The sequence below is a fragment of the Mytilus edulis genome, chromosome 2 (assembly GCF_963676685.1).
Source record: "Mytilus edulis chromosome 2, xbMytEdul2.2, whole genome shotgun sequence".
NCBI lineage: Eukaryota > Metazoa > Mollusca > Bivalvia > Mytilida > Mytilidae > Mytilus > Mytilus edulis.
In genome coordinates this window covers 25,565,085-26,141,800 of record NC_092345.1, presented here as the reverse complement: position 1 = coordinate 26,141,800, position 576,716 = coordinate 25,565,085, and the positions used below count along the sequence as shown (strand labels likewise).

The following is a 576,716-nucleotide window of genomic DNA, read 5'->3' as shown; positions in this document are numbered from 1 at the left end:
ACCATACATTTGAAAATACAGATATCTTTATCTTGACAACAAAGGTGTAGACAGCAGTTCAGTCACTTTATATGAGTAAGTTTATATGACTCATTAGAGATCCAGGAGTCACTATTTATGACTCGTTGGAGATCAATGAGTCACTTTATATGACTCATGGGAGATTCAGGAGTCACGTTTTGTGACTCATGAGAGATCAAGGAATCACTTTATGCCACTGCTGGTGGACGTTTCGTCCCCGATGGTATCACCAGCTCAGTAGTCAACTCTTTGGTGTTGACATGAATATCAATAATGTTGTCATTTTATAAATTTCCTGTTGACAAAAATTTGAATATTTCGAAAACTAAGGATTTTCTAATCCCAGGCATAGATTACCTTAGCCGTATTTGGCACAACCTGTCGGAACTTTGGATCCTCAATGCTCTTCAACTTTTTACTTGTTTGGCTTTGTAAATATTTTGATATGAGCGTCACTGATGAGTCTTATGTAAACGAAACGCGCGTCTGGCGTACTAAATTATAATCCTGATACCTTTGATAACTATTTATATGACTCATTGGAGATTCAGAAGTCACTTTATATGACTCATTGGAGATCAAGCAGTCACTTTGTATGACTCATTGGAGATCCAGGAGTCACTTTAAATGTCTCATTGGAGATCAACGAGTCACTGTATATGACTCATTGGAGACCAAGGAGTCACTTTATATGACTCATTGGAGATCAAGGAGTCACTTTATATTACTCATTGGAGATCAAGGAGTCACTTTATATTACTCATTGGAGATCAAGCAGTCCCTTTATATGACTCATGGAAAATTCAGTAGTCAATTTATATGACTCATTAGAGATCAAGGAGTTACCTAATATGACTCATGAGAGATTCTTGAGTCACTTCACATGACTCATTGGAGATCAAGGAGTCACTTTATACGACTCATTGGAGATCAAGGAGTCACTTTATATTACTCATTGGAGATCAAGGAGTCACTTTATATTACTCATTGGAGATCAAGCAGTCCCTTTATATGACTCATGGAAAATTCAGTAGTCACTTTATATGACTCATGGAAAATTCAGTAGTCAATTTATATGACTCATTAGAGATCAAGGAGTTACCTAATATGACTCATGAGAGATTCTTGAGTCACTTCACATGACTCATTGGAGATCAAGGAGTCACTTTATACGACTCATTGGAGATCAAGGAGTCACTTTATATTACTCATTGGAGATCAAGGAGTCACTTTATATTACTCATTGGAGATCAAGCAGTCCCTTTATATGACTCATGGAAAATTCAGTAGTCACTTTATATGACTCATTAGAGATCAAGGAGTTACCTAATATGACTCATGAGAGATTCTTGAGTCACTTCACATGACTCATTGGAGATCAAGGAGTCACTTTATACGACTCATTGGAGATCAAGGAGTCACTTTATATGACTCATGGGAGATTCAGGAGTCACTTCATATAACTTATTGTAGATCCAGAAGTCAGGTATACTCCAATTTATTCATATAGATACTGAGCACGAGATAATCATCTATGATCAGTAATGAACAATTTTTTTTTCAAAGTTTAAGTTTAAGTTCGCAATTATTGTTCAAAAGGATGAAAGAATGTGAAAGCTAATATAATATACGGTACAAGGAAGCGTTTTGTAATCAGTTTTAGAACTAAAATCTTTAGATTACCGACTGTCAATCAGATCAATGGAGGTTATCTTATAACAAATAGTGTTAAGTTGTGTACCGATAACATAACAATTTAACCGATTTTAGATCGAAAACATGGATGCATTATTATTTCTTATAATAATTTGTTTTTTAGGACTTTGTCTGGCAGAAACAACAAAATACCTAAATAACTGCTCTGAGATTAATGTTAATACACTTTTTTCAATTGATGAAAACAAAGGCAACAGTTATGCTATGTATAATATAAGTAAGGTGGATAACGAAACTTTTTATGTGAGTAAAAATGATTTTGTATCTACAAGAATAGATGGACATTTTGGAATTATCGAACTGATCAAACCACTGGATTACGAGAAGGTCACATTATTTCATTACAACTTGACTTGCAAGTATAGATACGCGATGAATATACAAGTTAGAAATGTCATAGAGGGAAGTTTGTCATTTGAGAATTCAACATACAGGGCACACATAACAAGTGATCAAGTTATTGGTTCTGTTGTAATACCAGTTGTGAAAATCAAATATAGTGATTCAAAGCCGAGTGATATAAAGCTTAATATCAGACAACCGGAGTTTTTGCTATCGTATATAAATCCAGCAGAATATAAACTTCAACTGAATAAACTTTTAACGAAACGCTCATATCAGTTCAATGTTACAGCTTATTTGGAACAATATCCGAACAAGAATGGTACGGCCGTTTTCATAATTAGTGTTGGTGACAATAGTATTCCAAAAGTATGCAAAGCTTGTGAAAATGTGCAATCTTATAAAATCATGAGTGCTGCATTTGGAACATCCACTGCCGTGCTCGCACTGATAACATTTATTACGTGTTGTAAGTTGTCTCGCTCTAATGGAACTAAAGTATGATATCAACACATACATTGCATGGAACTACTTTAAACGGGAGAAAAGTAGTAAACTGTTTTTGTTCTCCACTTTTCTCTACATGCTTTCAATTAATAGTTCGATATAAAGTAACGTTTAATGACCAAGATGGGAATGTTGATCCTCAATGCTCTCTAATTTTGTACTAGTTTGGATTTATAAATATTTTGATATGAGCGTCACTGATGAGTCTTATGTAGACGAAACGCGCGTCTGGCGTACTTAATTATAATCCTATTATTATTGCTGTTTTTTTTAATTTTAAGGTTATTTCCCTTTATTATTGAATTGTTGCAAATCATTCTCTTAGCCCGTATCCATTAGTTTTTGACCACTATCATCTTTATTATGTCATCCTATTCAGATAATCAGGTATAACGCATATCAAATATGTAACGGTGTCGAATTTTTCAAGATATATAAATTATTTTGCAAGGAATATTCGTAAGGGAAAGTCGCTAAATAAATGACAAAATCAAAGTCTCAAACACATCAAACGAATGGATAACAAATGCCGTATTCCTGACTTGGTACAGGCATTTTTCAATGTAGAATATTGATTTTATAATAATAATGTTAGTAAAATGAATGTTTATTGTATAAAATCTTTATCCAGAATAACTTAGATATTTGTACACGTGTTTAATGAAAAAGTTTCAAGTGCATTATAAAGTTACAACATGGATTGTTCTGTCAAAAATATTATTATCCTGTTAAGTTTATCGTTAAGTGGTACTGTTTAAGGTCCTGGAGAGTCTTATGTGATTATTACCTAGCATTAATAGTTTTCCAATATTTACTTAAGATATCAATTTTATGATGTACTTTAATATTTAACATGAAACTTGTTTTGTTTAATCTCATTTGATCCAAAGTCAATGTTGTGTCTTTTCCTCAGTTTGATATCTGGTTTGTGGGTAGCAGTTGATTTCCCATGTAAAAACAAAACATGAAAAATTATTTGAAAAAAATCTTTTGAACATTGTATTTTGAGAACATTGAGCCATTTGAATGTCCTTATCTCATTATTTAGTTAATATTAGAAAAATATTAACTGATATGTAGTTTGCTAAATTAAAGTATTGCAAAAGAATACTTATTTTACAAATGGAACCAAACTGTATGTACATAAAATTTCTTTATTTGTATATTTGTTTTTTATTTTGTGTTTTTTTCCCCTCCTAGCCTTCAAATAAACTTTGAGGAAAATCATAAAATTTTCTACGTCACCAATATTAACATCGTGGCAGTGAAAAATATACAAAATTGAATTTGACGTGTGCATCATCAAAAACTGTAAGTAATGGTAGTGGCTAAAATCAAACCGAACCATATTAGCTGCATTATAAACCCTTTTTGCACCCTACGAAAATAACGTCCATCTGTCCGTCCACCCAAAGAAGGGTTATCCGGTTAACCCCTACTACGGGTTTCAAGCAAGCACTTTTGTATTATGTACGGTGTTTGTAAATTTGATTTCCGTTTATCTTTGCAAAATTTAGAGTTATTTAGTTTGATTGGTACACCAACTAAATTATCTTACATTAAGTAAAGGCAACAGTAGTATACCGCTCTTCGAAAGTCATAAATCGATTGAGACAAAACTAAACCGGGTTACATGTACAAACTAACCCTAAGTTAAACAACCTTACTATGGTGAGGGCATGACATTAGTCTAACGGACCCAATAATGTTAAGTTATACTTGAGCAATGTTTGTAAATCTAATGGTATATTTATACATTCAGCAGGGACATATTCTTTTTCTAGTCTACATGACTATCTGTACCTCGAACGTAAGAACTCAAACAATTGGAACGCCACAATAAGATGTTGCATACAAAATAGCTACACATTTTGGACAATATTCATAATAAATAGCCAATCCATCTATGATCAACTATGCTTGTGAATGCTGGAGCTGAAGTTTCTTTGAAATGTAGGAAAATTAAAATAGTGAAAAGCTATCAAATATTTGGTATAAAACATACACGTAGTTCTACAAAGGGACAAGTCAGATCAAGATACAAAGTTATTTATCAAATCGATTGACAACAGATAAAAGTACAAGATAAACATCGATAAATGGTGGCCAGTGTATCATAAATAAGTCAAGAATAGAACAAGTTAATTCAGGAATTTTTTGTCAAAATGTAGTATCTAAATTTAGAGATAATGCAGGCTTACCATTAATTAGTATTGTATGATTAGATAATGAGACAACATGATTAGATATAATGATATAGATTCAGATTCAATATTTTATTATAGTCTCACTACTTGCAATACATACATATATAGTACACACAGAGTATATACACAATATAAGACAGACAATATACAAATATAAAATATAAAATATAAGCAGACTATGAAACGGTATAAAACATACACTACCGTATAAATGTCAAAAAGCGATTTACATATTCAATACGAGGCTACGTTGTATTTTGTTTTACTGATAAATTAGAAAAAATGAAATATCAAAAGTACACCATAACGCTTTCACATCTAACGATCTTATTTTTATGTTTTATATAGGTCTGTTCCTCGTTATATATATTTCACAAACCGATATGATCCGTTGTGTTTCGGAGATTTTTGGGCCAATTTGTTAGTGTTTTTTTTACTTCGAAATTGTCTACATGCAGTGTTCTGTTGCTTTTTTTAATGCTATGCCGGCTTATATTTTCTCAAAGAAGATGAAAGAACCCAGATCATTTAATATCACATTCAGACATATTTATGATGTTCTTTCAATTAACATTTCAATCTTTTCAGATTTTTATTAGTTTAAATATTGTAATTATACTCTTAAATTATATGATAAATTGTTTTGTTGAAACCATAAAATGATTATGTATTTTGCCTCTTGTTACACATTTAAATATGTGTCTGAGTGTTTCAAAGTAAAGTATATTGTTATTGTTATTGACTCTAATTTTCAAACTTGTACCTTGAATTTACTATAAGCGGTAATCACATTACACATGTACCACAACCAATGACGATTTTGTATTTGTAATTATAACTGTTTCCCACCTAAGTAGCAATATCCTAATTTCACCTGCATATGGAATATACATTTTCCAACTGATTCTGTATTCATGAGCTTGCAGCTGTTGCTCAGACTATAAAAATTCTCACCAGTGTTGGCAATATAATGAAGTATAATGTAATTGTCATAAAAGTGATAGGTTTATCTAACTATCAAACCATGTTTAACCCATCATTTTCTACAAAAGGAAAATCCTGTACTATGTCTGGAATATGACATTTGTTCTCCATTCGTTTGATGTGTATGAAGTATTGATTTTGCATTTGATAAAGGACTTTCTGTTTTTAATTTTGCTTGGAGTTCGGTATTTTTGTTAATCTATTTTATACTAGATTTGTGTAGTACATGAAATGTCTTTATATAGACAAAAACGAGCAATGTCCTCGGATGCAATCGTATTTTAAAGGTGAAAAGGGAGAAAAAGAGGTAGTTTTCAACCTTTAAGAATATACCAAAATATTTATGAAGGCATTAAGAAACCATTACATATTCGATGCATGTAGAAAATTGATAACACGATTATGATATTGTAATAGAGCAGAATATACATGTACACATTTGATGCACAAGTCTCCTCAAATTAAGCAGCTGTCCAATATATCAAATATTTTGACTTACTTTTTTTTTTACAATTTATTCAATTATTCAATTAAATTAATTCCTAAATATATGTAAAATGTCAACAGACACAAAATAGGCTTTAAAATCCCAGTTTCAAGTGGACGAAAACAGTCAACACCATGCCCAAAAAGAAAAATTAACAAAAACAGAGGAAATGACACATATTTCAACTCATGTTTAACCGGTCTTAAGGTAAGCTGTACATTAATGTATACCTTATTTAAATGGCATGATTCCTGATCGTTACGTAGTTTTGTTGATATTCTCCACGGGTTACATGGGATTACCCTGTTATTTTTGGTTAATTTCGTCTTCCTCCGTGTTCAGTTTTCTAAATATTATGTTGTATAGACTGTTTTTTTGTCTATTCGCCGTTTTTCTTGTGGCTTTTCTTGCCATGGCGTTGTCAGTTTGTTTGATCGAATTCCAATATCTCTTGATATTCCAGCAGCGCCTGCATACGGAGTATATATCTCCCAATTGATACGATATTCCCGCGCTTGTATTTCCTATAATGATTTCTTTGATAGAGGATTACTGCTCACAAGGAAGCTACTAAATCAAGAGTTCCAAATGGTGAAGCTGAAATCATCTCTTCGTATGTGTTACGGACGCCGTCAGGAGTTGGTTGACCGTTAGGGAATAACCGTTTCACAGATGATATCGGATATGTTTCTTACGTCGTAACTACAATCCCCTTCCCTTTCATGAATGTGACCTACCGAATTAGACTATTTTTTACCGGGTTTGTAATGACATGAGCAACACGACGGTTGTCACATGTGGATCAGGATCTGGTTACCCTTTCGGAGCACATGAGATCCCCCCCAGTTTTGGGTGGGTTTTGTGTTGCTCAGTCTTTAGTTGTCTATGTTGTTTCTTGTGTACTAGTATTTGTCTGTTTGTGATTTTAAGCAATGGAGTTGTCAGTCTATACCTCTGGTATCTTTCTTCCCTCTTTTGGTATACACATTAACAATTAAACAACAGTATATATAACATAGAAAACTCGATGAAGCTACACGAAACCTCTAAAAACAAGGGAGGATCTCAGGTGCCATAGAAGAGTTAGCAGATCTAAGTCCATGTGTGACACCCGTCTTGTGGCCCTATAAAATAGTTGATCAGCTAAAAATTTGCCAATTCGTTTGGTCGATTGCGACATTTCGATTGAATGTGTATTCGCATTGCAGGTAATGCATGCATAAGAAAGGACGCATTGCCTGTAGAAGCACTCGGTCTCCCTCTTTAAAAAGTTCATGGGATTCCCTAAGCTTATTTATGTTTGGTACCCAAATCGGTAAAATATTGTCAATTTATTTGAAGATACTAGAGCTTCATTGTAGAATAAGTTTTAGAATCGTTCAAAATGAAACGTATTTTGTTCTTGAAGTAAGAGGTAAGAAAAAGAGAAATTATTAATTGTTTGAATAAATTTGAAATAATGAAAATATACAGCAATTCCTAAGCAATCAATCAAACAAAAAAAGAAACAAATCCGATTTAATTCATAATCATATTAATCCAGAATGTAATAGATTAACCTTTTTAAGTTCACTTGGCCTGGAGGGTCAAGTCTTCCTATCAAATGCTGAATTCAGGATCATTTTGCTTAGTTTTTAGTTTTGTGTTTTGTTTTGTGTACTATTGTTAGTCGTTTCCTTGTTTTTCTGTTTGTGTAGCCCTGACATTGCTTATGGGTTTGATTGTCTCTTTGGTATATATCACCTCGTTTTGACAGTTTAGGGACACCAACATGCATTTATTGATCTTAAATAATGTGTCCTGAGATGTGTTCTAGGAATATCATAAACTCTTAATCGTCGTGGGTCTCTAAATGTTGTGATTACATTGAAGTTGAACAAGAACACCATCAAATTTCTTAATTTCGGAGATGTACAAGTGGCTGAGTTTAGCTTCTTTTTTATACGTGAACCCGTCCTCTTTTTAATCTCGATCAGTTGGCTGAGAATCAGGTACATATAGGTGAATATTGAAAGGAAATAATTTAATTTACACAACGTTATTTTTTTATATTTTCACACATTTTTGAATGTATTTGATCACTTCGGTTGACGAAAACATCAATTTTAACAAAATATTACATGATCAGTTGTAGCCATTTATCTTTGTATTGCATGTAACCCTGACTGGTGGCAGCAAATAAACGTATATCCTAATTCATCTTTTCATAATTCAAAACAGTACATGTATTCTCTATTCACAATAATAGTCATAAGAGTACTGATTTATTGATAAATGTCCTTAAATAACATTTAATCATTGGAGTAAGATTATTTTCAGTTTGGTATTCGAATAATGAAAGAACAAATATGTTTGTACGACAAGAACAACACGATCTTAATTATAATATTTGTGACCACTCATTTAAAATAATATAATTCATGAGCTATTTCATAAATCGTAAAGTATTTACCTTATTCAAATATTTCGTTGATTGATTTCAAATCTGTCGATAATTGAAATGCACTGTGCATGACATACTTGATATAAAAGGAATTAGGGCAAGGAGCAGATGTTTGTGTTGAATGAAAAACACAAAACAAAAACTCAAAAAATATTCACGAAATAATAAACTATTATTTACACTCTAGGCAATAAAAAGTGCTTTCAATGCCCGTAATAGACAGGGAAGGGGAAGTTAACTTTGCATCGTACGTATGAACTACCAGCATATAACCCGTTTTATACTGTTAAATTTATGTGACATAAGACGAGAAAAAAATATTCTTTTTGAAATCAATAGGTGTGACATTTTACAATTAGTATGATTACTGGTAAATCAGAATAAGAGATTTCCGTACTGAGACTAGTTTATCAACTGGTCTCTCTTGTACAATTGAATTAGAATAAGATCTAACCTAATAACTGTTCCAGATAAATATATCAACAGTGAATATCTCTTCAGTGATGCTAGAGGTCAAAATTTTAAAAACCCAGAACTTATTATATAGTGGTAACCTAAAACAACAGATAGGTATAAAATTATAGTCAAAGCTTGTCAAAGTGGCGAGCTTTCCATGAGGGAGATATATTCCTTAATCTAAAATAATTTCCAAAATTTGTAATAGCACATTTAAATAACGCAATATTTGAATGTTCATGCCAGTCCGGCAGTGGTGTTTTATTTTTTGGCTAGTGATACCCTCCAGGAATAACAGAGGTATCGTCTCAAAGTTCAATTAAACTTACATTTCACAAATAGTTTATTTAGAGATTTCGGATTGAGTTAAGTCATTTGCAAGCCTCCCTTTACATAAAATTTGTTTTGAAGTTAAATAAACAACACAAAGGTGGCATATATTTTGCAGCTCTAGTTAACAAGACCATGCTGAATAAATCCTATGATAAAATCTATTACTAATCTATCCAAAAACGAATATCATGCATTTGTATCAGTGTGTTCTATTCGCATAATTTGGTTTTAACGCTATATTTAATTTCTAATATAATAAGTTGTACTACCTAACAAATTCTTGATGTTATCAGGAATGATTTGTTTGATTTTCATTAATATCGAAAAACAGTTGCATCATATATACTAATCAATGCTGTGCAGATCTTCGAACAAATAAAAAAAAACATTTTATCAAAAGTTGATGATGACACTAATGTTTGTATCTCGAATTGTACTTTAGGATGAAGTTTGAAACAGTTTAATCTGCAAAGGTTAGTTCTGCTATTTTTCATAAGAAGGATTTTTTGTTATTGAAAACATAAGCGTTTTGTTTGAAGGATGTAATCTTCAACATACAATCTGCAATGCTTCCATTCTTCCGGACTTGTTCCATTATTCATCAGAGGCTGATCATATACAGGAAGTAGTCAGAAAAAAAGAAAAGAAGTTAGCAGTATCATTTAACTTTACATTCCCTAACTGCGCGAATGTGACAAATAAAGATATTACGGAAATGCTCTTTTTTAATATGTTTGCAAACGATTCATTTTTGCAATACTTGACAATCAACAAATGTTCTCATTTATCGATCATATAAGACAATATATATGGTATTTTAAAAATGCACTTGGGAAAGTCTATGATAAAGGTTTATTGCTTTTTAACTATATATTGTTTCGTATATAGCATGCCAGACCCTAGATATTAAGGTAAAAATTGATCTGTAATTTTACCTACTGTGTTATATTCCAGATAGTGACATTTTTACTACATGTAAGTGTGAATTTTAAAGATGAGTGATGCATGCACAGTAAGACACGCTTACGCCGTATCGATAGGCCTCTCGACTATAGTCCTAACCATGACACTGAAAATGTGTACCTACTTGATCAGTCTGAAACAGTCTAAAACAAATCTAAACGTGATCAACCTACACATATCAGTTCTCGAGCTATTTTCATCTTAACAATGCTCAACCAACGGAGTTCAAGGTCTAACCCATACTCGACTTAAGTCTGAACAATATTTGACCAAAGTCTGAACTCGACCAATATATGTAGCATGTATATGTTACAGGCATTTTCTAAATTTAGGCATTTTTTAAAATGACTGAATTTTCAGGCAATTTATAAAATGCCTAACCTTGACAGGCATTATACAAAATGACTTAGAAATACCTAGTCATTTTGTAAAATGACTGAAATATTGAAACAAAATTCCACAAATTGCCTGTTCAGTTTCAAGCAATTTTTAGATGAATGATTTCATTGAGACGCATATGACAAATGTGGACAAAAACATAATATCTTGCAAATAAAATAACTATGGATCGTTAGAATTAATTCATTTTCCAAAAACCAGCTGCGACGGCTTGTATGTCACATGATGTGTTCTGTTTATTGAAGCTGCGTTAAGTATGTACTCACACTGATAGTAAATTTATGATTATTTGTCAAAATAACATATTTGTTTTTCATTCATTTTAATACATAAATTAGGCCGTTAGTTTTCTCGTTTGGATCGTTTTACAATTGTCATTTCGGGGTCTTAGCTGACTATGCGGTATAGACTTTGCTCATTGTTGAAGGCCGTACGGTGACTTATAATTGTTAATTTCTGTGTCATTTGGTCCCTTGTGGAGAGTTGTCTCATTGGCAATCATACCACATCTTCTTTTTATAACCATGATAATTTTTTAATACACTCTAAAAGAAAATAAAGATATAAATTAAGGAAAGGTCAGGATTGTTAAGACGTGGTCATGTATGGTTCAGACTTAGTCTAGTATGGTTCAGACTTGGTCTTTTACGGTTCAGACTTTGCCGATTATTGTTACGACTTGGTCTTGTATGGTTCAGACATGGTTTAGTATGGTTCAGACGTGGTCTAGTATGGTTCAGACTTAGTCTAGTATGGTTCAGACTTGGTTAATTATTATTCAGACTTGGTCTTTTACGTTCAGACTTTGCCGATTATGGTTGCGAGGTGGTCTTGTAATGTTCAGACGTGCTCTTGTATGGTTCAGACTTAATCTGGTATAGTTCAGACTTGGTTAAGTATTATTCAGGCTTGGTCTTTTACGGTTCAGACTTTGCCGATTATGGTTGCGACTTGGTCTTGTATGGTTCAGACGTGGTCTAGTATCGTTTAGACTTGGTTGCAAATGGTTTGGTCTAGTATGGTTCAGATTTGGTCGTAAATGGTTCGAACTTGGTCTTGTATGGTTCAGATTTGGTAGTGTATGGTTCAGATTTAGTCTAGAATGGTTCAGACTTAGTCTAGAATGGTTCAGACTTGGTCTTTTATAGTTCAGTCTTAGTCTAGTGTGGTTCAGACTTGGTCTAGTGTGGTTCATACTTGGTCAAGTATTGTTCATACTTGGTCAAGTAGGGTTCATACTTGGTCTATCATGGTTCATACTTGTTCTAGTATTGTTTAGACTTGGTCTAGTATGGATCAGACTTGATTGTTATGGTTCAGATTTGGTTGCGTATGATTCAGACTGGAGTCAAATTAAATCGAGCAAATTAGAAACCTTTCCAGAAAAGTCGGATAAAATAAGTACAGTCGAGTTCAAATACTGCCATGTAAGAGTTTACTGGTTTAAAGTGTAATCTGTGCAGAAAATATTTCAATAGTGCGTTAATATTGTATGTTGTTTATATGCTACTCTATTTTCTTTTTTCCTCTATGTTTCCTCCCTTGTCAGTCCTTATTTGTTAATGCAGTAAGTGGTTTGCAGAAAAATCAAAAACCGATGGAATAGCTTAAAAGGTATTTTGAATAGATAATATATTTAATAGATGTTTTTGTTATAGTTGGATGTGTACGTTTTCAGGTATTTGGTTTTTTTTTAAATTATTGGTACATGTATATTGTACTTTTTAAAGGATTCCTATTTCTTCAGACGGAAATCAACTAACAAGACATCGTGTAGCCTTGTTTTACTTATAGACGTGTCAGTATGTTAACATTCGGAACGTCTGGATTTATGTAACAAAATTCGACTTTTCGTGAAATGCACATAAAACTCTAAATAATTATGACTTTCAGACAAAATTGACATAAATAAAGACTTACAAAGCTTAGTTATTGCAAACATTCCCTGATAATCAATGATAAACGTAATAAACTTTATAAATCAAGTTATCAGATCACTGCAAGATCAGAAGTTCAGGTTAATAGAATAGAATCGATGAAAAGAGACGGTATGATAGGGCCACTTGTTTTGCCCCATGAATTCTAAAACTAAAAAGTATAATACATTTTTGAAATCATCTTAAAGATGTTCACAGGACATAAAATTGACTGATCAATATTCATATTTACAACTATTGTCTTGCTTATTTCCTTAAATTTCTAACTTTAATTTCGAAATTTTAAAATTTCCAAAATAATTCAATATGGAGATCTTGTCACTAATTTAAAATATGAGCTACAGCCTTACCAAAATGATTCTTTATTACAAAATGTCTAAAAAAAAGTGAACTAATTGTTGTTGCTATGTTGTGTTTTGTATACTATTGTTTGTTTTTTTCGTATTTAGACATGGCGTTGTCATTTTATTTCGACTTATGAGTTTGAATTATCCTTTAATATCTTTTGTCTCTCTTTAAATTACATTTAGGTTGTTCAAATAAACTCATCATAGACCAGGACTAAATTTTATATATACGCCAGACGCGCGTTTCGTCTACAAAAGACTCCAAAATTACTGCTAGGTACTCTCTATTAGATCATACTGGTTGGTGTTTTGCTGCATTTCTTTTGTCTTCTATGTTTCGTTGAGTTTTTTGTTTTAACAGCGTTTTTTGTCATAGCATTTTTCATGCCTTATCAACGTGCATATTTTGAATATCTCCTGGTTATCTTTCGCTTTGGTATACTCTGTAGTAAAGTATTGTTAAAACTGCATCTGTTGTGGGTGTCAGTACAACGCATAATGTTAAATGTTTACCTGAATGTAGATTACCATTATTTTTTATAAATTATATTTATAAAGTACATGATCTGTACATGTAACTGTTTGTGTTTTATTTTTCTAGCAGACCAAACTAAAAAAATATACACAAAGAATCTAGTGTATCCCCGACGCAGTTAAATATGCGGCTCCAAAACCAATGATTTTCTTTTATATCAGTGTTTTGTCTCCAATGCATTTAGTGTGATAGTTTGTGTAAAAACAAGTTTCAGTTTAGGACTGCTTTCTCTTTGACGTATCTATTCATTTTTTGTTATCTTTTTGTATTTCAACACATAGACAGTAGTCTAGATAAACAATCAAATACAGGTAATCTCTCCGTGAAAATGACTATTCTCACAAACAAAGCTATATTGCAAGAAAGTGCAATTATTTTCAAGTAAATTTCATTGATAATCTAGCGTCATCAACATCATAATTCCTATTTCAAACTATCTCACTTCAAATAAGTAGACCTAAATGTTAAAGCAATTTTAAATGGTCGTTAACTTCAAACAAGAAAATATTTCCTCTATCAAAAAAATATAAAAAAATTAACAATTAAGATTGAATATATATTGTGTTTTTTAAAGTGTGGACTAACAAAGTTATTGTCTTCTAGATGCTGATTCTAATTTCCTATTCTTTTAAAAATGGTTAGATAAACGGAAGTTGTATTTAAAAATGCAATAGTAATCACAAGAAGTGGAAGATAAAGTGCACAACTTGTCCTAGGTAACGAAAGTTTAGACTTCAGGACCAACTCGAACAAAGAGACAAGACATATTGACAGGGAGAAAATAATACAAACCTAGATTATTAAAATAAACAAAAGTACCTAATATCAGATACTCCAGGATATACGTAAATACTGTATCGCTAGAAACACCGATCGTTTTAAACGGAGATAGTGTCAAGACTAAATCAGATTCAGCAAAGGACATGGAAACGAGAGGTTCGGCATGCCACAAAACAAGGTTCAACCCACCATTTTATTTCTTAAATTGTCTTGTACCAAGTCAGGTAAATGGCCATTGCTATATGAATGTTCGTTTCTGTGTGTGTTACATTTTAATGTTGTGTTTCTGTTGTGTTGTAGTTCTCCTTTTATATTTGACGTGTTTCCCTCAGTTTTAGTTTGTAACCCGGATTTGTTCTTTTCTCCATCGATTTATGAATTTCGAACAGCGGTATGCTACTGTTGCATTTATTTATGAACCACTTTTGTTAATATCTTATATGAAAACTTGTATAACTTTTTTTACATTGACGATACTTGTAAACCAAACATATACTCTAAAACATGTATTAAAAGGAAGGCCTGGACAACTATATATTCTCGGAGTTTCAACCAAAGAAGAAGGATACATTCATGTTATCACAACAACTTCAAAGCTTTATAAATATAAGTTAAAATGCATATCTAAATAACTAAAAATAATTATAAGAACCACAAATTAAAATTTAGATTGACCTAATCAATTAGATAGAAGTTAAAATGGGAAAATAAATGTTTAACACCTTTAAGTGATCAAATTTAAAATGTTTTAAAAAAATCTTTCAGATTTAATGAAGTGTGTAGAAAAAGTCAGACTGTCTAATAAGACTAAATTGCTTTTTAAAAAAAATATATGTACTAAAAGGCTAAATTTAGATTTTAAAATCTGATTTTGAATTTCGTGGAAAACGATTAATTTAGTTTCCTGCAGTCACTTTTATAAATGTTAACTGTGAATTCAAATATTTGCTCAATCTGTGTTAATACAATAAGTGGTTGGCAGAATAACAGAATCCTTGTCACTTTTCCATTTCTATTTAATTTGACCAATTTGTAGTGTATACTGGAAGTATTTGTAATGAACGCTTCTCTTTATATGTCCAAAGGGGAATCATGGATCGGTTAATAGGAAATCTCCACTTTGTCTGATTAACTGGAAAATGACACATTAGACGATCAATGCTTTCAAATGATCTATATCCATTATTGGCCGTCTGATTTCTGTATTATTGAAAAATAAGTGAAAAATGGACTATATATATGAAGAACTACCAGTTATTAACTAAGAAAATGTTCCCCTTCAAAAAAGCTTATTATAAGGTAGTTATGCAAATATTAATAATGATTTTAGTGTATAGAAAAAGATACTTATATGCAATGTATATCTATATATAAAAACCTCTTTAAACTGCAGAATTAGGATCAATAACTTATTTTACTAAAACACATGCTTGTTTCTAATATATATGAAAGGGAATTGTTCATTCTTCAACGAAAGTGTTTATCCTACAAATGAATTACAATCCTTTATTGATCTCGTAGAAATACTGTTTTCTGGACTTGTAGATAAAGTTGCATAATCCAAATACCTATGCAAACGTAAGTCAGAAATATTGAAAGTTAGGTTAGAGACTAGGAATGTTGTAATACTGTCTCGGGTTAGATGACAACATACAGATATCTTTTTATATTTTTTTTTCTGAGCGCTACTATTAAACGCGCGTCTGGCGTACATTGTACCAATTTATAAACCTGGTATGTCTGATTAGTCTTGTCATTTACCACATGTATGCATGGCATGAAATATATAGCACATGCAATGAAAAAGCAAAAAATAAAAAAATAAAAAAATAAAAAAGGGAACAAAACTAAATATTAGAACGACTATTGAGGAAGTTTTCAATTTTGATACGCAAATCAACATATGGGGATTTGAACTAGTTTTATATGGTAAGCAACTAACAGCAGTATCAATTGTACTGATTTGTTACATAAAGAAGCATCTGAATTTTACAAGAAAATGACACAAAGATGTATGGATGTGTCTTTTTTAACATTATGAAATGCATATGTGTGCGAAATGAAATGAGTAGTGCATTTGCTTTACAATATGAAAAATACTGACAGTAATGAACTGAAATCTGATTTTCAAGGCCCTTTAAAAAATTTCCATGCACTGAGAAATAACCAAAGATTCAAACTGTAAAAAATAATTTGATTAAATATTCAGAATAAGAAACTCTTCTTATATCTACAAATCATTGTAAGTTAAACACATTTTACTATTCTTACAACACAATTATTCCCTCTATTTATCTTACATTTAATTTTTTTTACACCCCTATCCTTCGTATAATACGAATGATTAATATGACTGCTATTAAAAGAAAAAAACTTCTGTAAAACAAAATCCCATTTTGTATTCAAAATTCGGAGACAGCTCTCCAGACGATGGATAGGTATCAAAATGTCAGTTTTAAACGAATTACAATGATAATCATTTGAAACTCTTTTTTTTAATTAACATTCATGCATCAACATACAATAAAGTTTGCTTCATCTAAACGAGATGTAATCTAAATTTTTAAGAAAATAATTTATTTTATCATGTGAAAATTAATTAGAATTTATTAAATCAGTGAGGGCTGATGCTTTTGCTATTGGCGGTAATGCTGAAAATAATACTGTAAAATACCCCCGACAGTGTTATCGATCCAATGACAGTCAATGATTGTAAAATATACTGGAATCATTTAAAATTTTATTTTCCAAAATACTAGATACCGTTTAGTAGACAAAATGACACAATTAAGTTCTGCTTTTCGTTATTATGATGTATTCACATGTATGTTAAAATGTTTCGCATCTACATGGATTAACAAATGCTGCGTTTGAAAAAAGAAACACCTGTAGATTGAATTACAAAAAATGGCATTAAGCTACTCATTTATATTTTTAAACTCTGAAAGTTTTTATAAAAAAACTGGAATGTTATAGCATGTGTGTTAATTGTCAGTGGTATGTTTGGGGTTCATGTAATTCAGTATTTAGTTTTCTATGTTGTGTTTTGTGCGCTATGGTTTGTTGATTTATTTCTTTTTCAGCAATAGCGTTGTCCACTTATTTTCCACTTATGAATTGGAATGTTCATTTGGTATCTTTCGTCTATCTTTTAGTTGTTATATTATAGTTTGTTTCTGTGTGTGTTTCATTTTTATGTTGTGTTTCTGTTGTGTCGTAGTTGTCCTTTTATAGTTGACGCGTTTCCCTCAGTTTTAGTTTGTAACCCGGATTAGCTTTTTTCTCAATCGATTTATGAATTTCGAACAGCGGTATACTACTGTTGCCTTCATTTAGCCTTCTTGTATTATTTTTGAAAAAAAATACCTTTATCAGTCTGATTGACTTATGAATTTGAAAGTTCATTTGGTATCTTTCGCCTCTCATCTAGCCTTCTTGAACTTTTTAAGAAAACATACATTTATCAGTCTGATTGTTAAAGAAGACCATTATGCATTTTGATCAGTATAAAACAAACAGTGGAGCAACACATTCAAAACCAAGATTGGATAATATTCACAGATATTTGTTGATTTTTCTAATCTTGTCAATTCTATACATCTCAAGACATTGTTCAAATTTTGAAGACCAAATGTAAGCTTAGTCAGAATATTTAAAAACAAATTGCACTTAAGAATTCAATGAAAATAATAATTACATGTTTTAAAAAAAGAGTTATAAATAATGTATTACATCTTTTGTATTTGTACGTATTGTAATATGATATTCAATCCTTTTTGTAGTTTCATGATAAGATCTTATATTAAAGATATTGATTGAAGTTCTTTGAAAAATTCCAACAATGATCGCCGAGAAAACTTCAATAATTCATCATTTCTTTATGTCTAATCGTTCGAACTAATAATTCTATTTGTATTTATTTCAGTTCAATAATTTATTCAGTCTGCTCAACAACATATTGTTTGAATATTGCTTTAAAACATGTAGGCGATACCAACATATTTTTCCATGATGAGTATTCTACTGAAATTTTGTTCCAAATAAAACAAAATTATGATAATATCGATACAGTTGTACGATTGATAAGTCCTTGTAGATGTGCAGAATTTGTAAGAAGAAAATTAAAATCACAGAGTGTCGAAAAGATTGAATTTGATAAACGGTTCAAGCATGTAAAACCAGGTTTGAGAACCCGATGAAAATGACCTTTTTACTATGCAGGCATGCATTGAGATATAATTATTAAATCAATTTTAACAAGGTTGTGCGGTAAGCAATTATGATTTGTTCGACATTATAAACTTTCTGTGTAATAGATGACCGCGAAAATATTGTTATTGTTGAAATAGCAACTCTGTATTTTGTCAGTCAAATTGACTTAGGCAACATATCGCCGGATTTGTATTTGCCTTAAACAGTACGACGGATTCCCTTGTACTTGTAACATCGTTAATATTTTGGTTGGGTTCATGGTTCTTAATTTTCAGTTTATGTTTAGCTTTCTTATAATTTTCAGCGGTACAGAAAATGTAAATACATGTATCCTGAATCTGATGTTCAGTAGTTGTCGTGTGTTGATGTGGTTCATAAGTGATTTTCGTTGCTCGTTTTTTATATTGATTAGACCGTTGGATTTTTCGTTTGAATGGTTTTAGACTACTATTTTTTGGGGCCCTTTAATTGCTGTTTGGTGTCAGCCAAGGCTCTGTGTTTAAGACCGTACCTTGACTTATAATGGTTTACTTTTTATATTGTGGCTTGGATGGAGAGTTGTCTCATTGGCACTCTTACCACATCTTTTTATATCTAATAAAAATTAATATCTGGCAGTGATAAAATGTCAGTAGATGTGAATATCAAAATTTATCTTACCTTCTATACATTTCTAGGAATGTGATTGGTTAAAAGCGCCCTCGTGGAGACCGTGTATATTTGATATTAGGTTAATAGGGAGGTGATGCTTATCTCATACACGGTTAGTAGTGGTGTTACGTCCCTTTATGGTCCTTATAAAGTAGTAGGGAGGCGGGGCTTATTTCATACACGGTTAGTAGTGGTGTTACGTCCCTTTATAAAAACAAAACGGTACTGAGAAAAAATCGTAAAGGTTTCAACAGACGGAGAAAGTGATGATTAAGATTAAAATAAATTCATAAAACACATTTAAATCTAACAAGTTGTTATTGTTGGTATCTGTTTTTGTAGGATCAATGGAAGTAGTTTCTTAATGCTAACAGTATTGGAGACTTGCTCATTTTGATAGGTCACTAGTCAAAAATTTCACACGTTAAGATAGTCGGTAAGATAAATTCGTTACATACATGTATGTGTGCTAGTGACCTAATAGGTATATATGGGGTCAGTGAATTCTATATGGGGATTCCAGCTTCGCTCTCACCCCATATAAAATTTACTGACCCCATATATACCGTATTAGGTCACTAGCACACTATGTAACGAATAATATGACATTGTTTTGTAATCAAAATGTTTTGAGCGGTGGTGAATATATTCGAGCATGAGTGTGTTACTGTATCAATGTTTGTTTGTATGTTTCAGGAGCCTCTTGCCTTTGTTAATCTAGTATGATTTTTAATATTAATTTCTTTTATATTTTGGCCAGCTGAAGCATGCCTCCGGGTGCGCAATTTTCTCACTGTATTGAAAACCCTTTGGTGGATTTCGGTTGTTTTCTGCTCTTTGGTTGGTCTCTTTGACACATTCCCAATTTCCATTCTTAATTTTATTCTAAAACAAGGGTAAAAATTTTCCAAATGATAACATTTCAATCAATCTTTCAAGTTGTCTTTTGTTCCAGGGCCCCTATGAATAAATTTAAGCTACTTAAGTTAAGATTTTCCTTAGTAAACACTTACGCTAAGTAAATTCTACCTCTTTATTAAATGGCATGTATAAAAAACACATTCAGACATATGAATGATGATGGTAGGTACCTCAATTTAAAGAAAAAAACTACCCATTTGAGTATTCCGATTCTACCATTCAAAAAGGCAAAGTGTTCTACTATACAGATACAGCCCTACAGATATCGCTATGCTGTATCTGTATACTATACAGATATCGCTTTTAAAGCTCCGCCCGCTGCCGAACTGAGTATTGTATGAACCTGCGTGACCTCAGAATGTGTATTGCAGTTGCATTCCAATGACGTACTAATTGCGAATTTACTATTATAATATTACTTTTATACGTTCTGTTTTTAGAGCAATAAGAATCACACCAATTTTCTGATAACATACACACATGAACAGCAGTCTTTTCTACGATGACAACTATCGATTTCAAAACTTTAATGTGTATGATTGTGTAACAAAAACAACAATATTAATTTCAGCATGCATGTTTAGTGAATGTCGAGTCTGAAGCGTAGGACAACCCGTACACTTCTGTTTCAAATTGGATAATGTTTTGTTATTTGTTTTTACTGCTGAAATTAGTTGTGTTGTTAAAATAGATAATTATTCACCTTGAGCGATGTTTTATTGTTGACCATTCGGGATTCTTTTTTTGCGATCCCGTCTTCAGCTGAATGTGTGATTACTGAGCCTCAAGGGATTTCAAATCGCAAATAAATGCAAAACATGTGTTTTTGTGTCTTTAAAAACACAAATAATATACAGAATTAAGTGCCAGTCTGCCTAAGAATCAGGCAGTGGTGAAAACATGACCAAAAACCCCCACCCAATTTGACATTGATTTAAGTTCATAATATGTAGTTATGCACAAAAATAACATTCATTATCGTTTTCTGTTCTGGTAATAGAAGATACAATTTGGTTGAAATGGACTAGAAAATATCGAATAAGGGGAGGTAACTCTGTAATTTGCTATCATTCTAACCAATTTTCTAACCGAGTTATTTGATATTACCAGACACACACAAACGAAAGACTAATAATTTTTAACTCAGGATGATGGTTAGTATTAAATACCATGATTAGCTCAGTGGGTTTTTTCTGATCATGTTTTGATTTTTACCTAAATTGCGTGCTTCTTACAAAGACTAGCACTTAATTGCAGGATAAAGACAATAATTGTTTAGTGTCTTTAAATATCAGCTGTATTCGTACTCGGCTCGAAACAGGTGTAGTAGCTCGCTAAAAGCTCGCATACACCTTGTTTCCTAGCCTTGCGGACATAAAACTTTCGAGCACGATTTTTGTACTCAGACTCAAGAATTAACCAATCAAAAAACTGGATTTTGTGTTTAGAGCACTTATTTTGTACTCGGAGTACTGAGTAAAGTTTTATGACCGAGAGCCCTAGCCTCGTACAAATACAGCTGATATTTAAAGACACTAAACAGTTATTGTCTATATAAATTTGCAAATAGATCAACGAAGTTGTCGAAGGAAGAAAAAATCCTGGGAGACAATAATCCTAAATGGGCCTAATAATAGTAGGTTTTCGAGTATTGGTTTATTTTAATGGTTGTTCGTGTTTTTACCTTTTATTTAAACGTGACTAATATATTTTATAGCAAATCATTGCTGTTATCAAACGTAACTCAGGTGTTTCAGCTAAAAGATATCCAAGGGGGATACCCCTTTTCCTTTGATGGTTGTAACTATTATTATAATCAGATTCTATTCGCAACACAGGATGACTTAAAATTAAATAAGACTTCGATTTAACATTTTTGTTACCAAAAATAAAAATAAAAAACAATTAAAACAAACTAGAATAAGAAAATCATCTCCCACAAGAAAAGTATGATATCTGGTGAAAATTATATAATTCTCATTACACATATCAGTAGAAGCCCACTTGTATAGTTGAGTCTTTGTTGTATTCAGTTTAAAGAAACTGATAAAGGTATTAATATTCTGATTTCGTTGTGAATAAGTTATTAATTCTGAACGACCGTTTGACTTTCTCAAAGCAATAGCGTCGTATTTACTCAAATAGAAGTTCAAATTATGACACAAAAGATACCCGCTATTTTCGTATTTTTGTTTGATTTTCTTAGAAAACTGACCCATCCGTAATACCTGAATCAATAAGTGTGAACCTATAATCTTTTATGTTCTCTATGCGTGGGACTTTACACGACATTGCAATTATCTTGTATATTTTACCATTTTTTGGATTAAATAAATAACATAGAACAAACGGATTGTAAAAATAACAATAATTGGTCGCTGCATCATTTTATCGATATTGATAAAGTTCCTTTCAACGCCCATGCAATTGTAACCAATATAAAGTGAGAAGGACTTTCATTTAGCAAAAAGTTCTGTAACACAACGCGCAAAGATTTATACAACAGTTCACATTCTCAGTAAAGGCAAGGAGCAAATATATCTTTCTACAGGAGACTTAAACAACTGCAGCTGACCAACTCCTTCTTCCGTTATGCAAACTAATATCAAAATGTATATTTTTCTTTCTTCGTTTGTCGTTACGTTATGTACTGTGACTGATGCTTGGTTGACTAAATATGATTTTAATGGTGATTATGGTGACCATAAATGGAATAGCCAGGTGAGTCCTCCGGTAAGTACATTTTTTTTTATTTCTCTTTCTGTTCTTATTATTATTGATACCCGCAAAATCGCGGGGATATACAGCTTGTGAACTGTTGCAGGATGATTTTTTGCAAAGATATTATGTATGGAGAATTACATAGAAGGTATACCTCCCTTTTTCCAGAGTCCGATATTTGTTTCCTTTCTGTTAAATTCAATTATATTCGTGTTTCTGGCCTACGACCACAATTATTCTTCTCCTTTGCTACAATGCTTCTTTTGGTAAAAGTCAAATCAAATTAAAAATTTGCACCGTTTCAAACATGAAATAAATGTAACTGCTTATATATAGACCATTATTAGTCTAAAAAATATGCTTCTATGACAATTCATCAGTGCTTTTATTTTGAGAGCCTTATTAACATGCCAATTGTAGGATTTGAATCATGTATAAATGACTAATACCGACTAAGGCTAATTTGAGGGGTTGTCGATCGGAGGGGTCCTGATCCCGAAATCCCGGGCTTAAAACCATGAAACTGAGATGCAGAATTTAAAGAAATTCATATCCCGAAATCGAAAAATATATTCCCGGATCCCGAGCTTAAAAACACCCGATCCCGACGCCCCGAAAAGGGTCCTGCCTCCCTCTAATCTCTACCTTACTTTCATTTTTGCCAAATCACTATTTTCCCTTTTAACAATAAATTTTTATGCCCCAATTATGGGCATTATGTTTTCTAGTCTGTGCATCCGTGCGTTCGTTTGTTCGGTCGTCCGTCCGTCTCGTCCGTCTGTCCCACTTCAGGTAAAAGTTTTTGGTCGAGGTAGTTTTAGATGAAGTTGAGTATGTTTTACTTATTTTAATATATAAAACATGATAATATAGGCTATGCCTGTGCCGTTATTTACGTGACGATAAGTGATTGAATGACAATAAAACATGATAATATAGGCTATGCCTGTGTCGTTATTTACGTTACGATAAGTGAATGACAATAAAACATGATAATATGGGCTATACCTGTGTCGTTCTTTACGTGACGATAAGTGAATGACAAAAATGATTGTGTTTATATAAGTCTTTAGTGAGTACTGCACGAGCATTTCATAGGCGGGAATATGGGTGGGGTATATAAGTCCGATACTTGGATAATTTGTATCGAGGTGCTCACAGTAACTTCAAAGTAACAACACGTTCTGCATAGTAAATATTTTTTTATTTATTTATAATGATTTAGTTTAGAATAGCTAGATGTGTATTTGCTGGGATATATTTGTAATGTCTTATTATCATAATTAAATGTTGTATCGGACAGAAAATAAGTTACTGCGAGCAAACCAAACCTACATTTTGTCTTGCCTCTTATTTCGCCATGTAGATAGATTAGAAATGTTTTTAAATTCAGACGAATTTATGAGGGAGAATTTAAATCCCAGTCTTTGTTATACTCAGTTTAAAGAAAGAGTAGAAAAGATTTAATTTTTTTTATATCATAATTTAAACTCTATTGTGTTTATCATTTGTGAAAAATTATTAAAAGATCGCGAAATATGTGTTTTGAAAGACTGGATACAAGTTTCTTACAGAAAATAAAGGACAATATAAAAACCAATGGAAACACTTATCGTATTGAGCTTTTAAAAGCTTGTTATTTCAAGAATTATATATCAATTTATTAAGCGTCATTTCCTTTGATCATAAGCAAGATGACAATTATCTAATATTTTTTTTTCAGTTTGTGGGTCTTCATTTAGCCTTATCTAATCCCTTAGAAATGTATAAATACAAGGGTTTCTATTTACTGCAAATGTTATGTTCTTGAGCGATTTATTTTCACGGCTTTGGCAAGTAGAAAATTAAGGAACATACATGAAATGTCGCGTAAAAGTCCATCGTGAATCGCCTCTTTTACGATTTTCAAAATTAAAAAAAAATAAATACGCAAGCAAGTCGGCTTGAAGAAGCAATATAAACGCGAAAATATGAGTTGGTTAAGATATATCTGAACATGTAAATAATGAACGAATACAAAGGGTTATCTCGGTTATAGAAATTCGGGTTTCCGCTTAAATCAATTAGTCAATTGTTAAAATGTGTTCCATGTACGTAATTTTACAATTTTGAAGAAGTAGACAATCATTTGAAATCAAAATGACCACTATGTTGAATTATTTCATGCTTACTTGCTTTTATTTCTTCGCGTAAACTGAGTTAAATGAAAAAAAAATGCAATAGAGAAGGTAACAGCAAGAGAGTACCAATGAACAATTGTTTTCCCCATTTTTTCATTGAACAGAATCGCAATGTTTGAGTTGAAATTGACTTTACTATCTGTACATGCATATAAATGTTCTCCATATCATTTGTTGATCAACTGCTAGCATATGAAATTTAAGTTACAGCAATATCAGCTAATGTGTTGATCTTATTCATACTTCAATTTCATTGGGTTTTCTTTTCTTTTCGAGATAAGATGCGAAAACCTTGGCTTAGAAATTGGGAACCGTTTTACAATCTGTATGTGTCTGTCCTAAGTCATGTGAATCAGTGGTTGTCGTTTGTTGCTGTATATCAAAATTGTTTTTCGTGCATTTTGTTTATCTTATATAAATCAGGTCTTCAGTCTTCTCGTTTGAATTGTTTGACGGTGTTATATTGGTGTTTTTATAGCTTGTAATGCATTACAAGTCGTACAGTGACAAGTAGTTTCTAATATATATGTTGTTTGGTTTCTGGTGTTCTTTGTCTCAATGGTAATAATTTCATATCTTTTTTTTTCTTTTCCCATTAAAGTTTAAATATCCACCTGGCCCAAAACTTACAGAAATGTGGATGTATTTTTTATTTGATTTTGTTTGGAATATGCCTGAACTAGTTGCACTGGAAGTTTAGTTTAGCATTAATAAATCAATTAATCAGTCAATCTTTGATGAGAAAAAAAGTTAAAAAAAATAATCAGACGGCTTGTAATCGGGTGAATATTGGGAACACTTTCAGTTAACAAACTCTTCTCATATCGTACGGTGAAATAAACAACAGCATTATAATATTTTGGACACCTTGGAATTGGGGGATTATACGACAGAAATGATTTCAATATTTCATGACTATTTTCATAATGTTCGACATAATAGTAAAATACTGAATACAAAAATCTGATGATAAACATCTCCAATGTGATACTATTTCTTTAAGTTTTATACATACAAAGATGAACTTTAATGAAGCAACTACTTGACATAAATGAAATCCGAAAGAAGTTAAAACGTCTAAACATTTAAATCTTATTTTCTGTTGTAAATTAAACAGAGAAGGAGAAAACGACGCAAGCAAAATGAAAAACAAGCAATTATATAAATGAATGGATTGATCTGACATTTTTATATCATAGATGCCTTTTAAACGCTTCTAAAACTGAAGCATTGAAATGTATATTGTTCATTCCAGTACTAAAATCCTAAAAAGCACGCATACTGTCAGCTAGTAAAGAAATTGCAGATATAACGCTTAAGAAAGTGGTTTCGGATTACAATATAGGGCTTCCTGAAAGGAATAAACATTATTTAAAAAATGCGGAATTTTCGGAGGAAATATGTCGTTAAAGTTTCTCCTATATTTTTAAAACTTTGTAACAACGCACTGTCAGATTTGATTTTGTTAATTGCTAAAGCATACATAATGCCGTTTATTTTCTCTTCTGGAGTGTGTTATATTTGTCATACCGGGTCTTTTTAGCTTACTATAATCTATGAGTTTTGTTCATTACTGAGGGCTGTACGATTTTCTGTTATTTGGCCTTTGATTTATTACCATTAATAACATATTATTGTATTGGCATTCTCGGTTTGTTATCCATGGCAAATGCTTGGAATAGATATTTTTTGGCATTCCCAAATTTTTATATAGAATGTAATTTTTAGTTTAAACATATTTATTTATAGTGGATTGGGAAACAAGTTATTACAACTTATATTAATCCCTTTCCACTTTACGACTGCGAGTGCTGCCTTGTAGTGGCATTAACCTGCTCTATGTCGAAATCTACAAGGGTGTCTTTTTTCCAATACCTCTGACACGTGCAAGTGATATTGCTTTCTCTTAACAAGGACCAGTCATTTATCGTTCCCTTCCGGCAGACTAGCATCGGTTCTCAAGACTATACTCGCAAATGGTGTCAAATTCAGTCCTGAAATTTTCTCCCTGGAATTGAATCAAACCAGGAACCTTTGTATGTGTAGTCCGATGCGTTAACCCCTACACCACGGCTCTCTACTTTTTTTTTTTACATCAACTTTATTTGCCAAAAAATGACAATGGTCATATTATTAGATCACAGAAATAATGAGTTTGTGCTAAATAACTCTTATAAGTCGTTGTACGTGTTCAAGTTACGTAACAAGATAAACACGCCATTTTCTTTCAAACGCGTTTTTGCAGTTAAATGAATAGATCAAGCTATAAGACACAAAGTATAATTGGTCATTTAATTTAATAAAAAAGGGACAGAACTCATAGATTGAAAATAAACCGACAACGCCATGGCTAAAAATAAAAAGACAAACAGACAATTATAGTACAGCAGACACAACATAGAAAATCTAAAGACTAAGCAACACGAACCCCACCAAAAAGTGGGAGTGATCTCAGGTGCTCCGGAAGGGTAAGCAGAGTAAATGATCTTCGTCTATGACATAGCTTAATTAAACATAATTATAACCTTTCAAAAGTTGTGTAAGACGTTACGCTATATATACTATCATCATATGCTAATTTTTTTTACCTGAAGACATTAACAAATGTGAAGTTTAAAATGTAAAAAAGAGACAATGCATGATTACCAATGAGACAACTCTCCACAAGAGACCAAAATGACAAAGAAATTATCCACTTTAGGTCACCGTACGGCCTTCAACAATGAGCAAAGCTCATACCGCATAGTCAGCTATAAAAGGATGTTTGAAATGTAATGTAAAAAAGGAGACAGTGCATGATTACACATGAGACAACTACACACCAAAGACCAACAGACGAGAACGCAAATCACAATAGGACACAGTACTGCCTCCCAGAATGAGCAAAACAGGAACGTAAATCACAATAGGACATAGTACTGCCTCCCAGAATGAGCAAAACAGGAACGTAAATCACAATAGGACACAGTACTGCCTCCCAGAATGAGCAAAACAGGAACGTAAATCACAATAGGACACAGTACTGCCTCCCAGAATGAGCAAAACAGGAACGTAAATCACAATAGGACACAGTACTGCCTCCCAGAATGAGCAAAACAGGAACGTAAATCACAAAAGGACACAGTACTGCCTCCCAGAATGAGCAAAACAGGAACGAAAATCACAATAGGACACAGTACTGCCTCCCAGAATGAGCAAAACAGGAACGAAAATCACAATAGGACACAGTACTGCCTCCCAGAATGAGCAAAACAGGAACGTAAATCACAATAGGACACAGTACTGCCTCCCAGAATGAGCAAAACAGGAACGTAAATCACAATAGGACACAGTACTGCCTCCCAGAATGAGCAAAACAGGAACGTAAATCACAATAGGACACAGTACTGCCTCCCAGAATGAGCAAAACAGGAACGTAAATCACAATAGGACACAGCACTGCCTCCCAGAATGAGCAAAACAGGAACGTAAATCACAATAGGACACAGTACTGCCTCCCAGAATGAGCCAAACAGGGAGACTGATTTAGTTTATCTTGTTTCCAAATCCCAGTATTTATATTGTATAAATATGTTTCGTGCACTTTTTGAAAAATAAAGAAATGTTTAAACTAAAACGAAAACTGTAAATAACCATTTTTTCTGCACCAACGAAAATCAAAACGACTTTCAAAACTTAAGCCATTACGATATTTCTAGTTTCGATACTAAAATTTGTAACCGTCTAGCACTTTGAACAATGAAAAATCAAAGTTTCTAAAGCACGTTAACCAGATTACTATGTAAGGTTTCATCGGTAGAATGAGTTCTAATTTAAAAGTGCAGTTTTTACAGGGAAATGGGCGTAAATATACAGTTGTGATTGCTATTGAAAACCTCCAAACGACTTTTAATTTCATGAAATGTAGGTGCTGTCGTATTACTTTACGTTTGAGGTGTTATGTATCGTTCATATCATCTCGCTTCTTAGTTCTCAACATTTCGTGTTAGGATTTAGTTACACTACCTGAACTAAGGATGGACACACATATCGAATATGTAAACAGCTATCCAACATTTAATAACCAAGATCGTGAGCATAAAATTGTATTTAACTACCGTCAAGCCGGTGCAAGAAGTAGCTAATTAACATACCCTTTTTAAACATTTTTTTTTATTTTATTGAGATTGTCAAAATTGTTTGTTATATATAACGAAGACAACTTTTGTTCACCTTGAATTGGTAGACATTTGCCTATGGTAAATGACCAAGTAAAACAAAATAGTCAGAACAATATAAAAATCAACTTAATGAACTTAAGCTGAAAACAACAATCACCAAAACAACGCACATAAAACTAAGGATAAACAAGAATGTGTCCATAGTACACGGATCACACACTCGCACTATTATTTTCTATGTGCAGTGGACCGTGAAATCGTGACCAAGAATCTAGTTTGGCATTAAAATTAGAAAGATCATATCATAGGGAACATGTGCACTAAGTTTCAAATTGATTAAATTTCAACTTCAACAAAAACTACCTTGACCAAAAACTTTAACGAAAAACTTTAACCTGAAACTCGCACTATCATTTTCTATGTTCAGTGGACCATGAAATTGGGGTCAAAAATCTAATTTGGCATTTACATTAGAAATATCATATCATATGGAACATGTGTACTAAGTTTCAAATTGGAATTCAACTTCATCAAAAAGTTTAACCTGAAGCGAGACAGATGGACGACGAACGGACGAACGAACGAACGCACAGACTAGAAAACATAATGCCCCTCTAATATTGTCGGTGGGGCAACCCCGAAATCGCCCAATTAACCAAGGACGAACCCAAATGCTACGGAAGGGTTATCCGTTCCTGCTACACCCTTATGTCACCCGGAGTATTGTTGATTACAAGTACTTATCCGATGATTAGTCGCATTATGTGGTGCTTAAAGGAGAGAGGTGAATGGTTGAGGAGAAATAGAACAGGTCATATGATTCCTTATTCCATAATCGTGATGGCGTCAGAATAACTGCCGATGTATGTATATATTTATATCACGTTTTGTAAATATACGCAAAGAAAAATAATCCCTATGCATGCATCTATGGATAGAAAAAAGACGATACTAAAGTGTAATAAACCGTTCTCTTATCAGTGGACTTTCGATTTTTTATTCTAATGGTTATAATTAAAGTTTTACTTTTATGTCAAATCCGATATTTTAGACATTTTTTTAAATGAAAACACTTTGATATTTCAATACAAAGTAATCCATGATTATCTTCAAACTCTCGTAGCCTTTATCTATTTATGTACCATGAAACCAAGTACAATTATCAGTCTTCAGTGAAAACAGAATTACATGCCTAATTCAGGAAAATTATAGATAAGAAATGTACATCAAACACATGAAAAAATAGAAGAAAATTTATTTGTTTCTTTGATACAATATGATAAAGAATGTAATGTACGACCGACAAATTCTAACAGCTCTCTATCATTTGCAAATATTCTTAAAATTTGACTAAATGTTCTGATTGTGTATGATCTTCACTAATTGGTAATTTAACTGTTCATTATTTCAAAGATAATCCGGTTCTCTAAGGAATTTCATTCAAATTGCTTCTATTAGCTCATTGATGCAATTTGGCAGATGTGAAAATGGCATTTCATATTTAGACACGGACTTGACTATTTGTTGATAAAGACAAAGTTCTTTTCAATCTTCCTCCCACGGTTGTCGTTTTTGTTCGACAATATGATTTGAAAAATACACTTGAAAGACATTTTAAACTTCCATAAATAGAATTGTATTGATTTAAAGTTGGAGTCATCCCATCGTGAAATTTCCGGACGCCATCTTGAATTGGTTAAACGTTATGAAATATCAGTGTCTCAGATGACCATGGACATGTTGTTATTGTCTTAGTCTTATTCCTGTCCGCTTTGACTTTGTTGTGACATCCCCTAATGAGACTTAACATCGAATAATCCACCTCACAGGTGCCACACGTAGAACAGGGACTCGTTACCCTTTTGGGGCACACGAGTTCCTCTTGGTTATTCACGGTGTTTGTGTTATCCCAAGTCTAATTTTGTTAGGGCTGTTGTGTAAAATGTTGTTGGTCTTTTCTTGTTTTTGTCATGGGTTAAAAGCTTTCTCCGACATATGAATTTTGATTTTCCCTCTCGTCTGCGTCTTTTTAAATATTATATGTCAAATGATACAAAAACATGATATTAATCTGTTTGTTTGTAGTTGTTCTTATTACTCATAAAAAAAGACCAGATTTGTGGGAACATATCACCAGTTTTACACACTCCTGTATATATTTAGAGGTTACCGAGACCTCAGAATTCCGCTCAAATAATAATCAACATAATAAAAAAATCCATGTTAAGAGTTGACACAGTACATGCAAACAAACACCAACTTCCAGACGATCTTGCTTCGGCAATTGCTATAGACAGAAGAGGTTTTAACCGACAAACAATACTTTCAAAACAATACTAAAAGCAAAAAACGTTAGATAAAAAAGTGCGTGCGACTTGCTTTTGCTATGCAAGTTAGTTTTGAAAAAAATTATCTGAATGTTGCAAAAAAAGCAATAATATACAATTCTTGCCTATTGATGAAGACGAACCGTAATCTTATAGAATTACTGATGACGTAATCAGGATTACTAAAGATATATAATGGACCGATATAAGAATGTTACAATTGTTTGATTATTTATCTATATTATTAAGAATCTTCCTCGGAGTTCTGTATTTTTCTTATATTTTTTTAATTTTTAAGCTGTGACTACCCTTACCGAATGCCCACTTTACATATCAACATGTGTTATGGTAAAGAAAATTAATCAACGCCTTCATTTATTAGATTTGATTGTGTTCAACGTTATTTGTACGATGTGTTACGTTTGCAGTTAGATTCAAAACAAACCGGACATAGCTATATAAATAAAGGCAACAGTAGTATACTGCTGTTCAAAACTCGTAAATCGATGGACAGAAAAACAAAATCGGGGTAACAAACCAAAACTGAGGGAAACGCATTAAATATAAGAGGAGAACAACGACACAACATAAAAATGTATCACACACAGAAACGGACTTAGCATTAGACAAAATCCGATGAGAATAACAAATATTACATCAAAACCAAATACATGAATTTGGGATAGAAAAGTACCGTGATAATATGTAGTATAATATAGTTAATTGCTACCTCAGTTTGCTATTAATAAGTATTGCAATGTGCATTGTTATTAAATGTAATATCAGTATTTAGTTCAAATATAATCTTAAATCAATCCTAATTCTATCTTATTTTTGAGAAATAGTTTTAGTTGTTCAAATGTGACGTCATTTTTTGTGTGCTGTTTCAGAATCAAATATTACGTCATTTTAGTGCCTTTTCACCACTTCGTCACTTTTTTCACTTTTTGCTTTGAGGCCTTGACTAAGTCGGGTGTGTCTATTTTTTGTGTTGGTTTATGTAATGTATCCGGGTTTGGTTTTCTGTAGTTAGTTAATACTTCAGTTTTATCATGTATATCTTTTATATTCATTTGATAAAGTGTACTGTTTGCAATAGCATAAATTGTATAAATAACAAGGATGTTTTTATCCCAAGCAGAAAACCCTAGCCGTATTTGGCACAAATTTTTTGAACTTTTGATTCTCAGTGCTGTACAACTTTGTACTTGTTTTGACTTTCGAACTTTTATATCTGGGCGTCACTGGTAAGTCTTGTATGGACGAGGAGCGCTTCTGGCGTATTGAATTTTAAACCTGGTGCCTTTTGTTGGCTATGTTTCATGTGTTTCTTTGTCCAATGTGTTCTCCTATTTATTTGTATTGTAGTCCTGTAACGTTATGTGGTCATTTTAATGTTATATTTAACATTGCCATTAAAGCGGGAGGTTTTGCATGCCACAAAACCAGGTTCAACCCACCATTTTTTTCTCTAAAAATGTCCTGTACCAAGTCAGGAATATGGCCATTGTTATATTATAGTTCGTTTCTGTGTGTGTTACATTTTTAACGCTGTGTTTCCGTTGTGTCGTTTGTTTTCTCTTATATTTGAGTGTGAATTCACATTACTATAAGACGTGTCACGGTACTTTTCTATCTCAAATTCATGTATTTGGTTTTGATGTTATATTTGTTATTCTTATCAAATTTTGTAAATTGCTTAGTCCGTTTCTGTGTGTGTTACATTTTAATGTTGTGTCGTTGTTCTCCTCTTATATTTAATGCGTTTCCCTCCGTTATAGTTTGTCACCCCGGTTTTGTTTTTTGTCCATCGATTTAGAAGTTTTGAACAGCAGTATACTGTTGCCTTTATTTAGTCTATTTTTATTCTCCCTTTTGTTGTGATGTTGAATATTGACTACTGTGACCAGAAAGCGATTAAAATCAATAATAATCGGGTGTTAATGTTTCGTTTCAAAATGTATTGTCGTTTAACTCTGTCTGTGCTCTCTTTGTATATTTCTCTCTTCTGATTTTGCATGTCAGAATTGGAAGTCTTTCGTCTCAATCAACTGTGTTTAAATTTTCAAATCAAAATGGTCATTCGTGTTAATTTTTTAACTAAAAAAGTCAAAATAAGCGATTCTGAATGACTGAAATACTTAAAATAAAGTTGAATTAATGATCTTTTACCAGTGTAAGTTTTATACATGTGTAACTGTAATTTGCGGGATTTTTCTCGCTGCGTTGAAGACCTATTGGTTGCCATCGGCTATTATCAGCTCTTTGATCGCTTGTTGTCTCTTTGACACATTCCCCATTTATATTCTCAATCTTAGTTATGATAAAAACAAAACACACGACAAGCGTTGACAAATCCTGTCGTTTTTATAATCAAAACTCATATCTTTAAGCAAAAGTAATCAAATTGATAATCACTCGTTTTTCTTCTGCTTCAGGTAAAATTTATTACTTATATATCTTGAGATTTTTTTATTTTAAAAAGCAACACAATGTTATATAAATCCCCTTTTTTGAAATTTGACTTTTTTCTATAAGTATAAAACTCTCTGTTTAAATATTTAAATTCAGACCATTCAACATTAAGTGCTCACTTTTTATTGATAAATTTACATGTATTGAGTGTCTCCGAAAAAAATATTTGCCTTATATATCAGGAGTCTGGCATTGTTTTCTTGAAAGAACAAAAAAATCCCTAAAATGTCAGGTATATAAATAAAATTAGTATTGTTTTACCTACATCCATACCCAAATTGTTTTTAGTTTATTTTATTTATGTGTACCGTTAGAAAATGTATGAACATTTGCAAAATTCAAAATGTTTTGTTTTAATCTTTGCTCTTTCAACTTTAATATTTAATCTTTTTTCCCCATGGAAAATGCCTCAGGGGATTGTACACTTCGTTACTGCAGTTATTAAGAGTTCACTTTTATAATTAACTGACAATGAAAGTCATTCATGTATAGCATTTCATAGTGCATGGAAAACCATATACTATGAAAATTAGAGGGGGAAACTGACTTTTCATTGGACGAGATGGGGTGAGTATGTTCTAAAAGCATTTATTGACTTTTGAAACCTCCCCTTCCCAAACTAAGTACTAGTATACAGTCTTTCTATCTTTATTCACTCTGTAAGTGAGTCGGTCGAGAATACACATCCATGAACGCCTTTAAGAAGACTTGTATAACTTAAGAAATGAAACCGACTTTTAAGATGAAAAAACTTGATATTTTTTGGTAAATGTCAGATGGGGTTGCTAATTGGCCGTTTCATAATCTAATGCATCCTGGGTAATATTTTCAAAAGCGTACACCAAAGCGTTTTGATTGGTTTAAAACGTTATAAACAATGGAAATTCAACCAATGACGTATTGTTATTTTCACTTTGAGGTACGAACAATGAAATTACCCATGATGCTTTAGATTCTGAAACGGCCAATTAGAACCTTCACTAAATTTTCATCATACATTGGTAGATTTTATCAATATGTATATGCCATGAAAAGTAATCAATTATAAAATCCTCGTTCAACAACAGCAAACATAAGTCATAGATAACATTAATTTCATCTAAACTGAGAATTTCATACATTTAGGTTGTGATTGAATATCTAAATAGCTTTTAATTTAGTGACATATTGACTTGCTGTTAGCGTGTAGACTCTTTATGGTTGTCAAAGGGCGGTTATTCAAGAAATCGCCATTCATCAACCCCGAAAGATCCAATAAAAACGTCTACAGTCATTGATTCCGAAACTTCATATCATCTTCTTAAATTACATTCGTTGTCATTTGGCATCGACCAGTATCTCTAGTGTTTGATGGATGTTTAATATCTATAGAAGCTAATTTTTAGGATATATAGATTTTTTCATCATTACAAACTTGCAAATATCAATATTAATATTAAGTTTGAAGCGCCGCGCTACTTAAAAGAACACGGACGACATGGACATAAAGTATAATAGAAAATTGCAATTGATAGGCCCTCATGCTATTTATTTTTGTGTTCTTCGTACTCTTTTGTGGACTATTATACTTAAATTAATGAGTTTAAGCATATGTCAATGAGACAGATACCTAACAACACAAACTAACTAAGAGACATATGGATGTAAGATTGTACACAGGTTTATATTTTCAAATAAAGCAGAACATTCTATATCTATTTGAGTTTTTGTGTGCTTGCAGATGCTCACCATAGGCATATGCATTGCTTATATATCACTTTTAAAATTATGTTATTCATGATACATTGTATCAATAGTTTTCATAACTAATGTCAATATTGGATATCACGAATATTATTTTATTTCTTTTGAGTAAACCTATGACACGCAGTGCTGTTAAGACTGAGATTAAGATACCATTTTGAAGCACATGTCATCACCGAAACTGAGAAAATCTTTTTGAATAAGTCTGAAGTATTGAGTTTACCTATTTAGAAATGAAGCATACTTTTGAAACTTTAAAACGTTAAATTTTAAACATTAAATCTTAAACAGCAAGTGTTTGACAAAATTTAAATGAGGGTGTGCAACATTTAAAATGTACTGCGTCACTTGCCCTCAAACTGAAAAAGGTTGCGTTCAATATCATGGCTTGCTACTTGGATTTTGACAACTGAACGTGTAGCTAGCCTATAGCCTAGCCGCTAAATAGATTTAGCCTCTGGCCTTTGTTAGTCTTGTATAATTTTTAATTTTAGTTTCTTGTGTATAATTCGGAGTTTAGTATGACGTCCATTATCACTGTACTAGTTTACATATTTTTTAAGGGGCCAGCTGAAGGACACCTACGGGTGTGGGAGTTTCTCTCTACATTGAAGACCCATTAGTGGCCTTCGGCTGTCGTCTGTTCTATGGTCGGGTTGTTGTCGCTTTGACACATTCCCCATTTCCTTTCTCAATTTTATTAGATAGCCCCAAACATGTGTGTCAGCCAGAGAATTCAAAATGGCGCAGGAAAGGTTATTACGCATGACGTCATTTTGATAGGTTAGCTACATAGACTGAATATAGTTCAACATACATAGATAGATACCAAAGACATAGCGGATTTACTAGCTGCTGTAGCACTGTTGTTAGATATACCATATTTTATTTTTTAAAAGACATAACACATATCAGTATCTTTTGACAAATGTTTGCTATTCTAAGCTTACAATTATTCATGAAGTGTGATTCGTTTTTCTACAACTCATCTTGACCTTCTGATTCTTCCCTGCAATTACAGATGTTAGAAACATATAGACAATCATATTATATGTTCCAAGTTGTTTAAATCTATTTTCTTTGAAATGAACAGTTGTTGACGATGTCTATTACCACGTTGTAAATTTCAGATTATTGCAATAATATCAATGTCGGTTTACACTACTGTTAAGTGAACTTATCACGTTGCAAATCACAATTCAATATATGCATAAGCACATTTTTAAGAGAAATAATTTCCTGAACAATGTATGCTGTTATCGTTCTATTAAGAAAGGTTAATGGAAACAAATGAACTGTTAGTTTACCATCACTTTCTTTATTATTCATTCCCCTGACACAGACTGATTGCTGAGTTATTGTCTAATTAAATGATCGAGTATTGTTAACTTCTAAAGACTATTAAGTCAAAACAGCCAGAAGAGTAATTGCAGCCTGATATTAATGCCCATGGCAGTGAAAGGATGAAACTCTTTATCTTTCTTCTTTTGTATTCGATTCATTTCAATTCTTACTTTTACTGTAGTTTAAACTGTGGCAGTTCGTGACATTTAAATGTTTAACAACACGACAGTCCGGTGTTGTCTTTTGTAGTACCTTAATGTGTTTGTCATTGAGGTGAATTGATATTCGCTATTACAGAATCTAAGGCTCTATGGATAATTTCATTATCGAGTATTGTTATCTTCTAAAGACTATTAAGTCAAAACAAAGTTAGAAGAGTAATTGCAACCTGCTATCAACGCAACTGGCAGTGAAACAATGAAGCTCTTTACCTTTCTTCTTTTGTTTTCAATTCAATTTAATTCTTACTTCTATTGTATATTAAACTGTGGCAGTTTGTGACATTTAAACCTATAAAACATGACATAAAACCGTCAGGAGGCTCGTTAGTGGTTGGATTTGGTAATATTTTATGTATGTTTTTGGTCACTTAGTCTTTTACGAACATAGCGATCAAAGCGTTTTTGTAATCGTACATTAAAGTATAGAAAACATTTAAATAAAACATAAGCTAAATATTGGATGCAATTTAGGGAACACAATTACCAAGGAAAGAAATATTTCTGTCATATCTTTCACTCAATGCTCTTGTATAAAAAACCTTACATGTATTCCAAAATTTTGCATCAACAGATGAATAGTTCATGACTAAGAAAGATGACGACTCTTAAATATTCAAATAAAGTAAATGGAATTTGATCTATCAAGAGTTCAGATTTTACGATTTTTTTTATAAAGAATCTTTCTGTATGTATACATATGATTGTTTGCAACAAAGTTTCAATACTCTGAATAAGATAAGTTGGGAATACATTTTTATATAGTTTTGGAAAAAAAAAACACCGACTCTCTTCATTGTCTTATAATTAGAAGTGCAACTAAGAATCTTACCAAATCCATATTTTGTAATTCACTACATTAAATCTTTCTGTTTATAAATTGCCAATGATTTATGTGGATCTAGATGAATCGAATGAGTAAAATTTTCAATTTACTGTCTTTAAACAAGACAGAAAAAAACAAAATGTCACTTTTAAATTTCATGCATCCAAAGCACTTTTGAGGATTTAACTTCGTCAGGAACACTAATAGCCGAATATTTGAAAGCAAAGAATCGAAACAATTGAAGAACAATACCATCAAAGAGAACCTAAAAAATAGCCAAATCCATCAAAGGTAAAAGTTTGCCTGAGGGAGTGGAAACCATAGTTTCTTTATAATTTTAAAAAATTACAAAAAAGAATGTACTGCCTTCTGAACTGATGATATCCCTTTGCACTGATAGTCCTCAGTTAGAGGTATCGACCCAGTTCTGTAAAAAGTAAAAGCAACACATTATGAATTACATGCTTTCGAAGCGCTTTTCTGGATTAACCTTGATCAGGAATCAGGAACGCTTAAAGCGTTAATAGAGTTGTTTTAATAGTTGTATTATGCATTCTTTAGGATTTATATATCACCTGGTAAGAGGACTCGTTTTCCCAACAAGCAACGAGATCAAATGTCAATTTTGTTGCAAAACTCTTTGTTGTTAATTTATTTTGTTACAGCACTGTTAGCTGTTAAAACATGTATATTGACATAAAGTTGTCTTTTGACTATCTGTGTATTGACACAAATTCCTGAATACATTTACAGTTAATTTTTATGAATGATCGAAGTTCTGATATGATTGCATTTACTTAACGAATGATTGATATAAACTTGTAAGGATATCCTTTTTTATGAGTTCTTTGAAATGCATTCTATTTAAGGGAGACAAATGGCTCTTATCGCTTTCTTTTGGTTTTATTTAAGACTAGAGGCTTTTTTGCCTATATCATTTGGATCCTGGTAATATGTAGTTGTCTTATCATCAATCAACCTTATATTTATATTTAAGTGTCAATCTTTTAATAAATTAGACAAAAAGTAAAATCACAAAAATACTGAACGTCAAGGAAAATTAAAAAAGAGAGTCTCTAAACAATTTAGAAGACATTCAAATCATAGCCGAACAAAATCCGCCAACATAACAATCCAATTTTAAAGTTACTCTCATTATGAGTTCGAAATGGTATGGTAATCCTTTCTACGTATCTGATAATTTGAGAAGAAACTCTAATGAATTTGGGTTAGAATGAGAGCAAATTATGGAGTTAGCTCCCTTAATTAATAATTTCTAGTCCATTTTAGCCAAATTAAATCTTTATATACTAGGACAGGATAAGGTAAAAAAAATGGTGTGCACCCTTTCTCGTTTTGAACTTATCTAATGTAAATTTGAGTGGTTTTACTTCTTACAGTTACACCACTGTCTGATTTTTTAGGCAGATTGGCACTAAAAAGGAAAAATCAATCATAAACGAATAATATTACATAAGCTAAAAACAATATATAAAATAGTGAATTGTTATAAACTGATATTTAAAGATTAAATCAAGTCGTAGATATATGCTTATTAACAAAAACGATGTTGAGTGAAAAGCTTAGTGTGTTCTCTCTCTAGAGAGTTATTGCAGACATATTAATAACGTGTTATGATGCTGTTAAAAGTAATCAATAGCTGATACTTATAATCATCTCGTCAATTTTACACCTCTTGCGTTTATATGATTTGATTTATACGAGGGACATGCTGTCCTTATACTATCTGACTAATCCCAACTCCGCTATTAGAGAGCGCTCAGGAATAAATTCAACAATCTTTGCAATATTTTATGGCATTTAATAGGTCTTAAGATCTTTATTAAAACGGATTACTGAAATTTATTGTTATTCCTAAAATCAGAGTAGTTTTTTGTCTACAGATGTATGAATGATCAAGATCAATAAACTGAGGTTTCAACTTCCTTAGGCAAAGTTGTCCTTACATGGATTCGGCTACACTCTTTATGTCTTGGTAAGTCAATAGCTCTACAACTGTTATGGTTCTTAAACATCCTTGTTTTTGAAATATCAAGTCTTACGTGTGAAAGTCAATCCAGAAACGCACTTCTGACGCATGCAATTTATAAATAACATAAACGGTACTAATATTTATATAGTATTGTTTTTATATTTTTATGAACCAAAGAACAGGTGGAGTTTTCAGTTGAATTTTATAATAATTGCATGCTAAAAACAGTATTGTAAATTTTTTTACCCTAAACAGTACTATGAAAAAAAAATTAGTACTGTGAAGAGAATGAATAACAAACATTACTGAATAACAAACAATACTGTAACAAAATAACAACAAACGGTACTGTATCAAAATTAACAAAAATAAAATAAAATAATACAAACACATTTCTAAAAGTTCAAGCTTGGACATCATGGGTTTGGCCTAATAATTTGATAATATGTATGATAAACTGAATTTTAATGCATTGCACATTCCGTGGTCATAGAACCGCATGTTTCTTATTGTGTCAGTGAAGACTAGGCAAAATTGTTAATACGTAAAACAAACATTCGAATATCAGGCGCATGTATTTACCAATACATATCTATAGCAATTAAAAAAGAAATAACAGGTATGTCTATTTAATTATATTCAATAAGTCAGGAATATGACAGTTGTTTTCCATTCGTTTGATGTGTTTTGTCATTTGATTTTGCCATTTGATTAGGGACTTTACGATTGAATTTTTGTAATTTTACTTTTTTCTAAGCTGGTAAAAAAACAGTATTTAGATCTATGGTAAATCCAATTCCCTGATTTAATCATTATTGGTGCACACGTTTGGCAAACACATTGTTAACTTTTCCGACTGTTTGATTAATACACCCGATGAAATGTAATGAGAACGTCGATGGATTTCTAATTAAAACAATAGAAATATGATCAAAACTGATTGTTTTTCTATTCCTTCTCCTAGAAGGCGTGTGGAGGGGTGTTGGTAAATATCAATATAACGATAGATTAACGAGACACAACCAATAGTTTTACATGTTTAGAAGGGTAACTGTGACATGTTTTGAGATTGCAAGTGAAAATATTAGATAAAGAGTTATTCACAGAACAAATGATTTTTTTTTAGAAAGAATCCATTGACCGAATAAATATCTGCAAGCAATATTTAAAGAAAATAACCTTGAATTAAATCCTAGTGTCCTGGTCTGCAATCATGAAATCTCTCTTAAAACTAATAAGGGGCTACCTACTAAAAAGTAACAATTTTAATACTCAGAAGTAATCCGATATCGAAAGCTTTTTGTATATGAAAGACATTATGAACATATTTTACAGGCTTTATCCATTCTTTTAAGACAATAATTTAAAATTGCCTATACCAAATCAGGAATATGATAGTTGTCAACCACTCGTTTGATGTGTTTGAGCTTTTGATTTTGCAATTTGATCACGGACCTTCCGTTTTGAAATTTCCTGAAAGTTCTCTATTTGTGTTATTTAATTTTTACGCTAAATTAATCTGACCATATCTTTGACCTGTTGAAGAATATAAATGAAACGTTAGGAAACCTTAATGACTCATCATAGAAACCATAAACAAATTCAATATTCCATAAAAATTAGGAAAAAAAATTATGAAATGACATCACAAAGATAAATTTACACTACAGAGTAATTTAATCATATGAAAGACAAGCCTACGCTTCCGGTGATCGGATACCAGTTCCGGTTTTTATAGTTGCTGAAGCCTTAATACCATAGAATGTACTTTGATGATGCAGTTAACCGCTAATAATCGTTATGTTGATCTATGTTGTTCTCTTTGGTTTATCTATTTAAGGAGATATGGTTGTACATTGAGTGTGTACATCACGTTTTTCCACATGCAACAGAATACACTCGATGCAGATGTAGAATACACATTTACATAACTAGATAAACGGATAGATGCCTTACAATATATGTATTTTTACAAAAGGAAAAAGCCACCAGTCCATGTACCTTAATAATCATTAATCAAGATTTTTAAGGTTGAAAAGGCGAATCATTAATACAAGCCCAAGTACAAAATATTAAAGGGCCCTTATTTATCAAACAATTTGGTGGTGTAACAATGGTCTGTTTTGACCATCATAGCAGCACATATTTTGACAAAATCCGTGTAAGGCAAACTTTGCAAGAGGCGTTGAAACCTTACTTTTATACTACTTGTTCAGACAAGCATAATATATTTTATCCCGATGTTGTACAGGCATTTCCATATGTAAAAAATATAAGAAATTGTGGTTTAAACCTGGTTATATTGCTAGCTAAACGGACTCTTGAATATGCAAACTACCTTACGGTACAATATGCATGTAATGAATGATACATATCTTTATATTTTAGTGTATAAAAGCTAACGAAGAGTGTTTCTATACAAGCCAGTGTTGTAGCAGAAATGATGTTTGTGTTATGGATTCAAAACTTTCATTGTATGCTGGTATGTATATGAATATATTGATTATTTTTCTTTAAACATTAATATTGGAAAATCATTGTTCTTATGCCTATCAAGTAATTTTGGTGTTGTACAATGGTCTGGTATCTACATGTACTAAAAGACGCTGTATCGTCTGGTCATCAGAAGAACATTAGAAGCGACAGATAACAAAAATGTATACAACTCTATGAACAAAATTAACCGATCAAATAACAGTACACACAAAATAACATAAAGACTAAAGCAACACATACTCACTGCAAACATGTTTAACACAGCCATTCTTTATGTGCCTGCAGTACAGTGGTGGTTATCATTTGATGAAGTTCGTTAGTTTTTACTTTTGAATTATTTTTCTTTTGCCATCTCTGGCTCTTTTATAGCTTGCTATGCTGTATGGGGATTTTTTGTTTTATGTAAAAGACCATTTTTTATTTCTTCATTTGGTCTCTGATGGGGAGTTGTCAAATTTGAAATCCTACCAAATCTTCTTTTATTTTTATTATGAGATGTTTACATCGGTAAACTACTACTGGCTTTTAATGTTAAAAGTCTATTTTCGAACTGTTTGTAGATTTACGTTCATTTTTTTATTAAGTTGTGCAATTAAGATAGAAGGTTTATACACCTGAAAACCTATTTGAGTTATGGCATGGTAATCATTGTCAATACGGTAGAAAATGTTATTATGAATTTGAGAATGGAAATAAGAAATATGTTAAAAGAACAACAACCCGAACAAAGAAGAGATAACAGCCGAAGGCCACCAATGGGTCTAATACCTCTTGAACAAGCTGTTTATCTGTAAATTAGTTATTCATAAGATGTTGAATTATTTTAAACACTGAATTATTTCTGCCCAATGGCATAGATTGCCTTAGCCATATTTTGTCAACCTGTCGAATTATTTCGATTTTAATGCTCTTCCGCTTGGTCCATATTTGCTTTGCCCTTCAAACTGTCTTGTTTCGATCAGAGCTAACGAGTCCCTAATATATGTACCACGCGTCTGGCGTGCTTAATTACAAGTATGGTGATTCTTTTATGATTTGTTTTACATTACAGGTCAGTTAAATCATCTTTAATAGTTTTGCCTATATCCACGCAAGAATATGACAGTTATCATGTGCTTGAGTTTTTGAATTTGCTATTTGATTAAGGACTTTCCGTTTTGAATTTTCCTCGGAGTTCTGTATTTTTGTGGTTTTACTTTTTGATACTCGACATTGCAGCATAATGTAGTTGTACATAATTTGTTCTCTTTTAATCTAAAGATGGTGTTGTGAATGTGCCAGTTAAAAGAATGCAATGAACACATCAAAATAGACGTGTTAGGGAATATTGATGTTGGTGTGAATAAATATAAGTACCCATTTTTTTCTTTTTTCTTTTCATCGCAAGTTGTTAAGTGTATATTATGTTATTCCTACTGTGAAAATAATAAGACTCATCCAAAATGTCTCATTAGTGAATGTCCTTTTAATCACTTTAATAGTTAATTTGTTAAACGCGATGTGCATGTTGAGTGTATCTTATGTTAGTCTTATGATCGAAATGATAATATGAGTATTCACAAAGAATTTTCTTTCGACGACGTCACGGTCTCTTCTCTTTGTTGTCCAGTAAGCGATGGTGTCAATTAAGTCATTCTAATGAATTCATTACTAAGTCCGGCCTAACAGATGCTCATTGGTGAAAACGAATGAGTTAACTGAAGTCTATTCTATTCATTCCGCCATTTGGGATTTTGTTTCTTGTTTGTTTAAATCACTTGTCCCAAAACAGATCTTCATAAGTGATGCTAACCAGAGTAAAACTCATGCCTTATTTAGAAATTCCTTTTCTTTTCGGCGATTTTCAATTTAATTCTAAAATCCCCAATAATATTATGAGTACAACGAGTGAGGATTTTGTCGTTTTTTTTTATTGCACTTAGTGTTTCTGTTGTGTCGTTGTTTTCCTCTTATAGTTGATGTGTTTCCCTCGGTTTGAGTTTGTAACCAGGATTTGTTTTCTACCAATCGATTTATAACTTTCGAACAGCGGTATACTACTGTTGCCTTTTTTTAAGGAGGCAATTAAGATAATATGTGAACAAAAACACCATGGCTTATACGAAGAACGAAATACGAAAAAAAGCACTATTCAGAGATCTAAAAAATGAGCAACCCAAACCCCAACAAACACCGGGAGTGAACTAAGGTACTTCGTAAGAAAAGGCAGCTTCGTCTCCATATACGGTCTCCGTCGTGTTTCTCATTACAAGTGATTTAAATAGTTTAAGCTTGTGAATATAAATAATCAAATAATGATGTTTCTACGTATAAAAACACACTTATTGAAAAAGTATAAATTTCAGGTAGGAAAATTGGACTTTGTCGAGATCTTGAATATATTCGGGGAGATATCCAGCCAACTAAATTTGAAGGTAAGTCAGTATTCTTTTATATCTATTAATATCATATATGATAAGTTATTATATCTATTATTCAGTTTTCGACACCACTGCTTGTGGTGTATTAGTTCCCAAGGGCATCTTCATCTAATAGTGGTTACATCGGTACTGACATGATTTAAAACATACTGTGTATAATTTTCAATTCATAAACAATTTAGAATTTCGGGAAAAGCTAGAATCGAGCAGAGTCACCCAAAGTTGACCGTAAAAACGTTGCAAATCTGTTAAAGCCCTATTTGGTCATACAGCTCCTCAAATTTGGTGAAATTCATTTGTTTTAAGCACGGGGGGGGGGGGGGGTGGGTGTAACTTCAATATTTTTTTGGTAGGGGTGTGCCATTTTTGCCTAAAAAAACGTACCCATTTTAATATAACATTCACTGAAATTCAGTACCTATAGTTATACAAATATTTAAGAAAGAAGGACCTATACTTATATACAATATTTAAAATATGACCCATGCTTATATAAGCACTAACTCATCATCACTCATAATTCATAAATATACCAGCTACCCTTAAGTTTTTATATATGAATTGACATCGTTTGGTGCACATATATTTTATCGTTATATATACGCATGGATTCTCAATAGCATATTTATATATGATATGTAGATCATACCCCAAATCAATATACAGTTATCAAACGTAAATGCATTTTAATATAGGATGTCATTAAAAAGGAAGGTCATTTTCCCGTGGTTTTAAGCTTACAAATGTTTAGACCTAAAATGAAGTTAAACACAGAAAAGCATTTAGGACGTATAAAACTTATAGAGTATAATTTTCAAATGACCTTTATGTCATCTTCAATCTGATAAACCTTTGTGAAAATATTGGTAAACAGAAATGAAGAAATTGTTATCACATAATCACATAAGCCACACGACGGATGTGGAGCAGGATCTGCTTACCTTTCCGGAGCACCTGAGATCACCCCAAGTTTTTTGTGGGGTTCGTGTTGTTTATTCTTTAGTTTTCTATGTTGTGTCATGTGTATTATTGTTTTTCTGTTTGTCTTTTTCATTTTTAACCATGGCGTTGTCAGTTTGTTTTAGATTTATGAGTTTGACTGTCCCTTTGGTATCTTTCGTCCCTCTTTTATCGGCTAATTGAAAGATGAAAATTCCCGACTTGTTATTTGGGGCTTTTGTTTTGGTTTTTAAATACCATAAAGTAAATAAAATTTATTAATACATTCCTTTATTGAAACGAGATTGAGGACCATTGTGTATATAATTGCACTACTATTTATTGTTTGTTATATACGGTGCAAATACTGCAAATTCAGATATAATCGCGTGCATTTATTATTTCAATTTTTAAAAGAATGAAAAAAAAAAAATCGAGATTGATGAAAACAATTTCGGAAAAAGTGGAGAACAGGTTTATTTACAAGATATCAAAATGCGAGTTTATATTATAGCGAGACGCACCTAGTCGCATTACTCGCACTAATTTATGATTTTACATTACACGGTATGATGATAATATAGCAGTTGTCTCTTAAAGGCATATATAATCCCTTATTATTAGACCATGTCATTTCAAAAAATTATATCGACTCTGATGCAAAAAGTAACGTTTTACACTGAGTAATAATGATTGTTTTGGAACATTTTCCAAAAATAAAGATATACATCCCGCTGCAAATGTTTGCACCTGTCCTTAGTCAGGAATCTGATTACAGTAGTTGTCGTTTGGTTATGTAGTTCATAAGTGTTTCTCGTTTCTCATTTTTAAATAGATAAGACCGTTGGTTTTCCCGTTTGAATGGTTTTACATTACTTTTTTATTTTGGAGCCCTTTATAGCTTGCTGTTCGGTGTGAGCCAAGACTCCGTGTTGAAGACCGTAACTTGACCTATAATGGTTTACTTTTATAAATTGTTATTTGGATGGAGAGCTATCTCATTGGCATTCATACCACATCTTCCTATATCTATGTACTTAACTTAAAATATCTAACCTTTAGTTACATTGCAAAAACATGCACAATTATTTTAAATCAAATTTATAATTATCATGCATCAACTATAATTATCAAAACAGTATTTTGTATGCGTCTGTGGATTCATTTATTTCGTGGATACTAATTTTCGTTGATATTTTCGTTGCATTTTTATGGGTATTTTACCCTATGGTTATGCAAAGTTCTTAATACATTCCTATACAAAATATTCAATCGTTGAACATTCGAATACGTACATTTGTGAAGTTTCACTGTTACAACGAACCCCACGAAAATTAGTATCAAGTATATGAAATATATGAAAGAGCTGAGAACTATTATTTTTAATTTAAGGAGAGGCATGTGAGGACAGCTCAGATTGCATTGATGGATGCTGCATATCAATAAGACGACACAGATACGGTGTTCTCCAAGTTTGTGCAAGAGAAAATGGTCCTTTTATGTGCATCACGTCTTATCGTCAATTTGCCGATGGATTATCTAAGAAGTAAAATAGCTAATGTGTTTAAAAATGTCTTCATCTTGTTTTTTGTTAACTATTTTTCAAGAAACAATGAAGTATTTAGGACAACATGCGAAACATGAAACATTAAGAATAATAATTTTAAGTTTAAAGCAGAGTTAATACTTATTAGTGTTAAAAACGTTTGTGATATAGTTATATGCGATAGACGCAAAAGAAACGAGGAACTACTTATGTACATTACAACATGTTAAACCAATCTTGATTTTGCGTTTCCATCAATAGCATTCGACTTATGTCCATTAATGCATTCTTGAAAACAAAGTTTTTTTTTATTGTAGTAAAGTATTGTACTTTTAAATGATAAATAAAACAGACAAATCTCTATACAGTTGGCATAATGATAAAATATGATGTATTGCTTATCATGCGAACGCTCCAAAATTTGACACGTGAAAAACAACACAAGGAACATTAGTGCATGTAAAAAAAATTATAAAAGGAAAGTATAACAATTTAGTTAGTAATAGGGGGATGAAGTAGTGAAACCATATATCAAAAGACAAAAATATATCGAAACAGAGCCGAAAAATGTTTTAAAAGATGATAAATATATATTCACAGTAACTTTTGTTACTGGCTGAAAATCAAATGTTTGACATGTTGTGAACGATTTCAAAAGCTTTTGAAATTCTTTTGTCAGCAATTATATTTGCGGCATGCAGTTGTTAAAATATTCTGCGTTTTCGTTTTCTTTTGAATAAATTGTCGTTTATAACAATTTGTGTATGAACTGCATTTGAACGTCTGTAGACTGAAGCCGTATAGAAGATCAGTTATCTTCACACAGAGACTCATGATATATAGAACAAACGACTAATATGTTGAATAACAAAACAATCAATTGACATACAGGATACAGTGTATACATCCTTGGTTTTTGAATAATTGGGTTTGAGCGTTCTTGGTGAAGGTGACATGAAAAAAGTACTGAGTCCATAACTGTTTGTTTTCATTTCTACCGCTCGATCGAAATTGCTGCTGGTTAACTACTAGTTCCAGAAGGTATTTGAAAATCAATAGTTAGTGCTTTGGTACTGACATATTTAACCTTCAGGAGAACTTAATATCTCCTCTAGTTTTTGGTGAGGTTCCTGTTGCTTAGTCTGTAGTTTTTTATTTTGTGTTTTGTATATCATTGTTTTTGTTTACCCATGGCGTTGTCTGTTTATTCTTGATTTATGAGTTTGAATGTTCCTCGGGTATCTTTCGCCCCTCTTTTATAATACACCTTTTATAAATCGTCACTTAATGTTAATATAATTACTAGACTAAGTCTAAGTAGCAACATTCCAGCAGCACCTGCATACGGGGTATATATCTCCCAATTGATACGATATTCCCGTGCTTGCATTTCCTATCATGATTTTCTTGATAGAGGCTTGCTGCTCACAAGGAAGCTATTAAACCAAGAGTTCCAAATGGTGAAGTTGAAATCATCCCTTCGTAAATTTTACGGACGCCATCACGAGTTGGTTGACCGTTATGGAATAACCGTTTCACAAATGATATCGGATATGTTCCTTACGTCGTAACTACAATCCCCTTCCCTTTCATGAATATGACCTACCGAATTAGACTATTTACCGGATTTGTAATCACTTAAGCAACACGACGGGTGCCACATGTGGAGCAGGATCTGCTTACCCTTCCGGAGCACCTGAGATCACCCCTAGTTTTTGGTGGGGTTCGTGTTGTTTATTTTTTAGTTTTCTATGTTGTGTCGTGTGTACTATTGTTTTTCTGTTTGTCTTTTTTATTTTTAGCCATGGCGTTGTCAGTTTGTTTTAGATTTATGAGTTTGACTGTCCCTTTGGTATCTTTCGTCCCTCTTTTACAACTCCCTCAAGCAAAGTCAGCTGGATTGGGTATTAATTTTTGTTTCTTTTTGGTCATTAGTCTCCATTAATAGAGGAGTTCTTCATATCACGTTAAGAGAGCGGATGTTGTGCCAAGAACTAATTCATAACATTAAATGTATCAACATTCAAAAACGTCAGGTAAAAACAAACGCACATGAGTATGAAAACAGTTAGAAACCAAAGAACTCAATGCAGATCCAAGTAAATATATTTTGCATCATATGAATCACTTGTTATGTTTGACCCAAAACGTGTACAATATTGAAATACAAAGCATTGGACTTCACAGTCCTGACAACAGACCAATAAGGCAGAAAGAACACACAATTAATGATGTAAAAATGTATATAGCAAGTGGAGACTTTTGCCGTCGAGGGGGGAGGGGACTAAATGGCTTGAAAATGTCACGGTGACTATCAAAAGTAAACCAACCAAGTCAGGTACAACCTGATAACAGACTCAAATACATGTGATTGTTTTTGTTTTTTTTACAAATGAATGATGATTTCAGCAGTAGTTTGTTTACCTTGTAAATATACTGAATAAACGTAAGAAGACAAATGTGGTGTTAATTAATAACATTGTTAAGTATATAATTTGTTTTATTGAAAATATTGCAACACTTTTCGTAACAACAACGATGCCTGTATATTTTCACTTTACTTAAAAAATTGGAGCAAAATATTTACATGCATATTTTCAATGTAGAACTTCGTATCTACTATAATGTACAAACATATATACTATTTAAAAAGTAAATAGCACTTTTAACATATAAACCAACAGTATGAGTATCCTGCTGTCAATCTGTTTTGATTATGCAGATGAACCAATCTATAACTGATAACAGTCAAAAGCTAAAATGAACAGCAATATTAATACATCACAAGTTTAATGTACGTAGGTTTCAATATGAGTATTCACGAACCGTGTAATAGCACTACAAAATGATAACAAAAATCCCCCAAAACAACCCAAAACATGGCAAATATATTCACATATCATTGTAGTTTGACTTTGTTGTACCATCTTGGGATCCAGTACTTCTATCGATTGATTTGTATTGATCATCGTCTAAGTCAACACTACCATAGTCAGCTGCCTGTTTCCCTGTACCGTTGTTTGTTGTTTCCGTATGATCGTATGTGTCTTCTGGTACCTTAGTACAATGATCATACAAGTTTTGGTTGTTGCTATTATTTGTTACAGGCTTTGAGGAAGAAGTATGATTGTACATATTTTCAGTAGTTTCTATCTTTGTTCCATTTTCTTTTGATTTGTCGTGAGGTAAAGTACCGTTAGTCTTTTCTATTTGGGGATAAGATACTTCAAGTTCTTTCTTGTCTTTTCTTGAAAAAAAAATGACATACGATATACTCAATATACTAAGGTAACATAATCTAACTTATGATAACAGACAAAAAAAGAGAAGTATAGAAAGAAAAATAGTAACGTGGTGGTCCCGTTATCGGGATTGACATCACATACACGTTATTTTTACATATAAAAAAAATCTAAACGCTATGAGCTGTGTCCAGATCATGACAATAACGGAAGATACTTATATCCATACATCTATTCACGGAATCGTTATAACATAAAAGATTTTTAAAAAATGAAGCGATATATATTGTCCTTTCAATTTGTTTTTCTTTGATTTGACGTTTGGTTGTAGTGTATCAGACAGTTTCCCCATTGAGTATATGTAGATAGATTTACAACAGAAAAAAAACCACTCAGACATTCACCAGATAAATATCATCAACAAAATTGAATAGCAAGATAGGTGTCACTAGTAGAGCATGAACTGCGGATCTTTAAGAAGCGCCAGAGTTTGCCCTGCGTATGAATGGTTTAAAGTTTTGAATCTTTCTAAGGTATTGATACTTGGAAATCACTTTTACTCGCTGAAATGGAAAACAAGAAATACAACCTTCGGACGAGAAAAAAACCCCAAACAAAAACAGAATACGCTTCGTGAATATAATATTCACAAGTGTTGCTACAATTTGTTGACAATTTACAACAATAACTCAAACAACATCTTCACCAACGTTAACGAAAAAGTGATAAAATCGTTGGCAAGCAGTTTAATAAAATGACGGTATAAAAAAATTACTACATGAAAACATTATAATCAAAATATTTGGTTATTTTTATTATTTTGTTCCACTGAACGAATTGACGGTTTATATGAATCTAAAGGGAACTTTCTAGTTAAGGACGATATCTGTAGAATAGTAAGTTTTTCTTTGTTGTGTTTTGTGTGCTATTTGTGTTTTTATTTTGTAGCCATGACGTTGTCAGTTTATTTTTGATTGATGAGTTTACATGTACCTCTTGTAGCTTTCTCCCAATTTAAATTGACAAAAGTACCACGAAAAACAACATAAAAATGCGCGAATCTGGGTCATTACAAATATGTAAATATATAGCAAAAAAAGAACAAAAGGGTATAGTTGACGGTTATGTTGTCATTTTTGTTTTATGTTTCTAGGAATGTGAGAAAATATTACTGCATGATAGAACATGATCTTTATTTTCGTAAACGAAAATTGATAAATGATAACCTTGTTTATGTTTACAAATATACCAATTATGCTGACACCGGTAAAATGTTTATATTGTAACTTTATATTGTAATTAATATTATTATTGTGAAGTACTCGTGATACGGATAATCATAATACGCATGTTTTACCTGTAGAAATTCATCATAAAAATGAAAAGCTCCCGGATAAAGCGTCATGTTGATGAAAAAACTACTTAACAGTAATGTTCGTATCACTAGAATCCATATAATTCTTTAATCATATATGATAAATGATACATTTTCCCCTTTTGACCTGTATAATGAACTAAAATTACTTTTTTGATGTATGATATGTCTAACGATCCCGACACCTAGTGGCCTGTATGAGTTTTTGTTTGTTTCATGTATTAGCCTTTGCTTACACGCTTCACATTATCGTGAGCATTTTCATGTACATTAAGGCTTAATTGGACATTAGTTGTTTGTCGTGATACCTTTGAATTGATACATTTCAATAGATAATTAGTATTGATGATGATAATTTCAATATAAAAACCTCTTTTGAAGTGTCCTATTTATATATTAGTTTCCTTATCTGTTTCATTACCGAAAATTGGAAATAACAAAAAATATGTACTGTATGTATTTGTCGAGATAAAATATAGTTTTCGATTCTTTAAATACATTTGTTGCATAAATACAGTGATTTCAAAAATTTTGAAAAAAAAACCTTTCTACTTTGAAATCAACACACTTTTCATTCAGGTACAACAAAAGGTGTCAAGACGTTTTCAATGACATTGCATGAAAAAATGTGAGTATGCGTCGAACAGTGGTCATAATTTGACCAATGTGGTACGATTTATTTCCTATATCTACTATCCTATCTAAAAAAAAATCCAAAATGACATCATCTAAAGTACACAAGTAGGAATATATTTGTTAGCCTTTCTCATTACAGATCTGTTCGTGTGACTTCACAAATAAGTAATTTTGAACTGAAAGAAATTACCCCGTTGTATTTAGTATGATTTATAACAAAAGAATAATCGTTTCTTCAGCGTAGTAGTTTTTTTAAAATTACACGGTCTTATTATGTAGATACTTCGTGGGTTCCATTACTACCTTTATACATATAACGGGACATCTGCTCGATTTTCGGTGTAGTATTTTGTGAATTAGTGTTTTTCTTATAGCCTTTGTTTTTGGTTTGGATAGGTTTCGGTATACCGTTTTACGAATTATATCTTAAGGGCAGGTTTTGATATGTTTTTCTATGTCTTAGGTTTTTAGGGCAGGTTTTGGTAAGTCTTTCTACGACTTATATTTTTGGGCATCTTTAGTATGTCTTCTGCAATATGTGTTTTTACATCCCTGGTTAACTTCTCCTTCGTTTTTAGCAAACATGAAACAAACCATATGATACAATTAACAATATATCTGTATTTAAATGAATTATACCATAAACACTTATTTCGTTTACTGTTTCTATTGATTTTAGTATTGATAGCAACATGACTGTTTTCCGATGGCTATAAGGACACAATTAATGCTTAATAGTACAAATGTTACCTCTAAATCCTTCGTCCCTACCACGTTATTACTTGTTAAAAATACTGTAGTCTCTTTCAGCACGCCAAATGTTGTATAAGAGGTTAATTTTGTAATCTTACTGTTTTGTTCCTTGTTTGATGCCATATAATTTGGCAAAAGTATGTATAATTGAGGCAATATATATGAGTAATATGAACGTAGTATAATATATTTGTTAATGTTAAGAAACCATAATCTGAAGGTTTCTTTCGTAAATATATGAACATACCTCTTTCTCCTTTTAAGCCAGAGTACAAGAAACAGGACGACTAATATAGCAATTATCACCAGCAAAATAGACACAGCAACAACTGAATATTAATTAAAAAAATTCTTATGATTTTAAAAGTAATTAAAGCATAGATGAACATCGTAATACACGTTGAATTATGCTGAACTCTAGAAATACTGCATCGATTCTGCTATGGAATGTTATTTTGAATGTTTCCTTTCTTTTTCGTTCTTTTTTGTCTTTCGTTTTTTGACTTATCTATACCTTAATCTTATTATTTAATCGAAGCATAAACTTCTGTTTTACATCTTGTAATAATCTATTTTATTACTCTCAAACTCGTATTTGATTTGAACTACCGACTGTTTTTTGTCAGTATGACTTATGAGTGGTATGCAGACGAAACGATACTCTATCGTACTATTTCATAAACCTGGCATTGTTGCAAAGATTAAAAAAAACTGGATCTACGCCCCTGATGTTTGACTAGCCGTAACGATTCTATCACCAGTTTAGAAGTCAGCACATGTGCAGAAATTGACGGTTGCCAAAGTGAAGTATGTACGCTTTTGTGCAAAACAGAGTTTAAGACGATATAATATTGTTAATTTTTTAATAAATTATCCAATTGTTTTAATTTGATTTTTTTTCATTGATGTAACTCTGACGTCTTATTACAGTCCTCACTCTAAGGCATTCCCGATAAAGTTTATCAACAATATGCTACCTTTGAATAAATTGTCTAACTGGTTTCGAATTAGTTTTGGTTAATTTAAACACTGAGACCTAAATATCTTGACAAAACAAACTTTTAATATAAAATTGTAATAAACTGTACACATACCTGCAGGACTTGTCGGTGAATTTGACAGTGGAGCAGCTAGAATGATACAAAATCATAATTTGTGGAGAAATTTACTGATAGATCTAGATATGGATATAAGAAGATAAGGTGTGAGTACCAATGAGACAACTCTCCATTCAAATAACAAATTTATAAAAGTAAACCATTATAGGTCAATGCCTTTAACACGAAGCCTTGGCTCACACCGAACAAAAAGCTACAAAGGGCCCCAGTCAAGGACTATTTGACTATTCTGGTGAAATATGAATAGAGAAGAATGATAATCAATTCTTTGAATTCAATACTACATGAACAATTATCTGCTTGAATAATGTGGCAACGGTGATGGAAAACATATCTCCTGACGACAAACCAAGCCCTAATGTGATATATAATTTTAACAAAGCTCACCATAAGGAACAATTATATAAAAAAAGAAAAAAGGGGAAAGTTTATCATCAATTTGCACAATGAATTGCTCAATTACATTAAACGAATGGAAAACAACTGTCTCATTCCTGACTTGGCACATGTTTTCCCCCTTGTGGAAAATGGTGGACCGATCCTGGTTCCATATCCACTCAAAGCTCTCGATTGTATGAAAGTCGTATAAAATTCCAGATTCAAAACAAAGTGTGAAACCAACACACATAATAGGTAAAAATGTCAAAAAAGGGGTACCACAGGTAACATTGTGTAACAACAATTAATTTCGCTACTATAAAAAAAAACCCTAACAAATATGTCAAAAAGAAAAAAAAATCAATTAAAATATAGACAAAGTACATAAGAAAAATGAAAGATAAGAATAAAAAAAAATACCATAAAAGAATAATAAAATGACGTTAAGTGTTTAGTTGATGACATCCAAACATCATAATAAACTAGCTTAATCAAAACTTTTGTCTAATATTGAAAGTTAAGACAAAAGGGATGCATGCCTAGACCAGAAAACATAATGATAGCCATAAACTAAAAGCAATAGTTCTATATATAATTACCTATTATACTAATGTTACACACAAAGGATCTCAATGCTTTACAGTCTCCAAAACTGTAACCAGTTGAAGATACGAAAGGGCACAGATCTGAAATTTGAATCATTTTAATGTAAAAATAAGAAAATATCATATGATTGCAATTAGTTTACAATCCACCTTCGTTTAAATGAAATAAATGTCTACAATTATAGGCAAAAGTACGGCCATTTAAATTTGTTTAATTCTCCGCAATGATTCCTTAGATTCATAAAGTTCATTCAGATATATATGATTTCACACAATTATAAGCTGTAACTGACTTTAAAACATGAAAGGGTAAAAATAACAAGTTAACATCAAAGAAATATCTTTATGCAATGCATTTCAATGCACCTTGATATTTCACCATGAACAATTCAAAAATCATTTTCATCACATCTAATTCTCTATTCCAGATAGAAAATAAATAAATAAATACACCAGTAAGATGGTTATGCATAAGACGACGGGTATACAAATAGTTCAAACAGTGATCAACAGAAAAAAGTAATGGAAAAAGAGATATGTTATTAGATGGAAAAACCGTGTTTGATAGTTATTATCCTTGTTGAAACTCAACATTTTGTCCATGGATTCCGTTTTTTATGTTTTATTTTGAACAATTATGCTCCAATCCCATTAAAAATTTCTTTTAATGATATCATGAGATTGGAACGTCCGTTTAGTACTGAAGCATCAAAAGTGTTCAATGTGTGAGATAATGTATGCCCTTTGTTTGAACAAGTGTCATTTTTAGTTTGATTTTGCGGCTTCATTATACTTGTTTTGACTATTTTACAGATGTTTTATCTCTTTATCCGTTAGTTTCAAGGTAAGTTAAAAAAAACTTTAGAAAAGAGATGTAAAAAATTAAAAAAGGAAAACTATTTAGATTGTGGTTGATAATGGAATTATAATATATATAATTATGTTCTGAAATTTCAAAGAAAGTTCAGTTGGGGTTATCTCTCATGTATAAGTATTTGCATGTGATGTACATGTATTGTTTGTATTTAATTTAACATATGAAATTTCATGAACTGATTATTGAACTAGATTTTTGCAATTATGATTCCTTTTGTTGCATTTTGTTTTTAACGCAAACCAAATATTTACAATCTTATCAAAATTGAAGATATATATAAAGTACATGTATGTAGAGGGGATACAACTGAAGACTGATGAACAAGGGAAATAGAATAATAATTGTATGTGGAATCAGAAGTTTACATGCATAACAGTGGATTCAATTTCAATCTTGAGATACAAATTTTCGTTATTTTCTTGGTGGAGGTAATATTTACATTTTTAATAACGAGTGAGATTAGGTATCGATTGATATCAACTCGAGTTATTTAATTTCAATACCATCAAAAGATGTCTAATTCGCAAAAGTTGTTTAACCTTTTTTCTTTATGTTTAACACTCTCATTGTGTGAAATTATAAATTAGTCTATTTTTTATTTAGTCTTTTGCACATACATGCATGACGTATTATGTCATCTTCGTGGGTTAAACGTTAATATGAAATATCTTAAACTTTTGTAGGCTTTAGAATATTATAGTTGCAAAAAGATTATTTTCAGTTTAAAAGTATAAGTGTTTTTGTATACTATTTTAAAATCTGATAAATCTCTTGCTTTTGAAGAAATGTTGATCGTCGTAACCTTTGAAAGTTATCAATGACCTAACAGATAGCCAAAGGAAATGTCGTAATACATTTTCATGATGCTGGATAAACCAATCAAAATAACGCAGTTTTTGTATCACTTCTTCATATTACACTTTGTGATACAAGACTTATATCTTTATTAAAAAAATAGATGACAGTCGCTTAGAATTATTGATACGCGAAGGTTAATATTCTGAATTATAATTCTTGCACTGTAGTTTATAAACACAAGTTATCTTTTAATTTTTGTAAATCATGCGTTTAATCATTTATGGCTTATAAAATCGTTTAAAATTCTCAGGTGTATGAAAAAAATATGACATTTGTATCCGCCAGAATAAATCTATCCACATTTGCAACCAACCATTGGATCCAATAACATAGTCATCTAATTCGTCACTATCTGTTCGACTTTTTGTGGTTGGCATAGTAGTTGGAACAGCTACACAGAAGAATACATATGATCACTGTCATTTTAGTGGGACTTGTTTTAGTCGAGCGTGAGCATTACAAGATTTTCTCTGAGAAAATTGACCTCAATCAAATTTCTTGTTATTGAAAATGTTTTGTGTTATAAAAAAAGTATTTTCTTTAAAATTCCAATATTATTATTTTTTTTACTTCAAATATGAGCATTAAGTTCGTACAAACTACACAATCATCTTGTTAAATTCGTTAATCAAGATAATAAAACAGTTAATCAATCAAAACTGCCTGTTTTAGTATGTTTTCATATGCAAAATAACACAGTCACATGATCTCGTCTCCAAAACATTTCTGATGGCGATATTTCTAAATATTCAGTAGATTACATTATGAAAGTTGTCACCATTTATCCTGTGTTTTAAAATAATAATTGATTTATTTTTCTATATACCAAGCAATGTCCAATAGAAATAAATACATGTGGTATTATATATATGTTCAATATTTTATTACAATATCCATATTCAAATCTAAATAGTCCGCCTTATATTTTTGTAAAAGGCCGTTATTAAACGAAAGTGCACGTAATCGATATATCAATTATCTTAATACGGTTTTTAAACAACTGAAATATATCTTGTTTTCCTGTTGTGATCGAACTATTCTTAATACGGTTTTTAAACAACTGAAATATGTCTTGTTTACCTGTTGTGATCGAACTATTCTTAATAGGTCCTGCGATCCATGCATCACTGTCAAATGGATATGTTTCATTCCTTGTTGCTAGTAAACCTCCTCTAGCGGAACACACAGCCTCTGCATCATACCATGTCCTTCTCTCTGCGTGGTATTCAAGGTTTCTATACAACTGTTCTGTGAATATTATGCATTGGGTGATTTAGTATCGTCATTTTGTTTTATATTTACACATTATAATGACTGTAAGTAGTTAACATACACAGAAACTAATATGTATTTCGTACAATACAATTTATAAAAGTTCAAGACACTTTGTGAAAATAATTATATACATTATTTTTAAATCAGGCACAGTTCATAAATTATATAATTGTGCTAAAACAAGATGATGTAAATTCGTTTATTATCTATGATAGTTATGTATACGTCGTTCTGTTTTTAAAATCCGGTTATATAACATATCTGATTGATATTTTCCCCTTTAACTTGTTGAAGTACAGACTTGCTTTTCAAAAGACTTGATTATTTTTATATTCAAACAACGATCATTCTTCATCTAAAAACAAAAGAACAAGTTCCAAATTTTGTTTATGATTGTTCTAATAGAATTTACAGAGGTAATTGGTTTAACTTTATTTAGAATGAATTAAATTGCGATATTAACGGATGTTTCAAAGAAGTGAAATAGATTAAATAAATTCTTTTGAAGCAGTTTCTTTCACTAATAAAATTCAGAATATTGTACTGATCATATATAGATATATTTATATATAGAACAAAAAAGAGCAATATTGAAGTTACCTATTTTCGTGCAGTAATATTTCAGGAAAATTAAAAAAAAAAAATACAACAACCTAATTGGAATGAGTAAAAACAAACCAGACGCCAAAGTGTGAAAAGTTGACCTATTAGTTAAAACGAAAATTAAGTGGTGTGTTATAAAAACCACCGACAGCTCAAGGAAGTAAAATAGCAAAAATACCGAATTCCATTGAAAATCTTATCCAAAAATCCCTTATCAAATGGAAAAATCAATAGCACATACACATCAAACAAATGGAAAATATCTGTCACATTCCTGATTTGGTACATGCATTTAGTTATGTAGGAAATGGTCGATTTAACCTCTCACGTCCATAAAATTCCATCATATTGACAACAATGTGTGAACCAAACATTTTCAGTGAAAAAAATAAAAATTGAAAACAACAACAAAAAATAATAATTTATTGCATCCGAAGCGTTTTTCTGGATTTACCTTCATCAGGAACGCTCTAAAATAAATATTTGAAATCCGAAGATGTATAAGTACTGAAACCGTTGAAGAGCTATATATCAAACATACCTAAAATAAATAGCCAAATTCATCTAAAGCCAACTTTGCCTGAGAAAGTCGAAACCTTAGTGTTTCTTAATAATTTCAAAATTTATAAACGGACAATTTTAGTAAAGTTTGTTAAATCATGTCAGTACCGAAATACTGATTACTGAGCTGATGATACCATCCGGGACTGATAGTCCACCAGCAGAGGTATCGACCCAGTGATGTAAAAAAATGAAAATAATTTGTCAAAATAGGGATACATCAGCTAACATTGTGTAATAATCATAAGAACTATAAAAGCAAACAAATATGTCACAGTCATTTTATAGTTATCAAAGGTATCAGGCTTATAATTTGATACGACAGACATGCGTTTCGACTACACAAGACTCACCAGTGACGCTCAGATAAAATAAAGTAAGATAGCCAAACAAATATAAAGTTGAAGAGCATTAAGGACCAAACATTCCAAAAAGTGGTGGAAAATATGCTAAAGTAATCTATGCCTGGAATTAAAAAAGCCAAGTAAGTGTTTCAAATAATTCATCGGTTTGTCTTGCTGATTATTTTATATTGAGAAAGGAAATGGGGAATGTTTCAAAGCAACAACAACCTGACCATAGAGCAGACAACAGCCGAAGGCCACCAATGTGTCTTTAATGTAGCGAGAAACGTCTGCACCCGGAGGCGTCCTTCAGCTGGCCCCTTAAAAAATATTATACTAGTTCAGTGATAATGTACTGGTTCATGACATACTACTTATCTCATTAAGATGAGCGGTCTGAAATAGAACTTCTGATCTGTCATGATATTAACTTTCAAATGGAAACAAAAACTATTCTGGAATAATATGTCCTCTGGGACAAACAAAGGGTATATGATATAGAAATTACGAATATATTACAGAATGAAACTTTTCTATGTCACAAATAGAAAAGTTTAAGCTAAGAAGATATGTGATGCGACAAACCGTAAAGTTGTTTTACTTCGATAAGGTCATTTCCGTTTGCCATGTCTTAAAAGCAAAATGCAGTATTAATATATGATGATAACAAATCATTAATTGAGATTAAATGTTGTGGTATTGTCTTAATAATGTATATCCGACATTTCCTTTTGTCGTACAATTTGTTATAGCTCAGATTGAAAGAGCAACAATTACAAAGTTTATAACTAACAGAATATATTATAAAAAAAAAGTTTATAGCTGAGCTTACAATTTGGACCCCATCTCCCCCACTGATTTAGATATGTAAGGTCAACGGTCATTTTAACATACAACAAAATCATTTTCTGATTCCTGATTTAATCATCCTTTTGCAGAAAGATGCCTTCCCCTAAAATTTATAATACAGAGATTAACAGCCTTATAATGGGGAGTTATACTCAAATATTCAGGCAGGAATAGTTCCGCACTAACGTAAGATCATATAAACGAAATATATTACACTTAATCTTACCTAACAAGAAAAAGAAAACAAATTTTGTTCGCTAATTTAACAATGTACTACTGAAAAGTATACTTCCTAAGTAAAGCAAAATAGTTTCGTAATATATAGGAAGTTAAATTTCAGAAGTAACTATAAGGAATAGGCGAAGTACACAAAAAATGAGGGTGAATAAGTCTAATTGCTAAGCTGAAATCTTTCCCATAATATCGTTTTCTAGATATTCTATCAGATACTAATACATACCAGCTTTCATTTCGCATATTATGTTCCCATTTCTAGTATCACATGAAATTGATTTCCATGATTGTGTCCAATTGTTACTTCCAGGGTTAATATATGCGCATTCATTTTGCTGTTGACGTAACCTGTAATAATAAAGTTATATAATTAGTTATCAAAGGTACCATCAGTGATGCTCATATCAAAATATTTATAAAGCCAAACAAGTACAAAGTTGTAGAGCATTGAAAATCCAAAATTCCAAAAAGTTGTGCTAAATACGGCTAAGGTAATCTATGCCTGGGATAAACAAAAATCCTTAGTTTTTCGAAAAAATCAAAGTTTTGTAAACGTGAAATTTATAAAAATGACCATATTATTGATATTCAAGCCAACACCGAAGTGTTGACTACTGGTCTGGTGATGCCCTCGGGGACGAAACGTCCACCAGCAATGGCATCGACTCAGTGGTGTATTCATGTCAACACCAAAGTGTTGACTACTTGGCTGGTGATGCCCTCGGGGACGAAACGTTCACAAGCAGTGGGATAAAGCATTTGATAAAATTAAAAGGGATTATCGAAACTTAAAAAAGAACGAACAGTGTATAGAAGGACAACTTGTGAATTAGGAAACTACCACTTTAGGTTAGTTGTATATAGAGAAGTTACCAATCCAGTCAGCTGTTGAAAATTGGTTGTTTCTGCGACATTTTTCCCTATCTCGTTTTATCTTCTTTTCTACTTTTTTAAATCACTAGTGCTGTTTTTGTCATTTATTTCACTATATTCTTTTATTTCGTCAGTAGAGCAATACAAATATTGGAAACAGAAGTATACCAATGTTCAAAAGTCATGAATCGATTTATCGAAAACAAATCCGGGTCACAAACCAAATCTGAGGGAAACACATCAACTATAACAGTTGTGCAATAGTTGATACACTTGATGGTTTATCTGTTATCACTTCGTTCTACGTCAGCATTAGTGTGTACCGTTTTATTGGAACTTAAAACCATTATCGGTTTTAACATGAAAAGATCCGGATCAAAAATGTATAATAAATTATTCAAATAATTTTTAAATTCAGAGGACATAAAAAGTACGATTTAAAAAACTTACAGAGTAGTTGAACTTGTTTCTTCCCAGAATCCTTCAACTAAAACAGACCCATTAGTCCATATCCACTGATTATTGAAACGGCCATCAGACTGAAAATGGTCATTAACTTATTGCGATTATGTCATTATATGTTTTCCAAAAAATTACAAAATTATAATTTATGTTATCATGATGAAAACTATTTATGAAATAAAGCAGATATTTCTATCAGTTAAATTAATATTGGAATTGTACTTTAACCAAAATGGTCTTCCACGTGTGTGGGTCAGATATTTAAAATAAAAAACAAGTTTTTTTTGTGTAATTATAGTCCTAATCAATTTTAAGGTCATTACTTGGATCCTGTTACAATTGAAAAAAACTGTGAAGTACTATCTCAGGGGTACGATGCTGAACTTTTAAAGATACATTGTGTTTATTTTTTACTAAATGAATATCTCCCTACAATTGTTTATTGGAGCGCCACTGATGAGTCTTTTGATGTACAAAGTTATTAGCCTGGTTGATCTCTGATAAGTTTTCATATCATGTCATCAACAAAAAGATCTCACTAATTTGTAAGCCATCAACCTCGCACAGATTTTGCAAAATGCTTGTAGAGTCAAATAATGTAAAGGATAAAGGAATTAAACGACAGATTTGTTACAATTTTAAGTATAAGTATTTAATGAACAGATTAAGGGGAAAGCAAAATAAAGCCAAATGTTGATGCTACGAAAAAGAATAATGTAAATAATAATATACAAAATCACAATTATAAATCAGGCAGTGATTTTTCTTTATAACTTTTAGTGTTATCGAATAACTAAGATCGTTCATTTTCAGTATTCTGTGAAACACAAGAAAAAAACCTGCATTGATTTCTGATTTACTGTGTGCAAATCAGTAAATACAGTACACATTATTATAATTTTTGAAAATTCAAGTAATATCCACCCACAAAACAAACCATAAGATTAAGAGTTTTGGAAAAAAAATGTATACAACCTTTTGATAAAACTATATAAATAATATGACAAGAAAGAGATTTCATGCAATTCTTCTGATTTTTGCATCAGTAACATGACTTACAGAATGAACGCCAATCCATAATTTCTGTCCATTGTTTTGTACGAAGTCGTACAGTGCATATTGTTCGTGTGGTGACATTGGACTGGCCACTGTAGCATTCATTGTTTTGCAGTACAGCCTAAAAGAAAAAATGCCATCAATGAATACGTCATTATAATCAGACAAAATACTACCAATTTCTAAATATTGTTCAACTTCTTTGAAAACCAAGTAATAATTCCTACCCAAGGAATATAATACCTTAGCTGTATTTTGAGTTTTGGGACCTCAATGTTCCTCAACTTTGTACTTTATTTGGCGTTTTGATGAGTCTTTTGTAGACGAAATACACGTCTGGCGTACAAATTGTAATCCTGGTATCTCTGATGAGTTAAATTCTATGCCGGAGCATGATAATTTATACCAGACTGTACCCATTTCAATTATTATATATGTGAAAAAAGGTTAATGGTGTGCTCAATGGATAAGTTTAAGTTTGCTTATGTGCGCCATAACACATTAATCATCTTATGATTATGCGTAGAAACAAAATAGTAAAACAGGCTTTCAGACACATATATGTGACCTGTTCTATAATGATTTCGTCGTATAACAACTTTTTTTCTGTTTTTAGTGTGTAGACAATTTTGTTTTGATTCTATGGTCAATCAGGCAAGACTAACATAACATCGTAATCAAACAGATATTTTGTAAACAGCACATGTACAAAAATAAAAACCCAACTATGATCAAACAAGTAGAAATTAGAAGTTAGATATCATTGAGGAAATAAAATTCATAAAGGATTTGCAAGATAAGATAAGCTATGATAATCTATTCCAAAGGGTAGTAAAATATGTTTATTTGGAACAGTTCAATATTTTGTCAACAGTTAATTTATAATTTTGACCATGTCAATAATAATTCATGTTAACACAGAAGTGCTGAATATTACGTTGGTGATGCTGACTTGGTTTGTAATTTGAAAGAATCTTTATAAATAATCTAAAAAACGTTAAGCTGTTCATTCTAACTTAAAATATACTTATAGCAATTCACATAAACTGCGAATTGTGAAAACTTTTCATTATCAACTAACGTTAATTCCTTGACTCACTTTGCTTGCTTCCAACTACCTTTCTTTCCGTTGCCTGTTACTTTATAGCATTTGTCACCATATGATTGCCAATCGTCCGCTGAATTACATCTGATTTGCATTCCTAAAATATATTAGATAGAAATAATACTAAGTTTAGCATCTTGTGAAGTATTTATTTTCTGTGTGAAAAAAAAAAACTTAGACTTTTGATATGAAAAACAAATATTTTGTTTTAAAATTCAAGTTGTTATAGTTCTCGTTAAATTGAGTGTTTTAAAACATGTAGTCGCCTCTGCATTTTGCAATCGCATCTTACGGGATTAGCTTCAAACATGACGTAACAGAATAATCATCTCCATTCAGACAAAATTATTGGTTTCTAAAATAGTACTTGATAAAAAATGACAATATAACTCACTGAAATGATAACAATCAGAAAAAGACAAGTCATGATAAGATCTTCCAATTCATATTGAGGGAGGGTATGTGGTTGCTAGCATTTTTTTGTTTTTTTTTTCATTTTGCAAGAAAGTTCGAAAGGAAACAAGATGCATATTCAATTAAGACAACTGGTAGTGTATAATTTTGAAATTTAAAACTGTGTACTCTTATCATCATATGCAATTTTCATATTCATTTGTTATAAATACATAAGAAGCAATTACCTGGACCTTCAAGCAATTTCCCAAGTAATATCTAAAATTAGATTGTAAAATGAAATAATATAACAAACTTATTTCTTTTTTGGTCTTTCATAATTGCAGTGGGTTTCGAATGTTTCATTTCCTTTGTTATAAATTACACATTTCTACGTCATATTCTTACCAGCTCGGCGTTGACACAGTACACCATTTTTCCTGTGACATTCGGCAACCAGCATTCCATTTCTACTATCCAACTTAATGCAGTTATGTCCTCCTATTAAAACCTTAGTTGCAAGCATACTGAAACAAATTGCAAAGTTCATAACAATAATATTATTACACACATTATGATGAAAGCAACTGATCTTGTCGAGACAGACATTAACAGTTCCATTGATAACAAAAAACAAATAGTCTTGCCATTGATACAATTCACGATATTAGTTTGATACATTTACAACACATGAATTAATAAAAACCTTGGAAAACAAACTACATACTGAGAAACCCCCCCCCCCCCCAAAAAAAAAAAAACAAAACAAAAAACAAAAACAAAACGGGTGCCGCGGAAGGTTAGCAGAACCTATTGTTCATTTAGGTACAAACCCGGTGATAAGTCTAATTTAGTAGGTAACCTTTCAGGAAAAGAGGACGGTTACTGGAAATATATAGATCAAATCATCACATAAATGCCCAAAAAAGTTTTAGCGACGTGGTGGGTAACACTCATGAGGACTCAAAATCCGACAGCAGCAGTCCCGACTTTTTCTAATGCAAAATTGTTTTTTTCTATTCTAACTGTCTAACAGTTATACGTATGCTGTTTCAGAAACAATCCACATACATATATATAACTCAAAATCAAATCGGGAAATAGATAATCCAACCATGATATAAGTTGTTCTGTTCGTTCATCACACAAAGCCATATTGGAGTAAGGACGATACTACGAGATGATAAATTAAAAGTACTTTTTTAAAATAGTAATAGAATAAGAATCACATAATCTTCAAAACAAAACATAAAGGTGTTACAACTTGACATTGGAGAAAACATTTTTAAGAGTATGAGTTGTTATATATGTGGCAAAATAATACAATAAGATCTTTAATTTTTAAAACTGTACGACCATATTAAGGTGAAATAAGTAACATTTACTATTTTACTGGAGCACTTGAATTCACGTTTACTGGGTCCAGGCTATAACTATAGTTTATTATTAGTATTTTGTTTGTTTTGTGGACAGTTGCATGTCTGTTCGTCACTGTTTTTGTCTTTCTTCAACTAACGGTTTAGTGCCCCTCTGTTATCCTTCAATTTGTAAATTAAGTACAAAATATGTACGCAAACTATCATTTTTCATCCGAATTTAGGGCAAAACATATGCTATAGCTGGCCCACAAACATAAACATATATAAACTCATAGATGATTCTGTATATACGTCCATATCAAAGCTTCTTTTGTGATATTGTAGTTAGAGCAAAGCTTTGTAGTTCTGCTTCATCATGGAAACAAATAATTTTCTGATGATTTTGATGTAAAAACTAGTTCTATTTTATCACAGATACCAGTGAATTCCTTCTGGTTTTGATTAAAAACATATTCTACTACATCACGGAACAATTGCTTACTAATATAAGATTTTTGGTGTAAAACTAATTCAGCATCAATATCAGCCGTATCAGCATGCTGTATTCTATAGTAGTAAGTACTTACAGAACACTGCTATCAACTGTTGAATTATCGGCCCATTTCCAGTCCTCTCCAACAAGATGTAATCCAACCCAAAATGAAAATCCCTTTGCTAATAATCCAGCATAGTTTTTAACTTCATCCTGTAAGTTCAACAACATAAAAATCAATGACATGTCGCAAAATTTTGTTTCACAATGACATAGTTTTGAAATAATGATTGCAGTAAAAGACGGTCCTTGTCTGTTTTGTTTGTCAAACACTAATTTTAAGCTTGTTTTTTAAGTAGTCGTTTAAACATTTAAAAGTGGTATAGCAATAACTAAGGATATGTGGTATGATTGCCAATGAGACATTCAGAAAACTATCCGACAATGACTATAGGATGAGAACACAAACAACAACCGGACACCATTCGGTATTCAACAAAAGAGAAAACTGTAACCGTATGGTTAGCTATAAACTTATCGGTAAAATGATTAAATAATTCAAATCAAGTAACTAACTGTTTTACCAATGTTTAAATAATCAACAAAACTATTAACGAAACGAAACCCCATTATGGCAGACAGAAATGAACGATAGCTACTGGGTTACAGCCCTTGACTTTACAGTGTGACGGGGTTACACATGCTTCATTCTCCAAATAACCAGGGACAATCTAAGATAAAAATTGAAAGAGCGGATTTATTTTAGAGTTTTACTTAACACAATGGTTTCACAAAAATTTTGCATTATTGTTTCATGTTTAAAAATGATAAAAATTTGTCAAATAAAAAAAGAAAAGAAAAATGTACCACAAAATAGTTATAATAACCGATAGACACACATACTTAATTAATTCTAGTGAAAGAATAAATATACATGATTATCTCTGAGTAAAGATATATATTATTACAACACCCATGTCACATCAAATAATTAGATTACCTTAAGGACGCTGGCCAAGACATGTACATGACATTTCATAAATATAGATGTTCATTCGTGTATCTAACGTGAACGTAAAACATACCTTAAATTTTCAGTTCAAGATGATTATGACAACATACAAGATCATATATAACTTACATGTTTTAAATCATCGGTATATAAATTGTGACATATTTTTCAAAACTAAACAACAAGACTGATATTCGTGCATTTTACAGTATCGTAAGTTTATTTTTTGATATATGGGTTTGTATGTCCCTCTCGTATTTTCGCCCCTCTTTTACCACGGATTTTAGATGCAATCTCTTTACTTTATCAATGCACGGGGTATACTAACAGAGATAGGTATTATCAAAATGTTGTGGAAATAGGTCCATAGAAAGCTAAATACCACAGGTGTGTCACTAGAATTTCTATAATTTATAGGATCACAGTAAAAACAGCTGCTAATAGTTATAAGGCAATAAATATAAAAAGGGTATTTTTGGCCAAATAGTAAACTTCTACCAGGATGAGGGTGTAAACAAGAAGAAGACAATTTACTACATGTACTTTCATCCATAAGCACAACTTAAACCTTTTGGAAGCTATGTAGCTATGAAAGGCTTCGGCACTGCAAATGACAAATTAATCAAAATAGAAAAAGAAACAAATGCTACTTTGAAAAAGTTAATTGGTGTGAATTCAAGAGGAAGTAGCTCAAGCATTGCAAAAAAAATGAACACTTGCAGACAATCACATACACGGAACATCAGTCTTATTTTAAATAATATGGACAATTGAATGAGTTTCTCGTACATGCTTTTGTCAAAGTTCTTCAAATTCATCTACTCAATAAAAAGATTTAATAACAATATGAAGATGTCTCCTAAAGAAAATCATCCTGAAAGACAACACCTGCAATGAAACCAAAACTAAATAACAAATAGCACACACAGGATGAAATTACCTGCTGTTGGACACTGTCAAATTTTGCTAAATCTGCCTCTTGTGTTTGACACCAGTGTCGACCATCTTCCCAAGTCTTTATAGCATAATTATATCTGGTACGGTAACAGTGTGATCCAATCTTAATCCAGTGCAGTGGACATCTTGAATCTACATGTAATATCAAGTTTATCCTTTAGATATTAATACTTATTTCAATGACTATTGTATGATCACCAAGTTACGATTGTTTTGTCCTCTTAATCATGAAAATGTATGTTATATTCAAATATTAAACTGGTCCAGGAATACAGTTATCGTACGAAATTTAATGTAGTCCCTAGTGTGGACAGTGCGTTACTTGTCATTTTTTTTTATACCCTTTCCAAATTTCTGTCTGCATATGTTATGCCTCAAATACCGAGTAGAGGTATGACACTACACTACAAACAAGTTTGGTTCATGAATTGTAAAGTTAAGTAGTGATTTGTTCCGACTAAAAAAAGGTTCAAAATAGCATTTCGGAAGCTGTCAAAAGAATTCAAGACCACCTTAACATAAAATTGTCCATATTTTGAGTTCGAGTTGATGAAATGTTCTATAAATTCGATATAATTTGTCCTAAAAGTGAAAATGAACTGAACGAATTGAAACATCCATGTAGATGAAACACGTTTCCACAATAAAGTGCACAGGTAAATGAAAGAAAAACTTGATAGTAATCGTGTTTTCATGATCATAACAAAAAAAAAAATGTAATTTAAGGTATTGAATGCTTATGTAAAAGCGTTGACCGTGCGTACATTTTTAGAATGAAGCGCTTCCGCGCTTCATACAAAATGTACTTTGGTCAACACTTTTACAACCTAATGAATTTACAAAAAGAAGCATTCAATTCTTAAAACCATATTTACGAAACGCTGATTTAAAATGTTACGGGGACATTTTGTGATATGCTGTGGACTTTAAAAAAAATCGTGGATAATCCATCCGAATATGGTGTCTTCATTTGTATCTTTACTCAAAATGGTTTTGGACCTGATATAAGGTTGAATATATACAACTCTCAGTACATCATAAAGCTGGTTAGTTATCAAATATACACTAGTATCACGTAGGGGAAAATAAACTCATCATAGATACCAGGACTAAATTTAGTATATACGCCAGACGCGCGTTTCGTCTACAAAAGACTCATCAGTGACGCTCGAATCCCAAAAAGTTAAAAATGCAAAATAAAGTACGAAGTTGAAGAGCATTGAGGACTAAAATTCCTAAATGTTTTGCCAAATACAGCCAAGGTAATATATGCCTGAGGTAGAAAAGCCTTAGTTTTTCAAAAATTCTAAATTTTGTAAACAGTTAATTTATAAATATAACAATATCAATGATAATTCATGTCAGCACAAAAAGTGCTGACTACTGGGCTTGTGATACCCTCGGGGAAATAAATCTCCACCAACAGTGGCATCGACCCAGTGGTTGTAACTAAACTTATCATAGATACCAGGACTAAATTTAGTATATATGCCAGGAAAGAGTTGATCATGATAACTTTTACAAAAATCGGTACACTTGTCCGTGCAGTATCGTTAATTCCAGACGATCCGATACCTATCTAGTAATCTGGTTGGTTGTTTTTTAAGGCATTTATTAATATTTAGGCGACTGCAAACAGTACAATAATTTATTCATGACATGTTCAATTCACATTCCTTTATGTCAGTCTCTTTCAAATGAAATATGTATGACAGTAAAAAAACATCAGTTAACTAAAAAATGATGACCTATACTTGAGAAATGTCCTTACAAGTGTCCAAGAAAAAGAATATATTTTTTTTATGAAAATACATTATTTTAATTTAACTGCAGAAAAATGTATGAAATTATTGGCTAAAAAAGTGACCGGACATAGAAGATCTTTGTTGTGGAAATTTTCTGTCTTATTCTGCATATCATGAGATTGACCATTTTAAACAAATAAAAAAAAAAAGAATTTTACTGAAATGTTTATGATACAATGTTCCTAATAATCATAAACGTTTTCCACTAATACGCTAACAATATGTTAAAAGGATAAACTAAGACAACCTGTCAATGCAACTTTCTTTCCTTTTATCATTTACTTAGTTGCTTATGTAAAACGGTCAAACTAGGAATTAAATACACACTTGTTCATTATGTTTATTACTAACAACAGAAATTACCAATCCTTATATATTCCGAAATTATCAATTGGTCAGAGAATAAAAAGGAAAGTAAATATTTGAAAAGTGCTTACAAATAAATTGAAAATATAAAACATATGATAAAAAAACTGGCATTTTTTGAATATGTGTATGTTTAGAAGAGATCTTGCTTATGACGTTACGCACGTTATTGCGTCAATACCGTGTAATCAACCAGTCCACACTAATAAACAGCTTTTCTATAAAATCATAACAGTTAAGTTATATAAAACTTATATCCATAGACTAGACAGGTAAATACTATTCCGAAAAAAAGTACAAATTGTTTTATCATATTTTACTTTAGTCTAAAATAAAGACAACATATTGACAAAACGTCAAAAATATGCGTGTCAGACGTAACAGACTATACGCATAATCACTTTAGCAGGGGTGTTTGTGTTCTTCAAAATAGTGTTATATCCACGAAAATTCGAATGAATGATATGCTTCATATATAAAGCATAACAATATTACTGGATATGTGTTTCTGGTACGACCAACGCTATTTTTTGGCAAAAACAAATAGTGTTCATATTGGTCAGATTTTGGAAGATGTTAAGTTATCAAAATTTATAGGTTTTAAAATATAAGATAATATGATATTTCGTTTGTGTAAATTCGGCTCACCTATGTGCATACATAGACCATATCAAAATCGAATTTTTGGAGCACTCACACTACATATCAAAATGCAACGGCTTCTGGCAAATGTCTTGCAAGATGTCCAATGTCGGATTTCGCCGTTTTTTACAAATAAATTGTCATTTGCGACGTTATTTATTCAAAATTTAGATTAGTTGCATGCTAAATAGTCCTTTTCCGTAATTGTGCTTTAACTTTACAAAACAGCTACATACTTTTTGATAACTTGCGTAGTCAAAACGACTTCGTTTTCAAAGAAATGAAATGTCTTGCAAGTTTGTCCACTGGACGATTTTCGTACGTTTTCAACGTTGTCGATTCGGGGTACGCTATTTATGGTGGATCATCTGTATATAAATCCTCAGATAGAATTTTCTTGATAGTCAAATACTATCAACAAGACCACAAAGCATCATAAAAAAAAATCCAATGACTGGGTTTGTTCGTTTAGATGAGGTTCTTAAGTTGTGAAAAAGTTTTGTATCACAAGAGGATAACAAATCATCTTTATCAAATTTTCAAATTTGGGAAGCGTAAACTGACTGCGATTTTTTTTTTATTTCTCTGCAATAAGATTCATGTGTATAGAATTGAAAGTGAAAATAAAATTGGGCCTAAAGCGTGGCTATATACCTCTCCACATCATACAAAGCTTGTAAACATATGAGATGAATTATAATTAACCATTTTTTTGTGACAATCGTTTCATTTCATAATCTAATATTGTACCGCTATTAAGTATAGTGAATTTTATAAGCAAGACCCGTTTAACTTGTTATTCTCGACAAACTTTTTATATTAAAGCAAAATATATATCCTCCTCCTTTTCGGATCTAAATGGGAAAACATTGCACTTTAATACGTTTTATGTCAATTGATCTCTGGTAGAGAGTTGTCTCATTGGCACTCATCATACCGTACATGTATGTATCTTCTCATTTCATAAAGATATGCATTACCCAAATACGATATATTTTGTTGTTTGTTGCTTACGTTACCTTCATTGAGAAATATTCAATGCATATTCAGTACAACAAAACATTATAAGAAGTATCCATATTGATGTGCAAAACAAAAACTGCAAGCGAAATACAAAATTTATCCCAAATAATCGGTAATCGCCGTAAAACGTAAAAATTTGACGTTACCATTTGAGACGCAATATCGTGCTTAACGTCTATAGTCTTCGCACAATTATATATATTTTTTCATATATCATGTACAATGTATACACCCTTTTTATCTGTTTTCATTCTTATAAACATGACATATACCAAATACAGAACATGATAAAACAATGTACGTTAAATTTACTTTTAATTAGGTGGGTCAAAATAAGTTTGTTCGCAGCATCTACTGTTGAAAAAGGTGACTTGTGCTGTTGTGTGCGAGTAAATAGAGGTCAAACCAGGTTCTGTGTTATTATTAGTACATGTATGTCATACTTGTCGCTTAAATTGATATAGTAATAGATTAAATGAAGACAATATGATCTACAAATTTAACAGTACACTTGTTTATGACATGTTATATTAGGACATTTTTGAACAGTTTCGTTATTAGAAACATATAAATATATTTCAAGGTAATAAAAATGTATGATATCTAATTTAGTGCGCACGCCATTGATTAATGGAATATCCTTCCCTAAGGACCCTTAACTTGTTGAAGGAAAATATATTACTTAAAAATAAGCATCATTGAAACCAGGATTAAAATTGTGTACGTCATGTACTGTCTATAAAAGACCAATCATGCAGTGACCTTCAAATAAAAAAATGTTAAAAAGGTCAAATATATTAATACAAAGTTAAATATTAATTATATCAGCACAACCGAAAAGGGTTTGAAATGACAGACTAATTTCATTTATTGGCATCTTAACCAAACTGTATTCCAATTTTGGTTTTTGTAATTGTGTGGAAGCTATACTACTAAAATAACGAGGTCCAATTGGTTAGCCGGATAGACGTAAGACGACCGATAATACAACTGACTCAACAAGACCGGGCTGAAGTACCGGTGCGTTGAAAGATTTGTATGAGGAAAAAAATATTTATAATAAGCACAAATATATTAGAAATGAAAAAGGAAAATGGACAAATATATAAGGCCAAATTATCAATACGGGTGTTTTTGAAAAAAATTAGAAAAAAAGAGTTATCATGGTAATCTGTTCGCTTATGAGATAACTACCTCTAAAAGTCAAAATGACCTGGATAGAGGCAACTATAAGTCATTGTACGGCCTCCAGCAATGAGCAAAAAACCATACCATATAGATTTTCTTTTTGTGTGACTCTAATTGTCTACGCTAAAAAAAATATTAATAAACACTATCATTTGGTCTTTCTATTTTGAACGGGGAAATAAATCAAGTGTCGCAGGCAGTTGGAACTGTATTTTGAATCTGGGTGGCCATGAAAAATATTTGGAACTGTGTTCACAAACATTTTGCTAATATTGAAGCAACACAATTCAATGAAAGCTACTACACAGTATTATTCACAAAGAAGATAGGATACAAAAATGAAAAAAATAAATTTACTGTCAAGGAATTAAAAAAAAATTTGGGTCCCTTTATAGCTTGCTGTTTCTGTGTGATCCTAGAGACCTATGTTGAAGGCCTTACTTTGACCTATATTCATTATGGTTTACTTTTACAAATTGTGACTTGGATGGAGAGTTGTCTTATTGACATTCATACCACATCTTCTTATGTCTATGAATATTTATGTTAACATGAAGCTTTTGGATTATGTTTACTGTACTCGAAACTAAAAAAACAAGAATAATTTGGAATTAAACATATGTTGTCAAATATCAACAAACAATTCTTTCAAAATCAAATATCGTTGATATGGTCAATCGAGAAATGTGTATCAAACGTAAATTAATTGATGACGTATGTTAAATTGATTTATCACTTTAGTTGTTTATTGTGTAATTTATTAACATGTAATTATAAATTTGACCAATATAATTTCAAACATAAAAAAACATATATTGACGTAATTGGTGGTGAATGATGACAAATTTGGAGATATCCTTATATAATCAAGGTAAAAACCTGACCAGCATAAAAATGATTCCGATCTACCTTCCTTGCTTTTCTTATGGAGAAAACCCTGAAAACACACAACGGGCCCTAAAATGCACTTTTATGTTTGATCTATATACTTTCCTTTAAACATATTATGTTTAAGATGGTAAAAATAAAAGAGACGAACAGTATAATAAATACGTCAATAAGCCAGACACCCAACCACAATATTTTTTTGGAGGAAACAAGATAAACAAGTGAAACTGCGAGCTACTACTCACTGATGATACCCCCGCCGCAAGTGGATGATATCAATAGTGTAAAAATATGCAAGTGTTCGGTAACCAGGAAGTTGTCGAGTAATGAATCTGAAAACGCATCACACGGTATAGCTAACTTAGATAAACCCTGAAACCAAATTTCAGAAATCCTTGTATTGTAGTTCCTGAGAAAAATGCGACGAAAAATATTCATGGGACGGACGGACTGACTGACGGACTGACGGACTGACGGAATGACAGACAGAGGTAAAACAGTATACCCCCCTTTTTTAAAGCGGGGGTATAACCATATTGGAATTTCTGTATAAAAAAAGCACGTTACGTCCAGTGACCATTTTTTGATGGATATTTGAAAAGACAAAGGCACAATTATAAACAGTGCTTGGTTTTGTATGAGGAGATGATCAAGTATATAGAAATGAGTATCATGCGTTTCGTATATGGTTGCTTTATTTTTGGCATTTAATTCATTGGAGTCTGGATGGTAATTTACAGAAAAGAGAACAAGGAGCAAATACTACAATAAAATGGGTTAGAAAATAGAAAATAAAAGAGAAAAAGTAGCTTAAAAATATACAGAAAATAGCGAAAAATTGCGAACCGAAAGGTAAAGAATAGAGAAAATAATTAAAGAATAGAGACAAAAATGATCTGAAAAATTAAAGAATACAGAATTGAATTGATCGAATAACCCCCCCCTATATATATATAAACCCTAATTTATACACATACTACAAAAAAGGGAAATGATATGATAATGAAAGTAACACTTACCTGCAATCACACAGACATGACACAGACAATATAAAAGTACACTTCCTAAAAAATAGTGTGTTAATAACATCGTATCAATTCAATTGTCCTTTCGGAACACTGCAATACATCTAAACTTTTTTAATCTAATAACATAAACATCCTGAATTAAAAACAACGAATTAAACTTTTAAATAAATTAAAGTGTCTAAATTGACGGATGTTGCAACTAAAGTATTTATTAGTAAAGCTGTTTTTGCGTCACGGAACTACTTTTTACACTTATAAGAACAAGATGTTAAGATAATGAAAATATCAAAATGACAGATACATAGTAAACGTATCTTGTACCACATGCAAAGTTACAGTTTTTTACTGTGGCTTCAGGGTATGGATGAATTAAGAGGTCGTGGCTTCAGTAACATAAACAATATCATAAATCTATGATGTTGCATTTTCATCACCGCTTGTCATTGCTCATTTGTATTCACATTAATTATCAAAAATTTGGTATCATGTTCATAAGTAAACAACCAAATTAATACGGGTTTGACGATTTTCGTAAAAGTATTTTGTCGGTGAAAATATTTCCGGATCATATTTTTTTTCAAAACTATTTTGTTAACATTTTGATATTCATAATTATATTAATTATTTTATTTATTTGGGTATCGTTCTTATGATTTTATCAATCGCAATACATGTATGTTTGGGTTAGTTCGCGTTTGTAGCCCTCCGTATAATTTGAATCCACGTTCCCCTTTATGTTCATGTGGCAAGCTAGTATTTCCATGAATCACGTCAAAATATTTGTAGATATGCAAATCATATAAGATTATATAGTTTGCAATACTATGATATTTTGGAATCACTTTGCACACAGTACAAATTTTTGCATACATCGTTGGATTTGAATTTTCAATGGCGGATCTTTTATATTTCCAGTAGAAATGCATTAAATTACAATTTGATCTTAATTATCACGAGTTTCTTTGACTAGTGGTAGAATTGATGCATAACAAAGGCTTTTTATAAAATTTAAAATGAAACGTTCAATGTTTGTCACTTGGAAGTCAGTCAATTTTTACGGAAAATCTTTAGACTTCTTCAACTGCTCCTGCTCTTGTTGATTGATGTTGTGTTGCCCAATTATTTATTTTTTTGCTGAGCATGTTTAGGACTGTTGATGTTCTTTTCGTTTTTTCTTCGTTCGTTCGGTCATGGTACTGCCTGTAAGTCTTTTTCCGACTAATGATTGTCGACAGCCGTGTGTTATCTTCTTCTTTTTGTGTTTTGTCGCCTTGGAATGATCTTCATTATTCATGTATGTGCCTGTCACAAGCCAGGAGACTGTAATTCAGTGGTTGTCGTTTGTTTATGTGTTACATATTTGTTTTTCGTTCATTTTTATTTATTTAAATAAGGCCGTTAGTTTTCCCGTTTGAATTGTTTGACATTGTCATATCGGGGCCTTTTATAGCTGACTATGCGGTATGGGCTTCGCTCATTGCTGAAGGCCGTACGGTTACCTATAGTTGTTAATGTCTGTGTCATTTTGGTCTCTTTTGAACAGTTGTCATATTGGCAATCATACCACATCTTCTTTTTTATATACATCGGCATCTGTTTTTGTATTCCCCTTCATTGTATTTTCTTTGTTTTTAAATGTAAATAGATATAAGGAGATGTGGTATGAGTGCCAATGAGACAACTCTCTCATCTAAGTCACAATTTGTTAAAGTAAACCATTATAGGTCAAAGTACGGTCTTCAACATTTTGAATTTCCTTAAATTTAGCAATTGTTCTCTTGGGATTTTGAGAGCGGAAGACAGTGGAAATAGGGGTCCTATAATCCATGTTTTTAGAACTTTTAGACTTTACATTTTATTGTTGTTCAAATGTAAGAGACTTTCCTTATCTTCTTTGATATTGTTGATAAAGAAAAAAAGAAAAAATGAATAATCATACATGTATCATATAAAAGACTCTTTTCAAAAGTAAAACTTCGATAACATTTAAAACCCGAGAACGAATATATGCAAACATTGTCATACAAAGAGAGACAACCAGGTATTTCGTTGCCGTCTTAATTTTCACATTTATTAAAGAAAATCTAGCTTGTTAAAAAGGAATGAATAAGATAAAGAAAATATGGTACATTTTAAATGGTCCTTTAATTTAGTACGGAAGCCTTTTAGAACCATGCTAGTCTGCTTTTTACAATTTGATATAACAGATTATCAATTTGATATAACAGATTATAATTATTTGATATAACAATTTATTAATTTGATGTAACAAAAAAAGGAAATTTGATATGTCAAATTACTTATGCATGGATTAGGATTACCCACTTCTATATTTGAAATAAAGTATATAATAATGAAACGATTAAACTGTTTAGAGATATAGACCTAAATGTTATTTTGGTATTGCTCATCTTCTATATATATACAACATTATTTAGGTGTTCAGATTATACTCGTGTGGTCTATTTTAACAGAAATTGAAAGTCCACAATATTTCAAAATCTCACGCATGTTTCTTTCTTTTTAATAAAAAAATTTCCAAACAAAAAATATATGTTGAAACAAATTTATTTTAGACAAATGCAGTGATGAATTGAAGGATGTTTAATAAATCCTTTCATAGATAAAGGAAGATGTGGTATGAGTGCCAATGAGGCAACTCTCCATCCAAGTAATAATTTTATCGTTTTATAAATTTAACATTAACGACATATCAGTTTGGCTAAACTCCACCATACGCCTATTTGCAGATGACACCATTGCATTTCTGTAATAAAATCAAACGGTGATTGTGAGACATCAACACACTACGCATTTGGCAAACTACATTGAAAATGGCTTTCCATCCTGACAAGTGTAATGTCATGTCCATCAGCCGAAATAAAAATCCGTTCGCATATAATTACACTTTACATGGCCACATTCTTGAACATGTTGATAAGGCAAAATACCTAGGTGTGATAATTCAATCAGACTTAAAATGGCACAGTCACATAAACACCATCTGTAATAAAGTCAACAGCACACTAGGTTATCTTCGAAGGAATCTTAACATAAGTTCCACCTCAGTAAAGGAACAGGTATAAATCTTTAGTCAGACCATCACTAGAATATGCCTGTTCAGTTTTGGACCCTAACTTTACTAAAGATATTAACGAAATAGAAAAAGTACAAAGAAAGACTGCTAGATATGTCACTAACCGACACAGAAACACCTTAAGCGTTAGTGACATGATAAATCATTTAAAATGGAGAGACCTCGCACACAGAAGAACAGATGCACGCCTGGTCATGTGATATAAAATCACATATCATCTCATAGTTTAAACATATTTTATTTGCGTAAATGTGCAAAAGGGATGAGACACAAGTTAATCAAACTTATAAAGTCTTCTCCCATAACAATTTATAACATTAGAATATTTACAAAGCATGCATACAAACAATACATTATGTATATATATATAAATTATTTGAACTCTGAAAAGGTGGTGTGTGGTGATGTGAGTGGTAATACACAATATGCATGTATTTGCACTTTATAATATGTTACATTACACAATTAGAAACCTCTTAGACTCTTTAATAAATTCATATACATTCTTTATAATTCTTTCATTTTCAACATTAGTTAAAGACTTATCGCCGGAGGTTAAGGTGTTCAAATTTAGTAGAGAGTTGTCTGGTAACCAATTTAGATTATTAAATAATTTGGTTCTTATATTCGAATATTTAGGACAATAAAAAAAGAAGTGACGTGAATCTTCGAACTTAGCACCACAACTACAAGACGGATCTGAAATAATGTTGACTCTGTTAAGATCATAGTTCAAAAAAGAAGCTGAGCACCTAAGTTGTGTCAATATAATATTGAGTTTACGACTGCCAAAGTCATAATGTTTTGGTACTTGGGCTTTTGAATTTAATTTAAGATTTTTTAGTTCGGTTTTAAATTTACCTAAAGAGTCAATGTTACGTGTCACCACATTAAGGTTATTCCACAGTCGTATTGTTGAAGGTATGAAGGACTCTTGGGTTAATGAAAGTCTACAAAAAGGGTATATTAAATCATTCCCATTACGTAATGGATAAACAGCTGTACTTTGGATTGTTGGTGGAATTAAATTGCAAAGATAGGCTGGTGCATTATTATGCTGAATATTATAGAATAATTGTAATTTCCTTCTTTCTCTTCGTTCAGCTAGAGTTTCCCAACCAATCTCATCATAAATAATTCTATTACTTGTAAAAATAGGAAGACCTGTTACAATTCTGGCTGCCTCAAGCTGCAGCTGTTCTAATTTTTTACAATAACCCACACCCATATTATCCCAAACTTCACATGCATATTCGAGAAGCGGTCTAATAAAAGTCAAGTAAAGCTTTTCTAAGTTGCTCCTACTTATCCTGTACTTTAATTTTCTAAGTACATTTAAATGTTTAGATACATTTTTTATGATATTATCCACATGGGTGTTCCATTTAGCATCTTTACTAAATGTAACACCCAAGTGTTTGTGGAAGTCTGTAACTTCAATCCTCTTATCATTGAAAGTGAAATTCATTTCTGGAGTTTCAATGTATGAAAACAACATTATTTCTGTTTTTGCTGGGTTAAAGGACATCAGCCATTTCTTAGACCATTCGCTGAGCTCACTCAGGTCGTGACTGATCACTGATTGTATTTGTGTCGTGTCACGACTAGAGTAGCCCAGAGATGTATCATCTGCAAATAATCTACATAAAGAAATCAAGTGTTCAGCAATATCGTTAATATAGATAATAAATAACAGCGGTCCCAAAACAGAACCCTGTGGGACACCAGCTGAAATACTGCAAAGTTCAGAGGAAGATTGTTTAATAACAACTCGCTGTTGTCTGTTGTTTAAGTAACTTTGAAACCAATTTAATAAATTTCCGTCAACACCGTATGACTTCATTTTATGTATCAATCCTTTATGCCAAACTTTATCGAATGCTCTAGAAAAGTCACAAAAAACAAAACAGCTAATTTCTTTATTTTCTAATGAATTTAATATAGAATTATAAATTTCTAAAAGCTGATGAACTGTCGAATATTTTGGCAGAAAACCAGACTGGTATTCATATATTAACTTATTTCTGTGTAGGTGATTGAAGACATGTTTATAAACAACTCGCTCCATTATTTTCCCTACACAACTTATAAGCGATATTGGCCTATAGTTAGATGGTAACGAACTATCCCCCTTTTTAAAAAAAGCTATTACATTAGCAATCTTCCAGCTGGTGGGATATTTGCATTGTTGTAGGGATTTATTAAATATTATTTTTAAGGGAATTGCTATTTTTTCAGGACACATTTTCAACATTTTATGGCTTATGACATCTGGACCAGATGCCTTATTAGGATCTAAAGTTTTAATTATATCGACTATTTCATCTATTTCAATTACCAAGTCTTTTAAAAAAATATTTGTTCTTGGCTTAATTTCGGGTATAGGAACACCTTCCTCCTCTAGGGAAGAAATCAGACTAAAATATTTATTTAGCAGATTACATTTCTCGTCGTCTCCGTACACTACATCGTCCATGCTTTCATCGTGAATAATATTATTAAGTGGGGGTAAATCACCAGAACCTTTATTTGATTTTATAAGCATTTTCATTATTTTCCAATAAGTTTTAGGGTTAGCCACGTTATTTAATATAAGATTTTCCAAACTTCTTTCAAATTTTTCTTTTGCAGCTTTTTTCATATTATTTACTTTGTTCCTCTGCTTTTTGTATTTATTGATATCGCAATCTTTTTGAGTTTTTAAGGCTTTTTTACGAAAACGGTCTCTTCTACGAATTTCTCTTCTTAATTCATTGTCAAACCATGGTCGGTCATTGTTTCGTATATAAACATGTCGAGTTGGAATGTTTTGCCTGGCTATGTCTAGGAGTTTTTGAGTAAATATATTGCACATCTCGTCAACATCCTCAACATCAGAAAAAAGTTCATCCCAACTGACAGAATCAAGGTCTAAAGAAAATTTATTTAGATCTGCTTTATCGTACAACCAAATTTCTCTTTTGTATGATTTGGTTGCAAATATCGGACATTCTAAAAATATTACAGAAGCATCGTGATCACTTATTTCAGACGGTAATTTAAGAACGTCGGCAATTGAATATTTAATTGTATCGCTGATTATAATCGGGTCAAGTAATGTGCTACTATGTGCAGTCACCCTTGTTGGTTTATTTATAACATTTTCTAGATTAAAAAGATTCAATGTATCATATAATTTATTATTATGAATGGAAAATAAATCAGAGTTCAAATCTCCTGTTATAACAATATTCTCGCTTAGCTGGTAACTTAATCCCAGTGAATAATTAAGTCGTGTCCAATAGTCATTGTCCGTCCACTCAGGTCTATATGTACAACAAAGAAGAAATGATTGACCTTTACCTTTAATCTCGACCCATATTGTCTCATCAATATGGTTTTCGAGTTCACCTTTTCGTGCAATGGATATATCATCTTTTACATAGATTATAATACCTCCGCCTGCACTGTTACGATCCTTTCGGATTATATTCTTCGAAAATGAGCAAAGTTGCAAATCGTCAATGTTAACACTTGGATCTAAATGAGTTTCAGTTATAGTTACTATATCAAATTCATCAGCAAAGTTTTGGATAAAATTTAGCTTATGTCTTAGACTGCGTATGTTTATGTTACATATGGATAGTGAGGCAGTTTCTTTTATACTTGAGGTAGACTCATTTATAATATCTGAGCTAGGACCTGGATTAGTTTCAATATTTCCAATAATAAGAATGAAATTTAAAACATATAGCAGGAAAACAATATTTATATTCGGATTTAAGCTCTGGAGTAGTGACAGAGAGACGACGAGAAACGAACATCTGAAATTGGTAAGTAATATTTCTATTATAGAGCTATCAATTGTTTGTGAGTTTAAACTACCGAGACCAAATGTGCAACTACATAAGTTAAATAACCCGATAGCTGCCCTATACTGTTCTATACAATTACCCATTGGGTTTTAACATGGAAATCATACTGCGTAAAATCAGGCAGCAAAACGAGATATATACACCACCAAAACCACACACATCATCACACTTAACTGACGAAAAGTCCAAAAAAGACGAAAAAAATAAAAATATATAAAACAAAACAAACAAGGTTTGAGATATGAGAGAAATCATTTGTTACTGAAATGGGAAATTATTAAATATTTGAATACTTGAAACTTTAGAATAGCAAAAATAAAAAAAAATATATATAAATTTTGTTTTGTTATACTCACGTTATTGCATGTATATTAATAAGATGATAGAACTTTACAAACTTAAAAATTTAAAAGAATTTTAGAATTTAACAATGCACAACGGATAGCAAATACAACGGGTGACATCAATCATACATCAATACAACAGAAAACATCACAGATATTTTATGAAGCATTTAGAATAGCCAATAAAAAAAAAATATTCTATAGTGTAAAAATAAGAATAAATATAATAACAGCGAAATATCTAAATTCGAAAATACATCTATATATACATTATATACATTATTTACTTACTACCTCTTTGACATTCTTTTTTATTCAAATTTCTCTAATTCTACAATAAGTCGCCAATGTTTAGGACTTTCTATTCGAACGCACCCTAATTTACTTAACGATAACTTAATTCTTATGTCAATTATAGTCAAGTGAGGCCGTTAGGGATTACAATGTTATTAATTGTTTAATATTTTATATTAACGCAGTTCTTACTTTGATAATTATGTTTAAAAAAAAAAATATCAATATGTTTCGATTATGTTTAATATTATATAGTTGTTAATAATATTTTTTATAATCATAAATAAAAAATAGACCCCAAGTCTGAACCCCAGGTATATATTAGTAAACTGTATGTTTTGTGTGGTATATAAGAATTTGTTTACATAGATCTTTAAAGCTGGAGGCATCTAAAGATTTACAAGAAAAGGAAGTCTTAGTACATTTATCAACACGGACAAACTAGTTTACGAACAATTGATCATTAACTTTGGATTATTTTGTGGTTCATAAATATTGATTTCATTTAGGTGGAAAAAGGCATTTAAAACATGGATTACGTTATCCTTTTTTATTTTAGAGGGTCAACATATTTACTGTTACATTGTATGGTTTAGTTTAAAAAAAGGGGAATACGCTTTTCATAATACTTGAACTTTTAAGCCCTGGCTTTTTTATATGTTTTGATATACGAAATAAGGTACAAAGGAAAGTCAATTTGACAAGCGAAAACAAAGAGTGTTTAAGATAAATGGTGTAATATGTAGGTGAATACAATTATTTAGATAAATTAAACAGAAACATATACGAAAAAAAAAAAAAAGAACCGAAAAAAATTTAAAAAGAAAAAAATCAAAACCAACATACATACATACATTTTTCTTTGGATTATACAATCTTTTTACTATTATAATATTATCAGATACATATAATATGTATTATATGTCTCTGATATTATGAGAAAAAAAAAAATGATTGTGATATATAATAATTAAAAAAAAAAATGTCAATATGCATTGTATTTCAACTATTTCAACAGCTTGAACCAGAAAAGAAAACCAGAAACACAATTTATTAATTTTGTTCTAAGAGTTAACTCTCCATTTATTAGATTATTGTGAGTTATTAATTTTATTTCTCAGCTTCTGATTGTTGTTGGTTGGTTGGTGAAGTAATGTCTCGTTCCATGTCAGAGATGTCTTCAAAGCTATTGATCTGTTCCTTTCGACTATTTTCAGCCCTTTTTACAAATATGCGACCGTCTGCGGTCCAGTACGCGTGTATTTGGTTTTTATATTTCATCTGGGATATTTTTTTTGTCAGGTCTGTTCGAAATTTGGTAAGATTCTCAGTGATGAAAACACCATCTTCATTGTGTTTCAAATATTTTTTGTTTGTATATACCATTTCTCTAGTACGATATGACATAAATCTAACAATGACTTGACACTTGCCATATTTAGCTTTACCAATGACGTGACTCCTACTGATATCATCAATAGACAAGTTGAGGCCAAGTTGGCCGTTGCAAATACTAAGGATTTTGTCATCTGTATTGACCGGGTGAAGAATTTTACCGTGTCCATCAACTGGTACTTGGATGTTGTGAAAACGGAGACTGGTCCGACGAGAATACTGCTCTTGGCTTTCTAACCTACTTTCCATATCCTTTGTTTTTTTGTGAAGTGCATCCAGTTCAGAATCCCAAACGTCCAACATTTTATTATCATCTTTTAACCGTTTATCTACTTGTTCCATTCGTATGCTTAGCTTGCATATTTTTACTGTGTGATCCCTTATGGAAAAATCATGTTCATCTATAGACTTTTGAATAGGTTCAACGTGTGCTGCGATACATTTTTTCACCTGCTCTTCAATCAGAGGAGTTAATGTTTCGCTTATTTTTTCAGCCAATACTGGAATTATAGTATTAAGTACATCTGGACTAGTGAGTGCTTCAATGACCTTATCTGTAATGTTTTTACGTGTCGCTGGAGTCTTTTTTTCAATATCTCGAAGGTCACCTTGCGAGTTGCGACGCCTAATCTGTCGAGTATTTTGTTTTTGGGTTGCAGGGAGATTATCTGGACTATCAGGATTAGACCTTTTGTTGATATTCAGAGATGGTGAACTAATATTAGATTGTGATTGTGTATTTGTTAACAAATGGTCAGAACTGTGTTCACTTTCTCTGGTCATGGAGGTCGCCATTGTTGTTGCTATTGTTTTGATTTTAAGACGCTTCAAAAAGTTCTCTAATAAAATTATTTTGTGAAGTATTACAAAGTTTTTACATTACATATACAGACTGTTAGCTATGTAACAAGTTTCGTCATCTAACTTTTATGTTATCCAGCATAATATCCCATTTGTGGTTAGAGATGTTTTACACGTCCATAGCTGTCAAGCGCATGCCCACCAAAATCCATCTCATTGCAATCACCAAAACAGACAGACTAATTCAACCGCTCAGACAGTCCAGAAACATGCACACAACATGCACACACTCACATACCATATTCCATCCAGCAGAACACAAATATGCCAACACTCATTTTGTCCACGCACAATTAAAATCTGGAACAGCCTTCCCCTGAGTATTGTGATGAACTACTCTTTAGAGTCGTTCAAAGTAGCCGTCTCAACTTACACATACAGTCAGTAAATTCATCATGTGTAAATAGTTTTATCTTAATCTTAAAAAAACGGTCTTTAGATTTAATAGTATAGATCCTGATTTTTAGTATTCGTATTGTGATTTTATAAAGTCATGCTGATTAAAATACTACAATTCGAAACAATGTGACAATGATCGAATTTAGTAGTGTCAACCCTTTGACTTTGACCCGTCTATATAACAAATCATAAATACACCGTTTGGTGGTGCGCCTTACAGATGCGGAACGTACAGATAAGATAGGTAACGTGTGACATATAATGACATGACTAAAAGGGAATCTCATCGGATAGTTCAGGAACTTACTAATTTCTCTTATTGCTTATTGTTTGAAACAGTAATTAATGAAAAAGGGTAAAATTTTCAGTATACCCTATCAAGTATATTATACCCTAATATAAGTTTGAATTGTAGCTTTCTTTGGTTATATGAGGTGAACACAAAAACGGTCTATAGATTTAGTAGTATAGATTCCTATAGCGTTTTGTCGTGTCAAATTACAAAACTTTATGCGTGACTTTAACCTGGATTTGAAAGAACTGAATTAATTGGTCAGAAATTCACTAGTATAATCTGATTAGCATTTTATCATAGTTCCACGTTCAATTGATGGAAATTATCATACATTTCTGAATTGTGCTGTAAAACCTACGGGTTGAATTACTAGTAACACGAATTTAGTCCGAAAATTGTACAGAGATTGAAATCATTTTAGAAATGACAAAAGAACAATGGTTAATAGCTCTAACGCCATAAACAAATTAAATTATGGCACATCATTTTTAATAATAGAACTAGAAGATTGCCGCCATGGTCTTGAGATAATGTGTTTACCTCGCGATCGAGTCCAAGAGACTATGGAGTCAAGGGCTGACGACATTTTTTTTCGATATTAGCCGAAAAAGATATGTATTACAAGTATCTGTTCTAGTTTGCTATTGGCACCATTTGGGACTAAGATAAAACACTCGCAGTGACTGAGTAAGAGTTATGTTTATGCAAACTGTAATCTTGTGAGCTGGTGTCTTCAAATGCACTATGAAGTCCTGGCCTTAAAATCATAAAACTTTCGAGTCAGCTTTTTGTACTCATACTACAAAATCAAGCAATCAAAATGCTTGATTTCATGTAACGAGCATGATCTCTGTCCACAGAGCACAGAGCAAAGTTTCACGAATTCAACCCCAGGACAAACAACGTTAATTCTTTTTATATATAAGTCGAAAACGATATGTGTTACGTCTGTTCCAGTAAGGTAGCATTTAGTAGTAAGATAAACCACTTACAGGGAGTGAGTAAGAGTTTTATGCATGCGTATTGTAATCTTGTGAGCCAGTGCTTTCAAATGCGATTTATTCAAAATAATTTTAACATTTTAGCAAAACCGATTCCATGAAAATTAAACACGACTTTGCATAATTAATAAATTTAAGCATTTAAGTGTAAGATAACAACATTCTACAAACAATGCATCAATAAAATGTCGGAAAGTGTAAAATATTTGTTTACAGTCATCTCAATGTTTTTATTGTTTCTAAAGTTCATTCAAATGAATAATAAAAATATTATTTCTAACATTCTATGTTTATATGTAATAGTTTGGAAGAGGTTTAGTAAGTTTTTAAGTATGCTTATGTATTCTCACTGTATTTTTACTTTGCACTGTAAATGAAAATGAAGAATGAATCCTGAAGAATGTTCTAATAAATTGATTTGTGCAAAAGCAAACACTACATGAGCACCACGACTTTTGTCCTTGTGGAGGAGGATCTGCTAACCCTTTCAAAGCACCTGAGACCACCCTAGTTTATAGTAGTGTTTGTGTTGCTCAGTTCGACTTTAACTAAAATATTTTCATTAAAATTTGGTGACTTGATTATATATATTGACATAAATTCAATTTCATTTTCAAACAATTCTGATTTACGTTTTAGAGTTATGTGATTTTTGTTAAAAAAAAAAAAGGGATTTCTGTTCATAAAAAAAGGACTTTTCAGGGCATAAAATGTATTTTAGATAATATTTCACAGATATTTTAGCAGTTATCATGAAATTTTGGTGGCTTGTTTTAATGTCTATTTTAAATAAATATAAGCTTCCCTTAATTTTTTTATCATAAATTTATGTTATGACAGTGCTGAATTAAAAATTGAAGGTGGATCCTAAACATGATAATAAAATTATACCTCTTGTCAGACTGAGTGTTTTTCCCTATATCTGGCACCCTTTAACAAAGAATTATATATATTGCACATTAAAGGGAAAACAAACAAAGTTTGAAGAAAATGTATTTATTCAACTGTAAATAGAAATTAAATCCCACGTACCCGCTGCATAGTAACATCAGTGCATGGCATGTTATCATCAGTGTGTTGATGGAGTGCTGATTAAGAAAAAGAAAGATTTAAAATGTACATAAAGCTATTTCTTACACAAAGAAAGAAATGTATCTGTCTACAAATATGACGAAAAAACAATAACATCCGTCGTCTTAGTAGTACTTTCAAGTCCACAATTTACAAAATGTTTTTGCATGTTTCCGAACACCTTTTTACAAGAATATCAACGTATGTGCCTCACTATTTACTTTTCGAATACTCTTTTACATGATTTAACCGGATCAAAGACATTTACTGGACATTTCATTGATGAGTTTATCCCTAAACACCTGTCTATAGATAGACTGGTTAAAACCCCGCCTAATAAAGTGAAATAAATCAAGTAATACATGTCTGGCAATGTTCCTCATTATTCTGACCTTCACCTCATTTTTATGGATCATTGATAATGTTAAGTGTATGTAATAGTTGAAATAAAATTTCATATTCAAGAAAATTGACATAAATTGAATCATTAGTAAAGCAGGTGAGACAGTGCATCGTGTGCGATCTTAGTAATTATATAGAATATAAAAGAAACTGAAATTGTAAATCCTTAAGGTAAAGTTGACCAAAAATGATGTTTTTGCAACCTCTATGTCGCAACCACTGTTGGCAATTGTTTAAAAATACCCAAGTGATCCAATCAATTTAGTGGTAACCAGTCATATACTACTGGCATTTTATGCTCTTTGTTTTTGAAAAGTTATATTCTAATACAAGAATGCTTGTAAAACTCTATTCGATACACTTGATTACCTAAAGCATAAAATTTTCAACTTTGTAAATGTATGTGCTTTGATTCAAAGGCCGGTGATGAATAAATAAAGGCGACAATAGTATACCTGATGAGTCAGGCTTTGTGTATATAAAACGAACACCAAGCATACAAAATGAGTGTGATGATTTTTGTCTGCAATTGTGTTCAGATCCTTTAACTTTAATTTCCTTCTTATTTTTCCAACAGTGTTTGAACAAACATATGATCTTCACGTTTTTACTGAAACTTAAGACAAACTTTACAACGAGTGTTTTTAATAAAAGTCACTAGTAATACAAAATTGCGCACTGAACATACTAAAAAATATACATTCTATCTGTGATAAAATAAATATAGGCAACAGTAGTATAACACTGTACAATAGTCATAAAATTACAGTAATCAAACTTTTACCAGCCAACAGAATGTTTGAATTGTATAGAATTTGTCTTTTAACTTGTCTCAACGTTAAAGAAATAAACATAAACATAATATGCTTGTAAGTAAAATACTTTGCAACGTACTATGCATTATTTAATTTTGAGAAAAAAATCAATAGAAATCGACTCTAACATTACTAAGTTACTTTAGTAATTGTATTGTAATGGAATTTCTTAAAGTTTTAAATTTGAAGTTTTGCAATGAACTGGATCAAATATTAGTTTATATTAGGAAACAATGTTTTCTTCGACCAATTCTGTTTAATGTCATCTTTTTATGGTGGGGTTTATTTTTTCATGTCAAAATTCCTTTATACTTCGAAATCTTTGATGAGCTGCTTTATTTACACTGTCGTTGATTTTTATATTGCTTAGTAGAATATGTTCAACAAGCGGCATATCGTAGTCGTAAATTAAACAATATTATTTGTTTGTGTGTGGATTTATATGAATCTAAAAAGAGAGAAAAAATGAAAAATATATATGTATTAGTAGAATTTTACAACTATACTACTACTGTATAAAAACCAAGACCAAACGTTTCTAATGTCAGGAGTTGCATCTTTACACGATTATTTAAAAATTCAAAGGCAAATGTACTTTCAAAATGTATCATTTAATTGAATAAACTGCACTTCTGAGCAGTTGTTTCAAAGTCTCTGACCTTTTACAGTTCGTTTAATTCACTCAGTTTTTGTTACCTTGATATGTACATCCCTAGAGGATGTGTGACATTGTCACATCGGTAAGCTTCTGTTGCCTCAAAATTTAATCAATTTTAGTTCGGGTTAGATCAGCCTTTAAACACAACAAGGAACGAAGTGGAAATCTAGTAATTTAGTTAGTTATGTAGATCGCACTTAAAAAGAAAGTTCTTCTCATTTCTATTTAAGCTTGAGATATCAACTCTCGAACACTGTATGATGAATTATCACTGTTGTGAGTTGATTTTTTTTTATCACTTTTGATTGAGGAATAATCCTTTACAACCCTCTTGTAAGAACTACATTGATGCAAACATAAATTTTGTCTTATAAGATTACCTGCAATGAAATGGGCTTTTCACAATCTATCACTTGGTCTTTGTTGAAGGGGCACTAGCTATGGTATATAAAACAATCAAAATATGATTTTTTTTTCGTTTAATTATTAATGAAAGTGATATAGTGAGATAATATTTCGCTTTTAAAGCCAGTTTGGTTCAGTTTTGTCCAAAGAAGACAGGAAACGGAACATCCGGGATGAATTATTCACCTGCAAGTTAATAATTCGACCTCATTGAATCCGTTTTCATGTGCACTTCAATTTAACTCCTTAGCTAGAAGTGGGTTATCACAATTTTCGACATTTTTGCCTATTATGACTGTTTATTTTGTTTACACATCGTTGCCAATATAATGAAATTTTATGCGAATGTCATACAAGTGAGAGGTTACGCAAGCTACAAAAAGCAGGCTTGATCCACCATGTTCTACATAGTAAAATATCTGTACCAAGTCTGGAATATGACAGTTGGTATTCATTCGTTTGATGTAGTTGAGCTTTTGATTTTGCCGTTTGATTTCGGACTTTCCATTCTGAATTTTCCTCGGAGTTTTTTTTGTTGTTGTCTTACTTTTATGCATGAATAAGTCGTGTATAGTTATAAAATGGAAAAGAATTTCAACATTGAAAATGAAAAAAGGGTAAACAATTTGTTTGGATGATTATTTCTACAAAAACTAATTCTAATACAGGTTAAACGATGATTGACTATTTTTTTACCTGTACTAGAAAAATCCAATTGCATGAGTTTGCTATCTATTATATCTGTGTTGATGTTTATAACTATGTGGTTATATGACCGTTGGCATTCTTCGGAGGTCACAATAATGGTAAATAAGGTGGCGTCTAGACTAAAATACACATGAAATATTGATACATATTTTCGAGTCTATGCATCTAAAATTGAAGATTTTCTATAAATTGAATACACGTTTTAGAATTGAGAATGGAAATAGGAAATGTTTCAAAGAGGCAAAAATCTGAATAAAGAGCAGATTATAGCTGAAGGCCACCATGGATCTTTAATAGTATGTTATAAACTAAATATTAGAATTTGAGTCATATCAGCTGTGAACGTGAATTTGACAGCTAGTGCTACTTCGTTGATTTCTTTTGTATAATGTGAACGTTATACTTCGTCGACAGTTTAACCGTGAGAAATAGCTCCCCGTATTAAATGCTAGATTAATAAATACTATATTTTGTTTATTTCAACAAAGAAAAATGATAACGACATGCAACATGCCTTATTATAATGGATATGAGAGGAAATCAAATCACAATAGTATACAATTTATTATGAAAGTATGAATCATTTCTGTTTTGAATTTTTTCTTGGAGTTTTGTATTTTTATTATTTTACTTTTTTTTTAAACGCACTAATATATTTTATTGCACACTATTGCTGTTAACAATTTACTTTGTGTCAACATTGCACTAAGTATCCCTGATGTATTAGTTATCAGTTATCCAGGGAGAATATCTAACAAAAAAAAAGTAAATTGATATTACATTACAATATTACAATATTTTAAATGATTAAATGTTTACTGGAATAATAAATATAAAAAAGGTCTTTCCTGTAAAAGTGGTGTTTTTGTAATGTACTCTTTACGTACTGCAAATTGATTTACGACAAGCATACCTTCTGAAATTTTTTATTCTTTTACACTTAATGACCCAATCCACCTAAATTTTCTGAGATCCAAAGTATGATATTTGTAATGTAGACTTGATTACTGTTTATTTGATATGCGACAACATCATATTCTAGAAAGTTTGATTTCTTGCACTTAATAACCTCATCCACCTCATTTTTGTAGGTAAGGAATTTGATATTTCAAATGTATACATCATGACCTTTCATTAGATATACAGCAACCTTACATTAGAAGAAAATTTATGTTTTGCACTCAATGACCCAACCCAACCCATTTTTGGGAACGTCAATTTGATATGTGGAATGTACATTTCATTGCCTTTTATTTGATATGCGACAACCTAATCATCTGAGAAGTTTTAATTTTTTGCACTAAATGACCCCACCCTTCCCACTTGGATGAAAAAGGGGTTTGAAATTTAAATTTTCGAGTAGATCTCATTAAGACCTTCAATTTGATATATCAAATGACCCCATTTTGCAAAGTGCCCAAATTGATGCAGTATCAAATATATAAGTAGAACTTATGAAACTTACAAAGTTTATGCAAAACTAAAAAAAAAAATTTCATTGAATGCTTTTGTTATTTGGTCAAACATATACAATCGAAAACCCGGTTGAAATAGAACAAAAGAATCGAAGCTCTTTGTTAGCGAAGGCGATAAATGTGTACTATAATGTTTACTATAGTGACAAAAAATTTAAAAGTTAATAGAAACAAACAAAATTACAATTTTCTTCTCAATACCGAAGTGTTATATTTTAAAAACACCATTTGCATAAGTTTTCAATTTATCTAGTATATAGTTAAGCAGAACAATTAGATATCAGGAGGTCGACGACATGGGTATCTTTCAAGTTGGATGTAGAAAATGCATATCCTCCGATTTCTTTTAAAAAATTACCACGGACGGAAAACATATCAATCTATTAGTTCAGTAATTTTCGTGTCTGCCATTCTATTATGTGACTCGAGAAAAAATTCCAAAAAATGGGTAACAACAGTATTGAAAAGAGAAAATCGAGTGCACCTTTTTATGTTAGGGCGTGTTTGAGTTGAATATTTTGTCTTGGTATCGTACAAAGCAAGAATATTTCATACACCGTCTCGCTTCAGATTCTATCATTTTTATATATCAAAGCTACAGGTTAGGTTAACTTTATAACTTATAAAAATCACAGTACTGAAAGATGAAATATATGGGTCAAGTGAATTATCTATCTAATGAATCACAAAAACAGAGTAGGTGTGTTCGAATAGCTATTATTTTACTAAAAGTACTTGACGACAGTCTTTCAAGTTGGATGATGAAAATGCATATCTTCGAAAAATTATAATTTTGTGTGTGTGATAACTAGGGTTTATAGTCTTCAACCACTAAACAAATCTAGTCTGCCCTTCCACGAAATATTTAATTAGAATTTTTTTAAATGTTTGTGAATTTTGAAAATTCCACCTGACAACGTTAACCGATCAGACAATAGTTTTAAGTTGAATCAATGCAGACAAGATCATTAACTGATGCTCATTAGCGAGTTGATACATTTCTCTTATAAAATGAAACTGACATATAAGGATCGTACTGGTGCAATGTGGATAAATTTATCGGTTTCCAAGAGCAAAATTGGTAGCGCGTCATCCCTACAATGGCTTCCATATCTACGATTGTGAAAATGAACTGGCGTAATGGGGAGATAATTTTGACGAAGTAGGATCCTGACTGTATAACCATGTTGAACTCTTCAATTTCATAAAATTTCAGGTGGTAAACTGCTGTTGCTTCAAAAATACATGCCTCCGCTTGCAAACTTGAGAACCGGAAGTCATATAGACATGGGACTACCACCATTCAACTCAGGACCACTTGAGATTTCAAATGTCACATTGTCGAGGTCATAGTACACTTTGAAGGTCAAGGTTAAATTTCATCATGACCTGACATTGACCTCAAATTGAAGGTCTTGAATTACTGATCATCTTTGCAGTTTATAGTAGGTTGATATCTGTTACCTTTTAAAAGATATACACATGTTACTATAGTATAAAGAATTATGTTGATGTAACTTTTGAACAGACGGTCGGACATTTTTTAGCTTAATGTATAAAATGTAGAGATCGTCGAGAGGAACATTTGTTACACAGTATGTATGCAGCAAACTTTTATCGTTTTCTTAATATGCAAGCTTGAAATTGCAGCGTAATTTTTTTTGCACTCAGTGACCTTTGACCTTGGGTGTAAATTGAAGACTATTAGTATAGGTCCAAAGTTTCTACGACTTCCGGTTCTCGAAATACAATTTAAAAAAATTGTGTATATTTTTTCAAGGGAAATAACTTTTTATAAGGGTTAATAACAAAATGATTGTATTATGTTCATTGACATTGCCATCTGTTCCTTTCCATGTTGTAGTTTTCAAATCAATTCTATCTCTAATACTTTCTAAGAAAAATGCATATAAAAGAAATTGCTTCAAGGGGATATAGCTTTCATAGGTGATGATGAAATCCTATTCAACCTCATATGGTAATACATCATGATGGGATCTACCTTTGGTCCAAATAAGGTCATAATATCTTTAAAAACAACGAGGGGCGCCATGTTGACAAAAAAACAATAAAAGGGAGATAATACATCTAAAAGAAAATGATGAAATCCTCAACAGGGTCATCTGGTAATACTTCATGATAAGGTCTATCGACATTCCATATTTGGTCTACATAACTTTAAAAGAAACAAGAGGCGGGCATTTAAAAAAAATGTTGGAAGAAAAAAAAAAGAAAAAGAAAAAAATATTAGAAAAACAATAAGGAGGTCTTTCCTTTCGTAGTGGAAAGACCTTAAAAATAAGAAGATATGGTATGACGGCCAATAAGACAAATATCTTCGAAAAAAATGAACGAAGATGCGAACAATTTTTTATATACTATATACACATTTACACATTTCATTATTCTTATTGTCCGTAGCCAGTAACATATTTTCTCGATATGAATTTTTTTTTTTATTGAAAGATGTAATCGAAACCTTATAGATAAAGTATGACGTAAATGAAAATTCCCACAAACTTAAATTTAGGTATGAAAAAATAAGAGTAAGTGGGATTTAAAAACTATGGTTAATAAACTCATTATATATATACCAGGAATAAGATTGTGTATGTCTACAAAGGATACAGGTAAGTTTTATCAATTAGAATTGAATTAATGTGAATTTACAAATAAATATATATGTTTGTGTTTGTCTATTTGTGTGCATGTTTGGAAAGGCTGTCATATTGAAATTAACACAAGAAATATACATTTATTCATTAATAGATTTTTATGCTTTTTCTTTCTTCTTAAAAGTATTTCCGAACGCCGATTTTTTTATTATTACATCCACTTCCTGTGTCAAATGGATAGTTATCTCCTTAAAACTTTTTTTTTAATTAGAGTAAACGCGTATTGCTGCAATAATATAAATGTTTATCTGATAAACTTGAAGTAAAGATAGATTAAGTAGTGTATGCAGAGGAAGTAGCAGTTTAACTATTCAAAGCTCGTAAATTCATTTTTGAAAAAAAAACCATAAAAAAACACCCCACAATTTGATATCACATGATCAAGAAATAACTGTAAAGCACATATTGCATAATTAGTGATTGTTAATACAACAATAATATTTAATTGCAATAATCCAAAAAAATAAATAGTAAAAATACCGAACTCCAAGAAAAGTTCAAGCGGAAAATCCCTAAACAAATAGAAAAATCAAATCTCAAATACATCAATCGAATGGAAAACAACTGTCTGCATACTCCTGACTTGGGACAGGTATTTCCGTATGTAGAAACTGGTGGATTAAACCTGGCTCTATAGATAGCTTAACATCTCACTTGTATAAATGTTTGCTATTATAAAGCATTCTCTAGGGTATGATTGTATAGTTAAATTCTTAATACGTATTAGAACGAATGGAAATGCACTAATCTGAAATTGTGACAAAGCCTTATCTTTAAGGGAAACGTTAAATGTTTTTTTTTCTTTCTCCGTGTATTCTGTGCAGTGATCAATCATTTAAATTAAAAGAGTAAGCTGTGCTAATGTAAACAAAGATATTGTTTCTGTCATATGGTATGTTCTAAATGCAGTTATAATCTTAGAATATTCACATTAGCATACTTGTATCTTATCAACTTGTGATACATTAATCTTACACTGCGATTGATTTTTCGATCTTTTTTATAGTGTTCGATAATGACAACACACATGTATAAACCATGTATATTGTCATTTATTTTGCTTTTTATAACATTATCAGAACAAATTTGTCTCCTCGTCATTTGTTTCAAAATGCCGAATTTGAAAAAAAGCTACTTGAATAGTTTGATTTTGTTTTCTCGTAAGTTAATAAGGCGAAAATTAGTGCAGCAATTATTGAGATATTGCAAATATTTCATTTAAATAGAATTTGCTTCGGATGACATATTTAATCCGCCCCAAACTGCATGAGTAATAGGATTTAAATGTGAGTGAATTGTAAGATGTGTTAAAAATATAATAATTAGAATACTGATATTAATAAACACCAATATGACCTACAAACCAAAATCTTTTTTTAAAGGGAAGTCAAAAGATTTATGTGTTAATAATGTGTAATTATACAATACAGAATCCTCAATCTGAAACATTTTGATTGAATGATTTTAGCTAAAGAAAGGGCACTGATGATACATTTTTAAATCGATTGGTATCTGCTTTTTGGTCGGGTTGATGTCTCTTTGACATACTCCCCATTTCTATTCTCAATTTTAAAACGTATATCAAATTTATAGAAAGTCTAATATGTTATATGCATAGACTTAATTTTACCTTTAACGTTTAGAGATTCTTTGGTGCAATTAAATTTTTGATAATAATTAAACGAAGTACATATATCAATTATTGTATCGTTTAAAATGCATAATAGATAAAAACTTCACGAAAATAATAAAATAATATTATAATTTTGAGCTTTTTGCACCAGTATTGATTGATTTTTATTCTGAAAGGGCATTTTGATCTAAAATCAAATTATTAAGGTAGTTTTATATCTACCGCAAACACAGTTTGGGGATTTATATGAATTACCATGCCTGTCTGTCTGTCTGAATTATATCCGCCCGTCCAGCATCGTGTCCAGTGCATAACTTGTATACTATAAGAATATGTTAAATCAAGCCGTGTATGCCGTTGTATCAGTGGCTTGTTTTGTGTCATATACAAAGCCATGTCACTCTGACTTTGAATTGGATATTTGACTTCTATGGAAATAAAACCATGTACAATTTGTGTCCAGCTCAAACATTTTGTACCGTTTCGGATATTCAAACGAAGCAGACAGTTGTAGTAAAACAGTTTCTAATTTTTGTCCGGTGCAAACCGTTGGTAAAGTAAAACTAATGCTGTTTATAGATATTGTATTCGCCTGTCTTTTTTAACTTCTTAAATATAAGGGAAAATATAAAATCATAGATCGAGGAATGTTAACACCACGCTAATAGGAAACAGTAAAATCACAATAAAACTGAACTCGAGAAAAATTCAAAACGGAAAGTCCCTAATCAGATGGCAAAATAAAATGATAAAACACATCAAACGAATGGACAACAACTGTAATATTCCTGAATTGGTACAGGCATTTTCAAATGTAGAAAATTATTATATTTAACACAGAACTGTCAATGTAAACACAACATAGAAGCCGGTTGATAAACAGACACCTTCCGAAATCTGGTTGAAGGCAGTTATTGCAGAAGGGGTATGTAGGTCTATTATTCGTCAACCTGCTCATATCAATTAAAATCCAGTGATCAATGACACATATATGTACAATTTAACTCTAAATCTAACCAATGACTTTGTTAAAATAACAATCTTTAAGTATCTCGAATGGCTGTCTTATTGACGCGTATATTATTGTCTGTTATTCCTTTTTGAATCGAGTAAGGGACAACGCGCGTATGTCCAGAAATAAAAAAAAGTTTGAACTTGTTATTAATTAGTTAGAAACATGTAGTATGCACGTAATATGATGTCGACCTTCAATCACCCCAATAGATATAAATTTATAGATTTTGATACCGGTTACTGTTATATTTGGTTGTCAAGTAAATACTAATAAAACTTGTTTTTCGGCAATGCCGGTGACATAAAAAAAAATAACAATATCAGGTAAATACAATTGTTGAAATTAACACACCAGTTTGGTCAATATTCGAGAGTACACATTAGCTCATGCATTAATATAAAAAAACATCAAACATTCAAAAGGTACGTTCTTAAAGAGGTAGATGAAGTCTACAATAGTCATCTGTACCGAAAACGTGGCCTATTACATTTTAATACTATAATGAATAATTTGTTTAGCTTTGTGCCACAATACATATACGTATTGACGAATGAGCGCAACTTATGAGATCAAATCTTCATATTTTGTCGATTGTTATTAGTAAGTTTACGTTGGAAGTCCAATAATTGACATATCACAACTTATATGTTTTGTGGTTTTACATTCGAAACAATATGTCTTCATTGTTTTTCATAGTTATGGAAGAAAGGCTTTATACATTTGGATTAACTTTATTAAAGTCTATAGTAAAATATTTTGACTGTTTTGGTAAGTCATAGACTAATGCATTTCTATTTTAGTACATTGAAGTAATAATAAACATCATTGATTGATAGGCGTTTTTTTTAATGTTCCCTGCAATATGTTTCTTTACTTTTTGTATCGCTTGCGATAATAATCACCGAATGCGAGACATGTAGCGTCGGAAATGGCAAAAACTACTATAAAATTTGCATTTTAGAATGCTCAAGATCTGTATGCTTCTTACATTGTTTGCTTTATTTAAGTCAGCTTCTGTTCAGCATATGAACATTATCTTTGATGTCTTTTTCATGGTTCAGCAATTGCTCAAAATAACAAGTGTTACTTTTATCACGTGCATATCGTCCGAATGAGTAAATGGATAACCATGTTTTAGGTAAGTGAGAACCCCAGAAGGTCTTTATGTCAGTCATCGAACTCATCGGATCTTGATTTTCTTTAATGGATACGTGATCTAGGGTAACAGTCCTTAATAGGTATGTTTCTCAAATGCCATAAGTACTAACTCACCTATATTTGATGTACTGTATGTTTGTAAGGCTTACATTTCAAGCTGTTGTCAGGGTTAATCTGACGTCATGTTCATGGCTTTTTCACCAAAGTTAAGTTTTCGTGATTATATATGTTTCTCTGACGGATATTATTTAACTTTGTATTATTGACTATTGAACCGCGGTATACTACGCTGTTGCCCTTTATGTATAGGGTTATTCTTACCCTGACCTCATTGTCATTGTTCATGGGTCCAAGTAAGGTTTTTCTCAGACACGATATAGATTACGTCAATGTTTGTATGAAATGAAAACAACAAGTTATACTGTAAACCAACTTATTTTCGCGGATACTTTATTTCGCGTTTTACCCTTTCTTGACCACTTCGCGGCTATTTAATTTCGCGATTATCTGATTTACTTGATGAAGTTTATTAAGAAAAGATCAAATATTGATATATTCGCGACAATTTATATTCGCGTTATTTTTCTACTCGCGAAAGTCGCGAAAATAAATCGCTCGCGAAAATAAGTTGGTTTACAGTAATTGTTATGCTTCCAAAGCGCTTTTCTGGATTTGCAGCCATGAAAAACTGAATATTTGAAAGCAAAGAATGTATGGGAACCGGAAAAATTGAAGATCTATATGAACAAAAAGGATATCAACATTTTTGGTCAACTTTAGATATAAGGTGTACATGTCTGTCTCGCAGGGTTCATATGACGTAGATCCTATTGAGAGCGATAATTGGTCAGTTGTGGTGCGTTGATCTGTTTCCCAGATACAAAACGCTGCAAGTCGAACATATTCAGTGTATTGGATGATTTTAATATGCACATGACTGTTTCAAATGGTTAATATCACCTTATTTTGGTTTCATAGATCTTTATATGTTAACTCTATGTGATAAATATTATTAGTTACATAGTCTGCTAGTGACCTAATACGGTATATATGGGGTCAGTAAATTCCATATGGGGTGAGAGCGAAGCTACTTCCATTGATCCTACAAAAACAGATACCAACAATAACAACTTGTTAGGTTTAAATGTGTTTTATAAATTTATTTCAATCTTAATCATCACTTTCTTCGTCTGTTGAAACCTTTACGATTTTGTCTCAGTACCGTTTTGTTTTTATAAAGGGACGTAACACCACTACTAACCGTGTATGAAATAAGCCCCGCCTGCCTACTACCTTATAAGGGCTATAAAGGGACGTTACACAACCACTTACCGTGTATGAGATAAGCCCCACCTCCCTACTAACCTAATATTAAATATACACGGTCTCCACGAGGGCGCTTTTAACCAATCACATTCCTAGAAAAGTATAAAAGGTAAGATAAATTAAAATCTTGATATTCATGGATTTTAACATAAAATGTAATCATGCCTAGTTCAGCAGGCGAGACTTCCCTGAAAGTAAATAACGATCAATACTTTAATTAATTTTCATTAAAAGGAATTGAAGACAAATTATCTCCTTATTCTTAACACAATAGATGATAATCAAACTATTATTTTATGAAAGATACGCAATATACAGACAAGTGTTTTTAATTATCCTCTCAGATGTAACTATCGGAAATAACAACAACACCACAAAAATGGTAACTATCTTCAGTTGACTGCTTTGGTTGTTGATCAGTTTGAAAAACGGAAAAGACAATCTTTTACTTGAATTTGACTTTTATACATATTCGATTTTTTTTTAATGTCTCTACCCTTCAATTACCAATTATAACATTCTCGGTCACGGTTAATGTAGATTTGATTTTAATTTCTATTTAAATGATACGATATATACCTTATTATTTATTAGAATAGCAAAGAATAATTAATGTAAAACTTAGTATTTTCACTTCAGGTTGAAGAACGAACATGGATTTCGACAGCTATGATAACGTTATGAAAGGGGTTGCAGACAGTCTTGATGCAGGTATATTCTATTACTGTTCTTAAATATTTTTACGAAATATAAATAATTGCCAGGGAAATCTTAAAAAATTATTACATTGAAACATGGCAAAAGAAAGAAATACGTTTATTAAATATAGATGACAAAATGAATTAATGCATAGTTATGATAGAAGCAGGTTATAATTTAGTTTTGACATAAGAGGAATTACTGTAAAAAAATCATTGTAAATATACTCATCCTACATACCAGGATTAAAGTAAGTACAAGTAAAGGCAAAAGTAGTTTACCGCTGTTTAAAAGTCATTAATGGATTAAGCAAAAACAGATCCGGGTCACAAACCAGTATGCCAGACACCCGTTTTATCTACAAAAGACTTATCAGCGATCCAAAATACATAATTTCCAAAATGTCTTGCAAGATACAGATATATTAATATTTTCCTATGGTAAAAAATCCTTTCAATCTCAGATAGTGCGATGACAGAAGTGTAAAAAGTCGTCTAGATCGCGAGTTTAATCTCCCCAAATAACACACGGCTAAAAATGGTCTTAACTTAAAGACAAATATTTCTTCTTTAGTTTTTGCCCTGTCGTCATAATTTTGTACGGTCACATTTTACTAAAAAGCCGTTTTAATGACTAGTAGTATATTGGAGAGTTTAAACCCCCCTTTTTCAAAATGAAAAATTGTGTACGTTTGCTTACATTTAATTGAAATAGTTTTTCCTGAAGCCATTTTTATATGTCAAAAAATTCTATTTAGTATTTTATTTTCTTCTAATCTATAAAATTTGCGAAGTTTGGACTGTTTAAAATTGAGGTAATTTAATTGCAAATTCAGACACAAACTTTAGTTTCTTCTTCATATTAGTAATAAAAATTATCCCATAATATTTTAAGCATATAGTATTTCATAAAACTAATTAGTGATAAAAATTTCGGAACTAAAATATGAAAAAAAACCATAAGAAATCAATGGAAAAAGAATGGACTAAAAACTTCAATTTCAACACTGAACTCAATCACTTGCCTTCCGTCACATTTTGTGTATTAGCCAACAATTTACTCTCAACTGATATATGAAATTACTATCTTTTTCGCTATTATATACACATATTTTCAATTAAAGTGCACGTATATGCCACATACTTTGTTTATATTCTATGTTTTTTTGTTATAAAACATTAAATATACTTTGTCAGAAAAGTCTTGTTGTAAAATCAAAATAATTGACGGATAGTCTCAGTAAATATTCCGTGATATGTCAAGTCCGTTGCAACTATCTCCAATAAGTCCAAAGAAAAAACAAAAGTCGTTCAATTTTATGCAGTGCTTAATATGCAAAAAAAAAAAGCAAACTCGACTGGAATTTTGAGTCAATTTACCCATATAGGGAAGTCGATTTTTGTATCTGCATCGAATAAAAAATTGGATGAGGTGAACATCAAGATGTTTCATGCACAGGCACTTATTTCTGTCAATATGGGTTTACTATCCATACCCGTACGAAAAATCACCCTTGTGATTTTCCGTACGGGTATGGATAGTAAACCCCATATTGACAGAAACAAGTGCCTGTGATTTCATGCGATAGCTGTTAATTCGAAGAACTCCGTGCAGGCAGTTTATCATCGTTCATGCTATAAAAGTTGCACAAGTTAACATATTTGTGCCCCCTTTTAGAGCGAGGAAGCTGCTGATCTGATATTTAATGACGACATACAATTATCGGACTGTTGTCCCTCAGTTTCGAGTATTTGTATGCGTTCTAGAATGCAGTCGTTCAACTGGAGCGCTTGTATATTTTGTTGCAACAAAACATTTTAGAAACATCAAAAACTACTCAAGTTTAATCAGATGAGCGTATGAAGAATGTTTTATCCGTGTAAGATAAAGTTAAAATTGAAAAAGTTTTTCCGTCCATCTTTTAAACTTCAAGCACTCTGTCATTTTGGTTGCATTCAAATCATTTGCTAAAAACGAAAAAAGACCCAAAAAAATCCAAACACGTGGAAGCAGATATCTCAGATCACGATACTGCTTTTACTAATTTTATGTTGGCTATTGACAACGATTTAATGGTCATTCCCCATGACACCGTTACTTGATAAATATAGATCTTTTCTTCCGACTGACTCTAATTTAAAATATTCTACTTGTAACATGCGGTCTAAACTTATTGATTTCTATAGAAATTCAGTTTTCAAACAACTTCAACAAGTTCAAGGCAAATATAACATAATATATAGTAGCAAAATAACTATTTCAGATGCCATATCAGCTGCTAGGCAATTGAAAACTGACCTCAAAATCTCAATGTCAACGGTAATAGACACAAATAACGGACAGATATTTCATTCCGCTGCAAGTATACTTAGAAAACACATCGAAACTCTAAGAAGAATACCCAACTTCGGATGAATTGTCTCTTCCTTCTTCAATTCAGTCAATGCCTCCGTATTTATTACAATTCATTTCATAGTTACTTGATGAAACTGCATATTGCCAAGACTATACTCAGAAAATGGCACCAGAGAAATTGCGTAAATGCTAAGCAATTGTTAAGTCAATCGTTTGTGTGGCCAATTTTGTTTTACACTTTTTCATTTATGATTGGTTTTACAAATGTACCATGAGTTTGGTTCAAAACACCTTGTTGAAACATTGAATGCCAATGGATTTTATGCTTCTTAAAGTAAAGTGCGACGCTATCTAATGTGTTGCCAACAATGAAAATGAGCGAATTCAAGATAGTGTGTACATCTCGTATATTTGTTTCCTCAGCATCTTTGCAGACACGCATATGGATGTCATCACACCTTCCTAAACCCCCTTTTTAGATATCTGTTAAATCGTGGATGAATTGATAGGGATGGTTTGAAGCTGGTATTTTTTTAGGAACAAATGTCTTCGGACTTCCTACAATACCTTGTCTATACTTGTAAAAAAAACTCAAAATAACGTGTTTGCTTTGAGCAGAACCTTTCATGTGTCTTGTCATGTCTTGTGACGGTTGATGAAAATGAAGATGATGAAGATAATGGTTGATTTGGTATAAAGCTTGTTGCACTGGTACACCCAGGTTAGGGGAGTGTTGGCGCACCCTTAGAAAAAAGTTAAACCCCGCCACATTCTGTATGTGTCAGTTTCAAGTCACGAGACGGTAATGCACTGTTTGTCGTTTGTTTCTATATAACTTATTTGTTTGTTTCTTATTTATTTTGTACATTAATCGGGCCGTTAGATTTTTCGTTTGTTTTACATTATTTATTTCGGGAATTGAAGACTATGCAGTATGAATTTTACTCATTGTTGAAGCCCGTACGGGACCTATAACTGTAAGTTAATGTATGTCTCATTTGCAATCATATCACATCTTCTTTTTTTTATATGGAATACTTTTGAAGTTGTGGTACGTTGCAAGGAAAAAAAGGGGGGATATAGGTACAAACCCTATAATGTAATAGAATTTAACCAGAGTAAAATACACAACAACAGATAATACTATGGAAGCAATAATAATTGTGAAAACCCCAAAAGCAACGAGTAGTCTATAAAAAAACCTGAAGTATCCGCAAATTCAATTTTAGGTCATATTTGACTGTAGTGTTCTATTGCTTTGGTTTGATACCTCACCCAATATGATAGTTTAAAAAATAATTTTAAAGTATTGTCCTGCATGACACTTGATGTTTACCTGAAATTGAAATTTGTCAGAAGGTTAAGGTGCTCTAAACAATTTATAGGTTGAAAACTTGATTTTTGAAGTTTTGTTTATAAAACGTCGTTTTATGAATTTTTTTGATAAAAAAATCTCAATGATTAAGGTTTATGTATAATAACAAACATTACTAAAGCCAAAACAGTATCATTTGTATTTAGGTAGAGTTTAGAAATATAAAAAAATGTCAAAATTGAAACCCTCTCAAATTTTCACAGATTTTTACATATGACCTTTGATCTCAATTTTAAAAAAATGTGACCATATCAAGTCTTGACGACAGGCATATTATCATAGTACACGATTTCCTCTTTCCAATGATATATTATATAGATGTGTGTTCGGTGGGGAGATTAAATTAAAAAAAATCGACCTTCAGTCACCGCACTAAGAGAAAAAGAATTGATGATAGTTAAACTAATGACTTTTAAATAAACGATTAACAAGAAAACCATACGGTTATTATATTTGAGCTTTATATTTCTTTACAAAATATTTCTTTATTGTAATAATCGTCTCAAACTTATCGAACTTTATCAAAGTGCATTTTTAGCATTGTTAAAGTTTTTTTCATGATGAATTAAATATGAAATTTTGAAACTAGATTCTTAATTAGACTTACGATTGATTTATGATTTTGACTTTCGACTGCTATGTCAAATTATCAACTTATTCAGTGAGAATGGGGCGATCCTGTAAATAAAAAAAACCTTTCTTATCGTATCACTGCATAATATTACTATATTGATAATCTACAACAAATTTAATAGAGATAATTCTAAATGTTCTGATAAAAGTTAAAAAGCAAATTAGAGAGTTACCGCAAAATATGGCATACATTCTTCTCCAATCTTAACTGTTCGATGATAGCTTTTCTGTTAGAGATGATTTGAATTCCTATATTTTAAGACTTAATTCTTCAACATTCAGTGCACGTACCAAGTCGAACTACTTGGACTTTCGGTCTTTGTTAGTACGACAGTGTCTGTCACTTTTTGAAGGGGTCGTGTGTTGGTGATTAGTTTAGCATGTTTATTAATTTTCTAAACTCCGATAATCCTTTTTTATCATATGTACCATTTTATATTGTTGAACTAAATCATATGAAACTGTTTTCTATGTGGTATAGGAAATATAAGAGGTTTGAAATTCCTTCTGAGGGACAAGCCGAATATTTACCAAAAGGAACTTGTAATGGTAAATGAAGGCAGTGACTTGATACAACTACTTGAGAGGAAAGAACTGTTATCAAGAACAAAGGTTTTGGAATTCATGAACTTACTGCAGTTAGAGGGTAGAATAGACCTGTCTAAGAAAGTGCAAGTATACATGGAAACCAATTTACCTGTAAACTTATCTAATCATGGTAAGTTGATATAATCGATATTTTCGACCCCCAAATAAAGATCATGTAAATATCTGGCTTACTTTTTTTTAACAAAATCTGGTTTGGTCTCAAGTGCTCCAGAAAAGGTAAGCAGGCCCTGTTACACCCGTCGTGTATCTAATGTATTTAACCCGGTAATAAGTATAATCCGGTTGGTCACATTTGGGGAAGGGAGGACGGAATTGTAGATACGAAATTTGGAACATATCCGTTGTCATCTGTGAAACAGATACCGGTATACCATAACGGTCAGCTGACAACTCAAGAAAATAAAGAATACAGCTAACTGCTTCTCTCTCTTCCTTAGACATTCTTGTATGAAGTCAACCTCATAAGAATAAAGGAACAAGTCGGCAAGAAGGTGAGCAAAGCAAATTGTGTGAAATGCAACAACTAGTAATCTATGAAAATTGTTTTACTTTTTATTTCAATCGAAATAAAAAAAAATAACAATGAACCACTTTTTAAATCAAATTAACAATTGTTCTTAGATTTTCACATTACATGTATATTGAAGATCTATTAGAATGAATTTGCTATATATATAGCTAGTATAATAGTTTAATGCAATAGAAACAAAGCAGAAGAACATGCTTATTTCTGAAATAACTGTAAAATTAGATTTGCGTATACACATCTATCTTGTTTATTCACCACCTTCATTTGATCTCTAGTGGATAGTTATTTCATCGGAAATCATATCACTTCCCGTAATTCTTAAATTAGCTGTGACGGAAAAGAAAGGAGGAAGATAGCTAAGAATAACTAACCTCATTCGTCAAACACAAACTGAAAACGCCATAAAAAAAACCGAACACCGAAAAAGAAAATAACAATCTACAAAAATAACAAAGAAAACTAAAGACAGAACAACAAAACATCTGCCATTAGGTACTCCCAAAAGGAGAGCGAATCCTTCTTGTGGAACACATCTGTCATGAAACATATATATTTACCACAACTGTCACCTGACCAATAATTTGTAAAGTTTTAGTATAATTATTTTTTTTCAAATACATGTAAGTAGTTGGGGCAAAATCAATATGGTTTGATTAGGTTTTGTTTGTAATATAGATGTTATATTACATCATGTTACACCAGCTTTAAAAATAGAAAATAAGTTTATACAGTAAATCTGTTAAATATCTACTCTGAGATAAATTTATAGTCAAGAAAGTTTACATGTTTCACCTAATTGGGAAACATATCAACGTCGTCGTTAGGTTTATTATCTACTTCTAGACATATTATTAATTTTAAACTTCACATTCCTAAACTTCTACAATAAAAGGTTTTAAAAATCATTAACAAGTATACTTCCTGATCATAGTTAAAGGTAAACGCTACTGTTTTGTGACAATATCAGAAATCATTTACCTGGGACTTTCCTAACCCAGTAATAGATTACTTTAATAGCTGTATTTGTCAAAACCTTTCGGAACTTTATTTGTGCGTCACGGATTACTCTATTGTAGACGAAGCGCACGTATGGCGTAAGTCTAGTATCTTTTATGAGTTATTCTTACTAGAATGATACAGTCCTACGAAATATGTTCCCCTTTCTGAAAAATAAAAAAGAAATTGCAGTTCTTTCCTATTGATTTTAAAACTTGTTGTCAAAGGTACCAGGATTATAATTTAGTACGCCAGACGCGCGCTACATAAGACTCATCAGTGACATTCATATCAAAATATTTATAAAGCCAAACAAGTAAGAAGTTGGAGAGCATTGAGGATCCAAAATTCAAAAAAAATGTGCCAAATACGGCTAAGGTAAAAGAGGGACGAAAGTTACCAAAGGGACAGTCAAACTCATAAATCGAAAATAAACTGACAACGCATATAAAAATGAAAAAGACAAACAGACAAACAATAGTACACATGACACAACATAGAAAACTAAAGAAGAAACAACACGAACCCCACCAAAAACTAGGGGTGATGTCAGGTGCTCCGGAAGGGTAAGCAGATCCTGCTCCACATGTGGCACCCGTCGTGTTGCTTATGTTATAACAAATCCAGTAAATAGTCTAATTCGGTAGGTCAATTCACAAAAGGGAAGGGAATTGTAGCTACGACGTAAGGAACATATCCGATATCATTTGTGAAACGGTTATTCCATAACGGTCAACCAACTCGTGATGGCGTCCGTAAAATTTACGGAGGGATGATTTCAACTTCACCATTTGGAACTCTTGGTTTAATAGCGTCCTTGTGAGCAACAACCCTCTATCAAGAAAATCATGATCGGAAATGCAAGCACGGGAGTATCGTATCAATTGGGAGATATTAACCCCGTATGCAGGTGCTGCTGGAATGTTGCTACTTAGAAATGGAAAGTTCACAATTTGAAAGCTGAAATCATCTCTTTTTTCGTAAAGTTTTGTTTTCAACCGACCCTAATTGTCAATTTCTAGATGTAAGTCAAGATATGAGGCCGACTTAACTATGCCTGGGATAAGAAAATCCCAGTGAATCATTTATTGCGGTATTTAGAATTTCTCCGTTGTAGAACACATAGTTCAATACAAATACAGCACTAAAATTTCCTGTAAGTTGCAAGATGAAATAATATTATATCAATAGTTTTTATTTTTTCCTAAAAATTGATCTTATGAAATGAAGGTTTTAATTGCTTAAATTATTTTAAACACACTCGTCTGTTAGATATTTAGAAATCAAGCTTCATATGCAGTTAGTTTTAATTGTGAATTGATATGCAAAACAATACATTTCTCAATGTAGATTATTACGGAATTAACGGTATGCCAGTAGTTGAGAACTATATTGAAACAGATGAGTACAGATTATTTGAGAAGAAAATTAACACTTGTAAAGCTGCTCTTATTAAAGGTAAGATGAAATTACACATTAACCGGTGTACTTTTTATTTGTCTTTGTAACGATATCACATGCAAGTTATCAAATGTAAATCATACAAAATGTTTAAATCCGTAGGTGTGATCAATAAATGTTAGCAGTAGTATACCACTGTTCAATAGTCATAGTTCGATAAGGCAAAAACATATCCGGGTAACAAACTATTGATCAGTCATTTGTTGGCTCATTGAATTAGGAAATCAATTTTGACAAAAGGAAGACAACTCTAATGTTTACATTAAAATAGAGGTGCGAACGATACCAGAGGGACAGTCCATAAATACAAAAATTGCATATCAGACAATTCGGATTTATAAATGTTAGTGCAAACTGCGAGCTAGACTGTTTTGACACTTATTGTCGTCAAAAAAGAAAATATACTATATAAATTGAATACGTCCTCAGCGCTTTTCTGATTTATCCTGATCAGCAATGCTCTATGTCGAGTATTTGAAAGCCAAGGATGTACAAGAACCGAAACCGTTGAAGTGCTGTATGAGGGGCGAAAGATACCAGAGGGTAAATGTATATATAATGTTTTGAAATCTTAATAAATCACATGCAAAGAGTATGTATAAATTCTGTAAAAAATTATATTTTAGGTCACCATGGATCTGGAAAAACTCAAAATGCCTTCTTTTATGCCAGAAGGTTTCCTGGTAGAAGTGAACAGTCCCTAATTTGGAGAGTAGACTGTAAAACATTATCACAGATATATAGATCCCTATCAGCAATGGTGACCTATCTTAAACTTCAATGTATATTTTTTGATCACGTGACATATAAACCGTCTGATCGACAATTAAAGGCGTCGATAGATAAGATGACAAAGCGAATCCAGCAGAAGTTGCGTTGTGAGGGTATAAATAACGCGAACCATTTGGTTCTGCTTGATGGCGTGGAGGATACGCACGACGATACTTTTAAGACAATGTTAAAGGATTTCCTAGATACCGAAAATGTTTATGTTATTGCCACCTCAAGGGTAACTTATCCACACGAATTCCACAATTTGTGTATAGAAGTTACAGGAATGACAGAAGAAGAAGCTGTTCTTTACTTTAAAGTGGAAAATAATAACGAACTTGAACAGGTAAAAGAACTGGCAAGACAACTCAGTTATCTTCCCCTTGCTTTATCATTTGCTTTTGCCTTTATTGCAAACACGGGATCTAGCATTGAAACCTATGTTAAAAGTCTTGCAGAAACCGAGGCAAATGACCAATTAAGATCTCTCACTGTTTCATGTGAAGTTGCACTAGAGATAGTGAAGAAGGATCTCACAGAACATGGTAGAAATCTTCTGGCATATATTCCATACCTGCATCCAGAAAACATTCCAGATTTTTTACTGAAAAGTTTACTGCCAGTAAACATGACGGAAGACTTTAAAGAAAGAGAAATAAATAAGCTAATTGTTTGTCTGAGAAATAATTCTTTGGCAACTTTGAAATCAAGGGGTAATAACCGTGTGATTGCTGTACATCGATTTACGTTCAGAGTCATGATGAATATGAAGACCGAACAGGAGAAAACAACTGAAGCAAACGCGCTCCTCCGACATTTTTGTTATAACATTTATCTTGATACTAGTCTTATTGAAGCCGTTAAAAAGAACGTTATGTTTCTTGATCATGCAATTGAACTTCTTAAATTGTATGAGGACTGTAACCGTCGACCGGAAATGGAAGATAAAGTTTTATGTTGTGTACTCTTATGTGGTGTAGCTGTTACCTACCGACTTTACGGAAACACTGAATTGTCAGCCAATGAGTATTTTGAAAAAGCAAGAGATGCAGTTTGCGAACTGGTATCTGTCAACAAAGCAGATTTTGCTGTAGATGTCAGTGGATTTACTGCTATGAAAGACATACTTATCTCAATAAATGGCAGTGAGTTAATACGAGAAAATTCAAAAAATCTGTTCAAAAAGCTTCTTCTCAAGGGAAAGAGTCTTAGTGACTCCTTCATTCTGACAGTGTTGACCAATACAATGCGAAACAAAGAACACCTTTGTTATTTACACGAAGTGACAAATGGCATATGTTATACCAATAACCAGATACCAAAAGATTCGATTGGTGAACTTATTGAAAACCAAATTATCACCCCTGTTCAGGAGTTCAAGGAATCTTTCTTGGTGGAACTTATGATACACATACTTTATAACAGTAGTAAAAACAAACGTCTTATGAAATTAGCCACAGACGATTTTACTATACAGAACACAGAAAAAAGAAACAATTTTAAGATACGTTTGTCAAGTGATAATCTTCGTCCTACAGATGAAAGTCTTGTTGAATTACAGTACTCAATCAATCTAGCGGAATTACTGGATGACCATTATAAACATAACTGTCCAACATTTCGCCTAGGATTGAAAATAGCAGCAAAACGGGGTGCCATTTTATACTTTATCAGTTCACAGGAGTCAAACAAATCTAATAAATGCATTGAAGAGGCTATTAAGATTCTAGAAGAAAATTCTGATTCAAATATTCGATTTGTAGAATTTGGTGTTGTTAAGCACGATTCTAGGCCGACAAATTATCAAATGGTATCCAATAAGAAACTCCTAATGGAATGTTACATCTTACTATCAAAGGAAGATACTAACTATCTGAAGAGAGCACTAACACTTGCGCAAGATTTAGAGTCCCTTATTCCAATATTATATCACTGGAAGGTGATATCTGATATTCATATAAAGATCGCACATGTATTCGAGCTTCAAAATACTGAACCATTCATTACAAAAGCAAAGCAACATTACAAAGAAGCATATCGTCGTGAATATGAAAGTAACAATATTCGACTTACAAGGTATCATTTACGAGCACTTCTGCAGTATGTTAATTGCTGTATTAATCATTCGACAAAGGAAGATCTAGAGATGGCCAAGACTATATGCAACGACATAAAAGAAAGATTTCAGCACAAAAGTACTGATGAGATGTTTGATGCCGCCCTTCAAACAATAGAAGAACAACTGGTAATTTCTATTGTATATATTAATGTATTTATTGCAAAAACATCAAATCATAAATATTACCACAAGGTGCTGGAGTGTTGTACTCTTCTTTTGATACTTTTTATACTTTAGGAAAAACTAAAATAGGTGATACAGAAACAGAAAGTCCCTAATCAAACGGCAAAATAAAAAAGCTCAAACACATTAAACGGATGAAAACAACTGTCATATTCCTTACTTGATACAGAATTTTATCTTGAAAAAAGTTTGTTTTTAATAATGACACCTCTCTACATTTGTACATGGTAGTCTAGCAAACTAAAACAAACAAAATATAAGTTTGTTAGAAAACATACACAAAAAAAAATATCATCAGAGCAGCATGACAACCATATTAAGTGCTTAATAAGACCGAGCGCAAACCCTAATTTTCACAAGTTTCAACATGTTCAATAACTTAACAAAACGATACACACTAAACAAAATAAAAGATTCTTTAAGAGGGATCTCCACATTAGGAAACACAATTGGTTTTTATACTTGTGGGGTTTTATGCAGGTCTTAATAGCAGTAGCATATAATTGTATTTTAAAAAACAAATTAAAATCTTGACTTCATTTACACGAGCGTATCGTAAAGTTATGTAATAAGTAATTGTTGTTCAGAACTGTAGTGGCTAACATGAAGATAAAGATTTATCGAAACGACAGTTATCGTTCTTTGTATGTAGATTGAATGTCAACATGATGCAGACAGTGTAAGTTATAATGCAATCGTTAATTTACGACTCTAGATTACCTTAGCTGTATTTGGCAAAACTTTTAGGAATTTTGGTCCTCAATGCTCTTCAACTCTTCGTACTTTATTTGGCCTTTTTAACTTTTTTGGATTCGAGCGTCACTGGTGAGTCTTTTGTAGACTAAACGCGCGTCTGGCATATATACTAAATTTAGTCTTGGTATCTATGATGAGTTTATTCTAGACCTGCAACCTTTCAGAACACAATGATTACACCAAAAGAGGTCAGCAACAGCCTGATATCTGTTCACTGCAGCAGTGTAGATATTGGCACACAAACAGACAACGTATTCACACATTCAACAACTGAAAGCTGTGAAAGAAACTATTAAAGGTTTGTTTTATTCATTCAATGTCTCTTAAGTTTTTATCGATTTTTCATTTTGTATAAAATAAGCTTAGATATTTAAGCAAATCTAAATACACGATATTTTTTAACTTTAGTTGTGTAAGCCAAGACAAAACATCCATGTATAAGAAATGTTGAATCTTACACAAAAAATTATAACAGTGAAATTATGTGCATCGTGGATTCGTTGTCAGAAAGGAAATGTTTTTCTCTTAAATAATGTAGCAGAAGAAATAAATTAAGAGCATTTATACAAAAACAATAATGATTTTCGATTTTAACATTGCTCCAATACAAGATTATTTGTATAAGAGATAGACGAAGGAAAACAAAGGAACAATCAAACTCATAAGTGAAAAATAAACTGACAACGCCATTAATGTTCTTATTTCCTAGATAATTTGCGCATTAAAACAATAATAGATAATCAGAAACATTGACAAGCTTAAACGCATAATATGTAACCTCGCAATAGGGTTGTATCAGAAAATGAAGAAATTCCGATTCATTCGACTCATTAGAGTATCTTTAAGTTATTCTTTCATTTTTCAGTGGAGTTTTACCATCAAAGAAGGAGCTTCAGAGGCGAAAACTTCAACTGCAGATTAAACTGAACGAAATTGACAATGAATTGATGCGTTTAGAATTGAACAACATGTAGGAAATAATGCACTTTTACTAAGTGTATCATATCATTTATATTTTTGTAACTGTTAAAATTTAAAAAACAATATTATTTTGATGGCAGTAGTTTTTAAATTCTATCTTTGTCGTATTGTTTAAGAATTGGATATGTCGCCTATAATGTGTTACGAAAAAAATACAAAATTAATAAATCAATATTCATATTTTGAATTTTTCTGATATAGTAGGTCGAAATGTTTTGCATGTAATAAAAGGCCGAAAACACTGCCAATATGCGTCATTTTCAAATTTCGACGTTCATTTTTTGATATATGAGCCACAGCCATACTAAAAAAACACAAGCTGTCCTACATAGAAATATGAGTCAGGATAAAATATGTTCTGTTATTTTATTGTTCATATTTCATTTAACCAAAAAACTATTTAAAAAAAGTAGTATGTCAAATATGCATTTGATATTCTAGATCTGACATGGTAACGACGACACAGTGATATATTAACTAATTTGTCTGCATCAAAGTATCCACACTTAATTAGTATGTGTGAATTGAAAAGAGAATTTAAATAATTTGAATATTTTTACTATTGTTGATATATCTGGAGTCAAATATCGGTTTTCCTTTTTGTTTAAAAGTAGAATCATTAAAACGTAAATTCACAAAAATACCGAAATCCAAGAAAAACTCAAAACGAAATGTTCCTCATCAAATATCAGTATTTGTTCACCTTGATAAATCAGCGTCAAAGAAATGAACAAAAAAAACAAAACTATAAATGGTACTTCACATGATGGAATAATTTTAAACGTCTGGAATTAAACAACATACAAAAAACATGAATTTGTTATATTAATTGTAAGATGTGCATTTTTGAAATGATGAGTATTGCAGTTGAAAATTTTGATAATAATGCATACATGTTTGTTCATTCTATATTTAAGTATTTGTTTAAAATATTGTATCATATGTATTTTTTTTTTTTTTTATAATTTGGTAACAATGAAGAACGACTATTTAACGTTCGATGGTAAACTGAATGGCCATTATAAATTAGGAGGACTAGAGCATGATGATGTGATATGAATATAAACCATGTTTAGCACTAGAGTGACACGCTGTGTCGAATTTGTAGCGCATTTGTTACTCCTTACTCTTACTCCTAGATACCGAGCTGTTAGCGCTACTCAACATTAATCATTTTTTAAGCCATTACATTGGCCAGGCGTGGTTGTAACTCGCATTAACTTGAGGCGAGCGTTCTATCACGAGACAACCTATGCGTTTTTTTCATATTCAAAAATTAGATCTTAACATGTAATTGTCTAAATACATTCAATCATGAATATTTGTTAATTCAATTTATGAGGTAAATATTTCTAAACGGTGTTGCTAACTTTTGTTTATATCTAAACTGCATGGACAGTATCATTGTCCATATCAAAGGAAAGGTAAAAGTAATTTTGATTAAACCCTTCAAAAATGTTGGTTCGCATTGCACTTCACCTCCTTATTTGTTTTACCATTTAAGTTTTTTGATTCGAGCGTCCCTGTTGAGTCTTTTGTAAAACAGTATAGACCTGTTATCTTGGATGAGGTTTTTTAACAGCTATTTAATAACTATTTTGGGTAAAGAATCTTAAAAAACAAAACCTCAGTATAAGATTATTCTGGTGTTTTGAAAGCTATGACCGTGAACATGTGTCTGGTGAGTTAAGCCGATGACAAAGTCACATTCGTGATGATTTACTAGCTCAATTAATTAGTTGTCAAATTTACAATATCTGTAGCGATATTAATCCAAAAAGCTTGGCAACTACATATTCATGTTATTGTTATTTACCATTTAACAATGTTGATACCATTGGATCATTGGTTGTCTGTTTTGAAATTCATATAAAGGTTTAGTTTCTAGTGTACACTTTATACCTTGATAACTGTACCGGTCTTTGCCCATAGCTGCCCACTATATATCGTTTTGCTATTTGTTAACATTCAATAGTTGCATTATTGTAATTCATAACACGTTTTGTACATGCATGCATACTGAAAATGTGTAAAATAGCTAAATACGAATGAACATGATATGGCAGCTGTTATTCACTAAAAACATGTTTTATTTTAATGATAGGTTTGTTTTATTGTTTTTATTATGAAAATAAATGCTTACATACTTTTCTGGGTCGTTGCATCCCGTCATTGTGTTGGGTTTTTTTTCTTCATTTTTACTTGTGTGCTTTGTCCGTTTGACTTTTTAAGTTTCTTTTATACATATTACAAGTCTGTGTACATCCCGCCATTGTGTTATTGTTCTATTATAATTTTTGCATACTTTGAACGACAAAATTATTATATATCTCTACATGTGTGACGTTTACATTTTGACGTCAACACGCGATATACGCCAGAGTTAATGTTAAAATTACGATTCGGTCCCAGTGCTTAAAATCTCTCGATATAAAATAAAAAAATAAGTAAGCAATGAACGTGGTTGTTAGGTCCGTGTAACACTTATCAATTCAAAGTTTTAAAAAGTTTTGAAATTTTAGATTTTTGGAATTTTGATCAAAATTTTAAAATATCAAAATTTCAAAATGTGTAAAAGTTTTGAAATTTTGAAATTTTAATCAAATTTTTAAAATATTAAAATTCTAAATATCGTTTATAAATTTGATAGTTTAGGAATTAGAACAAAATTCTAAAATATTAAACCTTACGTGCAATTTTGATTATTTCACTTTTTGAAAGTTTGATTTTTTAAATGTTTGATTAAAATATCAAAAATAGAAAAGGGGCGAAAAGAGGGGTAAACACTGATGTAAACACGGCTCCGATAACAATCATTCTTAGTTATAAATAAATAGCATGAAACATATCAAATCATTTTTAATTACAAAATAAATAATGAAAAAAGAAGTCGTTTTTTTTTCTTAAAACATATTAGACATCACATGGGATAACAGTATCCTGAAATTTTTAGGTTGTGCATCTATCAAAAAAAAATTGTTAACCACCTATTTAAACCGGAATCAAATAAGTCGATTTAAATCTCTTATATAAGGTTAGCGTTTGAGATAAATAATTCAAAGCTATTTGGTGTTCCCAGTGCCCAACATTTAGGAGTAACAGTGAAAACTGACCAACTCGCAGTAAACCAAATAGTATTATTTGCCTCTTTTTTTTGGCGTTCCTGATGAAGGTAGATCCAGAAAAAGCGCTTCGGTCGCATGCAACTTTGAACATTTTGTTTTCTTTTTTATCAATTGCATGACGATAATATAGTGCCTTTTATGACTTATTTCAGTTCCAAGAAATGATACGAAAGGAATACTTAATGTATGGCGTCGAAATGAACGTTGTGCTAGGCGTGCTTCAGCTGGCCCCTAGACAAAAAAAGTGTACTGATTCAGTGATTATAGACGTCATACTAAACTCCGAAATATAACAATGAACTAAAATTAAAATTATACAAGACTTAAAAGGACAGAGGCTCCTGAATTGGGACAGGTGCACAAATGCGGCGGGGTTCAACATGTTTTGTGATATCACAACCCTCCCCTATACCTCTTGCCAATAAGAATGAAAAGCACACAGTAATACGAACAGTAAAACGCACTTAAAAAGGAATACAAGTCATATGTCAGAACAGGAAACAAAAGAAACTAATCAAAATGACACTGATAATGAATTAACAAAGGACTACCATATATAAAGCTAGCAGTTACTGTCATACGCCAGCTCCAGACCTCAATTAAACTAATTGAAAGATTATGTCTTCATTATGCACAATCTCTCCCTGTTGTATTTATTGCTAATTTGTTCCGGAGCATTTATGAAATATTTGTCACTGGCAACAAAATTCGATAATTAAAAATACGTACAAATTACGAAGAAGCTTAAGATTCAACTCCCTCTGACAAAGTAGCCCTTATAGATGGATTTTGATATGTTTTAACTTCACTTTGGCCGAACACCTCTTCAATTGTTTCGGTTCTTATTTTTCTTGACTTTCAAATTTCAGTTTTCAGCGTTCCGTAGGTGAATTCTTTACTTAAAATTCTGCGTTTTACATTGTATAGGTTTTTCGAGAGCAACATTGGTGTATACATGTATGGCAAAAAATGGAAAAATCCATCATGCGGCTGCAGTGTGGCTTCTTTCTGACTGGATGTACCTGTGTTCTTTTAGTTTGCTCAATGTCGATTGTCGTACGATAACTTAAAAATGCTAAAAAAATAAACTGCAAATACGGAACAATAAGACCCCTTAATACAAAAAAAAAATCCCCCTTTCCTTTTATCTATTATTTAAAAACAGTGGTTGATTTGGGACCCATGATGGAGCTACGTATATGAAAACCAGTCCAAACGTTGTATGTCTATACAGGAGCAACCATATAACTTTAAAAGTTGGTTGTGGTTGTTTTGTCGAAGCGCTAACAATTTTATTAAGTTTTTCATCGGTACAATCAAATTATCTGGTTCAAAATTTAACACTATACGGCATGGAGAAAATTTGGATTCAGAATGTTTTTTTTGTTTGCTTGCACAGAATATTATTCTTTCATCAAATTGGGGATCAAAATATTCTAATGTACCATTATCGGAGCCCCTCGTGGAAGTATCAAAGTAAAAAAAGTGACTATCTATATATTGTATTCCCCAAAAGATGACCATTTATCGCTGAAACAAACTTCTGAAAAGAATTTTCAATTTTCAAAATGCCGACACCTACAAATGGATAGATGGGCGCTTAATGTAGTACAGCAGCAACTATTACATAAATATGAATGCTGAAACTAATTTTTATGTTATACGTTTATACTAGTATATGATATGAATGGTTTCAACTTTTACAAATAAAGGCAACAGTAGTATACCGCTGTTCAAAACTCATAAATCCATGGACAAAAAACAAAATCGGGGTAACAAACCAAAACCGAGCGAAACGCATTAAATATAAGAGGAGAACAACGACACAACACCGAAACGCAACACACACAGAAACAGACCAATCATCAGACAAAACACCACGAGAATAACAAATGTAACATGAAAACCAAATACATGAATTTGGGATAGACAAGTACCGTGCCACGTCTTATCTCAATATCTCAAAAATAAGAGAAAACACAAACGACTCAACGTTAAAATGCAAAACCAGAGCTATAAGTTGGATATACATGTATTTACGTTTAATTTATTTGGCATTTTTATTTTTATTTGACTTTGTTTGCCTTTTTAACTTAATTTGATTCGAGCGTCACTGATAAAATAAAATTGAGAATGGAAATGGGGAATGTGTCAAAGAGACAACAACCCGACCAAACAAAAAACAACAGCAGAGGGTCACCAACAGGTCTTCAATGTAGCGAGAAATTCCCGCAACCGGAGGCGTCCTTCAGCTGGCCCCTAAACAAAAATATACTAGTCCAGTGATAATGAACGCCATACTAATTTCCAAATTGTACACAAGAAACTAAAATTAAAATAATACAAGTCTTTTGTAGACGAAACGCGTGTCTGGCGCAAAAACCGACAAAATGTATATCCTGGTATCCATGTATGATGAGTTTATGTAGCTACCTTGTAACAGTATCTTGCCTCCAATCTACTAATATTTGATCTTAGTACTCTTAATTTCAGCATAAATAAGATAAATATATTAAAAACCTCCCACATTGTTGACTAGTACAACCTTAATTGGGACAACCTTAATTGGGACACCATGCATTCAGTTTTCCTACTGTACCAAAAAAATATTAACTAAAATCAGTGATAGAAGGCAATATAATTATGATCGTCATACAACCGATAAAAATGAAAACATAACGTTAAAAGTTACGACCAAAACGCTTTTCTGGATCGAACTTCTTATAGAACGCTCAAAGCGGAATATTTAGGGCCAACAACTTACAAAAAACAGATTTAAACGTTAAAAATGATCGTTCATAATGTCATGGAATGATATATTCTTTACCCACATGATTGCAGAAACTCAGAAGTCGCAGAGCAAAACAGAAAAATTTAAATCAAAAGAGATAATACGCCTTGTATTGAGCCTTCTTATTGCTTAGAGTTGAGTAGAAAATATATATACATGCTCAACCTAACCATACTATTTGACCTACTGCGAGTTGTTCAATTTTTACTGTTACTCCTGTTTCTCCTAAAATATGGGTGCTAAAAAACCAGCAAGTAAAATGGCCAATATCAGAGCCGTACGTCTTGTTTTGAAATGAATTCTCGTCTTTTGAGAAATATTTATTTTATCATCCAATTTTTCACCGCTTACAACTGTCTGTCTGTGGTTTTATTTCGTACATTAACTTTTAAAAATCAATATGTTTTCAATTCATATTGTTTCGTTTCGTTTCGCTTTTATTTCGTTTCACTTTTTACAGTTACCCCTCTTTTTGCCCCTGTTCTGTTTTTGATATTTTTATCAAAAATTTAAAAAATCAAACTTTCAAAAAGTGAAATATTCAAAATTGCACGTAAGGTTTAGTATTTTAAAATTTTGATTAAATTCCTAAACTATCAAATTTAAAAACGATAGTTAGAATTTTAATATTTTAATAATTTGGTTAAAATTTCAAAATTTCAAAACTTTTACACAATTTGAAATTTTGATATTTTAAAATTTTGATCAAAATTCCAAAAATCCAAACTTTCAAAACTTTTTAAAACTTTGAATTGATAAGTGTTACACGGACCTTGTTAAATGTGATATGTGCTTTTTTGTTAAATGGGACATGTGCTTCTTTGTTAAATATTTGTTTGTTTTAGTGGCACAGTGTTAACTGCTGTACCCCTATTTTTGACATGTTTACTTATTATGTCTGTTTGTTTTATTCACGCATCGTTGTCAATATAAAACAAAAAGTAAAATCACAAAAATACTGAACTTAGAGGAAGATCAATTGGGAAAGTCCATAATCACATGGCAAAATCAAATAACAAAACGCATCAAAAACGAATGGACAAAAACTGTCATATTCCTGACTTGGTACAGGCATTTTCAAATGTAGAAAATGGTGGATTAAACCTGGTTCTATAGCGCTAACCCTCTCACTTTAATGACAGTCTCATCAATTTCCGATATTTTTACATTGATGCGTTAAATAAACAGACACAATAAATATAATAGTCAAAATATGGGCACATCAGTCATCATCGTTTAACAATCAGAGGCTGTCACAACGACAGCAAACCGGATTTATTAACAAGTATTTGTGTCCTGGCAATATCACAAGAACCATTACTGATGAATGGTGAAAGTGAAAATCGTCAATATCAAATTTGACCTCCATTTTGTCATCAGTATCAACATATTAAAATTTAAAAAGCTTAGATTGAATGGTTCATAAGTAAATGCAATAAAGTGAATGGAAACGCCATTTTTCGATCTTTCAAGAACCATAACTCCTGAACGGTAAAAGTCAAAATCGTCATTATTGGACTTGACCTCTATTTTGTCATCAGTAACAACATATAAAAGTTTCAAAAGCTTTGGTTGAATGATTCCTGAGAAAATGCACGGACACGACTGGAAACACCATTTTTCAATCTTTCAAGAACCATAACTCCTGAACGGTAAAAGTCAAAATCGTCATTATTGAACTTGACCTCCATTTTGTCATCAGTAACAACATATTGAAATTTGGGAAGCTTTGGTAGAACAGTTCATGTGTAAAAACACGGACACGACTGGAAACTCCATTTTTCAATCTTTCAAGAACCATAACTCCTGAACGGTAAAAGTCAAAATCGTCATTATTGAACTTGACCTCCATTTTGTCATCAGTAACAACATATTAAAATTTGGTAAGCTTTGGTAGAACAGTTCATGCGTAAATGCATGGACACGCTTGGGAAAACCATTTTTCAATCTTTCAAGAACCATAAATCCTGAACGGTAAAAGTCAAAATCGCCATTATTGAACTTGACCTTCATTTAGTTGTCAGTAACAACATATTAAAATTTTAAAAGCTTTGGTTGAACGGTTCATGAGTTATTGCACGGACAACATTTGATTGCCGCCCGCCCGCCGTACATCCCCAAATCAATAACCGACATTTTTGTCACAAAAATCCGGTTAAAAATGTGATGCGACTGTCATACAAGTGAGAGGTTTAGCGCTATAAAATCAGGTTCAATCCACCATTTTCTACTTAAGAAAATGCCTATTCCAAATCAGAAATATGACAGTTGTAGTCCATTCGTTTTATGTGTTTGTGCTTTAGATTTTGACATTTGATTTGGGACTTTCCATTTTGGATTTTTCTCAGAGTTCAGTATTTTTTGTGACTTAATTTTGTTTCTATGTTTTAAAGCATTTGTTTTCGCATGACCTTTGAAAAGGAGTTATGGAAAAGTGCCAAAGGGATAGTCAAACTCATAAGTAAAAAAAATCGATAATGCCATGACAAATTACTTAAAGATAGCAACAAAGGAAAAAGAAAAAACTGAGCAAGTATTGAAACCTACATTAAAGGTGTTTCGGTAGGGTTAGCAGATCCTGTTCCATATGTGTCACCCACTGTCAAACTTTCTGTCATAACTGTAAATTTGCAAATACTACGTTTTTAACATCAAGTTAAAATATAAAACTGCCAAAATGAAAGTATTGAATTGATATAAAAAAATCTACACAAAGTATGTTGAGTTAACCGGTTAGAATAAAACTTCGTTAATACAGTCGTATAATTTATGATTTACCTCAAATGAGGTCACATGATCATGAGGGATACCGGAGAACTAGGCACCTCCTGGTCCTAATCCACTCAAAACTTTCATGGTATTGACCAATAACCAACTATTACTATAATTAAATTCTAAATGCTATAAGTACGGTTAAATTAACCTCTACTTAGTGTTGCAGACGGTGATAAAGTCTGTTCAAACTAAATTCGAGTAAATCGTATGCTTTGAATGATAGCTTGATCCTCTTCGTGGTCGTTTACGTCAAACCAAAATGACTACCAATCTCCAAAATATCTTGAAACGTGATCAATATTTTAAAATGACATCCCTGAAAACACTAATCATTCACTAATGTGTAAATGTTCTCATCAGTTGGTTTAATCAAATCATTTAACTTCAATACACATAGTAATCATCATTACAACAATATTTGTCTAACTCAGCTCATCTCTCATTTAATCGTCTGTAAAATTCTTCCAAATGTGCCATTTTGATCAATGTCATAAGGGGCATACGTAGCTAAAATTTGCGATATATCTCGCGTTAATTAGAGTGTTTATTGATTTTCGAGTACAAAATGTAAGAATTTGGGAATTATAAGATCATTAATAATTTGGTGTTGTTGAACAATTAATTGACTGATTGGGTTTAAACGAGCAGTTCTCATCAATGTTGACTATATTTACAACGCCTGATTGAGATCGATGTCGGAATGGATAGGAATGAAATATGATTTGAGGGTTTGTGTCTAGAATTATTTACTATAGATCTTGAAAAGTAAAATTATTTTCTAATACAAGAACGTTTTTGCAATCAATCACGTGCTACAGAGGCGTTAAATAGTTGAAAATAGTTTACTTTGTGAACATTTATTGAAGCTAACATAATGTTAAAGCATGGAACCGTACCATACTTCGGCATGAATCATAAATAGTTGTATTTTAGCAATTGCTAGCTGACTTACCATCAGAAGAAAATTCTCATATTTCAAAATTGGTGGAAACAAACATTCTGTTTATTAAAAAAAAATATATTTCTTGTTTAGTTTTCATTTAATGTATGAAAGTCCATGCGGCTGTCTGCAAGCTGTTTAACGATCTTGTGATATGGTTGGTTTAAAGTAATTTGATGCAAAGTACAGGTAAAACATTACAAAACTGTATTAGACAATTTATCATAGTTGATAGGTGTAAAAGAAGGAAGACAGGTACCAGAGGGACAGTCAAACTCACAGATCGAAAATAAACTGACAACACTATGGCTAAAAAAGGAAAAGACAAACAGACAAATAATAGTACACAAGACACAACATCGAAAATTGAGGACTATGCAAGACGAGCCCCACCAAAAACTGGAGGTGATCTTATGTGCTCCGGACGTGTAAGCAGATTCTGCTCCACATGTGGCAATCGTCGTGTTGCTTATATTATAACAAACCCGGTAAATATTTTATTCGGTAGGTCACTTTTGCGAAAAGGGAAGATGATTGGAGTTACGACATACGGAACATATCCGATATCATCCATGAAATGGTAATTTCATAACGGTCAACCAGCTCGTGATGGCGACTGTAAAATTTACTTCACAATTTGGAACTCTTGGTTTAATAGTTTCATTGAGAGTAGCAACTCTCTATCAAGGAAATTAGGATAGGAAATCCAAGCCCGGGAATATCGTATCAATTTGGAAATATATACTCCGTTTGCAAGCCTTGCTGAAATGTTGCTACATAGAAATGGAAGGTTCACAATTGGAAAGCTGAAATCATGTCTTTTGTCGAATCAAATTGTATTTCAAAGGAATGGGTTGACTTTATTTTCATATTGAATAATCACTATTCAGTTTCAGATGACTGTATTTACAATATCATCGTAGAAATTAGGACGCTGTGTTGTTCTTAATTAAATCAATGGGCAACATGAGAGTAAATTTAGAATGATAACAAATCATATTTCAACCAAAAATCTTGATGAATAAGACATTGTTGTGAACGTCAGTTGACTTTTTTTTTTAAATTTAAAAAAAAATATTAACATCTGTATCGTTATAACATTTCAGCATTATTTTGCTACCAGGCAAAAGCTACCAATCAGACAATTATTCACACAAGAGCAAAGGGTAAGGTGTTAAAACTACACGTCATTGCACGGCCTTAAACAATACCCGTACTGTTAATTAAGACACAAAAGACCTCAAAATAGCCATTTGCAAAACTCCAAAAATAAAAAAAAAATACTGGACAATAACATCGTGGCTAAAGCTAGCAAATCATTATGCTTCCTTTGAAGAAATATCAATAAATTCTCAAAAGAACTGAAGAAAACAGGAAAACCAGGTAATTGTCAAAACAAGTGCTAAATATGCGAGTATACGTAGTGCTTAGGCCAGTAAACCATATCATATATAAAAATGGTGACCAAAAAAACAAATAACAAAAATACCGACCTCCAGTGGAAATCTAAAACGGAAATCCTTTATGAATGGCAAACCCAAAAGTTGAATCACATCTAAGGAATGAAAAACAACTATCGTATTCATGACTCGGTAAAGACATTTCCTTATGAAGAAAATCGTGGATTAAAAATGGTTTTATAGCTAGCCAAACCTCTCACTTGTATGACAGTCGCATTGAATTCCATTATATTAACAACAAAAATGAAAGACAATGACGTCAACCCATTCAATAAATACAGTATAGAGCCTTGGTCAGTTACAAACATACTAAAGGAGTTAAAAATACCGTCATTAGAGACCAGATTGCATGATATACTACAACAAAGCAATTTACTTGCTGTACTTTGACCTATTATGGTTTGGTTTAATTTTTAAACACTGTGACTAGAATGGAGAGTTGTGTTATGGCCTTTCAAATCAAATATACTTATTTCTATTTACATCAGCAGATAGGGCAAAAAAGTCATCACAGATACCAGGCTCAAAATTATATTGTCTAGACAATCATTTCGTGAACAAAATACCGACTTGTTTCTTTATTATTATGAGGCTGACTTCATGTAGGAACTTCTTAGGAAGAAAGATAAGAAGTTAGCACTATCCTTTAACTCTACTTTTCGCTATATAGATGATGTTCTTTCACTAAATAATTCAAAATTTGGTGACTATGTGGAACGCATCTATCCAATCGAGCTTGAGATAAAAGATACTACAGATACAGTTAAGTCGGCCTCATATCTTGACTTACATCTAGAAATTAACAATGAGGGTCGGTTGAAAACAAAACTTTTCGACAAAAGAGATGATTTCAGCTTTCAAATTTTGAACTTTCCATTTCTAAGTAGCAACATTCCAGCAGCACCTGCATACGGGGTATATATCTCCCAATTGATACGATATTCCCGTGCTTGCATTTCCTATCATGATTTTCTTGATAGAGGGTTGCTGCTCACAAGGAAGCTATTAAACAAAGAGTTCCAAATGGTGAAGTTGAAATCATCCCTTCGTAAATTTTACGGACGCCATCACGAGTTGGTTGACCGATATGGAATAACCGTATCACAAATGATATCGGATATGTTCCTTACGTCGTAACTACAATCCCCTTCCCTTTCCTGAATGTGACCTACCGAATTAGACTATTTACCGGATTTGTTATCACATAAGCAACACGACGGGTGCCGCATGTGGAGCAGGATCTGCTTACCCTTCCGGAGCACCTGAGATCACCCCTAATTTACTTCTGGATACTTTCTTATGATCATAAACAAGCTTCTGTCCAAGTTTGGTAGAAATTCAGTATAGTTTAAGAAAGTTATTAAAATTTCAAAAACATTAACCACAGAGTGAATATTTGTGGACGCCGCCGCCGACGACGACGACGACGCCGACGACGACGGAATGTAGGATCGCTTAGTCTCGCTTTTTCGACTAAAGTCGAAGGCTCGACAAAAATACCAACATACATAGAAACGAGCTTTTTGATAACAACTGGCATATTCCTGACTTGGTTCAGGACATTTTAAGAACAAATGGAGGATTGAACCTGGTTTAATGGCTAGCCAAACCTCCCCGTTTCCGCAGACTTTGTAATGCCAAATCATAGGAATCTACAGAAACTTGATGCGACTGTCATACAAGTGAGAGATTGAGCGCTATAAAACCAGGTTCAATCCACCATTTTCTACATTTGAGAATGTCTGTACGCAGTCAGGAATATGACAGTTATTGTCCATTCGTTTGATGTGTTTTATCATTTGATTTTGCCATTTGATTAGGGACTTTCCGTTTTGAATTTCCTCGGAGTTCAGTATTTTTGTTATTTTACTATATTTTCAAGTGCTAATAAACAAATATCTATTAGTGTAGGTACTATAAAACTATTGTAAGTAGAATCAATGTTAGTAATTAAATATAGTACAATGTAAGAAACGATAAAGACAATAGCCATACCAATGTAGTCTATTATAGATTTCAGATATAAGAGACTATCAAGAAAACGGTGCATTACTAACGTAATGTCATCGAAAGTTCATTCAGCTTTTGTATGTAAATTCTGTTGCAGCGACTTGCAAATTGGTATTTGCTGCTTCACCGCTCTGCTGATCACAAAGCATTTAAACACAAAGACTTGTCGGCATGTGTCAAAAAAATTATGTCCGGGTAGATTTTCATGTTTTCTTGAGGAATTTTTCAATATGAGCTAGCATGTTAAGGGTTTTACTGCCAGTCGAAAAAAATCATGAGACAATATTCCATCCCTCAGTCACCCTTGCTTAGGGGATACCTGTAATGAGAGCGAGATAGAAAATAAAATCTTTGACAAATAACTATTATCAAAACACATAATTTATCTTTGTTCTCCAGATGTATACGTACAAATATATATCAAACCGAAAGACAAACATATATTGAAAACCGTACCTTGACCTATAATGGTTTACTTCTATAATTGTAACTTGGATGAAGAGTTGTCTCATTGGCTCTCATACCACATCTTCCTATATCCATGTTTGTATATGATGCCAACGGAAAACAGCGATCATCGAATAAAGGAATCATACAGAAAAATTGGAAAAGTCTTCAAAAAAATGTCAGTGGAAGCTTTAACTTGTATTGTTCAATTGAATGAAAATTGAGTACGAATTAAACAATTATTATATTAATAAGAAGCCAATTATTGCCAATGACACAAATTAATTTTAGAAACCAAATGACGAGGATGAGACCGTAAGTCCTTGAATGATAGCAAACCCCATACCGTATAATTAGCTTAAAAAATAAAAGCTAACATTTTTCATTCAGAATTTGGAACGACATTTCAAATTAAAATATAAGTAGTACCTGATTCCAGGAGAAAATAAATCGTTCCTATTTTGTTTGATTTTGCAGCGAAAAACATGATTTGGTTATGCTAAACTCATAGGTTTATTACAAGATTAATGTTAGATGTAAATGTTTATAGAATAAAACACTTTTGTGTGCGGTTGCATGATAAAAAGGGTTGCTTCATTTGTTCAAGACTGAGAAAAAAAACATTTTTAACTATTAACTTAGTATCGTAGTTAAATATGTAAACAAAGTAGTTAAACTGTTTTTCTTTTAAAACAAATATTTTACTAAAAAAAAAGTAAAAAGGACAAGTACTCATGTCTTAATTCTTTTCAATTTGATAAGTCTTTCCTCTTTCTTTTCTTTTTCCTTTTCTTTATGTTTGCGTATTCTATTTTACTGTCACAATAATTATATTCCAAAGAATGAAAAATAATAAAATCTTTACAATTTCAGTTTACCATTATTGTTCTCTTCTTTATCAAACCGTTAATAAAGTTAAAATATATAAAATATGCCAGGAATATTCGCTACTTCGTTTTAGTAATAGTTAATATTCCATTACATAAAAAGGCTTTCAAAGAAAAAGCTATTAGTTAAAATGAAGTATTAACTGCTTAAGTACATTGCTCTTCTATAGAACAGTTTAAAGATTGACAAATAATCGGAACAATTTCTTTCTTAAAGGATTTAGTAATGAATGTTTTGTCATAAAATGAAGCGTCGACAATGAGATTTAGCTTCATTTCATTCAATTATCCCTAAAACTGGTCTCGTAAGGCAATTTTCTAATTGATTCAGGAAAATCAATTTAATTTATTTTGTTATTTACAGTGATTTAAGCGTTGTATCTGTCGCTTGCCATTTAGTAATAGTGATAATTTTATTCTTGAGGCTCACACCAAATAATGTGTTTATTTCGATCGCCTATTCAACAACAAGATTTGTTGAAATATAAATTAGCTTTTTATTTTGAATCCCCGCTTAAAAACTGATAGATAGATTTGAAGATAATGTTTTTAAATTTTTTAATGCAGAAACTTGATAAGCAATTTTATATACGTTTTTCCCAAATAAACAAGAAGGTCGACCATCACATGAATTGTGAAATTTATATTCCTCATCGAACAGGGTATAGTTTCCAAAATGAGTAGCTATCCCTCTGATATGGATTTACTCCACATTTTGCTTGTAATTGCAACATATTCATGAAAAATGCAGCAACTTTTTCAAAAAATATTCAAAAATGATTTAATGAGAAGTTACAAGCTTGTGTAAACTTCTAAAAATTGACAATTTGTCCAAAGCGACCTTTTTTGAAACCGGAAAAACAATATGGTGTTTGAGCCACAAAAAAATCAGTTTTCTAAATAAAATAAAACCATGAGTCGTTTCTTTCTTAAGAAAAAAAATACTCAACTTAAAATTCACTTTTAACACTATCAAAGTATTACCCAATATAGAAATTGTCACTATCGCGGGGAAGAGTTACCCATTTGACAGGCTTTGTCCAACCTTTTTAACTACCTAAACATCCGTTAAGAGAGGTAAATATTTAAGTAAGGACTGCGTTTGTAATTTTCAGTTTCATCAAATTTATTCAAGCACTGTCGTGAAATATGAGTGAAAACAAATCTGTGCAGTTAAAATCTTAGAATATAATTCTATAAAAATAGCAAGAAAAACGAACCTGTGATTTTCAAAGATTACACAGGGTACCGCTTTCACTAGCACACCACATTATTAGCCTTTAATTATTTGTTTTTGAAACCAGATAATGTGTAACATGATGCAAAACACGTGTCCCTGATGATGATAGTCATATCATGTATAACTGCAGGTGCTTGTACAAAATCTATAATACCAGAGTATACTCCTATTACGAATGCGTTTTATCTGAATGCCAATGATACATCCGTAATTGATAAATTAATGGGCATAAAAGGTACCAGGATTATAATTTAATACGCCAGACGCGCGTTTCGTCTTCATACGACTCACCAGTGACGCTCAGATCAAAATAGTTATAAAGCCAAAAAGTTATCTACCTTTTACCAGGAAATATATTTCACATTTTGTATAACATCTGCATTTAAACGCTATAATAATAATAATAATAATAATATTAATAATGATTTATCATTAATATTATTGTCACTATTATTTATATTAATTATATTATAACTATCATAATTATTATTATTATTATTATAATTATTATTATCATCATCATTATTATTTCCTTAATTGGCAGTCTTTAGTGCGAACATAATTATAGTATCCAGTAGTTTTTCAAAATATTAATCTATGAAAATACACTAGCTAGAAAATGCTTTAAAAGTCTTGCATTTTGCTTGGAATATTTTCTTTAACTAGCTTTGTGTCATAAAAAACTGTCGTGTCAAACTTAATGAATTTCAATTAACAATAAAATAAATATACCAATCTAAATAATAGTATTGTCTTTTATGTATTTATTTCAAATACGTCGGTTTACACATTTCTTTTCATAACAGTGTCCGATCTAATGTTTTTTTTTTTTTTTTCAAAACTATTTTTTTTTTTTAGAATCAGTTTAATTTCTTCCTAAAAGTGTTCCTCTGTGAAGCAGAAGACATTTCAAGTGATCCTTTAAATCCACATTTGTCGAATATATTCATGAAATTGATATATAATGTATGTCCAAAAAAATAAAATCACAAAAATTCACTAATCAAATGGCAAAATCAAAAGCTCAAACACATCAAACAATTGGATAACAACTGTCATATTCCTGACTTGGTACAGGCATTTTCTTATGTAGAAAATTGTGGATTAAACCTGGTTCTAAAGTAGCTAAACCTCTCAATTGTAAGACTGTCTAAACAATTTTATTATATTCACAATGATGTGTGAACAAAATAAACAACAGACAATAGGTAAAAATTTCAAAAAAAGGTTACAGCAGTCACCATGATGATAAAATCTTATCACTATAAAAAAAAAAGGCTGTAGACAAAAGACATCAATGAAAGACAAGAATAAAAATTTAACATAACACAATGAGGTATGTGTAAGTACAGATCCACGTCATATGTAACGTAACAAAGAAAAACAAAAAGGCATATAGACAAAACACATCAGCAAAAACGAAAGACAAGAATACAAAAAATTATCAAAGCACAATAACACACTGTTTCGATAAAACATTTTCATGAAATTGATATACATCATTTTTTTCACAATTTCCTATTATTCTTTATTATGTCTAGTAATCATTGAACATGCTGTACCACATTTCTATTAAATAGCAGTAATTGCGTTTCCGTAACTTTTTTTAAATTTTAGTAGCTTAAATGACTTTGTATTTTATAAATTAGTCAAACAACAAACAAAACCGAGCGCCTCAAATCCCATTAAAACGAGATTAATCTCAGTGTAGAATCGCTTCCGCAACCAGAATTCATGAAGTAAACTATTGTAATGGCAAATATTGGCTTTGAAAGCATTTTTGTCAGAATGTTACTGATCTCTTGCACTTAAACATTGTTGTGCATCATTTTCATTTCTGAACAAAAACTATAGTACCATTTAAATCATTCATTATAACACCCACTTCGTTTTCCAATCATCTTAAAGCGACATTGTTTCGTTTTCAGAAATAAGTAAAACTGTCAACAATATAATTGTGTATAATTCCTGGAACTACGATCCCTAGTAGCAGAGAACATGACATTTAACCTATTTGAAAGGCATGATATTCCTTTAACGTTAGTTTATTTGACTTTCCCACCGATGTTGCTTTTAATCAAATTGGTAATAAAAGAAATAATTTGTTTGCAAAAAGAAACGGACTAAAACCCATCACACTGATTCAATTTTCCTAATGTCTTGATGTCTCTAACAAATCATTCCGAAACAACTCTGTCAGCTAAGAACAATACTGATTTATTCATTTTCATCAATTTTACAACATTTTGCTCTTCATTAGTCGAGGCGTTTTCACATTGTGAGAAAGCATTGGTCATCGGAACCATGACAATTATATGGTCTCACGACGCCTCGATGACGCTGAGTCAATATACAAATCGCGTCTTGAAGTGTATACAATTATTCAATTACATTTATTGCTTACAGGTTGTTTGTAATATTTGTTAATACTTTTAAATTGATCATAAAAAGCCAAAATAAAAGCTGCCTATCAAAGCAAGGGTTACACATCATTCAAATGGACCATCTACGATGAAAACTGTCGTTGTACTATTAGATGGTCACGTGCATATCACTGAATGACTGGGTTTGAGATAAAGTTATGTATTTAAAGATGACAATGTAATGATGAAGTATTGTAGTTTAAATCTCAGAACAAATGATGGAATCTGTTATGCATATATCCTTTATTTCCATATAGTTTTAATCTGCAATTTGAACCCATCGAATTTTAACTTTAATATCACTGCGCAAACTCAATATCACTCAATGAAGCTCGTGTTTCTGTGTTTCGGGAATTTTTTGTTCAGAGTGAAATTGGGGTAAAAAAATGGTTGTGTAATAAATTCCTTGTCGATTTTGTTTTAAAATTATGTCTAGAGACCGTTTGATAATATAAACAATAATAATTAACCGATATGATCTTAAATACTAGACTGTACGACTGTCATTCAATAGAAGCTCCTTCAAAGTGGAAAAATGAAGATATTAAAGTGACATTCAAACTCATAAGTCGAAACTAAACTGACAGTGCCAAAGTGTCGTTAAAAAGAAAAAAACCGCAATATTACAATAAAGGATATATTATATTTTTTCCCTGAAACAGGTAAAATAGCATTGTTTATATTACAAAGGTTCCAGGGGAATTTTTGTAAGGTGGAACACATTTATGTTGACACAGCAGACCACATTAACCTACAACTAAGTATTATGCTACTCCATTTAAAATTACCATTCTATAGGAATCTCAACCGAGACATTAATTATTCCTTTCTTTCAATTTCTAAATTTTTGGACTTCCATCCGTGTATATCATGCGGGAATATTTCCCAGTGTAATTTGATACACAGTGTATATAGTCAATAACTTTTTGTCTAATGCCTCGTTCACACGGACATTTAATTCGAATTGAATTCAAATCGAATGCGAATCAAATCCGCTAACTGCGTTCACACACTCTTCTATTTTTATTCGAATTAATTCGAATTAGCGGATTCGAATTCGCTAATTCGAATTACCCAATTCGAATTAGAAATACGTTTTTGTTAATACCAAGGAGGTTATATTAGAACCTAATATAACCTCCTCGTTAATACGAATTAAAGTTAACGTCGTTTGGACAGTAAAGCGAATTCGACGCACATTGTAATTCGAATTAGAATTGACGTTACGACGTAAAACGTTTCGAATGCGAATTAAACTAATTCGAATTAGTTAATGCGAATCGAATTCGAATTCCGTGTGAACTCAGCATTAGTGTTAACCAAAGACGAAAGATTTTACGAGCCCATTAAAATGTATAACTTCAGAACTGTGTTTTTTGGCTTAAAATTATAATTTAGAATTAACCGACATAATGAAACAAAAATGATACCTTCGCAAACAAAGTTAAAGAACAATTGGAATTCGAAATTTTGACAGACAATAAGTTTGATTTTCAATGTTTTCCTTCGATTTAAGGGGTCTTATAGCAATTAATATAGATAAAACGAGATACATTTCAAACCAACAGTAAACCGATTAACCAGTTAACGAAAACAATGTAGATCTATGCTACCCAAAGACTTGTAGTATATAGATGAGTTCCATATGTCTAACTCAAATTAATTCCGGTTAATGCAAAGCTGTGAACGATTTTGACATTACAGGCAAAATGTAAATAGGGATGTGTCAAATGATGGCATTTTAGACGACAACCACCAATGAAAGTGCAAAGGACATGGATGTTAACAAGTATTGGGTACGGCCTTCCACAGCTGGAGCAACATTCTTATCGTTTAATAAGAATAAAAGTCCCAGGAATTATAAAATATAAATAATTCAAATGAGGAAACAAACGGACAGTTTTAAGTTTACAACATTAAAGTAAAATCAATTAAAATAAACAGCAACCAACGACAACCACTGGGCTTATTTCACTTTACCATAAACCTCAAAATAAATTTAATTTCATTTTCAGTGTTGGTAGCGACATGAAAAAGTAGTTTTACATGCTTGAACACCTGTTTAGAACCGTTTTGTATCCAAGATATTTTCGCCCCTCTTACTCTAGTGTGTAAATAAATTACTATACTTCAAACTTGACATGTTTTAAAATCGCTAAGAAATTACGAAATGGAACAAAACGATAGTTTATACGACCACTTAATGCAATTGATGTGTCACAATAATGCATATTAAGATATAATTCTGCACGAATTTGTACCAATTAATCCGTAAACTATACAGAACATTAGATTATTATAGATATTAGATATTCGTATCAGAGCGACGGTCTAAAGTACACTATATTGGAATGAAAGTATAACCCCTTGCGAAGATAAAAATAATTGTTCATTGTACTTCAAACTCTTTCCTGGAGGGTTTTGTCAAGAATTTATTAGCAATTTTACTTGGAAAATATAATTGTATATGTTTCACACCAAATTTTATAGATTCCAAAAAAAAATCACCGTCACTTAATATATTAGTTTTAAAGGCCCGATTTTGGCCTTTAAAAATACAGTTTTTGAAAACTATTTCAAATTTTCAAAACCCATCTAAATGAAAACACAAAAAACGGCTGAGTTTATTCAGTTTCCGATCATTATTTCCCTTATGGAAGATCGTGCGCAAACAGAAAATATAAAAATGATTTAAGAGAAGATTTATCACAACTATTGACATTTCACACAAAATGCAAAGTTGTTTCTTGGGTGCATCCTTTTCAATCTAATAAGGAACGTATTGTCCTTTTCTTTTTTTAAAGTTCATAAAAACATTCCAAGACCTTGTTGATAAATATTCCCTATCCCTTCACAAATGATACACGATGGTCTTGAAGTATAGATGTTAGTACTCTTTTATTTCTATATATGAATATAACTTTCAATTTTTAAGTTTGATACATTTGACGTGGCTGTGTACTTATACATCCCATTATTGTGTTATTGTTCTTTAATAATTTTTGTATTCTTGTCTTTCATTGTTGCTAGATTAATGTTCTTTGTCTTTATGTGTGTTTGTGTTTCTTTAATACATATGACGTGGCTCTGTACTTATACATCCCGCCATTGTGTAATTGTGCTATAGTACACATTTTGTATTCTAGTCTTCGATTTTTCTTAATGTGCTTTGTTTTAATGCCTTTTTGGGCTTCTTTGTTACATATTGTTTGTTTTTTATAACACAGTGTTGACCGCTGTACACCTTTTTTTGATAATTTTACGTATTATGTCTGTGTTTTTAGTTCGTTCATCGTTGTCAAGATAATGAAATTTGATTCGACTTTCCGACAAGTTAGAGGTTAAGCTAGCTATAAAACCCGGTTTAATCCATCGTTTTCTACATAAGTAATGACGGTATTAAGTCAGGAATATGATAGTTGTTATCCATTCGTTTGATATGGTTGGGCTATGGATAGTGCCATCAGATTAGGGACTTTCCTTTTAGAAATTATGACTCTTTTAATACTATGTATGGAAACTTTTCAATTTGCACTAATAAACTACATTCAACTTAAAGCAATTAACGAAATATATATATATATAACTATTTGTACTACATCTACAGTCTGCAAATGTTTGGACCAATAAGTATGTAAACATAATTTATGTAATATCCCTCAATGTTGATTTGAATTTAGGATGCTTTTTCGACAGGGCGTATTTTGCAATCTGAGAAATAAAACTTCGATGAAAAAAAAAACTCTAAACCGATACTGTATAAAAAAAAAAAATGGCTACACCTTCTGTGTTAAAAGTTCCTCAATTTTGTATTCTTTTTTTTTTAATATTTTCTTAAACTTCATTTCTGTTCTTCGTATCTTTTCAAATTTATCTCTGTTTTGTACATTTCAAAATACCCCGTTTTTTCTCTGTTATATTTTTTTGGGGGGAATATTTTTCTGTAATCATTATAACTTTGATCAATTATTGTACAGTATTTGTTCATTAATCCCTATTCTGTCTAAAAGGACATCTAGCTTTTAACATTATTATCTAACTTGATTCAATGATAAATTTACAACATGCATGCCTGTGCTCTGGTGTTTGGAGGATAGTTGCTTCATTGATTGTCAATGATCAGTATGATACTGATTCGCCTTATTTTCATATTAACAGGCTAGGCAGCAACCATTTGATTAATTTGAGGGGAAGGGGAAAGGGGGAGGGGGCTTTGGTTGGGTTTTATTTCAGAGACAAACTTTTTTTGCATTGAGCCAAAATAACGTAATTTTTTTCAGGTCAATCAAAAACATTTTTTTTTGGTAATGATCTATTAAAAACAATCTTTTTTAATTGGCATCTCACAACTACATTGAATCTTTCACATATACAGCATGGCCCTTGGTGTAGGTTGGGAAAAGGATTGGTTTCTGTTGTTTTTACGTCCATTTTCTGTCGTGTGATATTCCTGTGCCTTTCAAAAAGTGGTACCTTTTATGTTTGCCAATTAATACAGACACAAATAAGCCAACTTTGTTCAGAAATATTACAATGCAAATAATTATACCATCCCTGGCGCCTTTCCTTCCTGGTCCAATAACTTGCAGACTTTGGAAGGACATATAAACTAGCTTTAAAATTTTGAATATGTTCTTAGTTGCATTTTTTTTCTTTTTTCCCAAGGCTTTAATTAAACTGAGTTGTGCAAGACATATAGTCAAGCTGGTCATCTTTTGTTACCAAACATAAATGTTTGATTGATAGTTTGCCAAGTACATGCATATTCTGTACATCCCTATTCAGGTTGGGCTTTTCGCTGAACACTGAATAGTTTTAGTTGAACTAACTACCTGCATGCAACTTCATATTGAGTAATTGTATGGTCGAACTCCTAGATAAATGACTATTGGGTTACTGATATTATAAATCATAGAAATTGTTTATTGAGAGTGATACTATACATATGATGCAACTGTCTATGCTATTAAATTATTTTATAATAGAAACAAACCGCATACTTCCCTGTCGCTTTTTAGTCAGGGTTCTTTCTTCTTTTTCAGTGAGGAAAATTAAACGATGTCTAACTTTTTTTCATGTTTTAATTTTAAACAATTCATTTTGTTTGTCATTTTTTAAACAAACTTCAAAAGTTTTGTTTTCTCTTCAGTAATGAGCTAAATTATTTTTTACCTTATTTTCCAGAAACAAACTTTAAAAAAAAATCCTTTCTTGTTTCTTTGATACATCTGACGTGGCTATGTACCTATACATCCCTTTTGTGTTTATTTGATACATGTGACGTGGCTATGTACTTATACATCCCGACTTCTTGTTTTTGTTCTATGATAATTTTTGTATTATTGTCTTACATTTTGCTAATGTGTTTTGTTTATATGCCTTTTTGTGTTTCTTTGTAACATATTTGTGTGATTTTTTTATAGTGATTAGGATTATAACACAATATTGACTGCTGTTATCGAATTTTATCTTTTTTATCTATTGTGTCTGTTTATTCACACATCGTTGTCAATATAATGGAATTTAAAAAACAAACAAAAACCTTGATTTAACTCTTAATTTTAAGGTTGAAGCATAAAAAATGTTATTATCAGAATTGAATGCTTTTTTTTTTATAATTTTATAAGGTTGTAAAGCGTTGATGGTGCGCGCTTCATACAAAATGTGCTTCGAGCAACGCCTGAACACCAATAAAGTTATAAAAAGACGCATTCAAATCTTAAGTAAAAGTCCCTACTGGAATTTAAAAAAATATATACCACAAAATATTCTAGAGTACCGAAGTACTGGGCGGAGACATATATAGATAAGTAACTGCTATACTTGTTATTCTAATGCATGGGACAAGTGGTTTAAATAATCCATTTACAGCCAATTTTTGCATGTTTATGGTCTTGCAGGTGTTATCTAATATCTAAACTCGATGACCAAATATAAATTTTCATAAGTACACTTTAAATAAGGTTATAATTCATATCTCGACATTAAGCACCAATGTATGTGAGAAAATGGCTTTTAAGGTGTGCTTCAACTGCAAATTATTTTGTCGTACGTGGTTAAATTTAAATTATTTTAAATGTTTGATTATTTACGATATCTAAACGAATATTTGTATTGTCTATTTCAAAGCATAACTTTGTTGTTAGATCATTATCTGTGTTAGCACCTCGTAGTGAACTGTTCTGCTTGCTGTCCTACGCATACAATGATGGCGTAAATTACTGTCATGTATGGAGAGTTTAATCGAATATGTTTTCCCCCTCAATCGTGCTGAGTAAATAGGTTGACAAAATATTGCATATTGCATTGTAAATAGAAAAATAGTGCACTGTATGGACCTTTATGTGTTGGTATTCTCTCTGATGTCCATTGGTTTTGGTAAATCTTTACCATATCTCTACCGTTAATGCATTCTTGTCCCCAGTTTCATTAACGAAAAGGCTTCTGTCTAGTAATTTACGAAATATTTTATTTAGTGTATAGCAATTTGATTCAATTCTTTCAAATAAGGTAATATAAATTCATTTCTGGTGCAACAGGTACTTAATTTATACAAATTTCGGAATTAATAATATTTTTTAAATTATCATTTGTATATAAGTTGATCCCACTTATATCAATCTTATTAGATTAATTATCTGTTTGTTTTGTTTTTATTGATTATTTGATTCGAATTTGGTTGCTGTTATAAAAGACAAGATATCAAGAGCACTCATAAACCTTGATGTGTTCCTGTTGCAGTCTTCTTTTTAATCATAATGATCCATAAGGATTCCAGATTGTATGAAATTGTTTTCACTGGTACGAAATGTTTTAATTTCAGACCTGCTATTTTAATACCAAATATGAAAATGTTTAAAATATATGATTCTCTTTGTAATTTATAAGGTTGAAAAACGTTGAACTTTTGCATTCTTTTAGCTTCCGCGATTCATACAAAATGTGTTTCGATCAACACTTTTAAACCATACACAGGCAAATTACGTGAAAAAAAATTGCCTGTGTAATGATAATTTTATTAAAAAATTACAAAAAAAATGGATTCAATTTTCAAATAATGCAGTGCTAATATTGGGCTTGTATTAAAGAACCTACGTATTAAGAAATAAAGCATAATGTCAGTTCGAGTTCTTGCATTAAAGAAGCAAGTATAAAATCAAAAATATTAGTACATGTTTCAGTTTAAACTAGATCGTGTAGCTAAATTAAGTTTTAATAAGTTTTCTGTTCTGGTAAAACTAATAATTAAAGGTAAAGGTTAAATTGAAATATGCATTTCAATATAAATTCTTGAAAACCAATGTTTACTAGTATTTTCAAAACATTTAACTTCATATTGAGAGTAAAATAAAAATATAATACCATTTTGCAGCAAAAGAATCAAAAAGATTAACGTTCAAAGCGTGCGAGTTGACCGAGAACTTGACAATATATGTATCAATTAAACTTATAATATTGGTCCCTGTTTCTTTTACCCTTAAGTCAAACCAAAGACTTAAAAATAAATTATTTCGGATTGCATTTAGAAGTAAGACCAAAGACTGGTCTACTTGGTGTTAGGATAAAATGTCTGAGTAGGGTGACTTGTCTTCCTGCTAAGCGCTTCCTTGTGAACACGCACGTAAAAAATGCGGCTCCGTGTATCGGTCTAGTACCAAGCAGGGTATATATTCATATCCACTTATTTTGATATCATTCTAAATATGCATTTAATATGCCAATGGACGTTAAACGACCATTCATTTATGTACCTGTTACCTTCAAAGTTATATTTCAGACATCAATAAGAGGAGACAATATTCTCGTCAATAAAATATATTTCAATAGTTTGAAAATCGGTAGACTTTAAAACATAATTAACTTTACTTTTTATGTTATATTAACTTATATAACTAACAATAATATGTGTAATTTTTGTAACCTAGAAGAAGACTATAATCATTATTTTTTTTAGGGTTCTTATTTGACAAGATTTTGGCAACAAATAGATGACCTCCTTATAAGATGTATATATAGATTTTGTGATAAAACTACAACACCTAATATTTGGGTACAAAATCACAGACAACAAGTATTTCTCCATCAATTTTTTAAATACAATACTTAGTTTTTTTCTATATATAAGACATACTATGTATCTGAACAGAAAACAAAAAATATAGATGTCTACAGAATATTTGTGAATGAATTTAATAAAAGAGTAGACACAAATAGAGATAAGATAATAAGTCCAATGTATTAAAAATTAAAAATAACATAACAAATGAATAATTTTATAGTAATGTTATTCTACAGTAACTGTTGACTTAATAAAATGTATATCTAATCAGCTGATTATTCCCTGGGTAGTCAGTGGAAAGTAACAGGGTACATCAAGAGAAGCTTGGAATCTTGATAGTTTTTGTAACAAGCAGTATTTGATGAATAAAATTATTATGTTGTTAAAAAAAACAACTTATATATCTAATGGAAAGCATTAAATAAAGAAGAGAATTGATAGTAACTTTTGGTTCGAGATAATTCAAGAGTACCAACATATATAATTGCATACCCCAATTACTAGACATGTACACAAATAAGCGCACGTTTTCGAACATTGCAATAAATGAATATAGCTCATGTGTAGTAATCAATAACTTTGAATAAGCTTGAGTAAACAGATATTTTTGTTAAACTACATTGAACTCTTGAAAAATAATACACAGTTACAACAGATAAGCGTATACATTTAAAACATATATTAATATAATATATTTTCGAGATGAGGACAATTTTCTATAATGATTTAGAAGTTTGATATTGAGATAAAAAAAAAACAATCATTACAAGCCCAACTATAGTTTTGAATGCTTTGAACATAATAATAAAGTTGGTTTAACTTATCATATGAGCTTTTGAAATAGACCCAAATTTAACCAGGAATAGCACCTTTTACACTTTTTGTTGTTATGCTGTCATGTTAAGAATAATACCCCAGCATATCCTGCTTCTTCAGTTTCTAATTTGGCAGTCAAAATTTACATTTTGATTTGTTGTTTCCCCAAGTTTTTAAAAATTACACTGTTTGTCAATTAAATTCTTTTTTTTTCTCTTGTTTACAAAACAAATATAACTCAAATCGAATAGTTATATCCTAAGTACCAATATCAGACTTTTTTCTAAAATAAACTGACCTTTGAAAATATTTAATATACTTGTGGATCAATATAACTATATTTATTTTAATGCAGATGAAGCTGGATGCAATTAATAAATATATTAAAAAAACCGTGACCATGAACTATAGATCAAAGACTCGCTGTCTGGAATAGCTGTTTTACACAGAATGTTTTTAAAACAATATTGAACTTTAAAGTATAAGAAAATATAATGTCTTAAAAAGGAAAGATATCTAAACAACTCCATAATTGAAAAGTTCAGAAGTTCTATAGATGTGCAAACCTTCTGTGAGATGCAAGGATAGGCATCTGCAAGAGGAGTCGATAATACAAATATTGGTCGTATCGTTTTAAAATTTGGACAACATAAGGTACTAAATTTTCACGATTATCAAACAATTCTATGATTATATTCACTATGTGCGCAGACTTTCAGGGCAGTTCCTAGAATCTTGGTTGAAACTGCAGGTAACACAAGAGTATAAAACATAACATTTGTGTCGACTTTTGTCGAAAAAAAGTACCTGATATCCAAGTCTGAAAAAATGAAGCCAAAATGCCATTTTTATTCTTGATACACAATTTTGATAATTTGTTATTTTAAAGGATGAAAAAAATCGGAATACTTGTAATCATGCAAAAGCGTATTGATTATTTTGTACAGAGAAAGAGCAAAATATTTATGATTTGTTTCTTTCTTTAGTCTTAAAACTTGAATACAATAACAAAGCCCAATTTCAATATGGCATTTATGTGAGCTTTTTAATTTCATCCAATACATCTAAAACAATCTATTATCTTTTAATAAACATTTTACATAAACCTTTTGATCAAGGAAATAAACAGGGACCAATTTGGGTAAGAAAGAAGCGAAAAATAATTGTCATTCCTCTATACAATCCTTGTCATTATTTTCGGTTCAACCTGCAGCTGTTTTTATTGGTATACTGACTCATATGTTTATAGGAACTACACTTCTATTGTGTTAGACATATAGTTTCGCAATCGTATCAAAAAAGCAAATAATTCAGCTGATATTCAAATTATTTTCAACTTATAAAACTGTTCCCAGTCACGAAAACAGGATCAATTCTGTCTCAAATTTGTATGTTTATGTCGAATTTGCGATAACCTCCTCGAAAAGGAAAAACTTAATAATGAAGATGAAGTGAATAAATGCAGATTAAATACTCAAAGACCAATTGTTCAAAATGACAAAACGAAAAGAAATTTGGAGATAAGTCTGTAGGTACCATAAATTTCCGTCGGATCCCTTGTGTGTGAAAAGAACGGATTTTTAACTTATCAAATTGGATTCCAAAAGGGATATGATATGTTTGGATTTTCTTGATCTGTGAAACGCACGATAACTAAGCACAATTTATCAACATTTAAAACATTTTATTGACCACTAATCTAGGCAAAAGTCAGATTAACGTTTGAATGGAATCTATTAAGAATTGTCACAATCAAATTTTGCAAATTGTATATTGCAATGAAATAAATGGATTTGATATTCTGCACGATTGAAATTGTCTATAAAATGCCCTTTAATCTATGTCATAAGAATTTTTATCTTCTTGATTAAATGTTTGTAAGTAAATTAAATAGTTTATCAGTTTGAAGTATGTTATTTAATCCTTGTAATTAATATTTGACCAACGGAGTTGTTAAAAATTGTAATTAAACAAACTGCGAAACACGTGTTAAAAAAATAGAGTCAATAAACTTTGATGGTCATATAAACATATGTGCAAGACATTCCAAAGCATCGTTCCAGATTTTTAATCTATTTTTTCAAATATCTGCATTGCAAAACCGTCTAAGGGTTTTGTGGTAGAGGGGTCACTAAGAGTCAGGTATGTCGTGATTTTTCGTTCCCTATTTTAAGTCAAGACATATACATGTATATGCTGCTACGCCATCAAGCAGCAGTTATGCATATGGAATCATGACATAAGAGCAATTACTTCTCAAAACTTTGTCTTAGAAAAAGGGTCTATTGACTGTTTTATGTTCTTTGGTCGGGTTGTTTTCTCTTTTTTATATTCCCCATTTCCATTCTCAATTCTATCACATATCTCTTTGAGTTGATACCTTGGGTGAGCCTGCTCGTAAAAACCCGTCTATTAAGTCTCGATATAATACAAGCAGTATTTAGTCATATTACTATTACGATATGCCGTCGTCCTAAATAATACTCGAATATTTGCCGCTGGAGGTTCAACAGCCATTTATCAGTCAATTCACAAAGCGTTACAATAACGAAATCGTGTTTTCTATTTATTGAAACTTTCTACAGTTAAAGCTGATTGTAAGGTCAACGCCTAACTTTTAAAAAGATTTGGATGACGTATGCAAAGAACTGTAACAGTTGCTTAAATTTAACTCAATTTTAATTTCGACATTCTCGTTTCTATTGTTTTTGATGTCTGTCTCATTTCAGTATGTCCTAATTTGGCCGTTGTGGCTTTATACAATAAAAGAGATATCTTATTTTTCAGTTTTGAACTTCAACATTTTGACTTAAATAAAGTATACTTCTTACTAAATGTGTGAAAGATACAATAAAAATTGGTATATCTTGGTGACTATCAACTTTAAATTGACCTGTTTTTACCTCCTGTGCACACTTGAAGATGTTTTGTACAATTGAAATAACTCATTGATGGGAAAGTTTAGTTCATCTATTTAACAAATATTCATATAAAAATGTGAATTTGAATATTTATTTATAAATGATCACTACTAATTGGCGATAAAATGAGTTAGAAAAAGAATATGAAAAAAAAACACATTTGATTTCAAATTTTTTTTTCCGTTTAAACCTTTTCCGGAAGGTGTTTTTGAAGACTGAAATTACGTTCATATAACAGCAAAATCTTTACATTTCCATTTTGCATCAGAAATTATGTAAACTTTTCCTTTTATTATTCTTATTTCAACAAACCTTCAATTTTAATAACTCTTTTACTGATTATGAATTATTTAACTGAAAAAATATCATATTTGAAGAATGATTTATTTATTTTCCATTTAAATATTTTGCAATCGCTTTTAATAAATCTGCAAATTTTGCAGTCTGCAGCGAAATCACAATAATTAAGGATAACATTTATGAACTTATATCAGTTATATGTTACAGTATTTCGAACATACTTTTTAATAATCACTTATTTTTGTGTGATTTGTTTGTTTGTTGGTTGGTGGTTGTTTTTTTTTTGTATTTTTGGCCGTCAGCTCGTCTGTCTGGCATTTGGTTTCTTTTTAAAATGCTGATTATTTTTTCTTGAATATTCAATAATACTGTCTATAAAAGGAACAATTATATATATGGAACAATTATTATATAGATTAGGCCGTTGGTTTTCCAGTTTGCATGGTTTTACACTTGTAATTTTGGCGTCCTTTCAAGTATAGCTTGTTGTTCGGTGTAAGCCAAGGCTCCGTGTTGAAGGCCGTACATTGACTTATAGTGGTTTACTTTTATAAATTGTTATTTGGATGGAGAGTTGTCTCATTGGCACTCATACCACATCTTCCTTTATCTAAATACTGAAAAGCAAGGAACAAACACATTTGCATAAAGTTCTATCTTACTTGTACTGTGAATTTTCAGTTAGTCGCAATCAAGTCGCGTCTGACTTGACAAGATGGGCAAACCAAAAATACAGGCCGTTTGTTCCGTTGTTGCTTTCTTATGTGTTATCACCATCAATATTTTTTTTATTGGAGAAAACTAAACACTTGGATTCGCAAAAAATATAATTAACCCTGTCCATTTTTATGTAAATTAAATACATAACTGCACAGTATTTTTTTCTTATTAATAAGATTTTGTTGTTTTGAACTTGAATTGATATTGATAAATAAATATAAATAGATACAAGATAATGTTTGATTTTCAAGTGACAACATTCACGTATTAAATTTCGCTACTGACTCATTCAAATTTCTTAAGTGTCTTATGTTTGAACGGGTTTAAGCATCAAGATGTACACAATCTTTTCCTAATTCTCTATTCAAGCCAATTAATCACGGAACAATAACGGTGCTTTGCTCGCTACTGATTTGCACAGGTGTTGCTTTATGACTCTTGTCACAGTGAAAGTTGTCACTTTTATGAGACAATATTTAACACGTCAGAGGAGTGAATTGCAATTGGGCATGTTTACATTTTCACGTAACTTAAATTTAATTTTAACTAGAAAACCAATCAGTAAAAACGTTAAAATTATAACTGATAATTATCTTAATTATACCGACAGCTTGAGATTATTTGTGGACATATTGTCTTGTATTTCTTGTTTAAACAAACTATCTTGAAGATTTAATTAAAATGAACTTGATAGCGATATTGATAACTGTAATGTAGAAGTATCGTTTTGATGAAAAAAAAATTTATACTGTGCACCATAATGTCAAAACTTTGTCTAAAAATATGAACTCTTCGCAATACCACACTGATTACATTTATAGTAAGGTTGCAATATTAAATGTGTTTGGTCCATTGCAGCACTGCTATGCTAAAACAAAACAAAGATGATGCCAAATTATTGTATTCCGTGTGCATGGTGTGACAAGCAAAAACACAAAACTGTGTATGTTCGTGTAATTTACAACGAAAATCAACAGTGACAGCATACAGCGAACCGCCAAATGACACATGTTCTTTGGTATTGTTATTATTATGATCATTAAGTATTAAAATAATTAAATAAAGGCAACAGTAGTATACCGCTGTTCAAAACTCATAAATCCATGGACAAAAAACAAAATCGGGGTAACAAACTAAAACCGAGGGAAACGCATTAAATATAAGAGGAGAACAACGACATAACACTAAAATGTAACACACATAGACAAAATCCCACGAGAATAACAAATATAACGTATATATATAACATCAAAACCAAATACATGAATTTGGGATAGACAAGTACCGTGACACGTCTTATCGCAATGTGAATTTACACTCAAAAATAAGAGAAAACAAACGACACAACGTTATAATGTAATACACACAGAAACGAACTATAATATAACAATGGCCATATTCCTGACTTGGTACAGGGCATTTTTAAAGGAAAAAATGGTGGGTTGAACCTGGTTTTGTGGCATGCCAAACCTCGCACTTTTATGGCCATATGAAATATAACATCAAAATGACAACACAGGACTACAATATAAATAAATTGGAGAACACAATTGATAAAGAATCACACGAACAACAGCCAACAAAAGGCAACAAGTTCAAAATTTTAATACGCCAGAAGTGTATTTTGTCCACACAAGACCTACGTGTGACGCCCAGATACAAAAGTTTGAAAGCCGAAACGAGTACAAAGTTGAACAGCATCGAGGACCAAAAGATCAGAAAGGTTGTGCCAAAAACGGCAAGGGTTTTCTGTTAGTTACCAGAAAATCCCTATAATTTAGAATAATTTATACTTTTGCAAACAGTAAATTATATAAAATGAATATTCAAAAGATGTACATGATAAAACTGAAGTATTAACTAATTACAGGAAACAACTGAAATACATTTACATAACCAGACATTTGAAACACAAAAGTAGTCGACACATCCGAATAAGTTTAAACCTCTACGCCAAGTGCCGTCCTATTTGAAACTGAAGTAGCAATTAACTATATTATAAAACTATGTCCGGTTTGTTTTGAATCTAACTTCAAACGTAAAATATCGTACTGATTACGTTGAACGAAATCAAATCTGATAAATGAAGGCGGTGATTAATTTTCTTTACCATAACACATAAATATAATAGAAAAGACGTCAACACATTTGACAAAATCCGATGAGAATTACAAATATAACATTAAACATTTAAACTAAATACATGAATTTTGGATAGACAAGTACCGTACCACGTCTTATAGTAATGCGAGTTCACACTCGGCAAAACAGTCACAAACTTATTCCAGTTTTTTTTTATGTATTTCAAATGATTATTTCGTAACACTATCATAATGTGTATTACATTATTTAAGTAGCATGTCACAGTGTTATATTAAAATGCTTTCTCTTGTACGAAACATTAATTTTCCTGAATGATTTTTTTTATTTTTATTTTGGAACGTTGCTAATGATATATTAATGATCTACCAAACCAAACAATAAATTTATCAGAATTCAAATCTTTAATCAGAACTATATGGGAATTGGTTTCATGAATAACGAAATTAGCAATATGATTTGAAAATGAATAGTGGTTTGTATAGACACGTTGCTTTAAATGGACCAGCAAATTCCGATTGCAGATTGCAAATTTTGTATATCAAAGGCATTTATTATTGCGATATTATCAACTACAAGCAAATCATGCACGTTTTGTGTCATGTTTGATAAAAAAATGTTAGGTTTTTGGTTCGACCTTGCTAGGATTCATACTCGCTGTTTGATTCACCTATACGCGTTTCAATGAGACTAATCTCGCGATTCACTGAATGTGATTATTGTCTTGTAAGACAATAACAATCATTAACCAAGTAGTAAACAAAGACTCACAAAACCAAAGGACATTTACATCAACCGTTATAAACAAGAAATAAGAAACAACACGAACTCCACTAAAAACCGGGAGTGAAATCATGTGCTCCGGAAGGGTAAGCATTTCCTGCACCGTATACGGCACCCGTCGTGTTATTTCTTTGTTCAGTTCGGTAATGATGCAAGGTTATTATGACTGGGGAAGAATATCAGATATGATTTCTGACACACTTTTGTCATAATGGCCAATCAGCTCATGATGGCGACCGTAAATTTTCTTGAGTGATGACCTTAATTTGATTGATGCATAGCCCTGTCTTAGCATCTTTTGAGAAAGCAGTATTCCTCGTTCAACAAAATTAACGTACTTTGAGCTAGCTCTAGAGTAATGTATCAATTGAGACACATATACTCCATATGCTGGTGCCGCTGGGATGTTGCTACACAGAAATGGAAAGTTGACTATAGGAAAATAAAAATCATCGTGCTTGTCATAAATATATCAATCTCAATTATTATATCATTTAGAGACAGTACATCATCAATATACCGATAGGTGAAGTTAAAAGACTGGGCTAATTTCTTTTCTCTTTTCTGTACAAGCCCTTGGATAAATTCTGTAAGTTTTATAAAGGGTGTTGTATTTGTGTTTCTTGCTTAGTTAAGGTTTCAAGATTCAAGACGGTATTATTTAAAACCAGAATTGTACAAAAGGACTTATAACCAACGATTTCTTTCATATAATCGAGGTAAAGCCAATTCAGATATGTATAAGACATTATAAGCTATTATCTTGATTGCAACGGTGCAATTATATATCGTTTATTTGAAATATATTCTTGTAAAAGAAGAAAAGTTCACGGTTTCTTCGTTGAAATTGTTAAGTGGATAACACTCAAAGAATAATGTAAAACTTACTGGTGTAACAATGCTAAAAGAACAGAGAACAGCATCGTTAAGGTACCAAATGTCATTTTATTTTTGTGAAGTATGCGTTTTCGGGAAATAATGTGGATTTTCGTGTAATTTTGATGATTAAAAAATAGTGAAATTGATCTATGAATAAGTTTGTCATATAATATGAATATCTAATCTACAAAATAATATACACAGTGTAAATTTAAACCAAAAAACTTAAACGAACTAAGCAAAGAGTCGTCTCATTGGCAATCATGCCATATCTTCTTATCTTTAACTTATCCAACAATAGAATAATGATTTTAAAGTCAGAAACAACAACCCAATGACACAACCTAATTGTCATCAACAGTTTGAACTAGAAGTCTCAGGTGTTCATATAGAATGGCAAGCTCTCAAAGTTTTAACAACAATGTGTGAATAAAGGATAAGGGCCTATTTCAATTTTATTTATTTTCCACAAGGGCCATTTGGATAAAAAGTATATCAATTTTTATTTGTATTCAAAGTGTCACTTAATGCTTTGTATTGTCTTTCGGATAAAGATTACTAGTTAAAAAAAAAACGAGGAGAAATTTACCCTACTATGATAGGTTCATGAACCTTAAAACTTATTTTGTTATTAGGCTAGGATTTAAGACCTCAACACAATTCTTACAAATGATATCTAGAAGAAGATAGTTTTACGATAAAATTAATTATAGTACTTTACAAATACAAAACACATATGCCTCGAATATAATTTTTACCATGTGAGGTTAAGGCCCAAAATTACATTTTTATAAAACAATTGGAAAAATATATCTTTCAAACATGAAAACTATTCAGAGTCAACATAGAGCAGCAAATTCTTTTACTGTCTAATTTTCAAAGAATAGATATTCCTTCTTTACTATAGTTAACCGATCTTAAACAGATCCTATTTATCATTAATTTCATGGATTAAATAAGAAAAAACACATGTTTCTTCGAATAGCATCTAAGTCGGATATTTTAGAACCACACAATACGATTTCACGTGATTTTTTTTTTTTATCAACAATATGATACTCGGTCTCCCAGAAGTTACAATTTCCTAACATCTTTTATTGAACAGATAATTGGTGTGTGTAACAAAAGGTATTGTGTATTTTATTCCAGTTCCATCTATGATGTGAGTGGGTATGCATACTATAGCGTAGATTTCTTAAATAATTGAAATAAAAATGAAAATACCACTTTATAAATTTCATACGTCCGAAATGCTTTTTTTTAATTGTATTCGTCAGAAATGTTTGAACCCAAACGTTTGAAAGACAGAGATGTAAAAATACGTAGACACGTAGGAAATTTATGACCAAACGGGACCTTAAAGTTTACGCTTAACTTTGCGTGGGGAAGTTGGAACGAGAGTTTCAAAATATGTTATCAATCGTATCGAAGAGCTGACTACTCAAGTTAACTTTTCATAACATAAGATGTGGTATGATTGCCAATAAGACAACTATAGTCTAAATTCAACAAATAAAGATGGTCGGTAAGATTAATTCGTTAAATAGTGTGCTAATGACCAAATACAGAAATGTATGATATATACTGGGTCAATAATTTCCATATGTGGTTCGAGCTTCGCTCTCGCTATCACCCAATATGGAATTTACTGACCCTGTATACATCCTATTAGGTCAGTTGCATAGTGTGCTAGTGACCTAATACGATATAAACGGGGTCAGTAAATTCCATATGGGGTTCGACCTTCGCTCTCATCGCATATGGAATTTACTGACCCTGTATATATTGTATTAGGTCACTAACACACTATGTAACTAATAATATCTTTAACTAATTCACAAGCTATCAGATACAAAACAAGAAGAAACGTCCAGTTAAATATAAATACAACAGTGTTTCAATAATAAAAAAGAAGGACAATGATGTAACCAAAAACAAAAGTCCACAAAACATTTGTTTTAATAAAAAAAGTTCTTGTTGTAATACGAAAATTATGAATTGCCAAATACAAAATTGTTGAATTTAATGTAGGTGGATGGTAAGATAAATAATATCTTCTAAAATTGTTTATGATTTTTATATCGATATTTTATTTGTTGGTTGAATCCCCCTCAAGTGACAGGGGAATAGCAATATGGTTTCTACATGCTGGTCTTCTTCCGACCGGGTGTATAACCATTGCAAAAGGAGAGCGTACGATTGGCTGTGCGGAATGTTCGCAGCCAAGTCCAGTCAAAATGGGGACGTTAAATCTGATGCATCGTGTAGATAGAGTGATATGCTCTCTGTACATTAAGAACACTTATAACAAATATTGGTGAGGTCCGTCTGTGGCCTGTTGCAAAATTTCTTTCCCTTTCCAATTTACCCTGATTTTCTCGTGGCAGTCTAAATTTCCCCGACCATACATCCCGGACGATCTCATTTACAGGACCTATATACCTTTTGTTTTCATAGTTTATTTGTTCTCGTTTTGAACATCCTTGAAATATTTGTCATTGGACATTAAGCATCCGACAATCATTCAATCAGTTTGAAATGAATATATCATGTCCGAAACACTTTACTGTGTGGATTATCATTCACCAGGAACACTCCAACTCAAACATTTGAAATCAAATGATGTCTAAATATTTTTATATTTTAAGAACCAAATGAGCAAGAAATAATAGCCGTACGGGTTATTTTGTCCAAGTGAATTGAAATCTAAGATGTCATAATAATATTGATATCAAAACGAACAACTGTCTCGATTCAAAATTAGGAAATTAAACAATAGAAACATAAGTCAATCACTCTGTTGGCACCTTACTCGCTTATGTGGTGTTTCTCTGTATGTTCGCGAAAGAATGCAAACAAGATGCGGTTGCACCTTTCACCTGTTGGCTGGTTGCTTAATTATTGCTTACTTTTTATATTTCTTTTATTCATATTTACAAATACAATAAATGATTGCCCGATATCGGTAAAACACTTATACTTTTTTAAAGGGATGTCTATTTGATTCAATGGGATGTATTGATACGCAGACACGTCCAGCTGAAAATCAGGACGCAAATCTTAATATTTCGAGTAGAGAGACTGCAATGCTACAACCACATTAAAGGTCCATGTTAAAGCTCTTGGGGACGTCATAAGGTGGCTAATTGTAAGGCTAAATTCGATTCCCTATCCAACACATCCTATTGTCAGTTGAAGATCAAATTTGTAACATTTATCTCGGTTAAACCCCTTTGCAGTACCTATAAATTGGATATATTGTTGTAAATTTATTTTTATAATAAATATCAATGAAATATTTGCAACTGGACGAGTAACAAACATCAATCAAATTATAGAAGATATGGTAAGTTTATCTATTAATTTTGTAAGCTTAATATATGATATTTATATATCTAAAAAGATTGTATTAAGAACTGTGATTGGTATTGGCATATGCGAATCCTAACTATATGATTATATACATGTAGTTATATATCCACCGACAATGAGAACAGCAGACTTTTGTAACATTTTGCATTCAACTTGGACATGTTAATCTCCTAATAGAAAACGAAGAAATGGAATATATTTACTTGCTAAAATATTATAGATTATAAACATTTAGAAAAGGTAAACATTTGTATAGAATGCGCGTACAATATGTAAAAATTTGTTTTCAAATATCTATTATACCCATTCCATATATAGTTTGAAAAAAATCTATGCATTGTTCACAGACAAATTGCGTCTGTTAAAATGATAGAGATATATAATCGTATACATGGTATCCGACTTCTTTTTATAGCAATAACAGTAGTATTTTATTGATTAACAAGAATGTGTCCATAGTACACGGATGCCCCCCTCGCACTATCATTTTCTATGTTCAGAGGACCATGAAATTGGGGTCAAACTCTAATTTGGCATTAAAATTATAAAGATCATATCATAGGGAACATGTGTATTAAGTTTCAAGTTGATTGGACTTCAACTTAATCAAAAACTATATATACCTTGACCAAAAACTTTAACCTGAAGTGGGACGAACGGTGCGACGAACAGACGGACGAACAGACGGACGCACAGACCAGAAAACATAATGCCCACCTACGATAGGGGGCATACAAATCAACAAAAATGTCGAAATAAAACAATGAAAATAAAACATGACATCGCTGCGCCATTCTGACGTTTTTTCACTACATCAACACGATGTACATAATTGTATAAGAAAAAGCTGGCCATCAAAGGAAATTTGTAACAAGAACAAGTCATTTTTAAAGACAAATATATTAATTAGATTTGGAATTTTTTTTATTTCAAGAAAATTTCAGGAACATTTTCCGCTGATTTGACGTGCGTTCTACACACACGTGTACTATTTTGGTTGATTGATTGTTGGTTGTTTCGCATCCATACAGTGACAAATCTTTCATGCATATTCAGGACAAGTTCATATTGGAGATTTCATTCAATGCATTAAAAAAGGTTAAGAGGAAAACTCATAATTTATTTAAGTTTGACATAACAAAGTTTGCGTATGAATGACTCATTTACCATAGCAAAAAAAAAGCAATTTTCAGTTCAATTTTATTGCTCATATTGATACAATTTATTTTAAATTGGACAATATTCGTGTAAAGACGTTTTTACTTTTCTATGAACACATTGTATTTTATTAGTGCAGTGGTGGATTTATCATATTCAAAAATAAGTTACAACACTCAATTGCATTAAACAATATAGAGAGGTGTTGGCAGTCAAAGATAAAAACTAAAAAGAAAATAAACTACCATGCATACAAAAGGGGTCTTTTTTTGGGGGGAAGGGGCATATCCTAGATCCCCCCTGCATTTAGATTTATAACATTTCAAAATATATAACAGATTCTTCTAATTCCCAAGGAATTACTGTTATTAATAAAAATCATTGTCATTCCTTGGCTTCTCACATCCGATACAAAAATTGTTACTAAAAGTGTGCGTCCATTTGGATTTGTTCGTTTGCCGTCTGGTTCTGGCGTAATGAGTGAATAAATCCGATGCCTCGTATAGGGAGAGCGCCACGCTCTATGCAAGTTTAAGAACCAAAGGAACAATTTTTACAATCATGAGGGGCCAGTATAGTGACTTGTGCAAAGTCTAAAATTGCTCCTGACAAAACCAACCTAGCTATTAAATTAATTATTAATTTATTCTCGTCCTGAATTTGCATGAAATATTAGCCACGGGTTATTTAAAAAGCAACAATGTAGCTATTAACAAATATAAATACAAAATGTATATACCATCTTAGGGTATACTAATTTATTTACGAGTAGGATTGTTATTGAAACTATCATGGTTATTATTAAACAGTTGTTTTTGTAATTACCATTCAAAATAAATAATATAATGTATATGTTCACCATTTGTTTTAATCACATATAAATTATATGACTTTTACATTCTTATTTCATAAATTATGTATTTTTGATATATTGATGTATTTAAAATTTGCGTAATTTGATCTCTAAATGGGTATTTATACACACTATTCTCTGATGAAAATATTATCTTAATATATAAATATGATATTTCTTTCATTTACACAAAAAAGAAAGTGTAAATATACATGGAACAGAACATAACATACAGCCTAACATAAATAAAGTTGGAAGTAACTCGAATGATTCAACCCCTCTCTGTGATCGACTCTCTCATTCGCAAGTATATAGCCATCGTACCGCAGCGGGATATAAACGATTTAATCAATCGGATTATTTTATAAGAGCTTAGTTTTAATTCTGAAAAGACTTAATGAAAAATTCGAAATGTTAAGTTACAGCAGGGAGAATTGAAAGTTTGTTTTATCGTTAATCGTCGTTTGCTTTACGCCCAGTGGCAAATAGTTCATCCATCTTCAGGACGAAAAAGTTTCCTTTTAGAACTTGAACTTAGTAAAAAATACCTTTAAGAAAAATAATTAATTATTTGAATGTTGGTGCCTGTTTTATGATAATATAATGTTTTCATTAGGTTTACTTTTTGAAACATACCCGTTTTACACAGTAATAAATTATAAATAAGATTAATAAATAAATATAAAGCACAATTAATCACAAAATTAGTGAACAGATTTTTAAAAGATGATCCTTATTCATTCGATGAATACTTTATAACTTGTTATGGAAAATAAGAGGCAGATTTCACAGTGGTTGATTAACTTTGAAGAGCCTCTTTCTGGTTTTCTGATTGTTCAATATGTAATGGTTGTGGCTTTTATATTCAATAAAGTTCTTAATCGTTAATTGAAAATTAAAGATATTTTGACAAATTGTCAAATTAAAGATTATCAGTCCTCGTAAATGACGAACAAAACGGAAAGAAAGAAAGTTAAACGGAAAATTTAATGAATATCAATTAGCCAACAGACGACATGCACTTGATCGCGGAGTAATAAATTAAAACATTATATGATTGGTGGTAAATTAATTCTTAATAGGGTCAAAGGTCGCAAAATTAACCAAATTAATCCCTGCATTAAGGACCAATATTTCAGCACATTCTTTTTAATATCTTAATTTATTTTATGTAGATATTTTATTTTAAATAAAACGGAAAAGGAAGCGGTAAATATGACTTTTAAATAAAAATTATTATATACAGTTTAAGATCATTTTGGATCAACTTACGACCAAAAGATAGAGGCCGGAGAGCTCCAATATAATTAGTCCTTAAAAGTTAGAAAATTTATCTATAAACCGTATGTAAACCGATTATAGTACCCTCTCCTTCGATAAGATATCATATTTATTAAGATTAAAGCATTGGAGTTGGCTACCAGATTGTCAGTGGTATGATGGTCCCTACCGGACATAATTAATGACTCTATCAGCCAATCTCGCGCTATCTGTTATCAAATTGATATCTTAAAGAGATTGTATACAACACTTTTATGTTAGTAATATTTAAATAGTGTCGCTTTCCACGCCCCTTTTTAATAATTTATATAGAGATAAATGAACGGAAATTTGATTGCCAAATAACTTGTAATGTTTATAAATTTTTCTTCATTGTAAATTGTATGTCCCAACCGAAAAGAACAATTAATTTTATTATCAACTGGATATCAAATATTGTTGAAAGTACTTTTACTTTTTATGATGATCATTGTCATATTTCGGGATAAAAAGCTAACGTGAAATATTTGGATACATTTTTTTTAAGTGTTGTTGCTTTCTTTGAAATTTGGACATGTCTTCCAGGTTCAGCATCGATGCTTTATTATCGAGAGAAAAATCAACTACTGCGTCACCTCAGAGTATAAAAAAACATGACAATTCCGCGAAGAGTTCACCGGAATCTAACTGCTCCAGTCGGTGCACCAGTCCAGAATCTAGTTTGTCGCCAAATAGCGGACATTCAACCATTATTCCAAGACCTGGATTATTAAACTCACATCAGCATCAAGCAATGATGCAAGCTAATGCACTGCAAATGCAGGGACTGATGAATGGACATCAATTTTATGGACCAACAATTGGTCATAACGGTATGCCAATGTTTTCAGGAAGTGCGTTCCATAGTCCTGCAGAACATGCCTTGAAAATGTCACAAGCTCAACATATTCATCCCTACATCAATGAATGGTTTGCTAGAGGTGGGATGTTGATGCCAAGAATGATGGACTATGCTGGTGAGTACTATTCTCTAGACCCTTTTTGTTTGAATTAGGTCGTCGGGTTTCTGTTCATACGACCAACAAACATAAATGTCGAAGGTTTAAACAGACTGAGGCATATTGTCCTTGGTCTCATGTGGAAAGTTGTTTAATTGGCAATCATACTACATCCACTTATTTTCATATTAATTCACCAAAATATTCTTGATATATGACTACGAAATATTAACATTTATTAATTTCAAAAAAATTATAAACCAGAAATAAGAGAATTGATTGATTATACGACAAAATATATCATGATGCCAAACGAGTACCAAAATAAATGAACAAACAAACAAACAAACAAATGCGAACGAACGAACAATGAAAAACGGGAAGACAATTTAAGGAATAAATAAATGAAAAAAGAAAAGAAAACAAGATAACCCGAGTCTGTGTATGATACAAATTTATGTAAGCAACATATTAGGATTTCAACAATGTATTCCATCCTCGGCTTTTCCGAAATCAAAGATTGGACACATAAAAGTTTCAAATATTGAGAAGCAAAACACCAAATGAGAAGAAAACTTTGACGCCACATACTATTAATAATTAATTTACACTTTTATCAAGAAAGTAATCTATATAAAACTTAATTATACTTTTTCCAAAAAAAAAAGAACAGAATACAGAATGGTAGTAACATTATTAATAAAACAGATAGAAATGATTAAAATAAATACATATATGAAATAAATGAATAAATACTTATACGCTTGGAAATCTTTTAATAATTACTTTTGAGAGAAAATTTGCGAAAAGTGAAAATAGTTTTTAATATAGAAAATTTTAAATTTAGTAATTTCCTATATTAGAAATAAAATAAATAGAAAAATATCTCAAAATTTGTATTACTTTTTTTACAAAATCTAATAATTAGTTGCGGAATATTCATTTTATATATTGAATAAAATTGCAGTATTTTAAAAATAAAATAGCACAGAACATTGAGCCAACAATTAACCAAATAGTCACGGGTTACAAAAATATTAGAACATCTATAAAAGTAATAATTATGATAATCCACAATGGCTATTTTTTGCATTTCCCATTTCACGACATCCCCGACATTAAAATTTTCACTATTTTTTTGGCTGATTGAGTAGTAAAAGTAAACACTTTATATATGTTTATAAACATTAAAGTATTCGTTCGAAAGGTTTAATTTGTACCCACTGTTTACCTTTTAAACTCCTTTAAACCACATTATCTCTTTTTCAAGGGGTAAAATCTGAAAGTCCATAAAAATACAAATAATACTTAGTCTTCTGAAGATCAGAATAAAGTGTCATAAAGTATGAATTTAAATCAAAAGTCAGCGATTTATATATTGTCCATATTTATTCAATTACAAATAATATAATCATTTATTGAATAAACAGCACTGTCTACATTTTCCCCTCCTTATATATAAAAAGAGTAAAGGCAGGAAACTGAATGGAAAATTCAAAATGTAATTTTGAGATGTAGAAATAAAACTTAGTTATAAATTTGATGATATTTTTACTGTTTAATCAAGTTAATTATAATATAATAGCCTATTAATGTCCATAACTTCTGCACACATGAGAAGGAAATATGCCTTATATGAAGTTTAATAAAACCAATATTATTAAATATGCATTACGAGAGTTTTTGCTACATACGTTCATATATATAGGTATTGAAATAAGCTATAATAGTAACATTCTGAATTTAATATGCAAGACTTTTCAAAAAACTCCTTGATTTTTTTTCTTTATGTCTTCTGGTACTGTTTATTTCAGTCAAAATTGAAAATAAATAGGGAAAGCATAATAAATAGAGGACAACATCACGTTTGTTTGTGTCCCACTAATTTCACTTTGAGGGAACATGCATGTATATACGTTTATACATGTGATAAATGTTTACTATTGATAAACAATAATAAAATTTTGTCATATTTTCAGGTTTTTATTTTAATTTAATTTTGTTTTTATCATATTTTATTTAATAATAATTTTAGTATTTAAGAATACAAATTTTCTATTTCTTCTAGTTTATTTTAGTTCTAGGTATACAACTTTGCATTATGAAACCAAGAGCTAATTAAAGAAAATTGTATATTACTATCTGCTGTTTTAGTTAGTTGTCAAACTATAGGGCTGTCAAAATTAGAAATAATTTATGTATTACTTGAAGCAAAGCTTACATGGATGAGTTCCTCTGTGGTCAATATTTCTGCGAGGAATACGTTTTTCATTATAAATAACTAAACTTCTTTTTATATAAAAACTAGAAATACATTTGTAAATTATATGATATGCAGAATTGAAATTTGAAACTTGAAACACATTTTTCACATTAATCTGCACAGTCCCTTCAGTCATTTATTCAGGAAGAAATAACAGAAACGGAATTGTACTAGTCCATGCGGAATTTATAAAATTAACTTGTAGCTGTCGGGCGAAGATTAGAGAAACAAATTAGCACCAAATTAAATGTTTTAAAAAACGGCAAAAAAATAAAAGTCGATGGATCTTTTAATAAAAGTATTGATGATTAGACGTAAAATAATAATGTTGAGTTATTTTAAAAAAGAAACGATTTTTTTTGGGTGTTTTTGTCCTTAATTTGTCTATTAGGAAGTGTCGCCACTGCGCGCGCACACTTTCTGGGTTATATTATGATTTTTCTTGTCCACTAGACCATCTGTTCACAGAGATATTTTTTTAAATCAAGCTTTCTGACGTTGCTCTCTGACTGAAAATTGACAATGCATTGTCAATATATATTTAACTTCCATGGGGATACTAAGATAAGCATTGGGGCCCTGGTAGTATCCCGAATTCAAGTCAAGCACTGAACATATTTGGCGCAGTAACTATCAACAGAAAGAAAATAAAGTGTCGAAGTTCAATTGACGGGTCAAAAAAATCAAACAATTAAACAGCGTATAAAAGTTCTGTAAGTCTGCAACATTACAGTAATACTTTTAATTCACGTATGGAGAAAATCAAATCTGCAAATTCAAGACGATTCTTTGGCACTGGTTGGAAAGGGAGTTCCTTGCTATATATCCATTAAATGTTTAATCTTAAATTGGTACTTAGATAACTGTGTTTTCAATGTTTTAAAAAGTTCTAAATTTGTGCATAGAAACGAGACTCCCCAAAAGTGACCATGTATAATTCCACACCAGAGTTGAAAATTACAACAGCAATTCACTAATCTTTTACAAACACGTTTGTTCGCTTGTTTTCAATTTAAATAAATCAAAATATTTGAAAGTCAATTGTTTTGTAACCCCCACGTGTATCAATACTTGCGGCAGCATGCATGGTTTTTACAGCCGTTCGTCGTGTCTTCATTTTCTAAAAAATCATTCTGAGCAGCAAAAAAACAATTTAGGTTTAATTTCTTCCATAATCGTAGGTTCTCTTGCAATTGATATACCAAATTTCCAAGAAAAAATACAACGCATTATTTTTATGTGTTTGAAAAAGCTGTAGATTGTGTAAATTTGTAACAACTGCTTTCGCAAATACCAATTTGGATAGATCATTAAGACGAATTGCGTACCTACATTTTGGGTTTATATATATATATATATAAATTTTTATTATAAATTTTATATATATATAAAAATTCGGAAAATCTTGTGACCAATAAACCTTTTGCTTCAGTTAAAACAATAACTTCCTGTTAAGTTCTGTATGAAGACTCCCCGAGTGAAATTTAGTAATTACATGTTTCTCTACTTTCAATATGAGGAATGTGCTAACGGTTCGTTGTCTAGGAAATTATTATATGAAAAACAATGGCGTTAACCTTGCTGAACTTTGTCAAAATTTGTCACATAACGTATCGGCATTTCTGACATATTTTGACGTGTTAGAGTATTCTACATAAATGACCTATTACTCATTATTTTATCAATTCAATATGGTATCCAGCTGATCGGACCAAGTAATCGTTTAAAAACAGAACACCTGCAAAAACTTTAATTTGAAGTAAATACATTTATCATTTGAGAAAAATCCCTTTCCAACATGGTCATATCATTATTACCAAGATTATAACGTATCTAGAATTAACTATACTGCAATTCGGAAACCGAACATAATGCTGTGTTGTTTGTGTAGGGATTTTAAAATCGACATTAAATATGGCCATAGAGTCGATAGGGCTTTTGGGTATTGATTTATAACGGGTTTTCTGTCAAATATTATGACGAATATATAAAAATGATTGATACGAATCAATCATCAATGAGATTTTCAGTGAGTTACAATAAAAGAAACAGAAAACACAGACAGAAGTATTTGTGAATCAGAGAATATTAGCGTGTAAAAATAATAACATAACCAATACGCCATCATATTGTATATACAATTCCAGAAAGCGTTTAGGCCGGATAGGAAACTTCTTGATACTGCAGAAATTAGCATGATTTGAGCTGTTTTGTATCAGTTTGGTGTGCTGTGGTATTTTTGTTGTTATTTTGTTGTTGTTCGGTAGTTTTCAAAATAAAAAACCTGAAATAACTGCACTGTGTTACTTCTCCATTAACATGGGGGAAAAACATGTTTGCATAAAAGGGGATGTGATATTTACAAGAAAGGGGACAGTTCCAAACGGAAGTTCCCCAAACACATTTTTTTTAAGGGAAATAGAAAAATGGCAACAAAAATAAAAGCTGTCTCTCCCAAACATAGAAAAGGCAAAGGTGATAAAAAAAAATGAGCAACCATGACTCATGCACATAAACATCATTCATACTTATTTTGTTATTTCCCCCTTTTTTCTCACGGCATGCATATATATAAACAATAATATGTATCTTGCAAGTATCTAGAACAACTTTATAATTCACATAATGAACTCTACTAGTGGGCAAAATTGTTTAAAAAAATATGGAGAAATTGAAAACTTAACAACATTTATGATAAATATGTAAAGGAAAAGGTCATTTTGTTGACTTAAATGTATGAGAGTTAAATAACTCTTGTAGATTTGAAAACATGTATGTTCTTATACAAATGGTACCAATAACTTTGAATAATCAAAATTTGTAAATTTGTCAAACTCTTTGTGATGAATTAATTTTGTTTGAAATAAAATTCATATGAAATCCAAATTTTATAATTTTATTGTGTCATATTTTTCTACGAATTATACAAAGTTCAACAACTTTTGAAATATTTCCAGAATTAAAATAAGTGAACCATTTACATAACTGAGAATACATTTTTAAAGTTTCAGCATGGTTCTGCGCTCACGCGTTAGTGTCCATTGGGGTTTCACGGTGCCCCACGACACGAGTGAGCTCATAACCAGGTTCATAGTGTTGGTTTTACAAAAAGGATTTTGAGTATTCTGCTGTATGTACAACAATCAATTATTATTTTTAATTTTCAAACTACCATTGAACACCATCAATGGGTTGTTTCTTTAAAGCATTCATTTATTACCGAAGCAAGTTGCTCTAATCGCCAATATAATAGAATTAAATCCCATTCATTTGATTAATAAAATCATTAGTAAACCTTTACATGTTCATTAAAATGCCATATTAATTCAGTGCATGTTATCGCTAAGAACTTAAGCCCTATATTGAGCAAATAAAGCAGTCATATTGAAAAGTTCACGGGTTTTCTTTGTTAAAACGCTTTGGTGATGAAAAGCCCTCACACCTGTAATCGTTGTTGTACAAATGTTTGAACTGCCTATCTTATCAATGTTCCGAAATATCATTAAGTTCCCTTTTAAACTAATTATATAGAAACTAATCCTTTTAAATCCGTATAAGTTGATTGCTTACTGAAATTTGAAAGGGAAATTTCTAAAATTTGTTGAAATGGACCTTTCTTCAAAAGTAAGAAATTAACTTGATACGATATTACGATGGTGTTGACCGAATCCACAGTGAATCAAGTGTAATTGTGTAGTAAATTTACGATAAGGGAATAGAATTTGTTAATCTCGTCAAATGTTCCTCGAATGATAAAGTGTGAAAAATAAAATAGTACCTTACAATTGTAGCTACACGATAAATTTGTGGTTAAGGAAGAAAAAGTGGTGTCTACATCGTGAGCATGTGTTTTAAGAGAACACATACATGTGGTGTTTTAAAGCTTGAAGGTGAAAGTGAAGTTCAGTTGAAATTTTTCAAACGAGTACAATACATGAATGTACAATATGTTTGTTTGATGTGCCAGGGTCCAATGCTGAGGTCCAATGACAAATATTTAATGCGCGTTTACATGAATTATGTGATAAACATTAAGATAAACATAGATACATGTTTCAAGTTATCTTTTTTACCATGTAAGTGTTATAAGTAACATTATCATTTAACTTTCATGCTTATAACAAATGCTATCCAATTAAAGAATACTAAAAGGAATAAGAAGATCTGAGTTGCATCAGATATAAAGATCAATGAGACTTGTAAATTGGGGTTTTGTGGGAGAGGGATGGCGAAAGGACATGGACATAATTATATTTATTGGTCTTTATATGAAGTATTATCAATATAATACTTCAATGATCTTTCCAAGAAGTTTGTATCAGAAGGAGAGTACACGAAAGACGATAGTTACACATATAAAATCATCGGTTACCGCCTTTTCTGTAAGTGGGTGTTAATCAGTTGAGATCGATTCGGTCATATATTTAGGGAGACTTTATGCTAATTACATATTCGAGAAAGTTTAGAAACACCTAAGGTTTTACAAACCGATCAACATTTTACAAAATAAGGTGATCAGACGCCATACTAGCGCTTAGGACATTGTATAACTCCTTTCTTCCGCGAAGTGGAGGTGTTTGGCTATAATTCTTGGCTATTACAAAAGAAGAAAAAAACACCCCAAAAAACAACAAACACATCGGACACAGTGTTATACAATCTACTTGGTCTTTGTAATTTAAAATTTATTGTTTTGGTATAATGTAGAAAGTAATTTTTAGTCATCTAGTCATCTGGTAAATACTGAATTGCATGTATCTTCCGAACTGAGAGTTAATTTGAAGCGGCACCAACTCAGATGTCTTTCACTTTAAAACGAAAATAAGTTACGTGCATAGATATAAATATATCAACTATTATATATGTTATATTTAAACAGCTGTAATGTCATTACGCCACCTAAGTATATGTTCCGTGTAACATTGCCATAAACTTGAGACGTATGTAATTATATTCAGCAATGACAAGGTGAGAAAAGGTTTTATGACCATAACGGGCTTCCATAGACTGTATTTCAATCAAAGTCTATTTTGTGACATTTATTAAACGTTGTTACAATTCAGCACACCTCAAGCACGAAATTTAGCTGATTTGTAAACATAAAACTATAATTTAACATCATCAGGCTACTTAAAATCACTGTTATAAATTGTTAAGATTAACAAACCTCAAGATCAAAAGACGCGCGAATTTTCCGCAGACGATGACAACGGATACGTCGATGGAGAATTTTATTACTGAATAGGAAAGCTTAAATTACAGACGGGAATGATTTATCAATGTAAAATATAGGAATAGTTTCGATGAGTAGGGACAAATTGGCTGCAAAAAATGTATGTAATAAAACAAGTGGTTCTATTGTAATTTATTAGATATATTAACTTGGAATGATTTTTAATTACGTCGTTATTCCCACCTTGAATAATATCTCCACTCAACAATATGGTTCTTGGATAGTAATTTGTCTCTTAAATTGTTTTATTAATCTATAATGATATTTTTTCCTATATATCTTTAAAAACATAATGGGTTTGAACTAAATTACGTTTTTATATTTTGTACCCCGACTACATTGCAATTTACGAATGGAAAACAAATATTAGGAACATGAGACTTCGCTCCACACGAATTTTCAAATACCAAAACACACAGTAACGGTAAATGAAGGGAATGGGGCAGATCTTTGATAAAATTTGTAGTGGGGTAGTACTTTTTAAGAACAAGTTTGGATAAAAACGCACACAACTTTATCTCAAATCTCTTCAAGTAGATTTACCATAAACCTGATAATATTCATATAATTGATATTGTAATGAATATACACATGAAACACAAAAACTGTTTGAAGACATTTATGATTTTATTTTATGGTTTCAATAAATTTAAATTAGAATGTACAGCCAGAGATATAAACACATATATGTAGCTGGCTGATTATGACAACTTTTCCCTTGTTTGCATCATACTGCGTCTTTATGCAAAATGACGAATATCTATATAGTCTTGAACAATTCTTTATGTCTCAAAATATATTTTTTTTTATTATTATTTTCGCCGTAGATTTTGCATTTTATTCATTTTGAATAAAACAACTCACTTTTTAGATTTAAGGAATATAAATGATTTTTTAAAATTTAAATTGATCAAATTGACATAATTGAAACATTGTGTTGAAATTTCTGACCAATCAAAATATTTAGTTGAAAACTAAAAAGATTTTGTAGTGTCCTTTATTTCTTTAAATCCAACGAAATTAATCATGCAGGATATTTGTTTTACTGTTTAAAGTATATATGATACCATGCAAAACAAATATTTGATTCATTTCATACATAAAACTTTCTAAAGAAAGAATCGCCTTTTTCGGCTATAATAGTAAAATAAGTTTGCACATTTATAACAGATCATTACTCTTTGGCAAGTCTGTACGAATCAAGATGATATTTTGTGTACGGACTTTGTACTAGGTTCAAACGACTTTTAAGATTGGAACCAAGAGTGTATAAAGAATGAGAAACATGAGGCTCCCACAGGGTACCCCCCTCAGGTCGCAAGGTCGCTTTTAAATTCGTCGAGAGGTCGTTTTTAAGGGAAATGTACAGGTCGCAAGTCGTTTTTCCCAACACAGAGGACCGAAGTCGGTTGGAGGTAATTTTTTTCCAAATTTATCAGGTCGCAGGCTGTTTTTAGAAGGCCCTCAGATCGGAAGTCGCCTCTAAAAAGCCCAGAGGTCGCAGGTCGTTTTTGACCCTGCGGGAGCCTCAAACATGAGTTCTTTTCTGCAATGATTTACACGTAATTTTTGTTAGTGTTATCAGGTAGTTGTTTGGTCGACGCATACCTACATCTTATTCTCTCTTTTACAAATATAATTTGGTAAACGTTCAGCTGATTTTTAAAGAGTTAACTCCATTAAATGGTCTGTACCCCGTTCAGTCACATTCTGACGGAAATCTACATTTCAATAAATACATTTCCGAAATTACAAGTTGGAAGAATTAAAAGAAAAATTTAAGTATCTGAAATATCTTTAAAACAAATATTTTCACATAGCTATTTCTATCTACCCAAATTACCCCGACTATGAGACTATGAAATGATAATACGAAAATCCAACAGATCAAAACATGCGCTATCTCTTTCAAATTATAAATTAATCGGTGAAATATTGATAGGGATCTGTACAAGTTTAATGACTTATCAATGTCCGATAACACATGTTATCATATTTTATAAATTGTTTGTTACAATAGTTGTCGTAAGACTAGTATACTAATCAGAAAGCTAAAACTGTTCGGTTCGTCTTATCTCAATGGTTGTGGTTGTACTTCATACATAGGCAATGCCATTTGTTATACAGACCAGCGTTGTGAGGTTATTTTTTTATGTTAACAAATCATAATAGTTTTTATTACGACCAGTGAGTCCTAATTTTGGGGTTTTTCTATGTAAATAAGTAGTTGAACTTTTTCTCTGGGTTGTTCGTTTTGTTTAAATTGTTTTGTAAATTTATTTTTTCATTAACAAACCAAACTTTGCTATCGAATTGATCCCTACATCCACATATTTTAATCCATATTCAAGTTTAACTTTCGTTTTTTAAGTTGTCTTTTTTTGTCATTTTATTTTTTGTATAAATATTAAAAAAAGTAATAAATCAAAAAAAAAAATTAAACAATATTGTTAATAATTGCACAAAATATAAGCGAAAGTGACTAATGCAAAAGTTGTCCAAATCCTCGTTATATGAAATATAAAATTCCTTAAAGAGCCTCTTTGTAATTTTTATTCCATACAAATTATACAAATACCATGCATTTTCTTAAATTCCAAGCTGTGAATTTCATTGTTTTTTCTCCTAGTAAAGTAATTAATATTCTTGACAAATGTTCTTTTAACAAGATATCAATTTTACATCACTATTCTTCCGGCATCAATTATGAAAAAGCAAACTTCTTTTTCAGTAAACTCAATAGTTTTGTAGAAATTCTGATACGTTTTGTTTAAAAATGTAAAGGCATTTCAAAAAATCAATCCACGAGGGACTAACTATTAATTCATCAGTAAGAAAGTTGTATAGAAAACTAGAAAATTTGGTAGTAAAATTTCATTAACGCCCGTTATCTGTATGTATGCGGCAGCTGGCTTCATTTATTTCCCCACCAAATGTCAACAGATTCGACAATCATGATGAAATTAAACTGGTATCTAACGGGCGAAAAGAGCGCAATTTGCTAATTTAATTTTCAATTCGCCAACTATTAGACGCTGAAGACAGGCGATTTGCCTTTACATTACTGCCAATTTGTATTTGCTCAATTCGTAAGAAACAGACGAAGTTAGATTAATAGCATTACCATCAAAATAGAGTACGTTCTTGCATCTTTTCGATGAGACCCCGATTTAACAAATTACAACCGTCAAAAGAATTGCGGTCGATACACAATAGAGGAATGAGAAAGTATTTGAAGATTACTTCTTAAACTAGCGAAGATAGAACTAATTAACTAATGAATTTATCCTCTGGTGTATAAGGATCACTTTTCGTGACAAATTAAACTCCAGATTAAATGGTATTTCGGCAAACAAGCACATTACCGTCAACGGGTTCTGACAATTACCATAAAACGAGCAATTTCTTAGATTAAACACTACGAATTTCCACCAAATTAAATCGACGATAGCTATTCACTGCTGAACAGTTATGGCTGCTAATAGATGTAGCTAATTTGTTAAATAACATATAACGAAAATAAAAGTACTATTATATTACTAGCTGATAAAATTTAATTTGTACAGATCCAATCTCGTATTTTCCATAACAAGGATACTCTCGATCCTATATTTATTTTCTAGTCGAATTTCACTTTGAAATTATGAACACAATTAGACTGTGGTGGCGGACCAAAAAAAAACTAAAGTAAATTTCGGGTAAATAAACGAATTTTTCTTTTAGTTCCCTTTTTAAACGAAGATAGGCGCTCATTTAGATAGGGTTCATTAATCAGGGATTTAACCCATAGGGATACAGTTAACCGTAGAATAAGGTTTTTAACCATATTTGGGCTAAACTGTTAAAAAAAAAAGAATTAACGTCTGGAACAAAATGATCAGTCGTCTTGAATATCCATGTAATATTTGCCACTGGGCATATAGCGCATTCAACTAACAGCTCTTCTTAAATACTAAATTCTATAGTGATTGTGATTTTGTAACCAATGACAGAAATAAAACTTCTGAATACTTATAGATGTGTAAAGACATCCAATTGTGGATACATATCAGAGCTAGTTTCTAGGTACTTTGCTCGGGGGACAATAATTACATACTATACTTGATCACTGTCGTAAAACAAATACACAGATCATAAATTTAATTCATTTGTTTGATTGTTTTACCCAATGGAAGTACCTCTTATCCCTCTTATCCTTGAATGAAGTGAAAATTATACAGCATTTAGAACCATTTAAGAAATTTATGTTTCTGTATGATCGACTAGTTTATTATTCAAAAGTACAGCTGCGAATAGTGAAACATGTACACCTTTATACATTGACACGATGCACATATATTCGAATGAAAGAAAACTTTATGTATATATATGTATAGATGTTTTAATAAATAAGTGAAATAAGTAAATAAATTTTTTTTTTTATTCCAGCTCAGCAACAGTCAAATCTTCTTGGAAAAACTCGCCGTCCTCGTACAGCATTCACCAGCCAACAACTACTAGAACTAGAAAGACAATTCAAGATGAACAAATACTTATCAAGACCCAAACGTTTCGAAGTTGCCACCTCCCTCATGTTAACAGAAACACAGGTATAAATACTATTACTACTATAATTAACTATTATACATGGTGAATGTCGGATCTATAGTGTACTAGTAATTTAACGACCCGTCCGTCTGTTCGTTCGCTTGAACAATAGATTTTGGTTTCTCTCAAATGTTGTTCATTAATGACATTGTGCGCCTCCAATTTTACTTATGATAAGTTCATTAAGAAAACCATATATGATGTATTTGACTAAAATAGGGACGTACATGTCATATAAAACTCCTTAATTAGTAATTGGATTGAAGAACAGTCACAACTTTATACCTTTCAACTTCTAATTTTGGATAACTTGAATCTAGTGTCAATTTCAATTAAGAAAATATTGATTCTCAGTTTTTACCACCTTTGAGAAAGAACAAAAAAAGTTCTTCTAAATCAAACATTCAACTTTCAGAGAATCATAACTATCTGTTGCTATATATAGTGTAGGGCTGATTTTTAATTTCATCTTTTTAAAATTAATGAGACTTCCATGGTTACAACTTATTTGCAGAGTGGTTATTAATTTGTAAGGTATAGAATGAGTAATCATGTGACAGAAACCAATGAAATGAAAGAATACGGAACAAATTCCTAACAACATTTTTGTTGACAATTATGGTGACCAGTTTTAGTGTGTTCTTACGTTTTTCTCTTTGTTGATTGAATGATTTGCTACAAGTTGTTTGTTTACACATTCCTATATTTCTTTTAATGATAATTACATTTTTAATTTTTCAATATATCAACTTCATTTTTATAATAGGTAAAAATCTGGTTTCAAAACAGACGAATGAAGTGGAAAAGAAGCAAGAAGTCAACAAATGAAGTGACGCGTAGACCGGAAGACGGTAAAAGGACTGATAAAAACGAAAGTGAAATTTCAAATGAACATATTTCAGAGAATATGGACTTATTTCAAATGGACGATGAGTCTGATATAGACATAGATGATGTTGATAGTGATTCAAATGATGAACACCTAATGACAATGGACAACATTTCAAAAACACATTCAGATCTTTTACGCATGACTGCATCAGATTTTCCAATCAACCAATACAATAGCTTGTTACAGGCTGGACCAGTGTCAACCACGTGACATCATAACATTTTACAAGAACATAATGAATGGTAATACGTCGAACCTTTCTCAATACGGACAAAGATCACTTCTAATGCCAGAGTGAAAACGTTTGTTGTCAGTATGTGGCAAGATATTAAAAACCTTACAAGTTGTTGAAAAATACTTGCCTACAACAAGATACATACGTGAACTGTAAATGTCAGTGATTGTAGACCTAAAATTGCGTCCACGAAACCATTGCCATATTTATAGTGCTGTTGTTATGTAATGTGAAATAAAATAATTTATGAAAAATACATTCTTGTTAATACAATAGAAACGTACCAAATTTGACGAATTGGTAGAGTAATCACAGTCTTAAAAAAGGTCGGAGGCAGTTTTAATGAATAAAAAAAACCCCACAGAGAACGATTTGATTTTATAAAGGAAACTAAACAAATATAATACAAAATTCCAAAACAAATGCAGTATGAATTTTGAATATAATTAACATTAGGAAAATATTAATGAGACAAACAAAAACAATTAAAAAAGTAAGATTGCAACGTAATTCGAAAGAAATACGTACGACGTTTTTGCATTACCATTACCGATTTTTTTTATAGAATGGATGTGCTCTAACAATAGTACACGAAACACTAAACAGAAAACAAACGAACCTTTCTGAACTTCAGGTGCACCGAATTGGTTAGCAGTTGTTGTCCACCTTGTGGAACCTATAATATAGGTCTAGTTGCCAGTAATATACCTGTACCTGTTGTTAATTGTAGCTTTTGCTTATGTTATAACGATGGAAAGCTGTGGAATATAAATTGTATACAATTTGAATACAAACATATATCTTTTCTCTTTTAAATATGATGAAAATGCTTATTTCTGTAAAAAATGTGAATGGATTATGTCCATGATCATTCACAGTAATCTTGTTTGAGGAATATAATTTCACATCGTATTGTTCTTATTTTGATAAAGAAAATTAATGTTAGACAGGCACAACAAAAAGTCATACATAATATGGCAGGGTTAAATATGTGTGCAGCCGACCAACATCCCATAACCTATGGAGTGGTATAACAGCACAACATAAAAATACATTGTAAAACTCAGTTCAAAAGGGTATGACAATTGGTTTAATTGCAACGATCTTGAAATGCGAGTTCGGAGGGGAAAACATGTATGGTAGTATTTAAATAGTTCCCATGGAAATTAGACTGAAAAATGAAACAAGAAACAATAATCGATAATTATAATTAGCAGTCTTGTACATTTTATTTTTTTTCATGAAAAGGCTTTTAATGTACATTCAGTCTAAATTTTAACATAAAAATGTTTTTTCATGCATATATAATTACATTAGATGTATGTTTCATTATAATATTTTATTCTGATTGGCTAACTGCACATCACGTGTTATTCCGTAAGCAGTTGCATTGCTCAATACAACTTTTCACTCATGATAACACGTGCTCCAACAATAAAGTGCACAGGTGAATTAAATAATAAAATATATAAAATTCGTGTTTTCATGATCATAGCTAAAAAATGTAATTATAGGTATTGAATGCTTTTTTTTGTAACTTTATAGGGTTGTAAAAGCGTTGTCCGTGCGTACATTTTTAGAATGAAGAGCTTCCGCGCTTCATACAAAATATACTTCGGTCAACGCTTTTACACCCCAATAAATTCAATTCTTAATTAAAAAAAATGTACAAACGTTTTCAATCAATTGTAGCTTCATTTTCTATATAAAAAAATTACTACCCCGTACTCCATATGCAGCACTTATATGTATTGACAAACAATCTTACAACATACAAATGTTTCACCTCTGATTCGTTTGAAAAATTCTAGATATTTCTTTTATAACATAATTCGATATATGATTATTCTTTAGTCTGGGAAGATCTAGTTTACCAAGTAACTAAACTTGGACTTTGAACTTGTTTTCGTTCAGTTTGAGTACTCTAATGTCGAAACTTTGTGTCAATCTTCATTTTGTCAGTTTTGATTTCGTTTTTTTGGTGTGCGCTTAAAATAAAGAACTTATTTTGATAAGTGGTCTGATCTTTGCTGTTTGTTCTCTTGTTTTACCATTACACCACTGTCTCATAATATATATAGATAAATGCAACAGTAGTATACCGCTGTTCGAAATTCATAAATCGATTGAGAAAAAAAACAAATCCGGGTTACAAACTAAAACTGAAGGAAACACATCAAATATAAGAGGAGAACTACGACACAACACAAAAATGTAACACACATAGAACCGAACTATAATATAACAATGGCAATTTTCTTGAATTGGTAAAGGACATTTTAAAAATATAAATAGTGGATTGATCCTGGTTTTATGGCTAGCCAAACCTTCCACTTTTATGGCAATGTAGGGTAGTGTTTAGCAAACATGTTTAACTCTGCCACTTTATGTGTGTGTATGGTTTAAACCAGATGCTTTTAATCCAGCATAGTTAGTTACTGTCAATATGGTGTGGGTTTTACTCGTTGTTGAAGACCATACAATGACCTGTACCTGTTCACATCCTAGTCACTTGGTCTTTAGTGGACATTTGTCTCATCAATGATACCACATCGTCCTGCCCTAAATTTATAGGAACAGGGGAGGAATTTCGACATGTTTTTTTCTTCTTCCAACATGTAGAAGACCGTGGTTCGCAAAAATGTTAAACAATATATTGATTTCCACGACCATTGAACAGAAACAAAACGAAAAATTAAGAACTATATGATCAAGAATGGAAAAGAAAGCAATAGTATACCAACCGACAATACAAATACACAGGTAAAAGAAAGCTGCACAACAGTATTGCGCTGATATTGAGACTATTCTTTGCCTAACGCCCAGTATCAGATCTATTTTGCCCACTCAGGAAGACCATGCAATTTAAGCGATGGCTCGAATCACGAAGTATTAAAATCGAAATGTGATATGAATTCTGAATAGCAAAAATTGGTTGTTGAGCTTTATTCAATATTTGTAAGCTTACCATACGCATACCCAACTAATTGATAAAAACTCGTGCATACAGGGAATTAAAGACCAAACTGAAACAGACGATCATTTAGTATTTTACTTTTAGTCTAAATTTCCAAAATAGATTTATGCGAAATCTAAGTTTGATGTCTTTTCGGTTGTCCATATCTTTAAGATTTTAAAAGTGTTATAGATAGAAACAAGGACTCGGAGACGTAGCGACATAGTTGACTAACTGGTACTGTAGCAAGGGAGGTCATTCAAATAAATTTGATACCCCAAGACGATATACATCTAGACAAACGCATTCAGGCCTTATTCTTTTTCGTTATTTTGAAGTTTAAAAAAATTATTGTACTTTTATGTAAAATATACTAAATCTATGTTTCGCTTTTGTACAATAGCTTTTGATTGCACCCTTGTATTCTAAGAGTGTTAAAACATAATTAATCCGAAGTGTCTATTCTATTATACTTTATTTAAAATTTTGAATACTGAAAAACAAATTAAAAATAAATATGTAAAAGATAAATGTGACATAAAATTGGAAGATTTTTATATCGTCAGAGAATCGGTGAATGAATGTTTACTTTTCATAAAATACCACGGCCTAAGCAGTCTAATTTATCGCTCGTTAGTTAATCTAATGAAATGAAAATGCAATTTGTCTAATCCTTGAACAAACAACATTATACCACAGTGCCTTCTGATTACCTTAACACAATCCTATCCGAATTAACCGTACCAAATTTGTCGTCATTCTAGACGATACCATATCTTAATCTTTATATAATATCAGATAATATATTTTTGTAGCCAAAAGGTCAAGATTTTGATCCATCAACTGGCATATTCTAGACCGGAAATTACAAAGTTGATATAAATATTTTCAAAGATTATGAAAAATATGTAAAAAGTTTATACATTGCACACCTGTAAAATTTATATATGGTACCTTCGGGTGCGGGATTTTCACGCAGTATTGAAGACCAATTGGTGGCCTTTAGCTGTTATCTGCTCTTTGGTGTGGTTATTGTCTCTTTGACACATATTTCCATTCTCAATTTTACTGTACAAGTTATGAATCTCCAAAAGTATTGAATTGTGGAACAACAAATACTACATGTTTTTGATATCAGTAATGATACTGTTGAAAATAAACGTAAAAAAATCATACGATAGAGAAAATGAGAAAGACAGACATCTTTTAATGCCATCATTGTTAGAGTCAACATCTAAATGATCGAAGAGCAGAAAATGGCTTTTATAATAAGACAGGTATATGGATACTGGGATTTTAGTCCTTTTCAATTAGGTATTTCCGACCTGTTGGTAAGCACATATTATGATTCAAAAGATATCCTCTGGAAAAAAGTCTTGATTTGATACATAATGTTAGCATTAGTAGCAAGATTTATGTCTGAAACGGTCATTTTGATTTGATCAAGTTAGAATCGACTGCATTTACCTATTTACTCTATAGAGTAGGATAATTGCGATATATTGATTGATTGTTGTTCGTCTAACGTACAGTGATACTATTTCATGCAAATTTAAGATGATAGAGTATGTTGGTTTGAGTTGGATAGAACAATAATTTGTCAAAGCCACATACACGGATCAAACAGCTTCAAATAGAAGAGATAAAAGAAAAATATGAATAAATTAACAGAACTTCGCCACTGCATTGCTATTTTTCATTAAAAAGCAATTATTGATACACTGCAGTAACATCAGATAATATTTTGGAGAGCCGTTTCATGTAATTCTTAATTTATAATTATTTAAGTGCATAGATTTTATAAGGACCGAACTTAAAGTTAAAATGTACATTAACAGAATATTATTTATTTTATTAAGCTACTTTTGAGTTATGTCGCTTTGTATATAATGTTGTTTGTTATTTGACATTACTCATGTTACTTGATAATTGACAAATTTTGGATATTTTTTTTTGTAAATGATTGAGCATGTAGAAATTTCAGCATATAAAATAATAATATAAAAAAAAGAAAAGAAGACTCAAAAATAAATAAACTTTGTATTTTTTTTTTATTAAAATTGCATTCTTCAAATTATCTTAGTACCAACGTACTGTCCACTACAGGTTTATATTCCAAAAAACTGACAGCCCATAAGCAAAACAACTTTCAGCGTCTATATTTCACAAAATGGTGGTAAATATAATTCGGTGGGACTTTGCATTTAAAGATTCAGTAAGAAACCGGAATTTTTTCGACAGTACTTACGCTTCAGTAAGAAACCGGAAGTTTTTCGACAGTACTTACGCTTATAAGTATATCAACACTAAATAAAATTGGAAGCTTATATTTGACCATATCATTACGATGAAAATCGACTTATTTCAATATACAGCCAAAGGTTATGATACTCTAGTTTTGAACCCTTCAGTAAATGATACCTAGGTCAAGACAGTATAACAAGACTGGCTGCACATCCGTTCTGTTAAACATGTTAAATAGAAAAGGATTCTTGATAAATTATCTGACATGAGGCGGTGTCTGTTTACTTTCTCTGTACCACAAAAAGTTTCAGTTCCCATCACAATTATATACGTATTCTGATTGCTATATTTCATCTTAATACTCTTCTACTGGTAACATTTGGAATTTAATTAAATCCAATATCAAAGGGCATTCATGCCGTTATCATAATTCTACAAGTAAAACAGTTATTTTACAATATTTACTACATAATGACGCGAAAATCACAAACATTTGACTATTTTTCTTGTATCAATCACGCCTTTAACACATCAATACCAAAGTGGCCGCCGTGACACCTCACAATAACGTAGAAACGTAGATAAGCTCATTTGACGGTTATCATAAAATTAAATCAAAATGACAAAATTATTGAAGTTAACATTTGGCGTGCTGACAACCAGTGTACTCTGTTATCACTAACTGTTGAGTAATTACAGGCAGTTACCTCTACACAGGTGTTTAATAATGATAATACGCGTAAAATTACCGGATATATCAGTCAATTCGTGATTACATTCAAAATAGGTATTGTAGTATATATCTAAAAATGTTCTATAATTGAGAAACACAAATTACTGCAGTGAATTCCCTTTGCGAAAAAAATAAGCCAAATTTTCCTTTAATTAAATAATTAAAAGTACATGTGGTCTTAAAAAACATTAAAAAAAAAACATTTTGAGAAAAATGAACGAGGATCTAAACATAATATGTGCTGTAAAAACTATAACCAAATTGCATGCAAATCTTGACAGTCAGTCATTTAATGTTGCATTGTAGAATTTCAACACAGAGATTGAAACATTGAAATATGCTAAATCTGTTGGATGTATATGTAATAATTTTTGAATAAAAGAAAGTGTTAGTTTAAAGGGCTTTGAACAAACTCATCACAGATACCAGGATTGAAATTATGTATTTGCAACAGACACGCGTTTAGTCTTCAAAAGACTTATCTTTGTTGTGTTTGTCTCTTTTATTTAATTAACTGTGCATTTGTATTCAGATATCGCAGATCAAATTTATTCGTTCATTGTTTAATCATAGGTTTTTTGATTGAGTTAAGTCTGCCAATTGATATTTTATCGTATGTTTTTCTTTGTTGTGATGTTATGCTATTGTTTCAGAAAAAAGGGAGAAGGTTTGGATCCATTAAAACGTTTAATCCCGCTGCAAATGTTTGCACCTGTCCTAAGTCAGGAATCTGATGTACAGTAGTTGTCGTTTGTTTATGTAATATATACGTGTTTCTCGTTTCTCGTTTTGTTTATATAGATTAGACCGTTGGTTTTCCCGTTTGAATGGTTTTACACTAGTAATTTTGGGGCCCTTTATAGCTTGTTGTTCGGTGTGAGCCAAGGCTCCGTGTTGAAGGCCGTACTTTAACCTATAATGGTTTACTTTTTAAATTGTTATTTGTATGGAGAGTTGTCTCATTGGCACTCACACCACATCTTCCTATATCTATTATCAGTGACGCTCGAATTAAAAAAAGTTAATAAGGACAAATAAGGTACGAACTTGAAGAGCATTGAGGACCAAACATTCTTAAAAGGTTTTTACAGCTAAGATATCTATTCCTGGGATAGAAAAGCCTTAGTATTTCAAATTGAAATAACTTTTAGTATTTGCGAGTTGCCATTGTTCGGTATTGTGTATCTGATCTTAGCTGTCTTGTGTACCTCGTGAGTCGAGTCGTTTCAAACTGATATTTACAGTGTGTTCTTCTGTTGTAATATTCCACACTGCTCCGGGTTAGGACAGAGTTTGCGTCTTTAAATGCCCTTCCCAAACCAGAATTCTTGTAATTCAGACTAAATGAATTGTGGTAATGTGTGCCAATGAGACAACATTCCACAAGAGAAAGGAAAATAAAACATGTAATTCTGTCAACTTGACATTGGGGATGATTTCCCTTATGTTATTAATTGATCAGTACATTTTCTAAATCAGAAATAAATTACCTTAGCTGTATTGTAGCAAAAAAATAGGAATTTTAGGTCCTCAATGCTGTTCAACATCGTTCTTTATTTGGCTTATATAACTTCTTTTGATACGAGCGTCTATGATGAGTTTTTTGTAGACGAATCGCGCGTCTGGCGTAAATACAAATTTTCAATCCTGGTATCTATGATGAGATTATTTATAGAGTAAAGGAATACATTTCGATAACAAAATTAATGTAAGTTAATAAGAATTATGAAACAAGCGAGTATGTCCTCCTAAGACGCTAACTTGAAACTATTTGTATTGTATTTATGCTTCCGTATCTAATTTGACATTTCATTTGTTTATTTGACAATAAAATTATTATTATAAGATAATGTTTGCTTACCCAAATGATGATTATGGCCATGCTTGGTACAATTTGGCATATAGTTTATAATTACTTAGTTCTCCTAATAAAATATCATACAATATTCAACCTTTTATTTATATATGACCATGAATAAAGCATCATTTATAAAGTTAATAATTTCATACATTCTTATTCCAATAACAAAGTCCACAAGTATATATAAATGTAATTCATATATTACAACCGGGATATAATTTCCGGAATTACATCCCTTTTTTATGCTTTGCTCCTTAACTTATTACTTGAATGTAATTTTGAGTAAGCATTGCAAGTCTGATTATTTGCATATCAATATATTACTTTTGCTATAACTTAGTAACCAAATCATCGTCATTAACTAACACATTATCTACGGGTATGTCTGGACCGTTTGGTGCTTCTATGCCTGGACCATTTGGTGCTTGTACTTTTGGTATTGTAATAAATGTCGACACGTGACCATCTCGTGATTTTTCATACGAAACAGAAGCATTGCTATTCTCTCCAATTCCACTATCGGATTCTTTATTGTCCGGTTCTTGTTCAAACAATGAATATCGTATATTTATTTCTGACATCTCGCTAGAAGGGCGAATATAATATTCCTCTTTCTTTCGAAGTTCAACTTTATCCTCCGGCTTTCTTTCAGTTGGCCTAAAATAAAAATGGGACAATAATAGAGTAAGATACTGAAATCGGCTAAATATAACGATATAGATTTGTGATATTCGTTTAGCTCAATCTTTAGTCCTCCTCTGTTTTATCTTTCTTTTCTCCGTCATGTTGTATGTATACCTTCGACTTGTGGCTTTTCATTACCGTGGTCATCTTCTTCCTTTTTACAGCATAATTATTCTTCTATATGTTTTTACAATATATACAGCAGCGTCTTGTCATATAAGTAAATTATAAAAAATCACTTGGCATGATATGATTGTCTACAATAACATATAAGATGTCGAGGTACGACAACAACATGAACAAAGTACACAAATGATGTAAGTACCCATACCGAAAGGATCAGAGTTAGACATTTGAGTTAAAAACTTCAATTATAGTGACTTTTATTAAAGTAACTTCAATTAAAATTATTCATAAACTTAAAGCTAACATTTTTGTATCTGATAAATACTAACAAAAACAACGTATACTAGAAGGCTGGTATCGTCTGGGTAATCCCGCCCTTTAGCAGCCATATTCGTAGTAAGATACACAGTACTTCCAAATTTACTGCTCACGACATGTTTCGAGAATCACCTTAGAGAAGCAAAGTAGGTTTAGGGTTTGAACTATTATGATGGCTATTTTGTCCGTGACTGCTTTTCTTGTTCAGCGTAAGATTCGTGCTTGTCTCAATAGCATCTTATTGATGGATGCACAATGAGTATAGCATATTTAATTCAATGACTCAAGTGTCGTATTTATTATTTTTATAATCAAAGGAAGATAATTCGAATGGTATAAGAGTAGCGTCTCCAATGAAGAAAGAACTATAGTTAATCACTTATGTATGATGCATGTATAATGTACTGTTGTGTCAGTTCTAAAGATGATGAACTGGACCTTCCATAAGTGTCCTTACACACAACGGTATATTGCTGGGTCTTCCAAGTGCACCACAAACCTCTTTCTAAATTAAGAACATCTATTTTATCAGCAATCAAGACGGGCTTCAAAGTTATTGTGAAACTGCATATTCTTGAGGTGGCGTGAATCAGATGTGGATACTTAAAAATTCGAAAGATCTTTTAGAGTACATGCAATCTAACTCTCTTTCATCTTGTTATAGTATCAAAACATTTGACTTTTCTACACTTTATACAAATATTCCACATTCCAAACTAAAAGACAAATTGATAGAGTTGGTATTGCTTTGTTTAATACAAAAAAGAATGGTCAACGAAGATACAAGTATCTTGTCTTAGGAAGGGATAAATCCTACTTTGTAAAGGATCACTCTGATTCAAACAAAAAATTCTCTGAAACTGACATTATCAAGATGCTTGATTTCTTGATTGACAACATACTTGTTACGTTCGGAGGACGTGTTTTTCAACAGACTATCGGCATTCCAATGGGAATAAATTGTGCCCCTCTTCATTCCGCTATATAGATGATGTTCTTTCACTAAATAATTCAAAATGTGGTGACTATGTCGAATGCATCTATCCCATTGAACTAGAGATAAAGGATACAACAGATACAGTTAAGTCGGCCTCATATTTTGACTTAAATCTAGAAATTGACAATGAGGGTCGATTGAAAACAAAACTTTACAACAAAAGAGATGATTTCAGCTTTCCAATTGTGAACTTTCCATTTGCCACATGTGGAGCAGGATCTGCTTTCCTTTCCGGAGCACATAAGATCACCCCTAGTTTTTTGTGGGGTTCGTGTTGTTTATTCTTCAGTTTTCTATGTTGTGTCATGTGTGCTATTGTTTGTCGGTTTGTCCTTTTCATTTTTAGCCATGGCGTTGTCAGTTTATTTTTGATTTATGAGTTTGAATGTTCCTCTGGTATCTTTCGTCCCTCTTTTTTCTTTAAAATTCTCTGATGAGATTTTGAGAATTATGATTGAAAGTGACATTTTATAAGTTTATTTTGTCTGAAGCGATTTTCTGGATTAAACTGACAACAGGAACGCTCAAACCCCCAAAAAATTAATGCCAACTAGGCTAGTATGTCCGAATACCTGAAAAATGAGGAGCTATAAGACCTGAAAGGAAATAAAAATAATAGTTACATTCTAATTGTTTTATCTTAAACTGTTTACTGGTAGGTTCCTCCAATCAAATGAGAACTCCCGAAGGTTTTGTTACCCTCATTCCACATTGCACATAATTAACGATATATTTGATAAACTGCCTTGTAAGTGGTGCCTATATAAATACAAGAGTAAGAATGTCTATTATAAGTAACACATACTTTTGTCCACATGCCACGTGACAGATTATAGTACCAATGACCAGAAGGGTAGGTAAAACTACTGCAAACGCAATACCTACAGCTGCGCCTATACAAAATATAGAAAAACAAAATAATTAGCAAACAACTTGCAAAGCACAAGAAGACTTTTTACTATAAAACTTTCTATAATGCTCATCTGTTACAAACAAAAAATGGATTAAGACACACTTGACTTGTATACAATAGTACAATATAATCATTACAAGATATCAAAGTCTCAACTCATATGAGATTAAACAATTACACACACGAACTAGCATGTAATAGTTTCCTCTTGACGTTATTATCAATAAATCTTGCAACCAAAGTAACCTTATCGTTAACATTTTAAAACATTGAAGCAATATGGTAAAATAAAACAAAATCGTACTGAATCAAATTCGAATCATCAAATTCTAACAAAAAATCCACCACATATTTTTACGCCCATCGGAGCATATATTAGATAAATAACACATTACATGAAGTCTTCTTTTCATAAATTACCTGGGCTAATGTCATCATTATCATCAGTTAACTTCTTTGGTTGTGATGTTCCGCTTGCAGGCGTTGTTATGTCAACAGATTTTGTTTGTGTTGTTACTTCTTCTACTGTTGTTAACTCTGTTGTTACATGCTCTGGTGGATATACATAGCAATCAGAGGACAAAACGTCTTCTGTATCTGATTTAATATTGAGAATAGTTTTACAATATATATTTTTCAAAAAGGATCGAAAAACACTAAAGAATTCAAAAGCATGGTCTTAAATAAACTGAAAACTTTATGGCAAAAAACAAAAATGACGAAACTAAAGACTGAGCAACACGAACCCCACCAAAAACCAGGGTTTAAAGCAGGTGCTACGGAAGGGTTAGCATACTTTTCTCTACAAATGACACCCGTCGTGACGCTAATGCAAGCACAAACCTGGTGATAAGTCTATATTAACATTTTTACCATGAACTTAACTAATTCCAAGCATTTTTGATTCGCAAAATATAAGTGTATTTATGTAAACGCATGTAATGTACGGGACAACCAGTGATAAGCTTTCTACAAAAATCATTAATAAAAGACTTGAAGACAATAACAATAAAAACCAAGGAGTAAACAAAGACTCACAAAACCAAAGGACATTTACATCAACAGTTATAAATAATAAATAAGAAACAACACGAACTCCATTAAAGACCGGGAGTGAAATCAGGTGCTCCGGAAGGGTAAGTATTTCCTGCACCGTATACGGCACCGGTCGTGTTATTTCTTTGTTCAGTTCGGTAATGATGGAAGGTTATTATGACTGAGGAAGAATATCAGATATGATTTCTGACACACTTTTGTCATAATGGCCAATCAGCTCATGATGGCGACCGTAAAATTTCTCTTGAGTGATGACCTTAATTTGATTGATTCATAGCCCTGTCTTATCAACTTTTGAGAAAGCAGTATTCCTCGTTCAACAAAATCAGCGTACTTTGAGCTAGCTCTAGAGTAACATATCAATTAAGACACATATACTCCATATGCTGGTGCCGCTGGGATGTTGCTACACAGAAATGGAAAGTTCACTATAGGAAAAGATGGAAGGTTGTAATTATGGCATAAATGTAAAAGAGAAAGAAATTACGCTATATGCAAAAAATCGAAAAGAGATTGAATAATATTTGATCTGTTGTAATCAATTAAACCTATACACATTATTTTATCTGTTGTTATTTTAAATTTACATTTCGATTTTTTTTTTCTGTTTTGTTAAATTTGCACTGTAAATAAATGCTTGCATTAATTTAAATAAATATCTTTATATAATATTCAAATTTGTTTACTTTTTCTTACCTAATTCGCATATAAATGGAAGTTGAGCTGTACAATTTAAGTTACTGTCTATACTTAGAACACCAGCAGTAAGCATCCCATGAAAACAAGAAACTGCAGATACTGATGACTCTTCTTCTGTTAATGACACAAGTAATCTTTGTTATATATGATATCTGTATTGCTTTAAAATTACAATGATTGCACAGGAAGAAATATGTCGCATCTCCTTTTTTGCATACTATACAGTTCCACGCTCATGCTTGTTATTGTTGTTCCAGAAACTGGAAATAGGAATCGGGAAATACAAAATGTATTTGCATTGAAAGCATTGACCTTGAGTATATGTGAAGGATACAAGCATTATCAAACACAGGACATTTGTGACGATTGTGAGTTTTGTTTACAACCTCAAAGGAACAGATTAGAATGTAAATGATTCGTTTTATTTAGGATGATCCTTTGACCTATTTACTCTAAATCTTTGTTCCGTGTATATGTGACGATGTAGTCTCAGTAGACCTTTTCAACATCTCTCGACACCTACAGTTGAGAACGACTACGACAGGTAAAATGTGAGGGGTCGTCTCTAAAAAATTAAAATCATTATTGATTTTATTGCTTTCATTGACAATGATATAGCTTTCCTACAGAGTCCAAATAACATGGATTTTTTTAATTTATTATAAAGAAAATGATGAACTTTAAGTCACATTTCATCTTTTTAGACGTTGAGCTTCTAGCGGTCCTGGTGGAATTTGGGAAATGAAAAGATCAAAGCATGTTTAATTGTAGTTGATATTTAATTAATCAATGTTTTATCATAAATATCTCTGTTGACAAGAGCGGCACATGTTTCCACAATGTCTGTTAGTTTTGGCTTTGGGTGCCTCCATAATGTAACAGTTATTTCAATTCACCAATTTTATGTTCCACTTGAATTTTGTATTCACCAATCACGCGATTAAATTTTCTGCTCTTTCTCTCAAATGTTATGCTTTACAATTAATTTGAGGTGTTGTAAATGGTGTAACTAAAGGATGACGATTTGGATAAATTTGTCTCTAAGGAGAACAGTCCTCCTGGAAATGCAGCGGATCATAAATGGAATAAAAGCTTTTACATAAACAAACGAATCGTTATTTACATGCGGCAAATATTTGGTAAAAGACTCGCTTAATCATAAAATTGAAGATAAAGTGGATCAGGATGCAGAATGATTGCTGTATTTGTTTTAATCAATCCAACATAAAATGTCGTGTAAATACATACAAAATAAGAATATTATATGACAGAGACATATATTTATTTATTTATTTGGTTGATATATATTCTGAAGCTATATAGTCAAGACAGTATATAACCGCCAATCCAATATGTTACGTATTGATAATCATGATGTTTTTTGTCTTTGAGACGACCCACCCATTTTACCTGTAAACTGTAGGTGTCATTAGTCGGTGTCGAGACAAGTTGAAAAGGTCTACTAGAAATCACGCAAATATATTATTATACACGATGACACAAAAGGAACAGGGACGATTGATATGATGTGTCTGTTTCTGAACTCATTAAAAGCATGTTTCCATTGTTTCAGGGCAATGGATACAAGAATGTTGTTTGGGACATTTAAATAAAGGGTTGATTCGCATGGGGGGGGTGTGACGAATGCATTGAATGAGATTCAGTAACAGCATCAATATTGCTGTATTAAAACAGTGTATGACAAAATATATTGAGATTGCAGCTGTTGCTCATATACGTTAGAACATAGAATTTAAATAGATAAAGGATTCATGCTCAATAGAGGAGAAAGATATCAAAGGAATAATAAACCTTATAAGTGTAAACGCTGAAAAGAGTTACAATTTTGATAGGTTCATCGTCATTAGAAGGAGGTATATTAGTATTACGAAAACTCATTAAAGTTGCTAGACTTATAATTTGGTATGCCAGACATTCGTGTCACCTACACAAGACTCACCATAAACAATCATAGAAGAAAAAAGTCGGAAGAAAAAAAGAGTAAAGAATAATTCAGTATTTGAAACTTAACGTTATCATCTACTGGAAACTATGCTTCCTATGTTACAAACATCTGTAGAAATATCATTCCACCAAACACAACAACAAATTGATGCTGATATGTAAGGAAATTTAAAAAAAAACACAATAACAATTGAAACATCTACAGTTGACAGTTTTGAATACCATATGTAATTATAGTATTCATGAGTTAACAGAAGCTGTGAATAGATTTATTAAGACTGGACATTTACCTTTCACAACTTGAGTTCTTTTACGCCTGTAAAGACCTATCCAAACCGGGGCTCTACTTGTCGTATTGTCACAACGTGAATCGATATTTGTTCCAGCTAAGAGAAACGATTGTTGATCGGACCAGCAAGCTTCTTTACCTTCATTCCAATTTCTGTTACATTCTATCTCGCTTTTGTCATCTATTTAAAAGATTAAGAAACATTTAAGAAGATTTTTAAGAATACTATCCTCAAACGATTTTGCATTTTCATTCATAGTATTTGCTTACTTGCATGATATAAGATAATTCACAGACAAACCGCGAAAATATTTTAAACAAAACAATAGCATAGATAAGTCGATCTCCAAAAAGTTTTTTTCAAGATAAATTAGCCCAAAAATACAAGATTAAGATTTTGGGCACAAATAAAAGAAAAATACCTCAGATTGACATGCAAAACATTTAACCCCATAATGCCAAAATACACGAAGTGAAAAATTAAATCGAAAATTTTAGATTTACAATGTAATGCGTGATTCCAATAATACGTATTCAAAATAAAAAGAAAAGAAATTTGTATTACAATGGAGCCTGCAACATGTTGCATAATAGTCATTTTAAAAACAGTATGGATACAAATTACTTACTACAAGTCGTCTGTAGTGATTGGTTACAAGAATACCCATAGTATAGCCATCCGTTGTTGGTGCACTCCATACAACCACACATTATAGAATTTTTGTCTGGCTCATCATCCCTGTCAAGCACTATACTATTTGACACTAATAATATAAATGATAACTTTTACAGTCACAGGTAAGCAGGCGGATAAACATTAAAAAACATTGACATGCATTTTGTACATGTCCAAAGTCAGAAGCCTGTAGATCAATTGTGATCGTTGGTTCATGTCGGTCATATTTGTTTTTCGAAAATCGTTGTGCATTAAATTGTTATGCATTAGACCGGTAGTTTTCTAAATTAAGTTGTTTCATATTCATCATTTCAAGGCCTTTTATAGCTATACGATATGATGCTTTCTGATTGTTGAATTTTGTCGGGTTGCTTTTGATTGCTTATATCCACTTCATTAAAACTTTGATGGATAATTGGTTCATTGACAATCAAACCTTATTTTCTTATATCCATATCACTTCAAATTAAAACGACATGATATTTTGTGAGGCGGATCGTCGTTAATAGATATGTATTTAAATGTAGACGTACCCGTCTTATAAACAGTTATATACCCATTGCCACCACAAGAGTCCTGCATATTTTCTCCACATGTCTTGTTGCACATTGAATCATTTACTTTACTTTGATCTGTCTCCCATGAATAATTATCAGGTATACAATAACAACTGTTACCCTACAACCAGAAGAAAATACTGTTAAAAGTCCTCGTACATTAAACTTTGAAATTTACCAGCAAGGAGACTGGTTCAACAAGTAATGTTAGAACTGCTCAACCTCGCTTGAACTTTGGTTTCCAAATGCTCTTCTACTTCGTACTTTATTATACTTTTTCATTCTTTTAATCAAGCAACAGTGATGAGTTTTTTGTAGACGAAACGGGTATCTGTCCTACAAAATTATAGGCCTGGATTCTTTGATGAGTTAGTTGAAGTGGGGTTAGTGTTAAATTAGTTCATAACAGATACTAAGCTTATAGTTTTGTACGAGAGACGCGCGTTTCTCCATCTTGCTAACATTCTTTGTTTAACACATAGAAAAACCTGTAGATAAAGGAAAGTAAAGCTTCTAATTTGTGAAAAAAAAGAAAAAAACGTTTGACAATCTGAATATAATATTTGAATAAATCGGAGGACCAAATGAGGAATATTACAAACATCAATTACAAGTTTTCTAAAAATGTTATAGTGACAGAATCGAAATCTGAAGCTGATTTCCAATATTTTAAACACTTTTAGAAATAGAGATCAATCAAAATCAATGTAATACACACATACGTTTATCAGTTTTAGTAAACTTTAAAATAATACAGCACATTTCTTGTTCTGTTTGATGTTGCATAGCAAGAACTATATGATAACTCAATTTTAGTTTCAACGACTTCGTACACACATGCTGCTTTACTGCTAAGAACCTAGAGTGCACATTCAAAAGATTAAAGAAAATTATCTTGTTTGTAAAATAAATGTAGGGAAATGTTTTAAAATTATTTTGGAAAATAACTAGCAAATACGAATCTTGAAAATGTATGTTATATCAGCATATCTGAACAATAGCTACAAAGTGTTCAAATCAAAATTTATGCGATCTTCTTTGTTATATTTTTCTGCATCTGCCCTTGATCAATTTTTGAATTAACTTATATTGTGACTATCGGATTATAATTATTGTAAGGTTAGCACTAACATGGGCAACATGACGGATGCCATATGTGGAGCAGGACCCGCTTACCCTTCCGGATCATCTGAGGTTTCCCTCCAGTTTTTGGTAGGGTTCGTGTTGCTTAGTCTTTATTTTCCTATGTTGTAATTTATGTACTATTGTTTGTCTGTTTGTCTTTTTAAGCCATGGCGATGTCAGTTTTTTTCGATTTATAAGTTTGCATATCCCTCTGGTATCTTTTGCCCCTCTTTTATAATATATTAAACTACATTCTGTTGATAAAGTTAGTATAGCTCTTAATAAAGGATTATTAATGAAACCTTTTGTTAAGCGTCGCTGATGCATCACTGCCTTCGTTTTATTACGTTTTAAGTGAGATGAGTATTTTGCATTATATAAATTTTAAACATATGTTTCAACTTAGCCTCAAAACAGGTAGAAGATCCGGTAACAACTATGTGTATTATAAAATAAGGATATGTTATAGGATTGCCAATAAGACAACTATCAAGTAGAGACCAGCGTAGATGTTGGAAGCTATATGTCACCGTACAACATTTGTCAGTGAGAAAACCTCATTCTGCATAGCAAATTATAAAGCAATTCAAACGAAAATCCAACGGCTTTATTAATGTACAAAACTACAATAAAAAACATTCCCTACACTGGGACAGTGGTTAAAGAAACTGCAGAATATAGGATTATCAAGATGTAATTAAAAGTAAAAGCAGTTACTGAAAGCTAGTTCAGAACTAAAAATAATCAAAAAGAAATCATGTATCCCGAATATCCCGTATAAACATCAAGAATTTTCGAAAACAAATACAAATAAAGTTTCAGAACAAAAAGGTCACAATTTCAACACAAAAATAAGTGTGCTGCTTCCAGTACCACGAGTAGTCAGTTCCAAATTTGGATGTAAAAAAATGTATGTTTTTTACAGAACTGGCAGTGGTGGATTGTTTCCTCTGATGAAGTTAACTTATGGAGCCCACTTAAGTGTCACAACTCGAATCAAGAATATGTTGGCATTGGTGGATTATTTCTTCTGGTTAAGTAAACCACAAGGGTATAGTTTGAGTGTAGTTATAAGAAAAGTCTAAAAGAGGAATCACAACTCGTAATCAGGACGATAATTAAAAGCCTCAAAACAAATATGACATATGCAGGCGAACAAGAGGTGAAGGTGGCGTGGCGTTAAGCTTAACAGAGAGGCAAATAACTTACTTTTGGGCAATAGAAACTGAACATACTTGCTACTAATTCAACACTAGAAAATCTCTAATTATCACATCAGTTTTCAATACCTCGGCATTAACATGAATTATAGCGTCCATTCTCAAATTGTCCGTTTAGGAAATTTTAAATTTAAAAGAACCAAACGTTCTAACTCTTTCATGCAAAGTTACCCTCGATAGACTTTGCTATTTGTATGTCCTTTTTGTCATAAAGCTCTTCAACTTTTTCGGTTCGTATACATCATCCTTGGCTTTCGTACATTCGGCTTTGATCGTTTATGATGAAAGTAAATCCAGAAATGCCTATCAAATTTATAGCGAGTTATTTTCGTTTATTTTATCTATATTATCATTAAATCCTTATTGTTCCTTTTTGTATTTTCTGATGGTTTTCATTATTATTATAAATGCTAGTCTACCTGTTTCGAAATTTTTCAAAACGTCAGATAAATTAACGAATCTTTTGTTCAACTGCGGTAGGTTTTGTAGTGAGATGTGGGAAGTATCAAGGGGAAGTACAGGTAACTTATTTTGTATATATTTTTGTTTTTATTTAATTGGTTGAACAGAATCTAAACTTTATATTCTACTTTAAACATCAATTATGATATGGTTGAACACATTTGCAATTCAAATGAGGATTGTGATATGTAATTTTGAACTACTTTTGAAAGGTACATCTTTTTTATGTGAAATACGAGGCATGTCTTTTTATGAGAAAACCTGATGCAAAACAGTAATGTGATAAGTACGAGGAACTGAAATTATATAATTATTGTATTTCATTTCAAGGTCTGTCATTTTCACAATTTCGTCCATAAATAAATTATAAACTTCTCTCCAGATTGTATGTTTTTTTTGTATGGTAACTTAGTTTTACAATATATAATCATAGATTTACTAGTACAAATTATATAATGTGTATTGCTTTTTAAAATGCAGCCATCTATAGGTGGCGACAACGGCAAATGTACCGAATAAAAAAGCAACGTTCAAAATCATCTAGTATATTTTTATTTGAAAACTGAGAAGCAGTATATACTTTTGTAAACAATTTTAAGTTAAGTCTTTGATTTGCTAAATTCGCAATAAAATCAACATTACATTCTAGCGAAAGAGACCAATAGATATTACTAATCAATCAAATTATAAGACGGGTAACAAAAGGATGACTGTGAATTGGAAACAAAGTGATTGCCCTATTTTCACTACCACTCTTGTAATAAAATACAAAAGCGATTAATCTCATTTGCATGAAATTTACATCAGTCGAATGATGAATGGTACAAAGGAAGGATAACAGAAATTTCCAAAATGTGCGACACTGCAGTAAACCCTTCCGAGAGAAGTGATAAGAGCGGATGAAATGGCAGTCCAGAAAATAAATCATTCTTTCCCGGATCACGAAAATGTAATCATTAATTCCCGATGCCCGATAGGTGTAAAGCACGAATTCCCGCAAAAATAAGGGTCCAAGTTTCCCGTTATAATTAAGGTTCATCCCTAACGTCCCAAAAAAGAGGTCCATCCGCACCTCTTCCGAAAATATAGACGTACGTAGAATGACAAACAACAACTGGTCTATTAAACCTTTCCTGATTCAGACACACAAATTGGTAGAGTACTACAAGGTATATGTACAAATCTGATGACGAACTAAAAACAGAGAATTTTGGTCCAAATTCTTTAAAACAGCTTCAAAACTATCACTGATGCATTATTGACTTGCTAGTCAGCGATTTAACGTCATAGGATCCGTATTTATGTGTTCTTCAATTTAATCCCTTGGTATTGTTTATTGATGTACTAAGCGTTTTTGTCTATTTAAATGGTATTGGTTACGGATGTACTAAGCGTTTTCGTTAAATAAAATGGTATTGGTTACGGATGTACTAAGCGTTTTCGTCTATTTAAATGGTATTGGTTACGGATGCACTAAGCGTTTTCGTCTATGAAAATGCAATTAAAAGTCTTTAGAAATTAAGAAACAAAGGAGGGCCATTTCGTTAAATGATTCGACCATAAAAATCCTTCTCATACAGTTTAAATCTATGTTAACATATGTTGTAACCAATAAAATCAAATCAAACAGACCTAGAATAATCAAATTGCACATGTTCATTTCTATTCATATTTGTTTTATGTTTATAACGGATAATGTGACCGTCGGCAGTATTCGTAAGTCATCTCGATAGTTAATACGATGGCGTCAATACTCATATATATACACGAAATGCTTATGCACATTATCAAGTCTATGCATTATTTATTGTTAATTTTAGACTTTTTGTAATTTTGGTATACATTTTAAATATGTTATAAATAAAATATGAGAATTTGAGTTCAACTCTTGGACATGAGTTGACAGCTAATGTCCATTTAAAGTTAAAGTTTAAATATGAATTCTTGGAGGCCAAACATAGCTTGAGATCAATTGTTCTCGTTATCCATCCATTAGAGACTTAAAATGTGTTGGGTGTGTAATGAATTATGTAATTACTTTTATATGTTATTATAAACAAAATGCAATACAAACTTATTACTACAAAATTGCTCACCATCATTCCGAAGAACTCATTACAATTATCAACACACGTATGTGGGCTATCACTAGTAAATTGGTTAACAATGCCAGACGTATCCATCTGGGAACAACCTGAAAAACAGAGAAAAAATATCATTTTTCTAAAAATGCTCCACATCGTCATGCGAATAAAACTCTATGTTTGATAAAATTAACAAAAAAAATCATTTTTTTTCTAGTAAAAGATTTGCCCAATGGTGGGACAAACTGTATCCTTATATTTGAAATGATTATATTTCTGATAATAATCTTTCATCAATTGAAAAAAAAATATATACCTTCTCACAAAATTGTATCGTCAAAACATCTACATACCCATTATCTGTATCCACTGTGTAAATTCATTATATGTTCCAACCCAAAAGTTTTGGTTTTGACGAAATGAACAGTTATACAGCTGTTGTTGAAAAGAACCATTTACTAAATCCCCGCCTCGTTGTAAGCAATCATCTCTGGCGGAATCCCAGGTTAATTGTGTAGAATTATATCTATACACCAATGTGCATGAATCTTTAAAATAAGGCAAAGACAATCGTAATGATATTTATTTTCGCGCGTATGTCATCACTTGGGTTAAAGTTCTATCCACAGGATGTTGTTCGTGCAAGTAAGTCAAGAAATATATGTATATATAAACTCTTCAAAGATACCAGACCTATAATGTGTACTCAAGATACAAAAAAAAGGTTAAAGAAAAGAGAAAAAGGCAAATGAAATTGAGCATTGAGGACCAAACATTCCAAAAGGTTTTGCCAAATACAACTACGATAATGTATTCCCTGGGTAGTTAATCGTCAGTATGTCGAATAATTCATAGTTTTGTAATTAATTAACGTATAAATATGACAATATCATTCATAAGGCATGTAAACACAGAAGTGTTAACTGGACTCACAAAAGATTAGAATATTTATTTGCTATAACTTTTTCCTTTTTTTATCAGGCCAAATAAAATAATATGTGTATTTCATATTACATGTTTGGAAAAAAATAGGGTAGGTAGGCATGGAATTTTATTATTTTACAGAAAACAATCACATTGAGCCTTTGGGTGAGAAAATCTGACTTTTAACAGTGTTTATTGAAAAAGTATCAAAAACTCTTTAAGGTAGTCTATTTCTAAGCATATAATATAGGCTAGGTAGGAAAATAGAATGAAATTCAAAACAGTGTGGCTGTGGCCATTGGTTGACACATTAAATTCATCCATGGACTGAGACAATTTACGTGAACGTTTGTCTGTAACGACTACTGTTCACGACGTACCTACGATAGACATTTAAACTGTGGGGTCACAAAAGGTTTCTTAACGCCTTTAATTATAAAATAAATCAAAAAATTAATCAGGAATAACCTTTATGTTTTGATTTATATAATTGATATAAATCAAAACATCGTGTTATTTCTGATTAGTTTTTCGAATTGCTTTATCAAGGTGTTGAGAACCTTTGGTGACCCCATAGTTTAAGTGTCTTTAAAAAGTACATAGTGAGCAGTGGTCGTTACAAACAAACGTTCACCTAAATTGTCCCAGTCAATGGATGAATTTAATGTGTCAATCAATGGCCACAGCCACACTGTTTTGAATTTCATTCTAGGATACACAGATATATTTTATTTGACCTTACAAGATACATTTTGACATAAATCTTAAGCACTTAAAAACAACCTTACTATTAAATCCTTTTTATTATGAAACATCAATTATTTCACATATAAAGTTCAAAGTTAACTTTTAAACTTTAATAACTAGCTTGATATTAAACAATACATCTGACAATACTATCCCAAATTTCCTTTGTTCCCTTTTAAGCATTTCACGTGAAATAATCTACCATGGTAATTTTGTTGTATTATTGTCTCATTTTTGCTAATGTGGTTTGTCTATATGCCACATTGTTTTTCTTTGTTGGCATGTTTGTTTGATTGTATAGTGTATAACATTATAACACAACGTTGACTGCTGTACCCCTATTTTTACACTTTTACCTATTTTGTCTGTTTGTTTTGCTCACACATCGTTGTCAATGTTACTGAATTTTATGCAACTGTCATACAATTGAGAGACTTGGCTAGCTAAAAACAAGGTTTAATCGACCATTTTCTACAGAAGGAAATGCCTGTTCCCATTCAAGAATTTGCATTTGTTAAGTGACTTTCCGTTTTGAATTCTTCTTGGAGTTCTGAATTTTTTTTATTATTTTTTCTCGGATATACTTATTTTAGTTCCTAAACTTGTAGGGGGTAAAGGCAAATCCAGCATTTGTTCACCCAAATGTCAGTACAATGTATTTAATGTAGAAATAAAAGGGAAATGAGTTAGAAGTTAAATTCACCATTTTTATAGTACTTGCGAAGTTGCCTCATCTTGATTGAAAATTCCACTCAAAGGTCACATTTAGATATTTTGGTGTGTGAGTAAGTTCTGTAAGGGCCATATTTGGCCCCAATTATAAAGTTCATAGTTACAAGACAATAAATGATTTAAGTTGCCTTAAATACATGTGAGAAAGTTAAACAGAACTGTTTTTGTCAAAGTTTAATTCTAACACGTTGATTTTTACATCCCAAAAAGGTCAAGATGAGAGATTTTTGTGAAATTTGACAAAATCCGCTGGATTTCAACCAAATAAAGGACCAGGAAACATAGAGCGCAGGCGTCGACAAGTTTAATATTCAAATAAGACATGTGAAATGTCTTCACAAACATTATTTTAAAAGATCTTTGTTCTCGACGTATGCGCTCTATGTTTCCTGTCCAATAATCTATGGAAATTTACCCCTTTTCGTGAAAAATCAATATGAGTACAACTTGTGACGTCATAATGAAACGCAGAAACGTGAAATTTTCAATAAAATGACTTATATCCTATCTAGTCAATGTATTAGCTATAATTTACCGTGATATTGGTAAATAAATCCGAATTTGAAATTTAAGCTAAAAAAGGGGGCCATTTTAGGACCTTATCGAACATACTCCTTTCAGGATTTGAAAATTGGAGTAAACTTCATTCAAACCTTAGAAATCGTTAATATATTGCAACAATTTTTATCTTACAAAGAAGGTATGTATATATATAAGTATACACATTTAAAATTACCACGAGACCAAAAAAAGTTATTTCTATCATGCAACATGTTCTTTGTTATTGCTGTTATTAAAGGTCAATGTTTTAAACTTATGATGATTATGAATTCAAAAGAATTTAAACTTCCTGGATAATCTTCAATTACAAGTCATTGTAGTTTACTAGTATATCTTATTAGTAAAAGATCAGCTAATTATGGTAACACAAATCAAAAATATTACCTATCATGATTATCTAAGGAAGAAGACAATACAGAAAACATATTTCATTTAGCTGGAATATTAACTACATTTCATAAATGACGACGCATCTTTAATTGGAACTCTTTCTTAAGGGTGTTTTATCCAGATGAGTGGCAATGTTTGTCCTCCGGGAGCCAACTCATATCATGCTCTCAAACATATTTCAACTTCCACATATACAAGAGTTGATTATTTCACAATTTATAATACACAAAAAAAAATAATACAAATACTAAATCTAAAGTTAATCAGAGGAGAAGCACAGTACTCGAACATCAACGGTGAATATTTAAGAAATTTAAGCGCAAAGTACTTAAGCTGGTGATTGGTATGTACGCCTTTTTGTACTTTTATATCGGTTGCTGAATTTCACAGTGGATTTCTTACACCATAAGTGCTAGCAGTATCATTAAGAGTCAAAAAGACACTATCTGTAGTATGGTTCAAAGACTCCGAAAAAAATGTTTGTATTGTTCAAAATATGAATTATTGAATTAATGCTAAAAACAAAACACAGATGCAACGATTGAATACAAGCAGAATAATTTACTTTTCCAATAAGGAGGTGATGCCAAAGAGAAAACTTGTAGGGAAATATTTTAATTTGTCAGCTTTATGAACAATATTGCTGTAAAAAGTGGATGCAATATACCACTTTAGTAAATATCAAGCGTGACTTCATGTTTTATTATATTTGCTCTAAAAGCATTCGTTTAAATCGAGAAATTTTTCTTCAATACGATTTCATTGAAGTTTTTTAAACGATTTATTTGCAATGATCAAGATTGTTTAAAAGAGTTTTTTCAGTTTTATCAAAACTGAAAAGAAATTATAAAACTTATTTTTTTGTACTGAATTACTCTACTGCTTCACTGCGTGCTCCTTTTGTTCATTATATAATGTTATCCCGAAATATAGGCATCGTGTTTCATCGTACATCAATGGTGTAACTTCCTTTTAGTACCCCACCCAAAAATTGTGTTAAAAGACGTTTTTGAAATCAAATTAATTAATAATATTATGTTTTTCATCCCTTCATAAGATTGGTTAATGTTTAAATACTCACAGTTTTCAAAGAATAGAAATGCGACAATGTAAAAACACAGCTTGCAATTCATTATTCCTATGCAAATAATGCTATTTTGTATATAAAACTTTATTTAACACGGAAGTTTAAACACTTCAATTGCTATAGGAGTTTCAAATTTCAATATATATTGTATACCCTTTAAAGTCTTTAAACGTTAATGTAACACATAATTGATGCATGGGTGGTTTTCACAATTAACGGAAAACAGTACTTCATTTATTCCTTATTAAGGTATTTCCTCTACGTGAGGAAAGACCTTATTGTTTTTCTAATGTTTTCTTTTTCTTTCTTTTCTTCAAACATTTTTTTAACATTCCCGTCTCTTGTTTCTGTTGAAGTAACAAAGACCAAATATGGACCAGCGATAGACCTCATCATAAAGTATTACCAGATGACCCTGTTGAGGATTTCATCATCTTCTTTAGAAATTATCACTCTTTTATTGGTTTTTTTTTTGTCATTCCATATTATACATAATAACAGATATGATATCACTCACTCGTTCTGAATGTTCTGATTATTATATAAAATCATCCATACTTTTTATTTATATTTCTAAAGTAATGTTTAATGTAAAGTAAATATAAAAGAAACAATGCTTTTGCAATAAAAGCGTTAGCTAAAATGAAAGTACTTAAAGCAACATTTTCTGTACCAAAGAAGTTAAAAAATCCGACAAAATAATTTCAAGCCATAATTGATTACCTTATTAATAAAATCAATAATCATCAACGAGCATACCTTGTTACTTATCAATGTTGCGTCAGGTGCATAAGGTCTGCACCCGCAAATTTACTTATAAAAAAAGGGTACAAGAGTTTATTGATTTTAGAAAGAAAACAATGGGGATGAAGACTTCTCGTTTATCGACATGAAAGTTATTAAAAAAAAAACATTAATCCAAAACACCCTCTTAACTTGAAAGTATGCAATATGCTATATCTTCTGTATAATTTTGAACACTATAAATTTGTTCGGGGAAATGGTGCAAAAATCAATTTGTCCATGTTTCCAGACTTATTAAACATGTTAAGTTGACCTCAGATGAATTTGTCTATTTTAAGTCCTTTGGATTATATAGCTCTACAATTGTTTTGGTTTTTTATACATCCTTGATTTTCAAATATTTGGCGTATTAAATTATAATCATTGTACCTTTGATAACTATTTACACCACTGGGGCGATGCCATTGCTGGTGGACGTTTCGTCCCCGAGGGTATCACCAGCCCAGAAGTCAGCACTTCGGTGTTGACATGAATATCAATTATATGGTCATTTTAATAAATGTCCTGTTACAAAACTTTGAATTTTTTTAAAAAACTACGGATTTTCCTATCCCATGAAAAGATAATCTTAGCCGTATTTGGCTCAACTTTTTGGAATTTTGGATCCTCAATGCTCTTCAACTTTGTACTTGTTTGGCTTTTATAACTATTTTGATCTGAGTGCCACTGATGAGTCTTATACAGACGAAACGCGCAACTGGCGTATTGAATTATAATCCTGGTACCTTTGATTACTATTTACACCACTGGTTTGATGCCACTGCTGGTGGAATATTTGGTCCTCAATGCTCTTCAACTTTGTACTTGTTTGGCCTTTATAACTATTGTGATCTGAGTGTCACTGATGAGTCTTATGTAGACGAACCGCGCGTCTGGCGTATTAAATTATAATCATTGTACCTTTGATAACTATTTGAGCTTCCTTAATGAAAGTAAATCTGGAAAAGTCTTTGAAAGTATGAATTTTGTTAACTAGCTGTTTTCATTTTGTCAGACATTTTGCATAATGCCGGTTATTGCTACATGACTTGTGTTTCAACATAATACGCTTCAGTAGATGTATCAAAGTGTATTCTATGTTGAACTATGTAAATCATGTTTCGATTTGCAAATGTTTTCCGACAAAATGTTATACACTTTCAACTAATGCATAAAAATGAATCACATTTGGTTGTTATTGGACGACCACCGTTACTACTAAACGTTAAAACTACATATGGGTTGTTTGGACGATGACAAAAGTCAAAATATTAAAAGAAACTACACGCTAAGGATATTATATATTTAATCCATTTGCAAAACCATTTCACTAAGGAGAAAACGTTTTTTTTTTATTTTATTTCAATGGAGGCTGTTGAGAATGTGGCATACATTGCTATAGGTTGTTTGATTTAAGTATTTGTAAGCCTGTCTTATATTTCAATTGTTAAGTTTCAAATATGTCCAACACAATGAAATGACATTGATCATTGTAAGATCAAAATGATGTTTTTGGACAAAATTAGAATTCGTGTAAAAAAACAGTTTGACAGAAGATTAGAAAAATCAACATAATTTTAATTGAAGACATCACATTCACAATAGTAAACCAGTCTTTCTGTTGGAACAAACAAAAACATTTTAAATTTCAATATACGACGCAAGTGATCAGTGGCTTTAATCCTGAAACCACATGTGGTAGTTATATCAAGAAATGATATCAATAGCACATTTTTGTTAATTTGATGCAAGTAGAAAAGTTGGGGGGTATTGTTTTACCTCTGTCCGTCCGTCCGTCCGTGTGTCAGTTCTTCTCATTGTGGTTATATAGTTATTCACGATAACTCCTTCTACAGTTTGAATGATATGATGTTTTCACTTTGCTGGCTGTTTGTACATATATTGAAGGTGTGCATGCAGTCATGGTTTTGATTTGTATTGAATTTTGCTTTTTTGGGAGATAGATAAACTTTCTTATTTTGTAGGACATACTTGCATAAGTGGTGCATAGCGTTTCCGGATAGCTCCTCCTACAGTTTGAATGCTAGGAGGTTTTCACTTTGTCTGCTGTTTGAACATATAATGAAGGTGTGCATGTGGGCTGGGATTTTTTTTTTAATAATATTTGCTCTTCTAGGAGATAGTTGAACTTTGTCATCTATATTTTAGTATTTACTTGCATAGCGTTTCCGGATAATTCTTCATACAATTCGAATGCTCTCATTATGCTGGCTGCTGGCACTAAAAGTGTGTTTGTTGTCAGGTTTTTTTTTTATTAATATTTGCTATTTTAGGAGATAGTTGAACTGTGTCATTTTTTAGTCAATAATTCATTCTATGTGTATTATGAGTAAAAAGTCTACAATTCCTAGTTCTTGTGTAAAATAAGGAGTTAAGAATTCTAATTCAATGTGAGGTAGAACTATTATTATGTAAGTATATGGATAAACAAATACAAAATTTCTAAAATGGTTTTGCAAAAGTAATAAATTAAGATGATAATATCAATTGTTGACGTCATGTTGATGCTATATCATGAGTAGTTGTTAAAATATCGTCATTCACTATGATTTTATTTGAACCGTTTGGTATAAAAACAATAGACTTTTCCTCTTCAGTTGGAGCTGGAATATCTATTTCCATATCTAAGTCAGTTCTACCATATGATTCAGGGAATGCAAACATAAATAGCAGTCCAACAGCTATACTACCTAACAATGTCCAATTCATCCAAGATGTTCCTGTTAATCAATATAATATTTCAGATATTACATTTAATATTTATTATCATTATGTGTTATGCTTATACATTCTTTTGTGTTAGGTTTCTCCAACAATGTCAACACAAAAGTGATGACTACTGATCTGAGGATGCCCTTGGGGAGGAAACCTCAACCAACAGTGTCATCGTCTCAGTCATTTGTGAAAACAAGTCATCAAAGATACCTTATATTCCATAACACTGTTTTGTTTTAGTTTCTTTTCAAACGTAATTTGCAACATTCTCATGCAGGGTTCTTTCGTCATGAATAGTTAAACGTTTTATTTCGATTAATTATATTTAATTTTTTTTGTTGGCGTTCTAAAGTTGTTGGTTGTCACTTCATGTGATTAGAATATTCTAGAAAATATTTTAAGCATGAATAAACTGTTTATCTATTTCATATCATCTTGATCGTTTCGATGGGCTTTTTATGTTATAAATTAAGTCTCTTTTCTGCACTTTTTTCTTAAAAAATATCCCTTTTAAAATCTGTCAAATTAAATTTTAACAAATGTTTACTAAACCAAAACGTATACCATTATAACTACATTTTGTACTTTTCAAAATTATGTTTTATTTCTTGAAATTGAAAAGAAATTCGTATACAGTTTTTCAAGAAGTTATATATTATATAGAAACATGTGTTTTTGTCCTTTTGTCTGTGCACAACCATAACCATATAAAGTCAGCTATGAAAAGATCCTACATGACAAAACAATTTAAACGAGTGAAATAATAACGACCTCATGCTAATGGATTACTTTATGTGTGTTCGAATGTTTGGTCAGATGTGTTGTATGTCTAGGATGTATGTTTATACAGTTTTGACTGCTGAATCCAGGTTGATGTCAAATTGACATTTTGTGGCTGTTTTTGAGTGCACACACGATTTTGTTTATTAATCGGGACTGTCAACAACTGTCATACAAGTAGGAGGTTCGGTCAGCTATGAAACCAGGTTTAACCCATTATTTTCTAAGGAAATGCATAAACCAAATCCGGAATATGACAGTTGTTTCTCCGTTGATGCATATCGTTTGATTTTGTCAGTTATTACACTTTTTAAAAAGAGTTCGGTATTTTAGTTTTACTTTTTGTTTGATTTTAATGAAAAATAAGACGCAATTTACATTTTTGTCAAAGACTCAAACATTCTAATAAAAAATTATAAATAAACATATTGCATATATACTATTTAAATATATAATGATTTACCTATATTTGGAATCTGTAGTGCTAACAAAAACATAACACCAAATGAGTTATTTAGTAGAGTAAGAAAAGCACCCGTTATTCCTTCTGCTATGGGATATGATACTTCACAAGAAAGTTCGTAAAATAATGGTATGCCTCCATTAAGAAATATACAGCCAATGATACAAGATATATAAATCTGAACTGCAAGATAGGGAAAAAAATGTTCATAAAAAAAGTGTTAATTAAAGCGATAGAAACATAAATAAAGTAGCTTTAAAATAGTACAGGTAGTTGAAATACGCATTGTTATACATGTATAGATTATACGTTTGTCAGTCAAGGAAGCAGTTACTTCGCTCTCTGTATTTCTTCTTCTTTTCTTGTTGAAATTCAGAGTTTCAAATTGTAGTTATTACTTATTTCACGAGTTTGCGCAGTGAAAATCTACCAAAATCAAATTGAATCAGTCTGCATGTGAAAGAAATGTATCGTTTTATTTTCAATAGGATTCCGGAAGTGCTTTTTCATTCATTATTTCATCCTTATTCAGCAAAATCTTCTGTGGTAAAAATAATATGCAGTTTAAAGATATCATTGCGCTTTAAAAATCAAATAAAACATTGAATGATTACTTAATTTTATCCGAAGCTCAATTAGGTGTGACACATGGCTACAGTACTGTAATGATCTATAATATTGATTCCTTGTCTCGTACAATTCACTAGGATTTTTTTAATAATCCTGCTGATGATGTAAATTGACCTTACTTTTCTATTCATGAATTAATACATTACCTAAAGAGTATGGAATTATCTTTGTACAGATCAAAGTAAACCAAACATAAGATCCTCCACCACATATATATAAACAAACTAAAAATAACTTCATGTGTTTCATAAATAGATCAGCGAACCTGGAAATAAAGAGATTATACGTTTGCAGTTGCAGATAATTTGTCACTGGCTATTCTTCTTGAAAATTGTTCACGAGATCTGACCAAAAGCGATATTATGGATTCACGTTTATCGTATGATTCTCCTATGCATTAGAGCTTGATACATTTTCGATTCGTGCTTGGTTTATTCTTATCCGCCTGGCTATTTTATCAAGTGCGTGGGATCCGAATCAACATACTTTAGACTTTCAATTGTTTGAGGACTACAACGCGATTCTACATTGAAATTCTGCGACAAAATAATAGTACGAAACAGAAAAAATAACATCTTTCCCGTGGCTGTACGACTATCTAACAAACTACTATTTTAAGTTTATTGAACATAGTGCATTGTATTTCTTAACATTATACTTGTATTTCTTAACATTATATCTTTATTTCTTAACATTATACTTGCAGTTCTAAACATTATACTTGTATTTCCTAACATTAAACTTGTATTTCTGTGTTAATCTTGAAAGTAAAATAGCAATTTTAAATGAATGTAAACTTGAAAACAAACCTTGCAATAACTAAACTTCCAAAGCATCCAGCCATTGTAGCAAAGAACCCAATCCATCCTACGTCTGTCTGAAATATTTAGTTGTTGACAATTATTGAGATGTTCTGATTCCGGTGTCATTTCTGAACGTTAAGACTATTGTGGTCTTAATGTTTTTGAATAATGGGATGTTATTTCAGGAATATGTCTCATGTTCGGAGGAATACAGCGACGGCTTAAAGTTTAACGGATTTAATCAAATCAATTTAATGGAACATCCCTATTTGACATATCGCAGAAAATATTTGATATCCTTGATTCGGGAATTTGAAGAAAATGGATTTGCTTATTCTTATCAATTGCAATAGAATAAAAAAAAATAGACAACAAAGTCTATTTTGTATTTGCATTTAAAATTCCAATCAACTTACTGAACGTTTTCATAATTAACACGTCCAGGGTTAAACTTAAATTGAAACTCACTTAGGAGATTTTAAAAAAAGTAGGTGGTTGTCTTGGCTTTTTCTAGATAGGCCAATTATGTGTTTGTGTTCTCAAATCGTTACATTGTTTTCCTCACTTTTCGTCGCGTGCGTACCTAATGAAGGGAATTTGAAAAACATGGACTCGGAAATCATATCATTAATTAATAAAACCCCTGCTCATCTGAGTATTGCTATCGCGAAGCAAAAATAGGGGGAAAGATCAAAGGCTATGGTTTGAAATGTAATCACACTGCAGATCTCTGAACATAGCACACGTTGACACCACTGTTGAAAGAAAAACTTGCCTGGCTAACACCAACTGGATTAAGAATAACATCTAATACTGAACCCCAAACACCATAAACACCCGCAGGTAATGCGTAAGCTAGTGAGATTAACCATACAGGACCACTCCTATGGAAAAACAATTGAAACATTTCGTGAAAAAAACCGGTTTGTTTTTGTGATTTAGTCTTAAAAAGAAGCTGTATTGGAAATATGAATTATAAGTTAACCATAAAACAATATTGTTATGCCCCACCTACGATAGTAGGGGGGCATTATGTTTTCTGGTCTGTGCGTCCGTTCGTCCGTTCGTCCGTCCGTCCGTCTGTTCGTTCGTCCGTCTGTCCCGCTTCAGGTTAAAGTTTTTGGTCAAGGTAGTTTTTGATGAAGTTGAAGTCCAATCAACTTGAAACTTAGTACACATGTTCCTTATGATATGATCTTTCTAATTTTAAAGCCAAATTAAACTTTTGACCCCAATTTCACGGTCCACTGAACATAGAAAATGAAAGTGCATGTTTCAGGTTAAAGTTTTTGGTCAAGGTAGTTTTTGATGAAGTTGAAGTCCAATCAACTTGAAACTTAGTACACATGTTCCCTATGATATGATCTTTCTAATTTTAATGCCTAATTATATTTTTATCCAATTTCGTGGTCCATTGAACATGGAAAATGATAGTGCGAGTGGGGCATCTGTGTACTTTGGACACATTCTTGTTTTGTAATATTTTCAAAAGATAAATATTTTCAGTATTTTAAGTTCCTACAATTTGAATTTCGTTCTACAAATTTTTACAGTTGTGACATTTATTATTGTTTATTGATAATAACGAACAATGTAGATCTATTTTGTCTTGTAATAACGAATGATGGGCAATATCAAATCATTGCTACCACAAACAAGTATTCTATGTTCAGACTTTTAAACATAGACTTTTAAAATAGAAAGAAGTCATATAATTATACAGAAATCGTTCATGTATTTTAATTGGTAAGCAGGCGGCAAAACTTGTTCTCTAATTCAAATACATTTGAAACCATTTTTCTGTAGATCTTCAACTGTTTCGGTTGTTACAACTTGTTACACATCATTGGCCTTCAAACAATCGTCTTTGGGCGTTCCTGACGAGTTAAATCCAATAGATCTACGGATCGACGCATGATAAAATGATTTTTTTTCGTTTTTTATTGACATTATAAATCTTACCTTATAATTTTGCCTAAAGCATTTGTATATTCTATCCTCTTGACAGAAGCAGTATAACTAGGAGGGGTTGGTGGTTTATCAGGGAAGTATATCAAACCAGCTATAAAAAGGGCACCTGCAGCCATACACTCTGAAATGAAATATTCATAGCTTGATATTAAGATGTTGATTACATATGCAGTCGTGTTATAAAAAAATTTGAGGGAAAGTTACCAGTTATAAGTATCTTCCGGATTTCTGTCCAGTTTGTACATAAAAATACAACCCTGAATCTGAATAGTTTCACTGTCCTGTAACGTTGAAGTCGTCTTTTTCGTTTTGGCAACGTCTTTACATTGCATCGTAGTTCGCGTATCATTATTGTTGTTATAACATCGCCATACCGTCACATTACTTGGTAGTTTAAACTTGTTTTAAGGCATTGTCTAAATTGAAAATGCAATTCACGATGGTTTAAATTGACCATAAATAAATTTACATTCCCTGTTTGGTGAAATATGCATTCGGGACGCAATAGTTCCATGTAAAACAAGCTTTTAACAAAACATCACAAAATTAAATGCGAGAATCTTACCCTCAATGCACGAAACTTGATCAAAACAAAAATGTGTTACTACAGAAACATTAGCTTGATATCTAAATGTAGTGATCCAAACAGTTTGTTCGTACGTTAATGATGTTACAATAACGAAAAGGAAAGATGAGGATAATATAATACCATACTGATATCATTGCTTGTTAGTCAAACATTCAGAAAAATAAAAATCCAACTTTATCTTTCCAGGAGTGCGTTTGACATAAGTTAACTTACCGTAATACATTAGCCACATTGTCTCAGTCTGTAATTGTGAATAATTCAAAAGTGCTGAAAATATAGTTAGATTGAAGATGATCAAAAACGTAAAACAAGACTTAGTATATCTGCAAAAATTCACCTTATTGATCATTGTAATATTTTTATACGCCCGTCAAAATTTTGACTGAACGTATTATGGTATACAAATGTCGTCTGTCCGTTTGTCCGTCTGTCTGTCGCACCGTTACTTGAGAATGACTTAATATCTAAATTTCATGAAACTTACCATTGCTGTTTCTAATAATGGTCAAACGATCTGTATACTTTTTGGTGAAAATAAGATTAAAACTGTAATTAAAACAGGGCTGTATTTCAAAAACAATTTATGATTAATGCTTAAGACTTTACACTCTTCTTAGTTATATTAATCTAAAGATCTGTATACTTTTTGCTGATGGTTTAAAACTTTATTTTTGTAAAAAAGAGGGGGGGGGGGTTCACATGTCGCGCCGTATGTCAGAAACTATTTATGATTATTGCATAAAAATTCACACACAAGACGACGTGCGTATCATGCGCTCATGACGCAGCTGTTTATTTATTATTTGTTCGGCTTTTGATTAGTTATTGCTCTTTCAAAAAGAATATAATGCGACACATTATATTTTGTTTCGCGTACGACTGTACAATATACTTACAACTATAAAAACGATATGTATGTTGCTCTTTATCTAGACAGTAACCTGAACATAATAATACGAAACTAAATCGTATATATTTAATACCTACTCGTGTGGTTGTCGTATGAAGCAGTTGTCACAGAAATGTCAGTTGTTAAATCGTTACTACAACAAAAGAAGTGTACGCACATAAACATATCTTTTTTCAAGTTCTTTTTCAAACAAACAAACAAAAACAGTTCCAAAGGAAGTTATTTTGTACAAATCAAAGTGAAACGTACAACTTTAGTTGATTTTAATATGGATATTTTGATTGACTTTCAAATAGAACTCTCAAAGCCATTGTAAAGTGAAAAAACTTGGAACTATTATCTTCCAGATACAACATATATACAATATTCGTGTACGTAATGTTGACTGTTTTTTTTTATGGTTAAATTTGTTAAAATCTATTACAGCTTATTGTCCCATGATGATGTTTCCAAGTTTTTAATCAAGTTTTAAATTCATTATATTCTACGACAAAAGAAAGACAACTCTGAATTCATGAATTTTAAAGCTCAATCACTTCAATAGACAAATAAAAAGCGCCTACGTTACAACAGATGTGTTCCATTATGTTCTCGGGTTGTTGTCTCTTTGGCACATTCCCCATTTCCATTCTCAATTTTATTTGTGAATGGTAATAATTCTAAAATATAATGTCCTGTAAAATCTGACATCGTACCGAAATAGTACTTTCGTCATTAATTAAGAGTATATCATACATTGTACATCGTTCTTCAGTTGGTGATGTTTGAACACATTTTAAAAGAGGTTTTACCTACCTTTGACTTGATCCGGTAGCACTAGAGTGGTTATATTTTGGAGCAGACACTAATTGAGGGCCTATAAAATACAGTTACAATAAGATTGAATGCATTTCAATAATTAGAAAAATATTAAGATTATAGCAATTTGATGATTAATAAATACAAATGTAACTGTCTACATCAAAAATACAAAATGATTATTCCTATCGTGTTATTCATTTCTTTAGAGACTTTACTTTTCGTTACTGAAGTTTCAAGTAATACCAAATGTTCATATTGAGAAATGAAACAGAATAAAAAAAAATCAAATATGATATTTAAAAAATATGCTTACCTAAAGCAATGAAGAATATGTATTTCAGGAAAAAAATTCATATTCAGTCTGGCAATTTACGTCGAACAAATGAAATTAAAGCTTTATTTCAATACAATTAGAATGAAATTCAAAACAGTGTGGCTGTGGCCATTTGACCTTTGTTGACCCCATAGTTTAAGTGTCTTTAAAAAGTACATAGTGAGCAGTGGTCGTTACATACAAACGTTCACCTAAATTGTCCCAGTCAATGGATGAATTTAATGTGTCAATCAATGGCCACAACCACACTGTTTTGAATTTCATTCTATATACCAATAACAAACCCAACAGCAACTCCAGCATAATTGAAGAATGAACCAATCGCTGTCGCTGTTGCTCGCTGGTCTAATGGAAACCATACAGATGCTATCAACGCCGGTCCAGCAAAGAAAACCGTTCCAGCAATACCATTCAGTATGGCTGAAGTGTTGATTAACCTATTTATTTAGACAAAGTAAAATTCATAGACTGAATAAAACTTCTTAAGTAAACTCTATTGTATTTAGTTGATTTTTTTTTATGATTTTTTTTTACCTCAATGGTTGACTGACCTTCATGCCGGTCAACTTCCATTGCAGTTTATTTTCAACTTAATATTAGTTTGAATGTCATAGACTGACTAAAACTTCTTAAGTGAACTCTATTGTATTTAGTTGAATTTTTTTTATGATTTTTTAGACCTTGAGCAATGGTCTGACCTTCATGTCGGTCAACTTTCATTGCAGTTTATTTTCAACTGATTAGTTTGAATGTCCCTTTAGTATCTCTCTTTTGCAGAACCAAAATATTGCCTTGATTGTTAATTTCGTTTCGCCATTAATGTGCATGAAAAAAGTGGAAAAAACAAGGAAGAAACTTATCTCTATTTTAATTACCATGTAGCGTATTTCGGGATGCTCGTAATGCATCTTAATGCGGCTCCCGCTGATATCAATCCTGAGCACACCACACACGATATTCTCAAGCCTGTAGAGTATACAAAATGTAAGTAAAACATTACAATAGTCTTGACTTATATACCTTCAAATTCTTTACCTTAGCAATTATTTGTTCGCTTAGTTACACACTTTATGCACATGAGAAGTCGAATTAATAACGAAGATTTTTAAAATTACTTTGACGATCTATACTATTTGAGCACACAGAATATATATATTGTTTAACTAAATTACTACACATTATCTCGAAAATATATATATGCTTTATTCTGATAAATATTTATAGACATATATATTTTTCAGTTAAAGTCAACGAACGAACATGCTGTCATAAACTTTGAATTTATAATATGTTTATGATAAGTGAAACCCAAATGTTAAAGGTTTTTGATGAAATTTTATTTGTTTAAAGGTCCAGTTTTATTGAATCTTTATAGAATACAATATGTTTGTTGTAACTCTGAGCATCAATCGATTTTTTTATTGAGACACATAACAAAACCCTTTTGGTGTAGCGTTCTATCCTTATATGTTAAGTCAACAAATAAGCAATGTGGCCTGGGGTCATTTTAGAGGCCCTGTTTGTATAATACATGTATTCTGATATAAACATTCTTGTCATGTGACAGTAGAAAAACAAACATTGGTTTGACATCATACATTGGTACCACAAGTATATGAGCAATTCCTTCAAATATATGCAATTTTAATCCGATGGTAGACTATTAGTGCGTACGTGGTATATACTAACAAGAAAGTACTAGACTTAGTCTTTCAAACGAATTATAAATTATATACCTTTTTCGTCCATGATATAACTGGCAAAAATTACAGTAGCTATAAATCCAATGTTTCCCCAGTTAGGAAGCATTCCAAGTTGTCCGTCGTCCCAACCAAATACTTCTTTTGCTGACTGTGCAATTGGTCCCCATGTATTCCAAATTATGGCTTGCATAAAACAATTCAATGAAAATATTGCTAAAACCCACCATCGTCTGGTATATATTATAATAGTTTTATCACCAGATTTATTAATGAGAGGTTCGTTTTCGTCCATATTCAACTATGGACAGTAAACATTACGATACATGTGTGCATATTTTATTTAGATAGTAAACATTCATTTATCGGCAATGAAAGATAATAATTTAAATTTTGATATGATCTGATAATCATTGCGCATATAGATTTGAATGATATGCGTAGAAAGATCACACACGTTGAGAAACTTTGTTTGTTGGCTTCCTTACAATCATTAAAATCATGTTTTGATACGTTTGGTGTGGATACATGTAGCACTAAGTATATGTATTTCTTATCACACCAATAAGTACATGAACTTAAGATTGATATATCATCAGTCTTAAATAAAAACACAAACATATAGCAGTTTATAAATATATTTCGTCATTTTATAAATACATTTGAACACTAGTCTTACGGATCCTTGTTGGTCTCATATGTAAATATAAAGAGAATTGTGGTTTTTTTCAAAGTATATAGTTCTGGAAATATAAAGTGTAGCGCGCCGCTGTAGATTCAAAGTCAATTAAGCACTGGAAATGTAGTCTAGCACTGTGGATTTATATTTTAACGCTGACGATGTAAAGTGTAGCCATTTAGATTTTCAGTTAAGCAATTTAGACGAAAGCCAAGCGCCAAAGGTTTAAAATCGAGCAAGACTTTTTTATATATCTACAGCGCTAGACTTTATAATTGATGCGCTGGAGTTTAAATTCTCAGCGCCTGACTTGACATCTCAAGCGTAATTTATCTTACGTTAATACACCCTGTTACAAGATTCAGACAACTGTATTACTTTATCTAAGAGGTGTTGTTAATAAAACACAGATAGTTTTATATCTATAATTCATTATTTCTTCGACTACATGAATGAACACAATGTTCTTATATTCTCTCTCTATAATATAAGACGCAGGTATCATATTCTAACATTGGACGAACAATAGATGTATAGTCTATACGCCAATTGCCGGTTCATCCACTTGCAACATATGCTACATGCGTCCGATCTCCACACCTTAAAAAAAACGGATATTCGTAAATAGGTATATGTCCAAAGTAGCTAGGACTACTTTACTAGTTGAGGATATAAATCATTTAAGTTAAGAAGATAGATTATATGTTCATTGAGATTGCCAACCTTCGAATATCTACAGAAACGACATGAATCAAGTCTGCAAAGCGTTACATGGTATTGCTGGTATCAACTGCATGAATGAACCTATATACTTATAAACCATCTAATACAACTAAAACTTATTAAGAAACAGTGCAAGACGACGGCATAGACTATAAACGTTTTCAATTCCAATACAGTGCCGGATCCAGAACTTTTCCTTAGGGGGGCGCTGACTGACCTAAGGGGGCCGCTCCAGTCATGCTTCAATGATTCCCTATATAATCAACTAAATTTTCCCCACCAAAGGGGGCCCGGGCCCCCAGGCCCCCCTGGATCCGCCTATGCAAAAGTGGATCAGTGGAATAGCCTGTCATATTAAACAGTGACGGTGACGACTTTGAATAATTTTAAGTCTGCGTTAAATGGCGAAAACTGGAATCCGTTATTGATTGATTGATTGTCGGTATTTTAACGCCACTTTTTAATTGGTTGAGGAAGCCGGAGTGCCTAGAACCACCGACCTTCGACAGAAAAACTAACAAGCCTAGTCAATTAAGACTGGAGTCGAGTGCACCCGCACGAGTGGGGTTCGAAAATCACAACCTCAGTGTTGACTGGCTAGTGATTACAGTAGAACTGCTTTTTTGGTAGTAGAAGAACAACGTGGCCCACTTGGCCACCGATGCCCAGAATCCGTAATTGATAAATTTATTAGTTCGCGCTAAGTTTTGAGTTTTAAGTTGCGGCACAATTAAACTTTATCATTTTTTATTTCCTAATATAAAGCATAATATATTTTAATACGATGAGAAATTTCATGAAGAAAAAATTAAGAACTGAAGTCAGCAGAAGTCGTGGCTTTTTTTTTTTAGATCCACTGAAAATTACATACTCAACCGGGACCATGTTTTCATATCCATATATGTTCAATACATGTAGTTAAGACCTTACATTATAAAGTCATTAACAAATAAATATTACCTTATATAGACATTAACAAATAAATGAGAAATTTCATTTGTAATTGTTGTTATTTGCGATAGTTGTTAAAAATGCGTGTGTCATGTGTAGGTAGGTATGGCCGCAAGATACCATAAAATCATTTAACCGATACATATTAATCAGCCTGAGATTTGATAATAACACATGGATGTAATCATTTAGAATTTCTGATTATATAATCATTGAATATCATTTGTAGAAAAATATATTTCGAAAAGTTTTGATTTACAAAAATCAAATGAAGCACGACATCTAATCAGTGTAAAAAATAGTGTTATCTTTTAGTTGTGCATATTTGAATGACTAACCGGAAGTTCGCACCTGTAAACCGGAAATAAATTGAACAGAGCATTGAAAATCATGGTAAGCTGTTGGAAGTTAAAAACTAAGTTTAAGACGTTAATATTTCTTTAAATATATATTTAGTATGAAGCTTAATGACATGTTTTTCTTATTTTTCAGTCTGCACTCACGGAAGATCAGATAGCCGGTAAGAAAAGTTAAAAACAAAGTTTAGAAGTTCAAGGGAGGGGCTGGTATTTACACTAAAATTCTGTAACCTTAAACCCGTTTATAGTATTTTTTGCAGATATCGAAGGGAATCTAAGAGGTTTGACCCTATGAAAGTTTGCTCATTGATGAAAAACGAGAAATTACTATTTATTAGTCCTTTGACCTATATTTCTTTAGTTCCGCAATGGAGTATTTTTGTGACAAATCTCAGATACATGTATACATTTAATGATGTAGAAATATCAGTATACTTGTGCTTGAACATGGACCAAACAAATGTGTCCCTTTAAAGTGATTTGATGGTACATGTATCAGCTTGACAGCAGTGAGCAGACTATAAAAAGATAAATAATTTGAGTAAATTTGGTAATTGTCAATACGTTTTTTGTTTGCCAGTTTCATGTTTACTAGACTTAATACAAAGACATTCCCATACAATGTTATGTCATTAGTGAAACCCTGACATGCCTGAGAACACCTTATAGCAAAGATTATATTTAAGGACAAGAGAGCTACGGCTCCACAGCTAGACTTTACAATGCATACAACAAACACATATACACATATTCAATTTGTCATCAGACATTTCCTTTTGTGAAGTTAGAATTGTAATCTATATGTGATCTAATTCTAATGTTCAGAAAATATGACCTAAATAACTGCTTTTAGGAGAAAGAAATACATTCATTCTATTTTACATTAACCTACATGTAATGTTTTTTTTAATTTTTATTGTTTAGCATGTTTAGTCGGTACATGTACATTTATATAATTACATATTAATAAAAAGTATCAGTGCCAATGAGACAACTCTCAATCAATCCAAGTCACAATGTATAAAAAGTTAACAATTCACGGAACAACCTTTATCACGAAGACTTGCGTCACACAGAACAGCAAGCTATTTATAAGCATGATAAACATGATAAAGGGCCCCAAAAATGACTAGTGTGAACCAATTCAAACAGGAAAACCAACGGTCAGGAACAAATCGATGTATTAAATGAGAAACACTTATGAACCACATAAACAAACCATGACCACTTATCAGCAGGCTCTTAACTTGTATAGAAAGCTAATCATGCTAGACCTACATGTATATCATGCAAACAAACAAAAAAGTTTAAAAGTTGCAATGTAAACACATATTTACAACAAAAATATTTTGAAGCTGCATCCCTCTATTTTAGGGTAGATACACCTATACCATATACATTTTAAAGTAGGTATAGTATGTACAGTTTGTTGTTTTCAATTGACCTACATTTACATGTACAAATTTGTACATTTGAATGTGTACATGCAGGTTTGAAAGAAATTCAGATTAAGCAATTTGTTTAGACCCTGTAAATTGTATCTTTCTTACAATACATTTTTATAAATGATTTATACTATTTTTAGATATCCAGGAAACATTCAATTTGTTTGACCAGAGAGGAGATGGCAAAATTGCAGCTGCACAATTGGGTGATGTATTAAGGGCATTAGGACAAAACCCAACAGAACATGAAGTCAAAAAGTGTGGATACAATAATAATCCAGGTATATATATTTAGGGTTTTTCATCTTATCCATGCATGCGAAATAACTAAAGTTGGTCATGAAGTTATAAATATATAGCCATCAATTTTATACAAGACATGTACAAATGTAGTAGACTCTAACATGGCGTGGTAGAAGTAAATGATGTTGCATTGATTTGAAAGTAATAAATAAATGTTGTTTACAAATGTAAATGTTCTGTTAAACTTTTGTCCTATGAATAAACATGATGACAGGAAGTATGGGTACATATACACCAATTAGACAGTCATAACAAAAACCATACAAAACAAATAATCAAAAGACATTTCCTTGTTGGCATTATATATATAAAAAAGAAGATGTGGTATGATTGCCAATGAGACAACTGTCCACAAGAGACCAAAATAACACAGAAATCAACAATTATAGGTCACCGTGCAGCCTTCAACAATGAGCAAAGCCTATACCACATAGTCAGCTATAAAAGGCCCTGAATTTGGGCTTAAATTAAAATATTGTTTGTTTGCAGTTTACCGACCGACCCTTGAAAATCCTCCCGACTGTGAAAATTTTATTGCTTTATATTTGAAGAAATTTATTTTGATACTTCTATTGACTCGATCCGGAACTTTGGGTCCTTTCAGGAAATGATTTAAAGTCTGGGTCAATTGCGCATTTCAAGTTCGGTTTTTCTTAGCTTCCCGTCAAGCGTTCATGTGACCATGTAATGATAAAGTACATGGGAATTGTTTACAGGTATCCATGAAGTCACGGGGGAGTACTTTACGCTGTCGTCTCGTGTCAATTTTAAGACAAATAACAAACAAAAAAGTTTATTAGTAAACTGTTTATACAGATTCAGGCACATGTAATGATGTGTGATGATATCATTGACGATGATGCAGCGGATATTCATAACTGACACGATAACCATTCTGTCTCAAACAAATCGGGTACAGAATCTGTGGAGCCTGACTTTATGGAACCAATTTCAGTGGTTAAATAATTCGACAGCAGCTTGAAGTATGTCATATTTTCTACAAATCTTTGTGAAGACGACAAAGATGAAAGTCATGAAACCACTCCTCAGTGACTTAAATCTTCATGGATATCTGTAAACACGCCTGTACGGAGGAAGGGCTCATTTGAAATGTTAATGGATATAGATCATGCCTAATCAATAAGAAGCAACCCTAACTACACAAAGATGTAGAGAAAATGAATGGTTAGCTTGAAAAATAAATATACTCTCTCTATAATAAATCTATCTTCGATTGCAATGAGTATGCTCCTTTAGGATAAGGGGGGGCTGCCCCTCTCATTGCAATTATTCTCTTTCTTACAATATTAAATATACCAAAACTGTGTGGCCTGTGTGAATTCAATTAAAACATGTCCTTAGGAGCTATGCTGCCAATTTTTTTTATGCATTAAAAACATTTCAGTACAGACCATTTACTTTTAATGGGGTGCTATGGATTTCACCCCAAACTTTAGATTTCTTTGGTTTTTATTAAAGCCTGGCAAAAATATAACCTTATCACATATAATTAAATATTGTTAGAAATATAAAAACAGTCGAATGTCTTAGTACTTTTTTAAAGCAATTGCTTTTATGCCGTCGCGTATGGCCATCTTTGTGACCCAGATCAGAGACTCCGCCCAGATCAAGCCATAGTATTTTGTTAAACAGGCTCCTGGTCAGTCATTCTTTAACACCTATGTATGTTTTCTAATGCAATACATAGCTTGAAACTTTAAAAAAAAAGTTAGTGGATTTAAGAAGTTTCAGAATATGTTCTTGTAGATGAATTTTTGTATTTAAAGGGTCAACCGTTTGACTATCAAATAACATAGAAGTCCGAGTGAAAAAAAGTACATTTTCATAAATGCGATTCCGTTTTCCGCCGTTCGTACGATGTTTCAACAAAATATGGATTCATTTCAGTTGTTGATTTAGTATTGAAAATTTAACTGAATTATCTCCTAATAAATACGTTTTTTTATGTTAAATTTGTGTTTCTTTAAGAGGTCAGGTGCTCTTGTTCATTCATAAAATTATCGTTCATTCATACATTTATCATAAAATCAAAATCACTACACAGGTTAATGCGTAGTGTCAAATTATTACCTGTAATCTAAAAATAGACAAACTTTATTTGCGCAAATAATTTAGCGGAACGAAACCCTTGTTGAAAACACATAACAATAAGTTCGTTTTCCTTTTCTGTCAAAACTCCGTAATATTTATCGATCACCTTACTAATGAAATGGACCCGTCCAAACGTAGTAGATGCCAAGTCGGTCCAGATGAAGAGATATTTACAATTTGGAATTTTCTAGTTTATTAATACATAGATTGAAAAAAAGTACGTCGAGAAAACTTTAAATAATTAACTTGTATTTTAACTCCTTGATGCTTTTTAACATGTAATGCATGTTAAATCCAACCCCCAAAATAGATCAGGATCGAATTTATACATTTTTAGAATTATTTATATATATCTGGAACTATTATGCTAGTATACTTAACTTACTAACTTAGCATAATAGTCCCAGTCCCATATATTATATCAAATATTATTGGATGCCGAATTGACTTTAAATAGGTGCCGATTTGACTAGATGCCGATTTAACCAGGTGCCGATTTGACTTTTTCTATGGGTGCCGATTTGACCAGGTGCCGATTTGACTTGTACCCTCGACGGTCCACCGTGTTAGCAATTTTATTTCACATGTTTTCGAAATATTGAAGATCATTTTTCGCAATGTTTCCTGAAAATTGATAAATATCAAAGCAACGTAGAGCTGTTTGTTCTTGTTCGTATAATAAAATTGAGAATGGAAATGGGGAATTTGTCAAAGAGACAACAACCCGACCATAGAAAAACATACAACAGCAGAATTAAGGTCACCAACAGGTCTTCAATGCAGCGAAAAATTCCCGCACCCAGAGGCGTCCTTCAGCTGGCCCCTATACAATATATATACTAGTTCAGTGATAACGATTTAATGTCATGTTTGTCTGTGATGACCCCCCCCCCCTTTTCGGGATTGCATGAGAATTGTAGTTATCTCGTACCCACATGCACTTGTTTCTATCCATAGGAAGGTCGACTATCCATATAAAACTATTTATATGGATAATCGACCTTCCTATGGATAGAAACAAGTGCCTGTGCTCGTACCGCATCAGAAGGACACATATCAACTGAGCAATAATGTTTGGAACTTAGTTTTAAAAATGATGACAAAGTAACATTATGAAAATATTTTTATTAAGCTGAAATATACATTTATTCTTTACATGTTTATGTCTTGTAAGATATTTTATTTCTTTCCCGTTTTTTAACATTTGCGTCTGGAAAGTTGAAATGTTTTAACTTAATCATTTGTGTTAATGGTTAAATATAAATTAATAATGAAAATTGTTAAAATTAAATCAATAAAGGAAATTATTGCCAAGGAAGTTACAAACACTACCAGGGGATAATCCATGATGATTTCTTTTTGAGTTATATGTTTCAGCACATGTATATTTGACCCCAACTTTAGCCTGGTAAACGTGTTGTCTCCTTGTGAAATATAAAACATATTAAAAATGACTTTCTGCTAAAGTCTTTTATTTATATAAAGTTAAAACCTTCTTACTTTTAACTAGACAACACTCATGTCAGGTTTAATTCTTGTATATATGTGGATGAAAAATAAAAGTCCCCAAACATTAACATGGCAGCAATTGCTTTTACAGCCTTTAAGGCTTTGATTTTTCGAGTTGCCTTTTTTATACGACCGCAAATTTTGAAAAAATTTTCGTCGTATATTGCTATCACGTTGGCGTCAGCGTCGTCGTCGTCCGGCGTCCGAATACTTTTAGTTTTTGCACTCTAACTTTAGTAAAAGTGAATGGAAATCTATGAAATTTTAACACAAGGTTTATGACCACAAAAGGAAGGTTGGTATTGATTTTGGGAGTTTTGGTCCCAACATTTTAGGAATTAGGGGCCAAAAAGGGCCCAAATAAGCATTTTCTTGGTTTTCGCACTATAACTTTAGTTTAAGTGAATAGAAATCTATGAAATTTTGACACAAGGTTTATGACCACAAAAGAACGGTTGGGATTGATTTTGGGAGTTTTGGTCTCAACAGTTTAGGAATTAGGGGCCAAAAAAGGGCCCAAATAAGCATTATTCTTGGTTTTCGCACAATAACATTAGTTTAAGTAAATAGAAATCAATGAAATTTAAACACAATGTTAATGACTACAAAAGGAAGGTTGGTATTGATTTTGGGAGTTTAGGTCCCAACAGTTTAGGAATTAGGGGCCAAAAAGGGACCCAAATAAGCATTTTTCTTGGTTTTCGCACCATAACGTTAGTATAAGTAAATAGAAATCTATGAAATTTAAACACAAGGTTTATGACCATAAAAGAAAGGTTGGGTTTGATTTTGGGAGTTTTGGTCCCAACATAATAAGGGGCCCAAAGGGTCCAAAATTAAACTTTTGTTTGATTTCATCAAAATTGAATAATTGGGGTTCTTTGATATGCTGAATCTAACTGTCATGACTGTGTATGTAGATTCTTAACTTTTGGTCCCGTTTTCAAATTGGTCTACATTAAGGTCCAAAGGGTCCAAAATTAAACTTAGTTTGATTTTGACAAAAAATGAATCAGTTAGGTTCTTTGATATGCTGAATCTAAAAATGTACTTAAATTCTTGATTATTGGCCCAGTTTTCAAGTTGGTCCAAATCGGGGTCCAAAATTAAACTTTGTTTGATTTCATCAAAAATTGAATAAATGGGGTTCTTTGATATACCAAATCTAACTGTGTATGTAGATTCTTCATTTTTGGTCCTGTTTTCAAATTGGTCTACACTAAAGTCCAAAGGGTCCAAAATTAAACTTAGTCTGATTTTAACAAAAATTGAAATCTTGAAGTTCTTTGATATGCTGAATCCAAAAATGTACTTAGATCATTTATTATGGGCCCAGTTTTCAAGTTGGTCCAAATCAGGATCTAAAATTATTATATTAAGTATTGTGCAATAGCAAGTCTTTTCAATTGCACAGTATTGCGCAATGGCAAGAAATATCAATTTTTTTTTAATTAGAGTTATCTTTCTTTGTCCAGAATAGTAAGCAAGAAATATCTAATTGCAAAATATTGTGCAATAGCAAGATTTTTTTTTAATTGGAGTTATCTTTCTTTGTCCAGAATCAACTTAAATCTTTGTTATATACAATATACAATGTATATTCACTTTTTACTACCAACTGATAAATTAAAATAATCTTTACCATTCAGTGATAACAAGCAGTTTTTTTACATCTTAATATTTTATGATGTATTTAAATGAGTAGTTATTGTTGCAAACTCCATTAGAAATTTTAATTGAGATTAGTTTTGGAATAAGGGAAAGGGGGATGTGATTAAAAAAATTGGGTTCAATTTTTCTCATTTGAAATTTCATAAATAAAAAAGAAAATTTCTTCAAACATTTTTTTGAGAGGATTAATATTCAACAGCATAGTGAATTGCTCTAAGAGAAACAAAAATTTTAAGTTCATTAGAACACATTCATTCTGTGTCAGAAACCTATGCTGTGTCAACTATTTAATCACAATCCAAATTTAGAGCTGAATCCAGCTTGAATGTTGTGTCCATATTTGCCCTAACCGTTCAGGGTTCAACCTCTGCGGTCGTATAAAGCTACGCCCTGCGGAGCATCTGGTTTCAATTGAGGAAGATTCAATGGTTTTTTTTTTTTTTTATTAAAAATACACTCTTTAATACATTGTCTTATAAATCTTTAATATCTACATTTTTCTGATGAAAATACTCTACTCATGAAAACATTCTAGTCAAGAAGCATACATGTCTGAATATAGAATGAAATTCAAAACAGTGTGGCTGTGGCCATTGATTGACACATTAAATTCATCCATTGACTGGGACAATTTACGTGAACGTTTGTCTGTAACGACCACTGTTCACGACGTACCTACGATAGACATTTAAACTGTGGGGTTACCAAAGGTTTCTTAACGCCTTTAATTATAAAATAATTCGAAAAAATAATCAGGAATAACCTTTATGTTTTGATTTATATAATTGATATAAATAAAAACATCGTGTTATTTCTGATTAATTTTTCGAATTACTTTGTTAAGGTGTTGAGAACCTTTGGTGGCCCCATAGTTTAAGTGTCTTTAAAAAGTACATAGTGATCAGTGGTCGTTACATACAAACGTTCACTTAAATTGTCCCAGTCAATGGATGAATTCAATGTGTCAATCAATGGCCACAGCCACACTGTTTTGAATTTCATTCTATTTCTTTAAAACAGTTCTAGTCATTCCTTGTTTATAAGTGTTCCAATATTTAATAATTATTCCATATTTTATGTCATAAATTGGATAATGACACTATGTTAAAGTTTCAGTTTTGGTTAAAAAGATTTTTATCTAAAAATGCCTGTTCATTTGATGTTGGTTTTCAGCATGTCCAGTGTTTGTTGTTTTAAAATGTTTTTTTTTTTTTCACAAGAAACTTGGTTTAGTGTAACTGCTTGTTTAAACTGTATTTTGGCTGATAAAATAAAATATTTTTCCTACCTACCGACCCTTCAGTCTGGAGGTACAGTCGGAAAACTGCAAACAAACATATTTTTAAGGTTGGCCTTGTCTTCATTATACATGCATGCACAGTGTTATGATGTAGCATGATGTAGACGGGTCATATATAGGTGTCTATACAAAATGTTAAGCTCATGAAGATCACCCTACACATGAAACATGTTTTGCTATCATTACTCTGTATGAGCAAATTTTTCTTTGAACTAGAGATATTTAATTCATAAAACTAATGGTGGATCTGAAAAAAATAAAGTGAAGGGAAAAATGATAATTTACTGTTTAACCTGTTTAAACTAAGCATGCTAAGGATTTGTTTTAATTTTACTGTATTTATTTTCTTAAAATAAATGTAATAACATGTGTAATTTCAGATTCAAGAATTTCATTTGAGGTCTTCCTTCCCATCCTCCACACTGTCAGCAAGAACAGAGACTGTGCAACATACGAAGATTTTGTAGAAGGACTACGCATGTTTGATAAAGAACAAAATGGCTATATATCTTCCGCAGAGCTTAGACATGTCCTTACTTGTTTAGGTGTGTATATATATTTATTAAGAATGTGATAATGCAACAACATTATGAATAATTTCTACATGTTCTACGTCTATAATGTGATCAATTGATTTGTAGCTGGACTGATTGTCATGATTGTATTTGTTATATAAACATTTGTACAAATAGATTCTTCTACAGCATTAAGTGAATACTATTTTATTTTATGAATATATAAAAAGAAGTTGTGGTATGATTGCCAATGAAACAACTCCCCCCAAGACACCACATGAGACAGAAATTAACAACTATTAGTCACTGTCAGGCCTTTAACAATTAGCAAAGCCCATACTGCATAGTCAGCTATAAAGTTCTGAAATGACAATGGTGAACAATTCAAACTAGAAAAATAACGGCCTAATTTATGTACAAAAATGAATAAAAAACAAATCCCAACCCTTCCCCTAACCTGGGACCGTGGTATAACAGTACAACATAAGGACGTATAGTTTAGTTTAGTTAAATTATGAACAGTATTAAAATGAGGAAATATGGTATGATTGCAAATGAGACAACTTTCCACCAGCGTTAAATAAAATGGTAGAAAGCAATTATCTTGATTATAGGTTATCATAATTTTAACAATTAGAAAAACACATACCATATAACATGTATAGTTTGGTATAGAAGGCTGACATGAAAAATTAATAACAAATAGTAATTTACTAATTATTTAAAAATATTTTTAATATTTAAATGTAGAGAAATATATTAAATTTCAAGTAATGAGCTGGTAGAATCTGCTGCTGAAAATTAGTTTTTAAATAGTTCTTCTTTATCAATTTGAGTAATGTTCAACATCAAGCTTTTTCTGTGTGATGCCCATCTGAAATTGGTGAATCAAGCCTTGTCAAGGCCAGTTCTAAGAATCCTTGAATAGTAGCCCTTCTTGTGCTGATACAACTAAACTGCTAAATTAAAAAAATGGAGAGAAAAAATACATTCTGACCAATGAACAAGTAAACCACTGAAAAGTACAGTAAATATTTGATATCAACAAAACTTTTAAAGTATAAAGCTTTCTGAACAGACTTTTACAGCTTGTTATGCCTTTGCACAATCAATGTGATGTAAATAAAAATGAATTTATTTTTGACAGGTGACAGATTATCAGACGATGATGTAGATCAATTACTGCAAGGCCAGGAAGATGCACAAGGCAACATTAATTATGAAGGTACAGTGTTCCAGCTAGGATTTGAAAATAGAGGGGCGCGTTTTTAAAAAGGGCACTTTAGCGCGTTCTCACTGAAAAAAAATCAAATACTTAATATTACCACATAAAGACATTTTCTTGATGCATGGTGGGTCTAAGATGAATTTGCAACGAGATGCGCTGCGTTGTTTTGTAGAATTATTTTTATTACACTTGTGAAATGAATTGTGCATGTCAGTTTAAAAACTTCACATAAATCTGATACAGTCAGGAACAATACTTAACATTTTCTCTGAAGGCCAGCCTGGATTCAAAAGTTTTTACAAGGGCCCTGTAGAATTTTTTTAGGCCTTACCAGGTTTGTTTTTACTGCAGGCACATACATATTAATAGTCTTGAATGTTCTTATATAAAAGCCAAAAATATATGTTTGAAATACCTTATACATGTAGCTTGTTTCTTATTATGATGGAAATAATAAAGGAATTAAATAAACATGAGTTTTTCAGAATTAAAATCCATTTAACCATGTATTTTCAGACTGGTGAACTTTATATATATTTGTAATATTATTGGAAAAAAAAACAAAAAAAAACAGCCCCCTTTCCATACCCCTAGATGTAAATTATTTTAATAAAAAAAGTATTATCAGTTTCACCCCAAGAAATTATTATAATTTTTCATGAATAAATCTTAGAAGTTGTAATCAAAATGATTTCCAAAATGAAATTCCTACTGTCTATAAATAACAATGAAATGTAACTGTTTCCTGTTAATAAGGGGTTTCCCGAATTTTCCCGCCAAAAAGCACATGGCTTTGAACAATTGTAAACAAAGCATTCAAATTGTGATCATGGATTACAGTTTTAATTAATTTAATTTGGATATAGATATTCAACTTAAGGTACAGTCAAGCAATGTTTTTACTTTCTTCTGGATTAAAACTAGTTTGAAAGATCAGTTTCAAAAATAAAAACATCAAAACAAAAACGATCTGAATTGTGAATATTCAGTGACCCATAAATTTTTTGAACTCTGCTACGGAGGTCAAAGTTACATCATGTTTCATGCATTTTGCGTGTTGACCTATTAGAATGATTCTTTTTAAATGACATAATAAATAACAAATACAATAGAAATGAACACCGTTCACATTTATTTTATAAATTATGTTTTGCATCGTCAGGTGTTAAAACAGAGACATATATGTCTCTGGTTAAAATAATCAATTTATTTAACTTCGATGTTTGGTGCTTCAGGGTAAAGGGATTAGACAGGGCTGTAAATTTCACCTGATTAAGTAATTGACTCTAATCAAATAGGTGATTATAATCAGGTAACAAGTGTCAACAATTTTAATCTGTTGTCTTAATGAAGTGTGTGTATAATTAACTCAACAAAATGGCGACGATATGAGGAAAAAAGATCGTTTTTTAAACTTTTTTTCAAAAGGGCACAGAGGGGCGCAGGGGCGCTTAAAAAAGGCAGAGGGGCGCAAAATTTCGGGGGCGGGGCGCCGCGCCCCTCCATTTCATGCTAGCTGGAACACTGAGGTATATAGCTAATCATATAAGAATTATGAAAAAAAAAATTTGAGTAGTGCACTGGTATATTATTTTATTAAACAAGCTGTCAAAATCTAATGATGTTGTCTAATATGGGGACTTCGTCCCCAATAACAGTAGAAAATTCAATAAAAAAAAAAATTCAGGAAAATTTCCTGAATTTTTCATTGTACTAATGAACTCAAAATCGTTAAAAAAATTTTTGTCATGTTTTGAAATCCCGGACCTGTGCAGAAATGTACAATGTACTTCCTTTTTCCGGTCTCGTTTGTATGAAACTTTGAGTAAAATATATATTTATCAGTCTAGTATAAAATAGGAAGGAACGTGCAATACCAATTTCATTTTTAATAATTCCTTGATATGAAAAAACGTTACCTGATGATATCGTTTCTTTGTTAACATTGCACATGACGTCATAATTTAAATAACGTCACAACTAAAATCCCTAACAACAGAATCGGAAACGTTACGGTATTTCCGTTTCTTTTTTTTAACAAATATTTAAGTTACAAAAAAATAATTCATACATACTTCGTCCCCAATTACAGGTAATGCCTGCCTCATATTAGTTATATTGCAGCTTATTATTATATGTGTGGTTTGCTCTGAATTATTTAATGCCTAGAAAATACTGTTGTCACAGAAAATTTTGTATTTGGTACCACCCAACACGTCTTATCTTCAAACCCATATGAATCAACTTCAAGCACTTTTTCAATTTTTTTGTAAAACAAAAACTGTTAGAAATATTGAAAACATTTGGTAATCGTATAATATTTCTTCTCTTTTACAGAATTTATCAAGATGGTTATGAATGGCTAGACCAGACAGTGACAATTTTAAAAAGACATATTTTATATTATAGTTATTTTGTATTAAATTGTTAGCGATTGTATTTACACTCGATGCTTATTCATATACATCTTTGTTATTAGTTTGTACTTGTATCAGCAATAACAATACTAAACTACGATCATGCAATGTTTTTATTTATAGTCTAAAGAAAGAAAACAATATTTTTTTGTAACTTCTGGCCATTGTGCATGTTGATCAGAAGTATAAATAGTGTTATTAATTTAACCACCAGTTTTGGTTTTTTTTCCCTTCATTTTAAAAATCATTATGATTCGTATTGTCAAAATTCACTGATCATAAATGCTGAAATGCGAGATGTGTAGTCTGTACTAATATTAGACATTCCAAAGAACAAAAAATGTCTCCATTTACATTATTCTCATTGAAATGGTATTCATAAAATAACAAATACATGCCTGTAGTGTTAAAGTTGGCCAGTATTTGACGGAATGAACAAAAATAAAAGTACTAAAAGTTTGATTTGATTTGTGAAATTTATAGTTTGGACCAAAGGAATAACATGACAGGGATTTAGTAGCAATTTATCCCACACCACAGCAATATAATTCACAGCAAACTGGGTTCCTGTCGTGTCATTCTACTGTTGATCGAATGTTTTTTAGCATTGTTTAAAAACAAGAGATTGTAACCGTAAATCAAAATACCATATAAAGTACAGTATTGAATTTATTGTTTTAAAACTGAACCTAGTCATTATACAGGTAAAACAATTCATATTTAAATGTTTACTGTCAATGATATTAAAATTTAGCAACAACAGTCACTACTTAGTTGTACCAGTCCAGCAAGCTTCTGGCTTTCATTTATACCACAAAACTAATGTTTTTATAGTCAATAAGCATAGCTGAAATTTCAGGAGAAACAATCTTTGTACATATCATATATATGAAATAAAACTTGAATCTCTCTTGAATTGGTTTGACGTTTTATGATAAATTTCCACAAACATCTGTAAAAATGGTTTGGCAGTTTGAAGTAAATCTTAAAATTGTCAACATAGATTCATGTAGAATTGTGTTGATTGGATGAAGTTTCCTTAATTCATAGCTTCTTCTTTTATCTTAATTTATAAATAGCTTCAGATTGCACATACATATTCAGGATGATGGTTATGTTTTTTTTCTTCTAAAAATCAAACAAATTGAACTATAACTATTTATGGATAAATGTCCATCATTAATGCCCTAAGTTTATTTGATATTCCTATGATCAACTTTAATAGTAGAAAGCAAAATAACAATAAATCTGATTTCCAAGGAAAGCTCTAAACAGAAAGTCCCAGATGGGAAAATCATAAGCTCAAACAAATTCAAAGGAATGAATAACATCTGTCATATTCCTGACTTGGTATAGGCATTTTCTTCTGCAGGAAATGGTGAGTAAACCAAGTTTTATAGCTAGATTTACCTCTCAATTGTAGAGCTGTGTTTCCATGGGACTGCTCTTTTTATTTGCTGTTAGATACTACTTCCAGCACTTGGAAATATGGTCAGAAAAATAGTGCAGAATGCCAATTGTGAAAGGTGTTAAGCAATTACAAGCAAGGCATGTTCAAAATGATTTTCCATAAACCTAACAGTGGCCCTATTGCATTGAGTATATGAGAAACAGACAGAACCACAAAATCTAACATTCATCGAAGAACCATGCAAATGAGGTCATAGTCAAATGAACCCTGCCAAATCAAAATGAGCACATACCAATCATTGCATACACCACAAAGTTAACTATTGTTCATAGTATCTGATAAACTGACAAATACTTGCCTCCCAATGCCACTAAAGTTATATTTGATTAAGAGCAACAAAAACACATCTATTTCCATAGCACGTTTGTTTCAATGAGACAGAAAACATAACATGACAGATTTGGATCATTACACAAAGGGACACAACTCTGAAGACCTAAATACAAAACACATACGACCATGCATATATCTACATAACAATACACCAAATATAATGACCCTATATTGCTGATAGCATTTGAGAAATAGAAGTAACAACAAAACTAAATCTTATCCTTTGAATGGTGAAGGAGGTCAAGGCTGGATGAAAGGTGTCAGTCATGACATGCACTCCTGACAATCGTTCCATATATAAAACAAAGGTGACCTATTGCATTTAGAAACCAAACTAACTTTAAGAACTTAGCCTTGATCAATGATCCGTGAAATAGTCGAGTTCATGTGAGCCCTGTCTGCCGATCATGTAGACCTCAGAAAGAACCCATATATACAAAATAGTTATCCTATCATATTACTCATAATAAATTCACACTCACAAAACAAAAAACTGTTTTCCAAGCATTTACTTCCATAAAAATGAGGTCAAGGATAATGAACATATTGGGTGAAATTTGAAGGATTATAAAAATAGTTAACTTAATTGCAACCAGATTGTAATATTGACTTTCGCATGTGGGACAGAAAGTACTGAAGCCTAACATCGAGTCTTGCACAAAATAGACTTTGGATTTGGAGGAAGACTAAAAAATTGTATTTTTTGCTGCATTGACAGATTCCACAAGATTTTGTTGTCTGCTTTGTGAAGGTTGAAATTTAGTTTCTCCATATGTGGGTGTTGATATTACTGGTTAAACATTAGCAGATTAAAAAGCTTAGAGCTTGTGAATAGTAACTATAAATTCTTTAATAGGACATTGTTTATTATTTTCACCTTGAAGTATAAATATAATTCCATTTCTGCTCTGATTTTAATTGAACTAAAGATCTTACTAAAAAATCTTCAACCCCACAATCTGTTCTAGTGGCTGAACCAAATCAGGAATTCAGTCAGTGATTTTAAAAACTGCATCTGGATTATTTTGTCAATTCAGAACTCAAATTAAAGGGAGGACAGATATCTCAAAAACTAGTTGAATCCAGTCATCATACCTGACAACTCCCTATTTGTGGGGGATTTCCCCCATGAAAGCTCCCAAATGTTAAATTTGTAAGATCAATTATGTCCACAATTTTTAACAAAACAGATAATTTTTCATTGCTGTAGTCTTTTAAAAGTTTGAAAAAGCAAAAAAAATCAAACATTAAAATACATTTGAAGGCCCCCCTTGAAGTTTTTTTAGGACTATGAGATCCATCTTGCATGTGCAATTTGAAGTTTGCAGGTATGAGTCATATGTTCATTATCCCCAGTCAGGATCCTAGTCGGTTATATTTCTTCAGTTGTAACTGACTAATGTACAATTCAGGACTTTTCATGATGGCTTGACATTGTAGGTATGTTGCCCTAGATATTTCTATTTTTTTTGCTGCTATTGAGTTTGGTGTCTCATTGACATATACTGCACATCTTTTTTCATTCATAATCCTTCCATGTGCACAATAAAATCATGACAACACATAGATAAATAAATGGATTTCTCATTTTAATTAAATAATAATTTTATAAGTAAAGAGATTCACAAATCAAGAAATAAATAATATAACAAGCAAACAAACAAACAAGACGAAACTAGTGAGTCAAAGATGGAATACACATGATGAACAGTGTTCTTAACTACAGAACAACTACAAGACTAATCACCTCTTTAGGACAAGAAAAACTAAATCTTATTTTTTAAGTTTCAAAAGTTAAGAAAAAAACTAATTATTACTTATTTATTTTATAATTTATAACTTCCCATACAAAAACTAAACTTTATTTTAAAATTCAAAAGTTATGAAAAAACTAAATTTTGCTAATATATTTTATAGTAATTCATAACTTGCCATATACGAGTACATGTTTATCTTTTTGTATATTTTTTTCAAACTGAATTTGTGTACGTAAGATTCTAGAACCAAACATTAGATTTAAACTACATAGCTTTTTTAAATATTTATGATTTTAAACATAAAATGTCAAAAACATCAACATATATTACTTGATAGCATATAAAGTAAGTTATGAGGAAAAGAAACAAATTCCTAGCAATTTTCAGTTAACAAGATTTCAAATAAAAGACCTTAAAGTTTAAAACAACAGTAAGTTTTTTTCACAAAATCTTAAGACTAAAGTTGATCGTTAGTTATACTGAAATATGTGAATTACAAGTATTTTTGTTCTTAAGATTTTTTGTGAAAAGAGCCGTTGAACCTTTTCTTCTACTATTTTTTCTTTGAAAATCTTTATCATTCAATAATATTATTATTTGTAGTATTCCATGATCAAGGTCTAATTGTGCTAATGTTTAATTGTTATTATTTAAATATAATTAAAAACATGTGGTTTTACAGCTATAGGGGTGATGAATAAGTTACATTTGTCAAACAGGTGACTTTCAAATGAATAAATGATTATTTTCTACATGATATTTCTAATACTATTTCTCAATAAAATAAAAATAAATTTGGAAAAAAATTAGCACACATACATGTACATGTATTGCGTCATATGATGAGTGATAAAATACATTACCCATGATGTATATTGCATATACCTAAAACAATAACATTATAACAAATCACTTGCACACAATCTGTAGGTACTGATTTAAACTTCACAAAAAACATTTTCATAATCCTTTTAAGATTAAATGGGCTTCTAGTCTTCTACTGTGCATAATTTATATCACATTTAATCTTATATGGCTCAATAGACTAATTCAAATGAATAAGCTGACACTAGGAACTCATTACATGTTACCATTAGATCTATGAGGCCTAGGAACTTTGATCTGTTAGAAGTTAACAATATTTTCATAAGCTATAATAAAACATATAGAAACTGTAATTTTTAATGAATTTGAAAAGTTCTGGAAAATGTATTTTCTTATAGGAATTTGAAATGTTCTAAAAAATGATTGTCTCAAATTTCTTTCGCTAGAGAATAACACCAGAGGTAGTAAAATAGTTTTTGGCAAAATTTTACATACGACTTTTATTCTTGGAATTTTTGTTTAAATATAATACTCTAATTTTTTTCTTCCATAGCTATTGAAATATTTATCAATAATTTTCCTTGCATTTTCAATTACTAAGATGAAAATTTGAGAACTTTGTAGAGTTTTTATTACATTCTTTATACAAAAAAAAATCACCTTCAGACATAGGTATAAACTATTAATGCTAGTACCAACATGATCATAAGTTATAGGTTATTACATAATATTTCACATGTGAGTCCTGGTCCAATATCAGACTGAGGGCTTTGTCTGAGGTCTGATATTTAGCTTATAATTGGATAATACCATGCACAATATTCAAAATGGCATTATTTATTCTGTATTTTGATGAAAACCCACATTTGACTAATGTGTTAGATATTTTTTCGAATAAGCAATTTGTTTACATGGTATAGGTATGCATAAAACCCACACCACATCTAAAATATGTGATAAACTCATGAAATTTTTTGAGTTTAAGTACAGCATTTTCTTCTGGCAGTTTCTCCCAATTATATATATATATATACATAAACATACAATTTCATCATGACATCACTAAATTCACCATACCCTTAAACAATCTCACGATTCACAACCATAATACATTTTAACTATCTTATATATTACACCCACTACTTTGACCAGGCATACATGGCTGATACACTGACCAGCTGGAAAGGACTTGTTCATCTGATATCAAGAGGAATGTCATGGAAGTTTTATTATCCAAACCGAATTTGTATGGAAGTTTTAATATCCAAACCCTATTTGTATGGAAGTTTTAATACCCAAACCCTATTTATTTACAAAATAAAAATAAAAATGAAAATCTGTATCTGTGCTGTTTGACTATACTGCAACTGCTGTAATCTTATATCCAACTATCTAATCCAATAATAAAATAATGTCAAAAAAACTTACTTAATATACAACCAACAATTCAAATTACAACTCAGGATTTCAAGACTAAACCAAGCACCACATTGTGGAAATTTCAACACAGTTATTATTTAAAGGATAGGAATGCCCTTTAATGTCAAGTTTCAAATGTCCCTTTTACACTACTGTAACGGTCAAATAAATCTGGATTTTTTTTTATCGTCATTTGTCAAATCTCATTCTGAAGCTTCCTTAACAATCGAATGGAGTTATATATTTATTGTTAGCTTAATTTAACAAATATTTGAACCACCATTCCTCATGTGTGGAACCCCATTAATACCCTTTTATTATGACTGTAATACAATAATTACAATTAAATCTGATTGGCAAATATTTCACATTATCAATTATGCAAAAAATGTACTTGCAATGTTTATGACTGTTATACTTGAATCATAACTTTTCCATATAGTGACTTTAGTTAACCTTACATTGTATATATGCCTTTTGAGTTTTTATATTAATTTTATATACACATACTTCTACACAAATGTTGACATATAAAATATTCAGCCCTTTGCCCTTTATGACTACCAACTATTGTACAAAAATTAAATATTTTGACTACTTGACTACTTTAATGCTCTTTTTTTGGTTTCAAAGTCAAACCACTAGTTAATACATCAATTATTCCATTACCAAACAATTTGTAAATATTTTTTGTGTTTGAACAAGAAACTGTTCTTTCGTAGAATACCTGTTAAACATTTGTGCACTTTAAAATTAATGCATTTTACAAAATTTTCATCTTAAACATTTTCACAACACACATGTATATCAATGCAGACATATTTTTCTATACTGACAGTAATTACACAAAATAGCGGTAACCCCTTTTATCAATATTACAAATACATAATAAAATAATCAAACATTTCAAAATCATTTTAAAACTGAAAATAACCTTATCAGACTTGTTCTATTGATTCTTACAATACCACTACACACAATTCTTCTATAACACAATCATTCAATGAGAAAAAGAATAACAATGCTAAATACGGAGTGTGTTGTACTTAAAATCAACCATTCTGTTTCTATTCAAACAAAACTTTCTATATCAATCCCCAGAAAACTAGATTTTGATGTATACCAGGTAATGAAATCTTTAGAAAAATATTCCATGTAAAAGGGCTACCAATCTTCCCTTCTTTTATTTTTGTCCAAATATCATTTATACTAGTGCTAGTGTTCACAAATTCCAATGTTATAAACCCTGGCTTAAAATTTTAATAATTACTTAAGACAGGACCAAAATAGAAAGTTTTATAGTTCCTTATTTCACAATATATTTGTCTCTTTTCTTTTTAATTTTAAGGTTATAAATGACATGACTGAAATTAGAAATTTATTGCCACAGTAGTTTTAAATATTTCATTTTATAGTTATGGCAAATGCTCATTCACATGGATGACTTTCATGAAAACAAAAATGTTGAGGAAGACCTGATTGAAAGTGGTGCTTCTGAAGAATTTACCCAGTTTTAGTGTACATATATCATATGTATTGCACATTTAAATATATTTACAATAATTGAGTGTAAGTACATGTACATATTATAATGGCTCTTCACTATCATAGAACAATTAAAACAGATTCAAAAGGAATGATACATCAACCAATGAATTTCAATGTTTTGAGCAAGTATGTAGCCATTTTCACAAAAAAGATATGTTTTTTTTAAATGAGATACACTTACTTTAATATACAATTCAAAATTTAAAAAAAAAGTTATCTTATTTTTTCCCTGTCTCAAAATTTAAATTATATATTAAAGAATCTAATTTCCCTGAAAAATTCTTGTTAGTAGAATAAATTTTGTAGATGCTTGTACAAATTAGTTTTGAGATCTTATCATGCTTATAAATACATAAGTGTATCCTTCTCTTCTTACTTTTCCCTAGTTTTAAACAAGAATGTGTCCATAGTACACGGATGCCCCACTCGCACCATCATTTTCTATGTTTAGTGGACCGTGAAAATGCGGTAAAATCTCTAATTTGGCATTTAAATTAGAAAGATCATATCATAGGGAACATGTATACTACATTTCAAGTTGATTGGACTTTAACTACCTTGACCAACAACTTTAACCTGAAATTTGCACTATCATATTCTATGTTCAGTGAACCGTGAAATTGAGGTCAAAACTCTAATTTGGCATTAAAATTAGAAAGATCATATCATATGGAACATGTGTACTAATTTTCAAGTTGATTGGACTTCAACTTCATCAAAAACTACAAAAACTTTAATCTGAAGTGGGACAGACGGACGAACGGACGCACAGACCAGAAAACACAATGCCCCTCTACTATCATAGGTGGGGCTTAAAAATAGCAATAAAACACAAGTTTCTAGATATTGAGATCATTTTTTTGTGAGCATGGCTACAGAACTGTGGGACTTGGGGAAAATGTCTTATTTAAATAACTATACAGTATATGGATCAAAGAAAAGCATTAGGATTTGCTGAAGGATCTTTCAGATTTCTGTACCGCATTGCTATCATCACTCCAATAATCTGAAATATAATAAAACATATAGCAAATATTGACTTTAGAACATGTAGAAAAAATGATTTAATTTTCACAAGTTTAAGTATCAAATAGTAACAATACTAAAGTTAATTTTCATAGGTTAAAACAGTTGGTACAAAAGTGTCACTGTTTTTATAAATTTCTAAAATATGTTAGAAAACTCCATGCTTATATTATTTTTGTTTTCATGTGTGTGTGCCTCTGTAATAGATAAAACAGAGTTAATATAGACACCAAACGAATATTGGAGTACAATACTCAAACAAGGTCAATCAACAGCAATTTTACATGCATGTGAATCAACAATTAAAACTCAATAAACTAGAGGCTCTAAAGACCCTGTGTCGCTCACCTTGGTCTATGTGAATATTAAACAATGGACACAGATGGATTCATGACAAAATTGTGTTTTGGTGATGGTGATGTGTTTGTAGATCTTACTTTACTAAAAATTCTTGCTGCTTACAATTATCTCTATCTATAACAGTACTTTCTGTGGAACATGTTATTGAAAATCTTCAAATTTTAAGAAAATTGTTAAAAATTGACTATGAAGGGCAATAACTCCTTAGGGGTCAATTGACTATTTTGGTCATACTGACTTATTTTTAGTTCTTACTTTGCTGTACATTATTGTTGTTTACAGTTTATCTCTATCTATAATAATATTCAAGATAATAACAAAAAAACAGCAAAATTTCCTCAAAATTACCAATTCAGGGGCAGCAACCTAACAACCGATTATCCGATTCATCTGAAAATTTCAGGGCAGATAGATCGTGACCTGATCAACAATTTTACTTCCTGTCAGATTTGCTCTTAATGCTTTGGTTTTTGAGTTATAAGCCAAAAACTGCATTTTACCCCCGTGTTCTATTTTTAGCCATGGCGGCCATCTTGGTTTGTTGGCCGAGTTAACGGACACATTTTTTTAACTAGATACCCCAATGATGATTATGGCTAAGTTTGGTTAAATTTGGCCCAGTAGTTTCAGAGGAGAAGATTTTTCTAAAAGATTACTAAGATTTACGAAAAATGGTTAAAAATTGACTATAAAGGGCAATAACTCCTAAAGTGGTCAACTGACCATTTTGGTCATGTTGACTTATTTGAAGATCTTACTTTGCTGAACATTATTGCTGTTTACAGTTTATCTGTACCTATAATAATATTCAAGATAATAACCAAAAACAGCAAAATTTCCTTAAAATTACCATTTCAGGGGCAGCAATCCAACAACGAAATGTCTGATTCATCTGAAAATTTCAGGGCAGATAGAACTTGACCTGATGAACAATTTTACCCCATGTCAGATTGCTCTAAATGCTTTGGTTTTTGAGTTATAAGCCAAAAACTGCATTTTACCCCTATGTTCTATTTTTAGCCATGGCGGCCATCTTGGTTGGTTGGGCGGGTCACCAGACACATTTTTTAAACTAGATACCCCAATGATGATTATGGCCAAGTTTGGTTAAATTTGGCCCAGTAGTTTCAGAGGAGAAGATTTTTCTAAAAGATTACTAAGATTTACGAAAAATGGTTAAAAATTGACTATAAAGGGCAATAACTCCTAAAGTGGTCAACTGACCATTTTGGTCATGTTGACTTATTTGTAGATCTTACTTTGCTGAACATTATTGCTGTTTACAGTTTATCTCTATCTATAATAATATTCAAGATAATAACCAAAAACAGCAAAATTTCCTTAAAACTACCATTTCAGGGGCAGCAACCCAACAACGGAATGTCCGATTCATCTGAAAATTTCAGGGCAGATAGATCTTGACCTGATGGACAATTTTACTACAGTGTCAGATTTGCTCTAAATGCTTTGGTTTTTGAGTTATAAGCCAAAAACTGCATTTTACCCGCATGTTCTATTTTTAGCCATGGCGGCCATCTTGGTTGGTTGGGCGGGTCACCGGACACATTTTTTAAACTAGATACCCCAATGATGATTATGGCCAAGTTTGGTTAAATTTGGCCCAGTAGTTTCAGAGGAGAAGATTTTTCTAAAAGATAACTAAGATTTACGAAAAATGGTTAAAAATTGACTATAAAGGGCAATAACTCCTAAAGTGGTCAACTGACCATTTTGGTCATGTAGACTTATTTGTAGATCTTACTTTGCTGAACATTATTGCTGTTTACAGTTTATCTTTATCTATAATTATATTCAAGATAGTAACCAAAAACAGCAAAATTTCCTTAAAATTACCATTTCAGGGGCAGCAACCCTACAACGAAATGTCCGATTCATCTGAAAATTTCAGGGCAGATAGATCTTGACCTGATGAACAATATTACCCCATGTCAGATTTGCTCTTAATGCTTTGGTTTTTGAGTTATAAGCCAAAAACTGCATTTTACCCCTATTTTTAGCCATGGCGGCCATCTTGGTTGGTTGGCCGGGTCACCGGACACATTTTTTAAACTAGATACCCCAATGATGATTGTGGTCAAGTTTGGTTAAATTTGGCCCAGTAGTTTCAGAGGAGAAGATTTTTGTAAAAGTTAATGCAGGACGACGACGGACGACGACGGACAACGACGGACGCCAAGTGATGAGAAAAGCTCACTTGGCCTTTCGGCCAGGTGAGCTAAAAATGCAGGTCTCAAGTACAAAGTGACTAGATAATTGGTTAATAGACAAATCTACCTATCATATAATTTCACACTGGTTATTTGATAAACCACAAGATGTGAGTGCACCATCAATTGGTATGCAATACAAGTATTCCAGTTACTCATCAAAGGCAGGTGGTAGACTCAGGGAGCTCAGATTCCATCACAATGCATATAGTCAAATAGGGCGAGAAATTTTAGAAATGCTCGGACTTTTTAATATGGAATTTATATAGTTAATAAATTATTATAACCAAGGTAAACAAAAATTAGAATGACCATCAAATATTTATCATGAATATTTCTAAGTTATACATTGTAGCATGTTTGCTGTAGATTTATAAATGATAGCTTTACAGAGGACAGCATGCCGATGATCATGGTCCTTTAAATTATCACATGATCAAATATCGTCCAGAAACCTTATAATAATTCCAAACATGACCAACAAACAGTTCAACATTTTCTCTAATTCTTTGGTCCTTATAAATATTATATGAATTGTTAAATACCGGGGTATATTTTAATTAATCCATTTACCTATACATATGTATATCCATTTATACATAAAAATAAAACTATGTTTTAATGTCTAACTATTAATCTACTATTATAAAGATATAGTTTTGAGAAAATTAGTAAATGTGATAAGTTGCAAGGCATCCTTTGGATTAAAACAAATTTAAAGTGATACAGTTATGCATCTATTAGGATGGTTTGTTAGTGTTTACTACTGACAGAACTGACAGATGTATAAATTATGGCTACTATCAGTGAAATGCATTTAGTGAATTGTGTTTATAACAAAATGTGGTGGTAAAATCGAATAGAAAAGGAGTCTAACATGCTTTTCAATGAAAAGCTAGTGAAACATCTCAATTTCATTTCTTAAGGTATTAATCAACAGAATACACACATTAATAATGTCTAAAATGAAATTTCAAAATATATGCCTTTAATCATCAATCTTTATTTATGTATACTGTATACATTATAGTACTTGCATAACATGTTGAGGTAATAATACAGGCTAAACAGTCCCTAATTATATAAGTACCCAGGAACTCTTTATCTTTGGCCCTCATCCGTACCCATAGAGATCTATCTACCAGCAGAGTCTGGGGCCCCAAAACATTACTCAAAGGTGCCATGAGTCCATAATTAGAACTTGGCCAACAATAAAATTAGATGAAGCCCAGAGATTCAGTAGATCAGAGACCACAGTTATTTCGTAGTGCATTTCTTTTAGATAATAAATTAAATTAAATTAAAATACCACCTGCGCTTTCTCAATAATATTTTTACAGTGCGTTGTACTATTTTTTGGACAAATTATATAAAAATTATAGAAATATCAATTAATTATATCACCGGCTCTAACAAAAATATGGACAATTTTGTGTTAAAGGGGTCTTGAAATCTTTTGACAGCTTTCAAAGTTCTTATTTTTAACCTTTTTTACCTGGACCAAATCACCACTTTAATTTAAAATTCATGACCCAAATTTGTTTACAGTGTAATTTCACCCCTTGCTTGCTATTTGAGGCATAAAACATGGAGAAATAAATTTGGTAGGAGCATAAAAAAAATTGCAAGTAACACACTGTCCACACTAGGGACTACATTCATGGACAACGAAAATCTAAGGATGACAACTGTGTACTCGGACCAGTAATCTCGAAACACTGTATCGAACAGCATGCAGACTGATTTTGTTGTTAGCTGTAAAATAAGACATGTTAGATGACAGTATACATATATTTATATAGTATGTAGTTAATAGAACCAACAATATAACTAACAGGAAGCATAAGCAAGAAACCATGCAGGAAAGGAGAAATCCTCATAATCCTTCAAAAATCATAATTGTATATTTTAAAATATTTATACATTATTTGCATTTTATTAAAAATTTAGACATGCTACTAGGTAATGGCTTACTGCAGATTTACTCTTTGAAGGGTTGAACATAACCACCAGCGATAATATCGGCGTGTACAGATATTTATGAGTTTTTGGTGGGAAAAAGCATATTTTAGGGAAAGTTAAAGGCTCAGACTGTCAAATATTAGACCAAGTCATACAACAAATCCTAAATAGTTCATCTTTGGACTTTGTTAAAATTTACATATGAACCATTATATGCATTTTTTATGATGAAGAGAAATGCATAACAACCTGAATTTCATTTTTTGTAAATTGTAGATTTAACAAATGTGTTAACTGCTTACAAAGTTTCTTTTATTTACTACATGCTATGTTAATTTTTTTTTATTTGTCAGTTTTTGTATTGAACTACAAAGGGAGATAATTTCCAAAGAGGCAGGTACAACTTTAGTACATGTATTAATTTTTCACTGCTTGCAGTATTTCCATTCATTTGTTGAGAAACATTTGTTATTATGATTTATCTAAAACTCAAATCAACTGTTCTTATAAAATCAACATTTCTATTGTATTAAATATACCCTTTTTTTTTTTTTTTTATAAAAAGAAGACCTTGTAATTAAAAATCCATTGTCACTTCCTTATTCTATAATAAAATATGATTAAAGTATTTCTGTGTAAAGCTATGAGGATCTTTCTAGAACTGAAACAAGGAATTAAAAGCCAAATACTAAACCAAAAATAAAAAACCAACACCACTGACCATGCAGTGTTAGTACGTACTAATGTTAAAGAAATGAGCTTGGGTTTGCTCGCGGATCTTTTTGGTTTCTATAACGTATTGTTATCCAAACACCAATTATCTGAAACACAAAATATCATCATGGTTAAACTAGTGCACGAAACAAACAATCATGATAATAACGTGAAACAACAAAACAAACATGTGCAAGCAATTATTCTAGCAGGCTTATTATATTAATATTTACATGCTTAAAGGTACCATTCAGTTCAACATGCAGTATTTTTTTTAAACTCATGCCCCAATATCGTAAACCTTGCTTTTCTTCCAACAAAAAACTCAAACACTTGTAACATATTGGTAGATAAAGATGACATGAAGATGTTTTAAAGATCTATCATACCAAGAATTGTTATAAATTGGAATTGTATTGTATATATATATATATCATAGCTTGTTTCTTATAGAAAATGCAAACTACCATATCAAGTACATACATGTAAAACAACTGATGAATTTTAAATTCTGAAGCTGTTTTTACATGACATAAATTGTAATATTCATATTTTAAGCCAGAACCACCTCTTTCAAATTACTTTGAAAATATAAACAAAGTCCCCCTTAAACCACATTTTGTCTTTTAATTTAAGAAGTTGCAAATCATAAAATATCTGTCTAAAGAGGTTCTGAACACTTTATTCTTCCAGATCTACATGTATATAGACTAGTATATACAGTTCTAAATAATCAATTTATATTTTACTATGTGTTTTGCAATAGGAAAATCATAGATAGATCATTTTAATCAAGGTAAAAAATATTTAAATAATAAACTGCTCTAAAATGAGCCTATGATAATGTTGCTCTTTATTTTATACCATTTAAGAACAATAAACATGACAACAGAACTAGAAATCTGAAAATATTGAATAAGTATGCATGTATTAAAATATATATTTCTTCTCAAAATTTAACCCAGCAGTGTTAAATCAAAAGTTCTGCAAATTTGCATGAACACATTTTTTAATTTTTTTCTTCCCTAAAGCAGGCTTCTGTGAATTCTGAAAACACCACCTGGACTAATTAACTGTTTGAACGTAGAGAGATAGTGAAAAAATCATTCAAAAATACTGCAGAAAATCTCTATCAAAGGGTAGATAATTGACTATTGTGTTGACAATGCTCACAATTCCAATTTTTTTGGGTCTTTTAAGAAAGCTATTTCAAACACTTTCAACATCCTCAGCTATTGCTATTGATTTTAAACCAAATATCACAGTTAAAAGCATTATTTCTATCTCTTAACAACGTAGACATCAAAGTTTCAATTAAACATTGGTTAGCCCTTATACCTAGCACTACAAAAGAATACTACATGTATGTGCTGGCTGTTTTATAAACTCCTCAAAGTCTCACCTCTGTAAAACTGAAGAAGAGACCAACTCCACCAGTGCTTGAGAAAGCTGTGTGTATTGCCTCTTTCATCTCTGATTCACATGGTTTACAAATGCCACTATATGTTAATGTCTCATTTGGTTTAAAATTAGGTGAACAGACAGGATCTGTTTGGTTGTTACCAGCACAGCATGCCAACTGTTAGAAAATGAAAAAAATAAAACATGTTCATTATTTCTGTTCAACATACAAGATAGTCCGAGATGACGTCAGAGTAAGCTCGGACTACATACAAGATAGAGTATAAAACTTTTTTGATAAAATATTGAAAGGTTGCCTTATTTACAAAAATGTAAAAACTTGCAAGGTTAACTTTGGATGGACAACTCAATATAAATCAATATTACTTTGGGAATAATTTACCCAATGTTGCTTGAAGCATCAAATTAAAGACACACAACCAGGAATTAATTTAACATAGCAGTGTGGAAGGTTGAAGCTGTGGAATTATTTATTTTCTTGGGAACAGATTTTCGTGGACTGAGAAAACAGTGCATTTTCATGGATATTTGATATTATGGTTTTTAAAAATTCTGCATACTGCAGCATACAACGTTAACCTTATAGAAAAAAAATATTCAATGAACACTTAAATGTATGGTTCCTCTATAACAAGGAAATCAACTTAAAATTGGTATCCAATGAATAATAATTAATCCACAGTATGTGTACATATAGTTTTTAGACCTATCTCAAGCTGGTGAAAATTGCTGCATCACTACTTTATAGAGCACCAACATGACCAAGAGCTAGTAATTTAGTTGTAGTGTAGGTTTTTTTTAGCATTGTTTATCAGATATGAAGCTGTTTTGTATTGTTTCACATTTTGTGAGTCCTGGGCCTTTTATTTCCATTCTTTATAATATACAGCATGGGTTTTGCATATTGTTGTAGGCAGTATGGTGACCTACAGTTGATAACATCTAACCCATTAAGTTTTTTGGTGAAGAATTGTCAAATTTTCAATCATATCAAATCTTGTTGGTTCTAAGTAAATCAGTTGTGCAAGTGGACAAAAATTAAATATCATTGTAGTTTGTACAAGTATATGTTATGAAAATTTATCACTAATCTTTTTTTATCACAGCATTACTTTCAATTTCCCTCCGACATGTTTTGCAACACACTATTAAACAAATATATGTATGCCATATTTATTCAAATACCCGGTAAATATTTCACAAGACACAAAATAATGAATAATTTAATGAATAATTTATAATTACAGACCCTTTAGAGAGCATTAGGACCTTAGCTGCCTCTCAATTATAGTTTAGATATCAGAAATGAAGCCTTGTAAGTTGCTTTCCTCATTTTAATTGTTGATTATTTTGTCAGGTCTATGTCTTTAAATTTTATATCAAACTGTACATCATTGATTTGAATTGTTAACTGTTGCTGTGTTGGAGGCTGTCCCATGACACATAGTTGTTACAACCTAGTCATAGTGCTTTTCTGGGATCTCAATGGATATATCTCATTGGTAATCTTATAACTTCTCCATATTTCTATACAAGGGGTGTCCAAGTGGACAGAAACCTCTTTGAATGCATATTGATCATACAGAAAAGAGGAATATATTCTATTGAATTTTATCACCATCCGGCCTATATCCTTTATTATAATTATATGTCTTTCTTCAACACAACAGTGCATAGTTCTTGAAGCTTAATAGTCATATATAATTTATAAAGCTTAATCTAATTCTGTGCATACTGTGGATTCATTTATTTTTGTGGGTACCCAATTTCATGGTTTGAGAAAAACTTGCATATTGTGGATATTTAATTTCATGGTTTTGGCATACATTCCTATAGAAAAAATTGTAATTTGTTGAACATTAAAATTTGTGATTACCCTTTGGCTTTACCCACAAAAAATTGGTATCCAATGAAAATTAATGAACCCTCAGTATTACATTGAAAAGACAATCTGATTTCAATATAACCCACATGCAACTGAGGCATTTGCCGCTAGTAAAAGAGGGTGGTAAAAGGTTATTTTAGTGCAATGTGTTTTGCAGTTTTTATTTCACTTTTCACATTCTTCCGTGCAGATACCCTGTCTTTACGCCCCTTGTAAAACTTACCTTTACACAGGAAGGATGGGGATATTTTATGGGATCAGAATATCCGCAACAATCATATTTGTTTTGTACAGCTGTTAATGATTTTTCACTAGCTGCAGTCCAGGCTTGATTTGCAAAGTAACTACGCTGTTCGGCATTAACTGCAAGACAGGCACATGCTATAGAGAACTGGAACAGGAACAGTAGAAATAATATTACCATGTACTGGTACACTGTTAAGGAAGTTGCTTGTAAATACAGTTCTTTTGTAAGCTCCCACCAGACATGTGGTACATGTAATAATTTTTGCAATAATCATGATTATAATAAAAAAAGTGGAATAAACATCTGAATTTTAGTATATACATGTACATAATTGACAGCACTAATCCTTGTAATTGCTGGTATGTAAAATTTTTCATATATTTATAATTTATATGTATTTTGACAGTTTGAAAAAAATGCCCTAACTTTTTTAAGTCATCTTGAAATAACCGAAACTGTGCATGCTGTGAAAAATTACTGGATCCTTTAATGTATTACATGTAATTACATATATGATACTGGAATGCCTTCATTTTCTAAAAGAATCTTCAAATTTTTGCCAATCAAAAGAGTGTATATATACAAAATATTGTCATTAATACAAGAAACTGCAAAAAAGGATACAAAAAACAGTAAGACTTGGTGATGTTTAACAGCTCCTAAATAACCAATGATAGCTATCAGCATCAGGAACACTCCAGAAGCAATAACTCCGCCCACTAATGACAAACTGACAATGATTGACACTACCTTGCTATATGCTGAGACACCAATTAGAATCAAGGCTACAATCTGAAAAAAAAGAGAATATTTGGATTAGGCTACATAATCATGATAAACATTTGATAAAATTGAGAATGGAAATGGGGAATGTGTCAAAGAGACAACAACCCGACCATAGAGCAAACAACAGCTGAAGGTCACCAACAGGTCTTTAATGAAGCGAGAAATTCCCGCACCCTGAGGCGTCATTCAGCTCCCCCCTAAACAAATATATATACTAGTTCAGTGATAATGAACGCCATACTAAACTCCAAATTGTACACAAGAAACTAAAATTAAAAATAATGCAAGACAAACAAAGGCCAGAGGCTCCTGACTTGGGACAGGCGCAAAATTACAGTGGGGTTAAACATGTTTATGAGATCTCAACCCTCCCCCTATACCTCCAGCCAATGAATAAAAGTAAACGCATAACAATACGTACATTAAAATACAGTTCAAAAGAAGTCCGATAAATGGATAACATTAATATTTGTCCTAGAAATACATGTAATTTGTCATGCCTTCAGCTTTATATCTGCCTGCAAATTAAAATAAATCTTGAACATCATAACTTACAAAACACATGCTAGTATACTTAATTTTAAAAATTTCAAAGCACTCTCACATACCTAACATCCCCACATTGATACTTAGCAAACAAAATCTCACCAGGTTCCCAAGATTAAAGGTTTCCCCAAAAAGTAAACTTTATGATATCTACTGTGAAAGGACTTTAATTCGTGGGTATCAATTTTCGTGGTTTGAGCATTATTTACATGTTCGTGGGTTTTTAAATTCGTGGATTTTAGTTTTCTAAAAAAAAAATGAAAAATTAAAGCCTTTAGAAACAAAGGTTACAAACAGTCTGGATTGAAGGAAATTGCAAAGTAAACATTGACCCGTGTAAATCGTAGTGATAACACTAATTAACCCATGATAAAGTGATCATCAGATTTAAGACCAAAAGGTGTTAATTAAGCCATAAACATGTCACCTAAAGAAAACATTAACATAAACAAATGCTATAAACGTATCTTGAATTGTCAAATAATTCTTATCAAAATCAAGCCCAGCATGAAATTATTATTTCCCATATGTACGAGAACTAGAGGGATATAAAATGAACACTTTATCATACTAGCATATCAATCAAAAATCTTTTTTATGAGAATTTAAAGATTTAAAGTTGAACAGTTTAGGCTATTAAAGATTAAATGGGTATAATTCTGCATGTGGTTGTAGTTCTGTGACTGCTTTTAACAAAAATGTTTAAAGTATTCTCAGATTTGGCGTTATTCAATATATTCTCTAGATCATATTGATCAATAGTCAAACCTACCGATGGGGATCTTGCCATGTCTCGATTTGGACATTGGTTGTTTTATTTCGTTGGACACTTAAATTCGTGGATCAAAACATCCACGAAAACCACGAAAATTGGTACCCCACGAATAAAAGTACTTTCACAGTATGTAGTATGTGCTCAGTCACTACTGTCTACATGCATAAAGTTTTAACCAAGTTTCATGAAATGCTGTTGTGTGGTTTCATAATATTTGCTCTGAGAAACTGTTGCATTAGTATGTATAAAGGTCAAAATTCTAAGTTCAAAGGGACATACCTACTGGAAAAAAACAGTGAATCATAAAAAAAAATTAATATGTTGTCAATAAATAAGATACATTGTATATATTCATATCTACTTGGTATATTCTAATAACATGTACATGATGTACACAGATTCGATAATTCAAATTTTTTATCCTATATAAAATTATAAAAAAAACCTGCATGCAGAGAATGGAAAAGTGTAAAATGAAACTGTACGGTAATCAGGTATACAATGAAATACAACTACAATGTACAAATTTTTGAAACACCAGCCACATGGAAAACATTTATTCATGATGTGTTCTACTTTATAAAGTACATACATACACCATGTACACAGTCACATGTAATATACATTTAAACTCAAACATGCCAAAATACATTGTAAATGAAACATTTTGAAATGGTAGAATATATCTAGAAAAAGATATTCTAAAAATGAAAGATTATATATTTGATCATTTATTATGTCAGATATATGTCAATTGAGTATATAGACATGTTAGAACTCTTAAACTTTAAATGAACTTGACACTACAATTCATAACAGATCATATATAAATAAATTTGGTACTTTTATTATTATTATCTCCTGTGCAGAATAGAGTATCAATTTAACTTTAAAAGGATTATTTCCTTTTGTTATTCTGATGAATAAAAGATCGCATGAAAAAAAGTTGTTAAGATCATGAAGATAAAATAATCTGTTTTGGACAAAAGTCACATGCTGGAGGCATAAAAACACCAAACCTTCACTTGCTGGAAACTGATTGGTCACTACAATACTAGATTATAACGATTACAAGCATGACAAGTTCAATCTGTAGCCAAGACAAATATACAGCTGTTACCACTATACTGCATTGGATGTATTCATTTGTTATAAAACATGTAAAATCAATAAATCACTGTGTACAGAGTGTGTACCTAATTAAATCTGTCATTCATAAAAACATCGGCATTTTCATGTGGTACATTTGTATCTGCAGCACTGCAAGCAATTTCAAATAACACAAAATTCATATATTAACACACTAAACATGACCAATAAACGTACATCAAAGAATAATGTGGATACATACATGTACATGTATCAGATATCAGGAGACTGGAATTCAGTGGTTGTGCATGGTCATTTGTTAAATCAATATTGTTAATTTTTTTTAAATAAAAGATGTCTTTTTAAACATGGTTCATTTAATACAAGAGGATGCCAATAAATTTCATCTTCCAGTAAAAAGCAGTTTTGCATTTTCGAAACTGCATTTAATACATTTGTAATAATAAAATAAATAAATAAATAATAAATATATATTTTATTTGAGTGTCACACATTGATTGATACAGTACATATATACAAATAAATTTAAGTAATATCTTTAAAATTCAATCAATGCCCAGCCAAACATTTGACTTATGAGACACTTTAAAAGCATACATGTACATATTTACAATAAACTGCATGTTAATTTAATAGCAAAAAATGTTTCTAATCAATCCACATTATCATGATTATCAGCTGTGAACAGTTGTAGAACAGATATTCAATAAAAGTTTATGACAGCCAGAGTAATCAGATAAAATTCTACATGTTTTCTGACTATACATTTATTGTATTTCAGTATTTGGCCATTGGCATGGAATTTGTGGTAAAAACATCAAAACTCTCATGTTAAGTTTTTTTTCTGCTAGAAGTTTAGAACAAAAAATATGAAAAGAAAAATATTCAACATGTTATACATGTTATATGTCAATTTCTATTCATATACCTTTTAGTGTTTTATTTGTTTTTTTCAATTAAACATGTTGAACTTGTCAAATGCTTGTTTAAAAGAAGTAATATTTTGGTGTATATTATGTAATACAAATGTAATATGCAATGTAACTGTTAATCTTATTGAACATGTTGAATGACAAATGAATGAAATTTAATAATTATATAATATTATCACATGATAGTTGCAGTTGCCACTGGGATGGATTTGTGGTCTTGGTATTTCTATGTTTAAATACTATAAAGAGTTTTGTTTGTGTAAAACATTACATTGCATTAAGAATATTATCATTATTTGACTTTATATATAGTCAAATAATAGTAGGAAAAATTTCAATACTCTTTTGACATGTTTGAAGGTTAAATTTGTTTATTTGATTGATACAACTTTCAAGTTTATCATAACTTGAACTGCACTGGATTGGAATTTTTAAATATATCTATAACCTTCAATTTCAAAAAGCATTTGATAATAAGCATTGATAAGCATCATAAGCATGCTACATGTAAGTGAAATAAACATGATAAAAATTATTATAATTTACAAATAATCATGATAATGCTCAAAAATTTTTTTTGTTGCAAATTGCAATCAAATATTGCTGAGGATTGAACTACCTTTTATCATGTTTATTCATGTGCAGATTTCCACAAAAATTTACATAAAGATCTATCAGACATTTGAGAGTACAACGTACATGGAGTACAATGTTTACTTCATCCCCTATTACATGTATCATTGTATTTATAGATGAATAATCATGATAACTTGTATAAAGTGCAGACTGTTGACTATTTGAAACCCCTTACTTAAATGTACATTAGATACATTAATCAAAATACATGTATGTCTCTGCCAATATGGAATAAAATAAATCAGTTTAAAAAAAAACATATACATTTTGGATTTCCATTCCACAATTGTTTTTGCTTACTTGAGGATCGTCTCTTACCTGCTTACCAAGCTTACCCTCAGGCTCTTTTTAAATGGCTTTAGACATGTTAGAGATAGATATTGTTTTTTAGGGGTTACCATGGCCACAATTCAGAAATTAAGAGAGTTGTGAAGGTTCAAGAGGGAGACTTCAGCATGTGTAGGTAGAAGTCATGGAAGTAAGTGATCAATCACATGATTAATTTTCACCAAATCAGAATACTGTTAAGATTTGTTCTTATACTGTCATGACTGTGCTGATGGATAATGTCCTAGGCTGATTATGTTGAAGGAGAGTCTGGCACTCTCTAAAAATATTTAAACATTATCCTGCCGCCACTTTCTTTATGTGCCAGGCCCAAGTTACAATGTATGAGTCTATAAATCAGACGTTGTCGTTTGTTGCTGACTATCATATTTGTTTTTCATACAAAGTTTTTTTTCCTAATAATTCAGACCCTTTTTACATTTGTCATTTACTGCCTTTTATACATTGTAGCTTCCTGTGCAGTATGTGATGATAGGTTCAGCTCATTGTTGAGGGCTATACAGTGCAGTGTTTTCCATTCGGCATTTAAGCCGGGTGTGCCGACCACCTTCTTTTGAAAGCCGACCACCTTTCGATTTTAGGAGGTGGTCGGCTTTTTTTTCAAATTTCGGATTTTTTTCGGTTCCGTACCGTTAAAATTTGAATACTAATCGCGCCTCGCTGATTTGTTTTCATTGACAAAGATGGCGTCCAATCGTCAAATTTCAATGTTTTCATTTATCAATCGGGGTACAAGAAAGGCAGATGACGATGATGATAAAGAAAATACTAGACCAAATAAGTTAAATAAAATTGATAGTAATGTTGAAGTTGTGGAAATTGAACAAAAATCAACCAAACAACGGAAAACACACGCAAGTGAAGACAAATATGAGCAAGACTTCAAATGGCTTATAGTCACAGAGGAAGGATACTACTGTTCTATGGGCCAAAAATACGGCACAAAAGCAAGAAACAGGACATAAAATTGTAAATGAAAGAAGAGAGAAAAGAGATAAATTGTTGAAAAAAATCAAATCAAAGAATATTTGACAATTAATATGACTACGTCTATTTATGTTTGTTCAACTCCATTAAATGTGAATATTATACTAATCTTTATTTTTGTGACCCCCCACGTGCACCCACAGTAAATTAAAAAAAAACGGGTGGACATTTAAAAAAAACCCACCCGGTTGCAAGTGATTTTTTTAAAACACCCACCTTTTCTCTTTTTAATATTGCTGATCATTGTTGATTTAAAAAACATAATCATAGACTTCGTCCCCATTCACAGGTAATGCCTGCCTCATATTACTAAGAAAATATATTTCAAAAATGGTTTAATAAGATAGTGATACCAGTCAAATCTTTCTCCAATACATCCCTGTTCTCAGATGTAATTAAAATTTCGTGTCAGTGCAACATATCTTATGAAATACAAATGCCATTGACACACTGACAAAGGGTGTATTTTTACAACAAAAAAAACCTGTTATAATTTCAGAAATTAATTAACACTAAAAAGCCTAGGTGAAGATAACAAAACTAAAACTTACGAAATATAACACATTCAATGCTGCCAAAGCATTTTTAGAACATGAAAAGCCGCCACAAACCATAATTGCTCGGCTAAAGGGTATTTTTTTGGTAGAGAAATAATACTGTTACGTTGAAAGTTCCAACAAACCGACCATCACGTGATAAACCGGAAGCACTTTCTGATAAATCTGTTTTCGCATTCAAGAAAAAAGGAATACCATTCTTTTCACCTTTCCCTCTTATAAAGATAATAGTATGTTATGTTTTATAAATCAAAAGTGCAACATAATGTTATCCGAAAACAATGTATACCATGAGTGCGTTCGCATAATGCATACAAATCAGTTTCGTTAGGGACGACATCAAAAGTTCAATGTAGGATAAAAAAAAACTTATATTAATTCATATAATTTCACTGACCCCCCCCCCCCCCCCCCTAACCACCCTCTTAACTTAATTTGAAAAAAATGATTGACCAATAAGGATATATATAAAATCGATGTCAATTAAACAAAACTGACTTGCAGCAATAATCCCAGATAGCAATACTTTGTTGGGCCAACATTGGTGATTGGTTGGCACTGTTGGTGAATAGTTGGCGTTGGCAGCACAACAAGAAACCGACGTTGGCCCAACAAAACTCAGCCAACAGTTATTTTGACACTATTGGCCCCTTGTTGGCCCAACAAAACTCAGCCAACAGTCATTTCGACACCATTGGCCCCTTGTTGGCCCAACGACTTTCCGCCAACTGTCATTTTGGTGTTATTGGCCCAATGTTGGCCCAATATTTTCTTACCAACTGTTATTTAAGTAGCTTGCCCAACGATATTTGACTTACTTTATCCATTGATTCAGTGTAAGATCTTCTGACTGAAACTACTGAACCAATTTTAATCGAACTTTATTTGAATGATTCTAGGTTATCGTAGAGAATATAGATTGTGTTTGAAGGGCATTGAGGACTTAGTAAAAAATTAAATAATAAAGTCTTACCAAATAGGACTATTTTAAACCGTCTGTGCCAAGAGCTAGAAAATTCTTAGTATTTTGAATAATTCAAAAGTTTTTAAAACAGTATTTATAAAAAAAAACCCATATCATTGATATTTAATGACAATATTGAAATATGAGCCAACATTGTGCCAACAATATGCCAACGTATTAAGTTCTTATCTCCCCATTTTATACCACAGATTTTTTTTTTTTTTTTTTAAATATTATTTCAAAATGCGAACCAAAAAATGTGCTCTTCATTCTCTTTATCTACTATTTTCAAATCTGTGTAGTCATTTAAATGTATTTATCTTAATGTTTGAATAATTTTATGCACAAACAAAAAATACTTAAAACCAGCCCAAAAAAACAAATAAAATTTGAATATAGTTTCTGCAAATTGTTAATCTAGTCATCTAAAATTCAGCTGCTCATTTGACACGAGTGTGATTTCACACTCTCCACATGACAGCCGAAATTGACCTACCATCATAATATACATTATGTCATAGAGTTAAATATACCTTAATACGTAATATGAAATGCATGAAAAACATGTTTGACAGACTAGACTAAAGCCATCGTTGGCGTACTGCTGTTCGACCAACATTGGCCCAACATAATTTTAAAACTAGACAACGTTGGTAGACTGTTGGCAAATAGTTAACATTGTTGGCAGTTTGTTGGCAAATAGTTAACTTTGTTGGCATACTGATGTTGGGCCAACAAAGACCCAACATGTTGGGCCAACTGAGGGCCGATGAGCAAAATGACGTTGGCCCAACATAGTTTTCCAACGTTGGCCCAACAATGTTGCCAACAGAATGCCAACATTGGCCCAACACATGTTTGCTATCTGGGATGACCCCCACCCCCAAACTATTTGAAATAAGTTTTTTATCCTTCATTAATTTTTTGATGTCGTCCCTATATACCATAAATGTAATTGGGTATTACATCTATGTTTATACGACCTATTAAGGTTTATGACCCCTTTGGTAGCCATGTTACTATTTACGAATATTTCAAACTGCAATAGTACCAAAACAGCAAACTGAATAATAGAGATGGGCTATTTTGTACACATATCAAGGGGGGAAATCGTACACAGCTTTATTTTTTTATATAGTTTCATTGCATTTAAGAAGGGGTGTTGTGACATAAAAAAATAATATTTTTGATAAAATTTTAAAGGGGCACTAGCTGTCAAATTCATTGTAACCGATTTGACTCAAATTCTCATATTTGGTTTATAACAATGTAAAACATTTATCCAAACTATCAAAAGTCTAAAATAAACAGTTTACAGAGCATGGGGTAGATAATATATAGGTTCGTTTCGTGTGTATTTTAGTCCAGACGCCATCTAATTAACTATCGATTTGACCTCAGATGACCATATAAGCGATGTAAACAAAAATAAAGATACAAATAGATTAAACCAACACGTGCAATTGCATTTTTATAGGTCTGTTTGATTTTATTTTATAGATTAAAAATAGATGTTTCTCATTGTTTTTAACCATATAAGAATGATTTTATGTGCATCGAATTAGTAATCAAATGATTTACCGTAGTTTCACTTTCATTGTTGACATTCTTTTTCTTTAAATAACCAGTACACGTACAATGCATGCGTTGTCAATCTCTAGCTAGGGGTTAACTTGAAGTTCACATGAATACCGGTTAGAATGACGATGACGTTTTCACTTGCAAGTGAATCAGTCAAAAATTATGTTTAATCGCTTATTTCAACAAAATTAAAGGAAATTGATTGCTAAAAGCAAATTATTATTTCATTATTCCAATTTGATTAATGATTGATCTAAAAAAAATCATACTTTATTTTTTTTATATATATCGTAGCTAGTGCCCCTTTAAACATAGATTACTCACTTGTTTTTCTATGATGTGCTAGCGTTTATTGTTTACAAAAAGTCATAAACAACCTTTAAATTTAAAAAAATAGAGTTACTAAAGTCTAGCACAATAATCCAAGAAGGTGTACATGGTGTACTTGAATCGGTACAAAAAGTCATATTTATATTTGTTTTAACTAATATCTAAATTAATAGAATTGTTTAAAGAAAATCATTGCTAGCACTGTTTGCATCAAACCTCTATGTATCAAGCACCGAATTGCCAAATAAAAGAGTACAAGGAGAAAGGCTGTGGATTTTCTACAAAAATCTTAGTTTTATTTTCCACAAAAAAACCCTTTTCTTCTAAAAGCAATGAAAAATAATAATAAAAAAAAAGCCTTCAGGCACGAATTTTCCCCTTGATATAAATGTACAAAATGGACCATCACTATTTTTCATTATCTTTTCTTTTTTGATACTATATTCAGTGCAGTTTGAAAATTTTCAAGTGTAATCCACTGACATGGCTACAGATGGGATAATAAACCTTAAAACTTTATTTCAAAATCAAATCGTATTATTTTTCTAAACATAAAATTGAAAATGGAAATGGGGAATGTGTCAAAGAGACAACAACCCGACCATAGAACAGATAACAGCAGAAGGTCGCCAATAGGTCTTCAATGCAGCGAGAAACTTTTTATCCCTTTCTTCCCTGCCTTATGAAACTTATACTAACGGAAGGGGTATACGGACTGATACTTGTAAATAATTGAACAAATTAATAAATGTATTATTACCCGTATTTACCCTAAAAAATTACTGATTGAATTCTTTCAAAATAGGTGCCTTAGGAGACTTAGATTATCGGAAGGGTACTGATACTTGTAAATAATTGATCAAATTAATAAATATATAAGTATTATAACCTGTATTTTACCTGAGTTTACCTGTCAAAAAAATGCGCGCAAATGTAATCAAAAGCTGCGCGCAAATGTAATGGTAATGCGCGCAAACGTAATGCACCGGAAACTCCCACACCCGGAGGCGTCCTTCAGCTGGCCCCTAAACAAATATATACTAGTTCAGTGATAATGGACCGTTTTGGACGTCCCCATTAATCCCCTCAAACAAAATATTTGACCTGAGAAATTTTCTTTTTAATTTCTGAAATCATGACCTAGAGTTAGAACATATGTACATACGTTTTGACTTTTGAGACAATCATACAGTGAAATTTGTCTTATATTCTCTGTATGTGTTGGAATTAATAGTGAATATTTATAATAGATATTTCACATGGGTCAGTATTAATGAAATACACGAGTCTCAATAGTACTGTATGTCATTGTATTTGAAGAACCTATTTTATATAAAATTTAATATTTTTATCATATATTTTTATATTATTCCATGATGAGAATGATTGTTCCTTTAATAAAAATATTAAAATCCTTTTTTTCCTCCATTAGTTCATTATGTTAATTTTAAACTTATTCCGATATGAAAAGAGATCCTAAACACACACACAATTACTTAGATTTCCACTAGTTCATTTTTACTTGTAAAGGAAATTGCATTGTATATTGAGTATACTTTAACGGCAGTAGTCCTTTTGCGCCAATTACTGTTTTTCAGGGGTATCATTTGCACCAAATTTTGTTTTCCAAATGTATCAATTGCGCCAATATTCGGAACTCATTTGACCCAATTTACCTGTACACATATCTATCATAAATCATTTTAATGATTTAATATTTATTCTTATGTTTGGCTTAAAAAGTATCATACGTTCGGAAATATTTCACCATGAAGATGAGCATCTGGAGAGAAATGACTTGAAATGCACTTAATTGAGACAGTCCATGTACAGAGAGAAGAAAACGTATTGCTTTGCTGAATATTTAATACAAGATATGCCAAAAGAGAAGACAATAGAAGCTTTTGCTGAATACATGTAGGTTTAAGCCACAAATGTTGATGACACATTGATGTGTTCCATCCATCCGTATGGGCTGAAACTCTATCTATCAGTAATGAAATAGAAGCATTCCACAGGAATTATTATGAACTGTTTATGCATTTCATCCTTTAATGTTTTTCTTTTTGGACAATAAAGTGAAGTTTAGTACAAGTTGTTACTACATACATTAAATTGGGAAGTACCCATGCAGCAGCAGTAAGAAGAAAGTATGTTTCAGAAAAGGAAACATTTGCCGTCTAAACTGCGGGTTTCAAGTCCGAATAAAGGAGGAGGGAAGTCGTTAATCTTCTAATTGGCGCAATCGTATGTTTTATATTTTGGCGCAAATGATGCCATGTAATTTTAAAACAGGTGGCGCAAACGTAGCATTGGAGAAAAAAGTTGTGGCGCAAAAGGACGCATTTTTGGCGCAAACAACATGCATGTGCTGTTCATTTTCAATTTCTCCACTTTTACAGATTTCACAAATTCTTTGATCTCTGGGCACTTTTAAATATCTTCCTCTTTCAATGGCAAGGTTATGAGCACTAACTCTTAATTTACACAATGATGATCGATCTGATCTATTTCTTAAAGCATCAACATAACCTGCCCGTTCACTCATTTTGTAAACACTCTGGAAAAATGTTAATTTTGGAGATGCTGACATATGTGCATGTTGTTCCTGAAAACCCTGGCCAATCAGTCTTTGTTTTATAAAACCAAAAAGGGATTTAATAGTAAGGTTATCATTTTAAAAATATGATAAACCTAAGTTTTGAATAATAATATTTAACCCTTTAACCCATGGGTTGCTTTTTTTTGTAGCATCATATATTTGGTGAACTAAACTTCTTTATGAAGTGATTAAATGGTCCCAGAATTTAATACTAGATAACATTATTCTATTTTTCAATGGCAGTCTTGCAAGTTCGGAACGACATGCATCATTCGAGGCCTTACAGTGTACTCCCAAGATCTCTTTAATAAATTTTATATGCAACTTTTCATAGGCATCACTGTCTTTAAATGTCGAAATAATCCCCCAGATTTCGCTACAATAAAGGAGAATAGGGGCTACTAAGGAATCAAAAAGTTTTTCCAGAAGTTTACAAGGGTTATCTAATCCTATTGTTTTCTTTATTTTAAAATATGCTTTCCTAGCTTTTTCCATAAGCGAATTGATGGCGACATTAAAACTGCCAGTCATATCTAATATTAATACCCAAGTAACAGTAAGTACTAACTGTCTCTAAGGTTTTGCCATAATAAGAAAATTCGTTTAGAAAAGACTTTCCATTTGAATTAAAAACAATTACTTTTGATTTCTCTGTATTGAGTTGTAATTTCCAAGAAGAACAATAATTACTTAATGTATTGAGCAGTGGCGGATCGAGAAATTTTCATAAGTGGGGGCCCACTGACTGACCTAAGAGGGGGCCCGCTCCAGTCACGTTTCAGTGATTCCCTATATAAGCAACCAAATTTTTTCCCAAAAAGGGGGGGCCCGGGCCCCTGGCCCCCCCTAAATCCGCCTCTGTTGAGACAATTTTGCAAACCCTCTTTGCTATCTGATAATACTACAATATCATCGACATACACATGATACAATAGTGCATTTAATGAAACATCACCAACTACAACTAGATCTGCATTGATATTTTTCTAGATATGAGGAGTGGACCAATATAAAAGTCGGCTCTACACGTTCACTTGGTTTCGCTGTACCCTGGGTTATAATAGATTGTTCGTGTGCCTGCGTAATGCGAAATTTAAGTGTATTACAGTAAGTTGCAAGAATTTTGTTAACGTACTTCATATAAGGGTATAACATTGTATTATATTGACGATTAATTTACTCTATTTCTTGAATAATGCATATCACTTTATTTGAATATGAAATATTAGCATGTGTGTTCTAGATGGACGTGTCCGGTGCCTATACACAATGCAAAACGAATTTAAAGTATGATTTATAATTAAGAAATTTTTTATCTGATTGCAATTTTCATTTGTGTCATTTGTCATTTGGTCATTTGTATTATACCAAGCTTTTAAACTGAATTACTATATTCAATATTTGTAATTTATTGTTGTGTTCATGTGTTCGTACACAAAATGGATGATAACTATATTTTGCACCGGAACCTTGCCACTAAGGCAGCAACCATTTGATTTTCTGGGGGGGGGGGGGGGGGGCTATGGTTTTTTTTCTCTGTGCAAACTTTTTTTTTCGCCTTCGGCGAAGAACAATCTATTTTTTTAGCGACAAACCGAAAACAATTTTTTTCTTTCAATTTTAGCATTACATATAGTGGCAGCTGAGGGTGAAACAAACAATTTTTTTTTTCTCAGGGTCCAAAACAAATTATTTTTTTCACCAAAACCTGGAAACAAACTTTTTTTCCCAAAAAAAACCATAGCCCCCCCAGAAAATCAAATGGTTGCTGCCTAATGATATTTTCCAAGTCGTTTATAAAATTGAAAAATTAAAAAGAAGAGGACTCAATACATCTCCTTGTTTAAAACCACAGTTTGATTCAAATGATGGGCTAAGACCATTAGAAAATTTATATCTACATTTTGTATTAGAGTACATTGAAAATGTTATATTAAAAATATGTTTTGGTACATTACTTTGAAGTAGTTTATGAAATAATCCTATTCTCCAAGTTTTATCGAACGCTTTTCTAAGATCAATGAAAGCAGCAAATATTTTGTTTGTTTTTGGATTTATAATTGCTGACAATAGATTTCAAGACAAAGATGTGGTTTGCAGTTCGACTATCTCATGTATCTTTTTTATATAAACTTCGGCAAATTGTCGACGAATACAGATAAATTATAGAACGCACGCCACAGATTTTTCTTGTCGGAGTTATGCGAGTGTTTTACAAAAGGGGAAATTTACATTACTCTTTAAGCTGGAATTAGCAGACTGTTATGAAACTGGACATGCACTCTGGCATGCTAGAAAAGTTGTATTTCCCACTTGTACAGTGAAAAACTATGGGTTAAATATGAGAAAAGTTGCATGGATTGTAGAAGAATGATTAAGAACACAGATGCAGTCGAGACAAATGACGGAATGACAGGAAATGGAATTACTCCAGTTCAGCAAATGATTTCGTCATGCAGTGGAGCATTTGTAACCTCAGTATTTGGTAAATAAATGTGAATGTCAAATGTCAAATAAAAAATGAAGTGGGACATATTGGTCAGTTAACAGTAACAGTCATTCATTATTGGCTGTCACCTTATTATTTTATGCAAAACACTGCGTAAATAAGATTAATGGGTTCAGAGGTCAGAGCTATTTTCCTAAATTGGATCCTAGGCTAAGTGTGCATGGTAATAAATATTCAACATAATTCACAAGAATGTTTTTAGGAAAATTTGAAAGAATGAGACCACTTCAAACCTGAATATTTTAGCAAATCATCATCAACATGATCATGATGATAATAATCATGATAATCAGATAATTTCTGATTTTTTTAATGACAGTTTTAACATGCACATGGCATGACATACACACAGTCATGATAGTGTAATAAGGGAGAAAGCATAAACACATCTGAGGTTTTTTAAATGTGCTGTAGCGGAAGGGGCATTAAGCTTTACCCTTGTCCGTCTGTGCATCAGCTGTCAATCCCTGTGTACGTCATTGCATCCCGAAATTGCTATTTTTTCTCTAATTTAAGTTTGATTCATCTGAATGATTTGAAACATATATTTTTTCAGTCACATTTTTCTCTGGTACTTAGTACTGCATAACTTCCTACTTGGTAAGCAGCTTGATATGGTTAAGTAATAAATAATGTCTGATAATTTTTTTCTGATCTGTCAGAGACCTACAACATGTACAATAGTTTGACTTCTTATTTGCTAATAATATAAGTGCTTTTTGAATAAATCCATACATACCTGATGACTATTGTCATTTCATCAGGTGACTTAATGTTTAGATAGAAATCTGGTCAAAGATCATGATGAGCAAGTTCCCCAAATTCTACTAGTTTCTGATTAAATAAAATCTGAAATATCACGCCATATTGTATTATTATGATTACAGTTACTCCATTGGATGTGATAAAGATACGACTTCAGTCACAGAAGAAACCACTGGTTAAAGGTCAAATTTTTCAGTACTGTAATGGACTAATGGATCATGTATGTGTATGTGCTGTTAATGGAGGTTCAAGTTTAACACCAGCACCAGAGTGTCCATGGTATAAAAGGCCTATACCAAAACCTCTTACTGGCACAGCTGTAAGTTTTAAATATTTGTTATTTGTTATAACATATATCATGTATATTCAGAGTTATCGCCTATCATTGAAAAGTTAATTATGGCTATTTACCGTCATAAACATGATAAATGATTGCATAGAATGCTATTTAAAACCAAAATATAATTTATATACTGTAGTTATTCAGCCTAATGCTTTCACAAAAGAATTTTAAAGATTTTCAGAATATGAAATAAAGAGATGTGTTGTGACTGCCACTTTGACAATCAACATAGTCCAAATTAACACTTCATCGTTAGACATGTAATTTCTACACATGCTAAAGAAAAAAACATGATATCTCTTTATTAATTGGAATTATTGTTACTCTAATGTTACATGAACTAATATTGAGTAGGCTAGCAATATATTTCTTTATTTAAATAAGATTTTGTATGAATGAATGTTGAATTGAGTAGCCAAGAAAAGGGTTTTTGTCGAGCCTGCAACTTTTGTCGCAGAAAGCTTGACATAGGGATAGTGATCCGGCGTTAGCTTACTTCTTAAAAGCTTTATATTTTAGAAGGTGGAAGACCTGGATGCTTCATACTTTGTATATATGGATGCCTCATGTTATGAAGCTTCTGTCAGTCAAATGTCTAATGTCCTTGACCTCATTTTCATGGTTCAGTGATACTTGAAAAAAAGTTAAGATTTTTTGTAATGTTACATTCTCTCATATCATAAGTATTAGGACAACTATATTTGGTATATGCGTACCTTGCAAGGTCCTCATGCCCGTCAGACAGTTTTCATTTGACCTCGACCTCATTTCATGGATCAGTGAACAAGGTTAAGTTTTGGTGGTCAAGTCCATATCTAAGATACTATAAGCAAGAAGGGCTGTAAGGTGTACATGTCAAACTGGCAGGTGTCATCTGGCTTTGACCTCATTTTCATGGTTCAGTGGTTATAGTTAAGTTTTTTTTGTTTTGGTCTGTTACTGTATGCAATAGGTCTACTATATTTGGTGTATGGAAATATTTTATGATCTATATGTCAGTGGCACAGGTTTTATTTGACCTTGACCTTATTTTTCATGATTCATTGCTCAGTGTTAAGTTTTTGTGTCTTGGTCTGTTTTTCTTAAACTATAAGCAATAGGTCAACTATATTTGTTGTATGAAAGAATTTTTAGCTGGACATACCTACCTGCCATGGTTCATCTGACCTTGACCTCATTTTGATGGTTTATTGGTCCATGTTTAGTTTTCTTAGTTAACGTTAAGTTTATGTGACAGTTGTAATAAAGCTTTATATTTAGGACTATCAACATAATATCAATGATTAGTAAAGAAGGCGAGACATTTCAGTGTGTGCACTCTTGTTATTATCAGGTCAGGTATTAACATCTTACACATCATTTTTGCACATGTCACATTTCCTGATAATCACATTAAACATAACAGATCAAAAATTGTAAACTGTAGATATAAATTTTTAAGACATGTCAGATTGTCTTGCAAGTTGAGCTGTCATGTCACAACAGGAATTTAAACCTTGCTCTAATATTGTTTTATTGACTATAGAATTGATGAACTTGTTTTCTTTTAGGATGCCTTTTTCAAGATTCTTAAATATGAAGGTGTTGCTTCCCTTTGGAGTGGATTGCCTCCAACTCTGTAAGTGAGGATGTTACCGTTATGCACAATGATGCATGTTATGTTTTATATTTGAGCTACAAGCTTGTAAAATTGTCTGATTTATCACAATGTACAAATGTATTAATGGACAGTTATTTTATTGACAAATTGAATTAAGCATTTATAAAGTTATCTCTATCAATTTATACAAGGTAAATTTAAAAATCTAAAATAACTGAAGGTACATCTTGGTCATGCATCTTTGATTATACGACCCCAAAAATTATTTCTGCGTCGTATAATGGTATCATGTTGTTGTCGTCCGAAGACGCATTTAGTTTCCGGACAATTACTTTTGTTTTAGTAAATGGATCACTATAAATTTTTACCAGAAGGTTCAATAGCACTAAGGAAGGTTGGGATTGATTTTGGGGGTTATGGCCCAAAAGTGTAGGAATTAGGGGCCAAAAAGGGGGCCCAAAATAAGCATTTTTGTAGTTTTCAAACAATAACTTGTGTTTAAGTGTATGAATCTCTTTGAAATTATACCACAAGTTTCCATACCATGAAGGAATTGTTAGTATTTGCTCTGGGGGTTTTTGCTCAATTTTGTTTTTGGAATTAGGGGCAAAAGGGCCAAAAAGGGGGAAAACTCGGTTTTTTTGGTCAATGGACAATTAAGACAATTTAAAAGCAGTGTAAGGGAGGTAATTCAAAAACATTTAACATACAATGTTCAATGTTGGTTATTTTCTGATTTACATTCCTTATGCTACTTGTAAATTATGTATAAAGAAATGTCAGGTTTTGGACTAATTGCAAAAAAAGGGGGGTGGTAGCAGTTTTCATTTTTTATTCAAATTTTGAAAAGTTTGAAGAAGAAATCTCTCATTGCACAATATTACACAATAAATTTGTAAGATCTTGACATTTGTTTTGTGTCAGAAACTCATATTATGTCAAAATTTGATCACAATCCAAATTCAGAGCTGTATCAAGTTTGAATGTTGTGTCCATACTTGCCCCAACTGTTCAGGGTTCAACCTCTGCAGTCGTATAAAGCTGCGCCCTTACAGAGCATCTGGTTTATTGTGTCATTTGTTTGCTGTCATATTTCCCATCTGGTTTTATTTTTATTCCTTCATGGTTATCTTTACTGTTCGGTGCTTTCAAGCACTATTATTTCTATTACTCCACAGTTATCTGTAAGAATATTCAAATACATCAGCGTCGTCGTCCTGCGTCGTTAACTTTTACAAAAATCTTCTCCTCTGAAACTACTGGGCCAAATTAAACCAAACTTGGCCACAATCATCATTGGGGTATCTAGTTTAAAAAATGTGTCCGGTGACCCGGCCAACTAATCAAGATGGCCGCCACGTGTAAAAATAGAACATAGGGGTAAAATACAGTTTTTGGCTTATAACTAAAAAACCAAAGCATTTAGAGCAAATCTGACATGGGGGTAAAATTGTTGATCAGGTCAAGATCTATCTGCCCTGAAATTTTCAGATGAATCGGACAACCTGTTGTTGGGTTGCTGCCCCTGAATTGGTAATTTTAAGGAAATTTTGCTGTTTTTGGTTATTATCTTCAACATTATTATAGATAGAGATAAACTGTAAACAACAATAATGATCAGCAAAGTCAGATTTACAAATAAGTCAACAGGACCGAAATGGTCAGTTGACCCCATTAGGAGTTATTGCCCTTTATAGTCAATTTTTAACCATTTTTCGTAAATCTTAGTAATCTTTTACAAAAATCTTCTCCTCTGAAACTACAAGTCCAAATTAATCCAAACTTGGCCACAATCATCTTGGGGTATCTAGTTTAAAAAATGTCTCCGGTGACTCGGCCTTCCAACCAAGATGGCCGTCACAGCTAAAAATAGAACATAGGGGTAAAATGCAGTTTTTGGGTTATAACTCAAAAACCAAAGCAGTTAGAGCAATCTGACATGGTGTAAATTTGTTAATCAGGTCAAGATCTATCTGCCCTGAAATTTACAGACCAATTGGACAACCCTTTGTTAGGTTGCTGCCCCTGAATTGGTAATTTTAAGGACATTTTGCTGTTTTTGGTTATTATCTTGAATATTATTATAGATAGAGATAAATTGTAAACAGCAATAATGTACAGTAGACCTAAAAAGAAGTCAACATGACCAAAATGGTCAATTGACCCCCTAAGGAGTTATTGCCCTTTATATAGTCATTTTTTAACAATTTTCACAAAATTTGTAAAATTTTACTAACATTTTCCACTGTAACTACTGGGCCTAGTTCATTATAGATAGAGATAATTGTAAGCAGCAAGAATGTTCAGTAAAGTAAGATCTACAAACACATCACCATCACCAAACCACAATTTTGTCTTGAATTCATCTGTGTCCTTTGTTTAATATTCACCTAGACCAAGGTGAGCAACACAGGCTCTTTAGAGCCTCTAAAAAGAGCCTCTAGTTTAAATATTTATTGTACATGTTATATGCGATGAAAAATAAGCATATATATTAAACATTCTTTTTAAAATTTAGTTTTCCTGAAATCATTATAAATGTCAAAAGGGATGATTGATTTTTGCTTGTTTAACATCCAGTTCGAAGTGAATAGGGATTGAAATTGAACAGGATTGGAATTTGTAGCTATAATATATATTAGTAATTTTGTTTTACTTTTAGTTCTTTTTATTTATAGAGTCATGGCTATTCCTGCCACAGTTATCTATTTTTCATGTTATGAGATATGTCGTAAGAAGTTGGGTTATCATGGAGGATTAGAGGGCAGTGATTGGTGGAAACCCATGATAGCAGGTGCTGCAGCAAGAAGTATGTGTAATGTTATTAAGTGATCATATAGATTGACTGATAGCTTGTATTTTTTTTGTAGTGTGATTCATTTTATGAGTACATAGATGAATTATTTTTTTATCTTACAGGGAAATTACTAAAAACAAGAAACTTTCAGAATTACTAACAAAATTAATGATGAAAATGAAGTGCTTTTTAATATAACTTATAGAAGTTAAGTTTGTTTGTATGCATGACATATGTTTCCATTCATACAGATTTTACCCCATGCATTTCAAAGAATTTATAAAAAAAAATCTGTTTATTTTTCTGAAGAACTATAAATACTAAAATACTACTGTTAATACACCTGAATCACTTATTGCCTTCTGATCCACTTTAGCTTTGAGTTCAGGCATGTATCCAGGAATTTCTATAAAGAGGGGGGGGGGGGGAGTGTCGATCCAACACTCATACTCAACTTTAGCAGTTAAAATTCAAACAGAATGTTGACTTTAACAGTGCTTATTTGTTTTCAAAAGGGGATTCGTACAAACCCTTTGAACCCTGCCTGGCTATGGGTGTGGTGTTTTTGTCTATGGTAGTCAACTAATATTGAGTTCAATGTATCTTTTTTTGAAACAACATGTCATGTCTTAATTATCATGGAATAGAGGATGGGACAACCTTCCTACTTGGTTTAAGTTTTCATGACTTAAAAAATTTAAATAATAGATGTGATTTGTTTTAAACAGCGATGTGTGTGACCGTAATAAGTCCCATAGAAATGATCAGAACCAAATTACAGTCAGAACAGCTATCATACAGCCAAATTAGGAAGTCTCTTGGTCAGTCCATCAAAACTGGAGGTGTTACCATGTTATGGAAAGGCCTAGGACCGACACTGCTTAGAGATGTTCCTTTTTCAGGTAAGATACATGTAGATGTTGAGGTTCACTTTAATATGTTAGGTAATCTGATTATTGAATGGTATGTCATTAAACATGTTAAATTTTTTAAGGTTTAATCAGTTTTTGTGACCATAATTGGCAAAAGCTTTTTTGTGAGCAGGTCCAATCCTGTTGTTTTCACACATCAAGTATTTTTCTAAGTTATTGCATGTAAAATATGGAATTCATACATATGTATTTTTGTTTGAGTTGAGTGATTTTTTTCTGAACTATTAACATGTACAACTTCACTTTCAGCACTGTATTGGTTGTCCTATGAGAGTATGAAAGCTCGTGTACTGCTACAGAGAGGACCATCTCAAATGACATTTGCAGAGAGTTTCACCGCTGGTGCTGTATCTGGGACAGTGAGTATTTACATGTCGGGACAACTATCATTACTAAGGTCAGAAGGGTCGGTCGACAAAAGGGTGTAAGGGGTGAATTTGTAAAAAAACAACCTGCAATAATCAGCAAAAGAGTGCAAATCTTTCATCTTTATATTGGATACCTTAACTTAAACCTTAACACAAAAATCCTTATAAAGAACTATAGCTGGGTTTTGAAGTTTTTTGACTTACCCGTTACATCTTTTTGAATGTATCACCAACATTGGACCTACTGTGAAATATGACATTATTGAGCAAAGCATATGTATCCAAACAACTGCATTATTGAGCTATGCATGTCCTAAAAAACTGAGCGGTGAACAATACTATACATTGTCATTCCTGGGCCTTTTATAGCTGACTATGTGGTATGGGCTTTGCTCATTGTTGAAGGCCATATGGTGACCTGTAGTTGTTAATTTCTGTGTCATTTTGGGTTCTTGTGGACAGTTTTCTCATTGGCAATCATACCACATCTTCTTTTTTATATATAATCTTCACTCCAACTTTTTCATTTATCTGAAACTTTTATTTACAGATTGCTGGTATCCTGACTCTGCCTTTTGATGTGATTAAGACACACAGACAGATTGAGTTAGGAGAAGTATTAAAAGGTAAACATGTCAATGGACAATTAAAGTGCTTGATGACGTGATCACTAACCCATTGTTATTGGACATATGATGACCTTGTACCTTTATGTCTTACACTTACTTCCTGTTTTCTTATATTTTTAATTCACTATTTGCTAAGCACAGCATACTAATCATTCTTGGTGCATACATATTTTATGTGATGTTTTTGTAAAGATGTACAAGTCCTTTGGAATTTTTTCCACTTATGAGTTTGTTAGAACAGTTGATTATATCTGACTTGCTGGCCATTTGCCAAACCACAAGTTCAAGTTAAGATATATTTTTGCCTTTACATGAATGTTAATGTATGAGTGCAATATACATTTGCTCCATTTGTTTTTTTATAGAAAACAAAAATGCAACTAGGTCAACATGGAAACTCATGATGAAAATGCAAGCTGATCATGGATACCATGCTCTCTTTACAGGTATGTATTATATATCAGCTTAGGAGTAATTCCCTTTTACCAATTTATACAATTAATGAATGAAGAAAAATACAATACAATATAATGTTGACCCTTTGTCATGTTGGTTGTGTTGCTTAAAAAATTGACAATTGTCATTCATGCAACAATTATAAATTTAGGAAATGCTTTAAGCGTATACACATGTCATGTTTGTCAAAGATACGAGGCTGTACACCAGATGAACATTTCATCTATGCAAGACTCATCAATGACACTTGAAGTAAAACATTTGCAAAGCCAAACAAAATCGGGAAGCATCTCATATTTATAAGAAAGAAAAAAAATGTTTGAAAAAAAAGAGAATCAATAGCAGCTGACACAGATTTATCACATTTATATACACATTGCTAACAAGTATTGTCTGGTTTTAATTTCAGGACTGCTTCCCAGAACCATGAAGGTAGCTCCAGCTTGCGCCATCATGATCAGTTCATATGAATACTTCAAGGCTTACTTCAGAGAACAAAACAGACTGAATCCTTCATAGTTTTAACTGTCAGATAAACAACACAAACAATGAAGTGTTCACTGTGTGAAATCCTTATTGAATATTAAACTGGACGGAGGAACTATTCCACATATCTAATCTTGTACAGATGTCATCTGGCAGTTTGTTGATGGTTCGTTCAAGAATGGTGCAAATGCAGCTATAAACTAGCTCATGACATTTTAACTTTTGTAAGTTTAAGGAATGTTTTGTAAACATAAGCATGGTCAAGTGATATTTATATGTGAACATAAGTACAATCTGATTAACATACAAATCCTTTGTTTATGCTTTACTTTCAAAGATATGAAAGCGCTCAGTTCCATGTTCTGTTTGAAGACCTTTCGAGACCCTCTGGTATTGTTGTATTGATACACACCTTCCACAATTGGAAAGCTAAAATTTCATTGGTCAATGTAATGATTTTCAGATCAGAAAGTATAACGGTGTTTGGTCAGACTAGTGAGCAAAAAATGGACACAGGATGTGTATTTTAATCAAATGGACATAGTATCAAATTGTAAAATAATGGTACTAGTGCATGAAAGAGATACTCTTTATGTCTGTTGTGAATGTAATACAATTGATGCCAAATATTTTCTTATTTAAATAACTGATTTTTCTGAATTATTGATGATCTTGTGTGTATGACTGCATTGTATAATTGATAATCAAAGGCAAGTTATTCAGAAAGACAGATCTGACTGTTATTACGGTGCTCATGTTCATATTAAGAAAATGTAACATGTGTTCAGATTAAAAATGTTGATTGTAATGTGTTTTCTATATGTTTTTTAATCATATTCCAAATTTGTGTATGTTTCTGCTATAAAGTTGTCAGATACAATTTTGATATTATTATTTATTTATGTAATGGTATAGTTCTGTATCATAGGACTTTAACAAGTATTTTTATTACATGATTGAACAAATGAAAGTAGTTATTAGTATATGGTTGTGTAATTTATTAATTCTTTCATATTTAAATCTTACATCTTCTATCATTTTTATACTTTTTAAAGATAATCAATCCCTTAACTTATGCAATTTAAGAAAATAATTATTTAAAAAAAAGAGTTTTAAGAATCTGCTTTTATACTGCACTCGTTCTATTTGAGCAGTCAAAATGCATTGACCGTATATTTCTATGTCATATACAGTCACTGACCTGATATCACTTTTCCTCATGAATATTTAAATAGAAATTGTCCAAATTATATTTAATTATTCATACGACCTCTTCAACCTGTTCTTGTTTCCAATGTAAACAACGATGCGTTTAACGACTAAAACTTGTTTCTTTTACAAATTTTGGGAAAACATATTTCACTTATTAATATTTTTTGTTTGCAACCTATAAATCGTTATGTTTTATGTTTATTGTTGATATTTTAGTCTGTAAACAAACGAATTCGTTCACCATTGATTGCTGTTTTCAAAAGGTAATGATGTACATTTCATCGTGTTGTATATTTCTATGCCTGTGTGATATGAGGCCTTTTAAAAGGGAGATTTTCCCCAATATTTAAATCAAATAAATAACATGAACACACTAAACAACAATTGAAAATATTTTTTTTAGATTGCAGTATAAAGACAATAATAGTGCATTGACTTGACATATCAACGATATAAGGATTCGGCCCGAAACGGGGAAAATGCTCGGCACAGCCTCGCATTTCCCCGTTTCTAAGCCTCATCCTTATATCGTTGATATGTCAAGTCAATGCACTATTATTGTCTATTTATGTGTGCACATTGATGCATATTATTTAAATCTATGGCTTTTATTAAATCTTAAGAATAAACAACATAATTTCTTCATACTAAATTGTTCCTATTGATATACATGCATGTATACATGTACATGTATGGCAACAAGGAGACATACCAACTTTATATTTGGTAATGATTATCAACTCCTTTGAACTGTTTGAAATGTAAAAATGAAGTAGATTTAAGATGTGGTGTCAGCTGAGATCTGTTCACTCTTGACAGTTCATTTAAATAATAAATAACTGTCAATAGTGGAATAGTATTGTACTTGACATAGTGAAGTAATAAACAAATATTTATTTTATAATTAAAACCAATTTAGAAATAAAGGTTTATGGCAAGCCATTTATAGTTTATAAGATATCTCATATAATTTATCAGATATCTTATAAACTTTAGAAGATATCTTATAAAGTATATAAGATATCTTATATAACATTAAATATATCTTATATAATATGTCAGATATCTTATATAATATATAAGATATCTCATAAAAATGAAATTATATCAGATATCTTATATATTATAGGAGATATCTTATATATATTATAGGAGATATCTTATATATTATAGGAGATATCTTATATACTATAGGAGATATCTAATTTAGTTTATAAGATATCTCATAAAGTTTATAAGATGTCTTCTAAAGTTAATAAGATATCTTATATAGTTTATCAGATATCTTATATAATTGTCTTTATAAGATATCTCATAAACTATATAAAATATCTTATAAACTTTATGAGATATCTTATAAACTATATAAGATATATTATAAACTATATAAGATATCTTATAAACTATATGAGATATCTTATAAACTATATAAGATATCTTATATAAAAATTGTTTATAAGATATCTCATATACTTTATAAGATATCTTATAAACTATATAAGATATCTTATAAACTTTAGGAGATATCTTATAAACTTTAGGAGATATCTTCTATAATATATGAGATATCTTATAAAAATGAAATTATATAATATACAATTATGGCCCATTGAAAAGGTGAATATCCAAAATTGTCAACATGAGAAGGTTATTTCATTGAGGGCGCAGCCCGAAGTGAAATAACTTTTAAGGGTTGACAATTTTGGATATTCACCTTTTCAACGGGCCACAATTGTTTTATTATACCGAACTAACAGTGGAAGAGCATTTCGAGCATTTACTATAGTCTATATTTTTAACATAACACACAGAACTTTACTGATATTTGAAAATACATTTGTGTTCGTATTTCTCGAATTTACAACAAAAGTAGAATCTTTTTGTAAAATATTGATGGCCCTGAAAAGGACCGTTTATAAGAGATGTCATCGGCTGCTGGAACTCTCAGCTCTATTGATGTCCAATGCCTTATTCCCTCGTCTCTCGATGGGCTTCCAGTGTAACGTGAACGCTGCCATTTTGTTTATTTACATCTGTGACGTCATTTTCACGGGAGGTAACTCAAGTACAAATAAACAAACTCAAAAGGTTATTCACCGGTGAATAATAGGGTTATTCTTGGTTATTCACCGCTGGTGTAAATGTTTAGGGTTATTCGTCCTTCCTTGCAATTGAACGAAAAACAACTGAATTATTCCATGTCACGTGATAACGTTTCACCCAATAGAATTGTTTAAAATATATGTAAGGTATAATAAGATATATTATTATACCTTACATATATTTCAAACAATTCTATTGGTTAAAACGTTATCACGTGACATGGAATAATTCAGTTAATTTTTATTCAATTGCAAGGAAGGACGAATAACCCTATTATTCACCGGTGAATAACCTTTTGAGTTTGTTGATTTGCACTTGAGTTACCTCCCATGAAAATGACGTTACAGACGTAAATAAACAAAATAGCAGCGTTCACGTTACACTGAAAGCCCATCGAGAGACTAGGAAATAAGGCATAGGACATAAATAGAGCTGAGAATGCCAGCAGCCGATGATATCTCTTATAAACGGTCCTTTTGAGGGCCATCAATATTTTTACAAAAAGATTCTACTTTTGTTGTAAATTCGGGAAATTCGAACACCAATGTATTTTCAAACATCAGTCTGTGTGTTATGTTAAAAATATAGACTAGCAAGCGTTCGAAATGGCTTTCCACTGTTAGTTCGGTATAATAAAACAATTGTGGCCACTTAGAATCGATGAATATCCAAAATTGTCAACCCTTAAAAGTTATTTCACTTTGGGCTGCGCCCTCAATGAAATAACCTTCTCGTGTTGACAATTTTGGATATTCACTTTTTCAACGGGCCATAATTGTATATTATAGGAGATATCTTGAAATTCGAATAAATAGTAAAACAGCTTGCCATAAAGGTTTATATTATTATGTCATAAAAAGTCATATAAAAGTCATGTCATTCTAACTAACTAAAATGAAATACTAAAAACTTAATTAACCTGTATCTTGAAATCTTATTACATTTTATAGAATTATCATAAATTTGTTATTGATGCAAACTAAGTTATGATGTTCGTGGTTTATTTTTACAAGTAATTTTATGTACATAAAATGTATGGGTGTTTTTTAAGTTTGAATGTGATGTATTTAGAATGCTGCATTATGTATTATGTATTAATTATGATGAAGTCGAAGTTTTAAAAAATATTCAAGGTGCATTTATAGAATTAATTTTTATTTTGAAAAGGAAATAGTCACTATGAGGCTAAAAATGTGATATTCATGTACCCATGGAAGGAAATTTATATGATTTGTAAAGAAGAAGTTTTCTGTCCCTATATCAGGGGCTAATCAAGGTTTTTGAAAAAGGTAAAATCCATAAAATGTATTATATTTTAGATTTTATGCTAAATAATCTTATAAACATTCATATGAAAAAACCATTGGTGCCCTCTACACCCTCTGTATCAACCAGTATCAATAGTTGCTTCAGGAATACTAAAATGCAGAGGCGGATTTAGGGGGGGGGGGGCGCCAGGTCCCCCTTTTTGGGAAAAAATATGGTTGTTTATATAGGGAATCACTGAAGCGTGACTGGAGCGGACCCCCTCTTAGGTCAGTCAGTGGGCCCCCACTTATGAAAATTTCTAGATCCCCCGGTGAAATGTGTGGTATTATCCCCATCTATATACCTAGTAAGCAGATTGTTTATTTACAAATAGTTGGGACATTTTAAATGCATTTTCTTTTGACTGAACTTAGCGTGAGATAAATAGACTGTTGAACAACTACATATTAAATGAAGATAGTTGTATAGAAATAAAGTGGTGAATGAGAAAGTCTGAAAATGAATGATTTTACCTGTGCTTTTTGAAGACGATTTCAAAACAATCATATGAAATATGTTATTGACCATAATTTCTGGTTTTGAATGTACTCTTTTGATGGTTAGCTCAAGTACATTTTCTGTATAATTATGTAGTTAATTTAATGTGAACTCAATTGAAAGTCATAAGACGAGTTAAATGCACATACAAATAAATGTAAATATTAAATAGATATACAATTACTGTAAATTCAGAAATTATTGCAATGTTTATTTATTGTGAAAGATGCGACAAGCAAGGCTTCCAAAACGGTAATATATTCCGGTCATGACGGAAACTTTCATAAAAAGTCCGGCTGCTCTCAGCCTCAAACGGTCAAATAGAATTGGTTTGCCACTTTTTATACGACCGCAAAATTTGAAAAATTTTTCGTCGTATATTGCTATCACGTTGGCGTCGGCGTCGTCGTCGTCGTCCGGCGTCCGAATACTTTTAGTTTTCACACTCTAACTTTAGTAAAAGTGAATGGAAATCTATGAAATTTTAACACAAGGTTTATGACCACAAAAGGAAGGTTGGTATTGATTTTGGGAGTTTTGGTCCCAACATTTTAGGAATTAGGGGCCAAAAAGGGCCCAAATAAGCATTTTCTTGGTTTTCGCACTATAACTTTAGTTTAAGTTAATAGAAATCTATGAAATTTTGACACAAGGTTTATGACCACAAAAGAATGGTTGGGATTGATTTTGGGAGTTTAGGTTTCAACAGTTTAGGAATTAGGGGCCAAAAAAGGGCCCAAATAAGCATTATTCTTGGTTTTCGCACAATAACTTTAGTTTAAGTAAATAGAAATCAATGAAATTTAAACACAATGTTAATGACTACAAAAGAAAGGTTGGTATTGATTTTGGGAGTTTAGGTCCCAACAGTTTAGGAATTAGGGGCCAAAAAGGGACCCAAATAAGCATTTTTCTTGGTTTTCGCACCATAACGTTAGTATAAGTAAATAGAAATCTATGAAATTTAAACACAAGGTTTATGACCATAAAAGGAAGGTTGGTATAGATTTTGGGAGTTTTGGTCCCAACAGAATAAGGGGCCCAAAGGGTCCAAAATTTAACTTTGTTTGATTTCATCAAAATTGAATAATTTGGGTTCTTTGATATGCCGAATCTAACTGTCTTGACTGTGTATGTAGATTCTTAACTTTTGGTCCCGTTTTCAAATTGGTCTACATTAAGGTCCAAAGGGTCCAAAATTAAACTTAGTTTGATTTTGACAAAAAATGAATCAGTTAGGTTCTTTGATATGCTGAATCTAAAAATGTACTTAGATTCTTGATTATTGGCCCAGTTTTCAAGTTGGTCCAAATCGGGGTCCAAAATTAAACTTTGTTTGATTTCATCAAAAATTGAATAAATGGGGTTCTTTGATATACCAAATCTAACTGTGTATGTAGATTCTTCATTTTTGGTCCCGTTTTCAAATTGGTCTACACTAAAGTCCAAAGGGTCCAAAATTAAACTTAGTCTGATTTCAACAAAAATTGAAATCTTGGGGTTCTTTGATATGCTGAATCCAAAAATGTACTTAGATTTTTTTATTATGGGCCCAGTTTTCAAGTTGGTCCAAATCAGGATCTAAAATTATTATATTAAGTGTTGTGCAATAGCAAGTCTTTTCAATTGCACAGTATTGCGCAATGGCAAGAAATATCTAATTGCACAATATTGTGAAATAGCAATTTTTTTTTTTATTAGAGTTATCTTTCTTTGTCCAGAATAGTAAGCAAGAAATATCTAATTGCAAAATATTGTGCAATAGCAAGATTTTTTTTTAATTGGAGTTATCTTTCTTTGTCCAGAATCAACTTAAATCTTTGTTATATACAATATACAATGTATATTCACTTTTTACTACCAACTGATAAATTATAATAAATAACATTCAGTGATAACAAGCAGTTTTTTTTACATTTTAATATTTTATGATGTATTTAAATGAGTAGTTATTGTTGCAAACTCCATTAGAAATTTTAATTGAGATTAGTTTTGGAATAAGGGAAAGGGGGATGTGATTAAAAAAATTGGGTTCAATTTTTCTCATTTGAAATTTCATAAATAAAAATCAAACATTTTTATGCCCCACCTACGATAGTAGAGGGGCATTATGTTTTCTGGTCTGTGCGTCCGTCCGTCCGTCCGTCTGTCCGTTCGTTCGTCCGTCCGTTCGTCCGTCCGTCTGTCCCGCTTCAGGTTAAAGTTTTTGGTCAAGGTAGTTTTTGATGAAGTTTAAGTCCAATCGACTTCAAACTTAGTACACATGTCCCCTATGATATGATCTTTCTAATTTTAATGCCAAATTAGAGTTTTTACCCCAATTTCACGGTCCACTGAACATGGAAAATGATAGTGCGAGTGGGGCATTCGTGTACTGAGGACACATTCTTGTTTTGAGAGGATTAATATTCAACAGCATATTGAATTGCTCTAAGAGAAAACAAAAATTTTAAGTTCATTAGAACACATTCATTCTGTGTCAGAAACCTATGCTGTGTCAACTATTTAATCACAATCCAAATTTAGAGCTGAATCCAGCTTGAATGTTGTGTCCATACTTGCCCCAACCGTTCAGGGTTCAACCTCTGCGGTCGTATAAAGCTACGCCCTGCGGAGCATCTGGTTGTTATTCAAGGCATTTTTCATAAAACGGTCATTTTAATTTTGACCAACTATCGATCATTAAAAATGTCCGTTTGAGGCTTTGGACATGTCCGCTTGGGCATACTATTTCACAAAGATATTTCGGTCATAATTGGGTTTATTACAACAGATGCAGCAAATTTAAGATTCTTTGAAGTGTCTCAGTTAGTCTAATTCTCTGGATACATAAATGTACGGCTTGGTCTTTAGCTTGTGTACATCAATAAAAAGTAGAAAAACATGTTTTCTTTTATTTAAATCGCCGACAAGGTCATAATTGCAAAAATTTAACTCACATTTTTTTTTTATTAGAATTAAACAAGATCTATCTTAAAATTACAAAAATTAAAATCACATTTTAGTCTTAAATGACTAAATTGCAATAATAATAGCTCACAATAATTTCTGAAATTACAGCATTCTTTAATTCTGAAAATTACATAACTTGTGTTTGAATATTAAAAAGTATATAAGTTGTACCAATCACGTTGTGTCATGATGCCACAGGTTACTAACAGTAGTATTGAGACGTAATTTATTAAAAACTTATATAAAAAAAGTGAGCATTTATATTATGTACATGTATATAGACTAAATATCACTTTTTATAAATTTGAGCATTGTTACTGAATGAATTGATTTGATATCTTAAAACAATGTTAAAAATAACATGTTTTAAATACGAAATAAATTGTTAATATAAAGAAATTAAACTGTATTTTCTCTTAATTACCATAGCTCTAAGTTAGCTCTTGTTGCACAAATAATCTTCAGGTCTGTCATTGTCTGTTGTCATTGTTATTTTGCAAGGGCTGGCTATATATCAGAGTGTAAATAAGGCAAGGAATATCAATAATCTTTCTCCTCTGTGAATTCATCATAATTTATAGGGTACACATTTTTGTTGATTTTGTTCAATGAATCTAGCCAGAAATTTTTCAGTGTTGTTCCAAAAAATAATTTCTTTCAGGCTTGTATGCAGCCCCCCAAAAAAATTAAATCAAATATCCTAAATTAAATATATATTCTTTTTTAATCCCCGAAAATTGGTACCACATTAATAAAGGAATCAAAATTAGTTGCGGCCACACTTTTTCTAGGCTGGCACAAAAAAAGAATGTATATGTAATATTAATCATAATACAAAAATACATACATGTACTTTACAACACTGCTTTTATTCTAATGACTTTTTTAAAATCAAAGACTTAAGTATAAATCATTACACATCCATGTACTGTAGAACCATAAAGAAACAAGTACAAACATAAAAAAACATAATTTGTGCATTGTATTATTGGAATAGATTATAGTTTTTCATATCAAAAGGGGGAGGGGTGTTTGTATTTAACCAAGGATCTTTGAGGAGTGAAATTATGTATGAGACAGCAAAAAGTAAAAAATCCTCTCATCAGTAATATATTATGCATGGTATATGTCAATCAGACAGCAATTTATGAAACCCACTTACGCACAAAGAAACAAATATTATTTAACAAAATAATTCTGTTTTGAAGTTAAGATTGTGGATTGCACTAAGTGCAAACAAATCTTGCCACGTGCTTGATAATTGTGTGTAGATATATTCTAGGAATCTGTAATTCAATATAGTTATCATTTGTTGCTGTATATTACTGCAAACCGTGTTAGATCCTCATGGGTTATCAAAATTGGTAAAAAAAACCCTTGTAGTCCATGTATATTATATTTTTTTTCCGTTTGTTCTGTACTTAAGAACTTAATAACAGCAGTTGATTTTTCTTGCTTTAATTATTTTCATTTTGTATATTGTTGTCTCGTTTACAATAATACCACATATCCCTATTTTATATAGGCGGTATTTTCCGTCTACTTCATATAATTGCTATTGCCATTTTTGTGCAGTTCAACTACAAAAAAAAATCCAGGCAGGTGACAAAATACATCTATGCATGGTAAATGAACATAAACACTAGAATTGAAAACTAAAAGATATAAGTAAAAGAAAGAAAAAGCAGAAAATATTTTATACAGACACTCAAAATTACTTTTTGAAAATTTTTAAAGCCAATATCCAATACAATGTGACAGCTGGGAACAGTATATCTAACGATATATATGTTCATTGTCACAGTATTAATTTTCTTTATCAATGATAAATGATGATAATGCATGTAAGATGCTTTTAAAGTTTAAACATATTACTGCAATTTTGAAGGGGTATTTTTTCTCAATTTTGAAGGGTCAATTAAAGTAGCTAGAAGTTTCTTACTTTACTGTTACAAATAATGCAAATATATTATATAATACCTGAATGTAAGCAATTCATATGATATATAGGTGACGTCCTTTAGGCCACTCTACCCCCACCTGTTTGATAACTTGAAAACGGTCGAGATCCCCACCCCTGAACCGGGTACAAGTTTAGGACAATATAATAAATCAAATAAAATATAAGGGGAGTCCCTGGAGTCACACAGGGGGGGGGGGGGGGGGGGGGGGGGGGGAGAACCTGGTAACGGTCAAGATCCCCACCCTTTAACCCTATATATTCATGTTAATGACAATATAAAAAATCAAATGAAATACACCCCAACACTCCTGTTTTAGAATTTAAAAATTGTCGAGATCCCAACCCCTAAACCATATATATTCATGTAAAGGACAATATAACAAATCAGATGAAATATAGGGGGAGTCCTTTGGGTCATCCCATCCCCTCCTGTTTGAAAATTTGAAAACGGTTGAGATCCCCACCCCTCGACCATATATATATTCATGTATTGGACAATATAACAATTCAAATGAAATATAGGGGGAGTATCTGTGGTCACCCACCTCTCCTGTTTGAGAACTTGGAAACGATGGAGATCCCCACACCGAAACAATAAATATTCATTTATGGGCCAATATAACTAATTGAATGACATATAGGGGAAGTCCCTGGGGTCACCCTACCCACTCCTGTTTGAGAACTTGGAAACCGATGAGATCCCCACCCCTAAACCATATATATTTATGTATGGGACAATATAATAAATGAAATGAAATGTAGGGGAAGTCCCTAGGGTCACCCTACCCCTTCCTATTTAAGAACTTGAAAACCATAGAGATCCCCACCCCTTAACCATAAGTATTCATGTATAGGACAAAATAACAAATCATTTACATTTACTTTCTGCAGGTCAGTCAGACCTCACCTTTGATCCCTGTAGTAGTGAACATTTGTCTGATTCGTGTCTCATAACTTTTGTATTATAGAACACAAACTCAGTTTTCTTTCCAGGGAAACCAGTCCATTCATACTATTACATGTTCGTACTAAGTCAACTTCTACTACTAGTAGTCAACTAAAACCAAGTAAACAACTGCAGTCATTGCAAACTCAGTTGTACCGTAAAAAAATATGCATTGATATATGCATTGCTTTTGAAACCTTGATAACATATAAATTATTTGCCTTAATAATTAATTCATTAGATAAAAATAAAATTAATGTACTATATATATGAATGTTAAATGCTGAAGCAATATTGCCACAGTTTTCATAATTACGTTTGCCTTGTTTTTGGTTTTTGGTTAACTGCCTTCAGCCCTTACAGCGCTTTGATTTTACGAATTTTTGCGTTTTTTATACGACCACAAAAACATTTTGCGGTCGTATATTGGTATGACGTTGGTGTTGTCGTCATTGTCGTCATTGTCATCATCGTCGTCGTCCGAAGACACATTGGTTTTCGCACTATTACTTTAGTTTAGGTAAATAGAAATCTATGAAATTTAAACACAAGGTTTATGACCACAGAAGGAAGGTTGGGATTGCTTTTGGGAGTTTTGGTTCCAATAGTTTAGGAATAAGGGGCCACAACTTTAGTATAAGTGAATAGAAATCTGTGAAATTTAAACGCAAGGTTAATAACCACAAAAGGAAGGTTGGGATTGATTTTGGGAGTTTTGGTCCCAATAGTTTAGGAATTAGGGGCCAAAAAGGGGCCCAAAAAAGCATTTTTCTTGGTTTTCGCACCATAACTGTAGTATAAGTAAATAGAAATCTATGAAATTTAAACACAAGATTTATGACCATAAAAGAAAGGTTGTGAATGATTTTGGGAGTTTTGGTCCCAACAGTTTAGGAATTAGGGGTCCAAAGGGTCCAAAATTTAACTTTGTTTGATTTCATGAAAAATTGAATAATTTGGGTTCTTTGATATGCTGAATTCAAAAATGTACTTAATTTTTTTATTATTGGCCCAATTTTCAAGTTGGTCCAAATCGGGGTCCAAAATTAAACTTTGTTTGATTTCAACAAAAATTGAATCCTTGGGGTTCTTTGATATGCTGAATTCTAACCATGTATTAAGATTTTTGCTTATGGGGCCAGTTTTCAAGTTGGTCCAAATCATGGTCCAAAATTAAACTTTGTTTGATATCAACAAAAAATGAATCCTTGGGGTTCTTTAATATGCTGAATTTATAATGTATTTAGATTTTTGATTATAGGGCCAGTTTTCAAGTTGGTCCAAATCGGGGTCCAAAATTAAACTTTGTTTGATTTCAACAAATATTGAATATGTGGGGTTCTTTGATATATGCTGAATCTAACCATGTATTTAGATTTTTGATATTTGGGCCTGGTTATCAAATTGGTCCACATTGAGGTCTAAAGGGTCCAAAATTGAAATTTATTTGATTTCATCAAAAATTGAATTCTTTGGGTTCTTGATATGCTGAATCTTACCATGTATTTAGATTTTGGATATTGGACCATAAAAGGTAAATGTCCAATTTAAAATTTTTATGTTTTTAAGTTTAAGTTGTTAGACCATATTCATTCTGTGTCAGAAACCTATGTTGTGTCAACTATTTAATCACAATCCAAATTCAGAGCTGTATCAACTTCAAGCTTGAATGTTGTGTCCATACTTGCCCCAACTATTCAGGGTTCGAACTCTGCGGTCGTATAAAGCTGCACCCTGCGGAGCATCTGATTTAAACAAGTTTTAGTTGAAATAGAGAGACATTGACTTGTTAGCAAAAAACTATCAACAGGACAAAATTTACAAAAAGGTCAGATTGCAAAATAAATGGATATATTACATTTTAACATAATTCAGTCATGTTGAATAAGTAAAAGCCATTCATCTTCCATTCATTTTAAAGAAAAAAATAGTAGATTAAAAACTGTAGATAACCAAAAGAAATTTTTTTTTTCAATTTAATTTGCGTTTTGGACAAGAACTATTTAACGCAGATATATATAATTTGATGTTCTGTTTCTGTGGTTCATAAGTGTTTCTTGTTTCTTTTTTTTTTTATATAGCTTAGACCGTTGGTTTCCCCGTTTGAATGGTTTTACGCTAGTAATTTTGGGGCCCTTTATAATAGCTTGCTGTTTGGTGTGATCCTAGGCTCCGTGTTGAAGACCGTACTTTGACCTATAATGGTTTACTTTTATAAATTGTAACTTGGATGGAGAGTTGTCTCAGTGGCACTCATACCACATCTTCCTATATCTATATAGAAATTGCAGAAATGATAAGTTAGACGAGATCTTATAAAGTTGTACATATCTTGAGTTACAAGGTGATTATCACTAATGTTCAATTATAAGCAAAGGCTTTATCGAAACAGATGTTTTGTTATGATATGTTTATTTCAGGATTTTAATGTTACAGTAGTTAAATGTCTTTTTGGGGCAGGACCTTGGCTCGTATTTAATTTGGCCAAAAACTTTAAGCAGTCTTACTTCCTTGTGCATTTGGAAACAGACTACCAAACTAGGTAAATTATGTAACCTTATTTTATCAACTGATATATGCAATAACGATCTTTGTTTTAACTGGAAAGATAGTGAACAGGAAATAATGTACAGAGATCTTAAACTAGATTTGTTTGGATGATATTTGACCAATAAATACTTTATCTTATTTTTGTGGTGGTGCAACCTATAATCATGAATTTGTCATGTATTTGAATCTTTGAAGGTGTCATATCATTGACTTAGGTACTTTGGGTCAGAACATTTTTTTTGTCCCCCACCCCCTTTTTTTCCCAAAATCCGTTATTTTTCGTTTTCTATTAATTTCAATTATTTTTGCATTTTTCTGTATCATTAGAACATAAATATAATCATTTCAAATAATAGAGTATATATTGCCAAATAGAGTAGGATTAACAATTAACCAAATAACGAAAATCTAATTATTTCCAATCAAAGGGGTCTTACGCCCTAGACCCCCTGCCGAAATCCTAAACCCGCCATTGGCTTGTATTCCTCCAATATATTTCTACCATAACATATAGACATATAAATCGAAAAGTGAATGCGCTTCCCTTCCAATACGTTTCTTATAGATATTTGTGTTCTACAACCTCTCGACAAACCAGAGACTACTATAACACACTATTATACAACCTCTCTACACTGAACCGAGCCAACCAGGTTTTAAATGTACCTTATCTTTTCCCGTTCTATTTTAGTATAAATCAAAGGACCAGTATAATCAGGAAGACCCATAGACCCATAAAGATTATGTAATATGGTAATCAAAAGTTGAAATCTTAGGAATTCGAAATAGTACAGAGACACATCATAATTTGACATGAAACCAGTATTTGTTACTCTATTTTTGGTTATGACTGTGGGTATGTACATTATTTTTTGTTGTCTTGCCTGCAACGAAAGTTATTTTTTTGTCTCTGCTGCAACAAAAGTCGAAAAATGCAAAACACTTGTATTACAATCTGGGGATGGCGTTAACTATTTGTACAAAGTTTTGTATTTCAGTAGCTGAAAAAATACACAAAAAAAAAAATATGCTTCATACCTTGTATGAAATCAGGGCCGTAACTACATTGAGGCAAATGAGGCAAATGCCTCATGTAAAAAATTTCAAAAAAAAAAAATGAAACAAAAGGTTGTTCTCATATCAAATTCGCGGAAAGTGTCTTGCAAGAAGCAAGACGTTCTCTTCAATCTCTGGTGTATCCCCTGGATGTTTTTCGTTATTCATGTTTCTAGTTTCATTTTAGTTTTCAGAGTTTATATCAAAGAATACAAAATAGTTTGTTTTATTGTAAATGAAACTAGATAGCTGACATGGTTTGAATCAAAGTAAGGTCACATATTTCCCGGTATCAAATAATTTGAAGAAAAAAACAAGGTATTGCCATATATGACCTTTTACATTGAAAGGTTAAACTTGCATTAAGTCGTGTTGAGAACCTTTAACAGATAATAAAGGAGTATGGGGACATAATCGCACACAAAGTCAATGCATAGAAAAAATACAAATGATCAATGGTCAAAGTTTGTGTTCTGCTCTTCATCTTGATAGTTGCCGGATGGTCTTCAACAATACTTTTAAAGATTCATTAATACCGTAAAAGATCGTAAAACAAGGTGAAGATGGTCCATAGTGTGGACTTAAGCAGTACTAGTACTTAAAGTATAATACTGCAATGTCACTATATTTAAATCTAGTCATAAAAAAATCTCCAAAGTCTAACAAGAACAAACAGACAGACAGATACGGTATTAATAATTATGAGAATTACGATTTTTGCTTTATCCTACATATCGGTCTTTTAATGTTGTCTCTAATACCTAAAAGTCTTAAATTACAATGAATCTTTGTTTTTGCTTTGGTACCTGATTGTCGAAAAAAATATATAAAAATTAATGCAAGAAAGAGTCTGGGAAACGCTCAGAATGCACGATTTTGCGTTATTTTTCTCAGAGCTTCTGGGGGCCTTAAGCGGCCCCCAGACCCCTCGCCAAAAATTTCATTTATTAATTCACTATTAAAAGAGAGCTAGTTACGGCCCTGGAAATGTTTCGATTATGTGGTTTGGCCAAATTCCCAGTAATCTAAGCAATAGGGGCAATATATTTGGTGTATGCAATAGTTGAAAGGTGTAAACATGTCTGTCTCACGGGAAGGTTACAATTCATGACTAAAGTAAGCAAAGACCCATCGAAACAACATCTGATACAAAAAGTTTGATATTTGGATGATATATTGGCTCTCAAAAGGGACGACTTCAGTATATACATAAAAGGTTTTTTTTCCCCTGCTGAACTGACTTGTAATAAAGCTAATATTAACAACTAATACTGCCATTTCCTGGATCTTTATATCTATATCTTCGTGTTACAAACTAAAACTGAGGGAAACACATCAAATATAAGAGGAGAAATACGAAACAACAGAAACACACCACTAAAATGTAACACACACAGGAACGAACTATAATATAACATGGCCATTTTCCTGACTAAAGAACATTTTAAGAAAAAATTGTGGGTTGAACCTGGATTTGTGGCTAGCCAATCCTACCGCTTTTATGGCAATGATAAATATAACATTAAATTGACAACATTACATGACAGGACTACACTACAAATGAATGGGAGAACATATAGGACAGAGAAACACACGAATAATAGCTATCAAAAGGTACAAGGTTTATAATTTAATACTCCAGACGCGCGTTTCGTGCACACAGGACAAACCAGTGACGCTCAGATAAAAAAAAAGTTCGAGAGCCTAGAGGTCCAAAAGTTCCAAAAAGTTTATAAAAAATATATCGTATAAAAGCTAATAAATGAACTATGTGATCAATTATCTGAACCACAACACACGAATACAATAGGATAAAACAAGATCCTCAACGACATACGACAAGACATTTGACAAAATCTGATGAGAATAACAAATAAAACATCAAAACTAACTACACGTACCTTGGATAGAAAACACCGTGACACGTCCTATAGCAAATCGAACTAGACAAAACATTGACTAATATATTTTGTTATCGGGATAAGTACATCATTCATAAATATAAATCAACATGGAGTGAATTAATACGTTCAAGTATTTCACATCCAATCTTTCATAGTAATATTCTTTACAAAGCCAAACAACTTCATCCGATTCATCTCAAAAGCTAACCAAACCTTTAAACAAACTTATTTAGAAGGGACATAGAAACAAAACTGTTGTCAGTTCATTAAAGATGGCATACTTCGGAATTAATATTGATTCACTCCTAGGGTCTATGCATCCGAAATAGTTACATCTATAATACTAAAATTACGAGGTCCAATTTGTCAGCCGTCATCGGGTAAAAACGACAAATCAAAGAATTCAACTCTATATATAACTAATATAGGACAATGGTGTAGATTAAAAATTACACCACTCCAGACCGTTTTGTTTTCCACATAATTAATATTGCCAATAATTAACAAGTTCCGGGTCGAATCCGATACCGATACCAATAGTATATTCACCTGTTAGCTATTACCTTATCTGTACGTTCCGCATTTGACAGGCGCACCACCAAACGGTGTATTTAGGATTTTGCTATATACATTATACACGGGTCATAATCAAAGGGCTGACACTACTAAATTCAATCATTGTCAAATTGTTCCCTATTGTAGTTTTATTCAGCAATCAGCAAGACTTTCTAAGATAACTAATATAGGACAATGCTGTTGATTAAAACATACTCCATTCCTGGATAGCCAGGACTTTTTGTTTTCCAAATAATTAATATTACCAATAATTGATAAGTTCCAGGTCGACGGGTTCAAACAGAAAGATTTGAAAGCAGAGAAAACTTTGTATCTTATAATCGACATGACTTTATCAGATGACAATACTAATTACTAAAATAAGGCTTAGGCATAGTTATATACTTTAATTCAGTCACGGACCCGCGATATCACGGGTGTGTATATACTTGTTTATTATAAAATCACTTGTTGGCATGATGTGGGTTATGTTCTTCTCATATATTTCGTGATGGTATGATATTAAACCACTAACGAGTGGAATTGTACTTGATATTCATATGATAGAGACATACTCTTTCAATCAGTTTAATTGATGTCTGGTGCTGGCATTGCAGTAACTGCTAGTAGTCCTTTGTTAATTTATGTATAATTTTTGCTAAGTTTCTTCTGTTACCTATTCTGACATCAGACTCGAACTTTTTTTTAATTGAGCTTTTCTGTGACCTCATTTTTATGGATCTTTGATAATGTTTAGGCAACGTGATAGCTGCAGTAAAAACTTCAAATTACAGGCTTTCAACATGTTAATTATAAGACATTTCAGCGTGTACACCAACTGTTGTTACAAGTAAATCTGATTGCAACCAAAATTACCCTAGAAAATCGAAAGATGTTAAGATTTGAACTGATGTATTTTGAGAAGCATTTAAGAAAGCAGTGCAAAATCTTGTATACTCTAACTTTCTTTGGTAAAAAATCAAAAGGGGAAGGATATACGTAAATGAAACAGCAACCCAACGAAATAAATTTCGAACCTATGATTCGATAATGTACACTTGTTAGATCAGTTGATTAAGAACCACAAGTGATCAAATGTGCATAAAAATCTTTATTAGTCTAGAATACTCTAAATCATAGTATGTGGATATTTGAAATATAACGACTGACACCTTTGTATTGTCTTAGTGACCCTTTACTTTTTATGTTTTTGTTATTGACATTAGTTGTTGTTTGTTTTGGGGGTAGTCTAAGAACTTTATACAATTGGGTACATCATACTATTCAAGTTAATTTAAATGCTTTGTCATTTTAATCAGAAAATTTTGAAAACTATCTTAATTAGAAAAAAATGCACAAGTATAATGAATAATCTTTCTGAATAAAGGTTTTCATTATTGACATTAGTTGTTGTTTGTTTTCAGATTCCGTACACAGTACGTGTCCATTCGGCTGGATTAGATATGATTCTTCTTGTTATTTGTTCCACAGATCACCGGCGACATGGATAGACTCTTCTGTGAGTTTCTTTCTTCTTTGAAAACTTTCACGAGTTTGTTTTAATTGAGGTTTCGTGGGTTTCTTTTCGTGAAGCGTTTTTGCGCTTCTTTAAATCTATTTTCAGTAATTGTCTTTTTGAAATAAAGCTTTGGACACTTCTTTTTATTCATCTTCTGCATCTTCCGTGATTCAAAGTATATATTTATTATTCTGCCATTTCTTGTAATGAAAACTCATGTAGATTCACGATATGTTTAAATTGTAAATAACTAATAAAAGATTCGTAACAGAATATTAATATTACTTTGATGGCTTCGTAAAGAATATTACCATGAAAGATTGAATTTTTACGCTGTGTTTCCGTTGTGTCGTTTGTTTTCTCCTATTTTTGAGTGTGAATTCACATTATTATAAGACGTGTCACGGTACTTTTCTATCCCAAATTCATGTATTTGGTTTTGATGTTATATTGGTTATTCTCATCGGATGTTGTCTAATGCTTAGTCCGTTGCTGTGTGTGTTACATTTTAATGTTGTGTCGTTGTTCTCTTCTAATATTTAATGTGTTTCCCTCAGTTTAAGTTTGCTACCCCGATTTTGTTTTTTGTCCATAGATTTATGAGTTTTGAACAGCGGTATATACTGTTGCCTTTATCTATATTACATTAATTTAATAGTTTGTCGCTAAACGTATAAAATCAAAAGATAATGTTAAAAAAATGCACTTTTCTTCATTTAATATTGTCCTTTTATAATAATCCCCGATTGTCCCACTTTTTTAAATTTCATAGTTCTGATTGTTCTACATAAAAAAATTCTGATTGTCTCACATTATGTTATCAAGAAGAATGTTCTTAGATGAACAATGTGAATGTTGTTTGTTGCTTAATAAACAAGAATAAAATTATTGCACATTCATTTAGTTTTAATTTTTTTAAAAGGATAAAAACACATTTTTTTTAACCATGAGATTAATGCACTTTTGATTGAAAAAAATACAATATTTCTGATTTATGAAATATATCTACAAAGATACATTATTTATAAAACAAATGCCAATACAGTACTGTACTTTTAAGTACATTTTTTCTATAAAGTTTTTAAACAAATTTCGAATCAATGCTTGCAATTTGAAAAAGAGAAGATACAAACTACTTTGCATTCTTCACTCTACACGAACTTGTTGATGTTTCCACTAGTCTTTGCAATTTTATAAGAAAAGTCATAAAAGAGGTGCGAAAGATACCATTCAAATTCATAGATTGAAAATAAACTGATAACGCCATGGCTAAAAAAGAAAAAGACAAACAGACATATAATAGTACACAAGACACAACATGGTAAGATTGCAAATGAGACAACTCTCCACAAGAGACAAAATGACACATAAATTAACAACTATAGATCATCATACAGCTTTCAACAACGAGCAAAGTCCATCATGTCCATACCACAAGGCCCCGATCAGAAAATGTTAAAAAATTACAACGAGAAAAACTAACGACGTATTTCATATACAAAATAATGGACGAAAAACAAATATTTTACACAGATACAAACGTCAACCACTGAATTACAGGCGCCTGGCTTGGGACAGGCACATATGGAATGTGACAGGGTTAAACTTATTTGAAGGCGACAACCATCCCACTAACCTGGGACAGTGTTTTTACAATACAACATAAGAATAAACTATGAAAATCAGTTGACAAGGCTTATGTCATCAGATGGGTACACCCAGAAATACATATAACAAAAATGCATCCACACAACAAAGACAAGAAGTACAGATCTGAGAAAGCTATACTCGCAGTTACTGACAGCTAGTCCAAAGCCAATAAAAAACATAATGCATATAAGACTATAAAAATGTTATGAATTCATATTATAATCTATGTTTGATGATGTAATACGGAAATATTATCATTTGTTGATCGTCCAATTTTTTTATTTAAAAAAATTAAATACTAGTATCACGGAACTCAGAATTTCTTTGAAACCCTGGTAGGGAGCCTGGATTCCAACAAGATTATTGTCTATATATTTAGTGAAATGCTAATACTTGTATTTTATGTCCTTTAGAATTATTGTCGATCTCGTGGAGCCCACCTAGCTACTGTTCAATCCGACTCCGAAAAGGACTTCATTAATGGTATGATTCAGAATATGCCCGGTAAGTTGGTAATCCAGTATAATTATATTATAAGGCGTTGTTTTGATTGGTTAACATCAATCTCGAGTTATTCTGAAATTAACACTCATTTCAAAACGAATTGTTACATTCATGATGACACAAGTTTTCACAGGTAACAAGAAGAAAAACTTGATAGAAATCGTATTTTCATGATCATAGCGAAAACATGTGATTATTGAAATATTGTGTGCTCATACAAAATGTACTTTGGTCAACAATTTTACAGCCCTAAGAATTAACATAAAAAGCATTCAATTCTTTTAAAATAAATGAAATGTATAATAGGAATGTCAATAAGTACTCGAGTCACATGATCGTTCGGTAGTACCGCGAGTATCGAATACCAAAATGATACTCGACTAATCCGTTCCCTTTAAGAATGGCGTTGCATTCTCCAAAAAAATATATAGACAATAATAGTGCATTGACTTGACATATCAACGATATAAGGATGAGGCTTAGAAACGGGGAAATGCGAGGCTGTGCCGAGCATTTCCCCAGTTTCGGGCCGAATCCTTATATCGTTGATATGTCAAGTCAATGCACTATTATTGTCTTTATACTGCAATCTAAAAAAAAAAACATTTTCAAATCTTGTTTAGTGTGTTCATGTTATTTATTTGATTTAAATATTGGGGAAAATCCCCCTTTAAAAAGGCCTCATATCTCACAGGCGGAGAAATATACAACACGATGAAATGTACATCATTACCTTTTGAAAACCGCTATCAATGGTGAACGAATTCGTTTGTTTACAGACAAAAATATCAACAATAAACATAAAACATAATGATTTATAGGTTGCAAACAAAAAATATTAATAAGTGAAATATGTTTTCCCAAAAATTGTAAAAGAAACAAGTTTGAGTCGTTAAACGCATTGTTGTTTACATTGGAAACAAGAACAGGTTGAAGAGGTCGTATGAATAATTAAATATAATTTCGACAATTTCTATTTAAATATTCATGAGGAAAAGTGATATCAGGTCAGTGACTGTATATGACATAGAAATATACGGTCAACGCATTTTGACTGCTCAAATAGAACGAGTGCAGTATAAATTTATATTTAGAGCACATACCGGGAAGTTAAATAATTCGAATGTCTACTTTTAATTGTCTTTTAACAAACAGAGATAGTCACCTTTCCAGAGCTTATACATATAGCTAATCGTGTCTAAGCCATTCCCAAACTCTCTGACAGTTCCAGCTCCGATCCGCATACAACTGTACACTGGAAAATAGTTTCGAACGGAAACGATCACTTTACGGAGTTTGAGCCATTTCACCACCTCTGTACCGTTAGAGGAAATATTGAGAAATCGACTCGTCCAACAAAAAGTTGATAATAATATATGTTTGATTTTTTTTATAGCATATTTAATAAAAATGTAATTCAATACAAAACACAATCTTTTGAACAGGACAGTACTGGTTAGATGGAGTAGATGATGCAGCTGAGGGTATATGGGAGTGGGCTTCTACAGGCGAAAAGATTACCAACAACCTGTGGTATCCTGGCGAACCTAACAGGAGTTCACCACTAGAAGATTGTATGGATACATCAACATATTATAATGGATTATGGAACGACGAAGAATGTAATTATGACCATTACAGTATATGCGAAAAACCACACTAGCAGATGGCATTCTACACTACTTATTTTTTTTTTTAAAGTAAATTAAATTTATGTACTTCTGTCTTGATTATATGTAATGAAGTGAAGTTCATTATTTGTTCTGAAACCGCCTCTGTGGTCTTGAGGAAGAATGATCGCCTCCGAGTGTAAGAGGTCGTGAATACGATCATATATCCTGTCAAACAAATTAAAGATTCACTTAAAAGATACTTCGCCGCTAAGCACTCGGCAGTTGAGTCACCCTCTTTAAATAAAGTCATTACTTACTTACTTACTTAGTTGATGGTAAAGTTAGACTTAGTTAGTATTTGCTACTAGACTTATACCTTTTTGTCTTGCTTTTGTTTTGATCGACATAACTTTTCTCTTGTACATTAAGCTTGCATTTACATTTGCTCTCAAGTGTCCCTGGTAAAGCTTATTACAGGATCACATAAACACTGAAACACGTGGGCAGTATATCTGTATCATAGTCCCAAATTCGTAGAAACAACGACTGAGCTACAAAACAATAATATGAACATCTGTCTCGATCATTTTTTATATGTGCATTTTCAACTTGATCGGGAAATGGCATTGTTTTAGAAATATGATATCAGATACTAGTTTTGGTTCCTGGTATACCTTCTACCAAGAAGTATTTCTGTGTGATGTAAATTTAACATTTTGACTATACAGAGACACTTTTCGCATTATATATGTATTGCACATGTTATTCATTGTTTCAGTAGTACGACTTAGCAAAAACAAACCCCATCGAAGACGTCGACCTTAGACGTGGTTTTTTGCTAGGGGACTAATGCCTAATATGGTGTTTTTGTAATCAAATTGAATCAAGATTTCTCTTATGTATTAAGCTTCCATTTAAAATTGATCTCTGATGTTCCTCATGGAAACAAAAATCAGTAACGAAAGCTAAAATGTTGTTAAGAAAAGTTATTTTGAACAAATTAATCAACCACAAAAAATGTAAAAACAATTCTATAAAAAAAAATTATTGACATAGCTAACGCAGTAGTCTCGGGAAAGTTCTTTTTGTTTACTTTAAAGAATCTCAACGATCTATCAAACATCTTGAAAATCTGCTGAACAAAAGAAGTAATCGAAACACAAGAAGAAATCTTACTAAGTTCGATTTTACTTTTTTACTTTTTGTTTTGATATTTAAAACTTTCGAACCCATAGAGATAGAAAAATAATAGCTATAAAACTGATAAATATTTCCTCTAACAACGTTAATGAGGATTCTGCATATGAAGTGATTGGAGTTTACAAGCTAAAGGTAAGAAATAAAATGTTGTATTTAACCACACAAGAAAATTCACACTTCAGTAAGAATAGTTATCAAAGGTACCAGGATTATAATTTAGTACGCCAGACGCGCGTTTCGTCTACATAAGACTCATCAGTGACGCTCATTTCAAAATATTTATAAAGCCAAACAAGTACAAAGTTGAAGAGCATTGAGTATCCAAAATTCCAAAAAGTGGTGCCAAATACGGCTAAGGTAATCTATACCTGGGATAAGAAAATCCTTAGTTTTTCGAAAATTTCAAATTTTTGTAAACAGGACATTTAATAAAATGACCACATTATTAATATTCATGTCAAGACCGAAGTGTTGACTACCCGGGCTGGTGATACTCTCGGGGACAACACGTCCACCAGCAGTGGCATCAACCCAGTGGTGTATATAGAAATTAAAACTAAAATTCTGATTTTAAGCACCTCCTTCTGTGAATTAAATATATTTTACATCGGTAAAAATTTAAATGCGTTTGAATAATGAGTATTTTGGATTATGATTTACTAGCACTCCCTTTTGTGAATGCAATTCATATTTAATACGTTAACTTGTTTAAACTTTTGTTTACTTTTAAAAAGAAATATAGATGCATTAAAAAAGGCCATAAAGCGGTTGCATACAAATGTGTTACATGTATTTTCATTTATTTACTACAGAAATGTCATGTGGAGGTTCTTTAGCGGGATTACTTAGTTCAAACACTCCAAAACAATACTGCCAAGAACACAAGGGAGAAGAAGTCAAACGGTATTGTAAACAATGCAGCCAATTTGTCTGTCTCGAATGTATCCTTGAGGATCACAAAGGGCATACGATACAGAAAATAAGTGAACTCGCAGCCCTTAGGAAGAGTGAGATAGTTGATTTAGTAAATCATGTTAAAAATAACCACATTATAGAACTTAAAAGCCGAATACAAGGCAGCAAGGAATCCAAAAAAGTTACCAAACAATCGATAACTGAATGTTCAAAACGTGTTAGTAGACGAGCTGCAGCACTGCGGATGCAGGTTGAAATAATAAAAAATGAAAGTATAAATGAATTAAAGGAATCTCAAAAATATGAAGTGGAAAGAAAACAAGAAATGGAAAAGTATCTATCGAAAGAATTACACGGCTTAAATTCATTGATTAGGTCGATAGAGAAATCAATTACAACTAATAATGATCAAGAAATGATACATCTTGGTATCTCTCTTGAAAATGCCATTCAAAATCTACAGCAAGCTCCACCATCCTATATAGAAGCAATGGAATTTTCCGAATCTGAAATATCACGGAATAAATTAGAGGAGTTATTCGGGCAATGTAAAAATAGAGATATATTTGTCGAAGTGCAAGCTGAAAACGAAAAGATTACGCGTGTCAATGTTGAAAAAAGTATCACTACATTATCTACCTACAGGCTTTATGACACACCAATAAATTGTATCGGGTTAAGGAAAGACGGTACACATTGGATTGGACATGCAAGTAAAAAACAGGTTGAACTCAGTCGGGAGGGAGAAATAAAGAAAACAGTACAAGTAGATTCAGTCGTACTAGACTTAAGTATTTCTAAAGAAAATGATATTATCGTTGTGTTGAAGAAACGGCATCGATTGTTACGAGTAAAATTAAACGGACAAAAGTTAGATTTCATTGACTGTAAACCTCTTTATCCAAATGGGATCCACGTGACTATTGACGGGTTCATATACGTATCGGTAATAGATAACGATTCCACTGAGATGGCAGATGATAATAACAGATATGTAATAAAGTATTCAAGTACTGGCACTGGACTACAGAGATTTGAAAAGGACAACAAGGGAAATAATTTCTTTACGTTACCAAGGAAGCTCGTGGTAACTCCTTCAAATGACGTCTGCGTTATTGATTCTACGTCATTATTTACTGGCAGAATTGTCACAATCACCAACGACTGCGACTTGAAGTATATTTACTCTGGAAGAGAGGATTTAGATTTGAGAAATTTTAATCCGACTGCAATTAAATGTGATAGCCACAACCGAGTCATTGTTTCAGATTTCGATAATTGTTTATTGCACTTATTAAATTCAGACGGAGAGCTTATTTGCCTGCTGAATAATAGGGAACCGGAAGGAATATATGGACCATGTGCACTGGGAATCGACCGAAACGATTGTATATGGGTTGGCGGATTTGATGGCGTTATCATGAAAATAGCAGCATTAGATAGACCAAAGACACCCGCAGTAATAAAAGAGAAAACAGAATTAGCTGTAAAAGAAAATGATGGACAGATAGTAGACCACCGACAAAACATTACTGCAACTAAAACAGAAAAGGAAGAGGTGTCAAATACCAAAAAGGATACAAGCAAAATAAAAAATGAACCAACTACAACGGGGAATTGTATAAAAAGAGAGAGTACAACGGGGAATTGTATAAAAAGAGAGAGTACAATTAGAGATATTGAACTGAAAGCGTTTAAACTAAGTCAGATGGACAATAAATCAACTAAGGCAACAGAAGCTTCTGGTGACACCAAATCAAACCCAGAGGGTAAACAGAAAGATCATAAAAGAAACGGAAAATTTGCCTTTTTACGCCGACAGACCACCTCATTAAGTTTAAAAGAGAGAACTCAGCGTCTTGGAACACGAACAGATTTATCTAGTGCAAAGACAAACGCTTCAACAAGTATGTCTGAAAAACCCCTGTTAGCAAGAAGAGAAACAAAAACTAAAATGTTCAAAAAGCTATCAGAGAAACCATTAAATGTTGTCTCAGAGATTGCTGCACCAAACAATCAAAAGTCAGACAAAAAGGATGACAGATCAAAAGACAACACAGCACATAGACAATCAGATAGACAGAGTGATATACAAAGCAAAGACAAAGAAAAGAAAAAAGTCGAACAACAAGAAAATGTTGAAAAAACACCAACTGGTACAAATGATGCAAAAATGTCGACTAAGGAACAAGAAAAAGAGAAAGCAAAACTAGACGAGAAGAAAGTGATGCCCTTAAAACAAGCAACGACTAATGTCACAGTAGTTGATAAGGAGACCGCAAACACATCTTCGAAAGAGCAGGGAAAAGAGAAAAATGTGGTCGATGAAAAGGAGAGTCAATCAGGAAAGACACCAGCTGTATCTTCGAATAAGCAAACAGAGAAAGTAAAACCAAAAGAAGATAACAAACTGAAAGATAAAACAAACAATACAACTGACAAATCATCAACTGTCCAACAACAGAATGATGTCGTAACAACACCAAGTCAACCTAAAGACAACAGTAAACAAATAGATAGTAAAATCGACAATGCAAGTCCGTCGACATCCAAAAAGATAGATGCATCTGGCATTTCTACCGACAAATCAAGGACACAAACGGAATCTCCAAAAGATAAAACAGTAGACAACAGAAAAGATCAATCAAATCAAATTCTTCAGAAACCAGCAGTTATGAAAAGAAAAGACGACGATGCCGTAGTTGGAAACAAAAAACATGAACAGAAAAAGGAAGAAAAAGAAGAAGACAAATCCAACCAAGAAACAAGTGTAAAATCTTCAAATATTACCAAATCGCCTGACAATAAGCAAACACAAGAATCAAAGAAGGGAAGTAATAATCAATCCAATACTAGTTCTGATAATCAACAGAAAGATGCACATAAGCACAATCAGGACCTCGATACGAAATCAAGCATGACAAAAAGTTCAGGAAAATCGAATGAAGCAGCAGAATCTATCCACAAGGGCAAACCAGAAGGAACAGAGAACAAAATTAAAGATGAAACCAAGAGATATAAACCAAGTCAAAGTGTTGAGGACAGTTTGAAAGGAGGAAAGAAGTGATGCAAAATTAATAGCCATAAGTCAGTAGTTATTACGTAAAACTAACGTTTATTTTTTTGTATGTTATTTGTACGCCATTTCACATTAATAAAGTCTAAATACATTTGCACAAATAAAGCAGCAATTTTTTTTTTATATATTGAATTCAAGTTTCTAAGATATATGAATAAAATAGATGTGAGGTATAATTCAATGAGACACCAACTCAACTGCAAAAAAAAAAGCTCAATGTCATATAAGGTGAAACTTACAGCATTATTAAATTCACTTTACATTAGCCAAGCTCTTGATAGTCTGTTAAAACTATAAACAAAGTGAATAGAAACAACAAAAGATTTGAAAAAAGCATTCAACTCTCTAAATAACTGACATCAGACAAGGACATGAAATATCAACCCTCTTTCTGTTAGATCTCAGTAAGTAAATTAATTAGCGAAATGTACCCACCCGAACATATGATATAAACAGTTACGGGAAAAGTACCTCACTTAAAAAAATAGTATGATAGATAAAGAAGCACAAAATGAATAACAAATCATATCATTACATTTTTCATCCAATGCGAAAGTTTTGAAAGGAAACTAAATTTGATAGCGCTATTAACATTTCTTTAGTAATGATAAAGACAAAACTAATTGAAAATCAGAAACCTATTAGAAATTTTGAAGAGCTGACTTTACCGATAGCACCTTTACTATAATCGAGCCAGGACAAACATCAGTGCTATATAAAAGAAAAAAAACCGGTTAGTTCATTTCAAAATAAAATGATTTATAACAGTAAAGAGGTAAGGTCCTATCCCCCTTTCCCCTTGATATTTTTTATACCAGGACCATTTTCAAAAAGTCTCTCAATCTCATCTTGGTTTCAATTGTCGTAATCACAATCTTTTCTTGTTTTCCCGAGATGTGACCTACCGAATTATACTTTTTACCAGGTTTAAGTTTACGTGAGTAACAATTATGACGTCGACCATATGTGGAACAATCTTTTTACTCTTCAAAGGAATTGTTTTTATTACCTCCGGATTTTCGTTGGTTTCGGGACGGTAAGTCATAGTTTTGTATGTTGTGTTTTTGTGTTTTGATGTTTGTCTTTTTTTTTGCAATGGCATTATCAATTTATTTACAAGCTATGCGTTTGAATAATCCCTTGGTATCATTTGCCTCTATCAAGCCGATATAATCCAAGCTCAACATGTATACGTTAAGTTTCTAACAATATCCCAGTTTCTTTCTAAACAAATCATAAAATTATCAGTGCTTCAAGATAGCTTAAAACTGAGTATTTATATGGCATATGAAGGACACCATTTACCAAACCAAAATTATGTTAAGAGTAAAGATTTCTCCTGTTGTAAATATAAAATAGAAGATGTGGTATGATTGCTAACCAGACAACTCTCTAGTCTACAACAGACAAAATTGCACAAAAAATTAACAACTTTAGATCTCCGTACGGCCTTAAATCAAAGCTTCTACCATATAGTCAGCAATAAAAATACCAGAAATGACAAATGTAAAACAATACAAACGAGAAAACTTAATGCCACATTTATGCACAAAAAATGAATGATAAACAAATGTGTAACACAGCAACAAACGACATCAACTGAATAACAGGCTCCTGTCTTTGGACAGACACGTACATACAAACTGTGTAAGTATATAAGCATTTCGACTGTATCTGTAGTAATATTTGGCAACTGCATGCAGATGCAAACACAATACATTTCTTAACCATTTAGATAAAACAATCATTTTTATTTTATAGAAAAATTATATATTATGTATACATACATATATTTATGGTTTAGAATTAAATTATATATATTTATATAATCAAAATTAAAACATACACACACATTAGTTACATAAAGCTTTTAGGTATATCAATTTGAAATTATATGAAAATATATCACTAAGCAAGTACATTTTATTTACAATAAACTCGTAGACTTTACAGAGAGCTAAGAAAATGTAATATATATACTTCGAGATATAACAAAAGGTGAAGATACCAAAGCCCATAAAATGACACACCACCTTTTGCAAAATTCGTGATTATCTTAAATATTAAGCCAGTCTAAACAATAAATGGTATAGATTCTGAGCAAGTTTCATCAAAGTATGATAAGGGTGTAGAAGGAGTAGCGGATCGTATAATTTGTATATTTGTATATTTAAGTCATTGTCATCCTATAATAAACCCTTAACAACATTAAAATGAAAAAAAGGAAACTAGAGATTCAAAACATGAAAAGTACATTATACATGTGCGATTTTGCACAATTAAAAAAAAAATAGAAATCAAACAAACAGTAAAGAGGTTCAGAATTAGTTGCTGGTATCAAACTTAGACATCAGAATTAACAAAGCACAAAAAGCAGGAATATTCTCGCAGTGGGAACATACTCTTCCTTCAATTTATACCACAAGCGTTTTACCACAGGGGTATCTTAATAAGGATATGACCAATATAAAGTTTCGGTATTATAATGACTCATCAGTTTCCCAACGTCACAAAAGGTACTTATATAAACTATACATTAAACGTGTATAATATACAGATTAAGATATTATATCAATGAATCTACATAATAACATCATACATTTACAAATATTGTTTCCTGCATTTTTTTACGTGTAAGTTAGTGTTTTTAAGTGGACGGATCATTTAACGTATCCATAAATTCATCTTAAAAGAACATTAAATTTCAAATTATTTTAAAAAAAATCGATATGTTCTATGATACACAATTTATTGTTCAATATTCATTTTTGTGCTCATTTTTTAAATACATTTCATGTGAGAAACGGTAAACGGTTAATATGACGTTAATATGGTAAAAACTGCAAACTGGAAACAATTTGATATAAACAATCAAGATCGACGTAAATACAATAGTCAAAAAGATTGGAAAAATCGAGTGACCAATTTAAAAAAAAAATCTGAAATGAATAATTTGTGTGATGAAGGTATGCATACCGGAAAATTAAATATATAAAATTTTCAACAGTTTTCGGATGTTCTACTTGTAGACGGGATTGTAGGTTTGGTAACTTTTCCTTCAAATTCGTAAACAGGATAGTCTGGTGTTGGTTCTTCGAAAGATAACGGCCTTGATGAGTGTAAATGTTTATTATCGGGTGGTCTCCTATATCTGAAAATGAACAACATTTAATCTCGGTTATGTATCTTGATTATATTACAAACTAGAGGCTCTAAAGAGCCTGTGTCGCTCACCTTGGTCTATGTGAATATTAAACAATGGACACAAATGGATTCATGACAAAATTGTGTTTTGGTGATGGTGATGTGTTTGTAGATCTTACTTTACTAAACATTGTTGCTGCTTACAATTATCTCTATCTATAACAGTACTTTCTGTGGAAAATGTTACTGAAAATCTTCAAATTTTAAGAAAATTGTTAAAAATTGACCATGAAGGGCAATAACTCCTTAGGGGGTCAATTGATTATTTTGGTCATACTGACTTATTTTTAGTTCTTACTTTGCTGTACATTATTGCTGTTTACAGTTTATCTCTATCTATAATAATATTCAAGATAATAACAAAAAAACAGCAAAATGTCCTCAAAATTACCAGTTCAGGGGCAGCAACCTAACAACCGATTATCCGATTCATCTGAAAATTCCAGGGCAGATAGATCATGACCTGATCAACAATTTTACTTCCTGTCAGATTTGCTCTTAATGCTTTGGTTTTTGAGTTATAAGCCAAAAACTGCATTTTAACCCATGTTCTATTTTTAGCCATGGCGGCCATTTTGGTTTGTTGGTCGAGTTACCGGACACATTTTTTTAACTAGATACCCCAATGATGATTATGGCTAAGTTTGGTTAAATTTGGCCCAGTAGTTTCAGAGGAGATGATTTTTCTAAAAGATTACTAAGATTTACGAAAAATGGTTAAAAATTTACTATAAAGGGCAATAACTCCTAAAGTGGTCAACTGACCATTTTGGTCATGTTGACTTATTTGTACATCTTACTTTGCTAAACATTATTGCTGTTTAAAGTGTATCTCTATCTATAATAATATTCAAGATAATAACCAAAAACAGCAAAATTTCCTTAAAATTACAATTTCAGGGGCAGCAACCCAACAACGGAATGTCTGATTCATCTGAAAATTTCAGGGCAGATAGATCTTGACCTGATGAACAATATTACCCCATGTCAGATTTGCTCTAAATGCTTTGGTTTTTGAGTTATAAGCCAAAAACTGCATTTTACCCCTATGTTCTATTTTTAGCCATGGCGGCCATCTTGGTTGGTTGGCCGGGTCACCGGACACATTTTTTAAACAAGATACCCCAATGATGATTATGGCCAAGTTTGGTTAAATTTGGCCCAGTAGTTTCAGAGGAGAGGATTTTTGTAAAAGTTAACGACGCCGGACGACGACAGACGACGGACGACGGACGCCGGACGCCAAGTGATGAGAAAAGCTCACTTGGCCCTTCGGGCCAGGTGAGCTAATAAAAAGCATTCTCTTAAAATCTCGTATAAACTTGAACCGACTGTTGATTCTCTGTTTGATTGAAAATAATTGGATTTTGATTGTGTATGGATGCAATTAACATTCTGACAGGTGCCAGAAATCCCAAAATCATGCCTTGGGAGAAGCTCGTAATCAAGGTTTTCTACACAGACATTATGTGAATGTCCTCTTTTACTAGAGACAAAACAATAGCCTTTTATACAATATGACGAGTCTATTTTTGAGATCTAAAATTAATATACTTAATTTCCGATCATTAACGCATGGTGTCCTTATCAAATATGAGATGTATTACCGATTTGATATATGAGAAAAAGAAGGGTTCGTCACTGAAAAAAACGTAAATAACTGACCAAGCTAACTTAAAAAATAAACCGTTTTGTAGTAAGAACCGTTTTGAGATTGAGTTTGTTTATTTGTGTATGATGTTTAAACAGACAACCATGTTATCGTCCACTAGGGGTGTAAACTTTTTTGTTAAGTTTTAGAACACTATCTTTGTACGTATATGATAACTGCCTGTTGGAAAACTAAATTTATGTCATTATCAAACATATATCTTCGTCTAGTTTCAGTCAAAATATAATTTCTTTTAACTCAGTAACACATTCTATCTGAGTGATTGCTTAACTTTGTTTAGTTATCTTCCTTAATTAGTTATCAAAGGTACCAGGATTACAATTTAGTACGCCAGACGCGCGTTTCGTGTACATAAGACCCATCAGTGACAATCAAATCAAGATATTTATAAATCTAAACAAGTACAATTTAACATTAAATACATGAATCATATTTCATAAGACACTAACTTACAATATTGAAGAAACTATCCATCGTAATAGATCAATGTATAAAAGTGCCATTCGAAATCAGTCGAAAAGTCATTATTCTTAATTGTATAAGGTAATCTAATCATGTCTTTATATTGTAGTCCTGTGTTGTCATTTTGATGTTATATTTCACATGGCCATAAAAGTGCGAGGTTTGGCATGCCACAAAACCAGGTTCAACCCACCATTTTTTCCTTTAAAAATGCCCTGTACCAAGTCAGGAATATGGTCATTGTTATATTATAGTTCGTTTCTGTGTGTATTACATTATAACGTTGTGTCGTTTGTTTTCTCTTATTTTTGAGTGTAAATTCACATTGCGATAAGACGTGTCACGGTACTTGTCTATCCCAAATTCATGTATTTGGTTTTGATGTTATATATATTATTCTCGATGGATTTTGTCTATGTGTGTTACATTTTAGTGTTATGTCGTTGTTCTCCTCTTATATTTAATGCGTTTCCCTCGGTTTTAGTTTGTTATCCCGATTTTGTTTTTTGTCCATGGATTTATGAGTTTTGAACAGCGGTATACTACTGTTGCCTTATTTATCAATTGTTTTTCTTTCCATTCTTTGTGTTATGCTTTTATGCAAATAACACCAGTAGGTTGTAAACACACCCGTCATATTTGATTCAAAATGAAGTATCAAAAATTAAACCACACCACAGTCTATAATAGGAGAATTAAAATTTAATACACTGCAATTCTGACGGAAAAGATAAAAGAAATACAATATGCGTCATTATTGTTTCATACCTTGCTTCCCCTTCAGGCTCTGTCACCTATAAAGAAAAACACATAACATATAATGTATTTCTACATGACTTGGAGTCTGGATTTTTAATAGCAGAAATCTAATTATTATATTGCAATTGTTCTTCATGATTATAACTTTTTAATTTTGTTGTATTTAATCCAGACAAATTGTAATGAAATAGCATCCTGTAATTGACTGTCAGAAGTCACACTAATACGGAAAAGCTTGATACAATCTTGAATATAAAAACCCTCCTCATAGCAACAATAAGTAAATGTAAGTATATACAAAATATGTATTCAATCACAATAATTACAAAAGAATTCGGCATTATATTATAAGACACTGAAAAGTTAAACTTCAAAATATAAAACAAAAGATGATTGAAAGATGATAGAATATACCAACTGGATATTCAACCTTATAAGCCGAAAACAAACTGACAATGTCAAGATGCTGACAATGTCAAGATAAAAAAGAAAAACGACCAAAACATACAAAAAAAACCCTGTATGTCTAAAATAGTTATATACAGCATGCAATTTATAAGATTTTCATGCACCATGCATACATTATGTACAACCAGTATCTTCCATTGAAAATACGTGACTCCTCATATATTTGACGGAATATTAAAAAAAACTGTAGTCAAGGAGCATTAATAGGGTAAATATCACAGATATTTGTAACATTTAGTTTTGGTCATTCAACATTGATTTTGAAGTTGTTGATGATACAGCTTCGCAAATAATGAAAAGGGTTTAACCCTATAAAGTGGAGAATTACAAATTCATCGTAGGTTAGCAATTGATTGATTGGAATAAGATTGAAAATTATCTTCTTTATCACTTAAAATTATGTAATGAAAATAGGGAATCTTTTTCCTGAATTTTCCATAATCAGTTACATTAAATGCCCCCCCCCCCCCTCCCAAATTTGAAGGCCAATGATCAATAATTGCTTGTTAATTTAAGGAGATAATTACCAAAAAGGGGATCATTATAGAATCGTCAAGACCATATAAAATCAAATTTGCATTGTGAAGTTACCATTGATCAGTCAATGATTTCATAATAATATCCGAATTTAGCAGCGGACCATTTAGATCGATGAGCTTATATCCACAATCTTCGTGTAAATATGATTATTTAGCTACAATGATTTTACGTTTAGAATATTCAAGCAACAAATGTTTAAAAAAAAAAGAAGCAAGTATTGAACTCTTTTTTTTGTTTTGTTCAGGATCATAATGACGAAATTGTTTGTAAATCTAATGTCTTTGTCCCATTGTTGATTTTTTCAATAATGTATATGATTTTTCATGCTAGTATTTACATAGATATATCAATTTTGTTAGAAAACTTACATGCAGGTAAAAAAAATAATGATATACCAAACTTCATTTCACAGTTATAAACTGATAGATACATTCTTTTCTATCCTTTATGGCAATATACAAAAAATATAGCTAGCATCATTTTATAACTGAAGGTAATGTTAATATTTTTGAAGGTACACGGGCAGTGTGAAATGAAGTTAATAATATTTTTTTTGTAACTTACATCAACCCCTAAAAACGATAATTCATATCGTAGGTACTTATCTAAAATGAAATAAAACAGGTCAAATATTTTCTTCCAAGGGAAATTCAATTTTTCATCACATTACATGTATACCGACAAAAAACAAGCGAGTATAGAAATATCTTGTATATATAACTGAAATAGTATTAAGTCTGGAATTTGAGAATATCTAATTTGCATAGGTTTGTATTTTCCAAATCATATTAATAAGTCATATTAATAAGTTAAATAAAAATAAAAATTGAAAAAAAGGAAAAATCACGTGATAAATGTGATGAATTTGAAACACTTTTTAGGACCTACCTACATCAGAAACGATCAAAGCCGAATATAGAAGCTAAGGATGTGCAAAAACCGAAGCATTTAAAGAGATATGTTACCAAAAGGGGATTAAAGAGGGGCGAAAGATATCAGAAAAACAGTCAAACTCATAGATCGAAAATAAACTGAAAATGCCATGGCTAAAAAATGAAAAGACAAAGAGACAAATAATAATATATAAAACAGATCAAAATAGCCTAATCCATCTAAATAAAATTGAGAATGGAAATGGGGAATGTGTCAAAGAGACAACAACCCGACCATAGAAAAAACAACAGCAGAAGGTCACTAACAGGTCTTCAATGTAGCGAGACATTCCCGCACCTGGAGGCGTCCTTCAGCTGGCCCCTAAAGAAATATATACTAGTTCAGTGATAATGAACGCCATACTAATTTCTTAATTGTACACAAGAAACTAAAATTAAAAAAATACAAGACTTACAAAGGCCAGAGGCTCCTGACTTGGGACAAGCGCAAAAATGCGGTGGGGTTAAACATGTTTATGAGATCTCAACCCTCCCCCTATACCTCTAGCCAATGTAGAAAAGTAAATGCATAACAATAAGCACATTTAAAATTCAATTCAAGAGAAGTCCGAGTCTGATGTCAGAAGATGTAACTAAAGAAAATAAAGAAAATGACAATAATACATAAATAACAACAGACTACTAGCAGTTAACTGACGTGCCAGCTCCAGACTTCAATTAAACTGATTGAAAGATTATGATTTTAAAGTCAACTTTGAGTGAGGAAGTTAAAACCTAAGTATCTTTATAATATTCAGAATTTTAAGAAATAATTGGTATAAATGACTGACGAAGGAATGAATACTGAGCTAATGGTTCCCTCGGGTACCGATATTCCACCAGCAGAGGTATCGACACAGTGCTGTATATCATCTAATAAATGTGTATGCGTACGAAACGCTTTTCTCGAATTACCTTCATCAGTAACAACCGAACCCGATAATTTAAAGAGAAGGATTTGAACAGAACGTGATATAGAAGACGGTAGAATTTAAAAAACAAACGATTCGAAAAAGTATTCTATGCGCTTTAAGGTGGCTCGCGGGTATAAGATTTTCAGAAAAAAATTAAACATTAATTTTTCATTACAAATTTTATTTATTACCTTAAGTAGTTAAAATGGGGATATCATAGAAAAAGCTCCAAATTATCTCCCTTTGGTGCAAAAATGCCATTTTTTGGCATTTAAATTAAAATATCTTTTTTAACTCATCGGTGACCTATATTTTTTATTGTTATTTTCGAATAAGCTGTACATAAACTAAATAATTGTAAAATTTAAGCGATTTCTGTAATTTAGTTCTTTTTTTATTTCGATATTACCGCTTTTTCTCCTCTTAGTTCAACAGGAAAAAAAGGACATTAACAAAAATGTATGCTTCTTTCGAGGGCAGATTGTGAGCGTAAATGAACGGTCACCCCATTTTTTTTATTTCATTGTTCTATTAAGTATAAGATAAAGTTCATTTATAGAAAAATAGAGAGAAATCCTATAATAAATAAAAAAAATTGATTTAGACCCAAGAGCCCCCTTAAAAGCCGAATTTGAAAACTGGAAAACGATTAATTAACAGGTTGATGATGAAGAAGCATGAACATATTTTAAAGTATTACTGTAGAGGAACTTATTCTATGATTACAGTATACATGAACATGAAGAAATTAATACTTTAGCAATAAATGCACAAGGTTTCCGAAAGAATCCTCAACGTGCTAGACTGTTTTTATGAAAACATCTCCCAAATGTTGTTCATTTTCGACAAACAATGACAAACACTACTGGATTACTTACTCTTTGATACTGGTCTTTGTCGTCTGAGAAATCACAGTTTCTACTTGGGGGATCAAATGATTCATTTGAATGCGAATATTCTACAGTCTCCCGTTTCTTCAGATGATCATAAGGAATAGGGTTGTCAAAATATTTCATTTTTCCAACAGGAGGAGTGGTTTCAGACACTGGAGATGTCCGCCACCTGTAAACACAAACTTCATATAAGTGACGAAATAAAAAACAATTAGTTTGCTTTCTTTAAAGACATTGCTGTTGAAATTATATCTCTTTATTCACTAAGAAACACTCTTGATTATATAAACATCGCAATCGCTATATGTTGTAAGTGATAGTAAACTCTCACACCCTTACATTCCTAGATTAATTGAACGACAGGACAAAGCAAAATCTCTCATTTGGGGATATTTATTTTATTTCGTATTACACTATGCTTCTAAATGTTGTCATTTGAGATGCAATTGAACATCTTGTCTTTACCTTTTTTGTCATTTACACAATAATTTATATCAAGTCAAATAGTTCAAGGATGTTTAATAAATGATACCTACTTGTAAAGAAATACAAAAGACAGCAATATTGCCAAACATAGTGCTGCTACGAGTCCATACAAGGCATAAGACCATTTGTCACGTTCACTTTCTATATTAAGTAATTCTTTAGAATGTTCTGCTCCTTGTATACAAGTCCCTGGGTTGTCGCCAAAAATCCGTAGTTTGACATTGACGTAACTGAAAAAATTATAAGCTTACAAATGGTTTTACATTACAAGTAATTGCCATGCAGTATTTTTCTATTTAGAATCTTTGATTATTTGCAGTAGAGCTTTATATTAAATGAATATACACACATGAAAATCTTCAAAAGTGTTGTTTTTGTCTAGAATACAAATCATATGAAATAAATCCATTAATACCCCTTGTAATGTGTAATACCACCATTGATTTCCCCTATTAATCATTGTTAAATTTGCATTTTAAAATAAAATATGAAGAATTATCTTTGTTTCAAATAAGAAAATATTTGGCATAAGTAAAGTTTTATCCTTTCCAGTACAATTGATAAAATTTCACATCGATAAGGGCAACAGTAGTATTCCGCTGTTCAAATGTCATAAATCTATTTAGAAAAAAACAAATATGGGTTACAAACTAAAACAGAGGAAATCACTTCAACTGTAAGAGGAAAATAACTCAACAACAGAACACTGAAGTGCAACAAAACACAAACAACAATGCATCATACAACGAAACAAACTGTAGATAACAACTGTCATATTCCTGTCTTGGTACAGGACATTTTTAGAAAAAATGGTGTGTTTTGTGGCTAGCCGAACCTCTGCGCGATCGATATATAACATTTCAATGCATATCAGACTATTACCATCACTGGAAGTTAATCAATCAAATGTTCACCTCTTTTTTAAACTGGTTTTAAGCTTTAGTAACCATGATGTATTAAACCTCTAGTTTCCAAAATATTCTATAGAAACACCAAATAAAAAGTACTGGCGCTTTGAAATACATAAGATATATGTTTACGACCCAGACATGTTTTACTGCAATAAAATGTAGGATTAATAATCTACATCTGTCAAATTAACGGGAATGTTTTTTTCGACCTATTTCCGTATGAAACCGGGTGTGATTTACTATGAATTGGTGTTATTACACCTTTTACGATTTAATTCATTCGAGGCAATTATGATTGGATTTTCGTTACAAATATGTCAAAACAACTATTTTCCTAATTGCTATAATCAAATTGGTTCAATAATTTTAGTGTTAGTGCAGTTGTAAAAAGATTATGATATAGAGTTAAATAAACAACTGCAATTAGTATTTACCTGCTTTTTGGAATAATTCCCTTATCCTCAGCTTTTATGGTCAAGTTAACTATTACTGTACGATTTTTTCCTATAGAGGAGTCCAGTTGATATTTTAAAACAACATAACTCTCGTCATCTACCATGTTTATTGCAAAGAAATCCTAAAATATTTGTTATTAAATGGAATAAATAGCAATCATTTGGTGCACTATTTGAATACTAAAAATTTGTTTTCGTTTCTGTGTTTTGTGAAGACATGAATTGAGCAGACGGTACACATGGATTGACTAAAGAGACATTGAAAATTTCAATTATTTTGTCATGATTTAAAATAATAAGTACAAAGGCGCGATTTAGTTTTTAATATTCCTTGATAAAATCTGTATTTTTCCTCAGAATATTCGGTAAAATACTGATTACCTATAAATACAAAGGAGATTTTGTTTTTGATGATGAACGAACAGAAAACATTGCAACTTCAATTTCCTGCAAGTGGACAGTAAATTGTAATTCTGTGGTGGCTTTAATTTATCGTTGGTTGGTATTTTTTCGTGATTTGCTGCAGGTTGGTGATGCTTTGGTTGATTCAACCAATAAACGCACCACATATAGTCATGAGAGTATTGTAGTAATTAAGAACGAATTATCTTTAAAAAATCAGGTTCACAAAAAAATTAGAAACTGAAGATTATTTATATTTGAATCTAGATCAAGGCACAAAATAAATGACAAGGAAATAAACAGCAACATATAAATACGTGTTGAAATGACAAGGTAAGCGTTCTAACCAATGCATTGCATACTGATGATAACGGACATATAGAATACTTGAAACAGTGACAATATGGATGCTCCGCAGCGTTTGATGTGATATAGCAGATGCTTCGAAGGCTTAGCATATTATAAAAACATGTAGAACGAACTTTCACATAAGCACAATACTAAATTTATTAATATGTGTATGTCTATTCAAAAAGAAGATCGATTAGATTACCAAACGTATTTCCAATGTTATTTCAACTGATCGGGCGGAGCTTACGTTTTAATTTGCTAAGGACAGTCTACTTGAAGATGTGTGTGATAAGGAGGATTGCTGTTATGATTATTACTGATTTCTAATCATCACCTATCAGTGTCATCAAAGGAATTTACAAAACAATGACTGGACACTTCATTGATGAATTTATCCTATAATACCTATCTATAGATGAACTAGTTTATTATGAGCGAACCGGTCAAACTCCGACCAGTCAAGTGAAATAAATCGAGTAATAGAAAACTATAGAAATGGCCAACTGATAATTCTTTTAGAATTGTTTTTTTTTTGCGGTTGGTCACAAAATCTTTTTAGTAACTTAATGCAAAACAAATAAATTACTCTTGAATTTCCACCAATAATAGATAGTGTTACTTCCCCTTCTTTTCCTTTATCAGCATCTTCTGCAATTACTGTTATGATCTTAGATCCGGCTGGTGTTTTCCAATCAACATCTTTTTCATACGCACCTTATCAATATTAAAATAATCAGTTATACATTAGACAGATATTTAACATTCACCATTTTTGTCTATGTCTTTTATATATATATGCTTCTTGAATAGTATTATTTTTTTAAGTATATCAATTATTGAACATCAAAATGTCTCACAATATTTCGGTATGGCTGAAATTCATGATGAAATTGTATTCGAGACCAGATAAGTCAATGTTGTATCTAATTTAAAAGTTAAGTAAAATTTCGAAGGAGTCTTGAACCGAATACGTTAAACAAACTGGAAAGATTGACAGTTGTTTGGAATAAGCACAGACTTACTTGTTAAATACGATGAAAGAGATTTATCTAAATATTACAATGACGATAGTCTAGCTTACGAGTTCTGTAACATTGACATTTTGTATACTGAATATATATGCACGTTTTATCTACCTTTTTGAAATACAGGTGTATGATTGTTTTTGTCATCAAACTCAATTGTGATTATAATTTCAGCATGACTAGGTAACTTCTTCAGATCTTTTCCATCCTGAGCAAACACATTTCCCTATAGAAAATAAAAACAGCTGTATACTGTAATTTTGAAAAAAACGTAACAATTTAAAGAAAGGAGACGGATACCAAAGGAACATTTAAACTCACAAGTAAAAAATTTATCTGACAACGTCATGGTTAAAAAAATACAATAAAAAAAACAGTAAACAAAACACAACATAGAAAACCAAAGACTGAGCAACACGAACTTAATCAAAACTGAGGATGCTCCACATGTGACTATCGTCGTATTGCTTATGATAGTACAAACCCTTTTTTTTATCAACTATATGCAAAATATTTTGAGCATAATGATTACTCTCGAATCTCAAGCAATGATAACTAGTGTTAATTCTCTTTCTTTCTTTCATCATCATATGATGCATTTACATTTACGATCTTAAAACCAACTGGTGAATTCCCATCAACCCAATGACATTTTGGCATTCGTTTTGTTAATCATGATAGTACAAACCCTGTGATGTTTCTAATTCGGTAGAAACATCGGACAAAGGGGACGGACTAGTAGTTAAGACAATTGGAACATATCAGTTGTCATCTATGAAACGGATATTCCATACTCGTGATTACGTCCGTAAAATGTACGAAGGGACGATTAAAACTTCACCACTTGGATTTCTTGGTAAAAGAATGTTCACCTCTGAGAAGCCAAATTTTCTAGAATAAACCCTTTTTCTTAACCTGATTTGGGTGGTTCTGACGGTAAGATCAATTATTTATGATTCCCCCATTTTTCATCAATTCTTATGTCCATTTTAGGGTTTTTAACATGAACAAATCACAGTTTTAAATTTTTTTCATACTTTCTCTTAAAAGATTAATTGGACCAATCTAAACAAATATATTATTTGGATTTTTCTCTGTTTTATTCAGAACAAAAAGCATATTATTTCAACTTATTTGTCTTTAATGAATGACAAAAACATATCTAAGAAAACGTTTAATACGGAATGTACATATGATTTGGAAGCATCATATCTTTGCATTCCTCATCAACTTTCTCAACCTTTTGACTAAAGCCATCTACCGGATTGGTTATTAAATTTGAGTATTTTATTTCTAAAAAACTATTTATTGTAAGTACACATTTTCCCCCGAGTTAGGTTTGATTATAATATTTTTAAACTCATCAATTTGGCATTTTCCACTTGTATCACATGTTTTAGAAATAATAATCCCAAATGAGAGTTAAAAGAGACTGAAACATCAGAAGAATATATCCATAAAAGCTTCCTTGTGGGCAGCAACCGTATATATAAAAATCGACACCTCTCCGATTGTAATTTGTTTATATAAATGTAGTAAAGGACAATAATGTTAGATACTAGATCCTTGCATGAAGTCTATGATTAGCCTTTCTTTTCATGAATTAAAATAAGGAAGACTGGTTTAAGGTGCAAATGTGTCACTTTATGCTGTGTTTATGACATTCGATTTCACAAGTTTAGTGCAAACAATGCCACCAAACCATTAAATATTTTGATTTCACTTTAAATAAAGAAATTGCTATTTTATTCTTTTTCATGTTAGTAAGTTAATTTTTTTGAACTTGCAATTAGGCTAGATAAAATAAAAAGAACTTGTCATTCGGCTAGATAAAAGGAAATCCGAAATCTATCTTAAAAAATTGAGTATTACTTTTATAGCAAAAGTTATATTTAAAGATTTCCTAGAAAGGATATATCTTTAAATGTGTATTTTACTCACTTTTATCTGTACATTTTGTGTACTGCTAAGTGACATGTTTCCAGATTTGACTATTTTCCCTGTTGATTTGTCTATTTCAACAACTGAACCAACACTGCTTTCCGTTATGTCGATAGAATACAACGTTTCAGGATTCTCGTCTAAATCGGTTGCATTCACCTCTCCTATGCAGGTTCCATTAGGCGCATACTAAAAGCAAACAACGAAACTATCATATCGCAATGTTTTTATATTAATACATGCGTATTTAATTATGTGTAATGACAAAATGTAAAGAATTAAAAGGATCATGCATTTGCATAAACTAAATCTAAATATGGAATAGATTAATGATAATAGCTGGTCATAAATATTAAGTGATCCATCATGTTGAAAAGTTGCATTTGACTATTTTCCTTATTTTTTGCTCTATTCAATAAAATTAAAACCTTCTTGCAGAAGTTCTTTTTGTCATGCTGTAAAAATATAATGGAAATATTTTACTTATGAACTCCTTTACTATCACTCTTTATGTATCATTTAGATTGAGTTGCGACTATTGCACAGATTTTAAATAAATTTCAATGTCACTTTCAAATCAATTACAAAACTGTTAAGTCGCATTGGAAAACACAATTTAGAAATTAACTTTATTTTACGGATATTTTTGTATATGCCTTTTCCTTTCTTTTTATTATTACACTTGGACAAATGCTGATTCAAATGCGTTCACTGATTAACAAATATATGTGTCTTATGCTTGCCAATCGTTTGTTTGAAAAACTGTCCAACAAAACACTTTTGATTCAAAAACCCCGGTCACCTAAAATTACTTTTCTGTACTATTGGTTCATCAACATCAATTCGTTTTCCATTTATAAACGTTTCATTCAAATAACAATGTATGCTGACGACAATAAAACATACGTGGAATCACATTATGTAATGTATGTTCATTCTTATAAATTTACTGTTTAAACAAGAAGGTGAACCCAGTACACGGATGCCCCATCCGCACTATCATTTTCTATGTTCAGTGGACCGTGAAAGTGGGGGTAAATCTCTAATTTGGCATTAAGATTAGAACGATCATATCATAGGGAACATGTGTTTCAAGTTGTTGATTGGACTTCAACTAAATCAAAAACTAACACGACCAAGAACTTAAACCTGTTGCGGGACAGACGGACGGACGAACGGACGGACGGACGCACAGACCAGAAAACACAATGCCGATGAATGGGGCATAAAAAGTATGAATTATTCGAAATATCAAGGACTTTCTTATACCAGGCATAGATAATCTCAGCCGTATTTGGCACAACTTTTTGGAATTTTGGATCTGAGCGTCACTGATGAGTCATATGTACACGAAACGCGCGTCTGACGTATTAAATTTTAAGCCTGGTACCTTTGATATCTATTTATTTAGTGTACCTGAAATATGCCAAATGCATAATTTATCTGGTTAAAGACTGGAACCTGATCGTTGATATCTGTTATCTTGATTTTAAACGCCAATGTAGAGGAATTTTTAGGGTGTTCTCCTTTATCAGTTGCTATTACACCGACAATAACTTGTCCAAAATCTTCACCTTCTCGATCAAGTGTATGGTTACTATATCTGAACTTAATTACACCTGTATTTTTTCCTATAATTATGTCACCTTAAATAATAATACACAAATTACTTAAACTTTTAACAAGAAAAAGAGAAGATGCCAAACAAGAGAAATGCCATAGGATCTCCATCAAGGGCCATGGGAAAGAAGAGTAGAGCGGTTAGCAGGACAAGAGGACAGAGAGGGCAGAACGAAGAAATCCCACAAAAGAAGGACGGAGCTGGCCGGAAAAGAACGGCCAAGAAAACACAATGGGTCGGACACGTGGTGGCAGAAGGACCGGTGGAAACTACTGATTTCTCATCAGGTAATGAGTCGGAGGAGGATGCACGAGCGTTCCCTGCTTTAAGGCACGACCCGTTTCACCAAAACTTTGAAATTGCAAATAATTCCATTGATTTCACCCGTCACAAGAATCTAGCATTCATGACACAGTGGGGGAACACGTGCCTTTTAAAATTAAGGAAAAAATTTGTGAGGGAAAGTTTATTGAGCTTCATTCTCTTTTAAGAACGGAAAAAGCAATGAAAGAGGCAGACGAGGGCGATTTGAAATTAAAAAGGGGGAACATTTGCATTGAAAAAAGATCGTCGAGGGTTTATTTGTCAATAAATGAATGGACTTCTGTTGAATCAGCATTCATGTTTTTATGAGTGTCTACATAAGCAATGAAAGAGGTAGACGAGGGCGATTTGAAATTAAAAAGGGGGAAAATTTGCATTGAAAAAAGATCGTCGAGTGTTTATTTGTCAATAAATGAATGGACTTCAGCATTCACAGTTTTTATGAGTGTTTACATTGCGAAATACTGTACATGGGCACAGGAATTGTTAAAAATATATGCGCGATATAAGATTAGCGGCAACGAGGTCAGAAAACTGGGCCACCTATGACGAGCCATTTAGGCTAAAAATAGAAAAAAATCCAAAATTTTCGTGGGGAAATATACACGGTGAATATTAGCTATTACACATCACATCTCCCACAGTACAAAACAGTGTGTCAGTGCAATCACAGGGTTATAGACCAAATACACAACACCCGCTAATTTGATGATTATAAATTCCTAACTGTCAGTATTAATTATAAGCCAATTAAACTATAATAGCGATAATGTATAATGTAAACATAACAATCTTTCCCCTTTTATAAATTTAGAAGATCAAGATAAACAAGATTAATATCTAGTGAATGAAAGTAATAAATTCAATTTGCACTCAATATTGAACTAAATAGCTACAAGCGTCACTGTCTATATATTAAATGTTCAATTATGAAATCCTAAATCTACAGTTATATCACTACACTAACTTAACCACAAATATTTACAGTCACATGTTTTCAATAAGTCTCTCTGGTGCCTTTCTTACTTTTTCTGTGCGGTTCGTAACGATATTGTCATTAGCTTTTTTAAATGTATTATTTTCGGTTATTTTAGTTTGTTCGGATTCATTGTTATTTTCAGAGTTTTCGGTATCGAATTTCATGTTGGTACTGTAATGAATTCAGTGTCGATATCAGAAATTGTAATTTCAAGTATGTTTTGTATGTATTTGTTTTCCTGCGGTACGAACTCTGAGGGTACGAATTCACGAATCTGATCAATCTGTCTCTTCCATACTAAATCTCCAACTTGGACTTGATAAGTTACTGTTCCGAGTTTATAAACGATAACTCCTTGTTTCCACTTTTTATTGTCTCTATAGTCTCTTTAAGATTTGGACTCCCTCCCTACTGGATGCAAAAAGAATTATTTATTTTTTTAACCATCTCCTCATTTTATTATTATTCACTGTGGAGCTAATGATTTGACAGATTTAGAATTGACAGGGAAGGGTTTAATTGAAAATGTAAAATAGTCTACCCTAAGTTACCAGGCTTTATTTAAAAAGGTTAAATATGGTCTTCAATGCTACAGTGCGATACTGGCATTTTGCACCTTTGAATGCGGGTGCAATAATAGAACAGAACAGAAAAGAGGAATTTAGTGGTCAAAAACTTTGTTATAGAAAACGGGGGTAAAGCTATATTACATGAGAACATTAGGGCAAGTGAAGTATCTTTATACAGAACAGATGGAACTGATTTGTCACAAACTGGAAATCAGATTTTCTTAAATAATACACAAGGGGGGGGGGGGGGGGGGGTGTTTGAGTCTTTCCTACGCACAACAAAATCAACTTTTTCAAAGATTCAATAAACGAAAAATTTTGTGGAGGTGAGAACCCATGTCAGATTTGGTACCTGACTTGGGCTCTCATGTGGCGGTCCAGGGAGACTGGTAGTGATTGGGGGATTATTTCACTCGGCCCTTGCTCTGGGCCTGACAAGTTCTAAAATTTGCAGGTTTGGAAAATGTGGTTAGTGGTAACGGTGGAGTCTACAGATGGGTGACTCTGGGACCTCCTCCACCTCATCTTATAGAGGGGAGGCCTACACCTGCCAACAGGTGGGGCACTAATAACTGGAGCATTGGTAATACGAGTGTTTTCCCCGGTCACTCCCCATGGTAGGTGGTGGTGTAACCGTGTTTAACTACCAGGGGTTTTATGACACTATGTCAACATAGGTCAGCTGATAGCCATTGTGTATAGGTAATCGGTAGTCACCCTGGCGCCTCAACAAAATATTATAGAATAATCTGTAGCCAAAGTAATGCCACAAAGTAAAAATGTATATTCTAGTAATGAAAATGTAAATACAAGTTGGTGTAATAAAATGTATGTTTAATTCAAAGGATTGTTTTTGTATTAGTTGTAAATGAAATACAGAGGATGGAACCTCTACACAAATGAGTATAATATACAAAAAGTTTGTAGTATTTTAATTTTGGTATTTGTGAATTATAATTAACAACAGACAAAGAGAGACAACTCTAGATTAATTTTTAACATAGTTTAGAAATTACGTCAACAACTTGATCGTTGTTTTTCATCTCATTTTTATTCGTTCAGTACTGATATAGGGTCTTCTTATATGAGTATTGCAATTAATGATATTTCATCAAAATGATCACAACTAAAACGGCGTAATAAACTGACACGGGGTGAAAAAATAAATACTAAATTCTTTTTTTGTAGGATACAATTTTTAACTTAGCCACTATAGGGGACATAAGTCTCTTAGTAAAGATTTCAAACTGGAATGATAGTGAAATTTTCATGTTTTGCTTGTAGCAAGACAACAAGTTCAGTGACACCATTCTTTTTTTTTATTTTATTAAAGCATATTTTAAAACATTGCAAAACCTATCGTCTCATATTTTGTTTTATTACATTCTCTCTCATTGAATTCTTTCATTCTCAAAATATGTGTTTTTTTCAAGATAAGTAAATGCGAATGTGTGCAATGTTGCACTACTTGTAGCTTGAAAAATAGAACATTAACCAATACTTTAATTATATTATTTTTGAAAAAAGTCTTCTTTATTTCAAAGTAGAGAAAAATTCTATCTGAGAAAATATATACCGATGATTCACCGTAAACAAAATAAATGAAACCCAGTATGGCCGGCAACAATTTCAAATTACTTGATTATCGCCTCCTTGTTATGGACTAGGCACAAACATAGCGAGGCGGGAAAAGATATAAGTTTGAATGCTCAGTCCCTCTATTTACCTGGGACAGTAATGTTACAACACAACATGAATGCAAACTTTTAAATAACTTAAAAACAAGAATGTGTCCCCAGTACACGGAGGCCCCATCCGCACTATCATTTTCTATGTTCAGTGGACGGAATTCATATCAAACGTATAATATTTACTAGAAAATAAGTTTGACATATAATGTCATATACATTTACTATATAAAAACTCTTATAAAAAGTCCATGTGCTCAACACAATAAATAATGATTCCAGGTCAATCACAGTACACAGGATGAGTCAGATTAACTTTTAAATAGACATACGTGTACCCAATGTTTTGAAAAGTACAAAAGAAGTGTTATTCCGAATAATTTATTGTAAAGTTTTGTTGAAATAACAATGTTCATGTCATCATACGTACCTCTTTTTGTGTCTAATGAATATGTACAATCGCAACTTTGTATCACTCCGTCTCTCCTATCGTATGCTGTTACTGTTCCCAATTTTCCATCTTCAATATTGGTATGTTCCTGAATGTTTACAGTAACGGATGGAACATTGAAAAATGGTCTTGGGTTATCATCTGTAATTTTAACTGTAACCTGTGAAAGTACAAATATTATGCAAAATAGATACGATTGACAAATTAAATTGAGAAATGCAATATAAATCTTTTAATAATTGTTCATGAATTACTTTGCTTCCAAATACAGCTTATTTTATACAAACTGATTTTGAACCTAATAGACGTTTTAAGATTTAAAGTATGTAAGTTGGTTGTTAAAATAATATCATAAGGCTATTCGAGATACAGTTAAACGATCTGGGATGACTGGAATCAAGTACATATATGAACTGCAGGAATTTTCATGTTCAGAGATATGATAAGAGTACTGATCTAGTCTTTGAAATTGCTATGTAAAATTCTTATGTTAATTTTGAAGATGACTGAAGATGATAATATCTCCATTCTTTAGTGCAAAAAAGTCACATGTGATTTCATAAAGCTGTGAAAATTTACATATTTGACCTCAAACGGACATCATACTAATAGCTTCTGTCAAAATGTTAAGGGATACAAAGCCTTACCGAAAAATATCTTTTACCAATATTTAAAGAGAAAAATGTATAACATGATATCATTTTGTCTATTCCTTGTTTTATATCTGACTGTTACTGACAATATTTCAAAGTGAGGCTTTTCATCAGTTTATGCAGTTTTATTTTTGATACAGCAAGTTTGAAACCTTCGAGAAATGTATAAGAAAACAATAAAGAGTGTAAAGACCTATATATGAAAGAATTATGGTGGATGAAGATTTGAAAGATTATTAACATTTTTTTATTTTCGAAATTAAGGGTCCAAAAACTGTCATACTATACATCCTCTTTCAAACGAAACTATAGGCTTAAATATCATGTTCTTTATACAATGTTGTAACAAGAATCGGAATGATAACATCCTTGCCGCAAACAGATGTTACAAATGGCATGAATATACATGTATGAATGTTTCGTCATATTATTTAGTCGGGTAACAATCGGCTAACAGTAACTTACAATACTATCTGTTTAAAAAATGCTTTTTAACACTGGTACTTTTTTTTACCCATTTGTTCGATCATATTATTTTTGTTCTACTATTCTAGAACTCAATCACTGAATTTTGTTTTTAAACTTCTAATTTACTTAAATGATATAGATTAAATAAAATTAAATACAAGTTTGAATTTAGAATTAGACCTACCTGTGCTCTCGTTGACCTTTGAGGTGAACCTTTGTCAGAAACAATAACACTGAGCTTGATCTCGTCCTTCTGCACACTATGAAGTACAGTATTTAGAATAATTTGACCTGTTTGAGCGTCAATGGTAAACCTTGAACTATATTCAGATTTGTCTGTGAATTAAACAAAAACTTATAGTGAGAAAGAACAATATCATGCTTTTGGTATGTGTATTTTAATTTTGGCTTGCGAACGGAAATTGTATATGTCCGCCTTGTCAATCTGACATTGTTACCAACTGTATTACGTTTCCGGTGTTAACAATGACTTCTAGATCTGAATTCAGAATCGTGATACGGGCGGTTCATAAAAAGATGAATAAACAAATCATATCAACGTTACAAGTCTTATGTGAGATCTATATATTTTGTAATTAAAGAAATTGTGTGTTTGACACTGGGTCCATCATGATCAAAATCTGTTCATCGTTGAACAGACAAAATGTAAAAAACACCAAGATTATGTCCAAAGTGGAAGAATATTTGTGCAAAAGCACTCAATACATTGCTTTTTTCAATATTTATTTCATTTTTCAAAACGAAATTTATGTTTTGTCGAAAGATTAGGAATCAAGTGTCAAATGGAACAGAGTTATTTCAGGTAATCTAGCGATTACCACAATGCCTAAATTTATACGCAATTTCTGGAATTTCCTGCAGTCTGTACACTTTGGACAAAAAAAATAAAAAGTCATATTTATATAGCTTTTAACAATAGTATCATCAAAAGTTACACGGTGCAATCGATGAACCTTTTTATATACAGTATGTTTCCCGAAAGACGTTAGTCAACAAATAAAAGGAAAAAACAATAATCGTCCAATTAATACTACGCGACTAAACAATTTACCAAAAGCGTCATTCAGACCAATCGAAAAAGATACTTACCGAATCTATAAACCAGCATTCCGTTTACACCTGAATCGATGTCAGAAGCAGGTATCTTGTCAACAATAATGGTTCCGGTCTCAGTATCACGTGACACATTAAGAAAAATTTCGGGGTTATATATATTAGGTGAATTATCATTAACATCGATTATGTTAATGCTCAGTGTGGCTATAGAAAACAGTTTAGGTACACCTTTGTCCGACGCATTGAGAGTACATGAATTTTGTACATCACCATTATCATAATCTAGTGTAATGTTAGGCTTCACCTTTAAAAACATCTCTTTGTTAACTGGAAAAAATTAACAAAAATGCAACTAATCATTTGACAGTATAGTGCAAAAGTTAAACTTATTTTCCCGTCAATCATGATAAGCATTGGATATTGTACATTTTTTTATAAAATTGTACCAACTATAATTAAGCTCATGCAGATATGAATATTTAAAGATTAGCAATAGCTACATCCTACAAAAGGTGACTTTTCAGTTTTGTCGATAAGTTCTTGTTTCCCTAATTGAAGGTCATTCCCGTTCGTAATTCTACAACCCAACCTAGCTGTATTGACTGTAAATGAATATATGTATTGATATGTCTTTCCCAATAATCGTAGTCACAAACCAGTCGATCTTTGCTCCTCCTTATATATTTACTTTCTATAAGCTTATAATCAGAGTATTATATATAACGGTGTATAAAATACTAACTTAAGTAAAAACGTTTAATATATTTGATGTAATTTGTTTTGAGAAATTTTATTTAAAGTTGTCGTTTTTGCTTCTGCTTAACATTATAGTTGTTTGTATAATTTTGAAGTGTAGTTTCTTCTTCAATAGCGAAAACACATTACAACAAGGTATTTTTTACATCTACTTTTAACGAATCTGATGGTAAAGATTTGGAAGTCAATTATTGCAAAAATCAAGCAAGAAAAACCAAAATACTTTGCTATTTTGTTTTGAATCCAATGCTAAAACATTTGACAGTCAGTCGTTAAATAAAGATAGAAAACAGAACAGACTCGCAAAATCATGTGTGTAATCCGTGTATCTCGCTATATTCCTTAAAAGATGTAGTAACTTTTGTTTTCGTTCAACAATAATAACATTTTGTGTCTTCACCTTTGAAAACAGTAACGAGCACTGAACTCTTCAAAATTTGTTTTCAAAGCAAATGCTAGCAATGTGAAAGCAAATTTATATAGTTCTGGAAAAAACAACGAATTGTGAACTGAACAGTTTGCTCGTAAAATTAAATTGTTTATGTATATTTTTAAATGATGAAATTGATGTTGTATACACCATTTCTTCAATCTACATTTATGAGTTAATCTCAATCATCAAATTTGAGTTTTAGATGAGTTAAATAGAATTCCGAATCTGATTCACTTGTAAACTTATATGTCGGGAAGTTACCAAGAAATATGTTAGCACAACATCTATCGTATTATTACCAGTGACATGATAATATACAAACCTAGGTTAACAGTAAACCAGCAAGTATCATTGACAACAGTTAATTCTATGTCTGCGTTCTCTCTGCTATCTTTATCGTCCACTTGACCAAATGATGAAAGCTGTATAGAGAAAAAAAATCATGTAATTTGATAATTGTTTGCCTTTCATGCATCAGCAGATATTTTATCTTTGTTGTTGTAATTTGTTTTCGCATCCGAATTTCAGTAACAATTTCTAGACGTAAGTCAACATACAAGCCAGACTTATACGTATCCGTGGAACCCTTTAATTCGATTTCAATGGGAAGAATAAGTTTAACACATTACTAAAGTTAATTCTTTTAGTGAGAGGACATCATCAAGATAAAAGTGTGTGAAATGTAAGGAATCCTAATGCTAGACTTTCATTTTCCCCGAGATGCTCTTGTAAGAAGTCTGTCTCATAAAAACAAAAGAAAACTAGATGAACATAGTCCGTTCTTATAGGAAAGGTGGTGTCTGTCGCAAACACCCCCAAATGTAGCTACTAGAATGTTTTTGTTGATTTATGTATCATTGTCATTTTTTAGTTTCTATTCTGACATCGTACTCGGACTCGGACTTTTTTTAACTGAGAATTACTGTGCGTATTACTATGTATATGTTTTTTCTACATTTGGTAGAGGTATTGGGGAGGGTTGAGAATTAAAAAAAAAAACCAGTCAGGAGCCTCTGGATTTTGTCAGTCTTGTATGATTTATAATTCTAGTTCATTTATATATATTTCGGAGTTAAGTATAACTTCCATTACCACTGAGATAGTTCCCATTTCTTTTAGGGGACAGCTTATGCAAGACTCCGGGTATGGGATTTTCTCGCTGTATTAAAGACCCATTTGCGGCCTTCGGCTGTTTTTAGCTCTTTGGTCATGGTTGTTGTCTCTTTGACACATTCCTCATTTCCATTCTCTATTTTATAATATAACGCTTATAACAGATCAAGCATCGTGAAGATGTCAGTTTAAGATATTTTTGTTTGTTTGAGTGAGAGTGTTTTTCAAGTATGAATCAAAATAACTGAAACACCGAACTCTAATTCTAAGAGATCTGTGGATTTCTTAGTACCCACATTTGATTCCCACTGCCCTTAGGACAATAAATTTATTGCCTTATTATAAGACATACAATCATAATTTGAAAAGATGTTTCGCAGCTTCCCAACGTTGTTTGTACGGAAACCCAGGTAAATTTCGCATCCCAATATGTCATGTAGGGAAATCCAGTTCTTCGTTTTTTTGTTAAAATTTGAGAGCAAAATAGAACAAACCTCTTTGGTAATGTTTATATGAGAATGATTATTGGAAACAGATCTTGTAAATAGTTGTCTCATTGTCAATCATTATCAAAAAGTTCGTTTTTGTGAATGTTGCATTGGTGTTTGTTTTTGTTGCACTTAAAAGTGTTTCTGTTCTGTTCCGTTGTTTTATTGTTATAGTTGATGTACTCCATCGGTTTTAGTTTGTAACCCGGATTTTATTTTTTCTCAAAAGAGTTATAACTTTTGAACAGCGGTATACTACCTTTATCATGCAACATCTCCTTACTTGTGAAGTGTGATATGTAATATAGAAACATATTTAAGTATTAAAGTCTAAGTGGTGTTTTTATAGTATGAAAATGAGTGTCATTATTTCATTGTGATCAACATTGTGTATTTGTTGTTTTCATAATGAAAACAAAAACATTTTAAAATTGTCAATAAAGTTTCTCATATTAGCTTTCTCAATTGTCCCGCCTTCATATTGTCACAAGATGAAAGAAAAATAAGTTATGCTTATATTATTGCGGATGATAGAAAGGAATCACAACGGAGAACGCTGATACAAAAAACTTTATAAACGATATTGAAATATATTATCTTAAAGTTTAGTTTGTCCGTCATATTAATGTGTTGCTTCCTAATTGAAATTACCTTTATATTACGAAAAATAGGATACTTGATTCTAACAAATGCCCATTGAATGATTTATACAGGCAGAAACAATCTTACTAACTTGTTTATACTTACTTGACTGTTGATGTTCGTATCCTCAGGTACATCAACTGTATATTTATTATTGTTAGATCTAATAAACTCAGGTGTGTTGTCATTATAATCAAGTATATCGATAACAACAGTAGCGTTAGACCACACCGTTGCTTTGTTTGGGTTAAAAGCCTAAAAATACACATAATAAAACAAATGATATGTGTCTCTTCGACACCAGGCCCAACTTGCACTATTTCATTTTCATGTGCAGGCAACCGCGAAATATTTGTCCTTGATCATATTTGGTCTAACTTTTATAAAGTAAAGTCATTTTGATAGGGCGATCAAATATAGACCAAATATCCATATATCAACTGAAATGTAACCAAGAAAAATACATGTTAGATTTAATCTTATGTTTGACAATTTTTCATCATATGAAACACTCAATTGGTATTTTTGATAAAGTTTTACCTCCATTTAACCAATGCCTCACTACCAAGAAAGAATGTTTCAATGCATGTGTATTAGTAAGTAATTAAGTCTGTAATCAAAAGAAGACTCTTGCTACGGAGATTTTGTAACATAAATTATAGATTATAACAAGAGGCCCATGTTAGCTTGTCTGATATTGCTTGCCTGCAATTTCAGTTACCTTATACGAATTTATCAACTAACGACGACAATTTTCATTAAAAATGGTGAATTTTAAATGAAGAAAATCGAACTTTAATCGGTTATCAAAATTCGTATGTATTCTTAAACCATTTCGTGTAGTGGTTTGTTTAATAAAAACCCGGTAGCTACACACTTTTAAGAATTTTTAAACAATCACGTCCCATAACAATGTAACTGAATAAAGAATAGTGATAAAAATATCCAACTTTGTCATGAAATCCAAAACACTCTGTAAAAAGGTTCGGTCCGTTTCGTGATGTTCTTTATGTTCCAACTAAAAACCATACCGGAAAGGATGAAGAACGCACTGATGGACTGACAATTGTATGTACCTATACCTGCCTTTTCGGGATGACTTTATCAATATACTGGGATTCTCAAATATAAAGAAATCATTTAAAAAATATATTTGAAATTCACTTTTAACAAATTATTTGTATTGCCCCCTTTTTTATAGAAAAAAACATTAAATTATAATTCTAATATGACGTGCTTCTTTCGCTTTGTAAACAACTCCGTGATAAAATTCTCGATATATCTATACTTAACGTAGACTCCAAGATGTACACAAATGGCTGTTTAAATATGCCTCCCACGTAAATCCACATGTATCGTAACCTATGTGTAAACGGTTGTGGATTTCGCTGTGTTAACAATTACAATTGAATAAAACCCTACAGAACATTTATTCTGATTCTGACGCATAACAAAAAGGGATTTACACATTAGAGAACGGAAAAATGGACAAAAACAAAATAAATTAAAATTCCACGAAATTCCAGTAATGATTTTGGCGCATTAACGTCATTTCAAAACATGACGTCATACGTATGAAAACGTCAAAGCTGAAGGTTTTTCTATTGCGTTTACCTTCTAAACTCGGGTACAATTGCATTAAAATAAATTATTGAGGTAGGTGTTACTTGTTGTCTGTTCTATTGCATTATTCGCACATTTACTGATTTCAGCAAGTCAACATGGCGGCTCCTTGGTTACAACATGTCGACAGTGAATTGACGGTAGCTTACGAAAAAAAAAATGTAAATTTAAAATTGCAAATGTTAGGTTTACTGAGAAGTAACCAAAGGAATCACATTTTTTTCTAGCAGTTAGTTAAGAAATCATTCATGCAGGTTTATTAAATTTGTTTTACATTTATCGAACAGTGGGTAAAATAGAACAGCCACACACACGGTATACCCATCATCGCTTCAGTTTTTTAATGATCGTATTTGTCCTATTAGAATCGAAATAATTCATGGAAGCCATAGATTTGTTGTAAATTTACACATGGCCTGGGCCGTGATATTCGTTAATTTTATCCCTCGCTAACGCTCAGGATAAAATTCGAATATCACGACCCAGGCCATGTGTAAATTTCGAACAAATCTATGGCTTCCATGAATTATTTCATAATTAACACATATGCCTTTTTGCGTTTTCAAAGCAGAAAAAAAATTCAATCTATTCTTATCAGTGTTTTTATAATCAGTCATTCCATGCACAAAAGATATAGCATGTGTTCAATACGTGTAATAAACATATTAGCATTGTAAAATCGATGTCTAATGAAAAATACAAGTGCTCCAAATTTTTTCTCAATTTTCCCGACTGGCTTGATTACACAGTAGTTTCAATAAAAAAAATCAAGCCAAAGCTTCATTTTCTTATAGTATAAAGAACCCAGAGATTATCATAAAAGATGAGAAATAAATTAACGTCATTTTTTTGCATTTCATTTAGCAATTTTAAAAGATTCAAATAAAGTTACCTTCACATCGAAAGTACAAGAATTTTGTTTCTCATAATCCACTGCTGTACGCAACAGTATCGTTGCATTTCCGGCTCCTTCATTCTTAAGAGAAAATGTATCTTGACAACCTGTAAATATTTTATAATATCTAATAATTTCTAAAATATCGAAGTGGTTTCCAACCTGTGAACAATTTCATGATATAAAAAACAAACAATAATCAAACTGGGCTTTGTTTTTAATTTTTTTAAAACAATTTCATTTTCCTTTAAAAAATACCACTGACTTTGTTCAGGCTACTATAACTAATTATCCCTTGATTGATATTCTTTTACTTCTAGAAGATTAAGTTTTGAACTTTGATAAAAAATCAATCAAGTATGATGCAATTTAAAGGAACAAAATAAAGTAAAAAAAGTTTCTTGAGGCTCATTCGAAAATCCGGTTAAAACTGCAAAATTTCCTTACAATTACCAATTCAGGGCAGCAACCCAACAACAGGTTGTCTGATTCATCTAATAATTTCAGGATAGATGGTTTTTACCTGGTTAATATTTTAAGTTTCTGAGACATAATCCAAAATCGGAATTTTACCCCTGAGTTCTACTTTCAGTAATGTCAGCAATGTTGGTTGCCAAGTGTAGTCATCGGACACATGTTTTGAACAAGAAACCTAATAAAGATTATGGTTAAGTTTGGTAACATTTGTCCCAATAGTTTCAGAGTAGAAGATTTTTGTAAAAGATTACAAAATTTTACATATTTTTTTTTAATTGACCATGAAGGACAAAGACTCCTGAGGGGTCAATTGACAATTTTTGGTCATGTTGACTTATTTGTAGATTTTAGTTTGCTGAACATTGGTGTTATTTACAGTTTATCTATATCTATAATTATATTATTCTACAAAACAAACAACTGCAAAATTTCCTTAACATTACCAATTCAGAGGCAGCAATCGAATAAAAGGTTGTCTAGTTATTCGGAAAATGTCATGGCTGACAGATATCAACCTGATAAACTTTGTTACTCCTGTCAGATTTGCGCTTTTAAGATATTAGTTTTAGAGATATAAGCCCAAAAAAAACTGCATTTTACCACTACGTCTTTTTTGTTCAATGTCGGTTGGCAGGATCGGTGATTGGGAAACACTTATTAAACTAAATACCTTAAGGATGAATGTGGCCATGTTCTGTGAAATTTTGCCAAGTAGTTTCAGAGGAGAAGATTTTTGTAAACGTTTACGACGGAGGACGACAGACAACGAGCAGGTGAGTTAAAAAGTAAAAATTTATGGTATTATAACTGTTACTACATACTCTCCCCATATACTGTGAACTGAATATCAGCGTTTATGTCAATGTCAGCATCGGTTGCTATTATGCGAGACACGACAGCTCCTTCTTGTATATTTTCATTCATTTTGGAGAAATATGTATTTAAGGTGAACAGTGGTACGTTATCATTTTCGTCAAGAACCCAAACTCTCACCTAATTATAAAAAAAACATAGAATTAGTTAGTTGCATGAAATATACAGACACATTTTCATTAATTTGATTGACTAAAGATGTGGACACACCTTACCGGATAGATTGAGCGGACGCCGAACGGATTGTAAAAAGTTATCCGTTCGGCACTCGTTCGCGCTATTCGTGAAGGTGTGACTGGGGCTTAACAATTTAACGTTTTATGTGTTGTCAATTGACGAATATTGATGATCAAAACCATAAACATATGATAACGGTTCCAATTTACAAAACCCTACTACAAATATGTCTTTTATCTGAACACAACAGTACATTATGTGAGAAATAGGTTTGTGACTTTTTTTAAAAAAAAGTGGCAATACTTGTTTTGCATTTGACAAGATGACGTGTTCCTGTATTGTTTGACATTGATGTGTGAATTTTTGTTTGAGGTATAGCAATTTAAAGGAAAGTTAATGGCAGACTCATTTCTGATCACAACACTGTACTTGCTTTCAGTTACTGTAAAAAATCTTGAATACAGTATAATTTGTAATTCATTGTATATTGTATCATCAATTTAACTGCTATTTTAGAATTGATTGCATTTTACTGGTGTACCGTTCGAATCAAAACAGGTTGACAGTAAAAAAAACAAAGCAATTTATTACGAAAGTTACATCGATCTGATTGATCAATATGTCTGAAAACTATATAATCAAAGGGTTTTACATATTTGTTTTCATATATCAAAAAGTGCTTGTTTAAGTTATTTTCCATATAGGAACACAAACAAATTGCTTCCACACAGGGGGTTAATTCAGTTTAATAAAATGTCGAATGGACTAGAATGTCAACAGTTATGTTGTTGATCAAAAGGTGCTATGTTTAAATAATTTATTTCAGTATGTCAGTAATTGGATCTAGTTAGTGTGCTTTTTGTCCCTCGCAACAAGGTTTTACTGAAGGCACACCATTATCAGTTATTTGCACACTCTCCTACGTACACTTAAAGTTTAATTTGTTTTGAATGTCTCAGACATGTTCGAAATCGGTATCGATAATTTTTTCCTAAAAAATATCAGTACATCCGGTTCGTCATATTATATAAGCGCTCTCACACGTACAGATTTAGGAGTTTATAAAATGTATGTTTAAGTTGAGTATCAGCAATGCCTTGAGTAAATAACAAGATTTATACATTTCCCTACTTATCGTTGACTCTAGCATATCAACGAGCGGGGGCATATGAGTCATATAGACAGTTTTAACACAACTCCAATAAGATTACCTCTTGCCTACTTAATACTCGCATCACACTATGACCACGAACCCGCTACGATCTCAAAAATTGTGAAAAATTTCGAAGTCGTAGTAAGATCGTGGTGGTTGTGTTAAGGAAATGCCAAGTCTTCATGATCGTGGAGGTCTACGACCAACTTTGAACATAGGCAAAACATTCGTAGTAAATTCTTAGCCAAAACTAGTCATATAAGAAGCGTAGTAATGTAATAGCAAGGATATAGTAAGATCTGGATGGGAGTAGAAGCATCGTATTGGAAACGTCGTGCAATTGGGGAAGCTTATTGAAAATATTATGCGACCTTATCACAATTTCACCGCGACAAATAAATATTTCACTACGTCTTTAATACGCTTCTACTTATATATTGACACGATTATACTAATATGTGGAAGACAACAATACGTTGCTCCTACGCGCTTTTTGTCCATAATACGTAACTACAACTCTATTATGTCATAGCAACGATAATTATACGACCTCATTCTGTTGATACCTCTTTTTTAGCAACACGACCTCTAAGTGTTTTTGGTACTTTAGTGGCATGTTTTTCCAATAAATTTGGAGTGCATGATGGGAGAGTCAAACTATTTATAGGGACAAAAACCGTAGTCACAACGTAGTTGAAAGGTATTGAAGTAGTAGTTCGATCGTAGTAGATTCGTATTGAGATCGTAATTTGATCGGGAAGGTCTTGGTAGAAGCAAACAGAGATCTTGTCAGTCGTAGTAGGGTCTTTTTAGACGTGGCAAGAGCGTGACAAGATCGTTAAAAGATACTGAGGAAAAGGTTTAAAGAGTAAACAAAATATATTGGAGTTATTGCTCGATTTACAAAGTATACGCATATGCATGGATTATTGTGACGCTGTTCCTTATCATATAAACCGTATTTGTTCGTTATTTTTAAACAAGGAATATTCAACGATAACCTTGAGAATAACTTTTTTCGAACGAAAATGACATATTCAAAAACAGTGATATTACACCAGATTTAGTCTTCATTCGAGAGATAATCCTTAATCTAAATATGAAAATATCAGTAATTTGGGAATGTGTAACATTCGGGGTTGGTTCATGTGATTTTGTAATTAAAAATACATCTTCGGCAGCTAAACTTATTACAAATACTTACTAAAGCTAGATCACTGTTTTCTGCCACATTTTTATTTCTCACACGAATAACAAATTCATGGACTTCTTTGCGTTCTCTGTCAATCTCTTTGGTTAAAATAACTGTCCCATTTGATTCGTCCACAAAAAATGAAAGGTCCTCACTCTTATCAATAATTTCATATTTCAAAGATTGATTGTCCGGATTAGACACGTAATGTGATACAGATTGTAAAGTTAAATATTGTGCACTGTTCTCCATTACTGTCATATTAATTTCTTGCTTATTAAATTTAAGAGACTGTTTGGAATGTGTCTGCACTTTAACTGTCATTGGAGCTGAGTTAGTCAAACTTGGACTACCATCATCTGTTATATGTATGATTAAGCTGTAATTACCATCTGTTGGATTAGGTGACTTTTTGGTACGTAGTATACCACCATTTTGGTCAATTGAAAGGAAATCTGATGCATTCCCATCTATTGTAAAATGGATTTTTGCATTATTTCCTACATCCAAGTCTTTGGCCTTAATCACATCAACAACTCGTTCTTCGATGAAATATCTACGAAAAAGGTATTTAATACAGCATCAAAATTCAAGCATAGTATAGAATCCAGTTAAACACCAAACAAAAGATTGAAACAACAAATCGTGTGAATTTTTAATTTGTGTTTAACCTATCGCGCCAAAACGGTAAAGCATATTACTTAAAACATGTATGTCCTTTTGTACTATTTCAATGAAATATCCAGGACTATATGCCAATAACTAATTAAAGATAAGTACGAAACCCACACGTTTCCTTAACACGAGACTCGCCAGTGTCACTATAATCTGAGTTAGCTAATTATAGAATTCAAAATCAAATTTATAATGCTACGGAAACTTTGAGGTTCAAAATCTCACTAACGCCATATAAAGCATGGAGTTCTAAAAATCATTATAAGAGTTTCAAAAGTTTAACATTTCATGAACAGTACAGTTAGAGAAATGACCATATCAATGGTCGTTTCCGCCAGCTTAGAAATATGCTACAATGCTGGGAATATGTTCAAACCGTTTTAAACACAACTACCGTACAACCTTAAAAAACAAATTCTTGCACACGGCACATGAGTATTGGAACCCTTTGTCATATTTCATAACTAGCAATGTGTTTATAAATGAAAATGTTTAGATAATGCAACAGAAAAAGAAGTCGGTGTGTGGTCAAATAAACAAAAGTGGAGTTTCATTTATGCAAAAAGAACTTTTTCTCCAACAGTGCCAATGGAAATTTTGTGTATATTTATACTACTTCATGATTTGCATTATTGTTCAAAACTTGCAATCGATTGAGTTTTATCTTTATCTTTTTTTTCTTTTTGTTTTGAACTTATTTTGATTTAAAACACATAAACACTGATTACACTTCCACTATTTGTTTTACTATGAATAACTGAAATTCAACTTATTGGATTTTATCTTTTAACTATTTCTTTTTTACTTTAGAGAGAAGTGTCTAATGTAAAAAGAACAAACCTGACAGTAATTGAAGGTTTCAAGTCAACAAATTGTGGAATGTTATCGTTGATATCTTTTACGTTGAGAACAACTGTCTGTTGAGACGACATTGCGGGTTTACCATTGTCGTGAGCTTCAACAATTATTTCATAAAAAATCCTGTGTTCATAGTCTAGAGGTTCTTTACAAGTGAGGTTACCAGACTGATTGTCCACCGTAAATTTATCGGTTTCGCTAAATTTATACACACAAAAAAATAATATTTGTAATTCAAATTAAATAACATTTACATGTTTAATTTGTTTAATAATTATAAATTTCAAATAACTGTTCTATTTAAAATAAATATTAATGACTATTCAAACATATATTATATTGATAAAACATGTGAATTTACATCATTTATTGTCAAAATATGTTTCCTTCATATTAGACAAATAAAAGTTTGGCAAGACACAGAAAAAATTCTATATATACTCAAGGTTGAAATGAAGATAAGTAGTTTTGAAATAAAATAACTTCTGGGAAAACATATTTCCGTTCTCGCTGTATATATTACAACAAAATTAGTTTTATTCTCTAGTGAACATTAGTTTAATTGGCGGCATTTTGTCCAAGGTTATAGTTGTCTTTGTGATACTGTTAAACATCCCTAACCTTATTCGATTGATTCAGTATTTAAATTGTGTCGTTGATCAAATGTATTTGTTCAATGTATGTTTTCTTGGTTTTTTTTTCAATGTCTTTTGATTGAGTTCAACCAATTCAATTAATATTTTATAGTGTTTCTATGTTGTGATGTTAAACTATTGGATCATTAAAGGTGAAGGTTGGTACCTATTAAAACGTTTAAACCGGCTGCAGTTGTTTGCACCTTTCCTTAGTCAGTAACCCGATATACAGTGATTGTCGTTTGTTGATTTTGTTCTTACATGTTTCTCGATTTTTATATGGATTAGACCGTTTGTTATTACACTATTCCTTAAAGCTTTCTGTTTTGTCGGTGGCACGGCTCCGTGTTGAATACCGTACTTTGATCTAACATGATTTACTTTTACAAATTGTGACTTGGATAAAGAGTTGTTGCATTGGCACTCATACCACAACTTCTTATATCTATCAATAGCATCATAAACAAAATTCATTATATACCCGTAGGCAATCGGATGGCATTTAACTAAATGACGGTAAGTAAATTCAAAATGCATTCACCAAGCCTTATAACTTTATTATGTAAGCGTGAATGTGTTTTAACCTTTCGAAAATTTGTTTTCTCTATGCTCTTCATTTCATCATCTTTTTTGTCTTTTTAATTTTTTCATCTGAACTTAACTAATGCATGTTTTTTTGTAAACGATACATATTCGTTATTCTTTTTTTGTAAACGATACATATTTGTTATTCTATATTATAAGTTATTGTATTGAAATGGCATTTGAACTTGTCTTACCTTTTTAAGGAATATACTATTTGACTGTTAGGTGTATGAGGTTTGTCTATGTCATGCGCATTAAGTTTTGTGATAACATTTTTGCAAGTTTTATTTTCATCAAAGTCAACTGTTATTTGGTCTTGTTCAAACACTGGTGGGTTGTCGTTTACATCCTCAATTGTAAAAGTTACTGTCGCAGTGGCAGATAGGATGTTGTCACCATTGTCACGTGCGTACACAGTTACGCGATGAGTTTCGTCAGTCTCACGATCCAGTTGTCTAGCAACAAGTATGTTTCCAGTTGTTTGATTTATACGAAAATATCCACCATCACTTACGAGGTCAAATGTTATTTTTGCATTTTTACCTTCGTCAGTATCATTTGCAGTCAGGTTTCCAACACTTGTTGCAACTAACAAATTTTCTCTTACAGTGAAACTGTGAAATAAATAACAAATCTATATCTTGTATTCTATGAAGAGTTTAAAGGTCAACAGATATTACTTTGAAAATATATCATTCATTTATTCGTCCATTTGTTCGTTTGATCGTTCGTTCGTTCGTTCATTGAATTGTTCGTCCATTGATTAATTCGTTCATTCAATCATTTATTTATTAGCTAATTCATTCACTCGTCAACTCATTTATTCAGGACCAATAATAATCATAGTTTAGTGCCAAAAATGGTATTTTATAACTTTACCATTTCTTCGAAAAAATATATAAGAAATGTCAAAATATAATTAATTAAAAATAATGTTATTTAGAATAGAAGAAGAGGAGTCTTGCATTCGGTATATTTGTTTTTCTTTAATTTTCTGTATTCAAATGACACGGCAAAGATCAGACATGTACATTGTAGCTAACAAACGCGGTCATTCATTTGAATAAAAGTCAGGAGCCGGTTCAGTGTTTGTCGTTTGTTGATGTGGTTAATGTATGTTCCTCGTTTTTTTTTTATATAGATTAGACCGTTGGTTTCCCCGTTTGAATTGTTTTAAACTAGTCATTGTGTTGCCATTCTTGCCATTCTTTGACCTATAATCGTTTATTTCTTTACACACTGTGATTTGGATGGACAGTTATCTCTTTGGTATTAATTAATGATTCTAATGCAATTTGGATGTAACGATTTTTTTCATTGGCTAAAAATTGCCGTCAAATCCACAGTTGACCAGGCGTAACTAAGGAGGGACCCGCCATTTTGAATCAACAAATGTTCGTTTACTTCTGTATAATCGAAAATAGAACAACACCTACCTCGAATTCGCCGTTTTAATGTAATTTTATCCGAATTTGAAGCGTACAGGTAACGTAATAACCTCCAGTTTGAAAGTTTTCATTTGAATGACTTCACGTTAAGCCATGACGTCTTTGTGCCAAAATCATTCATGAAGTTTCGCGGATTTTTTTTCTTTTTGTCAAATTGAGACATTTTGTCAAGCTACGCGTCGCCAGTAAAACTGCATTTGTGACCGTCAAATCTACAATTGACGGTGGCAACTCTTCAACTAAAGTACTGTTATTCCGATTCCAATGCATTTCAAAAAGAAATAATACGATAAAACTTGGAAAAATGTCAAAATTTGACAAATAAAAAAAAATCCGCGAAACTTCATGAATGATTTTTACGCAAAGACGTCATTGGTAAACGTGACGTCAGACAAATGAAAACTTACAAACTGGAGGTTATTACGTTACCTGTACGCTTCAAATTCGAATAAAATAACTTTAAAACAGTGAATACGAGGTAGGTGTTGCTTTATTTTGGATTATATAGTAGTAATCGAACATTTGGTGATACAATCATTTCAAAATGGTTGTCCCTCCTTAGTTACGCCTGGTCAACTGTGGATTTGACGGCAACTTTTAGCCAATGAAAAAAATTGTTACATACAAATTGCATTAGAATACTGCATCTTCTTATTTCTGCTTGGTGTCAATTAAATTTCAGTCAAAGCATATTTCAGTATTCTTAATAAAGAAAATAATCAGTGATATGTTTCTTTATATTACTAAATACGAGTTTTATAATACATGTGCTTTTGTCATTCATTATGAAATAGTATCCGTCAGTTCTTAAGTCTTTTGTCTGTCTGGCTTCATCATTGACCATTTGACATTTTATATAAAATCATCAAACACTTGTAGCAAAATATCAAACATGTAAAAACATCCCAAAAACTGTGAAAAAAAACTATCAAACGTATCGTATAAAAAAAGACGTATTGGTAAATTAAGTTTTAACAAATTACACATTTAAATGGAAACAAACAAACATATAAATCCTTTTACTAACAACTAACTTTTTGTAAAGCTTTATTACCACAAAATTCTACATATACTGTGACAGTACAGCTATGAATGAAGTAATATATGTAAAAACAAGAATGTGTCCCCAGTACACGAATGCCCCACTCGCACTATCATTTTCTATGTTCAGTGGACCGTGAAATTGGGGTAAATCCTCTAATTTGGCATTAAAATTAAAAAGATCATATCATAGGGAACATGTATACTAAGTTTGAAGTCGATTGGACTTCAACTTCATCAAAAACTACCTTGACCAAAAACTTTAACCTGAAGCGGGACAGACGGACGAACGAACGGACGGACGGACGAACGTACGCACAGACCAGAAAACATAATGCCCCTCTACTATCGTAGGTGAGTCATAAAAATACTAGACTATAAACGAAGATTAACAGCGATGGTGTTTTAAACATGTTCACATATTATCAACATAAACGGAGTTGGATTAACAATACACTGCAATACCAGATACACATTTCGACAGTATCCCAGCGATTTTGAATGCAAAATATGTGACAAAATCAAAAACGTAATACATGTACACTATTTGAGAGCAAGATATAAGTTATACTTTGACATTCATTTGTGTTTCCATGTTCAGGAAACAAAAGAGAATTAACCACTTTGTCTTTTTTTCGTAAGGAAGTAGTTATACCTTACATCAACCAATACGAAGTAGACGTTTAATTGCTAATTGTGAAAAAGGGTTGTCCTTTGTTTTCCGTACAAGGGATGTAGCTTAACATTAAACGAACTTCATTAACTTTTGAACACTACTGTAGGGAGATAAATACATATTTTCACCTTTCGGGATTTGTAAATAAAGGAGCATGGTCGTTGATATCAATTATTTTTACGGTAACTGTAGTAGTTGTGGTGTGAACACCATCATATGCATTCACTATGATATCAAACAATTGGTACTTCTCCCTGTCAATGGCGATTCTTGTTCTGATAGTGCCTAAAACAAAAAACAAGAAAGATTATTCTAGCTTTCAGGATATTTTTGAACAGATATTTGGTACGTACATGTAAGTACTTGATAGTGTATAAACGCCTGAAAATAACAGATCTATAAATTTTGAATGCTTTTGTTAGAGCAAATTATTCCTAAACGTCTTTTCTGAATTGATTAAAACATGGTATGCTTAATAACTATTTCGATATATTTACTCATCTTTAAATACATATTTCTATGTTATATACAGCTTTGTAGTTAAAAATTGAGTTTCTATCGTTTGGTGACAACGATATGTGTTCTATATTGTGTTCATGTTTCGATTGAGAGGTGTTGTTAATTTCACACTGAATATTTGCCAAAAATATTCCAAGCTATGGAGACGTTTTTTTTTTTTTTATATTATATCAATATTATGTGCTACCGAAAGTCAGTGGTTCTTTCATGGCACTAACGCCTTCTCTGCAATATTTTATACTGACCACAAAGAAATAGAACAATAGTTCATAAAGTAGCGTTAAACACAATTAAATCAATCAGTCAACATTTTGTGCTTGTGCTCTCGTTTTTCATATCAGTTCTTTAAAAACAGGTAACTTCATATTCATCAAATGGTGAAGGGATATTATGATGAAGTGAAATCATTGTTAAAATTAATCTCGAAACTAAAATGAAGCCTCAAACGCGGAGCTAAACATGCGACCTAAAATTTAAGAAACATCTAATTCCGAACGAAGAAAACTTGTCACGCATTAGGGGGTTATTCTATTGACTCACAAACTCATGTAACTGTTAATCTGGCGAATATTTCTATCTGGTTACAAAGATTGTATATTAACTCATACCTTTGATTGAATCAATAACGAATGTATCGTCATGTGTTTGAAGGCTATACTTGACTGTCGGGTTAAGATCATTATCAGTAGTTGACAGGCCAGGAATAATCTGTAATATTAAAAACATAGTTATTTATATTTTAGTCTTCTTTTTGAAAATGTTTCTGTATATTGTCATTCGAATGCAAGGAGTTGTGGTGTTAATTTCATTTCAAGAGCACAACACAAACATTATTAAAAAACAAATCAAAAGGCCAACAAATGTCGTCTTAATATCTTAATTTCCCGAATTAATGTGGGTTAAATATAAACTCTAAACCAAACATGCTACAGGCCTTTGTCTAAATAAAGGCAACAGTAGTATACAGCTGTTCGAAAGTCATAAATCAATTGAGAAAAAAACAAATCCGGGTGCAATGGTGTAAGTGTAATGGTAGTTTCACAAACTTTGAGATAATATATGTAACCTTATGAATAAGAATATAAGAAAAAAACAAATGTGATATGATAGCCAATGAGACAACCATAAAAACATTCAAAATATAAACGTGTATGTATGCAACAATAAGTCATCTTACGTACAACATTTACAGATGCGCAAAAAACGATTGTTTTTAAGTCATAAATAACAATTCTAGGTTAGTCTTGAAAAAAGTATGATGGATTTAGTTCTGACTTATTACAGATTGCTAACCCTTGTATGAAATAGCTCCTCGCGTTCTTTTAAAGTTTATAAGCATCCTTGGCTTTCACATATTTTCAGTGTTGTCGATGATGGTTTATCTTGAAAAGTGCTCCAGATTCAAAAGACTTATAAATAAAAGTTTACTGTTAACCCTTGAGATTAGTGTTGCGAAATCAACAATGAGAGTAACTGAATTGGTATTAATAAGATATAAAAAGGAATAACTAAAAGTTATAAAAAGTCCCCGATTTCTAGGGGATGCTAAGTCATTTAAATAAATATATATCTTACCAACAGTTCTTTACCCTTTTCCTCTTCTACAACCGTAGCGTTGTAAGGAGCATCAACAAATTCGGGAGGTTCATCGTTCACATCTATTACTAAAATTGTAACCACGCCAACAATCTGTAAATTGAAAATTAAATGATGCATTTGAAGCTCTTTTCTTGAATTACATTTAACAGAAACGATCATACCTTCATATCTGAAGGGTAAAAAAATATAAACAATACAATTGGCGAAAAGAACCCATAAAACTTTACATTTTTCCCCCTTTTTCATTGTGGTAAGTTTAATTCAGGCTTAAGCACTTCAAATTGCAGAAAACCCAGTAAGTCATGAACATAATTTGTACCTTCTACGAATTTTTTAATTATTGTATTATTTTTCTGTTATGTATGTTTAAACTGCAATTTGAATGCTTGGTTTCTTATATTTTGCAGTATGATGCTTTTGAGAAATGAGATCCATGCAGTACTATAAAGTTTTTAAGATATTTTTACTTCAATGAAAGAAAAACTTCAGCTTAGCTATTGTAAATGTATGATGACTAAAACACCTTACCGCTAGAGAACACGTTGCAATGTTTTCCTTGTTAGCTATAATGGTAAGTTTGAATTCCTGCTCTTTCTCCCTATCAAATGCTCTTGCGTTTCTTATTACTCCCTAAGAATGAACAAAAGATTAAAAGAACAGCAAATTATAATAGGACTATCTGATTAAATTATGAAAAAAGCAAGTGGCAATTAAAAGAATAGAAAATAACATTGCAGTATCTATCGAGATGCATCAGATTCAAACAATGTATGTCTCTTCATTGATGATATTTATTTTCGGAGCAATTATATTTGGACAAAAAACCTGTCAGTCAGTCGATCTTAATCTGGCCATGCCATTGCAAAAGAATAAAAATGATCAAAATACAAAAACAAAACAGTTTACAAAACGAACTATGGAAACCTACATTTTCATAAAATATTAGATCAGATGTACTAGTACATGTAGTATTTATGTAAGAGGTTAATTAATTTCAGAATCATCATCAATTCATATGGTAAACTAGACGCTCTAAAGAGCCTGTGTCGCTCATCTTTATTTACTGATGCTTTGGAAATCATGTAAAATAAGGTAAAAATCATAATTTATAGTATCAGATATTCTTAGATACTATAATAATATCTAAATTAATAGCAAAAAAATGCAAAATTTCCGTAAAATTACTAACTGAGAGGCAAAAACACAACTGGTTGTCGGATATGTCTGAAAATTTCAGAGCAGATATATATAAATCTGATGAACATTTTTGTCACAATTCAGATTTGCTCTAAATGCTTCAGTTTCCGGGATATTAACCAAATACTGCATTTTACCCTTTGTACTATTTTTAGCCATGTCTGCCATCTTGGTTCGCGGGCAGGGTCATTGGACTCATTTTTAAAACTAGATACTCTTCTGATGATTGTGAACAAGTTTGGTTATATTTGTCTTAGTAGTTTCAGTGGAGAAGATTTTTGTAAAAGATTACAAAAATTTGATAAAAAGTGGTAAAATTGAATTTAAAGGGCAATAACTCCTGTCTATCTATATTTCAATATCACACTATTGTTTCAAATTAGGGTGACGGTTGGTTCCTGTTAAAACGTTTAAAACCAACTGCATTTGTTTGCACCTGTATTAAGTCAGAAACCTGATGTTCAGTGGTTTTATTTTCTGGTTTTTATATAGAAAAGACCGTTGGTTTTCCTGTTTGAATGGTTTACCACTAGTCATTTTGGGGCCCTTTGAAGCTTACTATTCGGAGTGAGCCAAATATCCATGTTGAATAACGTACTTTGACCAATAATGATTTACTTTTACAAATTATGACTTGGATGGAGAGCTGTCTCATTGGCACTGATACCCAATCGTGGTATGTTTATAATATAATTTGTAACATGTTTTCGTAAAGTTTCCGATAATACATAACTATTTTTATTATGAAACAAAGATCTCTTGACTTTAGATGAATGTGTCTATTTTTTATTTCTTGTTTCGTTATATAACCCCCCTGTACGTCTGTATGCGTCTTGTTGGTTTTAAATGTACAGGTTTGAGATTTCTCAGTAAATATAAAATCCAGAAAAGTGCTTTGGATGTACGAAATGCTCTATGCGTTATTCGTATTTTAGTTTGAATAGTTAAGAACTATATTTAAGACTTTTGATTTGACGAAATCTGTCAAAACTGATCATGAAATTTTGAGAAATTTATATTGTGCATCTATAAATTTTGCAATTTCTACAAGTAAACTTTATTGAGGCTTGAGTCATAAAGAAAGAACATGTAATAAGATAACAGTGAATTTTACAAATGAGATCACTCGCATTTTATGTGGGTTTTTGTCGCTCAGTCTTTAGTTTTCTATTTTGTTTCTTGTATTACTGTTGTTTTTTTTTTGTTTTTTGTTTTTATTGTTTTTGTTTTTTTGATTGTTTTTGTTCTTATCTTTTTTGTCATTTATTGTTTACAAACGGCATTATCGTTTAGTTTTCGACTAATGAGTTTGATAGATCCCTTTTACATTGTTTGCCTTTTTCTTGTAAAAAAAAAAAAGAATCTTTTTGAAAATGGTTTTTGTGTGAAAAAAAAATTCTATACTTTATTCAAATTAGTTAAATTCTCATACTCACTGTTTCAGATTCGATAGTGAAATCTAATTCAGCTGATTTGTCAGCAAATCGATAGTTTTCATACTTGGGTACTGTGACAGTTACAATAGCCGTTTGAGACTTTTTATTTTCAAGAATTGTTCCATTGAAATTCTTGATTTCTCCATCTTCATTAGTGGTTTCACGAATATCAATAATGATATCCTCAGTGTCGCTATGTATTCCATCTCTAACGATAACTTTTGCATTATATATAGTTGTATTGAAAATACTTTGAACCAAAATAACCCCATTGTTATTGATCGATAATTTATCATTAGGAGTTATTTCGTATGTTAAATTTGCATGCGTATCAGGATCGAAAGCAGTAACAGCACCGACTATTACACCCGTATAAGCAGATTGTACAGTTACGAAGCGATACGGTGCTCCTAAAAACACAGGATATTTGTCATTGACATCTTGAACCTTAATGTTAATCTGTATGTCAAAAGAAGTACCACTTACTAATAACGTAAGATCTTCATGTATTTCCTGTTCTTTCTGATAGTCAAGTGACACAGATCCAAGTATCAATAAGTTGTTATTCAAAGCTAATTCTGATTTATCAATTGAAAAGGGAATAGACAGTGTCAGCACACCTACACGGGTATTGCTGCCACTGCCCTCTGTTAATGTATGAGTGTATTGAGAACGTACAATAAGAATTGTTATATTGGCAACTAAATGGCCATTTTGTTTAACTTCGATGTATGATGAATAGGCTATTGTTTGGAGTCCTTCTAGGGTATCAAGATGAATTTTTGTTGTTGTCTTTATGCTACCATCATTTTCAACAGTCATGGAATTATCTGGTGATATAGTTGTTACGGCATCCCCGGATAAACACGACTGACAAACTTGACCGACAACACTGTCCTTCGGAGTCCCGTCAATTACAAATATGTTTTTCTCAATGATACTCGTTCTATTAATGGTAATTGCAACATGTATAAAATCACGTATCACAATACCGTCAACAGTAACAGACACTACTACAAAAATGTCGTATTTTGATTTAGATAGTGGAATGTTCTTTACTGTTACGACGACATACTCTGTATTTGCAGTGCTTAGTGAAAAACTGTCTGACCCGGGTCCCAAAATTTCAGCTGTTGGTGTTGTTTTGTAAAAACCATCAACCTCTGTAAAGTGTTCTCTTAAAACTAAAAAATATAATTTACGATGATACAATTTAAAAAACCAACCGACATTGGTCAATCAGTAACAAATAAAATATACAACGATTATATTTTGACATGCAGTTGATCCATATTATTAGTTACACGGTGTACTAGAGACCCAACATTAATGGGGCCAGTAAGTTACATATGGGGTGAGAGGGGACACCCTAAATGAAATTTTCTAACATCATAAATATCGTATTAGGTCACATCGCATAAGGCATTAAAACACTGTGTAACGAATTTATCTTACCGACTATCTAAACATTTTGCATTTAAACCAGAAGCCTATCAAAGTGATCAAGTCTTCAATACAAAGAAATTATTTCCATTGGTCTACACACAAACAAATACCAACATCAACAACTTTTTAGTTTTTAATTTCTTAGATGCATTTATTTCAATCGTTAATAATCAATTTCTGTATATGACAAGCATACACTCATGAACATAACATCTACAATTACACCTGCTTGAAAACAAATTACAAAAATAAAGAGCGAGATACGTTATAATCTAATATTTGTCTAGTTTAAATTGTGAATCCCTTGGACTTGTTCGGTACAACAATCAATGAAGATTAAAATAAAAACATATAAATGTTGGTCTTATGTCCTAGTTTTGTTCTTATAAAACATCATGAGTGACTGTTGATTATACTTAAATGACTTACCTTGATGGCCTATAGGACTGCTTTCAGGAAGATTTATTGACATCTTTTGAGACTCTTGGTTGAATAATTTAGAAGGCACTAAAATGAACATCATGTATAAGTAAAGTGCTTTCATATGTCACAATTGTTCCCTAAAATTGAAACGTATCCTATTATAAAAATTCATTTTGCCAAAACAAATCGCCCCTAGTCTTATTCGAATAACTCCTTCAATACTATAAATCTTTTAAGTAAAATATTGTTTTCGTTGATACCTAGTATCCTCATATATCTTAATAGAAGATTACAATTTACTTCAGTATTGTTCGCTTTTAATTGCAGTTGTGCTTTTGTTTGTTGCTACACATATTTTAACTTTTATCCCTTCAAAATCTTCTTTTCAAATATGTAAATCTATAAAATATTTGTAATTATTTTAAATTAAACTGTGACGATTTACATCTATTCATTTCTGTCATTCTAAAGATGTGCGCACGGTTGATACGGTGCTTTTTGTCCGCAATTCGCTTTTTGTCCGCTTTTGCTTTTTGTCCGATAATTTTGCTTTTTGTCCGAAACTTTTGCTTTTTGTCCGTTGCTTTTTGTCCGTTTTGCCTTTTGTCCGATTATTTTGCTTTTTGTCCGAAACTTTTGCTTTTTGTCCGTTGCTTTTTGTCCGTTTTGCCTTTTGTCCGATTATTTTGCTTTTTGTCCGAAACTTTTGCTTTTTGTCCGTTGCTTTTTGTCCGTTTTGCTTTTTGTCCGATAATTTTGCTTTATGTCCGATATAAAATGTGTATATTTTTGGCAGGTTTCATTTTGAACTTCAAAATACCATGTCCTTTTAGGAGTTAAATACAGACCATACTCACATTATAAATGATTTGTACATGAATATATCGCATTACCTCTAAAATGGCTCGAAGCACTAATATCCTAGACCCGTAGGTGTTGGTCAACAGAGGGCAAGGGGAATACTCTTGTATATCCCTAAGTCTAAAAAACAACTTTTGAAAGCTGGCTAAACTAAGACATACTCCAGGTAGGCCATTATACCAGAAGAAGAGGTAGTCAAACCCTTATAAATGGCTTATAGCACTTATGTCCTGGATCTACACGAGTTTATCAGCAACGAATTAAAAGGGGCATGAGTTTCGCCGGTATATCACGAAGTAAAAATAAACCTCATTATTGCCAGCTCTTCAAACTGAGAGATTCTCCACGTTGGCCATTATACCAGAGGTATAGGTAGGCAGTGCCTCTTAAATGGTCCATGGGCCATGGCACTTATGTCCTCGACCCGTACGAGTTGGTCAGAAGAGGGTAAGGGGAATACTCTAGTATATCACACAGTCCACCAAAAATAGTGACGGCTGCCCAAACTAAGACATTTTTAGGTGCGCCCTTATACTAGATGTTGGAGTAGTCATTCTCTTAAAAATGGTTCATAGCACTTATGCTATAGACCCGAACGAGTTTGTCAACAATGAGTTAAAAGGGGGATGAATTAGCCCGGTATATAACGCAGTTGAAATAAACTGTTGCCCGCTGGCTAAACTAAGAAATTATCCACGCGGGCCATAATATGAGAGGTAGAGGAAGGGATTGCCTCTATAAAATGACCATGAGCACGTATGACCTAGACCCGTACGAGTTAGTCAGCAAAGTGTAAGGTTAATACCCTAGTATATAATAAAGTCGAACTAAACTATTGCTGGATGGCTAAGAGATTCTCCGCGTGGGCCATGATACCAGAGGTAGAGGTTGTCATTGCCTCTAAAATGGCCTAAATCACTTATTCCCTAGAGAAGTACGCGGTATCATCAAAGGGTTTAAAAGGGAGTTGGAACCTCTGTTTACAAAGAAGTCGAAATAAATTATTGCCGGCTTGCTTAAGTACGAGATTCTCCAAGTTGGCCATTAATCCTAGGTTAAATGTGTGCATTGCCTTTTAAATGGCTGATAAAACTAACGCCCTAGACCTGTATACAACGAAAATATAAATTAAGCCGACTGGCCTAACTAAGAGATTCTATACGCGGGGTATTATATCAGAGGATGAGGTAGGCATTACCTCTAACATAGCCATAACACGTATGTCCCAGACCCGTGTAAGTTAATCAGCAAAGGGTAAGGGGGTACCTAAGTATATCACAAAGTCGAAATAAACTATTGCTGGCTGGCTAAACGAAGAGATTCTCCACATGGGCCATGATACCAGAGGTAGAAGTGGCCATAGCCTCAAAAATGGCCACTTATGCCGTAGACCCGTACCAGTGCTTCAGCAAAGTGTTAAAAGGGGGAGGTGGTATCTATGTTTACAACGAAGTCGAAATGAATAATTGCCGGCTGGCCAAACAAAGAAATTCTCAACATAGGCCATTATAACAAAGGTAGTGGTGGACATTGCATCTAAAATGGCCCATACTTCTTATTCCATTGATCTGTACGAGTTTGTCAGCAAAGGGTAAGGAGGTACCCTGGTATATAACAAAGTCAAAATAAACTATTGCCGGATGGCCAAAAATAAAAGATGATCCCCGTTTATCATGATAATGTTCCAGAGGTAGAGGTGGGCCTTGCCTTTAAAATGGTTTATAGCACTTATGCCAGCAAAAGGAAAGGAGGGTATTCTAGTATATCACAAAGTCGTTATGAAATATTGCCGGCTTTTCAAACTACGAGATTCACCACATGGGCCATGCTACCAGAGGTATAGGTGGTCATTGCCTTTAAAATAGCCTATAGCACTTATATGGCATATACCCGTACGAGTTTGTCAGTAAAGAGCTAAAATGAGGAGGTGGTACCTCTGTTCACATTAAAGTCAAAATAACTGTAGCCGGTAGGCCAAACTCAGGGATTCTCTACGTGGATCATTATACCAGAGGTAGAGGTTTATTTCGACTTCGTTGTAAACAAAGGTAACACCTTTTATTTTTAACCCCTTGCAGGCAAAATCGTACAAGTCTTTGGAATTAGTGTTATATGCCATTTTAAAGGCAATTACCATATCTATCTCTGGTAAAATGGCCTACGTGGAGAACCTCTTAGTTTGGCCAGCCGGCAATACTTTATTTCGACTTTGTTGTAAACAGAGGTACCATCTCCCCCTTTTGATACATTATTGTCAAACTCGTACGGGTCTAGGGCATAAGTGCTATAAGAAATTTGTATGGCAATGCCCTCCTCTATCTCTGGTAAAATGGCCTACGTGGAGAATCTTTTAGTTTGGCCAGCCGGCAATTATTAAAGTGTATTTCGACTTCGTTGCAAACAGAGGTACCACCTTACCCTTTTAATTCATTGTTGTCAAACTCGTACGGGTCTTGGGCCTAAGTGATCTGTGCCTTTGTTAAGGCAATGCCTACTTCTACCTCTGGCATCATACCCCACGTGGAGAATCTCTTGGCCAGCCGGCAATTGTTTGTTTCGACTTTTTTTATATACCATGGTACTTCCCTAACCCTTTGCTGACTTACTCGCTGGCTTATCCCTTATTGTAAGTAAGTAAGTTCAATAAATATAAGACTATATACCAGGTCTTTCTGGCAACCAATTACAAACAAATTGGGGTTTATCTAATGAGGCTTTTCCCAGGATGCAATTGCTCGTAGACTGTATACAGTTGACCAAATAATCCACAAATTCCGCAAAAGGATCTTTTAATTATAGGCCATGTCCATTTAGACATTAAGCAACAAAAGCCCAGCATGACCGATGCATTTGTCTTTAACATCTCCGATATTGATTCCGCGTGGCCTTCCAATTGACATGAGTGTCCATTGGTGTTCATTGTTAAACCTTTGGAGCTATATCAGTTTGTGTGGAAATTAAGAGCACGATGACCTTCCCTTGGTGATAACAACATGACCAACAACCATATCGTGTGTTACCAAAAGCCGTCAGCGATAGTCACACCGACAATTTGCTACCTTCGTGGACAAAAGCCTGGCTTTTCGCTGGATCCTAATTAACATCTAGTGTTGTCACTACCATTTGCTGTAGAGATTTAGTTGCACAACATAACAGAAACATTCTTTGTAAATACTCTATGTTGATATTTTGACATTTGGATGGTTCATATACCAATTGTAGCCGAAACATGATAATGAAACAGTTCTGTTTAATATCGATCTATTGTTGGAATTGTAAATTTTCATATTCAATTTTTGTTTGTTTAAAGATGACCATTTTAAATAAAGATTTTAATTTTTTAAAAAGCAAGTGTTAGACTTGTGCTTTTATTGCCACTCAGTTCATATAACCTGTCATTTTAGTCGAGCCTGTAACTTTTGTTGCAGAAAGCTCGACATATGAATAGTGATCCGGCGGCGGCGGCGGCGGCGGCGGCGGCGGCGGCGGCGTAAGTTCACTTCTGAAAAGCTTAATATTTTAGAAGGTGGAAAAATTGGATGCTTCATACTCTGTATATAGATGCCTCATGTTACGAAGTTTCTGTCAGTCACATGTCCAATGTCCTTGACCTCATTTTCATGGTTCAGTGATCACTTGTAAAAAAAAGTTCAGAATTTTTGTAATGTTGAATTCTCTCTTATTATAAGTAATAGGATAACTATATTCGGTATGTGCGTACCTTGCAAGGTACTCATGCCCGTCAGACAGTTTTCACTTGACCTCGACTTCATTTCGTGGATCAGTGAACAAAGGTTAGAATAAGTTTTGGTGGTCAAGTCCACATCTCAGATACTATCAGCAACAGGGCTAGTATATTCGGTGTATGGAAGGACTGTAAGGTGTACATGTCCAACTGGCAGGTGTCATCTGACCTTGACCTCATTTTCACGGTTCAGTGGTTATAGTTAAATTTTTCTGTCTTGGTCTGTTTTTCTCATACTTTATGCAATGAGTCTACAATATTTGTTGTATGAAATGATTGTAAGGTGTACATGTCTAGCGGGAAGATATCATCTGACCTTAACCTCATTTTCATGGTTCAGTGGTCAAAGTTCAGTTTTTGAGTTTTGGTCTTTTTATCTAATATTATATGCCAAAGGTCACTATATTTGGTGCATGAAAATATCTTATGATCTATATATAAGTCTCCCAGGTTTTATTTGACCATGACCTCAATTTCACGGTTCATTGCACAGTGTTAAGTTTTTGTGTTTTGGTCTGTTTTTCTTAAACTATAAGTAATAGGTCAAGTATATTTGTTGTATCGAAGAATTGTTAGCTGTTCATGTCTGCCTGGTATGGTTCGTCTGACCTTTACCTCATTTTCATAATTCATTTGGTCTTTGTTTAGCTATCTTGGTTAATGTTAAGTTTATGTGGCAGTTGTAATAAATCTTTATACTTAGGGCTATCAACATAATATTAATGATGAGTAAAGTAGGCGAGACATTTCAGTGTGTGCACTCTTGTTTAAATGTGCTTATTTATCCGAGTCCTGGACTGCATTCCAGTGGCTTTCATTCGTTTACTTTTGTGTAAATTTTATACAGATCAGTATTTTTTCAAATGTTTTACCAATATTTTAGCTGCATGTAACATCTTGAACACTCAGAACAGCAAAACAAAATTTAGATTTCAGAAATAAATAGCCTTTAGTCATCGACGAATAGCCGATGATTTCAAGAGTTGTTTCCGTTAAAGGATGATTCCTTTTTTTTGTGTGCAATACTTGCTCTTTCGGATGCTCGAGGGTAATTTCAGCAAAAATTTTATCATTTTTGTTTTCTTTACAAATTTTATTTATTACACTATTAGTTATAACTTTATGAATTGGCTCAAAAATCAACCCAAAATATCGAATGATTTTGGCCTCAGATTTATTTTTCAAATGTTTATATCACTGTAAAAGCTCCAAATTGTCTCCCTTTAGTGCAATAATGACATTTTGTTTTGGCATTAGAATTAAAATGTCTTTTTCAACTCATCGGTGACCTATAGATATTTTTCAAATATGCTTTACGTAAACTAAACAGTTGTAAAATTAAATCGATTTCTGTAATTTAGTTCTTTTTTTATTTCGATATATATATCTCTCTATTTCTCCTATTAGTTCAACTTAAAAAAAAGTACCTTAACAAAAATGGTTGCTTCTTTCGAGGGCAGATTGTGAGCTTAAGTGAACGATAACCCCATGTTTTTATTTGATTTTTCTATTTAGTATATGATAAAAGTTCATCTATAGAAAAACAAGCAAAATCCTACATGTATATTTAAAAAATAATGGATTAATACCCTCCAGTCCCCTTAACGACAAAAAAAATAAATAGAACATTACGTTTAAGTATCACCTACAGTATTTTACAACCTCCATTGGTGATACATTATATGTATTTCTGCTGTTGTTTTATATAAGTTATTGTCCTGAATAAACATCTTTATGCGTTTTTGGGTTTTTGCGTTTCAGTTTTTATTGTGAAATTTCTTCAATCAGCCAAGTCAAACTTTAAATTTCGCCTTAACGATGTTTTCGCGAGAAATCCATGTATTATTATCGAATTACTACATTTAATCATTGTCTAGTGCCCAAAAATGAAATTTTCCGAGACGCTGGGTTTGAAATGGGATACCCTATTTAATTTAAACAATATTTGCAATCTTTTCAAAAAGATGCAGATGGGAATTTTCGTTCCTTATGAAAGTGTTCGCAAGGAGTTAAATTATAAACTCCTTATAGGATTATCAAAACGCAACTATTAAGGACCCCCTTGGAATAAAGATCTTCCAAGACAACGTGTTCGAGAGTTTGAGTTTAATACATGACTTTTTAAAACTTAATGGACGGAGCAGGATTATCTTACTCTTCCAGTTAACCATACATCATCACAGTTGCATTGGTTCTTGTTGCTCAGATTTTAAATTTCAATGATTTCGTCCGAGACCACAATTGTCGTCCCTTGATTTTCGTTATTAGTCCCTAGTGATAACAGTGGGTTACTTGCCAATAATTCCCCTTCCAAATTTATTTCTCCTTGTTTAATGCCTCACATTGTAAGTAGGGGGGGGGGGGGGGGGGTGAAATTACACTGTAAAAAAAATTTGGGTCCAGAATTTTACAGGAAAGTAGTGATTTGGTCCAGCTGAAAAAGGTTAAAAATTAGCACTTCGGAAGCTGTCAAAAGATTTCAAGACACCCTAAACACAAAATTGTCCATATTTTGAGTTAGACGCGATGAAGTTTTCTATAATTTTGATATAATTTGTCCCAAAATTAGTACAACACACTGTAAAAGTTTCATTGAGAAAGCGCAGGTGGGATTTTTTAAATTTTCATTTATGTCTAAAAGAAATGCACTACGATTTAATTGTGTTCTCGAACCATTTGTTTTGTGGACTGTTGTGTATCTTGTTGTTTTTCATTCAGCTGCGGATTTGTTGGTTTGTTTCAACCCTTTTTAGTGTGATTATCCTTTGGTACACTTTGCCTCTCTCTAATATATGATATCGCAATGATTATATATATGTAAGCGTTCATATACATTTATATGGATACAATATTGAATTAAAATAGATATAATAATTAGATGAATGAAAAAAAGAAAATGAAGTAATAATTGTACGTGTGAGGAGTTGATATTCTTATAAAAAAGAAGATGTGGTATTATTGCAAATGAGACAACTATCCACAAAAGACCAAAATGACACAGACATTAACAGCATTAGGTCACCGTACGGCCTTCAACAATGAGGAAAGCCCATACAGCATAGTCAGCTATAAAAGGCCCCGATAAGACAATGTAAAACAATTCAAACGAGAAAACTAACGGCCTTATTTATGTCAAAAAAATAAATGAAAAAACAAATATGTAACACATAAACAAACGACAACCACTGAATATACAGTCCTAAAGTTGTTAATGTTTGTGTCATTTTGGTCTTTTGTGGATTGTTGTCTCATTGGCAATCATACCACATCTTCTTTTTTATATGCTCGAAACTTTAGAATAGTTTAGAAATTTATCAAATCAAATAATCCTTGAGTGATGGTTTCGTTATTGAAATTCTAAATTGATGTTTAACCGCGCTAAATATTATATATGATAATCATACGTATAAGTCAGGAACGGAGTTTCAATCTGTAATTCAATAGTTGTTGTTTGTTTCTGTATTTGTTTGTCGTATAGTGTTTTGTAAATCAATGGTTTTCTCGTTTGAATAGTTTTATCATTATGTTAAATGGTGTCGGCGTTTGCTACATGTGGAAGTGCACACATTTACGACATGTTATTGCTTTTATAAAAACGCACAGTTTCTTCTTCCCGCTAATAATATATAGTCACCATTTGCACTTATATGCGAATGGCCGATTGACAGTCGCTCCAAAATATTTTGCAACATTTCAGTTAAAAAAAAACTTTTTTAAGTCTGGTAATATTTTCGTCATATTTCCAACAACTTTATTTTTCTTAAACATTACAAATATTACAAATATAACAAACAAACAAACTTCATTTTTGGAACACTATCACAAAGTTTACGTAATACATGTGTAGCTATTTATTTAAATAAACTGTATTAATCCATACATTTCGGAATTATTTAGCAACTATATCCAAATGACGAGGAAGTTCGAGGTTATTCAAGTAATAAGATTAAGGAAACTTTGGTTAACACAACAGCATTTTCAACAAAGTAGATAAGTTTATTTTTGTTTGACAAACTCGAAAAGAGGGGGAAAAGTAATAAAATGGTTACTTAAGCATTTACTTAATTTCTATCACGAAAACAATGCGTTTAATATTTTAGATACAGATACAATATAGTGCATTCGTAAATGTAAAACACTTTTTAATAGAAAATTTAAAAGAGATACATCAACAGTGTTTATTTTAGAATTGCTCAAGTCTGTAGGGCTTATTCCCGATTGTCCCACTTTTTTTTTAAATTAAGAGCTCATATTGTCCCACATGAAAAGTTCTGACTGGTCCACATTATTTTATGAGGCGAAATGTTCTTATCCCTTGTTAGATTGTCTCTATGGTTTTGTTTCAGATATATAAGCCAAAATCTACATTTTATGCGATGCTCTTCTTTTAGACATTGCGGCCATCTTAATTATTGGGCGGGGTCATCGGACACTTTTTTGAAACTAAATACCCTAAGGATGATTTTGGCCATGTTTGCTTTAATTTTGCCAGTAGTTTCAGAAGAGAAGATTTTTGTAAAAATTAATGACGACGACGAATAATGAGAAAATGAGAAAAGCTCACTTAGTCCTATGGTCCAGGTGAGCTAAAGAGCAAAACGGACAAAAAGCAACGGACAAAAAGCAAAAGTGTCGGACAAAAAGCAAAATTATCGGACAAAAAGCAAAACGGACAAAAAGCAACGGACAAAAAGCAAAAGTATCGGACAAAAAGCAAAATTATCGGACAAAAAGCAAAACGGACAAAAAGCAACGGACAAAAAGCAAAAGTATCGGACAAAAAGCAAAATAATCGGACAAAAAGCAAAAGCGGACAAAAAGCAAATCGCGGACAAAAAGCACCGTATCACACGGTCAACCTTTGTACAACCCTATACAATTTCTTAAAGAAACAGTTAATACTTGTTCACACATTTATTTTGCTAGGTTTACAAAACACGATTGCTATCAAGTACTCTTTTATTTACTTGTGCTCTTTATAGTTAAAGCTCGTGTCATCGAGAATGTTTTATTTCATTTTGAAATGAAGATTAATTTCAGAATGACGCGAGATTGCTAGTCATAGTTAGATTTTCATACTATATTGTGAAGTAAGGCATCGTAATTATGACAATCTAGAAGTTTACAACATGTTGTTCGACTAGTTTTCCAAATAAGATACGTATTTTGTTGATGTTTTATCTTGAAAATTATAGATTGGATTCCATAAATATAAATAGTATTTTTAAAGATATTTTTCGTTGGTATTATCACTAATGTTATCCTGTCTGTATATAAAGAAGTCAAATACAATGTACGTCGTAAAAATGGTAAACTGTGTTTACAAACACTGTCATTTGCATTGCCAATAATTTAACATCTCACCATAAGGATTCTATACCGAGAGCGTGATTTTTTTTTTTGCATCTTGATGAAGACATTATTTCCGTCTAAAAATATATTTTACCCAATACAATCTTGGCATTTTTCAATGATATCGATGTTTCATATAGAATAACTATACATTGTTTTTTTTTTAAATATACCAAGCTGGGAAACAGATCGAATAGGAGTCTGTTGAATCTTGTTTCAACAGGATAACACATAAAATGTATCTTTTGGAACAGTGTATGGTGGTTCTCCGTATTCTGGAACTTTTTCAAACGAAATAGTTTGGTATCAAAATTAATTGATATGTCACTGATGTGGACGCCATACTATTTACGGAAATCTACATTCTTACGATGACTGATATTTTGACTTTGCTTATAGCACTGTTACATTATAAAAAAGAATATTTCGCATAAGATGAATATGATGAACACTTACATTGCTGACATGCATCATTCTTCTTGGCATATCCCTGGACACATCGGCATCTCCAAGTGCTAGCTATAGATGTTTCAGTACATGCACTATTTGAAACATTACATTTCGCATCTTCACCATGTGTACCGCATTCCTCGTCAAGTGTGGCATCAGTTCTGTTCAATCCTCCACTAATACAGGGTGTGGGTGATTGAGTAGCAGACGTAGTCGTCTGTTTTGTCGTCGTCGTTGTAGAAGGTGTGGATACCAGTCTCGATGAGAAATGGTTTTCGGTCGTGGTCGGTGTTATTGTTATCTCCTCAGAATATGTATGATCAGTGGTTAGTGGTTCCTCTGTAGTTGTATTTTCTGTAAGGGAATGGCATTCACCGAAATTTTAAAAGAGGGCACGTCACTGATTGGTCAACTATAATGGATAACGATGTAAACCAACAACGCAAAACATATTTTGCTCTACCTGTTTAAAATACTACTACTATCAGTAATGCATTGAATTCCCTCACGATGAATTGAGCAAATGTTTTCCCACATATTGTGTTTTATGTATTTAAACATTTACATTAAAAATGGAGAGAGAAAAAAAACGACGGAGCAGACAAAATTTCCGAGTAAAAGACTTCTTTGTTTTATTTTATTTTAAACAAACATTCAACCGTACTGATAAACTGCATGATGCATGTATGCTATGAAAGCAATATAAGCAACAAATTCGCTACTATCTTACCAAGCATACTTACCTTGTACCTGAAATAAAGAAGCATCTAAAACTAAAAAAGCATCTGAAATAATAAATTGCAAATTCTTATACTTACTTTGGAGATATCCATATAAATACTTTAATACTTACATAATTTGACTTTAAACGTACACCTTATTCAACACCTACTCACGAAATGTTGATTTACTGAATTCATTGCTGCTAACTGGAAGTATAAAAAAAAACATCATTTAAAAGTGTTTAAATTAAAAAAAAACTATTGCTTGTTTTACACAAATGAAGGTTTTCTGATGTGTCTCATTCGTCTTTTTCCTGAATTGTGTGAAAACAAGTACTGCAAATGTATATACGAGTTATTCGCCTGTAGTTCCTAATCTTAGTTGTTAGCTTCTTCTGTATGCTATTGATCTTTGACATTTTTGTAGACATATCAATCTGTTAATACTCTATATTTCATTTTATAATAACAAATGGTATATGACAATACAATACTAATTGAATATTTAGAAGAACAAGTTTTGTTTTTAGAAATGTTGTGGTGAACATGTACATTTGTATGTCCATGTGATGGTAGAAAATTGAGTCTACTCGGGACACGTCGGTGGATTAAATTAATTTAACTTCAGATCTTTTGCAACTGAAAAAAAAGCAGTGTGAAATCATATGTATTGAAATCTGTAGTAGAATTGACGACTTTGGCGAAAAAGTAATAAGCTTGTAATAAACATATTAAACTTCGAATTTAAGTTTTAACTATTGAGTCGTAACGTACCAAAAGAAATAATGGCTCAATTGGCAAGGATGGATAGTGTCCATGATCTTCACAATGGAAACATTTATTCCCGTCCTCCGTATGTATCTGACGGTGCTGGGAATACACCTAAAAACTAAAAATTACAGTTAAATAATACTGAATAATTCTTTCTCAATAATAAAATTGAGAATGGAAATGGGGAATGTGTCAAAAAGACAACAAACCGACCATAGAAAAAAACAACAGCAGAAGGTCACCAACAGGTCTTCAATGTAGCGAGAAATTCCCGCACCCGGAGGTGTCCTTCAGCTGGCCCCTAAACAAATATATACTAGTTCAGTGATAATGAACGCCATACTAATTTCCAAATTGTACACAAGAAACTAAAACTAAAATAATACAAGACTAACAAAGGCCAGAGGCTCCTGACTTGGGATAGGCGCAAAATGCAGCGGGGTTAAACATGTTTGTGAGATCTCAAACCCCCCCCCATATACCTCTAGCCAATGTAGAAAAGTAAACGCATAACAATACGCACATTTAATTTCAGCTCAACTCTACTTAAAAATTAAATAAACTGTAAGCCAGTTCTCTGTCTATTTCCTTATACAGTGTTATATTGTTTTCGTACCATTACATTAGAAAATTATACAATACATGTTAGGTAAAGTGTTTTACAATATATGTATTTACTTATTGCTATATACCTGTCGTTTTTTAAATAGTTTTATTTGCTTCCCATGTTTTTGAATCTGCAAAGATTAACAATCATAAACAGTTATAGGTGAAATTTCATTTATAGATCATTTAAAGATTTAATAAAATTGCCAGGCAACGATTGTTAAAGGTTCATTGATTGTTTCTTTGTTTATATTTTCTATAACATCGGTTATTATTTAACCCAAAAAAAAAAGAAAATTACAGATTTATGAGAAAATCACTATAAAAAAGAAGATGTGATATGATTGCGAATGGGACAACTATCCACAAGAGACCAAAATGACACAGACATTAACAACTATAGGTCACCGTACGGCCTTCATAAATGAACAAAGCCCATATCGCATAGTCACCTATAAAAGGCCCAGTTTGACAATGTAAAACAATTTAAACGAGAAAACTAACGGCCTTATTTATATAAAAAAGATGAACGAAAAGCAAATATATAATACATAAACAAACGAGAACCACTGAATTACAGGCTCCTGACTTGGGCGGACAGGCACATACATAAATCATGTTGAGGGGTTAAACATGTTAGCGGGATTCCAACCCTCCCCCTAACCTGGGACTATGCTTATTGAGTAATCGTTTATTATGCTCCCTCGCCGTATCTCTCATGCTTATTTAATTAGGGTTGGTTGTGTGGTCAGAATTTTTGTACAGTCAAAACAGTATTATTACATCAACTGATAGAGATCAGACCGACAGACGCCCTTTACGAAAAATCTTGATAGCCATAGTTCTATACCATTACTACCACGTGGTACACAAAATAAACATTTATCTTTACCTGTCCTCGAATATTGTTTTACGGATTCGAAATATAACTTACCGAGATATAAATTTTAAATTGTTGATAAAAAAATGTCCTATTTTAAGTGATTGTCGATTCACATTGTCATATTAAAAATATGACGGTTTGAATGGGGTTGACAAAATAGGTAATAATGGCCCAAATGAACAGGGGGAAAAAAATTAGAAAATAATAGTGTGCTCAAATATAAAGAATATAGAATATTGGTCGGAAAAAATAAAAAATAGAGAACAATTACATAAAAAATACATAAAACAACATGGAGTAAAACATGAAGTTGTTCATTTGAAACAATTCAAATAAACACTTTACAGAATACGCGGTACATGTATGTTATGCCTCAAAATTCTGAAATCTATTTAAAATCATAGTGCATATGTATATACAAATTGGAATTCAGTAAGAACCAGTATCCTCTGTAAACAAATTGACAAAAAGTATTCTAGGTTGTTTTTCTTTACCGAAAGATTTTCACACCTCTTCTGCCTCCTTTTTACAGGTTTTAAATCTTTCAGTGAATCGTATAGTACTGATGACTGAATCATGACTTTAAAAAAAAAAGGAGGTAAGAAAAATCTGAAAAGCAAGTGATTAGTAATACGAAAAAATCCCCAACCTAAAATGCATTTTAAAAACAGGACTTGTTTTTTATCTGAAACTTACCATGGTTCATCAAAAGAAAATTAATTGTCGTCATCCCCTCAAATTGGATAATGCACACCAACAATGAATAGGTCAATCTTTTCACTTGTATGACAATTTCCAACAATTCCATCAAAGTAGTTCTAAAGCAGAAGTAAACGTGAGTCAAATTGATATTTCGAACACAACATACTAATCTGAGTTGGAAATCATAACAAACTATAGATTTTACGTCATACGGCAATTACATAAAAAAAAATAAGAAGATTCGGTATAATTGCCAATGAATGTATGCGTTCATTGATTTGAATTAGTCAATTCATAGAAGCCGAGGAAAACTTTGACGAAATTTTCCACAAAAGGCCTTTCAGACAGACGTGAGAATGATGAAAAGATAGACAGAGCCGAGCGGTTACTAGACCTGCTTTGGAGATGAAGTTTTTTTTTAATTGTTTAAAAAAATGAATTCAAAGCAATTTATGAATACATTTTCTATCTTTATAATTTTGGAATAGGCAAATAATTCCAATTATGATATATTATGCAACAGCCAGATTATTAATAAGGCAAATAAATTACAATGGAAAATTGAAATGTTTCAAAAACATGATACATGTAAGACTACAAAAAAACACCAGTTTTTCTTTTAAAATGAATATTAAAGAAATATAGCACTTACCGTCACTTTAATCAGATATGATCGAAAATAAAAAGTTCAATGACTGTTGCAAAGAATAGATATTTTGAACTTTTTTCCTCGTTTGCGAGTTTCGGATTTTCTACTTCCTTATGCTTATCCGAGAAATCAGTTATAATATTTTCAATCTGTTTAAAGCGTGTTAACTTTATCTCGTTTTTCCAGATAATCTACGATATTGATGTAAAATTGTTTTATAACACAACCTTTAATATCTTAACTATTTACTGTCATTTTATAACTTTTAAAAACTCAAGCATTACGATAGCGATATACGAAAGAATATTTGATAAGAGCACAACATGTATGATATAAATCATAAAATATCATACCGACATGTATGTATCCCTTCAAGTATTTATTTAGCCGATGTTTTATTAGGGGTATTGTAATATTGCTCGTTTTAAAGAATAATAAAAAGAATTTTTTAGCGGTTCACTCTTTTTCTTTCTTTGTAAACTGAGACATGCTTATATATTCATGTTCATGTCCAAAGTTAGCAACCTCGAGCTCTAAGATCAATTTCCTGTTCAAAGACAGAAACTCAGAGCTAATGTTCATGTCCTGTCCAAAGACAAACGTCAAGCTACAAATTCATGTTCCTGTTCGAAGTCAAGATTCTGGAGCTCCAAGTTCATATTCCTGTCCGAAGTCCAGAATTTCGAACTCAGTGGTCAAGTTCCTGTCTAAAGTCGATATCATTAGAGCTCCATGCTCATGCCAATGTATAAAGAGATGAATCTCGAGCTACATAGTCATGTTCCTGTTCAAAGTCAGCTACCTGGAGTTCGTGAGTGGTTTTCCTTGATTATGTATTATAAATCATTTTGTCCGAGAGGGAGTTTGTGGTGTATCCGTTTAATTTAAAGGATGGTTTTCTCCCTGGCAACATGTATAGTGTGTGACTTTAGCTGTTGTATAGTTTGGGCACTGTAACCAATGTATACAGGTCAATTGTAAAAAAAAAAACAAAAAAAAAAACGATAGATTTACAGAATTGAGAATAGGCATAAAATTAAAAAATATGAAAAATCGGCAAACAATAAGGATAGAGGTGCTTAAATATGAAGAAAAGAGAATATTGGTAAACATTAAGCATTTTTTTAAAAGGAAATTAACTTATCATAGATACCAAGACAGAGAACAATGGCCTGAAAGTAAGAGAAAGTTAAAGAACAAAGAAAGAAGATGCATGATTATTTATCATGAATGCTTTGAAACGGCCGACAGAAAACAGTGTGACAGGTCAAACAAACTTAAATAAATGTAAATGATGAAATCTTGTTTTTAGACAGATTTATTCTTTTCTTTTTTAGAAAATATATAACATAACACACATTTTATAAGTTTTTTTCTGAATATGATGTAGAGAATAAATATTATGGAGGGAATTTTAAGACGCAAAAGATTCATGAAATATCTGAAAATGACATTGATAGTGAAAATAAATCCTGTTCCCAATTACGAAAATTACAAAATGTGGTAAAGTCGGTCAAGTAGATAACAATCTTGATACTTTAATCTTTTGCATCATAAAGTATTCGATAAGTATTAATTTATCAAAGAGTTATGCAAAATCGACACTCTAGTTTATCTAAGAGATTTTGGTCAAAAACACTTATCAATTTTATCAACCAGGAAGTCTTTAAAAATATATATTGCAAAAATATTGATTATTTAAAATATGTATCGATCTTACATAACATTGCTGATAACGGTTATACTTTTCTTACATTTAATTAAACTTGATAAATCCTAAGATATCTTATATTTAGCCTTGATTTAGATAAGTTAGACACTGCACAGTGACACCTTTTTAAAATACTTTAGAGTATTGGTTACCATTTTAATAAAACAAAATATCTAGGTAATTTCCCATCAATGGAAAAACGGATGCATTAGTTTAAAACATGAAATCCATAAACACACTTGCTATTTTATATCGAAACTGTCCTAAGTTCCGTCCTAAGAATTTCTTAAGACAGAATTTAGGATAAAGTTAGGACAGACTTACGACACGCCTCAGCATGCACATCGAAGCTATCTTAGGAATATCTTAGCTAGGGCCTCCTAACCGGTGTCATAAGTATAGGCGGAAAAGAAAATACAAATTAAATATGAAAAAAATACAATATGATATCATATTTTATCAATAATTTTGTTTTTTTTCAAATATAGTCAATTAGAAACTAATTATTAGTGTTACATTAAAGTTATAAATGATTATAAATGATGAAATCATAATCTTTCAGTCAGTTTAATTGAAGTCTGGAGCTGGCATGTCAGTTAACTGCTAGTAGTCTGTTGTTATTTATGTATTATTGTCATTTTGTTTATTTTCTTTGGTTACATCTTCTAACATCAGACTCGGACTTCTCTTGAACTGAATTTTAATGTGCGTATTGTTATGCGTTTACTTTTCTACATTGGTTAGAGGTATAGGGGGGGGGGGGGTTGAGATCTCACGAACATGTTTAACCCCGCCGCATTTTTGCGCCTGTCCCAAGTCAGGAGCCTCTGGCCTTTGTTAGTCTTGTATTATTTTAATATTAGTTTCTTGTGTACAATTTGGAAATTAGTATGGCGTTCATTATCACTGGACTAGTATATATTTGTTTAGGGGACAGCTGAGGGACGCCTCCGGGTGCGGGAATTTCTCGCTACATTGAAGACCTGTTGGTGACCCTCTGCTGTTGTTTTTTATTTGGTCGGGTTGTTGTCTCTTTGACACATTCCCCATTTCCATTCTCAATTTTATTGTATAATATTTGTACATTTAAACTGTATAAAACAAAACGTAAGACAAAAATAATAACTACGTATTATATAAAAATTTAACAAACTAATTGTAAACTAGATATATAATCGGTAAAAATCATTACATGTTTTTGAGTGAGTTGAATTCGAAGTGTCAAGGTTTCAATATTTAACAGTCTAAGGACAAATCTCGTGCATTTTGCATATAAATCCGGAGTATTTCAACTATTTTACTACTGGTAAAAACAACAATACGTGTGAAAATGATCAAAAGGCGAAATTGAATATATCCTAAAGTTAGGACCATCCTAAGACCATCTTAAGACACATAAATTGGTATCCTAAAGTTAGGACAATTCCTATGATTTTCCTAAGTTGAGACATGTTTGATAAACCGACTTAGGAATAAGATGTGTCCTAAGTTGGTCTTAGGACACGTCCTAAGCCTAAGAGAGCTTCGATAAACAGGCCCAATTTTATTCCACATTCAAAGTATTATTTACGACGAAATCGTCAGTCAAAATAATTGATAAACTTTTTTGATTGGCTTATTAATAGGTCGTCAAATCATTTGCATATCATTTTAAATTCATAACTTTTAGTTCACTCACATGTGACCTCAAAGCCGGTTTCGTTAGATCTCCCACGCGACATATCAGAAAACGGGAGCGATGAGAGATAGGTTTTTAATTAGATTGCAAGTCCATATACAAACAGGCCCTATAACATGGAAAGACAACAATTGCATGAAGAGTTGGAATAAGATCAGAAGCTATGATATTGTAATCATGAATACTATACATTGAATTATACATGATTCACATAATAGAAACATAGATCTTTGTACAAGAAAGGCTTATGTACTATAAAGATATGTGAACCACGGTAAAAAGAAACTAACATATACGAAATCGGTTTTTGTTTTAGGAAATGTTTTTTTGGAGATCTTTAAAAGCTTTAGCTTTATGGGAGGGGTACTCGTTCCGAGCATCATGATTCATTTATTGTTGCATCGGCATTACACTTTTTCTCGTCGTTTCGAGTATAATCCTATTAAATTTGGTTAAGCAAAATTCAATTTTCAGAGCAAAATCATGCACGTTTTGCACCAATGCCCTTTGCCACGCAAAGGGGGATATATCAAAGCAAAAAAAAAGTAAGATTGAGTGCTGTTTGCTTAAGATTTAACATTACAAATATACAAAATCAGGTTGTTTCCATATACTAGTATGTGGGACAAATCGTAGTACCATTGAAAAGTCCAATCTTCTCCTTTTCGTGATTTTTTATAAGATATTTTGGTTAATTTACAAATAGTGTCTGACCCCTCAAGTATGAATTATCGAATTTGTCACAAAGCTTTAGAATGTTCCTAACTGACCCTCATTGTGAATTAAATTTGTAGATTTAAGATATGAGACACATTGGGGTATCCTTAATTCTAAGTTCGATGGGATGGATGGGTCCAACTTTATCATAAAACGTTGAATGATTTGACTAGAGAAAACATCTGTATATGGAACGTGAAGTTTAATGATGACCGTGTTTCTTTTTGAAATACCTCATTATATAATTTCAAAACCACGGGCCCATTCGGTACCTATATGAATGTCTATTTTCTGTTGAAAAAGAAGTCCTCCAAACGCCAGGATGAAGTATAAGTTTTAGAAATTGTTTTTGTTTGGATCACAATTTTCTTTTTATAAAGTATAATGACTGTATTCCTTACTTAAGACCAAATGAGTTCTTTCAATATATGTTCTATTATTTATATTTCAATTTTAAGAGTATCTTGATTCCCATATATAGTAGGTATCTTCACCGTTACACTAAAACTGGCTTTGATTGCTTCTAAAATTGATGTTAATATTTCGAAAAGAGGTTTTCAAATGATGGAAAATTAGGAATAGCGTTTCGGACACAAAATAAAAGTGTTTCTTTAGGATTTATAAAACATAGGTGCGTGTATAATAATTCTTCATAACAACTCTTAATCAGATTTTATTTGCTATTCTATTAATAGAATTTACAACTTGTAAAATCTTGTTGTAATGCAAGATCGAGTACGCATGAAAGTTCATGGAATCTCTATAAAGCTATGGTGTCTCATTATAAACAAAATAAGATAAAAAAAACCAAACGAATTAACAATTAAAACTGAGACATTACCTTTTTCAATTACACAATTTTATCGAAATAATAAGTTCACGAAAATATTTTTTAAAATTTTAAATTAATTGACGAAAAACTTTGTTTGCCGTTTGTATATTCATGGCAGTATTTTACAAGAATTCAGCACACATGCGTCCAAATTTTATATATTCGTTTTTGTAAAACATAAGAAAAAAACACTTACCTAGTCAATATATCAAGTACGTGCTTTTAAACATACTACTCTGAAAGGAATGTCGTTTTGTAACGCTCATTTATCAATTTAATATACGAGATAAAACCCTAAGCCGACATTTAAAATATATAATGTTTGATTAAACCTTCATTCTTCAAGATGCATGCAAATATTGTTTTTTGTTTTATTTAGTGCCGTTTGGCTCTTGAAATTGAAAATAATATGTCAGATTTCTCTCATTTTTCTGCTTGTAACCTTTCCGAATTATAGTTTATAAAGTAAACTCAAGATTACACGTTTGACATGTCAAACAAAAACGAGCGCTTTTGCGCACGAAATATATTCTAACTATTTACAGAAATACAGAAGAGGTATAGATATTATATTAGTTTTTCGTGAAAAAAAACCTTACTTTTGTGTAAAATAAACATGAACAATTAAAATGTCAATTGTTCTTGAACAATTGAGAGATCTTTCCTTTTCGAAATGGAAAGTACATGTTCCAATAGGCGTAGAATGCATTGAAAAGCTCTCAAACACACACAAAACCGTTAAAAAATGACAAAAACAACAAATTCGATAATTTGGACATGACCTTGACTTTTGACCTTGTAACCTTTGTGAAGGTCATTGGTCCACAATGTCATTGTAAAAGACCCCATGGGTCTAGGACTTTTCGTTCAAGAGTTAAAGCTAATTTACCTTTTCAGAAACCGTTAACGGGGGTTATTCCCCTTAAGAATATGCCAAATCCGTTCGGTCAACATGTAAAAAAGTTGTGCCTCAGTCACCTAAACATTTTTCACTGTTTACTATTTCTGTAAGATTAAGCGTTTTGAGATATCGACTAAAAAGTTGAAAGGTCAAAGGTCAAGGTCAACCTTAAAACATTTAAAACACACTAAAATCTTTAAAATAAGGTCAAAAACACATAATTCGCTATCTGGGACATGACCTTGACCTTGTGACCTTTGTCAAGGTCATTAGTACCCAATGTCATTGCTGAAGACCCTATGGGTCTAGGACCTTTGGTTATATAGTAAAAGCTGATTTTGTCTTTTCAGAAACCTAAATCAGGGGTTATGCCCCTTACAGAAAAGTCAAATCTCTTCAGTCAAATGTAACAAAGTTGCGCCTTAATGACCCAAACATTTTCCACTATTCAAAAATTCTGTAAGTATAATGGTTTCTGAGATTATCCCATAACAAGGTGTTAGGTCAAAGGTCAAGGTCAACATACACATTTGACCTTGAGGTATTTTTCAAAGTCACATGAATTGATGATGAATGGTGAAGATCCTAGGGGTCTACGACTTACGGTTTCTGAGTTTTGGTGGCCATCCGACACCGGTTAATTTTCATAGGGGCATAACCCTACCAATGAGTCGTTGAATCCTTTCGATCCAAATGTGACGAAGAACCGGGGTCTGGTCCTGAACAAATTTCACCCTTTGTTTTTTTTCTACCTATTACGGTTACGGTGTTGGAACGATAATAAGGTTTTTGGGTTTCAGAGGGATCATTACTCCGAACCGACAAAGTATTTCGACTAACAGGGTGAGTTCCGGATAGGTATTCATGACACCGATACAAAGTGTGAACATGAAAGCGACACGTCTTACGGTTACGGTCGCTAACTTCGTCAAAGTTTGGCGGAAGAATAATAATAATAAACAGAAGAAATACAGTAAGGTATTTCCCTTTTAAAAAAAGGAAAGACCTTAATAATCATGACACGTGCTATGTCATTGATAAATCTTATAAATAGTTATCATTGATGTAAACGGGAAACACTTATATCCAGTTATGATTTTTAATTTATCTTTTTTTTTTTAAATTTCCATAGCAAGTGAACTTTTAGCAGGATTTCCAAAGATGATTTTGCCGATGGTAACATTCATATTTTGTTCTTTTCCCCCTATGTTTCTATTGTGGTATTGTACCTTTGACGACAGGTTGATGCTTTAACAAAAAATCATAAAAATAAATTTTTCGTTGCCGTTAATTTTTCATTAGCAGATAAGATTGAAAAATGATCAAACAATCTAATTATTAAGAAAAAATATTTTAAGTCAATGTTTGCTGTTGTCTACTGCATTTTGAAATGCATACTCTAAACCTCCGTTCGACAGATGTTGTATGTACAGTATACAAATGGATCGACATAATAGAAAGGTTGACTTTATGAAAGTTTCTGCTTTGCCCACTTTCATTATTTAGAAATAAAAATTGGTAATTAGGTCTTTCCACCTTTCGTGTGGAAAGACCTATTGATTTTGTTCTGATTATTTTTTTTTTCTTCCGCCTAATTTTATTCTTGCGGTGTAAAAATGTTTCAAAAGATGTCGCTTAGTTTTTTTGTATATGAGATCATACAGTTTATACGCTTTTGAAACTCACCCTGTTTAACCGAACACTTTTCTTTGTAAGAGTTATCTCCCCAAACACTGTTTTTTTTTTGTTATCAGATCTCCTCCGCAACCGTAAAAGAAAGCGACAAATTTATTTTTCCAAATTGCTCGTTATATCCTCAGGATGTTACGTTTTATTTTTACCGAAGCTTTACGAAGACCCCATATGAGAGTTATTTCCCCTTTTGTATTGAAATAAGTGAAATAAATTTGTAACTGGAAAACCATAAGTGATAGAGGCCAAGGGTCTTTTGATTTGAGGCCCTTGCTCAAAAAGTATGAAATGAGGTCAAGGTCAAAGGTCAAGGTCATGTTCAAATTTTTGATTTTGGCTTGATATCTCTTATTTTCAGAAATCATACAAGATATCGACAAAATATTTTCACACAATTGTTAGTTGCGACATGTCGTAACATGTAAATTTTACTTAAAAGGGTACGTAACATTTAATGTGAGTTTTGCCCCCTTTTATAACTTATATTAGTTGTATGGTAATATAACTCATTAACAATATAAAGTAGAGGCCTAGAGTCTTTTGATTTGAGGTCCTTGGTTGATGACCTTGAAATTGAGCTCAAGGTCATAGGTAAATTTAACGTTCTAGATTTTGACCTTTGCTTTTTCCTCTTATATATACATGATAAAGCCATGGGACTTTTGGCAAAAGGTTGCAAGCAATGTTACCTTGAAAAAGCCAACCGGAAGTGACCTTTTGTAAACCGGAAGTAGCCATTTTTTGTACTAATTTAATGTAAAAGTATATAGAACCATCTATTTTTGGAATCAGTGTCAAGTAAACTATCAAAACATACCGGAAATAACATCTTTTAAACCGGAAGTAAAAAATGATCTCCCTTATGTATATCTTTTTGTATAGAAACCATATATTTTTGGAATCAGCGTCCAATAAGCTGTCATTTGACGCAAAAATTGACGTTTAAAACCGAATTTTAATATTTTCATATAAAAAAGATCCTTACTGGTGGAAAGACCATCAATGGTTCTCTGAACAATTGGTTTTTAATTGTTATTGAAAGTTCTATCGAATTTTACGAAATTTGAAAAAATGTATCAAAATGACGTATTTTGCTTATGAATTTGATATATCGTGGCCATGACATATTTCGAAAAAAAAATAACAATAAAATAACACAGATACGTTCAAAACCGAGGTTATATCAATTTACCAAAATTATTGAAGGTTTAATTTAAATACACATACGATATATATCATGTGTTATATCTCGGTGAACAATTTCAAACTATCATAGTTTTTATAAAAATTTCTCAAACAACTTGGGTTTACTTATCTCGCTTGCTCGAAATGTCTAATATTCTTGAACATGCATAAACTCCAAGATGTTGATGTTATTCCTAAAGATGTTGATGTTATTCCTAAATGACGCAAATATTAACCCTGCTGTGTACTAGTCCAACGCACTGAGCCGGATCTTTAAACGAGCAAATTCACAAGAAAAAAACTCCACAAGGAGACATGTAACACTACCTGGAAACATTATGCTGGCTCCGAGCCGAGCAGTCTTAGCTATACAATTGGCTGGATCACAATTTCGACAATATGACTTTAAAAATAATTCTAAAAATCGATGACCCCATAAAGTAATTTTATGCCGTTATTTTGCTTCTAACATTTAGGAGTCAAGTGACCCTTTGGGATTGTCACAAAGAAAAAGTCAACTATGCCTCGTGGGTTGAACTGTCTACGATTGTATAGAAGAAATATCGAGTTTACCTTTTATGATTGTCTGGAAGAATACGGAGTTTGTCTCTCTAGAATTTAAAAGATAAAACTATCGTAGGTAACCTCTAGGACTGTCACGAAGAATATGTGTAGCTCTATACCTCGTGGATTGTACCATCTAGGGTTGTCATGAAGAATATGTGTAGCTCTATACCTCGTGGATTGTACACTTTAGGATTGTCACGAAGAATATGTGTAGCTCTATACCTCGTGGATTGTACCCTCTAGGGTTGTCATGAAGAATATGTGTAACTCTTTACCTCGTGGATTGTATCCTCTAGGGTTGTCATGAAAAATATGTGTAGCTCTATACCTCGTGGATTGTACCCTCTAGGCTTGTCATGAAGAATATGTGTAACTCTATACCTCGTGGATTGTACCCTCTAGGCTTGTCATGAAGAATATGTGTAACTCTATACCTCGTGGATTGTACCCTTTAGGATTGTTCTGGAGAATATGTGTACCTCTATACCTCGTGGATTGTACCCTCTAGGCTTGTCCTGGAGAATATGTGTAACTCTATCCCTCGTGGATTGTACCCTTTAGGATTGTCCTGGAGAATATGTGTAACTCTATGCCTCGTAGATTGTACCCTTTAGGATTGTCATGAAGAATAATATGTGTAACTCTATACCTCGTGGATTGTACCCTTTAGGATTGTCATGAAGAATATTTGTAATTATATACCTTGTGGATTATTAAAAGAGATTTGATATATAAAAAATTACCCGATGTTTAAACTGTGTAAAAGGTACAAGAAAGAACAATAATCAATTTAAAATAAAAGTCTTTATTTTATAAGATATAATATGCTGCGTTGTAATTATTGAAAAGTAATACTTTGATTTGATTTTATTGTTCCCCTCTTTGATAATTTCTTCTACTTGTAATACTTCCGTTTTATCTTTCTTATATACAATCTGTGTGGGATTTTGTATATGTCTAGTCATCCGAACAAGATCCATCATGGGCATAAAACTTGCGAAACGATTTAAGCTGCATGTCTGCATATCGAATAATAGTATGTGAGGAAGTATTTATTGTTTTTCGAACCCAGAGAAACTTCACGAGTTTCGGTAGTGTGTGTTCTACATAGACAAAGTTGCTTGTTTGATTATTTTTTTAACCATGAACTTGTTAAACATAAAATATTTCCGAGCCTTCCTTTAATTAACGCCTCACAGATTCGATTTGTTACATATATTTAAGCCAATGTTAATCTTTTATTAGGAAATATACGAAGAAACATTGATGTTATTGTTCTAGACATTGGGCGATTAGTGGCGTTGTATAGTGTACAGACCCCGTTGTATTGTTTAAGACCGTAAATATCAGACGAGAAACAGTCAAATGCAACAAATAGTTTTTCGATGTCTGTATGATGTGAACGAAAGCTCAGATGTTTGGGCTCCTTTATGTTAAACATATCTCTTCGAGTTAACACACATATTAAGACTAATTCATTCTAAAATATCCATATTATTATTTTATTTTCAAGAAAGAACATAACATAATACTGAATTTAACTACAATTTCATTTTAACTTTACACTCGAAATAAATGATGATGCTAAATTCTACATAAACTATATTAGTGTACAGTATCTGATGAACAATTTGATTCTAACAATCTGAAATTCATAAACAAAAATGTTGTGATACAGTAGAACCAAATTGGCATCATCTCAAAAAATAATATCATTGTGCATTATATAAATGTGCAAAATATGAATAATATAAATATATAACATTCTAATTCTGATTTTCTATGATGATAATGAATGAAGGTTCAAAATTGAGGAAAAATGAAAGATGAAGACCACGCTAAAGGGACGTAACTCTATACATCAATAATGCCAACTTCAGAAGACAGGTTGTCGGCTCTCCGAACTTTCCCGAAGTCCTGCGTTTGATTGCCGAGTATATAAGCTCCGGTCCTTGCTTAGAAGTTGCAATAATGCGTTCGAAATAGTCAGTTTCATCAATGATATCTACAACATTCTTGTGACCTTGACTAAAATAATCTGTTTTACTAAGAAACATAGAATATATCTTTAAACATGTTTTACATAAACGCATCGTTGGTGGTCAAGAGTTATGTCCCTTATTGTGGTGTACACTATGTCAGATACGATAGTTTAATCTCATTTTATATATTGGATGCGCAGTATCATGATGATGATCCAAATGATGAAGGCACTACAGGTGGTAGAACTTTAGTTGCTTTTGATTCCCAATCATAAACAGGATAATCTGGTTTAGGTTCATCTGACGATGCTTTTAAATCTGGTATCGGTTCATCGTAAGGCGACGTCTTGAAACTGAAAATTAAAAATACATTTCGTTTTAAATGGAAAATTTATACACATGTATATTTATGAAACATGAATAACTGATCATAACTGGTTATATGAATAAAATGTAAAACAAACAGATATAGAACTGACAAAAGTAATAAACACCAAGTTTAAAAGGTTTAATTACCAACATCAAAACGCGGTAGATCAGTTTATGAATCTTTTTTTTCCTTTAGGATTTCGAATCCTTTCAATTTAATATTCTTAAACTCAGTCAGATCATAAATTTAAATAACATACATTTTTAGATGAAGATTGACTGAGTGTATGGAAACTTCAAATATCTTAAACACACTATTATAAAGTCGCCATAAAAGGTTTGAAGTAGTTGATTATAAATAAATAAAGTTCAGCATTCGAAGTGAGTTTTCACATTACAGAGAATCCTTTTGAACATTTTGTAACTTCAAATTATTCAAAATCTTACTTAAATCGAGCGACCTTAAAGAGTCATATGTAAACAAAACGCTAGTCTGACTTAACGAATAGATGTTTGGTGTCTTTGACGAGTGTATTTTGATAAAGTAATGTTTTATATGTATTTATATCTGTAACACTATGATTTTTTTAACACACTACCATAAGACGAATGTGATAATTATTAATAAACTAACCTTGCTCCTCCTGCTTGTGCATACGGCTGAAAATGATATATAGGAAAATGAATTATTATACAAAGAATTGCTTACCAATGTAGCACCAATATATAATCGTCATTGGCTAATACAAGTAAAGTGTAACCGGTTTTATCCGACACACAGAGGGATCAAGAAAAAATGTGTGATTAAGCAAGATGTCTGAATTCTCATTTTTTTTGCAAGGAAAGACATGATAATGTTGTTGGTTAAATCAGGATGTTTGAATACTCAGGTGTCGGATTAGGAAGGTTACACTGTAATTGCTTTCTATAAAGAGTCGTAACATAATCTTTACAAATAACAACTTTTAAACTAATTCCAGGCACTAAAGCTTCAATTTTGCGAAAAGATTGGAAATAAGAAGTATAAGGCAGAAGAAAATTCAAAATGCGTTAGGATTACATGGTACATAATGAAACTGTATAATATGACAACGCTTAATTTATCTATAAAACACACATTTGAATTAAACTTTAACAAATTGAAACAAAAAGCCAAAAATCTCCAAACATTGGAAACAATCATAAGTTACTAGAATCATATTCAAAACATTGTGGCTGTGGCCATTGATTGACGACCTAAATTATCCCATTGACTGGGACAGATTAGGTGAACGTTTGTCTGTAACGACCACTGCTCACTACTTCTTATTATAAAATTTAAACTGTGGGGTAACCAAAGGTTCTTAACGCCTTCAATAATAAAATAATTCGAAAAATTAATCAGGAATAACCTTTATATTTTGATGTACATTATTGATATAAATCATAACATCGTGTTATTCCTGATTAATTTTTCGAATAACTTCATTTAGATGTTGAGAACCTTTGGTGACCCTACAGTTTAATTGTCTTTAAAAAGTACATAGTGAGCATTGGTCGTTTCAGACAAACGTTCACATAATCTGGCCCAGTCAATGGGATAATTTAGGTCGTCAATCAATGGCCACAGCCACACTGTTTTGAATATGATTCTAATATAAAAAGAAGCATCAACATGCTCAGGCAACTGTTCATTTTAAAGATTAAACAATCACTAGACATTTGTTTAATCACTTTGTTTCCATATTGAAATAGCAACTTCTGTAAAAAGTTAAATCACAAAAATCCGAGGAAAATCCAAAACGGAAAGTCCCTAATTGAACGACAAAATCAAAAGCTCAAACTCATCAAACTAATTGACAACAACTGTCATAATTCTGACTATGCACAGACATTTTCTTATGTAGCAAATGGTGGATTAAACCTGGTTTAATATTTAGCTCAACCTCTCACTTGTATGACAGTTGCATTAAATTCCATTATTCTTACAACGGCAATTAACCATCTAGGTTGTAATTAGTAACAACGCAATAAAAAAACCAGAGTCTATGTTTGGATGGATCGACATCATTAAAGGTTGTGTATAAGTGGTTTTGTTAACAGAGTTTTTTTTTTTTTTTAATAATTTCGCATATTAAAGTTGTATAATTATCATTTCCAGTACAAAATGTCATAAATATCAATATTCAAGCTGTATAACGTCTGAACAAAAGCAATTACTATCAAGCTTGTAATTTCTTACACATGCAATGGTTCGCCTAAATCAATGGCTTAATAAAGCAACATTATAATAAGGAGTTTGTAATGCACATTTGTGACAGAGAAAATCATATTTCTAGTTTTGAAATCGAATATTATACTTTCATTTTAACAATCTATTTGAAGTATTATTAATAAAATCTAGTATGTCCAAAAAAAGCAATAACTACCTGTCGTTAAATGACTTTTAATGCAATGTTATGCTTTATATAAATGTTTGATTGAGTTATATCATAATCAAGGTGTTTATGATAGACTTTCATAACGGTAGAAAAACAGTTATTAGAAAGTTTTAATCGTATTATGATATTGACATAGCTTAAAGTAACATCAAATTCACATATCACTTTTATTTTTGAATGGAAAAAGTTTAACTGTATCATATTTATGCACTATATAGCTTTGAAGAAGTAACAGCCAAGGAATAAATCAAAGTATTCACACACAGTTTGGCAGTTATACATAGATATCAAATCATAACTGAAAATTTGAAAGAACAATGAGAACTTTACAAAGGAAAATTAATGCAAGGTATAAAAGCAGGATACACATTTTATTGTGCATTCATTTCATGCAGAGCTATGTTTTTAATTATGAGTACTTAATAAAGAGGCTTGAGGGTCGAAAGCATTAAGGAATTTTTGTTTTTAAGCGGACATTTCGTTTAAAGCATCTTTTAACTAAAAGTGTTGTAAAATGCGGCCACTAGAACATCAGTCCTCGTTTAGCCCTTTCCCTTATGTGCTGGCTGTGTGCATTACAGTTTTCCAGCAGAGAAAACAAATTGAACAAGATTATAGTGATCTGGTCAGGTGGGTGATGCAGTAGAGGAGTCTTGGGAAAAGGCTATACAAAATAAACTCAATGTCGCACCATGTTATTACTGAACATTTAACAAGTTTGTTTTGGATAACACTGAGGGATGTCAGTTTAAAGTATTTCAATTATCAATTTCCTTGAAACTATTTTTTAGAAACATAAAATTGGTTTACTTTGTTATTTATAAGTGCAGTAATAAAACATTTCGACAAATCTCTAAATTTCATTTGTGTTACATGAAATTCAGATACCATACTCACTCCAAATTTTATATATCCATTGTATTTTCACTAATCTAAAATCAAATTTAGTATCAATGACAACACTGAGTTAATGCATCTTTAACAAGTCATAACTCAACAGACCTAATAACAAAACGGGAAGCTTCCAAAAAATCTGAATGACTTTAATTACAAGTTTATACACTTAGTTAAAAATGATTAATCTGTCAATATCATTCCAACATAAATAGGGGCCTCGGTGACCCAGTCAACACTGAGACTGTGAGTTGAATTCACACACGAGGCGTGTTTGTTCTACTTCAACTATGAAATACAAAATTTCTATTACGTGATTGAGAAAACTGATATTGAAATCTCACCAACATCAACATGATACAAAACAAAAAAGTAAAAAAAGGTTTTACCACGTTTTTAAACGATTTAGAATGACGTCTTTAAGATTATCTTTTGGTATTTTCCTTAACCAACCTAATTGAGTAAACTTCTATCAAATAGTGACACTTACACATCTTAATAGATAAATGTGTTTATTGGGGTTGTAAGAGGACTCACACGCCGACGTTATATGCATTAGGGTATTTTATAGCTGACATTGGGGTTTGCGTTTTGCTCTTGTTGAAGGTCGTACGTAGTTGGTAACTTATATGTCATTTGGTCTTGGTGAAGAGTTGTCTCATTAGCTAACATATCACACTTTCTTGTTTTATACCTTAATACTGATGAAATTTTAAAAAGAAATCTGAATTTATAAGATATATATATATATATATATATACATATTTGTATGGCAATGATAGATCACATTACATATATAAAAGCAGTGTATTGTTGTTAAACCTTCAATTTAGTCTTCCAATTCATCGGTCTAATAAAACATTGAAAGCATAGAATTGAAGAATTTGATAAATTTCTTTTGAAGACTTTACTACAACATGATAACATAACATGCTTAATTTTGATTTCTATAACAAAATTTACTAGACCATGTATATTATCTACAACAAGTTAGTGCTTGCAGTATATATTCTAAAATTTTAAAACATTGATAGCAAGAACAAATCAAATATTGAATGGACTTTAACTTTGTGATATCAAAATATGATAGTTATTTACATATACATTTTGAACTACTTTCCAATTTGAAATCAAGTACTATCTCTTTCAGACAGTTTTTATTACCAATAAACTTTTATACAATTTTGAAAAGTCAACCAAGAAAATACGAAGTTGACCCAAGTTGTTATCATTTGAGAATTTTTCAATTTCACTAAATTTTAGCTCTACCTGCTAAATCTTATTACAGATGTGATTATCATCATCTATTCACAACTATGTACATATAGTTCTCGGCATTGTTCTATGGAACTGCTCGCTTCTCTAAATATTGGATTGATTTTAACATTTTTTTTCTACTTAACATTTGTTGTTTTTTTTTTTTTTTTTTCTCGTTGGTATCAAACTTGGAATCTTGGAAAACACAAAGTCCAGCGAAAACTCGTTAAGATAAAGTGTATCTTTTTATCAGTTAATTTTAATGTGTTCGACTTTGACCAATATGTGTCGCCTCTTATTCTTTGATAATTTGCATTTTATAAAAACACTGAAAATGTAGAGATGAACAAGATAAAGCCAGTAACTATGTTTAAGTGACTTCCGAAAGTTTATACATGAAAGTGTATTTTTGTTGTTATAATTTACTCAAGCTAATTGTAAGCAATAACCTACCCCCTCTTTTTTTTTTCATTAGACCACCATCACACGTGTTTACTTACTTTTTGATATGGATCTTGATCTGTAAAGTTTATATCTTTTCTTGGAGGTTCAAAAGCTTGATTTGATTGAGAATATTCTACAGTTTTTCGTCTTTCAAGTTCGTCATATTCCATATTTTGAAAATATGTCTTCTTGTTTGTGGTGTCTTCTGGTGCACCTATTACAGGTGAAGATGTTCGCCATCTGTAAATTTAAATGAAATGAGAACTAATTCTTGAATAATGTAAATACAAAGTTTTTTGACAGGAAATAGGTATACATACCCTAAAATTTTGAAAGTTAAATGAGATAAGTTTATGCATTGGACGATGAAAGATCTCGAAACGAATATTTATCCACGAATCGGCGTTTATTGTTTCTTTGCTGCTGATAAATCTGCAGACTTTCAATGTAAACATATCTATCAATCAGATTTTTATAACGCTTTTGCTTTAGGACTTCAAACATGCAAAACTAATAACTAATAAAAACAAGAATGTGTCCCAAGTACACGAATGCCCCACTGGCACTATCATTTTCTATGTTCAGTAGGCCCTGAATTTGGGATAAAAACTATAATTTGGCATTTAAATTAGAAAGATAATTTTATAGGGAACATGTGTACATGTACTAAGTTTCAAGTTGATTGGACTTCAACATCATCAAAAACTACCTTGACCAAAAACTTTAACCTGAAGCGGGACGAACGGACGAACGAACGGATGGATGATCGGACGAGCAGACGGACAAACGAACTGACACACAGACCAGAAAACATTATGCCCCTGTACTATCGTAGGTGGGGCATAAAAAAACTTTTCATAGCTGAAATGGTGATATTCATTGATTTTTACATAAAATGTCAGGCAATTCTTGTAAATTGAATTTTTTGTAATTGAAAATTCCCTTGTTTTGAACCTTAATAAAATTAATGACGTTTTGCTACAAGATGTCCTGAACAAAAATGTTAATATCGGAAAACTATCCCTTGGGGTAAGCTATTGCAGATATTAAATGTTTTCTGTAACATATTGTGTAAAATAACATTTACAATTGAAATACATGTATTTATAACGACGATAGTGCCACCACCGATTTCATTACTGTGTCAAAGTCTTCCGAGAGTATCCGGATTTATATAGTCAGTTTTTTTAAACCATGTTCATTTTATATTCAAATTTTTTAACGGATGAACTTTGCGATTGGCCAGTTCAGGGGCAAAATAATCTCGTATATTCTATTATGGTCCTCGGTAGTTAATCAACTATACGTTTTAGTAAATTCTTATAATTTTCAAATTTTTACGTTGAAAATTAAATTCTCAAAGTATTGCAAACAAAACACTTACTTATACACAAAAAAGAATGAAACTACGATTGATATACAAAGAAGACCAACAAGTACATAAACAGCAAGGGACCAATTTTGTCGTTCGTCTTCCAGTTCCTTTGTTTCTTTAGAGTGTTCTGCACCTTGTATACAAACTCCGGGATTCTCGCCAGTAATTCGTATTTGTACTATTGTTGTACTGAAAAAGAGTGAAATTTGGCTTTAATCTTTTGTCAATATATGTATAACGATATATAGTTTGTCAAACTCAACTTGTTACCAAGTATTTTTACTTTACATTTGGTATTAAGTGTATGCAAACGGCACTTTTTTCTCTTTATGATGTACGAAATGGTAACAGTTTATGAACGCCTAAGTTGAACCCAAAATGTGGGAAGTGTTTGATTGAATAATTTATATATATTTTTTCAATAGTAAGAAAAGTAATGGTTTGATAACTTATAACTACATTCAAAATGGTAACGATACCCGTGCTTGCAAACACCCACAAACTACTTGACACGCTTCTTTTATCAAACTTTTCAAAATGCAAATTTGTTTCTAAAAGCATTTATATGCAATCTACCCTATGACCTCAAAGCGGCTTTCGTTAGATCTCCCACGCGACATACCAGAAAACAGGAGCGATGAGAGATCGGTTTTTAATTAGATTGATTTATATGTGTCGTAGATATATTTGTCAACTGAAATATTATAGCAACGTTCCTTCAATTTGAAGAAAAAACAAAAAAAAATCAAATCATTTCACCAGTTCTTATGTTCCCACAACCTATCCAACATAATCATTTGAAATTTGAAATTTAAGGAAAAACGCTTGTTGAAAAGATCACCTTACTACACTAATTACGACAATAGTAGATTACCGATCTTCAAGTCTTTTGAATCGATAAGGTAACGAAAAATCAAGATAATAAAGAAAAAACTGAGAGATTCGCATGAACTGTAAATTAGTGAAGTCAGGTGCGTGCATAGGGCTAGCATCTTCTTTTATGCGTGCAGCATCCGACATTTAAATTAACAATTAAAAACGTTTACAATATTTTTATATAAAAGAACGGCCGGTCCAAAATTAACAACTACTTCTGATAGTTACCTGCTTTTAGGAATAATACCATTGTCTTTAGCTATTATTGTCAAATTTATTTTAACTGTATTATCGTTCCCTAATGAGGAATCCAACTGGTACGCTAACGATATCACACCGTTATTATTTACTGTGAAAAACTCCTACAAATATCAAATGAACATATAATAGTTTACATTACCATATTTTGCTCTTTCCCATTGACTATATCACATACAAGTTTTTCGTTATTTTTGTACGTTTTTGAATAAGATACAGTATATTCTGCATTTGATTTATAAACAATACGCCATGTCCATATGCCAATATATTTAGATTATAGATACACATAAAGAGGTTATTTACAACAACTTAATATGTACGATGAAAACGAAAGACAGTGATTTTTTTTAAAAATAAATATCGATATAAGTGTTGAGTTTTTATCACTCTCCGATAAATAATTCATTATATTTTGATTGAGATCAAATAAGTATGCAATACCACTAACAAGTTATGTTTTCATGTCTTGTCTCTAACCAATTAAAACACCTTTTAAGAAATTTGATATTGTTATATTGACACCATTGAAAAATAATCAAAAAGTCTGTTAAGGTTCCACTAAAGTCAAAATATACGACCCTGCATAAATTTCAAAACTTTGCCTGTATTTTTCAACATGAAATGAATAAAGTCATGAACTATAGGAACTTATGATCATTTAAACATACTTGACATATACACATTGTGTAAATTGTAAATAAACTTGAAATTTTTGTGTATTGGTCAGACCGTGTTTGGGGGTGAACACTAAATTTTCCGAAAAATCTGGAGGCATGTGAAATGACTTAATTTGTTTAAAATTGATATGAGCGAATACTGTTATATGTAAAGCAGTGACGGCGTGCATAAAGTTGAGTCCACAAACGTAACGTCTTCAAATTACTAAAATCATTTACGACATCGGCATTCCCCCCCCCAGAAAACGAAAGCGTAACAGAAACACTAGACACTTAGTTTATAACATATTTTTTAACAAAAACGTTCAACATATTCATTTTTTTCGTACAACAAAGCACAGCAAATGCACATTCTGGAAATCTAAAAAAAAATATAAGCTAAGAGTATTGTAATGGAAATAATAAGCGACTATGCCGTGGATCCTATTCGGAAAATAGGAATCATTCATAATTTGCAGATTTTTTTTAAACCCCTTTAAATGCACATTTTGAATATCAAGTCTATTTCAAAATAAGAAAATAGCAAGTACAATTTTTTTTAACAATTCTTCCAGTTTCTGATATTAATCCTTCCAAATTGCTACTTCTTACACATAACGAACTACATTCCAAACGCATCAACCATGGCCGTTTTTTATTTTGTTTTTGGTGAAGTTCGTATGACGCCATAGTCCGAATCCGAAAAATTATATTGTACGAAAATGCAGTACAATAAGTTTCATTTTTACAAATTTCAGTTAAATAAAATATGCTTATCTAATGTTACAAGTTTCATACATTTTTGCCGTTTTCTCCATATTCGTTTCATACTTTATAGGTTTAATTTTGATAACCTTTTTAATTATGTGGTTTTTAATGGCTAGCTTTAATCATTTTATCATTAAAAAAACTTCCCATTTAAAACATATGTTTACCACGGTTCTATAAAGCTACTTTTAAAAGCGCATTTAACAGTTGCCGTCAACTTTGTGCACGCCGTAATTACAAGCTAATGTTGATTTTTAAGAAAATATATTGATTTACGAGTTTCAGTTAATTTCATGGATCTAAGTGAATGAATACCGAAGGAACAATACAGAAATTGGACAAACATGTCATTGAAACATATTTCTGTTACAAATGAACATTAGCTTGTACTGCTTTACATGTAACAGTATTAGTTCATACTAATTCAAAACAAATTAAGTCATCTCACAGGCCTCTAGATTTTTGGGAAAATTTAGTGTTCACCCCCAAAACCGGTTTGACCATAACACAAAAATTTCAAGTTTATTTACAATTTACACAGTGTTCATATGATAAGTATGTTTAAATGAACATATGTTTCCATAGTTTAGGACTTTATTCATTTTGGGTTGATAAATACAGGCAAAGTTTAGATGTATCTGTAGTGTCCTATGTTTTGACATTAGTGGAACCTCTTTCCTTTTTCTATCAATCATTCATCTTAAAATTTGGATTGCTGATAAATTTATATGATTGACTACTAGTATTATTATGCATAATAGATATCAAAGGTACCAGAATTATAATTTAACGCGCCAGACGCGCGTTTCATCTACATAAGACTCATCAGCGACGCTCAGATCAAATAAGTACAAAGTTGAAGAGCATTGAGGAACCAAGATTCTAAAAAATTGTTCAAAATACGGCCATTAACTATACAATAAATGGAGAAGTGTATGCCAGTCTGTGTAAATTACATAAATGAAACACTTACTCGTTTGCTATTATCTGTTATGGAGTATGTAACTTCGCTATTTCTGCCAGTGTCAGCATCTGTCGCATTAACTTCAGTAATTGGTGAACCAGCTGCTAAGTTCCAATTAATCACAGTTGCATATGGAGCTACATAGTAAAAACATGTATTATTATAAAATGTAGTGGTTTTCAAATAAATAAGTGCTTTAAAATGATAAACTAATTAGTATTGTATTACAAGAACTTGTATTTCATCTTAAAATGCGTTTAAGGCATATTTGCATTTGAATCATAAAAAAAAGATTTTTCACGTATTTTCTTCCTTATCACTTTAAAAAACTTTCAACAAACAAAAATTCAAAAAATTCTCACTATTTTGAAATACAGGTGCATGTTTGTTGTTATAATCATATTCTACTGTAATCTCGAAGTTTGAATTGGCTAGTGATTTAGCAGTATCGTTTGCGTCTTGCGCAAAAACCACTCCCTGCAAATATAAATAAACAATCTTTAGAAAATGTTAACGTTTCGAACGTAAAAGTTCTTTCGGTTATTCATTCATAAATAGTTAAAAACAAATAGTACACAAAATACGTTTGCATTCTAGCTATTACTTAAAGGCTGAGGCATACGTATAACATGATGCTATTTCAACGTTTTTAAAAGCTAAAAGTGTTGGAACAATTAATAAATCTTTTCGTATACTTTTAACCATTTTAATTTGTATACTGAAAACTGAAGAATAAATTGAATTCTATACTCTAGCATCATAGTAAACATTCGACACATATTTACTCTTTGCATAACGATTTATTTTTTCTTCGGATGAAACAACATCTTTTCCCATGCCTTGTTTTTATATGTAAAGAAAAATTTCATATGAAAAAGATAGTTGATTTTTTTAATCCTTTTGTCCAAAGTATGCACTTGTACAAGTAAGACGGTTTGGTGTAACTTCATGTAATACAGTAACGGTCTTTTGGTATTTGTGTTTTGAAATGTTATCAGGACATTTTGTAGAGTTTTATAACTGTCATATGTTTCGGATAATTTGAAAAAGAAAATCAATGTTAACCACATGCAGTTCTCCGAATTTCTTCTTTTTTATTCCTATATAGTATGTCTTATTGAGAATCACTGGTGCAGTTTTTGACAGAAGGTATATATGTCACTCAACAAACCTTTATAACAGCGTTTTGTCCACTACGTATGGTCAAATTTCCTGATGTTGTAATTTCCCCTGTCATCTCGTCTATGGTAACCACATTTCCATCATAACCCCCATTGTCTTTTATGCTTATGTTATACAGTGTTATAGGATTTTCATCGAGATCGATTGCAGTCACCGTCCCTATGGTGGTTCCTTCAGGTGCATTCTATGAGATATTAGCATTGAAATAAATGTTAAGAGATAAGGTATTGATTATACATTTAATATTGTATATTTCAATTAGTGATTAAGCAATAAAATTAACGGTACCATTTTCTTGCACCAGATGCGCATTTGGACTATACATGTCTCTTCAATGATGCTCTTGGCCAAAATATTTGATATCCAAAGCTTATATAAAAGATGAAGAGCTATAATCCAAAAGGTCCAAAAAGTATAGCCAAATCCGTGAAAGGAATCAGAGCTTTGCATGAGGGAGATACATTCCTTAATTTAAAATAATTTCTAATATTTTGTAACAGCAAATTTTAATAACACAAAAAATCCGTATTTTCATGCCAGTACCGAAGTACTGGCTACTGGGCTGGTGATACCCTCGGGGACTAATAGTCCACCAGCAGAGGCATCGACCCAGTGGTAGTACCAGTTTTCTTGCACCAGATGCGCATTTCAACAATACATGACTCTTCAGTGATGCTCTTGTTTAAGCAAATGTTTATCAACTGTTCCGGTGCAAAAGTAAGATAAAATCAGTCAAAAAACATGTTAGCGGGATCCCAACTCCCCTAACTGGGACAGTGGTATAACAGTACAACATAAGAAAGAAACTATAAAAATCAGTTGAAAGAAGCTTAACTCATCAGATGGACAAAAATACAAGTGAACGTGGCCGGGTAGGTAGACTGTCAATATCTTAATAACAACTATGAAGTTATATCTTTTCAGTAACTTTTTCTATTTCATTTTGTTGTAGATTGTTCTTTCTTTGTCTAATGTGGTCAACAATAAGTATTAATTCTTTAACATGCACCATTTAACCATATGATAGAATTTCATTTTCAAGCTCGATTGACAGAAACCTATATTGATTTCAAGTATATAAGAAAATAATGATTTATACATTCCTGTACTGTTACTTTAATTGGTTTTAAACACTATAAGTTTTGTATAAGTTCAGTCAAGTAGAATTGTCTTTTTTGTTTGGTCCTGATATAACAATACCCAAAAGCGACATTTTCAATTTAACAAAAGGATGCGTATTTAGGCTAAAGTTGTTTACCGATATTCAATAAATAAATCAATCGAGTGAGGAGAGAAATCGAGGTAAAAAATAAATCTGAAGGAACTGCATGGAGAACAAATAGAATCAGATTAGGTGCGCCGACATGGCGAGCTTCTCTTGATGTGCATGCATTACCAGTTATTAAAATTTTCAATCAGTCAAAATGTCATATTCGGCAATAGGAACAATAGGTCAATTTACATATTACACTATCCTGGTATGATAAAACCGCAAACACGTGAACCAATTGCGTTGAGACATAGAAACATTGGTTATTGTGACCTAACATTTTACGAACTGTTAATGTGAGACGTTCTGATTCGTAACTCTGTTGGATCAGAGTTGTAAGTACCTTGATAAGTCCGGTGAATATACACGAGCGATATTAAACTTGTATTCTAAGTTTATTATCCCGATGTAGAGGTACTGTATACCGAAATTTATCAATTTTTTGTTCGAAATTACCCAAAACATGCAAACAATGCATATTATTATTTCTGGTACTTTATATATTCTTTATTACAAATTACCTGTGGTATTTTAAAGGCATACGCAAGCTTCTCAAATGCTGGACTTTGGTCATTTATATCGACTATATCAATCGTAAAAGGCATTGTCTTAGACTTCTTTGGTGGCGAACCTTTGTCCGTTGCTATAACTCCAATGATTACTTTACCGTGAGATTCCCCTTCCCGATCAAGAACAGATTCTCTATTTCTGAATTTGATAATTCCTGTCGTATTTTCTATAATAATGTCATCTGAAATACATATAATAAAGGAATAGATTACCTTAGCCGTATTTGGCAAAACTTTTTGGAATTTGGGTTTTCAATGCTCTTCAACTTTGTACTTGTTTGGCTTTACAACTTTTTTGATCTAAGCGTCAATGTTGAGTCTTAAGTAGACGAAACGCGCGTCTTGCGTATAAATTATAATCCTGGTACCTTTGATAACTAATAATTTATACTGGATTTAAGAAAACGGTTAAGAATAATCATGCATACTTAAGGGAATTCCCTTGATTAAACTAGATATTAACGGGGTATTGCATCAGATTAGGTTTTAACAGAAATTATAGGATGATTTCAGAATTACATTTAGTTCAGAAAATTACGGAACGTCCATATAAATCACACAAATTAACAAACATATTTTTTGGCTATATGTTTTGGTTGAATTTCAATGTTTCTTTTTTTCAATAACTTCTTTTTCTGTATAAAATCATTCACTTATTAAATCGTGTATCATCTTGACACTTTAACTTTGTTTAATGGCCGAAAAAGGTAAGCAAATGCAAAATTCTAAAATAAACTTACTTCGTGTTGTGTCAAGTGAATATGTACAATTACAGTTATTAACTGTACCACCGCTTCTATCAAATGCTGTTACTGTAAATAGGATGCCATTTGGTTGTGGAACATGCTCTTTGATGTGAACTGTTTCTGATTGTGAAAAATAAGGACGTGGGTTCTCATCAAGTATGTGGATTGTTACCTAACAAACAAATAATGTTAATAATACATAAATGTTGTTGTCATATTGTTAAATACAAAACACACACATATTTCTTGATTTCATTTTAATGTAATGATTGAGTACAAACCATATAAAAACTATTACACTATAATAATATATCCCAAAAGAAATAAAATATACAACAATTTTAAGCTAAACAGCAATTGAATCAATTCTTTATAATCGTCATTTCGAAAGATTACAAACGGACTTTAAAATTCAAACGTCGAAAATAACCTTAAAAAAACGCCATCGCTGAGTCTATAGTTTTCTATGTTGTGTTTTGTGTGTTTTTAGTCTGTATTCTTTCATAGCTATGGTGTTATCAGTTTATTATCTACTGACGAGTTTGACTCTCCTTTTGTTATCTTTCGCCTTTTTTTACCGCAATGTTATTCATGTAGTTTCAATTTGATAAAGGTTGCATCTCTTCATTATCAATATGACAGTGAATTAATCATATATAATTATTTTTTATTAGTATACTATTTTGCAGATAAATGTTCCTTGCAACCGTTGGTAATTATCACAAATACTTGAGTTAATGGAAATCACTTTTTAAATAAATATTTTCAACAATACTTTTAACACATTCAAATGAAATAGAATTTGAGGAGGTACATTTCACCTAACGGATTTAACACTTTAAAAATAAGCTGAACGTTCTAATCACACAATAAATTTAAAAAAATCAAGTTTCTCAATGATACAAAATTAGTGTTTGTCAAACTGCTAAATTTCAAATCAAATTATTCCTGTAAATTGTGTGGATCAAATTTTTTAAAACTTTATTTCGTCAACATTTTATGAAAATTAAACAAGCCAAATTAATTTGAGTCAAAGTATCGGGTACCCACTGTAACAATCTCAGTAATAATCCTAGCTAATAGTCAAAAACAGCTAAGAATATCTACAGATATATATATATGTATATAATGGTTAACTTTTATAAATTGTAACTATGATTGAGAGTTATCTCATTGGCACTCATACCACATCTTCCTATATATTTATATGGTTAACACAATGATTTACATAGTAATGGTAATTGTTTTCCCTTGATCTTCCTTTTAAAACAACGACAAATTCGATCAAGTATATATAGAAAAAAAATTTACCGTCGCAGTCGCTGACAATTGAATAGCACCTTTGTCGGAAACGATTACTTCAATCGTTATTTTATCTTTCTGAACGCTCAATAATGGTGAGTTTAAAGTAATCTTCCCTGTATCTGCATCAATGGCAAATTTTAAATAATGTTCAGATGCCTCTACAAAGTAAGATAAAATAATTTTAAATTCACAGCGGCATGTGTTTTGTACGGTGTTGTTTTCATGTTGTACACCTTTGCATTGGTAGTGTACTTAATATGTATTTAATCGGGTAAATATCTGTATCGTTATGTTTTACTTTACTGTATGTACTATCAACTGCAACACTTTCTATCCGATTTAAGTCATTTGTGTTGTAAATCTTTGTGTTCACACATACTTGACTGCTGCATTATGATTAGTATCACGTAAACACAATAATATAATGGAACTATGGATAACTGTCATACAAGTTGCAGATTAACCTACAAATAAAAACAGATTGAACCTTCCTGTTTAACCGTATGATGTCTGTATCAAGTCAAGAATATGCCAGTTTTTTTTTATTATTCGAACAATTGGATGATATAGTCGAACGTTCGATTTTTCAGTATTAATTGCCTCTCCTTATTTATTTTACCTTAAAACATCTTTTCGGTTACTAGTTCAAACTATTTAAAAGAGGATTAAGACGCACACATATCTAGTGATGTCCTTCGTTTATACATTGTATACAAAAATGACGTTAGTTATCATTTATGCGTACTTTTTTAATCATGTGTTCAGTAGAATTAAGCTCATTGGTCTATGTAGTAAAATCTTGTTTATAAGAGGATATATTGTACAAATACTAGTATATAAAGAATTATTTCAAATACATATCAAGTGATGTTTTTTGTGGAATCTTTTTCATGTTTTATTCCTTAACTTTGAATCATTACAGTATATGTATCAATCAAACAGAGTTATTTTTCTATTGTAATAACAATCTGCAATAAGACAAATAAAACAATGCCAATGTTTACTTACTTATTGCATAACCTAACTTGCCATTTTCACCCGAATCTGCATCAGTAGCTGGTATTGAATTTACAATTATCGTGTTTCCAACGTCAGAATCACGGGACACACTTTTATTTATGTGTGGGTTAGCTATAACAGGTCGATTATCATTTACATCTATTAGAATCATACTCAGTGTTACAGTTGAACTGAAACTAGTTTTGCCCTTGTCAGAAGCTTCTATTATACAATCTTTTTGTCTCAGTCCACTTTCATAATCAATGTTTGCATTCTCCTTTAACCTCAAAATCATCTCACCAGTCCCTTCAACTGTAAACATATTTCTAATCAATCTAAAGACAATAACAATCAAAACCAAGGAGTAACAAAGACTTGAAAAACTATAGGACATTTACATCAACAGTAATAAATAATGAATAAGAAACAAAACGAACTCCGCTAGAAACCGGGAGTGAAATCAGGTGCTCCGGAAGGGTAAGCATTTCCTGCACCGTATATGGCACCCGTCGTGTTTTTTCTTTGTTCAGTTCTGTGTTAAAGTTTGAAACACAGGAATATGAATGAGTTTACAACGCTATGACGATGGGTTAACGATGAGGAAGTAGTGGTGACATATAAGACAAAGAAGTACAAAGTTAATGTTTAAGGTAATTTGAGACAAACTTTTGTTTGAAGAAATTGAACTTTTTTCGAAAACAAATCATATTCTGTCTTTTAGTGCCTTGATTGATTATTTTATAACATGTTTTAAAATATGAACAGTCTTAAAACGGACTAATATTTTGTTTGGGTATGAGTTGGGGTACTGAAACTAATTATCGGCGTAGGTTGATATATTTTACTGAGGAAATATTAAAAGTAATAACATTAAAAATCTTATTTAGCGAGTCAGGTTGAAAACGAAACGAAGAAATACATTTCTGACTTACTTTTTCGCAATATGCAATTGATAATTGATTCTGTACATTAACCCATCATAATTAATGATGTTTTATGTATTGATCTTTGTTAACTCTTTTTTATATTGACACTTTTTGGGGATTATAGTATTATCTTTTATTTTTTTCTTAGATTCGTTCGGGTAAAAACAAATATCCTTCCTTGAGGATTACAACTCGAAGCTATACCACAGGGTCTTCAGATCCATTAAATTACAAATTTAAATTCACGTTTGCACGATAGCTGTTCATTCTCTGCTCAAGACTTGAAGTTATATTGTGATAATCACATGAATCATTCATTCAACTCTTGAAATATTAAATTAATATTAAATTATTATCCTTATTATGGCACTTAGGGACACATAGGGACTATTTCACTGGGACGGAGTTCTAAAAAGTGATAAAATATGTTTCTCTAATTTTTTTGCACATGTTTACAGTATCAAAAATATTTAATAAGATTATTTTAATAATATCCACATGTAAATAACAGCATATGGTGCTCGACATAACAATAGTTTGTTCATGATAGTGTTACCCAAAGGGACGTAACTCGTGAATTACCGTCGGTCCTGCTTCGTCAGAAATATCGACACATCGAAGTGGCACATTTGCGTACCTTTGCGTATCAAGTGGCACACATTTGACATATCATAGTCCAAATTGTGTTACATAACATAATTTAAATTCAGCATAGCTTCCCGAGAAGTTAAGAAAGAAAATTACGATTTTAATTTTCTGTGACCAATTTTTTCGTCAATACCTTAACTTTGACAAACATTTTGAGAAAATAAAATGTGTTGAATCCATAATTGAGTTGAGTAATATATTTTTTATATACTCAAGAATGTTCACTTAAAAGGAAATTAGTTTTATTAATGCAAAAACCTACAAATTCCAAAAAACGGGCTTCACTTTTTGTTGGTAAAAAAATGCCCATATATGGTAATCACATGACGTCCATTGTTGCTTTAAGAAATGGGGTCAAACCGGGGTCAGCTTTCCGTCTGAAGCTTACAAAAGTGTGTCAATTTAGTTTATTTTCGTTCCCTTCGCATTTTAAACTCTGCTCAGTCACTCCTTCATTCCGGTATCACGGCTTATGAAACGTCAAATGAGAAGTTATCAGCGATGTCGCAACGTGTGAGAAGATGTTATCAGGCTTACATTCGTTTCGGGCATAGATATCGTAAATCATAAACTCACTCACTCGCTAAAAAGAATTCGTTGGAGCTATTTTACGACATCAACATGTAGAAAAACCCGATAAGCTATATGTAGTTTAATATACATTTACATAAGCATATATTTATAGATTATTTCTTAAACTTCTAACCTTTTGTGACATCGACCCAACAATCACCATTAGTTACATCTAAATCTATGTCTCCATTTGCTCCAGAGTCAGCATCTTTTACTGTACCAAAATTTTTCTATGAATATAGATGTTACAACAGGTTCATTACACAAAACCAATGTATTTTCATTTTAAACATAAAATTTTATGTTATTATCAAAAGCAACAGTGATCATGATGGGGAATATTAAAAACCTCGTCTGTATTGTTATATTGAAATTTTCCTTTGCAACACTTAATCAGATAAACATCAGTTTGGAGCAAATGCTATAACATTCTTCTGATGGAATAACATTTCATAGAATTTCTTTCAAGGTGACGGATTTTTAAAAAGAAACTTTTCACGTAACTATTACATAGGTACTTCTTATCAAAAGTCGAATTTACCGAATACACGTTTGTTATACCGGCTTGTTTTGCTTTTAGTGAATACAGATTGTAGCGCAAAAGTTATTAACAAAATAATTCGTGCATTTGACTGTGATTAAGATAATGTTCGAAGAGATTTCTTTAAATAGTTATATATATTATAAATTCAAAAGTACATGCCACCTGAAAGAAACGATATTGTTTGATTTGTTCAAACAGTTGTGTGACATTCAATACATTTCTTTTCTTTCAATTGTCTCAGTTTAAGAATATTTCCGAAGACGGGTTTCACGGTTTGACAATGAAAGTCAAACACTGGCAACAAGATATTAAAAAAATTTATACGAGTCGAAGAAAGAGAGGTGGCGTTTGTTTGGTTGATACTTTATTTGAAAATTATTTTGAAAAGATCTTCGTATTTCATGTCTATAGTTAAATTAACTTAACCCAACATTGTTATTAAATATGCAAATAAAACTGCATACTATCTGGATTTTTTATCTACGGGAAAGCATATATATAAGAATTGAAGCTCACGGAAGAAAAGTCTAAAACTCACAGGATCGTTGATGGTTGTATCTTCCAGGAGATCAACTGTAAATACATTGCTGGAAGACTGTCCAGTAAATACGGGTTTGTTGTCATTATAATCCAGTATGTCAACTGTCACAGAAACGGAAGTACTCATTGTCCTATTATTTGGATTATATGCCTAAACACAAAATTATATATATAATTTTAACATTTACTGACGCATTTGATTTTTAAAAGAAATAACATTTCTTTGAATTTCTCTCTTTGTTGAATTTTTTTGGAATATTTGTATATTTTATATCAATTGCTTTAAATATCCTAAGTATCCATAAAATGAAGGTTTTCAAATAGATGAAGCATCAAACTTAATTATCATAGACTCAGATAGGTCTGCATAATATTTCTCAGTTACAATTTAACCATTTAAAACAAATATCTGTGGATTCTTTGCGGAGAAATAAATGTTTAACTGTATACCAGTTATATTTATTTATCTATTGAATTTATATTTGTATCCGTTACACATTTTGTATTTGTGTTCGCTGTCGATATTAGCCACTTTGCAATTGATGTCGTCTTTCAAACAGTATTTTTTATCCAGAATAAGGTTTTCTCATTGTTGAAGTCCGTTCCTTTGTCTATAGTAGTTAAACTATTTTTTGTGTGGTCCAATGTGGATATTTGTCAAATTTCCTATCATACAACATCTTCTTTCACTTAGATTTGTAAAGAACTTTATCCTAATTGTATGTAATGTTGCGTGTTTAAAACAAAACTGCAAAGATAAAGCAATTGCTCGAAATAAGCTTTGGAGTAAAATTTTACCCTTATTTCACAAAGATAACACACTAAGTAATTAGAAATACTCTGAGTCAGTTATTTAAAAAAAAAACTGTTACATAATTTATATTTCCGAATCTAATAACTCAAGAATATTATTTAGTGAAATTACCTCAATACTGAATTCACACTTCTTTAAAACTTCATAATCGACTTTCTTTGAAAGTTGTATAGATCTTGTATTCTCTCTTTCGTTTTTAAGACTGAATGCGGAACTGCATTCTGTATAAACACCTAAAATATAAATGTGTTAACAAATAATATTAGATATAAAATTAAAAACAAAGCAATATGTACTGAATGATTTATAAATTCAGTCAGGTGACATTTCTAAACAGGATTAGCTATGCGTCCCCTTTGGCTTGTTTATCTTAAAGATTTGTAATGATTTACACAGTTGTTTTCGCTAATTTTAAAATGTAAGTAATAAATCCAAACATTGGGTTATTACTTTTATATATTGGTAGATATATTGTAGTCGTGTCACCTTTGAAACGGCAAACATATTCCTTTTAGACAGACACGCCAAAGGTAATTTAAAACACAACTAAAAGTTATTGTAACATAATGCTTTTACGAAGTCTCCAAAATTAAGTCCAAAAAAGATTCTCCAATTTTCGTTTTCTTGTTCTGTTAATTAAAAATAAATTGTCCAAGGTCACAGGTCACAGTCGTAATTGACTATTGACCTTTTGACCTTTTAGTTGGCTATACGTTCGTATGGTCATTACTGAAAACCTGATGTGTCTACCACTAATTTTGTAAACTTTATTGTTTATAAAGTTGAGAACGGAGATGAGGAATATGTTAAAAAGACAATAACCAATTTTTGGTCATATCAGGGATAGTTTTAAACATAATATGCCCTTGGATTATTTCGGTTTCCAACCAACAATTTTGTCAAGTTTTTTGGAATAGTATTGCGAAAAGAAATATGTTGTCGTCAAAAATTATCTATAGAAGAGAGACACCTTTTTTAAGTGGTATGTTTTGATTTATAAGATGATGCGTCTTTAGACAAATATTTTTAGGAAGGGAACATCGTAAAGCAATGTGTACTTAAATTAATATTATAGCTATGATTAAAATGACTCTGTATTATTCATGTTTTGGACCGTAGAAATTTTAGCCCGTTAGTTTTGTTCATATTGTAGATGGGTTATTGTAAATCAACAAAGCACGCGTCCGATAATGGAACCATATTAATAAAAATGCGCTGATATCATCAACGAGTGCATATCTACATACAACAAAAATTTGAAATGAGTTTTTCGATAAAAGAATAGAATACTATCAAAGTTTTGGAGTTCTAGAAAATGACAAATTGAAAAAAATGTATAGTTTACAGACTTTCTCATTGAATCTAAATGAATAGTTATCTCCATTTTAGAGAAAGACATTTTCAAATATAGTCATTTGTTTTCTATGTTGTGTTTTGTGTAAATTGTTTATGTATTTGTCTGTTTCCTTTTTTAGCCATGCCGTTGTTAGTTAATTTTCGATTTATGAGTTTGAATGTTCCTCTTCTATCTTTCGTCCCTCTTTTCAAATATGACAATTCCAGGAACAAACATGTCTATCTGATGAGTTAAACCTTTTCAACTGATTTTTATAGTTCGTTCTTATGTTGTACTGTTTTACCAATGTCCAAGGTTAGGGGGAGGGTTGGGACCCCACTAACATGTTAATAACCTGCCGCATTATTTATGTATGTGCCTGTCCAAAGTCAGGAGCCTGTAATTCAGTGGTGGTCGTTTGTTTATGTGTTACATATTTGTTTGTCGTGCATTTTTATTTATATAAATAAGGCCGTTAGTTTTCTCGTTTGAATTGTTTTACATTGTCATATCGGGGCCTTTTATAGCTGACTATGCGGTATGGGCTTTGCTCATTGTTGAAGGCCGTACGGTGACCTATAGTGTTAATGTCCGTGTCATTTTGGTCTCTTGTGGACAGTTGTCTCATTGGTAATCATACCACATCTTCTTTTTTATATACTAAAGTAATCACTCTACATTGGAACAGATGCTGTAGTTGAATTAAAATCATTGTTTCATGCATCAACCTTCATTTGAGTTGTATGCTGTATGAAATGGAATGGCAATTTTGTTTAATGAATACACAATATAAACACATAATGAAGGCCGTACGGTGACCTATTGTTAATTTCTATGCCATGTGGTCCCTCGTTAAGAGTTGTCTCACTGGCAATCATCTATCACATCTCTAAAAAAAATTATATACATGTATTATGCATTTAAGAAATAATAATGACTACACAATTAAAACAAATTGATTCAGAGGAAGTCACTAACCCATATAGATTTTTGAAAAGTATTGACAAACCTGTATCATTGGAAAACCCGTGCACTTACCATCTCCAGATAATTGAAATTCAATTACAGCATTATCACCAATATCATTGTCTCTTGCTACTATCTCTATGTTTTGTGGAGCTACTACAGTAGAGATATCTTCATTTTCGTTCACTCTAAAGAAATAAGCTGATCTAACAAATGTCGGCGTGTTATCATTTTCGTCTTGTATATGGACCCTCACCTACAATCACAATTTATAATGTTTGTGAAAAGTTTCTTTTTATAAATACTTAAAATTTAGTTTCATGTTCATAATATTTAATTTTCATTGGGAAGTATCTGCATTAATGTTTATTTCTTTAAAGCAGTCCGGACATTTACTATGTTGGTTGTTCTTCCCAGACTCTGTGCTTTTCGTTTATTTGACATGAATTCCTGGTATGTCATCATCTTTTGATTATTGTTGTCTCTTAAAAAAAATATCATACAACAAAGGTTTTGATCTTTATTGTAAGCCGTAGTTGATTTATACTTTATTGAATTGTTTGTCTTAATTGCAAATTCTGTCATACCACACATAATTAAATTTCGGCCGTTTATATCAATTTGGAGGAGGCGGATGGGGGGTCACGTTATAATTTAAAGTATCTTTAAAATTGGTTATTCCGGAACCAAATGAAATCAGTCCTGACATGTGTTCCATATGGTTTACAATAAACTAATCACTATATTTGACTGTTCTTTATCGAACCATAAGAACGACCAGATATAGGTTGCACCTCCTTGGATAAGTTTGACATAAATTGATGTGGGTGGTGTGTTCAAGGTTTCTTTATGTTGAAAAACGTATTTCAAGTGTGACTTTTCAAGTAATTTTCTTTTTGAGTGAACGTGATGTACATTATTTCAGAAACACTGATCATGCGCAAATGATGATATGCTAAAGAGGGACGAAATATACCACAGGGACATTCAAACTCATAGATCGATAATAAACTGACAACGCCATGGCTAAACAAGAAAAAGACAAACCGACAAATAAAAGTACACAATATAGAAAACTAAAGACTTTGCAAACCGAACAGCACTAAAACTGGGAGTGATTTCATGTACTCCGGAAGGGTCAGCAGATCCTGCTCCTTATGTTGCACCCATCGTGCTGCTTGTGTTATCACAAATCCGGTACATAGCCTAATTCGGTAGGTTACATTCGTGAAAAGAGAAGGGTATTGTAGTTGCGACATAAGTAACATATCCGATATCATCTGTGAAACTGATATTCCAGAACGACCAACCAACTCGTGATGACGTCCGTAAAATAAAAATTAAAGTCAGTTTAATTTTTGATGGTGGGAAAGTAGAAGATTTCTTTTTTCAAACATTATCTTTATTTGACAGACATGTTAAACTTTGTACAGTTTTTTAAAGCATCCGCCTCCTAATACCCACGCCCGAAATATGAAATGCTAATATCAATTTGTTTTTTTTCGGTCATATATATGCACTCGGTGTTTTCAAAGTTAAAAAGTAAGAAGATAAAAATGGGACGATGCAAAACTTACTAGTCAAACGTATCTGTTCTTGCAATGATTTTTTGTTAATCAATTAAAACTTAGATAGATAGTATTGCTAAAACATTTATGAATACTTATAATCGTAAATCCTTTCGACATTGTTTACCTATATCTTATACATTGCATAATGTAATGCATTTCGCATGCTGTTTATGATATCGTTAATCTTAATCCGTTAGTAAGGCCTTTATTGAAGATTAGTCGGAAAGAAAATAATTTATCTATTAGTTGTTATTGGTTTGAAGTACGTACGTAACTTTCAGTAACTGTGAGTATTTTAGATCGTTACTAATTTTTATTTTTTTCTCGTGTTAATTATTTTTATGTTTCAGTCAAATCATTGTCAACTAAATTTTACAGATCGTTATTGTATTGTCATATTTGTTTTGTCATAGATAAGGTCGTTGGTTTTTCTTTTGGTTTTTCTTCAAATCTTGTCATGTCCGTCTGTGCCTTTTTTAATATGCAGCAAAAACTAACTAAGGAAATAACAGAGGTTTGACTTAGGTGAATTGGGAAGGCATCTTCCTTTGGCAATAAGCTGCATTAGTTATTGAAAAGTTCGATGATAAGAAGTACAGGAGGAGAGAAAACTATAAAATATTATGCACTCAATTGAATGACAATTAGACGAGGTTTTTTATACCGATTTTGTCTTTATTGAAACCAAAATTGAAATCCAGACAACCACTCATGAATACGACAAGTGAATATAAACACCTTTGCAACTACCAAGAAAAGACGTGTACCTTAAGCAAACGTTTTGTACTTACGAATTATAATTTAACTTACTAAGGCAAGATCGCTTTCTGTTGGTTGAGCCTGGTTTTTCGCACGAACAACAAATTCATGAATATCAGTTGTTTCCCTGTCAACTGGTTTTGATAAGGTTACCAGACCCGAGTCTAGGTTTACAGCAAACGCCAGGTCTGAACTGTTACCAATAATCTCATATTTCAAAGTAACAGTAGATGGTTTTGTGACATTTGATGACACGTCACTATCTAAAAGAGGGCCAATTGGATGATTCTCCTTTACTGTCATGTTTATTACTTGCTGTGTAAATTGTATTCGTTGATTTGAGTTTTGTTTATCTACTGTTACTGTCACTGAAGTAGTAGTCTCCTTTGGAGGATTACCGTGATCCATAGCGATAACTTGTAAAGCATAGGCACCATCGTCTTTATCACTTTTTGTACGCAAAATACCATTAATAGAGTCAATATTCAAAAATTCCGCTGCTGAACCACTAATACTGAATGTCACTCTACCATTTTCTCCAGAGTCCTCATCATTTACTTTAAAGACCTCAATAACACGTCCTGTTGCTGTTGATAAATATCTGTACAAAAAGATGAGAAAAATTTATGAAACATAGAACATTTGGAATATCCTGCCACACATAAAAACAGTTTAGTCGGTCTGAAGCAGTAATAAGTAATATTACTGATATTGAATATGTCAAATATAACACCATATCCACATTTAAATGCAAAAATATTCTACAAACTTATCATACACTTGTGCTTTTCGAATATCTTCATTTTCAGTTTGCGATTTAATTTGGATATTTGTTAGCTCGGAGAATTTTTACCATTCTTTATTCAATGCAGTGCCAATTTAATAGAAGTTACAGAATACGTGGACTGAATAAATCATTAAAGTGCATTTGTCAGCAGTTACAAACATACAACAATATATGCACGATGCAGTCACAAAGACACTCTTCATTTTTCTTTTCGTTTTCCCCCAATGCAGTGTAGCTCCTACTGGATAACTCAAAACATAAATTTAAAGGGGATCGATGAATTTCATTACATTGACTGTTTCCAATGTAAAATTTTATTTATTATGTTTCAAAATCACACATTGAGAAGAAATAAATATATAAGTCAGGCGAACTGACCAAATAATGATCGTTGCAGTTGATTAAATGTAGATGGTTAGAAGTTTTTAGTTCACATAGGTCACACACCTGATAGTTATTGCAGTTGGAGGAGATTCGAAGATTGGAGCGTTGTCGTTGACATCTTTTATATTGATGGTAACATTCTGTGTTGAATTTAATTGCGGAGAACCATTATCTTGAGCTTTAACTGTAATCTGGTAGAATGATTTATCTTCGTAGTCCAGGGTACTTTTACATTTCAGTATACCCGATGAATCCAATGTAAAATGTTGCGTTCCACTGAAAGTTGAAACAATACTTAAAGAAGGGTATGTAATGGTTCATTTCTTACAGGAACAATATGACCTGATTGTGCGGGCTTAAACGTTAAGTTTAAATATTATTGCTCCATATATGTTTAAAATAATTCAAATGAATATACTACATCAGGAATATAACAGTTGTCCATTCGTTTAAAATTTTAAGCTTTTGATCCTGCAATTTGATAATGAACTTTCTGTTTGGAATTTTCCTTGAAGTTTGGTATTTTGGCTATTTCACTTTACACAGTGGAATGATTTAAATGAGAAAATGTATTTCGTGAGTCAATAATGTTTTGAGTCTGTTTTAAGCCCCACAAAAAAAACCCAATAAAACAATAAAACAAAATAAAAATAAAAACAACAACTGACCTCAACGAAATAGCACTATAGTTTTGAAAGTTGCGTTTAACACCGATCAAACTATAAAAAAAAACTCTTAATGCAAAATAATGCAAACTAAATTTTTACCATCCTATTATAAAAATAATCAAACGTAACTGTTTAAAATAATTGAAACAAAAAGTATTATCAACTTTATAATATATATGTATCTCGCTAAAGTAAAATTTTGTCACCTCCATTCAAAGCGACAATGTATTTTTCCGTTATAAAAAGAAGAAACCGCCACAGTTTGGCTCGAATATTGAACCTCGAATTTTCTTATTCAAGTAATTTAAATCGACAACCCCGTGAAGAACTCAGCTCACTTATTGACTTTAACTACAATATATACAAAACATGGTAGCTATCTCTTGATATGATGCACTGACAAATAAATCAGATAAAACAATTCTTACCTTAACAATGAATAAGTTATCTGGCTGTTAATTGTACCAGCTTTGTCTGCATCAGTTGCACTTACAGTTGCTATTTGGTTGGAACAATCCTTATTTTCTTCAAATTCAACTTTAAGCTCGTCTATAGTAAACACTGGTGGGTTATCGTTTTCATCAAGTACAGTTATCGTTACTGACATGGAACTGGATCTTATTGATATACCATTATCTCGTGCAAATACACTTACTCCATATGTCTCGGAAGATTCACGGTCTAGTTTTCCAGTGACAGTTATTTCTCCAGTTGTTTGGTTAATTCTAAAAGGACCACCATCATTGCTGACGAGGTCAAAAGTAATTTCTGCATTTTTTCCTTCGTCAGAGTCAGTAGCATTTATTCTTCCAATACTTGCTCCAATAGATGAACTCTCATAGACTGTCATACTGAGAGAAATGTAAAATGCTTCAATTATTAATAAAATACGAAATCTATTGAACATTAAGCAGACTTATGGGTAGAATTTCAACGAGACGACACTTCAATGAAACAATAACCAAATTAATTAAAAAAATTATTGCCTCTAATATATCCTACAAGGTTATCGAACTTATGTATTCAAAATCGATGTTTGTGATTTGTTGAAACAAAGATAACCTGGCAAGTGTGTTTCTCAATGCGTGTTATTTCTATTTCTATAGGATGTCGCTAGAACCGGCCCAAAGTGTTGTTTTGAATTTTTTTTTGATACAGAAGCATTTGAAAGTTATTAATAGCTTCACTTAAAAGAAATATAACACTGCTAAATGCCAATGTTGAATGTGTTTACGTGCTTAATGTTGTTGAATTATTTGATTGTTTCGCGAATAAGAACACACTTTGAGGTTTTTAGCTTTAAAGGAAAACTATGTCATTGGCCATAACTGGTTTTTTTTTTAATTTTATTAAAATAAAATTCATCAAGGATAGTTGATTTGTATTCAGATTGGTTTTGTCTGTATCATGTATTTGTGTCCAGCTGGTTAACATAATACAAACAAGTATGTATCATATAAAGAAATAAGAATATAAATGTTTCCGTGTATCATCTTTAACCTCTTAAACATATATTTTATGGAAATATTCTTTATAAAGCACAAAAATGTCGGTACTCACATCAGAAGCTAACAAAACCTTAAAATAGACTTATTAAGAAGGGATATAGTTACGATACTGGTGTCAGGTCATTAAAGATTGCATATTTTGGCTTTAATATTGATTCACTAATAGGGTCTCTGCATCGGAACTAAACACATTTATTTAAAAACCAGTTGTTGGCATGACACGGGTTATGTTCTTCTCGTATATGTTATGATGGTATGATACTAAACCCCTCACGGAAAGGATTGTGCCTCATATTCATATGATGAAAACATAATCTTTCAATCAGTTTAATTGAGGTCTGGAGCTGGCATGTCAGTTAACTGCTAGTAGTCTGTTGTTATTTATGTATTATTGTCATTTCGTTTATTTTCTTTGGTTACATCTTCTGACATCAGACTCGGACTTCTATTGAACTGAATTTTAATGTGCGTATTGTTATGCGTTTACCTTTCTACATTGGCTAGAGGTATAGGGGGAGGGTTGAGATCTCATAAACATTTTAACCCCGCCGCATTTGTGCGCCTGTCCTAAGTCAGGAGCCTCTGGCCTTTGTTAGTCCTGTATTATTTTTAATTTTAGTTTCTTGTGTACAATTTGGAGTTCATTATTACTGAACTAGTGTTTATATTTGTTTAGGGGCCAGCTGAAGGACGCCTCCGGGTGCGGGAATTTCTGGCTGCATCGAAGACCTGTTGGTGACCTTCTGCTGTTGTCTGCTCTGTGGTCGGGTTGTTGTCTCTTTGACAAATTCCCCATTTCCATTCTCAATTTTATTATATCTTCAATAACTTATAATCGTGTTTAAATATTTCTGTAATTTAACATAAATTTACTAATATCTTCTTAACACGGAGTATACCTATTTGAGTAATGGATGTGATAAAAAAAATGTTAAAAGATATTATTACACTGTAATACTTTAGAAATCAAAAATAACTCAAATTTTTGCATAGAATTCACGATAACAAACAAAACCTAAACAAATTATTAAGCTTTTAAACTCAATTATCACTCATTAAATTAACCATTTATATACATTAAGGAAACCATATTATAAGTCGGTTAGTTTATAATACAAATTCATCATTCAAATAGAATTTACCTGCTTTGACCAGAATTGAATTGGGGAGTATTGTCATTTTTATCCAGTACTTGGACAGTAACTGTAGCTGTTGCAGAGTTTGCGCCATCTGTTGCAACAACTTCAACAGTTAGGTGATCGTCCACTTCTCTGTCGAGTCCCAATTTTGTTGTTATAGTTCCTATTATAAAACAAAACAATAATTTATAGAAGGTACATCACATTATTAAAATATGCTACACATATTATTGGGGCACTGGCTTTTTGATTTGATTTTACTCAAATTCTCATATTTGATTTTTAATATACTAAAGTGTATATCAAAATCACAATAAGTCTGAAATAAACAGTTAAGAAAGCATGTACTCGACAAAATATATGTAGGACTTAAATATATTGCGGGTTCCAAATCTATGGCAGATTTCTAATGTAAGGCAAATTTGACGTTACAAACGTTAAAAAAATCAAATCTATGGCAGATTTTTGTTTTCTCCAAATTTATGGCAGATCTCTTTCGTAACATCATAATGGAATAACGCCATATTAAATCGTCACCGCCGCTTAATTCCGTGGTGGAACCCATAGATTTGAACACCACTCCAGATAAAGGTTTATCCTTCGACAACAATTTGCGTGTGGTTTAAAGGAAAAGGTTACCTACTATCCAAAAGAGCGACAAAACGTGCTATTTAGAAAAGGAGTTATTATAACTATTTTACGACTTGGAAAGTTTTAAACAGTGAAATGTCAAATTTTAACTTCGTTGCGGGGCCATAAAATTAAATCACAGTCATAAGAAGGGGCTCATAGAGCCAAATTACTAAGGAGAGCGACAATACCTAAAGGCATCGAATATGTGTGTGATTTTTCATTTCTTCTGTTGTAGATCTATTACTAAGCAGGAATGTGTTACATTCGCCCATTTTCTACTTTTTTGTAATAAGGTAATAAATGTTCAGTGTATGTTTCTCAATGCTTTCTTAGTTAATTATTTACAAATAAAGACATTTTTTACCTATAAAGGTTTACTTTTATAAATTGTGACTTGAATGGATAGTTGTCTCCTTGGCACTCATATCACATCTTCCTATATCTATATACAAGAATATGTAACAATATGTATCTTACCAGTAGATGAATCTATGGCGAATTTGTCAGTATTTGTTGAAATGCTATATGCAACTGTAGAAACTAAATCTTCATCAGTCGTCGATATTTCAGGAACAACCTAATATATAAATGGAATTCAAATATTTCATTATATACTCTTAATTGTTTTTTAAGAAATTACTGTAATATTTTTTCTGAATATGGAGGAAATACATCAAAAATGTGGTGCACACTGAATAACCCGCATATCGGTCTATTTTAAAGTAAGCACCACTATTGTGATGTTATGTCGAATAGAAAGAAAAAGAATATAACAGTCATGCCTTCTAATTTAATTCTAAATTCCATTTTAAGACGGAATAAATCATCAAAAAACGTTGATGACGTCATTGTCACATGACAAAATAATGTATATGAGATGATAGACAAACCACTATCAGTTAATCAGAGGACGCGTTACGCCAACATTAAATTATATACTTATGTTTGCGATTTCTTTTCAGCGTGTCCCGATTTCTAGGTTTTATACGGACTGTTTTGTCGAGTCAGTTTATATCGATTTTTGATATAAAGCAATTCTATAAGTTAAGATATGTTCAGTGTTTGAAAATACAATCGCTGCACAAAATAACACACAGTGATTACAGATAAGACACATGTTCAATTGCATTTTGAACCCTTAAAAATCAAAACATTACTTTATAAGTGGCATACATCCGAAGCGCTTTTCTGGGTTTACCTTCACTAAGAATGATCTGAGCCAACTGTTTGAAAGCCGAGGGTGTAAACTAACCGATACAGATTTGCCTAAGAGGATTAAAACCTTTAGAGTTTTCAACCCGAGTTTTTATTAGCAAAAAGTTGAAAAGGGGCATCTATTTAAACATCGTTTAAAATTTTAAGAAAACTAAAAAAAAAAAAAAAATTTTAAAGCACATTTCAAGCTTAAAAATAAATTTTGGGGGTACATTAAGAATATATCTGTATGTTATCAGATTAAAATTATATATTTCTTACTTTCAAATTCGTGTTCATAGTCGACCGGTTACAGTTTCGCATTTGTAAATGTTTTATAGTATAAATTTAAAATACTTTTGTGCTTTAGTTTTTTTTAATTTTCCAAATATATTTCTTACTTACAAATTCGTGTTCATCGTCGACCGGTTACAGTTTTCGCATTGTAAATGTTTTATAGTATAAATTTAAAATGCTTTTGTTCTTTAGGTTTTTTTTTATTTTCCAAAGTTTCTTTTAGGTACAATGCCCTTTTGGAAATCTGCTGCCGAAAGAAGTCTAAACCTTACAAGAACTTATGAGCAGATCATATTATCATACTTAATAAAAATGGGAATGGAAATAGGGTTTGTGTTAAAGAGACAACAACCGACCAAAGACAAAATACAGCCAAATGCCACCAATGGGTCTTCAACACAGATACCAAAATCCCACACTCGGCGGCAGGCTTCCGTTTTCGATCAGAGTTGATTTAATCTTGCCGCCCTCTGCTTCAGGATTGTTTTAAATTACAAACACTCCTAAGTAACACAATCTCGAACTTTGATTCAGTAATGTATCTAATTCTTCCAGTCCATTCTTAGAGGCGTACTGATGTCTGTTGTATAAGTTATCAGAGAAGCACAGTGTAATTAAATCATCTTTTGCATGATTTTTTGTGGCAAATAATTAGAACACTTATTAACATAACCATTTAGTTACCTTTCGCAAGGCTTTGTCTATTTTTCGTTCTACATAAGTTGGTTCATTAAGAACAAAATGGCCTTCAGAATCAATGTGTGGGAACATTAAGTTATGTATATCGGATGCATATATTTGATATCCACAACGCACAAAGGTGCGGAAGTTATTGCGATGTTTATAATCAATATTATATTTTGCACAAACTTTTGTTGAATTCTTATGAAAAATGTAATTAAAACAATATAGAAAACTCATCAGAACCTGTAAACCGAAAGTCTTCAAATAAATGTTATATGTAAAGCTCAAACAACTCAAATGAATGGATAACAAGTGTCATATGCCTGGCTTAGTACCGGCGTTACCTTATGTAATGCAATGGTGGATAAACCCTTTCACCAAAACATAAACCGTAGTATATGTTCATAAAAAACGCGAGGGTAAGCTCAAACAACTCAAATGAATGGATAACAAGTGTCATATGCCTGGCTTAGTACAGGCGTTACCTTATATAATACAATGGTGGATAAACCCTTTCACCAAAACATAAACCGTAGTACATGTTCATAAAAAACGCGAGGGTTTCTAAATCAATTTTATGTTGCCTTACCATCACTTTTTCATTATTAGCGTTCTCTGAAACCGTGGCTTTATAAGAATGGCTGGCAAATACAGGTGGCTCGTCATTTAGGTCGGTCACTGTTATAGTTATCTCTCCTATTACCTGTCAATTACATGCAATAAATATTTGTAAATTTAATGTAAAAGTAAAACATTAGTGTCGTCTTTTAGAAATGAATAAGCGTTATACTCTTATTAAATGCATCCGTTACTTTAAAACTACTTTTAACGTACTTTTTTAATTTCTTTTTCTATTGACATATATGTAAAAGAAAATCAAAATAAATTAGATATCGTTTTACAAAAGATATTGCGCTAAATCTAAAAAAAATGAAGCATAACTTTCGGATTTATCTAAAGCGGAAGGGTATAGATGTTGTCAAATGTAAGGAAGTTCAATCTGTATAAAACTAGAGACTCTAAAGAGCCTGTGTCGCTCACCTTGGTGTATGTGAATATTAAACAAAGGACACATGACAAAATTGTGTGTTGGTGATGGTGATGTGTTTGTAGATCTGTATTTACTCAACATTCTTGCTGCTTACAATTATCTCTATCTGTTGTTTCAGTGAAAATGCTAGTGAAAATTTACAAATTTTATGAAAATTGTAAAAAATTGACTATAAAGGGCAATAACTCCTTAGGGGGTCAATTGACCATTTTGGTCACTTAACTTATTTTTAGGTCTTACTTTGCTGTACATTATTGCTGTTTACAGTTTATCTCTAACTATAATAATATTCAAAATAATAACAAAAAAACGGCAAAATTTCCTTAAAATTACCAATTCAGGGGCAGCAACCTAACAATCAATTATCCGATTCATCTTAATATTTTAGGGCAGACAGATCTTCACCTAATAAACAATTTCATCTCCTGTCAAATTTGCTGTAAATGCTTTTGTTTTTGAGTTATAAGCCAAAAACTGCATTTTACTCCTATGTTCTATTTTTTGCCATGGCAGCCATCTTGGTTGGTTGGCCGAGTCAAGTCACACATTTTTAAACTATATACCCCAATGATGATTGTGGCCAAGTTTGGTTTAATTTGGCCCAGTAGTTTCAGAGGAGAAGATTTTTGTAAAAGATAACTAAGATTTACGAAAAATGGTTAAAAATTGACTATAAAGGGCAATATCTCCTAAAGGGGTCAACTGACCATTTTGGTCATGTTGACTTATTTGTAAATCTTACTTTGCTGAACATTATTACTATTTACAATTTATCTCTATCTATAATAATATTCAAGATAATAACTAAAAACAGCAAAATTTCCTTAAAATTACCAATTCAGGGGCAGCAACCTAACAAGGGGTTGTCTGATTCATCTGAAAATTTCAGGGCAGATAGATCTTCACCTAATAAACAATTTTACTTGGTCACATTTGCTCTAAATGCTTTGGTTTTTGAGTTATAAGCCAAAAACTGCATTTTACCCCTATGTTCTATTTTTAGCCATGGCGGCCATCTTGGTTGGTTGGCCGGGTCACGCCACACATTTTTTAAACTAGATACCCCAAAGATGATTGTGGCCAAGTTTGGATTAATTTGGCAGAGTAGTTTCAGAGGAGAAGATTTTTGTAAAAGATAACTAAGATTTACGAAAAATGGTTAAAAATTGACTATAAAGGGCAATAACTCCTTAGGGTGTCAATTGACCATTTAGGTCATGTTGACTTATTTGTAAATCTTACTTTGCTGAACATTATTGCTGTTTACAGTTTATCTCTATTTATAATAATATTCAAGATAATAACCAAAAAATAGCAAAAATTCCCTAAAATTACCAATTCAGGGGCAGCAACCCAACAAAGGGTTGTCTGATTCATCTGAAAATTTTAGGGCAGATAGATCTTGACCTGATAAACAATTTTACCCCGTATCAGAGTTGCTCTAAATGCTTTGGTTTTTGAGTTATAAGCCAAAAACTGCATTTTACCCCTATGTTCTATTTTTAGCCATGGCGGCCATCTTGGTTGGTTTGCCGGGTCACGACACACATTTTTTAAACTAGATACCCCAATGATGATTTTGGTCAAGTTTGGTTAAATTTGGCTAAGTAGTTTCAGAGGAGAAGATTTTTGTAAAAGTTAACGACGACGGACGACGGACGACGACGGACGCCGGACGACGACGGACGCCGGACGACGACGGACGCCGGACGACAAGTGATGAGAAAAGCTCACTTGGCCCTTTGGGCCAGGTGAGCTTAAAAAAAAATGGAAGCACAAAAGGCATTTTTGGAACAACTGAAACATCTATTAATTGAGAAACTAATGTGAGTCTTTTAATTGATGCGAATGAGATTGCTTTAGTACCGCTATAATAAGCTTTTCATTCTGATATATGGTACATGAATATGTGTGAAGCTTTTTCTTCACTCGCAATGATCAAACTCGCATATTTGTTTATTCTTCAAAAATTGCAATAAAAATGTACGAAATAATTTCTAAATTTACATTAGCTATTATATATAATCCAACAAAGTATTATTGGTTATCAAAGGTATTATAAGTTTTGTATGGTCTCTTATGAATTAATGAAAAGGACAATTGAAGAGTCATGTATTGAGATCAAAATGGGGAAACGCAGTTAGGTATTTCTTATAGATTTTAACATGCACGACTATGTAAGGTATTTCTTATAGATTTAAACATGCACGACTATGTAAGGTATTTCTTATAAATCTAAACATGCACGACTACAGTGGAGATCACTTCTAACCTCTCATTAGAACTGTCAGAATATTCTGTCATAGAACTGTTCTAACCTGTCCTAGAACTGTTCTACCTAAGAACAGTTCTACCCTAGAACTGTCAGAATCAGTTCTAGGTAGAACTGAATAAATCAGTTCTAGGTAGAACTGTCAGGATCAGTTCTAGGGTAGAACTGTCTAAATCAGTTCTAGGTAGAACTGTCCAAATCACTTCTAATCGTAGAACTGTCAGCAGAACTGACTAAATCAGTCAGGACTGTAGAACAGTTCTAAATGACGTCACTGCAGTAAGGGCACTTTAGAATTTAGAAGAAATAAATCACTTCCAATTACTTTGCTATATATTAAATAGCAGATTTTCTATATTTTTACTGATCAAACGACTTTTATTACGTTACATGTACAAATATCGAAGTGAATAGAAAGTTACCCAACTCATCGGAGAAATAGTTTTATAAGATTGCATACGGAAACATCATTGTTTACGTTTTTTCGTTCCCCGTATTTAACAGTCTCTTCCTAAATAAAACTCTGCATTTAATTCATGGAATTTTAATCGTAATTTACCTTGTTTGCCTTGGATTTACATTCATTTAAGATTTTGTTTTGACAAATGTTCAAACGAAAATTGTACAGTGGATGAATTATGGGATATTAATGGAAAAAGTGTTGTACAACGTAAAAAAGCTATATACCATCTCATCAATTTAGCCAGACTTATCCATAACGATTATTAATGATATCTGGGAGTCTGCAACTCCGAAAAATATACTGGATCTGAACATGAATGAAACATTTGCCCCTGGACGTTCGGCTACAAACAAAATCATGCATTTTTCTTTGTCTTCTTCAAATTAAATTAACAGTATACTATTCCAAGAAGAGAACTTCCCATACATGTACTTTTTATTTTATTTTTAAAATAAAGTATATGAATCAGTCATGTGAGTGTTGGATTATGCCATTAAATAGTTTTGTTTAAAAAAAAACCATCACAAACTACTGACTTAAACATGTTAAAAAGTCACTTTAGCATGTTTAATGACGGTTCATTATCATGGATAGAGAGGAAATAGCGGTGCGCTAAATTCTTAGTTATGGTATAAATACACCTTGTCGCTATTTGTCTGCCATTACTGGATATCACACAGGTTCCCGTAAAATTTTGACGTCATAAAACAAAATATCTGATGCCACAATGGAAAAGTCATTGTTGTCTGCTTCAAAAGTTCAAGAGGCCGGGTCAGCCAGGATTAGCGATAAGGTGTATTGTGTTTCAAAGTTGGTGTCATTTTTATCATACGATCCGTCCTCACATAGAAATAAAATTGGTTTACCATGTTTACAATGAGGCCATATACATGTATATTTACATGATAAAGTGTAAATAAGTTCAGTTTTGGTTGATGCGGTCAAATAATTTTGTTAAAACAACTCTCACTCAGTCTGATATATCGAAACCACTGAAATTTGTTTACAATTAAATATTTTGAATAAAAAGAGGACTTGCTGATCATGATATTCTAAATTGATGTGGAATTTTTTTTGTAGCCAATGTGTATCAATATTCATTGATATTGCTGTCATTTGAATAATACAATCCATCGTAATATGTATTACTATAGATGATTTAGTATGCGGCTATATACATATTAAGATTTACATAACAAAGTGTAATTATGGTCAGTTTTGGTTGATGCTGTCACATATGGTCAGTTTTGGTTGATGTTGTGAAATATGGTCAGTTTTGGTTGATGCGGACAAATAATTTTGTTATATTCATGAGTCAGTTTGAGATGTCAAAACTACTGAAATTAGTTTACGATTCAAAATTTTGATGAAAAAGAGGACATGCTGGCACTATAAACTGATGTGAGCATAATTTTATTTTCCAATATTGCTTTCATTTATATTAAACAATCCATCCTGATATAAAAATATACGTGATTTACTTTGCGGCTATTAAGATTGACATCATGTACATAATAAAGTGCAAATATGGTCAGTTTTGGTTGATGCGGACAAATTATTTTGTTATACCAGTCAGTCTGAGGTATGAAAACTACTGATATTTGTTTATGATGCAATATTTTGAATAAAAGGTGCTGGCATTCTAAATTGATGCAAATGAAATTAGGTAGCATTGTGTTCCAATATTTCTATCATTTGTGTTTTCATGATTTTACAATCCATCCTTACATAAAAATATTACAGATTTACTATGCGACTATAAGAGTTCCATAAAAACGAGCAAATATGGTCAGTTTTGGTTGATGCGGTCAAATATGATCAGTTTTGGTTGATGCGGTCAAATATGGTCAGTTTTGGTTGATGCTGTCAAATATGGTCAGTTTTGATTGATGCAGACAAACAATTTTGTTACATGATTACATGTTACTGTCAGTCTGAGGTATGAAAACTACTGATATTTGTTTCTGATGCGATATTTTGAATAAAAATAGGAAATGCTGGCATTCTAAATTGATGCAAATGAAATTAGGTAGCATTGTGTTTCAATATTTCTATCATTTGTATTTTCATGATTTTACAATCCATCCTTACATAAAAATATTACAGATTTACTATGCGACTATAAGAGTTACATAAAAAAGAGCAAATATGGTCAGTTTTGGTTGATGTGGTCAAATATGATCAGTTTTGATTGATGCAGTCAAATATGGTCAGTTTTGGTTGATGCTGTCAAATATGGTCAGTTTTGATTGATGCAGACAAATAATTTTGTTACATGATTACATGTTACTGTCAGTCTGAGGTATGAAAACTACTGATATTTGTTTCTGATGCGATATTTTGAATAAAAATAGGAAATGCTGGCACTCTCAATTGATGCGAGAGAAAAAAAATTGTGGTCATTGATTTCCAATATTGTAGTTATTTATATACTACAGTCCCTTTTGACCTAAAACTATAACTGAACTACTGTGCAGCTATTTAGATTTACATAAAAAAAAAAGCAAATATGGTAAGTTTTGGTTGATGCGGTCAAAAGATTTTATTATACGACTCAGTCTGAAGTATGAAAACTACTGATATTTGTTTATGATTCAATATTTTGAATAAAAAGAGGACATGCTCATTGGCAGATCAAGGGGGGCGGGGGTTCAGGAGTTGGAACCCCCTTTTTTTGACGATCAATGCATTTGAATGGGAACATATAACATATAGTTGGAACCCCCCCCTTTTTTTAAATGGCTGGATCTGCCCCTGCATGCTGGCACTATAAATTGATTCGAACAAAATTGTTTTCCAATATTGCTGTAACTTGTATAGTACAGTCCCTCTTGACCTAAAATTAAAACTGAAGTACTGTGCAGCTATATAGATTTGCAGAAAGAAAGAGCAAATATAATGTCAGTTTAGATTGATGTGGTCAAAAGATTTTTGTTAAACAGGTCTGTCCGAGGTATGAAAACTACTCGTAAACAGATATTACATTTGGTTAATGAGGTCAGGTAATTTTGTTATGTGATAACGAGCCATCCTGACTCCCAGAATAACAAATGTAAAACAATTCAAATAGTACCCCCCCCCCCCCCCCCCCCCCCCCCCCCCCCATAATACTAATTAACGGCTATGTACAAAAAAATGAAAGATTTGGTCAGTTCTAGCTAGAACTGTCTAAACCTGTTCTAGGGTAGAACTGTCAGGATCAGTTCTAGCTAGAACTGTCCAAATCAGTTCTAGGTAGAACTGACCAAATCAGTTCTAGCTAGAACAGTTCTAACCTAGAACTAACTAAAAGGTGTCAGGCTGACAGTTCTACAAACTGTTCTAGAACTGTTCTCCTGACAGATTCTGACAGAATTTATGAGAGGTTAGAACTGAACTCCACTGTATGTAAGGTATTTCTTATAGATTTAAACATGCACGACTATGTAAGGTATTTCTTATAGATTTAAACATGCAGGACTATGTAAGGTATTTCTTATAGATTTAAACATGAACGACTATATATGTAAGTATTTCTTATAGATTTAAACATGCACGACTATGTAAGGTATTTCTTATAGATTTAAACAATCACGACTATGTAAGGTATTTCTTATAGATTTAAACATGCACGACTATGTAAGGTATTTCTTATAGATTTAAACGTGCACGACTATGTAAGGTATTCTTATAGATTTAAACATGCACGACTATGTAAGGTATTTTTTATAGATTTAAACATGCACGACTATGTAAGGTATTTCTTATAGATTTAAACATGCACGACTATGTACAAGTATATGTTTGAGAAGATCGTTCTGTATGTTCATTTTAATTTCATAGATCTAAAAATAAATTTTATTTCAAATGATTACCATGAATTAGGAACACTAATTCTTGCATTTTCTTATATATTTGATTTTGTGATTTTGTTAATTCTGCCTAAAAGACTATATGATCATTGTTACAAATAAAACGCACATCTGTCTTACAAATTTGTTATCCTGATACCTATGTTAAGTTTACTTACCACTAATGAACATTTCAGTGCGTCTTTCTCATTTGCTACAATTGTATATTTGAACTCCCTCTCAGTTTCCTTTTCCCTGTCAAAGCCTCTTTCATTTTTAATTTGTCCCTTAAAGAATAATTACTGGTTGCTATGAGCTGTTCTAATAATGAAATATGTTATTACCTTATAGATTTAGTCATATTTGTTTTTAGATATATTTACAAATTTACAAAGAATAATACCATGATGACTGTATCGCCCCTTGCTATTTATCATAACATTATAAACTTTAATTTAATAAACACGTTTCGTTTAAACATCATGTTTTTTTGTTATTAACTTTTTTGAAATGAAATAAAATCGATTCTTAAATGAATCCATTATGATTCTTTGGTGAATATAGTATTTTAATAAAACATTTAGAAGGTCGAAAAATGCTACAAAATTGGGATTTAAATTTTCATAGTGTTTTCTCTGATATGTTGGGGTTTTTTTTTGGGGGGGGGGGGGGTTTTGTAATAGTTCGGGTTTGAAATTTGAGTTTTTTTCTTATCATTTGCTACTATCAAAAGATGCACTAAATTTTGTGAAATTCCATGAATGAAGTTTTAAGAATTAAATGGAGAGATCAATCAAATCTACAAGTTCTCCTGTAAGTGAGAAGGTTACAATAAAATATATCTTCCATCAACCTGAAAAAAAACTATTGGATTCCCGTCGATACTTAACTTGTACAACACAAGTTGAAACTGTTCAATTGTTGTTCTTGTAGCTAAGCCAAACAAAAATACAACTTTACAATAACAGTATCAATGTGAAAAAATGCACAAATTATTGACATTGACGGCATGGCCACTTCGGATAGGTAAATAATGAATAAGACGAAAGATAGGTGAAAAATAGTATATATGACTTACTTTTAATTGTTACTGTATGATATAAAATATCTTGTAATAAATTTATAATCTTACCGTATTAAGGTCAATACTAAAATCTGTATAAGCTGATCTATCTGTGAACTTATAGTTATTGTAATTTGTTATGTTAACGGTTTCTATTAAGATTGGAGTCTTTTGATTTTCAGGAATACTTCCAACAAATTTATTTTGGAGATTACTGGTTGTCGCTTGTTCAATTTCAACAGTTACAAATTCAGTTACAAGATGCAACCCGTCAGTCACTGAAACAGTGGCGTTATAACCAGTTGCATTTGTGCCAAAACCACTTTGTATTGATATGATACCGTAGTTATTGATCACTAATATACCGGGTGAACTGATCGAATACGTCAAATCGGAGTTTGTATCGGGGTCAGTTGCTGAAACAACGCCGACTATCAACCCAGGATATGCCGACTCTAATGTAAAAAAATTATACGGTTTGGCTATAAACATTGGACTTTTGTTATTAACATCTTGTACATTTATCATTATTGTAGTGTCAAATGTATAGTCACCTATTGATACCCTGAGTGTTTTCATAACTTTAATTTGCTCGATATAATCTAAAACGACGGACCCAAGAGTCAATGACAATCCACTTATTTGAAATTCAGAATCGGAATCAATTGAAAATGGAATATTTAATTTCAGGTTACCGACAACGGTATTTGCAACACTATCTTCGGGTAATTCACATTCAAACTCAGCACGTATGATATGAATTGTTATATTAGCTACGGTAACAGAAGTAAATTGTTGTTGAATTTCGACATATGTTGAATATGCTATTGTTGTGGAACCTTGGATACTATTTAGATTGATAGTTTTTGATGTTATAATAACGCCATCGTTTTGTACCGTTACGATACTATCACGATCTATTTTTGTCATGTTTTCAAATAATAAGCACGACTGGCAAACCAGGCCAACCACACTGTCTTTCAATGTTCCATCCATTATGAATATTTCTTCCCTAATAACACTGTCCTTGTTTACTGTTATTGTTATATGTCTGAAATCTCGTATCACGATACCATCAGCTGTTACAGACACTACCACAAAGATTTCATACTTCGGTTTCGTCAAATCTTTGTCCAATGCAATGATAACCATCTCCGTGTTTACAGTTTGGACTCTAAAAACATCGGAATCTTGTCCTATTATTTCAGCTACAGGCTTTGTTTTATATAGACCTTGTACCTCTGTGAAATCTATTTTAGTTACTAAAAAGATGAAATTGAAATTATTAAGAATGGAACAATTGCTGACCATATTATAATTTAAACAGTGGTTTTCCAAACGGCTCGGGACTTTGGTGGTCGGGTCATCTAATTATAACTTCTACAGTAATCACTTGACTGCTAACATTAAGAATGCAAGATAATACCCCGCCCGTGGCAGGATTTCAAGTTTTTTTTCTGCAAACAAATTAGTGATTACTGTTAATCAAACCTTTCAGTACTGTTGTGCTATTTCGTGGAGGCTATTTTTCACTGGTGGAGGAACTGGAGGTACCAAGAGAAATTAACAACCTTCGGTAGGAAATATAACATGAAATATCAGATAGATAAAATCATATATATATTTTCGTTTTTGATAATGTGTCTTTCGAGTTTCTTACCCAATCGAATCATCCAGTCTTCATTACATAATGTTCAAACAATTATATATGCAATGTATATGTTCAATTACATATAAGGTTTTCTTAAACCGAGTTATCTACCTTTATTCATGAACAGGCTTAATGAACATTTTTTGTAGTACTAGTAACATAACCTCTGTCCCACATTATGACGTTTGTCTATATCTAATAATACGTTACACATATGCTGGTCTCGTTCAACACTGAAGAGACATGTATTGTCGAAATATGCATCTGATGCATTCAAAATGGATACCGTTTATATCATTACACAGTCACGTGTTTATTGATGATATAAGGACTTCATCTAAAGAGTGAAAACTGATCAAAACTCTGGTAAGGAATTGACACAATACGAACACAAGTGTTACAAAAGTTATCGCAAATTAGTTCTTCAATTCGACGTGTCTCTATCATGACAAAAATATGTTCGTGGTCTTATGTATGATCTGATTAGCACATGCCATATTTAACATGAGATAAGTCTGATCTATCAAACTGTTCGTTGTGTCCCATTCTCCTTTGAAGCTTTTTGTATTTGATTGAAATCGCATGGCATGTAAGGCCTGCACAGCTGAAAAAATTGTCATGTCGATTTATCTAGTCTAGAATATCAATAAACACATGTTGCTTCTTATTAAAGCCTCAATTGCATAGTTTGACAAATGAAAATAGATTGAACAATTGATTATAATTGTCATTTTAGCCACTTCCAGGGTAAGGGGATATCTAAATAGTGTTTTCTGTAATGCATGAAAACCAACAAAATCATGAACAGATCATACATTTGTAAATCATAAATGATCAATGACTGATGGAGAAATATTCCATTATTTCATATCATTCAAAAGTTTTGACAGGAAATATCAACAAAACTAAGCTGTCGTGTCATGTCATTACCATGTACTGAGGTACTGGGCGCTGGTGATATCCTTATGGTCTTACAGTTCATCATCTTTGTTATCGAACCAGTGGTATTACTTATATTAAACGATAACAACTGCATTGCATAAGATGCGCATTCCGACAATATATGTTTCTAATGTGAAGTCCGATGTCAATATATTTGAAAAGTTCAAAAGCTGTTTTGAAATGTAAGTGTAAAAATACAATTATATATTGTATATAAGGTTTGACAAATCAGCCAGAGCATTTAAAAGACGGCTTTTTATAATGCACAATGCAACTTTCATCAAGTATGACGACGTGTTGCATAAAATTTGTGTAATATTGGATTTAGGAAATTGTATGCGGAACAATTACATATAATGCAGCGGGTTCGACTACAATTAATCTCATAATAAAACAAAATATTGATAAATAATTAAATCAACATAGTTATCATGACAAGCAGAGGTGTTTCAAGAATATTTAAATTCCAAAACCTTCTACTTACTTAATATATATTGTTGTGTTCATACTATGCAGACTGTTAATGTACTATTGAAATTTTGAAACCTGAATATTTTGTTTAATCAAATGATTTCAGAAGCAAGGAAAAAAATTATGAATTTGAAACTCTTCCAATAATTCACAACATACCTTGATCACCTGGTTGGCTACTTTCCAAAAGATTAAGCGATGACTGTTTTGATGTAAATAGTTCACTCGGTACTGTAAAATAAAGATGAGTTTCTTGTTTGTGTTTTGGAAAAAAATAAAATCACAAAAATAGTGAATTTCGATGGAATTCAAAACGGATAGTCCCGAATCAAATGGCCTCTCTTTTGAATACGGTTTGCCTTGTATGCAAACATCAATGAATTCTACCAATATTCTAAACTAAAGGTAATTTCTAGATTACACCTAAGATGCAGTGTTGCTTGATATGACTAGGATGCTTTAAGGAATATCTGACGGGTGTGTAATTATTTCATTTATTATCAAACAGCTCAATAATTGTTTGTGTATCGACAAGACATGTGTATGAATTAAATACAAAGCGACAAACAAACAAACTCACATTGTGTACACAATCCATTCTTTTTTGCATATCCCTGTGAACATCTGCATATCCAAGTACTGTCAATTGTGGTACAGGCACTGTTTGGTATTATACATTTAGCGGTTCCACTGTATGCACCACATTCTTCATCCAGTGTAGCGTCTGTTCTATTGACGCCCTCAACATTATCAAGGCATTGTGATGGTTGTACTGTAGATGGTACTGGTGCTGTAGTTGTTGCTTCGATTTCGGTAGTCGTCGGTTCCTCTGTTGTAGTATCTGAAACAATACATGATCAAATGACAATACAAATTCATAAGCCATTTATTGTTTTACCACGTGATGAGGACAAACCTATTCCGGTAGCTCGATGAAATTTGTGACAATTATTTCCACGTCACTTTGTCATCACAGATTTTTGGAAGTGCTTATCAGAAAAATTTTCTTCTAAACTTAAAGTTTTTTCATGACAATTTGTCAATCGCTTCGTTTGTTCCGTAAGATAAACAAAACCGAATGCTAAATTTGTGGAATGATGTGTCCAAAAGGTACGAATGGTCTCAAACAAGCGTTTCATTTCTGATTTTAACCATAACCTGGTCTAGTTCAATGTTGAACCATCAGATAATTGTGATGTCCTATCTGTAGTTTCAAGGATGTCAAAGAATAAAAATGGCTTGGAACGATTTTATTTTGATATGGCTTTTAACTCATCAATATCATTATGTAGATATAACTTTAGAATTCGCGTCAACCTGAAAAGAAATGTCAGTACAAGGTAATATGGGTGTTATATAAAAAATGTGAACTTTATTCTAAGTTTGACAAAAGATTTAACTCAATTTCTGAAAATAATCTGTAAACTAAGTTAAAAAAATAAATGATTTGAATTTAATTTAAAGTTCCCATTTGTAGTAGTTAATTTGGTAGAAACCTCTTTGTTGAATTTAACCTATCAAACAAAGAGGTTTTCGCATGATTAGTGCCAATAGGGATTGCATATTTTGTGCTGAATATTTAAAACAAACAAAAGATAAGAAAAAAAAATAAATTAAAACATATATCTATCAATAGTCTATTTCCCGGTTCCACGATTAACTCTGTAATTTAAGATGCTTTCATTAGGAAGAACTTAAATTTTATTAACAGCTAGCGATCAACCCAAATTTGTCTGTGCATATTGTATGATTTCTTTTGTTAAGATCAAAACCTTTGCTTTGCATGGAAAGTAAAATATTTTTGTCAAATCTAGAACCAGATGTCAATGCAATTGTCAAAGGGACACAAACTATCTTAAAGTGTGTAATTACAAAATCAAATCCGTAATTGGTAAAATGACTATTTAGTTATATGTTTGTATATCCATCTATTTAGTTTTCAAAGATAAACATACACAAAATATGCATTCCTTGCTGATGAATTAAAGTTTGCACATTTTAAAAAGATATCTTCCATCAATCTGTAATTCCGCCAGTATTGATAAATTTACAAATACATGTCCTTCATCAAAGTATGCCATTTATTTAGAACTGATATGCCCATGAAAAAAATAACATTACTGTACTCATTTAGATAGTTGCATGCGATATTCCATAACTTAATAAAACGCTTTTAAATTTAGAATTTCTAAATGTGCATGCCTTCCTTCATATTTAACTTTATAATAATAAATTGCATTCTATTATACTAGTGTTATAAGCAGACAATGTTAGTACAAGAAAGCGATCAAAACTTACCCATATCTGAAATAAAAGGAAAAATTCAAGCATCCATACCTACCTGTTCAATTGAATATACTTACCGAACTCCTTTAAGTCTCCTTACAATGATTCTAGTCTACTCACGCTTTTTACAAGAACTACTTCAGTACAATTTCTACAAAAAATAAGAAAAAACTTTTATTATAAACGTTACATTCCCACCATTTACTCGATTCCTTCCATTGGTTTGAGTTTGGAATTCTTTTAATAAGATATAACCATTTTTTTTTGTTTCGAACTTGTGTCTGATTGAAAACAATAGAGATAGCAGAAAAGACGTATTATAAGCGGTTATCAATGTGCAAAGTATTGTTTACTACTGTTACTACATACTTGCATATTTTTAGTACTTTGATCAACTTTGAAAAGTATTCTATCATTGATGAATATTGATTAGAGATATGCATTATCCCATTAATATCTAAATGTCGATACGGTCTAACTTTGCTAAAACGACTTAATTAAGTTCAAGATTGAACTGCCCCATGTTTCTGCTGATGAATGTATAAGAGTAAAAACTATATCCTATATCAAGTCTATGTTAGTTGTTAGAACATGGGATTTCTTTTTTGTTGTCAACATCCACTATATGGGACAATTGTTACTTATATGTGCGTTTTCATCTTAAATATTTTTATTGCCAAACAATAGTGTCGCCGCGCGTAGTATGAGCACAAAGCATGCGAAAAGCAGACATGGTTGTAACTCGTAGTGATATAATTTAATAAGAAAACGGTGTACAAGCTCGAGTTTCGATTTATATATATATATATATATATTATACCTTCGTAAACGACTGTTGAAATGCATTTCAGATGTTAGCGATAGCTGATCTTCTGTACGGGAATTTAAACTGGCCCAGTACTGAAAAGAAATATATATTTTATTTTATTTTTTATTGGCGAAAAAAACTTTTATCAAATATAATAAAACGGAAAGATTTTTAATCTAGTTAGTGTAAGAGAAGTATATTTTGTGTAAAATGATTTTTGTTGTTGTTTTTTTTTTAACTATTTGATGAAAATAAAGAATAATTACTGTTAATACAGTTTTCAAAATGACACAAATTATACTACCCTCCCACTACATCATAGTACTGTACATTTTAAAATTAATTCAATTCTTATTGATAAGAATCACAAACAGATAAAACAAAGATATGAAAAAGATGCAAACGTCACATTTCTAAAGGGAATAATAGGTATAAAATTATTTTCGCTATTTAATCTTATTAACATTAACTTCTAAATGTACAGCACAATGAATGCATTGCATTAGTTCGCATAATACATGTATTCTGCAGACAAGTTATTACTAAAAGCGTTCAGAGCGAACTTACCTCAGGACTGAAATATGGTTATAATTGTTATGTTTTTATACTTACCTCGCGTCAAATGATTTATACTTACAAGAAGTCTTCTACTTTTTAAATCTTTTTTTCTATTTAAACATCCTCTATACATTCTGCAAAAGATGCAATACTGAATTCATTGCAATAGCATAACAGAGTATTAACTAATAGTAATAAAGATGTTTATGATATTCAAACCATGCTTGTTGAAAAGTATAGCTGTAAACCAATGTTATATGTTTGTCTCCCTTTGCTTGCTCGTAACTGTGCACTTATGTGGATTTGTTTCTTTATTAAGTCTCCCAAACAAAGTTTGGAGACTTATTGTTTTTGCTCAGTTCTTATTATTTTTATTATTCTTCTTCTTCCACTTGTCAGATTTACTTAGGGTTTCATAAAATGTTAGACTAATATGCCTAGGTGAGCCATCAATCGTTCGTGTGTGCATTGGGGTCTATTAAGGGGTATTTCGGGGGGGGGGGGGGGGCAAAGAATAGCGGGGTTTAATATTGAACCCTATGGGATTTTATTTTCGAAAATTTTCAAATGAATATAACTTTAAAGCGTTAAGTGATAAACACACACAGTCTTCAGAAATGATCATAGGACAATAAAACAAATCACATGAAATAAAGGGGGAATCCCTGGAGGTCATTCCCACCCCCTTAAATTTGAGAATATGCTATTATCTTGTAAACGGTCCCAATCCCCACCCCTAAACCAGATATATTCTTGTAGGGGACAATAAAAACAAATAGAAAAAAAATAAAAGGGAAGTCCCTAGGGGGTCACCCCAACCCCTCTTGTTTGAAAACTTGTAAACAGTCCATATCCCCACCCCTAAATCATATATATTCTTGTATGGAACAATAACACACATCAAATGAAATATAGGGAGAGTCCATTGGGGTTACCCCCACCCCGTTCAATTGAAGAAATGTTCTATTTTCTTGTAAACCTTCCAGATCCCCACCCCTAAACCATATATATTCTTGTATGGGACAATTAAACAAATGAAATGAAATAAAAGGGAAGTCCCTAGGGGGTCACCCCACCCCCTCTTGTTTAAAAACTTGTAAAAGGTCAAGATCCCCACCCCTAAACCATATATATTCTTGTATGGGACAATTAAACAAATCAAAAGAATATGGGAGCTTTGTTTGGGAGACTTCGTAACAGCATCCTGTTACAATAACTTCTTGTTTTACAGTGATATTGTCCAATAAACATATTATGAGTTACCTGTGGATGTTTTCCTTATTGTGTGTTCCTCAAATCAAAATCATACTTTATCAACACTTAGCAAAGATTGTCTGTGTGCTGTAATAGATCTTTTATTTCTATGATGAATCCCGTTTTTTTAAGTATTGCGGATACAATGGAAGTCTTTGAGGTATGTTCTGTTGTCGATGTTTCGTGATTGATCATGATTTATAGTGTAAGCTTTGTAATCAAAACATTGTAAAATAAAACGATTGCATATGACACTAAATCGACCTTCTTTTGAAGTTTATGCCCCCCCCCCCTTTTTCATATCATGTAAGTTTTTTTTTTGTCTTCGTATATCTATACATCTATCGTTTTGAAAGGTTTGAGAGTAACTGATGACTGCAAGTTCAGAAGCACAAACATAGTCTTTGTTTTGTTACTTATTTGAACAACTTTAAAATATAGTCGAAGATCAAAGTTATTTTACATATCAACTGATAATCTATAACCATGTGATATTATCAGATAAATGATTGAATCAGAAATGATTAACTAGTCCGCAAATACATCTTAAGATCCAACCCGTTGGTGTAGCGATAGGTTAACACAACAAGGGTACAGTGTACACAGTTGAAAGTAAAAACATCCTACCTTCAAGGTAATTGTTTGAGTTATTGGGTCTATTGTTGTTAACCAACAGTCTTGCAAATGCATCCACTACATTTGTAATGCTGTCATGCTTTCTTCAAGCATTTTCAGCAATTTTGAAATGGAGTAGAATACCCATCCATGCCTTTATTGGTCCACTTCTGTTGTCGTGCAATTCAAGTATATGTAGAAACCAGTCATTTATGATGGAAACTAATCAGACCCCAGTCCTGAAATAAAAAGACTTTTTTTCTATTTTCGATAAAGAATTAAATAAAATATAGAATAAAAGGCTTTCTAATGCATATGTTATCGGCGAAGCATGTTTTTGCGAAATTGTTATTTCTATTTGCAAAACATAACAACTCAGTAGCTCACTCATATTACCAGTTATCATTTTGGCTGAAATTATATGACTTTTGTCCCAATTGTTTTTCAACATAATTTAATGGTGAACAGTAGATTTTGTTCTCCATTTCAAATTGTAATACAAGGAATTTTAAAATCGCATATAACAGACATTAATTTGTGTTGAATCGGCAGTAGCGATATCTGGTAATAGGGTGTGTATAATAGGGTGTGTACTTTGTAACGTGTTTACAATTACACAAACTATGCATCCTGTCATGCACTACATACTGTACACTATGAATTGATATAAATAAGTAAATATTTAACAGACAATGTTAGTACAATGAAGCTATCTTACCTCTTAACCTGAAAACAAAATGTTATAATTGCTTTGCCTATACTTACCTAAAGATGTGTTAATATATATACTTACAAGAAATCTTCTACTTTTTAAATCTGTTTTATATAATTACAAAACTACTCTAAACAGCTTCTGCATAGTAGATTAAAATGACAAAGATTAGCAATTGAAATAATACAAAGGTATCAATGTTACTTAAGAGTAATAGTATGATACCAATAACAAAATAGAACTGTATTAAAGAAGAACAACTGTAGGCCTAAATTGTAAAGCCCCTTCCCGCTCCCCATATACTTTGTTCGTCAAGATGGTTTGACAAATTCAGGACGACAAAGGATTTTTTTCATACATACAATTAGTGTTTTATTCTAAACTATAACTTGAATAACATTTCTTTGAAAAGAATTATGAAGAAATAACACTTTATAATTTTTGGACATGCGGAGCGCTTTTTTAATTAAAAATAGATGCATAAAAATAATATCAAGAGTGTGCTCATTTTCGTTTTCAGTTGTGTTTTTCATAGGTTTTTTTTTAACATGCTTAATGCATATTTATGTTCATACATTGGCATTTCAAAGTTAATTTATTGATTGATCGGTGGATGTTTAGTATATATATATATATATATTTCTCTAATTCTTCGTCAATTTATCCCTTTCTGCACCCATTGTATAAACAAATTTAATCAACTTTATTGGTTAAAATCCGATTATGACGTCGAATTTTCTTGCTTTCCTCTGAATTTGCTATTGTGACGGCATGAAAAAAGGCGACCATGCCTGATGACGTCACATAAAAAGAACACATCTTTTGCATATCATTCGAAAAGAAGGAATAAGTTTGCCTGCATAATGTTAGAGAATCATTAGAGAAACAGATTCCACCACCAAATCTCGTGTAATACGATATTTATCCACTCTCGACAGTTAAATTTTAAATATTTAAAACGCTCGGGCAAGCCTCGCGTTTTAAATTTGAAAATTTAACTGTCTCGAGTGGATAAATATCGTATTACACTCGATGCAGTGGTAGAATCTATATATATATTCAGGTTGATAAAATGTTAAAGCCGTAGGAATATCTTATAATTATGTATATAATATCAGGGCCCGTATGCATCAAACCACTTAATATAAAAAAAAAAAGAAGATGCGGTATGATTGCCAATGAGACAACTCTCCACAAGAGACCAAAATGACACAGAAGTTAACAACTATTATTACTATAGGTCACCGTACGGCCTTCAATAAGTTAACATATCCAATCGTAATAGTTATTAATCGAATGACATGTAGTAAATTCGTCCGTTCGGAACAAATCCTAACTTAAGTAGCTTATTTTCAACGTGCTACCTTACACTGCAACATGATAACAATTCGCTCTACAACACATTAACTTGATTAAGAATCACGCAATAGACGTGAGCACGCTATTGTGGGACCACCGCGACCGATAGCTGAAATTTAAGCTCAGTGCATATTCAATCAAACACTTAGGTATTATTCCAGTGATTTATTACCCCACAAGAAAGTTATATAAACCAGATTCGCGGATTCTAACTGCATGCATGCATCTTTTCACTAATTTAAAAAAAAAATTAGGTTTACTGACGGTTAAGGTAACATACCTGCTGAATCATACAAAAAGATGTAAAAATCGTATGCTTTCCGTGATGGAGTAATATTTCGTGAACGATCCTCTTGATCTCAATATTTCATTCCTTGTCTTAAAGGCACCTGTAAATAAAGAAAAGAAGTAGATAATTATAGCAATCTATTTATATAAAGAATTACACGGGTGATGTTTTTGTAAGTTACATATAAATAAACAATATCGGAGTCGGATATTAGATTTGAGTTAAGGAACTTTAAAGAATTACGAAAGAGACAAACACATTCTTGATGGTAATATCGTGTTAAATAAAATGAAAAATTCGATTTTGGGGGCTCATGTCCACTGCTTACCACCACTTGAAACCGTCCACGAATGTGATAACGATGATACCGATTATAAAACGTTCATCACCTTCGTCGTGTTTTTTTTAGCTAAAACAGTCTGCCTGAAGGAGTTTCTCCCTTTAGTGTTGCTTCAGTTATCAAATACACAACCGAAATGCATTATTTAAATTGTGTCGCAAAACATGGCTTGTGCATGTGATGAAGACATTGGAATTGATACCTCAAATAACATAGTGCTTTCTTACAGTCAGTGTCCTCCAGAGGAATTATCAAGTAAGGGAATGCAAAGACAGCTGAATATTTGGTTCATGACATTAATAATTTTAAAAACGTCATATATTGCAATACTAATATTCTAATAAAATCATGCAATACCGATAAACGGATTGTTCGGTAAATGGTACCTAAATGATCTTGTGGAACACCAACAGCAGTTGTATGAGAATTGTCCATATTGAATAGCAAGCGCTAAATCGCTCAACATTTACAAACGTTGTAATAAACTTAAGATAATGCATTTGAGATTGGTCGTAAGCATCAATAAGTCTGTTACGTCCATTAGTCTACAGCTGTTTTAAAAAAACTGTATAGAATAAATTGACATATTCAAGTAAAAAGAAACAATATATCGTTTATCACGTTTAAACATATAGCTTACCATTTGTAGTCAACATCGTACCTTTAAAGTCATATGAAACGAGTGGTAGGTGAAAAATAATGTTATTCCAATGCTTGAACCAATGCATGCAAACATCGTAAACTTAGTCTTCTGTGCACGATTTTATCCCTTTTTTCGCATAAATAATTTCGTATAATCGTCATTTTTTTTTCAATCGGTCAGTGCTGTTGTGATACTATAGCAGGTAATTAAAGTTAGTGTTTTGAAGCCGAAGTTTAACGATTGTCACCTGTTTGTAAACAATTGACCAAAAAGAGCATGGATATTGAGTACGTGTTTTTAAAAATGTACAATCAAATAATAGTGTATTATAAGGACATCCAGGCGTATTGCGATCACCGGATTTTTACGAGACGGGTCACACTGAGGTCACTTTGCATACGAAAAACATGCCGGGGAATTGATTCCTGGAAGAAAGCAATTAAAATAAAGTAAACTTCTTCTAAATATGAACAAATTAAAGAATTTTCTTCAGAAAAAAGTATATGTACATAAATTTTATAATGAAAACTATCCAGTTATAAAAAAAAAATATGCATTATTTTTTTAATTTGAGGTCTTTTATGACTAACTGAATTTGAGGATACGTCATTTGTACCAAAAACACATTTTTTAATTTCGGGCCTTTTGACATACATTCAGTGAGAATTACTTACATTCAACTCTATAATAAGCTGCGATTAAACTTTGTAACGTGCCAAGAACACATATATTAAATGCCTGCACAAAATTATGGATAACTTTATGTACAATGAATTCTTGTGATTTGGTTCATAGACCATTGCTCAAATCACTATGGTTCATCTCACCTCACTGCTGTAAGGTTTCTTCGTATATAATTGCATGTTATATATTTGAGGAACACAAATCATGTGACGCATGTGTAATAAACTCATTAAAAAAAATCTATGCAGTAAATTAACAATAAATTCCAATTGATTTTTAAAGCATAAAAACATATATCTACATATCTAAAATTTGTTATCGTATTTACGGTTACCAGAAAGGTATATTAGATTACAGACAATGAAAGCCTCGCATACTACTAACAGCATTTGAATATTTAATATTTAATAGTGTTAAACTGTTGTCACAATATATGATATCCGGGTCAATTTTGGTCAAACATCTATGATTGAAGTCTTTGATTGAAGTGCTCGCAATGATTATTTAAGAAGTATCTTGTTTGCTTATGTATGTAAGATATATTGTGCAGTATATAAGTAAACAAGTATAAAAAGATTTAAGACGTTGCTACAGACTTTGTAATCTATCGCATGACTGACATTTATAACATGCTTGAGTTAGATAACTCAATTTAAACTCCTAATGATACTTCAAATTGAATAAATAGGCGAATTTTGTTTTATATACTTGGTAAGGCTAAATTTTACTATATAGCACTTGCACATTGACTCTTATTTTATTAAATTATATAAATGTATTGCTATTAGATAGATATCTTCTCGTTTTCTATTTTTCGACGATTTCCAGTATGCAGTGACTTTAACCATGACTCTCGTTACAAATTCGACAACCGCACATGAATCGCAAATTACGTGGTGAAACAAATGGTAAAAAGAAATATTAATCGGTTCTAATAAAATTTCAATACACCAAATCATGTTATGACAAAATTTAATTAAAAGATGGGAACGTATGGAAAATATTAGAGAGAAAAAACAAACAAATATCGTGCTATCAACTCTTTTGATTTTCACTTGCTCCGTGATTCTGTGACGATTGTCTTATAGCCTTCAAAATCGGTAAATTTCGACACAAAATAATTTCGGAGAGCTCAAATTATTTCCTTAACAATGTAATCACCAGAAAGTCGTTTCATATGACATTAAAAAACATCAGTTTCTTCATATAAAAAAGAAGATGTGATATGATTGCCAATGAGACAACTCTCCACAAGAGACCAAAAATAACACAGAAATTAACAACTATAGGTCACCGTACGGCCTTCAACAATGAACAAAGCCCATACCACACAGTCAGCTATAAAAGGCCCAGAAATGACATTGTAAAACAATTCAAACGAGAAAACTAACGGCCTAATTTATGTACAAAAATTGAACGAAAAACTAATGTGTAACACATAAACAAACGACAACCACTGAATTACAGGTTCCTGACTTGGGACTGGCACATATACACAGAATGTGGCGGGGTTAAACATGTTAGCGGGATACCAACACTCCCCTAACCTGGAACAGTGGTATAACAGTTACAACATAAGAACGAAATATAAAAATCAGTTGAAAAAGGCTCATCAGATGGACAAAAATACAAGTGGACGTGGACGGGTACTTGTACATCCCAACAATAAAAAGTCACTAGATACACTAGATACAGATCTGAGAGTACTCGCCGTTAACTAACAGCTAGTTCAAAGTCTCTAAAAACTAATAAAAAAATCATGCATCTAAGACTTAAATAGGTTTATATAGAGCATTCAATTAACTGAATTTTTCATAAAGGATTTAATTTTCCCCTTCTCTAGAGTAAAAGTGTCTTTCTTATGATATTCAATTTGCGGAACAATACAAACTATTCATTAACCTGAATGATATGACTTTGTGCGTGATAATGAGATATTAGTACTTTAATAGATACTTATATATTTAACGTCAGTTTTATGACTAATTTATTGTTCTTTGTTTAAACTTTAATGGGAAACTTAAATAATATTCCAAACATGAAACTTTTGAAAAGCCTAAAATCAATTACGAGTAAAGATAATTTTACAAGAATGATTTTTTTTTTACAGTTTTTAGAATAACGTGTTTTCAACTTAAAGGCATTCAATTATTTGATTATGTTTCTATTATCAATAACAAAATTATAGTACCTAACCGTCTGTACTAAAATCGAACTATTTTGATAGAGGGAACATGGAATTAAGTTGCCGATTAAGACATAAAGGAAAAAGTAACTCTTGCAGAAACTTTTTGAATATACATTTTGAATAATTTGCCCTTTGCGATAAAAAGATTTAATATTTAAGGGGAACGTCTGCGTAGGCGTCATAATGTACAATAGTTACTAGCAACCCAAGTGTTCTCCGACATTGAATTAACATTGAAGAACCCGAGAGAAAAATATTTGTTTTGACATAAAGCTTAAGAGTATGCTTATTGACATAATCATATAGGATATAAACTTTTTAAGGTGTTATATAGTACCTGTCAGATTTCATTATCCTTACTAAAGGAAGTATCTGACAGGATGGCTTTACTAAATATAAACATAAATACGATTTTTACGGAATGAAATATGATCTATTGCATATAGATCTGTGGCGGATACAGAGGGTGGCGTATGATCGCTAATAAATTTAGTCATATGTTGGTTTTTTCACGGAATATATAAAAATTGTAAAAGTTTAAAATTGTCCATTTTTTTTTTCTCAATAATAGAATGGTTGATCAGGAATTACGCCTTCTTTCAAAAATCTTGAATCTGCCTCTGCTATCATTAAACTGAGATTTCGTCCTTATTCAAATTATTCAAAGTACAAAATTTGGGGTTAACACCTGGTGCATATACATTTTACCATGATATATTATGTTATAGTTATGTAATATTTATAAAAAGTCTTATGATTTTAAGGTATGCAGGTTTGATCATTTCGATAGTTAATATTTCCCTGTTCTATATATAATAAACAAATAATTTCCTTGTTTTTTTTATGAATTTCAGTCTGTCTCAAATTTAAGACACGCTATGACAGTTATTGAATCTTCATGAGATTTATTTAGTTTTCACCAGCTACCATTGTTCTTGACATCGGGTTATTTCTTTTAATTTTATTTTCAGTTTCTTGATTGACTATTTAAGAAATTTTTATTTATTTTCTTTTTAAAACTTTTAATCCTCAGAATTTTGTTTCGAATAGAGGTATCATCCGTAGATTGTGCACAAGAGATTACATTAATGAAGCGCATCACTTCTATACAAATGAATCGTCTATTTGGTATAAAGCAATACAAAAAATACATCTACATCGATGTATTATTGGTCCCTATACTATAGCCTTAAAAAATAAATACGTATACTTTTTGTGAAAGGTTATACAATGGCGTCGTAGTTTCATACAAATACATTATTCAGTTTATTGTAGCGCTTCTTCATAATCACAACTAGTTGCGAGGAGAACAAGCCAAGACGATAGACAACATGAAAAGGACGCAGTACATCATGTCAGTAGACAGTGCTTTATTCCTGAACGGAAAGATTATCAACCAAATGCGTTAAGTAGACTTTATCGATGAAATAACACATTCAAAAGATTCCTCAGTTTGATATTTAACATGATTGAAGTACTTGTTTTCCTCATTCAGGCAAGCAAATCCGAGAATCATGAAACCCTTAAAAAGGTTTATATAAAGGCAGCATAAATGTTGTTCATCTTTTTAAAGAAAAACACGAAGTTATAAAAAATAGTTTTCATTTTCCCGTTCTGATCATGCAAGAAATATTTGTCACTGGACATTAAGCAACCAACAATCATTTAACCAATTAAACAAAATTAAATTAAAAACAATATATGATTTAAGATGTATTCACAAGGACTTCTTAAAATAGATCACTATGTCATACAGATAAAGATCAAATGTTGTCCTACAAAGCTTATAATCTGTAAGGAAGGGGGTTACTGTATCTGCCTTAATAGCTTTATCATAAGCTATGGTATGATTTATAACACATCTTTCAAATATTATTCGTTGTTACATTTTAAAGAAACTAAGGTTCAAACTCTTTCAAAAATACTCAAACGGTTTAGGTCAATTTTGGTCAAATTACTCGTTACTTATTCAACTTATACATCCATGGCTTTCAAATTTTGGAATTTAAGCTACACCAAGAAAACAGTTTACGCTCAACAATTTTATATAAATGATTGCTGGCATATAATTAACCAACTTCCGAAGCAAAATCGTTGAATCTCCGAAGTTTCCCGGAGTTCCGCGTTGATTGCCGAGTTTATAGCTTCGGTTGATGCCATACATCTAATTTCGTGGCCCAATAATGCAATGCGTTTGTAGTTGCTAAGACATAAACTATCATGAACTATATCACAAAACACGTTCTATTTTATCAACGAATCTACTTATTACCTTAATCAAACATTTAATCTTAAAATGTGGAGTATGTTATGCATACTGTTAGAAATTGGGACTAAACAATACTTTGCATCGCGTTGGTAAGATGTCATTACAAGGGAAAGAAATAAATACATACAACAACAACAACTTGAATTTTACCGCTGGTAATAACAGAAAGAGGTTTAGTAAAGGACATAGCTGGTTTGTTTTTTAAAGAGACAAATACTGTGCCCACCTAAAATGATGAACTTTTTGCCAATATTACTTACAAGCATAACTTACCGAGTTGTATTATTTGCTTTCGTTCTGAATGTTTATTTTCATGAAAAAATTGTCAAACAATTAAAAGATAAACAAGGTTAATATTTTCAGACAAAACAGTTGACTTGTAAATGCTTTCATGCTTCCAGAAGAAAATTATTTTGAAACGCAAATAAAATTCTTCTGTAAAGAATTTAACCTTGATAATTATGTATACTTATAAGTATGTTTAGTAATAGACGAATATCTATGATGTTCTCTTATAATTTTGTACTGTATGGCTCTCTATTATATATTTACAATATGTATTTAATTTCATTCTGTGTTGTATGTTTTTGAGAGACGAGACTAAAATAAAATATTGAATTGAATTGAACTGAATTAGATTTTTCTGATTTGCGTCGTAAATCTTTAAATATTTTCTAAATACAATTTTTTAATAACTTATAATTATTTAAACGACAAGGAAGTACGGACACAGTTGTTTGTTGTAATGTATTCATCACTCGTTTCCATTCATTCAATACATACAATGTAAATAAAAAAGGGGTTTCATTTTTAAAATCATTTACATAAAAGTTTTGGAATGAATCCAGGTTATTCAGTTGAGTAAGACGTAGTTTTAAAAAGCTAATTATAGTAATGAAACTTATCAAATGCGCAAAAAAACTAGCATAATACCTGCTAAGCTCTTTATATTTAAATATATATTCCGGATTGGGCTGGTACCTGCATTAATACTATATATGGGGGTCTTGATGATGGTCAGCATTTCTGTATTCTTGAATTAATTATAATGCTATATTCTCTATATTTGTATACTTTGACCGTTAAATCTCTATTTATTTTTGTTTTTATCTTTTTCTATATTTTATTTTATTTCTTTTAAGGGGGGGGGGGGGGGGGGGGGGGGTTATCAGTTGCTATTCTTTAATTTTTCAAACCATTTTACCATAATATTTGTTTATAATTACTCTCTATTATGTAAACCAGACGCAAACCCTCCTTTGATATTGTATTCGTACCATTTATATGTACTTGTTAAATCGAATGTCTTTAATAAGCCTTAATATGTTTGATATAATTTAAAATATCTTAAACGTTATGAGATGTTTATCTTTTCTTTGCCTTAGTCTTATACGTGTATCTGAATAGTCAAAACATGGTTTATATTAGTGATCTTATCTTTTTTAATTTGGTTCTAATCTGAATTTTAATCGTGCTAGTTTGCATTATATCTTATTCCACCTATGTGATCAAGTGTTGTTTAAACATTATCACTCAGTTAATTTTTGAATCATATGAGGTATAATGATAAGTGTACGAGTACATCACCAAGTATGCAACGTTTAAAAATATAAATAAAAGTTCATAAATTGTTCCCAAAGCAGCAAAATTTTATTTAACCAGAATCTGCTTATCATTAGAGAGCACCTGAGATCAATTAGGGAGCACCTGAGATCAATCCGATTTACGGTTGGGTTCATATTGCTCAGTCTTTAGTTTATTGTGTTTGTCTTGTCGTCTTTCTGGCATCGTCAGTCTGTTTTCGACTGATGAGTCTTATGTAGACGAAACACACGTCTGACGTACTAAATTATAAGCCTGTTACCTTTTGATAACTATTCGACTTAACTATACTAAAGTGATCAAAACATCGCCAAATTTGTAGAAAGATCTTTGATTTCATGTTGTAATTATATGATATTTTTCTGCTTTTTTCAAATAGATGGATATTTTTATGGAAGTGTATGCTCTATGGGAATGCAAACTATTATAATAGTGCATTATTTGCAGATTATTTGAAAAAAAAACATTTCTGGGGTTAAAGGTTTCCATGGCTTTGTCAGTTTGTTCTAGACTTATGAGTTATGATATCTCTTTGATATCGTTCCTCTATTTCGATGATTTGAATGCAATAATAAAATTGTCTTTTTTTTCCGAGTTACTGAGAGATGAACGTTCTATAAACGTGAAATCCAGCAAGAATAGAAAAAAGTCAATCAATTACAAAAATTGTTTTGCTTCAATTTTTTTTAATTTAAAACCATTTGTATATTACATGTACAGTACTTACAGGTATTTGATCAAATTAAGTGTACCTTTGTTAGTCTACAGATCAACAATGGGAGTCGGTGTTTTGTTTACAACTTATCTTAGTGTCCGAACGATTTAGAGATTGACCTATTGTGATGCCACCCTTTTGAATGCTCAATATTAACCTCTGTTACAACAAATAAAGGGTAACAGGAGTACCAAATACTTGATTGGTTCTTTTTTATTGAGCTGTTGGACTGCTGTTTCATTGATATATATATATACTCCACATTTTTTTTCTTAGTGTCAATGGTATTTTTAAACAAGTTGTTATTTCGTCACTCATAATATCTAATATTTTTTAAGGCAAAGTTAAACTACTTCCTTACCTACATGTAGTAGATTTTGAGTTTCCTTATTTTCTAAAAACTCTTTGTTTTGATTTATTAATATTCAAACAATATTTCAAAACGTATCCGCATTCAATTCCTTTCACTGAGGAAGTTCAGGTGAGAATTTTGAAAAATATTTGATAACATTTCCCCTCTTTACCTTTTTTATGTTTTAAATTATTTTTGAAATAGCGAAATAAAACTACCACTAAAACGTATTAACTTTGTGAAACAGAATGTGGTTAGGTTTGCCATGTTCGCATTCTTTTTCCATTTTTTTTTGTCTTCTTCACGATAAAGGATGTGGTTAGTTTTGCAAGTTTGATATCCCCCGGGGGTAATATCACCGCATTAATAGTGATCTTTCCTCTGTTGACATAAACTATCTTTGACATTGGCCATTTAGTTTCACTAAATTAACTTTTATTGTTAATTTTTGCTTTTAAAAGAGGGACGAAAGATACCAAAGGGACAGTCAAACTCATAAATCTAAGACAAACTGACAACGCCATGGCTAAAAATGAAAAAGACAAACAGAAAAACAATAGTACACATGACACAACATAGAAAACTAAAGAATAAACAACACGAACCCCAAAAAACTAGGGGTGATCTCAGGTGCTCCGGAAGGGTAAGCAGATCCTGCTCCACATGTGGCACCCATCGTGTTGCTTATGTGATTACAAATCCGGTAAATAGTCTAATTCGGTAGGTCACATTCATGAAAGGGCAGGGGATTGTAGTTACGACGTAAGGAACATATCCGATATCATTTGTGAAACGGTTATTCCATAAAATGATAACGGTCAACCAACTCATGATGGCGTCTGTAAAATTTACGAAGGTTTAATAGCTTACTTGTGAGCAGTAACCCTCTATCAAGAAAATCATGATAGGAAATGCCAGCACGGGAATATCGTATCAATTGGGAGATATATACCCCGTATGCAGGTGCTGCTGGAATGTTGCTACTTAGAAATGGAAAGTTCACAATTGGAAAGCTGAAATCATCTCTTTTGTCGTAAAGTTTTGTTTTCAACCGACCCTCATTGTCAATTTCTAGATGTAAGTCAAGATATGAAGCCGACTTAACTGTATCTGTAGTATCCTTTATCTCCAATTCGATGGGATAGATCATTCAAAACACTTTTTCTTTTCTGTTCCATGCATAAAATTTCGAAGTCAAATTTTGAAAGCATTTTGGAATTTTTGTCTTTCAATGCTCTTCTACTTGTCAAATGATTTGAGATTTTAAATATTTTGATTCCATCGGCACTGATGATTCAGAGTCTTGTGAACGCAAAACACATGTTTGGTGTACCAAATTATAAGACTGGTTTTGTTTTAGATGCAAGGCTAAATAGTATATATATATATTTGTAGATTTATTTTTTTCTAGGCTATGTCATGCTCAGTTACAACCATTTAATACTCAAGTATTTAAAAGTCATGTAATTTGAGGACATATACGAGAATGAAAAGATAACATGCAACATAAAACATAAAAGCATTGTGTCGTAAAAAAATCACTTTTAAAAACCTACAAAACCGGTTTACCTATACAATACAGTCTGATAACAATACAGTGTTTTCGTGGAAAAGGATAGAGGCTGCTGACGAGCTCTGTCTATTTATACTACAGTATTGTTCGTTTTATAGTAGTGAGAAACATACTTCTTAAATTGGATATTTTCATTTAAAGTAGAAAAAAGAAAAGTCATATAGGCTTAATCGCAACATATATTTTAACTTTTTTTTACAATAAAATATGAGTTACAATAATGATGTGTTTACTTAAATTGTACCGAGCAATACCAAAGATGTCGTATTACCTTGTAATGATAATGTTTTATCTAAATTGTACCAAGCAATACTAACCATGTCGTATTACCTTGTAATTGACAAGTTAAACGCTTATTTGACAAGTAAAGTACAACCATGTTTATGTATACCTGTTTAATAAACAGTATTTTTTAAACATAGAAATTCAAAACAGTGGCTGTGGCCATTGATTGACACATTAAATCCATCCATTGACTGGGACAATTTACGTGAACGTTTGTCTGTAACGACCACTGTTCACGACGTACCTACGATAGACATTTAAACTGTGGGGTCACCAAAGGTTTCTTAACGCCTTTAATTATAAAATAATTCGAAAAATTAATCAGGAATAACCTTTATGTTTTGATTTATATAATTAGTATAAATCAAAACATCGTGTTATTTCTGATTAAGTTTTCGAATTACTTTATTAAGGTGTTGTGAACCTTTGGTGACCCCATAGTTTAAGTGTCTTTAAAAAGTACATAGTGAGCAGTGGTCGTTACATACAAACGTTCACCTAAATTGTCCAAGTCAATGGATGAATTTAATGTGTCAATCAATGGCCACAGCCACACTGTTTTGAATTTCATGTAAGAATTGAATGCCTTTTTTGTAAATTTATTGGGGTGTAAAAGCGTTGACCGAAGTACATTTTGAAAAAGGGAGAAGGTTTGGATCCATTAAAACGTTTAATCCCGCTGCAAATGTTTGCACCTGTCCTAAGTCAGGAATCTGATGTACAGTAGTTGTCGTTTGTTTATGTAATATATACGTGTTTCTCGTTTCTCGTTTTGTTTATATAGATTAGACCGTTGGTTTTCCCGTTTGAATGGTTTTACACTAGTAATTTTGGGGCCCTTTATAGCTTGTTGTTCGGTGTGAGCCAAGGCTCCGTGTTGAAGGCCGTACTTTAACCTATAATGGTTTACTTTTTAAATTGTTATTTGTATGGAGAGTTGTCTCATTGGCACTCACACCACATCTTCCTATATCTATTATAATTACATTTTACCTATAGGATCATGAAATCACGCCTTTTATCAAGTTTTTATTTCATTTACCTGTGCACTTTATTGTGGGACCTCGTGTCATCATGAATGAAAAGTTGTTTTGTGTAATGCAATTGATTAAGGAATATCACGAGATTGCTAGTTAGCCAATCAGAATAACGTATTATAATGAAACATACATCTAATGTAATTATTCTATATTGAATTTCGCTATAAAGAAAGTAATATTTATACTTAAAATTCATATTGATGCAGCATACCTATTTGTGTGATATTATTAAAACATATAACATATTGATATGTCATTTCATATCACAAATTAATTGATTGATTGATTAATTGGTTTTTAGCGCCACTTTTAGCACTAGTGTGCTATATCTTGTGTTCAGCTGTTATTTTTTTAAGCTTAAAATAATGTCTTGATGTCTCATTGTCTACTAAAGTACTTGATAATCTTGGGATAGACCTGTCTATTTAATCTTATATCAGCTGCTTGTTTAATTAAAAATTAAAATTACGTTTTTCTCGTACTCCATAAAATATATAAAAACACCTAAGTTTCATTAAAACTTGATGATTCACGTAATTTGTCATTACAATATTTAATTACATAGTACTTTAAATTTATATTATTTAAATCTTTTTGGAGCATCATGCACAATTAAATTTGACAATGTCACCTGTTCTTTACAGGTTTAATTCATTCAACCAAAAAGAATAAATGTCATAGTATTTCAAATGGAATTTATATAAATACTACTGTGGATTCATTATTATTCGTTGGATACCAATTTTCGTGGATTTTGTGGATACAGATGAACCACGAAATTAAATGTTCAACGAATAACAAATTTTCTAAAGGCTTGTATGCTGACCTCGACAAAACCACGAAATTAAAAATTTATGAACATGCAGGTTTTCCTTAATCCACGAAAATTGGTACCCACGAAAATAAATGAATCCACAGTATATTGGTTTGAAGAAGGTGCTTTAAAAAGTGCCATGTGAATTACACAAGGAACAGCTTTTGTGTTATCAAAATTCGTAATATCATGCCATGGAAATTTTTAATAAAAGTAGGATTACCAATCAATTTTTGTTTAAGTTTCTTAATTACTATTCGTATCATTACTAGTGAAGACATAAATGCAGCCTCACGTATTTGAGCTAAAGTTCTTAACTAAAGATTATGTAATTCTTTCGTATTTTACCTTACCCTATAATTCTGTAGTAAACGACCCATTATACATATAGGTAAAAGTTTTTCTTGCTTTGTATGAAAACATATAATCTACCCGAAAAAAGTAAAAATTAGAAGAAAAAAGGAGAAATACACGACATCTTTATGTTGATGAGCTAAATGTACTTACAGGAAGAAAAAAATAACATTTAAGCCTCGGTCACACCATAAGCCTCGGTCACACCTCACCGGATAGCACGAACGGACGCCTAACGGATGAAAATAAAAGTTGTCCGTTGACAAAATTGTTATTCGTTGGGAGTCCGTTGATGTACTGAACGAATAAAACGGACGCGTAACGAATGCATAACGGACACATAAAGGATATGCAACGTACGAGAAACGGAAACGTAACGGACAGAACGGATGTCGAGTGTACATTCAACGGAAGCGTACCGGATAAAACGGATGAACAAGATATACGGAAAAATTAAAGGCAACAATTATAATACATGTAAATCGCAAAAATATTCAAAATGTTTCTGTGAAACTGGTTTTGGTTTGTTCTTCAAAATGTCGTCAAAGGGCAGTTTCTGGCCTAAATAAGAGCTGCTTGATTGTGAAGACGTGCCCTTACTCTAAAATCGTTTATGAAAAAAATAAGAATTCATGAACCTTAAATCTAATTGGCATTCCTGAAGCGAAATTTTTATTGGCATTTGTCCGTTTCAGATCCGTTCATCATCCGTTTCATCCGTTATACGTCCGGTAGAAGTCCGTTTAACATTCGTTCAACATCCGTTTTATCCGCTAGACGTCCGTTAAAAGTCCGTTGGTGAATTTATCTGCCAGACCTCCAACGGATGTATAACGGACACGTAACGGATACAAAACGGAAACGAACGGACGAGTACCGTACAAAACGGACGCCTACCGGACGTTCAACGGAAATTTCATCCGTTGGACGTCCGTTCAAAGTTTTGAACATGCTCAAAATTTTCCACCAGACAAAACGGACGTCGACGGATAAAACGTACGCTAAACGGACATGCAACGGATATGGACGGACGTCTAACGGATAAGAACGGACGTCTTACGGACATGAACGGATTGAGAAAAAAAAGTTATCCGTTAGGCATCCGTTCGAGCTATCCGTTAAGGTATGACCGAGGCTTTAGGCTCGAAGTCGATTATTTGAAATCTGAACTTTTTTTTTTAATTTTTTGTCTTGAAACCTAGACATGTGATATTTTTTCCGCGTTGCATTGTTGCTTCAATTGTCATAGGTCGGGTGATTATGTTTCATTATTCTAAGAATTAAAACTATAAATTATGATGACACATTTCAGTTTCTAAGTAAGGAAGACTTTCATAATTTGGTTGATCATAAGACATGTATGTATAGTTGTAGGTTTCATTACGAGTGAGACTTGATATTGCTTGATATCGTCTCTAGTTATTCAATTTCAATGCATAAAATAAAATAACCATGTGTCGAGTTTATCATTACTATCTAAATAAATTCACGAGAACATAAGTTTATATACTACTAACTACTTCATGAAAACATGTGTCTAATGTTACCGAATTTAATTCGTTTTAATAAAAAAAAAAATTAAAGGGGTATGTATATATAAATAAGCCGAGAAACAAATCAGAGAAGTTGGGATAACAAACTGTTACAGAAGTATAATTAGGTCAGCATTCTAATAGTTCAAATAACTCATAGAAAAATAAATTGAACCATAATAGTTAACTGTCTATTTGCACATTAAAACCGTGTGTTCTTATTATCTACAAAGTTTATTGAAATTCTGTAGTATGGATTCAGAGGGATTTCAATGACCAACTGTTACAGAAGTATAGAGGTATTTCCATTACAGTGAGGTTCTCACCGCTAAACATAATAATCATTTACCTTTAACTTGTTTGACATCAGCTATTGATTACAACGAGTTTAAGCTCACTTAGTCTGTCAGAGGATTTCCAATGGGGATTGAAATAGAATAAAAGAGTGAAATTCGTGCATGTGCATGAATAGAAAAAAAAGAATGTTTAAGTATTCCATATTAAAATCAACACACTATGTGTATTCCTCTGCTAGTTATTCGCATTATTTGGTTTAGGCATTTAGACCCTTGGGCGACCCCTCGCTTTAAATGTCTTTAATAAGCACTATGGGATAAGTGGGTGTTACGGACGAACCTTCACATAATCTGACTCAGTCAATGATAACCTGAGCGCGCCAAGTAATGGTCTCGTCCACACTGTTATGGAAACGCTTCTATTCAGGCCAAAATTCAAAAAAAAAGTTGAATCTCAATTTCCTGTCGATGTGCTTTGTATCTACAAATGTTTATCAAATTCTGTGTAGCGGTTCTTGATGGGTTTGTAACAGAACTGACGGACTGACGGACTGAAAGACAGACGAACGATTCAAAACTTTACACCCTTCGAGGGTTATAATAATTTGCTGTCTTTTTCAAACTGAAAATTATAATATTTTTTCTTTTACTATTCAGCTTTAATTTACTGATCTCGTATCATACATCACCACTAAGCAATACTCCCAGCATAACAATACGACTTTTAAAGAAATAAACTAGTTACTCTATTTTCCTTATGGAGTTGAACATGTTGAATATCAATTATTCACAAATCAAAGCTATTCTTCTATATGACCATTAATTCCTGACATGTACAACCAAACCTTAAAAATCGATAATTACATCGTTCTCTTTGACCGCATTGGAACTCCTCCGAGATACACCAACTAAAGATGCAATGTGTGCACAGAAAAAACACATTTAAAGTTTTTGAAAATTGATTACAAACTAACATGATATTGCTGTAAACTCTGCATCAACCTCAGTGAAGAATATATATTTATTTCGGAAGACATTTTTTTTTAATTTTGACAGCCATAAAAGTAGTTTTTTAAATGTCTATAATAAAGTTTTTAATGTTGTCAAATTTTTTAAATCTATTAAAAAATCTTTGGTAATTGACAGAAATTATGCTAACTTTAATATCGATTCTATACCAATACACATGTCTTTAAAAATATAACTCACATGCAAACAAAACTACAACAACAAAAGAAACAATCTACTTACTGATTTCTGTTCAGCTTGAATTTTGAAACTTCAAAAGTCAGGAATACGACTGTTGGTATCCATTCGTTTGATGTGTTTGAGCTTTTGATAATGCCATTTAATTAGGGACTGTGCTTTTTGAATTTTCCTCGGAGTTCAGTAATTTTGTGATTTTACTTTTCCCTTGGTATCTTCCGCCTCTGTTTTTTTTCACAAAAAATAAACGTCTTTCTCATATTGAGGTTTAACTAACACTGTGGAAAAGTTGTCAACCAGGAAGTATATATATATATATAGAAAGGGTACCTGATTTTTTGAAGGACGATTATTTAAATAGAAGCTTTTGTTCACATTAAATATATGAAATTTAATATGCTAGCATCAGGAAGTTATCTGTTTTCTGTCTCATAGATACACGCACTGTAATTGTTATGGTATATTTAAATAAGTCAAACTTAAAGTTTTGGTTTATTAATAAGATATTAAAACATCTGTCACGAATTTTAATTTGGCTACAATTTTGTTGATAAAATAAATCTGCAAATACTTTTTTCGTATAGAATTCATACAGCATCAAAATATAAGATAGTTGTTTCCAGATGTAATCAGAACAGATCGTGTTTTTATCAGTAGCTTTGAAATATGATCATTTTGTTTAAAAATGCATGATCATGATCATAGAATAAGTGAAATAATAAGAAAATGCAGAGACACAAGTTTTTGCACTCTAAGGTTAGGCAATTTATTTTCAACAAACTCCTCCTTTATAAAATTATTGGTGTCTAGGTCTGTGGAGCAATATGCCCTGGCTAGCAGTATTAACAACATCTCTATTAATATCCAGAAACCTTTAAGCTCTGACACTTTCTCCCGGTTTTTTGTTTGGTTCATGCCCATGTTTTATAGGACAAAATATCAAAACGTTGAGCAACAATCATTCAACGTGTTCTGATCAATTACCACGTTGAAACTTACAATTACATTATTATAGTATTGAATATCATTAGATAGGTCACACTATGTACCTACGTACAGATAACAATCCGTAATTTAAAGATGGTTTACATTTCTTGCATATAATTAACTTAAAGGTAAAATATTGACAAAATAATGGCTACACAATTTTTTGAAAATGTCAGTCCAAAACATGATGAATGATGCATGTTTTATCAAAACCAGCGTGCAAATTTATTAATTTTTTGCTTACTTCTAATAAAAACATAATATATGTATTCTATCAAGTAGCAACTTAGAACAAAGTTTATCAATTAACACAATAGGTAGGTCCTTCAATAGGTGTTGACCGGAAAAAATGACAGAAAACTAGAAAATAAAAGTATATTGAATTTAGACTAAAATTTAGCATTCGGCGAAACTACGGGCTCCTCAAACAGTTGTTTCAAGGGTCATTAAACTCATTGCTTTTTTGTTCATAATTTATCCCTATTTTGACCTGATGGGGCACCAAATCATTACAAGAATTAAACTGTCGGCCAAAAGAAGACTAGAGGATACCATAATTTATATCCTCTAGTCAAAGCCTAAATTGCAGAGAAGACGTTTCCTAGCGCAGCAGATACAGCAATTTAGAATAATTTGAATTATTGGATGCTTGCTAAGCATCTCAACGCATATCAACGCATCTTTTCGATTCTATTTGCGTCAGCCTTGACCTTGCAGAATGCTATTTGGGTCTTTTCTTCTAACGAATCAACGTAGGTATAAATTCGATCAATTGGCTTCGTTCCAAAACTGATCATGTTTTTTTTTTAAATAAGCCTCATTTATTTACACTTCAATTGTGAAATTGATGGAAACAAGCCATACATCTTATTTGCTTCCTGCTTGACAGTTAGTTAAGTGAAATTTGCATGATTTTAATCTTGTCAGTAAATATTTAAACAACAAAAAATACATACTTGATATAACAAACGACACCGATTGACATATTTTAGCTGAGTTCTTAATGAAGAAAACGAAGAAACCGCCTTTCCATATAGATAACTTGAAGCAGCAGTTGTTAACAGCAACCAAACCTATATCTTGACCTTAAAACCGAGCATAGTCATGTCAAAATCATTCATGTAAATGATTGTCTTTGTTATATTTCACTTTGTTTATGTTGTATTGTTAGAACGATGTTAACATCTTTAGATCGAACAACCTACAAAAGAAAGTTTTGTACAGAATTGATTCAATCAGAACTGTACGGAATATAACTTGCTTTCATGTTCTGATAGTATCAGATACTTAGCACATGTTTCTTCCTGATAGAATGACAAATTACCATGTCTGGGTCGTTGTGCTATTCACAAACTTATGAATACTCCATAAATATTCGAATTCATTTACCTTTGAAGTATAAGGGTACATGTTTTGTTAATGATCATTTGAATCACTTAAAACGAAATTAGGTGTTAACCTTAATTTAATTCTTTTCTGATTCTTTAGAATCGTTTTACTGAAAGTAAAATATATTATTAAGCGTAGAATCACTTTCATTTCCAAATTGAATTATCAGTAAATAATGTAAGATACTTATGTCGCAATTCCATAAGGCTAAATGTATGTACTACTTCAGGAATATGGCAGTTATTTACACTTGTTCTGTTCATTGATATGGTTTAATATTGTCAGTTTTTCTGAATTTCTCCTTTTTAAATTGGCATCATAGTTCAGTACTCGCCTGATACTTTTTTTTAATGAAAAACGAGTGCATGTTCTAGATTGTTCTGTATATGTTCGTTTTGGTATGTATGATCTCAAACTTTTTATGTATCTGTCATTACCGTTGGTCTGGTGAAGACCGGATTAAGCTAGTCATTAACAAAACCGTGTACTAGTAATTCAAACTGTATCAATATAATTATATTATGTAATTCAGAATAACCAGCACAAAATTGCATGTTATTAAAAGAAATCTTAAACAAATCATCATACTGCGTATAAGTAAAAATAATATCGGTGTGAATTTTAATTTCCTCCATACCGTTGTTGTCAATCAAGTGATCTGAAACTGGATTTAAGTAAGAAGCTTTTCAAATCTTTCCTGGTAAATGACATGCCGTTTTCCTCAAACTAGTGTATCATGATTAAAATTGGTCACTCACTATCAAAATACAATAACTGACGATTTCAATTGCATTTTATAAATATATCGACCTTCATGAAACCTTGTGTATTGTATCTGATCTTTGCTATTAATTTCTTGCATGATGATATTCAACAAGCAGCTGTGGGAACCATAGTTTCTTTCATGAAAGCTAGCACATTGTATCTTGTTTTCCAAATTCATTTGTTCTTCATTTCTTTATTAAAAATACAGACCATCCTGTTCCAATATTTACTGTGTTTGTTTTTTTATTTATGGTGCTAGTGTTTTAAAACCATTTTTTTTTAAAACATGCCATCCTATTTGTTTCATATTGACAACATATTTGTTGAATTTGGAGAAAGTTTTTTATCAACAAATTGTCGGTATTACTATTGGAATGTACTGTGTAAAACTCTCTTCCGACCTCTTCTTATTTTCGCATGAATCGGAGTTCACTTCAGAAACTGCCAGCTCGTTTAATTTCAGATTCAGATATAGGGAAGATGTTCTTTCCATAAACAATCCATTAACAATCCAACCTGTTCTAATTTGGTTTCATACACATATCATCCAGAATTATAAATCAAAGAAACAGCAGGCACAGCTTCCTCTAGTTTATGTTAAGACTTAAATCTTGAATTTGGTTACCTCAGTACCAGAATATATGACAAACGAGAAGATTTTAATTTTAACATTATAAATTTCCACAAGATATACCATATGGGATAAACTCATTCAGTTTCAAGAGCTTGCAGGTGCTACTCAGACTTTAATAAAACGTCACTAGTTGGTAGAAAGTTGATGAACCAAGATTTTGTAAAAAAAAAAAAGTTTCGTCAAGTTCTTTTTATCCAAAGAAAGATCATCGGAAGATACCAAGACCTTCTTGATAAACATTCCGTTTCAACTTCACATGTTATACATGATGGTTTTGTAGTATAGATTCTTGTTACTGACATTTTTTATCCTCTTAATTACGTGTTATTATGTTCTTTTTATCTTTTTTTGTATATATTTTCACCTTTACTCTTTAGTTTATTGTTGGTTATATCCTTTTAGCTTGGCTCGTATTCACACATCCCGTTGTTGTGTTAATGTGCTATGGTCATTTTTTGTATTTTTTCTCTTTCATTTCGCTTATATGCTGTCTATAGATGTCTAAACCAGGTTTTATCCCCATATGGACATGCATGTACCGAGTCAGATATATGATAGTTATTTTCAATTCGTTTGATGTGTTTGACATTTTGATTTTCTATATATTAAATTTCTGTTTTGAATTTTTGCTGGTGTTCGGAATTTTAGTTATTCTACTGTTGAGTACTTTTACTGTATGGTATGTGCGTTTTCTTTCTATGTTCAAGTTACTGGCCATTCTTTTGGTATTGAACTGTGTATGCGTTTTTAGTACGTGCGTATTATTTCTTTGTTTAAAGCTTTCTAAAATCTTTAATTTATAAACATTTATTGATGAATTTCATGTCTATCATAATAAAAGACTAATAAATTTTATCAATCCATTTTGATTTTGAAAAAAAATTAATTTAGAACTGCACGAAAATAAGTGTGAACAGATATTTTTTTAAAATATACAGTTTTGAGACATCCCTAAGCAAGTTGAAATAATGTAATGCACAAATATATATAGATTAAGCATGTTAAGGACACAGTGCTCAAGTTTCATTCAGGTGTATTACAATTAGGATATAATTTTGACTTCTCATCATTTAACCTGGATATCTGATATCTTCTTTTCATGGATGATATGTCATTTTACTAAGAATAGTATTCGTTATTTTAAGAACTAAACATGGAAGAAAATACCTGATTTTATCAGAAAGATATTACCTAAATGCACAAAAGGTTTTATTTAATTACATTGATATGGCTTATATTTCAGCCTCCATTATGAAAAGTTATCATGATACTATAAAAGTGAAGGTTATTTACAACCTACATTATGAAGGAATGTATTTATTTTTCTGCGGCAAAATGTGTAATATCTCCGGTTGCAATCCAGCTGTATACATTTGTGTTGACCACAACCTAGACTAAAGTCGTTTCGTGTAATTCCCCGCCATATTCAGTTTCAGTGTGCATTTACGATTAAATCATCGAGGTACAATACCACAAAATCATACTACGCCACATCCGGTTTTATTCGGAAAAGATGAATACAAAACTTTCTCTTGAACTTGACAGTTGTAGGAAATAAACCCTGCATTTCATCGGTGACATGGTTACTTAGGCTTGTTAATAAAAAAAAATGGGTAACATTTTGATTAATACTTCTGGTGATGGTTATCATCTTATATGCAATGACATGATATGTGACATTTTCAATGTAGCACTGGACAGGATAAAACTTTACTCATACCAAGTATTTCTTTATTTGAAACAAAGATACATTCTTTACGGTTTTTTTAATCCCAATTTTAACAAAGACTAAGAGGTGGATCAAAGGTGTTATTACTTCTTGAATAAATAGATTCTACATTTTCTCCCGTTCAAAACAAATATATCCACTTTCAATATGAGTTTTGTGACACCTATGATTCCAAGTCCCAAAAAAATGTGTGATTTATATAGATTCAGGAGTTTTATTAATGTGTATAGATGGTTTAGTGTTATCCACTATCATTTAACCTTGATATTAACCTTAATATCTGATATCTTTTCTTGTGGATGAAATGACATTTTACTAAGAAAACGTTTGTTTTAAGAAATATTTAAAACAAATCATCGGATGGTATCAGACAAAAACTAAATCCACAAAAGTTTTCGTTTAATGAGATTCGATTCGTTTCTATTTCAGTCTCACGGCCACTTTTCTCTGAATTTCTCCCTCATATACCTTAAACTAACCCAAGGTACTCAATTCGGTTGTGGATAAATCGAAATATAACGGAAGTTTGGGACCGGTTAATATTTCACAAAAATGTGAGTTAAGTATCTTGTGTTGTTTTTAAGTTTTAGAGGAAATTTTTCAGAGTTAAGAGCCATTGTGCCAGTGGCGGATGCCAGGGAAGGTGTTCCTGGGGTTGGAACCCTCTTTATTTTTGGACGATCAATGCATTTGAATGGGGACATGTTTTGAAACCCCCTTCTCCTGGGTTGGAACCCCCTTTTAAAAAAGTCTGAATCCGCCTCAATGTTCAGTTTCATTAATGACCACATATCATATTTACGGTCATAGTTATGAGAGACATGCCATGGCAAAAAGCGATGAAGCACTAAACTACAAACAACAGTCTACAAAACACAACATAGAAAACTAAAGAATGAGCAACACGTACCCCCACCAAAAAAGAAATGGTGACTACATGTGCTTTGGGTAGGCAAACAAGCCACGTAATGAAGGAATGTATACATTTTACTTCGGCAAGATATGTAGAGTTCTGCTATATTATAATTCGGTATGCTTTGAAACCGGTTTTTGCCAATTTAACACATTATTATATGTTTATATTTGTCTTCTGTGATATCTCGCTACATTCATGTTCACTTAGAATTTTCGATTAACTCATTACAGAAATCGATTCTGCATTCGCTCCCATTGACAAATGTATCCACTTTCGATAGGTAAATCTTAAAATATTCAAATTACATCAAACCTTGAATTTCCAAAAACCCTAACCCTTATTCCAAACCCGGAATCATAATCCCTAACTCCTCACCCTCTAACCATATCGCTAACTAAAGATAGAAAGTAAAAAACCTTTCGAATGAGGAAACAAAAAGTACACCAAGTCGCTATTACATGCAGATTTGTTTTCGGCAAACCGTTATTCTATCTCAAAAAATGTAAACTGTATTCTATGCTAAAAGTTCCGAAAAATATGACAAATTAAGACAAATACATCAGCATTCTCTGATTTTTCCAAATGATAACGAATATAATCATATTCTTGCAATATTCACATTAGCAAATACCGAGCTCCAAGCTTCCTAAATTAAAAACGGTACCATTATAATACAATAAGGCACACATTTGAAAGCATTTCCTTTTTTTTTTTTTCATAATATGTTAATGTTGAAATCGAAGTCATCATTATTTGGTTGACAGTTATAGAAAATGCCAGTTGCAGATGACAAAAGTTACAATTTCCGTAGCTACAATTCATTCCTCTTACCCGTGATTGTGATCACACCGATATTTTGAGGCGTTCGTGTTTGGTCAGTTTTTCCTGTTTTGTGTAGTGTTTTGTAATCAGTTACTTGCGTTGTGGTATTGGTTCTATTTGTCTACTGTTCAGTATGTTATACATTGACTTGTGGTTTATAGTGTCCCCTTGGAACCTTGGGCCTCTTTTGACAAGATAATTACAATACTTGGTATTTTTATTTATCACTGTTTATTCTATTTTACTTAGAATGATTTCGGTTAATATTAATCATAATTATGCTGACAAATGAAACCAAATGTAACTTTCCACAGTGATTGGACTAAACCAATCCTTAAACGACTTAACTACCGTTTTTGACAATGACAAGATGGTTGAGTTCAATATTGTAGCAACTACGTAGCTTGCTTTCGATATCTATGTAGCAGCTAGTCTATAGCTACACGTTCAATAGTCAAAATGTACATAGCACTACGTAGCAGCTACGATATTGAACGCGGCCCAGATGACTGAAACATACTTAATTATTGTCATTGAGACAACTGTCAACTTTCCAAATTTAAAAAAATGAAAAGAAGTCATAACAAATACCAATTTATAACGATATTTTGTTTTCATTGTAAATGCCTTTAAAGTTTAGTAAATGCGCTACTTCCAAACAATGTAGATACACAGAATGAATCAATGAAATTATTTGGTTAATAAAATCGCCAAAAAAGGAACAGTTAAAGGGATTTAACTGTACATTTTCATTTTGGACACGATTCTGAAATATATTATGTCTACTATTTACATATGTGATAAGATTTGTGTGTCAACATGTGTATTTACTAATAAAAATATATTTATCAATGACTAACACGAGTACTTATATTATGTAAGACCTATTGAAAAGTTACGAGCAGTTGACATATCGGGAAAAAGCAGGGACAGTGATGAATTATTATGATTATCTATATAAGAGAATAAAAACATCAATTTAGAAATTATAACAACATTTTATTTCATCTCAATTGTGAAAGATTTAAAAATCATACACAGAACAAAACAATAACAAGTATGTAAAGGTGATAAAAATGTTCCTTGAAAAGGTACACAATCAACAAACTTGCTTCTGCTTGCTTCAGAGAGATCTCAACGATACAGTTCGTGTCATAGATCTCAGAATCATTTTACACAGTATTTTAGATTTAACTTTCAACAGACTTCAATGTTATTTTTATACCATTACCTGGCACCAAATAAGATATATTTTGTCAACTTACAGTAACTGGGACGTGTCAGAAATATTTTTAAGACTTTGGATGAAACATTATGATTGTTTAACTTATAATCGGAAAATAACGTTTTTTGCATATTTTCTGAAATATAATGGATTGAAAATAATTAAAATGATAAATGTTCATTTGTATGGATAAAATTGATAAAAAGCGATCTTAAATTATATCAATCATCAATATTTCAAAAATCAATCCATAGATGATTCTTTAATATTGGTGAAAGTTGGTGCTACATAAATATTGGTTTGATTGATATCAAGTAACCGTAGAATTACCCAATTCGATTTTAAATCATCATAACAAACATTTATCTTCCCAAATCTGTGATTTTGTGTGTTTTTAACATAATACTGTACATTAATTTTACACAATTTCATTTATCTTTTTTATAAAGGGCATCAATATTTTGATTTTCAAATATAAGAGTAAACCAGGATCAGGCTTTATGTACAAACTTCCATTATCGCTGACATAGTTCATTGTTGTTTGTTTAAACTCCTTACCATATGTTTTAAGTTTTCATGCGTTTGCTTTTTCGTTCACTATTGTGTAAAGCTCACTGACCGTACAAATAATTTTTCAATAAATCTATTAATAAATACCAATGCAACAGTTAATAAATACTAAAAACATTTACATACCACTGTTTATATAAAACATCAATTGATTACTAATAAGAATCATTGATGAAACCTCATGTCCTACTACAGTGCATTTTCAGTTCTGTTTTTCATACAAAAAAACCCTCATTGAAATAAGTTTTCAAGTCATAGAGTTTCATTGACTTTCATTTTCAGTTGTAACAACACAGTTTTAAGCAATGACTGGTTTCTATGATTAAGTTATAGAATATATAAAAAGCTTGAGGTACACTTGTTTAAAAAAAATAGATCAATTATTTAAACCTTAAACTAATGATTAAATATCAATATGGTGTGTTTTCATTTTTTGTGTCACAATTAAAACCCTCGTTAAACATGTTTTCAAGTCATAGGGATTTAAAAACCTTCATTTGCATCATAAATGTATCTGTAAAAAAAATGTGTAAAAATACTTTTTTTACAAATACAATAAAGCAGTAATACAAAGTGATAAATCTTTTTCAATGTTTGTCAAGGGAGAAAATAGACTCCTTAAATAAAACAAAAACCTTGACACACAGACTCCTTAAATAAAACAAAAGCCAAACAATAATTCTTTTCTTAAGGTGGTACCTAACACTACAGGGAGATAACTCTGTAATATCAGCTAAACGTTTTAATTACGTTGCCTTGTGAAAGCAATATAAAGCTTCTCAATGATCAAAATTGGTGGTTGTCAAATTGCTATATAACCAGTGTATTTTTTCTGACAAAACGGTTGGTTCAAAATTTTTAAATTTTTAAATTTTTTGTTAAAGTGTCAAAGTAAATACTTCGACAAAATTTTATAAAAATTAAACGAGCCAAATTAATTTTAGTGAAAGTGTTGGGTACCACCTTAAAGGAAAAAAATGGAACATTTATATTTTAATCTTACCCTGATAATGTTAAAACAATAATACTGAACAATTAAACTACTGGCTTAAAACTTCAAAGAGACAATAACATTATCATTACAAAACACCAATACAAAAAAAACTAACAAAAATACCCTTTCTTTTACACTGATATAAAAAGTATTGATAGAGATCTCAATGATAAATTTCATGTCATAGATCTCAATCAACTACTTAGTTAACGATTAATAAAACTGACTTTAAATTGCAAGAGTCTAGCATATTATAAAAAAACAAAACAACACAACACAAAAAAATATAACAAATAAATAATTGAAGAAGTTAATGCTGTTTACATGGTCCAATTATTCGTTCATAGATATCTCAATGATTAATTTCATGTCATAGATTTCACAATAGTTGGGACCAACAGCATCATTTTCAAATAACAGGATATGTCAAAGTTTAAAGAATAACAATTAATGGAGTTAAAAAAATGTAAATTAGCACTTGTAAATCATAGATCAATATTGTGTAATGTATTAAAAAAAACAGCAAACAATTGATGTTATACATAGGTGTCAACTTTGAAAAAAGCATTCAAAATGGGAAATATATACATGTCGAAAATTTTGAATGTAAAACCTGTCATCAAATAAATGTCATGTTGTTATGTCATATCTTTTTTTAGAGATGTATCTAATAGGAAAACAAAATGAATTACACATTTCTCAATGTACCCCCTTTATAAATAAAGAGAGACCCCATCTTTTAAATGATGTGGGATTTCTTCATTAATAATAAAAAATACTTTATAATGAAATAGAGCTATAAAATATTTAGAAATAGAAAACATTTTGTATTAAAATGGAGATATTGGTCTTCTGTCAGGAGAATTTTCCATTGGGATATTTTTTTCTTTTTTCTTTTGGAATTTCCGACCAATATATGGACAGTTGACACCTATGAATTACATTAAATGATATAACAGAAAGTTAAAAAAAAAAAATACCGTAATATGAATATGAAGTATCGTTTAAGTAGACTGAAAATTAAACTAATGATAAGTGAAATGAATTAGATATGTTAGCAGTTTATCATGACGACTTTTTTGTAGATAAAAGTTGTTGACCCTTTCCACCAAAAATGTCTTCTCCATATACGCGGTCATCTGTCCTGAGGGTATCGTGGAGCCAATCAAACATATAGGAATTAAATCCAAAGTTGACATGGAAATACCTTAAATAATAAATATCTATCTATATAAGTAATAATTTTGATTCTTACATGCAGATATACTTATCATGACAATCCTACATGAACATTACATCAATTTTAAGAAATTGAAAAAACGAATGAATGTGACAAAGCTTTGGATAAGGGTAGAGACAATCCCATCCCAGCAACTCACTTTTTTGTGCTTTGATCTTTCTTTTTATTTGATTGATGTTTTAAATGAACTGTTTATATTATGTAGATCACAATATTAATCGCCTCCCGTGTACACAGAAAACCGAGTCGTCGATTTAGAAACTTTGTCTGGTGATGATTTGTTACCACTGGGTGGACCATATTAGTTGATATAACAGTACACATAACTTATTATACCATGATGCTTCATGAACTTCATCAACGAATTGATTTGAACATACAATTTGTTTGATTGATTGTTAGTATTTCAAACAAATTTTTTTAACAGCGGTATACTACTGTTGCCTTTAGAATGAAATTCAAAACAGTGTGGCTGTGGCCATTGATTGACACATTAAATTCATCCATTGACTGGGACAATTTAGGTGAACGTTTGTATGTAACGATCACTGCTTACTATGTACTTTTTAAAGACACTTAAACTATGGGGTCACCAAAGGTTCTCAACACCTTAATCAAGTAATTCGAAAAACTTATCAGAAACAACACGATGTTTTGATTTATATCAATTATATAAATCAAAAGATAAAGGTTATTCCTGATTAATTTTTGAATTATGTTATAATTAAAGGCGTAAAGAAACCTTTGGTGACCCCACAGTTTAAATGTCTATCGTAGGTACGTCGTGAACGGTGGTCGTTACAGACAAACGTTCATGTAAATTGTCCCAGTCAATGGATTATTTTAATGTGTCAATCATTGGCCACAGCCACACTGTTTTGAATTTCATTCTAAAGGCAACAGTAGTATACCGCTGTTAAAAAAAAAGCCACCGACTTGTTTGACAATAACAGTAGATTATGTTGTGCTTTGTATGGTTTTTTTTCGTTTTACATTTTTTGCTGTGTCATCGTCAGTATTTTTAGACTCAGTTATAGCCCAGTAGTCAGCACTTAGGTGTTGACATGAATATCAATTATATGGTAATTTGTTTAAAAATTTCCTATTACAAAACTATTATTTTTTGAAAAACTAAGGATTTTTTATCCCAGGAATAAATTACCTTAGCCGTATATGGCACAACTTTTTCGAATTTTGGGTCCTCATCGCTCTTCAACTTTGTACTTGTTTGGCTTTACAACTATTTTGAACTGGGTTTCACTGATGAGTCTTATGTAGACGAAACGCAAGTATGGCGTACTAAATTATAATCATGGTAACTGCATATTTTTCCTTTATTTTTATTACATAAAGTTATTAACTTATTAGCTACACATTCATGCAACGGGTATTCTTAAAGTGTTGTATAATTGTACATACTTATGATGGTTGTCATGGAAGATAGAAGGTGGTTGCCATGGCCAAATTGCACTCATATTTATGCCGGAATGATCCATCATACCATAATAATATACGTATAATATAGTTGGTATATATACAGCTGAAATTCAATTATACCATAGTAATACACCTTAAATTTGGTTGTTATATACACAGCTGAACGTTTTATTATACCATAGTAGTATATATATATAATATTGTTGGTATATAGTAATAGAGCTGAAATTTATTATCATACCATAGAAATAAACATATACTACTGATGGTTTATACACAGCTGAAAACTTTACTATAGCAATAAACATATACTATTGGTATATACACAGCTGATATATTTTTTTAAATGTAATGTGTTGAAGTTTGATCATGTAATTGTCAGATTCACTTGTACTGATTACATTATGATTACTGACATACATCTAAATAATTATATGTTTACAAATAACTGATAATGACATATTCATGTAAAATAAATATTTATTGCTCTTATGTTATAAAAAGAAAGTTGTATTGTATAATCAATGCGAAGCCGAAGTTGTGGAATTTGATATAAATGCGGATGAAAGCGAATACACTCCTTTTCGCATTTGCAGGTTATCTGTATTATAATCGACTATGTAGCATTATTAATTATCGCGAGCTTATAGATTGGATATGGTACGATAAAGTTGAGCTGTCATTTTTCTAACCTTATTTAAATTTATAATTATTAATGAAATAACAACAGTTACACCTTCACACCTTATATCCAACAAATCACATATAACAAATTCATCGTCCTATTTAACATACATTTCATAGTTTATTTGGTTTCTGGGTCCATTATTGATTAATAATTACATACTGTGAAATGACTCTTTATGGTTTACAATATATTCAGACATCTAGGGCATCTTTTATTATAAAAAATTAATAAAAAAAAAAATTTTTATGATTGTTAGGAGAACGATATTATAGTAAATGCGAAATGGTCATGGATTCGCCTGACATCCGCACTCAAAGTAATTTTCATTGAATCAAATATAATATACGATGATCATTTAAACAATTCACTAAATACTGTTAAGCTTTAAGCAGAAATACTCGCATCCATCGCTTTTTTATATTTATATATGAAACATAAACAAAAACAAATTGGTTAAATGTAATCTATTGGCAGTGGGTCATTATACTGAAATTCTAATAAATTATTGACTCACCTGCGTGGATAGGAAAATAAAATGGAACAATGATAAGATAACTCTGGTGTAACAAAAACTCAGCCGGATGCATTGCTACAGTACTGAAGGCTGTGGGTTGGTGATATCGGTGGTGGACTTTGTGTATATTGATGTACAACCATTTTGTGTGCGTCAATCGGTGAAAGTAGTACGCTAAACAGTCTATATACATGTAAAACGCTGGTATGGACGCTAGAGTGTATAACCATCCTCGGTCTGATACGTTGTAATATAACGTGGTGTACCCTGTAAAATTCAATGTACATGTAATTAATGAATGTAGCTTCCTGTTTCTGTGTGTCATCTTGGTGTCTTGAGCTTTAAATTTTTTTATTTGAAACAGATTGTTCATTACTTTAAATTTTGATGATGGTGTAGAATAAGTATGGATGTTGTCTATAATTTAGAAAATTGCAGCTTAGAATTTAAGAAGTTTGGTAAATGAGGATCATGGCATACGTATGTAATTCTTGGTTTCCTCTTATAAAGTTTGATAATAAAAAAAATGCGTTTTGTGCACTTTAAATTGGAATTATCCGAAATTCCGTCCACATAATTTGTTTAAATTGAAATCTCATTGTAGTCAACAACAGTTATCAATAACATGATAATATAAATGGGTCATTGGGTACGGTGTATTTATGTTGCAATCTAAATTCAGAGTTGCAAGAAAAAAAATATGAAAACTACGATTTTGCAGTTGATGGCACAAGAACATGTAAAAAAGCACTTCATTTTGGAAACTCAATACTAACCAAAATTGTTTAACTCTTTGAGGAAATTTATGTTTAATTAACCACACAGTTATTGCAATCCTTTATGGGTTGATTTATAATACATTTATAAGTAAGCAATGAATGTGGTTGTTAAATTTGATAGATGCTTTTTGTGCTTCTTTGTTAAATATTTCTTTGTTTTTGTTCTAATTGATATTGTGACACAGTGATGACTGCTGTATCCCATATTTGACATAATTTTACCTATTATGTCTGTTTTATTCACACATCGTTGTTAATATAATGGAAATGGATGCGAATGTCATACAAGTGAGAGGTTTGGCGCTATAAAACCAGGTTTAATCCACCATTTTCTGCATTTGAAAATGCCTGTAACAAGTCAGGAATATGGCAGTTGTTGTCCATTCGTTTTATGTGTTTTATCATTTGATTTTGCCATTTGATTAGAGAATTTACGTTTTGAATTTTCCTCAAAGTTCAGTTTTCTTGTGATTTTACTTTTTGCTTTTAAATTCAGTCAAAACGAAATCTATCCTTTACTAACCTCCATTAACTATATAGCAAGCGATAAAACCAGATACCGTAGCTCCAAGTAACATATTAGCTGAACCGAGGAGAAATTCATGTTTTTCGTTTTCTGGTGTCAAAAATTTGTCCGGTTGACATTTCCAGTCAGCTGCCTATAGAGAGGATCAAAACTATAGTCATGCAGTTAGCGAAATGATTGAAACATGTGGGAGATAAAATCATTCCTGGGTGATCGTTTATTTTGCTTTTAGAACAACTAGAGGCTCGCAAGAGCCCGTTTCGCTCACCTGACTTTACTATGGTTTTAGAAATCATGTAGAAATATATAAAAATCATAACAGATTCCCAAATAATGATTGAGGACTAAATTTGATTTAATATTGGACCCACAATTTAATAAAAAAAAATCATGGTGGCCATATATTGAACAGTAAATCGGCAACAAAATAGCAACACTTCATCAGCATCTCATAAGGAACATTTAAGCCATGTTTGGTTTAAATCCATTCAATGGTTCTCTAAAAGAAGACATTTGTATGTATTTCCCGTATGGTCCTTTGTTAAACGAAGTCCCCTGCTGGCGGCAATCTTGGATAATGGATCGACTTCAAAGTAACAACACTTGGTCGGCACCTCATGAGAAACATTCATACCATGTTTGTGCCATTCCATTCAGTGCTTTTCTAGAAGTTCAAAATGTAAAAAATCAACAACGACGACGGATGCCAAGTGATGAGAATAATTCACTTGGCCCTTTAAGACAGGTGAGCCAGATGAGCTTAAAAAACGGTGTGTATTTTTTTAAATCGTTGATAACTTAAGCATTATAATGAAACCTGTCTTAAAAAAAGAAGCATATAAAAGTAAAAGCAACATCTACAAAGAATATAATTGTTGAAAAAGAGTTGTCAACTACTCTGATATTTTTCTACTTTAAAACGGGTAATTGTGTACACTACAACTAGTAAATGTACATACGGGTAATTGTGTATGCTACAACTAGTAAATGTACATACGGGTAATTGTGTATGCTACAACTAGTCACTGTACATGGTGTAAATAAGTGATAACAGAATAGTGAAGCAGAGCCAAATGCAATGTGTACATGAATTCATTTATGATTGCAATTATCTATCATAATACAAAAGCTTTGCATGAGATCCCACCACAATAAAACGTGATAATATATAATATTGATTCACATACTCCCGTAACATGAACAATCGTCTGTAATCGGAGACTATCTCTAAAACACAATTCAAAAAAGATATAGGAAGATGTGGTGTAAGTGCCAATGAGACAACTCTCCACTCTTTTTATTATTAAAAAAGCTCAGTAAAAGTATAAGAGTAGAGATAATAAATATTTATAACCAATAGAAAAGTACTCGACATATCAAAAATAATATATTCAAACTTTATGCAAATACTTATCTGAATCTTTTAAATTCAACTAAACGGACTTGGATAACTTTAGAATTTGTTGATATTCAAACGAAACACATATGTAAAGTATTCTCGAAGATGGATGAGAGTAAATGTCCCATAAAAGAGATCAACAATTGCCTTTTCTCTATTAAGGAATAGGAATTTATATTGAAATAGAATATCAATCAATACTTACTTGATTTCTTCGCTTATAATAAAAATAATACTGAAAAACTCCACCAATTCCCCAAAACATTATAAACGACACTACTATTGACATGGTCAACATTAAGTGCAAATTCTGTAGCTGCCATCTTTCCAAAAACGACTCTGATGTCACTTCCGTCGTTTTGTTCTCAAAAGATGAAGTTTTAGTTAACGAGGTTCCGATCAATTGATCTTTAAATAGATAGACGATCATCAGCAGCCATTCTCCTGCAACAAATATATATTTTATAAACTGGTTTCACATTTGTTCATCTAATTCCACATATTTCGTTTAAGTTAGCATTGTTTTTTTTTTTATTAGGGTGGCGTGCACGCCTCCAGTGCAGGACGTCGTTATTTCGATCCCGGGCAGAGTATTTGCGGCTACTCCGCTTTGTCCATGGCATTTGGGAGAAAACTGATGTTTAACGTCCAGTGGCAAACACTACATGCAAATAAGAATGAGAACATGTGTATGGTATGAACCCTGCTTTGTTCTAGACTTAAACGCAGTTTTTGTTACATGTATAGTCCAATTAATCCTCATATTAAAAGGATCGTACATGCCAGTTTATCTGGAAAAGCTTATAACACTCTGTAGTTAATGGAAATTCATCTCTTGTATAATTGTATCTTCGAATTATCCTTTAGGAAAACATATGGTTGGCCATACTTTTTGAACAAAAGCAAGCCGTGCTCTAGTGAGGTATGAAGATTAAATACACAGTTTTACAGAAACTAGCTTTGGTGAAAATTCGTGTCAACAACAGCAACAAAACAAACAAGACAAACACATGACACTGGTTGTTTATTTCTGTCTCACTTTGGTTCTTCAGTTTGTGGAGAGTTGTCTCATTGGCAATTATACCACATCTTCTTTTTTTTATATACCATAAGCACAAAAACAAAACACACTAGTGACAAATTAACAACAGAAAATGAAAAATTGCAAACAAAAAACAAAAAAAAAAACATCTGAACAACAAATAAACTATATAATATACCCTGCAATATTTAAATAAACTTGAATGAAAATAATAAATGTGTGTCTTTTTAATTTAAATTGTAAACTTGAAAAACAACGCTTTGATCGAAAAATAAATTTGACCCTAAGATCCACTTAGAATGCAAATATGAACAAAATTATCACTCATCATTAGATAACTAGTTTAGGGTGAGGATGAAATACACTCATACAGTTGATATTTTATCAATATTGATTTAGAAAGTAAATAAATACTGTACATTTCACATGACCTTTGTTTTTAAAGTCACACAATTTTATTAATATTATAAAGTACATGTGATAACAGATAGACTGTAACACATACTGAGATTAAAATTTGCTTTACAGAATATTTTAACCTAATAATTTTAAGCCATGATAAACAGAAAATAAAATGCATGTTTTTTTAATTTTTTAATTTTAGTACATTTTTTAATTGAATCAAACATGTGTAGCTAAGAATATCGTATATTAAATTATATAGTCAGATAATAAACAGTATGCTTTACTAAAATCTATTGTAACCAAATTGTTAATTTAAGTGCTCGACTAAAAATCTAAAATTTCATTTACATAATTCATCGCACTTAAAGAAAGACAACTCTTGTGATTTAAATTGATTAAACTAAGATTATTAGAAGAAAACACATCATACCTCTAGCGGCTGTTGCTAGCAGGAAAACTGTCACCATAAACACGGCTTTGTTTATCCATTCTCTGATGTTATAATCTGTCGAAATCATGTTAAATTTTGGTGATCTCTCCTCACTCCAGCTTCACTCCTGTCCTATCCAGGTTCTTTCACTAGCCGTTGTTGTCATACATTCGTATTATCTCTTGACTCAACCATTGAACAAATATGTTTATATATCGCTTATCTAGGTTACTTTCGTAACGTCTATTGATCTTGCATTTTTCCTTTCATTTGTTTAGACTAATTCTAGTCTCGATTATCCAGACGCTCCATATGCATATGTAGAACGATAACTCTGGTGCATCGAGACTAGACTAATGCATGCAAATGATAATATTTTTTTACAAATTGAACATAACAAATTTTTTAACAGTATAAAGACTAAAATGATGAATTATAATAACTGATTATGAATTGGTAATTATTCGTTTTAATATCTTAAGCGATTGCCTCACAGTTTTAGATAGATTCAATATTTCATTAGATACATGAGATATGTAGTTGTTTGTTAATTGCTCTTCCCATAGGCGCTAGAGGTTCTTTCATAAAATAGGGGCAATTTCAATATATATATTGTAATAGCTTTTCGACGTTATTACCAAAACAGCATACTTCAGTATTATAATTGGGCGAGAAAGGCTTTGAATTGTGAGGGATTTTGTCAATTTAACATAAAAATAAATATATTCAATAAAAAAGGGCCCCTGGAAATTTTTTTAGTGCCAACGATATATTATGTATATATAAATTGACAATTTTGTCCCCCTTATTGCAAATATTTTATTATTTAGTGTCTATGTTTCCTGTGCTCTTTGAATTCCTCATCAAGATTTTTCTTCAAGTCTTACTTTTTTTTTATGTTACATACCAATAATATATACGTTTGATAACCATGACTATTTTTCATTACAAAAAATAATAAATACCGGAATAAAATGTGTTGTAAGCCGTGTATGGCGTGATGCGTATCATTGATTGAACTTGAAAATTTCTTCAAGATTTAAATACTAGTATATTAAGAGTCTGGCATGATATTTTCCATGATATAGGACTGAAGAAAGAGATTGATCACGAACACTTATCATGTTTCCAAAGACAATTGTATCTTTTAAATTTATGTAATACTATTAGAACATGTTATACAAATGAACGGGGTAATAAAGCAAGGATAAAAAGGCCAATTGGATCAAGCATTCACAGTAAATGGTCGGTTTCTTCGGTGACCATACTTCTTATTTATATAATTCTTATGGGTATTTTTAACACAAAGTACTTATTTTCTATAGTTGCAAGAGTTGGTCGTCTCTAAATTTGTCATGCGAATCTTGAAGCTAACGTTGGTAATTTATGACAATTTATATCAAATTCAAAGTCATTTTCAACTCCATAAATTACATTATTTCACCCGGAGAGAGTCTGTAAAGTGGTTCATTACATGTACATGTAGTACATTAGCCTAAGTACATGTATGTATCAACAACAATCATATATTAAAACGGATTTGCCGATTAGCTTCTTCATACATGTACACAATTATCAAATTTTATCATAGTTGAACTTTTAAACGTGACCTGATTTATAAAAAAAAGTTTGATAACTTTTATCTACCTGTTTGATTGTATTCAGTAAATCTTGACTTTATTGTGTGTGTATACATAAAGACGATTTTATGACACAGCTTATATTATAAGAAATACATTGAAAGGTGCTAGCCTAAAATTATCTGTGGAGAAACGTTCTCTTCACTAGATTAAATAATAAAGAAAAGGAGAAATTACTAATAAAATATTCAGCTTAAGTACGAATTATGAATAAACGCTAAGTTTTCTTTTCGATTTGTTAATATATAAATGTTTTATAGCAACCTACTTTACCTAGGTAAACTACAAAATAGAATAATCCAGGTAAATACTTTAATTTACTGTCTTTCACCTTAAAAAAATAAACCTGTTTATAAAGGTACTAGATTTGGATTCTATTTTGACTTTTGAGGTAAGGCATCTGTGTGAATAATTAGAATTTAAAGTATAATTTTAAGTTACTGTATATCAATAACAGAAGAATCAACACTAACAAAACATGTATGACTTTTGTAACTGTAAAATTCTTCTTGTGCATGTAAATACTTTCAATATGACACACCTTCGTTATTAGTTGCTTTTCTCAAGATAGATTCATAAAATAGACTTTTAATATGAGGCTAGTAAATGATAGGTATTTTGTAACTGTACAAGACAAAAGCAGAAGAGAGGGTTGCATTTTGTGATCTGATCATTCACCTTGATACATTTTTATGCTCTTTCACAAGTCCTAATATTTCTATTATTTTTTATTTTCCATATATCCCACTGTTCCATCCTTCTTTTACTCATGTTTAGCCCATTTGTATCATACCCCCCACTCTACTCTTTCTCTTAAATACTATACGGATCTGCATCTCACCAGACTGCAAAAGAATAAACGTTCCTTGGTTATTCTTGTTTTTTACGACCTATAAAACATTACCCCTCCCATGAATAGGCTGTAAAGCATACATAAATGTATAATTAATATATGTCATAAGTCATATCTTCAGACTTGAGTAACTCATATTATACATGCATAGCTTACTGAGAGTGGCATTGGTTTGATGCATATGTAGGCGTACAAATATTTATGAGTTTATATATGCTTCAAATGTTTGTTATGCATCAATAACTCTGATAATGTTCAGCTAGGTATATTTAAAAGATATGAATATACATGCACATGTACATGACTTTTTGTGTATATGATTTCTAAAATACAATTTGGTGACAACCTGTTCTTTGAAGATCTCTTATAAGGTAATAAGATATTTTTATATGCAGATTTAGTTTTGAAATGTGTTTTTTTTTTATATCTTTTTTTTATATTTATTAGTAACTGTAGGTTTATACACCACGATTTCAATAGGAAGTAAAGGAGTACTCCCTTATAATTTAGAATATAAGACACTGTCTATTTAAGCACTGCTTGCTTGCCTTAAATTGATATTGCAAATACAAAACTGGATAAGTTTCAGGTATCATAAACCACAAAATGTGAAAGTTAAACTTAAAAGCTTCAAATTCACAAAAATAATAAAAGTAAGAGAAGGACAATGGTAGCCTTGCTTCGAACAGTCTTTCAAAGACCATGATCACATGAGGGTTGTTGAATGTAAAAAAAAAAGAGATGTGGTATGATTGCAAATGAGACAACTCTGCACAAGCGCTAGACCAAACTGACACAGAAATTCAAAACATCTATATGTAACCATACGGCCTCCAACAATGATAAAGACCATATCACATAATCAGGTATAAAAGACCCCTAAATGACAAATTTAAGAATTCAAATGAGAAAAGGCCAGAAGTGCTTAGAATATTTCTTGTAATACAATATAGTATCATAACTGAGGAACTATTGTACGCTACACCATTCATCCAAACATATCAAATAATTTGTTTACCAATACCAGTATGTGCCAATGACTTTATTATATTATTGTACTACAGAGGCTGGTGTTTCTTTTGGGGTCAACACTCATGTTGAGAGTTCAAACCCCATATGTTGCATGCAGATGTGTTCGATTCCAAAACTATATCAACTATGATTTTAAGTTTTCCTGCTAAAGGTCAGTGGTTCTCTTCGAGCAATCTGACTTTCTGAACAGTGACTTAAACACATACAATCAATTAATAGGGACCGACACTGAATATCCTTTACACTTCTATTTTTTCTGTTGTTATCAATCACAAATTAAGATGAAAATGTGCACTAAAACAATCATTCTTACAGTGTAGAAGATGAGTAAATCTGGTGTATACCTTGTGAGTGCTACATCTGTAGGCGAGGGCAAAGCTAATTCTCCAACATATACGTAAGTTGTTTATATAGTTATTAATTACATTTTTTTAAATGATAGTTTTACACCAAATTCCAATCATGGCATGTTCTTCCCAACCTTTGACTATAATGCATTTGTAAACTTACAACTAGAGGCTATAAAGAGCCTGTGTCGCTCACCTTGGTCTATGTGAATATTAAACAAAGGACACAGATGGATTCAAGACAAAATTATGGTTTGGTGATGGTGATGTGTTTGTAGATCTTACTTTACTGAAATTCTTGCTGCTTACAATTATCTCTATCTATAATGAACTTGGCCCAGTAGTTACATTGAAAATGGTAGTAAAATTTTACAAATTTTGTGAAAATTGTTAAAAAATGACTATATAAAGGGCAATAACTCCTTAGGGGGTCAATTGACCATTTTGGTCATTCCGACTTCTTTTAAGGTCTTACTTTACTGTACATTATTGATGTTTACAGTTTATCTCTATCTATAATAATATTCAAGATAATAACCAAAAACAGAAAAATGTCCTTAAAATTACCAATTCAGGGGCAGCAACCCAACAAAGGGTTGTCCGATTGGTCTGTAAATTTCAGGGCAGATAGATCTTGACCTGATTAACAATTTTACACAAATGTCAGATTTGCTCTAAATGCTTTGGTTTTTGAGTTATAACCCAAAAACTGCATTTTACCCCTATGTTATATTTTTAGCCGTGGCGGCCATCTTGGTTGGTAGGCCGAGTCACCAGACACATTTTTTAAACTAGATACCCCAAAGATGATTGTGGCCAAGTTTGGATTAATTTGGCCCTGTAGTTTCAGAGTAGAAGATTTTTGTAAAAGATTACTAAGATTTACGAAAAATAGTTAAAAATTGACTATAAAGGGCAATAACTCCTAAAAGGGTCAACTGACCATTTCGGTCGTGTTGACTTATTTGTAAATCTTACTTTGCTGAACATTATTGTTGTTTACAGTTTATCTCTATCGATAATAATGTTCAAGATAATAACCAAAAACAGCAAAATTTCCTTAAAATTACCAATTCAGGGGCAGCAACCCAACAACAGGTTGTCCGATTCATCTGAAAATTTCAGGGCAGATAGATCTTGACCTGATAAACAATTTTACGTATGTCAGATTTGCTCTAAATGCTTTGGTTTTTGAGTTATAAGCCAAAAACTGCATTTTACCCCTATGTTATATTTTTCGACGTGGCGGCCATCTTGGTTAGTTAGCGGGGTCACCGGACACATTTTTTAAACTATATACCCAAATAATGATTATGGCCAAGTTTGGTTTAATTTGATTTAGTAGTTTCAGAGGAAAAGATTTTTGTAAAAGTTAACGACACAGGACGACGACGGATGCCGGACGCCGGTCGCAAAGTGATGGGAAAACTCACTTGGCCCTTCGGGCCAGGTGAACTAAAAAGTCTGGTACAACCTTCCATTGCACCTGAAACGTAAATTTTTCATGTAATATTCTGTTAATTTGCTTTTTCCACAATTATTTTTATGTTATCCATGTTTTATGTGTTTGTTTTCTATCTATAATACTAAAATTACGAGGTCCAATTTGTCAGCCGTCATCACGTAAAAACGACGAATCAAAGAATTCAACTTTATATACAACTAATATAGTACAAAGGTGTAGATTAAAAATTACACCACTCCAGGCCCTTTTGTTTTCCACGTAATTAATATCGCCAATAATTAGGAAGTTCCGGGTCGAGTCCGATATCGATACCAATAGTATAATCACCTGTTACCTATTACCTTATCTGTACGTTCCGCATCTGACAGGCGCACCACCAAACGATGTATTCAGGATTAATATGCTATATAAACGGGTCATAATCACAGGGTTGACACTACTAAATTGTCAAATTGTTACCTATTGTAGTATTTTAATCCGTCAGATTTTCTAAGATAACAATACGAATACTAAAAATCTGGACTAAAAATAAGTTTCAATTTGTTAGCGGGCATGACGTAAAACAGCGAATCAAAGAATTCAACTTCATTAATAACTAATATAGGACAATGCTGTTGATTAAAAAATACTCCATTCCAGGACCTTTTGTTTTCCAAATATTTAATATTACCAATAATTGATAAGTTCCAGTTCGACGGGTTCAAACAGAAAGATTTGAAAGCAGAGAAAATTGTGTATCTTATAATCGGCATGACTTTATCAGATGACAGTACTGTACTAATACTAAGATAAGGCTTGCGCATAGTTATATACTTTAATTCAGTCACGGACCCGCGATATCACGGGTGTGTTCTAGTACTATTAAACGAGAAGACCTCATTTTGTGTGTCGCTTCTCTTCCTTCCACAATAAATTAACCAGCATCGCTTCTATAGGTACCATGCATAGTCGCATTTGTTATTTGTTATCTATTCTTATGATGATTCAGTTTGAGTTATTTTGGGAGAAAAACGAAAAAAAAGGCGTCCGGATATTCTTTCCGTCATCAGACAAATTTTTAAGTCATACAAGACTTCCGGTTTTAAACTTGCCCATACTTTTCATAAGAGTACTCGCTGGACAGGAGAATAATTTTCGTGTTGAAAGAGACTCTCTTTATAATAAAGCAGTGATCGCCCTGGGAAAGATACTTGAAATTGATAGTTAATAGCAAATACACTTTATTCATTATATACATATGTTCAGAGTATACAGAAACGCGAATTTAACAGAAAAATAAAAAACAAAGGGAAAGGGCTTAAAAAAAATTTGTCCTGTCTCCAAGTTCCTATGAATTTTAATACCTTTTCTGAAATTCTCCAGACATAAAATCTTTTACAAAAATTCTCCCTACAACAGTTTACATACTTTCAACCAAGCTCTAAATGCCCGCGATTTCGCGTGTATGTTCTAGTGTATTTTAAATTTAAGATACCAATGGAGCAGTCAATTAGTTTTATGTTAACTTTCGACACTATGTACAGAATCTGAACTTCATAGATTTTTCACTTTATAACTTAGTTGGCTATGTGTATTGCTAATACGGATTGTAAACTAGGGAATCATCAAACATCGATGTGCAAGCAAACATTACACTGTGTTACCGCAAGGCTTGAAAAAATCGCGCAAACAACCCATGCAATAAACTTCTACCGAAAACAAAGTGTGATCTTTTTTCCTTATTAATTTTATAATAAAATCATTGTAAACAGTGTCTCGTGCTTACTCGTATCTGATTACTATGCGCCCATCTATTATATTCATTTATATATCTACCTTTACGTTATAGTTTACTATATATAAATCTGTAATTGTTACATCTATTACATATATTTATAGGAAAAGTTTTTCATATCTTAGAAACTGAAAAATTTTGTTTTATCTCAATGCCTGTAACATACAAATCTTTTAGCAATCCTGATGACATCAATTTAAAAATGGCGTCGGAGCATCAAACAGGACAAACGCAGAACGGGAATCCCTTTCGAGGGATGGGAAAAGAAGAACTCCTGCGTCACTCGTCAAAGCCGTTATGGGTAAGACTACGAATGATATGTGTTGCCATCATTCTGATTGCATGGCTAGCTTTGATTATTACCGTTGTGGCACTGATCTTTGCCTATCCAAAATGTAAGGATAAAGATTCTAGATCATGGTGGCAGAATGACGTCATGTACCGAATACACGTCAGAAGTTTCTACGACAGCAATGATGATGGTATCGGCGATTTGAAAGGTAAATTGCTAAAAAAAAATTAGTACAAACTGAAAGATAAAGCAATATTTAGTGCAAGGTAGACTTCTTGTAACTGAAATAAATTCTACCATGCCCTCTTTGAACCAAAAAAATCAAAATATGGCACATTATCAACGAATGAGATACTTATGATATGATACTAACGAAGTATAGTCTGATTCGACAAGCTTCTACCGACCAGCCAGGAGTTTTAAACATTCACAAGCTTGAACGCAGTATTTTTTCATAAATGAATTTGTCAAAACGTCACTAACACAGACACACAAAAATTCATGATACATAAAATAAAAATGGGTGCGATATATAAAGCAAACGTATTTTTGAAACATGCATTATGTTCAATAACTGCAAAAATATCTAGAAGGATAACAGGTTATTAATTATTACCGGTAAACGATATCATATACATGAGTAACCTGCTTTGAACATCCTATATATATATAGTTATCGACGTTCAGATTTACTGAAAACATTTCAAGACGGGGACTGGCAGTTTATAACATTCTTGTTACCATGTCATACAAAAATAAAAGAAATTAAATCCTGCTATTCAGTAATTGCAGCGCACATGCAGTCTATAATTTTTTTCTTCGAAACACTGAATATAAAGGCAATAATTGAATCATGCTGCATTGTGATATACTTGCATATAACGTGTATCACATAGATCAGATTCTCGTTTGGTAATGAATGAGAGCGGGAAACAAAGAAAGAAAAACAATAGTTTAGTATGCTCTGTGTTTGTTTCAAATATGACTTTCACTGATGTAAACATTATATTAATTTGACCTTCAACTTCCTATGTTTCAGGTGTTCATCAAAAGCTCGACTACGTTAAAGACATGGGAGCAGGCGCCATATCATTAAGTCCTATTTACAGTATGGATGCAACAAAAGATGATTTAAGTGTTAAAGACCATAAATTGATTGATCCCGACTTTGGAACTTTACAAGATTTGAAAGATTTGATAAAGGCTGTACACGACAAAGGTATTCTTAGTTTTGAGGTTATAAATTTTATTTATTTATTGAAAATAATGCACTTTCATACCCACAACGAGGTGGATGGAATACATTGAAACAAAATAACACAGTACATAATACAAAATACGTCACAAAAATAATAATATCAATTCATATATTCACATATCATGCAGTTGTTAAATCTGCTCCCCTCGGACTTTTTCAATAAATGGAGCCGCACACCAAAATCCGTTTATCCAATGATGTTTAGCTTCTCAAAGACTGTACCAGTGCGATTAGATTCCTTCTTTGACTCAAAGACGGTACCAGTGGGATTATATTTCTTCTTTGACTCAAAGACTGTACCAGTGCGATTAGATTCCTTCTTTGACTCAAAGACGGTACCAGTGCGATTAGATTCCTTCTTTGACTCAAAGACGGTACCAGTGGAAAGACTGTACCAGTGCGATTAGATTCCTTCTTTGACTCAAAGACGGTACCAGTGGGATTAGATTCCTTCTTTGACTCAAAGACTGTACCAGTGCGATTAGATTCCTTCTTTGACTCAAAGACTGTACCAGTGCGATTAGATTCCTTCTTTGACTCAAAGACGGTACCAGTGGGATTAGATTCCTTCTTTGACTCAAAGACGGTACCAGTGGGATTAGATTCCTTCTTTGACTCAAAGACGGTACCAGTGCGATTAGATTCCTTCTTTGATTCACACGTAACAGTGAAAGGGTAAGCTGGAAACATATACCAAATATAGAACAAGTGAAAGCATTAAAACTTTCACTGACATTGTGTAATATCTTCTAGAAATCGGTATTTTATAATCTTTGTTTTGAGTATCGATTTATCTAATCGATTAATCTAGTCTAGACTAGATAAATCGATACTTATAACAAAGATTATAAAATACCGATTTCTAGAAGGTTTTACACAATGTCAGCCCCATGTATGTCACGTAGATAAACCAACGTGAATGTTAAGGAAACAAATGAAATAACCCTAAATGAGTAAAAAGTTGATATTTCTAGGGCAGAAATTTATGTATACAAACATGATTCTTTTTTATTGTTACATACTTGAATTTTTTAAATACTAAGGCTTTTCTACCTCAGTAATACAGTACCTTAGCTGTATTTGACAAAACGTTTTGGAATTTTGGTCCTCCATACTCTTCAACTTCGTACTTTATTTGGCCTTTTTAACTTTTTATCTGATGGGTCTTTTGTAGACGAAACACGCGTCTGGCGTAAATACAAAATTTAATCCTGGTATATATGTCATAATAATATTTTTTTTTAGGTTTTTACGAAACACACATTTTTATTTGTATTATTTATGGAAATTGTTATTATAGGTATGCGTATCGTCTTGGATTTCATACCTAACCATACAAGCGATAAACATCCGTGGTTTGTGGGCAGTATGGACGCAAGCAACATTCAATACAAGAACTATTACGTATGGAGTAGTCAGATTACAAACTGGGTAAGTTAAACCCGAATATATAATGGCCAATCCCCCAAAATGAATTGAAATTGCTCATTTGGTGTTTTTTTATTTAGCCCAAATAGAATATACATTTAAAAAATACCAAAGATCTTTTGGAGTACATACAATCTAACTCTCTGTCATCTTGCAATAGTATTAAAACATTTGACTTTTCTACACTTTACACAATTATTCTGCATAAAAAAGAATGGCCTACGTAGAGACAAGTATCTTGTCTTAGGGAGGGAAAATCTTACTTTGTAAAGGATCACTCTAATTCGAACAAAAAATTCTCTGAAACTGACATTATCAAGATGCTTGATTTTTTTATTGACAACATATTTGTTACGTTCGGAGGACGTGTTTTTCAACAGACTGTCGGCATTCCAATGGGTACCAGTTGTGCCCTCTTCTTTCCGACTTGTTTCTTTATTATTATGAGGCTGAATTCATACAGGAACTTCTTAGGAAGAAGGATAAGAAGTTAGCAATATCCTTTAACTCTACTTTTCGCTATTTAGATGACGTTCTTTCACTAAATAATTCAAAATTTGATGAATTTGTTGAACGCATCTATCTTATCGAACTAGAGATAAAGGATACAACAGCTACAGTTAAATCAGCCTCATATCTTGACTTACATCTAGAAATTGACAATGAGGGTCGGTTGAAAACAAAAATTTACGACAAAAGAGATGATTTCAGCTTTCCAATTGTGACCTTTCCATTTCTAAATAGCAACATTCCAGCAGCACCTGCATACGTGGTATATATCTCCCAATTGATACGATATTCCCGTGATTGCATTTCCTATCATGATTTTCTTGATAGAGGGTTGCTGCTCACAAAGAAGCTATTAAACCAAGAGTTGCAAATGGTGAAGTTGAAATCATCCCTTCGTAAATTTTACGGACGCCATCACGAGTTGGTTGACTGTTATGGAATAACCGTTTCACAAATGATATCGGATATGTTCCTTACGTCGAAACTACAATCCCATTCCCTTTCATGAATGTGACCTACCGAATTATACTATTTACCGGATTTGTTATAACATAAGCAACACTACGGGTGCCACATGTGGAGCAGGATCTGCATTCCGTAGCACCTGAGATCACCCCTAGTTTTTGGTGGGGTTCGTGTTGCTTATTCTTTAGTTTTCTATGTTGTGTCATGTGTTCCATTGTTTGTCTGTTTGTCTTTTTCATTTTTAGCCAGGCGTTGTCAGTTTATTTTCGATTTATGAGTTTGACTGTATCTCTGGTATTTTTCGTCCCTCTTTTACAGTGCATAAATTCGTAATTTTTAGTTATCAAAAATTATTGAAAAGTGCATTTGTTTAAATCAATAATAACAGCTTTTATTTAGAGAATCTTCAAGAAAAATTAATAAGTTGCTAAATTGATTCATCTGATTTAAATAAGATCTTTCCAAGGAAACAAACTCGTGTTTATAACATCCAGGTATTCAGAAAAGGTGCTAATTAAAAGTTTTTGCTTTTTTATAACCATGAGGACTTTGTAATATTAAAATCAAATTGACAATGGAAAGATGAATGTGCAAAAGAGACACACGACCGAACAGCACAAAACAGCATAAGTAGTTATCAAAGGTACCAGGATTATAATTTAATACGCCAGACTCGCGTTTCGTCTACATAAGACTACTAAAGAATCTTCAACACAGCAAGATAATCTGCGCCGAGAGGCGGGCTTCAGCTGTTAACAGCATTATGGTGATTATTCAATAAATTCGTATTTAAAATTTCCTGTGTTTTGGTTTATTTTGAAGCAAGAGGGATTAAAAGTTAGTAAATGAATCATTATGCATCGAAATAAACGAATAATAGATTATTTGAAATAAACAACGTTATCATTGAATGTTAGTGGCAGCACAACTGATTGTAAACGGAAACTGCTAAATTTTCAATGCTGGTATCTGTGATGAGTTTATTTGCATGATGAGCGCACGGAGTGATGTAGTCTTCTTTTTTGTTTTACACCTGATGGTTGTTTGCTGTTTCAGAATAATCTGATTCGACCCTATAACATTTTAAGTGCAAAGTTGTAGCTTTGAACTTTAAATGGATCCGTTAGAAAATTTTATAACTTTTTATTTTGTATAGTATTTATAGGTTGTCATAACTAATAGAATCAAAATATTTGTACTTACTACAGAATTCTGTGTATGGAAACTCTTCTTGGGAAATGGAACCTGCAAGGAATGAGTATTACCTACATCAATTTAAGACCGGCCAGCCTGACTTAAACATTAGAAGTGACATGGTTGTAAACGAGTTAAAGGTAATGACGTAACAGCTCTTCAAAAGCTTTATTCTATTATCATATCGCCCAACCACCCATCTCTCACACGAAAAAAATAAATAAAAGACAAACAATCTTAAGATTATGTGTTTTCTTGCACGTGAGATATAATATTTATCAAGGTCTGCTTATGAATCCACCATTTTAATTATTTGCATTTCGGATATTCTTGATTTCATGAGTAACTCTCATTATTTTTTAGGTATTTAATCATTTTAAAATAAGTACATGTGACATTGCTATCAATAGCATGTTAGTGACACAAATAAATATTATACGACAATATATAAAATACACCTTTTAACTTTTATTTTCATTTTAATTATTTCTCTGAAAAAAATATGACAGAACGATTTGATATAAAACAATAATCGATTATACAAAAAAATATTCCATCTATTTTCGATCATACTTTTATTTTTTTTTGTCGAAATGAAGATTCCAAGTGTTGAACGTAGTGGTTTTTTGATTGTTTATTGCTTAATGTCCAGTGTCTTATACGTATACCCAGTGCTATAGATTACTTTAATAAAAATGACAACAAACTGTATACAATAAAACAAAGTAAAAAGTGTTTGTCAGTTTGTCTTTTTGATACAGGACTTAATAAATCTTTTAGCTCTGAAGAGCGAGTTGAGTCCAAATGTGGTCAGTTTCTTTGGACTGTGAATATAAATTGAGGATTTACTGTTTTTGGTTTGAAACATGCAACATGTAGAACCACAAGGGTGTTTAAATGTTTAGATATTGTCGTATTTTCGCTACACGAAACATCGGATATATAACCTCTCATTAGAACTGTCAGAATAATCTGTCATAGAACTATTCTAAACTGTCCTAGAACAGTTCTACCCTAAAACTGTTCTAAGTATAACTGTCAGAATCGGTTCTAGGGTAGAACTGTCTAAAACTGTTCTAGGTAGAACTGTCCAAATCAGTTTTAGTCGTACATTTAAAACTGTGTAAAACTATCTAGAAAGTTAAAACAGTGCTATTATGAAAATTTTATAATATATATTATATTCTTTTGACTTATCTATATTTGAGGAAAGAGTTCTTTAAAATGTTCTATGGATAGAACTGACTAAATCAATTCTAGCCGTAGAACTGACCAAATCAATTCTAATCGTAAAACTGTTCTAGTCATAAAACTGTTGTTACCGGGAAAATGTTCTAGTCGTAGATAGAACTGTCTAAAACTGTTCTAGGACAGAACTGTCAGGATCAGTTCTAGCTAGAACTGTCTAAAAGGTATTAGTTGTCAGGATGTCCTAGAACAGCTCTGACAGATTCTGACAGATTTGATGCGAGGTTAGAAGTAATCTCCACTATAACTTTCCCATTCGAGCCAGACGTTGCTTGCATATTTATACATTCCCGAGTCAAGCTTTTCTCAAGGGACTCGTAGCAATCATATGGCAATATTGAGACCAATTTTGATACCCTAAATACCCTCGTGGTTGTTGAATGGAATAGTGCTAAATACAGCAAACTATTTTAAAACCGTTTCTATACAATTCCTTTACAGAAACTCACACACATTTTGCATGTCACTGATTTTTGTCTCGTTCAAGTATCACATGTGAACGTTGAATGTGCAATTTAACGGATATATTGACATAACAAATGTTCTTTTATGTGTGTTATATTTTAACGTTGTGTTTCTGTTGTGTCGTTTGTTTTCCCTTATATTTGAGTTTGAACTCACGTTTTTATAAGACGTGTCACGATACTTTTCTATCCCAAATTCATGTATTTTGTTTTGATGTTATATTTGTTATTCTCATTGGATTTTGTCTAATGCTGAGGTCGTTTCTGTGTGTGTTACATTTTCATGTTGTGTCGTTGTTCTCCTCTTCTATCTTATGCGTTTCCCTCAGTTTTAGTTTGTAACCCCGATTTTTTTTCTCATCGATTTACGAGATTTGAACAGCCGTATACTACTGTTGCCTTTATTTATCATTGTCTTTAATTTGTTTTTTTCTTTTTTAAGGATATTATGGAATACTGGATGGTCACAGAAAACGTAGATGGATTGTTTATGCGAAACAGCGGGTACTTATTCGAAGACTATGACATGCGCAACGAAACAGTTTCTAATACAGCAGGTGTAACTGAGGTATTTTACATTCATGCAATTAAATGTTTAATCGAAAATAAATAGAGCAATAGATTTACAAAGGTTAAACTACAACAAAGAAAATCTGAAACAGTTAGCAATACCAAGATAAATAATCAAGTCAAAATAATCATCGTAGGTCATATCGCCAATGTATTCCCAGTTGACAGAATATTGTCTTATTCTTATCAAACAAACAAATGTTCTCATTCTCTCGGACAGAATAGACTTTTTAGGTATAACTTATATGAATTTCAGGGACTGAACCCTTATTCAGGTTATGTGTGACAATGTAAATGTCAAATCCTTAAGCAAGAACCTAACAGTATACAAAAACGTGTAGTGTTGTCGACTGTTTGACCCTAATGTGATACTTTCTTTGAAAAAGTGTCACATGATACCGAAGAAACATTATAAAAATTAAAATGTCAATTGTTCTTGAACAATTGAGAGGTCTTCCCTTTTATAATGTAAAATATATGTTCCAATAGACGTAGAATGTATTGAAAAGCTTTAAAACACACTGAAAATCCTTTAAATAAGGTCAAAAACACATAATTCGCTATATGGGACATGACCTTGACCTTTGACCTTTTGACCTTTGTCAAGGTCATTAGTCCCCAATGTCATTGCTGAAGACCCCATGGGTCTAGGACCTTTGGTTATATAGTAAAAGCTGATTTTGTCTTTTCAGAAACCTAAAACAGGATTTATGCCCCTTAAAAAAAGGTCAAATCTCTTCTGTCAAAATATAACAAAGTTGCGCCGTAATGACCCAAACATTTTCCACTATTTAAAACTTCTGTAAGTATAATGGTTTTTGAGTTGTTCTGATAACAAGGTGTTAGGTCAAAGGTCAAGGTCAACATACACATTTGACCTTGAGGTATTTTTGAAAGTCTCATGAATTGTTGATGAATGGTGAAGATCCTAGGTCTCTACGATTTACGGTTTCTGAGTTTTGGTGGTCCACCGACACCGGTTAATTTTCAAAGGGGCATAACCCTACCAATGAGTCGTTGAATCTTTTCGAATCAAATGTAACGAAGAACCGGGGTCTGGTCCTGAACAAATTTCACCCTTCGTTTTTTTTTCTATCTATTACGGTTACGGTGTTGGAACGATAACAAGGTTTTTTGGTTTCGGAGGGATTACTCCGAACCGACAAAATATTTCGACTAACAGGGTGAGTTCCGGATAGGTATTCATGACACCGATACAAAGTGAGAACATGAAAGCGACACGTCTTACGGTTTAGGCTGCTAATTTTGTCAAAGTTTGGCGGAAAAAGAATAATAATAATAATAATTAAAATGTCAATTGTTCTTGAACAATTGAGAGGTCTTTCCTTTTATAATGTAACATATATGTTGAAATAGACGTAGAATGTATTGAAAAGCTTTAAAACACACTGAAAATCCTTTAAATAAGGTCAAAAACACATAATTCGCTATATGGGACATGACCTTGACCTTTGACCTTTTGACCTTTGTCAAGGTCATTAGTCCCCAATGTCATTGCTGAAGACCCCATGGGTCTAGGACCTTTGGTTATATAGTAAAAGCTGATTTTGTCTTTTCAGAAACCTAAAACAGGATTTATGCCCCTTAAAAAAAGGTCAAATCTCTTCTGTCAAAATATAACAAAGTTGCGCCGTAATGACCCAAACATTTTCCACTATTTAAAACTTCTGTAAGTATAATGGTTTTTGAGTTGTTCTGATAACAAGGTGTTAGGTCAAAGGTCAAGGTCAACATACACATTTGACCTTGAGGTATTTTTGAAAGTCTCATGAATTGTTGATGAATGGTGAAGATCCTAGGTCTCTACGATTTACGGTTTCTGAGTTTTGGTGGTCCACCGACACCGGTTAATTTTCAAAGGGGCATAACCCTACCAATGAGTCGTTGAATCTTTTCGAATCAAATGTAACGAAGAACCGGGGTCTGGTCCTGAACAAATTTCACCCTTCGTTTTTTTTCTATCTATTACGGTTACGGTGTTGGAACGATAACAAGGTTTTTTGGTTTCGGAGGGATTACTCCGAACCGACAAAATATTTCGACTAACAGGGTGAGTTCCGGATAGGTATTCATGACACCGATACAAAGTGAGAACATGAAAGCGACACGCCTTACGGTTTAGGCTGCTAACTTCGTCAAAGTTTGGCGGAAAAAGAATAATAATAATAATTAAACTGTCAATTGTTCTTGAACAATTGAGAGGTCTTTCCTTTTTTAATGTAAAATACATGTTCCAACAGACGTAGAATGTATTGAAAAGGTCAAGGTCAACCTTAAAAAGCTCGAAAACACACTAAAAATCCTTTAAATAAGGTTAAAAACACTAAATTCGCTATCTGGGACATGACCTTGACCTTTGACCTTTTGACCTTTGTCAAGGTCATTGGTCCCCAATGCCATTACTGAAGACCTTAAGGGTCTAGGACCTTTAGTTATATAGTAAAAGCTGATTTTGTCTTTTCAAAAACTTAAAACAGGGGTTATGCCCCTTATAGAAAGGTCAAATCTCTTTGGTCAAAATGTAACAAAGTTGCGCCATAATGACCCAAACATTTTCCACCATTTAAAACTTCTGTAAGTATAATGGTTTCTGAGATTATCCCATAACAAGGTGTTAGGTCAAAGGTCAAGGTCAACATACAAATTTGACCTTGAGGTATTTTTTAAAGATACATGAAATGATGATGATTGGTGAAGATCCTATGTGTCTACGACTTACGGTTTCTGAGTTTTGGTGGCCAACCGACACCGATTAATTTTCATAGGGGCATAACCCTACCAATGAGTCGTTGAATCTTTTCGATCCAAATGTAACGAAGAACCGGGGTCTGGTCCTGAACAAATTTCACCCTTCGTTTTTTTCCTACCTATTACGGTTACGGTGTTGGAACGATAACAAGGTTTTTGGGTTTCGGAGGAATTACTCCGAACCGACAAAATATTTCGACTAACAGGGTGAGTTCCAGATAGATATTCATGACACCGATACAAAGTGTGAACATGAAAGCGACACGTCTTACGGTTAAGGCTGCTAACTTCGTCAAAGTTTGGCGGAAGAATAATAATAATAATAATAATAATAATAATAATAATAATTAAACTGTCAATTGTTCTTGAACAATTGAGAGGTCTTTCCTTTTGTAATGTAAAATACATGTTCTAATAGACGTAGAATGTATTGAAAAGGTCAAGGTCAACCGCACAAAGCTTGAAAACCCACTAAAAATCCATTATATGAGGTTAAAAACACTTAATTCGCTATCTGGGACATGACCTTGACCTTTGACCTTTTGACCTTTGTCAAGGTCATTAGTCCCCAATGTCATTGCTGAAGACCCCATGGGTCTAGGACCTTTGGTTACATAGTAAAAGCTGATTTTGTCTTTTCAGAAACCTAAAACAGGGGTTATGCCCCTTATTAAAAGGTCAAATCTCTTTGGTCAAAATGTAACAAAGTTGCGCCGTAATAACCCAAACATTTTCCACTATTTAAAACTTCTGTAAGTATAATGGTTTTTGAGATTATCCCATAACAAGGTGTTAGGTCAAAGGTCAAGGTCAACATACAAATTTGACCTTGAGGTATTTTTCAAAGATACATGAATTGATGATGAATGGTGAAGATCCTAGGTGTCTACGACTTACGGTTTCTGAGTTTTGGTGGCCAACCGACACCGGTTATTTTTCATAGGGGCATAACCCTACCAATGAGTCGTTGAATCTTTTCGATCCAAATGTAACGAAGAACCGGGGTCTGGTCCTGAACAAATTTCACCTTTTGTTTTTTGTTTACCTATTACGGTTACGGTGTTGGAACGATAACAAGGTTTTTGGGTTTCGGAGGGATTACTCCGAACCGACAAAATATTTCGACTCACAGGGTGAGTTCCAGATAGGTATTCATGACACCGATACAAAGTGTGAACATGAAAGCGACACGTCTTACGGTTAACGCGGCTAAATTTGTCAAAGTTTAACGGAAGAATAATAATAATAATTAAACTGTCAATTGTTCTTGAACAATTGAGAGGTCTTTCCTTTTTGTAATGTAAAATACATGTTCCTACAGACGTAGAATGTATTGAAAAGGTCAAGGTCAACCTTAAAAAGCTCGAAAACACACTAAAAATCCTTTATATAAGGTTAAAAACACTAAATTCGCTATCTGGGACATGACCTTGACCTTTGACCTTTTGACCTTTGTCAAGGTCATTGGTCCCCAATGCCATTACTGAAGACCCCAAGGGTCTAGGACCTTTGGTTATATAGTAAAAGCTGATTTTGTCTTTTCAAAAACCTAAAACAGGGGTTATGCCCCTTATAGAAAGGTCAAATCTCTTTGGTCAAAATGTAACAAAGTTGCGCCATAATGACCCAAACATTTTCCACCATTTAAAACTTCTGTAAGTATAATGGTTTCTGAGATTATCCCATAACAAGGTGTTAGGTCAAAGGTCAAGGTCAACATACAAATTTGACCTTGAGGTATTTTTTAAAGATACATGAAATGATGATGATTGGTGAAGATCCTATGTGTCTACGACTTACGGTTTCTGAGTTTTGGTGGCCAACCGACACCGGTTAATTTTCATAGGGGCATAACCCTACCAATGAGTCGTTGAATCTTTTCGATCCAAATGTAACGAAGAACCGGGCTCTGGTCCTGAACAAATTTCACCCTTCATTTTTTTTCTACCTATTACGGTTACGGTGTTGGAACGATAACAAGGTTTTTGGGTTTCGGAGGGATTACTCCGAACCGACAAAATATTTCGACTCACAGGGTGAGTTCCGGATAGGTATTCATGACACCGATACAAAGTGTGAACATGAAAGCGACACGTCTTACGGTTACGGAGGGAAATTTTGTCAAAGTTTGGCGGAACAAGAAGAATAATAATAATCAGAAGAAATACAGTAAGGTCTTTCCCTTTAGTAAAAGGAAAGACCTTAATTAAACTGTCAATTGTTCTTGAACAATTGAGAGGTCTTTCCATTTGTAATGTAAAATACATGTTCGAACAGACATAGAATGTATTGAAAAGGTCAAAGTCAACCTTAAAAAGCTCGAAAACACACTAAAAATCCTTTATATAAGGTTAAAAATACTAAATTCGCTATCTGGGACATGACCTTGACCTTTAACCTTTTGACCTTTGTCAAGGTCGTTAGTCCCCAATGTCATTGCTGAAGACCCCATGGGTCTAGGACCTTTGGTCATGTAGTAAAAGCTGATTTTCTCTTTTCAGAAACCTAAAACAGGGATTATGCCCCTTACAGAAAGGTCAAATCTCTTCGGTCAAAATGTAACAAAGTTGCGCCGTAATGACCCAAACATTTTCCACTATTTAAAACTTCTGTAAGTATAATGGTTTCTGAGATTATCTCATAACAAGGTGTTAGGTCAAAGGTCAAGGTCAACATACAAACTTGACCTTGAGGTATTTTACAAAGATACATGAATTGATGATGAATGGTGAAGATCCTAGGTGTCTACGACTTACGGTTTCTGAGTTTTGGTGGTCAACCGACACCGGTTAATTTTCATAGGGGCATAACCCTACCAATGAGTTGTTGAATCTTTTCGATCCAAATGTAACGAAGAACCGGGGTCTGGTCCTGAACAAATTTCACCCTTTGTTTTTTTTCTACCTTTTACGGTTACGGTGTTTGAACGATAACAAGGTTTTTGGGTTTCGGAGGGATAACTCCGAACCGACAAAATATTTCGACTAACAGGGTGAGTTCCAGATAGGTATTCATGACACCGATACAAAGTGTGAACATGAAAGCGACACGTCTTACGGTTAACGCGGCTAAATTTGTCAAAGTTTGGCGGAAAAAGAATAATAATAATAATAATAATAAAATGTCAATTGTTCTTGAACAATTGAGAGGTCTTTCCTTTTGTAATATAAAATACATGTTCCAATAGAAGTAGAATGTATTGTCAAACGCCCCTCTTTTGATCCGCCACTGAGATCTGTACTTTCTGCAGCTTGTGTTTTTGTAGTATATGAGCTTTCGTACATGATCCGAGTTGTCTTTTTAAATGGTCCGAGTTGTTTTAGAATTGGTCCGAGTGTTCGTGGTCCGACTTGAATATGGTCCGAGATGGGATGATTATCTATCCCAGAATTCTGCGTAGAACTTCCTTTCTGAAACGCCATTGTAAGTGAACCCTGCACATTTTTTTTCTTGGACTTATTCAAGTAAAACCTCCCCTTGTGATTTGTTAAATGTGCTTGAAACAAAGCAAATAAATTATTCCTAAAGGCCATTGATATATTATCATAAATTAGTGAACAGTGTATGTAATATAAAAGAAAGGATGTGGGGTATCTATCCATGACACAAACAAATATCATGATTCATGCATATCAAACACACAAAAAGCAAAGGAACAGTGCTTTTATTGCTGTTCTTCATCTCAAAGTCAAAGTGAGGTCTTCAACAAGGAATAAAATCTCTCACTTCGCTGCAAGTTTAAGACGGCCCCTAGCATCCGTTTGAGTGGAATTCTTTGCAAACTGAGGATGATAACAACTGTGATTTGAAGAACAAATTAATAAAGAAAATCAAACAATAACTGTCATAAATTATTTTTCCAGCCAATCACAATCAGGCGTGCAAAAAACAAGGATCTGGGGTTTCACTGTTTTTGTTATATTTAATGTTTTATTTGTTATTCTTGTTGGGTTTTGTCTGATGCTTGGTCCATTTCTGTGTGTGTTACATTTCAGTGTTGTGTCGTTCTCCTCTTATATTTAATGCGTTTCCCTCGGTTTTAGTTTGTTACCCCAATTTGGTTTTTTGTCCATGGATTTATGCTTTTTGAACAGCGGTATACTGCTGTTGCCTTTATTTGTCCCCATGCGACACATTGCAGTGGACAGAGAAAAACCAGGTGACTGTCTGGTATTGTTAGCGCTCTCACATATGAAGTTTTTCAAGAAATTAATATAAAAAAACAAATATGTAACACGGCAACAAACGACAGCAACTGAATTACAGGTTCCTGACTTTGGACGGGCACATACAGAATGTGGCAGAGTTAAACTAGCCGACCCTCCCCTAACCTCCAGTAACAGTACAAATATTAGAACAAACTATAAAAATCAGTTGAAAAGGCTTAACTCGTCTGATCGATACACATAGAAATAAATCTAACAAAAACACGGGTACTTGTACATGTAAACAACAAAAAGACACAAGTACAGATCTGTGAGTACTCGCAGTTACTGACAGCTAGCTCGAAGCCAATAACAACTAATAAAAAAATCATGCATCTAAAACTTAATTATCAATCAGTACACATCCAACATTCAATGGATTTAGTGTAAAGGTGTCATTAACAGTCAGAAAAAACAAGCTTGGGGTGATTTGTTTACATTTTTGACATGACAGGAGATAAAAATATAAAGACTTAATTTTATACATTCAACCTTTACTTTTGTTTTTCATGAAAAATACATTCTAATTCTTATATTTTATCACATATAACACTCCTGTCAACGAAAAACCCTTTACAATTTTGAATAAAAAGAAACTATTGAGGTCAATGATACACAATGATACAGCTACAGACACTAAGCAGTAAATGCATAAAAAAGATGATAAATACTGGTGCAATATTGAACAACATTTTAAACAAATCTGTTTGTTGTTTAATTTATAAGTACCGGTCAAGGAAAACAAATTTATTTATTAATAGATAATGTCTGGTTCTTTTTTCATGTACTGATAGACAAAAAATAGACGGAATGTTATTTATAAACTTTATTGAAAGAATAAAATCAATAATGTATAAAACAAATATATTTTATTGAATTCAACACTGCAAATCTGGATCATAGCTCTTCATGTTTTTAGCTCACCTGGCCCGAAGGGCTGGGCCAAGTGAGCTTTTTCAATCACTTGGTGTTTGTCGTCTTTAACGTTTACAAAAATCTTCTTCTCTGAAACTACTGGGTCAAATTTAACTAAACATGGCCAAAATCATCATTAGGGTATTTAGTTTGATAATTGTTTCCGGTGACCCGGCCAACCAACCAAGATGGCCGCCATGGCTAAAAATAGAACATAGGGGTAAAATGCAGTTTTTGGCTTATAACTCATAAACCAAAGCATTTAGAGCAAATCTGATTGGGTTTACATTAGGTCAAGATCTATCTGCTCTGAAAGTTTCAGATGAATTGGACAACTGGTTGTTAGAGTGCTGCCCCTGAATTGGTATTTTTAAGGAAATTTTGCTGTTTTTGGTTATTATCTTGAATATTATTATAGATAGAGATAAACTGTAAACAGCAAAAATGTTCATCAAAGTAAGATCTGCAAATAAGTCAACAGAACCAAAATGGTCTGTTGACCCCTTAAGGAGTTATTGCCCTTTATACTCCATTTTTAACCATTTTTCGTAAACCTTAGTTATCTTTTACAAAAATTTTCTCCTCTGAAACTACTGGGCCAAATAAAATAAAACTTGGCCACAATCATCATTGGGGTATCTAGTTTTAAAATTGTGTGCGGTGACCCGGCCAACCAACCAAGATGGCCGCTATGTCTAAAAATAGAATAAAAGGGTGAAATGCAGTTTTTGGCTTATAACTCAAAAACCAAATCATTTAGAGCAAATCTGATTGGGGTTAACATTGTTAATCAGGTCAAGATCTACCTGCTCTGAAAGTTTCAGATGAATTGGACAATGGGTTGTTAGAGTGCTGCCCCTGAATTGGTAATTTTAAGGAAATTTTGCCGTATTTTGTTATTAACTTGAATATTAATATAGATAGCGATAAACTGTAAACAGGAATTATTTACAGCAAAGTAAGACCTAAAAATAAGTCTAACATGACCAAAATGGTCAATTGACCCCCTAAGGAGTTATTGGCCTTTATAGTAAATTTTTAACAATTTTTATAAAATTTGTCATTTTCCACTGAAACTAATGGGCCAATCATTATAAATAGGGATAATTGTATGCAGCAAGAATGTTCAGTAAAGTAAGATCTACAAACACATCACCATCACCAAAACACAATTTTGTCATGAATCCATCTGTGTCCTTTGTTAAATATTCACATACCGAATAGACCAAGGTGAGCGACACAGGCTCTTTAGAGCCTCTAGTTTACAGGAATGTCCTGTACTCCCATAATTTTCAGATTTTGTATATAAGCATAAGCCCCTTAATTAATTAAGATAATCGATAGAGAGGAACAGTATATAGAACAGTATATAGCAAAATGTTCAGCACAATAAGATCTACAAATAAGTCGACATGATTTCATCTAACCATGACCTCATTTTCAAGGTTCATTGGTCAATGTAAATTTGTATATAAGCATAAGCCCCTTAATTAATTAAGATAATAGATAGAGAGGAACAGTATATAGAACAGTATATAGCAAAATGTTCAGCACAATAAGATCTACAAATAAGTCGACATGATTTCATCTAACCATGACCTCATTTTCAAGGTTCATTGGTCAATGTAAATTTTTCGTGTTTTGGTCTGTTTTTGTAATACCATAAGCAATAGGTCAACTATATTTGGTGTATGGACTAATTGTGAGGTGTACATGTCTCCTTGGCAGGTGTCATTTGTCCTTGACCTCATTTTCATGGTTCATTGGTCAATGCTTAGTTTTTGTTTTTTGGTCTGTTTTTTCTAATACTATAAGCAAATGGTGAACTATATTTGGTGTATGGAATGATTGTAAGCTGTACATGTCTTTCTGGCAAGTGTCATTTGTCCTTGACCTCATTTTCATGGTTCATTGGTCAATATTAAGTTTTTATGGTTTGGTCTTTTTCTTGTATACTATAAGCAATAGATCAACTATGTTTGGTGTATGGAATGATTGTAAGGTGTACATGTCTGTCTGGCAGGGTTCATTTGATTTTGACCTCATTTTCATGGATCATTGATAATTTTAAGTTTATGTGATACTAGTATTAAAACTTTTCTTTAGGACTATCAACATAAAACCAATCATGGTGAATAAAGCAGGCAAAAAAAATCAGCTTTTTTTCTCTTATTTCTATTATTTTGCCAATTATTATGAAAGCTTTAAATAGATACATGTAAGTATAAACTGGAAACATGGGAAACAGTAAAAATGATCATCAATACAAAATCTACATAAAGTCCACTAAATAAGATTTACAAATATCACGAAAAACAAGGAAACATAAATGATTACAATCACAGAAAAATAAAAATCAAATAGCGTATTTTTACAAGGTGAGTGATACAGACTCTCAAAAGTCTGTTGTTTATTAACTTGTTGATTTTCTATTTTGACAGAAAATGGGTCGTAAAAGAAAGAGTAAAGCTACTGTAGCTAGAGAGCAGAAGGAGAGAATGAGAAGTAGACGACAAAGCAGTGTTGCCTCTATAGAGTTGGCACCTCTAGGTGAGGAAGAACTCTTAGCCAGAAGGTTGGCTTCTCCTTGTGAGAAAAATCCTTCAAATGCCCAGAGGTTAGAACCTCCTCTGGGAAGCCTGTCTATCCAAAGCATGGATATGCCACTGAGCTCTGACTCCCCACCGTGGGTTTGTACTCCACCGAGAGTACCCTCACCAAAGCTTGGTGTTGCAGGACAGACGAAACTGGTGGTAGAAACATCATTAGATGTCACCAGTGTAATTGAAACAAAGCAAAAGGTTCAAGAATACAATACTGAAACAATACTAAGAATAAACAGTACTGAACCAAATACTAGATTATACAATACTGAGTCAAATACTACAATATACAATACTGAATCAAACACTAGAATATACAATACTGAATCAATACTAGAAATCAATACTGAAGAATGCAATACTGAATCTAAACAAGAAATTAACAATGAACTAATGCAAGAAATGCAAACTGAACCTATACCAGAAGTAAAAACTAAACCCAAATCGGTGTACAGAAAACAAGAAATAAAAGACACAAAGATATCAACATTACAAACAGACCAGTCAGATGGCGAGATCGAATCGAAAATAAGGCTAACATTAGAATTTGATGAACCACCAAAAACAAAAAAAGCAAAGTTAGAATCTGTATGTAGTTCAGGCTTTAAAATGTTGCCTCCTGATGTTCATTTAAACATAGCTTCAGGGAATGAACAAAGCAATAATATTAAGTCAGTAAAAGTGAATGGTAGTTCAAAAAATAAAATAAATTTTATAGGTGGCAAAGTTGATATTAGAAACAATAAACATTCCTCTGATTCTTCTTATTATAGAAAAATAAGATCAAGAAAGCTGATTCAGGGGAAAACAGAAAATGAAGAAACTGACCTTAATTTAGTAGATCAAGAAGAAACTAGAAATGAGGTAAGGAATTTAGAAAATACAGATTCAGTTAATCAACCATTTATGATGCAAGGTAGTTTCCATCAAGGTGATGACAGGTTCAGAAACAATAGTGGTAAACAATGTGTAGCAAATTCATTAACAGCCATAGCTTACAGCAAACTCAGTTTGATTGATAATTGGAATATGACTTTCTTGGATGAAATCTTGATAGAAGGGAATATTTTGTATACTTGGATTCATGGTGATAATGAAGAGTTGTTAGTAACAGAATTACCGAAAATGGTTGAAATAAGAGATATGATTGTTAAATGTAACAGAAAAGAGTCGATATTAGCTTTGATAGATAATAATGGTAAAATTGAATTTAATGTTCTTTCTTTGGATCATGCTCTTCAAGAGGCTCTTATTGATTCAGATGGATGTTTTGTTTGTGTAAGGGGTTTTACTAGTGCCATTATTAGGCAAAATGGGAAAATGTATTTATTTGATTCGCATGCTAGAAATTGTTTTGGTTTACAAGACAGCTGTGGTAAAAGCGTTGTTATTCAGATTAATGATGTGAACAGTTTGTACCAACACTTTTACAATTTTGTGCAAGGGGATGTAAATGCAGAATTTGAAGTAACAGGTATCAACATCGAAATTCAAGATGAAGATTCTGTCACTAACAATGTTGACAAATTTATTGGAAATATTAATAATAGAGAGGTTTTAGAGGATGAAAACAACTCTGACGTAGAATTTATTGGTGTCCCAACTCAAACATGCTATTTATTTAATCCAATTGATTATTATACAAAAAGAAAACTTTGTAATATTTTAGATATTAAATCGAAATTTGTTTTGATAAACCCGGTAATGCCAATACACAATATAGGTAAGCCTTTAAAATCAAAACAAATAACTGCAGACGGCAACTGTTTATTCAGAGCTATTTCATATGCAGTATCAAACAGGCAAGAAAACTTTAAACAAATAAGAAAGGAATTAGTGCGCCACATCTTGTGTCATTCAGATAAGTTCAATTCTTTTCTTGATTCTGAAACGGTCAATGAGTATATGAAACGTACTTATATGATAGAAGACAATGTTTGGGGAACTGAGTTAGAAATTATAGCTGCTGCTGATTTATTAAAAACTGACATTTTTACATATTTAGAAGGTAAATGGATTAAATACTCCTCAAAGCAAATCTGTAGCAAGAATAATGTGAATGATCAAGCAATTTATCTTAATAATGTAGGTAATCACTATGAAGTTGTTCTTTCTGTTTTACCTGGTGGTAAAGAAGCGGTAACATTAAACAGTAAAGAAAGTGCCAAGAAACGAAACCAATCTGGTGCAGAGAAAGACAAAATGAACTTACACTATGAACTATCTCATGAAGGTACAATGAAGAGAAAATATGAACAACATGAGTTGAATTTTCCAAAGAAATGCTTAAAAGAAGATGAAAATAGTTTTGGTTTAATTAAGAAAAAAACTTGTTTGGAATGGCCAGGTAAAGATCTAGCTGTCTGTAAACCTCGAGCACCAAACCAAGGTTTGACAAAAAATGAAAAAGAAAAACTAAAGTATCAGTTGGATGGTCAGTTTAGATTCAATAAAATAGAAAAGCAAAATAGGAAGTATGAACAAGACAGATCATACAGGGAATCAAAGAAAAGAAAAAGTATTCAAAAGTATGCAAATGATATAGAACACAACAGTTATGTCAGAAAATCAAGCATTCAGAAATATGCTGATGATGATGATTTCAAAAGTAAAGTCAAACAGGCAAGCATACAGAAATATGCTGATGATGATGATTTCAAAAGAGAAGTCAAACGGGCAAGCATACAGAAATATGCTGATGATGATGATTTCAAAAGTAAAGTCAAACAGGCAAGCATACAGAAATATGCTGATGATGATGATTTCAAAAGTAAAGTCAAACAGGCAAGCATACAGAAATATGCTGATGATGATGATTTCAGAAGAGAAGTCAAACAGGCAAGCATACAGAAATATGCTGATGATGATGATTTCAAAAGAGAAGTCAAACGGGCAAGCATACAGAAATATGCTGATGATGATGATTTCAGAAGTAAAGTCAAAGATCAGATATTGACTAGAAGAAAGAATGCCAAAGAGGACAGTAGTGATGTTACAAAAGTTATTGAAAACTTTAGGAAAAATGTAAGTAAGGGTCCAGAATTTGTTTGTTCTTGCTGCTTTAGACTGTTATTCCAAAATCAAGTTGTACAATGTAAAAGAGAATTGTATAAACCAGGTTGTGGCAAAGATATAGCAGACATATGTATTTCTGAGAAGTATTTACATAGATGTTCAGAAGAATGCAAAGATGAATGTTTATATCAGGGAGCCAGCAGAGCTACACTTTGGATTTGTTACACATGCCATAGAAAGATTCTTAAAGGAAAAATACCTGCTGAATCTTTTGCTAACAACTTGGCTTTAGAAGATATTCCACTAGAACTTAACAGATTAAATCAACTAGAACAACATCTTATTTCATTAAATATACCTTTCATGAAAATTGTTGCTTTACCTAAGGGTGGACAAAAAGCTGTGCATGGTCCATGTGTTTGTGTACCATCAGATATTTCAAAGGTCACAACAACTTTGCCTAGATCAGAAGATGATAATTGTTTAGTGAAAGTAAAACTCAAAAGAAAATTACAGTACAAAGGTTATGAGGAATATCAGTTTGTGGACACTAAACATTTGGAAGAAGCCTTGTCCTTTTTAAAAGAAAAGAATGATTGGTATTCAAATGTTGAAATAAATGGAGAGTGGTTGAATCCAATTCCATCATCAGAGAATATTTGTGTTGCTGAAAAAAAAGACAATAAAAGTTATACAAGAACTGACAGAGTGAAAGAGGATAACTTGGAAGACAAATCAGATAAAAAAGAGGAAGATGCAGTTGATTCATATTTAGATGATAGTTTACAGGGTGTACAGTTGGACACATGCTTACAGCCTGCTGACATTGCACAGGAAGCATTGGATTTATTGTTTGATCAAGAGTTTAATTTATCGCCTGCAGAAGGAAATAATCCAGTCAGTTTACTGAAAGAAAATGGCATTGAAGCAAAAACCTTTCCAGTGCATTACCCTACAGGTAAAAACACTTGGAATGAGGACAGAGAAGAGAAACTATCTTTATTAAGATATTTTAATCTGAGATTAATGAGTGTCGAAAACAGGTTTGCTAGAGATACTTCCTACATATTCTTTAGCCAGTATATGTCTGAACTAGATAGGGTCATGTCAAACGTACAGATATCGTTACGGAAAGGGTCAGTTTTTTCAGATGGACAGAAAGTAACAAGTAAAATGCTGTGCAATAAGGAGTCATTAAATGGATTATTTAGAAAAGATGAAGCAATCAAGTTCATGAAGCCTGTCCGAGGAACACCACCATATTGGCAATCTATTCAGAAGGACATTTTTTGTATGATTAGACAGTTAGGTATACCCACATTCTTTGCCTCATTCTCATCTGCAGATTTTAGATGGAAAGAAATTGTAGAAACCATATTGAAGCAACAAGGAGATATTCGTAATGTTGACGATCTTAGTTGGGATGAAAAATGTAAAGTCCTTTGTAGTAACCCTGCTACAGCGGCAAGAATGTTTGATCACAGATTTCACAAATTTCTGAAAGATGTGATAATGTCAGATGCTGAACCAATTGGTCATGTGATTGACTACTTTTATAGAGTTGAATTTCAACAGAGAGGTTCTCCACATACTCATTGTGTATTTTGGGTAGAAGATGCCCCCAAATTTAGAGTAGACGATGATGATACTGTTACAAAGTTCATTGATAAATATATCTCTTGCAAATTACCGTTGGAAAGTGATGACCCAGAGCTTACTGACATTGTAAAAACCGTTCAACAGCATAGCAAAAACCACTCAAAAAGTTGTCGGAAAAAAGGAACAGAGTGTCGGTTCAATTTCCCAAGACCACCATCTGAAAAAACATTTATATCCCGTCCAATTGAAGACGATGAGGAGGATAAGGAACATGATAAAGATGCTGATGATGGTAAGAAGTCGGAATCTGAAAGCAGTAAACCATGTGAAAAGACATTTATACCATGTCCAATGAAACATGATGATGATGATCATCATGATAAACATACTGATGGTGATATTAATGAGAAATCAAAATCTAAGGGCAGTATCTTAAAAGCAAAACAGATGTTAACATGTTTATGGGATGTAATTAAAGAGTGTGAGGATAAAAATTTGACTACCGGTGAATTATTTTCAAAGGCCGGACTGTCTCAGGAAGATTTTCAAGAATGTTTTAGATGGATAACAAACAGAAATACTGTTGTGTTAAAGAGAAATAAAAATGAGTTGTTTATTAATCAGTACAACCCTCATCTGCTGAAATCATGGAATGCAAATATGGATATTCAGTACATATTGGATGCCTACTCATGTGTGGTTTACATTATAAGCTATATAAGCAAATCAGAACGTGAACTTGGCTTGTTATTGCAGCAGACAAAAATTGAGGCAGCGGATGGAAATCTTGATGCACAGCGGACTATGAAAAAAGTAGGCACAGCATACTTTCACTTTCGAGAACTAAGTACACAAGAAGCTGTTTTCAGAGTCATAGGTTTACGTTTAAAAGAATGTTCTAGAAAAGTGCAATTCATTCCAGTAGGAGAAAATCCATGCAGAATAAGTATACCCCTCAAAGAACTGCAACAAAAATCAAAAACATCAAAGATGAAGAAGTCTATAGATGATAGCAGTGATGATGATGGTGATAGTGATGATATTTGGCTGAAAAGTATTACTGATAGGTATACAAATAGACCTGATCTAGAACGCTTTGATCAGATGTGTTTAGCAACATTTTGTTCTGAATTTTCAGTGTTAGCAGAGACACAGATACCAAATAAAATTAATGAGGACACTACATTCAAACTTAAGAATGATATGGGGTATATCAGAAAGAGGACAAGGACTTCTGATGCTGTTATAAAATATGCAAGATTCTCTGTAGAAACAGCTCCTGAACAATACTACCAAAGTATATTACAGTTGTTTTTGCCATACAGATTAAATGAGCAATTGAAACCACCACAGTTTTTATCATATGAGGATTTTTACAACTCTGGATTTATAAAGTACAGTCAGATGGAAGATCTCAGTTCAGTTCAAAATATAGTCAACTTTAACATGTCAAAATTTGTGAAGAAAGACAAGGAGCTAGAGATTGCTGAGAAACAATTAGAAGAAAGGGGATATCAAGAGGATGCATGGGCACAACTATGTCCAGAAACAGAGAAAGAAAGACATGAATGTAATGAAGTTGGTGAAAACACAACCAGTCAAGAGGTAGATAGTCCTGAATTAGAAATACCAGATTTGAATCAAACTGACAAGCCAACTGATGAAAATGGAATGGTTCAAAAAACATGTTTTTCAAGGTCTGAAGTTATACCGTTGTTGAGAACTTTGAACGAGAAACAAAAGCGCATATTTTTTAAGATCAGAGAGTGGTGCAATTTAAAAGTGAATGGTAAGAATCCATCGCCATTTCATGTTTTTGTAACTGGAGGAGCCGGAACAGGCAAAAGCCATTTGATTAAATGCTTGTATTATGAGGCCACAAGAATTCTTGCGCACTGTTCCCCAAATCCTGATGATTTGACTGTGTTGTTAACGGCACCAACTGGCACGGCAGCTTTTAATATAAATGGATTGACAATTCACAGTTCACTTTCCATTTTTAAAGGTTTATCTGTTGAGAAAGCTATGCTAGGAGAAGATAAGCTGAATAGTTTGAGGTCCAAATTAGAGAATTTACAAATTCTCATCATAGATGAAGTCTCAATGGTCAACAAAAGGTTGTTATTTTTTATTCATGAAAGGTTGCGTCAAATTAAGAAAAGACCTGAGAAGTATCCTTATGGAGGAGTTTCAGTGATAGCAGTGGGTGATTTCTATCAATTACCACCAGTAAAATCAAAAAGGTCAGATAAACTTTATGTTAATGATCCATCAAATCCTTTGAATTATCTGTGGAATGATCTTTTTTCTGTTGTGGAATTAGATGAAGTTATGAGACAGAGAGAAGATAGTTTGTTTGCCCAGTTGTTGAATAGACTAAGGGTCAAACAGAACAATTATCCACTAAAATCTTCAGATCAAGAAATGTTGAAAGAGTGCATAGATAGTGGACCAGATGAAGCTCTGCACATTTATGCTACTAATAATGAAATTAACATGTACAATAATGAAATGATTATGAAGTTGTCCAGTGAGCCCAAATTAATTGAAGCTCAAGATTTTGAAAAGGATAAGACAACAGGGAAACTTACGAAGAGAAGACAGAATTTTGCAAAAACTAATATTTGTCTTCCAACATCAATCCTGTTAGCAGAAGGAGCTCGTGTGATGATAATAAAAAATGAAGCAGTCAGTGATGGTTTGGTGAATGGTGTTATGGGTACTGTTTTCAGTATTTCAGAATTTTCAAAAGGAGCATTACCGAAAAACATATATATTCATTTTGATAATGATAGAGTTGGGAAAAATGCAAAAGTACAGAAGATAATAAATGGAAAAAGATGTGTTGGATTAGAACCATCTACAGAAAATATACCATTCAGTAATGGAACAAGAAAACAGTATCCTCTGCAGCTAGCATGGGCATGTACTGTTCACAAGGTTCAAGGTTTGACAGTGCCACAGGCAGTTGTCTGCTTGAATAAATGTTTTGCTTATGGTCAGGCATATGTTGCATTGAGTAGAGTTACTTCAAAAAATGGGCTGACTATATTACCAATTGATGATAAAACTTTGAACAAAAAAATATACAGTGATCCTGATATAATGCAGGGAATCAAATCCATGGATAATTTTTTGTCTGAAAATGACACCGAAGTTTCTAATCATAAAGCAGGTTTGTCAATAGTTTACCACAATATTCAAGGTCTAAAGGCTCACCAAAATGATTTGAAAGTCAATTCAGACTTCCAAAATGCAAATTATATCTGTTTGACTGAAACATGGTTGGAATCTTGTAGTGATGATGTTCACCTTCCTAATTATAAACTTCATCATTTGCCAAGGTCAGCAGCATTTGCATCAAATAATCCTTTGTATGCTTCTTTACAAGAAATGAGTCATGGTGGAGTTGGTGTATATGTTAAATCAGATTCTGAGTATGAAGACTTTGATATATCTCAAAAAAATCTTGAATGTATAATTTTCAAAGTTCCCAAAATGAATGTTCTAATTGCTACAATATATAGAACTCAAAAATACCAAATTGAACTATTTTTAAGAAATGTTGGTGCTCTTTTGTCAGAATTGACACAGCTTTCAAGCAGTATTATTGTTTTAGGAGACTTTAATCAAGACATTATGAAGGGTGGCAGATCAATACCAGATTTTATGGCTTCATGGGGATTTGAACAGTTAGTACAAGAGGCAACAACAGAGGGTGGTACACTGATTGACCATGTTTATATCAAAAGTTGTGTTAAAGTACAGGTAAGTGTTATTCCAACTTATTACAGTTATCATGATGCAATATCTGTCATTCTGGAAATAAACCCTACTACTTGAACGCTGTATAGTATTAATAGAAAATAATAAGAGTGCCTTACACATGTTAAAAGAAAATTCATTTTGTACAAAACGATCAAAAGTTTCCCTACATATTATTTTTGAAAATACTATAGTGTGTACTAACAACCTAGTTTTGTATATATGTTCTTTATGTGTTTAAATTTCAAGTTTATTAATAGTTTCCCTATTTTATTTAGCTAAGTATCAAACTCTAAATTATATTATAAAGTGGAATTTGTTTCTTAACTGAATATTATAAGAGATTTATATGTTTACTTTAATTTCAGATCAAATTCCTAGACGTCAGTAGTAAAGAAGTTAAATCAATTGTCTAACTTTTTGTGCATGCTTTGGTAATTTTAATACAGCACTTGCCAACGGGTTAGATAGTTGATAAATATATATCATCAGCTGAGAAATGTCTATTTATGATTAAGAAGTAAAAAGAAATAGGAGATAGAAGATTAAAATACAGCATTATGTAAAGGTAGGTTCGATCAAATAGTATTTACAAAAGATAACTAATGCAAACTGTCTAAGGGCCCGTGTGGGCGATCGACACAATTGCAACTGTCCTCTGTCTGGAAACTTTTTAAAATTTCTCCCCTGAAACTGGTGGGCCAATTTAAACAAATCATGGCCTGAGTCATTCTAAGGATGTCTAGTTCAAATGGTATGTCTGTTCAGCTTGCCATCCAATAAACATGCCCCATGTTACTATAAATAGAACATGGAAAGTAAAACACTACTTTTTCTTTCTCCAAGATATTACAAGGCTATTGAGACCAAATGTTTGTAAAAATTGATAATTACATATAAGTATGATTTGTATTGAACCGTTTGTTAAACATAGGCTAAAAAAAAATGGTTAAAGGTAATGTGCCTATATAAAAGTTATTTATCCCACTTAATATTGCCTCTAGTAAAGACTACATAAGTAGTTTGTTTCATTACAATTTTATTAACAATTGGTTTCATGTTGAATTCAAATTGTAATAATCAATGTTAATATTTATCAAATTGCTTTAACATAAGATACACTGCTGAATAACTATCACACCATCAAAACAAAGATTTTGAAGCTATATATGTCTGTAGGTCTATCTCATGGGCTTTGAATGTGATAAAGCAATGTCAGGTCACACTGACCATAACTTGGACCTTTAATCCCTATTAAAGTAAATGTTTGTCCAATTCATGTCCAGCTCACAACTTTTGTTTCACAAAACTAAGACAAACCAAACTTGGTATGCTGTTGCATCATGTGCTGAAGATGCGTCTTATACCAAAGTCAGGTCACTCTGTTTGACTTCGACCCTTATGAAAGTGAAGCATTGTCTGATTTGTTTACTGTGCATAACTTGTACTGTAGAATGTAGGTTAACTAATCTGGTTGCTGATGCACCATGGGATGGGGGGTGGGGGTCATATATCAAAGTCGGGTCACTCTGTTTGACCTCAACCCTTATGAAAGTGAAGCATTGTCTGATTTGTTTACTGTGCATAACTTGTACTGTAGAATGTAGGTTAACTAATCTGGTTGCTGATGCACCATGGGATGGGGGTGAGGGTCATATATCAAAGTCAGGTCACTCTGTTAGACTTCGACCCTTATGAAAGTGAATCATTGTCTGATTTGTGTACTGTGCATAACTTGTACTGTAGAATGTAGGTTAACTAATCTGGTTGCTGATGCACCATGGCATGGGGAAGGGGGGGGGGGGTCCTATATCAAGTCAGGTCACTCTGTTTGACTTTGACCTTTGATCCTTATGCAAGTAAAGCATAGTCTAATTTGTGTACTGTGCATAACTTGTGTACTGTGCATAACTTGTGTACTGTAGCAAATAAATAGACAACACTTTGTATGCATTAAGATCATGGTCACTCTGACCTTGACCCTTGATTCCAATGTCATTGTTTCAAAACTGAATTTACTACAGTAAATGGTAACTTATATGTATGTCCTGGGTATTAGATGTGCTAATTTTTTTTAGTTGTGTGTTATTCATTGGTCAGATGGACTGTATAGTTTTGGTTGAGAATGAAATGTAATAGATATAATATGTGTATACTTTGTAAATGACTGCATAAGAAGAAATGATGTCCTTATATTGAATAGCTCAATTGTTAGAGTTTTAATAGCTTGTATGCCATGTAATGATAATGTATTGAAGGTTTTTTTTTGACAGATAGAAAACAATGCATAGTTTTGTTTCTTCCGGTAAATTTATTTGTACTGTTTATAAAGCTTATTTCCTGTAGCCACAAGCATTTATATATCAGTTAAAATTTTAAATGAAATTTGCAGAATTGCAATTAATGAGTATGTACCATGTTTAAATTTTCAATGAACAAATATTTTATTTGCATTGCTAACTGAGTAAGAAATACATTATAAACATGATTAACTGACTGTAATATTCTTGAAATTGAAAAGTCTAATGAAAGTATCAAAACTGTCAGTAGTATAAAAACTTTAAATCTTAACATAAAATAATAGAGAAATTTATCCTCCTACAAAACAACAGTAACACATTTCCTTTGTTTTCACTGTAATTCATATCTTTCTGTATTTGTTTTATACCATATACTGTTACTTCACAGCTGTACAACTGTATCATTTGCTATTGATGTATTTGTCTGTAAACCTTTTTATCAGCATGTTTTTTTTCAGAATATAGCATATATATATATATATATATAAGTACGTTTAAACAAGTGACAACTCTACAACAGATCCATCCATTGGATCATTAGTGAAGGTGATACACAGCTGAAAACACATATTATATTCATAATTACTCTAAATATCAAGACAACAATGTTAAATCTGCAAATGTTTGGTAGCAAATTTGTGTTTTTCCCCTGTTGGGATTCGAACTCATGCTATTGGGATATCGAGACAACACTGCCATCACTGTATCTAGCGCTCTAGACTACTCAGCCATATATATATATATACATATTATAGACAAACAGCAATCTATGGTGGTATTTTATTTTAACCTTGATGATTTCTGCATCCTAGGCGAAATGGATTTAAATCCAAAACATCAGATTGTTTTTGTTCAGTAAAATGAAGATAGAAATTGAAAATAAGAAACAGACCAACTATACCAACAATAAATTCTGTGGCTTTGTGGTGATTACTGATCATTTTGTCTAGTTTACTTCTGTATCCTCAGACAATACTATTCCAATGTTTATCTTGAACAATAATTTATTGGCATTAAATCTTTATTGAAGATATATATATGCAAAGGAGGAATGGTGGAGCGGTGAATAATTAATTTGAATTTTCATTTTGGACATTGACAATATTCACATTAAAATGTGTTATTACAGGTACAAAGTCCTTGTATACCCAAAGACACCAGACAAAGTATACTATTAAATAATTTTACATATTTTTATTTAATTAGGAACAATTTTGAAAGTTCGACTAATACTTAAAATGTTTCTAACAAGTACAAGAAATTCAGGAAATCAAAATTTAAGGACGATGTGCTTGTCATGTTATTTATTTAAATTTAGGTGTTTTTCACTATTAATACACAAACTTGCTTTCACTTAAAGAAGAATCATGGCTTAGCTAGGTTGAATGTACACTTTTACTAGGAAAATAATTATGTTTTTACAACAATTTTGTATTTGATTACCATATGATTAAATGTATTAACTGTTTTTACATTTTTGTTATTCATTCACCCTACCAGCATGCTCTTTTGCAAACGGCAAGAACCAATTTTTTTTAAGTATGTCCCTGCCATAGCGAAAGGGGCATTAAGTTTTACCATTGTCCGTCTGCATGTCCGTACATCCCATAATTTGTTTCCGTTCTCTAACTTTAGTTACCTCAAACAAATAATATGAAACTTATACACAATGCTAATTACCACAAAACACAGATCAAGATTGAATTTTGGTGGTGTCACTTTATCCGTTCTATAGTTATGCCCCTTTACAAATAGAAAAATTAGTAAATTTTTGGATTCCATTCTCTAACTTTAGTTTGCCTTAACCAAATGTTATGAAACTTACACACAATGCTTATCATCTTAAAACACAGACCAAGTTTGAAATTTGGTGGCGTCACTTTTACCGTTATAGAGTCATTCCCCTTTACAAATGGAAATATTGCTGAATTTTTCGTTACTGTTCTATAACTTTAGTTTGCCTCAACCAAATGTTATGAAATCTATACACAATGCTTATTACCACAAAACACAAATCAATTTCGAATTTTGGTGCGTCATTTTTACCATTCTAGATTTATGCCCCTTTACAAATGGAAATATTGCTGAATTATTGGTTTCTGTTCACTAACTTTAGTTTGCCTCAACCAAATGTTATGAAACCTATACACAAAGCTTATTACCACAAAACACAGATCAAGTTTAAATTTTGATGGTGTCACTTTTACCATTCTAGAGTAATGCCCTCTTCAAATGGAAATATTGCTGAATTATTGGTTTCTGTTCACTAACTTTAGTTTGCCTCCACCAAATGTTATGAAACTTTTACACAATGCGAATTACCACAAAAAACAGATCAAGTTCGAATTTTGGTGGCGTCTCTTTCATTGTTCTGGAGTTATGCCCTTTTTCAAATGGAGAAATTGCTAAATTTTTCGTTCCCGTTCTCTAATTTAAGTTTGCCACAACTAACTGTTTTGAAACGTATACACAGTGCTTATTACCATAAAACTCTGATCAAGTACAAATTTGGGTATTGTCACTTATACAGATCTTGAGTTATCTCCCTTTAACGGGGGCATCATCTGTGTCCTATGAACACATTCCCCATTTATTATTTCATTTTTTGATACTGTGAATGTTAACATAGCTAGTAATATTTTTACTGTCAATTATGGTTATACCCTAAAGGAAACGTCAAATATCTTTGGGCTAAATATTACAAAGTTGAGCCTTAATGATCCACCATTTTCCACTTCAAGACTTCCGAAACTATCACAAATGTTTATATGATCCAGTCAAAAATTAACATCCTGTATAATTTCAACTCTTTAGGTTTTGTCTACCTATTATGATTCAGGTAATTGTTCTTATTTGGGCAGATAACTAAGCAACAAACTTAAAGGGTAACATCCACATAAGTAAAAAACTTTAAGTTCATTATCTTGGACCTGTCTTCTTCATGATGTGAAATATGTTTTAATAGATAATGAATGTATTGAAAAGAAAAGCATTTAACACATAAAAGTCCTTAAAATATTGTCAAAAACATAAAATTGGTACTCTAGGGTTTGACATGTGACTGTATGAGATTTGCCAAGGTGATTGGTCCCTTGTATGCTTGTTTAAGACACCATTGGACTAAAAACTTTGATTAAGGAGTTAAAGCTATTTTAAGGAACTGTTAACGGGGGTTATGCCACTTATGAAAAGGTCAAATTTCTTCCGTCAACACCTACCAAATTTGCGCCTTTTTGACCAAAACAATTGATAGGTCCTATACATATAAGGGTTTCTGGGATATCACAAAACAAGTAGTGAGGTCAAATGTCAAGGTCAACCTTAGAAAGCTTTAACACACACTTAAAACCCTTAAAATAAATTTAAAACACATAATTCCCTATCGGAGACATGACCTTTTAACCTTTGTCAAAATCATTGGTCCACGATGTCATTACAAAAGACCCCATGGGTGTAGGACCTTTGTTTGGAGAGTTAAAGGTAATGTTGTTTTTTCAGAAACAGATAACAGGGGTTTTGCACCTTACGGATAGGTCAAATCTCTGGTCAAAATATAAAAAAAAAAGTGTGCCTTTATGACCCAAACATTTTTCACTATTTACCATTTCTGTAAGTATAATCGTTTTTGAGATATCCAGTAAAAGATTTTAAGGTCAAAAGTCAACATTAAAAAGCTTAAAAACACACTCAAAATCCTTTAACTAAGGTCAAAAACACATAATTTGCTATCTGGGATATGACCTTGACCTTGTGACCTTTGTCAAGGTCATTAGTACCCAATGTCATTGCTGAAGATCCCATGGGTCTAGGACCTTTGGTTATATAGTAAAAGCGTAAAAGCTGGTATTGTCTTTTCAGTACCCTAAAACAGGGGTTATGCCCCTTACAGAAAGGTCAAATCTCTTTGGTCAAATGTAAAAAAGTTGCGACTCATCCACCAAAACGTTTCTCACTATTTACTATTTCTGTAAGTACAATCGTTTTTGAGATATCGACCAAAAAGTTTCAAGGTCAAAGGTCAAGGTCAACCTTAAAAAGTTTTAAAACACACTGAAAATCCTTTAAATAAGGTCAAAAACACATAATTCGCTATATGGGACATGACCTTGACCTTTGACCTTTTGACATTGTCAAGGTCATTAGTCCCCAATGTCATTGCTGAAGACCCCATGGGTCTAGGTCCTTTGGTCATATAGTAAAAGATGATTTTGCCTTTTCAGAAACCTAAAACAAGAGTTATGCCCCTACAGAAAGTTCAAATCTCTTCGGTCAAAATATAACAAAGTTGCGCCTTAATGACCCAAACATTTTCCACTATGCAACACTTCTGAAAGTATTAAGGTTGCTGAGATTATCCCATAACAAGGTGTTAGGTCAAAGGTCAAGGTCAACATACACATTTGACCTTGAGATATTTTTCAAAGTCACATGAATTGATGATGAATGGTGAAGATCCTAGGTGTCTACGACTTACGGTTTCTGAGTTTTGGTGGCCAACCGACACCGGTTAATTTTAAAAGGGGCATAACCCTACCAATGAGTCGTTGAATCTTTTCGATCCAAATGTAACGAAGAACCAGGGTCTGGTCCTGAACAAATTTCAACCTTCGTTTTTTTTCTACCTATTACGGTTACAGTGTTGGAACGATAACAAGGTTTTTGGGTTTCGGAGGGATTACTCCGAACCGACAAAATATTTCGACTCACAGGGTGAGTTCCGGATAGGTATTCATGACACCGATAGAAAGTGTGAACATGAAAGCGACACGTCTTACGGTTAACGCGGATAACTTCGTCAAAGTTTGGCGGAAGAATAATAATAATAATAATAATAATAAACAGAAGAAATACAGTAAGGTCTTTCCTTATAGAAAAAGGAAAGACCTTAATAATAATAATAATAATAAACAGAAGAAATACAGTAAGGTCTTTCCCTTTAGTAAAAGGAAAGACCTTAATTAAAAACCAATTGTTCAGAGAACCATTGATGGTCTTTCCACCACTTTCAACATATTTTGATGTGAAAATATTAAAAATTCAGTTGATATGTCAGTTCCTATGACTTTATGATGTCTAAATATGAATTTGGAGCAAAGGTCAAAATCTAGAACGTCCAATTAACCTATGACCTTGACCTCAATTTCAGGGTCATAGACTAAGGATCTCAAACCTTAAGACACTAGTTCCTTAATATGTATGGTTTATGAGTAATATCACTTTACGCTTAATTCTAAACATAAGAAGGGCGAAAACTCCCATTTATTGTCTACGCACCCTTTCAACCAAAATTTTTGAGTTACGACATGTCGATACTAACAATTTAGTAAAAATAATTTGTTGATAAGTTATACGGCTTTTGAAAATAAGTGATAATAAGCCAAAATCAAAATTTATAATATGACCTTGACCTTTGACCTTGACCTTATTTTCATTTTTTTGGACCAAGGACCTCAAATCAAAAGACCCTAGGTCTCTATCACTTATGGTTTACCAGTTTGAAATGCAAATTCTTATATCAAACATAAAAGGGGGGATAACTCTCATATGGAATCTATATACGGCTTCGGTCAAAATAAAACAGAACATCCTGAGGATATAACGAGCAATTTGGAAAAATAAATTTGTCGGTTTCTTATACGGTTGCGAAGCCTTAGAGATAACAAGAAAAACAGTGTTCGGGGAGATAACTCTTATTTGGGAAAGTATTCGGTTAAAACGAGTTGGTTTCAAAAGCGTATAAACTGTTCGATATCATATTCCAAAAATCTAAGCGACATCTTGCGAAACAAAAAAACAGCGAAGGAAACAAATTAGGCGGAAGAAAAAAAAAAATAATTAAAAACCAATTGTTCAGAGAACAATTGAAGGTCTTTCCACCAGTAAATATCTATTTTGATATTAAAATATTAAAGATCAGTCTAAAATGTCAGTTCATATGGCTTTATGATGTACAGATATGAATTTTAAGCAAAGGTCATAATCTAGAACGTCAAATTTACCTATGACCTTGACCTCAATTTCAAGGTCACAAACTGAGGATCTCAAATCAAAAGACCCTAGGCCTCTAATATGAATGGTTAATAAGTTATATCACTTTACGCATAATTTTAGATATGATAGGGGCTAAAACTCCTGTTTATTGACTACGCACCCTTTCAACCAAAATTATTAAGTAATGACATGTCACAACTAACAATTTAGTAAAAATAATTTGTTGATATCTTATAAGGTAAATGAAAATTAGTGAAAATAAGCCAAAATCAAAAATTTAGAATATGACCTTGACCTTTGACCTTGACCTAATTTTCAATTTTTTGGACCAAGGATCTCTCAAATCAAAAGACCCTAGGTCTCTAATATGTATGGTTAATAAGTTATATCACTTTACGCATAGTTTTAGATGTGATAGGGGCTAAAACTCCCATTTATTGTCTACGTACCCTTTCAACCAAAATTATTATGTTACGACATGTCGCAACTAACAATTTAGTAAAAATAATTTGTCGATATCTTATAAGGTTGATGAAAATGAGTGAAAATAAGCAAAAATCAAAATTTAGAATATGACCTTGACCTTTGACCTTGACCTAATTTTAATTTTTTTGGACCAAGGACCTCAAATCAAAAGACCCTAGGTCTCTATCACTTATGGTTTACCAGTTAGAAATGCAAATTCTTATATCAAACATAAAAGGGGGGATAACTGTCATATGGAATCTATATACGGCTTCGGTCAAAATAAAACAGAACATCCTGAGGATATAACGAGCAATTTGGAAAAATAAATTTGTCGGTTTCTTATACGGTTGCGAAGCCTTAGAGATAACAAGAAAAACAGTGTTCGGGGAGATAACTCTTATTTGGGAAAGTATTCGGTTAAAACGAGTTGGTTTCAAAAGCGTATAAACTGTTCGATATCATATTCCAAAAATCTAAGCGACATCTTGCGAAACAAAAAAACAGCGAAGGAAAAAAATTAGGCGGAAGAAAAAAAAAAATAATTAAAAACCAATTGTTCAGAGAACAATTGAAGGTCTTTCCACCAGTAAATATCTATTTTGATATTAGAATATTAAAAATCAGTCTAAAATGTCAGTTCCTCTGGCTTTATGATGTAAAGATATGAATTTTTAAGCAAAGGTCATAATCTAGAACGTCAAATTCACCTATGACCTTCACCTCAATTTCAAGGTCACAAACTGAGGATCTCAAATCAAAAGACCCTAGGTCTCTAATATGTATGGTTAATAAGTTATATCACTTTACGCATAATTTTAGATGTGATCGGGGCTAAAACTCCCAGTCATTGTCTACGCACCCTTTCAACCAAAATTATTAAGTTACGACATGTCAAAACTAACAATTTAGTAAAAATAATTTGTCGATATCTTATAAGGTTAATGAAAATGAGTGAAAATTAGCCAAAATCAAAATTTAGAGTATGACCTTGACCTTTGACCTTGACCTAATTTTCATTTTTTTGGACCAAGGATCTCAAATCAAAAGACCCTAGGTCTCTAATATGTATGGTTAATAAGTTATATCACTTTACGCATAATTTTAGATATGATAGGGGTTAAAACTCCAATTTATTGACTACGCACCCTTTCAACCAAAATTATTGAGTTACGACATGTCGCAACTAACAATTTAGTAAAAATAATTTGTCGATATCTTATAAGGTTAATGAAAATGAGTGAAAATAAGCCAAAATCAAAATTTAGAATATGACCTTGACCTTTGACCTTGACCTAATTTTCATTTTTTTGGACCAAGGATCTCAAATCAAAAGACCCTAGGTCTCTATCACTTATGGTTTTCCAGTTTAAAATACATTTCAAAATTTCAAATACAAAAGGGGAAATAACTCTCATATGGAATCTCGATACGGCTTCGGTCAAAATAAAACAGAACATCCTTAGGATATAACGAGCAATTTGGAAAAATTAATTTGTCGGTTTCTTATACGGTTGCGAAGCCTTAGCGATAACAAGAAAAACAGTGTTCAGGGAGATAACTCTTATATGGGAAAGTATTCGGTTAAGCAGAGTTGGTTTCAAAAGCGTATAAACTCTTCGATATCATATTCCAAATATCAAATCGACATCTTGCGAAACAAAAAAACAGCGAAGGAAAAAAATTAGGCGGAAGAAAAAAAAAAAAAATAATAATCAGAAGAAAACCAATAGGTCTTTCCACGGAAAAGTGGAAAGACCTAATAATAATAATAAACAGAAGAAATACAGTAAGGTCTTTCCCTTTTGTAAAAGGAAAGACCTTAATAAACAGAAGAAATACAGTAAGGTCTTTCCTTATAGAAAAAGGAAAGACCTTAATAATAAACAGAAGAAATACAGTAAGGTCTTTCCTTATAGAAAAAGGAAAGACCTTAATAAACAGAAGAAATACAGTAAGGTCTTTCCTTATAGAAAAAGGAAAGACCTTAATAATTGAAGACAATCCGACATCAGCATCATGATGGCAATTCAAAACGACGAAAAAACATACAACAGTCCACAAACAATATACAAGCTTTTGAACAAAAGACAGACTAACACAAAACCGACCAAAAAGCATGTTGATCGTTTGTGCTCCGGAAGGTAAAGTGGTCCGGCTCCAAATGTGACACCCTTCTACTTGTACAGATTTGATGATAAGGCTGGTGCGGTGTCACGATTGCGAAATAGAGGACACGATTGTGATTGACATAATTTCAGTATATTCTATGTATTTAGTAAAACATGTTTGATTTTATTTCGGATTGTAGGATTGTGGGCGGGGTGTATTTTAGTTGTTTAAAATTCAAGAACTTTATTATTTTCAATTCAATTTAAGTTTATAAGAAATTTTGTCTTGAAAGTTCTTTCATCTTTCATATTTCCTCGTATGAAGTATAATACGTCACCTTTCAATTTCTTTCTACTACTATGATTTGTTTTGAAAAATTGGTACAATTAGTTACATTTAACTCATTACAAAATAATTTATATTTTTACCTACAGGATAAATATGATTATTACAACCATGAGTATACCTATGGTATGGAAAGTAATAGGTTACTGATGTCAATGTTCCGTGAGGTTGCAGATAATACATCTTCCAAGTATGTTATAAACAATAGACAGATTTACATTTTGCACCGGTTTGAAATTTGAATTTGAAAAAAGAAAGAACTTCTTTGGTGGCCTTTGAAACCTCCTTCGCCTTTGAGTGGGTTTTTTCAATAACCTTTTGTACAAATTTAGGGAGATGTGATATGATTAAAAATTAAAAACTATCTTTTTGGGGAATGCCTAGTGATGACTTCCAGAAAACAAATATATTTATCCTCTAAACAGTCTGCATTTTATATACTATTTTAAAATATTTCGGATATTGATAGTATAATACTATTGTTGTTTTTGAGCAGTCAAAATGCGTTGACTGTTAATTAATTTGTGTCATACAGTCACTGACCCGACATCACTTTTCCTCATGAATATTTAAATAGTAGTTGCCGGAACTATATTCAATTATTCACGACGACCTCTTCAACCTGTCTTTGTTTCCAATGTAAACAACGAAACGTGGAACGACTAATTTTTATTTCTTTTGCAATTGCTGGAAAGTCATATTTAACTGTTAATAGATTTTGTTTAAAACCTAAAAATCAGTATGTTTTATGCTTATTGTTGATATTTTAGTTCATACTCAAACGAATTAGTTCACCATTGGATTAGTTTTAACAGATCATTTTAATGTGTTATAATATTACTTCGCAAGCTCTTTGTAAAGAGGGATTTTTCCAAATATTTAAATCAAATACATAACAATAACACAATAAACAATTGAGAATGGGTTGAGTTTTTTTCAAGATTGCAGTATAAACATTCGGATCGGAACAGGGAAAAACGCTCGCCAGAGCCTCGCATTTCCCCGTTTCTAAGCCTCATCCTTATATCGATGACATGTCAAGTCAATACACTATTATTGTCTATGTGTACATGTTGTACTCACTTGGCTTTGACATTTGAAACGGTAGGTTTGTTTTCCATCTTATGTTTTAGGCAAATGTCTGTCCATATAAAAATACCCTCTTTTTACAATGGCAGCCTTACTTTCCCACAATTCATCCCGGTTTACAAACTTTTACAAAATTTACTTATATGAATTATCATAAAAATGTTCTAAATATTCAAGAGATATTTGCAATTTGGTATTAAGTACACAAAAATCAATTGCTTCGTTTCATTACAGTGGCTATGAAAAGCCAAATAAAACCATGAAGGAACGACCATGTCAAACACATGGATCGAACGATTAACCCGTATTTCTTTGTTAATGATAAAGTGCAATTATTTGTTTGTTTTCCTAGATTTTTAATGGCTGACAGAAGAGGAACAACAACTGAAAAAATTCAATATTATGGTAGCTTCCCAGGCAGTGGTGTACATATATCTTTAAACCCAATAGGCATGGCACCCTGTAGTGGAAACTGTATCAAAGATTATGTGATGGACTGGGTTGACAACTTCTCAAATAACAAATGGCCAAATTGGATGGTATTGTATTATTTTTATCAGATATATATAACTTTGATGACATTTTTATATTTTTATATTATGTTTGATATAGAGAAAGCATTGGTATATTTGTGACTAAACATTTAACCAAAAAAAAATGAAAAGATCCAAGAAAAAATTAAAGGAAAGAATAAATGCTCACTATATTAAGATAAAAGATCAAACTGTAGTAGAAAAGTCCCGAGTTGTAAACAATTTTTCTTGTCTAAGAATGTATGTTCAATAACCAATAATATTTTTAGAAATTGTTACGTATTATATCATACTAGTATTTCTGTTTACAACAAAGAATCTCTTGATTTTTATTTGTCAAACATATTTAATAAGGGCATCTGCATTTGATTTTCCTTTATTCTAAAAGTGTGTTTTTTTTTTTTCATTTTGTCAAGAAATTCAATAAAAAATTATGTTGAATAAAATGTTGGATATTTTAATTATTAGACTGGCGGGGAAGACATGTCAAGATTTGCCTCAAGATTTCCTGCCAACTTTAGCAGACCGTTCTATATGTTGTCGATGTTACTACCGGGTACACCTATCATATACTACGGAGACGAACTCGGAATGACTGACTTACAAGCAACAACAGAACATGTCACTACTGGGTTAATGCAATGGGAGAACTCAACAAATGCTGGGTGGAATTGTACCAATGATTGTTACAACGGTGTTAATAGCGACTTCTCAACTATAAATGTAGCTGTACGTTTTCAAAATGTTCAACTTTTTTAAAATTCAAATCTTCTGTATCATATTGCTTTTTTAGAGAAAATTACAGTCTCACTTATACAGTTATGTTTAACTCATCGTATATACTAATATTATGATTACAACAAAGATTTCATCCATCTTTCTATAAATTAAACCCGAAGTTAAAATACACAATGCACATATTATTATATCGAATAACACAGAGAATCAAAACAGCAAAACATAACGGCTGTGGAATATCTGTCATAGACGTCGTTGGTTGAAAAAAGAGGCGTACGAGAGAAGCAATGCCATAATGTTCATATGCACTTTGTCTTGTTATTTTGAGTGTTGACAAAGATTTATTGTTTTTGTTTGGTCAACAGTTTCGAATCCTGTTGTTAGAACTAAAATTCTATAATCTGATAATCAGTGAGAAAATAAATTCTGGACCAATTTTAATGTGGGATCCTCTTGGTAGGATGTGGTTTTATTGACGTTTGAAAAACTTATATTTACTGAGGCTAACGGCCGAAGACGATATCAGTTGTCTTATCAATTTAATCACATATTTGCCGAAACAAAAACATTAATAGTTTTATTCCATAATCTAAGAAGAAGAAAAAAATTTTAATGACAATTGTTTAACAAAACCAAATGTACTCAATTAGTCTACCAGAAGTTTAAAACATGTGACGTTTAACGCAGTGCATATCACTTTTTCCAGGTGAAACTGTTTATTCAAATTCTTATACGTATTAAATCAAGACTACTTAAATGAATTGATACCAAAATGGCATAAACCTTTTATTTGATTCAGGCACAAATGAATAAGGCTGGTTCACTTTATGAATTCATCAAAGGCTTGTCTTCTCTGAGAACAGAGGATGCCTTCCGCTATGGAGAGTATCATACAGCTGTCACTAGCAACAATATTTTCTCGTTTGTCCGAGAATTTGATGGCGTTACAGGGTATTGTATTTTTTCACTTTATTTTTTAAGCAGTATAGCTTGAAAACTTGTAATCCAATTGAAATTGAATATTGAAATGAGATCTTCACAACAAATATAATAACAAAAAAATCTCTTTGTCTTATGAAGATATTATTTTTTCAAAGTTGAGGCTCAGAATATTGTTGGATCCCCGAGTTTTTTCCAGTGTATGAGGCTCGGTCCTGACTCTCTCTTGAAGTAGGTTAACATCTATACAAGTAGAAATCTAGCCATATTTTAGAATGAAGAGTAACACATATAATTCGACCGTTCTCTTCCCCTACTCAATTTTCATTTAAAAAACCTATCCGAGTTTTATTTTAAATGAACTTCAACACCTGTACAATTTTAAAGTACATTGTTTCATTATAGAATTTATATGCAAAATGCTTTCATTTGTTTTTTGTTTCGTCTAAAGATATCTTGTTGCAATCAACTTTGGAGATAATGCAGAAACCCACGACTACACATCATCTCATGGTACAATCCAATCTACTGCCACTGCTGTGAAGACAACAGGAAGTGACGTAGGATTCAGTGTTGATGAGGATGTCGAAACAGAATCTCTAAGATTATCGCCTCTTCAGGGAATCGTTGTTTCGTGGGATTTTAAAGCAAAAGAACTTTGATACTAGTTACATATATTTATGATATTTTGAAAAACAAGACTGTTCAGAAAATACGAAGCAAAATTAGTTTTAGATCAAATACAAAGTTCCATTAATAGTACATAATATTCTACAAATCTGAAATATACTAAGAGCATTAACATGTTAAATATTTGAACTTTTCTCTAATTCACATTCACACTAGTAAATCATTTTTTTTATGATACCTCTTGCAAGACAACAATAAATCTGAAGCCATACTAAGTCTTTTTGACAATTTTCAAACTTATTCACAGCGGTAAATTCAGTGCTGTTCAGACTTTTGTTTGCAGTTAATTAAAATATGTGTTTTATACAACTTATGTTCAGACTGTCCCATTAGTGTGTTTTTATTTATGCAAAACATCAAAATACTGTATTATTTAACTAATGAACAGTTCTAAAACATTTCTGAAAAACTACTTAAACCATTACGAAGACTTAACTATTAAGAAACAGATTTTTCACTTTATGATAAAATCAAAATTGTCGTTTAAGATTCAAATTCACTAACTAGTGTCAAATAGCAGAATGTAATTTCTTTGATATTGTACGCTCAATGATTTTTATAGTTTACTATAATCGAGAGAACAATAAATTGTAAATGCACCATGTTATGACTGATTTTGTTTTTATGAAATATGGAATATTAATTTTATTATGCCCCACCTACGATAGTAGAGGGGCATTATGTTTTCTGGTCTGTGCGTCCGTTCGTCCGTCCGTTCGTTCGTTCGTCCGTCTGTCCCGCTTCAGGTTAAAGTTTTTGGTCGAGGTAGTTTTTGATGAAGTTGAAGTCCAATCGACTTCAAACTTGGTACACATGTTCCTTATGATATGATCTTTCTAATTTTAATGCCAAATTAGAGATTTTACCCCAATTTCACGGTCCACTGAACATAGAAAATGATAATGCGAGTGGGGCATTCGTGTACTGAGGACACATTCTTGTTCATTTCATTATGTGACAATGATATTGTTCAACAAAATTTAAATTGATAATGATTAAAAAGCATATAATTGAATATAAAAATCAGACGATATGGTTTGATTGCCGATGACACAACTCTCCAACAGATACCAAATGACGTAGAAAACCTTAAAATTTATTTCCATAATTGAATTTTAATCTTCTTTATGATATAACATTGTAACGCAATGTGGGATCGGATCTCTCGTAAAACGAATTTGAATTGTTTGATTGCCCTTATGCTTAAAATTGGCAAATTGGTTTTTTCATGGTCAATGAACGGAGACAACTTATATTTTCTTGGGGGTTTTTTTTTGTTTTGTTTGAGTGTCAGTAAAATAAACCAGTGGGTCTAGATTGGCTAAACAAAATAGACAATAATAGGAAAAAAGTATCTTTAGTATCCCAGCATCTAATTAACATTCATAGCAATGCATAACTTAGTAAGATATAAAATGTGAATTGATAAAAGTTTATCATATCTATCAGAAATGTTGGTTCACAGGGAGGTCGATGCAAAGGGTATTCATCTCAAACAGGAAATGTTTGGCATATTACATCAATAATATGGTCATTTTAATAAATTTCCTGTTGACAAAACTTTAAATTCTTCGAAAAACTGAGGATTTTCTTATCCCAGGAATAGATTACCTTGTCGAGTTTTCATATATCTGACACACCAATTGCAACTTTAAAAAAGAACTCAATGAAATACCATACAAAACACACACAAAAATACAATAAAAATATTTTTAGGACAACAGCACACAAATTGTAACACCCAGGTGCTTCGGATGAGTAATTGAGCAGTTCCTTTAAAGCTTTTAAAACAAGACAAAAGTAGAACTGAAGGTAACCCAGATGCTAGGGATCAGATTTATCAGAAAGCAGTTCATATATATTCTCCTGTTGAAATATATGATGAAGCGTATAAAACTTGGCAAAATGCGTATCAAATGCCGTATCACTCTAAAGGCCCTCTGGCTGATATTGGTATCTCGGGATGATACGGCATATGCTACGGATTTTGCCATGTACAAGTCCATATATAACGTATTGATTGAGTGAAAGTCCTTAATTTATGTACTACATATGTAAATAATTTATTATGAAACTTCAGAAAACCAGTACGCTTTTAAATGATGTAAAAAGTTATGTCCAATGTTTCTGCCCCGAAGGTATCACCAGCCCAGTTGTAAGCACTTCGGTGTTGACATGAATATCAATTATATGGTCATTTTTATAAATTTCCTGTTACAAAACTTTGAATATTTCGAAAAACTAAAGATTTTCTTATCCCAGGAATAGATTACCTTAGCCGTATTTGGCACAACTTTTTGGAATTTTGGGTCCTCAATGCTCTTCAACTTTGTATTTGTTTGGTTTTATAAATATTTTGATCTGAGCGTCACTGATGAGTCTAATGTAGACGAAACGTGCGTCTGGCGTATAAAATTATAATCCTGGTACATTTGATAACTATTTACAGGATGTCGTTACAATTATTTTCACTTCAAGGTTAAAGTATGAATCAATCAATTTTTGTCTACTCTGCCATAATATAATGTCATTATAAAAAGTATGTCGATGACTCAATAACTGTGTGTAGTTGTCTGATTGTGAAAATTTATGCTACAAAGGCATGAGATTCTTTCATACTGTTAACTTTTATTTACGAAAACCGACACTGTGTCACAAGAGGTGGTCAATATCCTGCTTATTCCGTCCGTACTTGTTATCCATTGTACAAATTTGTCTGCAAAGCTAAACGGATAAAAGTCCCATATAAAAGACAAAGACGTGATCCTTCAACAATTAGTTAGCTAACAAAGGCATCGACATGGTAAAATGTAAAATAATTCAAATGAGTTAATTAATTGCTTAAAGTATATATAAACAATATAAACGAGAAAAATATATGACTGACAGCCACCAAAGAACAGTTATAAACTTTAAGCTTGGAACCGGCATTTACAGAATGTGTCTAGGTATAACACGTTGATTACTGTCATATTTGTTTTTCGTTTTTTGTTTTATCATCAGTCACGTCGTTTTTTGTTTGTTTGAACTATTCACATTTTTGTCATGTCGACGTCTTTTATGGCTGACTATTAGAAGGGCTTTGTCCATTATTTAAAGGCCATGCAGCCAACAAAAACTGTTCATATCCAGGTTGTTTCATATCTTCTTATATCTTTTAAGCCTTTGTTGGATATTTGTCTTTTTATGTCATATTGCTAGTGCCAGGCCATCTCTCTACTAATCAACGTCAAAGTCGTAACAGAACAACATAAGAAACCATTGTAAAAATCGGTTATATGAACATGACTCAACAGATCAACACAAAGAAAAAGAAAAGCAATTTTATAATTACTCCAAGAAAAAATTGGACGTAGAAACATTAATTTAAAGTGCTTACTTGTTTCATATTATTCTAACATTATTATTTGATAAGAGAGCAAGGCTATAATCGCTCCATTTTAATGTGAAAATTATTTTAGTTTCTTTAATTTTTCGATTACATCGATATCAAAATTAAAGGGTTTATCATGATTGTAAATTATAACATTTTGATTATAATCTTGAACGTACATCATATCTTTACGTAGCGATATTTCAAATTCGCGTTCTAGAAAGAAAAAAATATGTACACTGAAGCCTACACGAGTGTAGATTATCACAACCACTAACGTTCGTTTATTTTAATTCTTGGTTCGACTTGCACCTACCGTTAAAACTGCGTTTCATTGAATGGAAAAGTAAAAGCTTCTAGCTTCTAGCTTCAGAGTTTCACTCGAATTTCAGACTTACAGTGGCGTAGCTAGGCTATTTTTAAGTGTACGCCCCATCTTTGAACATACTTTCGGGACTATTTAAAAAAAAATCTTTGATGTTTAATGTATTCATTGTGTTGATTTGGAATCTAAGGGACATTAGTGTTAGAGAAAATATCCAAACCAGTCACTTTAAAATATGTTTAAAAGGAACCGTGGGGTAAAGCAATTTCTCAATTAAAACCCCTTTTTGTGCAATTGTCATTAATGGATACGAAATGATTATTTTGCATAGATGTTTAGGTGCATTATAAAGATTCGTAAAGGGTTCCGTGGAACCGTTCCACGTGGTTATTGCCTGGGATTATCGCTTCCCTCGAAAATTGAATTTATCAGTCCATTACAGGTTTCATGACTTTATCAGAATTTTTCAAAATCGTCATTGCTAAAAGATAAGTCCGTATTGAAAAATGAAATCAAAATTTTATTTAGTTTTAAATATTTCATTTTTTATTTTTATTTTTTGGTTTAAGATAAAAACATCGGTATCTGTTTATTTCAGATGAGGGTAAGTATCAAGGAGCACATCGTGAGTGGGTGCACTCTTGAAGTTTTCTGTCGTAGTGTTTTATAGTAATTTCAGAGGATAATTTGTTCCAGTCTTTGATGGTTTGAGAGAAAAAAGAAAATTTATAGCGGTCTTTATTTTTTCATTGAATTTGTCTGTTATATTGATGGATCTCGTAGTAGACTGACTCTGTTGTAATACAAAATGCGATGGAATGGCTATATTTTCATGCTCAATTTTGTGGAACATTATAAGTCTTGTTCGTAGTCGGCGTTCGTGTAATGTTTGCCAGTTCATGGTGTCTATAGCATCTCAGACACACTGCTGCTTTTGTGGTGTCTGTTGAACACATATCTTGTCGCCAGTCTCCGTACTTTTTCAGTTTAAGTAAATAGAAATCTATGAAATTTAAACACAAGGTTTATGACCACAAAAGGAGGGTTGGGATTGATTTTGGGAGTTTTGGTCCCAACAGTCTAGGAATTAGGGGCCAACAAAAGGACCCAAATAAGCATTTTTCTCGGTTTTCGCACAATAACTTTAGTATAAGTAAATAGAAATCTATGAAATTTAAACACAAGGTTAATGAACACAAAAGAAAGGTTTGGATTGGTTTTGGAAGTTTTTGTCCCAACAGTTTAGGATTTAGGGGCCAAAAAGGAGCCCACATAAGCATTTTTCTTGGTTTTCGCACCATAAATTTAGTATAAGTAAATAGAAATCTATGAAAATTTAATAATTGGGGTTCTTTGATATGCCCAATCTTACTTTGTATGTAAACTCTTAATTTTTGGTCCCGTTTTCAAATTGGTCTACATTAAGGTCCAAAGGTTCCAAAGTTAAACTTAGTTTGATTTTAACAAAAATTGATTTCAGGGGGTTCTTTGATATGCTGGATCTAAACATGTACTTAGATTTTTGATTATTGGCCCAGTTTTCAAGTTAGTCCAAATCGAGGTCCAAAATTAAACTTTGTTTGATATCAACAAAAATTGAATCCTTGGGGTTCTTTGATATGCTGAATCTAAACATGTATTTAGATTTTTGATTATAGGCCCAGCTTTAAAGTTGATCCAAATCAGGGTCCAAAATTAAACTTTGTTTGATTTCAACAAAAATTGAATATATGGGGTTCTTTGATGTATGCTGAATCTAATCATGTATTTAGATTTTTTATATTTGGACCCGGTTATCAAATTGGTCCACATTGAGATCTAAAGGGTCCGAAATTGAACTTATTTGATTTCATCAAAAATTGAATATTTGGGGTTCTTTGATGTGCTGAATTTAACCATGTATTTAGATTTTGGATATTGGACCATAATAGGTAAATGTCCAATTTAAAATTTTAAGTTTTTAATTTAAAGTTCTTAGACCACATTCATTCTGTGTCAGAAACCTACGTTGTGTCAACTATTTAATCACAATCCAAATTGAGAGCTGTATCAAACTTGAATGTTGTGTCCATACTTGCCCCAATTGTTCAGGGTTCGAACTCTGCGGTCGTATAAAGCTGTGCCCTGCGGAGCATCTGGTTGGTTATTATCTTGAATGTTATTATAGATAGAGATAAACTGTAATCAGCAATAATATTCAGCAAAGTAAGATCTACAAATAATACAACATGGTCAAAATGGTCAGTTGACCCCTTAAGGAGTAATTGCCCTTTATAGTAATTTTTTACCAATTTTACCTAAATGTTTGTAATCTTCTACAAAAATGTTCTCCTCTGAAACTACTAGGCCTAATTTAACCAAACTTAGCCACAATCATTATTAGGGTATTTAGTTTTAAAATGTGTGCGGTGACCCAGCCAACCAACCAAGATGGCCACCATGGCTAAAAATAGAACACAGGGGTAAAATGTAGAGCAAATCTGACGAACAGTTAATTTGCTTATCAAGTCAATATATATCTGCCCTAAAATTTTCAGACCAATTGGACAACTGGTTGTTGGGTTGCTGCCAAAATGGTCAGTTGACCCCTTCAGGAGTTATTGCCCTTTATAGTCAATTTTTAACAATTTTCATTAATTTGGTAAATTTTTGTGAATTTTTACAAAATATTTTCCTCTTCAACGAAGGGGCCAAGTTTCTTATAGACAGAGAGAATTATAAGTAGCAAGAATGTACATTAAAGTAAGATCTTCAAACACATCACCAAAACATAATTTTGTCATGAATCCATCTGTGTACTTTGTTTAATATGCACATAGACCAAGGTGAGCGACACAGGCTCTTAAGACCCTCTAGGTTTTTTTATATCAAAGACCAAGAGAGTGGTACAAGCTCATTGAAATTTCATATATTAGTAAAGTGGATTTCAAATATTTTTGAATTCTCCATAACTTTTTGATTAAAAATTAAAAAAATATTCGAGTCAAAACCTTCTGATGATTACAAAGGAAAATTGTTGTAAGTGCATTTCAGTTAATTGTTTAATCGATGATGTTACAATAAAAATAAACATAACATTATATTGATTCGTGATAATGTTCAGAAACAGTTGTTTTTATTTTTTTCTGTAACAAGTGTTTGACATGATTTTAAATTAACAAATTGTTGAATATTAAAGTTTCTGATCATAAGTATAAAAATATAGCCTTTCGTCAGAATTTGTTTCACGGTTATTGGGTACAACTTGACATTGCAGATATGAATGTAATTAAATGTTCTTCTATGAACACGTTTTCTAGTGTATTTTTGAAGGTGCAATAAACTCATCAAAGATACCAGGATTTTAATTTGTAATTCGTCAGACGCGCATTTCGTCTACAAAAGACTCGTCAGTGACGCTCGAATAAAAAAAAGTTAAAAAGGCCAAATAAAGAACGAAGTTGAGGACCCAAAACTCCTAACAGTTCTGCCAAATAACCTAAGGTAATCTGTAAAAAAGCCTTAGTGTTTTAAAACTTCAAAGTTTTGTAAACAGTTAATTTATGATTTTGACAAAGAATGACCAACACAATCAGATTCACACCATCGGAAAAATTATAACCGCTTAAGAATAATGATTTCGAGGAACCAGTTATTGTATTTAAAAAGAGCGTCAGAATGTTAAATCGGCATTTGTTTCGATTTTAGAAAAATAGGAACTGTTCAATTATTTTGCTCTTAGACATCGGTTATACCTTTAAACAATTTATCCAAAGTCATAAGCTGTTTACATTTGCTACTTAGTTATGTCTTTGTTATTTATATTGGTTTATCTTATAAGTGAGAAAAAAGTATTAAATGAAGAATCAAGTTTAAGACAAAACATAACAAATAAACAATTTATGCGGAAAGAGCGGCCACTGTACACTTCGATTGACGAGATCTGACATGATAGCAAAATACAGAAGTAATTTATTTAATTGTCAAGTTGGGGCACCATCGTTGACGAAGGATGTGCAAGCTCTCCTCAAAGTTAAATACAAATGGAACGAGGGCCATGATCCCCAAATTCATTGACTCATATTTGCATCACACCTTGGTTGTCAGGGGAATAAAGATTAACAAAGCCTAGATTGTAAAACATTAATGCTCTAACTGGTACCAATTCAGAACCAGCCAAGCACGGTAGACATGAGATGGTCTCAACAGACCTACCTTTAGTAACACAGGAAAGTAAAATACTATATGATCCGACGTACAATACAGGAAACTTTTTTAAGGATCATAACCCCTTAATCTGTGATATGAAAACTTAATTAAATCTTCATAGTTTAATTGGTATCGGATAAGATTATATTATGCACTTATACACACTTAACTGTCTTGATGATTATAGTTTAGTAGCTTTGGTTGTTGGATGATCTTTTCCCAATAAATGTGTAATTTACGTATTATACATGTTAGAGTCAAATCTTTGACACCAAAACTGTGTCCTCCTCAAATCTACGTCCTTCTTAAATATACGTCCCGTGACGTCATGATACTCACATATTTGACCCTTTGTCCAGCCTTAAATTAGACTTATGTCCCAAGATGTCATGAAACTGATACATGTGGCGGTGTGTTTATTCAAATTCATGTCCATTTTATATAAAGTAGAGTTTCTGTAATAGAATTTGATTTGGAACAACAAGTTAAGGAGGCTCGCGGTATAAAATTTTCAGAAAAAGTTTAAACATTTATTTTTCATTACAAATTTTATTTATTACCTTTAGTAATTGTTACTTTATCATGCATATGGTACAAAAATCTTTCCAAAAAATCAATTCGTGTTGGCCCCAGGTGACTTTTAAAATGTAGATATCATTGAAAAAGCACCAAATTATCTCCCTGTGGTGCAAAAATGTCATTTTTTGGCATTAAAATTGAAATATATATTGGTCCTCAATGCTCTTCAACTTCGTACTTTATTTGGCCTTTTTTTATTAAACTTTTTTGGATTCGAGCGTCAATGATGAGTCTTTTGTAGACGAATATACAAAATTTAGTCCTGGTATCTATGATGAGTTTATCTTTATTAATTCATCTGTGGCCTGTATTTTTTTATTGTTGTTTTCCAATATGCTGTACTTAAACTAAATAATTGTAAAATTTAAGCGATTTCTGTAATTTAGTTCTCTTTTTATTTCGATATTAACTCTATTTCTCCTATTAGTTCAACAGAAAAAAAGGACATTAACAAAAAGTATGCTTCTTTCGATGGCAGATTGTGAGCGTAAATGAACGGTGACCCCATTTTTTTATTTCATTTTTCTATTAAGTATAAGATAAAGTTCATTTATAGAAAAATATAGCGAAATCCTATAATAAATAAAAAAAATTGATTTAGACCCGCGAGCCCCCTTAAGATAGAAAATTAGCTATTTCAATAATATGATTTTAAGTTTGAAGCACAGGATTTTTGTTTGTTTATACACGGTTTTGATTTAGAAGAAAACTGACCTGGTAAGAAAATACAAATAATAGCACCATTAAAACACAATTTGATTTTTTTCTCATGTTTAGAAAATAACACGATTACAAACTCAATCCCAATTAAATATTCTTGTTTGTCTGTATATAAAAACATTTTTTTTTTATTTTTTGAAATTTATTTGGGATAAAATAAACGTAACAAAAATAATAAGAAAAAAAAAATGAAAAAAGACACGAAGTTATGTTATCGTTTGGCAATTACGAATATTTTTTTTTACCTTTTTGACGGAAAATATCAACATCAATTTGTTTTACTTTGGTAATAGGCAGAAAACCAAGGCTTGGTGGGCTTATCTTATTTTATTTTTTTAAGAATTACAAATAAATTTAGCTTGTTCTCTATGACCATTCATATGAATTCGGTTAATTGTTTAATCGATACCCTTGCTATGAACATAGACATAACATTTTCTTAATACGTGTAAATGTGTGAGAAACTGCATTTTAATTTTATGTGTAACAAGTGTTTGACATAATTGACTAACCATGCTTAATAAAGGTCTGAACAAAAGTTTTTAAATGTCACTAAAATCGTTTTAAAATTGTTAGGTACAACTTTACTTTGCAGACATAAATGTAAGACCGTGCAACTATAAAAAAATCAATGTTTTTCTACACTTTACAATGAAACTTTTGAAGGTTAAAACATATAATCGATCAAGAACAATGATTGTGAGAAGAAGCCGTTCGATTTGAAACTCTCATTTTGAGCATCTTGAATATCAAAAACGTTGAATTTTGCAATTCTAAAACTTATTGAAAGAGAACATTAAAATGTGATAGTTAAATGAGACGCAAGAACCTCCAAAGGGACATACAACTCATTTTTCTAAAATAAACTAACAATGCCATTGTTGAAATAAAAAAAAAAGAAAGGAAAAACAACAAAATTTGATTTGGTTTCGCTTTTTTGAAAGAAAGTTGCTTCCAGAGTAGTCTTCATTATTTAGTTAAAATATTGAAACCATACCAGTATCATAGTCAACTGTTTTGATTAAGAAACAATTAAATAAAAAGATTGACGTTTAATTTGGGTGTTTCATTTTTACTGCAAATTTGAATAAATAAAAGTTTCTTACTTTTAAGGTAAACATTAATTATGAGGTAACTAAGGCCCCTCTATGTTTACATATGCATGTAATTAAAAGTGGGCAAACCAGGATGACACCAACCAAAGGGCAGGCAATTTCTTGTAAAATCAGTGCTTTAATCATCTGTAATTAATAGAATTTATGATTCAGCATAAATTCGGTTATTAGTGTAAACAATGTGTGTCATTGACCGTGCTACTTTTTGTCTAATGTGGGTTATCACTTATCCGATTGATCACGCGCAGTATGACTGCGAATGCAATCTTTTCAATAGCTACATTCAACAATAGCAGACGTATATTTATTTTGAGGATTTTAAAAAGAAAGTATAGTTCTCATTCATTCAGGATAGGTGCTGCCACAAGCGCTGCCATGAACGGATTATCTGATTCTGAAATTCAGGCTATGGATAGGTGGAAGTCTGATGCATTTCGTTCATATATTCGAATACAACAATGTCTATAACTGTTAGATTTATTTTTAATTTTGTTTAATGAACTTGCAATCACTTTAGTGGGACTAACCGCTATTTAAGAATTGCAGGTTCACCAATTACAATTTGGATTGTTGGTTCCTCCTTAGTGAAAAATGCATTTGTTCAAGCTAGAAGAAGACCAGGTGGCATTAATCTTGGCCTAGATCACATTGGTGTTCGGCTGTGGTGGTTAGGTAAAAGCGGAATGCGGCTTAAGGATCTACTAAATAGGATCAAGCTGATGCTTAGATACGAAGAACCCCCGAACTATCTAGTTATACACATTGGGGGAAATGACTTAGGAGAAATTAAGACAGGAGTGTTACGTAATAGACTAAAACATTATGTAAATACATTTTTATAAATACAATTCAAGGCGCTTTAGAGGCTTTCCTTGTCTACTCACCACACACTTTTCCCGAATGTAAATCATGAACTTTTCAGATATTCATTTAAATTCAGTTTTTATTAGATATGTATAGCTCTTTTATATCTTATATAATTATTGTATTTGGCCCACAGCTTTTACGCAGCTCTATCCGCTTGGAATGGCGGTTGACCCGTCAGTCATTTATGACTGCCTTGGTCAATTTGGCACATTTCGCTGCGTTTACTTTAGATATGCGTCATTTTGTCGCATATTTCAATTAGCATCCAAAACATTTGATATTGGGGGTCTCTGTATCCCAGGACCCACCACACAAAAAATAATGAATCTCTGTATCCCAGGATTCATTTTATTTTATTTTATTGGATGCTTCATTTATTGTAAATATTTAGTTATCTATCTAGTTAGTTATCTAGTTATCTTTTGTAGTCTGCCAATATGAAAGGTGACTACGTTCATTTAATTATCTATCTGTTTGCTATATATATATCTTAACTGTTTATCTAGTTATATGTGTTTATAATTTTGTAGTTTGTAATAAAGCTGTGGCCAAATACTGCCAAAACTGTGTTTCTGATATTTGCGCATCAATAATAATAGAATTTATGATTCAGCATAAATTCGGTTATTAGTGTAAGCAATGTGTGTCATTGACCGTGCTACTTTTTGTCTAATGTGGGTTATCACTTATCCGATTGATCACGCGCAGTATGACTGCGAATGCAATCTTTTCAATAGCTACATTCAACAATAGCAGACGTATATTTATTTTGAGGATTTTAAAAACCCACCCACCCACCGCTATATGTTTATAATATATTTGGACAATTTTTGCTGTGTGTTGATGTATTTTTTCAGAATGTTCCTGTTACAATAAATGGTTCGGGACGTCTACTAAGCAGTCAACTGTATATGGAGCGTATCAGTTTGGTGTCCAGTGTACTTATCTCAAGTCCGTATTTTGCTGGTTGAAGTTTACCATCTTAACTTTATGTGTGTGTTCTGTTTCAAGACTAAGTATTTTAGAGACATTTCGCTGCGTTTACTTTAGATATGCGTCATTTTGTCGCATATTTCAATTAGCATCCAAAACATTTGATATTGGGGGTCTCTGTATCCCAGGACCCACCACACAAAAAATAATGAATCTCTGTATCCCAGGATTCATTTTATTTTATTTTATTGGATGCTTCATTTATTGTAAATATTTAGTTATCTATCTAGTTAGTTATCTAGTTATCTTTTGTAGTCTGCCAATATGAAAGGTGACTACGTTCATTTAATTATCTATCTGTTTGCTATATATATATCTTAACTGTTTATCTAGTTATATGTGTTTATAATTTTGTAGTTTGTAATAAAGCTGTGGCCAAATACTGCCAAAACTGTGTTTCTGATATTTGCGCATCAATAATAATTCATTCATAACTTAAAGAGAGGTAAAAGGTACCAAAGGGACATTTAAGGATACGATAAGGTTACTATAAGAATGAATTGCTTGAAAAAAGTTAAGAAAATAGCATTACTAGAAACTGAAAAAACTTTAATAAACTATATGCAGGCCAGAAGTCAGCACAAATTATGAGGCAACTAAGGCCAATTTCAAATGACCAAATTAAGTTATCTTTTAGTTTCATTATTTATCAGATATTTCTACACAACTTAGTACACAATAAAAAGTTAATGTTTTAAATGTTGTTCTGTGTTGGCATGAATTATCATTGCTATGGTCATAGAAATATATTGCTTTAGCTGCATTTGACATTTCGGCATTTTGATTCCTCAATGCTGGTAGCTTTGTACTTTATTTGGCCTTTTGATATTTTCTTTATTCTAGCGTGACTGATGAGTCTTTATTAAGGTGAAACGTGCGTCTTATGTAAACAATTTCTAGTATCTATGATCATTTTTTTATGTGGTTTTATTCCCAATTATGTTTATTTCTCGTAGAATGTATTTGTACTTTTGATAGCAGATAGGATTTTTAATTTATGAGGCTTAATCACCTTTTTAAAACAAAATTATAGAAAAGTGGCGTACGCTTTTACAATTGACAAGATTCACTTGAAATACCTGTTTCTACAAAAAAAATTCACAAATTTGACGAAAATGCAAAAAACAAAATCCACATTTTTTCATAATTTCCATGGCAAAATTTTTAAAATGAAAGTTTTAAGAAAGAAAAGGAAGATTTACAAAAAGTAAAGTATCAAAAATACCGAATCGCGAGAAAAATTCAAATATTGTGATTGAAACACCATGAATATACTTGATCGTTCTGGTTTAATGCTTTATCGATAATCCTGCTAAACGAATAAACTTAACATTTTTACTAGTATGTTATATACATAATTATACATATTCATGGATCTACAATCTGTCGATACCTGTAACTTGGCATTGCACAAGGTCATGTTTTTCTCTGGCTGTTTATGACGTCTTTACACTAAATCCATTGGATGTTGGATTTGTACGGATTGATAGTTTAGTCTTAGATGCATGTTTTTTTTTATTAGTTGTTAGTGGCTTTCAACTAGCTGTCAGATAACTGCGAGTACTCTCGGATCTGTTCATTGTGTCTTTTTGTGTCGGGATGTATAAGTACCCGGCCACGTCCACTTGTATTTTTGTCCATCTGATGAGTTAAGCCTTTTTCAACTGATTTTTATAGTTCGTTCTTATGTTGTACTATTATACCACGGTCCCAGGTTAGGGGAGGGTTGGGATCCCGCTAACATGTTTAAACCCGCCACACTATTTGTGCATGTGCCTGTCCCAAGTCAGGAGCCTGTATTTCAGTGGTTGTCGTTTGTTTATGTGTTACATATTTGTTTTTTGTTCATTTTTTAATATAAATAAGGCCGTTATTTTTTTCGTTTGAATTGTTTTACATTGTCTTATCGGGGCCTTTTATAGCTGACTATTCGGTGTGGGCTTTGCTCATTGTTGAAGGCCGTACGGTGACCTATTTTTTGTTAATGTCTGTGTCATTTTGGTCTCTTGTGGACAGTCAATCATACCACATCTTCTTTTTATATTATATTTATAACTGTACATTATAAGAAACATTTGATTCTTTTGATGTTCAACAAGTGTTTGACATATTTGATTAACCGTGCTTATACTATATATATTAAGTTTCCGAACAATTGCTGTTGAGATGTTGACCTTTTTATCAGAATTTCAAATTATAATAATTTTGTATTTATCATATTCATTTAGAAGTAAATACAGTAGTTTTGAATATTTGATTAATAGCCTGCTGTTTAAGCCGTATCGCTCAACTTTGTTGCAGACCCTTTATCACACCCCTTTATCGAATGTTTATCTTTTATCACATCCTTTATCGCATGCCTACCCTTTATCACACACCTACTTTGAAATATGAAAAAGAACAACAAAAAAATTAGGCAAAACATTTTTCTTCAATGGGTCCATTATGGAACGGTCATTACGGCTTTTTTTTAATGACGTCATTGTTTAGTATAAGCCGTCACAGACGTCGAGCTTTCATATGTTCTGGCACACGATATGAAATCATAAAAATCTACGGCAGCAAAAGGTTTAAACTTTAAATTTTGATATTTCAAAGTGCACATGTTTTACTCATCAGTCTCGACGTAGTCTTTTGTTTATTACAGTATACTTGTTTTTAAAATTGTTGGTTTATTTTATTTCTTTTTTTTTTTTTATGTAGTGGTTTTATTCAGAATGTGTGTTCACATGTAGTACAACATTACCAAAGCAATACAATAGGAACTCAATGAAAACAAAACGCAAATAAACTACAAAAAATTACAATGATCAAAATATTTCTATGGACTACACGTCGCAAATTGTAAGTTAACCCAGGTGTATTGGATTAAAACGTAAGATTAAGCTCTAAAAACAAGACAAAAATAAATCTGAAGGTAAGAGCTTTGGATAGTTTACACATCCTTTTAACTCTCCTATTTAAATGTATGATAAAGCGTATAAAGGCCCTTGGGCTGATATTGGTATCTCGGAATGATACGGCATGTGATACGAATTTTGCCTTGTATTATTATCTATATATCTTATCACTACCAGTGTGGAATTTAAACATTTACAGTCACACTATTAAAAAAACGCGAAAAGTGACTTAATAGTTGTTGAACAATCAAGTAGATGTTACTTCGATCGTGTATAACGAACAGCCTGAAATAAGAGGATTACATCACATGACGTCAGAAGGACCGACATGAAAAATATTCCTGATGACGGACAAAGCAAGAAAGTTTTTTTTTACTTAGATTAAAGTAATTTAAAATCCTTTTTAGCTCACCTGGCCCGAAGGGCCAAGTGAGCTTTTCTCATCACTTGGCGTCCGTCGTCCGTCGTCCGTCGTCCGTCGTCGTTAACTTTTACAAAAATCTTCTCCTCTGAAACTACCTGGCCAAATTAAACCAAACTTGGCCACAATCATCATTGGGGTATCTAGTTTAAAAAATGTGTGGCGTGACCCGGCCAACCAACCAAGATGGCCGCCATGGCTAAAAATAGAACATAGGGGTGAAATGCAGTTTTCGGCTTATAACTCAAAAACCAAAGCATTTAGAGCAAATCTGACATGGGGTAAAATTGTTTATCAGGTCAAGATCTATCTGCCCTGAAATTTTCAGATGAATCCGACAACCCGTTGTTGGGTTGCTGCCCCTGAATTGGTGATTTTAGGGAATTTTTGCTGTTTTTGGTTATTATCTTGAATATTATTATAGATAGAGATAAACTGTAAACAGCAATAATGTTCAGCAAAGTTAGATTTACAAATAAGTCAACATGACCAAAATGGTCAGTTGACCCCTTTAGGAGTTATTGCCCTTTATAGTCAATTTTTAACCATTTTTCGTAAATCTTAGTAATCTTTTACAAAAATCTTCTCCTCTGAAACTACTGTGCCAAATTAATCCAAACTTGGCCACAATTATCATTGGGGTATCTAGTTTAAAAAATGTGTCCGGTGATTCGGTCAACCAACCAAGATGGCCGCCATGGCCAAAAATAGAACATAGGGGTAAAATGCAGTATTTGGCTTATAACTCAAAAACCAAAGCATTTAGAGCAAATTTGACAGGGGTTAAATTGTTTATCAGGTCAAGATCTATTTGTCCTTAAATTTTCAGATATATCAGACAACCCGTTGTTGGGTTGCTGCCCCTGAATTGATAATTTTATGGAAATTTTACTGTTTCAGGTTATTATCTTGAATATTATTAAAGATAGAGATAAACTGTAAATAGCAATAATGTTCAACAAAGTAAGATTTACAAATAAGTCAGCATGACTGAAATGGTCAGTTGACCCCTTTAGGAGTTATTGCCCATTATAGTCAATTTTTAACCATTTTTCGTAAATCTTAGTTATCTTTTACAAAAATCTTCTCCTCTGAAACTACCATGCCAAATTTTACCAAACTTGGCCACAATCATCATTGGGGTATCTAGTTTAAAAAATTTGTCCGGTGACTTGGTCAATCAACCAAGATGGCCGCCATGGCTAAAAATAGAACATAGGGGTAAAATGCGGTTTTTGGCTTATAACTCAAAAACCAAAGCATTTAGAGCAAATCTGACATGGGTTAAATTGTTCATCAGGTCAATTTCTATCTGCCCTGAAATTTTCAGATGAATCCGACAACCCGTTGGTAGGTTGCTGCCCCTGAATTGGTGATTTTAGGGAATTTTTGCTGTTTTTGGTTATTATCTTGAATATTATTATAGATAGAGATAAACTGTAAACAGCAATAATGTTCAGCAAAGTTAGATTTACAAATAGGTCAACATGACTAAAATGGTCAGTTGACCCCTATAGGAGTTATTGCCCTTTATAGTCAATTTTTAACCATTTTTCGTAAATCTTAGTAATCTTTTACAAAAATCTTCTTCTCTGAAACTACTGGGCCAAATTAATCTAAACTTGGCCACAATCATCATTGGGGTATCTAGTTTAAAAAATGTGTCCGGTGACCCGGTCACCCAACCAAGATGGCCGCCATGGCCAAAAATAGAACATAGGGGTAAAATGCAGTATTTGGCTTATAACTCAAAAACCAAAGCATTTAGAGCAAATCTGACATGGGGTAAAATTGTTTATCAGGTCAAGATCTATTTGTCCTTAAATTTTCAGATATATCGGACAACCCGTTGTTGGGTTGCTGCCCCTAAATTGGTAATTTTATGGAAATTTTACTGTTTCGGGTTATTATCTTGAATATTATTAAAGATAGAGATAAACTGTAAACAGCAATAATGTTCAGCAAAGTAAGATTTACAAATTAGTCAGCATGACTGAAATGGTCAGTTGACCCCTTTAGGAGTTATTGCCCATTATAGTCAATTTTTAACCATTTTTCGTAAATCTTAGTTATCTTTTACAAAAATCTTCTCCTCTGAAACTACCATGCCAAATTTTACCAAACTTGGCCACAATCATCATTGGGGTATCTAGTTTAAAAAATTTGTCCGGTGACTTGGTCAACCAACCAAGATGGCCGCCATGGCTAAAAATAGAACATAGGGGTAAAATGCGGTTTTTGGCTTATAACTCAAAAACCAAAGCATTTAGAGCAAATCTGACATGGGTTAAATTGTTCATCAGGTCAATTTCTATCTGCCCTGAAATTTTCAGATGAATCCGACAACCCGTTGGTAGGTTGCTGCCCCTGAATTGGTGATTTTAGGGAATTTTTGCTGTTTTTGGTTATTATCTTGAATATTATTATAGATAGAGATAAACTGTAAACAGCAATAATGTTCAGCAAAGTAAGATTTACAAGTAAGTCAACATGACCAAAATGGTCAAAATCTTTTAGAAAAATCTTCTCCTCTGAAACTATTGGGCCAAATTTAACCAAACTTAGCCATAATCATCATTGGGGTATCTAGTTAAAAAAATGTGTCCGGTAACTCGGCCAACAAACCAAGATGGCCGCCATGGCTAAAAATAGAACATGGGGGTAAAATTCAGTTTTTGGCTTATAACTCAAAAACTAAAGCATTTAGAGCAAATCTGAAATGGGGTAAAATTGTTCATCAGGTCAAGATCTATCTGCCCTGAAATTTGCAGATGAATCGGACATTCCGTTGTTGGGTTGCTGCCCCTGAAATGGTAATTTTAAGGAAATTTTGCTGTTTTTGGTTATTATCTTGAATATTATTATAGATAGAGATAAACTGTAAACAGCAATAATGTACAGCAAAGTAAGAACTAAAAATAAGTCAGTATGACCAAAATAGTCAATTGACCCCCTAAGGAGTTATTGCCCTTCATAGTCAATTTTTTACAATTTTCTTAAAATTTGAAGATTTTCAATAACATTTTCCACAGAAAGTACTGTTATAGATAGAGATAATTGTAAACAGCAAGAATGTTTAGTAAAGTAAGATCTACAAACACATCACCATCACCAAAACACAATTTTGTCATGAATCCATCTGTGTCCATTGTTTAATATTCACATAGACCAAGGTGAGCGACACAGGCTCTTTAGAGCCTCTAGTTTACATTCAGATGCAGACCTTGAATTATGAAAAAGTTGGTCCTACACTATAATACGTTAAGAGTTTTAAAGTCTATGCAACTACCATGTAGCTCCATAAGGTGGCCCGAACACTCTTCTTCCCAAATATATTCCAACTTTGACAATTACATCTTAATCTCAGCATGTTTGTATTTTGTTTTGTGTACCGAATAGTCTTTGCCAATGACATTAGCTTAAATTATAATCATTTGTCACCATTGTGCATCTCAGGCCATTAACGGTTTGTTGAAGGGTTCGTTGTATATAATCTAGCTTTCATTAAAGTGTTTTGTGAACTGTTTTTTTTTTTTGCTTTATTCTTGTGATGTGTATGTAGTTTGTCGTTCCCCGACTAGTGGTTTCAACTTGTCCCCTTTGTATCTTCATTTTCCTACCACATTGACTTTCGTTTGATAGAATATCAAGTATTCATTCGCCGTTGTATAAGCTTGTACTTAGATTTCAGCAATAAAGTTTATTGACAGGTTGTAGATATTCCTATAGGCACAAATCATTCTCCTGTAATATGTAGATGAGTTATTCCTATATTGTTATGAATTGCAGTTTATTCTGTAAATGTATTTGTATCTACGTAAGTCATTAATTTTTAATACGAATGAAATACAAATAAAAGGTTAATAAAAAAAAAGAAAATGTGAAATGATTTTTAATGAGACAACTCTCCACAAGAGACCAAATGACATAGAAATTAATAACTATGGGTCATCATACGGCCTTAAGCAATGATCATAGCCAATCCTGCATAGTCAGCTATAAACGGCCCCGAAATAATAAATTTACAACAATTCAAAAGAGAAAACTAACGGCCTAATTTATTTACAAAAACATCAGTTAAAAAGGCTTAACTCATCAGATGGATGCAAATAGAAATACATCTAACAAAAACACCGAGTGGACGTGGCTGGGTACTTATATATCATAACAGCAAGGAGACATGCCAGCTTAAAAAAAACCAGGTGTAATTCCCCATTTTCTACATTAAGATATCAAGGGGTACAATCAAAATCACGTGATGGATATACACACACCGGAAGTTACAGTCGAACTCGCCCCTTGAAAGGTTAGTAGTTGCATTTTCTTGTTTATATCAATTCAATTTTGATTAATAAGTTGGCACACCGAATGTCGGATAGTATGTAGTTTTAAAATACACAATTGTTTTTGCTAGAAAGCGTGCAGTTATTGCAAACACTTCGACATAGTTTCAAATTTTCGACGGATAACCACACACTTTGAATATTTTTAATCAAAATTTCATAAAAAAATTTTCTTTATGATTTGTTTGGCAAAATAAATGCATGTCTCAATTCAACACCGCTTCTATTGATTTATACAATAAATTTTTTTTACGATAAACGCTTGGTTTATTGTCGAAAATCCAATTTTCAAAAATGATACCAAACACACCGAAAAAAACAACGGATAACACACACGTAAACGTAAAAACAATCATCATAACATGCAGTTCGTACTAATTGGTTGTCTTCTAGAGTTTATAGTCTAAACCATTCATTATTTAAGTTTATCTCGTATAAATAATGAAATTTTGGCTAGTATTTGCGGCAAAATTTTTGCGACTTGTGATTGGATCATGCCATGCTTTTACGTATTCTGTAAAATGTTTCTTTTTTTAAATTTCTTTCCACAGTGCTTGCACAAATGTGACATATTCTATAAATAAATAGAAAGAAAATTGATTTTTTTTAAATGAATATAAGAATAATATAAATAATCTAACAATAGATATAATCTATTTAAAAACTTATCTCTCATCGCTTCTGTTTTAAGATATGTTGGTGTCATGCGTGAGTTACTACTACGGGAGAGGTTAACGACTATGACTGGCTATAAAGCTCTTTTACGGTAGGAAAACTGAAATTTATGTATTTATATTGATATGCAAATGAGATGATTTCTGTTCTGTATGTTAATCAAACCAGTTCGCCCTTCGTTATACAAATGCGTTAAGTCCCTTCGATTAACATTCGATAAACAATCAAGGTCGTGAAAGCTGAAAAATGATTTGTCGAACAGAACACCATTCCGAGTTCACTTGTAAAATTTTTAAGACCTCTAACCAGGTTTTGTAAGATACACCACGCGACACAGGGGCGGATCCAGCCATTTTAAAAAGGGGGGGTCCTAACCCAGGACAAAGGGGGGGCTCCAATTGCATGTCCTAATTCAAATGCATTGATCGTCCAAAAAAGGGGGGTTCCAACCCCCGGAACCCCTCTCTGGATCCGCGCCTGCGACATATAAGAAAATTAAAGCGATGAGAGATTGCTTTTCAATTAAAACGTTATATAGGTTAAGGCTTATATTAAATTGTTCTTATGTTTTTAGAATAATGTAGTAAAATACATCATTTGACTTTGCTCGAAACTTTGTACATACCTTCAGTTTCGGTTTGTGTGTGTGTGTGTTATCCGTTAAATGAATGGGGTGTGTGTGGTATCATTTGTGAAAATCGGCTATTCTCCTGTCAAACGACCATTTATCGTAATTATTTGATTGATTAAATCAAAATTAAAGATTATGAATTAAAAAATGCATTCTTTTTCCACTAAAAACTCCCATAACATTGACTTTTCAGAAATTTTGGTATGAAAACATATGAGGTGTGTGTGTTATCTGGTGAAATTTTGGAACTGTGTCGAAGTGTTAGCATTAACTGCACGCTTTCCAGCAAGGATAATTGTGTATTTCAAAACTAGATAGTATCCGACATTCGGTGCACTACCTTATTTATTAAATTTTATTGATATAAACAAGTAAATATGACTACTTACCTTTCAAGCGGTCTGCTCGACTGTTACTTCCGGTGTGTGTATATCCATCACGTGATTTTGATTGTACCCCTTGGATATACCTGTACCAGGTCAGGAATATGTTTGTTGTTGTCATTCGTTTGATGTATCAAAAAAGCTTTTGCTTTAAATTTGCCATTTTTAAAATAAGGAACTTTTCGATTCGAATTTAACTTCGAGTTCGTTATTCTACTTTTATTGAGTTTGGTGTATAGACGTAATAACCAGTTTCGAGACACATGACCTTTTCTGACTAAGGACAATGCAACATAACTATATAAATTAATCAATCTATTTGTATTTAGTTTGCTTGCGCCACATGTGCATGACATGTACATGACATATTTGTTTATTCAAGTATGATAATATTACACTTTCTTAACAAATTATTTTAAAAATGTCACTCTTTTTCAGCATCTGAAAATAAATAATTGGGTTTTTTTACGTATAAATAAGTAAGAAAATAAGTGTTTATGCTTATACATTGATTAAGAATTCACACCTCTGAGGAGCAAACTATTTCTAGAATTAAACTTATTTTCTTAAACCTGATTTTTGGGTTTGTATGACTGTCAACAAATAATTGGTGAAGAAAAAATCATATGGTGGTGCACTTATTTTTTTGCTACGGCACTCTGAAAGTACACAATTTTGATGATTTTCCTATTTTTCATAAATTTTTGCCTGTTTTGATGCTATTTTCGTGAAAAATCACAGTTCCACAATTAAACTTTTCCATACATTGAAGTGGACCAATCTAAATAAATTTAACTTTCAAAAACTATAGGCCTAGTAGGTGTTGATTTTTATCCTATTTTGATACTTTTTTGTCTCAAATTTACCATGTTGCCAATTTTGTATATTTGTGATTTTTCTCTGTTTTAAGAACACATGTATATCATTTCAAACTTTGTGTTATAAATGGTTTAAAAAATACATATCTAAGAAGTTTGAAAAGAAAAAAATGAAATGGGATGTACATGTTTCTTGTAAAATCGTTTCTGGTACAACTCACCCATTTTCTCTAAATTTTGGCTTAAAAAACTGACTTGATTGGTAAATAAATTTGAAAAGTTAATTACTCAAAAAACTACTCATTGAAAATACACAATTATTTTTCAGAGTTAAGTTTGATTATAACATTTTTTAAATTCATTGATATTTTCCACTTGTATCACATGCATGTTTTGGAAATAATTCCAGAACGAGACTGAATTGTTTGAAGAATACATCCTTAATAGGATGCAAGGCCTATGCCGATTCGTAAATAAAATAAAACGAAGGTAATATCAATACTGATTTTGTTGTTGTTGATAAAATCACCCTCAGAAGAGACGAGGAAAGGATTTAGAGTTTGAAAACATTCGTTGATCATTATGACCGGAAAAGCACACGTAGTTACAAAAGTGTGTGTGTGTGGGAAGGGGGGTGGGGGTATTGCAGTTTCTCAGCAAACAACTCTTCACCGGATTATGATTTGATTTGTTGTGCAAGACTTTTAGTTTTCAGATAAATGTTTCGTAGATTTTTTTGTCTTTTGTTTGTCAGATTTGTGATCTGTCTTTTATTTGCTCTTTGTTCATAGTTGCAATCTTGGGATCTTCATTTTACCTTTAACATATACTTTTGTTCAATAAAATATCAAACCATACAATTAATTGTGTATAGAAGTTAACAAATTCAAGATAAGCATGTCGGCCACATCCGGCTATAATCGTTCAATATTTGAAATTGTAAATGCACACTGTTGGATTTTTTTTTTAAAGTATTCAGAAGTGGACGAATTTTATTTTTTTTGCTTTGATTTACTCGTTGCAGGCTTCATATAGTGATTGAAAAAGGAGGAAAGGGTCAGTTTAACCCAAAAAATCCTTTTAAGAAATATATTCATTATCAATCATGAAGGATACATGAATACAGTTACATTCAAGTGTTGAGAGGAAAACATAAATAAAATTATCATCCTGTATTTAACAATTTACTAAATATCAAACAGGACCAAAAAAAGAAACGATCAATAGATGACAGTTTACAAAACACAATATAGAACACTGTCCCTTTTGACTCATTCGCATCTTTTTTTCATGAATTAAAGTGAAATCTAACAATAATCATTATGGAAGTTAATTACCTATACAAAAGAAAACGAGATAGGTCTTAACTATGATATCAATTAAAATTCGAATCTTACTGTGACAAAATAAGAGTACCAATTTCCAGACAATAACAGGAAAATGACACAAGAACACAGTTATTTCGTTGTGACTTTCTTTTAGACAATAAATTCAAATACAAATAATCGCACGTGCTCTATCATAAAAAGATTTATAAAGTGTATTGAAACAAATAATAGCTGACTGACAATTTCGGTGACCTTGAATTGTTCGAGAATTAAATTTATTTATCCTTTTTACTCTTGAAAGTTTTCTTCTTTTATAGAATAAACAAATATGCAAAAGATGGGGGGCAGTCAAAATTACTATATTAATTTCAACATGTGTTTATTTTGATTTTTGAACCGTCTTGCCTTACTACCTTAATAGCTTAAATAAATCTGAAGATCCACTAATTATTTGGTTTTTTTTGCTCATTTTTATGATTTGGACATTAATTGCGTTTTACTCTTTCGTTTTATTTTAAAACATGGTGGTATTGTTTTTTCCATCTAGAACATTTATACTAGAACCAAAACTTAATACTAGCAACTCCAAGCTTCTTTCAGACCGAATGACAAGCGGCAAATTCTACGCATGTTTTGATATAAACTTTGATTGAACAAGTCTGAGTCAAATTTTAACATAATAGTCAATTGTACACCTTCTCGCACACTTTTTTTTCTAATTTCAAACCATCTAGTCTTTTTTTTTCTACTCCTTAAGACTGCGTTCTGAACAGATCTAGAGAAGCAGCAAACCACAATTTTCAAATATTTCGTTTGACCTGATCGGGGATCTGACTATAACGACCTCCTGCACACGTGGTTATCATGCTACAACGAGATTCCCACTTCCTTTATTGTGATTCAAAACAGAAAAGGGATGTCTTTGTGGAAAATATGTGCATTATGTATGCAGTCCACATAAAAGATAGTCGAAAGATACCGAAGTGATATTCAAACTCATAAGTCGATAATAAACTGACAACTCAATGGTCAAAAAGACAAGGACAAAGAGGAAAACAACAGAACAAACAACAAAACATAGAATAAGCAAGATGAACCCCATCAAAAAGGGAGATAATATCAGGTCCTCTGGAAGGGTAAGCTGATCCTGCTCCATAGGTGGCACCCTTCATTTGATCATGTCAGTTCTTGTTAGCTGCTGAAATTTTAATACATAGAAATGAAAAGTTCACAGTTGGGAAGCTTACATCATTTGTGTTGTAATGTTTTGTTTTCAACCGACCTTTATTGTCAGTTTCTAGATGTAAGTCAAGATATAAGACAGACTAAACTGTATCGGTTGTATCCTTTATCTCAGGCCCGAGGGTATTAATGCGTACATATTTACCAAATTTGAATTATTTAGTAAGAATATCATCTTTATAGGGGAAATTAAAGTTAAAAGATACTGCTAACTTCTATTCTTTCATTCCAATAAATTTCCTGTAAGAAGTCAACCTCATATGAATAAATATAAAAGACAGCTAGACGAGAGGAACAGTTGGGTCCCATGAGAATGCCAATGTATGGAGAAAAACAAGTTCTTGAAACGTTACAAATTTGTTGTCAATAAAAAAAACAAGCATTTTGATGTTGTTAGTTTCAAATTTGAAATGGCATACATGTTCACGCATCATTCCTGAAAAAGAACTCTATCATGTATACAGCTCTCCCAGGGATTTATCTGATTGCTCACAAGTAAAAAAATTAAACTTACCTCACACATTAAACTTCAACCTTAACACATAGTTTAAATTATGTCAGGCATATAACTTTGTTAAATAATATTAGATTGAATCATTTGCGTTCAGTGACATCTGTGTGTCATCAATAATTGTGTATGAACTCGGTTTTATATATATTTCACTGTGAAATTTAATCCAATCTTATAACCTTAATGGTCTCTTAGAAGGTCGTGGGTTCCGTCTATGATTGTGCTAAAAATAGTTTAACCTTCGCACATAATCATGTCCCCTTCCCAAGTGAAGAATCTCGTAAGTTTGTCCTAGTTTTGTCATTTGGAAAATCCATGGTTGATTGCAAATCTACCATTGTCTACAGTACTTCGGAACAATAATATCCTGACATTTTGCATCACCACCAACTTTTCTTGATACTGTTTGTTGACCACAAAACTGCTTATAAATATTTTGCGGCTTTTGATAGCTGTTTCATTAAATTCCACATTCAAACTCTGGTAAAAACAAATAAAGACAATGCCATGGCAAAAACGGAAAATTGACAAAAAGGCAACAATAGTATAAAACACAACACAGAAAACCAAACACTGGGCAACAGAAACCCTGCAAAAATCGGGGGTTATAAGCAACAATTATAGATTCGAAAGGCAAAGACCAACATTAGAGGTTATTGCTGTAGACTATTTGTTATACATCTGAATGTCTTTCTGTTAAGCACATCCTTGTGTAATTGCGGTTTCATCGGTTTTTAATAGTGTTGTCAAATCGTATATTTTTGCCAAACCGGTTACTCGGATAATCGTTCGACCGATTAACCGGTTAACTGGTATAGTTTAAATTGGGGTTTGAAAGCCTTATGAATAGTGCCCTACACATATATATAAGATGTGGTATGAGTGTCAATTTGACAACCTTTCATCCAAGTCATACTATTACGCTTTTAGAATTGAATATTGTCCTTTGGCATTATAAGGTTTGTCTTTGAGGATTCCTGGCAAAGTTTTACTTCTAATAATCAAATACATCGTATAAACTCGTCTGTACCAACTTCAGATTGAAAAATATATAAAAAACTTCTTGATCTCGTAGAGTTGAATATGTCTGAAACCGATTATTCTTTCCTTTTCTCTTGAAAATAATGTGGAGTGTTTCAATTTGAAATGATTATTTATAATAAAAAAAAAGAAGATGTGGTATGATAGCCAATGAGACAATTCTCAACACGAGGCCAAAATTACACAGAAATTAACTACTATAAGTCTCCGTACGACCTGTGTCTTTGCTTTGTGTGCTTGTTCCTTTAAGCATGTTACTCGTACTATCACGTATACATTGAGTACATTCACAATGGTTTGCATTTCACATTTTTTAGTTAGAATTTCGTTTAAAGTAAGACTAAGCCTTGCACGACGGAGGTTGAACATTACGTTGAATGTCTACACAAAATTAGATAAAAAACGAACTAATGAAGTAACTCGTAAAATTTAATCGCATTACTGATTAAAAGTACATGTAACTGTTCAAAAAACATGTATACTACTTATGTTTCTTTAGGATCCTGCCCCGAGCTGATAGACAAGTTCTAATTAATTTTATGTTTTTAGGATTAACAATAGCAATCAATAAACTGGACAATTGATCTGTCTAATTAATTACCACGACGACAATTTTTAAATAAAACATAACTATTTAATGATTTAAATACAAATTTATATCAAATCTACCAAAATTTAACAAAAAGTCCGGTTAACCGGTTAGCGATTTTGGTATTCGGTATTCGGTCGTTCGACCGGTTTATCGGTTAACCATTGACAACACTAGTTTTAACCACTATCTTTTATGCACATAATATAAGAAAAAACTTATTTTTCTGATGATTATTGAAAACTCATAAACTGAATAAAAGGAGTTTATGTATTAAGTGTTTGGGTGCATCGGACTAATTGTCACATCAATAAACCCGTGAGAAACTGCTTAAATCATCAAACAAAACTTACATTTTTTAACATAACCTACCGTGGAATCCAAGGATTCAATATAATTGTATAATGCATATATACATGAAAGTGAATTTAACGTTAACACAGTGTTTGAAAATGTTTGAATGTTTTTCCACCAATTTTGGCTATCGACAAAAAACTTCTATTTACTTTGAAATATTTGTACATCACATGATTATTAATTTTCAATGAAATATACGAAACAGCTCTCGCCGCGATATAGCAAAGATGTTTATCCCTCTATTGTTGTCTTTTATTTTTAAGTCTGAACTGTCCTGCTAAAGGTCAATGGAAACATGATCCTTGTAATACGTCAAAGGTCGACAAAAGAGTCAAAACATTGATCAATGGAACTATGAGAAAAAGGTGAAATATACCAGAGGGACATTCGTTCTTATAGTCGAAAATAAACTGACAATGTCATAGCTAAAAAGGAACAAGACAAAGAGACAAACAAAACACAACATGGAACACTAAAAACTAAGAAACACGAAGCTCACCAAAGGTTGGGGGAATCTCAAGTGGCTCGATAGTGTCAAGAGATCCTGTTTCACATGTGGCATCCGTCGTGTTGCTCATATTAGTAAAAACCCGGTTATAAGTTTAATTCTGCTGGCTACATTTATGAAAAAGGGGACGGGATTATAGTAAAAACAATATGAACATGTTCGCTATCATCTGTGAAACTGATATTCCATAACGCTCAACCCACTCGTAATGGTGTCCTTAAAATTTACGTTTTTACCATCACCATTTGGAACTATTAGTTTGATAGCTTCATTGTGAGCATTAATCCTCTATCAGGGACATTATGATAGGAGAACAAGCCCAGAAATATCGTATCAACTAGAGAATATATATACTATGTATGCAGGGTCTGGAATATTGTTACATAGAAAAGGAAAGGTCACAATTGGAAAGCTGAAATCATCTCTTACGTCGTGAAGTTTTGTTTTCAACCGACCCTCAGTGTCAATTTCTCTATATAAATCAAGATATAAAGAAGATTTAACTGTATATGTTACATTCTTTATCTCTAGTTCGATGTGATAGATGCGTTAAACATGAGATGTTTCTGTATGAAATTAGTCTCATAATAATAAAGAAACAAGAGGGGCACGGTTGGTTCCCATGTGAATGCCGATTGTTTATTGAAAATTATCATATACTAGATGATTTGAACGATTAAACGTCTATCTACTGCAATATTTAGATTGTTCAAAAACACTTTTGCTCTCTTTAGGCATAATTCCAAATTTAAACAGAGTAAAGCCTATGCATAGTAAACGTGAAATCAATTCCCAATAGCAAAGTATCATTACACCGGTAGACTCGGCGTCAAAGGACATAAACGAGGTCATTTATAACATAATAACATAAACATGGGAAATTTCAATGGAAATTAAACGAAATCGATAGTCGTCTATATGATAAGAATAACAAAGGAATATTTGCTGATATTTATTTTCAATAATTTGCTTTTTCTATTAAAACATGACAGTGGTTCAGCATATCTTTCCTTGTATGTTTAGCCTCTGTAAGAACTTCTAGAAAATGAACCATAGGTTGATTTCTTCTTCTCTCCGGAATATGAACCATAGGTTGATTTCTTCATTTCTCCGGAATATTTCCTTTGATATTCCCACTTTTTTCTTTCCTCCTTTTTGCAAGTGCTGCAGGCTATGTCATCATTTGGTTGGTTCTTTTCACATCCATTACATTGAATATCTGTTCGACGTTGTACAGGACAGTTCTTTGGTACATCGCATCCTAGATCTAACAAAAAAAATAATAGAAAAAGTTTTATTTAAATTTATGAATTTTTTTTCAATAGGAGGAAAATAAAATAAAATATTTTACAAAATTTAAAATAATAGAAGGACACGACACATACACTAGTTGATTGGTGTATCCTTTTAAGATTGTTCGGTCACTTTTATCGACTCAATGTCTATGGGTTTGTTGTTTGTTTTGGCTTTTTTTTTTTTTATCATAAAACGATGTTATTTATTGACTTATTATTAATTTGTAGTTAATATATATATATATAAAAAAAAAATGCACAATATACAGATCATTTTCAAGACGTGTAAATTGATGAAAAAAACTTTATCAATACTAAGATAACTTCTGGAATTTTAAAATAATCATTCATAAAAAAAAGTTAAGTGTACGGAGCCATACTCACAAGTGTTCTCTTTTGCTGAAACAACAAATAAAATAGGAGTGTCGATTCTCTGTTCAAAATAAAATTTATGATTAGTTCAATAGAAAGAGAAAACACGATGTTTATTAATATGCATAATTGCTCGACAATAAAAACAATGTGTTAAAAATAATTTTGTTATATATGTGTATAAAGTTTTTGAGTATTACTAAGCTATATACAAAGTAGACCGTTGGTTTTCCCGTTTGAATGGTTTTACACTAGTAATTTTGGGGTACTTCATAGCTTTTTATTTGGTTTGAGCCAAGGCTCCGTGTTGAAGGCCGTACATTGACCTATAATTGTTTACTTTTATAAATTGTTGTTTGGATGGAGAGTTATCTCATTGGCACTCACACCACATCTTCCTATATCTATATAATGCCAATGAGACAACGTTCGACCAGTCTTAATGACGTGGATGTAAGCAACAAAAAATAACACGACGGGTGTCGTATACGGTGCAGGAAATGCTTACCCTTCCGGAGCACCTGATTTCATTCCCGGTTTTTAGTGGAGTTCGTGTTGTTTCTTATTTATTATTTATAACTGTTGATGTAAATGTCCTTTGTTTTTTTAAGTCTTTGTTTACTCCTTGGTTTTCATTGTTATTGTCTTTAGGTCATCATAGGTTACTTTTGTTTTTTTCTTGATAAATATTGATGGAAATATCTCTTAATATTATTTCCATGTGGAAATGAAATCATTATATCGAAATGAATCGGTATAGTTTTAAAAGTAGAGAGCAGGTGGTAGTGAGTTAGATCCTAGGCGGGTTTAAATGAAAACTTGTAATTTGCAAATTATCGATTATAGTTGTGTCAAGGTAGTTGGTAAATATAGACTGATTAAAGTAAAACAATGTTATGTCAATTGCTGTATTCGTGCCATGTTTGTCTGCAGTCTTACCTGTAAAATATTCGACTCCAGACTAGAGACATAACAATGCGATCCAATATTTATTTTACTATAACATGTAAAGTGTACTTACCGACCCATACTTGTGGCTTGCTGGTAAGATTTCCAGGAGTACAAATGTCGCACAAATTTGGAGGATATTCCAGTTTGACTGTGATACAAAATAAATCACCATAAAATTTGATTTAGAAATTATTTGGAATACGAAATATTTAATATAAGACAATAATATGTTTAAAAATCATATGAAGTTTAACGGGCTGGCTAGAGTATTCTTAAAAAAAATATTACTGTTCGTTTCATCCCGTATACATTTAGAGTATATTGGTATGCTTGATAAGTTAAAGGAACATAAGTTAACCGTTTTTAAAAAATCCTTTAAAGGAATGACTGTAATATTTTTTCTGTCAATGAAAAAATAACATCAAATATAAGGTGCAAATTGAATAACCAACAAAGCGGGTTAATTTACAGTGTGCATCACATTTTTTTATGTTATTTCGAATTGGCAGAAAAAATATTACAGTCATTTCTTAAAATTTAATTCAAAATTTCATTTTAACCGTGGTACACCATAAAAAAAAACCGTTGATGACGTTACGGTCATATGACAGAATTATGTCTATGGGTTGATAAATAAAGCGACGTCAGCCAATCAGAAGACGCGTTACATCCAAAATTAAATTAAAAATCGATAAGGAAGACAAATGAAGCTAACAAACAAAATCCGAGGGATTCATATGAGTTCAAAAAGAATGTAAATCGGAAGCGTCAACAGGATAAACGTCTCCTGCTGTGCATGTATGGCCCACCGTGAATGTTATCACTCAGACAAACTTTCACAACAGGTAATAGGACACAGTCAGTAATTTTACAGATCATACAAATATTCTGGTATCTAAAGATAAAACTAAACAATGAAAACATATCGCTTTTGAGTGGAGACATAGAAACATTGTATCGGTAAACCGATTTAAGATCATGACCGTAAAACTTATGTAGGGTCGATTTCAATCGTATAACCTTATGACTCAGTTGGGGCAGTTTTCTTGTAGGGATCGCATGCCCGTTGATGAAGTTCGAAAAATGAAAATGCAAGAAAGATATATGAGATGAAAGCACCCACTGAAATGTAGTTATTGGTTAACAGAAGATCATCAATATATACAAAAGGGACACGAAAAGACTCTTTGTTTAAACAACCTAGTTGAATCAGTTTCGTGTAAGGGTCATGCAATTCGTACAGTGTGAACATGCACGAGCGTTAGGTAGAAATTAAGATACTTCTCAGATATATGAGATGCAAGCACCCACAAATATATGGTTATTGACTGACAAAACATCAGCGATTTATGTGGAATGGACATTATAGATCTTTGAAAGATGTTTGTTGTCTTTGTAAAGGCTTTGTACGAGTTCTGCTTCAAATGACAACAAAATTAAGTTGGCAATAGGAGTATACAGTTGAAAAACTGACCCTCTGTCACCAAACTCAACAAATATGCTGTCGATGAAACAAACCAACATTTTAATAATAATAACCATTAACAGAATATCTTTTTTTCTATAATTAGCGCGATTCTTTACAAAGTGAGATTTCGCATGACCTAGAACAAGAATATTTATCTACGACTCCAATTGTTGTAGATATAATGGAACAGAAAGGCTGTTACCCGTTTAATGAGACGTTGTTTTCGATTTTCAACTGAGAACGAGGAATAGTAGTGTAAAGTGTAGAAAAATCTTTGGTATTACTTTAAAAGTTTTGGTTGAAGGTTTTGCATTATATCTTTAGAATCTTAAGACTCTAAATTTGACACCTCTGGTTGAATATAAGTCATCAGAATATCTCTGGTGGTCATTTGTTACTGTAGAAAGGACTTTTGCTAATACTTTTAAAAGATAGTTCGTCTAACATCTTGATAACCGGTTTTTATATCGTTCTTTATAAGAATTATGTGAACATTATGTATCCAGTAAAACACAGATGATTTGAATGTTGTTGTTTTTTTATGTTAATACGAAAGGAGAAAAAATACTGATTGACACATTCCTGGTGTATTTTCTTTTTGAAATCATTTTAATGCAAAATTTTAATTTTATTTGAACACAGACCAAACAATCTAATTAATTTACTAAAATACAAACCGAGAAAGCATCATTTAATATAGTATTTATTCCTTTAGAAACAAACGTACAAAACAAGATATAACAAAGTGTTAGCGTAAACACTGCATTGTAAGAAAATTCAATGTATTATGTACAAATCAGTCAGACAATTGAAACTTGATTTTTATAAAACAGATACCAGCAATTGATCACCAAACAATAAATCTATTATAATATATTTCCCTTTCTACCATGGTAATATTTTCCTGTCTACATCCTTTCTGTATTTCTCTTTTCTTTACTACATTTTAGATAATTGAACTTACTTAGAGGTGTCTGTATCACAACAAAGCTGTCCTCACACACGTCGTTAATTTTTATACATCTGTAAACGTTTCCAGGTCGTCTGAATAAAAGAAAACCATGATGTATCATCAAACAATAACCCTGTATTTACTCTTCAACTTTTTTTAATGAATTTTATTGTTATTTACTTTGGTTTGAAAGTATCATACTAGTCAATTAACGTAAGTTTTTATTTCGAGTTTTACAAAGATGAACGAGACTTGAAAAAGCATTTCACTTACCTGCCAACAATGAACGGTCCTTCTCTAATCAAACAGTCTATAACTGTGTCAGGTGCAACATTTAACTGGTATGCATTTGGAACAAAAAGGTTTAAGCCGGCTGCTTCATTGTAGAATGTACGCTTTTGCCAATTACATGGGAAAGAACACATACAGTTAACTAAAAAAACAAAACAATTATGTAAAACATGTCAACTTAAATAGTTTCTTGGTGATGATGTCTATCAGTACCAATTGTAAAACTGTCAGTTTGCTCCATAACATTTTATAACATCTACGCTAGAGACCAAACACTTTCTGTGAATTCTTTCAAAATGTTGAAACTTTTAAAACAATTACCAGGTTAAAACATATTTTTTTTCCTTGGATTTGAGGTATTTAAAGTAGATCAATATTGTTTCAAATGAACTTTTTGTAAAATTCTTTAAGTACGCTTAAATATCTACCTGGAAGAAGAAAATTTCAAGGCGCTTTTGATTGTTTGATAAAAAAAAAGTATAACAAAAATACCGAACTCAATTCAAAAAGGGGAAATCGACGGAAACGAGTTTTAAACAACTGTCATTTTATAACTTGGTACAGGCATTCAAAATACTTCAAAACCTGAATAAATGTCGTTGTCTTGTTTTTCCGCCAACTCTGACCGCTCCAAATGTGTTCCTTTTTATACTTAACCCTCGCTTTCATTTACTACAAAGAGCTTATATTTTTGATCATAATACCCGGAAAAAAACCCACCACATAGGTGGTATACATAACCACAATCTGGATTTCAATTACTCTTACTTTTATCAAAAGATTATAATAAACAAAGCTACAAAGTATATCTAAGGTATACAATTTTCAAACACTTCCGTGTGTAAGTAAACGATTTGAACAGCCTTTTTACATTTAAATTAACTTACTGATAAAAAGCTAATCAATTTCAAATGAAAATCTAGAGTAAAGTCAATAAATCTGAGCTCATGAAATTTTACAAACGCACGCATTCCAATGTAGCGTCCCTACGTTATTCAAAGAAATGGAGGCTTATAATTCTTACCTTAAATAATAGAGATTAATTATAAAGAATAGAATTCCGGAAAATTGTCGTTGAACTACCATATGTGTAATAAAAAATTTGACGATATTAATAAATATTCACTCCAACTTATTTGAAATAACGTGCTTAAACAAAAAAATCATAACTTATTCCTTAATTAATGATAAGATCTTTTTTGGGCTGATGATTAACATCAAAACGCATAAAAATATTAGTGTATTAACACCAGTCATTATGATAAGAATGCAAACGAGAAGAGTCTCATATAATTACCACCACCCTCACATATAATTTTTGCGATGTATGTTATCATATGAAAACGATGAGAAATACTCTTAATTAATTGCACAGAGTTTCTGGTGGCATCATCTGATAAAGCTTTTCATCTATTCATTACTAACAGACCCTTTACAAGCAAAGAAAATGTTTCGTCGTCTACAATTAAAATAATTTTTACAAAATAAACAATTTACCTTGTTTATAACAGACAAGAACAGCAAATAACAAAGCAATCGTTGCCCTCAGAAGCATGCTGTAATTGTAAAGTTTGAAGAGCTTCAAAATCTTCACTATTCGATATCACAACGTTTTTGTTTAGCGAGTGTCTTGTACAGTTGTACTATACAATTTGCAAATTTCTTCTTTTTGTATTTGAGAGAAAACAATGAATTTAATATGTCCTTTCCATACTCTGAGGAGTGTCTTATTCTGATTTGATTAAAATCTCTTTCAAAAAGAAAAAGTTTTAAAATCAATGAGTTTATTTTGACGCATGCATAAAAATACGGAAGAACCTAATAAATTTGTTAATGCATGTATATATATATAAAACAGCATATGTGAAAAACAATTACCACAAACATGTAAAACTACAAGTTAAAATCTACATAGATTAGCAGATGTTTCTCCGTATTTTGTGTATTGTATATTTTGTATTATAAACAGTCGCCGTTTCCAATCTCATTTTTTTATAAACGATTTTATATTAAACATAAATAGATTTTAAAAATGGACCGAAATAATCACGAATTAAAATCATGAGTGTTAAACCACACATCAGAACCGATTAGATATTAAGAGTTTGAAAATTAAAATAAAACAAAACATTTATCAATCATTACTTGACGCTTTTCAAATTAAATTAGTCAAGAATCAAAAATAAAAAAAAATAAAAAGATATTATGAAAAAATTACTAAACATTATCTACTAGTCAACAAAAGAATCGATACACGATTTTTTTTTCAAATCAAAGATGAAGTTTTCCTTTTATAGGACCAATATAGAATGTAGTAATATTTAATGACCATGGAAATACAAATTTGTTTAAAAAAAATTGCTTTCATGGCGTCATTTGGCGAAATTTAAATTTTTTTACAAAATTTTCATAAAATGCCATTTTTAAAACAGAAGTTCCAACTAATGATGCTAACTTCTCATTTAAAGGTAAAGACAATGTTTGCCATCAATTCTTTTTTAAAAATCATAAAGTTTCTTTGTTTATTTGTAAAGCAAAGTTCGGCCCCACGAAAAATCGTTAAAATGTATACATTATCAATTGATTCACCATAGACAATATGTGTAAAGTGAAATTAATAAAACGGTAACAATCTTAAAACTTATCCGGAAGGTCCCAAATTTACAGTGTGTTGTTTTCTTCTTTTTTTAACACTCTAATTGATTCTTTATTGCACATTTTGCTGTTTAACAATTAATCTTGGTGTACAGCATTTCATCAAGTTTCCCTGTTAAATTACCACTGAATACCCAGGGATAATATTCATTAAAATTAACTACTAAATTACATTGGTTACAGTGTGTTGTTTTCATACATGTTTCTAAAGCATTAATTTGAAACGGGAAAAAAAATTAGCATTTTTTTAGATTTAAAAAAAAACTTTTTTTACAAAAAATTAGAGAAAAAGAGTATTGTAACACGTTTGTTACAACATGAACATAACTCGAATAGCATATTAAATATTTTTAAACAAATTTGAAAATTCATTTAGTACTTAGAAAATTGTGTGTCGATGTTTTATCCAACTTTCCGCAAAAATAATTTGCACCCTATGATAGTTTACACGGAATTTAATGTCTTTCCGACCGGTTTTAATTTTCATTATTGTATCTGCATACATTGGAAATGAAAGCTTTTTGAAATGGTGTATCTCATTTTGTTTCATGTTTAATATTTTTTTTTATAAATTTTGTTCCAAAGTCGTGTATCGTTTCTTTTGTTGACTAGTATATATATGAACGAATCTGTTACACTAGGGGGAAACACCCATTTCTGAATTTTCCTATTGTGACGTCATGAAACTAGAGGCTCTAAAGAGCCTGTGTCGCTCACCTATAAACAAAGGACACAAATGGATTCATGACAAAATTGTATTTTGGTGATGGTGATGTGTTTGAAGTTCTTACTTTACTGAACGATTTTGCTTCTTACAATTATATCTATAATGAACTTTGCCCATTAGTAACAGAGAACTATATTTGGTAAAAATTTACATAAATTTACCAAATTAATGAAAATTGTTAAAAATTGACTATAAAGGGCAATAACTCCTTAAGGGGTCAATTGACCATTTAGGTCATGTTGACTTATTTGTAGATCTTACTTTGCTGAACATTATTGCTGTTTACAGTTTATCGCTATCTATAATAGTATTCAAGATAACCAAAAACGGCAAAATTTCTTTAAAAATTACCAATTGGAGGGCAGCAACCCAACAACCAGTTGTCCAATTCATCTGAAAAATTCAGGGCAGATAGATATTGACTTGATTAACAATTTAACTTCTTGTCAGATTTGCTCTAGATGCTTTGGTTTCATAGTTATAAGCCAAAAACTGCATTTTACCCCTATGTTTTATTTTTAGCCGTGGCGGCCATCTTGGTTGAATGGCCAGGTCATCGGACACATTTTTCAAACTAGATACCCCAAAGATGATTGTGGCCTAGTAGTTTCAGTGGAGATTTTGTAAAAGATTACTTAGATTTATGAAAAATGGTTAAAGATTGACTATAAAGGGCAATAACTCCTAAAGGGGTCAACTGACCATTTTGGTCATGTTGACTTATTTGTAGATCTTACTTTGTTGAACATTATTGCTGTTTACAATTTATCTCTATCTATAATAATATTCAAGATAATAACCAAAAACAGCAAAATTTCCTCAAAATTACCAATTCAGGGGCAGCAACCCAACAACCGATTGACCGATTCATCTGAAAATTTCAGGGCAGATAGATCTTGACCTGATAAACATTTTTATCCCATGTCAGATTTCCTCAAAATGCTTTGGTTTTTGAGTTATAAGCCAAAAACTGCATTTTACCCCTATGTTCTATTTTTAGCGGTGGCGGCCATCTTGGTTGGTTGACCAGGTCACGCCACACATTTTTTAAACTAGATACCCCAAAGATGATTGTGGCCAAGTTTGGATTAATTTGGCCCAGTAGTTTCAGAGGAGAAGATATTTGTAAAAGATTACTTTAATTTACGAAAATTGGTTAAAAATTGACTATAAAGGGCAATAACTCCTAAACGGGTCAACTGACAATTTTGGTCATGTTGACTTATTTGTAGATCTTACTTTGTTGAACATTATTGTTCTTACAGTTTATCTCTATCTATAATAATATTCAAGATAATAACCAAAAACAGCAAAATTTCCTCAAAATTACCAATTCAGGGGCAGCAACCCAACAACCGATTGACCGATTCATCTGAAAATTTCAGGGCAGATAGATCTTGACCTGATAAACATTTTTATCCCATGTCAGATTTCCTCAAAATGCTTTGGTTTTTGAGTTATAAGCCAAAAACTGCATTTTACCCCTTTGTTCTATTTTTAGCCGTGGCAGGCATCTTGGTTGGTTGACCAGGTCACGCCACACATTTTTTAAACTAGATACCTAAAAGATGATTGTGGCCAAGTTTGGATTAATTTGGCCCAATAGTTTCAGAGGAGAAGATTTTTGTAAAAGATTACTTTAATTAACGAAAAATGGTTAAAAATTGACTATAAAGGGCAATAACTCCTAAACGGGTCAACTGACCATTTTGGTCATGTTGACTTATTTGTAGATCTTACTTTGTTGAACATTATTGCTGTTTACAGTTTATCTCTATCTATAATAATATTCAAGATAATAAACAAAAACAGCAAAATTTCCTCAAAATTACCAATTCAGGGGCAGCAACCCAACAACCGATTGACCGATTCATCTGAAAATTTCAGGGCAGATAGATCTTGACCTGATAAACATTTTTATTCCGTCAGATTTGCTCTAAATGCTTTGGTTTTTGAGTTATAAGCCAAAAACTGCATTTTACCCCTATGTTCTATTTTTAGCCGTGGCGGCCATCTTGGTTGGTTGACCGGGTCACGCCACACATTTTAAAACTAGATACCCCAATGATGATTGTGGCCAAGTTTGGTTTGATTTGGCCCAGTAGTTTCAGAGGAGAAGATTTTTGTAAAAGCTAACGCCGGACGACGACGGACGACGGACGCCGGACGCAAAGTGATGAGAAAAGCTCACTTATCCCTTTGGGCCAGGTGAGCTAAAAAAGGCGACCATGCTTTAAGACGTCACATAAAAAGTACACATATTTTTTCAAATCTTTGAAAAGGAGGTCTACAAATCATTCGAGAAAAAGATTAAGACCACTATAACACGTGAAGTACGATATTTCCCCACCTTCAATAGTTAAATTTCAATTATTCAAACATCTCGCAAGCCTTGCGCTTTGAGTATTATAATTTTGAGTGGAGAAATATCGTAGCCCACTTGTTGCAGTTATGGAATCTATATATCAAGACCACATTGATTGATCAGCGGTAATCATCCCCTTTAATTAAGTAAAAGCAGAATTGTTCGGATTTGTTTCCGGGAATTCTATATTCTTTAGGCGGTTTAATTTACAGTGAATAAAAAAGTGAAATATCTAAAATACTAAACTCCGAGGAGAATTCAAAACGGAAAGTCCTTAATCAAATGGCAAAATCAAATGATAAAACACATCAAACGAATGGACAAAAACTATCATATTTCTGACTAGGCTTCTCAAATGTAGAAAATGCATACGATGGATTGAACCTGGTATAATAGCGCTAAACCTCTTACTTGTAAGACAGTCGGATCAAATTCCATATTAGAATTAGATAAAAGATAATATAGGAATATGTTTACTCTTTTCTAAAATCTTTATATGCATTTCTTGAAAGAGAATTCGCAATTACTTATGTAATATTATACATCATAAATTACATTTTATTGAAAAATGTATGAGATAATCTTTAAGATAAAGAAAGACAACTGTTATATTTCTGATGAATACGTTATACATGTAGTTTTGACGAATTTATAGAATGTATAGGCTTATATCGATGTTGATGTTATCGTAAATCTAAAATTTTAGCGATTTCTGTAATTTAGTTCCTTTTTTATTTCAAGATTACCTTTATTTCTTCTATTAGTTCAACAGAAAAAAAAGTACCTTTACAAAAATGTATGCTTCTTTCAAAGGCAAATTATGAGCTTAAATGAACGGTGATCCTATATTTGTATATTATTTTTACATTAAGTATATGATAAAGTTAATTTAAAGAAAAACATAGCGAGATCCTATATTTGAAAAAAAGAAAGATTTATACCCGCGATCCCCCTTGAGTCAAGGTGAATGATTTTCTTTGCATAGGTTGAGTGCTCGTGTTAGAGTCAACTTTGTCACTTTTGTTTATTCATATGAAGCAGAATTTTATACAGAACCTTCTCAAGGTGTAAAATTTGAAGAAGTTACAACACGGTCAAAATTACGAAGGTGTTTAGCGAGTTGTATGATCAAATTCACCAAATATTTGAAAAAGGCAGTTTATGAAATCAATCATCTATTCTTCGTCTGCACATTATAAAAAAGTATGTGTTTTAATGATTGTAACAGGTTAACAATAGTCAATAGAAAAAAAGACTCCTTGAACTATCTTTTATGACTTTTAATATTAAAGGGGCACTAGCTGTCAAATTCATTGTAACCGATTTGACTCAAATTCTCATATTTGGTTTAGAACAATGTAAAACATTTATCCAAACTATCAAAAGTCTAAAATAAACAGTTTACAGAGCATGGGGTAGATAATATGTAGGTTCGTTTCGTGTGTATTTTAGTCCAGACGCCATCTAATTAACTATCGATTTGACCTCAGATGACCATACAAGCGATGTAAACAAAAATAAAGAAACGAATAGATTAAACCAACACGTGCAATTGCATTTTTATAGGTCTGTTTGATTTTATTTTATAGATTAAAAATATATGTTTCGCATTGTTTTTAACCATATAAGAATGATTTTAAGTGCATCGAATTAGTAATCAAATGATTTACCGTAGTTTCACTTTCATTGTTTACATTCTTTTTCTTTAAATAACCAGTACACGTACAATGCATGCGTTGTCAATCTCTAGCTAGGGGTTAACTTGAAGTTCACATGAATACCGGTTAGAATGATGATGACGTTTTCACTTGAAAGTGAATCAGTCAAAAATTATGTTTAATCGCTTATTTCAACAAAATTAAAGGAAATTGATTGCTAAAAGCCAATTATTATTTCATTATTCCAATTTGATTAATGATTGATCTAAAAAAAATCATACTTTATTTTTTTATATATATCGTAGCTAGTGCCCCTTTAAACATAAAAGATTTTTTCATAAAGTAAATTGAAAATGATCAAACATTTTGGATTTGCAGTGGGATAACAAAAAGTAAACAATTGCTTTGTTCACTTATGAAAATAATGACGAACTCACTCTCGACTGTAATACTCAGTAACAAATGTGTGAAGTCATGTCTCCTTGTGTTGTATCACTTTTATTTTAAACATAGAACGATAAAAAAAAATCGAAACTAATTACATGTATTAAAAGCATATCAGAAATGTCATGTATCAAATATGTTTCAACTTGCAGAAAGAGAGAAAAAAAGAAAACAGTTGCATTGTTGTATCATAAATTGATAATTTGATCTCATAAAGATTTGTAATCTAACAAAAGGCTATTGTGTAATTACCTCCTTAACACCAATTTAACTAAACCCACGTTCTACAAACACATTCACCTCGTTTGGTCAGGTAGCAATACCCAGTTAGTAGTTCGGTATCGCATTTGTACTAAGGTAAATTGTTATTGTTCCAACCATAAGAAGACAGTCAAAGAATAATATAGCCTTCAAACTATAGGCGTATTTGCTACAGAAAAACTGGTTAAAGTTTAAGGTTTTGGTTTAAAACTTGTTTGGTTTGGTTTTGGGTAGGTTTCAAAACTAGTTTAGGTTTAAATATGTTTCAACAAATGTAAAGTTTGTTTTAAAAAATGGTGTTAATTTAAAAAGAAGATATGGTATGATTGCCAATGAGACATCTCTCCACCAACTGACACAGAAATTTACAACTATAGGTCACCGTATGACCTTCAACAATGAGCAAAGCCCATACCACATAGTCAGCTATAAAAGGCCCCGAAATGTTAAACATATCCAACGAGAAAACTAACGGCATAATTTACGTACGTGTACAAAAAATAATGAGTACATTGAAGAGAAGGTTAGGGAGATAGAAGAAATAAATAACTTTGTTGATGTACTCTATCCTTCTGATACTTGTGAGTAGAAGAGGTGTACTTTTTGCTTAGAATGTAGACTAAAAATTAAACTTCACCAGTCTCTGAATTATTAATTAAGATACTGACAGAAGCACTATACATGTCACATTATAATCATCTCTGTTAATGAGATGGGCACACTACATACCAATATCAATGTATTATCAATGCTGGTTTCCCATCATCAAAATCACCTAGAAATGACGACCTAATCACAAATTTCAACAATTTCATTATCTGATTAGCTCTTGTTCTATTCGGCTATTTTTAGTTACTTCACAATTTTGATGTCTATTTGAAAGATCTTAAAAGGTTTACAATTTTTCTGTTTTATTGAATTGTTATCTCATAAACATTTATTCGTTATCTCGGTATATTTTGAATTGCCAATGTATAAAGAAGACAAAATAAAATTTGTCAAATTAGAAAAAATAGCAATAACAAACGGCAAACCAGTGTATGTTTATTTGAATACTGCAATTGTTAAATATGTTTTAAGGATGTTCGCTGCTCAGTTTCAAAATAAATAACTTTTCATAAAACTAGTATGTATTGATAGGGAATAAATTGAGGAATCAAAAAAGCCAAAAAATTATAGGGGTTAATGTGGTTGTTTTCGAGATATTAGCCAGTGGAATTTTGGCGGGAAAATGTTCTCTCTTGATTTTTCATATCTTTATCATTGACCAGTTAAAGTTCTCAAATACTATTAAAAAATAAATAAAATTTTATAAGACTTTTACAAATGATTAATAATTATACATGTAAAAGATTTATAAAAAAAAAATGGGGGTTCATGGGGAAATTTTTTTAAGGCATTCAAATGGATAAAATCAGAGGATTCCGAAAATCTGACAAAAATTCCAAAACATGACAAGCAGACATCCTTAAGAGCTACATTTAGTTTCCCAGTATGTATTTCAATAGCAACTGTACTAGATATTATTGTAATGTCAATTTATACATTTTTTTGCAAGACCGTTTTGACACGATTTTACAAAGAAAATGACATGAATACCATCTCATTTGTTTTGAATGTCTTGATAGAAAAATCAATGGTGTCAGAAAAGGTATCACTCAAAAGGATTGCAATAGTATTTTAGACAAAAATTTAGAGACCATTTCGATCCCTTTTTATGGCAAATAAATTCAAAATGTTGCTATAGACATTCCTTCCCAAAAAGTTTTTGAAAATTAATTAATGATCAGATTCTTAATAAATTTTCAGAGAGGGAACATTATTATTATTTATTGTCCTTAGCAACCGACACACAAAAATTAACACAAACACTGGGTCATGAGTGTGAATTGGCAAGGCGAGAGATGCATTAATATCAGAATATCAGGAGACGCTTGCAATGTCAATGATCCTTCTCGCTCATTTTGAAATGTTTGTAATTCCCTGTTTTTTTCTTTTTTTGCTCTTTTTTCATTTTGTTCGAAGTTTTTCCTACAAATCAATTTATGAGATTTAAACATTGATAAACTATATATTTTGAAATTTGTATATAATAGACTAAAATATGCACACAGATAGATTGAAAATTATGAAAAAGCTTCAGTACGTATAGCTTTATATCATTTTCATGCAAATAAATCGAACGAATATTTTAGTAGGTTTTTATGTAGCAGAACTTATTTCATGAAAAAAAAATGTAATGCAAAAATAGAAATTCGTATTTAAAGTGCTATATTTAGTAGCTATACACATTTAGTAGTGTAGTTTTGCTTTTTGGTCGTATAGTTTTTTAAAGCTTTCTTACGAGAATTAGTTAACACAATTTCTTATTTGTCCAGATAGATAAATATAATCATAAAATATTCTTTATAGAGGAATTGAAATACTACATTCATCAAAATCTGTACATTTTTGTTTTAATCCTTTGGAGTATGTTCGGTAAGAGCCACGTTTGGTCCCGATTATAAAATTGAATGGTACAAGATAAATATGTTTTAAGTTGTGTTAAAGACATGTGAAAAAGTAAAATAGAACTATTTGTGTCAAAGTTTTATTCCAAAGCGTTGATTTCTACATCCAAAATAGGTCAAAATAACAGACTGTCGGCATTCCAATGGGAACAAATTGTGCCCTTCTTCTTGCTGACTTATTTCTTTATTATTATGAGACTGACTTCATACAGGAACTTCTTATAAGAAGTTAGCAATATCCTTCAACTCTACTTTCCGCTATATAGATGATGTTCTTTCACTAAATAATTCAAAATTTGGTGACTAAGTTGAACGCATCTTTTTCTAGTGATTTTATATTTTTGTTTGTACATGGGTCCCATACAGAACAACATTATTCTAACTTTGGTTTTTTAATTGTTTGCGATTGGACTTTAAGGTTTCTTCTGATGAAACATAATTATTTGTTTGCTTTTGCGGCGGTTTGTTGGATGTAGGTGTTTCATTTTAGTTCTGCTGAAATGGTGATACCTAAGTATTTAGCATGTTTACCGATTATAAAATGTGTCCATATATGTTGTTATAAAAGTGGATTTTTTGTTGTTGTTATATTCATGATGTTACACTTGTCCGGATGGAAAGACATAAGCCAATTTTGTTCCCATTGTATGGCAGCTTGAAGCTAGAGGCAGTCGTTATGAGTTTTAATTTGTCGGTAGACTATACTGTCATCTGCGAAAAGCTGATTTTGCTCTCTTGGATGTACTCTGGGAGGTCATTTATGTATATTAAGAATATAATTACAAGCTATTGACGAAAGATTTACAAGACTGGTGTGCGTGTGTTTTACCCAGATCTTTTTATTTATTGAGATTAAAATATAAATTTTACCAGAATTCAAGTGTACGCCCGGGCGTTTTGACGTAAACGTAGCTACGCGCCTTACATATCCGAAGTGGTAACTTCAGTTCTCTTTAAACATTTCGCTTGCACTCAACTTAGATTTGTCCAGTGTATAATGTATATGTTCGATCAGTATAGTTGCATTTTAGTGATAAAGTACAAAATTATACTGAATTATCTGAAAAGTCAATGAACAGTCTTAGAATTTCTGAAATATAAATCACTATTTTAAACAAGACTTATATTCATATTTTTTTTAGGTTAAGACTTAGTACTAAAATACATTAATTAGTGTCAAATTGCAAACTGCCATTTCTTTGATATTGTATGCTTACTTGACATTAATAACTTTAAACAAGAGTACAATTAATTGTAAATGCACCATATAATGGCTGTAAATTCTTTAAAGATGGTAATATATGCATTTCATTACGGGATGATGCGATTTTCTTAGAATATAAATATATTATGATTTGAAAGCATTCTCTTGAAGTTTATTACCATAATTCACCTTTAATCTTCTTCTTTGCTGTTGCACTTTTACGCAATGAGCTTTGAGACTCCTGTAAAATGCCTATTAATTATTTTGAGTGTCATGTCCAAACAAACACGATAATCCGTCTGCGTTTAGCTTTAGAACTTCTTGCAATTCATAAATATTAAGAAATATGTAATTTGTTTATGCTGATGACTTAACGGAGCCAAGTTATATTTCCTTTTTTTTCCCCGGTTTTGTTGGTTACTGTGTAAATGAGGTATATACCCAGCATCTCTTTCATTCATAACAATATATAACTTAGTAGGATATAAATTGTGGATTGATTATAGATATTAGAAATGTTGGTTAACAGGGAAGCGCTACGGGTATTCGTGTGAAAGAGGAAATGTATGGCATATTACAGGATATCTCAACCATTATTGTCACTTCAAGGTAAAGGTATGAATCAATCAATTTGTTGTTCACACTGCTATAATATTATGTCATTATCAAATTTTTTTTGTATAACCAAATAACAGAGTATGGCTATTTGGTTCTAAAAATTAATGTTTCAAATCATTAAATACTTTCATGATCTTAACATCTTTTTATAGAAACCGACGATTTCAAGGACTCATCAAGGATTCAAGGATTGAAATTGTTGAGGCAAAATAAAGTATGAAGTTGGGCAACATTGAGAACACAACATTGCTAAGAGTTTTGCCAAATAGAAGAAAGGTAATCTATTGCTTGAGAAAAGTACTTTAAAGGAAAATTCAAGTTTTGTATCAGTTAATTTATAACTAGGACCATATCAATGATAATTAATGCAACACGGAAGTGCTGACAACTAGTCTGGTGGAAACGTGATCGATATTCTATTTGTGCTATACTTATTTTTTAATAACAAAATAAAACTTCCGAAATATTGGGGCTGAACTAATAAAAATGCATATAAAATAAAAATGTGTATATAGTATACTAGTCAACAAAAGAAACGATTCAAGGCAATGTATTTTCCATGTACAATGAAATTGGATACACTGTACCAAGGTAAATTATTGTCCAATTTGTCAAATTTTTACAGAGTGTTATTTTCTTATCAAATCATTGTTTTAAGGCAAAAAAACACGCGATTTGTTTTTAATTTTTGTTATTACAAAAGTCGAAAACTTCATTTAAAATCTATATTAAAGGGGCACTAGCTACGAGATATATTAAAAACTAAAGTAAGATTTTTTTTGTTCAATCAATAATGAAAGTGAAATAGTGAAATAATAATTCGCTTTTAGCAGCCAAAATGGTTCAGTGTTGTCAAATTAAGCGAAGAAAAATTGATAATTACTCATTCACTTGCAAGTGAATAAGTCGACCTCATTAAATCCGTATTCATGTGAACTTCAATTTAACCCCTTGCTAGAGATTGACAACGCATGCATTGTACGTGTACTGGTTATTTAAAGAAAAAGAATGTCAACAATGAAAGTAAAACTACGGTAAATCATTTGATTACTGATTCGATCCATATAAAATCATTCTTATACAGTTAAAAACAATGAGAAACATATATTTTTAATTTATAAAATAAACTCAAACAGCACGTGTTGGTTTACTCTATTCATATCTTTCTTTATTCATGTTTACATCGCTTATATGGTCATCTGAGGTCAAATCGATAGTTAATTAGATGGCGTCTGGACTAAAATACACACGAAACGAACCTACATATTATTTTAGACTTTTGGTAGTTTGGATAAATGTTTTACATTATTATAAATCAAATATGAGAATTTGAGTCAAATCGGTAACCACGAATTTGAAAGCTAGTGCCCCTTTAAAAATTAAAATTCAAAAAATTGAACATGGTCTGCCTTAATTTTTTAAAGCCTTTGCAGAGATTCGAATACCTAAATCTCATATTCAAAATTAAATGGCCGACTTTTGTCTTCATTTTCCGCAAAATAAATTTGACCCCTGTGTTTACTAACTTGGTAATTTGTATTTTTCCAATTTGGTCATGAAATGAGTCTTTTAATCATATGATTGCTGCGTAAATGTATGTTTTCATTGGATAGATTAACAGTGTTTCCTATTTATCATATTTTATGATAAATTGGGAGTTCAAACTTGTGTATCGTTTCTTGTGTTGACTAGTATATGTTTACGAAGGTGGTGACATGATAAAATGAAAAATAATTCAAACCGGTTAAACGGTCCGAGTACACCGTTCGTAGTGCATTTTATTTAGACAATAAATGAAATTAAAAAAAGTCCCACCTGCGCTTTCTCCATAATATTTTTACAGTGTGTTGTACTACTTTTGGGACATATTATATCAAAATTATAGAAAACTTCATCAGTTCTAACTGAAAATATGGACAATTTTATGTGAAGGGGGTCTTGAAATCTTTTGACAGCTTCCGAAATGCTATTTATCCCCCTTCTTGCTACTTGAGGCATAAAACATAAATGAATAAATTTGGAAGGGGTATAACAAAAATTGACAAGTAACACACTGTCCACACTAGGGACCGGCGTTTTGCATTTGCGCCGATCTGCATTTCATTTGCGCCGATTTTTTCTTTCATTTGCGCCGATTTTTGTTTTCATTTGCGTCGATTTTTTTACAGGTAAATTACAGGTTAATTACAGGTGAATAGATATAAGAAGATGTGGTATGAGTGCAAATGAGACAACTCTCCATCCAAGTCATGTTTTTTTTTTATATTTATCATTATAGACCTCTTCCGTCATCCAGTTGTACACTATATTTACATACTTTAAAATCAAGAAGTAAAAACCTTAGAGAAAAACACTCTGGTTTATACTAAAATGACTTTTTAAAATCTATTTACAGCATTCAAATCCATAAAAACGGAAGACATTAAAATCATAAATCTGTTCTTGCTGAGTATTTATAGGCAACATATCTAATATGTTCCTTTCATGTGATTTCGTCTCTTCTATATTTGTTGTAATTGTCAATTTTATAACGTAATCCATCTTTTCTTTGTCTTGCTAACGTACTTATGTGTGCGGCCGTCGATGGCCGTTGATAGCACAAAAAGGTATTAACTTACCTGTAAATCCAATTAGGAGCAAAAATAAAATCGGCGCAAATGAAAAAATGAAATCGGCGCAAATGAAAGAATGAAAATGGACAACGAAAATGAAGGGACTGTAACTGTTTACTCGGACCAAACGGCCTGATTAATGTATGAATAATTAAACTGAAAAAAAAACATGAAACATAATCACAAATGAAAACCACTAAATAATAAGCTTTTCACTTAAAAGATAATGAAGCTGAATTAAATACGTTGGTTGCTGTCTGTTGTATTCTTTTTTCGTTAATTGTTTTGTCGCAAATGAAGCCATTGGTTTACCCGGTTAAACTAGTATACGTGTTGTCATTTGGAGGCCCTTTTATACTGACTCTATGGCATGAGCCTTGTGCATTGTTGAATGCCGTACAGCAATCTATAATTGCTTATATTTATGTCATTTGGATTTTGTCGAATAGTTGTCTCATTTGCAATCATATCACATATCCCCTTTTTTTGTATATTGTGAGTACTGAACCAATGCCCTAACGCGGGATAGGGATGTACCAGCACAAATAAGAACAAACTGCAAAGTTTGGTTCAAAACACCCCAAAAAATGTTTGGTTACATGCTGCTTTATTTGACGTATTCTTAATAATTAAAATTATTGAAGCAATTAATCAAAACGATAAATTTGAGAGAAAAGGATTTTTATACGTTATTTGTTTCAAATTTTTAACATGCATGAATACTGCATTATGTCTGCAATCGTAGACTAGTTTTGGTTTTTTTTCCAAATCATTTAGTAGAAGAGCAAGGTTTTAATCGCTTGGTTGTAATGAGAATATCTATTTTCGTTACCTCGATTCCAAACTTTTCCATAAAAGAGAAGCTAAATATACCAAAGATGTATTCAAACCCGATAGTCAAAAAAACATTGTGACAAAACATGTAAACGACGAACAACAATATACAAAATACATCATGGAAGTCGAAAGATCGAGCAACACAAAAACTGGGAGTGTCCTCATTGCAAAATGAATATAAAATTTTATCAAATTGTCATGATTTTGAACGATATCTTGATAAATTTTGTCGAATATTTAAAGAACAGAATATGTTTTTGTAACATAATTTCAAACTCGCTTTCAAAGATACATCTGCAAAATCGATATGAGTGTATAACTACAGCTAACATTTTTTCATAATTATTCCTGCTGTGTCTTATGAGACTCTAACTGTGGAAAACGCGTATCAATAAATGGAATAAATGGAAAAGTACTGAAAAGGATTCTTATAAATGAAGGTCAATGAAATTGTTCGGTTAAAAATGAAAACATCACTTTTTTAAAATACGTACTGGGGTAAATACAAATTTAATTCTGGTATCTATGATAACTTTCTTTACAACCACTGGGTTAATGCCACTGCTGGTGTATTTTTAATTTCCGGAGTGTATCACCAGCCCAGTAGTCAGAACTTAATGAATTATCATTGATTGATATGGTCATATTAATAAATTAACTGTTTACAAAACTTTTGAATTGTTGAAATACTAAGGCTTTTCTACCCTAGGAATAGATAACCTTAGCTGTATTTGGCAACACTTTTAGGAATTTGGGTCCTCAGTGCTCTTCAACTTTGTACTTTATTCGGCCTTTTTAACTTTTTTGGATTCGAGCGTCACTGATGAGTCTAGCGCGAATACAAAATTTAATCCTGTTGTCTATGGTGAGTTTATTTACATGATATTTTTCTGAATTAACCTTCATTGGAATAGTTCGAAGTCGAAAATGTGTAGGCCAATGATGCGTAAGAAACGAAATGTTGAGGAGCTTTAGAACCAAAAGGACTTTGAAATAGAATCATATTCAAAACAGTGTGGCTGTGGCAATTGATTGACGATCTAAATTATCCCATTGACTGGGACAAATTAGGTGAAGGTTTGTCTGTAACGATCACTGCTCACTATGTACTTTTTAAAGACACTGAAACTGTGGGGTCACCAAAGATTCTCAAAACCTAAATAAAGTAATTCGAAAAATTAATCAGGAAGGAATAACACGATGTTTTGATTTATATCAATAATATAAATCAAAACCTAAAGGTTATTCCTGATTAATTTTACGATTTTTTAATTATTAAAGGCGTTAAAAACCTTTGGTGACCCCACAGTTTAAATTCTATCATAAGTAAGAAGTGAGCAGTGATTGTTACAGACAAACGTTCACTTAATCTGTCTCAGTCAATGGGATAATTTAGGTTGTCAATCAATGGCCACAGCCACACTGTTTTGAATATGATTCTAATAATCAAATCGATCTAAAGTCAACTTTGCCCGTTTAGGGGCTTAAACCTGTGTTTCTTAATAATTTCAAAATGCACCAACAGACAATTTAAGAAGGATTTGTTATAATTAATGATAGTATTTGTAAATTTATTCAAAAATCCCGTTATAAGACACAATTTTAATTAAATAAAAACATTCAAGCATTGTTCTTATTCTAGTTTTATCAGTCCTTCAGATTGAATATTACAGTCAGGGTCTTTTATCAAGACACAGAAGAAGTCGTGTTTATCGATGTCATTTCTTATTAATAATCAATACAACATTAATCATAGTTCCTTGTCATTCAAAGTCCTTTGTCCAAGAAAAAAATAACAATTTTCATTTTGAATTGACTTCTCAAATAATTATCACTAAGACTTCATTAATAAATCTGTAGATTTGATATATTCAAAACGTTAATTCGTTTCCTCATACTGAGATTTATTTTTTTATTTTTTAAATACTATAGCTCATATTCTGAGTACCACAATCTCTTTAAAATACAAAACAACTGTAATAATAAATACTTTACATGACAAATAATATTTTCAATTTAAAAAAAAGAGAAACATTTTGGCGTTTGTTTTTTTGTTGCACTTTAGTGTTTCTGTTATTTCGTTGTTTTCCTCTTATATCTGATTTGTTTCCCTCAGTTTTTGTTTGTAACCCGAATTGGTTTTTTCTTAATTGATTTATGACTTTCGAACATCGGTATACTACTGTTGCCTTTTTTTAACAATGAAACAAAAATTATAAGGAAAAACATAAACTGTTTTACATCACGTGCGTATCTATTTTTAAACAGATAAGGCTTAAGCTAAATATATATAACAAAAATGTATATTTTGAAAACCATGCTGCCTTTAACGATTACCATGTAACAACACCGTATGGTACTCTCTATATGAAAGTGCAAGCTATTAATAAATTCAACAGACATCAACGTCGCCAAAATCATAACAAGACTTTCAAGAGCTAGGACAACGAACAAGAATGAGAATCTTTCTTGAATACGGCCACTAGTGGTACTGACATGATTTATAACAAACCTAAGTCAGTCAAAATTGACTTTTCATTGATTTGACTATTGTTTGCAGTTTTTTTCATATATGGTCATTCAACTGATTCGGTTGATATTCATCCTTCCTAGAGATTAAGCTGTCTATCTGGTATTGTTTTGTTTGGGTTTTTTTTTTTTTGTCGTGTGTTTACTTATGATATTTTAATGAAACTTTTTTTATCAATGCTACAAATGTTCAAATAATACAATGCTTAGAGGCTAAAGATTTTAGTTTGTAACTCTGTAATATATCATTTTTCCATGTCACTTATTGCAGTTGTTGTTCCCATCTATGTATACTCGTCATCTTGCATTTTGATTAACAGCATGAACAGCCGTAAATTAAAATTATTTAGAGTGACATAGAACTTTGTTTACATTAGGTAAATTCTGCTATTTTGAGCTTTCACATGGCTTAATTACTATGTATTGTGTTCTTAATAAACACCTAAGATGAAGATTGACAGTTTTGACGTACATATAATTGATAATGATAATACAGAATGTCGTAAATCGTACAGGTAATCTGTCTTGGTTGTAACCTGTGATTGAAATTAATTTCCTCCACTTCAAATAATTTCGATTCTTCGTCGTTTTATTTGAATTTGAGAAAGTTAATTTCTCCTTATTAAAGGCCATTGTTCACAATATTTTCGACATATGGTTTATTGTTTCATACTAATGGTAAGTTGTAAATATTTGTGTCATGTTGATTTCCTCAAGTAATTGGATTTTTCCAAAGTTCACGTATAACGAACAGGTTACATGGATTTAATAATTGCAGTAATTTCTCTTCAGAAAGTATTTTCATCGGTTATATATAGTGTGTACAAGTTACAGTTCTATGCAAATAATAATTTGTACAAAACAAAAAAGATATTTTTTGATACAAATAGTGCTTAAATTGTAATTTGTACAAAATTTGAAAAAAATCACTTATAACTTTAGAATTTATAGCATAACTTTGTTTTAAAAAGCACTGTTACACAAAAAAGACTTTTTATTTAATGCCCGAACAATAACCCTTATTCACAAAATTCAAAAACATGTAACAGAAGTACGGCATCGGGAACTACACATTTTTTTGTTGCTTTATATGTTCTCATGAGCCCTTTAATCTTTGTTTTCAATACCCATGACGTGTCTAGATCTTTTACAGCTGTAACTTAACTTCTAGAAGAATATCATTTTAAGATTCCTATAGTTCAATTATTACGACTAAGAACTTTCCCTGCACAACAAATTCTGATCATTTCGGTTTAATTCTTAGTATGATATTCGACTTAGAATCGCACATATCCTGACAAGTATGACAAGCCTGGTGTGCCTTTGATTGTGCTTTGAAAGAGAAAAAACATTAAGCTTACAAAACTTGTCGAATTAATTATTGTTAACTATCAAATAGTTATCAGGATTATAATTTAATACGCCATGTACTAGACGCGCGTTTCGTCTACATAAGACTCATCAGTGACGCTCAGATCAAAATAGTTATAAAGCGAAACAAGTACAAAGTTGAAGCGCATTGAGGACACAAAATTCCTTAACGTTGTGCCAAATACGGCTAAGATAATCTATGCTTGCGATAAGAAAATCCTTGTTTTTAAAAAAAAAATCAAAGTTTTGTAAATAGGAAATTTATAAAAAAATTACCATATAAATGATATTTGTCAACCCCGAAGTGCTGTCTACTGGGCTGGTGATAACCTCGCGTCTACTTGGCTGGTGATACCCTCGCGTTGAAGAGCATTGATGACCCAAAATTCCAAAAAGTTGTGCCAAATACGGCTTATGTAATATATTCCTTGAATAAAAAAAATCCTTAGTTTCAATACGATACAATGTAAAATATTTTTCCCCATAACACCCATTTATCTTTTCATAAAAGATTTAACAGCTTATAAAAGGTCATTTACATTGTTTAAAAAGAATCCAGTATTTATTTAAGAGAAGCGTCACTGGTAAGTCTTGTGTGGACGAGGCGCGTTTTTGGCGTATTGAATTTTAAACCTGATGCCTTTTGTTATCTGTTATTCGTGTGTTTCTTTGCATATTACGTTCTCCTATTTATTTGTATTGTAGTCCTGTAATATTATGTTGTCATAATGTTATACTAGAACACACCCGCGAAATCGCGGGCATATACAGCTTGTGAACGGTTGTAGGATGATTTTTTGTAAAAGATATTATGTATGGAGAATTACATAAAAGGTATCTCCCTTTTTCCAAAGTCCGATATTTGTTTCCTTTCTGTTAAATTCAATTATATTCGTGTTTCTGGCCTACGACCACAATTCTTCTCCTTTGCAACAATGCTTCTTTTGGTAAAAGTCAAATCAAATTAAAAATTTGCACCGTTTCAAACATGAAATAAATGTAACTGCTTATATATATATCTTTTATTAGTCTAAAAAATATGCTTCTATGACAATCCATCAGTACTTTTTTTTTGAGAGAGCCTTATTAACATGCCAATGGTAGGATTTGAATCATATATTATAATACATGACTAATACCGACTAAGGCTGATTGGAGGGGTTGTAGATCGGAGGGGTCCTGATCCCGAAATCCCGGGCTTAAAACCATGAAATCCCGAGATGCAGAATTTAAAGAAATTAATACCCCGAAATCGAAAAATATATTCCCGGATCTCGTAAGGATCAATCCCCAAATCCCGAACTTAAAAACACCCGATCCCGACGCCCCGAAAAAGGTCCTGCCTCCCTCTAATCTCTACCTTACTTTCATTTTTGCCAAATCACTATTTTCCCTTTTAACAATAATTTTTTATGTCCCAATTATGGGCATTATGTTTTCTAGTCTGTGCATCCGTGCGTTCGTTTTCGTTTGTTCGGTCGTCCGTCTGTCCCACTTCAGGTAACAGTTTTTGGTCGAGGTAGTTTTAGATGAAGTTGAGCATGTTTTATTTATTTTTAATATATATGCAAGTGGTATGACCCCTTCAATAGTAAACATTTTAAAGAAAACAGTAAACAGAATCAGGGACTTTCTATACTAACATAGAAATTCCCTGACAGAATACAGAGAGTCTCTATATATTAAAGTAATATAATCGTAGTTTACATGTAGATAAACGCGAAAAATATTTGTCCTCTCTAAGGAAGTATAATAGTTGTTATTTTTGCGATCTAAACACCATGATATGGAGAACGCTCGACGATTGGTTTTACTTGTACGTGTCACATGTTTTACTTTTTTTAATATAAAATGCAACTGGTATCACCCCTTAAATAGTAAACATTTAAAAAAAAACAGTAGACAGAATACACGGAGTCTCTATATATTAAAGTAGTATTATCGTAGTTTACATGTAGGTAAACGCGAAAAATAATTGTCCTCTCTAAGGAGGTATAATAGTTGTGGTTCTTGCGATCTAAACAACATGATATGGAGAACGCTCTGATTGGCTTATCTATTTTTCATTTTTGTTATCTATTATACGATTGGTTGTATTTGTGCATGTTTCAAACAAGAAGTCTTATCTATAACTAAAAGTCAGTCTGATGACGGAATCATATCCGTACTCCTTTTTTGTCGTTTTTCTCCCAAAATAACTCAATCTGAAGAATCATAAGAATAGATTACAAATGCGACTATGCATGTAACCTATAGGACACAGAGGCATGATGATTGATTTATTGTGGAAGGAAGAGAAGCGACACACAAAATGAGGTCTTCTCGTTTAATAGTATAGATTTAACATTGCCATTAAAGTGCGAGGTTTGGCATGCCACAAAACCAGGTTCAAACCACCATTTTTTCCTTTACAAATGTCCTGTACCAAGTCAGGAATATGGCCATTGTTATATTATAGTTCGTTTCTGTGTGTGTTACATTTTGACGTTGTGTTTCCGTTGTGTCGTTTGTTTTCTCTTATTTTTGAGTGTGAATTCACATTACTATAAGACGTGTCACGGTACTTTTCTATCCCACATTCATGTATTTGGTTTTGCTGTTATATTTGTTATTTTCATAGGATTTTGTCTAATGTTTAGTCCGTTTCTGTGTGTATTACATTTTAATGTTGTGTCGTTGTTCTCCTCTTACATTTAATGCGTTTCCCTCAGTTTTAGTTTGTTAGCCCCGATTTTGTTTTTTGTCCATGGATTTATGAGTTTTTAACAGCGGTATACTACTGTTGCCTTTATTTATATTAAGTGATGATTCTGTGTTATGTTTGAATAATGTTTAAGCAAAATCCGATAAATGAAAACATTACGCAAGCTGAATATTATACCTGTACATTAGTAATACAAATGGTCAAAACATGTTTACGAATTAAGTAGAAAATCTTGTTAATAAACGCTTGAGTGAAGTGACGATATTTTGTAACCGTCTTTCAGTTTCAGGCTTTAGAAATGATATCTTTAGCAATCAGAATTCATCATGGCATGAATTTGAACTAAGCTATCGCATTGATATGTAACTATATTTCAAATGCGATATTGATGTCGGAAATACTAGGAATTATCATGCTTAGGAGTGTCTTGAAAGATATGAAGTATTTGAACCATTCCCGTGTGAACTTGACCTGTTTTGTCAATTAGCAAGGAAATATACAAGTACACTTTACTGGACTGAAGTCAGACATATGACAGTAGTTATCCATTCGTTTGACGTGATTGGGCTTTTGATTTTGCCATTTGATTAGAAAATTTCCGCTTTGAATTTTCCTCTGAGTTCAGTATTATTGTGATTTTACTTTTTAATTCATCAACGTTTCTCATGTTTATTTCAAATTTACAAGATTGAAATATCATGCTACGGGCATGCGCACGAGAGAGAGAAAAGTGCAGAAATAATGGCATTCTTATCTGTTGTTGTCATTCTGAACACAAAGAGTTAAAACTAGTAAATGAACTTTTGAAATAAATTCTAGGAATTCTTTACTTATAATATGAGGTGATCGATGACCGAGGGTATAAGACGTTCATATAATGTATCATTGGCTGGTCAACAATGTGTTTGAGAGTTCGAATCCTAGACGTTTTAGCTGTATTTAATTTAAATCTAAATTGACTATAGGTTTATTTTCCAGTTTTCTTGCTTTAAGTCGACGGTTTCTTCTGGGCACTCCGTCTTCCTCTACCAATAAAACTTACTGCCACAAAATAACCAACACGCCAAAAGTTGCGTTAAACGCTAAATTAATCAAACAAGTATGACCTGTGTGCCACGAATAAACACGCCATATCATATCTTTTCAAATTCAAAATAAAACCCGAACGTAAAGTTTGGAACAAATTCTCTAAAACAGAGTTTAGAATTAAAATTAGCTTAAAAGGAAACTTCTAACATTTACAACAAATAACAAAATAAAAATAACATGATATGCTACGGTAAGAACATGTTGCATTTGGAAACTAGTCGATATTTTGCATGTAATACACCATGCTTCAGAAATCATTAAAGATGTATCAACAAACAAGCTGTAAAAACCTTTAGATTTACCAGATTATAGTATTAGCTCTGATGTCATCGAATGATTATTTACATCAGTGCTTGACTTTGAAAGTCAACTTATTTGAATTAAAATGCACTGAGAACCACACAGTACTTTTAATGAACACAAAAATTGATGTAAAATATTGTTTACCCTTCCCTGAAATTGTGAAAACTATTTTTATGCCCAACCTACGATAGTAGAGGGGCATTATGTTTTCTGGTCTGTGCGTCCGTTCGTCCGTTCGTTCGTCCGTCCGTCCGTTCGTTCGTCCGTCCGTCCGTCTGTCCCGCTTCAGGTTAAAGTTTTTGGTCAAGGTAGTTTTTGATGAAGTTGAAGTTCAATCGACTTCAAACTTAGTATACATGTTCCCTATGATATGATCTTTTTAATTTTAATGCCAAATTAGAGGGTTTACCCTATTTCACGGTCCACTGAACATAGAAAATGATAGTGCGAGTGGGGCATTCGTGTACTGGGGGCACATTCTTGTTTTTATAATTCTCTTTAATTGTTTTTTTTTATTTTTATGATACATTTGTTGTAATATATTGAAATGTTTCATTAAAAAAATATTTAAAAAAAAAAAAGCCTCTGTGCTTTAATTTTATATCCAATCCCACCATTTTAAGCATTCTAAGCTATTTTCTCCTTACTTTAAATAAAAGTAATTTGATGTCAAAACCGTACCTTACCCTGGTTTTTGCAGAAACATTGGACATAACTTTTTACAACATTAAAAAACGTACTGGTTTTCGGAAGTTTCTTAATACATAAATAAATGATTATTTAGATATGTAGTATATAATAAATTAAGGACTTTCACTTAGTCAATACCTTATATATATGGACCTGTAAGATAATAATGACACTCGGACTTCGTCCTCGGTCAATATAATCTGAACAGGTCCATATATAACGTATTGACCTCGTCAAAAGTCCATAATTGAATGATACCATGTAATTTTAAAACAGGTGGCGCAAATGTAGGATAGGAGAAAAAATGTTGTGGCGCAAAAGAACGCATTTTTTGGCGCAAACGGAAGTTTTAAAATAAAATAAAAGCACAAATGCTAACAGGCATTGTGAGTTACCACGCACTGTTTGGGGATTTGTGATTCATAGGATAATACAAGTACACACCCGTGATATCGCGGGTCCCGGTGACTGAATTAAAGTATATAACTATGCCTAAGCCTTATTTTAGTAATTGGTATTGTCATGAATCTGATAAAGTCATGTCGATTATAAGTACACAGTTTTCTCTGCTTTCAAATCTTTCTGTTTGAACCCGTCGACCTGGAACTTTTCAATTATTGGAAATATTAATTATTTGGAAAACAAAAGGTCCAGGCTATTCAGGAATGGGGTATTTTTTAATCAACAGCATTGTCCTATATTAGTTATCTTAGAAAGTCTTGCTGATTGCTAAATAAAGCTACAATAGGGAACAATTTGACAATGATTGAATTTAGTAGTGTCAGCTCTTAGATTATGACCCGTGTATATAGCAAAATCCTAAATACACCGTTTGGTGGTGCGCCTGTCAAATGCGGAACGTACAGATAAGGTAATAGCTAACAGGTGAATATACTATTGGTATCGGTATCGGATTAGACCCGGAACTTGTTTATTATTGGCAATATTAATTATGTGGAAAACAAAAGGGTCTGGAGTGGTGTAATTTTTAATCTACACCATTGTCCTATATTAGTTATATATAAAGTTGAATTCTTTGATTTGTCGTTTTTACCCGATGACGGCTGACAAATTGGACCTCGTAATTTTAGTATTATAGATGTGCCTGGATAATTTATATAAATCACTTTTTAAAAATAGCTTCACAGCATTAAGATGTCCCATAGTCCCATGTTTTACTTTTTTCCCTGATTAAACTGGGTTATTCATGAGGTATATATATCTTGTTAAATAGACTTTTGAAATATAGATATTCACTGAGCATGCGCGTAGCTACGTTTACGTCAAAACGCCCGGGCGTACACTTGAATTTGGCAAAAAAATAATCATCTCAATAAAATTAAAAGAATTAGATAATAGTACATCAACCTTCTATGTCTTTCTTCAATGGCTTGTAATTGCGAATAAAAGAGACAAACATTTTTATCTTATGATATTTTTGTTCATTTTCTGTCAAAGTCTTAATATACCGTGAATTCTATACTCACTTTCCTTTTCTTTTTTTAAAGCAATTCATTATGTGCTAAGATTCGATATGCGGTTTTCATTTTTTGTCGAGCCGTTGCCATTTATGTCGCAAAAGCGAGACATTTCGATCCTAAATTTCGCCAGCGGTGCCAATATTATAACTATGTACATTTAGGTTCAGTATGTTGTTAAAGTTTTAAGATATTAATAACTTTAATTGTCAAACCTTCGTAAAATTTTAAGGTAGCTGGACAAAAACTGTTGATGGTCAATAGAGTATCCAGAGTATAATGACGAAATTATATATGATGAGTTTTCCCGTAATTTATGGATAAAAGGAATTCATTTTGCATTTACAGTCTGAGATTAAAATGTGTTACAAGTCAATTACTTTGTTAAACATTCGTCGAATTTAATGAAACTTTATTGAAGTTTTTTTATGGTTAATTTCAGAAGCAAACTTTTTTTCGTTCAATTTTCCGTGTAACTGTTATAATGACAGACAGACTTTAATATCTTTACGCAATTTAAATCAGACGATCTGGAATTTTTGTCACGTTTGTTTCGAGCGACATTGATGTGTCCTTTGTAGACGATACGAGCGTCTGGAGCAAGTACAAAATTTCAAAGCTGGTATCTATGATGAGTTAATTTTCGTGATAAATTTATAAACCTCCGTAGTTTGTCATGAAACTTGTGCAGAAATTAATATTCCTGACCAAGACAAAATATCTAATGAAAATATTTGATTTGTTTAAATCCTGTAATGGACTGATAAATTATTTTTCGCTTGGAAAAATCCCTGGCGAGAACCAGGGTTCCATAGAGAACCCTTTACAAATTTTAATATTTCACCTGAACAACTCATTTACGACATTTGCACATGAAAATGTGTTTTCGTTGATTGAGTGCTTTACCCCACGGCCCCCTAAGGCTTTAATCATATTTGAGAGTAAACACAATGAATAGATAAAACATCAAAAAGAAACAATTTTTAATCTAAAGAATGTTGTTATTGATGAGTTGGTTTATTCCCGATTGTCCCACTTTTTAAAATTTTAGAGTTCTGATTGTCCCACATTATTTTACGTAGTAAAATGTTCTTAGATAAACAAGGTAACTGTTGTTTGTTTTTCTAAATAAACAAGAATTAACTATTGCACATTTAATATTAATTTTATAAAAGTATAAAAAAAAATGTTTTTTAAATCATTAGATTGATACACTTTTGATTAAAAAATTATAATATTTCTGATTTATGAAATATATCTTTTAAGGTATAGATAAACTTTTTTTCTTAACCTGATTTTTGGGTTTATTATATTGACTCTAGAAAATAATTGGTAACGAAAAAATCATATGGTGGTGCATTTGTTTTTGCTACGGCCATTTGAATATACATGTACCCAATTCTGAGGATTTTCCCAGTTTTCTTAAAATTTTATCCATTTTTGGGCTATTATCACGAAAAAAAATCACAGTTTCACAATTAAACTTTAATTTTTTTTATACTTTCAATAAAGATATAGAGTGGACCAATCTGAATAGATCTAACTTAAAAAAAAAAATTAGAAGTAGGTGTTAATATAAGAAAGTTTTAAAAAAATTTATTGCTTTTTTTGTGTCAAATTGACCATTCTGTCAATTTTGTCAATTTTGGAATTTTCTCTTTTTTTAGAACACAAATCTTATTATTTCAACTTCTTTGTTATTCATGATTGAAAAAATACATATTTAAGAAATTTGAAAGAAGAATAAAATATATGAGATGCACATGCTTCTGGTAAAATCATTTCTTGTACATGTACCCCTACTATTTTCTCTAAATTTGCTGCTGTCTAAAATTTTCCTGATCAGCCTTTCCAAGAATCACTATTAAAGGTTGTTTTTCCCATTTTTTTCCCAATTATAAAAAAGAGCCAGACTTCCATAAGAAATAAGAAGATGTGGTATGATTGCCAATGAGACAACTCTCCCAAAGAGACCAAATGACACAGAAATTAACAACTATAGGCCACCATACGGCCTTCAACAATGAGCCAATCCCTTACGACATAGCTACAAAAGGCCCCAAAATGACTGATGTAAAACAATTCAAACGAAAAAACTAATGGCATAATTTATGTACAAAATAATGAACGAAAAACAAATATGTTACACTGCAACAAACGACAACCACAGGCTTACAGGCTCCTGGCTTGGGACATATCCACAACAAAGACACAGAGTACAGATCTGAGAATACTCGCAGTACTGACCGCTAGTTCAAAGTCAATAAAAAATAATTAAAAAAAATATATGCATCTTAGACTAATTTTTTTTTAATTTTTGAAAAGACTTCATATTATATTATATGATACTTCAGTTGTACCTTCTATGAGCAAACTAAAATAACTAAATATTATTATTTGTTCTTATTTTGTTCATATTTTATAAGTTACATTGATTAGTAACCTTTAATTAACTGCAACACGCTATAAAAACAAATTAATTACTATAAAAACAGTTCCCAATTGTCCCACATTTAAACTTCCCAATTGTCCCATAAACATATTCCCGATTGTCCCACACAATTTCATTACCTTTTTACCTGTAATTTCAAAAAGTGGGACAATCGGGAAGACACCGATGAGTTTTCATTGACAGGAATGGTAATATGTCATTCTCGATAACGCATAAACTTCCGGAGGCTTCACCCCCGCTAATCTACTACCAACAGGTTCTTTGGCCTGGATCCGCTAGGGCCTTCAGGCCCCTCAACAAGGTTCGGGCGACAGCGATATACAAAACTATTATTTGTTTGAAGTAAATATTTGGTTACATTGAATTTTGAAGTTGAAAAAAGAATATTCACTGAGAACAACACTCGAGTATTAAAGTATTATTAGCAATCAATGTTTTCTTTGTTTTTATAAAGTGTATATGGTCCGAGAACACAATTATTTCGTAATGCATTTCTTTAAGAACATAAATGAAAATAAAAAAAATCCCACCTGCGCTTTCTCAAAGAAACTTTTACAGTGTGTTGTACTACTTTTGGGACAAATTATATCAAAATTATAGAAAACTTCATCGGCTCTAACTCAAAATATGGACAATTTTATGTTTAGGGCGTCTTGAAATCTTTTGACAGCTTCCGAAGTGTAATTTTCAACCTTTTTTAGCTGGACCAAATCACTACTTTCCTTTAAAATTCTGGACCCAAATTTTTTAACAGTGTAATTTCACCCCCTACTTGCAATTTGAGGCATTAAACATGGAGAAATAAATTTGGAAGGGGTATAAAAATTAATGGCAAGTAACCCACTGTCAACACTAGGGACTATATTCGTGACAACGAAAATCAAGGGACGACAATTGTGGTCTCGGACCATATATTATATTAGTCTCGGTCAATGTATCATTCTTAACGTGTTGGAGCAAACTGTATTCTAAGTAACAAGTAATTGAAACAGAAATTCTTGTATAAATGCCTTCGGGATTAAATAAATTTAACAAAATAGATCTAGTGATAAATAGTAAAATAATTCAATAACAATATTATAATAATATTTGGATTCATTAGGACTCTCTTTTAAAAAATTGAAAATATTTACTATACGAATCAATAATAATGATAAATAAACATTCAATAGAATTTAAATGCGATAAACAATTATTCTATAGGATCACAAAATGAACGATTACAATCTCCACGAAAAGTTCAGAATTTACAAAAAGGTAGTAATAAATATGTAGTTACGTTTAAATTATGATACTTTATCCTTTATTCATTCCATTCAAGTCCGGATGAAAAAAAAGTATTAACGAAATCTGGTACGTAACACTCGGGCAACTTTTTAATCACAAAAACATCCTGAGATCGTTGATTCTCAATCACAAGCGCTTATGGTATTTATGCGACTGTCACTATTAAGAAATGTATGCGAATGTCATGCAAGTGAGAGGTTTACCTAGCTATATAACTAGGTTTAATCCACCATTTTCTATACATAAGAAAATACATGTACCAAGTCAGGAATATGACAGTTGTTATCCATTAGATTGATGTGTTTTAGCTGAAGCCTTTTCATTTTGCCATTTGATAAGGGATCAGGTACAGTAGCTTTAAAAGAAATCGAGACAAAATCCGGGGTAGAGGTCTATCAGTCGCGTGATTGTTTTTCATTGAATTTGCATTTTCGCATATTTCTTAGTTTACTTAGAACGATTGTGAAAAATGTGTTATCACATATCCAAACAGTTAAATCTGGATGTATTGTCTATGTCTTAGTAAAAAAATGGGTCTCATTGGGTGGGGGTCTGATCCCGAATCCCGCTTACTGTTTTGTCAAATTCCCATATCCCGCTTACTGTTTTGTCAAATTCCCATATCCCGCTTACACTATGTACGTAAGCAATTCTCGTGTTTTTGGTAATTTCCTGTGTCCCGCTAGAAATCATTTCCCGTTTTCACGGCACAATAATTTGACTTTCACGTGTCACGCTTACAAAAAATCGGCAATCCCGCGTCGCGCTTAGACCCCAATGAGACCCACTAAAAATTCTTTCTATTAAAATATCAGAGACAGATTCTTATTTTTTGTTTTTGTTGTTATTTGATTTTCCAAAATTAGACAATAACGTATCGAAACAGTTTTGTCAGGGTAAGTTCCGGATTAAATGAAAATCCAAAAATCATATAATGAAGAAGAAAAAACAGTCCAGGAAAACCACGTTATTCATAAATGTCGGTATAATAGATAAAAAAAATTTTTAGCAGATGTACTTGCACTTATACTACCTATATTAAATAAAATTGCTAATGACGCTTATGAATAAATTATTGTTGATAGTTACGAAAATGAGTATATTTCGTGTATTTATTTTCTCGATATTTTCATATCAGATTCATGAAGTCCATATATGAAAAATTCTTTATTCACCTTTTTTTTTCATGACCACCCAACCCCTCGTGCGTAATAAAAGAGTCGTAAGATTAACACGGTTTTCGTTTTATATTTTGCATAAATCTGTTTTTAATTAGTTTTCAATGTTATTGAAGATTGAAAACAAGTTTCGCTGCCTTAGTTAAATTGGCGGCGGCTTAAATGGCTATCCAATGTTTTTATTTCGCTCGATGGGACAATTTGATATTGGATAAGCAATTATTCTTGGGTAGATCCTTTACTTTATTTTTGTTTTTACATGAAGTATGTTATTGAAATCGATACAACAGTTATAAACATCCTCATTATTGATCTGTGATTAGCTGTCAATCAAATGACAGATAGAAAGGTGGGCGAGTTTGGGGATTCATCTTGTAACGCAGTTAAGTAAAGAATACACAGACGATGATACGTAAATATAAAAAATTGCCTGTATGCAATTCAATCATACATTAATTTTCCAATGGAAAACGGTCACCATGATTTAACGAATTTGCACGTTTTAATTTCTAGATGTTTTTTTTTTAAATCATTCCAAAATGACTGGTTATTCCCTATTATTCCCTGTTGCGACCACGTACTTTTGTTATCCCCAAATTGAAAAGGTTCCCTTTTGTGGAAATATAATTATATGTGTTTGTGTTTAGTTCAGCTCTTGTCGAAGATTATATATGTTTGATGTGATATTTTAACATACTGTTTTAACCTAAAAGGTTATACATATGATATAGTGATCAAGCTAAATCCTCATTGTTAATCGTTAAGAGGCGGGATTAATAAGCGTCAATTTATGGTACTTTAATTAATGATTTACATTCATTGCCGAAGCGATGTTTAGCCAAACAGTTTATTGGTTGGCCAATTTAAACAGGAAATTTATTTCATACATATAATATATATACTTATGAGACTTAAAAATTTTAGTTTGACAAGACACTTGGAAAGTTTTTGATCTATATAGGTAAGTAAAAGTATTGTATGTATATTCGTGTTCTTTGGTTTTAAAAATCATAGTTTAACTTATACAAACAGAACAGTCACTACATGTATAATTGTAAGGGGTGACCATTAGTTATTCTTGGGGAGGACTGGACAGGAGGTTGGATGGGTTTTTTTAAGAGTTGAATATTCATTTTCATCTGTTTTTAAGCATGCTTACTTTGGCGCGCTATACAACGCGAAAATTTATTTTCACATTTGAACACAATCTTAATTTCGTGTTGGAGAATATTAAATTTTCTTTTTCTTTTTGAATTTTTGGGCAAATTATATATATATTTGTATGTGTGTGTCACATGAGTCAAAAGATTGATAGATAAAAATAAAAAGTATATTAAACATGTTGGAGAGTGGATGTTAAGTAAGAAAATATTTTGGCGTTTTAAGTTGGTGAGATGGTTACACCATGAAAGTATTTATATTGACTTCATTTTACTGCCTTAGTCCAAGGTAACGAATGTCAATATTTGTATTTAATTTTAAGTGAAACATATGTTTTTATTGTGTGTTACAGCTTTTTGATATTGTTTCAGTATAAGATAAAAGGATGGGAAGTTGTCAATTCTTTATTCTTTTCGACGGTCGCAGCCCGTACAGGGGCGGATCCAGCCATTTAAAAAAGGAGGGTTCCCAACCCAGGACAAAAGGGGGGGGGGGTTCCAACTATATGTCCCCATTCAAATGCATTGATCGTCCAAAAAATGGGGGGGTTCAACCCCCGGAACCCTCCCCCTGGATCCGCCACTGCCGTAACAGAGAAGTGATCGAATTTATGTTTCTTTACCGTCAAAATTGGCTACGTTATCGACAAACTTAATTGAGTAGTGACCGAACTATTGGTACTTTAACGTTAAAAAGATTGACAATGCTGACAAACTTTCATGTGTCGATAATCAAGTTTAATACCGATAATATTGAAAATAATTCTAATAATATGAAACAAAATATGTCCATGCACCATTTCGATTGGGCGAAAAGTAGTCATTTCTTCAAAGTCAGAACAGAAAAAAAAGAGTCTTGATAGTATTATTTCCTTTACAATTTTACCCAAAACTAAAAGAAATATACTGGTAAACAATTAAAAAGGTGTTTGATAGGAATGAAGTCCTTTATTTTTTCAGACTACAATGTGTACCGTATGTGTGATGGATTTGAATTCAATCAATAACACAAAAGGGAGGACTGGTATTTGTACTTCTGTTAGAATATGTCTTCGTTTGTTTCACATGGCAAACTTTTTTCTAGTACAGTTTAAACGGGAAAATTTTGTTAAGAATTTTTTTAATATTACAAAATAACGAGCAAAACTATTTCTTACAATGGCACACACAGAGAATATTTTTTAAGGACGCAACAGATCGAAGTACAATTTTAAGTAGTACATAGATGTGCAATAATTCAGCTTCCTGTGCATGTCCATGAAGTTCTAAATTTTGAATGTTGATTTCTTTAAAAAAAACACCATGTTTTTACAATAAAAAATCTCAAAATGTCCGTTAACAATGAAAAAGTTTGACCATGAAAAATCACATATCTAAGAAAAACAGTCGTTTAATTGATTATAAGAAAGTTTCAGTATATCATGTCAAATTTCTTTAATTTGAGAGTTTTGCTTTAGTTACAAATGTAGCTCCATGTCTGATGGTGAAATAAAAATGAATGTCTCAGAAAGTGGTGAATTAGTTTCCATAAATGACAGATGAATCGGGCCAAGCTTAACAACTTACAGTAAACAGACCACTGTAACATTGACGCACTCGTCGAACTGTTTAAAAGATTTGTGTTTCTGATCAAAAATTTATATACAACTTCATTTATAAATTAATCTGAATTTCATAGCGCGTCGTCACAATAATGAAAGTTATAAAAAAAATCTATAACCAGCAGATCTATACTTCTATAAAGAAAGTATTCTTGTACAAAAGGGTATTTATAAAATACTATACAATAGATAGTTTACCACAGAAATCTTGAACGGAAGTTTCGACAATTTTAAACAGAAGAGATTTGAAAATAAATTTAATTTTAAATAAACACTGAAATAATTTTAATACCTCGAAGGTGTAAAGAATAAACCAACAATCTCAATCTTTTCTTCATTACACTAACCGACGAGTTCATGTTTACAGTAGAAACAGTGGATGTGACTCCAATAAATTCATTATCATTGTAGTCATGAATATTTAGAATGACATTCAAAACAGTGTGGCTGTGGCCATTGATTGACACATTAAATTCATCCATTGACTGGGACAATTTACGTGAACGTTTGTCTGTAACGACCACTGTTCACGACGTACCTACGATAGACATTTAAACTGTGGGGTCACCAAAGGTTTCTTAACGCCTTTACTTATAAAATAATTCGAAAAATTAATCAGGAATAACCTTTATGTTTTGATTTATATAATTGGTATAAATCAAAACATCGTGTTATTTCTGATTAATTTTTCGAATTACTTTATTAAGGTGTTGAGAACCTTTGGTGACCCAATAGTTTAAGTGTCTTTAAAAAGTACATAGTGAGCAGTGGTTGTTACATACAAACGTTCACCTAAATTGTCTCAGCCAATGGATGAATTTAATGTTTCAATCAATGGCCACAGCCACACTGTTTTGAATGTCATTCTATCACTTATATTAAATTGATAAAGATTTTATCGAGGTCGCACCAACTGTTTCTACAGCTAAGATCAGTTACATGTAACACAATCTCGTCTATTCGCACGACGAAGCCATTGTTTATGACAGAACACACATTCTAGATTATGTATTTTTGTTTCCGTCAGTTCGAAAGTATTTGATCATTTCAACTTCTCGGTATTTCATAATATGTGTCATGAACAAAGACATATGTTTGATTGAATAATGATTTCCTCGTAACAAATGATAGAAATTTCGGAGATCCCGTATTTGATCCTTTACCGTAAAATGAAAATGTCAATGACAGAGGTTGATTATAAAAAAATGTTTTACTGTGTTAAAAAAACTTCGACTTCAACAATGAAAACTTACACGATCACTACTCTGTTACGGGCTGTATTACGATTAGTACACAGGTACTTGGGTACAATGTTCGAATATGTTTTATCATTGTTTTCACTCACGGACTATTATTTTTTTTTAATTTTTAAACCACATGCATCAAGTGTTTTTTTTTTAGTATGGATAGTAAAATTCAAGATATTTTCACAGGGATGTATTCATCCTAAACAAGGTAAAGTAAGCTCAGACGTGTTCAGTGTGTGGTATATAAATAAGAAAAAAATCCAATGCAAACAATGAAAAAAACTGAATATCTAAGGTGCGGATCCAAGATTTTTTAAAGCGAGAGTGTAATTATCGATAACTTCAATATATATTGACGAGCGGAGGGCAAACCTGTTTTAGGAGATTTATACTAAAAATTGATTCGTGTTGCGAAAAACATTATATTTTTTTTGTGATTAGCGGAAGTGATGGACGTCGTTCTCTTTGGCCTCATTTTGATCCGCAACTGAATCTTGTTCCAAGCGCTTGTGTAATTAAAGGTTAGGCAATACTTGTATACGCACGATACACTTTTAAGTGCTCACGACTAAAAAGGTAATTCTCCACGGAATTGTCTCTATTTTACAATTTTATAGAGAATTCACTGCTTAGCAGACCTATAAATAAATAAAGGTTTTGCTTTACATTATTAAATGATTGAACATAATTACTAGGAATAAAGACAATACAATTATACTCTTAAATTATCTATAACACTAAAATTATTTTTTTATGATTTGAATGTATTCCGTTTTTATGGATTTTAATGCTGTACATATATTTTTAATTCGTCATTTTAGTATAAACAAAGTGCTTTTATCTAAGGTTTTAACTTCTTGATTTTAAGCAGGAGACAACAGTTATATACATGTTATGATTGACAATTCATAACATATGTACAACTGGCTAATGGAAGAGGTCTTTAATGATAAATGAAAATAACATTACTGGTATGGAGAGTTGTCTCATTGGCACTCATACCACATCTTCTTATATCATTTCACCTGTAATTTACCTGTTATTTACCTTTAAAAAAATCGGCGTAAATGGAAAAAAAATCGGCGCAAATGAAATGCAGATCGGCGCAAATGCAAAACGCCGGAATCAAAGAATTCAACTTTATATATAACTAATATAGTACAAAGGTGTAGATTAAAATTTACACCACTCCAGGCCCTTTTGTTTTCCACGTAATTAATATTGCCAATAATTAAGAAGTTCCGGGTCGAGTCCGATACCGGTACCAATAGTATATTCACCTGTTACCTATTACCTTATCTGTACGTTCCGGATCTAACAGGTGCACCACCAAACGATGTATTTAGGATTATGCTATATACACGGATCATAATCACAGGGTTGACACTACTAAATTCAATCATTGTCAAATTGTTACCTATTGTAGTATTTTAATCAGTAAGACTTTCTAAGATAATAATACGAATACTAAAAATCTGGACTAAAAATAAGGTGTATATAGGAACCGTTTTCAATTTGTTAGCGGGCATGACATAAAATAGTGAATCAAAGAATTCAACTTTATTTATAACTAACATAGGACATTGCTGTTGATTAAAAAATACTCCATTCCAGGACCTTTTGTTATCTTAATAATTAATATTACCAATAATTGATAAGTTCCAGTTCGACGGGTTCAAACAGAAATATTTGAAAGCAGAGAAAACTGTGTATCTTATAATCGGCATGACTTTATCAGATAAAAAATAATCCTAAAATAAGGCTTGCGCATAGTTATATACTTTAATTCAGTCACGGACCCGCGATATGACGGGTGTGTTCTAGTTCAAATAATACAACCTGATCAATCATTATATACCAGTCAACAAAAGAAACGATACAAGACTTTTTTTCAAATTTAAGATAAAGTTTTCCGTTTATAGGACCAATATAGAAGGTAGTAATACTTAATTATTATGGAAATATAAATCCGTTTAAAAAAATATTTTTTTTTGCTTTCGTGATGTTTTTGACGATTTTTTTTTTGTTTTTTACAAAATTTACATAAAACGACAATTTGAAAAACAGAAGTTTCAACTAATGATGCCAACCTCTCATTTAAAGTTAAAGACAATGTTTGCCATCAATTTGTTTTTAAAAATCATACAGTTTCTTCGTTTATTTGTTTACCAAAGTTCGGCCCCACGAGAAATCGTTAAAATGTAAACATTATCAACTGATTTACCATAGACAGTATGTGTAAAGTGATATTCAAAAAGCGGTCACAATCTTAAAACTAATCCGAAATGTTCCAAATTTACTGTGTGTTGTTTTCATATCCAAAGCATTGATTTGAGACAAAAATAAAAAATTTTGCATTTTTTGAGATTTCAAAAAAACACTTTTTTTCCCAAAAATTTGAAAAAACAATATTTCAACCCATTAGTTATAACATGAAACACAACTTGATTAGCATATTGAAAAGTTTTAAACAAAGTTGAAATTTTATTTAGTACTTAGAAAATTACGTGTCGATTTTTTATTCAAATTTCCGCAAAACTTATTTGCACCCTATAGGGAAAACGGTACTATTTATTCTGCCATAGGCGACAGTGTTAACATTTTCTAAATTTACCACTTTTTAAGATAAAAGCCTAGATAAAACAGTTATATGTTGTGTTAGTACTTTATTACTCTGTTTTAAAAATTAAAGCCAAATAGTATCATGACCAACTTCCAACGGAGCTTGTTTATGTTATCTATGCCCACCGTCATTTTGCACCAAATTTATGAAATTTTGCAAGTCTTTTCGAATAATTCTCTAGAAAATATTTCAATAGGTTTTAAAATTTATATTGTAAATATACACACTGCAGTTATTCATAGATAAATAAAAAATATATTGTACCCTTACATCCAATCACAGCGCTCCTAATTAGACTTCCTTCACCTGCCTTGGGTACACAAAAGGCCAACCTAATGCTGGGAAAATTAAATACTACCGTTTTCCCTATAGTCGTTTACAGGGAATTTAGATACTTTCCGACAAGTTTTGATTTTCATTATCACATGTGCATACATTGCAAATGAAAGCTTTTTAAAATAGTGTATTTCATTTTGTTTTATATTTAATACTTTTTGATAAATTTTATTTCAAAGTCGTGTATCGTTTCTTTTGTTGACTAGTATAGTAAAAAGATGAATGCATTCTGGTTTGCGAGTTTGAATCAAGGCTTAATGAATAAAATCAATCGAAAAGTCAGTTAAATATGTTACCTGACAAAGGATGATTTGTAAGGCCAGAATTCTCTTAGACTATACATGAAACAAAATATGAACACCAGGGAAATGGTAGGAAGGAATTGATCTGTATTGTTTCATATGTTAACTTGTACTGAGAAATTTGACACTTTAACATACAACACAAAGTTGAATGATAACATTTATCGGATATTTTCATTTAAAGACGGATTTTATTGTTAGTTTGTATTTATGCTTCAATGACAAACACTTATTTAAATTGTTCTGGTATGCATTTTGATCTTGAAAAAAAAGACACTGTTAAGAATATGTAACGTACTTGAATCAGCTTAAAGTTTGGGAACATTGGGAGAACAAACCAGGAAAGAAATCAAAATAGAAAAATTGAAAAACGACCGATAAAGAATCGAAAATAAAAGTGAACACACACAAAAAAAAGCGATTCACAAAAGCAAAAGACAGCACTTCATTGCACAATGAATTAACTCACATGCTCCGAATGGTTGAGCAGGTCTTAGACAGTATTTATTGATAACTAGCTAGTGGTATACGTTCGTATTTGCAACAACAGTACCTTTTTAACCAAATGTGACTAATGTTAATCGGACGACAAGTTTTGGATTATCTCATTTATCATTACCAACATTTTTTTTGGAACCCGGACGTTCTAGTCTGAGAGCTTGCCACAGTATAAACCTCGAGCTGTCTTTTTCAGGTTGTTTTGTTTTCGAATCGTTTTGTTGCCTATCCATTGACGTCTATATGTCATAATGTCTGTTATTGCATAATGGTACCAAATATATAAATGAATTTAACTTCAAAAACAATAGACTGAAAAAAATAGAGATTTCTGGATCCGCCGCCGACAACCGATTCTAAAAGGTTATTTTATGCTCATGTTGACACCTATTCTCAGATTTCTGATTCGATGTTAGCAGATATGATAACTATCATTTAAAGCTTTAAAATGTCCATGTACCATTTAATGGCTGACGATCTATTAAATATTTGACGGTTAATAAACGAAAGTAGAATTTTCTTGCACATTAAGATGAATATCATAGCTCTACGGCGTAGATTTTTTCTATGATAATGACCTCATGCCTTGAAGTTATAAAACTTTCGAGTTTGTTTTTTGTACTCATAATCCAAAATTAACCAATCAAAATGCTGGATTTCATACTTCGAGCATGTTTTTTTTGTGCTCCGAGCACTGAGCAAATTTTATGACTTCAACACCAGACGTCAAGGGAAAAACTTTAAATTCAATTCTTATCAGACGTTAAAATAGTTTGATAAGCTGCTAACACCGATATTCTAAGCAGTGGCGTAGTTCCGTTCTTTTATTTGAATGTTTGTGATTTTTAACCTATACATTTTTTTTATAAACTACCAGACAAGCTCTTTATTTACACGTTATGCTTTAAATTTGGAAAAAAACTAATTTGCACTAACCAAATGATTATTTTTTTTTTCAGAAAAAAAAGTGAAAATGCAGTCGACAACAATATCGATGACATACACATCAATAAGTGAGAATGTGACAGCTAATATAACTTCGGACAACGGTACAACAGCATCGTCGAAGAAAGTACTGTCTCTTTTGGATCAACTTAATCAATATGATGAGTTCAAAGCTGCAGTTGTTATCAATAATTATTACCTTTATGTTTTATGTGCTTTAGGAATTCCTGGTAGTGCATGTGCTCTCATTACGATATGTCGCATGAAACCTCTTACATCATCATCTGTTTACATGGCCATGCTATCCTTAGTCGACGCCATGAATCTCGTTTTCAAATTGTTATACTTGCTTCTTACACTATATGATGTCCGACTATTTGATAATGGTTGTAGAACTATGTTCTTTATCGGAACATTTTTAATGCACTATTCGAATTGGTTGTTAGTATCTATGACGATTGAAAGATTTATTGCGATTTGGTTTCCGTTGCAAGTCACAAAATTATGCACTAAAAGACGTGCCTTTATCAATATGATAGTTTTGGCAATAATACTGATGGCCCTAAACTTTCAATTCTACTGGACAACAGTTGAGCTACCACATAAGGTATATGTGTGGCAGTGTTCTTTCATGGATGAATATGTGCATTTCATCACTAAGGTATGGTACTGGATAGATGGCGCTGCTTACAGCATAGTACCTTTCATACTACTCTTGATATTTAATACGATGATTATTCTTGGAATAAAAATGGCGTCTAGCAAACAAAGAATGCTGACCAATAAAATTGACAAAACACAAAATACCGACAAGATTAAACACCAACAACAGATAACTATTATGTTAGTCAGTATCTCAGTTGTGTTTATTATCTTGACTATGCCGAACTGTGCATTTTTCATCATGCAAGACTATTGGGATTACACTAAAGATGTCCATACGTATGCACAATACTTTCTGGTGTATAACATCGTATTTTTCCTGTCGGATCTTAACCATGCTATTAATTTCTATATGTATTTTCTTAGTGGTCGTAAATTCAGGACGATGTTTATAAACATGATTTGTTGCTGCAGAAAGAAACCACTCCGTCGGCCATATTCGACAACAATGACTCAGATGAGTTCTGTGTCAATGCGTAATGGCTCGGCATTCAACACTACCTTATCCTCTCAACAGGACATTCTGAAAAACTCGGCAAATGGAACAGATCACAGCAGCAACTCTACTGTAAATACAATTGCTTAAAACTTCTTAATGTACGATTAGAACTAGATATGATTGGATAACTGAAATACTTAATCAGTGTACATTAGAATGTTTGAGAATTTACAGATGTTGGTGATAGCGGAGAGTTAACTTTGTACTAGACCTACACGCTGTGTCGGATTTTAACGTTCTAGTTCACACAAAAAGAGTGTTCAGGAAGACGAGTCACCTTACCCGGACATATTATTAGCCGTCAGTCCTTAAAGCTATGCATGTGCTTTGCGAAAAGGCAGAAAATACGAAGTTTCAGAAGGTTTTTTTGATTTTAACCCGTCCGGGGTTCGAACTCACAACCTCCCACACTCTAGGCGATCACGCTACCACGAGACGATCGAAACGGTTCATATCAGATGAAAACAAATATGTATTATGAGGTTATGGATAAGAATGGCTTTATCTCTGTATTCTTTTGTGTGTTTGGCATTTATCACTTATCAGTACTCTTTTTTTTCGGGAGCAGGACAAAAGTAACCAATACACAAACAACTGGACAATACAAGTGAACATAGGCCCAGAACGTGATGTTTATTAAAAATCTTCTATACAAATATTACAATACGGCTATGCATACGAATGAAAGATGTGCTACTGCTACAATATCTACAAAATTATAGTGCTAGACTAATTTATAAATATATATGTACATACAGGCATTTAATGCATCAATTTCACCATCAAACATCAAGCTGATTTCTGCTTACAGAAAAAACACGTTTAAGATTCCTAAAGTTTGTTGAATGTAATAACATATGTGTTTTAACATTAAAATTGTTTTTCTGAAAGTTTGCTTATTCAATTTTGTATGTATTTGAACCTATAAGATAACAGGACCAAACAAAAAACGAAATAAAAATGAACCCCAACCCATATAAACCCAACTAAAATAAGCAAATAAACAAACAAACAAACACCATAATCACAAAATAAAACTCCCATAGACACAAAAGACCAAATAGACCAAAAAAGTTGCATAAGTAACATAAATGAACCAATTCAAAACATGAAAATAGAAGAAAAATACGTAACAGAAAAACAAAAATGGGGTTAATTAAGATGTTCTCGAATTAAGTTTACTGTGCTCCACATACATCATACTGTTCAATGAATCCAATCCCAAACGAATAGATGGAATATTCGTAGAGGATATAATGATAGTAATATGTTTAGGTAATATCATTCATAGATATAAAAAGATGTGGTATGAGTGCCAATGAGACAACTCTCCATCAAAGCACAATTTGTAAAAGTTAACCATTATAGACCAAAGTACTGCCTTCAACTCTGGACCTTGGCTCACACCAATCAGCCAGCTGTTAGACGAGAAACACTTATGAACCACTACAACAACCACTGAACATCAACTTCCTGACACGTCTCATACCAACATCTTGTGATTTTTTTAATTGATGCGTGGTGCAGACAAACTAATACTTACAGTGCAGTTAAAAATAGTATGTACAGTTAAAATCGCCCACAGTCCTTAATACAACTTTGTCTTCTGCAACACACACTTGAATGTGTCAATTGAGTTGCAGGCTACAGTAGTTGGTGGCAGGCTGTTCCATAATTTGATGGTATCTGGAAAGAACGAGTGCTTGACGTATAGCTGCGTTCTTGCAAATGAAACAAGAGATCTTTGGTTGTGTCCTCTTAATGTTGCGGCTGTTGAAATTAGGCAAGATCTTGGTATTGCAACCAAGTGGTTAACTACTGTGGATTCATTTATTTTCGTGGGTATCAATTATCGTGGATTGTTGAAAACTTGCATATTCGTAGATATTTGATTTCGTGGTTTTGCCCATCTCTGTCTACAAAGCCTTTTGGAAATATGTTTTTCGTTGATCATTTAAATTCGTTGATCACCTGTTCCCAAGAAACCCACGAAAATTGGTATACAACGAATAATAATTAATCCACAGTATGCGGTACATCATTATAACTTTGTCCGTAGCTCTTCGTATTTGTAGGGTTGGCCATTGCAGCTGGTGTAATAGGTAACGTTACACTGGAGGTACGATGGTAGTCACAAGTAACAAATCTCGCTGCCCTACGTTGTACCATTTCCAAATTATGAATGTTGTTTGCTGTGTGTGGATCTCAAATGATGCTGGCATACTCCATCTGTGGTCATACAAGGGTCGTGTAGCAGAGTTTCTTGGTCTTTTGTGGGCATTGGTATATATTTCTCTGCAGAAAAAAGCCCTGGTGTTTTGGCTTTCTTTACTACTTGGTCTATGTGAGTAGCCCAGCTCAGTTTGTGGTGGATGTTGGCTTCTAGATATTTTGCGCATTCGACTTCCTCTAAGACGTGACCATGGATGTTATATGGCTGTCTTATTGGTTTTATCTTGTTTGTAAAATGAATGACTTGACATCTGTTGGGATGGAATTCCATGGGCCAATCATTCACCCATTCGTGTAGGGTCTCTAGATCTTTTTGTAGCAGTTCTGCATCTGTGCTGTTTTTTTTTTTATTTCCCTGTACAAGACACAGTCATCAGCAAATAGTCTAACTGATGATTTGTTGTCTGTGTAATTTGGAAGGTCGTTTACGAATAAAAGAAATATTGAAGGCCTCGAGACGCTACCATGAGGAACTCCTCATTGGACAGGTGCGGTGTTGGATCTTCCGTTTTCGAGGACGACGTGTTGTGTTCTTTCGTTTCGAAAGTCTTTAATCCAGCTATGGAGACTACACCGTAACCCATTTATGCATAAATCGTCTATATGGTACCTTGTCAAATACCTTAGTGAAGTCCAAGAGAATGACATCTGTTTGTCCGGTGTTATCGACTTTTTTTAGCTAGATCCTGGATAGTGATTATTAGTTGAGATTCACAGGACCTGTGTTTACGGAAGCCATGTTATTTGTCTGTTAGAATGGTGTGATTTTCTTAGGTGTTTCACAATGCTGCGCGTGATTATATGCTCCAGCTTTTTACAGGTGATGGATGTGAGTGAGACAGGTCTGTAATTTTCACGGCGGTTCATTAGCAACATCTGCCGTCTTCCATTCCTTTGGGATCACTCCTTGGTTAATGGATGCCTGAAAAAAGACTGTGAAGACTGGCGCTATTTCAGAGCCTATGAACTTCAACAGTCTAGCTGACAATCAATCTGGTCCAGTAGCTTTGTGGATTTTAAGGTCTTGTAGTAGTTTTAGCACACCTTGTTTTAAATATTCGGGAACGTCGGTTTACCCATTGATTTGATTTTGTCTTCTGCTTCGTTGTAGTTGAATACAGATGAAAATTGGCTGTTCAAGATGCTAGCTTTTGCCGTTGGTTCGGAGTATGTAAGGCAATATGTTGCTTTAAGGGGTGTCACTCCACTGATATCCTTGATTTTACTGTTAATAAAAGTCCAGAAGCGTTTTGGATTTGAATGCAATCTGGTGAGATTATTTTGGTGATATAATCATTGTATTCCTTTTTGCATGCTGCTTTTGTTGCAGATTTAAGTTGTTGGTATTTTTTTCTTGTCCCTTGATCTGTTTGAGGATCTGACCCTGTTAAAGCTTCCTTTCTTCCGTCGTGATAGTGCTTTTATCTCTTTTGCGGCTGGTGGTCATCTTTGATGGTACTGAAGAAATTAGGAGGTTTTTTAGTGCGGTGCTGATGTCTTGCCACATTTCTGCTATAGACGACTGAATGGTGTATTTGTCTAGGAATTGTTGTTGGAATTCTAAACATTCTTTTTCAGTTTTTCATTGTCTGCTTTTTTCCATAGGTGTATTTCGTTTTACCGGATTTCCTCGTTTTTGCAGCTGCTGATGATTCAATAAAGATTGCCTCATGATCGGATATTCAAGATAAGGTAGAGCATCTATTGATCAGCTCGGTCAATTTGTAAGAAACAAGTCCAGTGTGTTGTCCAGACGGGTAGGAAAAGTGACTATTTGATCCATATGACAGTTGTGTATCATGTCTAGGAATCTTTGTTGATACCAGAACTTACTTTATTTCCTTGAATAGATGTTGAGTTCCAGTTGATATAAGAAGGTTTAAATCACCTATGCAAACAAAAGCAGCGGATTTGAATATGTACGACATCAAACCTTCTTCAACGCGAAGCTGATAACTTGTATTAGTACATATGCTCCCAGCATGATCATCATCGTGGGCAAACATGATTTTTATACATATATGAAAGCATACTATAAAACATTTATACATGTATTTAGTATTATGTTGACTTTTCTTAAGGCGGAAGTTACTTGATGGTATTTAGCATCTTTCTGAAATTCTGTATTCATTTAGAAACATAAAATCTGTCTAAATCTAATAAAAATCTGCATATCTGATTTTGTATATCATTTTCACATTTGTGAAACTGAGTCTGGTTATATATCGTCGGACATGTCTTATGGTCCTCTTATGACTATCGTAGAACATATCTCAGACCTCGTCTCAAAGCTGTTTTGATCTTAGCGAACATATTCTAAACCTTTGAATTTTTTGAGTTTTTTTAATTTTCAAATATAAACATAGATTTACGGAAAAAATCACGTAAAATAGTACTGTAAACCGACTAATTTTCGCGAGGGATTTTTTTCCGCGACTTTCGAAAGTAGTAAAGTTATATTCGTGATTATCGCTAGTTTGTGCATTTTTCCTTTGATCTTTTTTATGATTATTTTTCATATCATGCTACTTGCTTGAGACGGAAAATTATCGCTAGAAACTAAGGAGCCACGTGGCGTTGCTACTGAAATTGACATGAAATTGACAACATCGTCATAGGTAAAATAGCGATAAACAGATTATCATTGGTCATCTCAACTCAATTGCTTTTCTCGCTTTCGCCGTGAACGACTCAAGCGAAAAAAATCAATCTCGTTGAGATAACCAACGATAATTTATTAATATAAATCGTCGCGAATATGTAAAACATGAAACATATCTGTAAATCGCGAAATTAAATCGCTGCGAAAATTTGTTGGTTTACAGTATGTTTTTACAATGAATTACTAAACGTTTGATTTATATAATTAGATAATTTGCAAAAGTAATATTTATATATATTTATTTAAAAACAAAATGTAATCTATATAAAACAAATATCTATAGATAATACACCAATATACATATGAAATTCTAAATACAAAATAATTCAGAATTTATGAATAAAATGATGACATTTTTGTTTTTGTACAAGTGACTTGAATTCAATTTTCTACACTATACTAAGTCAGGAATACGACAGTTGTTGTCAATTCGCATGATG

At 31.9% G+C, this 576,716-nt stretch overlaps 18 protein-coding genes across 32 annotated transcripts; 10 read left to right on the top strand and 8 right to left on the bottom strand.

Moving 5' to 3' along the window:
• Positions 1–22,529: 22,529 nt before the first annotated feature.
• LOC139511832 (uncharacterized) lies at positions 22,530–47,990 on the top strand. 2 transcript variants are annotated; one of them, XM_071298941.1, is made up of 4 exons: positions 22,530–22,962; positions 42,617–42,710; positions 45,070–45,138; positions 47,476–47,990. In XM_071298941.1, the coding sequence occupies exons 1-4, from the start codon at positions 22,834–22,836 to the stop codon at positions 47,631–47,633; spliced, it is 450 nt and encodes a 149-aa protein (XP_071155042.1). In that variant the 5' UTR covers positions 22,530–22,833; the 3' UTR covers positions 47,634–47,990. The 2 variants fall into 2 exon arrangements, with proteins under 2 accessions (XP_071155042.1, XP_071155041.1); XM_071298940.1 differs by having other exon boundaries at positions 22,547–22,974.
• Positions 47,991–50,091: 2,101 nt separating this feature from the next.
• Positions 50,092–76,144, bottom strand: LOC139511831 (macrophage mannose receptor 1-like). 4 transcript variants are annotated; one of them, XM_071298936.1, is made up of 15 exons: positions 75,978–76,144; positions 69,030–69,178; positions 67,172–67,290; positions 65,635–65,753; positions 64,828–64,930; positions 63,732–63,849; positions 62,661–62,749; positions 61,564–61,685; positions 60,840–60,884; positions 58,552–58,719; positions 57,785–57,862; positions 55,731–55,817; positions 54,730–54,765; positions 53,883–53,964; positions 50,092–50,876 (listed from the first exon to the last, which is right to left on the bottom strand). In XM_071298936.1, the coding sequence occupies exons 1-15, from the start codon at positions 76,045–76,047 to the stop codon at positions 50,522–50,524; spliced, it is 1,740 nt and encodes a 579-aa protein (XP_071155037.1). In that variant the 5' UTR covers positions 76,048–76,144; the 3' UTR covers positions 50,092–50,521. The 4 variants fall into 4 exon arrangements, with proteins under 4 accessions (XP_071155037.1, XP_071155038.1, XP_071155040.1 ...); XM_071298937.1 differs by lacking the exon at positions 60,840–60,884; XM_071298938.1 differs by lacking the exon at positions 57,785–57,862 and having other exon boundaries at positions 50,399–50,876.
• A 19,438-nt stretch (positions 76,145–95,582) lies between these two features.
• Positions 95,583–116,494, top strand: LOC139511830 (uncharacterized). Of its 4 annotated transcripts, none has more exons than XM_071298931.1 (7): positions 95,583–95,690; positions 101,507–101,578; positions 106,411–106,647; positions 109,414–109,521; positions 110,151–112,540; positions 113,518–113,651; positions 114,219–116,494. In XM_071298931.1, the coding sequence occupies exons 2-6, from the start codon at positions 101,521–101,523 to the stop codon at positions 113,647–113,649; spliced, it is 2,925 nt and encodes a 974-aa protein (XP_071155032.1). In that variant the 5' UTR covers positions 95,583–95,690; positions 101,507–101,520; the 3' UTR covers positions 113,650–113,651; positions 114,219–116,494. The 4 variants fall into 4 exon arrangements, with proteins under 4 accessions (XP_071155032.1, XP_071155036.1, XP_071155035.1 ...); XM_071298935.1 differs by lacking the exon at positions 95,583–95,690 and adding an exon at positions 96,962–97,021 and having other exon boundaries at positions 114,219–116,487; XM_071298934.1 differs by lacking the exon at positions 95,583–95,690 and adding an exon at positions 98,206–98,293 and having other exon boundaries at positions 114,219–116,487.
• Positions 116,495–156,069: 39,575 nt separating this feature from the next.
• On the top strand, positions 156,070–169,986 carry LOC139511829 (motor neuron and pancreas homeobox 1-like). Its single transcript, XM_071298930.1, has 3 exons — positions 156,070–156,669; positions 168,576–168,736; positions 169,501–169,986. The coding sequence occupies exons 1-3, from the start codon at positions 156,228–156,230 to the stop codon at positions 169,834–169,836; spliced, it is 939 nt and encodes a 312-aa protein (XP_071155031.1). The 5' UTR covers positions 156,070–156,227; the 3' UTR covers positions 169,837–169,986.
• Positions 169,987–177,735: 7,749 nt separating this feature from the next.
• Positions 177,736–195,395, bottom strand: LOC139511827 (uncharacterized). The gene is made up of 10 exons (XM_071298929.1): positions 195,262–195,395; positions 191,180–191,374; positions 190,839–190,936; positions 185,912–186,056; positions 185,332–185,466; positions 184,704–184,883; positions 182,446–182,562; positions 181,114–181,290; positions 180,586–180,673; positions 177,736–178,312 (listed from the first exon to the last, which is right to left on the bottom strand). Exons 1-10 carry the CDS (start codon positions 195,311–195,313, stop codon positions 177,985–177,987), a joined length of 1,515 nt encoding a protein of 504 aa, XP_071155030.1. The 5' UTR covers positions 195,314–195,395; the 3' UTR covers positions 177,736–177,984.
• A 2,250-nt stretch (positions 195,396–197,645) lies between these two features.
• LOC139511826 (solute carrier family 49 member 4 homolog) lies at positions 197,646–208,094 on the bottom strand. Its single transcript, XM_071298928.1, has 12 exons — positions 207,804–208,094; positions 206,943–207,033; positions 206,341–206,504; positions 205,728–205,788; positions 205,010–205,065; positions 204,236–204,289; positions 203,425–203,554; positions 202,234–202,346; positions 201,469–201,532; positions 200,806–200,924; positions 200,030–200,212; positions 197,646–198,791 (listed from the first exon to the last, which is right to left on the bottom strand). The coding sequence occupies exons 1-12, from the start codon at positions 208,060–208,062 to the stop codon at positions 198,568–198,570; spliced, it is 1,518 nt and encodes a 505-aa protein (XP_071155029.1). The 5' UTR covers positions 208,063–208,094; the 3' UTR covers positions 197,646–198,567.
• Positions 208,095–210,160: 2,066 nt separating this feature from the next.
• Positions 210,161–223,895, top strand: LOC139511825 (myosin-2 essential light chain-like). Its single transcript, XM_071298927.1, has 6 exons — positions 210,161–210,513; positions 210,613–210,640; positions 212,065–212,205; positions 219,200–219,364; positions 220,482–220,559; positions 222,900–223,895. The coding sequence occupies exons 1-6, from the start codon at positions 210,511–210,513 to the stop codon at positions 222,926–222,928; spliced, it is 444 nt and encodes a 147-aa protein (XP_071155028.1). The 5' UTR covers positions 210,161–210,510; the 3' UTR covers positions 222,929–223,895.
• Positions 223,896–226,351: 2,456 nt separating this feature from the next.
• LOC139511824 (tetraspanin-31-A-like) lies at positions 226,352–247,011 on the bottom strand. 2 transcript variants are annotated; one of them, XM_071298925.1, is made up of 7 exons: positions 246,848–247,011; positions 240,801–240,968; positions 240,153–240,356; positions 238,025–238,201; positions 236,650–236,729; positions 229,349–231,338; positions 226,352–228,823 (listed from the first exon to the last, which is right to left on the bottom strand). In XM_071298925.1, the coding sequence occupies exons 1-5, from the start codon at positions 246,908–246,910 to the stop codon at positions 236,655–236,657; spliced, it is 687 nt and encodes a 228-aa protein (XP_071155026.1). In that variant the 5' UTR covers positions 246,911–247,011; the 3' UTR covers positions 226,352–228,823; positions 229,349–231,338; positions 236,650–236,654. The 2 variants fall into 2 exon arrangements, with proteins under 2 accessions (XP_071155026.1, XP_071155027.1); XM_071298926.1 differs by lacking the exon at positions 236,650–236,729.
• Positions 247,012–254,548: 7,537 nt separating this feature from the next.
• LOC139511823 (mitochondrial glutathione transporter SLC25A40-like) lies at positions 254,549–264,305 on the top strand. The gene is made up of 9 exons (XM_071298924.1): positions 254,549–254,815; positions 255,727–255,923; positions 257,498–257,565; positions 260,226–260,356; positions 261,073–261,246; positions 261,526–261,635; positions 262,195–262,270; positions 262,639–262,719; positions 263,139–264,305. The coding sequence occupies exons 1-9, from the start codon at positions 254,686–254,688 to the stop codon at positions 263,246–263,248; spliced, it is 1,077 nt and encodes a 358-aa protein (XP_071155025.1). The 5' UTR covers positions 254,549–254,685; the 3' UTR covers positions 263,249–264,305.
• Positions 264,306–277,460: 13,155 nt separating this feature from the next.
• On the top strand, positions 277,461–285,660 carry LOC139510528 (C-type lectin domain family 4 member E-like). The gene is made up of 4 exons (XM_071297096.1): positions 277,461–277,603; positions 281,687–281,781; positions 283,845–283,935; positions 285,381–285,660. The coding sequence occupies exons 1-4, from the start codon at positions 277,561–277,563 to the stop codon at positions 285,596–285,598; spliced, it is 447 nt and encodes a 148-aa protein (XP_071153197.1). The 5' UTR covers positions 277,461–277,560; the 3' UTR covers positions 285,599–285,660.
• Positions 285,661–287,562: 1,902 nt separating this feature from the next.
• On the top strand, positions 287,563–290,831 carry LOC139510776 (uncharacterized). Its single transcript, XM_071297307.1, has one exon. It carries the CDS (start codon positions 287,563–287,565, stop codon positions 290,728–290,730), a length of 3,168 nt encoding a protein of 1,055 aa, XP_071153408.1. The 3' UTR covers positions 290,731–290,831.
• Positions 290,832–292,478: 1,647 nt separating this feature from the next.
• LOC139511813 (protocadherin Fat 4-like) lies at positions 292,479–351,283 on the bottom strand. Of its 2 annotated transcripts, XM_071298908.1 has the most exons (30): positions 351,092–351,283; positions 350,434–350,555; positions 348,252–348,366; positions 346,762–347,684; positions 336,354–336,431; positions 334,479–335,662; positions 332,374–332,475; positions 331,822–331,935; positions 330,855–330,954; positions 329,856–330,012; positions 326,757–327,176; positions 325,325–325,540; positions 323,822–324,365; positions 321,236–321,407; positions 319,935–320,044; positions 317,525–317,674; positions 315,499–315,598; positions 314,021–314,314; positions 313,095–313,246; positions 311,769–311,949; positions 307,574–307,803; positions 306,158–306,346; positions 304,328–304,442; positions 303,778–303,905; positions 302,418–302,560; positions 301,123–301,302; positions 300,572–300,755; positions 298,412–298,452; positions 296,849–296,874; positions 293,779–293,893 (listed from the first exon to the last, which is right to left on the bottom strand). In XM_071298908.1, the coding sequence occupies exons 5-28, from the start codon at positions 336,394–336,396 to the stop codon at positions 298,420–298,422; spliced, it is 5,241 nt and encodes a 1,746-aa protein (XP_071155009.1). In that variant the 5' UTR covers positions 336,397–336,431; positions 346,762–347,684; positions 348,252–348,366; positions 350,434–350,555; positions 351,092–351,283; the 3' UTR covers positions 293,779–293,893; positions 296,849–296,874; positions 298,412–298,419. The 2 variants fall into 2 exon arrangements, with proteins under 2 accessions (XP_071155008.1, XP_071155009.1); XM_071298907.1 differs by lacking the exon at positions 298,412–298,452 and having other exon boundaries at positions 292,479–293,893; positions 351,092–351,278.
• A 10,569-nt stretch (positions 351,284–361,852) lies between these two features.
• Positions 361,853–430,489, bottom strand: LOC139511814 (protocadherin Fat 4-like). Of its 3 annotated transcripts, XM_071298911.1 has the most exons (33): positions 430,242–430,489; positions 414,295–414,403; positions 412,737–412,796; positions 411,956–412,182; positions 410,154–410,208; positions 409,529–409,608; positions 407,003–408,859; positions 406,582–406,653; positions 403,428–404,620; positions 402,475–402,582; positions 395,269–395,382; positions 392,982–393,081; positions 391,875–392,034; positions 389,653–390,075; positions 388,620–388,832; positions 387,437–387,986; positions 385,128–385,311; positions 382,865–382,986; positions 381,938–382,090; positions 380,989–381,085; positions 378,718–379,020; positions 377,716–377,867; positions 376,399–376,576; positions 375,611–375,840; positions 373,809–374,003; positions 373,000–373,114; positions 372,647–372,774; positions 370,217–370,350; positions 369,122–369,301; positions 367,794–367,977; positions 366,040–366,074; positions 363,357–363,382; positions 361,853–362,706 (listed from the first exon to the last, which is right to left on the bottom strand). In XM_071298911.1, exons 9-31 carry the CDS (start codon positions 404,508–404,510, stop codon positions 366,048–366,050), a joined length of 5,133 nt encoding a protein of 1,710 aa, XP_071155012.1. In that variant the 5' UTR covers positions 404,511–404,620; positions 406,582–406,653; positions 407,003–408,859; positions 409,529–409,608; positions 410,154–410,208; positions 411,956–412,182; positions 412,737–412,796; positions 414,295–414,403; positions 430,242–430,489; the 3' UTR covers positions 361,853–362,706; positions 363,357–363,382; positions 366,040–366,047. The 3 variants fall into 3 exon arrangements, with proteins under 3 accessions (XP_071155012.1, XP_071155010.1, XP_071155011.1); XM_071298909.1 differs by lacking the exon at positions 366,040–366,074; XM_071298910.1 differs by lacking the exons at positions 366,040–366,074; positions 412,737–412,796.
• A 7,927-nt stretch (positions 430,490–438,416) lies between these two features.
• On the bottom strand, positions 438,417–448,912 carry LOC139511819 (uncharacterized). Of its 2 annotated transcripts, XR_011662100.1 has the most exons (7): positions 448,688–448,892; positions 447,016–447,254; positions 445,409–445,544; positions 444,107–444,373; positions 442,887–443,007; positions 440,197–441,434; positions 438,417–439,919 (listed from the first exon to the last, which is right to left on the bottom strand). XR_011662100.1 is itself a non-coding variant. In XM_071298919.1 (6 exons), exons 1-6 carry the CDS (start codon positions 448,773–448,775, stop codon positions 441,293–441,295), a joined length of 993 nt encoding a protein of 330 aa, XP_071155020.1. In that variant the 5' UTR covers positions 448,776–448,912; the 3' UTR covers positions 438,417–441,292. The 2 variants fall into 2 exon arrangements, 1 of the variants encoding a protein (XP_071155020.1); XM_071298919.1 differs by having other exon boundaries at positions 438,417–441,434; positions 448,688–448,912.
• Positions 448,913–450,616: 1,704 nt separating this feature from the next.
• On the top strand, positions 450,617–497,907 carry LOC139511816 (amino acid transporter heavy chain SLC3A1-like). Of its 2 annotated transcripts, none has more exons than XM_071298915.1 (12): positions 450,617–450,718; positions 452,528–452,609; positions 455,976–456,298; positions 457,130–457,309; positions 458,649–458,779; positions 460,960–461,085; positions 463,100–463,225; positions 493,401–493,501; positions 494,753–494,939; positions 495,402–495,662; positions 496,471–496,622; positions 497,062–497,907. In XM_071298915.1, exons 2-12 carry the CDS (start codon positions 452,536–452,538, stop codon positions 497,270–497,272), a joined length of 1,872 nt encoding a protein of 623 aa, XP_071155016.1. In that variant the 5' UTR covers positions 450,617–450,718; positions 452,528–452,535; the 3' UTR covers positions 497,273–497,907. The 2 variants fall into 2 exon arrangements, with proteins under 2 accessions (XP_071155016.1, XP_071155017.1); XM_071298916.1 differs by lacking the exon at positions 450,617–450,718 and adding an exon at positions 451,446–451,551.
• On the top strand, positions 473,558–482,514 carry LOC139510303 (uncharacterized). Its single transcript, XM_071296808.1, has 3 exons — positions 473,558–473,666; positions 474,493–482,101; positions 482,467–482,514. The coding sequence occupies exons 2-3, from the start codon at positions 474,626–474,628 to the stop codon at positions 482,512–482,514; spliced, it is 7,524 nt and encodes a 2,507-aa protein (XP_071152909.1). The 5' UTR covers positions 473,558–473,666; positions 474,493–474,625.
• Positions 497,908–526,146: 28,239 nt separating the features above from the next.
• LOC139511821 (uncharacterized) lies at positions 526,147–532,306 on the bottom strand. Of its 2 annotated transcripts, none has more exons than XM_071298921.1 (6): positions 532,034–532,295; positions 530,519–530,678; positions 530,258–530,337; positions 527,896–527,973; positions 526,887–526,901; positions 526,147–526,474 (listed from the first exon to the last, which is right to left on the bottom strand). In XM_071298921.1, the coding sequence occupies exons 1-6, from the start codon at positions 532,089–532,091 to the stop codon at positions 526,227–526,229; spliced, it is 639 nt and encodes a 212-aa protein (XP_071155022.1). In that variant the 5' UTR covers positions 532,092–532,295; the 3' UTR covers positions 526,147–526,226. The 2 variants fall into 2 exon arrangements, with proteins under 2 accessions (XP_071155022.1, XP_071155024.1); XM_071298923.1 differs by having other exon boundaries at positions 526,389–526,474; positions 526,887–526,935; positions 532,034–532,306.
• Positions 532,307–562,436: 30,130 nt separating this feature from the next.
• On the top strand, positions 562,437–572,272 carry LOC139511818 (probable G-protein coupled receptor B0563.6). The gene is made up of 2 exons (XM_071298918.1): positions 562,437–562,469; positions 570,235–572,272. Exon 2 carries the CDS (start codon positions 570,249–570,251, stop codon positions 571,467–571,469), a length of 1,221 nt encoding a protein of 406 aa, XP_071155019.1. The 5' UTR covers positions 562,437–562,469; positions 570,235–570,248; the 3' UTR covers positions 571,470–572,272.
• The last annotated feature ends 4,444 nt before the right edge of the window (positions 572,273–576,716 follow it).

Bases quoted from the DNA above. Each gene is read 5' to 3' on its own strand.
- LOC139510528 (XM_071297096.1), top strand. From the start codon at position 277,561: ATGAAACCAGTATTTGTTACTCTATTTTTGGTTATGACTGTGG. The intron at 277,604-281,686 runs GTATGTACATTA...GTTTGTTTTCAG, and splicing joins ATTTTTGGTTATGACTGTGG to ATTCCGTACACAGTACGTGT. The intron at 283,936-285,380 runs GTAAGTTGGTAA...TCTTTTGAACAG, and splicing joins TATGATTCAGAATATGCCCG to GACAGTACTGGTTAGATGGA.
- LOC139511823 (XM_071298924.1), top strand. From the start codon at position 254,686: ATGGATTGTAGAAGAATGATTAAGAACACAGATGCAGTCGAGACAAAT. The intron at 254,816-255,726 runs GTAAATAAATGT...TTATGATTACAG, and splicing joins ATTTGTAACCTCAGTATTTG to TTACTCCATTGGATGTGATA. The intron at 261,247-261,525 runs GTAAGATACATG...CTTCACTTTCAG, and splicing joins TAGAGATGTTCCTTTTTCAG to CACTGTATTGGTTGTCCTAT.
- LOC139511832 (XM_071298940.1), top strand. From the start codon at position 22,834: ATGCAAACTAATATCAAAATGTATATTTTTCTTTCTTCGTTTGTCGTT. The intron at 22,975-42,616 runs GTAAGTACATTT...TTTATATTTTAG, and splicing joins ATAGCCAGGTGAGTCCTCCG to TGTATAAAAGCTAACGAAGA. The intron at 42,711-45,069 runs GTATGTATATGA...TATAAATTTCAG, and splicing joins AAAACTTTCATTGTATGCTG to GTAGGAAAATTGGACTTTGT.
- LOC139511826 (XM_071298928.1), bottom strand. From the start codon at position 208,062: ATGGACGAAAACGAACCTCTCATTAATAAATCTGGTGATAAAACTATT. The intron at 204,290-205,009 runs GTAGGTATTAAA...CTATATTTTCAG, and splicing joins TTCATACGACAACCACACGA to CACTTTTGAATTATTCACAA. The intron at 200,925-201,468 runs GTTTGTTTTCAA...CTTTATTTCCAG, and splicing joins GGAAGTTTAGTTATTGCAAG to GTTCGCTGATCTATTTATGA.
- LOC139511829 (XM_071298930.1), top strand. From the start codon at position 156,228: ATGTCTTCCAGGTTCAGCATCGATGCTTTATTATCGAGAGAAAAATCA. The intron at 156,670-168,575 runs GTGAGTACTATT...TTTTTATTCCAG, and splicing joins AAGAATGATGGACTATGCTG to CTCAGCAACAGTCAAATCTT. The intron at 168,737-169,500 runs GTATAAATACTA...TTTTTATAATAG, and splicing joins TCATGTTAACAGAAACACAG to GTAAAAATCTGGTTTCAAAA.
- LOC139511821 (XM_071298921.1), bottom strand. From the start codon at position 532,091: ATGCTTCTGAGGGCAACGATTGCTTTGTTATTTGCTGTTCTTGTCTGT. The intron at 530,679-532,033 runs GTAAATTGTTTA...TTGTTTTTTTAG, and splicing joins TCTTGTCTGTTATAAACAAG to TTAACTGTATGTGTTCTTTC. The intron at 527,974-530,257 runs GTAAGTTCAATT...TTTGTATCACAG, and splicing joins TGTGATACAGACACCTCTAA to TCAAACTGGAATATCCTCCA.
- LOC139511818 (XM_071298918.1), top strand. From the start codon at position 570,249: ATGCAGTCGACAACAATATCGATGACATACACATCAATAAGTGAGAAT.
- LOC139511819 (XM_071298919.1), bottom strand. From the start codon at position 448,775: ATGATTTCGACAGATTATAACATCAGAGAATGGATAAACAAAGCCGTG. The intron at 445,545-447,015 runs GTAAGTATTGAT...TCCTCTCTATAG, and splicing joins ATTATAAGCGAAGAAATCAA to GCAGCTGACTGGAAATGTCA. The intron at 443,008-444,106 runs GTGAGTCAATAA...ATTGAATTTCAG, and splicing joins TTATTTTCCTATCCACGCAG to CTGTATATATACCAACTATA.
- LOC139511813 (XM_071298907.1), bottom strand. From the start codon at position 336,396: ATGTCAATAAATCTTCCTGAAAGCAGTCCTATAGGCCATCAAG. The intron at 330,013-330,854 runs GTATGAGTTAAT...TTTTTGTTTTAG, and splicing joins CGTTATTGATTCAATCAAAG to GCACTATCAGAACAAGAATC. The intron at 306,347-307,573 runs GTACACTAAATA...GTTTGCTTTTAG, and splicing joins ATGCATTTGGCATATTTCAG to TATGCGCCTAATGGAACCTG.
- LOC139511824 (XM_071298925.1), bottom strand. From the start codon at position 246,910: ATGGTTTGTGGCGGCTTTTCATGTTCTAAAAATGCTTTGGCAGCATTG. The intron at 240,969-246,847 runs GTAAGTTTTAGT...CTTTTTTTTCAG, and splicing joins CATTGAATGTGTTATATTTC to ATTGTAGCCTTGATTCTAAT. The intron at 238,202-240,152 runs GTAAGTTTTACA...ATTTTCTAACAG, and splicing joins CCCATCCTTCCTGTGTAAAG to TTGGCATGCTGTGCTGGTAA.
- LOC139511827 (XM_071298929.1), bottom strand. From the start codon at position 195,313: ATGAATTGCAAGCTGTGTTTTTACATTGTCGCATTTCTATTCTTTGAA. The intron at 184,884-185,331 runs GTAAGTAATTTG...TCTTTTAAATAG, and splicing joins ATCACTACAGACGACTTGTA to ATGACAAAAGCGAGATAGAA. The intron at 180,674-181,113 runs GTAATTTATGAA...TATTTTGTATAG, and splicing joins TAATGATGACATTAGCCCAG to GCGCAGCTGTAGGTATTGCG.
- LOC139510776 (XM_071297307.1), top strand. From the start codon at position 287,563: ATGTCATGTGGAGGTTCTTTAGCGGGATTACTTAGTTCAAACACTCCA.
- LOC139511825 (XM_071298927.1), top strand. The intron at 210,641-212,064 runs GTAAGAAAAGTT...TACTATTTTTAG, and splicing joins CACGGAAGATCAGATAGCCG to ATATCCAGGAAACATTCAAT. The intron at 220,560-222,899 runs GTACAGTGTTCC...TCTCTTTTACAG, and splicing joins AGGCAACATTAATTATGAAG to AATTTATCAAGATGGTTATG.
- LOC139510303 (XM_071296808.1), top strand. From the start codon at position 474,626: ATGATGCAAGGTAGTTTCCATCAAGGTGATGACAGGTTCAGAAACAAT. The intron at 482,102-482,466 runs GTAAGTGTTATT...CTTTAATTTCAG, and splicing joins AAAGTTGTGTTAAAGTACAG to ATCAAATTCCTAGACGTCAG.
- LOC139511816 (XM_071298915.1), top strand. From the start codon at position 452,536: ATGAGTAAATCTGGTGTATACCTTGTGAGTGCTACATCTGTAGGCGAG. The intron at 457,310-458,648 runs GTATTCTTAGTT...TTGTTATTATAG, and splicing joins AAAGGCTGTACACGACAAAG to GTATGCGTATCGTCTTGGAT. The intron at 496,623-497,061 runs GTATTGTATTTT...TTTCGTCTAAAG, and splicing joins GAATTTGATGGCGTTACAGG to ATATCTTGTTGCAATCAACT.
- LOC139511814 (XM_071298909.1), bottom strand. From the start codon at position 404,510: ATGGTTATCATTGCATTGGACAAAGATTTGACGAAACCGAAGTATGAA. The intron at 382,987-385,127 runs GTAAGTGCACGG...TTTATATTTTAG, and splicing joins ATTTCAATTATCTGGAGATG to GTGTTTATACAGAATGCAGT. The intron at 376,577-377,715 runs GTAAATTTTTTT...TTTGTTTGTTAG, and splicing joins AATTGTCAGCGACTGCGACG to GTAACAATCCACATACTTGA.
- LOC139511831 (XM_071298936.1), bottom strand. From the start codon at position 76,047: ATGTTATTAACACACTATTTTTTAGGAAGTGTACTTTTATATTGTCTG. The intron at 65,754-67,171 runs GTAAGTACTTAC...AATTTGTTTCAG, and splicing joins ACAGTTGATAGCAGTGTTCT to TATGCTTGCAACTAAGGTTT. The intron at 57,863-58,551 runs GTAAACAAGACA...TCTTCTGTGTAG, and splicing joins GAATAGTTCGATCACAACAG to CTGTTCCAACTACTATGCCA.
- LOC139511830 (XM_071298931.1), top strand. From the start codon at position 101,521: ATGGATTTCGACAGCTATGATAACGTTATGAAAGGGGTTGCAGACAGT. The intron at 101,579-106,410 runs GTATATTCTATT...TATGTGGTATAG, and splicing joins TGCAGACAGTCTTGATGCAG to GAAATATAAGAGGTTTGAAA. The intron at 112,541-113,517 runs GTAATTTCTATT...GCAACCTTTCAG, and splicing joins AAACAATAGAAGAACAACTG to AACACAATGATTACACCAAA.